Source organism: Saimiri boliviensis, chromosome 20 (assembly GCF_048565385.1).
Source record: "Saimiri boliviensis isolate mSaiBol1 chromosome 20, mSaiBol1.pri, whole genome shotgun sequence".
Taxonomy (NCBI): Eukaryota; Metazoa; Chordata; class Mammalia; order Primates; family Cebidae; genus Saimiri; species Saimiri boliviensis.
The window spans coordinates 32621098-33178912 of record NC_133468.1 but is presented as its reverse complement, the minus strand read 5'-3'; the positions used below and the strand labels follow the sequence as shown (position 1 = coordinate 33178912).

The 557815-nt window shown below is 50.1% G+C and overlaps 3 protein-coding genes, 1 non-coding gene and 1 pseudogene across 21 annotated transcripts; 1 reads left to right on the top strand and 4 right to left on the bottom strand.

Moving 5' to 3' along the window:
- Window positions 1–30300: 30300 nt before the first annotated feature.
- On the bottom strand, window positions 30301–68962 carry SH2B2 (SH2B adaptor protein 2). Of its 10 annotated transcripts, none has more exons than XM_074390319.1 (9): window positions 68461–68962; window positions 52248–53017; window positions 46297–46398; window positions 44284–44375; window positions 37559–37650; window positions 37308–37475; window positions 35048–35256; window positions 31687–31858; window positions 30301–30717 (listed from the first exon to the last, which is right to left on the bottom strand). In XM_074390319.1, the coding sequence occupies exons 1-9, from the start codon at window positions 68558–68560 to the stop codon at window positions 30383–30385; spliced, it is 2040 nt and encodes a 679-aa protein (XP_074246420.1). In that variant the 5' UTR covers window positions 68561–68962; the 3' UTR covers window positions 30301–30382. The 10 variants fall into 10 exon arrangements, with proteins under 10 accessions (XP_074246420.1, XP_074246419.1, XP_074246414.1 ...); XM_074390318.1 differs by having other exon boundaries at window positions 37308–37478; window positions 68461–68953; XM_074390313.1 differs by having other exon boundaries at window positions 37308–37478; window positions 52248–58445; window positions 68461–68537.
- Window positions 58839–64230, bottom strand: LOC141582496 (uncharacterized). Its single transcript, XM_074390703.1, has 2 exons — window positions 64164–64230; window positions 58839–62350 (listed from the first exon to the last, which is right to left on the bottom strand). The coding sequence occupies exons 1-2, from the start codon at window positions 64228–64230 to the stop codon at window positions 61431–61433; spliced, it is 987 nt and encodes a 328-aa protein (XP_074246804.1). The 3' UTR covers window positions 58839–61430.
- A 1723-nt stretch (window positions 68963–70685) lies between the features above and the next one.
- Window positions 70686–542148, bottom strand: CUX1 (cut like homeobox 1). 9 transcript variants are annotated; one of them, XM_039460705.2, is made up of 24 exons: window positions 541931–542147; window positions 442282–442392; window positions 330226–330273; window positions 287653–287731; window positions 261595–261732; window positions 252857–252980; window positions 245545–245621; window positions 243195–243261; window positions 197734–197782; window positions 186283–186387; window positions 178256–178444; window positions 166501–166559; window positions 162551–162599; window positions 160855–160951; window positions 159147–159818; window positions 157579–157644; window positions 156247–156348; window positions 153595–154448; window positions 151272–151437; window positions 150645–150701; window positions 127393–127695; window positions 122252–122440; window positions 116927–117191; window positions 96388–106182 (listed from the first exon to the last, which is right to left on the bottom strand). In XM_039460705.2, exons 1-24 carry the CDS (start codon window positions 541991–541993, stop codon window positions 105567–105569), a joined length of 4545 nt encoding a protein of 1514 aa, XP_039316639.1. In that variant the 5' UTR covers window positions 541994–542147; the 3' UTR covers window positions 96388–105566. The 9 variants fall into 9 exon arrangements, with proteins under 9 accessions (XP_039316645.1, XP_039316644.1, XP_074246412.1 ...); XM_074390309.1 differs by having other exon boundaries at window positions 159147–159512; window positions 541931–542146; XM_039460704.2 differs by lacking the exon at window positions 541931–542147 and adding an exon at window positions 540341–541485.
- On the top strand, window positions 162235–162371 carry LOC120360439 (small nucleolar RNA SNORA48). Its single transcript, XR_005576937.1, has one exon. It is a non-coding gene; the product is annotated as a small nucleolar RNA SNORA48 (small nucleolar RNA).
- LOC141582430 (small ribosomal subunit protein eS27-like) lies at window positions 320009–330219 on the bottom strand (annotated as a pseudogene).
- Window positions 542149–557815: the final 15667 nt, after the last annotated feature.

Genomic DNA, 557815 nt, shown 5'->3' with positions numbered 1-557815 from the left:
CTGGGATTATAGGCATGAGCCACTGTGCCTGGCCTGATATAACTTCTGAGCACATGCAGGGGACCACCAACTGTATATAAATGTTTTTATATAAACTGTATATAAATATAAATGTGTGCTGAAACTCTGTTTTGAAGCAGTTTAACAAACTGTGAAAGATTTTCCCTGGTTACAGTCCTCAGTAAGATTTTAAAAAACTAACTTTAATTTTTTAAAAGCCTGATTTTTTTTTTTTTTTGAGCCACCGCGCCCGGCGCAAAAGCCTGATTTTTTGTTTAGCTGATTTTGAGAAAGAGAAAATGCTGGCATGGTGGCTTATGCCTGGGGAGGCCGAGATGGGTGGATCACTCGAGGTCAGCAGTTCGAGACCAGTCTGGCCAACACGGTGAAACCCTGTCTCTACTAAAAATACAAAAATTAATTGGGGGCCGGGCGCGGTGGCTCAAGCCTGTAATCCCAGCACTTTGGGAGGCCGAGGCGGGTGGATCATGAGGTCAAGAGATCAAGACCGTCCTGGTCAACATGGTGAAACCCCGTCTCTACTAAAAATACAAAAAATTAGCTGGGCATGGTGGCACGTGCCTGTAATCCCCGCTACTCAGGAGGCTGAGGCAGGAGAATTGCCTGAACCCAGGAGGCGGAGGTTGCGGTGAGCTGAGATCGCGCCATTGCACTCCAGCCTGGGTAACAAGAGCGAAACTCTGTCTCAAAAAAAAAAAAAAAAAAAAAATTAGTTGGGCATAGTGGTACGCACCTATAATCCCAGCTGCTTGGGAGGCTGAGGCAGGGGAATCACTAGAAACTAGGAGATGGAGGTTGCAGTGAGCTGAGATTGTGCCACTGCACTCCAGCCTGGGCAACAGAGCAAGACTCCATCTCAAAAAAAAAAAAAAAAAAAAAAAAGAGAGAGAGAGAGAGCAAGAGAGACAGAAAGAAAACCTGTTGCTCACATCTGATGTTACAGACTATAGGCTGTTTGGCTCCCCTTGTAATGAAGCTTTTGTTTTTTGTTTTTTTTTTGAGACGGAATTTCGCTCTTGTTACCCAGGCTGGAGTGCAATGGCGCGATCTCGGCTCACCGCAACCTCCGCCTCCTGGGTTCAGGCGATTCTCCTGCCTCAGCCTCCTGAGTAGCTGGGATTACAGGCACGCGCCACCATGCCCAGCTAATGTTTTGTATTTTTAGTAGAGATGGGGTTTCACCATGTTGACCAGGATGGTCTCGATCTCTCGACCTCGTGATCCACCTGCCTCGGCCTCCCAAAGTGCTGGGATTACAGGCTTGAGCCACCGCGCCCGGCCTGGAATTCTTTAAATAAGAGGCCTGATTAAATGTTACGAGAGCATAGAAGAATGGCTGTTTGTATGACTAAAGCCTTGGGGTTAGCAGGTATGTCATTAGCGAGGTAATGCTGTGGGTTTTCTGATCAGTGAGACAAGAGAAGGAAAAAGAGAAAGTATGTAGAGGAGAAGCTCTGTCCTGTTCCTGTTCTGTTTCACTGAGAGCTGGCCAGACGTTCACAGCTGGGTCTTGGTGTTCTCTTGTCAAACATAAGTAATCTCCAGGACACCAACATCACATAAAACCATTCCGTGACCACAAAAGCCCGGTGTGGTGGCTCACACCTGTTATCACAGCACTTTGGGAGGCCAAGGCGGGCAGATCACCTGAGGTCAGGGGTTCGAGACCAGCCTGGCCAACATTGTGAAAACCCATGTCTACTAAAAATACAAAAATTAGCCGGGTACTGTGGTACACACCTGTATTCCCAACTATTCAGGAAGCTGAGGCTGGAGAATTGCTTGAACCCAGGAGGCAGAGGTTGCAGTGAGCTGAGATCACCCCATTGCAGTCCCCCCTGGGCGACAGAGCAAGACTCTGTCTCAAAATAAATAAATACCGGCCAGGCACGGTGGCTCAAGCCTGTAATCCCAGCACTTTGGGGAGGCGGGTGGATCACGAGGTCAAGAGATCGAGACCATCCTGGTCAACATAGTGAAACCCCATCTCTACTAAAAATACAAAAAATTAGCTGGGCGTGGTGGCGCGTGCCTGTAATCCCAGCTACTCAGGAGGCCGAGGCAGGAGAATTGCCTGAACCCAGGAGGCGGAGTGAGCCGAGATCGCGCCATTGCACTCCAGCCTGGGTAACGAGAGCGAAACTCCGTCTCAAAAATAAATAAATAAATAATAAATAAATAAATAAATAAATAAAAATAAAATAAAATAAACATTTGCTGGAGGGATGTGGGCTCCTGGGGACAAGACCACCTTCCTACTGAGTCCCCAGGCAGAAGAACAGGTAAACAAGTGGATGGTACCTGGAAGGTGCTGCATGTGTTCTCCAAAGGTCGTTCCTGGCTACCTGATGGTGGTTTTCTAGCAGCTCAGGGTGGAATTAAAGGAGGTCTTTTTTTTTTTTTTCTTAATTGAGATGGAGTCTCACTCTGTCGCCCAGGATGGAGTGCATTGGCGTGGTCTACGCTCATTGCAACCTCCGACTCTCAGGTTCAAGCAATTCTCCTGCCTCTGGCTTCTGAGTAGCTGGGATTACAGGCGTGTACCACCACGTGCGGCTAACATTTGCATGTTTAGTAGAGATGGGGTTTCACCATGTTGGTCAGGATAGTCTTGAACTGCTGACCTTGTGATTCACCCGCCTTAGCCTCCCCAAGTGCTGGGATTACACGTATGAGCCACCGTGCCCGGCCCAGATATATATTCTTCAATAGACAGGGCCTCACTCTGTGACTGGGCTGGAGTGCAATGGTGCCAATGTAGCTCACTGTAGCCTCGAACTCCCGGGCTCAAGGGATCCTCCTGCCTCAGTGTCCAGAGAAGCTAGAACTACAGGCATGTACCACCACACCCAGCTAATTTTTTACATTTTTTGTAGAGATATGCTATGTTGCCCAGGCTGGCCTCAAGCAATTCTTCAGCCTTGGCCTCCTGAGTAGCTAAGACTACAGGCTGGTCAGCCACCACACTTAGCTAATCTTTCTTTTTGAGGGGGTTGGTGGTGCTGGAGTTTCGCTCTTGTGACCCAGGCTGGAGTGCAATGGCACAATTTCAGCTCACTGCAACCTCTGCCTCCAGGGTTCCAGCAATTCTCTGGCGTCAGCCTTCCAAGTAGCTGGGATTACAGGCACCTGCCACTATGTCTGGCTAGTTTTTGTGTTGTTAGTAGAGACGGGGTTTCATTATGTTGGCCAGCTGCTCTCGAACTCCTGACTTCAGGTGTTCCACCCGCCTCAGCATCTCGAAGTGCTGGGATTGCAGGTGTGAGCCAGCGTGTCTGGCCTCGGTGAATCTATTTATTTATTTATTTGGTAGGGGTGGGGTCTTGCTATGTTGCCCAGGCTATCATTCTGATTTTACTGAGATGGAACTGAGGCCCAGAGGAGAGAGCAATTGGCTCAGGGCCACACAGACTCAAACTCAGCAGTCTGGCCCTGGGTCTGTGACAGCCTAAGTGATTACGTGACTCCCAGATGGAACAGGGCCACCACAGACCCTGGCGGGAGCCACTCATATGACAACTTCCTAGGGCTGAGGTCACGTTTTGAGGTCCTGCTCCCAGGGATGAAGATGCCCAGGAGTCTCACACCCAGGGTTCTGTCCCTTTTGCCACAAGAGGGCAGCAAATCCTCACCCAGTTCCTGCCACTGGGCCTCTCTTCCCCAGGACCCAGAACTGGGCACCCCAGGAGCAAGGACTACCAGCTGGATGACACCAGTACTTTGCAGACTGGCAGACCGTGTGCCACCTACCCTGGGCTTACACAAGCAACCTAACCTCTCTAAGGCTGTTTCCTTACGCACAAAATGGGCACAAGCGAACCTACCTTGACACTGGCCACAGGTAAAATGATGTAGGGACGTGCAGTGCCCAGCACCGTGCCTGACGCTCAATAACATGGCTCATGCCTGTAATCCCAGCACTTTGGGATGCTGAGACGGTGGATGATCTGAGGTCAGGAGTTCGAGATCAGCCTGGCCAACATGGTGAAACTCCGTCTCTACTAAAAATACAAAAAAAAATTAGCCAGACGTGGTAGGGGGGCACCTGTAATCCCAGCTACTTGGGAGGCTGAGGCAGGAGAATCCCTTGAGCCTGGGAAGGCAGAGGCTGCAGCTAGCTGAAATTGTGTCTCTACGTTCCAGCCTGGGGGACAGAGCGAGACTCCGTCCTAAAATAAAATAAAATAAAAATAACAGGGTGACCACACCTGTCTTAGTTTGATCCTGGGACTGAAGGGTTTCCCAGGAAGTGCGAACTTCAGTGCTAAAACCAGGAGAGTCTTGGGAAAGCCAGGACGGTTGGTCACCCTAGAGGAGTGGGCACTCCTATCTCAATCCTTTGAGTAGTGGTTGATACTTAAAATACTAAAAGAGCAAAGCTTGCTGGACACCGTGGTTCACGCCTGTAATCCCAGCACTTTGGGAGGCCGAGGCGGGCGGATCACCCGAGGTTGAGAGTTTGAGACTAGCCTGACCAGCATGGAGAAACCCCATTTCTACTAAAAATACAGAATTAAGGCCGGGCGCGGTGGCTCAAGCCTGTAATCCCAGCACTTTGGGAGGCCGAGGTGGGTGGATCACGAGGTCAAGAGATCGAGACCATCCTGGTCAACATGGTGAAACCCCGTCTCTACTAAAAATACAAAAAATTAGCTGGGCATGGTGGTGCATGCCTGTAATCCCAGCTACTCAGGAGGCCGAGGCAGGAGAATTGCCTGAACCCAGGAGGCGGAGGTTGCAGTGAGCCGAGATCGCGCCATTGCACTCCAGCCTGGGTAACAAGAGCGAAACTCCTTCTCCAAAAAAAAAAAAAAAAAAAAAAAAAAATACAGAATTAGCTGGGCATGGTGGCACATGCCTGTATTCCCAGCTACTTAGGAGGCTGAGGCAGGAGAATCACTTGAACTCAGAAGGCGGTGAGCTGAGCTCACACCATTGCACTTCAGCCTGGGCAACGAAAGCCAAACACTCCATCTCAAAAAAAAAAAAAGCAAAGTTTCTTTTTTTTTTTTTTTTTTGGAGACAGAGTCTTGCTCTGTCTCCAGGCGCCAGGCTGGAGTGCAGTGGCACGATCTCAGCTCACTGCAACCTCCGTCTCCCAGGTTCAAGCAACTCTCCTGCCTCAGCTTCCCAAGTAGCTGGGACTACAGGTGTGTGCCACCACGCCCAGCTAATTTTTGTATTTTTAGTAGAGACGGGGTTTCACTATGTTGACCGGGATGGTCTCGATCTCTTGACCTCGCGATCCACCCGCCTCGACCTCCCAAGTGCTGGGATTACAGGCGTGAGCCACCGCGCCCGGCTTGTCACTTTCTTATAAAGGTGTACACTTAGCATGCAGCCTAGCCACCTCCCTCCTAGGTGCTTTCCCTAGAGAAACGAAAATAGATGTCGGCTGACTGACCTGTATGTGAATACAGACAGCAGCTTGATTCATAATTGCCAAAAACTAGAAACAACCCATAGGTCCTTCAAACTGTGACCTAGCCCTTCAGGGAAATACTACTTAGCATTAACAAAAAAAGGAGCTTTTGCCAGGCTCGATGGTTCACGCCTGTAATCCCAGCACTTTGGGAGGCCAAGCGGGGGAAGGATCACTTGAGGTCAGGAGTTCGAGACCAACATGGCCAACACGGTGAAACACTGTCTCTACCAAAAATACAAAAATTAGCTAGGCGTGGTGGTGCCCACCTATAATTCCGGCTACCCGGAAGGCTGAGGCAGGAGGATTCCTTGAACCCGGGAGGCGGAGGTTGCAGTGAGCTGAGATCATACCACTGCACTCAGCCTGAGTGACAGAGTGAGACCCCATCTCAAAAAAAGAAAAAAAGAAAGAAAAGAGAAGGAAGAGCGTCTGAGGCTTGCAGCTACACAGAGAGATCTCAAATGCATTACGCTTAGTGAGTGAAGTCAGATCTATTAATAGAAGGCCACAACCTGAATGGTTCCATTTACTCCATGTTCTGGAAAAGCCACAATGATAACGATGGAAAACAGATCAGCAGTTGCCGCAGGCCAAGTAGGAGGAGGGGACTGACTTGGAAGGGCCTCAGGGAACTTTCTTGAGTAGTGGAAATCTTCCCCCCTCTCTCCCCTCACCCTTCCTCTCTCTCTCCCTCCTTCTCTCCTTCCTTCTTCACTTCTTTTGAGATAGTGTTTCACTCTGTTACCCAGGCTGGAGTGCAGTGGTACGATCATAGCCCACTGCAGCCTCGAAATCCTGGGCTCCGCTGATCCTCCTGCCTCAGCCTCCTGAATAGCTGGGACTATAGGTACACACCACCACACCTGGCTAATTTTTTAAAAACTTTATTATTATTTTGGGAGAGTCGATGTCTTGCTATATTGAAAGGCTGGTCTCAAACTCCTGGCCTCCAGCGATCCTCCTGCCTCAACAAAGCTCTGTGATTATAGGTGTGAGCTACTACACCTGGTCTCTATGCATATTATTTGGATGATGAAAATATTCTATATCTGAATTGTGGTGGCAGTTAAACAGTCATCCATATTTATCAAACTTTTTGAACAATATACATTTATTTATTTATTCCACCTCAGCTTCCTGTGTAGCTGGGACTACAGGCTCACACCACCACATCTGGCTAATTATTATTTTTTTATTTTTTATTTTTGAGGCGGAGTTTCGCTCTTGTTACCTAGGCTGGAGTGCAATGGCGCGATCTCAGCTCACTGCAACCTCCGCCTCCTGGGTTCAGGCAATCCCCCTGCCTCAGCCTCCTAAGTAGCTGGGATTACAGGCATGTGCCACCAAGCCCAGCTAATGTTTTGTATTTTTAGTAGAGATGGGGTTTCACCATGTTGACCAGGATGGTCTCGATCTCTCGACCTCGTGATCCACCCGCCTCGGCCTCCCAAAGTGCTGGGATTACAGGCTTGAGCCACCGTGCCCGGCCTTTTATTTTTATTTTTTAGAGATGGGGTCTCGCTACGTTGCCCAAGCTGGTCTCAAACTCCTGGACTCAAGCAATGCTCCCGCCTCAGCCTCCCAGAGTCCTGAGATTACAGGTGTGAGCCACCATGCCTGGCCTTGAACTATATATTTTTAAAGGATGGATTTAATCTTATGAACATTGTACCTCAATAAGCTTGACCGAATTCACAATGTGGACTTGCCAGGTTGCAGGGGCGATAGCCCCCCGTGTTGTCTGGGTTGGTCTGGGAAGGAGTTCAGCCTTCAGCTCCTTGTGCCCTCTGAGGGTGACAGGCTTTTGAAAGCCAGAGGCCAATGTGGTTGAAGCCCCTGCATTTCTTTTTATTTATTGGTTTACTTACTGTTATTTTTCTTTTTTTTCAAGACATAGAGTTTTGCTCTTATTGCCCAGGCTGGAGTGCAATGGCGCAATCTTGGCTCACTGCAACCTCTGCCTCCTGGGTTCAAGCTATTCTCCTGCCTCAGCCACCTGACTAGCTGGGATTACAGGTGCCAGCCACCATGACCAGCTTTTTTTTTTTTTTTTTTTTTTTTTTTGAGACGGAGTTTCGCTCTTGTTACCCAGGCTGGAGTGCAATGGCGCGATCTCGGCTCACCGCAACCTCCGCCTCCTGGGTTCAGGCAATTCTCCTGCCTCAGCCTCCTGAGTAGCTGGGATTACAGGCACGCACCACCATGCCCAGCTATTTTTTTTTTTTTTTGTATTTTTAGTAGAGACGGGGTTTCACCATGATGACCAAGATGGTCTCGATCTCTTGACCTTGTGATCCACCCGCCTCGGCCTCCCAAAGTGCTGGGATTACAGGCTTGAGCCACCGCGCCCGGCCTTTTTTTTTTTTTTTTTTTTTTGAGACAGAGTTTCACTCTTGTTACCCAGGCTGGAGTGCAATGGCACGATCTCAGCTCACCACAACCTCCGCCTCCTGGGTTCAGGCAATTCTCCTGCCTCAGCCTCCTGAGTAGCTGGGATTACAGGCACACACCACCATGCCCAGCTAATTTTTTGTATTTTTAGTAGAGACCGGGTTTCACCATGTTGACCAGGATGGTCTCGATCTCTTGACCTCGTGATCCACCCGCCTCGGCCTCCCAAAGTGCTGGGATTACAGGCTTGAGCCACCGCGCCCGGCCGCTATTTTTTTTTTTTTTTAATTTTTTTTTAGAGACGGGGTTTCTCCATGTTAGTCAGGCTGGTCTCGAACTCCCGACCTCAGGTGATCCGCCCACCTTGGCCTCCCAAAGTGCTGGGATTATAGGCGTGAGCCACCACGCCCTGCCTACCCAACTAATTTTTTTGTATTTTTAGTAAAGACAGGGTTTCAGTCTGGGCATGGTGGCTCACACATGTAATCCAAGCACTTTGGAGGCCAAGGTGGGTGGATCACCTGAGGTCTGGAGTTCAAGACCAGCCTGACCAACATGGTGAAACCCCGTCTTTAAAAAAAAAAAAAAAAAAAAAAAAAAAAAGTCAAGGTTTCATCATGTTAGCCAGGCTGGTCTTGAACTCCTGATCTCAGGTGATTCACCCACCTCGGCCTCCCAAAGTGCTGCGTTTACAGGCGTGAGCCACCACGCCTGGCTATTATTATTTTTGAGACAGGGTCTCGCTCTGTCACCTCGGCTGGAGGGTGGTGGTGCAATCATAGCTCACTGAAGCCTCAACCTCCAGAGCTCAAGTGAACCTCCTACCTCAGCCTCCTGAGTAGCTGGGACTACAGGAGCGTACCACCATGCCTGGCTAATTTTAAATTATTTGTAGAGTTGGGGTCTTGCTCTGTTATCCAGGCTGGTCTCAACCTCCTGAGCACAAGTGAGCCTCCAAAAGTGATTATCATGCCACTGCACTCCAGCTTGGGTGAGAGAGTGAGACCCTGTCTCAAAAAAAAAAAAAAAAAAAAAAGAGATAGCTTGTCTGTGAAGATCATGCAGTGTCTGTTCTACGCCACGCCAGTGATGGTGCAATTGGTCCATGCACAGAATGGCCATGGGCAGGATTGAAGGGTACGCATGGGCATGACGGCATGGGCTCCCTCTCGTTAAGGCTGATATATTTACTTCTGCTACTGAACACCTGGATTGAATGATCCATGATACAGCACGATCCTTTGAGCCCGGTCAGCCTCTTGGGGGTAAGTTGATTACATTGGCGGCCTTTCATCCCGGGGGCGGGGGCATTGATTTGTCTTACTCTAATTGATACTACACCAGAAATGGACTTGCCTTTTCTACCTGCAGTACCTCTGCCAGCACCATCGTTCAAGGGCTTGCAAAATGCATCTGACTTGTGGGCAAGGGATCTCCTACATCATCTCTTCAGACCCAGGGCAAAGAAGATGCCACATGGCTGGGTGTGGTGGCATGCACCTGTCATCCTAGCACTTTGGGAGGCCGAGGCAGGTGGATCACCTGAGGTCAGGAGTTCAAGACCAGCTTGGCCAACATGGCGAAACCCCGTCTCTACTAAAAATACAAACACCTGACCAAGCCGGGCGCGGTGGCTCACACCTGCAATCCCAGTACTTTGGGAGGCCAAGGCGGGTGGATCACGAGGTCAAAAGATCGAGACCATCCTGGTCAACACGGTGAAACCCCATCCCTACTAAAAATTAGCTGGGCATGGTGGCGCGTGCCTGTAGTCCCAGCTATTCAGGAGGCTGAGGCAGGAGAATTGCCTGAACCCAGGAGGCAGAGGTTTCGGTGAGCCGAGATCTGGCCATTGCACTCCAGCCTGGGTAACAAGAGCGAAACTCCGTCTCAAAAAAAAACCAGACCAAAACAAAAAAACTAGCCAGGCATAGTGGCGTGTGCCTGTAATCCCAGCTACTCCGGAGACTGAGGCAGGAGAATCGCTTGAACACGGGAGGCAGAGGTTGCAGTGAGCTGAGATCGTACCATTGCACTCCAGCCTGGGTGACAGAGCGAAACTCCATGTCAAAAAAAACAAAAAATTGAATCTCACCATGTTGCCCAGGCTGATCTCAAACTCCAGAGCTCAAGTGATCCTCCCGCCTCAGCTTCCCAAAGTGTTGGGATTACAGGTGTGAGCCACCTTACCTGGTTAGTGCAAGAAAATCTTTAACAACACGTGTGGCAACTCTTAAGCCGTGAGCGAAAAGCAATGATGGAAAAAGATTTCCCTCTCCTATTTCTGGGTGGAGAATTCTGAGGCACAATATGCACAGCCCCTCAGGGCTTGATCTCAGTGCGGATTGAGCCCAGTGACTCACAGTGATGAACGCTCTATAGTGCTTTCCCTACTTCCTTCTTTCAGTCTCTCAATCAGGCACTCCTGTTTCCTGGGACCACCCCCACAATAAATTACCTGCCTGCAAGCTCTTTCCTCTGCTCTGCTTCCTGTGGAACCTAGGCGTAGCCACCTAGGTAATTTAGAGGTATAGATATACACACATACATATATCTATATATATATACCTCTAAATTTGTTTTTGTGTTTGTTGAAAAGAACTTGTAATCTACAATTAGATAGTTTTCCATGTGCAAAGATATGCTTATTAATATTTAACAACTGGGCTGGGTATAGTGGCTCACATCTGTAATTCCAAGCACTTGAGGAGGCTAAGGCGGGCAGATCATTTGAGGTCAGGAGTTTGAGACCAGCCTGGCCAACATGGTGAAACCCCATCTCTACTAAAAATACAAGAATTAGCTGGATGTGGTGGTGCACACCTGTAAGCCCAGCTACTTGAGAGGCTGAGGCACAAGAATTGTTTGAACCTGGGAGGTGGAGGTTGTGGTGAGCTGAGATCTCACCACTGCACTTCAGCCTGGGCGATAGAGTGAGACTTAGTCTCAAAAAACAAACAAAATTTAACTGGTCAGACATGGTGTCCCAGCCACTAGGGAGGCTGAGGCAGGAGGATGGCTTGAGCCCAGGGATTTAAGATCAGCCTGGGCAATATAGCAAGATTTCCATCTCTTAAAAAAAAAAAAAAAAAAAAAAGACAAGACTTCTGTTTGCAGACTTTATGATGATCAGAAAAAAAAAAAAAAAAAAAGAAGAAGAAGGAAAAAACTAACTGGCTTCATAGAGGAAGGAGATAAAACTCTGATTGGTAGAATTTGGCTATCATACTATTATATAAATATTCCCACAGTGGTCAATATCAAGCTACTAGCATGATATCAGCTGGTTCCCAAAAATCTTGAAATTTTAAAAATTAGTTCCCATGAGAGGATACAAGCCAAGTCCATCATGTCACTGTGACCATATATGTCCATAGATTAAGTTGTTCAAATCTTCTACACCCTTACTAATTATTTGTCTAACTATTTTGTCAGTTTCTGTTGAAAAGTATGTTAAAATTTCCCACCAGTTTCGGATTTAGCTATTTAGTCTATAAATTACAGAGCTGTTGATTTTTGCTTTATGTATTTTTAAGACAATATTATTAGGTACATGCAAATTTAGAATTCTTATATCTTTCTGGTGAATTTAACTTTTTGTTACAGTGAAAATTTTTTTTTTTTTTTTTTTTAAATAATAAAGATGGGGTTTCACCATGTTGGTCAGGCTGGTCTTGAACTCCCACCCTCAGGTGATCCACCCGCCTTGGCTTCCAAAGTGCTTGGATTACAGGCGTGAGCCACCATGCCCGGCCAAGAGTTACTCTTTATCTTGAGGAATAGTTTCTTTTTACCCTTTAAACCTTGATATTTATTTTTTAATTTAGCATTATATTAACTACCTTCGGAGATAATTTAACTTGGCTTCTGCCAGGATACACATTGCCATGCTTGAGGGTGCCAGCAATCTATGAATCTATGATTATTTTCATTCAATTTCAGGAACTAAGATGATTAGAAGCTGGACTTCAATCCACATGAAGGCTGATCTATTTCTTTCTTTTCTTTTTTGAGGCAGAGTCTCGTTCTGTCACCTAAACTGGAGTGCAGTGGCATGATCTGAGCTCACTCTGTATCTCGGGTTCAAGCAATTCTCGTGTCTCAGCCTCCCAAGTAGTTGGGACTACAGTCACGCACCACCATGCCCCGCTAATTTTTGTATTTTTAGTAGAGACAGGGTTTCACCATGCTGGCCAGGCTTGTCTTGAACTCCTGACCTCAAGTGATCTGCCTGCCTTGGCCTCCCAAAGTGCTGGAATTACAAGTGTGAGCCACCGTGCCTGGCTTTCTGGTCTATTTCTGATTCCTAGGATGCAGCCTTTTTTGGGTTTCACTCCAAAGAGCAGAGACTTTAATAGGGTCCCTTGCCTTGGCAGGTCCTGTATTCAAATAATTGTTTCCTAGCCCAACAAGGCTGTCAAAAGGCTTCTCAGCCTTTTAGACATTCATCCACCTCTTCCAGATTGGCAGACAATGCCAGGAAAAAGTAGTTTGAAATGCTGGCTCATCTCTCTAGATTTTTTTTCTCCCTCCAGGCTGTAACCTCGAAATTCTCCACTACCTCCTTAGCATGACAATGCCTTAAGCAGATTTTTTAAAAATACATTTTAACCAGCTTTCCTATCTTACTCACTGAGTGGGTTGGTTGGAGATACTTAATGTGCCCTTACAGGAAGTGAAAGTCTTAGTAGATACTTTTTTTTTCTTTTTTTTGAGGCAGGGTCTCACTCTGTCACCCAGGCTGGAATGCAATGTCGCAAACGATCATAGCTCACTGCAGGCTCAAGCGATCTGCCCCTGCTTGGCTTCCCAAAGTGCTGGGATTACAGGCAAGAGCTGCCATGCCCAGCTGGTGCTATTTTTTTGTTTTTTTGTTTTTTTTTGAGACCCAGTTTCGCTCTTGTTGCCCTGGCTGGAGTACAATGGTGCGATCTCGGCTCGCTGCAACCTCTGCCTCCCGGGTTCAAGTGATTCTCCTGCCTCAGCCTCCCAAGTAGCTAGGATTAGAGGCATGCACCTAGACAGGCACCACACCCGGCTTATTTTTGTATTTTTAGTAGAGATGGGGTTTCACCATGTTGGTCAGGGCTGGTCTTGAACTCCTGACCTCGTGATCTGCCTGCCTTGGCCCAGAAAAGTGCTGGGATTACAGGCATGAGCCACCGAGCCCGGCCTAAGCCTGTGTTCTTAATTACCGTGCTATGATGCCACTAGGTAACCCAACTCCTTGGCTTAAAGCCCTTTATGCCTTGGGCCCTCCTTCCTCCCTGCAGTTACCCTTGCCTCTTCCTTCTCTGTCGCCCGGGGACCCTTCAGAGCTCATGGATGCCTCTTTGGTCTCTCCTTTGGCCCCATTCAACTTCATGCAAGTTTCTTCCCAGGGCAAAGCAGGACCATACAGAAAAACAGAAGTTCAAGTGTGATCACGGACCAGTGAGATGGGGGCGGGGCTGGGCATCGCTTCCCTTTCCTGGGGCTCTGGGTAGCGGCTGAGTTTGCACGCTTTTTGTTTGAAAACCCTCCACCCCTTGCTGACTCATCTGCAGCTTTGAGCAACTCACATTCTCTGGAATTGGACCTTTCCCTCCTGAAGCTGCTGCAGAAGGGGCAAGGGCCACAGGAGAGGCGTAACAGTTCTCCTTACTGAATATCCCTCAGTAGGGACACCTCTGTCTTCCTGGCTGGCCCAGATCGTCTCGAATTGAGATGTGACTGGCTCCTTCGCAGGTCTCTGGAAGGCTTAGTATGATTTTTTTTTTTTTTTTTTTTTTGAGACAGTCTCATTCATTCTGTCACCCAGGCCGGAATGCAGGGGTGCAATCTCAGCCCACTGCAACCTCCGTGTCCTGGGCTCAAGCAATTCTCCTGCCTCAGCCTGCCGAGTAGCTGAGATTACAGGCGAGCACCACCACACCCTGCTAATTTTTGTATTTTTAGTAGAGATGGGGTTTCGTTGGCCAGGCTGGTCTTGAACTTCTGACCTCCGGTGATGCACTTGCCTCGGCCTCCCAAAGTGCTGGGATTATAGGCATGAGCCATTCCCACACCAGGCCTGCATCCTTGTCCTTAGGAGCCTCCCAACTTCACTGGGAAAAGAGAGGATCAGTCATAAAGGTTCAAAGCCAGCCTGGCCAGCATGGAATACTATGCAGCCACGAAAAAGAATGAAATCATGTCCTTTGCAGCAACATGGATGTAGCTGGAAGCCATTACTCTAAGTGAATTAACATAGGAGCAGAAAACCAAATACCGAATGTTCTTACTTATAAGTAGGAGCTAAACATTGGGTACGCATGAGCATAAAGTTGGGAACAGTAGACACTGAGGACTTCTAGAGTGGGGAAAGAGAGAGGGGGAAAGAGGGGCGGGGAAGAGCTAAAAAAATGCTCACTACCTGAGGAACAGTTCCATACTCCAAACCTCAGCATCATGCAATATACCTTTGTAACAAACCCGCACATGTACCCCTGATTCTAAAATCAAAATCAGAATGAAAGAGAATATAGGCTTTGGAGTCAGACACTATGTTAGAATGCTGGTCCTGTCATTTACTACTGTGTGATCCAGGGCAGATTATTTAACCTCTCTGAGCCCCTTTTTTTTTTTTTTTTTTTTTTTTTTTTTTGAGACAGAGTCTTGGCTCTGTCATCCAGGCTGGAATACAGTGGTGTGATCTCGGCTCACTGCAACCTCTGCCTCCCGGGTCCAGGTGATTCTCATGCCTCAGCCTCCTGATTAACTGGGGTTACAGGTGCCCGCCACCACCCCTGACTAATTTTTTGTATTTTTAGTAGAGACGGGGTTTCGCCATGTTGGTCAGGCTGGTCTTGAACTTTTGACCTCAAGTGATCTGCCCACCTCAGCCTCCCAAAGTGCTGGGATTACAGGCGTGAGCCACAGCACCCAGCCTATGGTATGGATTTTGACCCTCCAAATCTCAGTTGAAATATAATCTCTAAGGTTGAAGGTGAGGCCCGGAATTTGAGCCAGCTTGGCCGACATGGTGAAACCCGGTCTCACCTAAAAAAATGCAAAAATTATTGGAAAGTAGAGGTGGGTGGATCACAAGATCAGGTGGATCATTTGAGGTCATAAATTCAAGACCAGACTGGCCAATATGGTGAAATCTTGTCTCTACTAAAAACACAAAAATTAGCCAGGTGTGGTGGCCCATGCCTATAATCCCAGCTACTAGGGAGGCTGAGGCAGGAGAATTGCTTGAACCTGGGAAGCAGAGGTTGCAGTGAGCCGAGATCATGCCACTGCACTCCAATCTGGGTGACAGAGCGAGACTCCATCTCAAAAAATAATAATAAAATAAATAAATAAGAACCCAGACATATTTAAATAACAGGATGAAAAGAGATACATTCTACAAACACCAACTATAAGAAAACTGGTGTGGGTAAATTATTAACAAAGCAGTTTATAAGGCCAAAAGTACTACCAGAGCAAAGGCCGGACATGTTTTTCATGATAAGAGTCAATGCAACAGAAAGACGCAGCAGCCCTAAATGTGTAGGGTCTAACAACGGTACTCAACATGTAAGGAGAACAACCTGGCAGAGCTAAAAGGAAAAATAGGCAAACCCACAATCACCTTTGGACACTTTAACACTGTTCCCTCAGCAACGGATTTTATCTGTTTTTAATAAGTTAATTTTTTAATTTTTTTTTTTTTTTCTGAGACAGGGTTTCGCTCTTGTTTACCCAAGCTGGAGTGCAATGGCGCGATCTCGGCTCACCGCAACCTCCGCCTCCTGGGTTCAGGCAATTCTGCTGCCTCAGCCTCCTGAGTAGCTGGGATTACAGGCACGTGCCACCATGCCCAGCTAATTTTTTGTATTTTTAGTAGAGACGGGGTTTCACCATGCTGACCAGGATGGTCTCGATCTCTTGACCTCATGATCCACCCGCCTCAGCCTCCCAAAGTGCTGGGATTACAGGCTTGAGCCACCGCGCCCGGCTAATTTTTTAATTTTTTATTTTTTTGAGGCAGAGTCTTGCTCTGCCACCCAGGCTGAAGAGCAATGGCGTGATCTCAGCTCACTGCAACCTCCACCTCCTAGGTTAAAGCGATTCTCCTGTCTCGGTCTCCTGAGTAGCTGGGATTACAGGCGTGAGCCACCATGCCGGCTAATTTTTTGTATTTTTAGTAGAGATGGGTTTTCGCCATGTTGGCCAGGCTGGTCTTGAACTCCTGACCTCAGGCAATCCACCCGCCTTGGCCTCCCAAAGTGCTGGGATTACAGGCGTGAGTCACCAAGCCTGGCCTTAGTTAATTTCTAAAATTTAGAAGCAGCGTATCGTTCTGTTGCCCAGGCTTTCAAAGTGCTGTGGTGCTGCTATCATGGCTCACTGCAGCTTCACATTCCTGAGCTCAAGAGATTCTCCCACCTCAGCCTTCTGAGTAGCTGGGACTACAGGTATGACCCACCATGCCTGGTTAATTTTTAAATTTTTATTAGGGACGGGGGTGGGGTCTCGCTATATTGTCCAGGCTGGTCTTAAACACCTAGCATCAAGCAATCCTCTGCCTTTGCCTCCCAAAGCTCTGGGATTATAGGCATGATCCACTGCTCCACCCTTCAGCAACTGATTTTTTAAAAAGAAGGCAGGAACGTTTATAAGAATATAGAAGATCTGAACAGTACTTTCAACTAACTTGACCTAATTTACTTTTTTTTTTTTTTAAGACAGAGTCTTCCTCTGTTGCCCAGGCTGGAGTGCAGTGGCGCCATTTCAGCTCACTACAACCTCCGCCTCCCGGGTTCAAGCGATTCTCTTGCCTCAGCCTCCTGAATAGATGGGACTATTGGCACCTGCCACCACGCCCAGCTAATTTTGTATTTTTAGTAGAGACGGGATTTCACCATGTTGGCCAGGGTGGTCTTGGATTCCTGACCTCAGGTGATCCGCCCGCCTCGGCCTCCCAAAGTGCTGGGACTACAGGGGTTAGCCTCTGCGCCCAACCCCTAATGGACATTTATAGAACATTTCACCCGACGACAGCAGAATACACATTTTCTTCAAATGCATTGGAACAGTCATCAAGATAGACCACAGGCTTGGGCTATAAAACAAATCTTAATACTTTTCAAAAGGCTGAAATCATACTGAGTATATTTTCTGACCGCAATGGGTAAGTCATCCTATTATCCCGTTGTCTGGTGCTCTCTCTGTAATGGATGCATTCTGATGGGAAAATTCTGTTCTTTTTTTTTTTAAGACGGAATTTCACTCTTGTTACCCAGGCTGGAGTGCAATGGCGCGATCTTGGCTCACCGCCACCTCCGCCTCCTGGGTTCAGGCAATTCTCCTGGCTCAGCCTCCTGAGTAGCTGGGATTACAGGCACGCGCCACCATGCCCAGCTAATGTTTTCTATTTTTAGTAGAGACGGGGTTTCACCATGTTGACCAGGATGGTCTCGATCTTTCAACCTCGTGATCCACCCGCCTCGGCCTCCCAAAGTGCTGGGATTATAGGCTTGAGCCACTGCGCCCAGCCAGGAAAATTCTGTTCTAATGTGAACATACCGGGATACCATATCACATTCATTGTCATGTCTTCTTATCTGCCTCTTGGCTGTGACAGTTTCTCAGATGTTCCTTGCTTCTGATGACCTTGACAGTGTTGAGAAGTACTGGTCAGGTATTTTGTGGAATGTCCCTCTATTGGAATTTGATTTTTTTTTCTTTTTTCTATTTTTTAAAAAAAGACGGGGTTTCACCATGTTGATCAGGCTGGTCTTGAACTCCCGACCTCAGGTGATCTGCCCACCTTGGCCTCCAAAGTGCTTGGATTACAGGCGCGAGCCACTACGCCCAGCCGATTTTTTTTTTTTTCTTTGAGACAGAGTCTTGCCCTGTTGCCCAGGCTGGAGTGTAATAGCATGATCTCAGCTCACTGCAACCTCCGCCTCTTGGGTTCAAGCAATTCTCCTGCCTCAACCTCCGGAGTAGCTGGGATTACAGGCGCCTGCCACCATGTCTGATTAATTTTTATAGTTTTAGTAGAGACGGGGTTTCACCGTATTGGTCAGGGTGGTCTCAAACTTCTGACCTTAAATGATTCACCTGCCTCAGCCTCCCACAATGCTGGGATTACAGGCATGAAGCCATCGTGCCCAGCTTGTCTGATATTTTTCTCTTGACTAGACTGAAATTATATTTGATGTGTGTATGCGTATGTGTGTGTGTGTGTGTGTAAGCGCGCGTGTGTGTGTGTTGTTTTTAGAGATGTGGTCTTGCTCTGTCACCCAGGCTGGAGCTCAGTGGTACAATCACAGCTCACTGCAGCCTCCAACTCCTGAACTCCAGCGATCCTCCTGTCTTAGCCTCCCAAGTAGCTGGGACTACAGACGTGCACCACCACTCCTGGCAAATTTTTACACTTTTTTTGTAGAGAAAGGGAACCAAGTTGAGGAAAAAGAGATACCAATATATAGATCGATATTTTTTTGTTTTTGTTTTTGTTTTTTTTGAGACGGAGTTTCGCTCTTGTTACCCAGGCTGGAGTGCAATGGCGTGATCTCGGCTCACCGCAACCTCCGCCTCCTGGGTTCAGGCAATTCTCCTGCCTCAGCCTCCTGAGTAGCTGGGATTACAGGCACGCGCCACCATGCCCAGCTAATTTTTTTTGTATTTTTTAGTAGAGACGGGGTTTCACCATGTTGACCAAGATGGTCTCGATCTCTCGACCTCGTGATCCACCTGCCTCGGCCTCCCAAAGTGCTGGGATTACAGGCTTGAGCCACCGCGCCCGGCCTTTTTTGTTTTTTTTTTTTTATGGACAGAGTCTAACTATGTTGCCCAGGCTGGTCTTGAACCCCTAAGCACAAGTGATCCACTCGCCTTGGTCTCCCAAAGTGTTGGGATTACTAGCATGAACCACCACATCCGACCATAACACAAATTTTTTTTGTTTTTATTTTTTATAGAGATGAGGTCTCACTATGTAGCCCAGGCTGGTATTGAATTCCTGGTCTCAAGTGAGCCTCCCACTTCAGGCTCCCAAAGTGCTGGGATTACAGGCATGAGCCACTGTGCCCGGTCTATTTGATGTGTTTTAATTTATTGCTGTCAATATTCTTTGTTGTTGTTTTTTTTTCCCCCCCAAGACAGAGTTTCACTCTTATTGCCCAGGCTGGAGTGCAATGGCATGATCTCAGCTCATTGCAACCTCTGCCTCCTGGGTTCAAGCAATTCTCCTGCCTTAACCTCCTGAGTAGCTGGGATTACAGGGGCCTGCCACATGCCCAGCTAATTTTTTTGAATTTTTAGTGGAGATGGGGTTTCATCATGTTGGCTAGTCTGGTCTCAAACTCCTGACCTCTGGTGATCCACCCACCTCGGCCTCCTGAGGTACTGGGATTACAGGCATGAGCCACCACGCCCTGCATCAATATTCTTTTCTAAGGCTCAGAGTGTTGCCTCTTGAGTCAATAGAGGCTCCTTTAAATCAACTCCTGTGTCCTTTTAGAAAGATCTTGGTGGTCTGCCTTTGATTTCTGGCATGACTAGATGTTCTGAGCTCATTTTCCCCATTTTTTGCCACTAACCTGAAATCAGCCACTTTTCCAGGGAGCTCTAATTCCTCAGTGAGAAATAGTATTGAAAGACCATAGTCAGGCACCAGGGGCGCAATTACTACAGGGTCATTGCTGTAGTTTCTGAACCTTTTCCGTAGACAGAGCTGGAAAGTAAATATGTTAGAGTGTATATACCAGTCTTTTCCACTTACAGTCATAGGAGTTTATTTATTTATTAATTTATTTCATTTATTTTTTGAGAAAGAGTCTTGCTCTATCACCCAGGCTGAAGTTAGCAGCACGATCTTGGCTCACTGCAACCTCCGCTGGGTTGAAGTGTAAAATCAGTCTTTTAACTTTGATTTATTATTATATCTTGCTGGGTACAATGGCTCTCACCTGTAATCCTAGCACTTTGGGAGGCCGAGGTGGGTGGATCACCTGAAATGAGGAGTTCAAGACCAGCCTGGCCAACATGGAGAAACCCTGTCTATACTAAAAATACAAAAATTTGCTGGGCGTGATGGCGCTCATCTCTAGTCTCAGCTATTCTGGAGGCTGAGGCAGGAGAATCACTTTGATCCTGGGAGGTGGAGTTTGTTGTGAGCTGAGATCACCCCACTGTACCCCAGCCTGGATGACAGAGTGGGACATTGTCTCAAAAAAAAAAATTGGGCCGGGCGCGGTGGCTCAAGCCTGTAATCCCAGCACTTTGGGAGGCCGAGGCGGGTGGATCATGAGGTCGAGAGATCGAGACCATCCTGGTCAACATGGTGAAACCCCGTCTCTACTAAAAATACAAAAAATTAGCTGGGCATGGTGGCGTGTGCCTGTAATCCCAGCTACTCAGGAGGCTGAGGCAGGAGAATTGCCTGAATCCAGGAGGCGGAGGTTGCGGTGAGCCGAGATGGTGCCACTGCACTCCAGCCTGGGTAACAAGAGTGAAACTCTATCTCAAAAAAAAAAAAAGAAAAAAATTGTATCTTGCTGGGCATGATGGCTCACGCCTGTAATCCCAGCACTTTGAGAGGCTGAGGCAGGAGGATCACATGAGCCCAGGGGTTCAAGACTGGCCTTGGCAACATAGTGAGACCTCGTCTCTATAAAAAATAAAAATTAAAAAAAAATTTGTGTCTTGGTCAGACATGGTGGCACATGCCTGTAATCTCAGCTGCTTGGGAGGCTGAGGCAGGAGAATCAATTGAACCCGGGAGGTGGAGGTTGCAGTGAGCTGAGATGACACCATTGCACTCCAGCCTGGGCAGCGAGAGCAAAACTCCAACTCAAAAAAAAAGTTCAAAATAGTCATACCAATACTACTGCTCACAGTCTGGTGACGGAATGCTGTTGAAAATTCTTTGTAGTCCTTTCATCCTTAGGGTACGTTCTGCTAGGAATATTAAACCACTGTGTCTAATTGTGCCACTGACTTCACATACTATTAGGCTATTTGTTTCATTTTGGCGTCCATTGTTAGGAAATTGCTTTGTGGTGTTTTCTTCCTCATGGCTTGCCAAGAGAAGGGAAAACACATGCAAACTGGTAGTCCTGGGTACTCGCCGAAGGAAGCTTTTTACTCTCAGTTCACAAGAAAAAACTCTCAAATCAGGGGCCGGGTGTGGTGGCTCATTCCTGTGATCGCAGAACTTTGAGAGGCTGAGGCGTGCAGGGCTGTTGGGCCCCATAGGGTTGTGGGGTGTCGCTTATGCTGTGCTAAGGTGCAGGATCCAAGAAGTAAAGAGACAGGACAGTGAAGAACTGGTTAAGAGTGTCTGAACTCTGGGGGTCCACGCCACCTGTGAGCAGAGATCAGCGAGAGCCCCAAATGCCCAGAAGCATCTGTATTTATTAGGTACAAGCAGGGGGCAGGGTCGTGAGTGAGGCTTAGTAATAGGGCATACATAGTCACGTGAGTCACAAGTGAGGGGGCCACCCCATTATGTCACTTGGGCAGAGAGGTGGGCCCTGTGCAGTAGGGGGCCGTGCCGTGTGCAGTAATAGAGGGTGGTGAACAGAAAAGGGGTCCACCCCCATTAGGTCACCAAGGCAAGGAGGTGGGCTGTGTGCAACAGGTGTCGTGCGAAACACTCCTTATCTGGGGGCCAGAGACTTCAAAGGATTCTTTTTTTTTTTGGAGACAGAGTTTCGCTCGTTTCCCAGGCTGGAGTGCAATGGCGCGATCTCAGCTCACCGCAACCTCCACCTCCTGGGTTCAGGCAATTCTCCTGCCTCAGCCTCCTGAGTAGCTGGGATTACAGGCATGTGCCACCATGCCCAGCTAATTTTTGTATTTTTAGTAGAGACGGGGTTTCACTATGTTGACCAGGATGGTCTCGATCTCTTGACCTCGTGATCCACCCGCCTCGGCCTCCCAAAATGCTGGGATTACAGGCTTGAGCCACCGCGCCCGGCTATTATTTTTGAAGACAGGGTTTCACCATATTGATTAGGCTGGTCTTGAACTCCTGACCTCAGGTGATCTGCTGGCCTCAGCCTCCCAAAGTGCTGGGATTACAGGTGTGAGCCACCGCGCCGGCTTTTTTTCTTTTTTTTTTTTTAGATGGGGTTTCACCATGTTGGTCAGGCTGGTCTTGAACTCCCGACCTCAGGTGATCCGCCCGCCTTGGCCTCCAAAGTGCTTGGATTTTTTTTTCTTTTCTTTTCTTTTTTTTTTTTTTTGAGATAGAGTCTTACTGTGTTGCCCAGGCTAGAGTGTATTGGCATCTCAGCTCACTGCAACCTCCACCCCCTGGGTTCAAGCCATTCTCCTGCCTCAGCCTCCCAAGTAGCTGGGACTACCGGTGTGCACCACCACACCTGGCTAATTTTTGTATTTTTAGTAGAGACGAGGTTTCACCATGTTGGCCATGCTGGTCTTAAAACTCCTAACCTTAGGTGATCTTCCTGCCTCAGCCTCCCAAAGTACTGGAATTACAGGTGTGAGTCACTGCACCTGGCCCTGGATGCCTTGCCTTTTGTCTGATTCTGTCCAAAATCTAGAGCGGATTTATCTCTTTAATATTTATTTGCTATTTATTCTTTGCTGAGACAGGGTCTCACTGTCGCCCAGGCTGGAGTGTAGTGGTGTGATCATGGCCCACGCCAGCCTCCACCTCCCAGGCTCAAGGGATCCTTCCACCTTGGCCTGGAGCTGACTTTTTTGTGGGCTGGTGATGTAACCCACAGGAAATATTTGTGTCTGCCTTTCCTAGATAAACTCTAGGAGTGTGGCCTCCCCTATCGTGAAGCCACAGGCCGCTTTAGCTTTTCCAGACACAAGGCGGAGAGCAGCCTACTTTTCCTCAGTGGGAGGTAGCCTGTCTGGCTCTGCAGAGGGGCTGAGAAGCTCCGCCCGCCACCCTGCCTTCTCGGGAGGAACGCAGCTAGCCACAGCTCCCAGTCCCTTTTGCTTTTCTTTTTTTAGACAGAGTCTTGCTCTCTTGCCCATGCCAGAGTACAGTGGCACAATCTTGGCTCACTGCAACCTCCGCCTCCCGGGTTCAAGTGATTCTCCTGCCTCAGCCTCCTGAGTAGCTGGGATTACACACATGCACCACCATGTCTGGCTAATTTTTTTGTATTTTTAGTAGGGATTGGGTTTCTTTCTTTTTTTCTTTTCTTTTCTTTTCTTTTTTTTTTGAGACGGAGTTTCGCTCTTGTTACCCAGGCTGGAGTGCAATGGCGCGATCTCGGCTCACCGCAACCTCCGCCTCCTGGGTTCAGGCAATTCTCCTGCCTCAGCCTCCTGAGTAGCTGGGATTACAGGCACGCGCCACCATGCCAAGCCAATTTTTTGTATTTTTAGTAGAGACGGGGTTTCACCATGTTGGCCAGGATGGTCTTGATCTCTTGACCTCGTGATCCATCCGCCTTGGCCTCCCAAAGTGCTGGGATTACAGGCGTGAGCCACCGCACCTGGCCTAAGTTACCATTTATTTAAAAGCAAAAAGCTCATGAATTTATGCAGATATTTTAAACTTTTTTTTTTTTTTTTTTGACAGAGTCTCACTCTTTCACCCAGGCTGGAGTGCAGTGGCATGATGTGCGCTCACTGCAACCTCTGCCTCTTGGGTTCAAGCAATTCTCCTCCCTCAGCCCCCCAATTAGCTGGGATTACAAGCATCCACCACCATGCCCAAGTAATATTTTCTATTTTTAATAGAGACGGGGTTTCGCCATGTTGTCCAGGCTGGTTCAAACTCCTGACCTTGGATGATCCACCCACCTCAGCCTCCCAAAGTGCTGAGATTACAGGCATGAGCCAATGCGACTTGCCAGATATTTTAAACTTAATTATAATTTACTAAGCTCTTTCTACTACTAACATTAAAGTCTTTTAATTTATTTTCTCCTATTTTCTGAGATACTATTCATTATTTTTTATTCTCTGCGCTATGTAATATCTTTTTATCAAATTTTACATACTTTGCTTTAAAGTATTAGGCCAGGTCATGTGTTTAAATAACAATGTTATTTAAAGCTTTGAAAGCTTTAGTTTTCTGAAACAAGATTGGGCCTTCTCCAAGAGCATTATAAAAGAATAGCCATAATTCATTGGTTGTTTCTTTCACTTTTTAACAGCTTTTTTTTTTTTTTGGACAGAGTTTTACTCTTATTGCCCAGGCTGGAGTGCAATGGCTCGATCTCAGCTCACCACAACCTCTGCCTTCTAGATTCAATCGATTCTCCTGCCTCAGCCTCCTGAGTAGCCGGGATTACAAGCATGTACCACCATGCCCAGCTGATTTTTTGTATTTTAAGTAGAGAAGCGGGTTTCTCCATGTTGGTCAGGCTTGTCTCAAACTCCCTACCTCAGGTGATCCACCCGCCTGTGCCTCCCAAAGTATTGTGATTACAGGCGTGAGTCACTGTCCCCAGCCTTTTATTTATTTATTTATTTTTTTTTTTGAGACGGAGTTTCGCTCTTGTTACCCAGGCTGGAGTGCAATGGCGCGATCTCGGCTCACCGCAACCTCCGCCTCCTGGGCTCAGGCAATTCTCCTGCCTCAGCCTCCTGAGTAGCTGGGATTACAGGCACGCGCCACCATGCCCAGCTAATTTTTTGTATTTTTAGTAGAGACAGGGTTTCACCATGTTGACCAGGTTGGTCTCGATCTCTCGACCTCGTGATCCACCCGCCTCGGCCTCCCAAAGTGCTGGGATTAACGGGCTTGAGCCACCGCGCCCGGCCGTCCCCAGCCTTTTAAAATTTTTTTTGTTTTGTTTTGTTTTTGAGATGGAGTCTCCCTCTGTCACCCAGGCTGGACCAGGTTCAAGCGATTCTCCTTCCTGTGCTTCCTGAGTAGCTGGCATTACAGCTGCACACCACAACACCTGGCTAATTTCTGTATTTTTAGTAGAGACAGAGTTTCACCATGTTGGTCAGGCTGGTCTCAAACACCTGAGCTTGTGATCCGCCCGCCTCTTTTTAACAAGCATTATTGAGGAAAAACTGACATACAATATGCAGCATGTTTAAAGTGTATAATTTGGGTCAGGCACAATTGTTCACACCTGTAATCCCAGCACTTTGGGAAGCCGGGACGGTAGGATCACTTGAGCCCAGGAGTTCAAGGCCAGCCTGGGCAACATAGCGAGACCTCCCCCCAAAAATTATTAAAAAATAGCTGAGCATGTGGCCAGGCATGGTGGCTCACACTTGTAATCCCAGCACTCTGGGAGGCCGAGGTGGGCAGATCCTGAGGTCAGGAGATTGAGACCATCCTGGCTAACATGGCGACGTCCCGTCTTCTACTAAAATACAAAAATTTAGCCAGGCGTGGTGGTGTGCACCTGTAGTCCCAGCTACTCGGAAGGCTGAGGCAGGGGAATCGCTTGAACCCGGGAGGCAGAGATTGCAGTGAGCTGAGTTGTGCCATTGCATTCGAACCTGGTGACAGAGCAAGACTCCTTCTCAAAAAAAAAAAAAAAAAGCTGAGCATGGCAGCATGCCGCTGTTGTCCCAGCTACTTGGAAATCTGAGGTGGAAGATTGCTTAAGCCCAGGAATTCAAGGATATAGTGAGCTAGGATGGTGCCACTGTCCTTCCGCCTGGACAACAGAACAAGACCTTATCTTGGTAAATACATAAATAAATAAATGTGTAAAACCGTGAAACCATTACTACAAAGAAGGAAATGAAGAAGGGCTTTATGCCCCCAAAGTGTGCTCTCACCTTGTCAAATCCCTCGCTCTTGTCCATTTCTTTTCTTTTCTTTAGACAAAGTTTCTCTCTGTCTCTCAGGCTGGAATGCAACGATCTTGGCTCACTGCAACCTCTGACTCCCAGGTTCAAGCAATTCTCGTGCCTCAGCCACCTGAGTATCCGGAATTAGAAGCACCTGCCACCACGCCCAGCTAGTTTTCATATTTTTAGTAGAGATGGGGGTTTCTCCATGTTGGCCTTGGCTGGTCTCGAACTCCTGGCCTCAAGTGATCCACCCGCCTCGGCCTCCCAAAGTGCTGGGATTACAGGTGTGAGCCACTGCAGCTGGCCTCTACTTACCTGTTGATATATGGGTTATTTCCAGTTTGGGGTTATTACAAATAAGGCCACGAGGAATATTATCTGCAAGTCACTGTGCAGATATATGATTTCATTTATCTTGGTTAAATATCGGAGTGGAATCACTGAAGTCTATGGTACATATATTTTTAACTTTTTAAGAAGCTACCAAATTGTCTTCCATATTGCTTTAAGCATTTTGCATTTCACCAGCTAAGGGTGAGAATTCTAGTCGTTTTGCGTCCTCATGAACACTTGGGGTGGCCAGTGTTTCTAACTGTAGATGTGGTAATAGGTGTGTCTTGGAATTTCATGGTTTAATTTGCATTTCCCTAATGGCTGAGGTTGACTATTTTTTTTTTTTTTTTTGAGACAGAATCTCGCCCTGTTGCCCAGGTTGGAATGCAATGGTGCAATCTCCGCTCACCACAGCCTCCACCTTCCAGGTTCAAGCAATTCTCTGCTTCAGCCTCCCAAGTAGATGGGATGACAGGTGCTCACCATCATACCTGGCTAATTTTTGTATTTTTAGTAGAGACAGGGTTTTACCATCTTGGCCAGGCTTGTCTTGAACTCCTGGCCTCAAGTGATCTGCCTGCCTCTGCCTCCCAAAGTGCTGGGATTACAAGTGTGAGCCACTGTGCCCAGCTCTTTTCTGTATTTTTTGCAGAGTCGGGTGGGTCTCGCTCTGTTGCCCAGGCTAGTCTTGAACTTCTAACTTCAAGCAATCATCCCACCTCAGCCTCCCAAAGTGCTGGGATTACCTGTGTGAGCTACTGCGATTGTCCAAATGAGGGATCTTTTCACAGCATGTCTAGCTTGTTACAGAACCCCAAAGTATCATTCATGCTCATCAGTGACTGAAATTACAGTAGCTGTGAGGGCTGCTATTAGAGCTTGGTATTTAAAGTGTTAATAAAGAAGCATGTATGTTACCACATCACCAGTTTAAAAAAATATTTTGATTACTTTTTTTTGATTACGTTTTAATTGTATTGAATATTTTGACTGAATTTCAGGATACTTGGTTTACTTTGCAACTCTGTATTTACTTTTGTGCACTGTAAACATTATGCTGTGCAGGGCAAAACAGTTCTCCCCAGACTGTCAGGGGCCTGAGGCACAAAAGAGATTAGAAACTCCTGGCTTGGAGCCTTTTAGGGGAAAGGTCAGCACTACAGAAAGCTTTCTACCTTGCCAAATTTTTTTCTTATTAAAGGATCTTGAGGCGGAGTGCTGTCGCTCACGCCTGTAACCCCAGCTCTTTGGGAGGCTGAGGTGGGCAGATCACCTGTGGTCAGGAGTTCGAGACCAGCCTGGCCAACATGGTGAAACCCTGTCTCTACTAAAAATAAAAAAGTTAGCTGGGCATGGTAGTGGGCACCTGTAGTCCCAGCTACTTGGGAGGCTGAGGCACGAGAATTGCTTGAACCTGGGAGGTGGAGGTTGCAGTGAGCCGAGATCACACCACTGCACTCCACCCTGAGTAACAGAGCAAGACTCTATCTCAAAAAAAAAAAAAAAAAAAAAAAAAAAACGGAAGGAAAAAGATTTTGGGCTGAGGCAGGAGGATCACTTGGGCAACATAGCGAGACCCCTCAACTCTCCAAAAAAAAAAAAAAAAAAAAAAATTAGCCTGGCGTGGTGGCATCCACCTGTATTCCCAGCCACTTGGGAGGCTGAGGTGGGAGGATTATTTGAATCCAGGAGATTGAGGCTGCAGTGAGCTGTGATTGCCCCACTGCACACCAGCCTCCGAAACAGGTCAAGCTGCTCTCTAAGATAAATAAGAAATAAATACAGAATTTGGGGACAATGATTGAGATTCATTACTCAACATTCACATTAGTGCATTAATTTTCCTTTTTTTTTTTTTTTTCCTTTTTGAGACAGAGTCTCGCTCTGTCACCCAGGCTGGAGCGCAGTGGCACAATCTTGGCTCACTGCAACCTCCACCTCCCGGGTTCAAGGGATTCTCCTGCCTCAGCCTCTCCAGTTGCGAGCTGGTATTATAGGTGTATGCGACCATGCCTGGCTAATTTTTGTATTTTTAGCAGAGACGGGGTTTCACCATGTTGGCCAGACTGGTCTCAAACTCCTCACCTCAAGTGATCCGCCTGCCTCAGCCTCTCAAAGTGCTGAGATTACAGGCATGAGCCACCATACCCAGCCACTTTGCTGCCCCTTAATACGAGGCACGTAAGAGCCCCTCAATGTCCCAGGAAATTTATTTATTCTACCCCAAAGCGCTGAACTTTTCTAAGTTAGAAGTCCCCAACAGGGGTTAAGGTGAGCTCAGGAAGACAGAAAAGCCTTCCTTAGAGTAGGAAGGCAAAAGCTTGATTGATGTTGATTTTCAGTAGAAAGACCATGGAAAGAGGGTGACACCATCTCCCCTAAAAAAAAAGAAAAAGAAAAATGTGACTGAAGCGCCTACCAGAAAGAACTGATTTTTATTTTATTTTGTATGCCAATTCCATTTATTTATTTATGAGACAAGTCTCGCTCTGTTGATGGAGTGCAGTGGCATGATCTCGGCTCACTGCAACCTCCACCTCCCGGGTTCAAGCAATTCTCCTGCCTCAGCCTCCCAAGCGGCTGGGATTACAGGCGCCTGCCACCACGCCTGGAAAATTTTAAAATTATTTTTAGCAGAAGAGGGGTTCCGTCATGCTGGCCAGGCTGGTCTTGAACTCCTGACCTCAGATGATTTGCCGGCCTCGGCCCCCCACAGTGCTGGGGTTACAGGCATGAGCCACTGAGCTTGTCCCATGGGTCCAAGTCTTGAGTCTGCCCCTGTTCCCCTGCCCAGCCCAAGCCTCAGCCCAGAGCCCCCTCTGTTGTTGTTAAAGTAGAATGGGGGCTTGCACTTGGCCTGGCATAGACCCCAAATCACCAGGGCACAGGGGCAGAAGGGCTCCAGTTACAACTGAATGGAGGTGCTGGAAGCAGAGGTGGCAGGGTGTTTTCCTGAGCACTGAATTGGTCTTCTTCCCTCACCATGGTGGCAGCAGGGGGCCCTGCTCTGTCACTTCCTGGTGATTTTGTGCATGGGGCCTCGGAGGCTGAAAGCCCTGGGAGCCGCCCAAGGGTGCTCATGCCCCTATTACAGGGAAGAGTCTGTGGGTGTCTTAGTTACAGCCCTGAGAGCTTTAGATGCCGAGGGATCTGAAATAATGCATCACTGGCTGGGTACAGTGGCTCATGCCTATAATCCCAGCCCTTTGGGAGGTTGAGGTGGGTGGATCACCTCCTATCCAGGATTGCTCAGGAGTTGGACAACGACCCGCCTGGCCAACATGGAGAAACCCTGTCTCTACAAAAAAAAAAACAAAACAAAAAAAATGAGCTGGGTGTGGTGGTGCACGCCTGTAGTCCCAGATACTCGGGAGGCTGAGAGGGAAGGATAGTTGGAGCTTGGTAAGTCGAGCTTTTGTGAGCACCTGTCTCACAAAAGAAAGAAAAAGAAGAGGAAAGAAAGAAGAGAGAAAGAAAAGAAAGAGAAAGAGAAAGAAGGAAAGAAAGAAAAAGGAAGGAAGGGAGGGAAGAAAGGAAGAAAAAGAAAAGAAAGAAGAAAAAAGAGAGAGAGAGATGTTTCACTGGCCCAAGCTCTGTAAGGCCAGTCCTGGGCAAGGGGACAGTGGGTCTGTGACCCCAGGTCTGGGGTGCTGGGGAGAAGGCAGAGGTTTGGCTCGGCAGGAACAAGATCTTTCTTGAACACTGCCTGGGGACTAGGGTGCTGGGTCTGCCAGCAGGCAGTGTCTCAGGGGCCTAGGGTCATGGGAGCCACAGCTGGAACTCTCCTTGTGGGTAGGTAAGGGGTATGAATGGGACAGGGTGGGGTGGGGTGTGAATGGAGTGGAGCGCGGTGGATGGGAGGGCTCTTTAAACTTCTTCTAAGTCTAGGACCAGGCTGGGAGATCCAGCCTCTTCCACTGTCCAATCCCCTAAGGGCTAAGATGGAGACATCCTGCCCCACCACCCTGTCCCCACCGCCAGACTTCACACAACTGTCCAAAGACGCTTTTCCCTCCTAGTTGGGGCCCTGACTCCTCCTCCTGGCATCCAAGGTCTCCGCATAACCTGGGCGTGCTCCCCATCCCCCACTGTTCCCTGAGTGCCCCTCTTCTCTCTCCAGCACCCCTCATTGTCGCCACCCGTCCCTCTCCCTCACAGCTCCACTAAAGGCCCCTCCCGATCCTAAGACTTAACCCCTGCTGTTGCACCCTCTTCCGGGTGCTGCCCGATGCCCCATGGGGAGTCCCTCAGCTGTCCCACCAGAGACAGAGCTGCAAGGGACCTGACAGGTGTCAGGCCACACTGGGCTGGACAGGGGTCCCTGATGGACGGCGGTCTCTGAGTGTCCGCTCCGCAGTCCCCGACTCGGCTGCCTTCCCCGTGGGAGAAAGGACAACAGGAGAGCCGGGTGCAGTCCCTAAAACAGGCTTTTTAATAACATCGTGTCTTCACTGAAGAGCTTGGCGTGTCCCACCCGGGCGGCGCCGCGGGCTAGTAGAAGGAGTATTGGTTCTCCACGGCGCGCGTGCGGCCAGGCGTGGCCTCTGGGGGCTCCTCGGCGGCGGCGGCGGCGGCCACGGCCTCCAGCAGGCGTTCCGCGCTGTCGCTGCGGCTCCGCGCGCTGAGCGGGCCCTCGACGGGGCGCGGAGGGGCGGGCCCTGATGCGGCCGAGGACGACGAGGTGGACGAGGAGGAGGCGCCGGCGGCGTCGGAGGGCGAAGCGGGCGGGCAGGCGGCCGCGGCGAGGCTGGAGAAGTAGTGCTGGCCGGCCGGCTCGCTCCAGCAGGCCGGGGGTGCGGGCGCCGCGGGGGGCGTGGGGCCCGGCTCTGAAACGAGGTGGCAGCAGGGCGTGAGTGGGGGCTCGGGCTGGCCACACCCAGGAGGGAAGCTGTGATGGCGCAGGGGGCCAGCGCCCACGTTCAGGTTTCCGGGTTGCAGGCCACGTCCTCGGACACACATGCACGCACACCCGCCCCGATGCGTACACAGGAGCGCGCACACACATACCTAACCATGCGTCTGCACGTGCATAAATGAACGCACACGCATGTGAACACACGTGTACACATAAGACACATGCTCGCACACATGTACACCCAAGCACATGCATGCCATGCACACATACACGCGTGCACGTATACGCAGGCGCACATACACATACCTAACCATGCGTGTGCAAGTGCAAATACGCATGTGCATACGCATGCACACTAAGGCACACACTCGCACACATGCACACACAAGGACCTGTGCACCCATGCACGCATACACACGTGTTTGTATACGCACATGCAAACACATCCAAAGCGTGTGCATACACACTGCACACACATGCGTGCACACGCACGCACATGTACACATAATGTACATGTTCGTACACAAGCACACACACGCCCATGCACACCCACAAGCGCGTGCACGCACACACATGCACATGCACCCATGCCCTTAGTTGGTCCCAGCAGCTTTGCACTAAGCCTTCCTGGTGCAGGGCTTGGGAATCCATACCCCCAGCTCCTTCCATCCCCAGACCCCACACCCGTCTCCTCCCCCATACGCCCACCTGCACTGCTCTCGGGCGCCCCCTTCCCCTTTCCAGGACTCATTAGGGACACGGCCGCCTCTGGGCTCCCACTTCTGCCTCCATTCCTGATGGCCCGACTGCTTGCAATGGCTGTGGCCGGGCTAGGGTGGGAGTGGCAAGGCCGAGGCTATGGGACTGGAGGCCTGTGGCTCAGCCCACCCCAGGGGCCAGCTTCTTGAGTAATCAAACAAACCAGGTGGTGGCATCTCACCTGGCAGGGGGCCCTGGGCCCGCACATAGCTGCGTAGGGTGATGTCGGCCGAGCCCCCTGACTCCAGTGGGATGGGGTGCGTGTGGAAGTGGCGGAGCATGTCAAGCACAGACTGGAACCACAGGTGCTGTACGTGACACTGGCCGTGGCCGTTCAGGGACAGGCGCAGGTGCTGTGGGTACAGGTGGGTGTGGTCAGAGGCGGGGCTGGGGCTGGGCAGCTGGGTAAGCACCTTTGGGGGTTGATGGAAGGACCCAGGCTCACAGGGGCTGTGTGGGGCTGTGTCAGAGCTGGGGCCCCTCTCACATCAGCCCCTCTGGGGGTGGGGAATGGGGGCAATGGAGCCAGGTGGGACAGAAGGCATCAGGCATTGTCCCCACGCTGGGAGCACCCCAACCCATGCCCCACACACCTCTAATCTCTAATCCCCTCCTCAACGCAGAAGATAGGGATTACTGCCCCCATGTTTGAGATGGGGAAACCAAGTCCCAGGGAGCAGAGGTGACTTGCCCATGGTCTCAGAGCACAGAGTGGGCAAGAGAACTCCTGTTTGAGTGGTTCCCCCAGCCCAGGAGGCTAGAGGTTGGCCCTCTGTCTCTGCAGAGCCAAAACCCGGGGACGTGGAGAACTCCCCACGGCCGGCAGGGAGGGCACGCTGCTGGAACACCTGCAACAGGCTGGCTTCTCTCTGGGTCTCCGGGGCTGGCATGAGGCACGTGCCTCAGGGTAGGAAGCCATTGGCCTGTGGTCTCTAGTGGTGAGCTGCGGGTCTCTGACTTACGCCCTAGTTCGCTCAACATGTATCCCACTGCAGAAAAAAGTCGCTGTCTCTGGGGTGGGTGTGCCAAGAGGGGAGCAAGAGGAGCAGTTTGAGGGTACACACAGGGCCCCAAGCCCAGGACAGGGAGCTGGTCTGGCCGCCTACATAAAAGACAATTGGCCCGGCGCGGTGACTCACGCCTGTAATCACAGCACTTTGGGAAGCCAAGGCAGGCGGATCACAAGGTCAAGAGATCAAGACCGTCCTGGCCAACACAGTGAAACCCGTCTCTACTAAAGATACAAAAATTGGCTGGGCGTGGTGGCTCGCGCCTGTAATCCCAGCAACTCAAGAGGCTGAGGCAGGAGAATGGCTTGAAGCTGGAAGGTAGAGGCTGCAGTGAGCCGAGATCGCGCCACTGCACTCTGGCTTGGTGACAGAGCAAGACTGTCTCAAAAAAAAAAAAAAAAGAAAAGAAAAAAAATGCAATTGGCCAGGCATGGTGGTTCATGCCTGTAATTCCAGCACTTTGGGAGGCTGAGGTGAGTAGATCAATGGAGGTCAGGAGTTCAAGACCAGCCTGGCCAACATGGTGAGACTCTCCCTGTTTCTTTAAAAAACAAACAAAAAATCCCACCCTTGGAGCAGGGTGGTGGTCCCGCAGTGAGCTCTGCCACTTAGTAGAATTAAGTTGCCAGGACAATGCAGGGACTCAGCCTGAGAGGAACAGCATGGAGGGGTCCCACCGCAGCCTCACAGCTGGGCAGAGTCTGAGCAGGACACCGCTGGGCCCCGGGGGTGAGGAGAAGCAAGGCGGGTGCACCCCGATCTTCTGCCAGACCTTCTAGACGTTTCCTCCGTGAAGGTGGAAAGAGTTGCCTCTCGGAAGGTAGTGATCTTCCCTCCCAGGAGGTATGTAAGTGGGAGGCTGGGGTTCCTGCTTTATCCCACCATCCAATTATCAGGCCAGGGGCTGTCATCTCCACTCTGGGAGAAGAGCAGCCAGGCAGACAGGTGAGAGGCAGGTTCAAGGCCGGGTCTTGTTCCAGGAAGGAGAGGAGCTCCCCGCCCACCCTCTGTTGTCCCATCCGAGCCTCTTGCTTGGGCATGAGTCAGCTCCAGGCTCTCTGGCGGCTGCCGGGAGCAGCACTGGCCGAGAAATAAACTGCACATCACCGGCAATGGCCTTAAGGGCCTGGTTGTCGGAGGAACTGGTAAGCGTGGCTGCTTCCCTGGGGGAGGTGCTACCTCCTACACGGTGGGGCCAGCCCGGGGAGGGGAGAGGACACTAGAGGGCCCGCACTGGGCCACCAGGGCTTAGGGCAGCTGGGGTCCCTGCAGGGAGACACTGTCCCCCAGCTGCAGGTTTGGAGCAGGAGTCCTGGAGTTCTCTTGCCTCTAGTAGGGGCCACCAGGAAATCCGTCCTGGCAGGAGCCCAGGCTGAGCGTTTCCTTAACGGAAACCTGGGATGCAGAGGGCGGGCACTGAGGTTCCTGCCTTCTCTGTCCACACTGTACCCTCCCATAATCGTTTGGCTTTGCTGTCAAATTTTCCTTGGAATTTTAGGTCAATAGGCCGGGTGCAGTGGCTCACACCTGTAATCCCAGCACTTTGGGAGGCTGAGGTGGGTGGATCACCCAAGCCAGGAGTTCAAGACCAGCCTGGCCAACACGGTGAAACCCCATCTCTACTAAAAATACAAAAATTAGGCCGGGCGCAGTGGCTCAAGCCTGTAATCCCAGCACTTTGGGAGGCCGAGGCGGGCAGATCACGAGGTCAAGAGATCGAGACCATCCTGGTCAACATGGCAAAAGCTCGTCTCTACTAAAAATACAAAAAACATTAGCTGGGCGTGGTGGCGTGTGCCTGTAGTCCCAGCTACTCAGGAGGCTGAGGCAGGAGAATTGCCTGAACCCAGGAGGCGGAGGTTGCGGTGAACTGAGATCGCGCCATTGCACTCCAGCCTGGGTAACAAGAGCGGAACTCCCACTCAAAAAAAAACAAAGAAAAACCAGAAAAATACAAAAATTAGCCAGGTGTGGTGGTGCATGGCTGTAATCCCAGCTACTTTGGAGGCTGAGGCAGGAGAATCATTTGAACCCAGGAGGCAGAGGCTGCAACATGTTGAAACTGAACCCTTGCACTCCAGCCTGGGGGAGAGAGTGAGACTCTGTCTCAAAAAAAAACAAAAACAGAGCATTTTAGGTCAATGTGGCCTGCAATCCTCTTCCCTGAAAGCCCGCCGCCTGGGTGGACCTTCATACCTCCGATCCAGCTGCGTGCTGTCGGGATCGCCCTCCCCGCCTGTCTTCCCCTCCACAATTCTCCCTCCCCTGCAGATCTGAGGTCAGGGTGTGCCCTCCAACGCTGACCCCCCGCCCCCAGGCCCTGCACAGCTCTCCCACCCAGCCCAGTCTCCTCCTCCCCTGCTGGGTCTGTAGGGTTTGGCCATGTGGGTGAATTAGGGCCGACTGCAGTTCCACAGTGATGGGTAGGTGGCTCACGGAGCATGGAAGTCACGCCACAGGACCGGGGTCACCACGGCCCCGCTCCCCCAGGGCTGGCTACTGCACCCCTGTGGCCCCCCCACGCACACTTGCCTTGGCCTTGCCCTGGAAGTTGAAGGTCAGCACGTACTCCCCAGGCCGAGTCTCACTTTGACGGATCACGAAGAGGCCGTGGTTCCGGGGCCCCCCGGCCAGAACCAGCTGAGCGGCCCTGACCCGGGACAGTGTTCCGTGGAACCAGGGGTAGTCGCACAGCTCCAGCTCGGGCTCGGCTTCGGCATCTGTCTCTGCACCCTCCTCCCCTGAGGTGGGATGACAGTGTGAGGAACATGGCGGGGGACAAAGAAATCAATGTGAGAAGAGAGGCGGCATCTTGTTGGTTTTTTACGTGCAAAATGGAACTGGAATAATTTTAAACACTTTTGTTGGTTTTTATTTTTTATTTTTAGTTTCTGAGATGGAGTCTCGCTCTGTCATCCAGGCCGGAGTGCAGGGGCATGATCTCGGCTCACTGCGGCCTCCATCTTGTGGCTTCAAGTGATTCTCCTGCCTCAGCCTCCCAAGTATCTGGGATTACAGTCATGTACCACTAGAGGAGGCTAATTTTTGTCTTTTTAGTAGACGTGGGGTTTCACCATGTTGCCCAGGCTGGTCTCGAACTCCTGAGCTCAAGCAATCTGCCTGTCTTGGCCTCCCAAAGTGCTGGGATTATAGGCGTGAGCCACTGCGCCCAGCCGAAAAATTTTATTTATTTATTTAACTTATTTTTTGAGGTAGGGTCTTGCTCTGTCACCCAGGCTGAAGTGCAGCGGCACACTCACGACTCACTACGGCCTTGACCTCCTGGGCTGAAGCAATCCTCCCACCTCAGCTTCCTGGGTAACCCTGATGCCCGGCCAATATTTGTTTAGTTTTTGTAGAGACGGGGCCTTGCTTTGTTGCCCAGACTAGTCTGGAAGTCCTGGGCTCAAGCAATCCTCCTGCCTTGCCTTCTTGAAGAGCTAAGATTACAGGTGTGAGCCATTGTGCCCAGTCAGAATAATTTTAGAATCAGGCAGGGAGCTGACCCAACCCAATGGTGAAGTATATGAGATAAACCGAGGCACAGAGCTGTGAAAGACTATCTTGGAGTTGTTCTGTACGTCATCAACAAACCTGGGAACAAATCCAGTCTCCTGTTCCCAACCCTCAATTCCAACCCTCTGTACCCTTTTCTGTGAGCATCTTTCCCTCCCTCCCTCCCTTCCTGTTTTTGAGACACGGTCTCTCTCTGTTGCCCAGGCTGGAGTGAATGGTGTGATCACAGCTCACTATTGCAGCCTCAACCTCCTGGGCTCAAGTGATCCTCCCACTTCGGCCTCCCAAGTAGCTGGGACTGTAGGTATATGCCAACGTGCCCAGATAATTAAAAAAATTTTTTGTGGCCAGGCGTGGTGGCTCATGCCTGTAATTCCAGCACTTTGGGAGGCCGAGGTGGGCGGATCACTTGAGGTCAGGAGTTCAAAACCAGCCTGGCCAACATGGCGAAACCCTGTCTCTACTAAAAATACAAAAATGAGCCGGGTATGGTGGTGGGTGCCTGTAATCTCAGCTACTTGGGAGACTGAGATGTGAAAATCGCTTGAATCGGAGGGTGAGAGTTGAAGAGCCATGATCCACCACTGCACTGCAGCGTAGGCAGCAAAATGAGACTGTCTCAAATGTTTTGTACAGAGAGGGTCTTGTTATGCTGCCCAGACTAGTCTCAAACTCCTGGCTTCAAGTGATCCTCAGTCTCCCAAAGCGCTGGGCAGGATTACAGGTGTGAGCCACTGTACCCAGCTCCTGTGAGCATTTTCTTTTCTTTCTTTTCTTTTCTTTTTTTTTTTTTGAGACAGAGTCTCACTCTGTCACCCAGGCTGGAGTGCAGTGGCACGATCTCAGCTCACTGCAACCTCTACCCCCCTGGGTTCAAGTGATTCTCCTGCCTCAACCTCCCGAGTAGCTAGGATTACAGGTGTGCACCACCACGCCCAGCTAATTTTTGTATTTCTAGTAGAGACGGGGGCCAGGCTGGTCTCAAACTCCTGACCTCAGGTGGTTCATCTGCCTTGTTGGGGTTACGGGCGTGAGCCACTGCACTCAGCTCCTGTGAACATTTCCTATCAAAACTTGGTCCAGTGGGAGGGGCCAGGTTTTTAGACTGGTCTACAAAAGCCAGAAGTACTTCAGAGCTGTGTGAAGGACCCAGGGGAATGAGATGTCACCGCTTCTGAGGCTCAGCAATGTTTTGGAGGGAGCCCACGGGTGGCCATGGCTGGGGGGGTGGTCCAGGAGAGGTGGGGTGGGAAGATCAGGCTGTCCCCACTGGCACCTGTGTTATTGCTGTCACTGCCGCTGCCGCCTGGGTATTCCAGGGTCTGCAAGAAGGTCTCTAGCGGGACATGGATCAGGGACTCTCTGATGGCATCTCGACCTCGGCTGTGGGGGGCTGTCACCACGGCGCCCACGGCTGTCGTCTCTGGGGGCCGGGGCGGGTCGGCTGCTGTAGAAGTGGCAGGTAAGCACGTATCTTTATCCGTCCACCCTGAATGTGCACCTCCTCCAACCTGTCTGCCTACCTACCGTCCGTCAGGAGCTCACAGCTGCAGGAGGCCACGCGGCTGGCCAGACAGCCTCCCCGGGAACAGGAGAGCTCGGTGTCTTCCTCACTGTCCCTGTGAAGACAAGAAATGGAAGCCACGTCCTGCTGTGGGACTCGGACCTGGACCATGGGCTGCTTCTGTGGCCAGGCAGTGGCTGACAGTACCACGGCCAGCATCCAGCTCTCCTGCCTCTGGTCACTTCCCTCTGCCTCCACGTCCCTCTGTCCCACTCTCTGCTGGCTCTGTGGCCACCATGTGATTGACCAGGCCACTCTTGGGGCTCAGAAAACAATACCCCAAAATAAAGTCCTCAGCAGTCGCCTCAGAAACAAAAAAGTTTGGCAGGGTGCGGTGGCTCACTCCTGTAATCTCAGCACTTTGGGGGGCTGAGTGGGTGGATCACGAGGTCACCAGTTTGAGACCAGCCTGACTAACATGGTGAAACCCCATCTCTACTAAAAATACAAAAATTAGCTGGGTGTGGTGGCATGTGCCTGTAATCCCAGCTACTCTGGAGGCTGAGGCAGGAGAATCATTTGAACCTAGGAGGTGGAGGTTGTGGTAAGCCAAGATCGTGCCATTGCACTCCAGCCTGGGCGACAGAGCCAGACTCTGTCTCAAAAAAAATAGTTTTTTGCCGGGCGCGGTGGCTCATGCTTGTAATCCCAGCACTTTGGGAGGCTGAGGGGGGCAGATCACCTGAGGTCAGGAGTTCAAAACCAGCCTGACCAATATGGTGAAACCCCATCTTTTATTTATTTATTTATTTTTTGAGACGGAGTTTCGCTCTTGTTACCCAGGCTGGAGTGCAATGGCGCGATCTCGGCTCACCGCAACCTCCGCCTCCTGGGTTCAGGCAATTCTCTTGCCTCAGCCTCCTGAGTAGCTGGGATTACCGGCACGCGCCACCATGCCCACCTAATTTTTTGTATTTTTAGTAGAGACGGGGTTTCACCATGTTGACCAGGATGGTCTTGATCTCTTGACCTCGTGATCCACCCGCCTCGGCCTCCCAAAGTGCTGGGATTACAGGCTTGAGCCACTGCGCCCGGTGAAACCCCATCTTTAAAAAAATAAAAATAAATAAATAAATAAAATAAAAAAAGTTTTTCTCCGACCCTCTCCTGCCTACTGTCTCTCAGTCCTGTCCTCCTCAGCTACACCAGAGAAATGAAAGCCCTTCTTTCCCAAGGCAGGTCACAGAAACCAGAACCCCCTTTTCCAAAATGTAGCCCTAAAACCTAAAAATCTATTTTTTTTTTTTTTTTTTGAGACGGAGTCTTACTCTGTCACCTGGGCTGGAGTGCAGTGGCATGATCTTGGCTCACTGCAACCTCCACGTCCTCGGTTCAAGCAATTCTCCTGCCTCAGCCTCCAGAGTAGCTGGGATTACAGACAGGTACCCACCACCACAGCCTGGCTAATTTTTTTTGTTTCTAGTAGAGATGGGGTTTCACTGTACTGGCCAGGCTGGTCTCAAACTCCTGACTTCATGATCTACCCGCCTTGTCCTCCAAAGTGCTGGGATTATAGGCGTGAGTCACTGCACCCGGCCAACCTAAAAATATTCTAGGTAAAAACTTGTCATAAAGAAATTATCCAGCCAGGCATGGTGGCTCATGTTTGAAATCCCAGCACCCTAGGAGCCGAGGTGGGAGGATCACTTGAGGCCAGGAGCTTGCGATCAGCTTGGGTAACATACTTAGACCCCTATCTTTTTTTTTAAATTTTTTTTTTTATTTTTATAGGATGGAGTATTGCTCTGTTGCCCAGGCCCCAGGGCAGTGACGTGATTTCAGCTCACTGCAACCTCCGACTCCTGGGTTCAAGTGATTTTCCTGCCTCAGCCTCCGGAGTAGCTGGGATCACAAGCATGCGTCAACACACTCAGCTAATTTTGTGTGTGTGTGTGTGTGTGTGTGTGTGTTTAGTAGAGTTGGGGTTTCACCATGTTGGCCAGGCTGGTCTCGAACTCCTGACCTCAGTTGATCTGCCTTCCTTGGCCTCCCAGAGTGCAGGGATCACAGGTGTGAGGCACTAGGCCTGGCTGAGAGATCCCTGTTTAATAATAAAAATTAGCTGGGCCTGGTGGTGAGGCAGGAGGATCAATGGAGCCCAGGAGTTGGAGGCTGCAGTGAGCTGTGATTATGCCACTGCCCTCCAGCTTGAGCAACAGAGCAGAAAATAAATAAATAAATAAATAAATAAAAAGAAGGAAAGGAAAGCAAGCAAGAAAGAATTACCCAACTTACGGGTCTGAATGTAGGTCATCAGAGCCCTGTTCAAGTAAGGGTTCTGTCCCCCACCCAGAGGGAAGAAATGCTTCTCAGAGAGGCCAAGAAGAATCTAGACAGACAGGGCTGGCTGGGTCCCCTGCTCAGCCTATTCCCGTTAGATCCTGACCTTTGTGTCCAATCCTCTTTCTACACAGCTGTCTATACTTTCTTTTTTTTTTTTTGAGACGGAGTTTCGCTCTTGTTACCCAGGCTGGAGTGCAATGGCGCGATCTCGGCTCACCGCAACCTCCGCCTCCTGGGTTCAGGCAATTCTCCTGCCTCAGCCTCCTGAGTAGCTGGGATGACAGGCACGCGCCACCATGCCCAGCTAATTTTTTTTGTATTTTTAGTAAGACGGGGTTTCACCATGTTGACCAGGATGGTCTCAATCTCTTGACCTCGTGATCCACCCGCCTCGGCCTCCCAAAGTGCTGGGATTACAGGCTTGAGCCACCGCGCCCGGCTATACTTTCTGAACCTAAGCATAACAATGGATGGTTTCCCCAGTATCTTTTTTTTTGAGCTGGAGTCTTGCTCTGTTGTCCAGTGGAGTGCAGTGGTGCGAACTTGGCTCACTGCAACCTCTGCCTCCCGGTTTCAAGTGATTCTCCTGTCTCAGCCTCCTGAGTAGCTGGGATCACAGGGGCCCACCACCACACCCCACTAATTTTTGTATGTTTAGTAGAGATGAGGTTTTACACCATGTTGGCCAGGCTGGCCTCGAACTCCTGACCTCATGTAATCTGCCTGTCTCAGCCTCCCAAAGTGCTGGGATTACAGGTGAGAACCACCCCACCTTGCCCTCCCTTGTATCTTTGAGTCTTCATTCTGAAGGCTCTCGTGTATACACGTTAAATACATTTATATGCTCTTTCTCCTATTAATCTGCTTTGTGTAGCTAAGCACACTGGCCCATGCCTGTAATCCCAGTGCTGTGAGAGGCTGAGGCAGGCGGGTCTCTTGAACCCAGGAATTCAAGACCAGCCTGGGCAACATAGCAAGATCCCATTTCTCTTTTGTTTTTTTAAGACAGGGTTTCACCATGTTGGTCAGGCTGGTCTTGAACTCCCAACTTCAGGTGATTCGTCTGCCTTGGCCTCCAAAGTGCTTGGATTACAGGTGTGAGCCACCACGCCCGGCCACAAGATCTCATCTCTAAAAAATAAAAATAAAAATAAAAATTAGGCGGGGGGGGGGGCCGGGCGCGGTGGCTCAAGCCTGTAATCCCAGCACTTTGGGAGGCCGAAGCGGGTGGATCACAAGGTCGAGAGATCGAGACCAACCTGGTCAACATGGTGAAACCCCGTCTCTACCAAAAATACAAAAAGTTAGCTGGGCATGGTGGCCCGTGCCTGTAATCCCAGCTACTCAGGAGGCTGAGGCAGGAGAATTGCCTGAACCCAGGAGGTGGAGGTTGCGGTGAGCCGAGATCGCGCCTTTGCACTCCAGCCTGGGTAACAAGAGCGAAACTCTGTTTCAAAAAAAAAAAAAAAAAAAATTAGGCGGGGGGCAGTGGCTCACACCTGTAATCCCAGCACTTTGGGAGACTGAGGTGAATGGATCACCTGAGGTCAGGAGTTTGAGACCTGCCTGGCCAACATAGTGAAACCCCATCTCTACTAAAAATACAAAAATTAGCTGGGCGTGGTGGCAGGCACCTGTAATCCCAGCTACTTGGGAGGCTGAGGCAGAAGAACTGCTTGAACCTTGGAGGCGGAGGTTGGAGTGAGCTGAGATTGTTGCCATTGCCCTCCAGCCTGGGAGACAAGAGTGAGACTCCATCTCAAAAAAAAAAAAAAAAAAAAAGAAAAAGAAAAAGCCAGCCATCGTGGCATGGGCCTACAGTCCCAGTTACCTGGGAGGCTGAGGTGGGAGGATCGTTCGAGCCCAGGAGGTTGAGGCTGCAGTGAACTGTGGTCACACCACTGTACTCCAGCCTGGCCGACAGAGCAAGACCTTACCTCTAAAAAATAAAATAACATGCTGGGCGCAGTGGCTCACACCTGTAATCCCAGCACTTTGGGAGGCCAAAGCAGGTGGATCAAAGGTCAGGAGATGGAGACTATCCTGGTTAACACAGTGAAACCCCATCTCTACTAAAAATACAAAAAATTAGTTGGGCGTGGTGGTAGTTGTCTGTAATCCCTCCCTCAGGAGGCTGAGATGGGAGAATCATTTGAACTTGGGAGGCACAGGTTGCAGTGAGCAGAGACCGTGCCACTGCACTCGGGCCTGGGCAACAGAGCAAGACTCCATCCCAAAATAAAATAAAATAAAATAAAATAAAATAAACAAACAAATAAATAAATTCGTCTGACTTTTTCTCTTATTTATCTGCCTTTTGCAAACTGATTTTCCACTGAAAATTCAGAAGCCCAAGGGGAAGGCTCTCTCTAGGCCCCTATACCACCAAGTGGGTACAGGCCCCACTGAGGCCCCATGACCCCTGCCCACTATCCCTGAGGGGCGAGGCTCCTCCTGGGATCCCGTGCGAGACCCTCAGAGAGGATGGGAAGGTTTCTCTCCTCGTCTGTGACACAAGGTATCTGGGACCCTGCCAGCTCTAAAATTCCACAAAGCGCGGTTCACCTTCGCAGGGGCTGGGGAAAGCGCCTAGAGGGCTGCGGGGGAGCAGCGATTACAACCACTTTGTGCTCGGGACCTTAACTGTGTTTCTTTAAATGAAGCTGTTAATTAGAAAGCAGCGGCCCCTCCCCCCGGGGCTTGGCTCACCCCATTAGCGGGCAGAGCTGCTGCCAACTGCTCAGCCTGTCAGGCCGCCTGTCCCTCCTACTCCTGGCCTGGCATCTCTCCTGGACAGCGGAGCCAACCTTTCTGCTGATTTTCCTGTACACAGCTGACCGTAACTGCCCTCTGCTTGTTACCCGCCATGGCTCCCATTGTCCCTGACCTAACCATTAACTGAGCTCTCATCAAAATCTCCTCCTCACTGGCTACCCCAAAGGCCTTGATGTTCCCTGTAATGGTCCCTGGTGCCTGTACACTTCCACACCTTTTAAAAGTAGTAGTATTTTTTGAGACGGAGTCTTGCTCTGTCGCCCAGGCTGGAGCGCAGTGGCGCCATCTTGGCTCACTGAAACCTCCCCCTCCCAGATTCAAGCGATTCTCCTGCCTTAGCCTCCTGAGCAGCTGGGATTACAGACACCCACCACCACACCTGGCTAATTTTTGTAGTTTTAGTAGAGACAGGGTTTCACTATGTTGGCCAGGCTGGTCTCGAACTCCTGACCTCAGGTGATCCACCCACTTCAATTAAAGTGCTGGGACTACAGGCGTGAGTCACCAGGTCTGGCCCTGGCCAAATTTTTTATTATTATTTTTTAAGAGTTAGGCTCTTGCTCTGTTGCTCAGGCTGGAGTACAGTGGCACAATCCTAAATCACTGCAGCCTCCGACTCCTGGGCTCAAGTGATCCTCCTGCCTCAGCCTCCTGAGTAGCTGGGATAACAGATACATGCCTCTGTGCCCAGTTCCATTTCCACTCTTTTTGCTGGGCTGTTCTCTCTGCCCTCTCCCATCCTTCTCTGCCTGGCATAGGTCTACTCTTTATTTAAGCCTCAGGTTAGGTGAGCATGCCTACCAGGAAGCCTTCCCTGAGCCCAGGGCTGGGTTAGGAGTCTCTCCCCAGCTCTTTTTATTTATTTTTTTTTAATTTTAAGAGACAGGGTCGGCTGGGTGCAGTGGCTCACGCCTGTAATCCCAGCACTTTGGGAGGTGGGCGGATCACTTGAGGTCTGGGGTTCAAGACCAGCCTGGCCAACATGATGAAACCCCGTCTCTACTAAAAATAAAAAAAATTAGCTGGGTGTGGTGGCACGTGTCTGTAATTCCAGCTACTTGGGAGGCTGAGGCAGGCGAATCGCTTGAACCCGGAAGGCGGAAGTTGCAGTGAGCTGAGTTTGTGCCACTGCACTCCAGCCTGGGCGACAGAGCAAAACCTTCTCAAAAAAAAAAAAAAAAGAGAGAGAGAAGGTCTGGCTATATGTTGCCCAGTCTCCTCTTGAACTTCTGGGCTCAAGCAATCCTCCCAGCTCAGCCTTCCAAAGTGTTGGGATCGCAGATGTGAGTCACTGCGCCCGGCACCCAGCCCTTTGGGGACTCCTTCCCATCTCTGCCCAACTCCCAGTGCTCTGAGGAGTTGGAAAGTCCTCTGGAAAGGGCTTGGTCCAACTCCTTTGCAGGTCCCCAGGCCCTAGGCCCACAGAGCAGGCCCCGCAGAGTCTGCTGGGGATTGGAGGTGAGGGGGATTTTAAAGCAGGGGTGATCCTGGCTGGCACCAAGCGGAATCGCACTGAATTGCTCATTTCTCAAGCTGAGCTCCTGCCCTGTTAGGAAGCTACTCCTGGTGAAGCCTGGACCAAGGACACACCCAGCCCATCCACCCATCCTCAGGCCTCTTGGACACTCACCCAGGGTTCACACAGCCCTGGATGTCAGCTACCCACGAGTGCTTCTGCAGAGAATCGATGGTCTCCAGGATGTACTCGGCTCCATTCTCTACCTGGGAAGGAAAGTGGCCAGGAGTCCAGAACACGGTCAGCAGACAGGCTCCGGATCCCAGGGCATAGGGCCAGAGTGGCTCAAACGGCTCATCGCGCCCCTCCCACAGCAGGGCTCAGGGGCGTGTGCAGCAGGAAGGACAGTGGGGTCACCATCGGGCAGCACCCGGAACCCAGGCCAGGGACCCAGGGGTACAGCCTGCAGCTCATACTCTGCCTACCGCCCTCCTGGGCCTCCCCACTGGGGATATGTTCTTTCCCACTGATCTCAGCTCCTTCGCCTTGGAGATGGAGCCTCTGAGGAGGCCATGCTGGCGGGGGAGGGATGGGTGATCCAGCATCCCCAACCCACGGCCTGGCACCCCAGGGATGGGGTTCAAGTTGCGCAGAGAGGCAGGCTGGCCAAGCACACTGAGTTGTAGGGCTGGGGTGCCTTAGTGCCTGGAGTTGTACCAGCATGTCCACGTGCTTGAGATAAGCAGAGTCTGCAGGGGAGGAGGGCAGGGCGACACTCCTGCTGGGGCCAGGCCCAGAGCATAACTCTGCACTCTGCTCAACTCCTCCTGATGGCCCTGTGAGGGAGGGGAGCCATTTCCCCCATTTTATAGACGAGAAGACCAAGGTTCAGAGAGGTCAAGAGCTTGCTCAAAATCACACAGCAGCCAGTGGCAGGGCTGGGGCCTGAACCCAGGTCTCTGGGACACCCAGGCCCCATGCTGTCGGCTTCTGGTTGTGTGCCTCTGTCAAAATGCAGTTGTGGGGCCGGGCAAGGTGGCTCATGCCTGTAATCCCAGCATTTTGAGAGGCTGAGGTGGGTAGATGTCCTGAGCCCAGGAGTTCGAGACTAGCCTGGGCAACATGGTGAAATCCTGTCTCTACCAAAAATACAGAAATTAGCCAAGCATGGTGGCATGTGTCTTTGGGCCCAGCTACTCAAAAGGCTGAGATGGGAGGATCGCCTGAGCCCGGGAGGCGGAGGTTGTAGTGAGCTCAGATCACTCCACTGCACTCCAGCCTGGGTGACAGAGTGAGACCCCATCTCCAAACAACCAACCAAAAAAGGTCATTGTTGGACTCCTAGGGTGACAGAGCTGGGAGGGTTCTCAGAGATTGCCTTTAATGCCTCTCTAAACAGATGGGGAAACTGAGGCAGGTGAGCCCCTCTGCCTCAGGATTGTCTGCATGATCAGCAGCTTAGAGGGTACCAGGTGGGCGGGGGCTGTGTCTCCAGGGTCCAGGGTTGGTAAATGCTCCATAAATGAGTAAGTGAGTCCGTGACTAAACAAATGGGAATGGGTCAAAACACAAACACAACCAGATGCCTGGAGAAGAGGGTGGGGGCTTCATGCAGGATGAGTGGGTGGGACCAGGCCTCCCCAGGGACACTGCTTCACCAATACCCTCTGATCTTTTTCGGAGGCCCAGGGACCACAGCCCTGGCAGCCTGGAGCTGTGTGTCCTCAGACAAGGATGGGCTGCCCCTAGACCCACCAGGGTGCCTCCCCGCCCACCCTCGGGGCCTGTGTGCCCTCCGTGGGAGACCAGGCCGGTTCCCACACTGCAGTACCCTGTGATGGGAACATTTGCATAACTGTTGCCGGCTGGCCACCAGTGGGGTGGGTGTGTGCTGGCTCCAGTTGGGGAAAGGAGGGCAGGAAGTGAAACTGATGAGCTTCTCCCAGCCCAGGGGTAAACGGGAGCAAGGGGCCCAGATGTTGGGCAACACCCAGGGAGCTGAGATTCAAGTCTTAGCTATGTGCTAGCCATCTGTCGTAGGGTCTGGGGACCCCAACACCGGGGCTCCCTCCCACTACCATCCTGCCTTAGGCTTCTTCTCCTCAATCCCCTACAGAGCTGTAGCACCTACAGGGGAGGTAGCCTGGGGCAGCCGGAGGATCTTCGGGGTTAGGGGTGAGACCTCACCTTGAGCACAAATGTGTTGTCCTTCTCTGGCATTTCCAGGGGCATGGTGGTGCGCACCTCAATGATGGCTGACAGTGGGATGCTGACCTTGGGCCTGGAGGCCTGGGGGCCAGAAGGACAGTGAGTGGTCCCAGCACTTCCTCACACCCTCCCCATCCCCTCCCTGCTGCCAGGCGTCAGGGCGGCCCTCAAATAGACGGCCACGGCCATGCTGGTACAGAGGGGGCCCAACCCCAGGTCACAGACAGGGAAGTTGAGGAAGACATTTCTTTGAAACAAAGGACCTTTTCCTGGCTAGGTGTGGTGACTCTTGCCTATAATCCTAGCACTTTGGGAGGCTAAGGCTGGAGGATGGCTTGAGTCTAGGAGTTCAAGACCAGCCTGGGCAACAAAGGGAGTCCTTATCTTTACTCAAGATGAAAAAACTTAGCCGGGTGTGGTGGCATGCGTGCCTGTAGTTCCAGCTACTTGAGAGGCTGAGGTGGAAGGATCACTTGATCTGGGGAGGCTGAGGCTGCAATGAGCTATAATGGCACCATTATATTCCTGCCTGGGTGACAGTGCGAGATCCAGTCTCAAACACAAACAAACAAACAAAATGAACACCTCCTCCTATAGTCACCCAGCAAGTCTGGGACAGGACCAGATCTGAGGAGCCCTGAGGAGTGAACCCCACCTGGGCTGCCCTCTGCCCAATGCACCCACGAGATCTGTGGTTTTCGTTTTCACCTTGACCTGTTGTGAGAAATACACTGGGACCCAGTACACACAGACATAGGTAAAAATATCTCCGAAACAAATGTCTCACCAGACGAGAATTACCCTTCCTGTGTGTGACAGGGTGTGATATTTTCTATTCTATTCTAGTTCACTTTTGAAAAAATGCTGGTCTTGGTTGGGTGTGGTGGCTCACACCTTTAATCCCAGCACCTTCAGAGGCCGAGACAGGCAGATCACTTGAGGTCAGGAGTTTGAGACCAGCCTGGGCAACATGGTAAAACCCCGTATCTACTAGAAATACAAAAATTAGCCAGGCGTGGTGGTGCTTGCCTGTAGTCCCAGCTACTTGGGAGGCTGAGGCAAGAGAATCACCTGAACCTAGGAGGTGGAGGATTCAATGAGCTGCGATTGCACCACTGCAATCCAGCCTGGGTGACAGAGTGACACTGTCTCAATAAAATAAAACAAAATAGCCTGCCACGGTGGCTCATGCCTGTAATCCCAGCACTTTGGGTGGTCGAGGCAGGCAGATTATGAGGTCAGGGGTTCGAGACCAGCCTGGCCAACATGGTGAAACCCCGTCTCTACTAAAAATACAAAAATTAGCTGGGCATGGTGGTGCGTGCCTGTAATCCCAGCTACTCGGGATGCTGAGGCAGGAGAATTGCTTAAACCCGGGAGGCGGAGGGTGCAGTGAGCCAAGATCACGCCACTGTACTCCAGCCTGGGTGACAGAGCAAGACTCTGTCTCGAAAAAAAAATTGTTTAAATTAAAAATAAAAAGAATTGGCTGGGTGTGGTGGCTCACGCCTGTAATCACCTGAGGTCGAGAGTTCAAGACCAGCCTGAACAACATAGTGAAACCCTGTCTTTATTAAAAAATAATAATAAAATAAAAAATAAAAAAATTAAAAATGACAGTCTTAAAACCTGGTGGCTTATTAAAAAAAAAAAAGGGAGCCGGGCTCAGTGGTTCAAGCCTGTAATCCCAGCACTTTGGGAGGCTGAGGCGGGTGGATCATGAGGTCAAGAGATCGAGACCATCCCAGTCAACATGATGAAACCTCATCTCTACTAAAAATACAAAAATTAGCCGGGCATGGTGGTGCACGCCCGTAGTCTCAGCTACTCGGGAGGCTGAGGCAGGAGAATTGCTTGAACCCAGGAGGCGGAGGTTGCGGTGAGCCGAGATCGCGCCATTGCACTCCAGCCTGGGTAACGAGCGAAACTCCATCTCAAAAAAAAAAAAAAAAAAAAAGAAAGAAAAAAGAGAAAAAATGCTGGTCTCCTAATACAGACCAGACCTTCCAGAGTGGGCCCTGGAGCCCCTAACTCAGAACGGGACTCGATGCTTCCTGGAGTGAGTAAAAGGGACCACTGTTCCCAACAGCGCTGCGGGCAGGGTTGATCCAAGGTGAGCTGGCAGGCTGTGTGGGATGGCCATTCTGTGTCTGGTCCCGCCGACTCTGCCTCAAAGCTCTCTGCAGTAAACCTGAGCCCCCCCTCCCCCATGCCTCCTCTCTGGGAGCTGGCCTGAGTCTGGGATTTCCAGCAGGGCTCTGTCTCCAGGACAGGACAGGGACTTTCTTAGGAGGAAAAGGAAGGGCCACACATTTGACGGGCAGGCAGATGGGAATTCCAGGAAGCACTGGCCCCTGTCCAACGGGTGCAGGGCTGGGCTTGGAGCATGAATGGGGCCTGGCTGATGCTGGTGTGTGGCCGTCATGCTGGCCAGCAGGGCCGGGGACAGAGCAGACAGAGGTCTGCCATGGAGGCCTGGACTGAAAGCTTCAGCAGGGATCCTGCTGGCCAGAGATGCTGTGGTCCCTAGCTTGGAATCTGAGGTCCATCCATCCTGGTCCAGCCTCCTCCTAGCTGTTCCAGCCACAACTCACTGTGCCTACATCCCTGAATGGTCAACTGGCATTACAACTCCAGGCCTTTGCCCACAGAGCTGACGCCTCCAGAAGTGCCTGTTCCAGGGTCCCGGCCACTTAGGCAGCCACAGCTTTTCCTCCTTGGGGCCCTATAACACCCAGGGTTCACCCCACTAGGGTTTCTTTTTTTTTCTTTTTTTTGAGATGGAGTCTCCCTCTGTCACCAGGCTGGAGAGTGCAGTGGTACAATTTCGGCTCACTGCAATCTCTGCCTCCCAGGGAGGCGGAGGGGATTCTCCTGCCTCAGCCTCCTGAGTAGCTGAGACTACAGGTGCCCACCACCACACCCAGCTAATTTTTGTATTTTTAGTACAGACAGGGTTTTGGCATGTTGGCCAAGATGGTCTTGAACTCTTGACTTCAAGTGATCCACCCGCCTTGGCCTCCCAGAGTGCTCGGATGACAGGTGTGAGCGGCCAAGCTTGGCCGACCCTACTAAGCTTTGCAAGCCTCCTGAAAATACCAGGTTTCCCAGTGGCTTCCCTGATGGCAGGGGGCTGGCGTCATCGCTCCTTGGGTCCCCAGGGCTGGCCTGGCATAGGGCAATGAGGGGACCTGGGTTCGGGGGCTCTTCCTGCAGGGGTGAGGAGGCAGGAAGCCAGAGGCCTGACTCATCACAGCTGACACCTCGAAGGCTGTGTGAGACGGAAGTCTAAGGTGCCAGGCCATGGCCCCTGAGCCCGCAGGCCCTGAGCTCCTGACTTCTCCAAGGGTGCAGCTAGGCCTCTCGGGGGTGAGAGATCCGGACTGTGAGTGGGTACAGAGGCAGTGGGGGTGTCATTAGGGCCATCCCAGCAGGCTCACTCACCCTGGCGGCCGGCTTCCTGGGACCAGACACATTTAGAAAACTCAACCGAACTCCTGCCGTGGAAGGAGTTACTCACCCATGGGACTGATTCCTGAATACCCACAAATGCCCCCACCTTTGCATGACGCAAAGAGGGGAAGGACCCGGTGACCCCGCAGGAACGCTGCCCTCTGCCAGCAGCAAAGTTAGCAGCTCTGCTGGGACTAAGGGGGGGGCCACCAGCTGCTGCCTCCCCTCCCCCGAGGGTGGCAGACGCTGCTATTTACAGAAGGGCAGCTGTGACTGCGACTCAGGCCTGAGGTGCTGGAGCCCCGGGCCTCTGTCCCTGCCCTCTGGGTGACCCTGGGTAAACCCCACCCCACCCGTTACTGGGTCTCGGTCTCCCTGTCGGACAAGGAGTAGAGTGAGGCTTAGGGGTCTAGGATTTCTTCCAGGGAATTAAAGGCAGGGGCCTGGGCAGGGAAAAAGCTCTTGGGAAGTCTAGGGGTGCTGGGACCTGGGGACAAAGCTCTTCAGAGAGTAGGTGTGCCCTTGGAAAGTCACTTTTTTAGGACTCATGTGGCTCATGGGCACTGAAGCTTGGGGAGCCCCCACCCCTTCACCTCCAGGCGCCCAGATTCCCCCAGCAGAGTGAGAGTTGGAGAGAGCGCTAAGAAACTGAGGGTGACTCAGAGAGCACCCAGGGCAGAGTGGGCCTTGAGGTGGGAGGTAGGTGGGGGGCCCTCAATGGTTCCTGGGGGTGCTGTCAGCTGCTACAGCAGCAAAACCTCCCCCTGCCCAAACCTCCCAGTGCCCAAGGACCTCTCCTTCCACATTCTTCAGTTTTGGGACCACCAGGGTGGCGGGTATCATTACCCCAGGTTTTTTGTTTTTGTTTTTGAGACCCTATCTCAAAAAACAAAAACAAAAACAAAAAACCTGGGGTAATGATACCCGCCACCCTGGTGGTGGGTCTCACTCTGTCACCCAGGGCAGTGGCACAATCCTGGCTCACTGACTCCTGGGTTAAAGCGATTCTCCTGCCTCAGCCTCCCAAGTAGCTCGACCTACAGGCACACATGACCATGCCCGGCTACACTAGCCTCGTTCTGGCACCTGCCAGCTGTGTGACGTTGGGCAGGCCACACTCCCTCTCTGAGCATCTGTGCTCTCTTCTGTAATCTGGGGACCATGTGCTCACCTTGCTGGGATGGGGTACCTGGAGGATGACAGCGTGTACGTGCAGATGCCCAGCAGGCTGAGGTCTGGACATACTGTGTGCTCTCAGAGGGTGGGTACCTTTGATACGTCTATTCCCACTTTCCAAAGCAGGGGGGGCCACCCTGGAGAAGACGTGACACTACCACCAGGGACCTGATGGCCGGTCCCTAAGAGGGGAAGGGTCAGTGCACGTCAATGAGCAATAATGTTGGTGACAGCCAGAAAGAAGCTGGCATCCAGAAAAGAGCCCCCTGTGCAGGGGCTGGGCTGGAGCCTGGCAGCTGAGCTGGGAGAGAGCAGAGCCCTGTGGAGTCAGACATGGGCCTCCCGGGGAGCCCTCTGTGAATGTGCTCGGCCACTCCTGCCTTCATCCCTGCAGGCCTCAGCTCTAAGAGGTGCCAGCTACCCTTGAGCTGCAGAAAAGGGAGGGCAGGTAGCCAGGCTCTTGAATAACACCAAGAACGGTGCCCTGAGCTGGGCACAGTGGCTCACACTTGCAATCAATTCCAGCACTTCGGGAGGTCAAGGTTGGGGAGGATCTCTTGAGCTCAGGAGTTCAAGACTAGCTGGGCAACACAGTTAGATCCCATCTTCATGGAAAAAAAAAAAAATTGCTGGGAGTGGTGGTGTGTGTGGTCCTAGCTACTCAAGATGCTGAGACAAGAGGGTTGCCTGAGTGTGGGAGGTGGAGGCTGCAGTGAGCCATGATTGCACCACTGCATTCCAGCCTGGGGGACAGCCCCTGTCTCAAAACAAAAAAGAAAGGCCAGACATGGTGGCTCAAGCCTGTAATCCCAGCACTGAGAGGCCAAGGCAGTCGGGTCACTTGAGGTCAGGAGTTTTGAGTCCAGCCTGGCGAACGTGGTGAAACCCTGTCTCTACTAAAAATACAAAAAGTAGCTGGGCGTGGTGGCACGCACCTGTAAATCCCAGCTACTGGGGAGGCTGAGGTTGCAGTGAGCTGAGATTGTGCCACTGCACTCCAGCCTGGGTCTCTCACACACACAGCAAAATCTCAGAATAAGAGAAAGAAATAAAAGGAAAAAACGGTGACCTAGAAGCCCTTGGTGCAGCCAGAGGGTCCTTCTTCACAAAGAACTGGGGTTGAAGGGGTGACTGCTCCAAGAGAGGTGACAGGCCCACCTCCCGGGATCCTGGCATCAAATACTCCACCCTGTCAACCAGATTAGACCGCGCAGACCCCAAAGGCAGTCGCTGGCACCCTCAGCTGCTACCCGGGCGCCTCCTCTGGTGCTCCCAGGACGTAGGAGTTATGGGGTGCTCACCTTGGGCGGCACGAAGAACTCCAGGCGGAAGCGTTCCTCGGCCACAGCCCTGCGCAGGAGCAGACGGCACTTCTGCCACTGCGCGGCGCCCCCGGGACCCGCCGCCGCGTCGTCGGCCACCATGAAGCGCAGCGCCCCCTCGCGCTGAATGTCCACCAGCTCCACCTTGGCCGCCAGCGTCCGAGACAGCCGCAGGCGCCGCGTCCACTTGTCGCGGGGCTCGGCGGCGGGCTCGGCGACACGCGGGGCAGCTCCGGCGTCGGGCTCGGGCGAGGCGCGCCGGTGCCACATGTCGCGCACGCCGTCCACCACGCACAGGCTCATGTTGCGCAGCGAGAAGCCCTTGCGGACGCGGGCCTTGATGGCCGCCTGCGTGGACACGTCCTCTGAGCTCCGCGAGTGGCCGTAGCTTGCCGCCTTGAGTGCGGAGGTCTCCGCGGGCTCCGGCTCCATGGCCTCCGCGCGCACGGCTGCGCCCCGAGACGTCGGCCCGGCCACTAGCACGCGGCGCACCTCCTCGCCGAAGACGTCCAGGAAGTTGGCGGCGAAGTGGCGGGAGAACGAGGCGCCGGCGTCGGGCGTGTCGTAGGCTGGGTTGTCCCGCAGGAAGCGGCAGAACTTGTGCGCAAAGTCCACGGCGGCCGCCTGCGCGTGCAGCTCGCAGAACTGCCGCCAGTCCGGGACCGGGACCGGGACCGGGACCGGGGCGGCTGCGGCGGGGCCGGGGGCGGCACCATTCATGGCTTCCGTCCCATCGCAGCCACCTGTGGCTGCGGGCGAGAAGAGCGCACATTGACTTTCAGGCCTGTGATCAGTACGTCCACCTGTCCCCTCCTTCCAGCTCCCCCAGGTGTGTGTGTGTGTGTGTGTGTGTGTGTGTGTGTGTGTACTACAGCATGTAGCATTTCCAAGCAGCATGGATGCGTGCAAAGAAAAAGAAAAAGTGGGGCCGGTACGTGGCTGACACCTGTAATCCCAGCACTTTGGGAAGCCGAGGTGGGTGGATCACCTGAGGCTGGGAGTTGGAGACCAGCCTGGCCAACATGGTGAAACCCCGTCTCTCCTAAAAATACAAAAATTAGCCGGGTGTGGTGGTGCACGCTGTAATTCCAGCCACTCCCAAGGGTGAGGCAGGAAAAATGCTTGAGCCCAAGAGGCAGATGTTGCAGTAAAAATACAAAAATTAGCGGGGTGTGGTGGTACACACCTGTAGTCCCTGCCACTTGGGAGGCTGAGGCAGGAGAATTACTTGAGCCCAGGAGGCAGAAGTTGCACTGAGCTGAGATTGCGCCACTGTACTCCAGCCTGGGCAACAGTGAGACTCTGTCCCAAAAAGAAAAAAAAAAAAGAGAGAGAGAGAGAGAAAGACAACTGGGAAGGCAGGAGGCGTGTCTGCAGAAGGGGTGGTCCTGCATCATTCTCTCCCCAAAACGGTAGTCTCATAGAACTTCAGGGTCATTCCTGGGGCTAGCAGAAGAGGCTGGGATGACAGATACTTTCAAGTGGGTTCCCCATGAGCCTCTGGTGACCTCACTTCCTCAGTGACCTCTTCTGAGGTTCCACAAAGCTGGGCAGAAAGGAAGAAGTCACATGGAATCCCGTTGGCCAGACCTTTGAAATAGACCGAGAACTCGACTCCTTCCTAGAGGTCCAGGCTGCTGTCCCCAGATTCACATAAATTTTTCCTGCATGTAGTACTCCAGCAGCTTCTTCATGATCCCCGGGATCCTGATCTCACTCCCTCTAAAGTCTGTCTTGCCTCGGCGCGGTGGCTCACACCTGTCTGTAATCCCAGCACTTTGGGAGGCTGAGGCGGGTGGATCATGAGGTCAGCAGTTCGAGACCAACCTGGTCAAGATGGTGAAATCCTGTCTCTACTAAAAATACATAAACTAGCTGGGCGTGGTGGCAGATGCCTGTAATTCCAGATGCTTGGAAGGCTGAGGCAGGAGAGTCGCTTGAACCGGGAAGTGGAGGCTGCAGTGAGCCGAGATCATGCCACTGCACTCTAGCTTGGGGACAGAGCAAGACTCTGTCTCAAAAAAAAAAAAAATAATAATAATAATAATAAAAATCTCTTCTCCTCGGAGCCCAGTCATTTCCAGAACTCAGGACTGCCATATGCAGTGGTGCATGCCTATAAACCCAGCACTTTGGGAACCTAAGGGTGGAGGATTACTTGAAGCCAGAAGTTCAAGACCAGCCTGTGCAACATAGCGAGACTCTATCTCTAGAAAAATTAATAATACAAAAATTATTGAGGCCAGGCACGGTAGCTCACAGCTGTAATCCTAGCACTTTGAGAGGCCAAGGCGGGTGGATCACGAGGTCAGGAGTTCAAAACCAGTCTGGCCAAGATGGTGAAACCCTGTCTCTACTAAAAATACAAAAATTAGCTAGGCATGGTGGCGGGTGCCTGTAATCCCAGCTACTTGGGAGGCTGAGGCAGGAGAATTGCTTGAAACTGGTAGGTGGAGGTTGCAGTGAGCCCAGATCACACCACTGCTCTCCTCCAGCCTGGGCAACAGTGCAAGACTCCGTCTCAAAAAAAAAAAATCATCTTGGCTGGGGACACTGGCTTACACCTGTAATCCCAGCACTTTGGGAGGCTGAGGTCGGCAGAGTGTTTGAGCTCAGGAATTCAAGACTAGCCTGGGCAACACGGCAAAACCCTGTCTTTACAAACAAACAAACAAACAAAAAATTAGCTGGGTGTGGTAGTGCACACCTGTAGTCCCAGCTACTCGGAAGGATCCCTGAGCCTGGGAGGGTGAGGCTACTGTGAGCCGTGACGTCACCACTGTACTCCAGCCTGGGCAACAGAGCAAGACTCTCTCTCTCAAAAAAAAAAACAAAAAAAAAAAAAAAAAAAAAAAAAACCCAAAACAATCTGGATGTGGTGGCATCCCTATAGTCCCAGCTACTCAGGAGACTGAGTAGCTTGAGCCCATGAGTTGGAGGCTGCAGTGAACTATGATCATGCCACCACACTCCAGCCTGGTGGTATAGATCCTGACTCAAAAAACAAAACAAAACAAAACAAAAAACCCCAAACCCAAACCACGAGACAGATCAAGTCCCTCTTCCACACACAATCCCCCAACGGTTCCTATTACAGTCAGAGTAGAAGCCAAAGCTCTAGCTGCAGCCCCTAGGGCCTGAGATGATCTGCCTCAGTTTACCCCTCTGGGCACATCTGCTGCCACTGTTCTCTGGCTGTACCTGCCTCCCTGCCCTCCCAGAAGCACAGCAGCCATATTCCTACCCCAGGGCCTTTGCACACGCCTGGAGTGCTCTTTCCTCCACAGTCCCTCACCTCCGTCAGGTTTCTACTCAATGATCAGCTTGGCCTGTAGCCTTCCCTAACCACTCTTGAGAGTGACAAATGCCTCTGACGACAATCTCCCTCCGATGTGCTCTATTCCACCATCCTCCTGACTGCCGGCTGACATATCGTGTATTCAGCTGCTTGGTTGTGTGTCCCCCTCTGTCCCCTTCCCCCGAGGATGCCAGTTTCACAAGGCAGGGATTTTGCCAGCCCTAAAAGCGGCCGTGTCCTCCGTGCTGGGCATATGGCAGGCACTTGGGAAACACTGACTGAATGAACACATGAATGTGTTTGCCACGCCAGGCGTGTCACAGCTGTCCCCGTCTAAGCCCTCACACTGGGCCTGAGGACAAACTGCTTGTTAGTCCCAAGACAGGTCTAGGGTTCTCACCCAGGTCTGCAGTGACTCCAGGGCTTGAGGAGCCTCTTCCTAGTGTGGATCAAATATAGTAGTTCCCTCTTGCCCAAGGGGGGTATGTCACAAGACCCCTAGCAGATGCTTGAAACTGTGGCTAGTACTGAACCTATGTCACTGTTCTTGCCTGGCTGGCTGGTTTGTGTGTTTGTGTGTGTGTGTGTGTGTGTGTGTACACATAGAGACGAGATCTCACTCTGTTGATGAGGCTGGTCTCGAACTCCTGGGCTCAAGCAATCCTCTGGCCTCGGCCTCCTAAAGTGCTGAAATTATAGGCACAAGCCACTTGCACCTGGCCCGCTACGTTTTTTGGATCTAATAACCGACACAGCTCCTAAGTGGTGAGCGGGTCACAGCCACAGCGCTGTTATGCCGGACAAAGGGATGATTTACATCCCAGGCGGAACAGCCTGACGGTGTGAGATTTCATCCTGCCACTCACCATGGCCTGCAATTTACATTTTTCTTCGTATGTCTACTTCTGGGACTTTCTATTTAATATCTTCAGATCTCTGTTGACCACTGGTATCTGAAACCTTGAAAGGCAAAGCTGTGGATAAGAACTAAGGTTTTTTTCTTTTTTTGAGACAGAGTCTCTTGGTGTCTCCCAGGCTGGAGTGCAGTGGTGAGATCATAGTTCACTGCAGCTTCTAACTCCTGGGCCCAAGCAATCCTCCTGCCTCAGTAGCTTCCGAGTAGCTAGAACTACAGGCGAGAGCTACCATGCCTGGCTAAACAAACCAAGATTTTACACGAACACTGAAGGACCTGCTTCTTTCCATCGCAACGGCCTGCACGCTTCTATTTACATTCCCGCGTTCTGGAATCTGGTTCCCCCCAGAATCCCCATTCAAATTCGATTTTGAAGATGCCCCAGTCCAGGAATCCCAGCTGTCTCCTCACCCCGGCTTCATCCTCTTATTCCCAGGCCCCTCCGTCCTTCACCGCTCTGGATGGCTGAACTGTGTGGCTTGGGGCCAGCCGATCACCTGGAGGCCTTGCCAAGCCATTGCCCCTGAGGGCACAGGTCCCATCTGCTGTGTGCACACAGCCCTTATTCAAGCCAGGGGGAAAACTACCAATACTGATGAAGTGGGGTGATGGAGTGAGTGCCCTGGGAAGTCCCTGTCTGAGGAACCAGCCCAGTGTTGGGGCACAAGGGACCATCCTTCTGAGGAACGCAGTTAGAGGGTCCTGCCCTCGCCTGTCCTCCCAGGATCCCCACAGTTCCTGGATGCCCCTCCCTCACAGCGCCTGGGATCACCATGTCATCTCTCCTTGGGGATCCAAACCCTGTAATTAAATGCCAGGTAAAAATAGCTGCCCCACTTCCGTGAGATCATCTGCGAGGCCTCTGGGCCACAGGGCACCGTGGGAATTCCCTTTCCTTGGGGCAAGCTCAGCCATCAACCTGCAGACAATAACCAGGGGACAGCCCCAGGGACGGAACAGGACTCCCTGCTGAGCCCACTTAGCTTCAAGGACAGGTTTCCAAACCAGCGGTCTCCTAGGAGATCCTGCCTTGGTACTGGGGGAGGGGAGTAGGGAAGAGGGAGTTTGGTTTCCTCCGAGAGGCGGTTATTGTGTTGGGCTTCATGAGTGCAAAGAAAATAAAGAGGGAGGTGGGGGCCTGAGCAACGACTTGGAGGCAGGACTTATCAGGACATTGGCGGCTGGGCAGTGGTGGTGTTTAGAATTCATGAAGGTAGGGGGAGGTTGGGGACTGAGGCCCCCACGAGCTTTGCTCATGCCTGACCTTTTCCCTGCCCCATGTTTCCTCCTTTCTTCTCCTAATTCCTACTCACCCTTCAGTAATTAATCCAGAAGCCACTTCTTCCAGGAAGCCTTCCCTGACACCCCTCCTTTCTCCTCCGCTCAGGCCAGCACAAGTGTCTCCTCTGAGCTCCCACAGCCTCCTCCTGCCTGTCTCTCTTGCATGGTGCCAGTTACAGGGTTCTCCAAGTGTCTGTTCTCATGGCTGAGAACACAGAGAGAGTCCGCAGGGACAAATGGAAGGCGTGAGTCGTAGTCCAGGCTCCTGCAACTTGCTTCTTCCCTGAGGGTGGAGGTGGGAACGTACCTGCCACCACCACCACCAGACAGTGGCCGGCCCAGGCCCAGGCCTTGACCTGCGGGGATGGCATTTCCTGGGGTAGAGGTGGGGCTGTGGCTGAGCCCACGAAACCCTGTCCCTGAGCTCCAAGCCCATCCATTTATCTGGTAGGCTAGTGCTCCTGACGGTGGCCATGTCTCTCCCTTAACCATTGGGACCCCCCAGGGGACTCAGAGCTGGTGACCGGGCAGCCTGGGAAGGGTAGGTGGGAGGTCCCTGAGTGAGGTGATTATACCTCCACGTGGGGCAGGCAGCAGCAGGCAGGAAGTCAGCCCAGTGCCGAGTTCTCAGACGTCAATCCAACCCTGTCATCCCCAGCTCTTCCTGCTGGCTGGAGGAACCCTTGATAGGGAGAAGGCACAGAGATGGGGATCAGGGCCCCCGGGGAGACTCCGGCAGGTGGGGCCCAGGTAGCCCTCACTGGAGTCGGAGTGGAACTTACAGAGGAATCTTCCAAGGGCATGGCAGGTGTGCCCAGCCAGGCCCTAAACAGAGACTGGTCTGGGGGGTTGGGGCTGCCTTGACCTCCCCTCCCCAACCCTGCAGGCCTGCCAGCAGCCTGTGGGCCTGATGCCCGGGCACGGCAGCCCTCCGTAGGACCAGCCCTGGATCCACAGGGGAGGCGGGTTGAGTAGCTAGAAAGAAAAGTCTCCAAGCCACAGTGCCAGGGAGGGCCCCACCTGGCTACAGATGGAGAGAGCAAGGCCCGGACCTGGTTCTCTGGAGAGGGAAGGCTGCAGGCCACAGGGAAGGGGGCCTGGCTGTGGCAGGGGCCGGAGTGCGCTGTCCCTGCCCACCCCTGGGACAGGAACTGGGGGGAGGAGACCATGTGTGGGGAGCTTGGGTTCAAAGCATGAGCCCTCGGCTCCCTAAGTGAGTGACGCTGACCACACTCCCAACCTCTGAGCCCACCCTCCTCACTTTCTGGCCACTCAGTGGAAAGACGGGGCAGGAGGTGGTGTCTGCAGTGGTAGAACACACGTGCAGTCATGGGCAGGGCGGGAGCTCCTCTAACTTCTGGGTACGGCCAAGGTCGGTATTTCCAGCCCTCTCTAGGACCTTTGCTCTGCCCACTTTTCACATCTCCCCCGCCTTTAGACCTCTTTTGGCTGGATGTCGGGGCTCACGCCTGTCATCCCAGCACTTTGGGAGGCTAAGGCGGGTAGATCACTTGAGTTCAGGAGTTTAGCAGCCGGGGCAACATGGTGAAACCCTGTCTCTACTAAAAGAACAAAAATTAGCCAGGCATGGTGGCACATGCGTGTAGCCCCAGTTACCTGGGGGACTGAGGCAGGAGGATTGGTTTAACCCAGGAAGCTGAGGCTGCAGTGAGCCGAGACTGCACCCCTGCACTGCAGCCTGGGCAACAGAGTGAGACCCCATCTCAAAAAACCAACCAAACAAGACCTCTTCTCCCAGGAAACCTTCGTCCTGTACCACTCTCGCTCTCCAGGACCCTGTGATCTTTAACTCTCTTGGTGGTCAGCTCTCCTCCGCGATTCCAGGGTGCCAGAAAACCCCAGCTGCGTTGGTGTGGGGCAGTGCTGGCCTGGGTTCTATCCTGGGCCAGGCCCTGTGTCTCTTGGGGCCTCAGCTTCCCTACCAGTAAAATGGGGTGCTGGACCTGTGTGTGGCCTCTAGGGGCCCCTGATTCAGACGCAGACGTGATGGCCTTGGACACTGAAGACTGGGCTGTCATTCCATTAAGACCAGGGACGGGGAAGGACTGCCTCTCCCGTTCACATCCTGCTTCTCTGAGGATTGGTGCTGGAGACAAAGCCCACCCAGTACCCGTACGGTGCTGGGCCTCCTCGGAGCACTGGGCGGTGAGACCACCCTCCCCCATCCATCACACGCCCCCACCTCCGGTTTTCCGACGCTCAGCTGGACTGCCTGGCTTCTCCTCCGGAGGAAATGTTTTTCGTTCCCATCTTGGATGGGATGGGGGCTTCACAGGGGTTTTCGGTGGGGGGGTACGGAGCAAGGAAGGCAGGGGAAGTCTAACGGGGTCCCTGTCCATCGCCTTTCTAGACCACCGCCTCCCCTAACCCCACGACCAGCAACCCAGACAAGAGACCCCAGCCCCCAACCCCGCTAGACAGTCGGTCCAGCAGGCATGGGGGAGGGGGCAGCGGCTTTCCGGTGGTAAAAATAGCGCTGACAATTGGAGGGCCAAAAAAAAAAAAATAATAATAACAACAACAACAAAAAATGTGACTTCAGACCCCGCCCGCGCAGCAGTTCCGGACCCCAAGGCCGGGTCATTCCTTAAAATATTGATGAGTCGGACTCGCCACCCCCCGCTAATGGGCCAGCGACCAATCGATGCGCGGCACAGTGGGCGGTGGCCGTGGGGGCGGGGAGAGCCAGCAGCCCCGCCCACGTCCAGCTGGTGACCCCATCCCCTCCCCAGCACCATCCCAGCCGCAGGAGTCCAGGAGCCCCCGGGAGAGGAGGGATGGTCAGTGGTCCCACAGCGCAAACTAGCTATGCAGCACCCCAAAAAGCGGCACCCCACTGCCAAGAGCCCCCCTTCCTCCTGCACCTCACTTAGCTCTGTCCTTGGAGCAGCGCTCAGAAAACCAAGTACATGAAACGGGAGCGGCTCCTCTCATGTCCTGGGGTGGGCAGTGCCACCTATCCCGCCATGAACCATTCAAGATGGGGAAACTGAGGCCTCTTTTTTAAGATAAAGTCTCACTCTGTGGCCCAGGCTGGGGTGCAGTGGTGCAGTCACAGTTCACTGCAGCCTTGAACTCCTGGGCCCAGGCAATTCTCCTACCTCAGCCTCCCAAGTAGCTGGGACTACAGGCACATGACCCCATGGCCAGGTTATTCTTTATTTATTTTGAGACGGAGTCTCGCTCTGTTGCTGAGGCTGGAGTGCAATGGTAGGATCTTGTCTCACGGTAACCTCTGCCTCCCAGGTTCAAGCAATTCTCCTGCCGTAGCATCCTGAGTAGCTGGGACCAAGCCTAGAGAATTTTTGTATTTTTCATAGAGATGGGGTTTCACCATGTTGGCCAGGCTGGTCTCAAACTACCGACCTCAGCTGATCCACCCACCTCAGTCTCCCAAAGTGCTCAGATTACAGGCATGGGCCTCTGCACCCAGCCCCAGGTAATTTTTTGATATTTGGGTAGAGATGGGGTCTCACTATGTTGGCCAGGCTGGTCTTGAACTCTTGGTGCAGCCTCTTCTTGGGGTACCTCCCTGCCTGACATAAGAGACAAGGCCTCACTCTGGTTCATGTACCCTTAGGGGTCCTCAGATCTTAACAGCACTGGCCCATCCCACTCAGCCTCGCTCTGGACAACAAAGGCTCCTTCAATCCTGCTGTTCCTCAGGCGCCCTCCTGGCCTCAGTGGGGCAGTCCCCTCCCCCCCTCCAGCCTGCTTTCTGCGCCCCTCCCTGGCCAGGACACAGACGATCTTTGGGCAGGCCATCCCTCTGGCCTGGAGTGACTCCCACCCGCTGACCAGGTATGCGTCTTTCTCTCCCCTGCAGATTCAAGAACAGAGCACACAGAGCAGTCTCTGCTTTGCCGCTGCTGAATACGTGGGCGTTGGTTTTGAAGTCCCTCTTACTCCTCACCTCCCCAGAGACCACATCCCCGCAAGGTAGGCCCTGAACCAAGGCCTCCTGCCAGGGCAAGGATGTGGCTGGAATTCCCCAACCCTCCCCTCCCAGAGTATCTGCACTCACCCCACCACCCTGGCAGAAGGCAAAGTAGGCACGGTTTCTGGTCTGAACACTCTTGAACTTGCTGTGACTTTGCTGCAGAGTGGGCGGGTGGGGGCCTTCTGACTGGCGATGGGGACAGGTGTGGATTAAGAGCTGTATACCTCCGTATGTGTTCGAAGGTACTAAGGAGTCTTGGCTGTTCTGAGCATTAGTTTCCCTAGCTGCTCTTCCCTGTAGATAACTTTCTAGTCCAAGGCCTGCCCTGAGCAATGTCGCCTGCAGGCAGCTGTTAGAGCAGTCCTGTGCCCAGGACAACCCCAGGCCTGTCACACAACACTCTGCCTTTGCCACGGCCGTGGAAGGGTGGGAGCCCTTCTGCTGAGCCCCCGGGCTTTTGCAGACACCCCAAGCTTGACAAGCCCTGCCGGCCTGCAGACCGTCAGTCCTAGGGATTCCCACAGTTGCATCTGACAGCTGTTCCCCAGCAAAGGGAGCCCCACTGCCTGGGTGCCTCCTTACAGCCACTTCTGGTGTTAAAAGTCTGAGATCTGGAGCTAGACTGTCTGGGTTTGAATCTCAGCTCTCCTGCTGCCTAGCTGCATGACCCCTTGGACTCTGGAGCCTTAGTTTCCCCATCTGTTAAGATGGAGGTGAGAGCAGTGCTAACCACATGGGGCTGTCATGAAGATTAAATAAACAGTTTGTTTAAAAATCGCAGCTCTGGCTGTGCATGGTGGCTCACGCCTGTAATCCCAGCACTTTGGGAGGCCAAGGTGGGTGGATCACTTGAGGTCAGGAGTTCGAGACCAGCCTGGACAACAAGGTGAAACCCCGTCTCTAATAAAAATACAAAAAAAATTAGCCTGGCAGGGTGGCAAACACCTATAATCCCAGCTACTCAGGAGGCTGAGGTAGAAGAATCACCAGGGGGCAGAGGTTGCAGTGAGCCGGGATCTCCAGCCCTGGTAACGGAGCAAGACGATGTCTCAAAAAAAAAAAAAAAAAAAAAAAAAAAAAAAAATCATAGCTCTATCCATTCCCTTTTGCTCCAGCTGCTTGCGGCAGACGGCTGCAGAGGTACCCATCACCCCAACACATACGCCCAGCCTCCAGCATGACCAGCGTCAGCATTCTGCAACCCATACCCCAGTGGGCCACACCCCTGTTAAAACCCTTCTCCCCTCACATCATCCCTGTAAGAAAGAGGGGGTTCTCATTGTAGAGATGAAGAAACGGGGTTCTCGGGGGGGAGGTGACTAGCCCGCCACACACTGGCCACCACATAGCGGTGGGCCTGCTGTGTGTCAGACGCCAGGCGGGAGGGTCCAGGGCCACAGAATGGGTAAGAGGGGAGGCTGGGTACAGTGGCTCATGCCTGTCATCCCAACACTTCGGGAGGCCAAGGATGGCGGATCACTTGAGGTCAGGAGTTTGAGACCAGCCTGGCCAACATGGTGAACCCACGTCTCTACTAAAAATACAAAAATTAGCCAGGCGTGGTGGTGCAAGCCTATAATCCCAGCTACTCAGGAGGCTGAGGCAGGAGAATTGCTTGAACCCGAGGTGGAGGTTGCAGTGAACTGAGATTGCACCATTGCACTTCAGCCTGGGTGACAGAACAAAGACTCTCTCAACCACAAACAAACAAACAAAAAAGAGGGGTATGGAGCCAAGTTCCAGGTTGGTCGCTTTCTGAGACCTGTTTCTAGTGATCTCCCCTTACAAGGGCACAGTGAGAGGACACACAGTCCCTGTTTCGGGAAAGGAGATGCCGGCCTTTAGAGGATGCGGCACACTGAGAGGCTGGGGGTGGGCAGGGGAATTCACAGAAGGGCTCCTCAGGAAGTGGGGGTCAGACGAGCAGGGAGTGGGGGCCAGGACAGCAAGCTAAGCCAGGCCGTGGGGGCTCAAGAGGCAGACTCAGTCTCCTTCAGGAGTGCCCAGTGCTGGACAGTTCCTGGATGGGCTCTGCAGGTGGAGAGCAGGCTGGGCTGGTTCCAGCTGCACTGGCCCTGCTCACTCCCACCACCCCACCCTGCCTCTCTGGGGTTGCAGAGCAGAGGTCCCTCACTTCTCCAGCCTTGGCCTGAGATGCTCAGCCCCTTCCACTCCCCCAGTGCCGTAAGTCTCACGTGGGTCCTGGCCCAGTCCCTTAAACCTACGGGATGCCCCTTTAGTCCCCAACAACTCATCCCACCCAGCTACCTTCTGGCTTTTCCGGGATACACATACCAGTGCCTCCTGAGACCTTGGGTGGCACCCCTAAAGTCTGAGCATCCCTCAACTCCGGACACTGCAGGTGTCAATAAAGCTTCCCCAGGCCTTTCTCTGGGCTCAGCTCCCAGCCTGGCTGATCACCAGGTTCCTCAAACTCACCACATCCGAGTTCTAATACATGCTCTTCCTCCAGCTCCTGCTTGTCCTCTGCACGGAGCCTAACCATGCAGCCGGGCACTACCCCACCTACTTCCCCTCTTCTGCCCCAATAGCAGGCAGGCATCTGAGCCCATGGAGGCCTTCAGCATGCTCCTTGACCCTGGCCCCACCTCCCCCCTTGTCACCTGCCCCTCCACCACGCCACATGGCTGTGGCCCATCTCTTCCACCAGACCATGAGTTCCTGACTGGATGTCCTCCCCCCACTCCCTGGGTGGGCGCTATCCTCAGATGGGCCGGAAGTATGGGGCCCAAACCCTGCTTCACCCAGAGGAACCAAAAGGTGCTTCACACCCACATAGTGATGCTCGGCCTTGCTCTGCCCAAACAGGTGTGGGCTGTGACCTCGTGTTGAAGGGGTCACACCTGCTATCCCCCTAGACAGAGCATAGCCATAAAACACCCAGCCTGGTGAGCGGGGAAGAGAAACCTCCCCAGGCCCCAGAGCTCTGACCAGCCCCCTGGCCTCATCTGGACTGTGAGAAAGAGTGGCAGGCCTCTACACGCGACCCTAGCCCCATGAAGACAACCGCCAGCAGGCCTGACGTCCCGAAACCCCAAATTCCCTGCAACCCAGGCTGAGTAGATAGGGCAAGAAGTGCCAGGCTGTTGTCAGAGAGGAGTTGCTGGGAGGCCTGGTTTGTTGGCTGCAGGACTTCGGGCCAGTCATTTCCCCTCCCTAACTGTGTGGGGATAATAATAGCACAAAACCCACAGTGTTGTTGTGAAGATGACATGAACAGCAACCCTGACACCCTTAGCTTGGCACAAGTAAGTTCGAAAGAGCTCAGTCCTGGGAAGCCCAGGATCACCTGGGGACCCACCTCCAAGACCCCCAAGGGAAGCCCACCCGTGGGCATCCTCCCTAGGAGACCCACACTAAGTAGGGAAGAGGGGTTTAGACGCTCGGAACAGATTTTTTTCACAAAAAGGGTAAAAAGAAAAGTGTGTGCATTCCAGCATCAGAAGCCAGCCCGCAATGGGGTAGGGCAGGGCTGTTCTTGGATGTTCGTGGAACAGACCTCTAAGGAAGTGGCTGGTGGGAAGGAAACTGCCTCTGAGACCCCCCCAAAAACCGTGATCTACACTAGCCTAAAAGTAGTGCCACCACCGCCACAGCCAGACCCCCCCAAAATCCCTGGAACTGAAAAGTTCTAGGCTACTCTCCCAACCTCTTCCTGCATGGAGTGGCCAGGAGAGAAGGGATTGGGAGAGTTCAAGGTGGGGCAGAGTAGGGGGGGGCTCGCCTCAAGAGGCAGTCAAAACCTCTTGGGGAAACCACACCCCCTGTCCCCTGTCCTCCCAGAGGAGCTCCAGGGACCTCTCTGAGATGCAACTCCTGTGGGTCCCTTAGCCAGGAGGCAGGCAGCACCATCATTTTACAGGGTAGGTAATGTTGGCTCGAGGGCATTGGTAGGGCTCCACCCAGGTCTGACAGCCTAGCCTGAGGCTCTCCCTTGCACCAGCTGAGCAGCGACCCTGATGCCCTTAGCTTGTGCACGTAGATCCTGGCTTATTCGTGTTCGGGGTCTCGGCTGGGGCTGCCCGGTCTGCCCTGCGTGGCTCCTGAGAGGCCCTAGTCACTGCAGACTTCCCTCCCTAAAGGCCTCCACTTCGGGAATGCGGGGTCCGGGATGCGTCCCTGCCTTTGCCTGGCCTCAGCCCGCTGGGCTGGCGCGGTTCCGGCCCGCGCTGCCCGCAGGTTCATCAATGGCCGAGGCCCAAGGGCCTGAATGGAGGGCACGAACCCGCCCCTTCTTAAAGGCGCCGGCCTCCTGGGCACCCTCCACGATCCTCCCGCGACCGGGGAGCTCCCCGGGTGGGCGGGGCAAGAATGGGGGGCCTGGGCCAGAGGGAGGGCGTGCCTGCCCGGAGGCTGTGGCCTGGAGGGGGTCCTTCCGATCCTACACCGTGGCTCTCTCCCTCATTCTAGGTTGACGCCCCCTCCCAGCGCTCCCAGCGTCGGGAAGAGACCTGGGCGCTCCCTCCCCTAGTCAGAGACCCCTCCTCTAAGGGCCCGGGTGCGCTCGCCTCACCACCCGACCCCGGCCCTAGCAGGGGGCGGGGGCGCAGCTGCTCCGGAGGCAGCTCGGCGCCCTCCAGCGGCTCCCCGCCCCGCCCGTGATGGGATCAGGAAGCCGATCCCAGCCGAGGGCGCGTCTCCTCCCTCGCGCGCCCTCGTCCCTCCCACCCGCGCACACAAAGACGACACGCGCGGACCGGGGTGCTTGCGGCCGCTCTCCCCGGTGCAGCGGTGCGCACACAGCGCACGCCCCCGGGGACAGGCGGGGGTCCCGGGGGACGGACCAGGGAACAGGAACCGGGGACCAGGAGGCCATACCTACAGGCGCGCAGCTGCGGCCGAGCGGGCCGGGGGGCCAGCGGAGCGCTGCCCGGACCGCGACCAGGCTCCCCGGGCCCGGTGGCTCATGGCCCGCGGCGGACTGGGCTCTCTCCGGGAGGGAGGCGGCAACGGCGGCGGCTGCTCCCTCTCTCGTCCACCGCCTCGAAGGCTTGTGCGCTCCTTGAGGTCCCGGCGCGTCCCCCTCGCGGCTCTCCGGCGGCCGAGCTCTGCGCGCTCCGAGCCCAGCCCCGCGCGGCGCGCCCCCTGCCCGCAAGGCGCGCGCCTCCCGGCCCCGCCCCCGCCGCGAGCCCCGCCCCGCCCACCTCCCTCGCACCTCCCCGCCCCGCCCCCTCGGCGAGCCCCCGCCCCTCGCGACTCCTGGCCCCGCCCACCGCGCCTCAATGCCCCGCCCCTCCGCGAGCCCCCGCCCCCGCCCGTTTCCCTCGCGCCGCTCAGGCCCCGCCCCCGCCGCGCCCCGCGCCCTCCGCAGAGCCCGAGTGGCGCCGGTGGCCAGCGCTCGTGAGCTCCCCGCGGCGGCGGCGCGGGAACTGCCCGGCCCTGGGGCGAGGGGCTAGGAGCCCGCCTTGAGTCGCCCCATCTGGGTGGGGGGGTCCCCGTGTTGCCGAGCCGGCCCCAGGCCTGGCGCGGGAATCCCCCTCCTCCGCGCGGAGGCGACCCCTCGAGCCCGCGGTGGTGGCCCCGGGAGCGCGGCGCGTGGGGTCGGGGGAATGTCCCGCGCGACGGCTGTGTGGGGACGGACGCCCTCGAAGCGCCTCTCGAAGTGACGGATGCTTCGCGGGAGCCGCCGCTGTGGCCCGACCCTCCGCAGCGGGGACAATGGGAGCCTCGAGGAGGCCTGGATGTCGCAACGGGGGAAGTCAACGTCTGGTTCCCATAAATCCCGAGGGCCCCCTCCCTCCAGCCCACCGGGTGCAGGAAATCGCCCCGGAGCCACAGGAAGGGGGCAGACCCCCACCACCCGACCTTCGCTGTGATGGGGGCCCGATGCCACCCGGAGAGGTGTCAGAGGTCATAGAGGGGGATGAGGAACGACAGCCCTGGCATCTAGCTCAACCCTGCCTGGCTCCAGAACTTGCCCGCATTAGGGCAGAGACAAGTCGGGCTGAGGAACAGTCCTGCTGGGCTTTGCAGGACCCTTGTGGCCTGACCCTTGATGCTGGGGGTGCGGTGGGGAGATTCTGAAAGAGGTACAGGGGCTCAGCAGGCCTGGAAAGGGTCGGAGAGGGGAGGGAGGGCTTCAGCGGGGGCAGAGGAAAGGGAAGGGGGCCGCTCAGAGATGACTCTCATCTCTGCAGATAGCAAGGGGGGACCCCTGGGTGTCTTCTCCCCTCATCTCCCTCCTTGTCCACTATCCCCACCTCTGGAGGCTCTGTCCTGGTCTCCTTGCCAGCTGGAGCTGCCTCCATCCGTCGACCTCCTGAGCCCATACTGACCTCTGACCTTTCCCAAAGCATTTCACAACTAATTTCCCAGGAGGCTGGACAGACAAGAGTTTTTATCCCCTTCTTAGGGACGGAAAGAGCGGGGCTTCCAAAGGTGAAGGTGGAGGGCACAGAGCCCTCACCTGCTGCCCAAAGCCCCGGTGCTGCCCTCCACGGGGGCACAGAAGCCAGGCAGGCCCCTTCCCTGCCCCACACCTCCCCTCTTCCCTCCGCAGGACCAGGCCAGCAGACACTTTAATGAAAGTTTCGGCAGTGGGCAAGCCCTTGGTGGGAGCTGCACATGGGCCTGGATGCCAGGACACCTATGACTGAGGCTGGGAAGAGGCAGGAGGGGGTGCCCAAGAGTGGGAAAGAGGGGGGCTCCATACATGTCCCGGTTGTGGTGTCCACCCTCCCGGGCGAGGGGAGAGCCTGACCTGCAGCACACTAACCTGGTTCAGAGTAGTGGGCCGGACTCCACTGCCGTGATGACCATGGCCAGGGAGGGTCCTGGGATGGGAAGCCATGGGCAGAACAATAGCTCGGATCCATCCCCAGAGAAGAGGAAGTGAGGAGGGCTGGCGGCAAAGAGCCTCGGACCCAGAAGGAGGAACTGATGGAGATGTGGAAGTGGCTGTGGGGGTGGAGGGGGCGTGGTTGGCCAAGAGTGGCCGTCACTTAGCTGGGGATAGGAACAAGGGTCGCGGAGGACAGGCCCATCCAGGGTCCCTGAGGGCAGGAGGCTCGGGGGAGGGGGTTTGGATGAAGTCCCAGTGGGGGAGATGATGAGGGGTGCTGGGAGGGGGACCCCAAAGAAAGGCCCCTGGATACACACGCGTTAGACTGTTAAGAACTAAAATGAAGACAGAGGGCCAGGCGCAGTGGCTCACGCCTGTAATCCCCGAACTTTGGGAGGCCAAGGCGGGCGATCACTAGGTCGAGATCGAGACCGTCCTGGCCAACATAGTGAAACCCCGTCTCTACTAAAAATACAAAAACTAGCTGGGTGTGGTGGGCACCTGTAGTCCCAGCTACTTGGGAGGCTGAGGCAGGAGAATCACTTGAACCTGGGAGCCGGAGGTTAGAGTGAGCCAAGATCATGCCACTGCACTCCAGCTTGGCAACAGAGTGAGGCTCCGTCTCAAAAATAAATAAATAAATAAATAATAAAAAGTAAAATAGAGACAGAGGTAGCACAGGGGGCTCTGGCGTGGTGGGCTGCAGTGCGGGACCTGGGTTTACAGCCAGCCTTGTTGGCCACCTGGATGATGAATGGGTTAATGCACCCGCTCCAGACCCAGCGAATGCGCTTCTCCATCTGGGGCTGGGCTGGAGGTAAGGTGGCCCAGAACCTGTGGCTCAGGGGGGCTCCCAAGCGAGGCTGGTGCTCAGGGCGACTGGTGGGCCTGGGCTCTGCAGCCCCTGGCAATTGGCGGCCCATGGGAAAGGGGAGCAGAGAAAGGGAAGCAAAGATTCCCCGGGAACTGACGTGGACCAAGACACGTCACACACCCACCCACAGACCAACAGGTGGTTTTTTTGTTTTTGTTTTTGAGAGTCGCCCAGGATGGAGTGCAGTGGTGAGATCTCGGCTCACTGCAACCTCCGCCTCCTGGGTTCAAACGTTTCTCCCGCCTCACCCTCCCGAGTAGCTGGGATTACAGGCATGCACCACCATGTCCAGCTAATGTTTGTATTTTTTTTTTTTTTTTTTTAGGTGGAGTTTCACTCTCCTTACCCAGGCTGGAGTGCAATGGCGCGATCTCGGCTCACCGCAACCTCCGCCTCCTGGGTTCAGGCAATTCTCCTGCCTCAGCCTCCTGAGTAGCTGGGATTACAGGCACGCGCCACCATGCCCAGCTAATTTTTTGCACTTTTAGTAGAGACGGGGTTTCACCATGTTGACCAGGATGGTCTCGATCTCTCGACCTCGTGATCCACCCGCCTCGGCCTCCCAAAGTGCTGGGATTACAGGCTTGAGCCACCGCGCCCGGCGCTTTTTTTTTTTTTTTTAGACAGAGTTTCGCTCTTGTTACCCAGGCTGGAGTGCAATGGCGCGATCTTGGCTCACCGCAACCTCCGCCTCCTGGGTTCAGGCAATTCTCCTGCCTCAGCTTCCTGAGTAGCTGGGATTATAGGCACGCACCACCATGCCCAGCTAATTTTTTGTATTTTTAGTAGAGACGGGGTTTCACCATGTTGACCAGGTTGGTCTCGATCTCTTGACCTCGTGATCCACCCGCCTCGGCCTCCCAAAGTGCTGGGATTACAGGCTTGAGCCACCGCGCCCGGCCAATGTTTGTATTTTTAAGGAGAGGGGGTTTCACCATGTTGGCCAGAATGGTCACGAACTCCTGATTTCCAGTGATCCACCTGCCTTGGCCTCCCAAAGTGCTGGGATTACAAGCGTGAGCCACCGCACCAGGCCCGGGTGGTTTTTGAATAAAGGAATGAGCTTCCCTTTTTGATGGTGTTGTCGGCTCAAAAGCACTCAGACACCGGATCTCTTCTTCAGCAGAGCTCTGAACGTACTCATGGAATTCCTGGAGATGCGAAGAGGGGGAGGGATGTCCTGTGTGTCCCACTGTGAGGCCAGCCCCAGCTCCCAGAGGTGGCACTGCAGGTGTCCCCACCAGCCTCCTGTCCCCCCAGCGTCCCAGAGCACAGGGCACCCGGGTGGCTGCAATCATGGTTTATTTCAAATGTGCAAAGCTAAATACGCAACTGCAAATCTAACTTAGGAAGGTCTACCAGTGGCCCTGAGAGGTGGCTGCGCTAGGGTGGCCCACAGCCAGTTCTGATTGGCCAGGACACACTCGGACCCCTCAGACCAGTCCATGGGTCTGAAGAGACTGGGGCTCGGGGGTCGCTAGAGACCCTTCCTTACCTAGAAACCAGAATATCTTGCTAAAGAAGAAAGCAGACATCCCATGGGTCTGGGGGGCAGGGAGTGGGTGACAGAAACTGTTCCGCTGGCTGGGGCTCTCTCTCTTGGGGTGCACTGGGGGAGGAGGCGGACGCTATCAAACCTCATAGGCTCTGCAGGGTGGGGCCGGTGGCAAAGGCAGGCTGGACGTGCTGGACTCCAAGCCTGCTTTCCTGGAAGGAAGCGCCTTCCACCTCTTACGGGTTTTGGGGGGATCTTAGGGGAGCACAAGAGGATCACAGTGCAGACGGGCCCAAGTTGGATTAACCACAGCTGGAATCGGCGGTCACCCAATCAGCCTCGCAGCTGAGGGACCTCTGCCACCAGGGCTAGAGGTCAGGCTGTGGGCAGAGCTCCAGCCTGAGGTGCGGGCTGAGAGGGTTTCCGTGGCTCTGCCCGGCCGGGCACTGGGGGCTGGCTCTCTGGACAGTCTTTCAAGGGGAGCCGAGGGGACCTGGAGCCTCTGGCAGCTGCTGGACAGCGGATAAGAGCAGTTTCCATGGGGGATTCTTCAGGGGAGTCTAAGCGATTGGAAGCACTGAGCAGTTGGGGTGGGGGTGCAGCCGTCACTGTCACCGGGGAGGCCCCGGGTGTCACTGCCACAAGTCACCAGCCGCCGCCCCGTTTTCATTCTCGTGGAACTTGTGCAGGTGGTCGGCGAACCTGGGGTGCACGAGAAGCTTTGCTGAGGCCGAGCGTGTGTGTTGGGGAAGGGGGTTCTGTACCGTGCGATGGGGTAGGGCTCGGGGGGTGTAGTGGACGCTGGGAGTGGGGGCGGGGGGAGGACCAGCATAGGGGGCTGTGATGGAGGGCTAAGGAGTGGGGGATATGAGGCAGGAACTTGGGGGTGTCGCAGGGGGTGCTAGGGGGCTCGCTTTGGGGCTGGGGGTGCCCAGGCAGGGGTCCTCACTTCTTGGCGCAGAAGGTGGCACAGTCCCTCTCCACACTCTCGCTCCATGCCAGCTTGTAGAGCACCTGGCCAGGTGGAGACACAGTGAGCTTTGAGTTCCCCTCAAGGTCACTCCCGCAGCCCACCCACGGCCCCTGGGCCTGGCCTGGGACATAAAGGTTCTCGAGCCCCAGGCTCCAGAATGGGTTGGCCTTAGAGACGCTCCTGTGCCCGCCTGTTCTGCAGATGGTCAGATGGGCCCAGACACAGAGGCACTGCCCCTAATATTGTGGGCCAACCCCTGGAAGGGCCAGGACCCACTGGGCCCTGGGGTCAGAGCTGGAGCCCAGGTTAGCCCTGCAGGGACCATTTTGACTATGCTGGGGACAGGAGTCCCCAAGGCTGGATCCTGCAGAGACACAGCTTCCACTCCGCCTCTCCCCTACCGTGGCAGGCACACTGGCCCCTGTCCACTAGCTAGAATGCTCCTCTGCAGCTGAGGAGGTCAGCTCAGGACGCCCCTTCTCTGTGCAGCCCTCACGACTGTCCCTTGGTGGAGTTTAAGGAAACTCCACCTGCCCCTCTCCCACCCCATCCCTTCTCCCCAGGAAGGCCCTCAGGGACCGGGCCCAGATGCCATCAGCCCGGCCTCTTCCACGGAGCCGAGCGGCCTGGCTAGTGCCTCAGCCAGAGGGTCCAATGGGGTGGGTCCTCCTCATCCTCTGGGTGGGCCAAGGCCCCCGAAGGGGAGAGGCGTGGCCTGGAGCTGGGGGTGCAGCTTGGGGTAGGCCCAGGGGCCAGGCCACCATAACAGACCCCTGCTGCCCTGGAGGTCGTGGGTGGGGAAGAATGTGCCCCTGCTCCGCCCCGTGCACACTCACCAGGAAAACCAGGCAGTGCAGGAACAGCGTGTAGAAGAAGCCGATGGTGCGAGCCATCTTGTTGGAGAGAACCAGACGCCCCTGGGAGCAAACAAGGGGTGAGTGGGGATGGGGCTGGCCTCACCCACCCCTGCAGGGCTGCCTGGGCTTCACAGAGAGAGCCCTAGGGTGGCAAGGGGAGGGAAGGGGCAGGAAGTGGGGCTCCCATTCCACCCTTATGGACAAGGGACACGGGTTGTTGGAATTCTTTTTTTTTTTTTTTTTTTTTTGAGATGGAATCTTGCTCTTGTCACCCAGGCAATGACGTGATAGCTCACTGCAACCTCCACCTCCCGGGTTCAAGCCATTCTCTTGCCTCGGCCTCCCGAGTAGCTGGGATAACAGGCATGCGCCACCATGCCCGGCTAATTTTTGTAGTTTTAGTAGAGACGGGGTTTCACCATGTTGGTCAGGCTGGTCTTGGAACTTCTGACCTCAGGTGATCCGCCTGCCTGAGCCTCCCAAAGTGCTGAGATCATAGGTGTGACCCACCGCGCCTGGCCACTGGAATTCTTTTTTTTTTTTTTTTTTAAATAATTACTTTTCAAAAAAAAAAAAAAAAGATGGGGGTTCACCATGATGGCCAGGCTGGTCTTGAACTCCTGATCTCATGTGATCCACCCACCTTGGACTCCCAAAGGGCTAGGATTACAGGCATGAGCCACCGCGCCCGGCTGGAATTCTTTAAAATAATTTTTTTTGAGACAAGGTTGCCCAGGCTGGAGTGTAGTGGTCACGGCTCACTGCAGCCTTCACTTCCTCTGCTCAAGTGATCCTCCTGCTTCAGCCTCCTGAAGGAGGAGTTGTCCGGGAAGGGGAGAGACTGTCCCAGATCACACAGCCACTCCTGGCAGGCAGGTGGCTCTTCCAGCCTGGGCTGCAGGGCGGGTGAAGTGGTGCCTGGAGACAGAGGCTCAGGCCAGTGCGTGGAGGGGTAGGGAGGGGCAGGGACTTACCATGCTGAGGGTGGCCTTGTCCCAGGGACTCAGGCTCAGGTACTTCCTCTGCCGCTCCTGCACAGGGAGGGACAGTGAGGGGAGGACCCCCAAAGACCTCACATGCCCTGGCTTGTGGCAGAGAGTGGGGCCTGGCCAGCCACAGGCCACCCTGCCTCGCTGTTCTTGCAGACCCCCAGGGTGCTGCCAGGGGCCTCCCTGGGTGCACAGTCTACTCAGTGTGACATTCTGGGCTCCCCTGACATCTGTGAGGAGCCCCCTCCCCGCCTCTGCAGCTGCCCGCTGTGCCCGTGGGACAGTTCTCCACGGGCGGAGCTTCTGCAGTCTGGGTGGGGGAGGGAAGTTGCGGGGGGGTGGTCCCACCATGGATCTCCCAACTCTGGGAGCTGTAACTGGCTCTTCGTGTCCACCTGCTCCCCAGATGCACTCCATGTTAACCTGGTCACTGCCACACGCCCTCAGGTAGCCATCGGCAGGCGTTCCTGAGTGGCCCTGGGGCCACACTGCACCGAAGCATCGTGGAGGCTGTCCTGGGGGGGGGGACTCCTGGCCTGGTGGGGCCAGGGTGTGCAGCGCTGGCCCGTGAGGCTGGCTGAGAGTGCCCAGACGAGGGCAGATGGAAGGGAGCCAGGGAAGGTCCGGTGCTCGTGGATGGGGGCCAGGTGATGGGGGGACCCCCGGGCCATCCCCTCCCCTCCCCTGCCCAGGCTGGGCTCACGAACCCTCTTGCTGAAGGAGGAGAAGGGGTCCAGGCGCTCCTCGTACTGGGACGAGTACCGCAGCTCCGTGTCATCACTGCCGCTGCCCTGCACAGACATGGGGAGGGCAGGAGACCCAGTCAGGGCCCTGGAGCCCAGTGGGAAGGGCAGGATCCCCAGGGGAGCCTCCGTTTCCTTATCCGCAAAAAGAGAGGTGGAGGGAGCCCCACATCCCAGAGGCGGGAGGAGAGGGTGCTGGGGTGACAACGTGAACGTGGCTGGTGCCTCGTGCCACAGGGGCATGGAGTTACCCACGGGGTCAGGACCACAGTGCCTCTGGGCACAGATGGGCAACTGAGGCCCAGGCAGAGCCAGGTACAGGTACAGGAAGGTGGGTTTGCTGAGAGTGTGGGGGCGGCTGTGGGGGCAGGCAGGCTGGTTTTTGGGGTGTGGGTGCCCTCTGGTGGCCAAGGAGGGGCTCTGATGTGTGGGGACGGGGCTGGTAACTGCTGGGTGCCAAAGGGAGAGAGAGAGGCAAACCCCTGCCCACTATGGCCCACGCTCTCCCCTCACTCATAGAAAGGGTGTCCTGGCACAAGACGGTCCTTGGAAGGCCTAGGGGCCAGGAGGAGCCATGCACAGGCCTCGCCAGCCCAGAAGTCGGCAGGTGAGTTTCGGATCCACTCTCTTGGTTGGTTTTTGGAGTGTGGGCTAAATTCTGTTCACGTTTTAAATTATTGCTTATTTATTTATTTGAGACAAATTTCACTCTGTCACCCAGGCTGGAGTGCAATGGTGTGATCTCAGCTCACTGCAACCTCCACCTCCCAGGTTCAAGTGATTCTCCTGCTCCAGCGTTCCGAATAGCTGAGATTACAGGCGTGCGCCACTACACCCAGCCAATTTTTGTATTTTTAGTAGGGACGGGGTTTCACCATGTTGGCCGGGCTGGTCTGGAACTCCCAACCTCAAGTGATCCACCCACCTCAGCTTCCCTAACTGCTAGGATAACAAGCGTGAGCCGCCGTGCCCAGCCTATTTATTTTTATTTTTTGGAGACAGGGTCTTGCTCTGTCACCTGGGCTGGAGTGCAGTGGCTTGATCTTGGCTCGCTGCAGCCTCAACCTCCTGGGCTCAAGCGATCCTCCTGCCTCAGTCTCCTGAGTAGCCGGGACTACAGGCATGTGCCATGATGCCTGGCTAATTTTTATATTTTTAGTAGAGATGAGGTTTCACCATGTTGGCCAGACTGGTCTCGAACTCCTCCTGCCTCGGCCTCCCACAGTGCTGGGATTACAGGTGTGAGCCACTGTGCCTGGCCCTTCTGAATAGTTTTTCTTTTTATTTGATTTTTTTTTTTATAGAGATGGGGTATTACCACGTTGGCCAGGCTGGTCTCAAACTCCTGAGCTCAGGCAATCCTCCTACCTCGGGCCGCCACAGTGCTGGGATTACAGATGTGAGCCACCATGCCTGGCCCTTCTGGCCAGTTTTTATGAATGAATCTCGACAGAGGCCTCACTCTGTGGGCTTCTCGCGGCTTAGGGAGGTGGGTGGATGCTGGGGAGATGTTGGAAGACCTCAGGGGGCCCCTGAGGCCCACTGCTGCCCAGCAGGAGTCAGCCCCTGACCTTCCCACCCCCAGAGCCCTGAGCGGCCTCTCTCCCTGCCTGGTCCACCTGGAGCTGAGGCCAGGGGAGGGCCCTCACCCGGCCAGGGTAGCTCTGCAGGAACTTGATCTTCTCAAAGAGCTTGATGTTGTCCGCACGCAGGCTGTCCAGCCCGCTCTGCAGGGCCTGGAGGGTGTGCTGGGCCAGACGGTTCTCCTGTGGGGGAGGGCCAAGGGGAGGGGCGGCGGACAGGTCGCCAACCTGGCACAGTTGCTGCTCCGTCTACCTGGGGTCCCTTCTGCGTCTATGGCCTTCTCTTTGACCTGCCCAATTGTGTTCAAAGCCGCCCCCTTCCCCCACCCCAGGCAGAAGTCAGGGATCTTGGTTCAGGTTTCTTAGTATGTATTAGTTTGGTGCAAAGGTAATCGCGGTTTTTGCCATTAAAAGTAATGGCAAAAACCGCGATTACTTTTGCTTCAACCTTAATATATGATATTTTATTTATTATTATTATTATTATTTATTTATTTTTTTTTTTGAGACGGAGTTTCGCTCTTGTTACCCAGGCTGGAGTGCAATGGCGCGATCTCGGCTCACCGCAACCTCCGCCTCCTGGGTTCAGGCAATTCTCCTGCCTCAGCCTCCCGAGCAGCTGGGATTACAGGCACGCGCCACCATGCCCAGCTGATTTTTTGTATTTTTAGTAGAGACGGGGTTTCACCATGTCGACCAGGATGGTCTCGAACTCTCGACCTCGTGATCCACCCGCCTCGGCCTCCCAAAGTGCTGGGATTACAGGCTTGAGCCACCGTGCCCGGCCCTATTATTATTATTATTATTTGAGACAGAGTTTCACTCTTGTTGCCCAGGCTGGAATGCAATGGCACAATCTTGGCTCACCTAAACCTCCGCCTCCCCATTCAAGTGATTCTCCTGCCTCAGCCTCCCAAGTAGCTGGGATTCCAGGCATGCGCCACTACGACTGGCTAATTTTTTGTATTTAGTGGAGACAGGGTTTTACCACGTTGGTCAGGCTGGTCTCAAACTCCTGACCTCAAGCGGTCCTCAAGAGGCCTCTGCCTCCCAAAGTGCTGGGATTACAGGAGTGAGCCACTGTGCCTGGTCCCTGTCTATATATTTTAGAGAGAGGGTCTTGCTCTATTGCCCAGGCTAGAATGAAGTGGCACAATCAGAGCTCACTGCAGCCTCAGCCTCCCGACTCAAATGATCCTCCCACCTCAGCCTCCCAGGTAGCTAGGACTATAGGCTTGCACCACCATGCCCAGCTAATGTATTTTATGTTGTAGTGATGGACTCTCACTGTGTTGCTCAGGCTGGCCTCAAACTCCTGGGCTCAAACAGTCCTCCTACTTCAGCCTCCCAAAGTCCTGGGATTACAGGCATGAGCCACCATGCCTGGTCATATTTCTTCATACTTTTTTTTTTTTTTAAATCATTGATATTAGCCTTTTAAAAACTACTACTGAGATATAATGGCCGGGCACGGTGGCTCATGCCTGTAATCCCAGCACTTTGGGAGGTCAAGGTGGGCAGATCACTTGAGGTCAGGAGTTCGAGACCAGCCTGGCCAACATGATGAAATCCCATCTTTTTTTTTAAAAAAAAAAAAGAAAGAAAAAGAGATATAACATCCATAACAGAAACATCAGCATTTTAATGTGTACAGTTCGGCCATTTAAACTGTATTCGCAGTGTTACACAACCATTCCCACTACCTAATTCCAGAACACTTAAAATCACCCCAGTAAGAAACCCCGAACCTGCCAGCAGTCACTCCTCATTCCCTCATCTGTTGCCTGGTGACCCGTAGTCTGCTTTCTGTCCCTATGGATTTGCCTATACTGGGCATTTCATGTACATGGAATCACACACTGTGTGGTTTTTTGTTTCTTTGTTTGATACAGAGCCTCGCTTTGTCGGCCAGGCTGGAGTGTAGTGGTGTAATCTTGGCTCACTGCAACCTCTGCCTCCTGGGTTCAAGCAATTCTTCTGCCTCATCCTCCCGAGTAACTGGGATTACAGGTGTGTGCCACCACGATCAGTTACTTTTTGTATTTTTAGTAGAGACGGGGTTTCACTATATTGGCCAGGCTGGTCTTGAACTTCTGACCTTATGATCCGCCTGCCTCAGTCTCCCAAAGTGCTGGGATTACAGGCGTGAGCCACCATGCCCGGCCTGTGTGTTTTTAATATTTGCTAATCCAAGGACAAGGTGAAATGGCATCTCATTTTTCAATTTATTCAAACGCTTGAATAAGTGTTTCTTTCACACTACTCAAAATTCAAACAGTGGCTGGGTGCGGTGGCTCACACCTGTAATCCCAGCACTCTAGGAGGATGAGGTGGGCAGATTGCCTGAGGTCAGGAATTTGAGACCAGCCTGGCCAAGAAGGCGAAACCCCATCTCTACTAAAAATACAAAAAATTAGCCGGCTGTGATGGTGGGCACCTGTAATCCCAGCTACTCAGGAGGCTGAGGCAGGAGAATTGCTTGAACCTGGGAGGTGGAGACTGCAGTGAGCTGAGATCGCACCACTGCACTCCAGCCTGGGCGACAGAGCCAGACTCCATCTCAAAAACAAAAACAAACAGCCAGAATGTGGGCAGCACGAAAAAGTATACGGCAGTATGGCGCCTCCTCTAAAAACATTCAACACTGAATTACCATAGTATCCATTAACTCCACTTCTGGGTAGACACCCAAAAGAACTGAAGGCAGGGACTTTAGGAGATATTTGTATGCCCACGTTCACAGCAGCGTTATTTGCTTCGCAGTAACCAGAAGGTGGAAGCGACTTAAATGAATAGGTGAACAGATCAACAAAATATAGTCAAAATGGACAATGAAATATTATTCAGCCTGAAAAAGGAAGGTAATTCTTTTTTTTTTGAGATGGAGTCTTGCTCTGTCACCCAGGCTGGAGTTCAGTGGCGTGATCTCGGCTCACTGCAACCTCTACCTCCTGGGTTCAAGTGAGTCTCCTGCCTCAGCTTCCCGAGTAGCTGGGATTATAGGCCTGGCTAATTTTTGTATTTTTAGTAGAGATGGGGTTTCACCATGTTGGCCAGGCTGGTCTCAAACTCCCGATCTCAAGGGATCTGCTTGCCTCAGCCTCCCAAAGTGCTGGGATTACAGTGAGCCACTGTGCCTGGCCTGAGTCTTCTTTCAAAACCCAGCGTTGCACGACCTCCTCCAGGAAGCCCTCCCTGACTGCATAGAACAAATCTCCCCCCCCCCGAGGTTCACAATCTGTGCCGAATCTCTCTCCTGGAAGCCTGTGTGTTCCCTCATTGTGTCCTTGGGCCCAAGGAACAGGAAGGAGAGAAGGATGTGACTCACGGCCTCAAGCTCCTGGTTCCGGGCACGGAAGCGCTCCCTCTGGCTGGAGATGATGGAAAGCAGTGAATCCACCTGGCCCTCTGGAAGGGCTCTGCTGGCTGGTGCTGCAGGTCCTAGCAGGCAGAGGGGTGGTTTGGGGTGGCAGAGGGTGGAACCCAGCAGGGGATCCTTGGGTTGGGTCCCCAGCCCTGGAGGATTTCTGGCCAAATGCCACACGGTAGAAGCCCCATGGTGTCTGACCCTCTGGTGCTGGGCAGGTGGTGGGTTGTGGGGTGGGGGGGGGAGGGCGGGGACAGCCAGGGGAATCTGGGAAAGTGAGAATGGATGGCAGGGGCTGATCTGATCATAGGGACCCTGGGGAAGGGCCCAGCTCCTCCGTCTGCACTGTCAGAGGGCCAGGCCCAGAGCTCCCCTGCCTGTCACTCTGTCCTTGAATCTGAGACCCCTGCAGCAATCAGAATAGGCCTACAGCCCCTGGGGAAGCAAAGGAGCAGGAGGGAGCTGGGGAGCCATGGGCACACCCCCAGTATCCTGGTCCAGCAGCCTCAGGTTCCGGCCTCGGTACCCAAGAAGGCCACCTTCCCCCACTGCATGGAGCCCTGACTGTACTTCGGCAGTGAGGCCTAGCTGGCCACCACTCACCAGCCTTTCACAGGCCACCGACAGGGCCAAAGGGTCAGGTCCCCAAGGCGGGGGTGTCAGGCTAAGATCCAGAAAGGCAGATGGGGAGGCTCATCTACCTTTTTGATTTTTAGAGATAGCGTCTCTGTCTGTGGGCCAGGCTGGAGTGCAGTGGCACCATCATAGCTCACTGCAGCCTCCAATTCCTGGGCTCAAGCGATCCTCCCACCTTGGCCTCCCAAGTAGCCAGGGCTGCAGGTGTGCACCACCACACCCGGCCTTACCCGACCTTTTGAAGGTTGCTGCTGCATTGCAGGGGTGGGGTCTGACCTTCTTAGAGGAAAAGATGGCGCTTTGGGGATCTGGGTTCTCAGGCGGAATCACCCGTCTCCTTTCCTCCTCCTCCCCCCGCCCCTCCCTCCTCCCACGGCCAGGCCTCTCCTTACCATAAAATAGGGCAGTGGCTTCTTTGATGGGCTCAGGGATCTTCTCCAGGCGGCGTTCGGCAGCACCCTGCAGGTGACAGGAAGAGATGAGGGGGTGCCTCCGTTCAGCGCGGCCAAGGCAAAAAGCGGGGTGGGCGTGGCAAGGAGTGGGCGTGGCAAGGAGTGGGCGGGGCTATCCGGGGTGCAGGCTGGTTGCAGGAGGGCCCAGACATGGACATGTAGCAGGCGCTACCAAAGAAAAGACGGCTGGGCCCTGAGTCACTCCTGAGCTCAGAGTTCAAGACCAATGGGGCTCTCCTCGAGGCCACTCAGCTTTGACATGCACCAGCACCCGGGCCTCCCTGGCCCTGCGACGAGCCTGCCACGTGACCTGGGGCGGCCCAGACTTCTCTCCCGGAATCCCACTGCTGCAGCTATAGAATGGGAGATGGGCGAGGAGATGCCTTCCCTGGGTTCTTTACGCCCCAGCCTGCTGTGATCTCCGGGCTCCAGGACCTTTAGCTGGGAGATGGGGCACATGGTCCCGGCCTTACCTTTGCCTCTGCTCTCAGGGCAATGCCTGGAAAGAGGGGCCTCCGTGCTACCTCTAGGAAGCCCTGTGGCCTCTGCCCCGTGGCCTGGCACCCCAAATTGGGGGCAGCATGGCATGCATGGAGTGAGCAGAGAGGACCCAGTGGTTTTACCTGACAGCCCCTTTGGGTTGTCACCAGCTGCCTGATACACGGGCTTATCTGAGAAGTCAGTGTTTGCAGAGGCTAAAAGAACCCTGGGCAGGCAGCGAGGTGGGCATGGGGCAGGGGGGTGGGCTCACCTCCGCGTCGGGTCGCTGGATGGACTGAATGACGCTTAGGTCTTGCTCCAGGCGGGCGATCAGCTCTCTCTGCTCAGTGGCTGTGGCCACAGCTTCAGTGACACGGACCTGCAGCTCTGCACAGCGACCTGTGGCCAACGGAAGACATGGCTGTCAGAGGGAGCCTGGTGGGACCCTTGGGGCCGTCTCCTGGTTCTGCCTCTCCAACCTACAGTCTGGAAGCAGGGCTGTCTGGATGCCATGAGAACGCTGGCTATTCCCTCCCCACTTGCCGCTGCCTAGAAGACCCCATTAGACCTAGGGCCGCCTCCTCCAGGAAGCCTTCCCCGACTGTCGGAGGTACTCCTGGACCCAAGCACTTCCTGGATGGGTGAAATCCTCTGGGTAGGGGAAGAAGCTCGAGTCAGGGATTTAGGAGAAACCGGTGCAATGTGGCTCTGCCCCTGGCTGTCTGGAGGGCCTGGCCAGCTCCTTTCCCTCTCTGGGCCTCACTTTACTTGTCATGCAGGACAAGGAGGCTCAAGTTGCTTCCAGGGCTGATGCTCTGAGATACTGTCCAGAGGGAAGCCTAAGGGTAGGAGAGGCAGAGAAAGTTGTGTGTGTGTGTGTGTGTGTGTGTGTGTGTGTGGGGTGGACCCCAGACCTGAGCAGCATCGCCAGGCAGACCTCAGTGGCCCCAGAGCAGGGCAGCCCCGAGTGTGAGGTCTGGCCCTGTTGCTGGTGGACTGTGCAACTCAGGGCTGCTGGATTCCCCTTTTCTGGTCCCCATTTGTAACATGGTGACAACCAACTGCTCAGAGGGCGACCGAGGCATGAGACCCAGGACGCTGTCCTTCGGGGTAGGCTGTGCGGCCACCAGGGGGCACTGTGGCCTCAGAAATGCACAAAGGCTGCAGGCAGTGGGCAGTGGCGGGGGATGGCGGCGAGGGGAGATGGTCCGTGCGCCCTCCTCTGGAGTCAGCCCTGACTGCACGGCGCGCTGGCCGGCTGGCCCAGCTCAGCATCCTGGGCCAGGATGGGGCAGCCCAGCCTTACCCACACATGCTCCTGGGTTCCCACTGCACACCAAGCCCTTATAGATGGGTCAGAAAAGACAGTCCACATTTTACAGTCAAAGAACAGAGGCTTCCTGACCCGGGACCAAACCCAAGGCATCCACCCCCCGCTCTGTCTAAGCCCTTCCTCACACCAGAGTCTCGCCTCGTTCAGCCCCCAAATGAATTTATTTTATTTTGTTTATTTTTTAAATTAAATAATAATTTTTTTTTTAAAAGATGGGGTTTCACCATGACAGCCAGGCTGGTCTTGAACTCCTGACCTCAGGTGATCCACCCACCTCGGCCTCCCAAAGTGCTAGCATTACAGGCGTGAGCCACCGTGCCCGGCCCTTATTTTATTTTTTTGAGACAGAGTCTTGTCTGTCACCCAGGCTGGAGTGCAGTGGCGCGATCTCTGTTCACTACAGCCTCGGCCGCCTGGGTTAAAGCGATTTTCCTGCCTCAGCCTCCCGAGTAGCTGGGATTACAGGTGCGCACCACCAAGCCCGGCTAATCTTCGTAGTGTTAGTAGAGACGGGGTTTCACCATGTCGTCCAGGTCGGTCTCGAACTCCCGACCTCAAGTGATCTCCCTGCCTCGGTCTCCCAAAGTGCTGGGGTTACAGGCGTGAGCCACCGTGTGGGACCCCCGAATGGATTTCTTCCTTCAGACATTCACTGAGCCCTTGGGTACCTGGCAGGCAGGTGATATCTGCAGAAGTGAGGAGGGGACAAGGGAAGAGGCAGGACCTGAGGGCAGGACCAGGCCTTGGAGGGAGGACTTGGTGTGGGGAAGGGTTGGGGGCTGGCCCTCGGCCACCTGCAGGGGCTTTAAGCAGACCCCAAAAGGGAGAGGTCCAGAGATACTACATATGGCCTCACCTCCCGGCCTGAGTGTAGCCTCCCTGGGCCCTGGCCGCTGGAATGGGATGCTGTCCTAGGCCACGCATGCCGAGGAGGGGAGGTGGGTAGCAGTTGTGAGATGTAGGGAGAGGAAACCACCAGAAAGCTAATGGAACCCTTGGGTCACATTAATAGAGGTGAAGGGCCTGGACCAAGGGAGGGGATGCTTCAGTTTGGGAGAAGCACCTCAGGAGCACATGCAAGAACTGTGCTGGGACTGATCCCGCGGGGACAGGCTCCTGGGGTAAAAAGAGGGCATTAAGCCGCAACAAGGCTCAGGTCAGCCACATTCCACCTCAGGGATGACGGCCTTGGGGACAGAGACAGGGCTGAGATGGGGAACCTTTGGAGAGGTGACTTCTGCCCAGCCAGCGTGAGCCTTTGTCACTGGAGGTGTGTGTCTGGCAAGAGGGGTGGATAAAGAGCTGCTGAGATGATTCCTCACGCTGCCTGTTTTATCTGCCCCCGTCTGTGGCCACCCCAGTGTGGTCTCGGTCAGGTCCCAGGGGTGGGAGTGACTTGCAGCTCCCAGGGAGATGATGGGGTGTGCGGGCCTGGTCCCTGGGCACCGCAGGGGTGGGCACACGGTCCCGCCACCCATATAGGTGACATTTCTGTGCAGGCGTGAGCGCCCTGGCTGCCAACCCCATATCCTAGGCTGCCTCAGTTCCCAGCGGGTGGCCCGCTATCCTGGCAAGGGCCCATGGGTTCATTCTGGCCATTGCTGCTGTTGCAGACGCTCTGGGCACTGGGTTAGCTCCTGAGGGGATCTCGGGGTGCAGGGCTGAGTGGTTGGGGGAGGCCATCCCTGAAGAGGTGGCTTGGGGTGATAGGAGCGCAGGCTGGTTGCACAGGTGGCAGAAATGGGCGGTGGCTGCTCATGAGGCAGAGAGAGCAGGCTGGGTAAGACGGGGCAGCGGAGGCTGGAAGGTAGTGAGGCTGGAGGGAAGGCTCTGGGTGGGTGGGAGGGTGGGTGTGGCAGGGAACACCTGTAATCTACAGGGGACAGGATCTGGACACTGTCCCAGAGTCCAGCTGGATCCCAGCGGCAGCCAGAGCTGTGCTTTGAAACTGTCACTCCAGGCTGGGAGGACAGTAGGGCCAGGAGACTGGCTGTGCGGGCTTCCCCGAGACAGGGACCTTCCTTAGAGGTACTGAGAGCACAGGGCCTCACCCGCGACGGGAGGGTCCCCTCCCCTCACCGCTGCTTCACCCTGCCTCCTCTGCTGGAGGCTGGAACATGCAGGTGGGAAAGTGGGGGGCTCACATCTCCGGGTTGCAGTGAGGCTGCAGTGAGCTGAGATGGCACCATTGCACTCCAACCTGGGTGACAGGTGACATCAAGTGGCCACTTGACATCCATTCCAGAACCAGGCTTGCATTCTGGCCCTGCCTTTTATGAATTTCACCACCTTGGGGAAGCTCTTCATTCTCTGGGGTATAGGGCTCTGGGGCAAGTCCCCAGAAGGAGCCGGAGAGAGAGCTGGGGACCCCACTGCTGTACAGAACCCAGGTGAGGAGGCCCGGGCCTGGCCCCCCATGGGAAGGGGCCGGCAGCTGCCTGGCTTGGCTCTGGTATGCACGAAGGTGCTTGTGAACAGTTAAGGGCATACATGTGCTGGGATTTGGACCCAGGGGCCTGGGCCTGGAGATGCAGGTTGAGGAGATCTAGGGACCCAACCATTAGAGCTTGGAAGAATTTGGGGGGCTTGGAGGAAGACAGGAAGATGAGGGAAAGTTTGGAACTTCTTAGAGATGAGTTTGATGGTTGTGACCAAAATGCTGGAATGAGTTGACTTTGGGGCCCGATGTGGTGACTCGCACCTGTCATCCCAGCACTTTGGGAGGCTGAGGAGGGCAGATCACCTGAGGTCAGGAGTTTGAGACCAGCTGGCCAACATGGTGAAACCTCATCTCTACTAAAAATACAAAAAAAAAAAAAAAAAAAAAAAAAAAAAAATTAGCCGGGCATAGAGGAAGGCTCCTGGAATCCCAGCTATTCAGGAGGCTGAGGCCGGAGAATCGCTTGAACCCTGGAGGAGGAGGTTGCCGTGAGCCAAGATGGCAGCATCGCATGCCAGCCTGAAGGACATGAGATTTGGGTGAGGGGGGCAGGGTGGAATGACACAGTTTGGATATTCATCCCTGTCCACATCTCATGTTGAAATGTAATCAAGCTGGTTGCAGTGGCTCTTGCCTATAATCCCGGCACTTTGGGAGGCTGAGGAGGGAGGATCACTTGAGCCCAGGAATTCAAGACCAGCCTGGGCAATGTGGAAAAATCTCGTCTCTACAAAAAATAAAAATAAAAAAATTAGCTGGGTGTGGTGGTGCGTGCCTGTAGTCCCCGCTATGCTGGAGGCTGAGATGGGAGGATCACTTGAGCCCAGGAGGCAGAGGTTGCAGTGAGCCGTGATTGTGCCACTGCCTGGGTGACACAGTGAGACACTGTCTAAAAAAAAAAAAAAAAAAAAAGGCAGGGCGGGGTGGCTCACACCTATAATCCCAGCACTTTGGGAGGCCAAGGTGGGCAGCTCATGAGGTCAGAAGATTGAGACCATCCTGACCAACACAGTGAAACCTGTCTTTATTAAAAATACAAAAAATTAGTTGGGCGTAGTGGTGCGCGCCTGTAGTCTCAGCTACTCGGGAGGCTCAGGCAGGAGAATTGCTTGAACCCAGGAGGTGGAGATTGCAGTGAGCCGGGATCACGCCACTGCACTCCAGCCTGGGTGATAGAGCAAGACTCTGTCTCAAAAAATAAAGATAAAAAAAGAAAGAAATGTAATTAATCCCTGGTGCTAGGAGTGGGTCCTGGTGGGTGGTGTTTATGGGACAGGTGGATGGATCCCTCACGGCTGGTGGTGTCTTTGAGATAGGGATCTGGTTGTTTAAGGCACCTCCCCACCCCCATTCTCTCTCTCTCCCTCCTGCTCTTGCCCCTGCTCCCACTTTGCCTTCAGCCATTCATAAAAGGTCCCCAGAACTGAAACTGACGCCAGTGCCATGCTTCTGGTACAGCAGAACCGTGAGCCAAACAAACCTCTTTCCTCTCGATACATTGCCCAGCCTCAGGTATTCCTCTATAGCGATACGAGAACGGCTAATACAGAAAATCAGGGGTGCTGGATGAGTCCAGAGAGAGTGCTGTTGTGTCAGTGCGGCCAGAAGCTCTCGGGGTGACCCACAAAGGGGGTCCTGCCAAGACCCTGAGAAGAGGCGGCGGGAGGCAGGGGAGAAACCGGGAAGACGCAAGGGAAGGCTCCAAGGTGAAGACTAAGGAGGCGTGGGGTCAGAAGCTACAGAGAGGCTGAGTGAGGCGAGGGCGGCATCGTCAAGGTGGTGGGGGCGTGCAGGGCTGTGTAAGGCACAGCCCAATGGGCACAACTGGTGGAAGGGGGCAACGTGTGCCAGAGGGGTGATCTTTTTTTTTTTTGAGATGGCGTTTCCCTCTTGTTGCCCAGACTAGAGTGTAATGGCGCGATCTCGGCTCACTGCAACCTCTGCCTCCTGGGTTCAAGCGATTCTTCTGCCTCAGCCTCCCAAGTAGCTGGGATTACAGGCATTCGCCACCATGCCCGGCTAATTTGGTATTTTTAGTTGAGACGGGGTTTCTCCATGTTGGTCAGGCTGGTCTCGAACTCCTGACCTCAGGTCATCCGCCCGCCTCAGCCTCCCAAAGTGCTGGGGTTACAGGCGTGAGCCACCGCGCCCGGCCGGAGAGGGGATGTTGAGATGCGTGGAGCGTGTGGAATGGAGCATCTGCAACCCGGAAACCCAGGAGAGAGGGACAGGCTTCATTTAGGGGAGAGCGGGGTGACAGGGGAAGGGTGGAGGAGTGAGCCTCAGATAGGGGGAGGGGCTCAGAAAAGGCGTCTGTGGGGCAAGGTCCCAAGACGGTCCCCTGGCCCTCAGGAAAGACTGTGGAACCTCATCATCTGGGAGAACCCGGAAAGACATCCTAGAGTGTGCACCTCACAGAGCGGGGGAGGGAATCGAAGCATCTTCAAGGTCAAGACTTCAGGAGGGCTGGGTGCGGCGGCTCACGGCTGGAATCCACCCCTTTGGGAGGCAGAGGTGGGAGCACTGCTGGAACTCAGGTGTTTGAGACCAGCCCGAGCAACATGGTGAAACCTCATCTTTACAAAAAAATGCAAAAATTAGCCAGGTGTCGTGGCATGCGCCTGTGGTCCCGGCTACTCAGGAGGCTAAGGTGGGAGGATCGCTTGAGCCCAGAAGTTCGAGGCTTCAGAGAGCTATGATTGCACCACTGCACTCCAGTCTGGGTGACAGAGCAAGACCTGTCCCCCTCCGCCCCACGCCCAAAAAAGGTCTAGGCATGATTTCTGACTGCAGAAGAATTGAATGCAGAGAGTTAGCATAATTAGAGTCGGATAGCAAGCCAGCGGTGTCATACCCATGGTTTTCCTGAAGATGCAGGGGGCCCCTGTCTTTTTTTTTCTGAGATTGAGTTTCGCTCTTGTCACTCAGCCTGGAGTGCAATGGTGTGATCTCGGCTCACTGCAACCTCCACCTCCTGGGTTCAAGTGATTCTCCTGCCTCAGCCTCCCGAGTAGCTGGGATTACAGGCACGTGACACCATGCCCAGCTAATTTTTGTATTTTTAGTAGAGACGGGGTTTCACCATGTTGACCAGGATGGTCTCGAACTCCTGACCTCAGGTGATCTACTTGCCTCAGCCTCCTGAAATGTTGGGATTACAGGCGTGAGCCACTGTGGCTGGCCACCCCGGTCTTACTAAATCACTCGCAGGCCAGGTAGGAGTGGTGGAGCCACTCGGTGCACACGCTGTCTCTGCTTGGAGGACATGGAGGGCGTCAAGCTGGTGCCGCATCCACCCTTCCCTGCCTCTGCACCTGTAGATCCTGCAGGCAGCCACAGGTGACCGCCGAGCCCCCCAGCCGGCTCCCCATGCTGGAGGTGCTGGCCTCTCACCCCTACGCAACGGTGTCTCCTGATGCACCAGGTCTTGCCTCTCCCTTCACGTGCATGCAGGCATGTTCGTTCTCCCAGCAGGCGTGTGCACATGCACACACACCCCTTCCCTTGACCCCCCTCTGGCAAAAATCCTTGAAGAAATCTCTTCTCAAGCTTCCAGTTCCGCTCCTCCAATTCCTCAAGCCCTTCCCATCAGACTTGGCCGCCCCCGACACGACTGCCCTTGCCAAGGTCCCCAGTGACCTCCGCACGTTGCTGTGTCCTTGTTTTTCGGCTCTCATCTGAGCTGCTGTGTTAGCAGCTGGTTTCCAGGTCACCGGCCCTCCTGGGCCTCCTCCCCAGGCTGGCGGCTCAGTCCCTGTCTCCTTGGCTGGTCCTTGCCCTCCCTGCTAAGCTCCTTGCTGCTGCTGCTCAGAGACCGGCCACAGAAGCCTCACTCTGTCCTCTCCTCTGCTCTGGCCACCCAGGATGTCACTGACAAGCCGATGGCTCCTCAGGGTGGCACTCCAGTCCACACCTCTCCCTGGATTTATCTTCTACTTGAACTTCCGCGGGTATTTCAACCTTAGCGGGTCTGAGTTTCAGCCTGATCCTTTGCTCCCCAAGTCTGCATTCCCCAAGCCCACGTGTGGACCCCCTGCAGCCCAGCCTCGGGAGGTGACATCTGCAGAGCTAGGCAGAGACCCTCTTCCCGGCCTGATCCAGCTCTCTGTGACCCTCGGTGGCTCAGACCAAACCCCAGGAAGTAGCCTCACTCCTCTCCATCACTCCTGATACAGAATCTGTCTTAAGTCTCTCTTTTTTTTTTTTTTTTTTTTTGAGACAGAGTCTCACTCTGTCGCCCAGGCTGGAGTGCGGTGGCGCAATCTCAGCTCACTGCAACCTCCACCTCTTGGGTTCAGTTCTCCTGCCTCAGCCTCAAAAGTAGCTGGGATTACAGGCATGAGCCACTACGCCTGGCTAATTTTTATATTTTTAGTAGAGACGGGTTTCACCATGTTGGTCAGGCTGGTCTCAAACTCCTAGCTTGAAGCGATCCACCCACCTTGGCCTCCCAAAGTGCTGGGATTACAGGCATGAGCCACCGTGCCCGCCTTAAGTCTCATTTTTGGCTCTACCTTCAAAGTGTATCCAGAATCCAGTCCCCTTTTACCACTGCTGCCACCTGGTCCAAGTCATGACCATCTCTCATTGCGATGCTGGCATCAGCTTCCTTATCAGTGTCTCTCTACCACCTATGACCTGGTCACAAAGCAGCAGCCAGAGAGAGCCTTTTAAAAAGTTGGCTGGGTGCACTGGCTTATGCCTGTAATCCCAGCACTTTGGGGGGCTGAAGCAGGAAGACTGCTCGAATCCAGTAGTTTGAGACCAGCCTGGGCAACATAGCCAGACCGTCTCTACAAAAAATAAAAATATTAGCCACATGTGGTGGGGCGCGTCTGTCCCTGCTGCTTGGGAGGCTGAAGCAGGTGAATTGCTTGAGCCCAGGAGCTCAAGGCTACAGTGAGCCATGATTGTGCCACTGCCCTCCCGCCTGGGCCACAGAATGAGACCCTGTCTGTTAAGAAAAAAAAATAGTGGCTGGGCGCGGTGGCTAACGCCTGTAATTCCAGCACTTTGGGAGCCCGAGGCGGGTAGATCACGAAGTCAAGAGATCGAGACCATCCTGGTCAACATGGTGAAACCCCGTCTCTACTAAAAATACAAAAAATTAGCTGGGCATGGTGACATGTGCCTGTAATCCCAGCTACTCAGGAGGCTGAGGCAGAATTGCCTGAACCCAGGAGGCAGAGGTTGCGGTGAGCCGAGATCGTGCCATTGCACTCCAGCCTGGGTAACAAGAGCGAAACTCCGTCTCAAAAAATAAAAAAATAAAAAAGTGACCTTGTAGGGTGCAGTGGTTGCAAACAGTAGCCTCCTCGGTAAAGCACACAGTCTTCTTTTTTTTTTTTTTTTTTTTTTTGTGGGTTGGGGATGGATTTTCACTCTTGTTGCCCAGGCTGGAGTACAGTGGCTTGATCTCTGCTCACTGCAAACTCTGCTTTCAGGGTTCAAGCGATTTTCTTGCTGCAGTCTCCCAGGTAGCTGAGATGACAGGCACCTGCCACCATGCCAGGCTAATTTTTTTTGTATTTTTAGTAGAGATGGGGTTTCACCATGTTGGCCAGCCTGGTCTTGAACTCCTGACCTCAGGCGATCCACCCACTTTGGCCTCCCAAAATGCTGGGATTACGGGCGTGAGCCACCACGCCTGGCCATACAGTATGTTTCTTATATGGGTTGCCCTGAGGAACCTTGGAGACAATTCTTTCCCATGGACGTTCGTGTGTCTGACCTCATGCTGTCTCTGGTCTAGGCACCAGGTGTGTATCGGGGTGCCTTTGGAGACCCCTGGGGTGTGACAGACAGAGTTCATGATGGCCGGGTCATCATGTCCATCTGCACCACGCGCAGAACTGGGAGCGTGTGATTGAGGCCGTACGCAGGGCCAAGTTCCCTGACCGCCAGGAGACCCACAGCACAAAGAAGCAGGCTTTGACCAAGTTCAATGCGGATGAAACTGATCAGACACGGTGGCCGAGAAGTGGCTCATCTGGGATTCCCTGGGGTCAAACGCAGCCTCAGTTGTAGCCTCCTGGGTGAGGGGCGGGCCCTGCGCTTCTGAGGGCTTCCCCTGTGCTGACCCCTCCTTACTCACTCTTGCCAATAAATCCTACTTCCTGTTCCCCCACCAGAACCTCGACCCCCTGTTCAAACCCTCCAATGGCCCCCAGGTGGCTCAGTAAAAAGCCAAAGCCTCTGCAACAGCCGACAAGGTCCCCATGCCCCTCCTCTCCCTGGTCTCTCTGATCTCATCACCTCCCACTTTTCCTCCTGGTCACAGTACTGTGGCCATGCTGGTTTCCAGACACATTTGCACCACGAGACGAAGTTTTGCTCCTGTTGCCCAGGCTGGAGCACAATGGTGTGATCTCGGCTCATTGTAACCTCCGCCTCCCGGGTTCAAGAGATTCTCCTGCCTCAGCCTCCCGAGTAGCTGGGACTACAGGCGCGTGCCACCACACTCAGCCAATTTTTGTATTTTTAGTAAAGACGGGGTTTCACCATATTGGCCAGGCTGGTCTCGAACGCCTGACTTTGTGATCTGCCGGCCTTGGACTCCCAAAGCGCTGGGATTAAAGGCATGAGCCACCACGCCCAGCTACACGAGACTTTTGAACTGGTGGCTCCACTGCCTGGCATGTCCTTCCCTCTGACATCTGGAGGGCTCGAGCCCTCACCTCTGCTAGGACTGCTCAGAAGTTAACTTCTGTCTGGGAACCTGGGAAGGGGAGGTTGCAGTGAGCCAAGATCGCACCACTGTACTCCAGCCTGGGCGACAATGCCTATACTCCAGGACTTGGGAGGCTGAGGTGGGAGGATCATTGAGGCCAGGAATTAGAGACCAGCCTGGGCAACATAGCAAGACTTGGTCTCTACAAAAAATACAAAATTAGCCACAAGTGGTGGGTGACGTGGGCCTGTAGTCCCAGTTACTGGGGAGGCTGGGAGGCCCGCTTGAGCCCAAGAGTTGGAAACTGCAGTGAGCTATGATCACGCCACCGCACTTCAGCCTGGGTGACAGAGTGAGACCCCGTCCAAAAAAAAAAAAAAAAAAAAAAAGAAAAAGATAATAAACAAAGAAGTGAACTGTTAGGGAAGCCTACCCTGACCACCCTGTTTAAAACATTAACCCTTTTTGGCTGGGCGCAGTGGTTCACACCTGTAATCCCAGCACTGTGGGAGGCTGAGGTGGGTGGATCACTTGAGGTCAGGAGTTTGATACCAGCATGGACACCATGATGAAACCCCTGTCTCTGCTAAAAATAACAAAAATTACCAGGGCGTGGTAGCATGTGCACCTGTAATCCCAGCTATTTGGGAGGCTGAGGCAGGAGAATCACTAGAACCGGGGAGGTGGAGGTTGCAGTGAGCCGAGATTGCGGCATGGTACTCCAGCCTGGCTGACAGAGCGGACTCTGTCTCCAAAAAAAACAAAAACAAAACAAAAAACTTGACCCCTTTTCACTTGCTCTTCCCATCCTTATTTTTCTCCCATTAATACTGATCACCTTCGAAGCAACTATCTAATTCACGTATCTATGACGTCTCCTGTCTGTCCCTCCCACGAGAAGAGAAAGCCTGGCAACATCACAGCAGCTCTGTGGAGCTCTCCCAGTACCCTGCGTGGGTCCGTGCATGAAGGCCCAGGCCTCTGCCACCTCACAGGAACCAGCTATGGGCTGGGTAGACACCAGTAAGCTGCGTGTCCCCAAAGCTGGCATGCTAGGACCGTGGAGAGGAACAGCACACCCCCAGGCAGCCACTCGGAGGGGCTTTTAAACAGAAGCGCACAGGACCACTGGGGACAATTCGAGTGCTCAGAAAAATCTCATCACCACATCGTGCCCCTGTCTCTGCGCGACTGTGTATCCTCAGAGCATCAACTAAGAAACGTGGCCGGGCACCGTGGCTCATGCCTGAAACCCAAGCACTTTGGGAGGCTGAGGCAGGTGGGTCACTTGAGGTCAGGAGGTCCAGACGCTGCTGGCCAACGTGGTAAAATCCTGTCTCTACTAAATAATAATAATAAAACCAATTAGCCAGGTGGGGTGGCGGGCACCTGTAATCCCAGCTACTTGGGAGGCCAAAGCAGGAGAATCGCCTCAACCCAGGAGGCAGAGGTTGCAGCGAGCTGAGATTGTGCCATTGCACTCCAGCCTGGACGACAGGGCCAGACTCCATCTCGAAAACAAAACAAAATGAAAGAAAAACAAATAAAGAGCCAGGCGCAGTGGCTCACACCTGTAATCCCAGCATTTTGGGAGGCCAAGGTGGGCAGATCACTTGAGGTCAGGAGTTCGAGACCAGGCTGGCCAACACAGTAAAACCCCATCTCTACGGAAAATTATTTGTAGGGACATGGACGAACCTGGAAACCATCATTCTCAACAAACTGACACAAGAACAGAAAATCAAACACTGCATGTTCTCACTCATAGGCGGGTGTTGAACAATGAGAACACATGGACACGGGGAGGGGAGCATCACACACTGGGGTCTGTCGGGGTGAAATAGGGGAGGGACAGTGGGGGGTGGGGAGTGGGGAGAGATAGCATGGGGGGAAGTGCCAGATATGGGTGACGGAGAGGAAGGCAGCAAATCACACTGCCATGTGTGTACCTATGCAACAGTCTTACACGTTCTTCACATGTACCCCAAACCTAAAATGCAATAATTAAAAAAAAAAATACAAAAAATTAGCCAGGCATCATGGCAAGTGCCTCTGATCCCAGTTACCCAGGAAGCTGAGGCAGAACTGCTTGAACTCAGGAGACGCAGGTTGCAGTGAGCTGAGATCGCGCCACTGCACTCCAGCCAAGGCAACAGAGAGACTCCGTCTCAAACAAAACAACAGCAAAGAACACAGTTCTGTTCAGACCCCTTTAACTGCAGGGAAGGGAGGACGACCAAGGCTGAGCCACTTGATTGGAATGGGGGCATCGCTCAACTGCAGTCAGAGCAGGAAATCTCCCTCTTTTTCTGCCTCCGCAGCTGGTCCTGAAAAACCAGGTGCTACTGCAGTTTTGTTTAACTCTCACTTCAGAAGCACCTGGGGAGGCTGGGCACAGTGGCTCCCTCCTATAATCCCAGTACTCTGGCAGGACCAGGTGGGTGGATCTCCTGAGCTCAGGAGTTCAAGACCAGCCTAGGCAACATGGCGAAACCCGGTCTCTACAAAAAATTAGCCAGGCATGGTGGTGCACACGTGTGGTCCCAGTTACTTGGGAGGCTGAGGTAGGAGGGTTGCTTAAGCCTGGGAGGAGGAGGTTATAGTGAGCCGAGATCGCGCCACTGCACTCCAGCCTGGGCGACAGCCTGAGGTCCCATCTCAAAAAAAAAAAAAAAAAAGGTCATTGGGGAGAGACTTTCTGAGGAAAAAGAGTTTGAGCTAATCGTTTTTTTTTTTTTTTTTTTTTTGAGACGGAGTTTCGCTCTTGTTACCCAGGCTGGAGTGCAATGGCGCGATCTCGGCTCACCGCAACCTCCGCCTCCCGGGTTCAGGCAATTCTCCTGCCTCAGCCTCCTGAGTAGCTGGGATTACAGGCACGCGCCACCATGCCCAGCTAATTTTTTGTATTTTTAGCAGAGACGGGGTTTCACCATGTTGACCGGGATGGTCTCGATCTCTCGACCTCGTGATCCACCCGCCTCGGCCTCCCAAAGTGCTGGGATTACAGGCTCGAGCCACCGCGCCCGGCTTGTTTTTTTTTTTTTTTAAATATTTATTTATTTATTTTTTAGATTCAGGGTTTTGCTCTGTTGCCCAGGCTGGAATGCAGTGGTACCATCAAAGCTCACTGTAGCCTTGAACTCCTGGGCACAAGCAATCCTCCTGCTTCATCCTCCAGAGTAGCTGGGACTACAGGTGCATGCCACCACACCCAGCTAACTTTTTATTTTTTTTAGAGATGGGGGTCTCACTAAGTTGCCCAGGCTGGTCTCAAACTCCTGGGCTCAAGCAATCCTCCTGCCTGGACCTCCCAAAGTGCTAGGCTTGGAATGACAGAAATGAGCCACTGTGCACAGCTGCCCCCCCCCCCTGTCTCTTACTCTTTCCCTCCCTTCCTTCCTTCCCCTCTTTCTTTTCTTTCTTTCCTTCTTTTTTTCTTCCTTTTTTAACATTTCTCATTTTAATTTAGTTAGCAGATCTTTAAATACGTGGGGGCATACCTAAACCAGCAAACAGAAAAACCAAGCATGTTATAGACTTAAGCCTGTCAAACACCAAACTGGCAGAGCTCTTCGGTTTTGTTTTTTTTCCTTGAGACTGAGTTTTGCTCTGTTGCCAGGCTGGAGTGCAATGGCACCATCTCGGCTCACTGCAACCTCCGCCTCCCGGGTTCAAGCGATTCTCCTCCCTCAGCGTCCTGACTAGCTGGGATTACAGGTGCATGCCACCATGCCTGGCTAATTTTTGTATTTTTAGTAGAGACTGGGTTTCACCATGTTGGTCAGCCTGGTCTTGAACTCCTGACCTCAAGTGATCGGCCCGTCTCAGCCTCCCACCTCGGCCTCCCAAAGTTCTGGGATTACGGGCGTGAGCCACTGTGACTGGCCAGCTCTTAGGGTTTTATGCAGTTCCCTCCTGTCTGAGGGGGCCGGCATTTGGGGCAACTCTCGAGACACCCCTGGCCCTGAGTGGCTGCATGCGACACGGGGCTGCCAAGGGCAGCTGGCCCTGGGAGGCGTCTCCATCCCATGCTCTGGGTTCTCCCACTGGAGGGAGGATTGAGTCCAGTTTAATTCAGAGAGAGGCTTTCACTTCTGTATCACACGTGGGCGTTTCACAATCTGAAATCTCCAAATTAATACGCGACCAAGTCAATCCCCACTTCCGCTAGACACACGTCTCGTGGAGGACGGCTCTTTCCCAACCCAGCGGGTCTCAAGACGAGCAACAGCCTCCGAGTCACAACTGCATGGAGAAGCCTACCAGCCACCGCTGCAGGGCTCTCACCTCAACGTCCAGCCTGAGCGCCTTCTAGAAAGAGACCCTTCTCAGCGGCCCCGGCGTTTTAGAGACCCGCAAGCCTCTGTCCCAATCGCCTCTTCCCGCCCACTCGCAAGCATTAGCTGGTGCCCTTCAGGAGTCAGGGGCACCGTGAGAGCACCACACGGAAGGCGGAGGGCAGGCCACAGACCCGCTGCAGGCCACCCGGCAGAGGTGCCTGGCTGCACTCCTGGTCACCCGAGTGCCATCGATTGGGGCTGCCACCACCAGCCCAGCGCCGCACCAGTGCTGGCCACCATTCCTCGTCCCCCACAGCAAGCTTGTGTGACAGGCCATGGTGCCTCCATTTCACAGACGGGGGAGCGGACGCCAGGGAGGGTGAGGGCTGGGGTCAAGGGTAGGCAGACAGAGCTGGTGACAACAGCAAGTAGGAACGCAGGCCCCAGCGGAGCCCTTCCCGTGAGCGAATGCAGACCCCAGGAAATCGGTGCCCGAGATCCCCACGCATCCCAGAGCCACGCGGCTTTGTGTGTGTGCCCGGAAGCCACACGCCAAAGGACGCACGGATAGGTGCGCAGGGAGGGTGACCTCGGGAACGGCGATTCTCGGGGTGCCCTTTGGACCCAGAATGACAGTGTTTGCTGCTTGTCCTCAGGCCAGAGCACTTTCAATAAAAACAACCCACGCATTCTTGTGTTTGTATAAAAGATATTTACTTCAATTATCACACCTAGGGTGCTAGTGAATAATAATACATGGTGTGAGTTTCATACAGTGATATTGCTTCTCCGTATTATATAGGGACCGTTGTACAGTGCTGAGAACAAACATTGTATGGCTAACCAAGGACAGAGGAACAACACCAAGGGGCCGACGGGTGCCTCCCCCACCCCCGCGCCAGCCGGTTCAACTTTGACTCTTAATGTAGAAAAACAAATATCGAAAAAGAAAATGTTATCAGAGAGAAGTCACACAGCAACACAACAGAGGCATCTCAAAGCGATTTGTACAAAAAAAAAAAAAAAAAGACGCCTTTTTTTTTTTTTCTCTTTTTTCTTTTTTTGGTCAATTGGGTCTCTGTGAGGATTCGAGGGGAAAAAAAAAAATCTGTGACTGCAAGGATGAACAAAGAAGCTTGAGAAAGATCTAAGACGTGGTGCGTCACAGAAAATATCAAATACTGCTAAAATGTAAGACGTGACGGAACACGGGGGCGGGGGGAGCTGAGCTTATAAAGAGTTTTCCGGAAGATTGCGCCACCCTGCGAGTGCGTCTTGCGCTGATAGTAGTCTGGACAGAAGCGTGGTGCTGCCCGCTCTCAAGGCGAGCAGCGAAGGGTTATTGCACAAACGCAAAGAACTAAGTCCTCTCATTCAGTGGAAAGAGATGTGGGGGAAACCACCTTCTTCTTCCCCCCGCTTTTACTTTTACAACAAGCTATCTCCCATGCTGTAAGAACTTGGGGTGAATTCTCACGTCTCCAAAACGCACGGCATTTTTCCCCCCAAGAGGTCTCAGAAGCGGGGGGACGTGAGACACCCCCTGTCTCAAGGGAAGAGGCAGAAGATGGCTTGAGAGAGAGAAATGCATAGAGTAATTAGAGAAAAATGAAAAAAAAAAAAAAAAAAAAAAAAGCTTTTGGGGGAGATGGAGACCTTTGTTTCGGTAGAGGGTTTCTGTCAAAGAGAGAACAAAATCAGGACCCCCCCCCCATCGATTTTGGAGAAGGGGAGGTGATGGCCTGGAAAGGGGTGTCCCGCCCGGCCTCCCGTGCAACTAAGCAGCACCCTTGCCTTGGCCTGGGGGAAGGTTCCTTCTGCTGGGCCCGTGGGCTCCAGGCAGGCCGTCTCACCTTCACACCCCACTGGCGAGCCACTGGGTGTCCTGCTCGGGGCCACTGCAAGCAATCTCCACACCCAACCTTCCTCCACACTGAACCACCTATAGGGGACAGGGGCCCTCTGCCCGGCACCTCCTAGGTGAGCCCTCAAGCCACAGCTGGTACCACGAAACACTGTTGCTTTGAGAGATGGTTTTGACCAACTTTGTATGCAAGAAAACCACCACCACAACAAAACCCAACCAGAACATACCAACCCGAGTGGGCCTTGCCAGAAATCACTCTCTCGCTTGGAAGTGATCGTCTTGACCGGGCCACTTCACCCTCTCTGAACTGGGTTGGCTGAAACTTCATGAACCCAGAAGTCTTACCAGAGGCTCTAGGAGGCTTTGGGGAACTGAACTTGGTTTTTCTAAGACTCCTCTGCAGCTCCTCAAGCGAGTATCCTTCAACTCAGCTCTCCCTTTACATGTTGGTAGATTTTTGTTCATATACTCTCGTTTAAAAAGTCAGAGACATAGAGACCGCCAGTTTTTGAGCGGCTACTCTGGAGACAGGTGTTTGACTTTGCTGGGGAAACCCCCCCTGTCCCCCAATCGGTCCCCCAGATGCCTTGATTCTCTGGGGGGGGCTGAGGGGGAGAGGAAGGCAGAGGACAGTAACCACTAGAGTGACAGCAAAAAGCATTTATGACAACAAAACACAAAATAACAATACACTCCTGGTAAGTACTTAAATGATTAACCTAATAATAAATAGAAGAGGATAGGAATAATTTTTTTTTTTTTTTTTCTCAAGGAAACATCCTTTTATAATCACCCTCACGCACGCCGGCAGGTCAGTAGCAGTCAGTCCATTTCAACAAGACAAGGTTAAGTGCTGGAAGGGACGGCTGTGGCCTCGCACACTGGGGAAGGCTCTCAGCTTCTGAATCACCGACACACACCATCCTGCCTCGCCAGGCCAGCGGCTCTGGCCAGAGCCTGTGGGCCCTGCACACCCAGCTCAGCGGTCACCAAGAGGCAGACTGGGAGACTGGAAGGGGTGGGGGAGGCCTGTTTTCCCTTCGGTATATGAACAAACGGAACTACAGTGAACAAACCCATTCATAACCTGAATCGTCCTGGTCTAAAGCTTACTTTGAGTTCATTTGGTGTGCAATACGTTATTTATTTTTTTTTTAAAAAAAAGAAAAATGATTTCAATTGCACAGAGCTTTTACACATAAGTCATCTATTTAAGTGCTTTCTGTTTAAAGCAAACTACAAAAAAAAAAAGAAGGGGGGGGAAGGAATTATAAAATGAAAGCAGCTCCGTGCCACTTCAACGTGTCTTGCTGAACGGTGTCTTGTTTCACCAGCAGAAGTCCCAATGCTTCCGTACACACTGTGCTTCTGTTTAATTTCCATAGGGATGTAGCCGTGACATTGGGATATAAGGCACCTTTCCTTTCTGATTACAGAAAGCTTGATACATAGCATATAGCATATTTTTGTGGTAGAAATTAAAGCCTAAACACTACAGAAATTACAGTAACGCAGACTAATGCTTTCTTAACATTACTGGGTAAACTAAAAGGATTCATGAAAAGCAACTCAAAGGCATCTTAAGAGTTTAAGAACGGGGCGGGGGTGGGGAAGTGCACATTTATACATGGCCAAATGTCTTTCTCTCTTTCAGCCTTATTTTTTTTTTTTTTTTTTTTTTTTTTTTATCAGGATTTTTCGCCTACAATGCCCAACTTTTAAAGTTAGCATTTTGGAGGAGTCTAGGCGCTTTGGAAATGTCTCGTTAAAGCTAAATGTCACTTCATCCAAAAATGAAAACTCGAGATGATGCCACGGATGGCGTGGACATGGTTATCTTTGGAGGGGAGGTGGTGGTGGGAGAGGCCTGGGAGGAGGGGGCCGTTTTTGGAGGTTGGGGAAGACAGGAGGAAACTGCATTTCCTTCTACTCCCTTGACCCGGGGCGGGTGGTGAGGTGCACAGGCTGCTGGGGCCTCTGGGACGGGCAAGACTGGGCTGGGGGGCTGGAAGCAGGGCCGGGGCTCAGTTTACGCTCTGCTACCCACGTCCACTCCTCTTCTGTCCGGATTAAGCCTGGCGGTTGTGGACTTAACTACAGCCCATCTCTAAGGATTTCCTGGACTGGATCTTTCTAGACTTTATTGGGTACTTGCTTTCTCTTTTCCCTTGTAGTTTTCATCTACAGAAAGTCAAAACCTGATGGAAATAGAAATAAAATCGTCAGACTGGACCATTCCCTTAGCGTTTGAGTGTGCCGGCCAGACTGGCATTCAGTACACGCTGAGATCCAACCACATCACACTGACTCCAGGTCACCACCTTGCCACTCAGGGCATAAACCCTATCCTTGTGGTCACAAAGACGTCCCTAATGTCATCGACGCCCAGGTGAAACCACAGAAGCCCTGGGGGTGGAGGGGGGTTTCTAAATGTGAGCTTTGGCTGGTCCCTGCCACGAACAGGATGCTGTCCCAATCCCTAGGGCTTCCTTGCAAATTCTCTCCAGCAGGGAAACACTTTGGCCCCCAGACTGGACAGACCCACATCCAACCAGAGGCCCAGGAGCTGGTTTTCTTCGGTGGTGGATGGGAACTGGCCTGTTCTTTTGAGATAAGCGGGCGATGCAAGGCTGGAGGAAGCCATCTACCCTTTTCCGCCTTTGAGATGTTTGCTGTTTGCAAAGGAGCGTTCGCAGTGAGGCTGAGACTTTGCCAGAGACAACAGACGCCCAAGAGCTACAGCGCTCCCCGAAGCCAGCTGGGAATCTTGGGATGCATCCTCATGTGGCCATGCTGGGGCAGCCCGGGGCAAGGAAAATGGCCATGATGGATCCGAACAGCTGAACAGGAGTGGGCAGAAAAGAACAGACAAGATCCTCGGAGGCCCGAGACCGTGCCCTGCCTGCAAAAGACACAGCTGCTGGAGCTTCGGGAACAGGTGGAAATCAAGAGAGAAATTCATGTGCCTTGCAGGGCACAGCTGTCTGTCTGTTGTGCTCACAAAGGGAGAGAGACACAAAGCCCGCCCGCCGGCAGAGGCATGCTCGCGTTGGCCCCACTGGTAGCTTTTCCACCCCCTGCAGCCCACGTGCCTCACAGATCTGTGGGGCGTGGTTCTGGTGATATCAGATGGAGAACACAGGTTAGTGAGGTAGAAGGGACAGTGAGGAGTGTGAAGACGGAGGACATCCGGGGAGGGACAGGGCCCCCCGGGCAGCACAGGAGCCCAACCTCCAGCCTAAAGTACCACAGCCAACAGCCCAGCCCAGCATGCTCACCGCGCCCCATGTTGCCATTTCTCCCGGGACAGGTTGGGATGAGTGAGATCTATGGACTTTTGTTTTTACTGGCCTGCCAAGAAGTGCCTGTCATAGTGCATTTAAGGCAAAGGCTGTCATCCCTCGGTTCAAAATCCTGTAAGTCACTATCTCTGCTTTTCTTTGTGCGACTCCCAGAAGGACGCGCGTCTGTTCCCCCGGCTCTATTTTTCAGTGAGATTTACTTTGCTAAAATCAGAGGAATGAAAAACATTGCATAGACTGTCAACGGAGTTCACTGATCACCCCTGTATCAAAGGACATGCGTGCAGGGGCAAAGCTGTCCGGTCCGACCTTAGTTGGGAAGGCACCTGCCCGTGACAGAGCTCACCTGGGGACTCCGGCTCCCCTCTTTTTTAGGGCCTGGCTGTGGCATGATCTTAAAGTAGTCAACCAAAGCCCACAGCACTCTCTCCGAATTAGAGTACAGCCTGCGAAAACTGGCCATGAGCTGCATGCCTGATGCTGGCCCTGGCCAAGGAGAGAGATGGGGTATGAGAGCTGGCCACCTGGGCTTGGGCAGTGGCCAGAAAGGTACATTTAACCTAGAGCTCTGCTGCACTCTGGGCCGGGACCACCAACCAGCAAACCTGAACATCCACATCAGACAGGATGGTTGTTCAATGGGAAGAACACAAAGATACTGACAGGAAGAAAACTGAGCAGGGAGGCATTTGTACTTTGGAGGTGCAAGGGATCTGCCCCAAGGAGGCCGTCAGCTGGTATCTTTCGCCTCAATTACTTGCATAGACAAAGTAGCATGGTTTGATGGTGGATGTCTACGAGCCACGATCCTGGCATTTCTGAGTTCTCGCAAGCACGCATCCCTGGGCTGTCTGCCCCGATCCTGCCCCAGGAGACACTTAGAAGGTGCCTCATGCCAAGATGCCTCCTAAGATCCTCTAGAAGAATCTAGCTGAGCTGAGCTCCACAGCTCTGATAATCCTTTCTAAAGAGATGTCTGGTGGCCAGAAACCACAGAGGTCTTCACAGATACAGAAGTTCAAGAGGAGGCTCCCTGGGAGCTGGGGGGGTGGGGGAGGAGGAGAGAAGACTGCTCTGGGGTGGAAGTGAGTTGGGCACAGGTCTAGGACAGAACCCACACACCTGCCGTCTTGGGTACCATAAGGGAGCTCGGGCGGTAACCCTGGGTCAAGAGGCTAAACGCAAACACTGATTTTATGCCGCACCTCCGCTTAGCCAGCTAAGTTAATGGCAAAAGCCTTAAGTTGTGAACACTGCCTCCAATTAACAAAAAGAATCCATTTAAAATGGCATAATGGAGCTTGTAATTAAGTGTTAGTGTTTTATATGGAACCGTTTCCCCCAGGGGAGAGGTACAAATCAGCTTTTTAAACTCATAGAGCGTGAAGAGGAAGGGGGTCGGCTGCCTTCGGGAGCCACTGCTTGGAACGCCAGCCTGCTGAAGGGGAGCCACAAGGAGGGGACACTGTTCAAGGCACTTGAATACTGCTTAGCAAGATGAGAGATTAACCCTTAGACTCCAACTGAGGGGTCCGACCAGGAGGGAGGCGCTGCCCCCCTGGCCACGGATTGCTGTATTATCTTAGTGGCAGCTCTTAGAAGTATTACAGACAGCACTAGCTTAACATCAAAGATCGTAAGGTTGGGATCTCCAGGTTTGTTTTTAAAAATAAATAATAGAGGAAAAAAATACACAAAACTGCAAGCAAAATGTAACCAACGGATTGTATCCGGCACCCAGATGTAAGTCCGGCAAAAAAAAAAAAAAAAAAAAAAAAGAGACAGAATGGGAATCAAGAGTAATCTAGTTAAGAATTAAAAAGAGAAAAATAAAAAAGAGAAGACAACAAATACGACTAAATTGCTTGGGAGGGCCAAAATGACTGCATTTTAGACTGTTACTGTTTGGCCACTAGAATGGACAGATCTATATATTTGTCAATTTCCTCGGATTTAACATCTCTGTAAATAACAGTCATGCCTTTAAAACTAAGCCCTAGCCTATGATTTCCTGTTAACTTCTTGCTTTCCATTCTTATGAAAATTAGATGATAGAGATTCATCATCCATGATGACAAAAGTCCCTTGAGGTTTCTGTGGAGACACACAGTGGCCAGGGCTCCGCTACTCACTGTCCCGAGGGTCACTGGTGTGAGCTCTCTCCTCTCAATGCACTTGAATTGAGCCAGATGTTGACCCGTGTCCCCTTAAGCTCCTCCAATTTTGAATTCTCTTCTTCCTGAACCAGATTTCAAGTTCAGAAATGATACCCCCATCGAAAGACAAACAAATGGCCTGCCTCCCAGCCCCCTAGAGCCTTCTGAAAACTTCTTATTCACGAAAAGGCATTGTCTTTAGTGTAGTGACTCTCAAAAACTTGTGAAAACGTGAACTAAGTGCTGCAGCTGCAGGTTAAAAAGACTCTAAATGAAATAATCTCTAAAACATCATGCAAGAAACGTGGTTTCACATCTTACAGTCAAAGTCCTACAAGATAATTAACAAGCACACGGAGGTGGAACAGCCAGAGCATACCTTTAAAATTATAACTCCCTCCCACCCCCCAAATCAAAAAAAAAAAAAAAAGTAATATTAATTAAACTTAAGAAATAATGAATGCACCATTAAAATGTCATCCAAAGATGTTGACCTAAGACAAAGGTTTCAATGATACACAATACGGTCAAAAAGTTTTCAATCAGTAATATACAGTATGACAACTACATCTTGTAAATTATACCCAATACTGCCGGCAGTCTATCCCTCTAAAGAATATTTGCCCCTTTCATCCCTTCCTAACAATCAGATAATAAAATACAGCACCTATAAATAAGCAAAAAAAAATATATATATATACCGAAATCATCTATTGTTAGTTTAAAGATATGGCAATAAAGGAGTCTAAATTAGCAAACTTGTAGAAGCCATAACTGATAAAACAGCTTATTGAAAAAGGTGGCAGTAATGCACTCTACGTGTGCACAGGTACTTAAGAAAATACACAGACGTATAAAATTGCACACACGCACACACACACACACTCTCACCCGCCTCTATTCTCACGCATATACACATAGACAAGGGAGGAGTCAGAGACAAGTTAGACTTTCGGTGTGTACTTAGACTGCCCTAAAACTGTGCATAAAAGAACTTTCTAAGAGGCGAAATGAATGCAGGGCAAATGGTTGGTCTGGAAGTTGAGCATCCACGTTTTGGTGTGAATTTGGGCCATTTCTACAGGGATGGGAATGGGGAGCCCAGACTGCCACGTTCTCTCTCCCGCAGAGAAAGGAAGTTTCCCACGAGTTCAACAGGGTCATCAGTGCTTGTGGTGGGAAGAAAAAGGGAAAGAGAGAGAGTGTGAGTGCAAGCCCTGCCCAGGCCTGGGGAGTGTCTTCCCCTGGGAGGGCTCAGTTCATCAGGTGCCCAGGAGAGTGGTGTGAGGTGAGGTGCCTTTTGTGCCAGAGAGAGATTCGCAGACTGCTATCTACGTGGCCACCGGCCTGCCTGTCTGGCCTTGGAACTGCCTGCTGCGCCGGCCTGACTACCCTCTCCTTCTTTCTTTCCATGTTTGCACACGTGCAGACGCACAGACAGACTGAGACACCATAAATTAAACAAAATTAACAGGTACATGCTACAGTTCTAACTTGTCTCCTAAACCTCCAAGATATGAGGTCTGATCAGCGTGCTCTGCGGTTAGAGGTTAAAAAGCAGATTATAAAATACCTAGATTCGGATCTTTTCTTCTTCTTTCTTCTTCTTTTTTTTTTTTCTTTTTTTTTTTTTTCTTTTTTTCCTGTCCTGATTTGGCCTAGAATGGAGTGTATTAAACAAACCCTGGTCTGCAAAACCCAGGGTCAGTTAAAGCTATACATTGATGTGCACTACATGTCAGGATTCTATTCACGTACAAGAAAACACTATGTCAGCTACCACAAAATCAGAGTTTCCTGATGTGACGTCTTCTTTTTTGTTAAAAAATATGTGGAGTAAATGTGTTTTATTTTAATTCAAAGTTTCAAACGAGAAGATTTCTTTTCTTGAAAATATTTAGGAATCCAAACTAGTGTGTTTAGAGTCGTTTTGACTGTGCAATCTCTTAGTGGCAACTGAACAGCTACAAAAACTTTCTTTTTTAATTTTTCTGAAAAATCCCTCCCCCCCCCCTTTTTTTTTTCCTGGTTTAAGAAGATAATAGTGTATTATCGCTCTGAAGCCATTAGATGGCAGATAAAAAGCCCCCTTTTAATATGTGGGTTTGATTTTTTTTTTTTTTTTTTTAAAGCCCACACGGAACAGGAGGACACAAGGCAAAGCTGTAAGAGTTATTCCAGAACCTGTGGAAATCACTTAGGGCAATAAAAAAAACACTTCAGGGTACAAAAAAGCTCGACCACACGTTTCTGTTTTCTTCCTCGAAAACACGACATAGATTGGGCTTAATGCTCCTTTGTTTTCTATATGCACCTTGGCCTATGGCGATTTTGCCCTGTGGCCCGCAGGGCGGGAAGTGCGCAGCGCGGTCCGGGCCGCGGGGTGGCGGTGGGGGGGGGGCCGCGGACCGCGCGGGGGTCTGGGCCGCGCGCACACGCGCGCGCGCGCTCAGGTCCGGCCCCGGGGTCGGCGCGGGCCGCGGTTCGAGCCCCGTCGTCGGGCCCGCCCAGGCCTCCGCGGCCCGGCCCGGCGGCGCGGCCCCTCAGAACTCCCACTCGATGGGCTCCTCCCGGCTGGCGGCCTTCTCCAGGCGGTGGATGATGCTGTTCAAGTTCGCGGCCTTCTTCTTGCGCAGGGGGTTGTCGCGCGAGTCCCGGGCGCCCGCGGCCTCGGGGAGGCCGAAGAGGCTCTGCAGCGAGCTGGGCCTGCGGGGGGCGCTGCTGCCGGGCGGCGGCGCGGAGCTCGGGGCCGCGGGGCCCTCGCCGGGCGGGGCGGCGGCTGAGGTAGCGGCGTCCTCGGGCGCGGCGGGCGCGGCGGGCGCGGGCGCGGGGCTGGGCGGCGGCCCCGGGCCGTCCGCGGGGGCGCCCTCGTGGTGCTCGTCGTCGCGGGCGTCGTCCGGGCCCGGGGTCCGCGAGGGCGGCGGCTCCGTCTGCTCCGCCGGCCGCGGCGCCTCGTCCCGCTCGGCCTCTCCCTGAGACTTGGGCTCGTCCGCGTCGGCGCCGCCCGGGCCCTCGGCGGCCTCCACGCCGTCGCAGCTGTCGCCCTCCGAGCCGGGCGCCGCGCGGCCGCTGCGGGCCGACGGGGAGTCGCTGGCGCCCGCCTGGCCCTGGCTCCCGGCCTGGATCTCCTCAATGAACAGTTCTCTGCGGATCCGAGACCTGCGGGACACAAGCGGCGCCCGTGAGGCGGGGGCGCCCCGGCCGGACCCCGGCCCCGGCCCCGACCCCGGCCCCGGCCCCGGCCCCGGCCCCGACCCCGACCCCGGACCCCGGCCCCGACCCGGACCCCGACCCGGACCCCGGCCCCGGCCCCGGCCCCGGCCCCGACCGCGCGCGCCGGCTGGAGGCCCCGCCTGCCCCTGCCGCGACCCTGGGGCCGCCGGGCAACCGCGCTCGGGGCTCCCTGCTGCCCCCGGGCCGTGCCGGGAGCCCGCGAGCTGAGCCTCCGAGTGAGCCGCCCCCGGGTGGGGACACCGCCCCGAAAGCGCCACGGGCGTTTATGTGAGACCGAATTGGGCTCCTGTCGCCCAGGCGGAGCGCGGTGGCGCCGTCTCGGCCCGCGGCAGCCTCCCTCTCCCGGGTTCAGGCGACCCTCCTGCCTCAGCCTCGTGGGGAGCTGGCATGACGGGCGCGGGCCACCACATGCCGCTCATTTTTGCATTTTGAGGAGAGATGGGGTTTCACCACGTTGCTCGGGCTGGCCTCAACCTCCTGACCTCAGGTGATCCTCCCTCCTCAGCCTCCTGACGTGCTGGGATGACAGCTATGAGCCACTGCACCTGGCCACTCATTTTTCGAAAACCTTCTTGAAACAAGGCCTGGCTCTGCGACCCAGGCTGGAGGGCGGTGGCGCCATCGCAGCTCACCGTAGCCTCCAACGCCCGGGCTCGTGATCCTCCCATCGCAGCCTCCCGAGCAGCCGCTAGGACCAAACGTGTGTCACTGTGCTTGCGAATGTTTACATTTTGTGTAGACGTTTTTGCCTAGGCTGGTCTGGAGCTCCCGGGCTCCAGCAGTCTTCCTGCCGGGGCCTCCCCCGGGGCTGGGATTACAGGCACGAGCCACCACTTCCGGCCAGGGCTCTTAGGGAGTGACTCTTCCTCCACCCCACCCCACCCGCTCCAACTAGACAGAGCAAGGCAAGGTCCCATTGAGTCTTTGCACACTCAGGCCTGGCACGGGTGCCCGGCATGCAGTAATGAAGGCTGGCTGCATTCGGCCATGAAACTGCTCGCTAACCGCTGTATCCTCATCAGGACGTCAGGAGAGAGAACCACTTATGGGACAAAGTGACAGTTTTGATTTCTGAGCCACAGAAGGCCAGGTTGGCTGGGGGCTTGTGGTCCGGGGCAGGGTGGAATGCCACCAAATTCTGTATTTTTTCCTTTTCTCTCTCCCTTCTTTTACACAAAGGCAGTGTCTCGCTCTGTCACTCAGGCTGAAATGCAGTGGTGGCATCATAGCTCCCTGCAGCCTCCACTTCCTGGGTTCAGGTGATCCTCCTGCCTCAGCCTCCTGAGTCGCTAGGACCACCATGCCTGGCTAATTTTTTAAATTTTGTAGAGAAAGGGTCTCATGATTTTTTTTTTTTTTTTTTGAGATGGAGTTTCAGTCTTGTTACCCAGGCTGGAGTGCAACGGCGCGATCTCGGCTCACCGCAACCTCCGCCTCCTGGGTTGGATGGTCTCGAGCTCTTGACCTCGTGATCCACCCGCCTCGGCCTCCCAAAGTGCTGGGATTACAGGAGTGAGCCACCGCGCCCGGCCGAGTTTGCTCAGGCTGGAGTTCAGGGGCACCATCATACTTTACTGTAACCTCGACCTCCTGGGCTGAAGTGATCCTCCTGCCTTGGCCTCCCGAAGTATTGCTATTACAGATGTAAGCCACCAAGCCCAGCCAATAAGGCTTTCTGAGGCTGGGTGTGGTGGCTCATACCTGTAATCCCAGCACTTTGGAAGCCTGAGGAGGGCAGACCGCTTGATGCCCAGCATTTGAGACCAGCCTGGCCAACATGGTGAAATCCTGTCTCTACTAACAATAACAAAAATTAGCCGGGCATGGTGGCGGGTACCTGGAATCCCAGCAACTCAGGAGGCTGAGGCAGGAGAATCGCTTGAACCCGGGAGGTGGAGGTTATAGTGAACTGAGACTGTGGCACTGTACTCCAGCCTGGGTGACAGAGCGAGACCCCGTCTCAAGGGGAAAAAAAACACAAACAAACCAAAAACGTTTTCTGGGTGCCTACTCTGTGCCGGCTGCGGGGTCTCCCCTGGGGAGGATTCCACTGTAGCTTAGCCCAGGGTATCGGACTCTGGCGGCGTGCAAGGGATTGTGAATCTGCTATGTAGTTATTTGGTTCCTGTGTGCAATGAGTGCGGAACCTTGTCCTGAAAGGTTTCTGAGCTCTGGTTCAGAAAGGAAAAGTTCCGAGAAGCCCCTCAGAGGTTCTAAGGTGTGTAAGTCTTTCCGCCTTCCCAGGGGCTGCTTTGGGAGCCGGGGAAATGGTGGCTCCTGCGAACAGGTTCCTGGGTGCTATGCGTTCAAGCTCCTTGGCAGAGAAACTGCTAGTTGGGGTGAAACCCTCCATCCCACCCACTTTGGTGGGGGAGGTGGGAAGCTAGCCGGGTAGCTGAGGTTTGCTTCCAGCCAGACCCCGGACAGGAGTACAGGCTTTTTAGAAGCAGGCACACCCGGGCTGGCTACCTGGCTTTGCTGCTTACTAACTGTGCCCCTTGGACAAGTGAGTTAACCCCGTAGTGATGGCATTCTGTGAGACACACGGAAACTGCGGTTTGCTTGCTTGCTTTCCCTTCCTTCCCTCCCTCCCTCCCTCTTTCTTTCTTTCCTTCTCTCTCTCTCTCTCCTCTCTCTCTCCTCTCTCTCTCTTTCTCTCTCTCTCTCCTCTCTCTCTCTTTCTCTCTCTCTCTCCTCTCTCTCTCTTTCTCTCTCTCTCTCCTCTCTCTCTTTCTCTCTCTCCTCTCTCTTTCTCTCTCTCTCTCTTTCTCTCTTTCTTTCTTTCTGACAGAGTCTCACTCTGTTGCCCAGGCTGGAGTGGAGTAGCGTGATCTCAGCTCACTGCAACCTCTGCCTCCTGGGTTCAAGCAATTTTCCTGCTTCAGCCTCCTGAGGGGCTGGGATCACATGTGCCCGTCACCATGTCCGGCTAATTTTTTGTACTTTTAGTAGAGACGGGGTTTCACTATGTTGGCCAGGCTGGTCTGAATGCCTGACCTCGTGATCCATCCGCCTCAGCCTCCCAAAGTGCTGGGATTCAGGTGTGAGCCACCGTGCCCAGCCTTTTTATTTTATTTATTTTATTTTTTATTTTTTTTTGAGACAAGAGTCTCATTCTGTCGCCAGGCTGGAGTGCAGTGGTATGATGTTGGCTCACTGCAACCTCTACCTCCTGGGTTCAAATGATTCTCCTGCTTCAGCCTCCTGAATAGCTGGGACTACAGGCATGTGCCACCACATCCGTCTAATTTTTTGTATTTTAGTAGAGATGGGGTTTCACCATGTTGGCCAGGCTGGTCTTGAACTCCTGACCTCAGGTGATCCACCCACCTTGGCCTTCCCAAGTGCTGGAATTACAGGCTGTGCCCAGTCTAGCCTGAGATACTCCTATTTCCCTTAAAGTTAAAGGATAAGAGGAAATAAAGCTTTGTGTTTTTTTTTTTGAGGGGGCAAAAATTGACACCAAGTGTTATTCCCTGAGGGTTCCACTGGGGCAAGAGGAAAGAAAATCAACTTTCCTGTTTAACTCCCGAGAAAAGAATGTAAAAAACTACGTTCTTGGTTAGGGATTTAACACATCCAGTGTGTGGGAAGCTGTGGCGGGGATGATGGCAGGCTGTTCTGTATGAAGCATTTAGTGAAATAACCCAAACCTTGGAGAAAACAGTCAGTTTGCATCTCTGCTCTGCCCCTGGCCTGCTGGGCGGGTGGTCTTATTTTTTGAGACGGAGTTTCGCTCTGTTGCCCAGCCTGGAGTGCAGTGGTGCGATCTCTGCTCACTGCAACTTCCACCTCCTGGGTTCAAGCGATTCTCCTGCCTCAGCATCTGGAGTAGCTGGGATTACAGGCCTGCGCCACCTCACCCGGCTAATTTTTGTATTTCTAGTAGAGATGGGGTTTCTCCATGATGGCCAGGTGGGTTTCGAAGTCTCGACCTCAGGTGATCCACCCACCTCGGCCTCCCAAAGTGCTGGGATTACAGGCGTGAGCCACCACGCCCGGCCCTGCTGGGTGATCTTAGACAAGCTACTTCATGCCAATTCTGAATGCTCACTTCTTCATTTATTTTTATTATTTTATTTTACTTTTTTGTAGAGATGGGGGGCTCACTATGTTGCCTAGGCTGGACTTGAACTCCTGGCCTTAAGCCAACCTCTTGCTTCCACCTCCCAATGTGTAGGGGTTCCAGGCACGAGCCACTGTGCCCGGCCCTTCATTCCTCCTTCTGCATGTTTTGTTGCTTATAAAATTCTTTACTGCAATCTGCCTTTCAAGACCCTGCTCACCTCAGACCTCTTCCGTGATCTTTTCCAGATCTCTGCAGCTCAAACTCCTCTCTTGGAGCCCATATTTGACTCAGCCCAGCCTGCTCTGCGGAGGAGTTATTTTTGAAAGGAATTCATTTGTTAATTGTCTACACTAGCTCCTCACTGTGTCACCCAGACTGGAGTGCAGCGGTGTGATCCTGGCTCACTGTAACCTCCGCCTCTCAAGTTCAAGCGATTCTTGTGCCTCAGCCTCCTGAGCAGCTGGGATTACAGGTAATGCGCCACTACACGTGGCTAATTTTTGTATTTTTAGTAGAGATGAGGTTTCGCCATGTTGGCCAGGCTGGTCTTGAACTCCTGGCCTCAAGTGATCCACCTGTCTTGGGCCTCCCAAAGTGCTGGGATTGTGGGCGTGAGCCACCGCACCCCACCCAGACCTGTAATGACTAAACTTCATGTACTAAGTTTTGAGGTCCTACTGCTATTCTTCTCTCCCCTTCTCTGTCTTTGCCACAGGTGTACCATTGAATCTGCTGGTGCTAAAATGCGCAAAAGAGGCATCTGCACAGTGATCCAGACCATGGCATGATGGGTGTGTGTGTGTGATCCAGACTACGGCGTGATGAGTGTGTATGTGTGATCCAGACTACGGTGTGACGGGTGTGTGTGTGATCCAGACTACGGCGTGATGGGTGTGTGTGATTCAGACTATGGCATGATGGGTGTGTGTGTGTGATCCAGACTACGGCGTGATGGGTGTGTGTGTGTGATCCAGACTATGGCGTGATGGGTGTGTGATCCGGACTACGGCGTGATGGCTGTGTGTGATATCCAGACTACGGCATGACGGGTGTGTGATGCAGACTACAGCGTGACAGGTGTGTGTGATCCAGACTACAGCGTGATGGGTGTGTGTGTGATCCAGACTACGGCGTGATGGGTGTGTGATCCAGACTATGGCGTGATGGGTGTGTGATCCAGACTACGGTGTGATAGGTGTGTGATCCAGACTATAGTGTGATGGGTTTGTGTGTGATCCAGACTATGGCGTGATAGGTGTGTGATCCAGACTATAGTGTGATGGGTTTGTGTGTGATCCAGACTACGGCGTGATGGGTGTGTGATCCAGACTATGGTGTGATGAGTTTGTGTGTGATCCAGACTACAGCATGATGGGTGTGTGATCCAGACTACGGCGTGATGGGTGTGTGATCCAGACTACGGCGTGATGGGTGTGTGATCTAGACTACGGCGTGATGGGTTTGTGTGTGATCCAGACTACGGCGTGATGGGTGTGTGTGTGATCCAGACTACGGCGTGATGGGTGTGTGATCCAGACTACGGCGTGATGGGTGTGTGATCCAGACTATAGTGTGATGGGTGTGTGTGTGATCCAGACTACGGCGTGATGGGTGTGTGATCCAGACTATGGTGTGATAGGTGTGTGATCCAGACTATAGTGTGATGGGTTTGTGTGTGATCCAGACTACGGCGTGATGGGTGTGTGATCCAGACTACAGTGTGATAGGTGTGTGATCCAGACTATAGTGTGATGGGTTTGTGTGTGATCCAGACTACGGCATGATGGGTGTGTGATCCAGACTACGGCGTGATGGGTGTGTGATCCAGACTATAGTGTGATGGGTTTGTGTGTGATCCAGACTACGGCGTGATGGGTGTGTGTGTGATCCAGACTACGGCGTGATGGGTGTGTGTGTGATCCAGACTACGGCGTGATGGGTGTGTGTGTGATCCAGACTACGGCGTGATGGGTGTGTGATCCAGACTACGGTGTGATGGGTGTGTGTGTGATCCAGACTACGGCGTGATGGGTGTGTGATCCAGACTACGGTGTGATGGTGTGTGATCCAGACTATAGTGTGATGGGTTTGTGTGTGATCCAGACTACGGCGTGATGGGTGTGTGATCCAGACTATGGTGTGATGAGTTTGTGTGTGATCCAGACTACGGCATGATGGGTGTGTGATCCAGACTACGGCGTGATGGGTGTGTGATCCAGACTACGGCGTGATGGGTGTGTGATCCAGACTATGGCGTGATGGGTGTGTGATCTAGACTACAGTGTGATGGGTGTGTGTGTGATCCAGACTACAGCGTGATGGGTGTGTGTGTGATCCAGACTACGGCGTGATGGGTGTGTGATCCAGACTACGGCGTGATGGGTGTGTGATCCAGACTATAGTGTGATGGGTGTGTGTGTGATCCAGACTACGGCGTGATGGGTGTGTGATCCAGACTACGGCGTGATGGGTGTGTGTGTGATCCAGACTACGGCGTGATGGGTGTGTGATCCAGACTACGGTGTGATAGGTGTGTGATCCAGACTATAGTGTGATGGGTTTGTGTATGATCCAGACTACGGCGTGATGGGTGTGTGATCCAGACTACGGTGTGATAGGTGTGTGATCCAGACTATAGTGTGATGGGTTTGTGTGTGATCCAGACTACGGCGTGATGGGTGTGTGTGTGATCCAGACTACGGCGTGATGGGTGTGTGATCCAGACTACGGCGTGATGGGTGTGTGATCTAGACTATAGTGTGATGGGTGTGTGTGTGATCCAGACTACGGCGTGATGGGTGTGTGATCCAGACTACGGCGTGATGGGTGTGTGTGTGATCCAGACTACGGCGTGATGGGTGTGTGATCCAGACTACGGCGTGATGGGTGTATGATCTAGACTATAGTGTGATGGGTTTGTGTGTGATCCAGACTACGGCGTGATGGGTGTGTGTGTGATCCAGACTACGGCGTGATGGGTGTGTATGTGATCCAGACTATGGTGTGATGGGTGTGTGATGCAGACTATGGCGTGATGGGTGTGTGATCCAGACTACAGTGTGATGCGTATGGACTGGTTGTCAGAAGACCAGCAAGATGAGCAGCAAATGGAGAAGCCCGAGGGGGTATGCCCTGGCTGGGAGGCAGTGGCTGCCCCGCACCTGAGGCCTGTTGGGGGACTTGGGATACAAACATGACCCCGGCAGGGCCAGGGAACATGGTTTTGGAGCTGTCTGTGTAATTGCTACCATCTATGCCCAGAGAGTAACCTAGTGCTTTGCATGCATCTGTATTAGAGAGTTATCACACATGCCTAAGATGGACGACTTGCAGGACACTTCAAAGTGCACACACCTTTGTGGCTAGAAAGTGGAAATGGTGGCTAGGCACAGTGGCCCACGCCTGTAATCCCAGCACTTTGGGAGGCCAAGGCGGGCGGATCACCTGAGGTCAGGAGTTCAAGACCAGCCTGGCCAACATGGTGAAATCCCATCTCTACTAAAAATACAAGTAATTAGCCAGGTGTGGTGGCGTGTGCCTGTAATCCCAGCTACCCAGGAGGCAGAGGCAGGAGAATTGCTTGAACCTGGGAGGCGGAGGTTGCAGTGAGCTGAGATGGCGCCACTGAACTCCAGCCTGGTGACAAAGGGAGACTCCAACTCAAAAAGAAAGAAAAAGAAAGTGGCAGTGGGACAACGTGGCACCTGGCGAGGAGAAGCTCCGGGAAACCCCTGTCCACGTCTCTTCATTTCCTTCATTCTGCTTTGTTACTGTTGAAGTTTCCTTCCAAGGAGAGGGAGCTCCAGTGTTCTAACTGCGGGCGCCTCCCTCTGCCTCTGTTTTGATCTGATTGCTAAATTTGGGATGAAGAAACTGGCTGTGCAGCTCCTAGACTTTCTTTTTTTTGAGACAGGGTCCAGCTCTGTCACTCAAGACTGAGGCCAGGCGCGGTGGCTCAAGCCTGTAATCCCAGCACTTTGGGAGGCCGAGGCGGGTGGATCACGAGGTCGAGAGATCGAGACCATCCTGGTCAACATGGTGAAACCCCGTCTCTACTAAAAATACAAAAAAATTAGGTGGGCATGGTGGCGCGTGCCTGTAATCCCAGCTACTCAGGAGGCTGAGGCAGGAGAACTGCCTGAACCCAGGAGGCGGAGGTTGCGGTGAGCCGAGATCGCGCCATTGCACTCCAGCCTGGGTAACAAGGGTGAAACTCCGTCTCAAAAAAAAAAAAAAAAAAAAAAAAGACTGGAGTGCACTGGTGTGATCTCAGTTCACTGCAACCTCCGGCTCCTGGGCTCAAGTGATATTCCCACCTCGGCCTCCTCAGTAGCTGGGGCTCGTGTTAGCATGCCTGACTAAGCCTGGACTTTGTCCTCGTGGGAGGCGGATCACACAGGGGGAGGCCTGTTCGGGGGCAGGGCTGCCACCCTGGGGAACTTTGCCTGGGTCTAGGGTCCATGGATCAGGTGCGCTCAGCTCTCATAATGAGCAGCATCTTGGGACTTTGCCTTTATGGGCAATAAAGGTGTGATTTGGGCTCCCACCTAATATTTAAAAATTTCCCAATTTGTTGAGAGCCTGGGTGGTTTACTGGGCCCCTTCAGGAATTCCAGCGGACCTTATGGGGGAGGGAGGGCCCGGTGAGAGACACAGCTTCCCCTCCAGCCTGACTGTAACCTTGTACTGCCAGTAACTGTGTCAGGTGCACAGCTGGGAGGGCCCCACTGCCATCAGCTACACCTACATATGGTCACCTTGGTTGAACCAGGCACGCCTATCCCAGTATTATCGTGCCCTAAGGAAAATGGGAAGTAGCAATTGAGACGGTAATTGGTGAGGCACTAGCTTAGGGATTTCCATCAGGGTCCCAGAATTCTTGCTTTCTAGCAGTAGAGAGTGTGGTTATAGCTATGATCAGCAACTCAGCATACTTCAGTGGGTTTCCTGGATCGACTCCAAATACCTCATCCCAGCCTACTTTGTTCTACCAAGACAGCACCGGGCCCTGACCTCCTTAGCCCCTCTGAGTTCTGTATTTTTCACCTGTAGAATGAAGAGAACTGGCCGGGCGCGGTGGCTCATGCCTGTAATCCCAGCACTTTGGGAGGCTGAGGCGGGCAGATCACCTGAGGTCAGGAGTTCAAGACCAGCCTGGCCAACATGGTGAAACCCCATCACCACTAAAAATACAAAAATTAGCCGGGTGTGGTGGTGGTGTGTGCTTGTAATCCCAGCTACTCGGTAGGCTGAGGCAGGTGAATCACTTGAACCTGGGAGGTGGAGACTGCAGTGAGCTGAGATCGCACCACTGCACTCCAGTCTGGGTGACAGAGTGAGACAGCCTCTCAAAAAAAACCCAAAAACAAACACACACACACAAAACAACAAAGAGAATATGGTTTCTTATATACAGTTCTGAGCTGTGAGAATTAAGTGATAAAACTCAGTGAAACACTTAGCTCAGAATCTGAGATCTAGAAGATACTCAATCTGTCTTCATTAACTCATAAACTTTCCCAAAAGCACAGGTCTTAAATGACTTAATTTATTTAACTACAAAACTAATCAAACTAATTTGGAAGATAACATGGCAGAAGACCCAGAGAAAGCATTATAAAATCACTAAGAAATAAAGGTTCAGGCCAGGTGCGGTGGCTCATGCCTATAAGCCCAAGGCTTTGGGAGGCTGAGGTAGGAGGATGGCTTGAGGCCAGGAGTTTGAGACCAGCTTGATCAACATAGTGAGACCCCGTCTCTATAAAAAGTCAGCAGGCATGGTGGTGCCTTGGTGTCTTAGCTATTCGGTAGGCTGAGGTAGGAGGACTGCCTGAGCCCAGGAGTTCGAGGCCGCAGTGAGCTATGATCGTACCACTGCAATGTAACCTGGGTGGCAGAGCAAGCCCTTGTCTAAAAAAAAAAAACAAACAAAAAACATGTATACACACACACACATACATACACACAAACTAAGAATATATGTATGTATATGCACTAAACCACAGAAGTTTCACTCTTGAATCATGAATATCTGTTTTCTCTCTTATTAAATGATGTAACTGAGAGGTGATATTCCTTCTGGGTCATGGCAGATACCACCTGTTTAACTATGTGACAGTGACTAGAAGGGACATGGCCTTACATCTCTAGAGTTAAAACCTCAATAAAACCTAAGGAACCGCCAGGTGCTGTGGCTCCCAGCACTTTGGGAGGCCGAGGTGGGTGGATCACCTGAGGTCAGGAGTTCGAGACCAGCTTGACCAACACAGCGAAACCCCATCTCTACTAAAAATATAGGAATTAGCCGGGCATGGTGGCACATGCCTGTAATTCCAGCTACCTAGGAGGCTGAGGCAGGAGAATTGCTTAAACCCAGGCGGAAGAGGTTGCAGTGACCTAAGACTGTGCCATTGCACTCCAGCCTGGGCAACGAGATGGAAACTCCATCTCAAAAGAAAAAAAAAATACCTACAGGACCAATGACCCAAACAATTACTGCGCTCTCAGCCCCTGGAGCATTACCCCTGTGCGCCACAGCGGCTCAGGACAGATTGGCCCCTTCCCCTGGGCAACCGTTTGCTCCCTGAGACCTGGGCGTACCTGTAGTTGTGAAACCAGTTGATGACGGTGCTGGTTTTCAGGTTGAGCTGGGTGGCGAGGTCTTCGATGGTTTTTGGTGACGGGTATGGCTTTTGTTGATACGCTCGTTTCAGGGCCTCCTTCTCCTCAGGAGCCAGCACCACCCGGGGTTTCTTCAGCTGGTGCTGCGGCTGGGGGCTGGCGCTCTGGCTGTACTCGGTGCCAACGGAGGGTGGCTCACAGGGCTGAGTGTCACTGACTGAGCTGTGCCGCCGCTTCATGTAGGCTGGGGAGGGAGAGATGGCAGACTGAGGTCAGGCCCAGCTGGGACAGCAGCCCAAATCCCCAGTCCCCGCTAGCGGGACAGCATAGTGCCAGCTTGCAGGAGTTTGCATAGAGCATCTCAAAACACTAAGATGAGGCCGGGCGTGGTGGCTCATGCCTGTAATCCAAGCACTTTGGGAGGCCGAAGATCTCAAGACCTCAGATCTCTTGAGGTCAGGAGTTCAAGACCAGCCTGGCCAACATTAGTGAAACCCCATCTCTACTAAAAATACAAACATTAGCTAGGCGTGGTGGTGGATGCCTGTAATCCCAGCTGCTCGGGAGGCTGAGGGAGGAGAATTGCATGAACCCAGGAGGTGGAGGTTGCAATGAGCTGAGATCGTGCCACTGCACTCCATCCTGGGTGACAGAGCAAGGCTCCGTCTCAAACAAAACGAAAAACACAACACAAAGATGAGAGCCATTCTGTCACCAGCACACGCCCACAAAGGACCTGCTGTGACGGACTGTGAGGGCCTTATCTGTCCCTGCACCACTTAGCAGTTTAGTGCGGGACGCAGAGAAGTATCCAGAGAGATGTTCACGGCAGAGTGAAAAGTGGGTGGAGTAAGTGCAAGGCAGCGTGAGGATGCTGAGAAGAATTCCTCCATCAGGACTGGGGAGGGGCAGGGGAAGTTGCTCAGAAAAGACTTTTTTTTTTTTTTTTTTTTTTTAAAGACAGGGTTTCGCTATGTTGGTCAGGCTGGTCTTGAACTCCCGATCTCAGATGATCTGCCCAACTTGGCCTCCAAAGTGCTTGGATTACAGGCGTGAGCCACCACGCCCAGCCAGAGATGACATTTAAACTGTACCTTGAAGGACACTGCCAGGCGTGGTGGCTCAAGCCTGTAATCTCTGCACTTTGGGAAGCTGAGGTGGGAGGATCGCTTGAGCCTAGGAGCTGGAGACCAGTCTGGAGAACATAGCAAGACCCTGCCTTGTCAAAGTATTTAAAAATTAGCCCGGTGTGGTGGCGTGCACCTGTAGTCCCAGCTCCTCAGGTGGCTGAGGCGGGAGGCTGGAATAAGCCCAGAATGTGGAGGCTGCAACAGTGCACTATGTCTGCACCGCTGCCCTCCAGCCGGGGCAACGGAGTGAGACCCTGTCTCTAAAAAATGATAAGGGCCAGGTGCAGTGGCTCACACCTGTAATCCCAGCACTTCAGGCGGCCGAGGTGGGCGGATTACAAGACCATCCTGGCCAACATGGTGAAACCCTGTCTCTACTAAAAATACAAAAAAATTAGCCGGGCGTGGTGGTACATGCCTGTAATCCCAGCTACTTGGGAGGCTGTGGCTGGAGAATCGCTTGAACCCGGGAGGTGGAGGTTGCAGTGAGCTGAGATCGCACCACTGCACTCCAGCCTGGGCAACAAGAGCGAAACTCCAGCTCAAAACAAAACAACAACAACAAAAACCAACTTAGGCAAGGGAGTTCTTTAGCTAGGAAGCAACTGAGAAAGTAAATCTTCCCCACAGAAAACCAAAACAGCGGAGTCAGAGCTGCTGGATCTAGAGAAAGGGGTTGGATCGTCCATCGGTGGGGACTCCCTCCAGCTCCCTCCCAGGGGACAGATGACTGACCAAGGTCTGGTGGGAGCAGAGGCACCGTGGGATGGAGGAAGGGCTACCGGGCTGTGCCTGACAGGCTGGGCACCTGGTCCCCTGAAGGGGCTGAAGAAGGCCTGTCTAGGGAATAGCCCTTGTGGTCAGCACCCCCAGGAGTGAAGAGAAGGCCCTGGGACCGCAGCGGCTTTGGAGACCAGGGCACCTTTGGAAGGGTCTGGGTGGTGCAGAAACAGTAACTCATTTGTAACACAAGAGGGCGCCCTGAGCCCGTGCAGAGGGAAAGGGGAGCTGGGAAGCTCTGGAGACGTGTCTGGGGGGACTAAGGGCCTTTCCTACCAGCCCAGGGTGAGAAACACAGCAGGCAGTGGGGCTGTCAGGGCCTCCTCCCTCCTGAGGGCCGAGGGCCGCCTCCTGGCGAGTGCAGGAAGCTTCACGCTGCTTGGGCGAGAGGGGATTAACAGGAGACTCGCACGGTTATGTTGGGTTCATGACAGCATTCTCTCTACTTTTGTTTATGTTGGAAATTTCCCATAATAAGATGTTGAAAGGGCCAGGTGCAGTGGCTCACGCCTGTAATCCCAGTGCTTTGGGAGGTCAAGATGGGAGGATTGCTTGAGGCCAGGAGTTCAAGATCAGCCTGGGCAATATAGCAAGACCTTGTCCCTTTTTTTTTTTTTTTTTTTTTTTTTTTGAGACGGAGTTTCGCTCTTGTTACCCAGGCTGGAGTGCAATGGCGCGATCTCGGCTCACCGCAACCTCCGCCTCCTGGGTTCAGGCAATTCTCCTGCCTCAGCCTCCTGAGTAGCTGGGATTACAGGCACACGCCACCATGCCCAGCTAATTTTTTGTATTTTTAGTAGAGACGGGGTTTCACCATGTTGACCAGGATGGTCTTGATCTCTTGACCTCGTGATCCACCCGCCTCGGCCTCCCAAAGTGCTGGGATTACAGGCTTGAGCCACCGCGCCCGGCCGACCTTGTCCCTTTAAAAAAAAAATGAAAAAAGAAAAATGGAAAGGAAGTTGGAAACTTTTGGGGGGCCAATGGGGCACCAGGCCTCTGCAGCTTACAGTGCTGCCTGCGCTACCTCAGAGCCTTAGACTACACGTCTGAGGGCAGGCCAGGGCCCGCCAAAGGGGCCCTGAATGGGGCAGAGGCCACCACCTGGGCAGGCTATCAGTGGGCAGCAGCAGTGCCCTGGGTTCCGGGAGGGCAGCTCACAGCAGAGAGGCTGCGGATGTATGTTTAAGATCACCTGCTTTGAAATCCACCAGCCCTGAGTTTGAATTCCTGCTCCCTACTCATAGCAGCTATTGAAATCTGCTAGGGCTGCACGAGGCCCCAAGTTTCATATTTATTTCCTGGATAAGGACATTTACATAGGACAAGAGTCGTGTGGATGGAGAGCAGTCTTAGTGCAGTGTCTGGCAAACAGGGCAGTTCTCAGAAAATAGAAGCCTCTTATTATGATAAAGGAATCCCCACAGGGTTCCTGAAAGAGGCACCAGACACTCTCCTTCTGCAGCCCTTTCCTGGGTTGGGTGAGAAAGGTGATGCTTGGCTGGAATTTCTGGGTAAATTAAGAACCGACAGCCCTGGGTTGCGTACCCACCCCTGGCTCAGACGTTGTGTGTGTGTGGGTTGGGGTGGGCAGAGCCCCTCAGGAGCCTGGGATGCCCAATCTTTATTTTTATTTTTTTGAGATGGAGTCTTGCTCTGCTGTCCAGGCTGGAGTACAGTGGCGTGATCTCGGCTGACTGCAACCTCCTCCTCCTGGGTTCAAGTGATTCTCCTGCCTCAGCCTCCCCAGTAGCTGGGATTACAGGAGTGCGCCATGATACCTGGCTGATTTTTGTTTTTTTCGGTAGAGGTGGGGTTTCACCATGTTGCCCAGGTCTCAAACTCTGGACCGCAAGTGATCCGCCCACCTCGGCCTCCCAAAGTGCTGAGACTACAGGCATGAGCCACTGCGCCCGGCTCCTGGGATGCCCACGCTTAGTTAAGATTCTCTGCGTTAGCTGATGAGGGAGGGTGGACACCACCTCTATTTTTTTGAGATGGAATTTCGCTCTTGTTGCCCAGGCTGGGGTGTAACGGCAGGATCTCAGCTCACTACAACCTCTGCCTCCCAGGTTCAAGTGATTTTCCTGCCTCAACCTCCCAAGTAGCTGAGATTACAGGCAGCTACTCAGCTAGTTTTGTATTTTTAGTAGAGACAGGGTTTTTCTATGCGGGTCAGCCTGGTCTTGAACTCCTGACCTCAGATGATCCACCTATCTTGGCCTCCTAAGGTGCTGAGATTACAAGGGTGAGCCATCGAGCCTAGCTTGTTATGGTCAGACCAGCAGCAGCTGGTTCCTGGTCTCTGCCTCTGAGGGATGCATTCAGCTGCCCAGTCAGCTCCCAGCACTACGGGTGACCTGAGGACTGAGGGTTCCCGAGGGGCGGACTCACTGGTGAGGACCAGTTTTTAGGAACTGCAAACCACGAGGCACAGCACACCTGGCTTCGGGCACTTTTCCTATGCTGAACCCTACAGGCTGCAAGGAGAATGCGAATCCACATTCGACATGACGTGTGGGTGCACGTGGGGTTACCCCTTTAGGGAGGCTGGATCCCCAGAGGCTGCAAAATAACAGCGAGAGAGAGATCTGTGTGGCAGGAGTTCGCTCTGTCACCTTCCACGCCGGGTGACCTTGGTGGAGGCACTGGATCTCTCTGAACCTCTGTTTCTTGATCTACAAAATGCAGGTTTTTTTTTTTTTTTTTTTTGAGATAGGGTCTTGCTCTGTCATCCAGGCTGGAATGCGGTGGCTCAATCTCTGCTCACCACCTCCGGGATTCAAATGATTCTCGTGCCTCAGCCTCCCAAGTAGCTGGGATTACAGAGGCACGTGCCACCACACCTGGGTAATTATTATTATTATTTTTTAGTAGAGACAGGGTTTTGCCACGTTGGCCAGGCTGGTTTTGAACTCCTGACCTCAAGAGATCTGCCTGCCTCAGCCCCCCAAAGTGCTGAGATTACAGGCATGAGCCACCATGCCCGGCCTACAAAATGCATTTCTTAATTCTCTCTCTGATAACAAAGGAAAGCCTCCAGCCACACGGTACATGCACAGTAAACGCTGTAATAGCCGGATCAGCCACCCACATAACACAAAAACCAAACACAGCACCCCCAGCGCTGTTCCGATCTCCTTGGTTAAAAGTGCTCCCGGTGCTAAAAAAAAGTCTTTAGATTCAGGCTGCTGGAGACAGAAAGTTACAAATATTTCTAGCCCTCTTAGATACTCATTAGCTGATGACCATCAAAACATATTTTTTATTGCCCTGTCCTCTGGTGCCCTGGTCATGGCTCAGTCCCTCCATCAGTTGTGTGTGAAGGATTTGAGAGAAACAGCCTGTTTGGGAATGAGGACGCAGCCGGCCAGGGCGGGGCTGGGCGACTTACCTTTCTTCTCCATCCGTTTCATGTCCATCAGCTTCTCCACATTGTTGGGGTCGTTCAGCCACAGCTGCATCCGGACGAAGGGCTCCCGTCCTTTCAGACTGAGCTTATGCCAGGGTTTTGGGCGGGCAAGGAGGTCAGAGACAGAGCCTTGGGTGAGCCCTAAGATGGTTTCCCCAAACAAGCGCTGGCCTACAGAGAAAACAGAAGCGAGACAGGTATCATCACCGAGAGCCAGGGATCCGAGGGGACAAGTATGTGTCACGGTTAAAATCGGACACAGGACCTGAAAGGCCCAGGGTTGGGCTGGCGATGTCCTAGCTTACAGCAAGTGCGTGGTAGAAATATATCTTCCACCAGACTTTTAGTACACTCCGTTGGCGAGGGAGCTGGCATTGCCCCTGCATTCTTTGTACACATAACTGATGATGTTTCTCTCTTTTTCGAGATGGAGTCTTGCTCTGTCACCCAGGCTGGAGTGCAGTGGCGCGATCTCGGCTCACTGTAACCTCCGCCTGCCAGGTTCAAGCGATTCTTCTGCTTCAGCCTCCTGAGCAGCTGGGACTACAGGCACGTGCCACCACGTCTGGCTAATTTTTGTATTTTTAGTAGAGACAGGGTTTTGCCATGTTGGCCAGTCTGGTCTCGAACTCTTGACCTCAGGTGATCCGCCTGCCTTGGTCTCCCAAAGTGCTGGGATTACAGGTGTGAGCCACCATGCCCAAACAATGATGTTTCTCTTAAGCCTTCAGCTGGGTGCTGGGGCCAGAAGGGCCTCTGGGAGGCTAGGGCAGGAAGATCACCTGAGTTCAGGGGTTTGAGACCAGCCTGGGCAACACAGCAAGACTCAGTCTCTACACACAAAAAAATTAGCCAGGCGTGGTGATACATACCTATAGTTCCAGCTACTTGGGAAGCTGAGATGGGAAGATTGCTCAAGCCCAGGAAGTTGAGGCCACAGTGAGCTATGATCACACTACTGTACTCCAGCCTGGGCAACAGAGAGAGACCGTGTCTCAAAAAAAGAAAGAAAGAAAGAAAGAAAGAAAAAGCCTTCAGGCTTTGTATGTACTGAGGTCACGCTACCACCTGTGGCATTTCTCAGAGGCAGTGAAATCCCTAAGCCAGAGCTCAGGACGTCACACAGCAAATAGGAGACCTCTCTCGGACAATCTCAAATCAGAGGGCAGCCTGCGTCTCCTTCCACAATTAGCAAGGTTATCAGGTCTCGCTGAGAAAACAGGGCACACAACCCACAATCACAGCAGGACAGAGGAGAGAGAGCTGCCCAGCTCTGCTTTGCTGAGAGGCAGGCCGATTCCAATTCCAAGGTCGGCTTTTGCAGCGTAGGCTGCCTTTGCTAAATAAAGTAGCTGGAAGAGGATCAAAACCCCTTCCCAAATACCGTTTCTTCTCCCAGGCAGGGGTAGGTAGCCCACTTCACAGGCTGCTCAGAGGGCATTTCGCTACGGAGAGCACAGCCGCATTGAATTGGCAATGCTTGTTGGGAGCTCAGAAAGAAAGGCTCACTCCTCTGAGGGCCATTCCGCTGCCGGTTTAAGAGGGCCACCGCTTGTAAAGGTACAAATTGGGATCAATGAGAACCGGGATGGCCTGATGGGAGTACTTGAATGAACAGGACTTATTAGGTGGAAGTGGAGATTGGGATCAGAGGGGCCAGCGTTTAACCCCATAAAGCGTACAGATCAGAGCACCTCTCTCGGTCCGGGGCAGGGAGACGGCAGAGGGCTGGCTAGTTCTCTCTGCGGCTCACATCCTGTGAAACAGAAACGCCTCACACCAGCTTCTAAGAAGGGGCCTCCAGGTAAAAGATTACTGCCTGGAAAACTCTGAAGTTGAGAAATTAATTTCTTATTAGTGTGTGTGTGTGTGTGTTTTTTTCTCTAAAGAAACAGGGTCTCGCTATATTGCCCAGGTTGGACTCGAACTCCTGGCCTCAAGCAATCGTTCCACCTCAGCATCCTGAGTAGCTGGGATTACAGGTACACACCACCATGCCTGGCTTGGTCATTTAAAACTCAAAGATAAATTTACAGATTTTGTAAATCTGTGGTTTCTCTGCGTTTCAAACTCTTTTGCCTATAAATGTCCCAAGTCTTTACGATTTTTTTTTTCCGTTGTTATAAGTAAATTTTGTTTAATGCTAACATGGCAAACGAATCTATTTTCATTCCAAGGAGCTTGCTGTCTTCAGGAAAGCAGTAAATAAGAATCGCCAGTTACTTTTTGCTTCGGCCTCCCAGTTGAATGGGGAAGAAAAAAACCCAGATGATTATTCCTGGAAGATTATCTGTATTACTCTTAGGACTATCACTCTTAGTCCTAGCCATGACTTTTAATTTTAATTGCTTTTGGGCTACAGACCCCTTTGGGAACCTGAAGAAAGCTACAGACCCTCACCCAGTAAAACCAACATCAATGATGGTGGCATGGATGATAAAGCCAGGCATCAGATCTCAACATTCGCAATCTTGTAACTGTGATCTTGCCACTTAGCAGTGTTTACAACGAGACTTTCCCCCGTCATCCCAGCACTTTTGGGAGGCTGAGGCGGGCAGATCACGAGGTCAGGAGATTGAGACCATCCTGGCTAACATGGTGAAACCCTGTCTCTACTAAAAATACAAAAAAATTAGCCAGATGTGGTGGCAGGTGCCTGTAGTCCCAGCTACTCGGGAGGCTGAGGCAGGAGAATCGCTTGAACCCTGGGAGGCGGAGGTTGCAGGGAGCCGAGATCACGCCACTGCACTCCAGCCTGGCAACAGAGCGAGACTGTCTCAAAAAATAAATAAATAAAAAATAAAATAAATAAATAAAAATAAAAATAAGACGGATAGAAAGGTGTGTTTCCAACCTCCATGTGCCTAATCCAGGGAACCCTGTCTGGTCAACGCCAAACTGCAGGAGCACGGTGGTTGAAAATGACGAGGCAGGCTTGGCTGGTGCGGTGGCTCACGCCTGTGATCCCAGCACTTTGGGAGGCCAAGGTGGGTGGATCACCTGAGGCCAGCTGGAGAATAGCCTTGGCAGCAGGGTGAAACTCCATCTCTACTAAAAATACAAAAATTAGCTGGGTGTGGTGGCACGCACCTGTAATCCCAGCTACTCGGGAGACTGAGGCAGGAGAATGGCCTGAACCCAGGAGGCGGAGACTGTAGTGAGCCAAGATCGTGACACTGCACTCCAGCCTAGCGACAGAGTGAGACACTGTCTTAAAGAAAGAAAGAAAAAAAAGGGCCAGGTGCCTGGCTCATGCCACACCTGTAATCCCAGCACTTTGGGAGGCTGAGGTGGGTGGATCACCTGAGGTCAGGAGTTCAAGACCAGCCTGGCCAACATGGTGAAACCCTGTCTTGACTAAAAATACAAAAGATAGCTGGGCGTGGTGGCAGGCGCCTGTAATTCCAGCTACTGGGGAGGCTGAGGCAGGAGAATCGCCTGAACCTGGGAGGCAGAGGTTGCAGTGAGCCAAGATCGTGCCACTGCGCTCCAGCCAATGATGAAACACCGTAATATTCTTACATAATAGCAGCTGGTGAGTGGTGACACAGACCACAGAGACTCACCCCGGCCAAGCTCCTGGAGGGCTGGAGCACATGCCTGGCTGAGGCCAGGTCTGACACATGGTGGGACAGCAGGGTGACAGACTGAGTTTCCCAGGGCTGCCTGCCTTGGTGGTGGGCTGTGAAATGAAGATGGCTTCCCTAGGCAGCAGGAACAGCCAAGATAAAATAAAAATGACTATGACGACTGGCCAGAGCTGGTGTTAGAATTGCTACTACTCACAGCCCCCAGGCAGGCGTGGGAATTCCAGTTCTGTGGAGGGGATCTGAGGATGGGGGCTGCCTGGCCAGCATCGTGGACTCAGGGAGCGGCGTGAGATCCAGACCCGGCCCGTCAGACCTTCCACTAAGCTGTCCTGGTGCTGCTGGGTGGATGCTGCCCGGCTCTAGAGCCCACTGAGGCTGCCGGGCTCCACTGGGTGCCCCCCTCTCTTTTTTTGAGACAGAGTCTCACTGTGTTGCCCAGGCTGAAGTATATAGTGGCATGATCACAGCTCACTGCAGCTTAAAACTACAGGGCTCAAGTGATTCTCCTGCCTCAGGCCTGTGGGCACACGCCATCACACCTGGCTAATTTTTGTAGAGACAGGGTTTCGCCATGCTGCCCAGGGTGGTTTCGCACTACTTGCTGGATTCAAGTGCTCCTCTTGCTGTGGCCTCCCAATGTGCTGAGATTACAGGCATGTGCCACCATGCCCGGCCTAGTTTTTAAATTTATTATAGAGAAGCGTGTCTTGCTATGTTGCCCAGGCTGGTCTTGAACTCTTGGGCTCAAGTGATCCTCCCACCTTAGGCTCCTGAGTAGCTGGGACTACAGGTGCACATCAACATGTCCAGCTCATTTTAAAAGTTTTTTTTGAGAGATAGGGTCTTGCTCTGTTGCCCAGGCTGGTCTCAGACTGTGGCCTCAAGAATCTGGCCTTACTCAGACTGTCTCTATTGAGATACATCCAAGCCGGGCACGACGGGCTCATGCCTGTGATTCCAACAATTTGGGAGGCCTAGGTGGGCAGATTGCTTGAGGCCAGGAGTTCGAAACCAGCCTGGCCAACATGGCAAACCCTGTCTCTACTAACAATACAAAAAAATTAGCCAGGCGTGGTGGCAGGCACCTGTAATGCCGGCTAGCTACTCAGGAGGCTGAGGCACGAGAATCGCTTGAGCCTGGGAGGCGGAGGTTGTAGTGAGCTGAGATTGTGCCGTTGCACTCCAGCCTGGGCAACAGAGCAAGATCTATTAAAAAAAAAAAAAAAAAAGAAAGAAAGAAAGAAAGAGAGTCTGAGTGGATCTTCCTGAGTCTACTCTGACCCTGTGTCTTCCTGAGTCCACTCTGACCCTGTGCTCATCTTCTAAGGTTCCCGTGGGGGTGCAGAGTGGGGAGGAGGTGGGGACCGACCTGCAGAACTCAACGCTACACACAACTACAGGGCGTTTCATGTTCTTAGCAGGCGCCTACACAAGTTGAGACTCTGTGGCTGGCTCAGCCTGGGGCCCGCCCCACCCTTCACCCGCTCTGCGAACTCCCTGCCGCCCCCCGACTCGGCAGCCGAGAGAACCTACCGAGGTTGTTGTCCGTCAGCACCTCCTTCACCCGCTTGGTTATGCCGTAGGTGTCCAGCTCTGGGGACATGGCTACCAGTTCTTGGATGCTGAGGGCCGAGTGTCCGGAGAGAGGCAGCGGGGTTGCGGGCTGGGAGTCGGATGCTGGCGGGTCACTGGGCTCCGGGGGCTTGCTATCCTTGTTGGCCTCTATGGGGGGACAGGGCTGCTGGACCAGCTCGGTCAGGCTCTTCACCGACTCGCTGGAACTCATCGGGGACTCGGGGGCGGGGCTGCAGCTGGCTGAGGTCTTTGGAGTGCTTTCTGTAATTAAAGCACAGGAGAAACCGCGCCTGAAAATAGCTGTCTTTCACCGCGAACATCCACGGCCCTTATCTAGGAAATACTAATTAAACGCTCTGTAGGCGAAGCCGACACGAGGGTTTTCTGTGGGTCTTCGTGAATGGTTTCCTATTTTTTTGACTGAGAGTCACCTCTAATCTTCTGTATGAAAAAATAAAAATAACAGCACTGGAAGGAAAACGAAGGCTTTAAAAGAGAGGCTTTGGAAGGCTTGGCATAAGGGGTATTCTGCTAAAAAACTATTCATCATGTTATCACTGTCACGGTTTCTTCTAATGAAACCCCAATCATTGGGCAATTCAGAAGCACTCTGGCTAGGTCCTAACTCGTGCAGTTATCCTGTGCATATTTTCCAGAACAAACAGCATAGACAGATCGTTTTAAATAATGTGTCGTCACCACAGTTATGAAGATCCTTAAGAGGAAACATGGCTGTGTGCGGTGGCTCACGCCTGTAATCTCTGGGAGGCTGAGGCAGGTGGACCACCTGAGGTCAGGAGTTTGAGACCAGCCTGGTCAACATGGTGAAACTATGTTATTTCTACTAAAAATACAAAAATTAGCCAGGCGTGGTGGCGGGTGCCTGTAATCCCAACTACTAAGGAGGCTGAGGCAGGAGAATCACTTGAACCCCGGAGATGGAAGAGGCAGTGGGCCGAGATTACGCCACTACACTCCAGCCTGGGTGACAAAGAGTGACACTCCATCTCGAAAGAGAAAAAAAAAAATGAGGAAACCTATGACCGTAGCTTTTGGTCCCCCAGCACTGTGGGGCTCAGGACCTAGGGTGGTTTATTTCTATTTTTTTACAGAGGGGGTCTTGCTCTGTGGGCCAGGCTGGAGTGCAGTGGTGCAACCACAGCTCACTGCAGCCTCGACCTCCTGGGCTCAAGCAATCTTCCCGCCTTGGCCTCCTGAGGAGCTGGGACCAAAGGTGCACGCCACCATGCCCAGCGGTTTTTTTGTTGTGAAGACTAGAGAACTCGACAGCACCCAACTCTAGAGGCGAGGAGAGGCGGAACGACCACCCTGAAGCCGCCGCTCTTACATTTACAGTTCTACATCAAACCTCAGGACTTGCTCTGAAAACCAAGTTCTGTGCTGGTATCAGGCACGCCGTAACTGATGCCCGAAGTGACTGCGCTGGTGTGGACGAGCCAGCGTCTACATTTTGCTCTGTCTTGCTGTCATTGCTGTAAGTGCCCAGGGGGAAATACCAGCTGGGCTGTGTTGATGAGTGGTCCCTCTGGCCTATCATCTTATAGCAGCCCATAAAACCTGATAAAAGAGGCTGAATTCCAGTTCTGGGATGTCTGGGATAAAGACTTTGGCCATTCCCTAATTTCTGCAGATAGAAACTGTCCAGGAGGAAAAGAGGCTTCGTGCTGACGTCCTTCCTGCACGCCAGAATCTGCCTCTGGTCCAGCTCAGTGTCTTGGTACGATCCCTCTCCCCATGCCCACTAAGGTAGACACAGGGTAAGACCCCACAGTGCCAGGTAAGAGGGCTCAGGCCATGCTCTCTGCTCCCAGGGTCTTTTAAAAAACTGTTTTGTAGAGATGGGGTCTTGCTATGTTGCCCTGGCTGATTCGAAATCCTGTGCTCAAGCGATCCTCCCACCGCAGCCTCCGAGGTAGCGGGGACTACAAGGCATGCACCACTACACCTGTCTAGTTTTTTATTTTGTAGAGATGAGATCTTGCTATGTTGCCCAGGCTGAACTCCCGGCCTCAAGTGATCCTCCCTTCTTGACCTCCCAAAGTGCTGGGATGACAGGCATGAGCCACTCTGCCTGGCCAAGAGGATCTTACGCTTGCTCCTTCTCCCTCGGGCCCTAGAAGGTCACTCAGTCACTATCAGCGCCAGAGTAGATACCCGAAAATACTTGTTACCCGGCTGAAAAGAAAATGTAGCACACAGTAGCTACTCAACGTTAATTTACCATTTAACTCGAGAGTCCTTTTCTGGACATACTATGTCCAGGATATACTAAAGCTGCCGTAAATACATTCCAAATACAAGGAGTATTTTGTATTCATATCTAGAAAGAGCAAAACCCCAAATAAAACAACTGCAACTGAAGCGATCAGCCTGTGTATCATCCTGAACCCGCATCAACTTCCACCATTGCATAAAGCTGTGTCCTTGACCTGGGAAATCGGGTTATAAACAGAAAAACACACGCCGAACTGGCTTTTGAAAGATGTAGAAGAGACAGGCGGAAGAGGCAGAAATGGTCCATATAAATCTTTAGGGCAACGTGAATCTTACAAATCAGGTTTCTTTTCCCTGCTCAACCCCCCTGGGTCACCAGAGAACTGGATATAAAACCCCGCAAATGTTATTTTTGTGTCTGAAGCCGGCGGAGGAATTGTACTGTAAGGGTGGCGTGATTCAGCCACGCGAAGGACCGGCCTGGCAGATCATCCGTCTTGCTCACCGGATACTGTCAAGGATGGCATGAATTCCCCAAATGATAAACAGATTTCTTTTCAGGTTTTGTGTCCTTTAACCCACAGCAAGGTCAGCACCACGGCTGCCTGGCTAATAAAGCGCGTGTGGCACCTCCCCGTTTTCTTCTGGGGGCTGGCGGAGGCAGAGCTCGCCGTGAAACTCACAGGCTGTGCTGTGCTTTCTTCCAGGGACTCCCTGTGAGCCGGTGGCATGGATTTCTGCCATCACGGACCCCCAGGGGAACTAAACAGGGGCGGCTCACTAGTGTTACAGGTATTTCTCTGTGCTCCAGGATGCAACTACAGACAAAGGCAGGACCCCTGAGATCAAAGCCCTTTCCGAGCTCTGAAAGGTCCAGGCGTGTGAAAGTGTCACGTGGCAGCTGGTTGCTGGAGGTGGCTTGTATCTGTTTCTCTATTCTGAGTCTGAATCTAAAATGCAGAAGACCTTTGGGAGGCCGAGGTGGTCAGATCATTTGGAGGCCAGGAGTTTGAGACCAGCCTGGCCAACATAGTGAAACCCCATCTCTACTAAAAATACAAAAACTAGCCAGGTGTGGTGGTAGGTGCCTGTAATTCTAGCTACTGGGAAGGCTCAGAACATCACGTTGGGAAGAAAATCATTCTTTTTTTTTTTTTGAGATGGAGTCTTGCTCTGTCACCCAGGGTGGAGTGCAGTGGCACGATCTTGGCTTACTGCAACCTCCGCATCCTGAGTTCAAGTAATTCTCCTGCCTCAGCCTTCCAAGTAGCTGGGATTACAGGCATCTGCCACCATGGCTGGCTAATTTTTGTACTTTTAGTAGAGAAGGAGTTTCACCATGTTGGCCAGGCTGGTCTTGAACTCCTGACCTCAGGTGACCCACCTTCCTTGGCTTCCCAAAGTGCTGGGATTACAGGCATGAGCCATCACACCAAATCCTTTCTTTTTTTAATTATTATTTTTAATTGCATGGAGTGGAACAAAGCTTGCTCTTTCAGAGAATACTGCTTTAATCACAGGGCTCCATGTGCTAATTTCTGGAAAAGAAGAAGTAATGTTTCTTTTCTATTGACCATATTTTGGACAGTGCACAGAGGGTCCCCTCACCCTGGCCACCCCAACAGCGTGAGCCACTGCACCTGGTCAAATGTGTTTGTTTCTATAAAGACCTATAGCCAACATAAATCTCATGACCAAATGCTATTTCTCCCACAATGCCTGGCACATGGCAGACACGTGGGTGACAGGCTCAGAAGGCCACATCCCGTACGATGCGTTTATCTTTTTAAAGACATTCAACATTTTTTTAAACTTTAAAAAAGAGACAGGGTCTTGCTATGTTGCCCAGGCTGGTCCTTGAACTCCTGGCCTCAAGTGATCTTCTCACCCTGGCCTCCCAAAGTGCTGGGATTACAGGTGTGAGCCACCGTGCCCAGCCACTTGCCACATTTTACAAAGGTAAGATACAGTGTTCCAGCTGGGCGCGGTGGCTCACGCCTGTAATCCCAGCACTTCGGGAGACTGAGGCGGGCAGATCAGCGGAGGCCAGGAGTTTGAGACCAGCCTGGTCAACATGGCGAAAACCCATCTCTACTAAAAATACAAAAATTAGCCAAGCGTGGTGGCGCGTGCCTGTAGTCCCAGCTACTCCAGAGGCTGAGGCAGAAGAATCGCTTGAACCTGGGAGGTGGAGGTTGCAGTGAGCTGAGATCGTGCCACTGTACTCCAGTGTGGGCAACAGAGTGAGACTGTCTCAAAAAAAAAAAAAAAAGAAAAATGGTTTCCCGAGACACACAGCCAGGAGCTGGGGGGATGGGCCATATTCTAAACAGCCCCTGTACACCTGGTGGGGCCGGCACCCTGCACCCAAGGGTGTGTTAGTGACGGAGTGACTGTGCTGCCTGCCTTCCCGGGCACAGCTTGTCTACAACCCACATATCGACATGCGTGCATCTCCAACACTTAACGACGAGTCACAAAAAGCTCATCTACTCATGCGATTGTGGAAGGGAACCAAAGCACATTTCATACCAGGCGTGAATGGAACATCCAGCCGAGGGCGTCTACATGTGGCTTCATTCAATGGTCCTAACGGCCTTGGGGTGGAAATTCACACCCTACATCCCAGGTGAGAAAACTGAGGCTCAGACAGGCAACCTGACTTCGTTAAAAGTCACACAGAGGGTCGGAACCAGATCAGGAGTTGAAAACCTCGATGTTTCTACCCATCCTGCTGTCTGCCAATCCCACGTGATTCTGAATTGCAGCCTACCATCATTCCTGCGTTATTTCCCTCTCACTTTATTTTTTTTTTGAGACAGGGTCTCGCTCTGTTGCCCCAGCTGGAGCGCAGTGGTATGATCATGGCTCACTGCAGCCTTGACCTTCTGGGCTTCAGAGATCCTCCCACCTTACCCTCCTTGTATGACGGCAAGTAGCTGGGACCACAGGCGTGTGCTACCATGCTGGCTAATTTTTGTATTTTATGTAGAGAGATGGGGTCTTGCTATGTTGCCCAGACTGGTCTTGATCTCCTGGGCTCCAGCAAACCACCCACCTCAGCCTCCCAAAGTGCTGGGATTACAGGCATGAGCCACCGCGTCTGGCCTACTCACGTATTTCTAAAGCACCTACTCTGTGTCTTGGGGATAAGAGAGAAATCAGACAAAAATCTCGCTTCCGAGGACTCTACAGCCTGCGGGACTGGGACAACTGAAAATGGGTAATCTGCAAATTTTAAAAGCCTCACTGCACGGTCCCATCCAATCAGTCTTTGACAGCAATAGTAAGGTATTACATTTACAAAATGATCTATGTGAATTAATTTTTTGCTTTTTTACAAGACACTGGATGTGGCATAAGAGGAGCTTGCTTAGCAAGCTACAGAAAGCAGAGAGAGTGAGTCAAGGCCCTCTGAGATACACAACACATTCAGGAGCTATAAAAGGATCATGAAAAATATTATAGTCCAAAAACCGCAGGGAAACAACAGCTGCCTTAACTCTGCAATGGGAGCAACTGAAAACGCGGACCCGCCGTAACTCTCAGAGACATACCTCTCCGCGGTTCATCCGACCCACTGCTGAAATGTCCATACCCGGGATTCTATCTGCAGTAATAATAACCCAAATTCCATTTAGTGTTCATTTGAGCAGTCAGGATAAAGTCGTTTCTTATTCTCTCCCCACTGTGTAAAAAACAGCTTGAAGGTGGGAAGTCAGCAAGCATTTTCACCAAAAAGTAATTATTGTAAGTGACATTTTTACTGCTGGCATGCCATAAGGCGAACTGTGCGTTCGGAAGGACAAGTTGCTGAAACAAAATGACAGGGTACTCTGTGACATTCTGACAAGAACCCAAACATTATTTAACTGGCGGCTGGTCTGATGCACTACTTTTCATTCTGTCCGTGGTGTCGGCTTTGAGCCCAAGCCAAGCCAGGAAATTCCAATGACTATACAGACAGACACGTACGGAAGGGCGGGAGGAAGGCGAGAGGAGAGGGTGGTCGTGGCCTGGCACTTGTAAGTGTGAATCAGCAAGGGAGCTGGGCAAGGCAGCTCACGTCTGTAATCCCGACACTTTGGGAGTCCGAGGTGGGCGGATCGCTTGAGGTCAGGAGTTCGAGACCAGCCTGGCTAATGTGGCGAAACCCCGTCTCTACTGAAAATACAAAAATTAGCCAGGCATGGTGGCACACGCCTGTAATGCCAGCTACTCGGGAGGCTGAGGCAGAAGAATTGCTTGAACCCAGAAGGTGGAGGTTACAGTGAACTGAGATCACGCCACTGCACTCCAGCCTGGGTGACAGTGTAAGACTCTGTCTCAAAAAACAAACAAAAACAAACAAACAATAATGACAAAAAAACTCACCACAAATAATAAACAGCAAAGGAGCCCGGGAGGAGAAGAAAGGAGAGCCTGAGGGAGGGGTTGGGCCTGGCAGTGGCAGGGAGTGGCGCCAGATACAAGGAGGCATGGTGGGCTCTGAGGTACCCAGTGTGGGCATCCTGGGGCTAGCAGGAGCCCTGGAGGCTCAGAAAGACGCTGCCCAGCCTGTGGGCCTTTCCAGCCAGTGGCACTGATGGCTTCGGAAGCCACAACAGGGTGAGAACCAGCCTGGATGCTTCCTAGCTGGCTTCAGAGGGACAGATTGTGGCGTGGGCACCTGACCTGCTCCTGGGCTGACCCTGTGCTCTGAAGAGACCACAACCCCTCGGGGTTTATGCCTGGAGTCCGTTTAGAAGAAATGAGTTTCTCAGCATCAAAAGGGAATAGCATGTTCATTTGGCCTCCTGTTTTTTTGTTTTGAGACGGAGTCTCACTCTGTTGCCCAGGCTAGAGTGCAGCGGCACGATCTCGGTTCACTGCAACCTCCGCCTCCTGGGTTCAAGCCCTTCTCCTGCCTCAGCCTCCTAAGCAGCTGGGATTACAGGTGTGCACCACCATGCCCAGCTAATTTTTGTATTTTTAGTAGAGATGGGGTTTCGCCATGTTGGCCGGGCTGTTCTCAAACTCCTGACCTCAAATGATCTGCCTGCCTCGGACTCCCAAAGTGCTGGGATTACAGTGTGAGCCACCACGCCCAAACCTGGCCTCCTGTATTCTGGTCATACAGGCTCAGATCACAAACATGAGACCCTCTTGTACGACCAGCTCTAAAATTTCTGAACACCAAGGCTCTCCTCGGCGGTGGCGGCGATGCTGGGCTCCTTGGTTCCCGAGCCTTGCTTCTGAATCCAGCAGCAGAAGCTGACAGCCCTGGATGGTCACCAGAACAGTCCTGCATCTCTGACAGACGCAGCTCATAAGAAAACCTAGAGTATTCTTCTTTGGAGTAAGACTCGCATCTTGACTGATTAGCAAGAGCTTGAAACAAAATGTGTGGCGACTTTAGCAGATGTCACAGAGACACTGGGGAGATTTCCATGCCTCCTTCGTGGGCCACTGGACACTTCCCTACCGCGAAACAAACAAAAGTAGCTCAACGGCCGGGCGCGGTGGCTCAAGCTTGTAATCCCAGCACTTTGGGAGGCCGAGGCGGGTGGATCACGAGGTTGAGAGATCGAGACCATCCTGGTCAACATGGTGAAACCCCGTCTCTACTAAAAATACAAAAAATTAGCTGGGCATGGTGGCACGTGCCTGTAATCCCAGCTACTCAGGAGGCTGAGGCAGGAGAATTGCCTGAACCCAGGAGGCGGAGGTTGCGGTGAGCCGAGATCGCGCCATTGCACTCCAGCCTGGGTAACAAGAGTGAAACTCCATCTCAAAAAAAAAAAAAAAAAAAAAAAAGTAGCTCAACGACATACTGATGGATATCAGAGACGCACCCAGCGTGGCCAGGCTGCAAAATGGCTTTCCTTCCAAGAAGGTGAGTGCCCATGCCTGACGCCAGCAGGGGAATGCCAAGGTCCAATTTCTGAGGGTCAAGGTGGGCTTTCTGCCCCTTGGGAAAGTCTGTGCCCATACAAATGGCAGCATCAAGCTCTGGGCACATCCCTCGCCAGCCCCAAATCTATCAAGTCACTGTTTTTCAACAGCAGAAAGAACTACCCTGTGGAAGATTATGTAGGGGAATGGGGGTGTGTGAAGGGTTGGAGTGGATAGCTCTGCCCCACCCCAGGAAAGATCAATGTCCACCCCACCAATGGGTGCCAGTTTCTTCTATAAAATGGAAGAGCAATTATTTCTCTCTCTCTCTCTCTCTCTCTCTCTCTCACACACACACACACACACACACACACACACGCACACGCACAGAAACACGCACACCCTCTACAGGGACTAAAGAATAGAAGAAGACAAACTAAAAGTCCCTGGTACCTAGTAGGTGCTGGGGTGTGTCTCTGTGTCAACTATGTAGCCAGTGTGGTGTGTGTGTGTGTGTGTGTGTGTGTGTGTGTGTTTCTGAGGGGAGGGTCTTGCTCCGTTGTCCAGGCTGGAGTGTAGTGGTACAATCTTGGCTCATTGCAACCTCTGCCTCCCAGGCTCAAGTGATCCTGTGACTTCTGCCTCCTGAGTAGCTGGGACAACAGGCATGCGCTACCAAGCCTGGTTAATTTTTAAATTTTTTGTCGAGACGAGGGTCTCACTATGTTGCCCAGGCTGGTCTTGAACTCCTGGACTCAAGTGATCTTCCTGCCTCAGCCTCCCAAAGTGCTAGAATTACAGGCATGAGCCACCGTGTCTGGCCAATAATATATATTTTTAGGTTTGCCCAAGAAACTCCTATAATGACATGGGAGCCAAAGTCATTTCTCTCCCTCACTTTTGAGACATGGTCTCATCCTGTTGTCCAGGCCGGAGTAAAGTGGTAATCATGGCTGCTGCAGCATCGACCTCACGGGCTCAAGCAATCCCCGAGACCCAGCCTCCCGAGCAGCCAGAACTACAACATGCACCACCATGTCTAGCTAATTTGTTATTATTTGTAGAGATAGGGTCTCACTATGTTGCCCAGGCTAGTCTTGAACTCCTGAGCTCAAGTGATCCTCCTGCCCTGACCTCCCAAAGTGCTGGGATTACAGGCATGAGCCACCGTACCCGACCCCAAATACTTTATTACCAAAGAAAACCTACTTCAATTAGAGCAAGGTTTGTATTTTACCTCCCCACAGCTAACTTCTAGGGTGCTCGAAGGTGGGACCTGTGGCTTCCCTCCACATGCCGGGTAGTGGGGGCACAGCTGTGAGCAAGGCAGACCCTGTGCCCCCACATCCTGCCACCAAAGCGGAAGCTGATGTTGCCAAGCAGGTCACCAAACACAGAGCCTGGGTCGAGGGTGTTTTTGGGGAGGGCAGCCGACGCCAGTGTCGGACAGGGTCTGGGGGTTGCAGGCAGTGTGGTCTTGGCTACTAAGTAAGAAGTCGCTCTGAGAAGTCAACCATCGGCTCTTCTAACGAGGAGACACCGCTGTGTGCTTCCCTCCCTCTGGGATGGTTTTCTACACCTCTCTCTCTCTCTCTCTCTCTCCTTTTTTTTTTTTGAGATGGAGTCTTGCCCTGTTGCCCCGGCTGTAGTGCAATGGCATGATCTCGGCTCACCGCAACCTCTGCCTCAAAGGTTCAAGCGATGCTCCTGCCTTAGCCTCCCAAGTAGCTGGGATTACAGGCACATACCACCATGCCGGGCTAATTTTGTATTTTTAGTAGAGACGAGGTTTCGCCATGTTGGCCAGGCTCGTGATCCGCCCACCTCAGCCTCCCAAAGTGGTGGAATGACAGGGATGAGCCACCGAGCCCGGCCTCTCCTCTCCTCTTTCATCTCCCCAACGTGGGAAAGGACGCTGGGGAGAAATGATCTTACAAAGTCTGTGTTGGCCTGAAATGTACGTGGAAGAAGCTGCAGAGGTGACATGCCCCTGTGGCTGGCGGGAACCAGAGCTCACCCGTGGGCAGGGAGGGGACCTGCCAGGGAGTCGGAGTGTCAACTCGCTCTCCCGCTGGGCTCATTTGGCTTGTGTATCTTTTATAAGCTCTTCAGGAAATAAGCATATCAAAAGCAGAGCGTGGAGATATTAAAAATTAAAAACCCTGCTTACATTACAATTCAGTTTTGGTAGTAAAGTCCCAGTCTGGCCAGACTGCTGAAGGGACACCGGGTGACACAGATGGCCCTGCTTCAGGGGCATAGGCTCGCCTTGTTCCAGCTTTTCTAGACATCCATACTGCTTCAGAAACGATGCTTTCAAATTACCTTCAATAACCTTATTACCAAGCCAGCTGTGTGTACGAACACTTATCAATGCGTCCCTGTGCGTTAAGACAAAATGTATGTCATACAAACAGTCTAAATATATATTACTGAGATGGGAAAAAACAAAGCCTCTAGTGAAACTGCTTTGCTGTAATCAAAGATCAATCACTGTGTGAATGTGTGTGTGTGTGTGTGTGTGTGAGAGAGAGAGAGAATGTGTGCGTGTGAGACAGTGTGTGTGTATATGTACGTGTACCCTCTTTTTCCCAAGGGTTCAATTTTGGCTTTGGGAAAACCTGCCTGTCCCTTACCAAGTCATGTTCTCTGGCTGGTATGCCCATTGCCATTCTGATAGTGAAATTCATTTTTCCGGATTTCTGAGACTTGGAAGAGCTAAAAAGAAGTCAAGGAGGTCTTTTTGTTTGTTTGTTTTTTTGAGATGGGGTCTTGCTCTGTTGCTCAGGGTGGAGTGCAGCGGCGTGATCTCAGCTCACTGCAACCTCCACCTCCTGGGGTCCAACGATCCTCCCATCTCAGCCTCCCAAGTAGCTGGAACTACAGTCTATAGATGCCCACCACCGTGCCTGGCTAACTTTTGTATTTTTTGTAGAGATGAGGTTTCCCCAAGTTGTCCAGGCTTGGTCTCAAACTCCTGGCCTCAAGCAAGCCTCCCACCTCAGCCTCCCAAAGTGCTTGGATTACAGGCAGGAGCCACTATCCCCAAGCAGGACGTCTTTTTTATTTTTTTGAGACAGAGTCTCATTCCATCACCAGGCGCCAGGCTGGAGTGCAATGGCGTGATCTCGGCTCACTGCAACCTCCGCCTCCCAGGTTCAAGCAATTCTCCTGCCTCAGCCTCCTGAGTAGCTGGGATTACAGGCGCGCGCCACCATGCCCAGTCAATTTTTGTATTTTTAGTAGAGACGGGGTTTCACCATGTTGGTCAGGATGGTCTCGATCTCTTGACCTCGTGATTCGCTCCCTCAGCCTCCCAAAGTGCTGGGATTACAGGCAGGAGCTACTAGGCCCAAGCAGGAGGTCTTAAATATTGTTTTCTTTCTGAGTCTTCTAGGCCTGCTGCTCAGAAATGTTCCTTTCCTGCAGCCACACGGTGGACAGCAGCTTGGGGGTGCCCATCTGTGTAGAGGATGCTTCGTCTGCCCTGAGAGCAGACTGTCCCCCTCCTCCTTCCATGATGCTGCCTGTTGGCCCAAGGCGCGGGTAATGTCTGGGCTGCAATGGAATGTTCCTCGGAGAATCCATGGCCGATCGCGACCCATGGAACACGCCAGTGTGGTGGGCTGCCTCGTGTCTTCCACTCAATGCCCAGGTTTGCCCTATGAGGCCCTGGGACAGTGCTGGGCACTGCCAGGTTGACATTCTCGTCTTCCGCGACTGTATTAGTAAAGCTATTAAGGTACATTATTTTACACGTCCTCCTAATCTCTCCATACTGCTTTACTTAATTTGTGATGAAATTGTTGAGAAAGGGTACTTAATGTAGGACAGTCAGTAAAAGTAATTTATCATCTTCCCGCTTCGGTGCTCACGTTATCAGCGAACTCATTTCTGCATTCATCATGCAATCAGCCTATTATTTGCATATTAATCAGGCAGTGGACTGTGAAGGAACTGCATCCCAGCCAAATGCTGCACTATCTCAGGAGAAACACTCAGTAATTATCATACATCAGTGTTATGATGTGATAATTGATTATAACATCTTTCTGCCGCCCCTGGGGAGTCCCTGCACTAACCCAGCTCCAGGCACTCTGGACAGATTTTTCTTTGCCTGCCAAAAAAAAAAAAAAAAAAAAAAAAAAAAAAAAAAAAGTCAGAGTAACCATTGCTGTGCTCTCGGAGTGCTATTTCTGGGGAGCACTGATTCTCTTCTCTATATTCACAAGGTGTTTTAAGCCACGTGAAACAAAACTGACCTTAACTCAGGAACGAGAAGATCTGATGGCGACGAAGGAGTGTCCCTCTGGGGCCCACGTGACCTCTCTCCTCAGCCTCCTGGGTTCAGAGGGGCTGCTACGGTTTCCATGAAAGTTTTCTTATCATATAGAACGTTCCAACTACCTCCTCGTTGCAAAGTTGGTATAAAGGCCGTTTGGCTGCTTTATTTAGTTGCGAAATGACAGACTAATTTTGGTCCTCGTGGAAAGGACAAACCCAACATCTGCCAATTCAGACTCGGGCTATATTTAGGAATCCAGCTCCAAAGGGAAGTAAATCCAGAATCCAGAGGAGACCCCAGTGGAAGCCTCCTGCCTGGCACCCATTCTATCCAGGGCAATGCCATTAAGGGACTCCCCTCCTTACACCTCGCCAGGAGCGGGGCAGGTCCCTCGGGCCAGTCCGCACGCGGCTGGGGTCAGAGTGTTGCCATAGCTACAGGCGGCTGTGACAGCTTAAGAGTGGGGCTGCCCTGCTGCATGCAGGGAGAGGACCTCAGTCCAGTGTCCACCGGTTCACTGAATTTAGACCAGAAGAGGTTTCAAAGCGGCATGGACACTCCGCGAATCCTAGGCCAGGCAGGTTACACATTCTGCAACGGGCAAACCTCGTAAACGTGGCTTCGGTACTGTCGCTGATTTGTTGATTCTACTCCTGGGCTCGGGCAATCCTCCTGCCTCAGCCTCCCAAGCAGCTGGGACTACAGGCGAGCACCACCATGCTCACCTAAATTTAAGATTTCCTGTAGAGACGGGGTCTTGCTATGTTGCTCAGGCTGGTCTCAAACTCCTGGGCTCAAGTGATCTTCCCGTCTCGGCCGCCCAAAGGGTTGGGATTACAGGTGTCAGCCACTGTGCCTGGCCACCACCTCCTTCTTGATTGGGGCAAATCACAAATTATCTCTGTTTCTGAGCCTTGGTTTACCTCATCCGTGAGAGGAGGGAACCATTTCCACTTACTGATATTATTATTTTTTTTTTTTTTTTGAGATGAAGTTTCAATCTTGTTGCCCACGCTGAATTGTAGTGGTGTGATCTCGGCTCACTGCAACCACCCTCCGGGTTCAAGTGATTCTCCTGCCTCGGCCTCCCGAGTAGCTGAGATTACAGGTGTCTGCCACCATGCTTGGCTAATTTTTATATTTTTAGTACAGATGGGGTTTCTCCATGTTGGCCAGGCTGGTCTCGAACTCCTGACCTCAGGTGATCCACCCACCTCGGCCTCCCAAAGTGCTGGGATTATAGGCATGAGCCACCAGGACCAGCCTCACTTATTGATTAAGGATTAAAGACATCAGCTCTGTGAGTGGCACAGAGACCACGCCAGCACGTGCATGCCCTTGTTTTATTACCACCCACTTTCTGCAATCACCTGAGGATTTCCAGTCATTTAAGCTCCTTCATTCCTTCCCTAGACCTCAACCACTGAACACTGAAGTCCTCATTTGCTCTTATGACCTACTTTTGCCTCTTGTACTGAATGCCCACTGTGCTGTAAATTCTGTTTTCTATGGCAAGCCTGAAGGGGAGAGAACCGGATGTGTCTACAAGCTGGGCTGGGCCTGCCTGGGCCTTTTCAGAAGGGGAAGCCGGGGAGCCGCAGGACAGAGGGTCCAGGGAAAGCGACGGAAAGAATGAGAGTTATGTGACCCCTCAGCCGCACTGGCTGTGTCCAGCCTAGCTGGCCTGATTCCATACTAGCGTGGCCCCAAATGGCTTGAGTGATGACCTCGGACCTGCAGTCTTACTCTGGAAGCTCAAGGTTTTGTGTCCATTTTACGGAATTCGTCAATGAACAGGCAACTTCCAAGGATGGAACGACCTTGTACAGAAGTTGAGACTTTGGACAGGCACACGCATATCACCTCTCAGGGACTGTGGTGCCAGGGGACCCCTGCTCCCTCCGTGAGGGACAGTCCCCACCAAAGGAGGTGGGAAGATTCGACCAGATTCTGTTTTAAAGGCGGACATGTGGATGGGTGCGGTGGTGTACACTTGTAATCCAGCACTTTGGGAGGCCTAGGTGAGCTGGATCACCTGAAGTCAGGAGTTCGAGACCAGACTGAGCAACATGGAAACCCCATCTCTGCTAAATAGCAAAGAATTAGCTGGGTGTCGTGGCAGGATGATGAGAGAGGGCCAGCAACTGATTTCTTTAAAAGATTGTAAAGTTTCAATGCTTGTATTTTGTAACTACGGTGCATTTTACTTCTTGGAAAAAATCCTGCAAATCCTAATAAAAACCAAAAAGTCCAATAAATCCGTGACTCTGGGCTACGGCTTCTCCCCTTTCTTTGGGTGAGGCACAGGGACAAATTCTGCTCTAGGAACAGAGACTTTGGGGGCCGAGTTCTGTCCAAGCAGCCGTCAGCAAGGACGCGTGACGACGGTGGTGCCAGGAGCTGGGAACGCAGGGTGCTGGGGTGGCGCTGGCAGCCTGTGGAGGCCGCCTTGCTCGCTGGATGGCAGCGACGTTGGCTGCTTTGAAACAAAACCTAAAGTGGGCTGCGGTGCTCAGCACTGGCTGCCCGGGGTGCGTGTGCAGGGGCTGCGCGTGCGGGGTCCTCTAGGCTGGGCTGTCCCAGGAGCAAAAGGCCGTCCGCACACCCGTGCTCTCCTGCGTAAATGTCACAGGGTGCTGGTTCTAGGAACATGTGGCCAGTCCCCATATCGTGAGTCCCACATCATCTGGAGGGGCTTGGGGAACTGAACATGCAGGTCACGGACAGTGACAGAGGGGCTTCCAGGCAAGGTCCCCAAGTGAGCCTGACACGTTGCACATCAAGGAGCTTTTGAGAATCGCATCTGCCCTTCCTCTTGTGGCTCTCAGGGCAGCCCCCGCAGCCTCATTCCTGTCAGCCTGGCCCTCCCACGCTGCCTTCACACAGCCTGCCTCACCCACTCTGGAAGGGTTTGCGGTGGCACAAGCCAGCCCCTTTGCATCTTAGCTCAGCAAGATTTTTTTTTTTTTTAGATGGAGTTTCACTCTTGTCGCCCAGGCTGGAGTGCAATGGTGTGATCTTGGCTCACTGCAACCCTCGCCTTCCGGGTTCAACCAATTCTCCTGCCTCAGCCTCCCAGGTAGCTGGGATTACAGGTGTGTGTCACCATGCCTGGCTAATTTTTATATTTTCAGTAGAGACGGAGTTTGCAGTGAGCCAAGATCACACCACGTTGCCCAGGCTGGTCTCGAACTCCTTGACCTCAGGTGATTCGCCTGCCTCAGCCTCCCAAAATGCAGGGATTACAGATGTGAGCCACCACACCCAGCCGAAAAGCTGATTCTTTAATGTCTCCGACTGAAGAGTCTTCTTTTTTTTTTTGGTGCTGCGGGGAGACATGGTCCTGCTTTGCTACCCGGGCTGCAGCGCAGTGGCACTATCAGAGCTGCGCTGTGACAGCGATGGTGTGATCTCGGCTCACTGCAGCCTCCATCTCCGAGGTTCAAGCGATTCTCTTACATCAGCTTCCTGAGTAGCAGGAATTACAGGTGCATGCCACCATGCCTGGCTTATTTTTATATTTTTAGTAGAGATGGGGTTTCACCACGTTGGCCAGGTTGGTCTCAAACTTCTGACCTCAAGTGATCCACCTGCCTTGGCCTCCCAAATTGCTGGGATTGCAGGCGTGAGCCACTGCACCCAGCCGCTGCCTGGTTTAGACAGTGCTGTGGAATTTCCAGGGGTGCAATCAGCCGCTCCCGTCCATATTAACATGCTATCCACATGCCCCTGGCGCTGACAGTTAGCCATGGACGTGGGGGAGCTGACTGCTTACCAAGGACACTGCTTTGGAATCTGCTTGTAGAGTTCAAAGCGGAAGAGCCCTGGACACGTGCTCCTGGGCTGTCTGGTGGGAACCAGCTAACAGCCATGAGCATGACACACACACACATTCGAAAGGAATGTAGACCTGACCTCAATAGGGGCTGTGGCCATGGGGACTTCCCAGCTGTACAAGGTCATGGACAGCCCACAGCCCCGTCGGCTTCATGTCAAAGAGGGGCACACATCAGACCACCCACGTTAGAGACAGCCTTTAGCAGCTGCCCTCCCAAAGAGGCAACTGATACTCTGTTGGCTGACTGGGAACAGAACAGGCAGCAGAGAAGGCTTCGAACCCATCATTCCTAACATGCTGGGAAAGAGCCGGGTATTTCACAATTCATCCAAGGACAGTGGGCCATCCTTCCACCCGGAGAGCCGTAACACACCTGAAGCCAGTGTGAACGCAGACACAACAGCTTGTTAGTTACAGCAGTGAAACGCTCCCAGATTACAAAATTACAAAGTGGCCAAGGGTGGTGGCTCACTTCTGTAATCTCAGCACTTTCAGAGGCCAGGAGTTTAAGACCAGCCCTGGCAACAGAGAAAACCCCTACTTCTCCAACTTACTTGGATATTTGGAAATAGAAGGATAAAAAAGGCCACGTGTGTGGTGGCTCACACCTGTAATCCTAGCACTTTGGGAGGTTGAGGCGGGTGGACTGCCTGAGGTCAGGAGTTTGAGATCAGTCTGGTCAACATGGTGAAACCCCATCTCTACTAAAAATACAAAAATTAGCCGGGCATGGAGGCAGGTGGGAGGCTGAGGCAGGAGAATTTCTGGAACCCAGGAAGCGGAAATGGCAGTGAGCTGAGATCACACCACTGCACTGTAGCCTGGGCGACAGAGCGAGACTCGATCTCAAAAAAAAAAAAAAAAAAAAAAAAAAAAAATAAGAATAAACCCACACTTCTACAAAAAATTAAAAAATTAGCCCAGTGTGGTGGCAAGTGCCTGTAAGTCTCAGCCACTCAGGAGGCTGAGGAGAGAGGATTGTTTGAGTCTCAGAAGTTGAGGCTGTACTGAGAGCTGTGCTTGTGTCACTGCACTCCAGCCTGGGTGACAGAGCGAGACCCCATCTCAAGAAACAAAAAACCAAAATCAGTTCCAGGCTGGGCATGGTGGCTCATGCCTATAGTCTCAGCTGCTTGGGAGGCTGAGGTGGGAGGATCACCTGAACCTGGGAGTCCAAGGCTGCAGTGAGCTGAGATTGTGCCACTGTATTCCAGCCTGGGTGACAGAGTGATAAAGTGATAAAGCAGAGTGCCCTGGGGAGAATGCTCTCGTTTCTTCCTGCCCATAATGTCATGAGTAATGTTGAATCCAGGATCATCTCTTTCCTTTCCCCTCTTCTCTTTCTCTTTCCCTTCTAGAGCTGTCTCTTGTCTCCTTCAAAAACATTAGTTATGCCAAGGAACTGTGAAGATGAAATGAGTTTTAAGGAATGACAAAGAGGCCAGGCGTGGTGGCTCATACCTGTCATCCCAGTACTTTGGGAGGCTGAAGTGGGAGGATTGCTCGAGCACGGGAGTTTGAGACCAGCCAGGGCAACATAGGGAGATCTGATCTCTACAAAAAATAAAAATTTGGCTGGGAGTGGTGGTGTGCATCTGTAGTCTCTGCTACTTGGGAGGCCAAGGCAGGAGGACTGCTTGAGCCTCGAAGATTGAGGCTGCAGTGAGCTATGATCATGCCACTGTACTCCAGCCTGGGCAACAGAGTGAGACCCCATCTATCTACGAAAAATAAAATACATAGGATAAGATAAAATAAATTGCTAAATGATAAGCAGGCCACAGTCTGAGAACACAAGCCTGAATGAGCCCCTACCTTCTCCACTGTGAACGCGTGCTGTGGCTAAGTAGTGTGACGTCCGAGAATGACGGGCAGACAAGAGGCGCTTGCAAAATCAGTCACCAAGGACTACCTGCAACTCCATCTCCAAATGTAGTTTTCCAAATCAGACCAAAGACGACCCTGGTTATAACTACACCGCGCTTCGTCCCCCGAGATGCTGAGCATTTTGCAAGAAGCCAACACAAAAGTACTTGTAGAAAGTTAAGATGCACCAGGAAATCTGTGAACAGGTAACTGGTCTCAAGATTTGTCCTTTAAGAACCCTTTTTCTATACCTGTCATCCCAGTACTTTGGAGGCCGAGGTGGGCGGATCACAAGGTCAGGAGATTGAGACGACCCTGTCTCTATTAAAATACAAAAAATTAGCTGGGCATGGTGGCCTGTGCCTGTAGTTCCAGCTACTTGGGAGGTTGAGGCAGGGGAATTGCTTGAACCTGGGAGGCAGAGGTTGTAGTGAGCCGAGACTGCACCACTGTACTCCATCCTGGGCAACAGAACAAGATTCCATCTCAAAAAAAAAAAAAAAAAAAAAAAAAGTTACTCATGACTGGCATGGAACCTACTGCTCACCTTAAGCTTTTTCATTTATTTATTTTTATTTTTTTAAGACAGAGTCTTGCACTGTTGCCCGGGCTGGAGTGCAGTGGCGTGATCTTGGCTCACTGCAACCTCCACCTCGCGGGTTTAAGTAATTCTCTGCCTCAGCCTCTTGAGTAGCTGGGATTACGGGCGTGTGCCACCATGCCTGGCTAATTTTTTGTATTTTTAATAGAGACGGGGTTTCACCATGTTGGCCAGGCTGGTCTTGAACTCCTGACCTCGTGAACCACCTGCCTCAGCCTCCCAAAGTGCTGGGATTACAGGGGTGAGCCACTGGGCCCGGCACCTTAAGCCTTTTCAAGCAATAGCATCGAAGAAAAAGTAGCGGATCGCTAGTGATGCTGCTGGTTACAAATGGCATCAAATTTCCTTAATGCCCAAGGCCGTCACCCCCATGCCTGGATTCTCAGAGGAACACCGAGAACCGCTTATATCTGCCAAGAGGAAAAAGCAATGATGTGAATGAAACGTCCGTTTCTCTCTCCTTTTTGGCCGATTTGGCATCTAAGTCATTAAGGAGAACGGAGGGACTGACGGGGCAACAGAGCCCAGCAGGAAGAGGCCGGCGGGAGTTCTTCAGTGAGGAAAACAGACTCCTGGGCCAGCAGCTCGCTGTTCAGATGGGCGAGGCCACTCTAGTGCAGGGCACCTGATCGCCATGGTAACCGAGCTCAGAGCCAGTGGCCCCCATGGTCTCTGCTGTCAGCCCGCTTCCCTTCCTGCAGGGCTGTGGCTGGCTGAGCAAGTTGTCCATAGTACCTGCCTACCTGGGAGGGTCATCCAACCGCCAGTCCACCTTCAAGGCCTGGAATCTCCAGCACTGATCGTTGCTCACCAAGATTCAGGAAGAAGCCAAGCTAGGCTTGCGATGACCTTCCTGCAGAAACCTGCTTCTACCACAGCGAGCTGCTTAAGGCAGGGAACGGAAGGAGCTACGACCAAGGACGGAGCATCTTCTGGGCTGGGGGCCCCTTGAAAGGATTCCGAGGTAGCCATGGGAGGAACAGGGTATCGGAATCTTGTAGCAATCTTAGGACAGAGGCTCGCTCCCCTGCTTCGGGGCAGCAATGCTGAAAGCTTCCACAGAGACACTGTCAAGGAAGATTCTAGAGAATCTCATTGTCCCTCGTCCCAAGGATTTACTAACAACCACTATTAGAAAGCAGCTGTATTTTTCTAAATTAAATTTCCTATACTGGGCCAGGCACAGTGGCCCATGCCTGTAATCCCAGCACTTTGGGAGGCTAAGGCGGGCGGATCGCCTGAGGTCGGGAGTTCGAGACCAGCCTGGCCAAGATGGTGAAACCCCATCTCTACGAAAAATACAAAAACTAGCTGGGTGTGGTAATGCATGCAGGTAATCCCAGTTACTTGGGAGGCTGAAGTGGGAGAATCACTTGAACCTAGGAGATGAAGGTTGCAGTGAGCTGAGATCGTGCCACTGCACTCCAGCCTGGCTGACAGAGCGAGACTCCATCACACACACACACGCACATCTATATACCGCAAATATAGATTTAAAAATTTTTTTGAGACAGGGTCTCCCTCTGTCACCCAGCCTGGAGTGTAGCGGTGTGATCTTGGCTTATGCCAGCCTCGACCTCCTGGGCTCAAGCAATCCTCCTGCCTCAGTCTCCCAGGAAGCTGGAACTACAGGTGTGTGCCACCATGCTCGGCTAATTTTTGCATTTTTTGTAGAGACAGGGTTTCACCATGTTGCCCAGGCTGGTCTCGAACGCCTAAGCTCAGGCGATCTGTCTGCTTTGGCTTCCCAAAGTGCTGGGATTACAGGCATGAGCCACTGTGTGAAACTCTCTTGAAAAGTAACCTCTGATAGTAAAGTTTCAGACAAGGAAAGCCATATGATAATCTCTTTTCTTTCTGGCAAGGCCTTCCTTCCAGAGAAACATTTTTGCTTAGCCATCATTACGCTACATAGTTTTTAAAAATTTTCCTGGCTAGCCATGGTGGCTCACACCTGTAATCCCAGCACTTTGGGAGGCTGAGGTGGGCAGATCACCTGAGGTCAGGAGTTCGAGACCAGCCTGGCCAACATGGTGAAAACCCGTCTCTACTAAAACTACAAAAATTAGCCAAGTGTGGTGGTGGGCACCTGGAGTCCCAGCTACTCAGGAGGCCGAGGCAGGAAAACTGCTTGAAAACCTGGGAGGCAGACGTTGCAGTGAGCTGAGATCACGCCACCACACTCCGGCCTGGGTGACAGAGCGAGACTCTGTTTCAAAAACACAAAAATTTTTCCTGCAATACAGGAAACATTTTTCCATTTTTCTCCCTAGTCACCATGATTTTTGCTTCTGCTGGTGACTTTCCTGACTTCAGGGTGTTGGGTAAGTGATCTGTGCTCAACCTCCCTCTTGCTGGAATGACACGGGGCGGAAGAGATAGACCCATGTGTCGCCTCTTCACAAAAACCACTGACAACTTCTACACCCTTTTCAGTTTTATCCAGGGGCTCATCACCTTTTTCTCTCTGCCGCTTCCAATCTGCAAGACTCCCTAGGAGTCTTAACTGACTTTATTCTATAACGAAAATTGATACTTTACAAATGCCATTTACATTCCTCTTAGGAGCCAAGCGTGTTTTTCATAGGTTTGAAATGTGACTGTTGTATGAACATTTCAGCACGGTGGTGACTATCTGTGACAATACAAAGGAAAACGTCATTCTTCAAGGATTTGCTACGTCACGGAGAAGTTTCTTCTGGCACTGATTGTCAGCAGGCCTGGCACTGAGGGAGACTTCCTGTTTTATATAGGAACAAGGGTTTTGTTTTTTTTTTTTTTTGAGATGGAGTCTTGCTCTATCACTCAGGCTGGAGTGCAGTGGTTCGATCTCAGTTCACTGCAACCTCCACCTCCCGGGTTCAAGTGATTCTCCTGCCTCAGTCTCCTGAGTAGCTGGGATTGTAGGTGCCTGCCAACGCACCGGCTACTTTTTTTGTATTTTTAGTAGAGATGGGGTTTCACCATGTTGGCCAGGCTGGTCTTGAACTTCCGACCTCAGGTGATCCGTTCACCTCAGCCTCCGAAAATGCTGGCATTACAGGTGTGAGCCACTGTACCTGGCTTAACGAGAGGTTTTGACCTGGGAAATGTTAGTTACTCTCTGCCAAGTTCAGTCCTGCCTCAATGGACTCAAATACTCTCATGAGTTTAAAGAAGGCCAGCTTCCTGTTGGAGCAGGGGGTCAAGGCTAACTTTCCACGCAGATGTCCGTAAAACTCCAGCACGAACAGTTACGCCCGTTATGCTCCCTGAAGTTTCTGAACTCGAGCCAGTGCTGGATGAGTTCTTGGTACTTCCTCATTAAATTGGCAAAGCCAGAATGAGTGATTCCTTCTCCCGATGGACCCCCACTCTACCTAGAGGTCCAGCCATGAAGACCCACGGAGCGGGCAAGACACAGCCTCCTGACCTCCACGTTGGTCAGAATCAAATCAGAATATGGACAACACACAGAACTCTCAACTGGGGACTGAGGTGCCACCGAGGCGCTCCGGCTGCATCTGTGTGTTGGCTTGGGGATCTTGCAGAAGCAGCAGCCGCTGCCACCCAGCTGTTCCCCGCGCTACACACGTTCCCCGAGTGAAGCTTGCGGCAAGCTGGCGGGCTTCGTGCTCCTGTTAGCTTTGTTTGTGTTTTCAATGAATCAATGGGATATGGAGACGAATCAACATGTTTAGGAAAATACGGAAAGGGAAAAAGAGGACCAGCTCATAGCGCAGGCTGTTTCTAAAAGCCAGGCTTTTAGAAAAGCCCGTGAAAAGCTCGGCGGCAAGTGTGGGCTCGGCGCACGAGGGGGAGGCGGGGGCACGCAGGAGGGAGCCTGGGAGCCGTGGCCTCGGGTCAGCCTCGGTGGGCTGTGTCCAGGTACCGTGTGGCAAAGAGAACAAGTCTGGCCAGAGACCTCGGGGCTGTGAAATGCAGACAGGAAGCAACCAAGCTTCTCAGCCTGCAGCCGCCACCCTCTGCTGCCACCACCTGCTCCCACGCTCTGACCTCAGTCCCCAGCGCTCCGTCCGTTCACACCTGAGCTGTCTTCACGGGCCTCCTGGCCATTTCCTTTCTGCTACCTTTCCCACTGCTCAAGCTCCAAGCTCCTGTTTGCCTCTTCGAGGGCTGCCTGGATGTCTTCCAGATAGACAAGAAGTCCCCCGACACGACCCCACCGGGAGTGACGTGTGCCTGCGCTTTGTCCCTTCCTATCAGACAGTAAGCCCCCCCCGAGTGGGGAATCTGTCTCTTACACCTCAGCCCTGAACACAAAGACACAAGGCTCTGGGCGGATGAAGGATGACACCGGGCCTGGGAACCTTAGCGGTGTCCCTCCACGCACCGTAGCCTCACTCTCCATTAGAAACTGACGCGGACGGGGACCCTGTTTGCAGATAGGAGGCCATAATTCAGCTCCCCAAATCCAGAACGCGGGAGCCTCCAGGGGACAGACCGGAGGACAGGAAACAGAAGAGGCAGCGAGACATTTCATGCAAAAGCAATAGCAATCGGCTGCTTACCTGAGCTGACACAGCCCTGCTGCAGGGGGTCCTGGAGCGACGTCACGGAGTGGAGTACTAGAGCAGGAAAAGGCTGTAATTAAAGGAAGGAACGAAGTCCAGGGCCTCAAGCTTCCTAACTGAAGGTGGCGAGGCCTGGGGGAAGCGTCCCGCTCCTCCTGGGGAGGGGCGGGCGCGGGGACCCGCAGGGCAGGGAGGCGCTGCTGCTGCAAGGCCAGGCCCCCGGGCTGGGAGCAGGTGAAAGCGTTCGCCTCTGACATTTTCCGCTTGAGTACCTTTGGCTGACTTTCCTGACGCCCTCCCTGATTTAGCTACTTGACTTTTACCTGTATTTATGTATAAACAGCAGTTTTTAAATTGGTAACTCATTTTCTGCTGCTTATAAAATTAGACAGGCACGATCTTCTCTCCTGAACACTGTAATAGTCAGGCCACTGGTGACAGGCTGTGGAGGAAGGGAGCGGTTCTGTCCCCCCAGCGCCAGTAAACCGCGGGGGGTGGAGTGGGCCGCCTCTCGGGGCAGAAGTTCCCTCCTCCCTCTCTGCATAGTCCAGGTGGGGCTGCTACAGTGACCAGGTCTTTGCTACAGTGGGGGCAGCCCCTCTCCCGCGGCAGGACCCCCGTTACCTGGCCCTTGCTGCTGGCCCTGGACGGGTAGAACACCCTGGCCCAGCTCGCCATTCAGCCAGAGCTGCATCCGGATGAAGGGTTCTCGGCCTTTCTGCGTCAGCTTGCTCCACGGCTTCGGTCGGGATAGCATGTCGCTGACACTGCCCTGGGACAGGCCCAACACCTGGAGTGGCAACAAACACACATGGCCATCAGTGGCTGGGTATCAGCACGATGCCACGGACGCTGCTGCAATGCACACGCAACACACAGAGGGCGTGTCTAGGGCTGACTTTTGAGCATGGAATCACGGCCCCGGTGACAGCTCGTGGGCAGGGAAGAAGCATTTAAACGTCAGCGGTGGGCTGAGGCCCCAGCACAGGGGGACTTCTTGGGGAGCTATGGTTATAGCCACAGCTCGTAGCTCTCAGGGAGAGAAGAGGTTCTCCTCCCAGGGTCTTGGTCCTGCCAAGACTGCAGACTGTCATCCTGACACTCTGTGGAGGAGGTGTGTACAAGCACCTTGCTCTTTGCCTGGTGGTACCAAGGAAGGCCAAGGTGCCAGGACAGGACCCTCCAGAGTTGGGGCAGTGGGTGCCAGTGAGATGGGGGGACCTGGTGTCCCCTGCAAACGCCGAGCCAGGCCACCATTTTGAAAGGTTTGCTTGCTCTGATCACATCCTGATCAAAGGTGGGGGCCCAGCGGGGAACAGGCGGGACCCAGGGAGCCGGCCTGGGAGTGACATCCCGCCACAGATGATGGCCGAGTTGCGTGTACGCACCCGTTTCCTGACGCTCCCAGATGGCCATACATATGTATAGCCACAAACACCCCCCACAGGACACAGATGCAGCCCTGGGATATTTAGGGGCTGCATCCGATCACTCTTTTGAAAAGTTCTCAAGTTCCAGAATAAAACTGCACTCAACGGGCCAACCAAGTTCAATGTTATTAAGTCTCTGCTAAATTTAAGGCATGAGCACGAATGTCTATTTCAATATTCTCAGATGGTATTTTTGTAACACTGAACTAGAAATCTCAAGGGGCTTGAAATACTGATCTTCATTTCTAGTCGCCCCCACCTTCACCTTTTGCAAAATCAGGGCAAAGCTGGCCCCTGGACATCACCCAGATTCACGGCACAGCATACGACAAACACTGAGTGGAAGGCGGGGTGGGGAGTGCAGGACGGTGCGTGCAGGGACCCTGGCTGTGGGGGTGGGGGTGGGATTGTCCCTACTGATTCAGCCACGTGCCCCCTCAGGAAGGTGCCTTTTAGAGGAGGGGTGCTCCTCATTCCATTCAGCAGCCCATTAGTTAATCTAAAACGACAGGAGGTTGGGAGGCCAAGGCAGGTGGGATCGCTTGAAGTCAGGAGTTCGACACCAGCCTGGCCAATATGGTGAAACCCCGTCTCTACTAAAAATACAAAAATTAGCTGGGCATGGTGGTGGGCCCTTGTAATTCCGGCTACTGGGGAGGCTGAGGCAGGAGAATCACTTAAACCCTCAGGGAGGCGGAGGGGAGGTTGCCTGAGCCGAGACCGCATCGCTATACTCTAGCCTGGACAACAGAGCGAGACTCTGTCTCAAAAATTAAATAAATAAAATGACACTGGGGCATGATGGTTGCTTTAGATTTGACAGGCACAGTTAACCCTCATCATCCTGAATCTCAATGACCAGGAAAGTGCCAAGAACAGAGAGGCCTGGAAGCTCGTCCGTGCATGATCACACCTTCCCGGGCCAGGGAAGGACGGTGGGGAAACACGGGCCACCCTGCGGGGGCCATCCCTGAGCTGTGTGTCCCTGAGCTGCTTGCTTGACCTCTCTGGCTGAACAATATCCAAGAGTCACACAAGAAAGGGACAATCATGCTCTCTGCGTGCCGGTCGTTCCTCTATGTGGTGATCGGATGAGATCTTTTTCGGCCAAAGCAGGCCACAGGGGTGTCTCTCTGCTCCCCTTGGCAGCAAAAGCTGGGTGTGGACTTGGCTGCCACCAGCTTGGGGCAAGTAGTCAACTTCCCCAAGCCTTGGTGCCCCTCCCTGTCAAATGGAGACATTAATCATCCACCTCCCAGTGTGACTGAGAGGTCGAAAGGGTAGTGCACGGGCGAGGGGCCGAGCCCAGAACCTGGCTGCAGTCGGGGATCGGCAAATGGGATCAGGGGCTGGAACGTTCACCAGCCCTACCCTGGGAAGTCTGAGAGCGGAGGATTCCTTCTGCTCCGCTCTTGGGTGAGTCGAAAAGGGTGATGGCCACGGGCTCTGGGATAGACACTTGGTCCTCAGCAAGGAGAGGAGGTGGGAGCACCAAAGCCCCCGGTCAGATCCCTTACCTTCTCCCCGAAGATTCTCTGGCAGATGCCGTTCTTGGCCAGTTTCTCCTTAACCTGCCGGGTGAGCTCGATGGTGTCCACCTCCTGGTACATGTAGACCTCGTACTGCTCGGGGGTCAGCGGGGGGACCGAGGGCTTGGTGGGCTTGGACATGGGCACGATCGGGGAGGATGGCAGGGGGCTGTTCTGTGGCGTCTCGCTGCGGCTGGCCCCAGTCAGACTCAGCTCTGAGCTCTGGGAGTACGGGGACTCCGCGCTGGGCCACTCCTTCCAGTATTCTGACGACGCGGGTCCCTGGAGCTGGCTGCGCTCCGCCCGAGGCTGGCTGCCGCCGCCGCTGCCACCACCGCCCTTCTCTTTCCCGCTGCCCGCTTCTTCGGCCTTGGCCTCCTCGGAGGAGCCAGTGGCGTTTCTCCTCTCCGGCTGCACCGGCACCGCGCTCCACCAGTGATCCTTCCACGCGCCGCTGCGGCCCACCTCGTTTTTCACCTGTCTCAGGACCCCTTGTGGACAATCAGCCACGCCCTGGGGGTCCAGCCCGGGGGTGTCCTGGGCCTCCTTTTTGAGGGCCGGGGGGTTCGGCAGAGCAGAGGCACCCGCCTCGGAAGCTGCGGGGGGCTTCTTCAGGGAGATGGCAAGAGGTGGGTAGGTGGACACGGTCGGCATGGGCGAGGTGGACAGAAGCTTGGGGGTGAGGATGGTGATGTCGCTCTGGGACAGCGGTGCCGGCTTTAAGGTGGGGTCGAGGGCGGCTTGCTGGGCCTCCATCTCCCGGCGGGCTTGCTGCAGGATGGAGCGGATGGCGTCATCGGAGTTCCCGCTGCCGGATGCGGAGGAAGGCTGGGCCGGCTCTGCTGCATGGAGAAAGGGGTGAGACTGTGGCGGGGTGGCCCCCTTCAGCTGGGGACACGCTTCTCACCCTAACTTGACCTACCGCAAATCTGAGTTATTTGGGAGAACCGCACTGTCTATTTCCCCAGCACGTCCCCTGTCAGTGATAACATTCAGGCATCTCGTCTAAACCAAGAACCAGGCCCTGAGGCTGCCGCTGGATGACCTGGTGGCCCGAGGTACACACTGGTATGGAGGGCAATCAAGAGGGAGTCAGTGAAAACGCCCTCCTGCTCCTCCTTTCCCTGATAATTTTTTTTTTGAGACGAAGTCTCACTCTGTCGCCAGGCTGGAGTGCAGTGGCACGATCTCAGCTCACTGCAACCTCCACCTCCCGGGTTCAAGAGATTCTCTTGCCTCAGCCTCCCGAGTAGCTGGGACTACAGATGTGTGCCACCACGTCCAGTGAATTTTTATATTTTTAGGAGAGACAGGGTTTCACCATGTTGGTCAGGACGGTCTTGATATCTTGACCTTATGATCGGCCCACCTTTGCTTCCTAAAGTGCTGGGATTACAGGCATGAACCACTGTGCCTGGACCGAGAATTTTTTTTTTTTTAAAAGAGACAGGATCTCGCTCTGTTGCTCAGGCTAGAGTGCAGTGGCATGGTCATGGCTCACTGTAGCCTCCACCTCCCTGGCTCAAGCAATCCTCCCAGCTAAGCCTCCCAAGTAGCTGGGACCACAGGTGCATGTCACTGTATCTGGCTAGTGTTTTAAGAGACAAGGTCTCACTATGCTGCACAAGCTGGTCTTTTTCTTTTTTTTTTTTGAGACGAAATTTCGCTCTTGTTACCCAGGCTGGAGTGCAATGGCGCGATCTCGGCTCACCGCAACCTCCGCCTCCTGGGTTCAAGCAATTCTCCTGCCTCAGCTTCCTGAGCAGCTGGGATTACAGGCACGCGCCACCATGCCCAGCTAATTTTTTGTATTTTTAGTAGAGACGGGGTTTCACCGTGTTGACCAGGATGGTCTCGATCTCTTGAGCTCGTGATCCACCCACCTCGGCCTCCCAAAGTGCTGGGATTACAGGCTTGAGCCACCGCGCCCGGCCACAAGCTGGTCTTAAACTCCTGAACTCAAGCCATCCTCCCCCACTGGCCTCCCAAAATGCTGGGATTACAGGTGTGAGCCACCACACTTGGCCCCTGATAATTTTTATACTTAGTATTCATTTTCCTGTGCTATATTCTCAAATGCGAGTGGTTCTGTCAAAGCTGAGGAGTGTAATTTCTGTGAATAATTGCAACAAGGGGCCAGGTACGGTAGCTCATGCCTGTTATCCCAGCACTTTGGGAAGCTGAGGTGGGCAGATCACTGGAGGACAGGAGTTTGAGACCACCCTGGCCAACATGATGAAACCCTGTCTCTACTAAAAACACAAAAACTAGCTGGGCATGGTGGCATATGCCCACAGTCCCAGCTACTCGGGAGGCTGAGGCAGGAGAACCGCTTGAACCCGGGAGGCAGAGGTTGCAGTGGGCTGAGATTGCGCCATTGCACTCCAGCCTGGGCAACAGAGTGAGACTGCATCTCAAAAAAAATAAAATAAAATAAAATAAATAAAAAGGTAACTGTCAGGCAAATGCAGATTACACAGACCTGCTTCTCTCTCTGTGCCTAAATGCTTGAGAACTGGCACTCATTATTGTTAAAAAATAAATAAATAAATAAATAGTTAATTACCGCTGACCAGAGCACTCATGACAATTCTCTTAATTAAGTTTGGAAGACAGTGGGTGAAGAAATGGAAGCTGTACCGGTTTTCTGCACTTGGAGCTCCCGCTTCGCCTGCTCTAGGATGGACTTGATGGCTTCATCGGAGCCAGTCTCGGAGGCTCGGATCCGGGTGGTGATGTTGCCTGCGGGGAGAAGTCGCACCAATGACATCAAACCCAAACCTCGGACGGAAGTCAGCGCTGCGCGATGACATCATTCCGATAAACAGCCCCACTGTGTGGAGGCCGGTGACACAAGGAGGCAGATGTGGCCTCCCAGTGGCCTGTGTTTGCTGTGAGTGTGACTTCACAGTGACACCAGGCAGGAGGGATTTCCTCCTGGAGCTGACCGTACGGTCAAGTTTACTCTGCCAGAGCCAGACACCACCCGTGGGTTAGTACCCGGGAGGACCGATCATTTGATCCATCCATATATACATATATATATATAAAAGGTGAGTGATTAAAAGGGAATGTTTTTCCTCAGTCACTTAGGAGCAACTGCTGTGGCTTGGGACTGACTATCCTCGGGGTGGGATGTTTACTGGAGGCTGGCGTCCCACACGGGATCAACGGGAGAGGAGGGCAGAAGGGTTTGAGGCTGATTCTCTATCAATCATTCAGATGCACAGGGTGAAAAAAGACAGGCTAAACTTAAAAAATTGTTTCCATCTATGATCACAATATAATGTCTTTGTAAAATTTACAAACGAGGGTAGGAACCCGTGGCAATTCCTAAGGGGCGAGGATAGATTCTTTCGGCCACGTGGTGACGTTTGGTGCAGGCACACATGCAGACGAGATAAAGTGACGGTGGCCCAGGGGCTGGCCCCAGCTCTTTTTGGAAGCCGCCCGGAGAGTTTAATTTCTCACTGCCTTCCTAAATAGGAACCACTGCATTCAAAACAAGCATACCACTGTTTAAAAACAAGTCTGCCACCGGGATGATGTGGGATGCGTCCATTCCGTGGGACCTCGGGTGTTTCCGAGTTAAAAAATACAAGGAAGCAGCAGTATTTAATGTGACGGGGTCACCTGCCTTTTCTCAGAGCAACTGCTGTCATTCTTTCACCTGCATCTGAGAAATAGCGGACCGGGTAATTAGTATCTGGAGTGGGCTGGGATTCAGATTCGGGGGGCTTAGCTTGGCGGGTGCCTCTTTTTGCCCCTGCCTGTGCTTGGGAGGAGGCAGGCAGCTCAGGAGGAAGGGGCTGGGTGTGGTTGAACCCGTGCCTTGTTTTATACTTACTAGCTGTTTTTCCATCAGGTTCCAGGCCAGAATCACACGGCATAGTTTTAACCCAAATACACAGCTAAGGACATGCTGCTTCCCTAGGTTACTGACTGCAAAGAAAACACCTGCCTGCGACATACCTTCAGACCCATTTCTTCGTTTCGGTACTTCCTGAAATAGTCTGTTCAGGCTCTGGCCTGGATTCTCTGTTGAAAAACAAGTGTGGTAAGAACAAAACAATCAGGGGAATGGTGGTGTTGACGTTATGGGCTGTGTGACATGAAATCTGAGCCTCCTGTCGCTAAAGAAAGGGCTCAGGGCTGCCTGTGCAACTCGGGAGTTTCTAGAATCTTCTGAGAGGCCCTTCCCTGGCTGACCGGCCCACAGAGGCCGTGGGTCTGCTGCAAAAGGAGATGGGGAAACCTCACGAGCGACCTGCGGCACCAGGGCCAGGGAGGTCCAAGGGATGGGGGGACTGCCTTGAAGTAGGATCACCCGCCAGCCCCCAGAACAAAGCTCACATTAATCATCCAGAGACATTCGATTTCGGTTAACATCCTCATAAAACACTGCATGTTCTCGGTGCAAACTGATGCTCTTCAAAGCCTCTCCCTGCTCCGCTTGAGTCTAAATTTCAGGGTGTTTCAAACACGTCTGATGGAACGCCCTCTCTATAGTTCTGTTGACATGGCACATTGATCCCCTGGTCTTCAATAAGAAAGGAACTTTTTTTTTTTTTTTTTTTTTTTTTTAAATTTGAGGCAGGCTCTCATTCTGTTGCCCAGGCTGAAGTGCAGTGGCTCAGTCATGACTCACTGCAGCCTCCACCACCTGAGCTTAAGCCATCCTCCCGCCTTAGCCGCTCAAGTAGCTGGGACCACAGGTATACGCTACCACGCCTGGCTAATCTTTTGATTTTTGTGTAGATCAAAAGAACACAAAATCTATGTTGCCCAGGCTGGTCTTGAACTCCTGGACCCAAGAGATCTGCCTACCTCAGCCTCCCAAACTGCTGGGATCACAGGTGTGAGCCACCGCACCCGGCTGAGATTTTAGAAATGATGAATGCGACTGACATTTTATCTTTTTACAGAGGGTGGGGTAGGAAGGGTATTTGAATAAAACTTTTGTGTATTTTACTCAAGCCAAGCCTGTCTTGCTCATAAGGCTACCCAAATCACCTAATGGACCGTGAATGATGCAGGGAAAGTGACCACGGGACACGCCCTCTTCTGTGTGGTGGGAAGAGGGGAGGTGTCTGTGATGTGCTCTCCCTACAGAACCAGCTCTGCACGAGGATCCCGCCCAGTCAACATTGCTGCTATGGGGCTAGAAGGGTCCCAAGGGATCCTCCCAAAAGTGAGACCAGCCCCCAAGGCCAATTGGACCCATGGCCACTAAGCATACCGAGACGCTATGCGCCACGTAGCGCAATTCCCTCTGATACGATCTACGGTATGGAAATACTGGGTTTCCTAAGTGCGGAGTGCTGAGTGCGTTTCAAAGGTCAGATCTCCCAAATCTAACAGCCTTAACTCATGCCGGGCCACCCTTGAGCTCTGGATGTGGCAGAAGTAGAGAGAGCTTTACCTGATGTGATGTGCAAATGTTTTGTCAGCCACACACAGACACACACACGCATGCACACACACGCGTGCAACTCCGTGACGCGCTCACCCGCTGGTGCCACCCAACGCCAGTCTCTCACCTCTTTGTCTGCCTTGGATGCTACGGAGGGCCAGGATGTTCTGCTCATCAGAGAGGAACTGTTTCATCTTGTGAAATGGCTCCTTGCCGCGAACAGTCAGTTTATTCCATGGCTTGGGCCGCGCCAGAATCTCGCTCACGGACCCTTGAGACAGTCCCAAGACGTAATGTCCGAAAATCCGTTGTCCGATATTGTGCTTAATCAGCTGCTCTTTGACCTGCCGGGCGATTTCTGCAGTGTCCATGTCCTCGCCCTCGGAGACGCTCCCAGCACTTTCTGACTGGCTGGGGGATGGGGCCATGCCATTGACATCTGGGCTTTGTTGTAATGGACTTTGGGAAGATATGGAGTTTGTGCTGTATGGACCTGTTGAAAAAATCATGCTTGTGCTTCCGGCTTCCTGCATAGCCTTGGAGTAGAAGGACTGCATTAGCTGTCGCTGGAGAAGAGAGTTTAGTGCAAATTTTCCTGTAGAAGCCAGGGGTAGGCTGGGGCTTGCCAGGGATGAGCTGAAAAAGTCTTGACTTAACCCCGCTGGTGAGAACTGGTGTGTACCATTAGTATTGGAAGCCTGCTCCCCCGGGTTGCGGGGCAACTGAGAAGGAGGGGGGGCCGGCAAAGATCCCGGGCGCCGACTTTCAGGCTGGTCTTTACCTTTTCTCCTGGCTGACCCTACAAGGAAGGGCAAACAGAATGCATTATGGGGGATTCCAAAGGGGGAAACAAACACCAAGACCAAAATGCAAAAGTTTGCCCCCGCAGAAGGGAAAACCAAAAAAAAAAGACTGCAGGTTTTTTTTACAAGGGCCAATGAGGTGGGTTGGTTTGTTTTCCGATTCAATTTGTAAGTCAGCCAAACGAGGCTTCCCAAAACAAGCAACATGCATTCATGTTTGCGCCTTTCTTGTACGTTGCAGCCTGGAGAGTCCCCTTGACAGAGATTCAAACTCCTAGCGTGACAAGGAGCCGGTGACACACACAGGGAAGAGTTGACGGGTCGCAGGCCTCTTACTGGGCCCGCTGGCCCCGGCCGGAGAAGCAGCAAACACTGACATTTTCGGACCAATGGATCCGCTCGCGCCTCTAGCTCTGAGGCGGATGTACCGTACCGAACCCCCTCGATTTGGAGGCGCGCACCCGTTTCGAGAATGCAATACCATCGGAGCCCGAGACACCTGTACGCGTTTCACCACCTGCCCAGACCAGAAGCACAGTCAGTGATGCCACCGTTTGTGGGATGAGCCAAGAAAGGCTAAGGATGGGGGGGACGCGTCCCCAGGGGAAACCTGACCAAGGAAGAAAAACCTCTACTGGACCCCGCAGGCCGCGGCTGTCCCTGGAAACACCACCAGAGCGAGGCTGGGTTCACAGTGCCCCTGGCCCCTGTGCAGCACAACTAGACACAGATCAGAAAAGCCGACGCCCTCCTAGCTGTTCCTCCTGGGGTCTCCAGCCCCACTGCTCCTAACTGACCTCCGCAGAGCCTCTGCGGCGGGCCCGACTCGGCATCCAGCTGTTAAGCAGGGCGGGGAAGGGAAGGGAGGAGCGGTGAGGGGGAGGGTACCCAACACGCGTTAGTCAAAGGTTCTCGACCACTGGCGCTTTTCCAGCCGTGCAGCTGCTCAGACTCACGATTCGCTTTTCTCTTCCTCGAACGACCCCTGGAAGTGAACCAAGCAGCGCACACCACGAGGCCCGGCCAACCTACCGCTCAGGTCGCTGTTGGAGATGCGCAGCGCGGCGTTCTCGGACTGCAGCGATCGGTTCTTCTCCAGCAACAGCACCTCCAGGGGCTTGGCTGCATCCTAGACGGGGCAGGGCGGCGGGGAGGGCTCACTGCAGGGCCGGCCACCAGGCCCCGGGCCCCACCTCCCTCCATCGGTCTGCGTTCCCACCCAGCTCTCGAGTTGACTCCCAAGTGGGCTACAGACAGCTGATTTCTTCGTAAGACGTTTAACACACGTTAAAAACAAGTTCCCTTTAGAAAGAATGGATTCTAGTGGAAGTCATTTTTCTTAGACTTGCAGAGGTTCTAAACAATTAATTATTCTCTCATCTGTTCCTAAACTCCAGTGACCTAAACCGCCTCATTCGGCCACAGGACTGGCTGCCAAGCCACAAACCAGTGTTCAAAAGTAACTGTAAAGAGAACTTTTCTTTCTTTTTTTTTTTTTATGCCAGCCACAAAGATGTGGGCTGTCTGCTGGTATCAGGAGTCAGATTCCACTTAGGATGTCAATTTTATTTTATTTTACTTTTTTGAGACGGAGTCTTGCTTTGTCACCCAGGCTGGAGTGCAGTGGCATGATCTTGGCTCACTGCAACCTCCCACCTCCTGGGTTCAAGTGATTCTCCTGCCTCAACCTCCCGAGTAGTTGGGGCTACAGGCATGTGCCAGCATGACCAGCTAATTTTTAATATTTTCGGTAGACATGGGGTTTCACCGTGTTGGCCAGGCCGGTCTTGAACTCCTGACCTCAAGTGATTCACCCACATCAGCCTCCCAAAGGGTGGAGATTACAGGTGTGAGCCACCGCACTTGGCCTGGGATGTCAATTTTAATCAGCCACCAGACGACTGTGGGCCCCTGTCATTCTGCTCCTGAGCCTTCTCTACGGAGGTAGTTTGTAACGAAAGTTCCTAAACCAACCCACTTTTGACTGCTCTTTAACGCAATTAAAAAAAAAAAAAAAAGATAGAGACTCACTCTGTTGCCCAGGTTGGAATAATGCAGCGGGGCAATCGTAGCTCACTATAGCCTTGAACTATGGGGCTCAAGTGACCTTCCTGCCTCAGCCTCCCAAGTAGCTGGGACCACAGGCGTATGCCGTGGTACTTGGCTAGTTTCTTCTTTTTTATAGAGACATGGTCTTGCTATATTGCCCACGCTGGTCTGGAACTCTTGGCCTCAAAGCCAATCCTCCTGCCTTGGCCTCCCAAATGGCTGGGATTACGGGCATGAGCTACTGAGTTCGTACTTCTTAAACACAATCTGAAATTGTTTTTTATTTACGTTCTTAGAACCTGCTCAAGTGAAATCACAATTTCACTTCGGTTACCAGTTTGGAAAACGCTAGCTTTTCTCTTTTCTCCTCTTTTTAGTTAAAGATAATTTGCTTTTTGGCAGGGCCCATCTCCTGTTAGCCAGGGACAAAGTGATCCCTGTTCACCCCCAGCTTGGCTTTTGATCTGTGCCCATGCCTGGTTCATGCCTTGGACGCATGGAAAAAAAAAGAGAGAAAAAAAGATAATTGGCTTTCACTTGGTTAAATGTTCCTGAAGTATGACTCACTGGCTGTAAGGGAGAGGCTTCGTACAAACAGTGAGATAGTGGGGCAGGCCGGGGGGACCGGCAGTGACCAGCAGCTGGGCCGCTGGTGCTGACCACTGAACAAGACGCATACCTGTGTCCCAGCGCCCTCGGGTGGTGCAAACTCCATGGACTTCAGAATGCTGCAAGAGCACGACAGAGCGGTTATTTTCTTTTTTTCTGACAGTCTCACTCTGTCACCCAGGCTGGAGTGCAGTGGCGCGATCTCGGCTCACCGCAACCTCCACCTCCCAGGTTCAAGCAATTCTCCTGCCTCAGCCTCCCAAGTAGCTGGGATTACAGGCATGTGCCATCACACCCAGCTAATTTTTGTACTTTTGATAGAGACAGAGTGTCATCATGTTGGCCAGGCTGGTCTCCAACTCCTGACCTCAAGTGATGCGCCCACCTTGGCCTCCCAAAGTACTGGGATTACAGGCGTGAGCCACCACACCCGGCCCAGAGAGGTTATTTTCCACTTACGCTTTTGACAACAGTCACATTAATAAGCATTAACATTACAATTTCCTGCTCTCCAGGAACTGAGGAACTGTCAACTTTAACAACTTCCCTGGCAGTAATAGAATCTGATAATGTCTCTAGAATAACTATTCAACTAGCAGTTGGCTGGCGAAAGTTTCTTGCCTAGCATGTAAATCATCCCATATGGAATCACACCAGGTCTGTTCAGAGTATAATTTTAAAGTTTAATACAGACATAACATTGTTGCAAGAGGAATCTATTTGTAAAACTTAAAGGGAAGGAAAAAGTTGTAAGGAGAAGCCAGAGAGAGAGGAACCCACCAGGGCGGCCACTGCCCACACCTCACTCCTAACTGGCACCCAGCTGGGGACCAGGGGACAGACGCAAAGAGCAACGTCCTAGACTCGGATGGCTCAGAAGCGAGGTGGGCAGACCCCCTCTGCAGCCCCAGGTTGGGGAAGGAGCTCAATGATAAAGGTGTGACAGGAGAGGGTGACTTCTCCCTGCCTTGTTCTTACCGGCACTGGAAAGGGCTGTGCCCCGATCACTAAAGTCTCTGGGCTGCCTGAATGAGTCCCGGTCCCCAGGATTATTACTGTGTCTTGAATTCCTTTTGCTGTGGATGTCCCTGTTTTGCTGAGCTTCCCAGGGAGAAGAGGGGAAGTGAGGCTACGTGGCTTCCAAGGAGTTGCAACTGTTTCTTTGAAATACCAAGCATGGAAGAGTGAGACCCAGACCAGGCTGGCTGCACCGTGAGATTTACGACTTGCAGGTACCGAGTCAACCGGACCTTCACAGCGTCCCTGCAGCCACAATTTTGGCCTCTGTCCCCCTGGTGTGTGCCACCACACCCGGCTAATTTTTGCTTTTTTCTTTTTGAGATGGAGTCTCACTCTATCACCAGGTTGGAGCGTAGTGGCGAGATCTCAGCTCACTGTAACCTCCAGTTCCCAGGTTCAAGCGATTCTCCTGCCCCAGCCTCCCAAGTAGCTAGGATTACAGGCATGCACCACCATGCCCAGCTAAATTTTATATTTTTAGTAGGGTTTCACCACGTTGGCCAGAATGGTCTCGATCTCTTGACCTTGTGATCCGCTCACCTTGGCCTCCCAAAGTGCTGGGATTATAGGCGTGAGCCACACACCTCATCCAATTTTTCCATTTTTAGTAGAGATGGGGTTTCACCATGTTAGCCAAGCTGGCCTCGAACTCCTGACCTTAGGTGATCCGCCAGCCTCGGCCTCCCTAAGTGCTGGGATTACGGGTGTGAGCCACTGCGCCCGGCCGAAAGGGGTTTCATAAGATGGAATCCTGTCCTTTGTTTCCTTTTTTTCTTTAGGATTATGTAATAAAAGACCAGGTGTCTTTTCTGCTACACATTTTACCAGCAACCTGTTATCTGCTTGTCACCGTGGAAAATCAGAACCACTCCTGGTCCGTACTCCAGGAAATTTACAGACCAATTACAGGTAATAGGCAACATTCCGAGTGGTCCATTAAGAGATAGAACTTGTGGGGACCCCAGCAGGAGGGATCTTGTTGGGTTGGAGACCACGTCTCAGCGTCATGATGAGCAAGCATTTGAGAATGAGCCCTGCAGGGACACGGTGTCTTATGCTGCAGCGCATGAGGATCTGAGGTCAGCACAGCCTGTCGCGTGGGGGTGGGAAAGTGGAAATGGGACGATGATGGGAAGGGGATGTCTGCAGGACGTCTGCAGCGCACTTGGTTCACCGGGAAGTGAGTGGGAAGCTAGGAGCACATTTGGGCAAAGAAGCCAGCTGAGTGGGGCTTCCAGGCATGCACATGGTGGCGGGGCCTGTCGTGTGCAGATGCCAGAAGAAAGGGTCAGCAGGAATGCCATGACAAGTCGGGCTGACGAGGCAGCCCTGTAGTGGGGCAGGGGCAGCCTGAGGCCCAGCGGGGGGTGGATAGGAGGGCGTAGACAGGTATGTGCTGCGGGCTGGAGCCACAAGCCTTAGCTCCCCGGAGGAGGAGGAAGAGGAGCAGGAGGAAGAGGAATAACTCTCAGGCTGGGAAAGGCCTTCACAGCAGGGTTTCTCTGACTCAAAATTAGAAGGCCCAATTTCCTTTTCTTTTTTTGGAAGAGGGAAAAAGAGGGAAAGGAAGGAAAGATCGGGATAAGATTGGCAGGTAGAGAAGGTTAACCAGGTAATGTTGAATAAGAAGTTAGAGAGGCTGGAATTGAGGGGTGTAGGGGTCCGTCTGAGGAGGTGCTGGCAGAGGTTTTGCAGCTGGAAAGGGGAGGAGACCGCTCGAGGTGAGAGCATGGTGGGGACAGGGACTACGAGAGCCGGCAGATGCCGGGGAGGCGAGGGTCCCAGGCGAGAGAAGGCGGCTGGCCACAGAAGTGAGATGGTTCAAGAGGATGCCCGAGGAGCTTTTCTCGGTGGGATGGAATTAACAGTACAAAGAAAACCTGGTGAGTGGGTCTGGGCTCATCTTAAAAGGAGAAATGGAAAATAGTGCGAAAGGGGCTGATGGGACAGCAGAGGGGGACAGGAAGGAAGGGATCCGAGGTCTAGGGCGGAGGGGGGCAGTCTGCAGAGACGGGAGGTGGTGCCCAAGACCAGAGGCGGGGTTCCAGGCAGGGATGAAGCGAAAGGAGTCCGTCCCTGGCAGAGAGGGCTAGGGTGTCTGCGGTTAGAGGTTGCGGTAACAGTGATGAGGGCAGGGATGAACCCCCGAGGAAGCCCCAAACTAGCAGAGCACCAGCAGGGAGAAGCACAGGGGGACCCGTGGGGCCGGTCACCACGCCCTAGGCAACCTTCGTGTGCAGTGTTTAATCATCTAGGAGTGAAGCAAGGATGCCGGCGGTGGGGGGGCTTGGAATGGCTGCCGGTCCAGGGGGAGCTGTGTGCACACAGAGGGACTGACCACAGGCTCCAGGCTGGCTAGGGAGGTCAGGAGCCTGGAGCATGACGGATGTCGGGGGACGGGTAAGGACCAGGGCCCGGGAGCTGCAGAGTGCCAACGCGGGCTCGGGGAGAGGAGGCAGCAGTGGGGGCTGGTGGCCACGCAGGGAACCTTGAAGGCTGAGAACTGAGCATGCCATCGGTAGCCCTGAAAAGATGACAAGTTTTCAGCCACAGCCTCAGAGATGGAGAACAGAGACTGGAAGATGGAGTTTCCGAGTCCAGGAGGCCAGGGCAGCGTGAGGCCCTGTGCCCGCCTTCAACCCGAAAACGGTTCCCTCCTGTGCTCTGCTTCTGTGTGGGGCATTTATAGTTGCAGAACAAGGTCTTATTTGATCGTTTCTGTAAAGGTGCTATGCCCCTGATTCCCCTACATTCTGGAATACTTGAACTACACAGCTTTTAGAAAAAGTCCAAAGAATGCAGGGACAGGCCTGAGTGCAAATGTCCACAGCACTGGGTAGCCCAGGACACCATGGAGTGGCGGAGCTCTGGCTGAATTTATGGGCATCTGCTGGGCCAAAGGGCAGGGGGCCAAGGCTGCCTGTCACCAGCCTGGCATTGTCGGCAGATGGCCCTAACGTGCCCCAGCTCGTGAGGGGCCACCGGGGTCTCCGTACTTACTTCAGCTCTTTCTTCACCTCTTCATAGTCAGCCTGGCCTTTGAGTTTTTCTTCCAGTTGCTGAAAACAGAGAAGAACTCGATCAGTGGCCATGTCTGACAACAGGATGACGGACCTCATGGTGGCATTCACCCAACAGCCAGCTGTGCCTGTGAGGGGAAGCCAGCCCTTGCCGATGGCAGTCGACAGTGCTGGGGACATCTTTTGTCCTTCACGCTCCTCACCTGCCCAGTGGCAGCGCGTGCCCAGGTACGGCAGTGCACGTAAGGCTGCTGTAAGGTTGTACTGTACAACTTAGCCAAACAGAACGAAGGCTGGGTGTGGTGACTCACGCCTGTCATTCCAGCACTTTGGGACTGCCTGAGCCCAGGAGTTTGAAATCAGCCTGGGCAACATGGTGAGGCCCCATCTCTATAAAAAGTAAAAAAAAATTAGCTGCATTGGTACATGCCTGTAGTCCCAGCTACTTGGAAGGCTGAGGTGGGAGGATCGCTTGAGCCCAGGAGTTGGAGGCTGCAGTGAGCTATGATTGTGTCACTGCACTCCAGCCTGGGTGACAGAGTGAGGAGTGGAGACCCTGCCTCTTAAAAAAAAAAAAAAAAAAAAAAGCACCCTCCACCCGGAAAGAAAAAAAACCCAAAAAACAGAAGAAAGAATCTTTGCAGAGGAGAAAACCAGAGGAGGAAAGGTCCCCTTCGCAGGAAGCACCATGAAACAGCAAACAGGAGAGGCTTTCTTGGTGTCTGAAGAGCAGCGTGTGGTTTTAAACAAAATCTGTGAGGCTGAGGGACTCATCCAGCTGGTTGTCAACACCTTTGGGGGGACCCCTGCTAACGAGAGACACAGCCCCTTTGTGTTGAGAGTAGGCATCAAATAGGCATCAGGGCAAAAGCCTTTGCACTCTTGAACTCCAGGATGCTGGGTTTTAGGACTAGGGGTCTGTTCAGCTGGGTGCTTGGTGGCTTCCCTGACAGCCAGCTGGTCTCAGTCCTGTGGGGAGGACCCTGCCCAAGAGATGCTGCTCCCTCTCAGGGGCCTGGGAGAGTGGCAGCACATTTGCAAAGTACGGTGATGCCCCAGTGGGCTCCAGAAACGTCTGTGAGCCTACTGGGGATTGACGTGGCCTTTTTTTTTTTTTTTTTTTTTAGTGGAGCTGGACACCCACTCTGTCGCCCAGGCAGGAGTGCATTACTAGTGTGATCTTAGCTTGGCTCACTGCCACCTCCGCCTCCCAAGTTCAAGCAATACTCCTGCCTCAGCCTCCCCAGTAGCAGGGATTACAGGCACACAGCACCACTCCTGGTTAATTTTGTTTTGCATTCTCAGTAGAGACGGGGTTTCACCATGTTGGCCAGGATGGTCTGGAACTCCTGGCCTCAGGTGATCCATCTGCCTCAGCCTCCCGAAGTGCTGGGATTACAGGTGTGAGCCACCGCACCCAGACTGATGTGACCGTTTCTGCCCACAGCTCCGTAGGGCTTTCCTGCTAGCAGAGCCATTGCTACGGGGTGGTCTGTAGGGGGTGCTTTCTTCTCTGAAGGTGTTTTTGGACTAGTTTGCTTTTGATCTTTCCTAAAGGTAGCTCCTAGGAGGAAATGAGGCAACTCTACATAAAACAAGAACATGGAAGGGCGGTGCTGGGAGGGTGCTCTGGCCGTTCCGCATGTTTCCAAGCTAGAGGTGAACATACATCATTCTTGTCATTCTTCTTCTTCTTTTTTTTTTTTTTAAAGAGAAAGGGTGTTGCTCTGTCACCCAGGCTGGAGTGCAGTGGTGCGATCATAGCTCACTGCAGCCTCCAACTCCTGGGCTCAAGCGATCCTCCTGTCCTAGCCTCTTGAGTAGCTGGGACTACAGAGGCACATCACCATGCCTGGCTACTCTATTTTTATTTTTTATTTTTTTAGAGATGGGGTCTTCCGACGTTGCCCAGGCTGGTCTCAGACTCCTGAGCTCAAGTGGTTTTCCCACTTCAGCTTCCCCAAGTGTTGGAATTACAGGCATGAGCCACCATGCCCAGCTGGAGGCGCCCTTTCAGGTTCTGCTTGACGGGCCATGGCTAAGACCACTGTTTACAGTCAACTGAGAACGTTCTAGACTTTGGGGAGGAGATGGCGCCATCCAGATCCCAACCTGTCTGCTGTTTACAAATTAATCCCTAATTAGTTAATAATTAGCGATTAACCTATTATTCAATAATAATGAGAGATGAGGTTTCACCATGTTGGCCAGGCTGGTCTCGAACTCCTGACTTTAGGTGATCTGCTTTCCTCAGCCTCCCGAAGTGCTGGGATTACAGGCTTGAGCCACTGTGCCTGGCCTAAGTCCCTAAGATTCTAATGGAACACACAGAGAAAGCAGAGGAAATGACTGAAGTTCAGTAATGGTACTGGGACATTTGGTTTTCCATATGAGAAATATGCAAAAATAAAAATATATATACTATCTAGGTTTGCGCAAGCACACATTATTAATAACTAATTAACTAAAACTCCCGGGCTCAAGCGATCCTCCCACTTTGGCCTCTCAAAGCGCTGGGATTCCAGTTGCCCGGCCTTCATTGGGCCCGTCTTTTTCCGTTGCCTTTGCTGACGATTTCTTGTGTGTGCCTTTCCCACTGCATGAAATTGCTCTGCCCTAAGTCCTTCTGAAAGCCTCCCGCCAAATTTGTATATTATAATGGTTTTCTCAGTCCTAATAAACAGGAGGTAGAAGGCACTCATTTTTCTACAAAAGATTCTCAGAAGGTGCTTGTCAGGAAGTTATTACTTCATCCTCTTCCCTATTATCACATAGCAGGAAGTACTCAGGTACCGGTCCTCCCTTGCAGGAGATTATTCCGTGTCTCTGGGATCCAAAATGTGCATCAGACAGTCACCATCACCGAGGCTGGACACAGAGCACGCATAAACATGGTCATATCCGGAGAACAAGAGACCGCAGGGAATAAGGCAGAGAGGAGGAGGAGCGCACGGAGCACCTCACAGCCTGGCATGGCACAGACCAAGAAGGCTGGCGGCCTGAGCCTGGAGCCTGAGTCTGTCACTTACAAGCTGGGTGCCTATGAACAAGTTAATCAACTTCTCATCTGTAAAATGGGAATAACAGCAATTACTAAAGGGTTTGCACGCAGCAAGGAACCAGAGCAGATGTTGGCAACTCTGGGAACTCGATAGTGGGACTCTTTTTTTTCTTTTTTTTTTTGAGAAGGAGTATTGATCTGTTACTTAAGCTGGAGTGCAGTGGTGCAATCCCAGCTCACTGCAACCTCTGCCTCTCAGATTTAAGCGATTCTCCTGCCCCAGCCTCCCAAGTAGCTGGGATTACAAGTGTCCACCACCATGCCTGGCTAATTTTTGTATTTTTAGTAGAGATGAGGTTTCACAATGCGGGCCAGGCTGGTCTTGAACTCCCGACGTAGGTGATCCGCTCATCTGGGACTCTCAAAATGCTGGAATTACAGGCTTCAGCCACCGTGCCTGGCCTAAGTCCCATAAGATTCTAATGGAACATATGGAGAAAGCTGATGTACGGTCCTTTATAAAGGCACTGCGGATGCAGCAGGGAAAATGACTGTTGAGTAACGGTGCCAGGACATTTGGTTTTCCACATGAAAAATATGCATAAATAAAAATACATCTACTATCTAGGTTTGTGCAAGTACACACTCTGATGTTTGCACAACAGCGCATTCACCTAATGACGCATTTCTCAGAACGCAGCCTCACTGTTAGGTGACGCGTGACTGTATTTTAGTTGGACGTGGGTTTTTACTGAGCGCTAAACAGCTTCCACGGAGAGTTCTGCCATCTACCTGTGGGGCTGTTTCATCAGGAAGTCCCCAAGATCTCTTCTGTCAACCTGAGGTGACATTTCCTGTCTTGGGCAGATGAGCTGGACGGAGCCTGGGGGAGGCTGCCTGACGACGCTTCTCCCAGCTGGCGGAGCGCCTGTAACTCGGTCCCACGGAAGTCTGTTCCAGTGGCCCTGCTGCGAGAGTCACATCTCAAAACCTGCAGGTGCAGGGTTCCCACTGGCCTCCGATGCAGGAAATGCCCAGTGTGGAAAAAAGGCCAACTGTCCTCAGCACGGTTCTTTGATCAGAAACTCCTTGTTGGGTTCCTAGAAAGCCTGGTTTCAGAGACTCTGACCCTGGGACGGGCGAGAGGCGCGTCAGTTTCTCAGTGTCTCTGAAGACGCACGCCTCCTGCTCAGGTTGCCGCTGGCCGCGTGGTGAGCCAAGCCTGTGCTTTGTCCTAGCATTTCATATGCTCCCTGGTTTCGTGATTGCAAAACTTCTGCGGATGTGTCTGACTACCCAAAGAAAGAAGAAAATCTCAGGGATCCTTCAGTGTGGATCTTGACAGAACTGAGGCCAGCCCCACCTGCTGGCAGAGAGGCCAGGATAAGCCAGGGACTCCCTGCAAAACCTGGGCTCCAGAGTCCCACGGATCCTGACTCTGCCACATACTTGCAGGGTGAACCTAGATAAGACTCGACAACTTGGGTCGGGTGTGGTAGCTCGCGTGAGTATAGGAGATCAAGACAAGCAGGACAATATAGCAAGACCCCATCTCTACCAAAAACAAAAAAAATCAGAACATTAGCTGGGCGTGTTAGCATGTGCCTGTAGTCCTGGCTACTCGGGAGGCTGAGGCAGGAGGATCACCTGAGTCTGGGAGGTGGAGGCTGCAGTGAGCCGTGACTGTGCCATTGCACCCCAGGCAACACGGTGAAAGGATTTGTATTTGAAAAACAAATACATAAATCCAGGCTTGACTTCTCTAAGCCTCAGTTTCTTTATCTATAAAATGGGGATCATGTTGATATGTTACAGCCCTTTGGTGAGGATTAAATAAAGCATTGGGTACTTGGAGCTTAGTACAGTGCTGGGCACATGGTGAAGTACTCTGTAAATGGTGGTTAGTACTGTTACTGCCCTTGTTACTACAGTTACTGCATCCCTGCTAGGTGGGGTTGAATCTGGCTAAAACTGGATTTGAAGAGAGTCTCTGGTTCTGTATCTCCAGGGGCTCTGTTCGCGAAGGTTTCCAGATCTCAGCCTGTCACCTCCCAGCGTCCCCGCTTTTCTGCAACAGGGCCAGAGACAAAGAGCACGTGTGCTCCGGGGTGGTTCCCGCTGTTGAAGGCGCGTCCAAGGCTGTGGACAGAGCACCTGGGAACTGGTCACCTTCCTGAGAAATGCACGTGTCTGGCCAGGTGCGGTGGCTCACGCCTGGAATCCCAGCACTTGGGAGGCCGAGGCAGGAGGCCTGCTTGAGCTTAGGAGTTCAAGACGAACAGGGGCAATGCAGAAAGACCCTGTGTCTACAAAATTTTAAAAATCAGCTGGGTGTGGTGGTGCACACCTGTAGTCCCAGCTAACTGGGAAGATAAAATGGGAGGATGACTTGAGCCCTAGAGGTCGAGGCTGCAGTAAGTTATTAACACGCCACTGCACTCCAACCCGGGGCAACAGAGCAAGATCCTGGCTCTTATAATAAAATAAAATGCACTCATCTAAGGAACACGCGTGGGCTTTACACAGAGCGGTGAGAAAAGGCCAAGTGTCAGAGACCTGGCTGCCAACCTGTTCCCGCCCCACGTTGACTATGACTTTGGATGACCTTAACCTGTTCGGGCACTGCATTCCTCATCTGAAGAAAGGGGAGATTCAGAACAAATACGGGTTTTCAAAGGACAGTGGTGAGATGTAGCATCATCAAATGCCAATCAAACACGTCTGCTGTAATAATACAATGGAAAAGCTACACGGAGCCCTCACGGCTCCAGGAACCTCACTGATGCTCCCCAGCTGGGTCCGGAAGTGCCAGAAGAATTATCTATTTGAAGTTCTTAAAAGCCTGGCTAAGATTTAAATGATAACGAACTTTAATCTACAATGCCAACAATTTTGGCATTAGCAAATTAAGTGTTCAATCTATAGACGATGTCTGTCTACTGCAGGGTACGGTGGTTCACGCCTGCAACCCCCGCAGTATGGGAGACTGAGGTGGGAGGATCACTTGAGCCCAGGAGTTCGACATCAGCCTGGGCAACATAGCGAGGCCCCATCTCTACAAAAGATATAAAAATTAGCCGGGTGTGGTGGCGGGGACCTGTAATCCCAGCTACTCGGGAGGCTGAGGCAGGAGAATCACTTGAACCCAGGAGGCGGAGCTTGTGGTGAGCCGAGATCCCTCCACTGCACTCCAACATGGGAGACAGAGCAAGACTATGTCTCAGAGAGGGGGGGAGAGAGAGAGAGAGAGAGAGAGAGAGAGAGAGAGAGAGATGGGATCTCATTACATTGGCCAGGTTGGTCTGGAACTCCTGGGCTCCAGTGATCTTCCCATCTGAGAATGCAAGATGAAAAGAGAGACCCCCAAGGCCAGAGGGTGTGGGGAGATAATGGGTTTTATATCACCTCTTTTATACCATGTCAGTGCCCAGAGGGACACAGCATCATCCCATAGTGTCTCCATGGGACCCATCAGAACCTCAGGAGGTGGGGTAAGGGGTAGAGAAACGTGAGCAGTTGGGAAAAAAGACCCCTAGGGGCCTCTAATGCATGCGCCCACCTACCCAGTGGGAAGTACTGATCTTTTTTTTTTTTTTTTTTGAGACAGAGTCTCACTCTGTCGCCCAGGTTGGAGTGCAGTGGCACAATCTCGGCTCACTGCAACCTCCGCCTCCCAGGTTCAAGCAATTCTCCTGTCTCAGCCTTCTGAGTAGCTGAGACTACAGGCGCACACCACCATGCTGGGCTAATTTTTATGTTTTTAGTAGAGACAGGTTTTCACCATCTTGGCTAGGCTGGTCTCAAACTCCCGACCTCGTGATCTGCCCGCCTCGGCCTCCCAAGGTGTTGGGATTATAGGCATGAGCCACTGCACGTAGCTGGGAAGCACTGATCTTTAAAGCATCTTTAGAAAAATCTAATTTCTCCTTCTGGGAGATTGGGGTTCTTTTAGTTAGCCTTTCTTACGAACACCCATTTCAAATCAAAGCTATTGGTAGCACTATTTTCTACGCTGTAGCAAGTATAGTGCCGTTGACTGGCTAATTATGCTGCCTCTGTATTAAAGCGTTCCAACAGAAGACCACAGAATAGAGAGTTAACAAAAAGCAGCCTTGTCACGGCGGTTGGGTTATTTTATTAATTGCAAAAACAGAGTTCTCTTTTACAAGTGGCCCTGTGTTTAAGCGCTTGTCAGATTAGGCAGGAGGAAACGTCTCCCACTTCTGAGGCTGTTTCCATGCCTAATTAAAGGTTCGAGGATGTCCCTGACACACGTGGATAGCTGGGTGCCATCAGCAGACGGACGTATCTATATAACTGACAATCTATGGATTGAACACCCAATTTGCTAATGTTAAAATAGTTGGCATTGTAGATTAAAGTTTGTTGTTGTTTAAATCTTAGCCAGACTTTTAAGAACTTCAGATAGATAATTCTTCCGGCAGTTCAGGACCCACCCGGGGAGCATCAGCTAGGCTTCTGGAGCCGTGTGGGCTCCGTGCGTCTTTTCCCTCGTATTATTATATCGTATTTGCTTGGAAAAGCAGAGCCCTAGAAAGGACAGGCTGGAAGACCTGCAGCTGCCTGGTGTCCTTGTGAAATGACAAATGAAATCCGCGGGAAGAGAAGACATCTCGGTGGCGGTAAGATGGAGGATTTCAATGGGTTAGAGAAAGAAAACCAATTCGTCAGTTCCCCAGTATATCCAAGTATGGAGCGCATCACTGGAAAGCGCGACTGGAAAGAATCAATGGGCTCAAGACAAAAAGATTCTGCCCAATAAGCCTTCTGCTTATGGGAAGTACCCTCTCCCCAAATGGACTGTCGCCAAACACCCTGGCACATGTCTCAAAGATCAAGGACCCACGTAAAACCACCCACGACTCCAAACAGCTCAGCCCAGAGCTGGGAGCTTGGCGCCTCCTCTCCCAAACAGCACCCTAATTCAGGGTCCCATCGTGCATCGCAGGGTCCCTTGTAAGAAAGGAAAGAGGGGAAGGGGACAAGAAGAAAGAAAGAGAGCATCCCCTTGGTAAGCGAAGGTGAATCCTTTGAGTAGCCAGGACTGCGGGGTCAGGGTTCCCCACGGTGAGAGCATCAGGTCACCAAGTCGCCAAATCTCATTCATAAAAATATTTTCCCAATAACTGTATTCCTTTAGGTGATACTCGAGACTATAGATTAGGAAAAAGAAAAAGCGCTCAGAAACGATCTCATTCAATTAACCTTATTCCTTTGGGGTAAGAGGAAACCCTGGTTTGAGGAAGTCAAATGCTTTCTGCATGTGGATTTGATATCAGCAAACTCTACACTCCTGGCAACCAGGAGTTAAGATAATTAAAATCAGAAGTCTTGTTACTAGAGGATATGTTTTGATTATTAGATCAGAGGAAGATAAGGTAGCAACGATTTTGGAAGAAGTATTGCCGAATTGTTTCATTAACTGCTCAGTATTAAACAATTCCCCCAAGATACGGATAACGAACACTAATTTGCAAAACCGCGCTTCCTTTTTTTGTGAAGGCAAACATTGAAATCTTAACTGATTTGGAAGAAATTGTTCTATAATAAAAAATGTCAGGTCTATAGCCTTGCTCTCTTGTAGCCAGCGTGTATCTGAGTCACGCCCTTTAACTCGACAATGGAGAGAAAGGGAAATTATCTCATAATGATGCTGTTGCTGGGGTCAGAAATTGCTGTAACATGAGAAAATGAGATTAAATCTAGAAATAAAAACTGAATCCTGGTACTCACTGGGCAAGCTGATGAGAGAGGAAGAAATGGTGGTGATGAAATAAATGACCCGACTTGCGGTGGCTCATGCCTGTAATCCCAGCACTTTGGGCTGAGGCGGGTGGATCACCTGAGGTCGGGAGTTTGAGACCAGCCTGACCAACATGGAGAAACCCCGTCTTTACTAAAAATACAAAATTAGCCGGGTGTGGTGGTGCATGCCTATAATCCCAGCTACTCGGGAGGCTGAGGCAGGAGAATCACTTGAACCCAGGAGGCGGAGGTTGCGGTGAGCGGAGATTGTACCACTGCACTCCAGTCTAAGAGATGGAGTGAGACTCCATCTCAAGAATAAATAAATACATGATGTGGATGAAGACAGATGGAACCAGATTCCAACCGTTTCCCCACAGTCAGCAGACTGTCTCCTCAGAGGGACCCAGCTCTGGGCAGTTTCTCACTGAGGGGGTGAAATTCATCCCAAAGAGGCAGAAAGGGAGGAGTGAGGGAGGGTCGTATGAGCCATCAGCATCAGCAACAGATCTGCTGGAAAGAGAGTGTCTCTTAGTTTAGAAGGTCGGATGTGACTTCCACGGACCTGGGGTTTTATTTGGCTTCAGTACTGCAACTGCCCGAGTTCTAGTGCACCAGGTCCCCTGCGGGGGGATCCTCAGAAAGCCGGGATGCCCAGCAAAACTCACAGTGGGGTGCAGCGGCTCACGCCTGTAATCCCAGCGCTTTGGAAGGCTGAGGCGGGCGGATCGCTTGAGATTAGAAGTTCAGATCAGCTTGGGCAACATGGTGAAATCGCGTCTCTATCAAAAATACAAAAATTAGCCTGGCGTGTTGGAATGGGCCTGTAGTCCCAGCTACGCAGGAGGCTGAATGAAAGGCTGGTTGCAACCTGGGAGGCAGAGGTTGTAGCAAGCTGAGACTACGCCACTGCACTCCGTTCTGAGCGACAAGAGCGAAAATCTGTCTCAAAAAGAAGGAAAGAAAAACTCGAAATGGACCTAACTACATTCTAGGACTCCTTCATACCAGAAAAAGTTCTCTTTAAATTTTCACAATGAACTCTGATGCACTTTATTCATAGAATGTATATACCTTACAGTCAGTCAGTCATTCACTCACTCACCCAACATGGAGGGACTGGGTCGGGGAAGGAACGGACCTGAACGCTTGAGAACCCCCAGCCTGGGGCTGAGGCCTGGCCCTAAAGGTCCTGCCTTCTACGGCGTCAAGACAGAACTTGGAGAGTCTCCCCTGCTGTGAAGCCTGTCAATGGAGGGTCCCAGGACCCTCTTCAAATTACAGTTGCTTCAACAGATTGTAAATACCTGAAGTAAAATCATTACTTTTTAATATGTGGCAAAGGTTCTGGGTTCTGAGTCTGGGATACAAATTTACGGAGAAGACCAAGCGTACGTGGTGGGAGGGAGCCTGAGTGTCTGGCTCCCTGGACTGAAGTGGCACTGGGTTTGGGGCCACTGAGGGAAAATGTGCTTGTTGCCTTAGAAGGTCAGATGTGACTTCCACGGACCTCTTGGGTTTCATTTGGCTTACGCACTGCTGGAGCTCCAGCGTACCAGGTCCTCCTGCGGGTATACTCAGAAAGCCGGGATGCCCTGCAAAGCCCACTTAGAGTCGGGCACAGCGACTCACGCCTGTCATCCCAGCACTTTGGGAGGCTGAGGCAGGTGGGTCACTTGAGGTCAGCAGTTCGAGACCAGCTTGGGCATCACGGTGAAATCCTGTCTCTACCAAAAAACCAAAAATGAGCCGGGTGCGATGGTATGTGCCTGTAGTCCCAGCTACTCAGAAGGCTGAGGTGAGAGGATTGCTTGAGCCTGGGAGGTGGAGGTTGCAGTGAGCAGAGATCGCACCACTGCACTCCAGTCTGGGTGACAGAGTGAGACCCTGTCTCAGAAAAAAATCCAAAACAAAAGCCGAAACAAAAATTGGGTAAAAGGACTATCTGTGTAGACGACCTTTGACGAACACTCTGAACCTCACCTAAGAAAGTCCACAGAATTTCCAGGCTGAGGACCAGATTCCCAGTCTTAGGAGATCTCAGGTGGTGATGCAGTACACTGGACAGACTCTACCAGATGGACCTTTCCACTGAGTGCCAGGAGACACGTGTGTTTCACACAGGCATGGCCCGTCAAGAGGGAAATGCTGGCTGGGTGCAGTGGCTCACGCCTGTAATCCAGCAATTTGGGAGACTAAGGTGAGTGGATCATTCGAGGCCAAGAGTTTGAGACTGGCCTGGGCAACATGGTGAAATCCCATCACCACTAAAAATACAAGGCCGGGGGCGGTGGCCCACACCTGCAATCCCAGCACTTTGGGAGGCTGAGGTGGGTGGATCACCAGAGGTCAGGAGTTCAAGACTAGTCTAACCAATGTGGTGAAACCCCGTCTCTACTAAAAATACAAATACTAGTTGGGCGTGGTGGCCCATGCCTGTAGTCTCAGCTACTTGGGAGGCTGAGGCAGGAGGATCACTTGAACCCGGGAGGTGGATGGAGGTTGCTGTGAGCCGAGATCGCACGATTGCACTCTGACTTGGGTGACAAGAGTAAAACTCTGTCTCAAAACAAACAAACAAACAAAAAATTAACCAGGTGTGGTGGTGCATGCCTGTGATTCCAGCTATGTGGCAGGCTGAGGCAGGAGAATTGCTTGAACCCGGGGGGCGGAGGCTGCAGTGACTGGAGATAGTACCACTACACTCCCGCCTGGGCGACAGAGTGGGACTCTATCTCAAAAAAAAAAAAGGGGGAAATTCGGTCTACACCAGGGCTGATGGCAGGGTTCAACATCCAGTCTCCCTGCCGTGGACTCCAGGACTCTGCTGGGAGCTACTTTACAGAGGTTCAAGGTCGCCACGCTTGCTATCAAGTCCAGGAAGGCAGCAGGTGTGTGTGCGTGTGTGCGCGTGTCCAGCCACCCGTCCCGCTCCCTCGGGCCACCCCCAGCCCCGAGGCACCCTTACTTTGAGCGTGCTATTCTTGGCGCTCAGTTGCTGCTCGAGCTGTGAGATCTGGCTGGCCGAGTTCTCCCGCAGCTTGGTGAGGCCGGCCTGGAGTCTCTGCACGTCCTCCACCAGCTGTGCGATCTCCCGCTCCTTGGCGGCCAACTCAACTTCTAGGCTGGAGCGGGTCAGCACCTCTATGGCCTGCTCCTGGGGAGGAGAAATGAGATGACAAAACTGCACTGGCCATAAGGCAGAAGCGGCACAGACCTCAGGGTGTGGGTGGTGACAGCAGGACACCGCTTCTTGCCTTTGCTTGGACTTCCCCTACGCCACCATCCTCCCCCCCGTGGTTAGCTGCCACCTGGATTCATTCACTGGACAAATAGGTACTGACTGCCCACCATGTACAAAGTACATAGCAGTGAGTCAAAGGACAAAAGTCCAGGATTACACACCTGTAATCCCAGCACTTTGGGAGGCCAAGGTGGGTGGATCACCTGACGTCAGGAGTTCGAGACCAGCCTGGACAACATGGCGAAACCCCATCTCTATTAAAATGCAAAAAATTAGCTGGGCTGATTACAGGCACGTGGCAATGCATGCCTGTAATCCCAGCTACTTGGGAGGCTGAGGCAGGAGAATCGCTGGAACCCAGGAGGTGGAGGTTGCAGGGAGCCGAGATCGCACCACTGCAGCCTGGGCAACAGAGTGAGATTCTGTCACCAAAAAAAAAAAAAAAAAGGGAGAAAAGTCCATCTTCCCAGGGCTTATAGTCCAGCAGGGATGGGGCAGGGTAAGCGAGACGCAGAAAATAGTAGTGCAAAGTGTGCAGGGTGACGACGGACAAAGCAGACATAAAACAGAGGCCACAGAGTCAAGAGTTGAGAGAGGCCGCGGTTTAATAAGATGGCCAGGAAGAGACTCGCTGAGATGGTGATGCGTAAGCTGAGACCTGGGGGAGGTGGTGGGGGGCGGGGGCTGCTGGGCACTAGGGAAGAGGGAAGAGTGTTCCAGGCAGGGGAATGGAGAGTCAGGGGCTTGGAGGAGGGAGCCTCCCTTGAAAGCTCCCAAACCACCGAAAGGTGGGATTCAAGGTCCTTGATATTCGCTGTTAAATTACACGGAAGCTGAGATATTGTTTGACAAATTATTACTCTGTATCAGCATTTTCTTTTCTTTTTTTTTTTTTTGAGATACAGTCGTGGTCCCTCTGTTGTCCAGGCTGGAGCGCAGTGGCGTGACCTCAGCTCACTGTATCCTCCATCTCCCGGGTTCAAGCAACTCTCCTGCCTTAGCCTTCTGACTAGCTGGAATTACAGGCAGGTGCCACCATGGACCTGGCTCATTTTTGTATTTTTAGGAGAGATGGGGTTTTACCATGTTGACCAGGCTGGCCTCAACTTACCTGCCTGCCTTGGCCTCCCAAAGTGCTGGGATTATAGGCATGAGCCACTGTGCCTGGCCAACATTCTTCTTAGTAACAAAGAGTAAAAGATGTGGAAGATGTGTACTTGGTGTTCTTTTGTTGAAGAAATCTTAGGATAATTGATTTTTAAAAAACTGGCTGCCCACCCTTAACCTTACCAAATGCTCATTGTGGAAAATATGCAAAATAGAAAAAAGGTAAGGTATTAAAAAAAAAAAAGGCGGCCGGGCGCGGTGGCTCACACCTGCAATCCCAGCACTTTGGGAGGCCGAGGCGGGTGGATCACGAGGTCAAGACATTGAGACCATCCTGGCCAACATGGTGAAACCCCATCTCTACTAAAAATACAAAATAATTAGCTGGGCGTGGTAGTGCACGCCTGTAGTCCCAGCTACTTGGGAGGCTGAGGCAGGAGAATTGTTTGAACCCGGGAGGTGGAGGTTACAGTGAACCGAGGTCACGCCACTGTACTCCAGCCTGGTGCCTGGTGATGGAGTGAAACTCTGTCTCAGAAAAAAAAAACAAAAGAAAAAGTCAGATCTGTAATTCTACCTCTCAATGACTCAAGTAGTACTTTTTTCAAGCTTTAAAAGTAATTATGGGGCCAGGTGCAATGGCTCACTTCTATAATCCAAGCACTTTGGGAGGCAGAGGTGGGTGGATCACCTGGGCTCAGGAATTCGAGACCAGCTTGGGCAAGATGGTGAAACTCCATCTCTAAAAAAAAAATACAAAAATTAGCCAGGCATGGTGGTGCGTGTCTGTAGTCCCAGCTACTCAGGAGGCTGAGGCCAGAGGATCACTTGAGCTTGGGGAGGTTGGGGCTGCAGTGAGCCATGATCACACCACTGGACTCCAGCCTACGTGACAGAGCAAGAGTCTGTGTCAAAGCAGAAAAAAAAAAAAGGGATGATTCCTGAAATATTCTGAAATATTTTCTGCAGGGCAGATGCAATTCTGGGCATGATGAATGGAGACAGGGGTGGAGAGGGCGGAGGTGCACGGTGCCTGTGACAGCAGAATCCCAGGAGCAGCTCACGCTGTAACACAGAAAGCCACTGTCCTTGCTGCTGTCCCCCTCTGAAGTGCTCAGTTGCACATCCTGATCTTGTCTGGATTGTGGGGAAATGGTGGCTCTGTGTGCTTGTCACGGGTTTTCAAATTTGGGGACAGCCAGTCACTCAGGGAAATAATGTTTCACATCTCCCTCGGGGAAAACGAAGGCCTTTGCTATTTAAGTCTGTAAAGTTTTGTGTGCAAAGACGGGACTCCTTCCTGCTTCTCTGATTTGTATGAGGTTGCGAAATAGGTGGCGCAGCTCTCCTGACCTGTGACAGCTGTACGTGTGGCCCTGGGGGGGCCGCCAGCGAGCATCTCCTGCGGCTGATTTCCCAAGCACAGGCAGTCCAGGCCCGTTCTGTGCAGCGTGAGCTGCATGGATCGTTGCCAATTTGCAAACTGTTGCCGGTGCACAGTGAGGCAATTACGGAAATCGAGAATAAGTGTTTAGAAACTTTTATAGCGATTCGGCATTTCGGTGACATTTTAAATGTCTTTTATATAAAACGATCGGTCTGCCACAGACTGGAAATTTAAAAAACAAAACACAACTGTCCATCACAGGGAGTTTGGAAAGCACCGCTCTAGATAACGCCAGACAGGGCCAACGTCAGGAACCCTGTGATGTGCCCTCCAGGGTAGGAGGACCAGGACAGTGGCACGTGGGGCTGAGCTATGAGGGGTGGGCCTCGGAAGGAAGGAAGGGGGCTCCATCTCACGGTGGGGGCTGGGGAAGGGCAGGGGACATACAGGCAGGTGCAGAGACACAGGAGTCGGGAGCAGGGCTGGAGGGGTGATAGCCGCCAGGGGTGGCCAGAGGCACCTGGACATGTGGTGGCAGCCCTGGGGAGTCCCTGCAAGCTTTGGCGTGAGGGGACACGCAGAAGTGACATGCAGGGAGGTCAGTCTGGGCACAGATCGAACCATGATTATCCTAATCTTCCACCCCTGAGGGGTGACGGCCGTAGATGTGGTTTAGAGGACCTTTAGGAGAAGGTCAATAAAACCAGCCAAGAGGATGGGGGCTTTATGAGGGGCAAGTGGAAGTGAGTGTATGTAGGACAGGTGCTTCTCATGGCACGGGTTAAAGGTGTGGATTTCAGTGCTGTCCTTGGACACAGAGTGGGAACTGGGGAGCGTGTGGTTGTCGGTTCAACTCCTGGGTCCAGTTGGGTGTGGCCACAAGAGCTTGGCCACACTGGCCAACTCCCAGGAAGTAAAGTCACAAATTCCTCCTTCATAAAATAGCAACAATCATCGCTGTCTTGCATGAACTAAATAAGGTGATAATGAACCCCAAAGCAGTAAGACCTTGGAAATGACACAGACATGATCGCCCTGCCTTTATCTGTTTTTTTGTTTTTGTTTTTGTTTTTTGAGATGGAGCCTCACTCTGTCACCGAGGCTGGAGTGCAGTGGCGTCACCTCGGCTTACTACAACCTCCGCATCCCAGGTTCAAGTGATTCTCCTGTGTCACCCTCCTGAGTAGCTGGAATTATAGGCACACACCACCACACCCAGCAAAAGCAAATTTTTATAGTTTTAGTAGAGATGGTGTTTCGCCATGTTGGCCAGGATGGTCTTGAACTCCTGACCTTGTGATCCGCCCGTCTTGGCCTCCCAAAGTGCTGGGATTACAGGCATGTGTCACCACCCTCAGCCTCATTTACTTTTTTGGAAACAGGGCTTCTCTCTGTTGCCCAGGTTGGAGCACAGTGGCGCAATCATAGCTCATTGCAGCTTCTGCCTCTTGGGTTCAAGCAATCAAGAAATAAAAAAGAACTAGGCAAAACACAGCGTGACCACAAACTTGGGGCGGCAGCTCACTCAGTGACCGCTCGTCTTCTAGAATCGGGGATTCTACTGGGATACCCAACGGGTGGGTTTTGGCCTTCGCTAGATCTACAGACTCCACTGTTTCTCTACTGCGTTCTGCCAGCCAAGCGCAACAGACCATTTTTCCGCTGGCCCAGTTACGTAGGTTTGCTTCCCAACTGGCTGCAGTGGGAACCCACTGGCTATGTGGGAACACGAGCCTGCGGGAAGCCCCGTGGGGCTCCTCTGGGGAGACTGAACCGGTGCCATGTAAACAAGGCACTTAACCGATGATGAAGTGTTGAAGCGCCCCTAGGATCTACAACCGACTCTACCTGCAAAAACATTCATTTCCTTCTGAAATGTTTTGGTTGCTGCAGTCCAGGATGGTGCCAGAATTCTTTTAAACCAAAACACTGAGCTTGGGGGCCCCATGTAGACACATCAGAATGGACGACTTCCTTTGCAGTACCAAGCGGGACCCCAGGGGCCAGGGGAAGCCACTGTCCCGGTGCCGAAGGCCGCCTCCCACCGCAGCCATTATGGGGCTGTGTCCAGCTTGTCTAAACTTCGAGGAAGGAATGGTAACAGAGCCAAGGGGACATTTCAGTTAAAATTAAGTCCCAGAGTTCATGAAGTATGAAGGACAGGATGGCCTGTTCAATGGAAATCTTTTCTCTACATCTGGAAACACTTCAATCATATATACCTTTTTTTTTTTTTTTTTTTTTTGAGATGGAGTCTCGCTCTGTCTCCCAGGCTGGAGCACAGTGATATGATCTGGGCTCACTGCAACCTCTGCCTCCCGGGTTCAAGTGATTCTCCTGCCTCAGCCTCCTGAGTAGCTGGGATTACAGGTGCATGCCACCACACCCAGCTAATTTTTCTAGTTTTAGTAGAGACAGGGTCTCACAATGTTGGCCAGATTGGTCGCGAACTCCTGACCTCAGGTGATCTGCCCACTTTGGCCTCCCAAAGTATTGGGATTACAGGCATGCGCCACTACACCCAGCCTTGCTTCTTGGGTTCAGGCAATTCTCCTGCCTCGGCCTCCTGAGTAGCTGGGACTACAGGCACATGCCACCATGCCTGGCTAATTTTCAATTTTTTGTAGAGATGGGGTCTTGATATTTTGCCCTGGCTGGTCTCAAACTCCTGGCCTCAAGTGATCCTCCTGCTTCAGCCTCCCAAAGGGCTGGGATTACAGGCGTGAGCCACTGTGCCTGCCCGGCAACAAATGTTTTATTTAATGTTAGTTTTAAGAAGAAAGCTAAAAAATCCATTCTTAGAAGGGAGTCTTAATACCCTGATCTAGAATCATTGCTGGGGAATAGTTTAAAAGCCCCGTCTGGAGTGTCAGAAGGCCCAACTCGGGTCTTAGCTCAACCACTAGATTGTGCTTTGGGAAGAGGTGTTTATATTCACCGAGCTTTTGTTTCTTCATTTATTCAAAGAAATGGGGCTGGGAATGATGGCTCATGCCTGTAATCCCAGCACTCTGGGAGGCTGAGACGGGAGGATCAATTGAGCCCAGGAGGTCAAGGCTGTAGTGAGCCATGATCACTCCACTGCACTCCAGTGTGGGTGACAGAGTGAGACCCTGTAGTGGCTCATGCTTGTAATCCCAGCACTTTGGGAGGCCGAGGTGGGTGGATCACCTGAGGACAGGGGTTCAAGACCAGCCTGGGCAACATGGTGAAACTCCGCCTCTGCAAATAATACAAAAATTAGCCAGGTGTGGTGATATGCACCTGTAACTCCAGCTACCCAGGAGGCTCAGGTACGAGAATTGCTTGAATCTGGGAGGTGGAGGTAGTAGTGAGCTGAGATTGTGCCACTGTACTCCAGCTTGAGTGACAGAGCAAGACCCCATCTTAAAGAAAAAAAAAAAAAAAAAGACAGACAGAAATAACAGTACCCTGGCCGGGCATGGTGGCTCACGCCTATAATCCCCCAGCACTTTGGGAGGCCGAGGCAGGCAGATCATGAGGTCAAGAGATCGAGACCATCCCAGCCAACATGGTGAAGCCCTGTCTCTACTAAAAACACAAAAATTAGCTGGGCATGGTGGCACGTGCCTGTCGTTCCAGCTACTCGGGAAGCTGAGGTGGAAGGATCACTTGAACCCGGGAGGCGGAGGCTACAGTGAGCTCACACTGCACCACTGTGCTCCAGCCTGGTGACAGAGCAAGACTCTGTCTCAGAAAAAAGAAATAACAGTACCCTGTTTCATGGAATGGGTGAAAATAATGACTGTCAAACTGACAGAAGAATTTATTAAAGAGCGAGTTCTTCTGACGAGACTGTACTCTCTGCAACCAGCTTCATCTCACTCCTTGTGGTTCTCTGTTATAAGCCCTGGCATACAGCAAGGGCTCAACAGAGTCATTGTTCCAAAAAAGGACTCCTGCAACTGATATTACTCATTGTGGCCTTAGGATGAGGGGCTCCCTTACAGGGGCCTTATGATCACTTCATCCTTATTTTACACAAGGAAAAACTGAGGTTTGTAAGTGAACTAGTGATCAAATTGAGTGCTAGGAATTGCGGGATCAGGCTAGGCGTGGTGGCTCACACCTGTAATCCCAGCACATTGGGAGGCCGAGGCAGGAGGATCACTTAAGTCCGGGAGTTTGAGACCAGCCTGGGCAACATGGCAAAACCTTGTCTCTACAAAAAATATCCAAATCAGCTGGGTGTGATGGTGTGTGCCTGCAGTCCCAGCTACTCGGGAGGTTGAGGTCGGAGGATTGCTTGAGCCTGGGAGGTGGAGGCTGCAGTGAGCCTAGATTGCATCACTGCATTCCAGTCTGGGCAACAGAGACCTTGTCTTAAAAAAAAAAAAGAAAAAAGAAAAAAAAAACATGCAACTTAAAACTGGGGGATCAGAGATAATGGTGTCAATTACAACTAGAATTACTGCTAAAGTTTACTTAATCTTATTACGTGTCCAGCCTTGCTCTAAATTATTTGCCCGTAATAACTTCCTGGTCAACCCCCTAGTTTACAGGCAGAGAAACTGAGACTCAGGGATGTTCTTGTCCTCAGCACCAGACGACAGAGCTGGGGTCCACACCAGCGGGTAAGGCTCCAACACCCAACGTCTTAGCTCTTACACTATTCCTTGTCCATACACAGCACTGAAGGAGAGTCTGGAAACGGCAGGTCAAAGCCACCTTGATGGAGCTGGGAATGTTTGGGCTAAGAGTCATTTGCGCTAATTTCAGAGAAATCAAGCTGCAAAAAAGTGGTGAGATACCCGCTCTTCCTGCTCTATCAACTTGGTGCAGAATAATAAACCTCTCTGCCGCTCCCCACCCCCTCCCCAGCTCATCCTGAACTGTTCCTCATCTTGGGATGGCACAGCCGGGAGGAGAAGAAACCATCAATTTCCCCGTGCCATTCTGGAGAGGCTCTGGGTGCAGATCTCCACCCGCGTGCCAGCAGTCACCCCCCCAGGGCCTGGCCGGGGCATCGTGACTGTGTCTGTGACTGTGTCTGCGCAGCCTCCACCTCGGGTCCGGGTGGACGCCACGCTGGCCTCGGCCCATCCACGCACAGTCAGCAAAGCTCTTCCTTCGACTTTCACAAGCTCCAGCCCCCAGTTGGTGAAGCAAACCCCAGCAAGAAAGCAGTACTGGTTAAAACGTGATTCCCGAAAAGAGATGCTAAGGAGCAAGGGCAGTAACTCGAAGGTGCAGAGACCAGGCGGGGACAGGCTCCCACGGGGCCGGGGCTACCCACCACGTCTGGTGCCTTCTGGATCTGTGAGGCCAGCTGGAGGGAGTGATTGGCGGATGAGAGCTGTTCCCTTAAGGTCTCCGCCTCTCTCTGAGCCACCTCTGCCCTCTGAAGGAAATGAAAAGGGGTAAAAGGGAAACCACATTCAGTTTAACAACTGACAATTATTACAAGAACATTCATCAATTCATGCCTGACTGACTATAATTGATTTTCCTAAACACTCAACCTAATAAATGCTAGGGAAAAAAAACACAGAATGTGATGGATTTTTATTTTAAACAGTACAAGGAAGAAATAATTGAGCGATTATGACAGTAATTTAACGCTAGGAGCAAAGGAATCCCCTGCTGATACTAATACTCCGGCCCACTGAATTTCCCAGACTGAATAAATACAAGTGGAAATCGAGTCTTTTGATTCAATTTCTTTCTATTCTCATAGACCAAGAAGATTTTATTGCAGGATTACTCCTGGGAGTAATTCTCACGGGTAAACAGTGAATTAAAGACGCTTTCGCCATTCTCTTCCTAAAAACACACACAAACAATGTTGTGGTTGTTTTCTTCAGCGAGGATTTCCATAAACGTACAGGATGTAAATGCCACTGCTTCTGTACGGGCCGGGCTTATTTCAACATACTTAACCCTTCACTAGGCAAAGCGTTTTGAATGCTGATCCTGGCATTTTCAGCCAACCAGGCCAGTCCGAGGCCGTAGGAAGGCACAGACCATTGCTGGGGGCTGTGGGACAAATGAGTGGACTTTCCCATCATTTGCCTACAATTCCGGAACAAGGAAACCACCGTCCCCAGAAAGCAAATGGGGATTTCCCACTGGATGATGAGACAGGTCACTCCAGTACCCGTCACCCGACAGGGCATCAGGGAAAAGACACACCATGGCAAGTTACCCAAGCTCGCCAAGCGGCTGCCTACCAATCGGTAAAATGGGAACCTCATCCCTAGCCATGGAAGTTCCTGGGATACACAGAACTCAGGCAGACGTTATTTGTGAATGGCCTTGTGCTGGTTTAATACTTAGGATTGAGACACAGTTCTCTATTAAGACTACAGAAAAACGGCCTCTTCAACAAAAAAGATTTTTCCCAATTTATTTCCAGATGAGCCACGCCAGGTGTTTCTGATAATCATGTCACATCACTGAAGGGCTTACTTTTCTCTTGCTGGTCAGTTCAACTCTTGGGTAGAAAATATCCAAGACTCTTCCTGAAATAAGATTTATTTGGAGATATTTTTCCTGGTCTCTTGGGCTAGAAAACCTATTTCTTAGCCTCGTGGAGAAACTGTTCTGGTGGCAGCCAAGGAGGTGGCCTGACCACTCTGACTTGTAACACTGGCTCTCAAGTGTTCTGGGATGGCCAGAGCTGGGGAAGGCTGGGGCATCTGGTTACAAGGTATCCCCAGGGGCCCACATCGGTCTCAGGTGGGCACTTAGCCATTCAGAGCAGATACTGTCTCATCACAATGCAACAGTTCACAGAAGGGATCTAGCTGATGATTTCAACCTCTGATTGCATAACTATTTTTTTCTTTTTTTGAGATGGAGTCTCACTCTGTCGCCCAGGCTGGAGTGCAGTGGTGTGATCTCAGCTCACTGCAATATTCACCTCTCGGGCTCAAGTGACTCTCCTACCTCAGCCTCCTGAGTAGCTGGGATTACAGGTGTGTGCCACCACGCCCAGCTAATTTTTGTACTTTTAGTAGAGATGGGGTTTTGCCATGTTGGTCAGGCTGGTCTCGAACTCTTGATCTCAAGTGATCTGCCCGCCTCAGCCTCCCAAAGTGCTGGGAGGACAGGCATGAACCACCGCACCTGGTCTGACTGCATAATTTCTGTGGAGCGTTTGAACTTGCACTCAGTTTCCAAGTTCGTGGACAGTCTCTCTGTGGCCTGTCTGTTGGCGGTCACGGTGGTCAGACTTTTATCACTTATGGCTTGACTTCCTTTCTTTCGCGCAACATTCTGATCACGTAGTTATTCAGGATTTCTGTCCTGAGGGCGTCCAACAAAATACAAAACCCACAAAATGAAGTGTTGAGGTGGTTTGTGCGGTGAGACATCCACGAAGCAGAATTCAAACTAAAAACAGACCTAACGGCAGTGAAAAGAAGGAGCGAGAGAACAGACGCCGACCTGCAGCTGGGGTCCGGTTTCGGGAGCTGAGAAGTAAATGTAGCCCGGTGTTGGCAGCTGAGGCAGGAAGAAGGGGGCCCTGTGCCGGGTCGCGTGTGGTGACAGTGGTTTTGAAGACACCTGTTTGACCAGCTGTAGCTGTGTCTCCAGATCCGGAACCCCAGACGCAAGAGCCGAGGCTGCCTGAGACCTCCACCTCCCTGTGTTCACTGTGGCTCCTGTCTCCTGTGTCCCTGCAGAGGTGAAGCCGCCAGGAGCCCTCGTTCTAATTTTGCGTGTGCCCTTTGCTGAGCCCGAGCGGCTGTTCCGGGAGATCTTTCTTGCTGTTTGTTGTCTCTTCTCTGTTCTTTGCTGAGAAATCAGAGTAGATGCTGGAAACACAGGGGCGCTATGCTCCCATACCGGTGATAACTCAGAAAACAGCCGCCCGGGAAGGGGATGGGCGGCTACTGGGCTCACACAGGCCGACGTCCGCCACCTGGCGACAGGGTCCAGTACGCTGTCATGAAGGTTCCTGGCAGGTGCGGCCGCAGGCACTCCTCACATCCTCCTCATCCCAAAATGGAAGATGCTTTTGGGGGCAGTGACTCTCGGCTGGCAGCAGGTTGAACCGCGCCTCCCCTCAGCGGTCACGTGGGAGGCAGCCAGCAGCTAGTGACACGGTGTCTCAGGAATTCTTCCCGTTAGAGTCAAACTAGCAAACACAGAGATGGTCTCCACCGTGAGACCCGGGGGAGCCTCCGCCTCTGGGGAAGGGGAGGGAGGCTGTTCTGCTCCCTGCACTGGAGTCACATTCGTCACTGGGTGATTTGAGGACAGGCAGCCAGAACCAGGGGTCCACAATGTCACCTTATCCTAGAGGAAGTTCTACGGGCCCCCCAACCCCTGTCCATGCCTCAAAGACCCGTGAAAGGCCCCAGGAAATACAGTGAATAAACGATGCTTTTGGTGGGTGCAGTGGCTCATGCCTGTAATCCCAGCACTTTGGGAGGCCAAGGTGGGCAGATCACTTGAAGTCAGGGGTTTGCGACCAGTCTGGTCAAGGTGGTGAAACCCCACCTCGACTAAAATTACAAAAATTAGCTGGGTGTGGGGGTGCGTGCCTGGAGTCCCAGCTACTCGGGAGACTGAGGCACAGGAATCCCTTGAACCCAGGAAGTGGATGGCGCAGTGGGTGACAAAGCAAGACTCCATCTCAAAACCAACCAACCAACCAAGAGCTTTCCCCTATCCTCAGCCCCCCGCCCCACCTGGGATGTGAATACAGGATGCAGATGGCCACTTCCAGGCCTTTAAAGTCTGAACAATTTGACTCATAAAATGTGGTGAAGTCTCATGGGAAGGACACAGAAGGGTGGGCTCGCAGGAGATAAGGCCAGGGCCTTGAGCCAGCTGCATCCTGGCGGGGGCGGAGGTGTCGCCCACTGTGAAACGCCGCCCACCCCTGTGCAGAGGTGGCTGTGCTTAGGAATTCTCTTGGGAGGCTCATTTTCTTCACCCTCTGGAACCGTCCCCGTCACTGTCTCTCCTTTAAGGGCACAGTCCCCCCTTCCCGGCAGTTTACATTTTCACAGGGTGGCCTTTGAAGTCCCTGGTTTTATAATGGCGGTGTCTCAGGTGCGGTCTCCCACCCTCTTCTTGGCCTCCGGTTTTGTCTCTTGTTCTGTGCTTGCACGGCCATTAAGACTCAGGCGTGAGGACATGAGAGGTGAGCAAGTCCCCTAAGGGACAAAGCAGACTGGGGAGCTGACGGGTGGGTGAGGCCCTGCTGCCCCACCCCCCACCCCCAGCATGCTGTCACAGCCAGCACATCTCCACGCCCAGAGGGAACCCCCCGAGCCTCTGCGGGAGGTCAGGCACATCTACCACGCTGGAGACAGGACGCTGACCACGTGTCCCACGCTCCAGTGGCCAGAGCCTCCATGGAGACCCACTCTCTGTGTTTCTGGGGGACGCCGTGGATACTGATTTGCATTGCTTTCATGGGATAGCTGGGCTGCAGCTGGAACTACAGCAAGGCACCCACGTCAACACTGCTTATCACTGACTGAGTCATGACTTCAGGAAAGCCAGCAGAGCAAACGTTCCTGCCTCTTCCTGCTGGAAAGGCCTTCCACGGGTGGCCTGGGGCTCTCGCTCATGAACACGCCTGGGCTGGGAGCCCAATTTACAACAAGGAAAGACCAAGGTTCCCAGGAAACCGACGGAATGACTAGTGTCGTGCATGTGGATGGCCCAGGAGAAATGACCCTGGACTCAGCTGTGCGAAGCCAGCCTTTCCTCCATCTTTTTCTTAAGACTGGGTCTCACTCTGTTGCCCAAGGCTGTCCTGCAGTGGCACCGTCTTGGCTCACTGCAGCCTTGACCTCCTGGGGCTGAAGCCCTCCTCCAACCTCAAGCAGCTGGGACTCTCAAGTGGCTGGGACTACAGGTGCACGTCACCATTCTAAAATCTTTTTTGTGGAGACGGGGTCTCGCTATGTTGCCCAGGCTGGTCTCAAACTCCTGCACTCCAGTGATTCTCCCGCCTTGGCCTCCCAAAATGCTGAGATTATAGGCGTCGGCCACCACGCCCAGCTTTGAGGCCTGCTCAGCACAGGTGCTGAAAAAGATGTGCTGAATGAATGCAGGCTTCAACAAACGGGGACTCTCATGGAGCCGGGAATCATTACCCCCCCCCCCGTTCAGGAGGCACTGGGAGATGGGGGATGTGCTGAGGCCACGTGGGTGGGAAACAGTGGATTGGGGTTTGTAACGTAGGGTTCTTGACTCCAGACACAAAATCCTTGGCCGAAGAACATGCCACACTTTGCTATGAGCTCCACGGGTTCTTTGGATTTCTTCTACACTTGGCTCCTCCTCCTTGGTGAGGTTCAACTATGGTTTCCTAACCTCAGCCCGGAGCGTCCTCCTTAGGGTAGTCCTGTGACGTAAAAAGCAGGCAGGGGAACAGGAGGCGGGAGCTCACTTCGATGACTCCCTCCGAGCCCCACAGCGGACGAGGAGACCGTGGCACTGCCCTGCAGTTAAAGCCCATATCCATTCAGGCATCTTTTTGAGCCCCGGCTCTGAGCAGACCTCGCAGTCAGTAAGAAATGCTGGTTCCAGGGCGGGCGCGGTGGCCCACGCCTGTAATCTCAGCACTTTGGGAAGCCGAGGCAGTCGAATCATCAGGTCTGGAGTTCAAGACCCTCCTGGCCAACATGGTGAAACCCCGTCTCTACTAAAATACAAACAATTATCTGGGCGTGGTGGCGCGTGCCCGTAATCCGAGCTACTCGGGAGGCTGAGGTAGGGGAATCGCTTGAACCCAGGAGGCGGAGGTTGCAGTGAGCCGAGATTGTGCCACCGCACTCCAGCCTGGCAACAGAGTGAGACTCCGTCTCAAAAAAGAAAAAAAAAACAATAAATAAATAAAAGAGAAAGCTGGTTTCAAAGCTGGGCACAGTGACTCATGCCTATAATCCCAGTACTTTGGTGGGTCACGGTGAGAGGATCGCTTGAGCCCAGGAGTTTGAGACTGAGGCTCACCAGCAACTTGGACCACCACTGCTCAGAAAGGAGGCCCCGGAGGGCCAGTGTGGGCAGACCACCCCAAAAAAAGCCACGAACTGCTGCAAGCCCCGGGACGGGGTTTCATACGCAGTTCCACGCGCAAAGCTGTGGCTTCTTATTTACTGTGACGTCGCTCGAGTTCTGAACCTTAACTGTTACCAGTTGGGAGACTGTGAGTATTTATGCCAGCGCCCTGATGTTCATTCCACAAACCGGAGAGAATGAGGCTTGGACGTAATTGACAGGTGGCGACCGCTGTGCCGTTTCTCCGTAACAGGAGCATGGTACTTTAGTGATAAAAGAGAGCTTCAGGTCTCAGTAGAACATTCTAACTACGAACCAGGGAAAACCAATGTTACATGGCGGCGAGCTGGTAAATTGCTCCTCCTGGGGGTTTCCCGATGGGAAAGGCATGGTCCAGACGCTTGCTGCCCGCACCGGTGTGGGAGCGTCTCAGCGCTGTCCTCTCCCTGCCCAGCCCGCCGGCAGCTCACCTCCGCAGGACGGCCTCAGCTCGGGCCCGTGTGATCTCTCCCTGTACTGTCACAATAGCCGCCCACTGCTCTCCTGGCTTCTGGTCTTTCCACTCCCATCTGTTCTCTAGTGTGTAGCCAGAGCGATCCTTCTAGAACTCAAACCTGATGTCTCAATCCCGCCCACGATTCTTCACCGCTCCCAGAATGAATCCTTCACACTCGGGGCCCTCCCGCGGGCCTGGCCGGGTCCCCTTCTACCAGCCCCCTCCCTGAACTGCAACTCGGGTCTTGGTTTTGGATTCCTGGGCCTAAAGAATTCTCCCGCCTCACACTCCTGGGCTAGCTGGGACCACAGGTACGTACCACCGTACCTGGCTATTTTTTTTTTTTTTTTTTTTTTGAGACGGAGTTTTCGCTCTTGTCGCCCAGGCTGGAGTGCAATGGCGCGATCTCGGCTCACCGCAACCTCCGCCTCCTGGGCTCAGGCAATTCTCCTGCCTCAGCCTCCTGAGTAGCTGGGATTACAGGCACGCGCCGCCATGCCCAGCTAATTTTTTTGTATTTTTAGTAGAGACGGGGTTTCACCATGTTGACCAGGATGGTCTCGATCTCTCGACCTCGTGATCCACCCGCCTCGGCCTCCCAAAGTGCTGGGATTACAGGCTTGAGCCACCGCGCCCGGCTCCGCACCTGGCTATTTTTAAACAAATTTCGTGTAGCGATGGGGGTCTCACTGTGTTGCCCAGGCTGGTCTCAAACTCGTGGGCTCAAGCGATGCCTCCTGGCTTGGCTTCTCCACGTGCTGCCCCGCTCCGGGCAGCCTTTCTCCCAGCTATGGCCCAGGCCAACGTCCCCTTCCCTGGCTTTCCTTTAACCTTTCACTTCTTTTCCTGCTGGAAATATTCTCTCGACGTTCCAGAGCTTGCGTCCTCCCTCCCTAGATGCTTCTCATGCCAATGGCTCCACCTGTAGCTTCATGAAATCCTTGACTTCAGGGTCAGAAGGGACCCTTTGAGCCTGCTCGTTCACTCCTTCCTTCCGGCCATGCAGTGTCTCATTCCCCATCTCACGCTCTCCGGGAGGGCTGCCCGGACCTGCTTGCATAGCTCTGGTGACAGGGAGTTCACTGTCTCCAGAGCAAGCATCCCTGGGAGCGGCACCTCCGGAGGCCAGACTAAGGAGGAGCTCCCAGCCAGTGGGAATAAGCTTCCTGGCTGGGCGCGGTGGCCCATGCCTGTAAATCGCAGAACTTTGGGAGGCCAAGGTGGGCAGATCAATTGGGCCCAGGAGTTCAAGACCAGCCCGGGCAACAGCAAAACCCCATCTCTACTAAAAACACAGTAATTAGCTGGGTGTGGTGGCATATGCCTGTAATCCCAGCACTTTGGGAGGCCAAGGTGGGTAGACGGCTTGAGCCCAGGAGTTCGAGACCAGCCTGAGCAACATGGTGAAACCCCATCTCCACGAAAAATAAGAAAATTAGCCATGTGTAGTGGTGTGTGCCTGGAGTCCCAGCTACTAGGGAGGCTGAGGCAGGAGAACTGCTTGAACTCAGTAGAGAGAGGCTGCAGTCGGCCAAGATCGTGCCACTGCACTCCAGCCTGTGTGACGGAGCGAGACTGTCCCAAAAACAAAAACAAAAAGTTTCCTCCTGCCAGCCTCTATGCTTGGCTGGGGTCCGCAGGGGTCTCTCAGAAAAAGGCTGGCTCCGTCCCCTGGCCTTTATTTCTGGTGGGCTCTTGGGAGCAACCAGGATAGAACCCACAATTCTCCCCGTCTTTCTCCTTCTCACCTTTTCACATCTAGATTCCTGAAATTATCACCCTTGTTCCTGCTGCCAGTGCTGCCGCCATCTTTCCCTGCCACCCCAAGCCTAGGAATGTCTTCAAACCCCCTGGTTCCTTCTGTGTTAGAGCCCTTCCGTGTCCGGGCCGTGGAGTCGTCTCTGAACGCGCTCCAGGGAGCGGCTTCCCTTATAGTGCGGCTTCTAGTCTGAAATGGAATTTCTGGCCGAGCGTGGTGGTTCATGCCTATAATCCCAATACTTTGGGAGGCCGAGGTGGGAGGATCACCTCAGGTCAGGAGTTAGAGACCAGCCTGACCAACATGGTGAAACCTGTCTCTATTAAAAGTATGAAAATTAGCTGGGTGTGGTGGCAGGCGCCTATAATTCCAGCTACTCGGGAGGCTGAAGCAGGAGAATTGCTTGAACCCCCAGGAGGCAGAGGTTGCAGCGAGCCGAGATCATGCCACTGCACTCCAGCCTAGATGACAAGAGTGAAATTCCATCTCAAAGAAGAAAACTAAATAAATAAAATGGAATTTCCTAGGCATGGACTCATTGCTGCCAATGAGCAGAATCACCACCTCCTTCATTCTAGAAACTCTATTTCTATTAATGCAGCCTTGAATTGTTGGTGAGAACTTGCTTACACCTCGTCACCCTTTCCTGAAAGCAGGACTTTACAGTTCCCTCCAAACCTGTGCTTCCTCAGCAGCTACAGAACTAACATTTATTTAAGCATTTACTTTTTTTTTTTTTTTTTTTTTTTTTAAGATAGGGTCTCACTCTGTCACTTAGGCTGGGGTGCAGTGGTGCAATCACAGCTCACTGCAACCTCTACCTCTTGGACTCAAGCGAACTTGGCTGGGACTACAGGCACACTACCACACACCCAACTTTTGTATTTTTTGTAGAGCTGGGGTCTTGTGACATTGCCCAGGCTGGTCTCAAACTCCTGACCTCAAGTGATCCTCCTGCCTCGGCCACCGATTACAGGTGTGAACCACCGCACCCAGCCACCATCTACTTTTAAACTCTGTCATTTTACCTCTAATCCTCAAAGCAAACTTGCAAAGGAAGCATTCACTAAATTCCCTTCCTTTCTTTCAAAAATTTTTAACATATTTCAAATCGTGGTAAAATACACAAAGGCTAAAATTTACCATCTTACCCATCAGTGTACCTTTCAGTAGCGTCAAGGACATATACATGGTTGTGCAATTAATCTCCAGAATGTTTTCATCTTGCAAAATCAAAACCCCGTATCTGCTTCACATCGGCTTCCTCTTTCCCTCCTCCCCTCGCCCCTGGCAACCACCGTGGCGCTTTCTGTCCCTCTGAAGTTGGCTCCGCTAGAGACTTCACACAGGTGGGACTTTGTCTTTTCTTGTGACTGGCGTATTTCCCCTGGCATAATGGCCTCAAGGTTCAGTTTTCTTTTGATTTTTTTATGACCAAGAAATTTAAGAGGTTAACAGACCCGTGAAGGCCACGCAGGAAATGCCGAGTTAGGAACTGAATCAAGCCTCATTCTGCGGTCAGCACCTTTCCCTACCGTCCTGTCTGCTGTGTCCTAAGACCGGGGTCCACCGAGTGGCTTCTGCACCTTGAGAAGTGTGTCCACTTTGCCAAACTTTTTTTTTTGAGGCACAGTCTTGCCCGTCTCCCAGACTGGAACGCAATGGTGCAATCTCAATCGCTGCAACCTCCGCTTCCCAGCTTCAAGCGATTCTCCTGCCTGAGCTTCTCCAGTAGCTGGGACTACAGGCGCACATCACCACGCCCAGCTCCTTTTTGTGATTTTTTTTTTTAGTAGAGACAAAGTTTCGCCATGTTGGCCAGGCTGGTCTCGATCTCTCGACCTTGTGATCCGCCCACCTCAGCCTCCCAAAGTGCTGGGACTACAGGCGTAGTCCTGAGTTCCAGTGCTTTGAGCCACTGTGCCCGGCCCGCTTTACCACTTCTTAGGTAGCTGGGGACTGCCTCTGAGACCACGGAGAGTCTGTTCCAGACAGTGCACTGATATTCACAGGGTAAGGCTCTCCTCTTTAACAAACCACAGCTTGCCCAAAAGTGCCATCTAAAGGCAAGGCATGCCCCAGACTTGCCTTGAGGGGAGTCGGGGAGTGGGTGGAAACTTGAGAAATAGGAATGGTGAATAGTGTGATGAAGGGTAACTCCTTCCAGTAACTGCTTCTTTTTTTTGAGATGGAATCTCACTCTGTCACCTAGGCTGGAGTGCAGTAGTGCCATCGGCTCACTGCAACCTCTGCCTCCCAGGTTCAAGCGATTCTCCCGTCTCAGCCTCCTGAACAGCTGGCTTATTTTTAACGTCACTGCACCTGCCTAATTTTTGTACTTTTAGCAGAGACAGGGTTTCACCATGTTGGCCAGGCTGCTCTCAAACTTCTGACCTCTAGAGATCCACCCACCTTGGCCTCCCAAAGTGCTGGAATTACAAGCGTGGGCTACTAAGCCCAGCCCAAAGCTCTTTTATTTTATTTTGTATTTTTTTGAGATAGAGTTTTTGCTCTGTTATCCAGGCTTAGATCTCGGCTCACTGCAACTTCCATCTACCCGGTTCTCCTGCCTAAGAGATTCCCCTGCCTCAGCCTCCTGAGTACCTGGGATTACAGGTGTCTGCCACCACACTCGGTTAATTTTTGTATGTTAATAGAGATGGGGTTTCACCATGTTGGCCAGGCTGGTCTCAAACTCCTGACCCCAAGTGATCCACCAGCCTCGGCCTCCCGGATTGCTGGGATTCCAGGTGTGAGCCAACACGCCTGGCTGGGGGACCACTTTCTTTCCAGAGTTAACAGTAGCACTGATGAAAGCGAAATGTTTTCCTGTTCTGTGGGGCCCCTGAAGAAGGAAGGGGTTTCTGGGGATGATTGAATTTTCCCGGCAGCAGAGTGTTTAGAACCACCCAACACCATGTGCCCATCTGTGCCAGACACTGTGCTGGGTACTTCCCACCAGGCCTCTCTGAGAGCCAAGTGTCAGCCAAGCGGGGGCCGTCAGCTGGGAGCCCTCTTTGGAGCAAGTGGCTGCGACCCATGAGAAGGTGGCGATAAGGAACTCTCCAAGGATAACACCGTGGCGAGATGTCTACACTAAGGAATTCTCCGAGGATCATACCGTGGCAAGATGTCTACACTGTCACGGATGCCACAGCTATCCAGACGGGTATTTAAGAGATGGAGTAAGGAAAAGGAGACAGTTGCCACTCTGAAGGGGATGTTCACCATGGGACGTCTGAGATGCTGGAACCACATCAAAGACTTTGCCAAGGAAACAGTGCCTGGGACTTTTTATGTCTTTTCCTACTTCTCACGACATCAGAAAGAGCATCGACGTGGAAAGCTGTCCGCAAAAAATGCAAGGATAACCGGCCTTGTAACTTTGGGTGACGCATCTTCCGAGACGCCAGGAATGGGCTCACTACTGTGGGGTTTGGGACTGAAAGCGTTCAGGGTCCTACCTGGTTTGCCCTTTCAAGGTCCGTCATGATCATTTCAATCTCGTCGGCCCTAGGAGGGTGAGAGGGAGAGAGCAGGTTAGTCACAAGGAGACCAGCTCAGGGGGTGACTGAGGGGACAGCTTCCTAGCTCAGGGCTCAGGAAGGGCTGTGCAGACCCAGCAGGGGGTGGGCTTGCACGGGGGGAAGAGACATGCTTTGCTGCCGCCATGTGTTCTCTTCATAATCGCATGTCTGGTGCATTTGACGGGGTCCCAATCTCATCAGGGAGACATAACCATAAAAAGATAAAATACAGCGTGTCCTGCCAAGGGTTCAAAAAGAGCTCTGAGCAGAGTGCTCTGGAAAAAAAAAAAAACTCAGAGGAGGGAGAAAAGAATTCTCTTTGTGGGAGGAAATCAAGGAAGGCTGCAGAGGAGGTGATGGGAAAGTGGGGTTTTTAAGGATGAGTAGAAGTTTTGCCAGGCTGGGGGTGAGAAGAGGAGCTGCAGAAAGGCTACTTTAGGAAAAGGCACTTGGCAGTGAAAGCCTCGCCAGGAATGAGGAAACCAGGGGAAGGTGGCCAGCCGGAGGTGAGGAGGGCGGGTGATGCTGGAGATGCAGGCTGGGGGGCTGCCCAGGCTGCCGGACTTCATTGCTATGGCCTAGCCCGCTCGTAAAAGCAATTGTCCAGGTTCTGTCTTTTCTGTTTTGTTTTGAAAGTACTTCTTGAGTAATCTGAACATACAGCATCACGAGAGAGCCATGTGGAGAGTGCATTTTTTGTTTGTTTTTTTGTTTTCAGACAGAGTCTCACTCTGTTGCCCAGGCTGGAGTGCAATGGCGCCATCTCGCCTCACTGTAATCTCCGCCTCCCGGGTTCAAGCAATTCTCCTGCCTCGGCCTCCTGAGTAGCTAGGATTACGCCCAGCTAATTTTTGTATTTTTAGTAGAGTCGGGGTTTCGCCGTGTTGGCCAGGCTGGTCTCGAACTCCTGACCTCAGGTGATCCGCCCACCTTGGCCTCCCAAAGTGCTGGGATGACAGGCATGAGTCACTGCGTCCAGCCTGGAGAGTCCCTTTGAGAAGGGCCTGGCCAACTCCAAAAGCTCGTGTGAGGTTAGAGCAGGACACCCGGGCAGACCCCCTCCCCAGCATCTGCAAGGAGGATCCGAGGATGGTCTCTGTTAGGAAGCCACAGGCTGGGACCCTCTGTGGCCCAAGGAAGGTTTTAGCACGCCCAAGGGCCGTGGGGCCACTCTTACAGCCACAGGGACCTGGTTGGGTTGCGGGCTCTCGTGCTGTGGCTCGGAGTCCACAACCACCCGCATTCTGATGCCTCCAGGATGCGATGCCCCCCTCACCAAGGCCCCTTCTTCATCTTGGCCTTGCCCGCCACTCATTCTTGGGGCCCTGTGCTCCCACAACTCCCACCACATGTGGGACCCTGAGGTGCCAGGCCTCCTGCGGCCCTGGGCCTGCACTGCCTGCCTGAATGCCTTCTCCTCTCAGGGAACCCCATCTCCTACTTCCACCCCGACCCTTCCGGCGGCTCCGTTTCAGGGAGTGGCACGGTCCCTATGCCTAGTGTGCAGGCTTGAGTTTTCATTTGGTGCCCACGCTGTGAGCTCTCTCCGAATGCTGGGACATAGGCCCCTTTTGCCCTATGTCCCTAGAATTTGCCCTGTATTCACGGGACTGTGTGTCCGATTGGATGCTAGAGTCCTGGATGTGGCCCATCCTACTCCTGGGGACAGCCCAGGGCACCGGACAGGCCTGACAATGAGAACTGTGTCCTTCCGAAACCCGCTTCATGGTCCCAAGAAGGCAGGAGCAAGTGACAGCACCCACGCACCCCGCTGTGGTTTGTCGCCAGCAAAACGGGTCCTGAAATTTCCTCCCCAATGTGGGGGCACTGGGAGGTGGGGCCCAGGGGAGACGTTTGGGTCATGGGGGCAGATCCCCTCATGAATGGCTTGATGCCGTTCTCCTGGCAGTGAACGCTCTCTTGTTCTGACTGGACTGGAGGAACTGGTTTAGTCCCCTTGAGAGTAGGCTATCATAAAGCCAGGAACCTCCCTGGGTTTTCCCTCTTGGCATGCGTCCGCCTCCCCTTTGACCCTCTCTGCCATGTTATGACGCAGCATGGAAGCCTTTGCCAAGAGCCAGGGCCATGCCCTTGAACTTCCCAGCCTGCAGAACCGTGAGCCAAATAAGCCTCTTTTCTTTTTTTTTTTTTTTGAGATGGAGTCTCACTCTGTCGCCAGGCTAGAGTGTAACGGCACAATCTTGGCTCACTGCAACCTCTGCCTCTTGGGTTCGAGCAATTCTCCTGCCTTAGCCTCCCAAGCAGCTGGGACTACAGGTATGTACCACCATGCCCAACTCATTTTTTGATTTTTAGTAGAGATGGGGTTTCACCATGTTGGCCAGGATGGTCTTGACCTCTTGGACTTGTGATCTGTCTACCTTGGCCTTCCAAAGTAACCTCTTTTCTGTATAAATCACCCAGCCTCAGGTATTCTGTTGTAGCAACAGAAAACAGGCTGAGGTACACCCTGAACGCTGAGAGGTGGAAAACCTGTCTCTAAGCCCCAGGACTGGGGAATTTTTGTGGCCTGAGGCTTTTGCAGCCTTTAACTGCATGCGGTGATTTGAGGCAGTCTTATCAACTCCCAGCAGCCTGAATGGGGAACAGATGCCTTGTGATCGGGTTCAATGTTCACTGTATCTGTTTGAAATAATATCCGGCTTTCAGACTGGTCTGAGAAAAAGTCTGAAAAAGCCTGTCAAGTGGCCTAGTTAAATGAAGCTATTTTTAGGTCGATTTCATGAAGAATGCAGTGTCTCTGTAAGATAAATACCCAAACTGGGCCTCTGCAATACAGCGCTGGGTGCAGGGAGTCGGGGAAGGACCAGGCTGCTTAAATGACGAGACATCCCACTGCATTCTCTCAAAGTGAAACCTCCAAGATCTGATGGAAAAATTGCTGTGCAAAGATAGTCTACTACTGCAAATGGTAATTTCAAAAAATCGAAAGTGTTAAGGGTCTTAAAACGCATCCGAAAAGGGTAATCACCAGTCACTGCAGAAAGCTGCTACCTTGATACCCTGTAGATGAAGAATTCAGAGGGGAAACTCCCTCAGATACTAAATAAAAAAGGTGGCGAACTTTTCATAAGGCAAATCGCAAAGCTTTTTTTTTTTTTCTTTTTGAGACAGGGTCTCACTCTGTCACCCAGGCTAGAGTGCAGTGGCGTGACCTTGGCTCACTGCGGCCCCTGCCTCCTGGGCTCATGAAGTCCTCTTGCTTCAGCCTGTGGAGTAGCCAGGACTAGGGCATACGCCACTACACCCAGCTAATTTTTGAATAAATATATATATATATGTATATATATAAAATAAGGTAGAGACAGGGTTTCACCATGTTGCCCAGGCTGGTCTTGAACTCCTGGGCTCAAGCCATCCACCCGCTTCGGCCTCCCAAAGTTCTGAGACTACAGGCATGAGCCACTGTGCCTGTCCCAAATCACAAGTTTTAAACACAGTTTTGTGCTTCCATCAGTTAGTCAATTACTTCTCGTGAATTTCTGATGTCCACATGCACAGGTCAAAACTGCCCTGGCTACCAGCATCATTCATTCACTCACTCATTCCATGAGCATTTCAGACACCTGAACGTTTCCTGGTGCTGGAACGGGACACAGAAAGGCAGATACGGGTCCTGCGTATCTCACCAATGTCATAGATTTAAAAGATGACGATGAAAACACATAGCTGCTGAGTACCCACAACAAGATACGCAGGGGTTTGACAACTGTCTAAATCCTCCTCTGAATGCACCAGCAGAGCCGGCAGCAGAACTTGGGAGGTGGCTGGGGACTGGTCAGGCTGGTGAGTGAAGAGACACTGAATGTGAGTCTAAGGTGAGGATTTTTCCTAATGGCTCTAGTATGGCCCTATATAAGCCCGCTCATCTTTCTTTAATTCTGGCTAATTTGTTTTCATTTGAATACTTCTGCTCTGTTCGAGGCTGCTATTATTTGCATACTGTTGGCAGAGCTACCTTGGTCCTCCATGTCACTCAACTTTTCTTTTAAGTTTTGCTATTTCTTTATCCTTTCCTGCTGCCTTCTAGATCAAGGTTAACTTGATCTAACTTGTCTTTAATAATTTACATTTTTTTTTTTTTTTTTTTGAGACAGGTTCTTGCTCTGCACCCAGGCTGGAGTACAGTGGTATGATCACGGCTCAGTGCAGCCTCCACCTCCTGGGCTCAAGTGATCTTCCCACTTCAGCCTCCCTAACAGCTAGAACTACAGGTGCATGTCACCATGCCTGGCTAATTTTTCTCTCTCTCTATTTTTTGTACAGATGAGGTTTTGCCATGTTGCCTAGGCTGGTCTTGAACTCCTGGGCTCAAGCGATCCTCCCCCCTCAGCTTCCCAAAGTGCTGGGATTCTAGGCGTGAGCCACTGCGCCTGGAGTCTCTATTTTCTACTGCTTCTTTCTAGAATTCCTATTAGGCGGATGTTGGATCTCCTGAATTGATCTCTAAATTTCTTTTCTTTCTAACTTCCATATCTATATCTCTTTAGTTACTTCCTGGGAAATATATTCATCTTTATTTTCCAGGCTTGTTTATATTCTTTTATTTATTTACTTAAAAATTTTTGCTTATAGAGACAGGGTCTTGCTATGTTGCCAGGCTGGTCTCAAACTCCTGAGCTCAAGCAATCCTCCCGCCTCGGCCTCCCAAAGTGCTGGGATTCCAGGCATGAGCCACTAGACCCGGCCAGCAATATGTCCTTTCTTCCTTGCTCCTAAGTTATTCCATTTTTCACAGCTGTTACTCGATCCATTTGAAAATCACCTGTTGGTTCCGTTTCACATGGCCAACATCTTCCTCTGTTTCCCTGAGTGCCTTTCGTGTGCTGACTTTGTCTTTGTGGCTCAGCTGTCCTGCCTCACATCACACCCACCGTTGGGGTCTGTCTTTCAGAAGGGGTGCTCTCCTCTGGGGCCCAGCTGTTTCTGCCTGTGTCCTTGGGACCACCCCCCGTGCCCGGGGTGCCAGCTGCTCTTTCTGGCAATTTGCATGGTAGGAGAACAGAGAAGCTGGCCCTGCTGTGTGTCTCTCAAGATGAACCGAAGAAGAAAAACACATGGTAGGCATTCAACACCTTTTTGCTGAAGACAGGAAGGAAGGGAAGGGCACGGCCCCGGTTCCCGAGATCCCTCACTGATGGACGCCTCTCCTCTGCTGCTTGTCAACCAGGAAAGCCCTCTGCCCAGGGAGCTGAGCCTTGAATCTTCCAGGAGCAGCAGCAACACAAGGACGCCATCTCCCTGGGTGCAACCCCCTGACTGCGAGTGTGGAGCTGAAAAGCTGGAGGCTTGGCTGTCTGGTGGTGCCGGCCCACCCCTGGCTGCCTTCATCCACTCCTCACTTGTGGCCTGGCTGTTGCAAGTGGCCAAAGGCCCAGGCATGGAGAAGAGTGAGGTTACAGGGGCCCAGCTTTACACAGAGGTCAGCTTGGCAGGGCTGGGGTCTGCACGGGTTGCGAAGTGGCATCTAGTTCCTGCCAGGTTTATGGGGCCTGGGTGGGGGGCTTGGGCACCTCCTGGAAAGTGCACACTCTCTGGATTTCTTCTCAGACAAGTGCATGGCTTTGGATATTCATCAGGACACCCAATACCCAGAAAGCCATGCCTCATCCCCAGAAGATTTCACGTCACTTATAAAAAATTAGTCACACTGACGCGGGAAGGTGTAAACTTGGCAGTCCGAGGCAATCCCTGGAAGTCAATTTCAAGTTTTCCATCTCCTGGTCAGTTACGCTTTGGTTACTAAGCAACTGCCAAACGGACCAAAATACTGAATGTGATAACAAGAACTACACTTACCTTGCATGACGAGAGCAACTCTCTGTTCCCCAAGCTTTCAAATGACAATGACCACACCACACTCTGCCATTGTAGGGCAGGCCTATTACATGCCAGGGATTGTGGTGACGGTCGGGCCTGGAGGGTCTGCTGTCCCCGTTCACAGAAGGGACCAGAAACCACAGGAGGAGACGATGGGAGGAACCAGGGATGCAGTTGGCGAGGAAAAGTTCTGATTATTATTTTAAAAGTCAGCTGGGCGTGGTGGCTCATGCCTGTAATCCCAGGACTTTGGGAGGTCAAGGTGGGTGGATCACTTGAACTCAGGAGTTGGAGACCAGCCTGGCCAACATGGTGAAACCCCGCCTCTACTAAAAATGCAAAAATTAGGAGGGTGTGGTGGCGCACGCCTGTAGTCCCAGCTCCTTGGTGGGGCTGAGGCAGGGGGATTGCTTGATCCTGGGAGATTGAGGCTACAGTGAGCCAAGATGGTGCCACTACATTCCAACCTAGGTGACAAAGTGAGACTCTGTCTCAAAAAAAAAAAAAAAAAAAAAAGTCCATGTGTTTCTATTCATTTTTCTGATAATCCTTTTTTTATTTTTGATACAGGGTCTGATTCTGTCGCCCAGGCTGGAGTGCAGTGGTGTGATCACAGCTCACTGCAGCCTTCAACTCCTGTCCCGAGCCCAGGTGATCCTCCTGCCCCAGTCTCTCAAGTAGCTGGGACTACAGGTGTGCACCACCAAGCCCAGCTAATCTAAAAGAAAAATTTGTTTTTTGGAGATAGGGGTCTTAGAGTGTTGCCCAAGCTGGTCTTAAATCCTGAACTCAGGCAATCCTCCTGCCCTGGCCTCCCAAGTAGCTAGGACCACAGGCATGCGCTACCACACCTAGCTAATTTTTTTCTCCTTTTTTCTTGTAGAGACAATGTTGATCTTGCTGTGTTGTTGCCCAGGCTGGTCTTGAACTCCTGGCCTGAAGTGATCCTCCTGCCTTGGCCTCCCAGAGTGCTGAGATTACAGGCATGAGACACTGTGCCTGGCCCGTTATTAATTTTTCTAAGGAGGTATTCATTTTTAAAAGCTGAAAGAAAAATACAACTCGCTAAGTAAATGCGATCAGGGCTTTGGAAGATACAAGTGTGGCCGTCGGTGTTTGCAGACCTAGGAGGTGGGTCTTGCTTTGGGGCACCTCCTATCCATTTTTTTCTTTTCTTTTTTTCTTTTGAGACAGAGTCTTGCTCTGTTGCCCAGGCTGGAGTACAGTGGCACAATCTTGGTTCACTGTAACCTCTGCCTTCCCGGTTCAAGCAATTCTCCTGCCTCAGTCTCCCAAGTAACTGTGATTACAGGCGCACATATCACAGCTGATTTTTGTATTTTTATTTTATTTTATTTTGAGACAGGGTTTTGCTCTTGTTCAGGCTGGAGTGGAATAGCGCAATCTCGGCTCCCCACAACCTCCACCTCCTGGGTGCAAGGGATTCTCCTGCCTCAGCCTCCCGAGTAGCCGGGATTACAGGCGCCTGCCACCACACCAGGCTAACTTTTGTATTTTTAGTAGAGACAGGGTTTCATCATGTTGACCAGGGTATTCTCAAACTCCTAACCTCAGGTGATCCGCCCACCTCGGCCTCTCAAAGTGCTAGGATTACAGAAGTGAGCCACCGTGCCTGGCCCCACCCCAGTCGTGATCATCCACTTTCTCTCTAAACTGCTGCCTCCCCCCACCGAATTAATCCTGCCTGACAAACTATCCTCAATAAGTAATATGAAAATGCCCAGGGGTTAACACCACAACTGCAAACGTAATCTTGCAAGTGCAGTAATGAATTAACTGGCATGTGCTTTCATGATGTGAGCGTCAACGGTACGACAAAGACTTTTTCATTCTCTTCATGCTGAAGGCTCCACTCACCACATCAGTATCTGCAGCCTGACACTGGTCTAAAATCACTTATTTTCCAAAGTCCGTAATAACTGCACATATTGTTTGCTCAGCAAAATGATTTATTCTAAAAATTTAGTTCTCTCACCTTTTTATGAGCTGACAAAACAGCTTCCATTGATCTATGAACCTGCCTCGCATTATGCTCAGCTCTGACCTCAAAAAGCGAATAATTTCAGTTTGTCCTAGAATATGCAGTTCATTCAATCAGTTCCCTACACATCATTTCAGGGTATTCTCTGCGCTAACACACAATTTTTATGAGGAACTGAAAAGGACATGGTCAAGGTCGATGGAAGGGAAATTATATCCACACCAGAAACTCTAGTATTTACTTTCACGCAAGCCTCCTGGGGGCTGACGCGTGGCACCAGGGCATATTTCAATACCCAAGTAAGCACGCTGACATCAGGAGCTGTTAGAACAAAGTATATCTACAAGGCAGTTGGAAAAACATACAGGACAGCCTTCAAAGACCAGTGTACCTTAGACTTGATTCAAAAGCCAATAGTTTCAGCCTGGTGTAGGGGCTCATGCCTATAATCCCAGCACTTTGGGAGGCTGAGGCAGGTGGGTCACTTGAAGCCAGTAGTTTGTAACCAGCCTGGCCAACAAGATGAAATCCCGTCTCTACTAAAAATTTAAGTGTGGTGGTGTGCACCTGTAATCCCAGCTACTAGGGAGGCTGAGTCAGGAGAATCACTTGATTCTGGGAGGCGGAGGTTGCAGTGAGCCGGATCATGCCGCTGTACTCCAGCCTGGGCACCAGAGTGAGAGACTCTGTCTCAAAAAAAGGGAAAAGAAACACCAATAGTCTCAGTACCAGACCATAAAATTCTTTGGCACTGAAAGGAGAAATATGTACAGATTAATTCTTCCTGCCTTCATAAAGAAGCTCCGGTTAGGTTTGATAAAGTGAATTCTCTGCCTCCACCCCAGGGCTGCATGTGATGATGGCCTGCTCTGTCCTTAAGGGGGGTGATTTTTCATGACAACCTACACCCCAGGTGAGGCTTCCTTAGCGCAAAGGGTAGAGGAAGTGGAGCCAGGCTCTGAGGAAAGTCCCTTGGCTCTGGGTCTGGAATCCCCTTAACTTTGGGGCTCAAGGAGTTGGGCAAGGGGTGGGGACAAGCCTATAGGAAAAGCTGATCAAAGCGCAAATGCCTGATCTTCCGGAGAGGAAGGGCTGGTCTGCAGTCTCATGCGAGCCAAGGCAGGATCACTCCAGCAAAGGCACATGGCCCTAATGGCGATGGGCCCAGCTCAGACTGAGAGAGGGCGCTCTCCCATCAATAACGCCCACAGGGCACCTACCCTGAATCACGTCCAAGGGAAACAAATGTCCCAGGGGCCGAGCGGGGAATGGCGCAGTGGTGCTGGCACTGGCTTCTCGCTAGCACGCAGGAGTACGCCCTGCACATTCTACGAGCTCAGCAGGGATACGCCGGGCATGGGTGGGTGGGCAGGGACCCCCTTCCTGTCTACCCAGTGGCATGTGGAAGGAGAGGGCAGCCACCAGTGATTCAGCACAGTGATGCTCCAAAAAGTGGCACAAGGGCCTCTGCAGACACCAGGAGGAACAGTCTCCCAGAGGGGGGGACATCCAGTCTGTACCCTGGAGGATGAGGACAGATGTACTGAGCAGGGGACTCTGGGGCAGAGGGAGGTATAGTTGTCTAGAGAGACAGGCCACAGGGGAACAGAAGCCTGTTTGATTTTGCAACAACTTTTCAGCGGCTCTCTTGGGGTTGCACGGCATCCCGTGACCACGTCTGCAGATAAAGGCGGCAGAGACTCTTCACGTTCCCTTCTAAGACTTCTTATTTCTCGATAGAATACTACTCAGCCCTAAAAGGAATGAATTAATGGCATTCACAGCAACCCGGATGGAAGTGGCGACTATTCTAAGTGAAGTCACTCAGGAATGGAAAACGTAGCATCGTATCTTCTCACTCATACGTGGGAGCTAGGCTATGAGGATGCAAAGGCATAAGAGTGACGGACGCCCATGGACTTGGGGACTCGGGGGAAAGGGTGGCAGGGGGTGAGGAAAACAAGACTACACACTGGGCGCAGCGTATACTGCTTGGGTGACGGGTGCACCTAAACCCCACACATCACCGCTGAAGAACTTACTCATGTAACCAACCATCACCTGTTCCCACCAAATCCAAAATCTTCGTATTTCTTTTTCTTGGACAACTGAACTGACCAGTGCTCCCAGAACTATATTAAATACATGAAGATCCTGGTTTGGAGTCTGACTGATAGGTGGTAGCAGATCCAATGGCTCACCATGAAGCCATGTAGCTGAATTTTGGCTTTTTAAATATTACATATTATATAATACATACATTAACATGAAGTTATATATGTAACACATACATAGTTTTAGATATATACATTTTTAAACGAAATATCTAACTATATTCCTATTTTACTAAGACTTTATAATAAAGGACGGGCATTTCTTTTTTTTTGATACGGAGTCCCGCTCTGCTGTCTAGGCTGGCGTGCACTGGTGCAATTGCAGCTCACTGGAACCTCTGCCTTCGGGGTTCTAGCAATTCCTGTGCTTCAGCCTCTTGAGTAGCTGGGACTACAGGTGTGCACCACCATGCCCGGCTAATTTTTATATTTTTAGTAGAGAAGAGGTTTCGCCATGTTGGCCAGGTTCATCTTGAACTCCTGACCTCAGGTGATCTGACGGCTTCGGCCTCTCAAAGTGCTGGGATTACAGGCGTGAGCCACCGTGGCTGCCAAAAGACACATACTGACTTCATTAGGTATCTTTTTCTTTTTTTGAGACGGAGTCTCACTCTGTCACCCAGGCTGAAGTGCAGTGGCACAATCTTGGCTTACTGCAACCTCTGCCTCCCAGGCTCAAGAGATTCTTCTGCCTCAGCCTCCCGAGTAGCTGGGATTACAGGCACATGCAACCACGCCTGGCTAATTTTTGTATTTTTGGTAGAGAAGAGATGTCACCATATTGGCCAGGTTGGTCTTGAACTCCTGACCTCGTGATCCACCCACCTCTGTCTCCCAAAGTGCTGGGATTACAGGCATGAACCACTGCCTCCGGCCCCGTTAGGTATCTTTTAAGCATTTACAGAGCTAATGAAGTGGGTTTTCTCGTCTGGCCTGCTAAAACGGTCAATCACCCTGACAGTTACTTGCTCCGTTTGGTTGTAGTGTATTCCTCATTTAATGTGCTCCACGATTCTATTTGCTAATATTTTATTTAGTATTTTTCTTTTTCTTTTTCTTTTTTTTTTTTTTTCCTGCAACTGCCTTTTGGTATTACTTGATGTTTAGTATTTTTTTCATACACTTTTATACATAAGATTGGCCTTTTATTTCTTCTGTCTTACTTTGGTTGAGTGAAGTCCTAAGAAATATTTTTTACTTATTAATTCATTTCTTTGAGACAGAGTCTCACCGTCTCGCCCAGGCTGGAATGCCGCGGCGCAATCACAGCTCACTGCATCCACTGGCTCCTGGACTCAAGTGATTCTCCTGCCTCAGCTTCTGGAGCCCCCGCACCCGGCTAATCTTCATACCTTTCGTAGAAATGGGGATCTCACTATGTTGCCTAGGCTGGTCTTGAAATGCCTGGGCTCCATTGATTCTCTGGCCTCAGCCTTCCAAAGAGCTGGGATTACAGGCGCAAGCCATGGACCTGGCCCACATGTTCTTTATCCAATCACCTGCCGATGGACACTTAGGCTGGTTCCTTACCTTTGCTCTTGCGAACGGTGCTGGGATAAACACGCAAGGGCGGAGATCCTTTTGGTATAATGCTTTCTTTTCTTTTGAGCAAACACCCAAGAGTGGGTCCATGCATTTCTTTCTGGCTTCTTCTCTCTCATTTAGACCCCCATGTCTAATGGGCCAGGATGCCCTCAGCCCTCTGGGGGCCCAGGCTCTGTGGGTAGCAGAACGTCAGTGGGTAATCAAAGAGCTGCTTTCTATCCACACCTTGGCTCCTTCTCCAGCTTTATTTCCACCTTCCAAACAATATCTAGTCTTCTGAACAAAGGGGCCTGGGTGCGGAACTGCTTCCTCATCAGAGCCACAATGCTGGGATTTAGGGATCCTTTACTTCTAGCAGGCTTGTGTTTTACAATCTGTCAGTAGCACCTATCCCATGTCAATTTCCTTCTGCAGCTCTTTACTCCTTTTTTTTTTTTTTTTTTTTTGTGAGGCTGGAGTACAGTGGCGCAATCTCAGCTCACTGCAACACCCGCCTCCCAGGTTCAAGCGATTTTCCTGCCTCAGTCTCCTGAATAGCTGGGATTACAGGTGTGTGCCACCACGCCCGGCTAATTTTTATATGTTTAGTAGAAACAGGGTTTCACCACGTTGACCAGGCTGGTCTCGAACTCCTGACCTCAGGCGATCCTCCCACTTCAGCCTCCCCAAGTGTTAGGATCAGAGCTGTGAACCACCATGCCCAGCCTCTTTAGCCTTGTTCTGCTCCTTGGAACCATCATGCTTGCCCCACCTTTAGGCCTAGGAAGCTATTCCAGGTCTCAGCCCTACTGGCCCACCTCTGAGAGGCCTCTCCACAGCCCCACTCTCCATTGCCCATTCGTTTTGTTTCTCTTGCATTTATGCTGTCTTAAAGTGTCTTGTTTATATATTGATTACTCGCTTATCCACTGCCGTATTTCCAGAGAACACAGCAGGTGCTCACAAAATACTGGCTGACCCAGTATTTATTTATTAAATACATGAAGTTGCATATTTGGGCAACCAGTATTTTGTGAGAGTCATCAACCAGTATTTGATGGAGTCTCACTCTGTTGCCCAGGCTGGAGTGCAGTGGCGCAATCTTGGCTCACTGCAACCTCCGCTTCCTGGGTTCAAGTGATTCTCCAGCTTCAGCCTCCTGAGTAGCTGGGAGTACAGGCATATGCCACCATGCTTGGCTAATTTTTGTATTTTTTCTTTTTTTTTTTTTTTAGTAGAGACAGGGTTTCACCACGCTAGCCAGGCTGGTCTTGAACTCCTGACCGCCAGTGATCCACCTGCCGCGGCCTCCCAAAGTGCTGGGATTACAGGCGTGAACCACTGAGCGGGACCCAATTATGCAAATTAATGACACCTGTGCTACCTGAGGTCCCCTCTGCCTTTGACAGACAGACATTCACTGGCTGGGATTCTAAAGGGCCGACAGAGTAGAATTCTTTTGCCAAATTGTAAATAGGACTTTTAAGGAAAGAGCCTACGAGACGTTATTGCAGAAGGAAAATGATTTGCTTTTCAGAGCATTTGAAAAACAAAGTAATAATAGCCTTGGGGGAAAAGTATATAAAGACCCAGAATTAGGCTTCCTTTTGTCCCCTGGACTGTGAGATTCTGGGGAGTAGAATCAGGTGGTCTGGCTCTTCACTCATCACTCATCCCTGTGCCCAACGCGGCCCTGTAAACCAGGTCAGGACTAAAGACACAAGGGAAGGAGGAGAGGAGACAGTGTTTCTCGGCAGCCCTCATCTGTACGACCAACGCTAGTTTTCATTTTTCACCCAACCACCTCTGCTTCGGCAGGAGTAGAGGGGAGGATGGAGCCATCTTGCATCTTCCAAGCCACCGATCAAATGCGTCACATTCCAGGGTGGCCCCACCCCTCCCCAATCAAGGGTCTGGATGGAGAGTCGGTCCAGTCCATGAAACTATAACCCCACAGATAACCTTCTGGAAACAGCGGTTTTCATTTCTGCTGGAAGTTAACACTGTGCCGAGAGACAGTTAAACGGCCAGGATGTCACCTCTGCCTGTTCAGAAATTAACCACAATTTGTTCTCTGCAGATTACCATTATATTAAATTTAAATGATACAACAGTATAACGATTAAAAACAAGTTTCTAGTTCTGACTCTGCAGGAAAAAAAAAAAAAAAAAGTTTAGGCCAGGCTTGGTGACTCACGCGTGTAATCTCAAGCACTCTGGGAGGCCAAGGTGGGCAGATCACTTGAGTTCAGGTGTTTGAGACCAACCTGGCCAACATGATAAAACCCCATCTCTACTAAAAATACACAAATTAGCTGGGCGTGGTGGTGCATGCTTGTATTCCCAGCTACTCTGGAGGCTGACGTGGGAGAATCACTTGAACCTGGGAGGCAGACGCTGCAGTGAGCCGAGATCCCACCCCTGAACTCCAGCCCCAGGTGACAGAGCGAGGCTCTGTTTAAAAAAAGCAAAAAAAAAAAAAAAAGTTTCGTTAAGCCACATCTTTCCAATCCCAAATGGGAAGAAAATTTCCCTTCCTGCACCACTATCTAGTTGACTTGTTCATGGGAAACGATTTCAATAAAATCTTCCTTGAGCTCAGTCTGAGTCTAGCTGATGAAGGAAGTAACCTCCTACCGCACACGCGGGGTCAATCTTCCACCTGTGCCAAACCAGCAGCACAGCTCCGGCCGGCTGGGTGCCCACCAGAGTGTGACCCTCAGCGTGATCGGGAACAGCCTGTGACTGTCACTCGGGCTTCAGTCATCTCCAGGCAGGGAACATGGGACAGCTGTGGCCCAGAGAATGAGGCTATGATGTTGCATAATTCATTCGGCTTCTAGTCCTGAGGCCACGCAGTGACTCCAGGAATGAGCATCTGGGTTCACTGCTGGCTGCTTCCTGCATTTCTCTAGAGTTCTAACAGCTCTGCTCTACCCAAAGAAGTGAAGAGCGGGCTGGGTGTGGTGGTCCTTTTCTTTCTTTTTTTTTTTCTTAAGAGACGAGGTGCACCACGTTGGCCAGGCTGGTCTCGAACTCCTGACCTCAGGTGATCCACCCATCTCGGCCTCCCAAAGTGCTGGGATTACAGGCATGAGCCACCGCACCTGGCCCGCTTTCTTGTTTAATATCAAGTGAAATCAGAAAAAATTGAGGTCTAGAGAAAAGAGTGTGGCTGGCGGAAAATGGGTTGGAATTCTTCTCCACTAAGAATAATTTATATTTTAATTTATTTATTTTTGAGATGGAGTCTCGCTTTGTCACGCAGGCTGGAGTGCAATGGTGTGATCTCAGCTCACTGCAACCTCCACCTCCCAGGTTCAAGCAAGTCTCCTGACTCAGTCTCCCCAGTAGCTGTGATTACAGGCACCCGCCACCATGCCCAGCTACTTTTTGTATTTTTAGTAGAGACGGGGTTTCACCACACTGGCCAGGCTGGTCTCGCACTCCTGACCTCAGGCGATCCGATTGCCTCCGCCTCCCGAAGTGCTGGGATTACAGGTGTGAGCCACCGTGCCCGGTTCTCCCATTGCCTTTTAGTTGTTTGACCCTGGACAGACTTCTGAGCTGGATAGTCACCTACCTATACAGGAGGAGCCATGAAATTTAAAGAAATTGGCATGAGGATAAAACAAGAACACAGAGAGAAAGGAAAAGGCTTTGCAAACCACCAAGCTCCACGCCTGGATTCGTGATGATTGTGCACGAAAGTCAGGACCTCCTCTTCTGGCGAGAGCTCTTTCCAGTACCTAAGACCATCAGGAGATCATCGCAACCACTCATGAAGTGGCTTTTGGCCAAAAACTTCTAGCCTGAGTCTGATCAAGCCTCTAGATTCAACTACAGATTTACAGGAACGCAAGAGGACAGAGGAGCATGATAAACTATTTCTGGGGAGGCAATCGGTAAAATCTCAACGGGGGGCGAGGAATCTTTTCGGGACAAACGACCCATTTCTGGCACAAATACACTGAAAGAAAAAGAAAAAGCAACGAAGAGGGAATCTATACAACGACCAGGACTTAAAGACATATCAGCTAACTGCATCGTTTGTTCTTACTTGAATCCAAATTCAAAAAAAAAAAAATTGTTTAAGGCAGAGTCTCGCTCCGTCACCCAGGCTGGAGTGCAATGGCATGATCATGGCTCACCGCAACCTCTGCCTCCCAGGCTCAAGCAATTCTCCTGCCTCAGCCTCCTGAGTAGCTGGGACTCCAGGCGAAAATTATTTTTGAATGTGCTAACTGCACTTTGGGAGGCTGAGGCGGGTGGATCGCCTGAGGTCAGGAGTTCGCAACAGCCTGGCCAACATGGTAAAACCCCATCTCCACCAAAAATACAAAATTGGCCATGTGTGGTGGTGCACACTTGTAATTCCAGCTACTTGGGAGGCGGAGACAGGAGGACTTCTTCAACCCAGGAGGTGGAGCCTGCATCGAGCTGAGATCTCGCCACTGCACTGCGGTCTCGGTGACACGGAGTAAGACTCCATCTCAAACAAAACAAAAAACACAAAAAAAGAAGTGGGGGTCCTGTGCAGTCCGCCTGATGCCAGACTCCGCTAACTTCAGTCAAGGTAGTTACCTTCCCAGAATCTCGCTTACCCACTTGTCAAGGGGAGAAAATGTACACAAAGAACACATTTCCGTAAAAAGAATGTGACTTTAAAATAACACACCCTATGTATGTTTTTCTTTGACATAAAAAAAGATTGGGCCAGGGGCAGTGGTTCACGCCTGTAATCCCAGCACTTTGGGAGGCCAAGGTGGGAGGATCGCTTGAGCTCAGGAGTTCGAGACCAGCCTGAGCGACATGGTGAAGCTCTGTCTCTACAAAAAATCACTACAGAAATTAGCTGGGTGTGGTGGTAGGCACTTGTGGTCCCAGCCACCTTGGACCATTTTGGAGGCTGATGTGGGTGGGTCGTTTGAGCCCTGGAGTTGGAGGCTGCAGTGAGCTATGACTGTGCCACTGCACTCCAGCCTGGGTGACAGAGCGAGACCCCATCTCACAAGAAAGGAAAAGATTGTTAGCCAAGAATAGAGAACAGAAAGCAAATGAATCCTGGAAGGGACCTGCCATGGCAAGAGTCCTACGCTTAGGCGATAGAGGAAACGGAGGGACAAGTTCCTGCTGTTCACATCATGGGCTGGTAACCTGCCATCCATGGAGTCCCCTGGACAGGGGACATTTACAAAGATGCAGGCAACATGGCAACGGCAATCCAGGGACTCGCCCCAACTGTGCCAGGAATCACAGGGGGACGGCAACCCGGTGGGAAATGGGGACCGGGTGCTGCTGCTTTACTTTCGGATTTGTTTTTATTATTACTTTTTTTTTTTAATAGGTCTTGCTCTGCTGCCCAGGCTGGAGTGCAGTGCTTTGATCATGGCTTGCTGCAGGCTTGAACGCATGGGCTCTAGAGATCCTCCTGCCTCAGCCTCCCAAGTAGTTGGAATTACAAGTGTATATCACCACACCTGCTAATTTTTAAATTTTTTTGTAGAAACGAGGTCTTGCTATGTTGGCCAGGCTGGTCTTGAACTCTTTCTTAAGTGATCCTCCCATTTCGGTCCCTGAATACCTGGGACTACAGGTGTGCACCACCACGCCTGGCTAATTACATTTTTCGTAGAGACCAGGTCTTGCTTTGTTGCGCAGGCTGGAGCGCGGCAGTGCAATCATGGCTCACAGCAGCCTTGAACTCCTAGGCTCAAGTGATCCTCCTGCCTCAGCCTCCCAAGTAGCTGGAATTGCAGGTGTGAGCTACCACACCTGGCCCGAGTTTCAGACTTTGAAAAGTTGTTCAGGAAGGGCTGCTGTTCCGTCATCTATACGTATCGTTTTTTAACAGAGTCTCCACGTTTTAGTGTGAAACTACCAGCAAACTTTCCTACTGGTGGGAGTACTGCTTGCCCAATTTCTGAATTTTCTCTTTCAGCACCACCCGTCAGGTTCTGTTTCTTTCCTGGGTTATTTCACCTGTGAGCATCCCGCCTGTAGCTGCCAATAGAGGCTGCCCAAGAATGCGCCAAATCGTATTTTGGGCAAGATGTGGGCTTCTCTCTCTCATCCGCCTCCTACGCTGCACAAAAGACACACACCACAGGGGAGCAATGCAGACTACAGGGGAAGACTGCTAGGATTTCACAGGTGGGGAAACTGAGGCCCAGGGCAGAGCAGTGCTGCCTGGGCTCAAGGGCATGATGGGCAACCTGTCTATACCAAAAGCCCTGCTTTGACTCCGAAGTACAAGAGTTTCTAATGACTTTCACCCTACGTACTGTGCGGTAGGAACTGTTAAGAAAAGGTTGGGGCTGGGTGCAATGGTTTATGCCTGTAATCCCAGCACTTTGGGAGGCTGAGGTGGGTGGATCATGTGAGGTCAGGAGTTTGAGACCAGCCTGGCCAACATAGTGAAACTCCATCTCTACTAAAAATACAAAATTAGCTGGGCATGGGAGCGCACACCTGTAATCCTAATTACTTGGGAGGTTGAGGTTGGAGAATCGCTTGAACCCAGGAGGCGGAGGTTGCGGTGAGTTGAGATTGTGCCATTGTACTCCAGCCTGGGCAACAAGAGAGAAACTGTTTCTCAAAAAAAAAAAAAAGAAAAGAAAAGAAAAAAGAAAGGTTGGGGCTGGGCATGGTGGCTCATGCCTGTAATCCCAGCACTCTGGAAGGCTGAGTAGGATGGATTACTTAAGGTCAGGAGTTTGAGACCAGCCTGGCCAACATGATGAAACCCCGTCTCTACTAAAAATAAAAATAAAAAATTAGCCAGGAGTGATGGTGTGCGCCTGTAATCCCCGCTACTCAGGAGGCTGAGGCAGGAGAACCCGGGAGGCAGAGGTTGTAGTGAGCTGAGATTGTGCCACTATACTCCAACCTGAACAACAGAGTGAGAGCGTGTCTCAAAAACAAAAAACAAAAAACAAAAACAAGAACAAAAAGGAAAGGTTTGGTGTCAGAGAAGCTAAACACAAGAATAAAAGGTTTCTGACTGCAAACCAGTTATTACTCTCAGCTTTCTCTCCTTCCGCATCTCTAAGCCCACACCTCCTTCCAGGGCCCACCTCCCTGGCTCAGGTGCCAAGTCCTGGTGCCTTCTGACCAACTGAAGCTCCTTGAACCTTCCTCCACCTGGTCTTTCCCCAGTAAAGTCAATGCTTGGATCACCTGTGGCTTCAGAGTCTCTCTGGATTTGTCCACAATTCCCTCCCGGCTTAACTGTCCTGCATTTAAGTTAGCTGGTGGTTTCCCGCACCCTGCAGGGCTGGGAAGTGAAACTGAGGAACCAGGCAGCGGAGGCATCAGAACATTCATAGGAAAGACAGCGTCCTTCCTCTTCCTCTCGCTGGCACCGAAAGTCTGCCTTTCGGCAGGCTAAGTGCCTTTTTTTAGGGCAACTTGAAAATGAATAATTCAGTGGTTCCTATTCTGCTTGTGAAGTGTTAGACAAACAATTCAGATGGGGCCAGACTTGCTGGCCCCACAAAGACCGTCCGTTCCCTTCACTCTGACATCATCGGATTTGGCCATGAATCTTTAAGAATACCCTCCATCCTGTCTAATCACTAAAATACCACAAAGGAAGTTCACAATACTTAGATGTAGTGAAAAAAATAGAAAGGTTAATTGCAACAAGAATTTTTCCCTCTTAGCTAAGCAAACAGTATACTAGGGTGGCATAGTAATACTGACTTTTTTTTTTTTTTAGATGGAGTCTTGCTCCGTCACCCTGGCTGGAGTATAGTGGCATAATCTTGGCTCACGGCAACCTCTGCCTCCTGGGTTCAAGCAAATCTCCTCCTGGGTTCAAGCAAATCTCAGCCTCCCAAGTAGCTGGGATTACAGGCACCTGCCACCACACCCGGCTAATTTTTGTATTTTTAGTAGAGATGGGGTTTCACCATGTTGGCCAGGCTGGTCTCAAACTCCTGACCTCAAGTGATCCTCCTGCCTTGGTCTTCCAAAGCGCTGGAATTATAGGTGTGAGCCATCACGCCTGGCCTCAATCTCTTAATGATAAAAAAAAAAAGTAGGTAGAGAATGTCTTAGTCACACCAGGTTATTGAAGAGTTGAATGTTTTATTCAAAGCCAAGCCTTAGAAGTTACCTTCCCCACTGAGCTATGCCCCTGTAACTCTCAGACTTCACTTAAGAGCTCTATTGATTCTGTGTCTTGTATTAAATCCACCTCAAATACTTTGTTGGAAGCAGGGTAGTAAAAGCATTAAGGTAAAAAAACTGAACAAAAAACAATTTATCTGGTTTGGTTACAGAATTTGTTTTTGGCGGAGTGGCTTGGACCTGTAATTCCAGGACTTTGCGAGGTCCAGGTGGGAGGATTGCTTGAGGCCAGGAGCTGGAGACCAGCCTGGGCAACATAACAAGACCCCATTTCTACAATTAAAAAATAGCTGGGTGTGCTGACATGCACCTGTAGAACCAGCTACTCGGGAGGGTGAGGCAGGAGGATGGCTTGATCCCAGGAGTTTGAGGCTGCAGTGAGCTATGATTGTGCTATTGCACTCTAGCTTGGGTGACAGATCAAGACCCTGTCTTAAAAACAAAAACCAGTTCATTTTGGAAAGGGTTTTTCATTTTTAGTAGAGATGAGTTCTCACTATGTTGCCTAGCCTGTCTCGAATTTCTGAGCTCAGGCAATCCTCCTGGCTTGGCCTCTCAAAGTGCTGGGATTATAGGTGTGGGCCACCATGCCTGGTTGGAAAGGAGTCTTTTTTTTTTTTTTTTTCTTTTTGAGACAGAGTCTTGCTTTGTCACCAGGCTGGAGTGCAGTGGCATGATCTCGGCTCACTGTAACCGAGATTCTCCTGGGTTCAAGCGATTCTCCTGCCTCAGCCTCCCAAGTAGCTAAGACTACAGGCATGCGCCACCACACCCAGCTAATTTTTGTATTTTTTTTTTAGTGGAGACGGGGTTTCACCATGTTGGCCAGGATGGTCTCGATCTCTTGACCTCATGATCCATCCGCCTCGGCCTCTCAAAGTGCTGGGATTACAGGAGTGAGCCACCGCGCCTGGCCGGAAAGGAGTCTTATCAGACAAGACAGGCTGTTTCCTGTGTTCATGGTTGGATAATTTCAGGTGATAATTAATATCTCCATTAGGAGAATGTATATCCAATAGCTTAGGTATGCTTTTGATCATCAATGTATTAATACAGTGTCATTGGAATTCTGGATAAGAAATTGGATTCAGTCACTTTTCAAATGCCAGGGTAGTCACTTCCCAGGTTTCAACTTACAGAAGGACGCTGGGTGTCTGGTTGATACACTTCTTTTTATTTTTTTAAGGTATAGTCTCTCTCTGTTGACCAGGCTGGAGTGCAGTGGCACAATCTCAGCTCACTACAACCTCTGCCTCCCAGGTTCAAGTGATCCTCCTGCCTCAGCCTCCGGAGGAGCTGGACTTACAGATGCGTACAACCACACCAAGCTAATTTTTGTATTTTTAGTAGAGATGGGGTTTCTCCATGTTGGCCAGGATGGTCTCGATCTCTTGACCTCAAGTGATTCGCCTGTCTTGACCTCCCCGAGTACTGAGATTACAGGCTGAGCCACTGAGTCCAGCCCAGGTGAAAAATTTCTGAGTTTAGTGAAACTTAAAATGGCAGCTGGATTGTTTAAAACAATGTGATGAGAAGAAAATCTCTGTCTATGTACGCAAACCCCAGGGGATCTAGGTGGCATACCTCAAGTTGGTGAAAAATACTGACCGTATGCCAGGGAATAAAGGTTTCTCACCACCGACTGACAATCCTGCTAAACAGCAGCTGCTTTGGGAGTAGAAGACAATCGCTGGAAATCCAGATGGCTTTAAAGAATTCACCAGCAGCAATTTGTAGGTCCAGAGTATTTTCTAAAAGATCGGGTCTCATCGTAGAGGGAGGTGGCAAGGTTAATATAATGAAGTATAATTTGCTGCTGTGCTAGACATGTAATCTAATAATAGTACAGTATGATAAGAAAATTTAAATATATGGCTTTGAAAAGGTTTCAGAAGGGCTCAGTGGTTCTGCATCAGAAAGTGAATTTCAGTAACAAGAGAAGACTCAAGGCAGGGCTGATTAGAAGGTTCAGGGGACATTCAGAGGGTCATTTAGGATGTTCACTCAATCTTCCTTAAACAGATCAGAAAGCCGGCCGGGCGTGGTGGCTCACGCCTGTAATCCAAGCACTTTGGAGGCCAAGGCGGGCGGATCGCCTGAGGTTGGGAGTTGAAGACCAGCCTGACCAATGTGGTGAAACCCCGTCTTGGGGCGGGGGGGAAGATTAGAAAGCTGAGGATGGAGGTACTATGAATTAGAAAGAAGAAAAGGATCAACAATTCAATAATAAAGAGAAATTTAAGAGTTACATCAGTAAATGTAATTAGGCCAAATTTACCCATAAAAATAAAAGACATATTTAAAAAAAAATCTGCCGGGCGTGGTGGCGTGTGCCTATAGTCCCAGCTACTCGGGAGGCTGAGGGGGGAGGCTCTCTTGAGTCCAGGAGCTCTGGGCTGTAGTGCGCTATGCCGATCGGGTATCCGAACTAAGTTCAGCATCAACATGGTAACCTTCTGGGAGCAGGGGACCACCAGGTTGCCTAAGGAGGGGTAAACCGGCCCAGGTCGGAAACGGAACAGTTCAAAACTCCCGTGCTGATCAGTAGTGGGATTGCACCTGTGAATAGCCACTGCACTCCAGCCTGGGCAACATAGTGAGACCTCGTCTCTTAAAAAAAAAAAATCCCAAAAGGGGCCGGGTGCAGTGGCTCACACCTATAATCCCAGCACTTTGGGAGGCCAAGGCAGATGGATCATGAGGTCAGGAGATCAAGACCATTCTGGCCAACATGGTGAAACCCTGTCTCCACCAAAAATAAAAAAATTAGCCTGGTGTGGTAGCATGCACATATAGTCCCCGCTACTCGGGAGGCTGAGGCAGGAGAACTGCTTGAACCCAGGAGGTGGAGGATGCAGTGAGCTGAGATCATGCCACTGCACTCCAGCCTGGGGACAGAGCAAGACCTCGTCTCAAAAAAGAAAGAAAGAAAGAAAGAAATCCAAAAAGGGTGGTAGAAACACTTTTTGAGTAAAAAGGCAATGATTAACTCGATTTTTTTCTTTTTTTGGAGACAGGATCTCATTCTGTCGCCCAGGCTTTGGGGTGCAGTGGCACGATCTTGGCTCAGTGCAGCCCTGACCTCCTGGGCCCCAGCAGTCCTCCCTCCTCAGTCTCCCAAGTGGCTAAGACTATGGTGAGCACACCACCATGCCCAGCTAATTTTTAGTTTTTTTTTTAGGGAGAAGATCTCACTACGTTGCCCAGGCTGGTCTCCAACCCCTGAGCTCAAGTGATCCTCCTGCCTCGGCCTCCCAAGTGTTGAGGTTACAGATGTGAACTAATGCGCCTGGTCAACTAGATTTTTTAAAAAGGGCTAATTAAGGTAAGGCTTGAAACCAGACTAACCAATATTAAACGTAGCATAAAAATGTTTAGGGAGAAATAAGACATGCTAAACGGTACAGTAAATAGACACATAAGCTTCAACTTGTCTTAAATAATCAAGCAAGAAAATCTATAAAACATGTAAAATAAAAATGGAATAACAAGTATCATATAAAAGTGTATCCTACTATTAGGTTGGTGCAAAAGTAATTGCGGTCTTGCCATCGCTTTTTTTTTTTTTTTAGTATGTCAGTTTTCTGTATTTAGGCCATTACTTTTTTTTTTTGAGATGGAGTTTCGCTCTTCTCGCCCAGGCTGGAGTGCAGTGGTGCCATCTCGGCTCACTGTAACCTCTGCTTTCCAGGTTCAAGCAATTCTTGTGCCTCGGCCTCCCCAACAGCTGGGATTACAGGCGCCCATCACCATGCCCAGTTAATTTTTGAGTTTTTAGTAGAGATGGGTTTCGCCATGTTGGCCAGGGTGGTCTTGAACTCCTGACCTCAGGTGATCCGCCTGACTCAGGCTCCGAAAGTGTTAGGATTACAGATCTGAGCCACCGAGCCTGACCTGCCATTACTTTTGTTTTTTTTTTGTTGTTTTTTTTGAGACAGAGTTTTGCTCTTGTTACCCAAGCTGGAGTGCAATGGCGCGATCTCGGCTCACCGCAACCTCCGCCTCCTGAGTTCAGGCAATTCTCCTGCCTCAGCCTCCTGAGTAGCTGGGATTACAGGCACGCGCCACCATGTCCAGCTACTTTTTTGTATTTTTAGTAGAGACGGGGTTTCACCATGTTGACCAGGATGGTCTGGATCTCTTGACCTCGTGATCCACCCGCCTCGGCCTCCCAAAATGCTGGGATTATAAGCGTGAGCCACTGTGCCCAGCTGAAACCATCAATATTATTGGACAAACTGGGTATTAATATAAAGAGTAACAAACAGACACAAATACTACTCTCTATGCTATAATAAACTTCAGACAAGTTAAAGACGCAAAAAATCATTGAAAAATAAGAAAATGGATTGAGGAGAAAAGACCATTTTCTCTTTTTTTGAGATGGAGTCTCACTCTGTCTCCCAGGCTGGAGTGCAGTGGCGTGATCTCCGTTCACTGTAACCTCTGCCTCCCAGGTTCAAGAATTCTCCTGACTCAGTCTCCCAGGTAGCTGGGACTATAGGCATGCACCACCATACCAGGCTAATTTTTGTGTTTAGAATAGAGATGGATTTTCGCTATGTTGGCCAAGCTGGTCTTGAACTCTTGACCTCAAGTGATCCGCCTGCCTTGGCCTCCCAAAGTGCTAGGATTACAGGCATGAGCCACTATGCCCAGCCTGAAAAGACTATTTTCTATCACCAAAACCATATTAGAAATGATTAAGATTGATGGGACCTATCTTATTTATATTTACGTTGTTACTTTTGTGTACACACACAAACTCACTCACTCTCTCTCTCTCTCTCTCTCTCTCTCTCTAGTTGAACCTTGAATATGGGTCTGAACAGCACGGTTCCACTGCAACTTAAATATTTTTCAGTAAAATTACACCCAATGTGCCTGGCTCCCCTTCCACCTCCTCCACATCCTCCTCTGCCGTCACCTGAGACAGCAAGGCCAACTCTCCTCTTCCTCTGCCTATTTGATCTGAAGATGATGGGGATGAAGACCTTTCTGACGATCCACTTCCACTTAATGAATAGAAAATGTATTTTTTCCTTAGGATTTCCTTAACGTTTTCTCTTCTCTACCTTATTTTATTGGAAGAATGTTGTATGTAACATATGTAACTTACAAAACATCTCAATCGGCAGTTTATGTAACTGGTAAGGCTTCCGGTCACTAGCAGTGAAGCTTTTGAGGCGTCAAAAGTTGTACTTGGATTTTTCAATGTGTGTGTGGGGTCAATGCCTCTGACCCGTGTTGTCAAAGAGTCAACTATATACGATTCTTTGGGACAGTGAAAAATCACTAAAACTTGAGTGTAAAGAAAAACAATTAATTGATAGGTAAAAGCAATCATAAACGTGAGTAGCTAAAATCCGGAATATGTGTAGATTACTATCTACACTCTGTACTCGGGTTCACAGGATACAAGGAACACACAGATAGTAAAATAAACAGGGGCTGGGTACTGTGGCTCACGTCTGTAATCCAGGCACTTTGGAAGACAGAGAGGCAGGAGGCTCACTTGAGCCCAGGAATTCGAGACCAGCCTGGGCAACGTAGTGAGACCCCATCTCTAAAAATTAAAAAATAATTAGCTGGGTGTGGTGGCCCTTGCCTGTAGCCCTAGCTACTCAGGAGGCTGAGGTGGGAGGATCCCTTGAGCCCAGGAGGTCAGGGCTGCAGTGAGTGGCGACTGCACCACTGCATTCCAGCCTGGGTGACAGAGCCAGATACTGTCTCAAAACAAACAAATAAAAAGTCATGTGGTACAAAGTGGCACTGTGCAAAGGGGTGGGGCAGAGAAGAAGGAGGATCCAGACGCAGCCCTCTCCAGACTCCGTCAACCTGAAGCGGCTGCTTAACCCTTCCTTTGCCACAGTCCCCTCTGGAAGTCTTGTAAAGGATACAGGCGTCTATTTGGAATGTTTTAAAGATGTAAGTCCCTAAGTCCATTAGAGGACATAAGTCTAATCATGTTTTAAAGACCAAGGGAAACAATTATTCTGAAGTTCAGGCTGGGCGCGGTGGCTCATGCCTGTAAACTTAGCACTTTGGGAGGCCAAGGCAGCTAGATCGCTTGAGGTCAGGAGTTCAAGACCAGCCTGACTGGCTGGGCGTAGTGGCTCATGCCTGTAATCCAAGTACTTTGGAGGCCAAGGCGGGTGGATCACCTGAGGTCGGGAGTTCAAGACCAACCTGACCAACATGGTGAAACCCCATCTTAAAAAAAAAAAAAAAAAAAAAAAAAAAGATAAAAGACCAGCCTGACCAACACAGTGAAACCATTTCTATGAAAAATACAAAAATTAGTCAGGTGTGGTGGTGGGCACCTCTAATCTCAGCTACTCAAGAGACTGAGGCAGGAGAATCTCTTGAACCTGGGAGGCGGAGGTTGCAGTGATTCGAGATCAGGCCACTATATTCCAATCTGGGTGACACAGTGAGACTCTGTCTCAGAAAAGAAAGAAAGAAAGAAAAAGAAGTGCAGTTATTACAGGATTTATTTTAAAAATTTTATTTTTGGTTTTTTTGAGAATGAGTCTAGCTCTGTTGCCCAGGCTGGAGTGCAGCGGCCTGATCTCGAATCACTGCAACCTCTACCTCCCAGGTTCAAGCAATTCTCCTGTCTCAGCCTCCCGAATAGCTGGGATAATAGACCCCCGCCACCATGGCCAGCTAATTTTTTATACTTTTAGTACGAATGAGGTTTCATCATGTTGGCCAAACTGGCCTCAAATGCCTGACCTCAAGTGATCCGCCCACCTCGGCCTCCCAAAGTGCTGGGATCACAGGCATGAGCCACTGCACCTGGACAATATTTTTTTAAAACCAGATTTGTGATATAGGAACAACTGTTCTTTACTGTTGCACTAAATAACAATCTAAGCACTGCTGACATTTTGAAGTAGTCATGAATCCAAACAGTGGTTGTGATCTCTGCAACGACGGGAATGAATTGTGAAAGCCTCTGTGATTTCCACTCGAAACAAGGTCACAGGTCTGCAATTACCCTGGTGTGGGGCTTCATTTGCAATGGAAGGAAATGTTTCATTGCAGTTAGAGACCCTGATGGAAATAAAGATGTATTTTTTTCTGGGTCCAATTCGTGAAGCCCCCGGGTTCTCCCTATAGACCCCACATGAAAAGTCCCTGGGAGACCACAGCCCTCTTTAGACAGAGCAGGGAAATGTGGGCACGGGAGCAGGGAGGGCAGGGCAGGATCTGCTTGTCAGGAAAGGTGGAACTGGCTGCAGGGTGAGCTGGGGAAAGGCCTGGGATTCTCCAGGATGGGAGAGTTTGAACTGGCATAAGATGAGGCTGGGAAGGCAAGCGCCTTGTGCATCACGCTGTGAGTTTGGACTTTCTTAGAGCCTGCGCCACCGAGAGATTTTAAGCAGGACAGGTTTTAGCAGGATCAGACATATTTCTGAAAGATACTTTTAGCAGATGCTTGGAGGGTGGTTTCATCCAGGGAGAAACTGGTGGTAGAAGGTCAAGTTCAGAAAATCTTGAAGAAGTGAGATCAAGAGATGAAAAATAAATTAAAGCTAGGTGCAGCGACTCACGCCTGTAATCCAGCACTTTGGGAGGCTGAGGCAGGTGGATCACTTGAGGTCAGGAGTTCGAGACCAGCTGGCCAACATGGTGAAACCCCGTTACTACTAAAAACACAAAAATTAGCCAGGTGTGGTGGTGGGTGCTGGTAATCCCTGCTACTTGGGAAGCTAAGGTAGGAGAATTGCTTGAACCTGGGAGGTGGAGGTTGTAGTGAGTGGAGATTGTGCCACTACACTCCAGCCTGGGTGACAGAGCGAGGCCCTGTCTCAAAAAAAAAAAAAAAAAAAAGAGAACACCAAATTAAAATGACGGTAGTGAGAATGGTGATGAAGCTGGGAATGTGCGTTGCATCGAGGCAAAACTAACACAAAATAGACAGAGGGCTCAACAAGGAATCAAGAAATACCCTCAGTTTCTGGAATGAAGGAGGAGCAGGTATGGCAGGGCAGAGGAAAAAAGCAGAAGGGGGCTGACTCTAGGGAAGGGGGAAGTTACGGAGAATAACAAGTTAATCTGAGTTTGAGATGCCCATAGTAGAAATGCCTAGTAAGGAACTGAAAATACAGAGGTTTTTCTACTGGGAAATCAAACTTTGCTTATTGCTTTGTAAGGAGATACACACACACGCACACACACACACACACGCACACACATGCACACGCACACATGCGCACACATGCACACACACTCTCAGTTATATGCATTGCAAATGTTTTTGCCAGTCTGTCTAAATCCATCTGTCCGTCCATCCCTCTCTCCATCCGTCCGTCCATCGTCTATCCGTCCGTCCATCCGTCCATCTGTCCGTCCATCGTCCATCTGTCCGTCCATCGTCCATCCATCCGTCCATCCGTCCATCTGTCTGTTCATCCATCTGTCCATCTATCCACCTGCCCATCCATCTCCACAAAGGTCTGAATTTCCCTTTGTGAGTTCTACTTTTGGCATTACGTTTAAAAAATTTTTTTTCCCACCCCCTTATTGTATAAATACCCACCTAAAATTGCTCCTAGTGTTGTTATGGGTTTTTTTGGTCTCATCTAAATGTTTTAAACATCTAGCCTGGATGTGGCCGCTCACACCTGTAATCCCAGCACTTTGGGAGGCTGAGGTGGGTGGATCACATGAGGTCAGGAGTATGAGACCAGCCTGGCCAACACAGTGAAACCCTGTCTTCCTACTAAAAATATAAAAACTGGGTGGCTGTGGTGGCGCATGCCTGTAATCCCAGCTACTTGGGAGGCTGAGGCAGGAGAATTGCCTGAACCCAAGAGGTGGAGGTTGCAGTGAACTAAGATCACACCAGTGCACTCCAACCTGGGGAACAGAGACCCTGTCTCAAAATAAATAAATAATCCATCAATCAGTGTTTTAAACATCTAGACTTGACTTTGCAGGGGGCTCTGCTCTGACTCTACTGGCTTCTACACAGTCGGCCCATTACTCCACCATTTACTAAAAACTCTGTCCTCTAATGTACTTAGATTTGAGCAATTTTTATTTTAAAACTTTTTTTTTTTTTTTTTTTTTATTAAATAGAGATGCCATCTCACTGTTTTGCCCAGGCTGGTCTTGAACTTCTGGCCTTAAACGACCCTCCTGCCTTGGCCTCCCAAAGTGTTGAGATTACAGGCGTAAGGCCCTGTGCCTGGCCAACTGAAGAATTTTTCAAAAAGCTACTGTAAGAAAATAACAATCACACATCTGCATACAAAAAGAATTAGCCACTTAACACAACCGGTCCTTTTTCCATTGGAAAAATCCATCGGCAATCGGATTTCTAATTACATTTGGGCTTTCCATGGAAACTGCAAAGCAGCCGGTCATCTATATATTCTGTAAATCCTACAAATTGCAGAGGTTTTTTCTTTTCTTTTTCTTTTTGATGGGGTCTCGCTCTGTTGCCCAGGTTGGAGTGCAGTGGCTCGATCTCGGCTCACCACAACCTCCACATCTCAGGTTCAAGCAATTCTCCGGCCTCAGCCTCCCAACTCCTGAGTAGCTGGGACTACAGGCGTGTGCCACCATGCCCAGCTCATTTTTGTATTTTTAGTAGAGATAGCGTTTCACTATGTTGGCCGGGCTGGTCTCGAAGTCCTGACTTTGTGATCTGCCCACCTCGGCGTCCCAAAGTGCTGGGATTACAGGTGTGAGCCACCGGGCCCAGCCTGCCAAGATATTTTTTTTGCGGGTAGGAAGATCACAGAAATTCATCAAAGTACACATTGTTCAACTCAGCAAAAGTGAAAAGGTAAAAATATAGGCCATCTCACAAAACTTCGAGAATAAGCTGTGCTTTTGCGCTTCAGGCTATTTTGATAGCAAGCATTCTCAACACAACATTTTTTTTTTTTTTATTTTTGAGACAGAGTCTCCCTCTGTCGCCCAGGCTGGGGTGCGGTGGCGTGATCTCGGCTTACTGCAACCTCCGCCTTCCGGATTCAAGCCATTCACCTGCCTCCGTCTCCCAAGTAACTGGGAAAACAGGTGTCCGCCACCACATCCGGCTAATTTTTGTGTTTTAATAGAGATGGGTTTCACCATATTGGCCATGTTGGTCTGGAACTCCTGACCTCAGGTGATCCACCCGCCTCAGCCTCCCAAAGTGATGGGACTGCAGGCGTGAGCCACCTGACCTGGACAGGATTATTTTTTTTTTCTCCTAACTCCTTATGTTTCCCTTTAGGAAAATCGGAGGGCACCACTGTGGTCATTTGGGGGTTAATTCTCACTGATGCTGAATGCCCCAGTCTTTTCTGTGTTCATCGGAGCATTAAATCTGAAGGCTCAGGAGAGCGATGCAGTCGGGCTGTGCTGGAGTGATGCCATAAAGTCTGGCATTAAAAATTCATATTGCAGGCCTGCCTTCGAACTCAGCTCTGGCTGAAAGGAGAGGTGGCGAGGAAATATGAGACACCCCACTGTCTTTCTGGCAATTGGAGACATTCCTCAACAAACAGCACCTCGGGAAGAGAATGAAAGGGCAAACAAGCCGTGAAGGAAATCAATGAGTTCAATTACCTCGCCCGCTCCTGCCTTCCTATAGGAAACTTTTCATTCTTTCAGGCGGGTTCCAAAAAGTTTTTTAACCGAATCCCAGAACAAGATCCCTGGGCATCCTTGCTGGGTGCCCGGCTGTTTGGCACCTCTTTTAATTTGTTTTACACTGGCCCAGGGTGCCCCAAATTCTCTAAGTCAGATGGAGCCAGATCTCCAATGTGGGCCGCCACCTTGGTGTCTGTCAGCTGGGAGGGGACCCGGCAGCTTGTTCTCGCTTTAAAACTTTGATCTTGCAAAAATGTGGCACACAGAAGACAGTTAGTTACTAGATGATTAACCTCTGGTGCTGATTTCTCCTCTGAGACGGAGTCTCACTCTGTCGCCCAGGCTAGAGTCCAGTGGCACAATCTCAGCTCACTGCAACCTCTACCCCCTGCCTCAGCCTCCCCAGTAGCTGGGATTACAGGAGCCCATTACTATACCCAGCCTTTTTTTTTTTTAGATAGTCTCGCTCTTGCCCAGGCTGGAGCGCAGTGGCGCAATCTCGGCTCATTGCAACCTCCACCTCCCAGGTTCAATCCATTCTCCTGCCTCGGTCTCCCGAGTAGCTAGGACTAAAGGCACCCACGACCACACCCAGCTAATTTTTGTATTTTTAGTGAAGATGGGGTTTCACTATGTTGGCCAGTCTAGTCTCAAACTCCTTATCTTGTGATCCACCTGACTCAGCCTCCCAAAGTGCTGGGATTACAGGTCTGAACTACCGTGGCTAATTTTTGTATTTTTAGTAGAGATGGGGTTTCACCATGTTGCCCAGACTGGTCTCAAACTCCTGACCTCAAGTGATCCACCTGCCTCGGCCTCCCAAACTGCTGGGATTACAGGCGTGAGCCATCACGCCTGGCCCCGGTGTTGATGTTTTTAGAGACACATCTATGAAGGCACTTGCAGTTGCGTAATGGTTTGACCTTGGAACTTCTGGCCACCGTATCAGCGGCACCTCAATGGTGACTAATATAGATGTTAAAATTTAGGGTCCCCCGAGGAAGATGATGGGAGAGAAAACCTTGCGCCTCACTCTCCCAGCTGTGGCACGCTAATATGCACGAGCAGGTCTTGCAGTGTGGACGAGGATTTTTACAAATTCATCACGGAAGGCGACAGAATTTTTGAGAGCGGGAAGAGGCCTTCCGCAGGGAGAGGTAAGCAGACCTTTTTAAGATGTGCCAGATCATGCCAGGTGTCTTGCAGGCAGCAGCAATGACAGCCACCCTTTATAGATGCAGCCCTGGCTGAAGGTCACTCCACAAACAGGCCCTGCTGGGGTACAGCAACAGAGACCCAGGCCTCTGGGGAGACCTTTGGAGAGGTCCTTGCGAGGCACCTGCACTGGGGTGCCATTCTTTTTTTTTTTTGAAATAAGAGTCTCTCTCTGTCGCCCAGACTGGAGTGCAGTGGGGTGATCTCAGCTCATTGCAACCTCTACCTCCCGGGTTCAAGTGATTCTCCTGCCTCGGTCTCCTGAGTAGCTGAAATTACAGGCATCTGCCACCACGGCTGGCAAATTTTTGTAGTTTTAGTAGATAGAGGGTTTCGCCATGTTGGCCAGACTGGAACTCCTGGCCTCAAATGATCTGCCTGCCTCGACTTCCCAAAGTATTGGGATTAGAGTTGAGAAGTGGCATTCTTTCATTTCATTTATGAAAATGCTAAGGTTTCTGGATATTAGACCTCAGTCAGATAGGTAAAAAAACCAAACAAGAACAAAACAGAAAATACTGAGGCCTGAGTAAGGAGGCCTGCCCATCTTGAGCAGGTTTACAATTCAGAGGAGTCGGGAATCAAACCCAGGTCCTGCTGTGACCCAGGTTCTTCCCACCGTGACTCATGCTGTGCCTGGTGCCCTGGATGTAGCCTTGCCTGGAGGTCACTCCACAAACAGGCCCTGCTGGGACAGAGCCACAGAGATCCAGGCCTCTGGGATCCAGAACTGGGCAAGAAAGTGCAAGAGGCTGACAAATGGGCCGGCTCCTCCGTCCTGCCTGGCATCCAGTCCAATCCTTCCGTTTTACCAGCGAGGTCGGCGCTGTGGCCGAGGGAGGGGATTTGTGGGGCCGCATGTGGGGACAGACAGGACCAGAGTCAGGGTCTCTGAGCCGAGTGCATTGTCCACTGTCCCCTGATTTTCACTAGAGACAAATGTCATGGAGCAGCAGTCTAGGGACAGTGGCCCCGTGCCAGTGCTGCTGTGAGCCCTTGGAGAACTTGGGGTTTCCAAACTCTCTTGTCTGATGATGGCTTTGGGAGGCTACCTCAAGATGCCACAGACGGCCAGATCCAGTGGCTCACGCCTGTAATCCCAGCACTGCTGAAGGCTGAGGTGGGCGGATCACCTGAGGTCAGGAGTCCAAGACCAGCCTGGCCACCATGGTGAAATGCGTCTCTCTTAAAAATACAAAAATTAGCTGGGTGTGGTGGCACACACCTGTAGTCCCAGCTACTTGGGAGGCGGAGGCAGGAGAATTGCGTAAATCCGGGAGGTGGATGTTGCAGTGAGCTGAGATCATGTCACTGCACTCCAGCTTGGCTGACAGAGCAAGCCTCCATCTCAAAAAAAACCAACCAACCATGAAAAACATGCCGAAACCATTGGTAGAACACAAAGGCATATGAAGAGCAAGGACAGAGCTCCCAGTTTAAAACCCGCAGGGCAATGAAAGCAGCGTCATAAATCAGGCTCCTTACAGCAGGGCAGTAAGTGCGTAAGTCTTAGGACTCACCTGAGTGATGACGGAACGTTATGCGGTGCGCACTGTGTTTCTGAAGAATATTTAATGATAAGCAAGAAATATTTATAACGTCAGGTTAAAAAAAAAACAAACCTCAAAATCAAAATAATGTTATCGGTCTATGCCACTGGTAAAAAAACAAAGGGTTTGGGCGCAGTAGCTCATGCCTATAATCACACCCAGCACTTTGGGAGTCCAAAGTGGCGGACTGCTTGAGCCCAGGAGTTCAAGATTGGCCTGGTCAACATGGCAAAACCCTGTCTCTACAAAAAAATACAAGAATCATCCTGGTATGGTAGCGCACACCTGTAGTCCTCACTACTTGGGAGGCTGAGGTGGGAGGATCGCTTGAGCCCGGGAGTTAGAGGCTGCAGTGAGCTATGATGGTGCCACTGTACAGCAGCATGGGTGACAGAGTAAGACCCTATCTCAAAAAGAAAAAAAAAACAAAGAAAAGAGAAAGCACTATGTAGATCGGGGTCCCCAATCCCTGGGCCACATCCGTTCCACATCTGTATCCTGTTAGGAACCAGGCTGCACATCAGGAGATGTGCTGCAGGAGTGAAGCTTTGTCTGTATTTACAGCTGCTCCCCGTTATTCTCATGACTGCTTGAGCTCCGCCTCCTGTCACATCAATGGTCACATCAGAGTCTCACAGGAGCGCAGACCCTACTGTGAACTGCGCATGCATGGGATCTAGGCTGCCAGCTCCTTACGAGAATCTAATGCCTGATGATCTGTCACTGGCTCCCATCACCCCCAGATGGGACCCTCTAGTTGTAGGAAAACAAGCTCAGGGCTCCTGCTGATTCTACATGATGCTGAGTAGCATAATTATTTCATTATGTGTTACAACATAATAATAATAAAGGGCACAATAAATGTAATGTGCTTGAATCATCCTGAACCCCGCCCCCCACCTCACTGGTCCGTGGAAAAACTGTCTTTCACACAACTGGTCCCTGTGGACACAAAGGTCGGGGCAGCTGTGTTAGATGATTTTGCCTAACTGTTGGCTAATTAATGTGGGTGTTCTGAGCACGCCTAAAATAGGCGAGGCTAAGCTATGATGTTTGGTGGGTTACATGTGTTAAACGCATTTAGACTTAAGGTATCTACAACTTACGATGGGTGCATGGGGGACAAAATGTCACTGTAAGGAACATTTGTATAGAAAAAAAGACGATGGAAATAGGCCAAAGTGTGAACAACGATTATCTTTGCTGTGGGATTATGAGTGATGATCTGCTTCCTTTAAAGAATCTTTGAGAATTTTCTAAATTTCATATAGTAAACATGTATGGTTTCTGTACTTGAAAATAATATTATGGGCTGGGCGAATTGGCTCAAGCCTGTAATTCCAACACTTTCGGAGGCTGAGGTGGCAGATCACTTCAGGGTAGGAGTTCAAGACCAGCCTGGCCAACATGATAAAACCCTGTCTCTACGAAAAATACACACACACACACACACACACACATACACACACAGCCGGATGTGGTGGTGCATCCTTGTAGTCCCAGGTACTTAGGAGGCTGAGGCAGCAGAATCGCTTGAACCTGGAGGCAGAGGTTGCAGTGAGCCCAGACTGCGCCACTGCACTCCAGCCTGGGCGACAGAATGAGACTCTGTCTCAAAAATAAAATAAAAATAAAAAAAGGAAAATGGTGTCATGTAAAAGGAATCAGCCTGTAATCCCAGCTACTTGGGTGGCTGAGGTGGGAAGACTGCTTGAACCCAGGAGGCAGAGGTTGCAGTGAGCCAAGACTGAATCACTGCACTCCAGCCTGGGTGAGACCTCATCTCAAAAAAATGAAATAGAATAAAATAAAAGCAGTAGGACTGGTTGAGACTGCATGATAAAATTTTTAAAAAGTATATTCATAAACATGTTTATATACATGGACACATGTATAGTGCCTGTTTTTTTTTTTTTTTGAATGGAGTTTCGCTCTTGCCACCCAGGCTGGAGTGCAGTGGCACGATCTCGGGAGTATTGCATGGGAAGGACTGGGCATGCATATCCCATGGGAAGGATGGTTCTCCTTTCTGCCAGCCTTTCCACCTCTCTTTACAAGGGCCCTGGGTGGGACGGGGCAGCGTGAGGCCAGTCACTTTCTCCTCTGCCACTTCTGAAGCAAATAAGACCTGCTGTGTCACTGCGATCTGCATGGCCAGGGCCCTCCCAGGAGCAGCCAGGGCTCCCCGTGGTGAGTCAGAACCTCACAGTTTTAAGGAATTTTATTGGGGGCAGAAGGTGGCGTGAATGTTCCAGGCTGGGCCTCTGTTCTAACTCCTCGCTGTTGAAGCACTTGAAGGCTGGGTGGCGGCTGCTTTCTGCTTAGGAGCCAGCAGCATCCTGAGTTTACCTTTCCAGAGTGCAAACGTTCTCATCGGGCAGGCTGCAGGCTGAACACTGCAGAGGCCATTCAGCTCTCCGGTAACCCTGACCCACTCATCATCACGGGGAAGGCTCGAGAGTTCTGCACAGCCACGATGTGCTAAGCCTGTGGTGTACAGATCATGGGATAAAGACTCTCTTTTGAGGTAGTTTTCAGTTGACACTTAAAAGCCGGGGCTGGGCACGGTGGCTCACGCCTGTAATTCCAGCACTTCAGGAGGCTGAGGCAGGCGGATCATCTGAGGTCAAGAGATCGAGACCATCCTGGCCAACATGGTGAAACCCCAACTCTACTAAAAATACAAAAATTAGCCAGGCGTGGTGGCACGTGCTTTAGTCCTAGCTACTCGGGAGGCTGAGACATGAGAATCGCTTGAACCCAGGAGACTGCAGCGAGCCAAGACTGTGTCACTGTACTCTAGCCTGGGCAACAGAGGGAGATTCTGTCTCAAAAAAACAAAACAAAACAAACCCCCAAAAACAAAAACAACAGTTTCTGCTAACCACATTTATTTACTTTACAATATACTGGCATTAACTATTGTCACCATGCTGTCTAATAGATCGCTTGAACTTATTCCTCCTGTCTACCTGTAAATATGCATCATTTAACCAACCTCTCCCAACCCTTCCTTCCTCCACTTCCCTAGCCTCTGGTAACCACCATTCTTCTTAACTTTTACGTGATCAGCGTTTAGAGTCAACATGAGTAAGATCATGTGGTATTCGTCTTCCTGTGCCTGGCTCATTTCACTCAACACAACGTCCCCCAGATGAACCCATGTTGCTGCAAATGGCAGGATTTCCTTTTGTAAGGCTGCATCGTATTCCACTGTGGATCTACATCACAGTTTTGTCACCCACTCATCTGCAGCTGGACGTGTAGGTCACTTCCGTCTCTAGGCTGCTGTGTGACTAGTGCTATGATAAATGTGTGAGCACAGGCATGATTGCAACACAACGACCTCCTTTAGATAAAAACTAGCAGTGAGGCTGCTGGATCGCAGGCTTCAGGAACACCCGTTAACACGCCTGACCCCCACAATTCTGGGATACAGGGAGGGGCGGGTCAGGACACCCCTGTTTCACAGATCACCATATGTACTACGATCTATACATTGTATTCACTTCACAGTCTGTTACCCGTTTGCTTCACGTATACACTGTGAGATCCCTAGACTTAACAATGAATCAGAAAAACTTTAAGGATCACTTAATTAGGTAAAATCTGTATGAATGTATGCCAGACCCACGGGACAGTCTATAAATAATGATTTTCTCTAAACTACCCTCTCAAAGGATGCTGGGTGAATATGATTGCTTTATTGGCTGGGTGCGGTGGCTCATACCTATAATCCCAGCACTTTGGGGGGCTGAGATGAGTGGATCACTTGAGCTCAGGTGTTCGAGACCGGCCTAGGCAACATGGTGAAACCCTGTCTCCACTAAAAACACAAAAATTAGCCAGATGTGGTGGTACACACTTGTAATACCAGCTACTTGGGTGGCTGAGGTAGGAAAATTGAACCCAGGAGGTGGAGGTTGTAGTGAGCTAAGATCACATCAATACACTCCAGCCTGGGTGACAGAGTGAGACCCTGTCTCAAAATAAATAAATAAAATAAAATAAAATAAAATAAAAGCAGTAGGACTGGTTGAGGCTGTATGATAAAAAATTTTAAAGAACTGATTGCTTTATGTATATTTGTAAACATGTTTATATACATGGACACACACACAGTGTCTCAGTGTTTTTCATTTTTGAGACGGAGTCTCAGTCTGTTGCCCAGGCTGGAGTGCAGTAGCACGATCTCGGCTCACTGCTACCTCCGTTTCCCGGGTTCAATCAGTTCACCTGCCCCAGCCTCCGAGTAGTTGAGATGGTGCGTGTCAGGTTAACAGGCACTCATCACCATGCCCGGCTAATTTTTGTATTTTTAGTAGAGACAAGGCTTCGCCATGTTGGTCAGGCTGGTTTCGAACTCCTGACCTCAGGTGATCTGCCCGCCTCGGCCTCTCAGAGTTCTGGGATTAGAGTTCTGGGATTACAGGCGTGAGCTACCGTGCCCGGCTGCCTCTCTGCTTCTGTGCACGTGTTTTTGGGTACAGAGTGTGCGAGCTTGTGTGTGTGCATGTGGCGTCTGTAAGCCCCCTCCCACCCTGTCTTTACAGTTCCAGCACACCTGACACCACACCTACCATGGTACATAGCAGGCCTTCTGTAAACACCAGTGCAGGAGAGGAGTCAAGTTTGCCAGTTCTCATTGATGCTTTGCAGTAGATATGTCCATTACACGTCAATCACATTTCCTAGCCATGTCTGGGGTCCACAGAACAAGCAAAGAATCTTTGGTGCTCAGAGGACTTGCTACCTGGAGTTGGAACTATGAAGCCACCCCATTGTTTCTGCCTAGCCCCGCAGACTGGGGAGATACCAGGTCGTGGCCATAGTATTTGGAGGAGGCCAGAACAGCTGCTGTCAGTACAAAAGACAAGGAAAATCCTTTAGGGCTCACCTAGGCATCAAATTTTAGGTGTGAAGCAAAATGCTTGTACAGAGATCAAAAAAAAAAAAAAGGTGCAGGCATTCTACAAAATCCACAAGCTCTTTTAGAGATAAGACAGAAAGAGAAAGAAAAAAAAGGCCATCGGTTTTTCCCTCCAAGTCTGATTTAGTGGTCTCTAAGGTTTAAGGGACAGTAGGTTCTTTATTCGAGTCCTTACTCTCAAAACCATAAAAGTGGCTGCTTCTCTATTTTTAGGGAAATTAATCCAAGCAGGATAATTACAGCAACTTGTACTGGAAACTGATGAGTCATCAAAAAGACAGGAAATAGAAAATTTTACATTCTTAAAGGTACAGCAGAGACTCCATTTTCAGGACGCTTAAGTTGTCCCTTTCAAAATCAGGGGGTGCAATATTCGTCTAAACATGATGGCCAAGACAGTTGTGTGATTCTCAGGTGTAGTCAGCTAGCCTCTATCCGGCCCCAGTTCTGTGGAGTTATTGTTCAAAAAGGGAGAAATCCATCTGCTAGGGTAAATACGACAGGGGCTTGTGGGGCTGGGGAAGGATGAAACTCCCAGGAACACATGCCTTCACCTGGCTAGCCCTCACCCTCGCTGCTTGATTATGAAGCTGGCGCCATTTGAGCCTAAAGGACCAGGTCCAGGGCCTGACTCTGTGAGTTCTTAGGACTGCTTCCTCATCCATGCAATGAGCACAAAAAAAGCTGCCTCAATGATCGCAGGAAAGGGCAAATGAGATAATACTTGGGAAACCACCGTGAAACAGTCTAGCGCAGTACGTAAAGAACGTGTCGATCTCAGCTGCTCACGTCTGTCATCCCAGAACTTTGGGAGGCCAAGGCAGGTGAATCACTTGAGGCCGGGAGTTCGAGACCAGTCTGGCCAACATGGTGAAACCTTGTCTCCACTAAAAACATAAAAATTAGCCAGGCATGGCGGTGGGTGCCTGCAATCCCAGCTACTCGGGCGGCTGAGGCAGGAGAATTGCTTGAACCTGGGAGGTGGCGGTTGCAGTGAGCCGAGATCATGCCACTGCACTCCGGCCTGGGTGACAGAGCGAGACTCGATCTAAAAAAAAAACAATCAAAAAACAAAAATTAGCAGGCATGGTGGCGCTCGCCTGGAATTCCAGCTACTCCCGTGGCCGAGGCAGGAGAATCACTTGGACCTGGGAGGCAGAGGTTGCAGTAAGCCACAAGACTGATTGTACCACTGCACTCTAGCCTGAAAAACTGAGTGAGACTCTGTCAGGAAGGAAGGGAGGGAGACACAGAGGGACAGAGGGAGGGAGGAAGAAAAGAAGGAGGGAGGGAAGGAAGAAAGGGAGGGGAGGGGAGCTGAGGGAAGGGGAGGGAAAGAAAGAAAATATCCCTCACGCCGGGCGCGGCGGCTCAAGCCTGTAATCCCAGCACTTTGGGAGGCCGAGGCGGGTGGATCACGAGGTCGAGAGATCGAGACCAACCTGGTCAACATGGTGAAACCCCGTCTCTACTAAAAATACAAAAAATTAGCTGGGCATGGTGGCGCGTGCCTGTAATCCCAGCTACTCAGGAGGCTGAGGCAGGAGAATTGCCTGAACCCGGGAGGCGGAGGTTGCGGTGAGCCGAGATCGCGCCATTGCACTCCAGCCTGGGTAACAAGAGCGAAACTCCGTCACAAAAAAAAAAAAAAAAAAAAAAAAAAAAGAAAATATCCCTCACATCCATGCATCCATGCTTGCCATGCAGAGTTACGTCTTGAACTGCTGGTTTCCTCCTTCCCTCCTTTTTATAATATTATTTTTAGAGATGGGGTCTGGTTCTGTCACCCAGGCTGGAGTGCAGTGGTGCAATCACAGCTCATTGCAGGCTGGATCTTCCAGGCTCAAGCGAACCTTTCAACTCAGCCTCCCAAGTAAATGGGAGGAAGCGGGGCCAGGTAGAACTACGGGCACAATACCACGCCCAGCTAACTTTTGTATTTTCTGGTAGAGATGGGGTCTCACTATGTTGCCAAGGCTGGTCTTGAACTCCTGGGCTCAAGTGATCTTCCCATCTCAGTCTCCCAGAGTGCTGGGATGACAGGCGTAAGCCACCGTGGCCAGCTTCTTCCCCTTTTCAAATTCTGTCTTATGTCCTCTTTCGGAACCTGGTGTTCTCCATTCCTGCAAGGAAGCCTAGAGGCTCCCCAAAGCTGCGTTAGCTATGGGAAAGTTTTCTGCTGTCTCAGAGGACAATGTATTTTGTGATAAAGTGCTGGTTATATACATGTTATAAAGAAAATACGCTAAAATGAACCCAAGTGAAGTTTCTCGTAAATGTCTCTTTTGTAACTGTACTATGTAACTGTGTGTACATACAATGCCGTTCTTTGAAAAAAGCATATAGGCTAGGAATACAACATGAGTAACCTTAAGAAATATGCGTTTTACTGGCAGGAAAGGTTTGGGAGGTGCAAATTCTCCTAAGACTAACGTTGGCTATGAGAAATGTAGTATCTCAGTGCAATTCAATATTTTCTTTCATCAAGGCCCAGCGCCTCGGCCCACGAGTGGGGAGGAATGCGAGAAGCTGATTGCGTGTGTTGCAGCTGAAACTCCTTTTCCCACCCAGATTCGGGGGGACAGAGCACAGGACCGTGGGCTTCAGCAAAAATGCGAATTCCTGCGCTTTTGCCCAGAACACTAGCTGCTTGGCTGGGACGGCGACATTCCTGCTGGAGGGTGCAGTAGTGACCCAAACCCAAGAGCAAGTAAGCGAACAGCTGCGAGAGACAGACGCAGGAACTTGGGGCAGTGGGGGCTGTCCAGGCCTCTCTCTCTGGGCCGGTGGCTGCTGCCGCATGATTACAGGGATCCGCCATCTCCATGGACCTCCATCCCAGGTAACCATTAGATGTTAAAATCTACACCGTGTTCCTCTGCTAGAGTCTCCAAGGTAAAGCTGATTCAGCTGTAAACCTCCATTTGCTAAGAGAGACGGGAAAATCTGTACACGGAGTGACCACCTGAGCAGGAGGTATGTTTTTAACTGAAGAAAAGAAAAAATGCCAGGCATGGTGGATCAGCTCATGGAGGCTGAGGCAAAAGGATCACCTGTGGCCAGGAGTTTGAGACCCACCCTGGGCAATGCCGTGAGACCCCGACTCTAAAGAAAATTTCAGCAAAGAAAAAAAGGGCAGGAATAATTCATTTATTTAACCCAGAAATGGTTATAATCGGAAACCTTGCAGTCCTCTTACACAACAACTGTTTTGGCAAAGTCCCCATGTTCCAACAAATATGAAACTGTGCTTGCCATTTGTCTAAGGAATCTTGCATTAATAAACATGAAGAAGAACACTTTTACCTCCCACTCTCAACGACAGGACAAAACAAAGACCAGCTGTATTCATCAATGGGCCCTTGTTCCGCACATAAAGGCTAATTACATTTTGCTTCAAGCCTACACATGGAAAACTTCACTGCTGTTGTCTCGTCACAGTCAGCCCGTGCTGTCCCAGCTGACGCATGGCGATGACTGCTCACGATAAACCAGGGTCTCAGAGCAGCCTCGGCGCTATCGACCTGCGGGCTTCTCTCCAAAACAGGGGAGAGGGATGGGTCCCCCGCGACATCTTCCCACGACGGACAGGCAACGTGGGCCCAGTCCATCATGGTGATGCGGTTAAGGTCAATTTCCTCCAAGGCCGTTAATTTCAGAAACGCATACCACGCCCTGCTTCGGGCTTGCCGGGAATAGCTTCTGTCTGTCCACAGCTTAGCCTCAGAGTCTCGCCATGCCAGGTGTTGTACACACACATCTCATTCCTCTTCAAAACCACCCAGTGACTTCACTCCTGATACAGGTCAGAAAGGGACGTGGACAGGTCACAGCGTAGTCAGGGTCACTCAGAGAGCTAGTACTGGAGCCTAGAGAATCACTCCCAAGTCAGTCTTTCTCCAAAGCCCGTCTTCCTTTATGCCTCTCCAATTCCGATCAACAAATATCTAAGAATCCCTCTATTTATTTATTTATTTTTGAGACAGGGTCTTGCTCTGTCACCCAGGCTGGAGTGCAGTGGTGCAACATAGGCTCACTGCAGCCTCGACCTCCTGAGCTCAAGCGATCCTCCCACTTCAGCCCCACAAGTAGCTGAGACTACAGTTACAAGCTACCACGCCGGGAAAATTTTTGTATTTTTTGTAGAGACAGGGTTTCGCCATGTTGCCCAGGCTGGTCTCGAACTCCTGGACTAAAGTGAGCTGCCCGCCTCAGCCTCTCAAACTGCTGGGATTACAGACACGAGCCACTGCTTCCGGCCCTAAGAATGCCTCCTTCTGAAGGGGAAAAAGAAATTGTTTTTGACATGCTGTTAAGACCATATGTGAAAAGATTTGCCCCCAAGGAGCTTATATTCATATGCATCACTGAAAACGTGCCTGGTCTAATAAAATATGTGTAAGTTGGACTTGAAGCAGATGGAATAGTGACAAATCTGTCCTGGAAGATGAAAAGGGAGGGAAAGGCAGCGGGGGAGGTCTCAGATGGAGCCCATGGCCTCCGAAGTTAAAAGAAAGTAGCCAAGATCCAATTCTCTCAGGCCATTCTTTGCATTTCTGGGGGACGACTTTCTCTGGGAACTGTCACAGTACGTGGTTGGCCCCAGGCTGCCGCTGTCAGTGCCAGACCGTTTCTGATGGGGAAATGCCAGGCTGCACCCATCCTGCCCCATGGCAAACCATTCGGATCCTCTGGTGGGTGCTCCCCAAGAATGAATTCACCAGGCTTGCATTTTCACAAATCTCTGCAAACCCTGACCTGACTCATCTTCCAATACCGAATCCCATCCCACCCTCTTTCGAAAGGCTTCCTGACAATTCTTTCTCTGCCGTCTCACGATGCTGAGGCTGTTCTAGTCCCTTCCCCAGCTCCCCTGGCTGGTGGGAGGAGAGAGGGAGTCAGATAAGGGGTCCCTGGCACTGCCTTGGGTCCTCTCCCAAGGCCACGGCTCCCCTTAAGGGGGCCCTTACCTTCAGGCTCCAGCTACCTTTCCCTCCTCTGGCTCATTCGAACCCAGGTGTGGAAACCCTACTGGTATTACGGGCCTAGGATCCACACCTCTGCAAATAGACCCACTGTTGAACTTTTTTTTTTTTTGAGATGAAGTCTCACTCTGTCGCCCAGGCTGGAGTACAGTGGCACCATCTCGGCTCACTGCAACCCCTGCTTGCCAAGTTCAAACGATTCTCCTGCCTCAACCTACTGAGTAGCTGGGATTACAGGCACTCGCCACCATGCTCAGTTAATTCTTGTATTTTTATTTAGAGACAGGGTTTTGCCATGTTGGCCAGGCTGCTCTTGAACTCCTGACCTCAGGTGATTCACCCACCTTAGCCTCCCAAAGTACCAGGATTACAGGCATGGGCCACTGCACCTTCTGACTGTCCCAATGGGAGTGGCCTGCCTGCCGCCTGCAGGCTCACTGTCTGACCAGCTGACGGCCAGTGCCCTATCCCTTGATGGCAGCATTGGGCATGCTGGATTGCAGTGAGCTGACTCCCCATAGAGCCATAAAAGGCTCAGAATTTGCACGGGGCGAGGCACAGAGGAGGCCTCTGTGAACATCTGTTGAATCAATGAACGAATCTATCATCTCTGAGCCATGCTCATCATCTAATCGAGTGTGTCTCTTTCCCTTCGTGCACACCACACCCCTCGGCTAGGCTCACCACTGGAGAGATAAGAATGTTTCTTATTTCAGAGGCCATGTGGGGCACATCCCAGGGGAACCACTGCCCTCTGAGCTACAGTCCTGAGACAAGACGAATTTTTTTTTTCTTTTGAGACAGAGTTTCCCTCTCGTTGCCCAGGCTGGAGTGCAGTGGTGTAATCTCAGCTCACTGTAACCTCCACCTCCTGGGTTCAAGCAATTCTCCTGCCTCAGCCTCCCGAGTGGCTGGGATTACAGGCATGTGCCACCATGCACGGCTAATTTTGTATTTTTAGCAGAGACGGGATTTCTTCATGTTGGTCGGGCTGATCTGGAACTCCTGACCTTAGGTGATCTGTCCGCCTTGGCCTCCCAAAGTGCTGGGATTCCAGGTGTGAAACCCTGCACCTGCCCAAGGCTAATTTTTACACAACAGGACAATTGGTCCCTCACATGTTTTTTTAAAAATTTAAAACAATATATTTTTAAAAATTTTTTTCTTATTTTTAGGGAAAGGGTCTTGCTCTGCTGCCTAGACTGGAGTACAGTGGCACTATCCCAGCTCTCACTGCAGCCTCAAGTCCTGGATTCAAGTGATCCTCCCACCTCAGCCTCCTGAGTAGGTGGGACTACAGGTGCATACCACCATGCCGGGTGAAATATAGTAATTTTTAAAAATCAGATTTACAGAGAAAAACAACTTAATCCAAGTAAGTAAGTTGCTTAATCAGGTCCAAGCAGAAGAAATTGAGAGGAGTGATTAGCTAATCTGGTGGTGATGTTTTAGTCTTCACGTGTAAGTTTCATACTCATGACCAGAATCCATTCTGACCACCAGGCTGGGGAGCTTGGCTCTCGAGGTCTCGACTCCGCGCAAAGCATCAAGAGCCCCATACAGCATCCTGAAAGCAACGGACCCAGCAGCACCCTCAACGCCCAACGTCAAGTGAGATGGGGCAGAGAGACACTGAGTACCACACAGAGCTGGAGCCTGGGGGGACAGCAGCGCCATTCAGAAGCATCCCTCCTCTCACTGATGCCCACGGAGGCACTGTGTGAGCAGAGTCGGGGGAACCTTTGTTACTGGGGTAGGGAAACCCAAGAGACATGGTAGTGGGCACATAAGTGTGTTTCCACAGAAGATGGGGAGAGCCTTCCAGAACAGGAAAAAGAGGTTCAAACGCTAGCCTGGCACTGCCCACCTGGAATTTGGTAGAGGAGGAAATGGCTAGGAGCAATTTCTGCCAATTCTTCATGTTTTCATGACACGTCAGTCATTATTTCTTCCTTGCTGGTGTTCCACATGAAAGATGGGCTGGTAAACAGTACACTTGCAGTGGATGCCTCTAGTGTCCCTTGGACAAGAGCTGGGTAGGAAGTTGGCCTTTTGTGACTCTGCCCGCCCGAATCTGTATCCATCTGTATACACCTAGCATTGTAAGGTGTGACATGGACCCGTACGCCTGCCTGGGAATGTATCATTCTGAGGCTGGCCTTCCTAAAGGGTCCTGGGAGAAACGAAGAGCGCTGGCCCAGGAAACAGGATTTGCCCAGATCCAACTCCACACAAAAAATGTCCCGTGTGTCGTATACATGAACCCCCAGATTCTCATGGTAAAAGGCCCAGCAGTGACCAGGCTTCATAATAAAGAAGGGAAGAAGTTTGTTGGAAGGATTGTCCAGCGAGTGCTGGACCACACACGGAACTGACGCGAGAACTCACGGGAAAGACACTGTGAGCCTGCAGCGGAGGTCTAGAACCTTCTCCAGCCCGCCCTGCTCGGCAGGGCAAAATCAGGTGAGAAAGGCGAACGGTTAAGGCGGGCCAAGCAGGGGGACTTACTTTGCAGTAGTTTCTTCATCATATTTGGTTTTCAGGTCAAATAATTCTGTTCGAGTTTTTTCTAGGGCTGAAAGGCGAAGAATACAAAATCATGATGTAAGACACTCTTGAAATAAAGGTTAAAAAGAACGCAAATACACCTAATCTAGTCCCATTTCAAAAGAGGCAGAGATTTCTGTGAAGAGTGAGGTGTGTGAAAAAATAAAGATTAAAAAAATACAAAAAAGGCCAAGATGATGAAAATACAAAAAATACAATAGGAATCCCCCTTTCATCTCTGCCTCATCTAATCCCAAGCACCTACAAAGACGGAACCCAATGTTAATAGTTTCCTTCCTTCCCTCCCTCCATCCGTCTGTCCATTCCTTCCGTTTTTTTTTTTTTTTAAATAATTTTTACTACTTTTTTTTTTTTTTTTTTTTTTTTTTTTTTTTTTTGTGGAGATGGGGTTTCTCCATGTTGGTCAGGCTGGTCTTGAACTCCCGACCTCAGGTGATCTGCCGGCCTTGGCCTCCCACAGTGCTGGGATTACAGGCATGAGCCCGTGCACCTGGCCCGTCCCTTTTGTTTTTAAGAGACAAGGTTTCTCACTCTGTCACCCAGGCTGGAGTACAATGGCACAATCACAGCTCACTGTATCCTTGAACCCCTAGGCTCAAGCTATCCTCTTGCCTCAGCCTTCCAAATAGCTGGGACTACAGGCGTAAGCCACTATTCTTGGTTGTTCTAGAGATAAGGTTTTACTATGTTGCCCAGGCTGGTCTGGAATTCCTGGCCTGAAGTGATCCTCCCACCTTGGCCTCCCGAAGTGCTAGGATTACAGGTGTGAGTCACTGAACCTGGATTATTTCATGTTTTAATGTGTATTTTGTTATTTCTGGCTGGGCAAGGTGGCTTATATCTGTAACCCCAGCACTTTGGGAGGCTGAGGCGGGCAAATCACCTGAGGTCAGGAGTTCAACATCAGCTTGGCGAACACGGTGAAACCCCGTCTCTACTAAAAATACAAGAATTAGCCAAGTGTGGTGGCACATGCCTGTAATCCCGGCTACCTGGGAGGCTGAGGCAGGAGAATCGCTTGAACCCTGGAGTTGGAGGTTGCAGTGAGCTGAGATCATGCCACTGCACTGCAGCCTGGGTGACAGAGCGAGACTCCATCTCCAAAAAAAAAAAAAAAAAAAAAGAAAAAAGAAAAGAAAAAGAAAAAAATAAAAATTTAAAAATTCTGACAGTCTGATAGGCAAAACAGTCTTTCACTAATTTAATCTGCATCTCCCTGACTGTAAAAAGAACTCTGCATTGCTTCACGCGGCTTCCATTTGCATTTCTTCTGTGAACTGACTGCTTGCTCATTGTCCTACTGCACTGTTCTCTAGCTTAACGGATTGATTGGCAGCCTTTACATTTTTTTGTTTATTATACGTTTGTCAAATTTGTTGTGATTATTTTCTCCCACTCTCGTCATTTGTGTTTTAACTTGAATAATGTCTTCTGATGCCTGTCTACATTTAAATAATCTGCTCAGTTCTGGGTCACTCAAAAATATAATAAAATTTAAAAACACATTTAAATGGAATAGATGGTGATGCTCCTATTTCAGAAATGAAAAAGAGGGGCTGGGCGTGGTGGCTCGCTGGAGCTCAGGTGATCGACGCCAGACTGGCCAACATGGTGAAAACTTATCCCTATTAAAAATACAAAAATTAGCTGGGCATGGTGGCGGGCACCTGTAATCCCAGCTACCAGGGAGGCTGAGATGGGAGAACTGCTGGAGCCCAGTGAGGTGAAGGTTGTAGTGACCTGAGATCACGCCACTGCACCCCAGCCTGGGCGATAGAGCTGTCCCCCCAAAATAAAAACAAAACAAAACAAAAAAAAGAAAAAAGAGAGAAAAAAAGAAGTTTAAAGAAACTGTAAAAACTTGAGCATAACCTTTTTTGGTGGCTTTTACATTTTAAAGGTCTGAAATTACTGTTCTCTTTAACTTCATTTAGGGTAGAAGTAAGTTTTTTTTTTTTTTTCTATTATTGTTGCAAATGAAATGTCAGTCTTTGACAGTTTGGTGATTTAGACGTGTTTGTTGGAAAAAAGAGCAGGAAGAAAGGATGGCGTGTGGAAGGGATGAAAATGGAACCGAGATCCTCCCACCTCTACATTAAGAACTCAAAGTCAGTGAGTAATGAAGCAGCTGGCGGGCGTGCTGCGGAATTCTTCAGCGTGGGCTCACAGCAGCTCCCACGGGTCCCAAGAGCAACAGGTATCTGCAGGGACCAGGGCGGTCAGGGGACCGACTCAACTCTCCCCCTGGGTCCTCCCCACATCCATGGTACTAGGAAGGAGAGTATCAAACCTGTTTGTAGGCTCTGAACCTTATGCTCAGCTTCCTCCAGCTTTGAGGTGGTGGACATCTGTGTCTCCTGCAGCTTTCTGCAAAGGAAGAGGATGTAGCCAAATCGGTCATCTCCTTTACCCACTGAAATGCACGTGTGTGTTTGGGCTGAGCTCAGCTCCCTCCCTGCGCTCAGCTGGCGGCAGGCGCGCCACGGGGTATCGCCCGCAATGACACGTGTGTCGTGGGCCCAGCTCCCGCAGCTTCCACATCCCAGCTTTGTAACCGCGTGTCACATCACGGGAAGCGTGCACCCTGCAAGGGCTTGACGGGTGGTAACTGACGTAGAAGGTTATCCGAAATGTAATTTGTTCTTGAAATGCCAGATTTTAAAAAGAAAAAAAAAAAAATCATCATCACGCACTCATTGTTTTCTGAAGTTAGCCCAAGAAGAATGATCCATTTACATTCTGCTGACACAATGAAGGAGTTTGTTGGAATAAAGGATGCACTAAATAGATGTGGCAGCTGTTCTGTCTCTGTTATAATGGAATGCAAAACACAACTGCAATACCTAATGGGGACACTGTGAACGCTCACAACTGCATTCCACAGATTCACATTTCCCAGGATCGCTAAGCGAATTCCCTGGTCAATAAATAGCATTCCTGCCTCTTAATCTGAGAAAAAAAAAAAAAAAAAAAAAAAAAACCAAAAAAACAAAAAACCAAAAAAGCCCTCTAAAAATAAGTTTACTATTTTTATATCATACGAATATAACATATGCTCTCATAATAATAAACTGGGAATACAGAAAAGTAGAAATGACACAGGTTACGAAGTCACTCCAATTCCCATCACCTCTAGAAAAGCATTGCTAATATTTTCATGTGTTTCAGTTATGAAACTAATGTACTCTCAAGGATGTAATCAAATATGATGAGAGCATGGAAAGTGTGAGACTCTTACTATTCCCTGGCTCATTTCCGTTCCTCAGACAGAGTTCGTTTCTTTCTAAAATGTTTCTGCATGCACAGAGATACGACATCATATGTTACAGGCTATAGTGTAATATGAAAAAATATGTAACATACTATAGCATAACACGAACTAATATGTAACATACGATATATAACAGGCTATAGTGTGATATAAACAAACACATAACACGCTGTAGCACAATATAAACGAATACATACAAATGAGAGCATACTATGAAGTAATACATAATGCTACCGTGCAATACGAACTAATGTGTAACACACTATAGCGTGAACTAATATGTAACAAGCTATGAACTAATATGCAACATACTATAGCGGAAAGTAAACTAATGTAATATACCTTAGTGCGGTATGAATATGTAACATGCTGTAGCGTAATGTAATATACTAGCGTGTACTATGAACATGTCACATGCTATAGCATGTGAATTAAAATCTAACATACTATAGTGCAATTCAAACTAATGTGTCACGTAGTAGAGCAAAATATGAACTAATATACCACAGCATAGTCAAAACTGAGACGTAGCACACTATAATGTAATAATGAAGTAATGTAATATACTATAGTGCAGTATGAATATGAAATATACTACTGAAATAGAAGTATTTAATATGCTACAGTGTAACAGAAACTCCCTGCCCTGTTATTTTAATACAGAGGTGATCATAACACACACCACATTCTGGGCTCCTTTATTCACTTATCTCTGTATTTGGGAAATGTTCTAGTCCAGCAAACATAGTTCCTCCTCATTCTTACTAAATAATTAACTTAATCAAGTCTCTCTGGACACTCAGATCATTTCTAGGGTTCTTTCTACTGAACATCTCCTCGATGATCATTGTGGAGATACTGTATAATTTTGAGCGTGAATCTGTTGGATGAAATGCTAACAGAGAAATTACAATGCTCAAAGGGTAATCTTTTCCTGTTTTTTGGAGACAGGGTCTTGTTCTGTCACCCAGGCTGGAGTGCAGTGGCGTAATCTCGGCTCACTGCAATGTCTGCTCCTGGGTTCAAGCAATTCTGCCTCAGCCTCCCGGGATGCTAGGATTACAGGCGTGCACCACTATGCCTGGCTGTTTTTTGTATTTTTAGTAGAAACGGGGTTTCACCACGTTGGCCAGGCTGGTCTCAAACTCCTTGCCTCAAGTGATCCGCCAGCCTTAGCCTCCCAAAGCGCCGAAATTAAAGGCATGAGCCAGTTCGCCTGGCCCCTTTTTTTTGTTTTGATAGATGGTGAAAAACTTCCCAACAAAAAACTTTCACCAGTTTAAACTCCCACCAACAATATGTAAGTGTGTTTTCGTATACTCTGCCAACATAAGATAATATCAGATTTAAATTTTTTTTACTGCTGAGTAAAGCTACATTATTTCTCTTTGTATGAGATGCCTACTTATCTCCTTTGCCTGTTTTTGTAGAGTGGATTTTGTTCTTATCAATTTAGAAGACCTCTTTGTATATAAAGCACATTAGCCCTCTGTCTTACATGGTACAAATATTTCTTCCCAGTTTGTTGATTTTTAAAAATGTTATTAGTTGTAAAGAATCTATTTTAAGTTTCAGTCATATTAATAATAAAAACAAATATGCACCCTAGTTTTCTTCCACTGTGTTTGTGACATTAAAAAATTATAATCTTTAAATCCTAGATCCATCCACAGTCTTTTGGTATAAAGAATAACATCTGTAATCCCGGAACTTTGGGAGGCCGAAGTAGGTGGATCGCTTGAGGTCAGGAGTTCAAGACCAGCCTGGCCAACATGGTGAAACCCTGTTTCTATTAAAAATATAAAAATTAGCTCAGTGTGATGTTGGGCACCTGTAACCCCAGCTATCCGGGAGGCTGAGGCAGGAGAAGCTTGAACCCAGGAGGCAGAGGTTGCAGTAAGCTGAGATTGTGCCACTGTACTGCCGCCTGTGTAACAGAGTGAGATACGGTCTCAAAACACACACACATCCACACCCACACAGAGAAAGAGAAAATGAAGTAAATTCTAGCTTCAGCTCTTCCCTCTAACAGTCAGTTATTATATCTTTCAATATATCTAATCCCTTTACCTAATTTGAAAAGTCAAGAGCTGGGCACAGTGGCTTACAATTGTAATGTTAGCACTTTGGGAGGCCGAGGTGGGCGGATCACCTGAGTTCAAAACCACCCTGAGCAACATGGTGAAACCCCATCTCTACTAAAAACAAAAAAATTAGCTGGGCTGTGGTGGCACACACCTGTAATTTTAGCTACTCGGGAGAATGAGGCAGGAGAATCACTTCGACCCACAGCAGAGGGCTGCAGTGAGCCGAGACTGTGCCATTGCACTGCAGCCTGGGCAACAGAGCGAGATTCCATCTCCAAAAAAAAAAAAGTCAACTTAATAATATTTAATTCCCGTATGTGTTTATTTCCACATTGTGGTAATGCATGAGTTTACTGCAGGAGGATGTACAATCACACTGTACTGTATATAATTTTGTATGGTACATTTTTTGACTTTATATTATGCAAGATCTATTTCTTACATGACTATGAATTTTACATAACTATTATTAATATTTAAAAGGTGACATAACATCCCAGTTAGGGATAGTCCTCTTTCTACTAGCCCATTTCTCCATGGCAGGGCAAACAGACCGACTGCACATTCTCACTCACTGGTGAGGAAACTCTTTGGTTGTAAAGTGCTATCCTAAGAGGCACTGACTTAGGACCAAGTCCGTATCAATGGCGTCAAGGGTCTGGCCATCTTTCCGAGCCTTGATCCTGTGTTTTGCATTCCTCTCCTGGAGCAGGGCACTTCCCTAATGCAGGATGGATGCAGCCTCCACCTGCAGAGTTGGGTGTGGCCCCAAGGTACTGGCCTTGGTCCTGCAGCGAGGACTCCAGGTGACCATGACAGAGCAGAGGTGGAGGCCAGGGCTGAAGTGGGCAGGCGCCAGTCCGGAGTTGCAAAGTCCCACCTCTGGCTCTGATTAACTGCAAAAGCTGTAGGAGGTACCTCACCCATGACCTGGTTTCTTCCTCTGTGAAATGAGATGGTTTACACTGCAATCCAACTTGGGAAATCAGTGAGAGAATGTACCGAGAGCCTCCAGCCTAGTTCTGATACAGGGAAGAACCTGGGTGGGTGGGAGCTGGCGGTTATCTTTTTTTTCTTTCTTTTTTTTTGAGATGGATTTTCACTCTCGTTGTTCAGGCTGGAGTGCAATGGTGTGATCTCAGCTCGTTGCAACCCTGCCTCCCGGGTTCAAGCGATTCTCCTGCCTCAGCCTCCCAAGTAGCTGGGATTACAGGTGTGAGCCACCATGCCCAGCTAATTTTGTATTTTTTTTTTTTTTTTTTTTTTTTTAGTAGAAATGGGGTTTCACCTTGTTGGTCAGGCTGGTCTTGAACTCCTTGACCTCAAATGATCCACCCACCTTGGACTCCCAAAGTGCTGGGGTTACAAGTGTGAGCCACCGCACCTGACTTCTTCTTGTCTTTTTCTTTCTTTCTTTCTTTCTTTTTTTTTTTTTTTTTTTTGAGACAAGGTCTTGCTCTGTTACCCAGGTTGGATTACAATGGCCTGATCATGGCTCACTGTAGCCTGGAACTCCTGACCTCAAGCAATCCTCCTGCCTCAGTCTCCTGAGTAGCTGGGACTACAGGCACGTGCTGATGGGCGTGGCTCATTCATTCATTCATTCATCCATTGCAGAGATGGCATATCTCCATGTTGTCCAGGCTGGTCTCAAACTCCTGAGTTCAAGGGATCCTCCTGCCTCAGCCTACAGATTATATGTGTAATCCTCAAAGTGCTGAGATTACAGATGTGAGCCACCATGCCCAACCAGTTTTCTTTTCAGATGAAGTCAGCTGAAAGACATCCCCCAGAAGCCTTCACGATGCTGTAGGGCAGGTGAGCCCAAAGGAGGGCTTAGCTGGCAAGGGCTCTGCGCTTCGGCCAGGAAGGAATTCAAGGGCGAGCCGGTGGTAGGGCAGAAGAAGGCAGCTTTATGGAGGCGGCAGTGTTACAGCTCTGTGACTGGTCTCATGGGGCATGACTGCCCCACAGGCCGTGTGCTGACAGTAGGTCAGGACAGTTTTGTACTCATATTTGTACTCATACTTTTAATTATCTGTAGATTAAGAGGCAGCTTATGTGGAGATTTCTAGGGAAGGGTAGTAACTTTTGAGCTGTCAGATCATTGCCGGGGAACGGGGTGGTAACTCCTGGGTGTTGTCATGGCAATGGTAATCTGACATGGCACGCTGGTGGGCATGTCTTATAGAAGGCTGCTTCTCTCGAGGCCGTTTTAGCTAGTCTTCAATTTGGTCCAGTGTCTGAGCCCCATCTCCTAACCCAGTGATGTTGTTACAGAGCCTGCCTTACAAAAGTTCACCAAGGGCTGGGCACCGTGGCTCATGCCTGTAATCACAGCGCTTTGGGAGGCCCAAGGCGAACGGATCTCAAGGTCAAGAGATCCAGACCATCCTGGCCAACAAAGTGAAATGCCATCTCTACTAAAAATACAAAAATTAGCTGGAGAATTGCTTGAACCCGGGAGGCGGAGGTTGCAGTGAGCTGAGATAGCACCACTGCACTCCAACCTGGGTGACAGAGTGCGACTCGGTCTCAAAAAACATAAATAAAATAAAATAAAATAAAATAAATAAAATAAAATAAAGAAAAGTTCACCAAGAGCATCAGCATACGAAGTCAACTGAAAATAAAATAACCAAACCCCATGCCAGCCACAATCCCACTGGACCCCTTACCTATAACCATGAACTTAGGGCTTCTTGTTGATGAATACATACATTGCTTGATGCTAGAGTTAAAATTCAGTATCTTTTTCCCCCGCCCTTTTTTGCTTTTCTTTTACTTGATGGGAGCAGGTGTAAAATTTAACATCTTAATTGAACCCCTCAGTTTAAAAAAATCTGATCTAGGCTGGGGATGGTGGCTCACACCTGTAATCCCAGAACTTTGGGAGGTTGACGCAGGCGGATCACCTGAGGTCAGGAGTTTGACACCAGCCTGGCCAACGTGGTGAAACCTCATCTCTACTAAAAATACAAAAATTAGCCAGGTGTGGTGGCATGTGCCTGTTATCCCAGCTACTCAGGAGGGTGAGGCAGGAGAATTGCTTGAACATGGGAGGTGGAGGTTGCAGTGAGCCCAGATTGCACCATTGCACTCTGGCCTGGGCAATGAGAGTGAAATTCCGTCTTTTAAAAAAAAAAAAAAAAAAAAAGCCAGGTGCAGTGGCTCATGCCTGTGATCCCAGAACTTTGGGAGGCTAGGCAAGATCACCTGAGGGGTTAGGAGTTCAAGACCAACCTGGCCAACATGGTGAAACCCAATCTCTACTAAAAATAAAAAATTAGGCCAGGCACGGTGGCTCAGCTGAGGTGGAGAGTTCAAGACCAGCCTGACCAACATGGAGAAACCCTGTGTCTAAAAAAAAAAGAAAATAATAAATAAATAAATATTAGCTGTGTGTGGTGGTATGCACCTGTAGTCCCAGCTATTTGGGAGGATGAGACAGAAGAATCGCTTGAACCCGGGAGGTAGAGGTTGCAATGAGCCAAGATCACACCACTGCACTCCAGCCTGATAGTGTGAGACTCCCTCTCAAAAAAAAAAAATCTGATCTATGTGGTTGGGATAGGCAACTTCAATAGTCCTCACCGTTGTTAAAACGAATCTAACTTTTATTAACTCATCAGGCTAGGGAAAAATCAGCTCATTATTTGTGGGAAACACTCTCAGTAATGTAAGCCATTAGAAATCTAAAACTCACATCAGTTACATGGTGCATTAACATACTTTACTAACTCCCTGATACGTGAGGCAATTAAAAAAACCCACCAAGATTGTGTGTGTGTGTGTGTGTGTGTGCGCGCGCGCGCGTGCGCGCACGTGCAGTATTAAATATCAATTCACCTGAGAAGGCAGAGACAGTTTAGCACCAAAACAGGGCTTGTCCCCCGAGGACACACACTGGGAAGTGGCCTTTCCTCTCTGGTCTCAGCCCAGGTCCAGCTGTCGGGTGTCACCTCGCTAACAACTCATGCCTTGGGCTTCACCTCTGCATCTGCACAGCCTGGATGCCCTTGCCTGACACCCCACACCGATCGGGAGAGGCAGATGTATTTCGCTCAAGGAAACCTCACAAATGTAGAATATCATTTTTGAAACATTTTACCTACAGCTATTATGGATATGGGGTTACAATGTGCGTTGATTTTGCAGGTCCATTTATCAACATGTCTTGTCACGTTGCCCTGAAGTTCAGGGCAAATGCTATGTCAGTCTGTGTGCCTGGAAGCCATGCTCACCTCTCCTTTTCTGCAAAGTCATTCTGTAACTTCTGTTCCTTCTCAAGAGCTATGGTTTCGGCTTGGTTCTTCAGTGTCTGTTCATATTCTCGGATTTTCTCTTTAAGTGCTTTTATCGTAACCTCTGCAGAAAAGGAAAAAAAAAAAACCTATAGTAAGAGAAGCACACAATTCCACACGGCTGTAGGTACAAGGCTCTCATAACCTGGTAGGACCGGTGTGTTTTAAACCTTAGCTCTTCAAGTCTGACACAAAATCAATGGTTACGAGTCCCTTCGGAGACCTTTTACTCCCTAAATGCTAAATTGAACTTTAAACGCTTAGGCTGAGGAGGATCAATGGATTTTGCTGAAAAGAAGAGCTAAGGGCTGGACGCGGTGGCTCACGCCTGTAATCCCAACACTTTGAGAGGCCAAAGCGGGCAGATTATGAGGTCAGGAGTTCGAGACCAGCCTGGCCAATATGGTGAAACCCCATCTCTACTAAAAAGGCAAAAATTAGCTGGGCAGGGCGGCGCGCACCTGTGATCCCAGCTACTCAGGAGGCCGAGGAAGGAGAATGGTTGGAACCCGGGGGAGCGAGGTTGCGGTGAGCCGAGATTGCACCGCTGCCTCCAGCTTGGGCGACAGAGCAAGACTCCGTCTCAAAAAAAAAAAAAAAAAGAAAAGAAGAAAAAAAGAAAAAAGAAAAGAAGAGCTATGGTTTCTCTCGTACAAGTCAAAGAAAAAAAGGAGGGTGGGAGGCTGGGGATGGAAATCAATGGTAAAATATCATATCATCTTACTGATGAGTCTTAAGTTAGTCCTGTCACTGAGGGATGATTAATAAAGTCTTAGTGTGGGTTTCAGCACTTTCTCACACACACACACAAACACAGTTCATAATGGTGGGTGCATTTTGGAAGAAGTGATGGAAGGGGAATCAGGAATGTCTAGGGTACCCCATTCTCTATGATGTGACGATTTCATCCAAACCTCTCATGTACCCTATAAATATAAACACCTACTATGTACCCACACGAATTAAAAATAAATAATAATAAAAAAAAAAGTCTACAGGCCAAGCACAGTGGCTCACATCTGTAATCCCCGAGCTTTGGGAGGCTGAGGTGAGAGGATCCCCCGAGCTTGGGAGTTTGAGACCATAACACAGCGAGCCACACCTGTACAAAAAGCACAGGAATTAGCTGGACGTGGTGGCGCATGCCTGCAGTCCCAGCTTAGGGACCTGGGAGGCTGAGGTGGGAGGATGTCTTGAGCCCAGGAGTTTGAAGCTGCAGTGAGCTATGATTATGCCACTGCACTTCAGCCTGGATGACAGATGAGACCTGTTGAGAGAGAGAGAGAGAGAGAGACAGGGGGAGAGAGAGAGAGAGAGAAAGAGAGAGAGAGAGAGAGAGAGAGAGAGAGAAACAGAGAAAGAGAGACAGAGAGAGAAAGAGAGAGACAGACAGAAAAACAAGCGAGCAAGCTGGCATGGCCATGCAGCTCTGCTGGTTCGTAAGTTACAAGAAATGTGTGGTGCTCGGTGGATAAAGCATGAGTCTTCTGGGCTGGAAGGGACCCGCCCTGGGGCACCCTCCACGCTGGTGGTTGTGGGCTTTGCACGCAGAGCAGAGGGTACATAGCAAGGGGGGAGATGCTCTGGTGACTAGTGCGTGGCCCAGAGGGTTCCTAGAGTGGGGTGTGAGTGTCAGGGGTGTGGGGCAGGGCTGTTTCGGGACAACCCAGGCCCACGCGGCTCTGGTGAGTGGCTCCTGTACCACCAACTGCAAGTTCACAGACATCACCTCAATTGCCCATTCGGGGAGCATCAAAGCGGACTTGATGAATAGAGCAGACTGGTGGGTGGCTCTGGGGCAGGACTGCTCCCCCTGCGTCCTTCTCTAGACACACCTATGCCACTCTGCATGCTGGAGCCCCAGCCCCCAGGAGAGGGGAGCTCTTAGGTAACGTTGCCTGCTGCTACCGATCCACCTCTTGGCAGGCGAGGCTTACTTTCTTTGTGTTCCCAGTGCCGGCACAGGCTCGTGCTCAGGAAAGCACTGTGGCATGAATGAATGAAGGGGCCGAGGCCGGGCAGAGCTGGGGGAGGCCCAGACTGGGCTTGTGGCAATAGGGCTCCCTCTGGGGTAACAAGGCCACCTGCCAGGTGTGTAACTCACATCCTTTCCTGCTCTCTGGGATGCACAGACCCTCACTGGCCAGGGCAGGAGCACATCACCTGGGCGATTAACACCCACATGGCTTAGCACATACAAGCTAAAGGCTTTTTTTTTTTTTTTTTTTTAGGGTAGAGTTTCACTCTGTTGCCTAGGCTGGAGGGCGGTGGCACAGTCTTGGCTCACTGTAACCTCCACTTCCCAGGTTCAAGCAATTCTGCCGCCTCAGCCTCCAGAGTAGCTGGGACTACAGGTGCACTCTACCAAGCCTGGCTAATTTTTGTATTAAAGGCTCTATTGTTAAGAGAAGAGATTGGCTTTTTTCATTAGGTGGAACCCAGAGTGCTTTCCTTAGAGAGGGGGAATTCCACTAATGATCCCATCAGGGCGCTGGAGAGGGACTGGGCGCCTTTCTGCCCTTTGGCCTGGCTGATCAGGGTCCGGAAGAAATGCTCTGTGTACACAATGGTTGGTAATATGTCCCTCTCAAGCCATACAGACAAGGCCAACGTGAGGTAAGAGCTGGGCACTTCCAGAATGGAGTCCAGACAGGTCAGCTCGGAAAATGCCCACACTGCTCTGCTACGTCAATGGTCTATACTCCTGCGTAAACATGTTTTGCCTTTTTTTTTTTTTTTTGAGACAGAGACTCGCTCTGTTGCCCAGGCTAAGGTGTAGTGGTGTGATCTCAGCTCCCTGCAACCTCTGCCTCCCAAGTTCACGCAATCCTCGTGCCTCAGCCTCCTGAGCAGCTGGGACTACAGGCGTGTGTCACCACACCTGGCTCATTTTTGTGTTGCTTTTTTTTTTTAAGTAGAGATGGAGTTTTACCATGTTGGCCAGGTTGGTTTCGAAATCCTGACCTCAAATGATCAGCCCACCTTGGCCTCCCAAAGTGCTGAGATTACAGGCATGAGCCACCATGTCCAGCCTCATTAAGTGGGTGGACAGTGCCTGGACCCTAATGCCTGTTCCAGTGGGGCTCCTCAGTGACACATCATAGCGTGTGACCTCGTCAGTGTGCTGGCTGTGCCCGATGAGGTCTCTTTGCCATCCTCTGGCCCCCGGTGGGCACTCATGGACCAGCTCAGCCTCAGCCACAGGCCACTTCACCCTAGAGCCTCTGACCTTCCTCTGGCCCAGATTGCATCCCGGACAGACTCTGAGTGTCTCAGCAGGGCTCCCAGGCGTGTGCAGGGGAGGAGGGAACCAGCATAGCAGAGAGGGCTCTGAGGGCTTGCCACGACCTGGGGCCTCCATTTACTCATCATTGCAGGGTGGGTGGGGCTGTGGCCCATGAGGCGGACGCTCCCTCTCTGCTCTTTTTTTTTTTTTTTTGAGACGGAGTTTCACTCCTGTCGCCCAGGCTGGAGTGCAGTGGTGCGATCTTGGCTCACTGCCACTTTCATTTCCCCGGCTCAAGCAATTCTCCTGCCTCAGCCTCCCGAGTAGCTGGGATTACAAGCATGTGCCACCACGCCCAGCTAATTTTTATATTTTTAGTAGAGGTGGGGTTTCTCCATGTTAGTCAGGCTGGTCTCGAACTCCTGACCTCAGGTGATCTACCTGCCTCGGCCACCCAAAGTGCTGAGATTACAGGCGTGAGCCACGGCGCCCGGCTTCTGCTCTAACTTTTATTATGTACCTGATACAGTTTGGATGTCTGCCTCCTCCAAATCACAGGTTGAAATCGGATCTCCAGTGTTGGAGATTGGGCCGAGTGGGAGGTGTCTGGGTCTTGGGGGCAAATCCCTCATAAATCGCTTGGTGACGAGTCACTGAGATTTGGTTGTTAGTAAGAAGTCTGAGGCCCCCCATCTCTCTTGCCTTGTGGCATGTTTGCTCCCCTTTCACCTCCTGCCATGAGTAAAAGCTTCCTGAGGACCCCCTGAAGCCGGGCAGATGCTGGCGCCGTGCTCATACAGCCTGCAGAACCGTGAGCCAAATAACCCTTTCTTCATGTATTTCTTTATAGCAACATACAACACACTCAAATCATATATATATTTTTTTCTTTAAGAGATAGTCTTATTGTGTTGTCCAGGCTGGTCTTGAACTCCCGGCCTCAAGCAATCCTCCTGCCTATCTCTCAAAGTGCTGGAATTATAGGCGTGAGCCATTGTGCCAGCCCCTGCTCTAATTTTTTAATCATTTATATTACTGCTGTGATCATTACAAGTAATGTGCACTGCCTACCTTCCGAAATTAAGATGATTTTTTTTTTTGAGATGGAGTTTTGCTCTGTTGGCCAGGCTGGAGTGCAATGGTGTGATCTCGGCTCACCGCAACCTCCGCCTCTCAGGTTCAAGCGATTCTCCTGCCCCAGCCTCCTGAGTAGCTGGGATTACAGGCATGCGCCACCACACCCAGCTAATTTTTTGTATTTTTAGTACAGATGGGGTTTCTCCATGTTGGTCAGGCTGGTCTGAAACTCCCAGCCTCAGGTGATCCGCCCACCTCAGCCTCCCAAAGTGCTGGGATTACAGGCGTGAGCCACTGTGCCTGGCAGATCATTTTTATTCTTGGAAGAGGAGGAGAGGAAATGACATTTTTCTGGAGCTTGGGAAAACTTGTTATCCAAATAAAAAGGAGTAAATTTCTGGCAAACGCCACACTGCTGAATAAGCAGCAGGTACTATTAAGTGCTAAATGCTGTGTGTGTCCATATTTAATCCCACACCAACCCCACCTGTATGAGAATTGCCTCCCCACAAAAAGAGGCTTTTAGCCAAGTGAGATAACTTGCTGAAGGTCACACAGCTAGGTGGTGGCAAAGAAAGGACTCAAACCAGGCCTGTCTGTCTGCCTCCAGAGCTGTTCTTATTTAGAGACAGAGTCTCACTCCGTCGCCCACACTGGAGTGCAGTGGTGTGATCTCAGCTCGCTGCAACCTCCACCTCCCAGGTTCAAGCCATTTTCCCACCTCAGCCTGACTAACACGGAGAAACCCCACCTCTACTAAAAATATAAAAATTAGCTGGGCGTGGTGGCACATGCTTGTAATCCCAGCTACTCGGGAGGCTGAGGCAGGAGAATTGCTTGAGCCGGGGAAATGAAGGTGGCAGGGAGCCGAGATCGCACCACTGCCCTCCAGCCTGGGCGACAGGAGTGAAACTCCGTCTCAAAAAAAAAAAAAAAAAAAGAGCAGAGAGGGAGCGTCCGCCTCATGGGCCACAGCCCCACCCACCCTGCAATGATGAGTAAATGGAGGCCCCAGGTCGTGGCAAGCCCTCAGAGCCCTCTCTGCTATGCTGGTCCCCTCCTCCCCTGCACACGCCTGGGAGCCCTGCTGAGACACTCAGAGTCTGTCCGGGATGCAACCTGGGCCAGAGGAAGGTCAGAGGCTCTAGGGTGAAGTGGCCTGTGGCTGAGGCTGAGCTGGTCCATGAGCGCCCACCGGGGGCCAGAGGATGGCAAAGAGACCTCATCGGGCACAGCCAGCACACTGACGAGGTCACACGCTATGATGTGTCACTGAGGAGCCCCACTGGAACAGGCATTAGGGTCTAGGTACTGTCCACCCACTTAATGAGGCTGGACATGGTGGCTCGTATCTGTAATCTCAGCACTTTGGGAGGCCAAGGTGGGCTGATCATTTGAGGTCAGGATTTCGAGACCAACCTGGCCAACATGGTAGCTGAGATTATAGGCATGCCCCACCACGCCAGACTAATTTATGTAATTTTAGTAGAGACGGGGCTTTGCCATGTTGGCCAGGCTGGTCTTGAACTCATGACCTCAAGTGATCTGCCCACCTAGACCTCCCTAAGTGCTGGGATTATAGGCGTGAGCCACCGCACCTGGCCTGGAGCCATTCTTTTTTTTTTTTTTTTTTTTTTTTTTTGAGACGGAGTTTCGCTCTTGTTAACCAGGCTGGAGTGCAATGGCGCGATCTCGGCTCAACGCAACCTCCACCTCCTGGGTTCAGGCAATTCTCCTGCCTCAGCCTCCTGAGTAGCTGGGATTACAGGCACGCGCCACCATGCCCAGCTAATTTTTTGTATTTTTAGTAGAGACGGGGTTTCACCATGTTGACCAGGATGGTCTCGATCTCTCAACCTCGTGATCCACCCGCCTCGGCCTCCCAAAGTGCTGGGATTACAGGCTTGAGCCACCGTGCCCGGCCTGGAGCCATTCTTAAATCTTGGACTCTATAACTCATGAGACCTTTGGGGAGAGAACATCCACACTGAGCTTAGCTCCTGGCCATTGGGAAGCTGGTAACTGAGGCACTGGTGAGGTGAGGAGAAGAGAAGGAACATCCTGCACAGCCCTTGAGGCCCCCACCGGCACCACCCTCCAACAAAAGCGAACTTGAGAAAAAAAAGGCCAGAAAGAGGCCGGGCATGGCGGGACACATGCCTGTAGTCCCAGCTACTCAGAAGGCTGAGGCGGGAGGATGGCTTGAGTCCAGGAGGTCAAGGTTGCAGTGAGCTATGATCATGCAACTGTTCCCCAGCCTGGGTGACAGGGTGAGACCCTGAATCTGAAAAAAAAAAAAAAAAATCTGAAACAACAACAACAACAACAACAAAAAAACCCAAAAAAACCAAACAAACAAAAAAAACAACAAACAAACCAGGCAGCAGATCTGTCAAAATTAGGTGCCAGATGAGAATAAAGGGAAAAAACCCAGGATACTCCCCTTTACGGTGGCGCGCCTATGAAAAAAGGTGCATATTTGCAGGTTACCTTTCTTTCTTTCTTTTCTTTTCTTTTTTTTTTTTTTTTTGAGATACAGTCTTGCTCTGTTGCCCAGGCTGCAGTGCAGTGGCATGATCTCGGCTCACTGCAACCTCTCCCTCCAGGGTTCAAGCAATCCTTCTGCCTCAACCTCCTCAGTGGCTGGGATTAAAAGCATGCGCCACTATGCCCAGCTAATTTTGTATTTTCAGTAGAGACGGGGTTTCACCATATTGGCCAGGCTGGTCTTGAACTCCTGACCTTGTGATCTGCCCACCTCGGCCTCCCAAAGTGCTGGGATTACAGGCGTGAGCCACCGTGCCCGGCACAGGTTACCTTTCACTGGAACGGTGTAGTGATTCTGGCAAGAAATGTTTCCTACAGGGGAAGGTAATACCTTCCTTAGAGCAGGTCCACCTTAGCAAGCTCAATGCCTCACTTTCTCGCAGGACAGAGCTATCCCTTCTGGTCCTAAAGGCTCACCGCTCTCAGCAGAGCCAAACAGAAGTGGCGTCTGGCTTCTCCAACTGCCTGTTACCTCCTGCTCCCAAATCTCAGCAAGGAAGCCCTGCTGGCCTGAGGGCTCGAGTATCCCAATGCCCACGCCACAGGGAGATGTGTTCAGAGGCCCTGAGTGCTACTGCCCCTCATAGCCCAGGCCTCTACCTCTGGTTCTTCCCACATCATCACAGATGCTTGCTGGATCGTTTCCACGGACAATTTCTCTTCCTGAGTCCACCTGCAGTGTTTTCAAAGCCAAAGGATGCTTTTAAAAGTCTTTGCCAATTAACTTTTTTTTGTTGTTATTGTTAAAGACTGGATCTTGCTCTGTCACCTAGACTGAATGAAGTGTCATGATCACGGCTCACTATAGCCTTGACCTCCTGGGCTCAAGCGATCCTCCCACCTCAGCCTCTTGAGTAGCTGGGACCACAGGTGTGTACCACCATGCCCGGCTACTTTTCGACGTTCTGTTGCGACAGGGTGTCACTAGGTTACCCAGGCTGGTCTTGAACTCCCGGCCTCAAGCGATCCTCCCACCTTGGCCTCCCAAAGTGCTGGGATTACCGGTGTGAAATCCACACATGGCGAATTAACTCTTTATCGAGGTCTCTACAAATAGTCAATGGACGTCCTCTCTTTTCTATCCAATTCCTCACCCACATTCCCAAACAAAACCAAACAGGCAGAATTATTCTTTGGAGCTGACTGAAAAACCTGCTGTCAGAGGTGGGCTGTGATTTTTCTTCAAGCGAAGGAAGCCAAGAGGCTTCAGGATCCTGAGTGCTCTGGATTTTAGGCACGGGAGAGACTGCTTCGTTCTTCCCTGATGGGAAAAGCCAGGCAACCTTTGCTCTCTCTGTCTTGTTGATGGCTGGGCCAACACACCAAGAGGTTGTTTTCTATCATTAAATTCCTAATGAATAGGCAATACCGACAAGGCAACAGCAGCGCTTAAGCATCAGCCTTTAAGATGTGTCCGAAGCCTTAATGTATCCGCAGCAATTATTAAATGACTTACTGTGTGTGACCCTTTGATCACGAGCTGGCTTTCTGACAGGTGTCGCCTGGAGGCAACGCGCATCGGCCTTTCAAGAGGCATACCCAATCGCGTAATGATACAGGAAGAGTTTTCAAAGAATCCTGATCCGTCTCATCCGAGGGCAATAAAATCTTACGTGGTAGTTGCGAAGAGGAAAAGTTTTACTTGGAAATAGCTCAGGACGATTATCGTCTCTCTTTAACGACTCAGATTCCTGCCCCGCCCTGACTTTATGATGTGTATATTACAAGGAGAACTGGACCCAAAAGTATGAGAAAAGGCAATTAAAAAAAAAAAAAAAAGAAACGAAGAGAGAAGAGAAGACAAAGAAGGAATGCATTTTCCACCAACCTTGATTCTTCACTTCGGCAAATTCCTTGTTGTATTCTTCCAGAGTTTCCCTAAGTCTCTGGTTCTCTGTTTCAATATCGTGCAGCCGCTGTACTTTGAGCTGGAGTTGCTGTCCAAGATCCAAAGCCGGTACCGGATCTGCACAACAGGAAAGCAGCCATCACCCCATTCTGCCCCCAAACATGCCCCCGTCACGGCAATACACAGGCTCAGAACGGGACTCCTGAGACGTCAGCTCCAGCAGGCTGCCCAGAGGCCACAGTCATGCCCCTGCGGCCTCACCTCCTCCTGCAGGGGCCAGCCCCCTTGCTGGGTAAGGGGGTTCTCCACTGCTTTATAAAGGATGGACCCAGCCCAAGGTCCTTGAGGTGTGAAAACGGGGTGGGAATAGTCATGAGATTCACTGGTGTTTGCCGATTACGTGATTTTCATTCTTTGATCAGATAAGCAGAGAAATATACCAGGCAGCAGCCCCAGGAGATCAACCACATCCCCAGAGATGCATGTGGAAGACAGGTAAGCCCATGGACAGCTGCCCGGATGTTTAAGATTTCCAACAATTAAGAAGTTGGAATAACAGATAACACCTGATGCCCTGAGAACGCCACACAGTTCACGGGACGCTTTATGGACATTTTGTCATTTGGGCCTTACAATGATCTCCAGAAACAGGCCTCAGAAGCTAAAGCCCAGGGATGCAGAGTGACTCTCCTGAGGTCACCGGCTAGTTGGTTGGCGCAGAGAATGTGCACGTAAGTCTGTCAACTCCAAGTGATCATGCTTTTTTGTGTTTGTTTGTTTGACACAGGGTCTTGCTCTGTTGCCCAGGCTGGAGTGCAGTGGCACAATCATGGCTCACTGCAGCCTCCGCCTCCTGGGCTCAAGCGATCCTCCCACCTCAGCCTCCTGAGTAGCTGGGACTACAGGCACGCACCACCACGCTGGGCTGGTTTTTGTATTTTTTGTACAAATGGGGTCTTGCTATGTTGCCTAGGCTGGTCTCAAACTCCTAGGCTCAAGGGATCTGCCCGCTTCAGATTCCTAAAGGATTACAGGCATGAGCCACCCTGCCCAGACCCGAGTGACCTTTCTTTACAACAAGGAAGGTCACTTGGTGAAGCAGAGGGAAGAAACACGTGGGCTTTATAAAGAAGCCACCCCATTTCGCGACATGATCACTCTCCATCACCAGGCTCTTTCACGAATGAAGGGTGTTCAGAAGAGTCAGGAGTTCGTGGCTTCGGGTCCCAAGGCTGGAGACCCCTGCAGAGGCACGGCTGGTGACCCGGCATGGCCCTGTGGTAGGCCAGCTGGCCAGGAGGCCACCAGACTCCTGATGGTGACAGAGTGCGGAGCAGCACGAGCTGAACAGCAGCCAGGCTGCTGATGAGATCTTGCGGCGAATTCAAGGTCACATCTGCCAACAGATTCACTCGCAGAAAACTGGATTTTAATCCAAAGCCAGAAGTCACAGACCCGGAATTTACAGTACAGACTCGGGGCTCTTGCCTTTACTGTGAATTCAACATAGGGCGGAGAGACCTTAAATGTTCTTCCGCACCAATGCGATCTTTTAGTTTTCCTTCTGCTGCCTAAGAGGCGATTATAGTCTGCCTGCTGGGTACTCGGGGCACACTTCCTTTGGAATTTTCAGGCTCCGTCAGAGTGGAAGAATACCCAAGTCCACGGAGCTTAGAAAGATTACTGAATATATTTCTGGTATGGGCGCCGGCGTCACTTGTGAGATGGCTGCAGAGATTTAGTCTCCAGTGGGGGAATGTCAAACACCATGCCCAGTGGATCAACAAGAGCATATATTCAAGAGCTCACTTAACTTTCAAATGCCAGAGTCATTCATTTTTCGGACCACCCTAGGTTCCTGGAATCGAGGACCAGGTCTACCATGCCTCGGTTAACACATCCAGAGGGAGCCAGAGACTCTCTGGGATGCCAGCGTCTTTGCAGAGTTTATGAAAGGCAGGCATTGGGCTATGTTGGGCTCAATGTCAGTGGACCCCGGGCGCTAGGCACTGATCCTGCACGTATACACAGTCTATAATTGCATCTCTTTCTTGTGCATGGCTTTTCATGATTATTTTAATCAGCATTAAAATATTTATGTTAAGTTTGGACTCCAAGAGCTATTTTGGAGGCTGGGTGCAATGGTTCACGCCTGTAATCCCGGCACTTTGGGAGGCTGAATCACTTGAGCTCGGGAGTTTGAGACCGGCCTGGGCAACACGGTGAAAGCCTGTCTCTACAAAACAAAAACACAAACCAAAAACTAGCCGGGCACGGTGGTGCACACCTGTAGTCCCACCTACTGCGGGGACTAAGGCAGGAGAATCACTTGAGCCCTAGAGTTCGAGGTTGCAGTGAGCCATGATCGAGCCACTGCACTCCAGCCTGGGCCACAGAGTGAAATCCCGTGTCGGTGGGGGGAAAAAAAAAGCTATCTTGGGGAGATGGTTCTTTTTAAGTAGGAGTAGTGATAACACAAAAAAACGGAATTCCTAAAAACATTTAGGTGCTGTTCGTAAAAAAAAAAAAAAAAAAAAAAAAAATCTCAGTAACTTCACCTTCTCAGCCTTCCCTCTTCTCCCACCTTCCTGGCCCTGTGCTGGGCAAATGGTCTCAAGAAAGTGAACAGCATGTTCATAGCTTCCTTTCTATAGAACCACAATTTAAACTTGACGCAGAGGTCAGGGAAGGGGAGGTAAAGAGAGGAACATTTGCTCACGTATAAAATTCTATTAAGAGTCCCTCACGTAGGCTTTCCGGCACAAGAACAAAGCTAGCACACGGCCTGCCCTCCCTAAAAGTTCTGTCAACAGCATTTCCAGTCCATTCCTTTCAAAAGGCCAGGATCCCCCTGTATCTGCTTCGAATGAAAAACGGCTTCTCCCATGCAGTTCAGCAAGGAATCCGGTGACATATGAAAATGACATGCACATCATCCAGTGAGCGGGAATGAGACCCTTACACTGTAAATGAAAAATCAGGCAATCTCATAATCGTTCATTATGGCATGTATATTTAGTCTGACGCTAGTAAAGGTTAATACCTAAGTAGCAAAATTGGTCACAGACTAAAGGATGAGCCGAGTGTTCAAACATCTCGATGCATCAGACTCCAAACTTGACTACGGTACAGCTGACTCCCTAAATGCCTGCAGCATCTGAATACTGTTTTGGGATATGTAAGAGGCATTGCTAAAGAAACTCTTAGGCTTAATTGTTATTACTTGTATTAAAGAAACAGCTAATTACCGCATGACAATATAATGACTCTAGCATGTTTGGGCTGGAGACCAAGACAATGAATTTTGGCGTGCCAAAACCCAACCTGTATGTTAATCTACGGAAATCATAGCTTTTTGTCTCCTTAATGATTTCCAAGGCCATTTAAACCCCACACAAGGATTGTCAGGTCTTATCCCAGCGTCAGATGCCTCTGATCTTAGCAGCTCAATTAGGGAACTGTCTGGAGGAGGTGAAGTGGACACACCCATATATAAAACAGAAACACACAAAAGCCGGTAACCCCTGTCTTCCCAGCCTCCTCCTCGGCGATTCAACTCGCCTTCCTGCCAGCTCCACCCACCCAACGCGACAATCTTGTAAAGTGTTTTACGATCATCTGATACTTGATTCCTAAAGCAGTCCTGGAGGTATTATATAGCTTGTTATGCAACAGGGCTCAACAACAACACCATCACCTGTACGGATTCAGCACCTTTGCCTACGTGCATGCAGCATTACCTTGCTAATTCCAGCCACGGGCAGTCAGAGCTGCCGGAGCCCACTCTGCAATGCATGGGGTAGATGCATCTCACCCTGGGAGGAAGGGAGGAAGGGAAGAGGCAAAGAAGCCGGCCAGGCGAACGAGTATGAGAAATTCTCAGTGCAATTTCTGCTTACTGGCTGGGCACAGTGGCTCATGCCTGTAATCCCAGCACTATGGGAGGTAGAGGATGGAAGATCGTTTGAGCCCAGGAGCTTGAGGCCAGCCTGGGCAACATAAGTGAGACCCTGTCTTTAGGAAACATACAAAAATTAGCTGGGCATGGTGGTGCACACCTATAGTCCCAGCTCCCTGGGAGGCTGAAGTAGGAAGATTGCTTGAGTGTGGGAGGTGGAGGTTGCAGAGAGCTATGACTTTTTTTTTTTTTTTAAGAGACATAAGCTTACTCTAGCCTTGGGGGACACAGTGAGACCCTGTCTTAAAAGAAAAGAAAAGAAAAAAAAAAGTGTCTGTTACCCGAACCAGCAGCCAACGAAAACCTCTTTGAGTACTAATTTACCAAGTATTTCCTACGGAGCTGAAGCAACTGTCTGTGCTGGGAAAGGCCCGGCCTCACAGCAGAGATAAACCATGCATGTACATGACAAACTCAAAGCAGGAGGAGCCACACTGGAGACCAGATGAGCGGTAGAGCACTCCTGGAGAAACTGAGAAAAGGAGGTTTTTTTTTTTTTTTTTTTTTTGAGATGGGGTCTCCTCCCTGTGTCCCCCAGGCTGGAGTGCAGTGGTGCTATCTCGGGGTTCCAGTGATTCTCCTGCCTCAGCCTTCCAAGTAGCTGGGATTATAGCTGTCCACAACCACACCCGGCTAGTTTTTGTATTTTTAGTAGACAGAGTTTCACCATGTTGGCCAGGTTGGTCTCGAACTCCTGACTTCAGACGATCTGCCTGCCTCGGTCTCCCAAAGTGCTGGGATTATAGGAATGAGCCACTGACCCCGGCCAGGAGGTCTTTTAAAAGAAGAGGTGACTCTTGAGCAGTCCCTCCCTAAAGGATACACAGAATTGAGACCTGTGGAGACTGCAGGGTGGTCTGTCCCTGTGGGCAGCTCAGCAGGTATGAGAACAAGTGGAGTGTGCAAGGCATGACCAAAATGATGGTTGTGGACAGGCTTGGGGACCACACCTGTAATCCCAGTGCTTTGGGAGGCTGAGGTGGGAGGATCACTTGAGGACAGGCATTTGAGACCATCCAGGGCAACATAGTGAAATCTCCATCTCCACCAAAAAAAAAAAAAAAAAAAAAAAGCCAGGTGTGGTGGCGCACGGCACACACACGTAGTCCCAGCTACTGAGGAGGAGAGATTGCTGGAGCCCAGAAGTCTGAGGCTGCAGTGAAATTACCCAGGCGTCATGGTGCAGCACACACGTGTGGTCCCAGCTACTCCAGAGGAGAGGATTGCTGGAGCCCAGGAGTCTGAGGCTGCAGTGAAATTAGCCAGGTGTGGTGGCACACAGTGCACACATGTAGTCCCAGATACTCGAGAGGAGAGGACTGCTTGAGCCCTGGAGTCTGAGTCAGCCTGGGTGACAGAGTGAGACCCCATCTCTTAAAATGATAGAAAATAAAATAAAAGGTAGAACAGATCAGCTTGATGCCAGCAGTTGAGGTACACAGGAGTGAACAGGAAAAAAAATCTTGGCTCTCAAAGGCTTGACGTTCTAGTGAAGTGAGGGAGACAGACAAGGAGAAAAACCACACACGACAGAAAACCTTCAAGTAGGATGGCGTGAAAGTGATGCGTGTTCGGTAGAGACCGAACTTTGAGGACCCATACAATTGTTGTTTCTCACTTTCAGTACAGTATTCAATCAATTACATCAGATATTTAACACTTTATTCGAATACAGGCTTGGTATTAGGTGATTTTGCCCCGCTGTGGACTAAAGGAAGCGTTCTGAGCATGTTTAAGGTCAGCTGGGCTAAGCTATGGTGCTCAGCAGATTAGCGGTGTTACATATATTTTTTTTTGTTTTGAGATGGAGTTTCGCTCTTCTTGCCCAGGCTGGAGTGTAATAGTGCCATCTCAGCTCACCACAACCTCTGCTCCCAGGTTCAACCTGCCTCAGCCAACTTAGTAGCTGGGATTATAGGCATGCTGCACTATGTCCGGCTAATTTTGTATTTTTAGTAGAGACGGGGATTCTCCATGTTAGTCAGGCTGGGTCTCGAACTCCCGACCTCAGGTGATCTGCCTGCCTCAGCCTCCCTAAGTCCCAAAGTGCTGGGATTACAGGTGTGAGCCATCATGCCTGGCCCTTTTTTTTTTTTTTTTTCCTTTTTTTGAGATGGAGTCTCACTGTGTTGCCCAGGATGGAGTAAAGTTATGCGATCTCAGCTAACTACAAGCTCCACCTCCTGGATTCCAGCGATTCTCCTACCCCAGCCTCCCAAGCAGCTGTGACTACAGGTGCTCACCACCACGCCCGGCTAATTTTTGTATTTTAGTTCACACGGGGTTTCACCCCATTGCCCAGGCTGGTCTTGAATGTCCGGCCTCAAGCAATCTGTCTGCCTCAGCCTCCCAAAGTGCTGAGATTACAGGCATGAGCCACCACGCCTAGCCTGAATGCATTTTTGGCTCATGATATTTTCAACTTATGATGTTTGGTAGGTTAGGGGTATTAAATATATTTTTGACTCATGATATTTTCAACTTGTGATAGGTTGATTGGGGCACAGCCCTACTGTGAGTGAGGAACATCTGCACTTCCAAGCATGGAGAGAAGAGGCATAGGGAGCGAAGGGAATGGGTCCTAGAGACAAGGGGACACGGAAGGCCTCTCTGAAGAAGTGAGCAGGGATGGAGATCTGGATGGTAATGCGAGGCACCGCAAGGATTCACCCCAGGCGGAGGCAGCGACCAGTGAAAGGTCCTGTGGTAGGTTTGCATAGGGCATAGTCAAGGCATAGTGAGAAGCCAGGGTGTCACAGGGAAGGAGAGGGAGACAGGAAGAGAAAAGAAATCAGGGAGAGGGAACCTGCACACAAGGATTTTAAGAAAAATAGAAGTACAACGAGGAGAGAAATAGAAGATATAAAGAAGAAGCAAACTGAATGGTAGAGCTGAAAGTACAATTTCTAAAATAAGCCAACAGTCAGAATTTGGATGCAATTCTGCTCTGATCAAGAAGTGGCCAGGAACAGACGCCATGGCTCACACCTGTAATCTCAGCATTTTGGGAGGTCAAAGCAAGCGGATCACCTGAGGTCAGGAGTTTGAGACCAGTCTGGCCAATATGGCTAAACTCTGTCTCCATAAAAAATACAAAAATTATCCTGATTGTGGTTTTGCTTAAAAAAAAAAAAATTAGCTGGTTGTGGTGGTGCACACCTATAGTCCCAGCTATTTGGGAGGCTGAGGCAGGAGAACTGCTTGAGCCTGGGAGGCAGAGGTTGCAGTGAACTGTTATCACACTACTGCACTTCAGCCTGGGTGGCAAAGCAAGACTTCATTTCGAAAAATGAAACAAAACAAAAAAACTACAGTACTTCGACCCACAAAATGGTTTGTTGGTTTTCTCTTGGCAAAAGTATGTAAGAGTTTTAAGTTTAAGGATAAGCTCTACAATTTTCTTTGAAAAGCTAAGTGATCCTGGCCAGGTGGAGTGGTGTGTGCCTATAATCCCAGTACTCCGGGAGGCTGAGGTGGGAGGATCACTCGAGGCCAGAAGTTCAAAACCAGCCAGGGCAGTATAGCAAGACCCCATCTCTAAAGATAAAAAATAAAAAATTAGCTGGGTATGGTGGAACATACCTGTAGTCCCAGCTACTAGGGAAACTGAGGTGGGAGGATCACTCAAGCCCAGGAGTTAGAGGCTGCAGTGAACTGTGATCATGCCACTGCATTCCAGCCTTGGCAACAGAGTAAGACCCTGTCCTCAAAACAGGAGGGAAAAAACAAGTTAAGTCATCCAAACTACCAGCCCTGTTTTGTGACGGTAAACAGCTATCGTTTCAGTAATTTGCTGCTTGACAGATATTTTTGAAAAAATAAACACAGACTCTAAGTTGTTGCAATAAACATGGTGCTTTAATACTTGTTGAGCAAAATAGCTACTTCATGCCACAGTGACAGCATTCTAAAAGTGAATATATGGAAGTACTCCCATTGTCTATATACCGATGGGCAAAGATGGCACCGTCTATAAAAATGGCTCAATGCCTTATATCATACAAGAGGGAGTGTAGGGTAATGGTTTGCAGTATGAGCCAGACTGTGTGTTCGACTCTCAGTCCTCTCATTTACTGGCTGTGCAACCTTGGAGAAGTTACTTAACCCCTCTGTGCCTTAGTTTCTTCACCTATAAATTGGGCATAGTAACTGTGCCCATGTCATGGTGCTGTTGTAAGGATTAATTTAAGAAAACTGTGACAGAGTTAACACTCAATAAATATTATCTACTTCTACTATTATTTACCAACTCAAATGGGAGTAAACATTTGCCAAAAGAAGTTTCAAATCATTTAATTAAATTAATAAGAAATGCAAAATCTTCTGAAACGTTAGCAAAAAAAAAAAAAAAAAAAGAATATCATGAAAATGAAAACAGACTAGCTGAGTTTCAACGAATACCTTCTCATAATTAGTACAAGCTGAGTATCCCTAATTCAAAACGCTCTGATCCCAAGCATTTTGGATCAAAGATACTAAACCTATACCTAGATTTCATAACTATGAATCCTATTTTTGTAAAGATAGCTGATAATGTGTTTTTTCGGTTTGACTCTATGTATCTTCGTGAGTTATTTTTTCCCAGCCATTTATAACAAGCCATGAAAACCAAGAATCAAAATTAACAGAACGTGGAGTCTTTGCTTCTGGCCACGACAGATCTACTGATACTCAGCTTGCCCTCTGGTCATAAACAACTAGAAAACCAGGTAAAGTCAATGGAACAACTATTCACAGACACTGGACAACTGGTGGAACAAGACTTCCTGAGGGAAGGAAAGCAAATGAGATGAGCCCTATGTTACCCCTCCTGGCAGGCAGAACTCTCTGGACTGCATCACAATCAAAAACAACCCCAAGCAGTGTGATAGTCTCCCTGTCCGTTGAAGGACAGCATTTGGAAGACTGGGTGGTGGTGGCAACCAGCATCTGCAAGCAGAGGGACTGAAAAGGAGGGACATATACCAAGAAAGAGCTACAGAAATCTGCAGAGAGGCAATCTGTTGCCTATGCACAGGGTGAAACTCGTAAGACCAGGCAGGAACTGAAAGGAAGGTCTGAGTTGAAAACCCCCTACAGGTTTGAGAGCTGGAGGACTTTCAAACCGCCTCCAGACAGAGAGGACACACTTGTTGAAGAGCAAGGACCTGCAGAAGGGTAAAGACACTGGAAGTGTCACACCCGAATGGAGGGCGAAACTCATCTTGGAGGCTTGTCCACATCTACTCCAAAAGCTACAAACAAGCCTCAGAACGATTGAGCTTCTGCAAGTAACTTAAATGCCTGCCCAAACTTCAGCACTTAAATAAGACAACAAAATCCAGTTAACACTCATGATGTCTAAAATTCAACAGCAAATTGTTAGACATGCAAAGTGGCAGGATCATGGGGAGGCAGGGGAAATCAGTTCATAAAAACAGAACAGGGCCAGGTGTGGTGGCTCATGCCTGTAATCCCAGCACTTGAGGATACAGGCAGATACCTGAGTTCAGGAGTTTGAGACCAGCCTGACCAACATGGAGACACCCACCTCTACTAAAAATACAAAATTAGCCAGGTGCGGCGGCACATGCCTATAATCCCAGCTACTCAGGTGGCTGAGGCAGGAGAATTGCTTGAACCCCGGAGGTGGAGGTTGTGGTGAGCCGAGATCACGTCATTGCACTCCAGCCTGGGTAACAAGAGTGAAACTCTATCTCAAAAAAAAAAAAAAAAAAAAAAAAAAAAGAAAGAAAGAAAAGAAAAAAAAAAATCTTCATAGCCTGTATCCTTAAAGAAGTTAATTTGTAATTTAAAAACTTGCCATAAAGAAAATTCCAGGCCTGGATGGCACTGCTGGTGAATTAAGTTTTAGGAAGAAATAACTGCGGTCTTATACAAACTCTTTCAGCAAACAGAGGAAAAAGGGAACACTTTCTTTTTTTAAAAAAATTTTTTTTTGAGACAGAGTTTCGCTCTTGTTACCCAGGCTGGAGTGCAATGGCGCGATCTCGGCTCACTGCAACCTCCGCCTCCTGGGTTCAGGCAATTCTCCTGCCTCAGCCTCCTGAGTAGCTGGGATTACAGGCACGCGCCACCATGTCCAGCTAATTTTTTGTATTTTTAGTAGAGACGGGGTTTCACCATGTTGACCGGGATGGTCTTGATCACTTGACCTTGTGATCCACCCACCTCAGCCTCCCAAAGTGCTGGGATTACAGGCTTGAGCCACCGCGCCAGGTGAAAGGGAACACTTTCCAAACTTGTTTTACAAGACCAGGGCTACATTAAAGTAAAAACCCAATACAGATATTCAAAGGAAAAAACCAGAAAACTACAGTTCTATATTTCTCTATTAGTCTGCTCTCATACCGCTAATAAAGACAAACCCTAGACTGGGTAATTTCTAAAAGAAAGGGGTTTAATTGGCTCACAGTTTAGCATGGCTGGGGGAGGCCTCAGGAAACTTACAATCATGGCAGAAAGGAAAGCAAATATGTCCCTCCACACATGGAGGCAGGAAGAAGGGCCGAGCAATGGGGGAAAGCTCCTTATAAAACTATCAACTCTTGTGAGAATTCGCACTCACTATCCCAAGAACAGCACGGGGTAACCACTCCCATAATTCCATTACCTCCCACTGGTCCCTCCCACAACATGTGGGTTTTATGGAAACTACAATTCGAGATAGGGATGGGGACACAGAGAAACGATATCGTTCCTCATAAATTTAAAGGTAAAAGTCCTTAGCAAAACAGTAGCAAATTGAATCCAGCAAATTTTAAAATGCACAAACTATATTACAAAGTGAATACTATGCATAAAATGCATAGCTAAGTAAGATTTATCCTAGGAATGCAAGATTGGTTTAACATTTGAGAATCAAATCACTTTACCATGTTAAGAGAATGAAGGAGAATAATCATATGACCATCTCAACAGATGCCAGAAACAATCTGAGAAAATTTAATGTCACTTATGAAAAATTTCTTCGCAAACTAGGAATAGGAGAGAATTTCCAACTCATAAATGGTATCTACAAAAAAATCTACAGATAATATTATACGGAATGTTTAAAGTCTGATTTTCCCTAATGTTGGGTTCAGTGCAAGGATGTCTGCTTTCTCTACCCCTATCCAACATTATATATAGGTAGCAAGTGTCCCCCCCCAAAACGAAGCAAGAAAAAATATATAGTATTATAGATTGGAAATCAATATCGATATAGGAAATACGGACAAAACTATCAACCCACTTGACCTAACTGATGTTTATAGACCATTGCATCCAACATCTACAAAGTACACATTGTCTTCAAGGGCATATGGACAAATCAACGGAACTTCAAAAAAAACTTCTAGAGGTGACAGGTGAGCATTAAGAGGTCACCTATATTATATTATTATTTTATAAAACATATTGATATATTTTATTATTTGTTAAAATATAAAAATTATATAAAATATTATATGAAATTAACTATATTTCTACATAAAAGCAACAAACAATCGGAAAATAAATTTACAAAGAAAATGCACTTTAATCTCACACCTGTAATCTCAACACTTTGGGAGGCTGAGGCAGGCAGATCACTTGAGGTCAGGAGTTCCAGACCAGCCTGGCCAACATGGTGAAACCCTGTCTCTACTAAAAATACAAACATTAGCCAGGTGTGGTGGCAGGCACTTGTAATCCCAGCTACTTGGGAGGCTGAGGCAGGAGAATCACTTGAACCTGAAAGGCAGAGGTTGCAGTGAGCTGAGATAGCACCACTATACTCCAGCGTCAGCAACAGAGACTAATAATAATAATAATAATAATAATAATAACAATAAAAAGATTACAGATTTTTTTAAAAAGAAAATACCCCTTAACATTCAAAAAAATGACTTAAACCTAGAAATAAACTAAACATAATCTGTGCCAAACTTATACATCGAAAGAGTAAAATAATGCTCAGAGAAATTAAAGATGAACTAAATAAATACATGTTGAGATCAGAAGATAAATAAACAGTGCTGTCAACTGTGCTCACATTGATCTACAGATACAGCAGAATCCTGATCAAAATCACAGAAAGCTCCTTTGTAAAAACCAAACCTGCATCCAAAAACATATATAGAAGCCAGGCACAGTGGCTCACGCCTATAATCCCAGCACTTCATGGGACCAAAGTGGGAGGACTGCTTGAGCCTAGGAGTTTGAGACCAGCCTGGGCAACACAGCTAGACCTCATCTCTAGGGAAAAAAAAAAAAGTCAGATTTGGTGGCATGTGCCCATAGTCCCAGTTACTCGAGAGGCTGAGGTGGGAGGATTGCTTGAGCCTGGGAGATTGAGGCTGCAGTGAGCTATGACTGCCTCACTACATTCCAGCTTGGGCAACAGAGGAAGCCCCTGTCACCAAAATCAAAATGTGCAAAAAATTGAAACACTTTGTAAATAAAAATCCATGAAAGCAAAAATGCACATGAAAAATATTCAGCATCCTGCCGGGCGCAATGGCTCAAGCCTGTAATCCCAGCACTTTGGGAGGCTGAGGCAGGTGGATCACGAGGTCAAGAGATCGAGACCATCCTGGTCAACATGGTGAAACCCCGTCTCTACTAAAAATACAAAAAATTAGCTGGGCATGGTGATGTGTGCCTGTAATCCCAGCTACTCAGGAGGCTGAGGCAGGAGAATTGCCTGAACCCAGGAGGCGGAGGTTGTGGTGAGCCGAGATCACGCCATTGCACTCCAGCCTGGGTAACAAGAGCGAAACTCTGTCTCAAAAAAAAAAAAAAAAAAAAAAAAAAAAAATTCAGCATCATTAGTCGTCGGGAAAATGTAAAATAAAATCATAATGAAATATATTACACATTGACTAGTAATGTCTAAAATGAGACCACACTCAATGAAAGAGAGGGCATGGAGTAACTGGAACTCTTGATTTCTTGGGGTGGGGGGGTGGAATATAATAATACAACTATAACTTTGCTCCCCTGAGGAAAAGAAAATAAAAAAAAATTAATTAAAAAATGATATGACTACTTTGCAAAGCAGCTTGGCATTTCTTATCTGGTAAAATGTACGGGTACCCTGACCCTCATCCTAGGAAGTTGCCTGAGAGAAATGAAAACATGCCTACGTAACAACTCTCCATGAATGTTTATAGATTGATTCATAAGAACCAAATGTCCATCAGTCAACATACCTATTGAATAAACAAATTGGTATATGTCTACACAGTGGAATATCATTCATCGATAAAAAGGAAAGCACAAATGATACCAGAAACTTAGATGATTTCCAAAACACTGTGCTAAATCAAAGAGGCCACATGTAGGAGCACAGACCACCAAATGATTCCACTTTTACACAACTCCAGAAACGACAAATCTACTAGACTGAGAGAGCACATCAGTAGTTGCTAGGTACTGGGGTCATAAGGGGACTTTTGAGGTGACAGAAATGTTCTACATCTTGATTGTGAAGGTGGCCATGCTATCACAATGCACACTGAAACGTGCATTTGAAATGAGTGCATTTCATTATTATGGATGCATTTATTTTTAGACAGAGTCTCACTCTGAAGTGCAATCTCAGCTCCCTGCAACCTCCACCTCCTGTGTTCAAGTGATTTCCTGCCTCAGCCTCCCAAGTAGCTGGGATTACAGGCACGCATCACCACGACTGGCTAATTTTTGTATTTTTAGTAGAGACAGGGTTTCGCCATGTTGGCCAGGCCGGTCTCAAACTCCTGACCTCAAGTGATCTGCCCGCCTTGGCCTCTCAAAGTGCTGGGATTGCAGGTGTGAGCCACCGTGCCTGGTAAACTGTATGTATTTACATACCTCAATAAAGTTGACTTTATTGAGGAGGGGACTGCAGCGAACCAAGCTCATGCCACTGCACTCCAGCTTGGACGACAGCGAGACTGTCTCAAAAAAAAAACAAAAAACAAAAAAGAAATACCTGAGACTGGGTCATGTATAAAGAAAAGAGGTTTAATAGACTCACAGTTCCGCTGGGGAGGCCTCAGGAAACTTACAGTCATGGTGGAAGGTGAAGGAGAAGCAAGCACCTTCTTCGCAAGGCGTCAGGACAGAGAAGAGCAAAGGTAGCACTTCCAAACACTGAAAAAACCAATGGATCGGCCGGGCGTGGTGGCTCACACCTGTAATCCCAGCACTTTGGGAGGCTGAGGTGGGTGGATCATGAGGTCAGGAGTTCAAGACCAGCCTGACCAAGATGGTGAAACCCCGACTCTACTAAAAATACAAAAATTGCCGGGCGCGGTGGCTCACGCCTGTAATCCCAGCACTTTGGGAGGCCGAGGCGAGTAGATCACGAGGTCAAGAGATCGAGACCATCCTGGTCATCCTGGTGAAACCCCGTCTCTACTAAAAATACAAAAAATTAGCTGGGCATGGTGGCACGTGCCTGTAATCCCAGATACTCAGGAGGCTGAGGCAGGAGAATTGCCTGAACCCAGGAGGCGAAGGTTGCGGTGAGCCGAGATCGCGCCATTGCACTCCAGCCTGGGTAACAAGAGCAAAACTCCGTCTCAAAAAAAAAAAAAAACAAAAACAAAAAAACCAAAAATTACCCGGGTGGGGTGGCAGGTGCCTGTCATCCCAGCTACTTCGGAAGCTGAGGCAGGAGAATCGCTTGAAGCCGGGAGGTGGAGGTTGCAGTGAGCCAAGATTGCACCACTACACTCCAGCCTGGGCAACAGAGCAAGTCTCCATCTCAAACAACAACAACAACAACAAACCATCAGATCTCAGATCTCCTGAGAAGTCACTATCATGAGAACAGCCTGGGGGCAACTGCCTCCATGATCTAATCACCTCCCTCCCTCCCTCGACGACACCCCGGGGATTATCATTCGAGGTGAGATTTGGGTGGGGACATAGAGCCAAGCCACATCGTGGCCACATTGCCTGTGTGAATGATGATGCCACTGACTGTCTTGGGAGCGCGGGGTCGGGGAAACTGATCATTCTCTTGTGGTCATGTGGAACATCAGAAGTCACCTAGGGAGAGAATGTAAATGAAAAGGAAAAGACTAGGAGTAACGTCCTGGCATACGCCAACACTTAGAGCCCTAGCAGAGGAAGAGGAGAAGGCCACAAAAGTCTCAGGAGGAAGAGTGTCAACAGGTAAAGAAGTGGATATAGCCGGCAGGCACCTCCCAGGGGACTTCTGCCATGATGGGGACTAGCCAAGTGGCCAGAAACCAAAGGTACCGGGCATGTATTTTCTTAGCAAATATGATGTGTGTTAGAGATCAGGGCAGAAAGAAGGAATAAGATAGTTCATCTGGGGTGCGTGGTGGGATGTAAGGTCAGGGGCGGTCTAGGGCTTGTTTCTATGTCATCGTAAACTAAGTTGCACTGGGACTTGAATGCAAACAGTTTCTTTGAGTTCTTTGGATCCCTGCAAAGGAAGTGCTGGCATGCCCTGACAGAGCCCAGCGGCCTTGGTGTAGAGAGGTCCCGTGAGAAGCAAGGACATATGGCTGGATCGCAGAAGAGCTGCAGAGCCCTGCAGGTGGGTTTTGGATTCGGAGGTGGGCCTGGAAAGGGCGCCGGGTGGTGAGGACGCGGCTGCTGAACTGCTTTCCCTGCAGGTTGTGAGGGTTGAAAAGGCCAATCTTAATAGACTCGAAGCCCGTGTCTGCACAGTGTGCTCTGCGGGTGACGGGGGCCGTACCCTGCCACCAGCCTGAGGGTGAATGTCCCCCTTGTGAGCACCATCCCCGTGATGACATCAGAGCACTGCAGACGCTACTTTTCGCCAGGGCACTCTAGGCTAATGTAATCATACGATTACATAATTAACCCAGCTGTCTCATTAAGAAAATCAACTGGAATTCAGGGCATAATTAGTCATACGGCAATTAGCATGCTGATGAGCGACTGATGAAAAGCTGTCTAGATACCCGGCGTGCCAGGACCACCCCGGTCACGGCCAAGCGGGGCACCAACGACACACCTCTCCACTCCCCACACAAGCACGCCCAGGAGGAGTCCCCAAGTCACATCCAAGGAGCTCTCATGCTTACTGCTGTGTCCAGGGACCGGGGGAGGATGGATGGAGAAGGAAAAGCCATGGGAAAATGATGGCAGCCGGCAAGAGCTGGCAGCGACGGGCCCGACGCCCATCTTGTGCCTGCCCGCCTTTAGAACACTGGTACCCCAGTCCTCAGCCCGCAGACATACAGCGTCCTACACGGAGGGGCGGCCTGGGCTCCAGGTTTGTTCACCTGCCCGGGGAAGGCAGGGACACAGCTGCCATGCCTGCTTTCCAGTTCCCCTAATGCTGGGCCTGAGCGTAACTGGGACACAGCAGACAGCCTCGTCCTCCGTCCTCTGAGGGTGCTTCAGGACCAGCCTGGGGCCGGGGCCTGAGGCTCGGGCAGGAGTCAGCGCGTTCGCGGCCACCCACTCGCGGCCACCCACGGGGCTCTCTGTTCTTCCAGACCCAGTTCCTCTTTCTGTCGTGTTTTGTTTGGGGCTTGTGATTGCTTCTTAAGCACATGAATGAAAATGTTTTAGGAAGGCAAACTGAGGATTTGTAAAGGGATCCTCCTGCGTGTCTCCCGCTACTGAAGTTACAGGGAGCTCTCTAGAGGGGCCCTGGAATACGTGGACTGGAGTCACCTTCCAGAATCAGGCTGCAACGGCCACATTTCTGTCGCCTTCGAGAAGGCTACCAAGTATTGCATCCATGAACACCTTGGCATGAAAACCAGGGGCTATTTCTAATGAAATCGTAAGCTTTTGTCGCCCCTCCGGTTTTTTTTTTGAGACAGCTTCTCGCCCAGACTGGAGTGCAGTGGCACAATCTCGGCTCACTGCAACCTCCGCCTCCCGGGTTCAAGAGATTCTTGCGCCTCAGCCTCCGGAGCAGCTGAGATTATAGGCGTGTGCCGCCATGCCCGGCTGATTTTTCTATTTTTAGTAGAGACGGGGTTTCACCATGTTGGTCAGGCTGATCTTGAACTCCTGACCTCAGGTGATCCGACCGCCTTGGCTTCCCAAAGGCTTGGCATTACAGGTGTGAGCCACCTCGTTCGGCCGATTCTGTCACTTTTTTTTTTTTTTTTCCAGGAGTCTTAATATGGGATCCTTGAGTGAGGGGCAGGCAGCGGAGAAAGTATAAAAGAACACTGTTTTCTAATTTTAACCTGTAATGTGTCCTCACTTGAAAGTAACAGGCACCAGGAACCAGATTGCTATTTTATTCTCCTGGAGGAGCATTAAAAAGCAGTTCTCAAAAATGATGACATTCCACTTTATTTCGAGATTCTCAGATGCTAGGCCGACGAGGATAGTCACCAGGAGAGACGGTTTTCCTACATCCAAAATGAAATCTCCCCCGGGCGGGGGGCACCTCGGATCATGGGCATTTGGGAGCAGCCTCTGAAAATGGAATGGCCTACAAATGCACTCTTTCCAGCCAGTTCTCTTTTAGGACTTCCGAAAAACCTACATCTACTTTTGACAAAGGCAGGCCAGTTAACCTATGGAAATAAAGGGCGGCAAGTCAGTCACGAAATAGCGACTTCTTGCAGTGTTTCATGAGTCAATGAATATTTTATATCACTGGTAATGTGCTTCCTAAGATTTAAATCTTAAAATAAACCCTTCCAGGCACTGCCTTTATGTTTGAAGGGTTTGTGTCTGTAGGAACTAAACCGCATCTTAGCAAGCAGTAAAATGCGGTTCTGATAGCGGGGTCACAGACAGAGGCAAGGACAACTGGGGAAGAGATGTTTCCAGGGAACTTCGCAGCCAAAGCAGGGAAGTTCTGTAGTGCCTAGTCTTTCTTCTACCTAGGAACTCTTTAACACACACCATTACTAGGCTGGGTGGGGTGGCTCACGCCTGTATAATCCCAGCACTTTGGGAGGCTGAGGCAGGAGAACTGCTTTGGCCTAGGAATTTGAGACCAGCCTGGGCCACATAGTGAGACCCCATCTCTATGAAAAAGTTTTTATTAAAATTAGCCGGGTATAGTGGCGTGTGCCTGTAGCCTCCATTACTCAGGAGGCTGAGGCAGGAGGATCGCTTGAGCCAGGAGGCTGTTAAGTGAGCTGTGTTTGTACCAGCGCACTCCAGGTTGGGCAACAGAGACCCCGTTGCTTAAACAAACAAACAAACAAAAAACCCCAAACCATTACTAAGATGTTTCTGGAACAGAAAAGTCACGGCTGTGCTGCATACTTACTTACAAGCATCTACTTGGCTAAGTTCTTATCCGTAGTACATTAATAAGGCCTATTCAGAAACTAAGATTGCAAGTTGAATATTTTACTAATTTATGCTCCCTGCCATTGCAGAAATAAATACATGCTCATTGTAAAAAAAAAAAAAAAAAAAAAAAAAAAGTATCAAGAAGCAAGAGCAAGTCACCCACGCAAGGTTAATTACTGATGGATTATGCAGACTGTCATAATTTTGCTCAGAACTCAGTAAAATTCCAGCTATGCAAGAGCCTGTAAGAAGCGGTCATTCCAGAATATTCCCAGCTATCTGAGAGAAAGACATTTATTTCTTGCTTAATTACAGTAAGGGATAGAGGCTGCCTATTTTACTTGTTTAGTTTTTTTGTTTTGTTTTTTTTTTAAGAGATTGGGGTTTTGCTATGTTGCCTAGGCTGGTCTCGAAGTAGACACAGAAGCTGCTTATTTTACTTATCTTTTTTTTTTTTTTAAAGAGATGGGGTCTTGGGCCGGGCGCAGTGGCTCAAGCCTGTAATCCCAGCACTTTGGGAGGCCGAGGCGGGTGGATCACAAGGTCAAGAGATCGAGACCATCCTGGTCAACATGGTGAAACCCGGTCTCTACTAAAAATACGAAACATTAGCTGGGCATGGTGGCGCGTGCCTGTAATCCCAGCTACTCAGGAGGCTGAGGCAGGAGAATTGCCTGAACCCAGGAGGCGGAGGTTGCGGTGAGCCGAGATCGCGCCATTGCAGTCCAGCCAGGGTAACAAGAGCGACACTCTGTCGCAAAAAAAAAAAAAAAAAAGAGATGGGGTCTTGCTATGTTGCCCAGGCTAGTCTTGAACTCCTGGCCTCAAATACTCCTCCGGCCTCCACTTCCCAAAGAACTGAGATTACAGGAGTGAGCCACTGCACCCGGCCTCCCAGAGTCATTATTCGCAGCCCCTCTGACTACTGCAGTGTCTCCATCTGGCTGCTACGGGACTTGGTTGCTCCCGGGTCCTCTTCTGCTCACCAAGCTCTGTTGACCCGACATTCTCCTCACCTGCTGGTCTCCTCCTCGTCCCAGCTCCTACTTGCTGCTGTCTTCTCTGGGCAGAAAACTGCCTCATGTGGCTTCTCCTGGCCTCAGTAGTGACACCTCAACTGCCTCTGCTCCTGCTCGATTCACCTTATTCTATACTCTCATTGCCTGGGGGGCTTTGCTTATTGCACCTAAAATTCAGTTGTTATTTATGCAATAATGTTTTCCTCTCTCTCTTTTTTTTTTTTTTTTGGAGACAGGATCCCACTCTGTCACCCCAGCTGAAGTGCAGTGGCATGATCTTGGCTCACTGCAGCCTTAACCTCCTGGGCTCAGGTGATCCACCCAGGCTTCCTGAGCAGCTGGGACCACAGGCGTACACTACCATGCATGGCTAATTTTTGTATGTTTTGTAGAGTTGGGGTTTTGCCGTGTTGCCCAGGCCGGTCCTGAACCCCTGGGCTCAAGTAATTCGGCCACCTCAGTCTCCCAAAGTGCTAGGATTACAGGCGTGAGCCACTGCACCTGGTCACATTTACTTTGTAATGCCCATATTATTCTCACCAGGCTCTATATTCCCAGGGCGGGAACTGATCTGGCTGTTGTATTCCTGGGGCTCAGCCTGTTCCTGACGCCCTGGGGGTATGGTGGGAGGATGAGGGGTGCTGGGGTCTCAGGCACTGACCCAAATAATACCCAGGGAGGTGGGAGTCTGATAACACAAAACTGACTAAGGAATGAGAAGCGACCTGGCGGCAAATGAACAGACCAGAAACCTCAAGGTCTGAACTATCAAACCTGCTCAGAGGGAGCGTCAGGACCACGAGGGTTCAATGCTACCATACTGCTAAATGCTTATTTGGTGTCTTTATTATTATTTTTTTTAATTGTATTTATTTCTTAGACAGAGTCTTGCTCTGTCACCTAGGCTGGACGTCTCGGCTCTCTGCAACCTCTACTTCCTGGGTTCAAGTGATTGTCCTGCCTCAGGCTCCCAAGCAGCTGGGATTACAGGTCCCCGCCACCATGCCTCGCTAATTTTTGTATTTTTTTTAAGTAGAGACGGGGCTTCCCCATGTTGGCCAGGCTAGTCTCAAACTCCTGACTTCAGGTGATTTGCCCGCCTTGGCCTCCCAAAGTGCCGGGGTTACAGGGGTGAGCCACCCGTGCCCGGCCTTGGCGTCTTTAATATGAAGGAGATTTCAGAAGGTGGAAGATGAAGAAGAGGGAGGAGCCAGAACACTGAAGGAGAAGTGGACGGGTGGGGTGGTGGGGGAAGAGCAGGGGTGGAGGGAGACCCTACCCTGGGTGCTGGGTGATGATGTGGGATGAGCTGAGGTGAAGGGAGATCCTACCCTGGGTGTTGGGCTTGGAATGCCAGTGTGACATCTGGTAAACCAAACAGAGATCGTAGCTACCAAGGGCTGGCCCCAAAGCCAAAGGTTTCAGAAACGTGTGTGCTGGTTTGGGCAACCCCAAATGCTAGGTGCTGTATAAATGTCTATGCAGGCATGTAAATCTTTATAGAGTGACACCAAAGTAAAACGAGCGTTTGGAGAGCTATTAAACTGCTGCAACTCAATAAAAATACATTCTGTTCTCTTGCAATTGACTAGTCCCAGTGCTCCGCAGTGCTCGCCCTCACTGGGAAGCTTCAACCTCGGGAGGGTGGTTCAGTGGGAACAGTTAGAGCCTGAGTCCAGAAAAAACACTCCGAGAGTGTTTTGAAGAAATAATTTGATTCATTCATTTCTGCATTTGTTTAGCAAATTATGGAGTTTCTGCCACATGGCAGGCACTGGGGTAGACACAAAGGAAGTAATTAGGGCAAAACTGCACTGAACCAGTCTCTGCCAAAGTTACCAAGGAATTATGATAGAGCGAAGGGTAGGGTCCCAGGGCAGGGTGTGTGCACGGGAAGGGTCCCCCAAACCGGCTGGGAAGGCCTTTCTGTCAGGAAGCGACATCTCAGCAGGTTAACCCAGAGGGGCCAGTGGAGATTAGCCAGGAAGAGTCTGGCCGCCCTGCAAGTGCTTAGACTCACATCAACGTGAACTGCAAAGTGTAGCGCAGGAGGTGGCGTGGAAGGAAGTGGCTGGAATAGAGACACATCCTAGAGGTCCGATGGCCAGAGTCGGTGACAAAATGCTCAGAACACAGGCCCGGTGTGGGGGTTCACACCTGTAATTCCAGCATTTCGGGAGGCTGAGGTGGGCAGACCATCTGAGGTCAGGAGTTCGAGACCAGCCTGGCCAACATGGTGAAAACCCATCTCTAACAAAAATACAAAAATTAGCCGGATGTGGTGGTGCGTGCCTGTAATCCCAGCTACTTAGGAGGCTAAGGCAGGAGAATCGCTTGAACCCAGGAGGTGGAGGCTGCAGTGTACTGAGATTGTACCACTGCACTCCAGCCTGGGCAACAAAGCGAGACCCCATCTCAAGAAAAACAAAAAGATCAGAACATGAGCAGCAAGGTGGGAGGTGATGCCGTCTGCCAAAAGAAGAAATGCAGCAAGAAGACAGCCTCTGCCGGAAACACGGGTGGGTGTTAGGCCCGCCACACCATCCTATCAGGAAAGTCCAGGCGCCACTTGGATATGCAGGCTGGCACTCAGGAGCGAGACCTGGACCAGGGACAAAGCTCTCGGAGTCACCAGTGCAAGCCCTGGAGAACCCTGGGGCTGAGGACTTGGGGAGTGCTGGGGATTTGGGTCAACTGACTCCTTCAGTCATTCACCACTTCCCACTTGTTGCGTGCCAGGTGCTGGGCAGAAAGCCACAATGCAAAGCCCTGTCCTCACGGAGCTGTCACTCTAATGAGACCCAGAGATAAGCAACAAGGAAATGCACAAATAAATAAAACTTCAGGAAGGGGCAGCGGTGGGAGCCGGTTCGGCCAAGGGTCTGTCACTCTCAGGCTGGGTGGGACTCTGGCTCCGCCGCTCCTGGGGTCAGCTTGCCAGCTCTCCCTGTGCTCCAGGCATGGGGCTTCGTGGCACATAGCTGAAATGCCTGTTGCATTATTGCCAAGGGCTGTCTCCCTTTTTCTGTGACAGTGTGAGTTGGAGTATCTTGCAACTAGCAGAATTTACCACATCCTACAAATGTTTCTGGATTCCACTGGACTACGGCCTGCAGTATGCAGACAGTTAAGGCACCCCGACTCCGCGCAACTGAGTGACTGTCAGTAAATGCATCGTCGCTATTGACCGGGCCGTTCCTGTAAGCCTCAGCCACAGAATGACTGCCTCTGAGCAACAATCAGACTTCAAAACACAGGGAGAGTGCTCCAATCTCCATTCCTGCTTTGCAACTAGCTTACATCTGGCAGATCACAGCGTTTGTAAGAAATACCTGGGAGGCGGTAGGTGAAAGTTATCTACGTGGAATGTAGATGTATTTTGACTGACTTTTAGTATTATAGTAAATATCAAACATTCTTTACTCCCACCATTCATCAATTTAAACTGCACACTTCAATTCCCTGGCCAGAAATAAAAACTGTGAAGAATACCACCAATATAGGAAAATTGTTAGGGTAATAAGAATCATAATATTAAGCAAGAAAGGCAGAATATGAATATATACACATGCTATGATCAAAATTCTATAAAATCTGTACATGTGCATGGACAAGGTCTACTCAGATAAAGAAGAATGCTGACGAGAATGGTCTCTTCTTTTTCTCTGGGAAATTAACACAGAACATAACTGCAGAGAAAGAAACCTAAGCAACATTTTAAAGTGGCTGCCCAGTTGAAAAATTTCACTAGGGAAAAACCGACGTGCAAATTCCACTTTCTGAAAAGAGATTACAGGTTATTTAGAAAACAGCAGTGAGGCCAGGCAAGGTGGCTCATGCCTGTAATCCCAGCACTTTGGAGTGCCAAGGCAGGTGGATCATTTGAGGTCAGGAGTTTGAGACCAATCTGGCCAACATGGTGAAATCCCATTTCTCTAAAATACAAAAATTAGCTGGGTGTGGTGGCAGGCACCTGTAATCCCTGCTATGTGGGAGGCTGAGGCAGGAGAATCTCCTGAACTTGGGAGGTGGATGCTGTAGTGAGGAGAGATTGTGCCACTACACTCCAGCCTGTGTGACAGCAAGAAAAAAAAAAAAAGAAAAAGATTACAGATTATTTTGAAAACAGCTGCTAAAGAGTCTTTGGGTCTCTGGCAAAAATGAAGTGGGTCAGTCTTCTATTGACTAAGTCACCAACTGGACAAAATTCTCAGCTGGAAAACGCTCACTTTTGGGACCCTGCTCCCAGAAGTGGTAGCAAGAACTTCTGGAAATAGGCTGGAGCAGAACCTTCCTGAGCCCGAGGAAGCAACGAAAAGTCAAAGAATGAACTCTTTCGCAACACAAAATAAGACTTCTTAAAGCCCAGGTCACGCCTTTTCTGTAAATTCTTTATGCCTGCGTCAGCATGGACATGACATAGTCCAGAGTGAAAATTCTCAGCCACTACCTTACGCACAAGAAAATGCCAGTGATACCCGCCAGGCTGCTGATGCCTGAGGGTCAGTGTGCTCTTGAGGCAGGAGAACAGGGTGTGCAGGCAGAAAACCGAAGGCCAATTCACCCTGACTTCCTTGAAATAAATCGAAAGAAAAGCCCCACTTTCCACGCCTAAGTAACAAAACGACCAGAGGCTACTTCCTTTGCAAACCCCCACCCTTTTCTGCCCTGCAGATGGGAAATCGAAAGTACCTCTGATTGGTTGCTTTCTACAACCAATCAGATGTTTGCATAGGAGGGTAACTTTGTAACTTCAGTCTCTGATTGGCTACAACCAATCAGACTGACTGCAGAGCCAAGCTTCATTTGCACAGAAGTACAACTTTGCAACTTAACTTTAGCCTCTGATTGGTTACTTTCCACAACCAATCAAGATGTTTGCTAGGAGTGTGACCTTTGTAACTTCCCTTCAGCCTCTGATTGGTTGCTTTCTACAACCAATCGGCCTGATTGGAGGCCATCACTTCATTTACATGGGGTAAACACCAATTGGCCAACGGGAAACCTCTAGGGGGTGACAAGATTCTGCATCTGTGCCCCTGAGCAGGTGCTCAGCCCACTCCCAACCTGTGGAGTTTTCAGTAATCTCAGCCTTGGTTGCTTCATTCTTTCCTTGCTTTGTGCGTTTTGTCCAATTCATTGTTCAAAACACCAAGAACCTGGACACCCTCCAGCGGTAACTCTCTGATCCGTTCATTTTACTGTGAAGGAGTTTCCTCATGAGGCTCGGTCAGATTCTTCAGAGAACTCCTAGTCGGATACAAACTCCCACAGAAAACCAAAGGCTAGAATTTGGAACTAATAATTAGATAAGCTCCCAAGAGAGTAAAAGTTGAGAACAAAGCAAACCATTCTCTACGGTTATGCTGTTCCCCAACCCTGTTCCATCGGTTCCATTTTACAGATGACAGCGCTGAAGTCCAGAGAGGAAAAGGAATGTCATCAAGAACTCTTAACAAGTCCAGGGAAGGAGAATCTGGATCTCCCTACTCCCTGTCCCAGCTGCTTTCTGTCGTCCTGGTGCGACTGCTTTTAATCCCAGTTCCAAGAGGGGACAGCAAAGCCCATGGTGGACCTGAATCAGAACCCAAGTACAGGTACAAAGGAGACCTGTGTCTGCCTCGCTCTGTTAACGTAGCTCTGATGACGTCAATGATATTCAGAGAACTGCTAACGAGGGCAAGTGCACAACTGTAATTGGCGGGGAGGGGCGGGTGGTGGTAATTCGAATTCTTTGCTTGGTGGAGAAACACATCAAATGACTTTCCTAATTTTCTGATCAGCATCTCCCTAGGGCTGAGCTGGGCACCACATGGTTATATCCGTCACTTTACTCGAGATTCTAAGGCAATTGAGGACCCACAGACAGGACCAGAGAGCTCAAGGCACTTGAAACATGCATTTTCACTTTTCCAGAATAGAGAATCAGAAGCCATCACCTCTCAGAACGCGTCACAAACATTATTTAAATTTTAATTCTTCTATCCCTTTAAATGATTAAAGGTGGTGCAGTGGCTCCTACCTATAATCCCACAGCACTTTAGGAGGCTGAAGAGGGAGGACTGCTTGAGCCCAGGAGTTGGAGACCAGCCTGGGCAACACAGTGAAACCTCATCTGTACAAAAAATACAAAAATTAGCTGAGTGTGGTGGCATGCGCCTCCCAGCTACCTGGAAGGTTGATGTGGGAGGATCGCTTGAGCCTGGGAGGTGCACGTTGCCATGAGCGGAGATTGCACCACTGCACTCCAGCCTGGGCGACGGAGTGAGACCCTGTCTCAAAAATGAATAAATAAGTAAACTTAGGGAAAAAAAAACACAAAAGAAACAACTGAAATACTTGGTTGTAGCTGCAGGGATTATAAGTTACCCTCTGCCCATAACCCTTAAGTGAAGGACTTGCCTGGGGCCACTAATCTTGGATGACCTGGCAGGGGGAGCGGGACACTCCAGGTGTCTTGGTAGGGCCATTCCTAAAGTCCTGAAGGTGGCAATGGACAGTGAAAGGGACTTCTGCACAGCACACACGTGTTGGATCTGTATTTCCTCTGTGGTATGTGCAGTGTTTTATGCTGTAGCCCCAGAGATTTGGGTCCCTGCTTTTATGAAATCATTCCCTAGAGATTACATGAGTCCTTCAACAAGTGCATCAAATTCCATATCCAAAGACTGGGTCTTGGAGGATTCAAGTGTGAGGCACTCCCTGGTTTCCTGGGGGAAGTTGTGACTAATGGTATTATTTATTTTCCTCAGGAAAGGCAATAAAAATGAGCCCCAAACCCACCAATTCACCAGACACAAAGTTCCCCACTGGTGGGCCATCAGTGCCAGGGCTTACCTGGGACGTCAATCAATCTTTTGTAGACATTCAAGAAAGCTGCTTCAGCTTCCTTGCTTCTTTTACTCAGTGCATCAATCTGAATGAGAAGGAAAGAAAGAAAAGAAAAACAAAGAGCTCAACATCTGTCAAGAGGTAATTTACAAAGCATTACACATCTAGTGAATTCCCGTATCAAGGAGAAGTCTGATTCGTCCAGGCACATGTTTGACAACTGGGCTTCAACCTCTTAGAGGAAATCCTTGCAAACACAAAAGGGCCCAGTTCGTGAAGGTAAACGAGGGAGAAGCAGAGATCTGGGAGTATAGAGCCATTCACTATACAGCAGGGAACACTGGGTGGGTCTTTCACAGAGAAGAATGGTCTGGCACGCCCTTCCTGGTCTGTTTTCTTCCGCAAGCACTGACTAGGGGCTAGCCATGTGCTAGACACTGCTGAGGGCCAGGGGTGGACAGGAAGAGACAGCTCCTACTCCCAGGAGCTCAGGGTCTAGGAGGGAAACAGGTATGTAATTAACAAGTAATTAAATCCTTGATGACAGGGGGAAGGGAACCTCAGGAAAGAAAGTTGTGACCTTGGAGCAGTCTTACAAAGCATTTCACTCAGGTGGACGGGTAAGACATTGCATATAAAGGGAAAAACACATTCAAATGCCCGGAGGAAAGAATTTCATAAAATTCTTTTTTTATTTTTTGGAGACGGGGTCTCCCTCTGTCGCCCAGGCTAGAGTGCACTAGCGTGATGTCGGCTCACTGCAACCTCTGCCTCCCAGGTTCAAGAGATAGCTGGAATGTCTGCCTCCTGAGTATATCTGGGATTGCAGGTGCCCACCACCTGTAATCACGCATGGCTAATTTTTGTATTTTTAGTAGAGATGAGGTTTCACCATGTTGGCCAGGCTGGTCTTGAACTCCTGACCTCAGGTAATCCACCCGCCTCAGCCTCCTAAAGTGCTGGGATTACCGGCGTGAGCCACTGTGCCCGGCCTACATGTTCTCCGTTTTAAGACACTTATTCACATGTCAGCGTGTGCTCCATTCCCGAAGTCCAGATTAAGAGCCCACCAACGGGAGGCTACAACACACCATGGGGCATGGGGACCCGTGAGAGTCTGCCGGGTGGGAATGCAGATACATATGCGGGAGCTGTGGGTGACACAGCTGGACAAGCAAGTGGGGTTAGATCATGAGGGGCACAAGGGCATGTGGTACTGGGTGACCCTTACCACCTGGACAGCAGTCAGGGTGGAAGGAACACAGGAGCGGGCAGGGAGGAAGCGATCACTCAGACCTCACTGCTCTCATCCAAGTGAGATGCGCTGGGCAGTGGCTGCGGGTGTTGAGGAGGAGATGGAGGTGCTGGAGAGATCGGCAGCACACACAGTTGACGTGAGGCTCAGAACAAGGCGAACCGAGCACGGTGTCCGGGATCCCAGATCAGGCAACTGGTAAGGTTTTGCGACAGTGGCCAGGGTTGGTTTGTTTTGTGAACTGACTAGCTGAGCCAGTTTCTTCCACGTGGACGTCTATTCATCGACTATGCCGGACGCACATGCAAAGAGCCTGACATGGTTGGACCGACCTCTTAGAATATTTAGCTTACCTACACATTTGCTGAGACAACAGATCACGCTTCACAGCTGAAGCACGCAAGACTGCACGCGCACCGATTTCATACTGGCTCAGGCAAAGGACGCGAAATTATATATTCCTTCTGTCCCCTCCTTGAACTATGCTGTCTCCAATGTTATTTTTCTTTTTTTTTTTTTTTTTTTGAGACGGAGTTTCGCTCTTTTCACCCAGGCTGGAGTGCAATGGCGCGATCTCGGCTCACTGCAACCTCCGCCTCCCGGGTTAAGGCAATTCTCCTGCCTCAGCCTCCTGAGTAGCTGGGATTACAGGCACGCGCCACCACGCCCAGTTAATTTTTTGTATTTTTAGTAGAGACGGGGTTTCACCATGTTGACCAGGATGGTCTCGATCTCTTGACCTCGTGATCCACCCGCCTCAGCCTCCCAAAGTGCTGGGATTACAGGCTTGAGCCACCGCGCCCGGCCCTCCAATGTTATTTTTAAGAAGCAAAGGATGTGGTTTAATTACAGGGCCTCTCACCTGAGCCACCTGGCAGTTTAAGGGCTGAGAGAGGTCCCCTGACTAAGGATGTGGGACGCTCAGGACTGCGGGATGAGGCCTAGTGGGAGCTGGGTCTAGAAAATCAAACGCATAGCAGACTAGGGCAGTGCAAGCATTTCCAACTTCTAACAAGTTGTGCACCAGGATTCCAATTTGAGGTTAGTTGTTTGGAACTCAGACACATTCCACCACCACCCCCTCTGCTGCCCCCACCTCCACCACAACCCAATAAGATGAAGTTGTGATTACTGGCCAGGTGTGGTGGTTCACGCATGTAATCCCGGCACTTTGGTAGGCCGAGGTGGATAGATCACGAGGTCAGGAGTTCGAGACCAGCCTGGCCAACATGGTGAAACTCCATGTCTACTAAAAATGCAAAAATTAGCTGGGTGTGTGGTGGCGTACGCCTGTGATCCCTGCTACTCAGGAGGCTGAGACAGGAGAACTGCTTGAACCCAGGAGGCGGAGGTTGCAGCGAGCCAACATCACGCCACTGCATTCCAGCCTGGGCAACAGAGTGAAACTCTGTCTCAAAAAAAAAAAAAAAAAAAAAAAAAGTTGCATGAAATGCTGATGTACCAGCAAACAAGAGAGAGAGATGCATCATACATTAGAGTGATCTCGGACTGGGGGTGGGCGGGGAGGAGGGGCTGGTGGATGCCAACTGAAGAGTGTGGGATTTCCTTTGGGGGTGATGAAAATGTTTTATAGCCAGGCACGGTGGCTCACGCCTGTTATCCCAGCATGTTGGGAGATGAGGTGGGTGGATCACCCGAGGTCGAGAATTCAAGACCAGCCTGACCAACATGGAGAAACCCTGTTTGTACTAAAAATACAAAATTATCCGGGCAATGGTGGCACATGCCTGTAATCCCAGCTACTGGGGAGGCTGAGGCAGGAGAATCGCTTGAACTTGGGAGGTGGAGGCTGCAGTAAGTGGAGATTGTGCCACTGCACTCCAGCCTGGGGCAACAAGAGCGAAACTCCATCTCAAAAAATAAAAACAAAAAACAAAAAAACAAAAAAAAAACGGTCTGGTGCGGTGGCACATGCCTGTAATCCTAGCACTTTGGGAGGCTGAGGCAGGTGGATCATGAGGTCAGGAGTTCAGGACTCGCCTGGCCAACATGGTGAAAGCCTATCTCTATTAAAAAATAATAATAATAAATTTTAAAAAATGTTTTACAAGGGTCTGTGGTGACAGCTGTACAACTTTGTGAATATCCTAAAAGTCAATGGACTGCAGACCTTAAACGGGTGAATTATATGGTATGTGAATTATGTATCTCAATCAAGTTGTTTAAAACACGTGTATGTACGTCTTCGAAATCAACCTGTATGTAAGATTGCGCGTTGTGATTTCTTTCACTGTCGTATCATGTACCTTTCTCAATTATCTATTACAAATTTTGGGAACTGTCGAAATGGCATTGTTTCAATTGTACCTAAGCCCACATATTGTATGTCTCTGGAGTAAGAAACGGATTTGGAGTTACTTCTCTAGATGAATTGGAACACTTCCTGGGGGCTCTTCTAAGAGAGGCAGGTGGGTAGCAGGGTCTGTCCAGAAAGCTGGGCAGACGCCCTGGCTGCTGTCCATACCACTTGATGGCCATACAGAGGTTTTTCTTCCTGGCTTAGGATCTGCTTACGGAGGGCCCCTCATTTCCCAGGGATTCCGATGGTGGGTGACGGTTGGCTGTGTCTCCCACAGGCAAGGGCTGGGATCTGGAAGGATCCTGATCTCTGTCCTCCTGCCTCGGTTATTCCCAGGGACGTGGAATTTGGTAATTCACATGGCACACTTTGGGGCTGTAATGGGTTGAACTGTGTCTCCCAAGAGATGATGAAGTCCTGACCCCCAATACCGGTGAAGGTGACCTTATTTGGAAGTAGGGTCTTTGCAAGGTGATCAAGATAAGGAAAGGTCATTAGCGTGGGCCCGCATCCAATAGGTTCTGATATGGAGAAGCCTGGACACAGAGACAGACACGAAGACAGGCGGGATGTCACAGGGAGATGAAGGAGAGACTGGGCTGACGATCTATAAGATGGAGATGATCAGGAAACCACCAGAATCTGGGACAGGGACACAGCAGATTCTCCCCTCCATCCCTCAGAAGGAACTAGCCCCGTGGACACCAGGATCTTGGACTTCTGCCCTCCCGAAACTCAGAGAGAATAAACTTCTGATGTTTAAGCCACTTGGTGAGTGGCCCTTGGCTCCAGCAGCGCTGGGAAAGTGATACAGGTGTGGCATGAGTTACTAAGAAATTCTTTTAGGCAGATAAGGAGGAAAAGTTTTTGTTTCCTTTAAAGCTGATCTGAAAGCCTTTCTTGTAAAGCCTGGCTCTTAAAGCCCAGTCAGCAACCTTAATATGCAAATACCAGCCATTAAAAACTGGGTCCACCCCACATGGCAATTCCCACCACTGTCCTCTTGCTGTTGTCCCTGCATGGCCCTGGCAACATGGCTGCCCCCACATAAATCAACATGTGTAGAACATTAGGCCGTGCTGCATTTGCATATTAAAAGGCGAGGGTGGGAGGCCCAGTTTTTTTGTGGGCTACGTAAATAACATACCTAGTCAAACCAATTCCCTAAGCCCTGTGCAATGTAGACGCCGCCTCCTCCAGCGTCTGTATATACCTGGCTGCCTTCCACTCCACTTGGGGACCTTCGCTTTCAGATTTGGAGCCCCCCTCCCTCTGTCTCTGTACGGGGGAGCCTCTTCCTTCTACCTTCTCTTTCCTTTCTTGCCAATTAAACTCTCAGCTCCTTATAAACCACTCCATCGAGCCAGGCACAGTGGCTCACAAGGTCAGAAGCTCAAGACCAGCCTGGCCAACACGGTGAAACCCCATTTCTAGAAAAATAGAAACATTAGCTGGGTTCGTGCCTGTAATCCCAGCTACTCGGGAGGCTGAGGCAGGGGAATCGCTTCAACCCAGGAGGCGAAGGTTGCAGTGAGCCGAGATCATGCCACCGCCCTCCAGCCTGGCAACAGAGAGAGACCCTGTCTCAAAAAGACAAAAAAACAAACAATAATAATAATAATAAAAAAACCACTCCACGTGTGTCCATGTCGTTTTATGTAAACTGGCATAAAAACCAAACCCTAGTGTTCCTCCACTCATAGGAGCTGCATCACAGGGACCACAGTTCCCAGCCCTCTCCCCATGCCCTCTTCCACTAACACAGGGAAGCTCCAGCCCAGTCCTGAGGAACACGGTCAGGCCAGTGAGTTTAATTAGTCACCATGCAAATGGACCATGAGGTTTCTGAAAAGAGACGATTTAAAAGATTGTCTTCTGGGCCGGGCGCGGTGGCTCAAGCCTGTAATCCCAGCACTTTGGGAGGCCGAGGCGGGTGGATCACGGGGTCGAGAGATCGAGACCATCCTGGTCAACAAGGTGAAACCCCGTCTCTACTAAAAATACAAAAAAAAGTTAGCTGGGCATGGTGGTGCGTGCCTGTAATCCCAGCTACTTAGGAGGCTGAGGCAGGAGAATTGCCTGAGCCCAGGAGGCGGAGGTTGCGGTGAGCCGAGATCGTGCCATTGCACTCCAGCCTGGGTAACAAGAGCGAAACTCCGTCTCAAAAAAAAAAAAAAAAAAAAAGTAAAAGATTGTCTTCTAAATGATTAAGTCCCCTCAGCCCCGTGTAAGATTTCCAAACCTGTCTGGAAGAATTTATAGATTCTGGGAATTCGGATACTTTGTATGCTCCTTCCCTGTTCTGACTTCTGCAGCCATTGGGCGAGACAAGAATGGGCCTCAAGGCTGAGTGAGGTGGCTCATGCCTGTAATCCCAACACGTCAGGAAACGCAGGCAGGAGTTAAAGGCCAGCCTGGGCAGCACAGCGAGACCCTATCCCTACAAACAAATCAATTAGCCAGGCATAGTGGTGCCTGCCTGTAGTCCCAGCTACTCAGAAGGTGACGTGGGAGGATTGCTTGAGCCCAGGGGTTCAAGGCTGGAGTGAGCTATCATTGAGCCACTGCACTCCAGCCTGGATGACAGAGCGAGACCCTGTCTTGACAAAAAATAATAAAAATTCGGCCAGGTGTGGTGGCTCATGCCTGTAATCCCAGCACTTTGGCGGGGGCCGAGGTGGATGGACCACGAGGTTAGGAGTTTGAGACCAGCCTGACCAACATGGTAAAACCTTGTCTCTACTAACTACAGAAAAATTAGCTGGTGGCTCAAGAATTCTGATTAAAAAAATAGAAAGAAAGAAAAAGGAAAATTAGCTGGGCATGGTAGTGCAGCCTGTAATCCCAGCTACTCCAGAAGCTGAGGCAGAGAATCACTTGGACCAGGAGGTGGAGGTTGCAGTGAGCTGAGATTGCACCACTGCTTCCAGCCTGCGCCACAGAGCGAGGTTCCATCTCAAAACAAAGCAAAACAGAAAAAAGCCCAACCACTCAAAAGTCACCTATGCTGAGCCCCAGTACACACGCCACTTCCTCCAGACCTCAAGTTGGGCCTGTCATCCTGGGGCTGGCCGTGTTCTAAGTCTGGAGGGAGGGACGGAGGGAACCAGGCCTTTGAATGTCAGCCTTACCTCATAGGCATGAGGAGACAGCAGCCACCTCCTGGGGCTGGGCGAGTCACTGACCTACCCCGGGGAGGGCCGCTGTACTGGACACATCAAAGCTATTCTGGCTCTGACACACAGAATAGCTTCCCCCAAGTGTCCACACGGCTACTGGCCAGGAGGAGCACCTGTGCCAGGGAGGCAGGAAGGGACAGTGTCCTGATCATGTTCATGCCCCAGATCCACCCACCTGCTTGCAGGGAGCCCAGCCCGCCCATGGCATGCCTTGGTGGTGCCACACCAGGCTTGGAAACACAGCTCCGTCTAAGAGGGGTGGGATCTGGGAATGAGCAAATGTCTATGGCGAGGTCTTAAGGCAAGGACTGCTGAAGAGAGGATCCTAGGCTAGGGTTCCAGCTCCCTAAGGCATACCTCCCTTAGCTTGAGGTAGGTGCCACGCCCTTAAAACCATTTAGGGCTGGGCACAGTGGCTCCTGCCTGTAATCCCAGCACTTTGGGAGGCCAAGGTGGGAGGATCGCTTGAGCCCAGGAGTTCAAGACCAACCTGGGCAACGTAGCAAAGCCCCATCTCACACACACTCTCACACAAACACAAAACCATTGAGAAGAAGCTAAATTGGGGCGGATCTAAAGAAGGTCAGACAATGGCCTGTGGACTTGGGTAAAACCTGTCCTGCTCTGAGGGACCAGCCTCTTTTTCAGGCTCACCTCTTGCCACACCCAGTCACTCCCTGTTCCCTGAACACATGAGCAATTTCCCCTCCGCCTGGAAGGCGCCTCCCAGGAATGCTACCCTGATCCCCGGGCTCAGGGTAGATCCATCTCCCAGCCACGGCCCCTCCCACACCACCTGAGGCTGTCCTGGAGTTCTAGGATGGCAGATAAGGCTGCATGACTCAGGAATCCTGAATTCCTGGAAAACTAAGCTGTAGTATCACCTGCCTTTCCACCTGACCATGGGTACACAGTGGGTCCTTAACATGCTTTTAATATCTTCCTCAATGGCCAACCACACGGGCTACAGATCTGACCCAAGGGTTCAAGAATCCAGGTTAAAATCTTTATGAAAATCCTTAATATGTAAAGAGTTCTTGACCAGGCACAGTGGCTCACACCTATAACCCCAGCACTTTGGGAGGCCAAGGTGGGTGGATCACCTGAGGTCAGGAATACACGACCAGCCTAGCCAACATCGTAAAACCTTGTCTCTCTAAAAATGCAAAAATTAGTCAGGTGTGGTGGTAGATGCCTGTAATCCCAGCTTCCTGGAAGGCTGAGGCATGAGAATCCTGAGCCCGGGAGGCGGAGGTTGCAGTGAGCCGAGATCACGCCACTGCACTCCAGCCTGGGCGACAGAGTGAGACTGTCTCCACAAAAAGGAAAATGCTTAATATGTAAAGAGTTCTCTGTGTAGTAAGCATTTGTTTTGTGTGCTGTGAGATGATGACAGCCACCTAGCTGGCAGCAGCTCCTGGGAGGTGCCTTTCTCCACTGTACACACCCCACAGCGCTCTCCAGCTGTCTGCCTGCAGTGACCTGCACACGTACCTGTGAATGGCTTCCACTGGATTCCATGGTTATCTTTTCAACACCACTTTCATAAGGTTGAGGTGTTTTTTATTTTCTCTCTCTCTTTTTTTTTTTTTTAGTATTTTTTTTCTAAAAATAGAGACAGGGTCTCGCTATGTTGCCCAGGCTGGAGTGCAGTGGCTATTCACAGGCATGATCCCACTACTGATCAGCAGGGGAGTTTTGACCTGCTCTGGTTCACCCCTCCTTAGGCAACCTGGTGGTCCCCTGCTCCCGGGAGGTCACCACATTGATGCTGAACTTAGTGCGGACACCCAATCGGTATAGCGCACAACAGCCCAGAACTCCTGGGCTCAAGCAATCCTCTAGCCTCAGCCTCCCAAGTAGCTGAGATTACAGGCACGTGCCACCATGCCCGGCAAGGCTGAGGTTTTTTTTAACGTAATGTGTTACATTTAAAGACAAATGTGTAGGTGCAGTGGCTCATGCCTATAATCCCAGCACTTTGGGAGGCCGAGGTGGGAGGATCGCTTGAGTGTAGGAATTTGAGATCAGCCTGGGCAACATAGCAAGACCCTGTTGCTACAAAAAACAAAAAGATTAGCTGGGTGGGTGTGCTGGTGCATGCCTGTGGTCTCAGCTCTTGCGAGGATGGCTTGAGCCCAGGAGGTCAAGGCTGCAACGAACGAGGATTGCACCACTGCACTCCTGCCTGGGTGACAGTGAGACCCTGTCTCAGAAAAAAAAAAAAAAAAAAAAAAAAAAAAAATTAAAGATAAATGTCTATAGGAAGGTATTTTAATCTAACTCTTCATCAGTATTTGCTTATGACAGCATAAAAACTCAGTCTAGTTTGGAAAACAAGTTCAGTGACATCCACCAGATCTCTGAGATATGGAAGGGGTGAGAAAGTGCCAGTCACGTGAGTTCCAGCAGCGCTGTGCTGTGGGTTCCTGGAGTCACACGGACTACGGTGTTGCTGCTCCGAGCCACCATCCGTGCTCCCTGGGAGGAGGCATCACACACTCCGTGTGTGTCTTTGCCAAGACTGGAGTGCAGTGGTCTTCACTGCCACGTGATGTGTGGCATAACAGCAACTTCCCTGTGGCTGCTTTCTCGGCCCAGTGAGGTCAGGCGTGGCCACATGAAATGCTTTGGCCAATGGCATCTAAGTAATGGTGTCTTATCTGAGTGTAAGATATAAGAGCCACTGTACTCGCTCCCTCTGCTTTGAGGACCTTATAGAACATGCTTCCTCCACTGAGCTTCCCAAATGAGGACCACCCACGGGGCTGGGGCACAGCCGTGGCCAACCCCCAGACAACACGACATCTGAACAAGAAATGATTTTTGGTTGCCACAGGCCACTGACATTTGGAGCAGTCTGCTGTTACTGTGGCATAATCTAGTGAAAGCTGATGGTTACAGATCTCAACAGTTGGTCATATCTCTAAGAGAGTAACATACAATGCCAGGCGTGGTGGCTCTCACCTGTAATCACAACACTTTGGGAGGCCGAGGCGGGCAGATGGCTTGAGGCCAGGAGTTCAAGCCCAGCCTCGCCAACATGGTGAAACCCCGTCTCTACTAAAAATACAACAATTAGCCAGGCAAAGTAGCACATGCCTGTAATCCCAGCTACTTGGGAGGCTGAGGCAGGAGAATCACTTGAACCCAGGAGGCAAAGGTTGCAGTGAGCTAAGATCATGCTACTGCACCCCAGCCCTAGAGAGAGTAAAATACAGTAAAAATAAAGTCTAAACAACCAATATCTTGAGAACTGAAGGATTTTTGTGTGTTTGCTTTGAAGCTTGACTGTTTATTTTTGACAGGAGTTGGAAGAGGGGAAGACTGTATGATAAAGTCGAAAGGGCACTAAGTTTGAGATCGGAAGACTGGATTAAGGCATGGCTCTAACACACCTGTAATCCCAGCGCTCTGGGAAACTGAGGCAGGAGGATTGCTTGAGGCCAGCAATTTGAGATCAGCCCGGGCAACATAGCGACAATGCTTCATTTTTTTGTGCATTAATATCTTTTTTTTTTTTTTTTTGAGACAGAGTCTACCTTTTTTGCCAAGACTGGAGCGCAGTGGTCTCGAACACCTGACCTCAAGTGATCTGCCCGCCTCGGCCTTCCAAAGTCCTGGGATTACAGGCATGAGCTACTGCACCCAGCCAAGAAGTGCTATGTATTTTGAAATAAAAAAGGCTCATCTTTCCAGGGTAACGTGGGGGGCCCGGCCATGCCCGTGAGGTAAGCAAGTCGATACCACACACAGCCAAGAGCCTGGGTATGTTGCTGGCACACTAGGGTTTGATTTCCAGCTCTAATACAAAACAGGTGCACTGCCTGAAGCATTGCATTAACCTCTCTGGGCCTCAGTTGCTTCATCTGCAAAGTGGGACGATACATCTTGGTTGCTGTCAAGATCAAAGCCACAGCGGCCCTTGGAAAACAGCAAAGGAACTGCCATCTCACCAGCTCCACTTCTCAGATGCAGAAACTCAGCAAGCCACTTAGAACCTGGCCCCTGGCCCCTCCTAGGGATATAATAACATCCAGCATTGCGCACTGGGCCTGGGGGCCACATGGCCGACAGAAAGAGTGTGTGCTTTGATGGAAAGACAGACATGGGTTTGAGCCCCAGTTCCAGCAGACACTGGCTGAGTGACGGGGAGGCAAGTTATTTACATACTGAAGCCTCTGGCTGGACACAATGGCTCACGCCTGTAAATCCCAGCACTTTGGGAGGCCAAGGCAGCTGGATCACCTGAGGTCAGGAGTTCGATACCAGCTTGGCCAGCACGGTGAAACCCTGTGTCTACAGAAAATACAAAAGTTAGCCAGGTGTGGTGCTGCGTGCCTGTAATCCTGGCTACTTTGGGGGCTGGGGCAGGAGACTTGCTTGAACCCTAGAGGCGGAGTGGCAGCAAGCCAAGATCACACCACTGCACTCCAGCCTTGGTGACAGAGTGAGACTCCGTCTCAAAACAACAACAATAACAACAACAACAACAAAAACAACGGAAGCCTTGGTCTCTTTGTCTGCTAAGTGAGGGTAGTAACTCCCTCCTTGAGCTGCTGTGAGTATAAATGTGAGAACCTCCTACATCAAGTAACCACCACTATCTGAATAGCAACCGAGTCAACACCACCAACCTTCGCTAATAAATTCAGTCGGCTCTTTATTTCCACCACACCATAGGTCACTCCCCGTTGTGATCAGACCGAGCAGAAAGCCAGCATGTAGAAAGGGCTGGAGGACCAGGACGCTGAAGTAACGTTTAAGACCACAGTGATGACAGCATATTCAAGAACAGTCCGGTAGCCTGTATACCCTGGGAATTTACAAGCTCATGATTTAGAAATAAACACAGGCCATTAAAAGAATTTTCAAATCGATACGCTCTGTCGGACTACAGGCCAATAGAAATCAACCAAAGCTGCAGGGATGTGGTAGGGCAGTTTTGTCTCACTTGAAGTCTGGCTCCAAAATGTTTTCAAGAGCAAAGCATGGTTTGGAGGGCCACATGAAACCATGGTTTCAGAAGTCAACTAAGACTGAGCTGGGTCCTGTCCAAAACAGACATGTACGCAGGCCGAAGCTGGAGGTTTATATATATATATATATATATATATATATATATATATATTTTTTTTTTTTTTTTTTTTAAGATGAAGTCTTGCTCTGTCACCAGGCTGGAGTGCAGTGGCGTGATCTTGGCTCACTGCAACCTCCGCCTCCCAGGTTCAAGCGATTCTCCTGCCTCAGCCTCCCCAGTAGCTGGGACTACAGGCATGTACCACCACGCCCAGTTTCTTCTTTTTTTTTTTTTTTAAGTAGGGATGGGGTTTCAACACGTTGGCCAGGATGGTCTTGATCTCTTGACCTTGTGATCCACCTGCCTTGGCCTCCCAAAGTGCTGGGATTACAGGCATAAGCCACTGTGCCCAGCCAATATTTTTTTTGTGTGTGAGATGACATCTTACTCTGTTGCCCAGGCTGGAGTGCAGGGGCATGATCTTGGCTCACTGCAAACTCCGCCTTCCCGGTTCAAGTGATTCTCCTGCCTTAGCCTTCTGAGTAGCTGGGATTACAGGCGTCTGCCACCACACCTGGCTGATTTTTCTATTTGTAGTAGAGACGGGCTTTCACCATGTTGGTCAAGCTGGTCTCGAACTCCTGACCAGCTTGTGGTCTGGAGTTAAGTGATCTGCCTGCCTCGGCCTCCCAAAGTGCTGGGATCAGAGGCGTGAACCACCATGCCCGGCCCCATTTAGCAAAGTTTCTAAGAGAGGAAAACTAGAGAAGCCGGGAAGAAGCTGCCGCCTTGGAGGAAGAGTGTGGGATCCAAAGAAGAGATCTGTGGCAGGGGATAGTGTGAGATTAAAAGCCAAGATGATAAAAACAGCAACCAGCATTTCTAGTCTTCTTAAGTTTATAAAGCCCCTGCAAGCACATCTGCCATTCTGGCTGTCAACATCTATCTGAAAGGCTGTCTTGGCAAAGAAAGATTAGCTGTCTTCTCTCTTCCCACAGTGCAAAACCAGAATGAACAGGTCAATACTCCAGGATGACAGATCATGGCTTAAACAGCAGCAGGAGGGTTCTTCAGGGGAAGAAGGCGCCAGTAGCCTTGCTCACCCCCTGCTTCACTTGTTCCTTCACTCTGTCAATCAAGTTGTTTAAGGGGGCTAATATGTGCTAGGCGGAGCTCTATCCTGTCCTATGGGAGACCAAGATCCCTACTGCTGCTCCCAAAAAGCTTAAGATGGGGCAATGCTGCCCTCCCCAACTTCCCTTGGGTAAATCCCAGCGGGGGTGTGGGGCAGGCTTCCTGGGGGTAAATGCCTACCTGAGATTATTATATCACCATTGTTGAGAGTAAATAACATATGTGTATACTTTAAAAAATTGTAAGTGTATAAAAGTTACATATTCAGCAAGATTGCACAATGCGAGATTGATATATAGGGGTACCTCTTTCTTTCTTTCTTTTTTTTTTACCCCAATACTACATAGGAATGGGCGTACCTTGAAGAGAATGCAGGTTTGGTTCCAGACCACTGTAAGAAAGTAAAAATGAACCAGGTGTGGCGGCTCACGCTTGCAATCCCACCACTTTAGGAGGCTGAGGAAGGCGGATCACCTGAGGTCAGGAGTTTGAGACCAGCCTGGCCACATCGTGAAACCCTGCCTCTACAAAAAATACAACAACAACAAAAAAAAGCCAGGTGTGGTGGCACATGCCTGTAACCTCAGCCACTGGGACGCTGAAGCATGAGGACTGCTTGAACCTGGGAGGTGGAGGTTGTAGTGAGCCGAGATGGCACCACTGTACTCCAGCCTGAGTGATGGAGTGAGACTGTCTCAAAAAAAAAAAAAGGAGGGCAAATACGACCAAAAAAGCAAAAGTTGCGATGAAGAAAGTCACAGATATTTTTTTTTATTTTTGGTTTTCCAGTGAATATAAAAGTTATGTTTGTTTATTTATTTATTTATTTTTTGAGACAGAGTCTCACTCCGTCGCCAGGCGCCAGGCTGGAGTGCAGTGGCGCGATCTCGGCTCACTGCAGCCTCCGCCTCCCAGGTTCAAGCAATTCTCCTGCCTCAGCCTCCTGAGTAGCTGGGACTACAGGCACGTACCACCACCCCCAGCTAATTTTTATATTTTTAGTAGAGATGGGGTTTCACCATGTTGGCCAGGATGGTCTCGATCTCTTGACCTCGTGATCCACCCACCTCGACCTCCCAAAGTGCTGGGATTACAGGCTTGAGCCACCACGTGGGGCCAAAAGTTATGTTTATACTGTAGTCCATTAAGTATGCAACAGCTCTATGTGTCAAAAAAATGTACATACCTTAATTAAAAAATTCTTTATTGCCAAAACATGCTAAAGATTATCTGAGCCTTCAGGGAGTTGTAATCTTTTTGCTGGTGGAGAGTCTGTCCTTGATGTCGATGGCTACTAGACTGATTAGGGTTGTGGTTACCAAAGGCTGGCGTGACAACAATGAAATCGGCTACATTGATTGACTCTTCCTTTAACAAGAGAGTTCTCTCTATTATACACTGCTATGTGATGGCTTTTTCTCCACAGTAGAACTTTTTAAAAAATGGGAGTCAATCCTCTCAAACCCTGCCACTGCTTTATCGACTCAGTTTATGGGATATTCTAAATCCTTTGTTGTCATTTCAACAATATACGCAGCATGTTCACCAAGAATAGTTTTCATCTTAAGAAACCACTTTCGCACTTTGGGAGGCTGAGGCGGGTGGATCGCAAGGTCAAGAGATCGAGACCATCCTGGTCAACATGGTGAAACCCCGTCTCTACTAAAAATACAAAAAATTAGCTGGGCATGGTGGTGCGTGCCTGTAATCCCAGCTACTCAGGAGGCTGAGGCAGGAGAACTGCCTGAACCCAGGAGGCGGAGGTTGCGGTGAGCTGAGATCGTGCCATTGCACTCCAGCCTGGGTAACAAGAGCGAAACTCTGTCTCAAAAAAAAAAAAAAAAAGAAACCACTTTCTTTGCTCATCACAAGAAGCAGTTCCTCAGGCTCCACTTCTAATTCTAGTTTTCTTGCTATTTCTACCACATCTGCCATTCCTTCTTCCACTTAAGTCTTGAACCCGTCAAATGCATCCATGAGGGTTGGAATCCATTTCTTCCAAACTCCTGTTCACGTTGCTACTTCAGCCTCCTCTGATGAATCACAAATGCTCTTCATGGAATCTAAAATGGTTAATCCTTTCCAGAAGGAAAGGATTTCTATTTACTTTGCCTAGATCTATCAGAGGAATCATCATCTATGCCAGCTATAGCCTTACAAAATGTATGTCTTTTCTTTTCTTTCTTTCTTTCTTTCTTTTTTTTTTTTACTGTTCTATGATCATTATACAAAGCAAACAAAATGTATTTCTTAAATAATAAGACTTGAATGTCAAAATTACTCCTTGATCCATGGGCTGTAGAATGCATGTTGTGTTAGCAGGCATGAAAACAACATTCATCTCCTTGTACATCTCCATCAGAGTTCTTATTGACCAGGTGCACTGTCAATGAGCAGCCATATTTTGAAAAGAACCTTTTTTCTTCTGGGCAGTAGGTCTCAACAATGGGCTTAAAATATTCAGTAAACTATGCTGTAAACAGATACTGTGATCCAGGATTTACTACTTCATTTCTAGACCACAGGCAGAGTAGGTGTAGCTTAATTCTGAAGGGCCCTAGGATTTTTCAGAATGGTAAATGAGCAATGGTTTCAACTTCATGTCACCAGCTGCATTATCCACTAACCAGGGTCGGCCTGCATTTGGAAGCTTTGAAGACAGACACTGACTTCTTTTTAGCTATGCAAGTCCTAGATTATATCTTCTTCCAAGAGACGTTTGTTTCACCTACATTGACAATCTACTGTGTAGCGCCATCAACTTCACTGATTATCTTACTTAGCTAGATCTTCTGGATAACTTGCTGTGGCTTCCACCAAAGCATTTCCTGCTTTATCTTGCACTTTTGTGTTATGGAGATGAATTCTTTCCTTAAACATCATGAACCAATCACCTCTAGCTTCCAACTTTTTTTCTGTAGCTTCCTCACACCTCTTTCAGCCTTCACAGAACTGAAGAGAGTCAGGGTCTTGGCTTAAGAGAATGTTGTGGCTGGTTTGATCATCCAGACTACCAAAACGTTCTCCCTATCAGAAATAAGGCTTTCTTATCATTCATGTGTTCACTGGAGCAGCACTTTTCATTTCCTTCATGAACTCCTTTCCATTCACAACTGAGCTAACTGATGCAAGAAGTCTAGCTTTTAACTCATCTCAGCTTTCAACATGCCTTCCTCACTGTGCTTAATCATTTCTAGCTTTTGACTTTGTGAAAAAGCACACTATCTGCAAAGCGTAATAAAGTGAAGCTCAATGCAACAAAGTCTGCCTGTATAAAAATCAATTGTCTTTCTCTATGTTTGCAATAAATAATCTGAAAGTGAAAGTTTAAAAATCCACTTATAATAGCTCAAAAAATAAAATACTTAGGAATAAATCTGGTAAAAGAAACACAAAATGAGCTGGGCACCATGGCTCATGCCTATAATCCCAGCACTTTGGAAGGTCGAGGCAGGCGGATCACAAGGTCAGGAGTGTGTAGACCAGCCTAGCTAGGATGGTGAAACCCCATCTCTAATACAAATACAAAAATTAGCTGGGCATGGTGGCAGGAACCTGTAGTCCCAGCTACTCAGGAGGTGGAGGCAGGAGAATTGCCTGAACCCAGGAGGAGGAGGGTGTGGTGAGCCGAAATCATGTCACTGCACTCCAGCTTGGGTGACAGAGCAAGACTCTATCTCAAAAAAAAAAAAAAAAAAAGAAGAAGAAGAAAAAGAAATACGAAACTTGTTATAAAAACCAGAAATCACTGTTGAAAGACACTAAAGTAAATGGAAAGATGGCCAATGTCCATGGGCTGGAAGACTTCGTATTTTAAAGATGGCAAGTCACAAAGTTGACTTACAGATACAAGGTAATGCCTATCAAAATTCTAGCTGGCTTTTTTCTTTTTTGAGACAGAGTCTCACTTTGTCACCCAGGCTATAGTGCAGTGTCACAACCTCAGCTCACTGCAACCTCCAACTTCCAGAATCAAGTGATCTTCCTGCCACGGCCTCCTGAGTAACAGACTATAGGAATGTTGCCACCATGCTTGGCTAACCTTTTCATTTTTTCTTGTAGAGATGAGGTCTCATTATATTGCCTAGGCTGGTCTTGAATTACCAGGCTTAAGTGATCTTCCTGCCTTGGCCTCCCAAAATGTTAAAATTACAAGCAAGAGCCACTGTGCCTAGTCCCAGCTGGCTTCTTAGCAGAAACTGACAAGTTGATTCTAAGATTCATATGAAAATGCAAGTGACCGCAAATAACCAAAATAATTTTGAAAAAGAGAAACAAGGTTGTAGGAGTCACACTTCCCAATTTCAATACTAAATACAAGCTACATTGACCAGTACTGGTGAAGGCATAAGGATAAACATGCAGATCAATACAACCCAGAAAGGAACCCTCATATCATGATCAACTGATTTTTGGCAAGAGTGACAAGACAATTCAATGGCAAAAGAACAGTGTTTCAACAAATGGTGCTGGGACAACCGGACATCCACATGCAAAAGAACAAAGTCTGATCCCTACCTCACACCATATGCAAAAATTAACTCAAAATAAATCAAAGACCAAAACGTAAGAGCTAAAACTATAAAACCTCTTAAAAGAAAACACAGATGTAAACCTTTATGACTTTGGATTAGGCAATGGTTTCTTAGGTATGATGGCAAAAGCACAAATAACAAAAGAAAAATTGATAAACTGGATTTCATTAAATTTAAAACTTCTGTGCTGCTTAAGATGCTACCAAGAAAGTGAAAAGACAGGCTGGGTGCGGTGGCTCATGCTTGTAATCCCAGCACTTTGGGAGGCCAAGGTGGGTGGATCACTTGAGGTCAAGAGTTTGAGACCAGCCTGGCCAACATGGTGAAACCCCAGCTCCACTAAAAGTACAAAAAATTTGCCAGGCATGGAGGCACATGCCTGTAGTCCCACCTACTCAGGAGGCTGAGGCAGGAGAACTGCTTGAATCTGGGAGGTGGAAGTTGCAGTGAGCTGAGATCACGCTACTGCACTCCAGCCTGTACAACAGAGCAAGACTCTGTCTCCAAAAAAGAAAAAAGAAAAAAAGACAGATAATACTAATGCTAAGTGCTAGAAAGAATGCTGAGCAACTGGGAACCTCCCACATTGCTGACAGGAATGTAAAACGCCACTTTGGAAAGCAGTTTGGCCGTTCCTCAAAATGTTAAAAATAGAGTTATCCTATTGCCCAGCAATTCTACTCCTAGGTGCACAGGCAGGAAAGATACAAATGTTTACCTGCATAAAGACTTGTATATGAATGTTCATAGAAGGATTATTCGTAATAGCCAAGAAGTGGGGGGAAAAATTCCAAATGGCCATCGGCTGATAAATGGCTAAGTAAAACATGGGGCATCCGTACAATGGAAGATGATTCGGCCATAAAAAGACTGGAATTAAGTACTGCTTTACGCTAGAGCACAGATGAGTATCAACACCATGGTTAAAAAAGCCAGAACAAAAACTAATATATGACTTGATTTCATTGATATCTATAGCAACAGAAAGGACATTCATGGTAGCCAAGGGTTAGGGTTGGGATAAATGAGGAGTGACTGCTAACCGGGTATGATGTTTCTTTCTTTCTTTTTTTTAAGTCGGAGTCTCACTCTGTCACCCAGGCTGGAGTGTGGTGGTATAATCTCAGCTCCCTGCAAACTCTTGCCTCCTGGGTTCAAGTGATTCTCCTGCCTCAGCAGCCGGAGTAGCTGGGATTACAGGCGCCCGCCACTACACCCAGCTATTTTTTTTGTATTTCTTTTTTATTAGAGACAGGGTTTTGCCATGTTGGTCAGGCTGTTCTTGAACTCCTGACTGCAAGTGATCTGCCCACTTTAGCCTCCCAAAGCGTTGAGATTACAGGCAGAAGCCACTGTTAGGTTGATGGCTGCACAGCTTGGTGAATACACCGAAAGTCATTTAATTGTAAAAAGAAAAGAAAAGTGAAAAGAGTCGATAGTGAAAAGGAGGTCTTCCTCCGTCCACATCGAGCTGCCTGGCCTGGAGGTATAGATGGTCCTGGTCATCCTCCCAGAGATAGTTACACGTTTACAAGCGTCTATAGACATGCACTGTCTTCCTTTTCTGAGATGGGGTCTCGCTCTGTTGCCCAAGCTGGAGTGCGGTGGCGCCACCTTGGCTCACTGCAACCTCTGCCTCTCAGGTTCAAATAATTCTCCTGCCCTGAATAGCTGAAACTAGAGGAGCCCGACACCATGCCCAGCTAATTTTCTGTATTTTAGTAAAGACAGGTTTTCACCATGTTGGGGCTGGTCTCAAACTTCTGAGCTCAGGTGATACGCTCATCTCAGCCCCTCAAAGTGCTGGGATTACAGGTGTGAGCAAGTGTGCCCGGCCCTTTTCCTTTTTTTCAAACACAAATGATAGGCTATTAGAGGCGATGCCCTGCATCCTGTGTCTTGCCAACTTCAGGCAAGTTTCAAAGAAGACAAAGATCATCTTTATTCATGGCGGGAGGAACAGGGCTCCAGCGGGGAGAAGAGGGCTGTTCAGACACCGAGACGTGTTCAAACAGAGTGGCCTGTTCAGAGAAGGGCAGGGACCTTCCGTGCCTTGAAGCAGAGGAGGTGACTGGCGAGACGTGAGGTGAGGAGGCAGGCAGGGGCCAGCCTGTGGAGGGAAGTGCAGGGAGCCACGCCCAGGGGGCGGTAGCTTTATGCTCAAGGGGAGTCCCTGAGGGTGTCAACTGAGGACGGACATGGAGTGATCACTCAGGACAATGTGGCAACTGATGTTAAACAGAGCAGTCCAGGAAAGAGAGGGAGGAAGCTAGGTGCTGGGGAGGGAGCCGATTCCAGTGAGGTTAGGGAAACAGAATTCACAGGGTCTTAGCAGGGTGTGGTGGCATGCGCCTGCTGTTGAGGTTGGTTGAGGATCACTTGAACCCAGGAGTTTGAGGCTGCAGTGAGCTCTGATTGCACCAATGCACTCCAGCCTGGGCAGCTGAACGAGAGCCCAACACAATAATAACAGCGAAGGATGATAATAATAAAAAGGATTCACAGGCTCTAATACTGAATGCGGCTTCTCCCGGAGCTCTGGTCAGGGTGACTAGGGGCTGGGTACCTCTCCTGAATGGGCATACGGAGGTGCCCATGTTTACATAGAAAGTGAAGATTATTCGTTAGTGAGGTGCCCAAAGGGGGAGCCCCAAGGAGGCCTGACACTGGATGACGGGCCCAGGCCAGAGGCAAAAATCTGGAACTGCCAGCCCCAAATGGTCCAGATGAGGTTACTCTGGAGTATGAATGGGACAGGGATATGGGGAGAGCCCCAGAAGGTTAAATCCTGGGGGAGCACGGCTACTGAAGGGGTTAAAGGACCTGGAGAATTGTATGATCAGTAACTAGCTACCGGCTCCTAACCAGCACAGCTGTCATGCCGTGATCTTCAAATAGGCGCATAGAATGTCTCTGCTGTGCGAGGGAGATTTGCTGTTATATGGATGAGACAGAAAAGTAGGCATGAGATATTCAGGATCATGCTGGCAAATGATGATGTCAGGATTCAAATCCGGATCGGACTCCAAGAGCAGTGATTTGTTGGTTTGGTTTTCTCTGCTCCTCTAAGCAGGAACCCAGGAGAAAATTCAGGAGACAGCGTGAAAAGGGAAGCAGTGTCTATACCCAGGGAGTCTGCTCCTACACCCACGGGGGTGTCCTGGTAAGCAGCGGCAGCTCCTCAGGAGAAATGCCAGGAAAGCTCCCAGCTAGACTTCTGAGCCCTCCTTGTGCCTGTGCTGGGACAAGCCTGTGTTCCTACCTGGGTGTGGTGGCCCATACCCGTAATCCCAGCACCGTGGGAGGCAGAGACGGACGATCAGCTGAGGTCAGGAATTTGAGAACAGCCTGGCCAGCATGGTGAAATCTCTTCTCTATTAAAAATATAAAAATCACCTGGGTGTGGGAGCGGGCACCTGTAATCCCAGCTACTCGGTAGGCTGAGGCTGGAGGATCACTTCAACCCGGGAGGCAGAGGTTGCAGTGAGTGGAGATGGCGCCACTGCACTCCAGTCTGGTTGACCAGAGCGAAACTCTGTCAAAAAAAAAAAAAAAAAAAAAGACTGTTCTCTTGTTCCTTTATCTGCTGATGTGTGCTCTTTGGGGATGCCTACCACACACTGCGGGGCCACACTTGCTCTCCTAAGTCCCCAGATACCAACGGGCTCCCTGAAAAGCAAAGTTGTTTCCAAGGGCAGGCCTGCGGTCATTCCTCCCACAGCCTTAGGGACCAGTTTCTCTCCCTTCCTATGTATCTATGGATAATTTCACGGGGTTCTCTCTTTTTTTTTTTTGGGTAGAGATGGGGTCTCACTTTATTGTCCCGCTGGACTCAAACTCCTGCGCTCAAGCAATCCTCCCACCTCCGCCTCTCCAAGTGCTGGGATTACAGGCGTGAGCCACCGCACCCACCTGGTCTCTCTTTTCTTATTATGCTGGAAGACGGCGTAATCCCACCCCTCTTCTACTTCTAAAGCAATTCCAAGACACTTTTCAGGCTTCACAGAATAAGCGTGGGCTCTGGAGTTCGACATCAGAGTCCAAGTTTCAACTCAAGGCTGACAAGCTCCAAGCAAGTGACTTGATCTCTCTGGGCCCATTTTCTCCTCTCCGTAGAAGTGATCATAAAACCCCTCCAGGCTGAGCTGCTGTGCAGATGAAATGAAATAATGTCAGCGACGTTTCTGGCACGCAGCTGGAGCCGAAGGGATGCTCTTCTAGCCGGCCTTCATCTGCTCAAAGGGCTGTGCTCAGAGTCTGCTGTGTTTTCGAGGAAATTTCTCCGAGTGGGTCTCTATTTCTTACCATCAGTGAACCACGACAGGCCTTTCCCAGCTCCTGTCCCCAGTACTGTGCCACTCTGGGTCCTCGTAGGTGGTGGAGGAAAGGGGGCAGGGGACAAGGCCAAAGAGCAGCAGCAAGGCAGGGAGAGGTCTATTCTGTCCCCCAGCTAGGCAGGATCTCAGTGCCCCCTGGCCCGCCTGGCTGGAACTTAGAAGGCTCAGGAAGTTGACACTTACAGGGGCACAGATGAAACAGACACAGAGCTCAGGTTGGCTGGTTGGTTTGAGATGGAGTTTCGCTCTGTCACCCAGGCTCTAACATTCAACACTAATGACTTTACGGCAAATTCCTTTTCTGTTTTTTTTTTTTTTTCCTGAGATGGAGTCTCGCTCTGTCGCCCAGGCTGGCGTGCAGTGGCACGATCTCAGCTCACTGCAACCTCTGCCTCCCAGGTTCAACTGATTTTCCTGCCTTAGCCTCCTGAGTAGCTGGGATCACACGGATGCACCATCATGTCTGGCTAATTTTTATATTTTTAGTAGAGACAGGGTTTCACCAAAGTTGGCCAGGCTGGTCTTGAACTCCTGACCTCATGATCTGCCCGCCTCAGCCTCCCAAAGTGCTGGGATTACAGGCGTGAGCTACTGTGCCTGGCCTCCAAATTCCCTTTACTTACTGATTTTTGAGGTGGAGTCTCACTCTGTCACCCAGGCTGGAGTGCAGTGGGGCAATCTCGGCTCACTGCAACCTCTGCCTCCGGGTTCAAGTGATTCCCCTGCCTCAGCCTCCTGAGGAGCTGGGGTGACAGGTACATGCCACCACACCCAGCTAATTTTTATATTTTTAGTAGAGATGGGGTTTCATCATGTTGGCCAGGCTGGTCTCCAACTCCTGATCTCAGGTAATCTGCCCATCTTGGCCTCCCAAATTACTGGGATAACAGGTATAAGCCATCTTGCCTGGCTGAATTTCTTTTTAATTGGATTTACAGAGGTCATGTGCCTGTGTGTGTGTGTGTGTGTGTGTGTGTGTGTGTGTGTGTGTGTGACAGGGAGAGAGAGAGAGAGAGAGAGAGAGAGAGAGAGAGAGAGAGGAATGAATATTAGACCAAGTTCAAATACCTGGGTTCCAACATAACACCCCTTCCAACCGATGGACCCTGTTTGATCTACTGATCTTGAGGGGCTGTCCGTGAGGGTTTTCTGTGCAGGTGGCTGGACAAATGTGTGACCCCATTAGGCTGGGGACACTTGTTAGAGGTGGTGGGAATGCAGTGGCACGAGGGTGGCATTGGCTTGCGCATAACAAAGTTCAAGGGAGCCAAAGATTTCAGGACAGGACCCAGAGGGGGTGGGGGGAGGAGAGGCTGGAGCCTGGAGCGGGAACCCTCCCTTGCCCCTTAGACTGTCTGTTATCCCTCCTGTTGGTAACTCGGGATGGTGATGATGCCCCCAGCACAGGGTCGTGAGGAAGGGTGAGCAAGAGCATGGAAATGGTGCTTTGTAGATGTGAAATGCTGTGCAAAATATTATTAGCAAAGCGAGCTGTGACACAGTTGGGAAAAGACTTGGGGAGGGACGAGATGTGGAATACTCCACGCCGAGCAACGCACTCCCGAGGGCTCTTAGCTGCTGTCAGCCTGCACCCTGTGCACCCTCCTCGGAGCCACACACGTGGATGTGGGCTTCCTTTGACCATCTGGTTCTTGGTGTCAGTTTCATTTAAGGTATGACTGCAACAAATTGATGGAACTTTAGTAAAACCTAATTAACATCCATATCGAGTATTTCCCAGGGAAGGGAGATCTGCAGAAAATAAAATGCCCTAGAAATTTAAATTCCGCAATAGTTAAATAAATACTGTGTGACAGAGTATTACAAGTTGAATGATTTTACTCCAGGAAAAGAAACTGATCTATTCTTATAGACACATACTGCTTTCTAATCCTCCCTCCCTCCCTCCCTCTATAGCTCTATCATCCATCCATCTATTCCTTTATCCAATCATCCAGCCAGCCATCCCTCTATCCAATCATCTATTCATAGAAGTGAGCCGGGTGTGGTGGCTCATACCTGTAATCCCAACACTTTGGGAGGCATTTGTGGGAGGGCTGCTTGAGGCCCGGAGTTCAAGACCATCTTGGGTAACACAGCAAGATCTCATCTCTTCAATAAATGCAAAAATAAGCTGGGCATGAGAGTGTGTACCTATAGACCCAGCCACTCAGGAGGCTGAGGCTGGATGGTTGCTTGAGCCCAGGAGGTCCGGGCTGCAGCGAGCTATGATCATGCCACTGTACTTCCGCTATAGAGTGGCCATAGAGTGAGACTGTCTCAGAAATAGAAACACAAACACAAACAAAACAAAACCGAAAATGGGGGCTGGGCACAGGGGCTTATGCCTAGAATCCCAGCACTTCGGGGGCTGAGGCCAGTGGATCACTTGAGGTGAGGAGTTTGAGACCAGCCTGGCCAACATGGTGAAACCCTGTCTCTACTTAACATAAAAATTAGCCGGGCATGGTGGCAGGTGCCTGTAATCCCAGCTACTCCATGGGCTGAGGTAAGAGAATCACTTGAACCCAGGAGGCGGAGGTGGCAGTGAGCTGAAATTTTGCCCCTGCACTACAGCCTGGGCAACAGATCAAGACTCCGTCTCCAAAAAAGGGAAGTGAAATGGATAAGCCCTGGGGCTTCCTGGGGTGCCAGCTCTGCCCAGACTGCCACAGGGGCTGACATCGGTCTATCACAAGGGATCTCAGTTTCCTTGCCTGCAACCCACTGGTCTCTTCAGCTTCAGATTCTAAGTCAACTTTGCCACAACATCGTCTTCCAAAGTTATTCCAGGGTTCTTAGAGCTTTCTCTCATCCATTTCAGTTCAGTTCAGCTCAATTCAGCAAACATTTCCCAAGCACCTACTATAATCCCAGGCACTGGGAGATCCAGAAACCCCATGCACCTTTCCTTGGCAGCCTGAACTCCAGACCCAGAGCCCGTGTTCAGGAGCCGTGTAGGCAGCGGGGTCTCTGGCGTGGGTCCCCACGCAGAGATGCCAAATGACAGCTGGGAGGGGTACAAGAGTGCGATCTGTAAACATTCAAGAAATCTACCAGCGGTTACTGAGAGGATGTTGAAAATAATTCTCCACTGAAAATATTAGATTTGCTCTGGATTGTTCATTACATACAATGGTTTAATAGGACTTTTATTGAATAGCTGCAGAACTCTGGGCCGAAATCAATTTGCCCTCCACGTGGAATTTTGATGTCTGCTGTTGACTTCTACAACATGGAGCAATTTGTAATCGCTCGGGCTCGCCGTTGTTTTCAAAGCTCCTGCTATATCACAAGCATTTATTTCTGACCACAAAATTACATTTATTCAACAGAAAGCAGCTCCGGGTCTTTAAGAGGTTAACTTCTGGAGTGCTTGGCCGCGCTCCAGCCCGCATCGGAGGGGGCGCGCGGGCGCGGTGGCACCCGGCAGTGGCGGCAGCGCCGGGCGGGCGGCCGTGATTAATAGACTGCTGAGAGCGCCCCTTTCCACAGGCGCACGGCTCCTGCCCCTGCTTCCATAGATCATGGACTTAGCCTCAACATATCTGACTGAAATTGAATTTGGCTTCTCTCTCAACTGTTCATTTCCTATGTTATGCAAGGTTAGATCCCTTTCTGCATGAGCAGAACCAAACCAGCTGCGGCTCTGGAGGAGAAAATGTGCTTTCAATTATGCAGCTGGCCTGAATGCCGAGCCGCAGTCGGACGGTTCCCTAATTGAGCCATCATGGCTCGAACATACAGGGAGACACTGTGTGTGTCAGGCCTGCGGGTTTCGCCATAAGATAATGACAGTACACCAGCCACATCACCACGGTGACCGCCACGGCTGCCACCACTGTCACCTCCACCGCCGCAGAAGGCCCAAGAGCCTGCGGACGGCCATGCTGGGTGAGAAGGAAGTTCCCCACCCAGCAAGGGACAGGAGCAGCGGCTGTGTTAGGGTCCCTGGGAAGCCTCGCTGCGTCCTCCAGCCAGAATGCGTCACCCTGTCCCCAGAGTGCCTGGCGTGCTCCACAGTTGCCTGTCTGGCCCCAAACCCACGGGAGACCCAGACAACCTCTGCCTACTCCCAGCAGGGCACTGACCTATTTCTCTTGAGGGTGTCTAGGAACTGGAGTGGAGGCGTGCACGCCGTGCTCAGTAAGCACTCATTCACAGGAAGGCAAGGGTCAGCGAAGAATGTTTTACGTAACCGGGTCCATGAAGCAAAGAATAAAGGATCTAGGACAAGACACAGGCCCTCAAAGGGTGTACAATCGCATAGAAAAGTGGACTGGAAAGAGGGGGAACGTTAACAAGGCAATAACAAGAAAACGAGGCCGGGCGCGGTGGCTCAAGCCTGTAATCCCAGCACTTTGGGAGGCCGAGGCGGGTGGATCACAAGGTCGAGAGATCGAGACCAACCTGGTCAACATGGTGAAACCCCGTCTCTACTAAAAATACAAAAAATTAGCTGGGCATGGTGGCGCGTGCCTGTAATCCCAGCTACTCAGGAGGCTGAGGCGGGAGAATTAACTGAACCCAGGAGGCGGAGGTTGCGGTGAGCCGAGATCGCGCCATTGCACTCCAGCCTGGGTGACAAGAGCGAAACTCCGTCTCAAAAAAAAAAAAAAAAAAAGAAAACGAGCACCCTGAAAATGGGCTAAGGTGGCCGGGTGTGGTGGCTCACACCTGTAATCCCAGCACTTTGGGAGGCTGAGGTGGGCAGATCACTTGAGGTCAGGAGTTTGAGAGCACCCTGGCCAACAGGGTGAAACCTCGTCTCTACTAAAAATATAAAAATTAGCCAGGTGTGGTGGCACATGCCTGTAATCCCAGCTCGGGAGGCTGAGGCGGGAAAACTGCTAGAACCCAGAAGGTGGAGGTTGCATTGAGCTGAGGTCACACCACTGCACTCCAGCGTTTCCAGCCTGGGGACAGAGTAAGACTCCGCCTCAAAACGGGATCCCAAAGGATCCCCAAAGAAGACGTGAGGCCTGGCGCAGTGGCTCACACCTGCAATCTCAAAACTTTGGGAGGCCGAGCTAGGAGGATCACCTGAGGCCAGGAGTTCAAGGCTACAGTGAGCCATGATCGCAGGCACTGCACTCCAGCCTGCACGACAGAGCGAGACCCTGTCTCTCTCTAAACAAAGACACGCAAATGGCCAATGGGTATATGACAAGCTGCTCTACCTCATTACATATCTGGGAAATTCGACTCAAAACCAAATGTGAGCTATCGCCTGATACCTGTCAGAAGGTCTATTACCAAAAAGACCCATGAGTGCTAGTGAGACGTCGAGGAAAGGGCAGCCTTGCATACTGTCGGTGGGAATGTAAATTGGTATAATCATTATGGGAAATGGTGGGGAGGTTGCCCCCCAAAATTAATACGATCCAGCAATACCACAAAGGGATTGAAATCAGTATCGTGAAGAATTGTATGCACGCCACGTGCACTGTGGCACTATTTACAATAGCCAAGATACGGAGACAGCCTAAGCGTCCAACAACAAACATATGGATAAAGAAAAAAAGAAAACGTGATTTTACATACACACAGTCACTTGGGGGAGTGGTGCTAGGACCCCGTGTATACCAAAATCTGCACATGCTCAAGGGCCCCAGTCAAAGGGTACAAAGTTTTAAGTAAGAAAAGTAGGTTTGGGAGACTTAAGGTACAGCATGGTGACTATAGCTAATAATATTGTAATCATCTATATGACATTTGCTAAGGCAGATCTCAAGTGTTCTCACGATGGACACACACATACACACACACACCTGTGAGCTAATGGGTATGTTGTAAGTGTGATTGTGGAAATCACTTTGTAATGTATGCACGTATGAAAACATCACACTGGGCTGGGTGTGGTGACTCACGCCTATAATCCCAGCATTTTGGGAGGCCGAGGTGGGAGGATTGCTTGAGGTCAGGAGTTCAAGACCAGCCTGGCCAAAGTGGTTAAACCCCGTCTTTACTAAAAATATAAAAATTAGCCAGGTATGGTGGCATGTGTCCACAGTGCCAGCTAATCGGGAGGCTGAGGCAGGAGAATTGCTTGAACCCAGGAGGTGGAGGTTGCAGTGAGCTGAGATCATGCTGCTGGAGTTCAAGACCAGCCTGGGCAACATAGCCAGACTTTGGCTTTACAAAAATTGAAAAAATATAAAATTAACTGGGCCAGGCACCTGTAGTCCCAACTCCTCAAGAGGCTGAAAGCAAGAAGATTACTTGAGCCCTGATTGTGCCACTGCACTCCAGCCTGGGTGACAGAGGGAGATCCTGTCTCAAAAAATTAAAACCCAGGCCAGGCATGGTGGCTCACACCTGCAACCCCAGCACTTTGCCAGGCTGAGGCGGCTGGATCACAAGGTAAGGAGTTCAAGATCAGCCTGACCAAGATGGTGAAACCTCGTCTCTACTAAAAACACAAAAATTAGCTAGGTGCGGTGGCAGGCACCTGTACTCCCAGCTACTCAAGAGGCTGAAGCAGGAGAATTACTTGAACCCGGGAGGCGGAGGTTGCAGTGAGCCCAGATCGGGCCACTGCACTCCAGCCTGGGCGATAGAGTAAGACTTCATCTCAAAAAAACCTCCCAAACCATCACGTTATACACCATAAATATTTACAACTTTTCTTTGTTAACGATACTTTCATAAAGCTGAGGATAAAAAAAGAGGGAAAAAGTTAGAAACAGGTTGAGGTGGTCAGGAAGATGATCAAAGGAGACAGACTTTTGGTTCAGCCCTAAAGGATGGAAGTGAGTTTTATAGGTAGGGAACAGCAAAAGCCTCTTAACAGTAACAGAGGCTTCAGGAAATCAAAAAGTATGTTCAGGCGACTTATAATACACAGTCCAGTTCAGCCTGAGTAGAAGTCCAGGACTTTGAAGCTGGAAAAATATTTCAAAGCCAAGTCATGGAGCTCCTAACACAGCAATCTAAGGAGCTTGAGTGGGCAGAGAGAGTCACAGAAGTTGTCACCAGGAGAAAGACCTCTTTCATGGAACTGAGCCCCGTGGTTCCTGCAACTAGCACTGTGTGAGAATCAGAGGTGGACTTGAAAAATGTACAGATTCTGCAGTTCCACCCATGCCTTCTACACCAGAATGTTGGGGTAGGAGCCTGGGGAGCTGGAGTTCTGGAAACACGAGCAGTTCTCATGGAGCCAGTGTAGCACTGGTCTGACCCAGCTGCTGCTCTGTGAACCACCGATCTGGTCCAAACTTCTCTAATTGTATTTCAAACCCACAACACTTAACACAGTACTAGGCAAGTACAGGCAATGTGGGGACAGAAATAGGTGCAAAGACACACACACACACACACACACACACAGCCTAACACACACTCATGTATACACTCAGACACACACACACAGAGCCTAACACACACACTCACATAAACATACACACGGCCTAACACACATACACTCACGCATACACACACACACATACACACACACAGCCTAACACACACATATACACAGACATACACACAGCCTAACACACACTCACATATACACTCAAACACATACACACACAGCCTAATACACACGTATACACTCAGACACAAATACACACACAGCCTAACACACACACATACACACACACACACAGCCTAACACACATATACACTCACACACACACACAGCCTAACACACACATATACACTCAGACACACACACTCACACAGCCTAACACACCCTCATATATACACACACACACCCATACTGACACACACACTCTCTACCTTCTACGTTTTAGAAGCATAAGGGCTTAGTAAGTAAACTCTAAGGGCAGAATGTCTTCAGGCCCAAAACCAAAAGGGAGAGAGACTGCCAAATTCTAACCACTAGGCAGATCACCTGAGCTCAGGAGTTCGAGACCAGCTTGGCCAACATGGCAAAACCCCGTCTCTACTAAAAATACAAAAAAGTAGCTGGGCAGGGTGGTGAGCGCCTGTAATCCCAGCTACTCGGGAGGCTGAAGTAAGAGAATTGCTTGAACCTGGGAGGCAGAGGTTGCAGTGAGCCGAGATTGTGCCGTTGTACTTCAGCCTGGTTGTCACAGAGAGATTCCATCTCAAAACAAACAAACAAGCAAACAAACAGAATGGATAAGAGATGATGATCTCCTAATCTCTCTGGCAGGTGGTCATCTGGCCCTTGCTTGAACACTCCCAGGAATGGGAAACTCACTATCTTAGACAGCAGTTCATCCTTTTTTTTTTTTTTTTTTTGAGACAGTGTCTCTCTGTGTTGTCCAGGCTGGAGTGCAGTGGTGCGACCTTGGCTCACTGCAACCTTCACCTCCTGGGTAAAAGTGATTGTCCTGCCTCAGCCTCCCAAGTAGCTGGGACTACAGGCACCCGCCACCGTGCCTGGCTAATTTCTTTTGTATTTTTAGTGGAGACAGGGTTTCACTATGTTGGCCAGGCTGGTCTTGAACTCCTGACCTCATGATCCCCCCACCTTGGCCTCCCAAAGTGCTGGGATTATAGGCGTGGGCCATCTCACTCAGCCAGCTCATCCTATTTTTGAACAGATCCACATTGCTGAAAAACATCCTCTTCCGTTCTGCTGGTGATAGTCAACCAAAGTACTGCTCCGGGGAGTCTGATGGGGCTTCGGAGCTATGGAGCTCCTTGGAGGAGGATCTGGTTCACCCGCTCGTTTTACAGATGAGCAAAGTTGGCCAGAAGGAGGCTCCGAGACTCACCCAAGGTCACAGAAGTGGTGGGCAGCAGCGCCTGGACCAGCTTCCTGTGAAATGTCCTTTGGAGCGAACCACATGGACGCCCTGGCTTTATTTAGCAACGGCCTTTAGATCTGAACGCTTAAATATGTTACAGCTCAACAGATACGGGCTGCAAGATGGGCAGCCGACTCAGAGTCGCTTTTAACTCATTCATAGCCTGTTCTAATTCACCCAGCTTTCTCTACTTCCCCTATTACGTAATTAGAATCTGTCAGATCGTACTGCTGGTGCCCAAGGGAAATTTACTTTCTACTGTACTCCTTTGAAAGGGTCTAGTGCAAAGCGGAGACCAAAGGGTCTCTGGCAAACAGGCCTAAGGCTTCTGCCTACAAGGCCCTGGCCAAGACCGGGGCCCTACTAACTTCCCTGGTATTGCTCCCTGCCAGGCAAGCCCATCCCTGCAGAGCTCTGGCACTTGCTCCCTGCATCTTCCTCATGTTCTTTCCCAGCTCCGAGTATGACTGGTTCTCCTTCCTTCTTCCCTCTGATGTCCCGTCGTCCTCCCAGGAGAGGCCTCCCTGGATGACTGACTGAAGAAGCCACCGCCACCTCCTCCTGCTCTACCCAGATGCCTAGCGTGTCTCCCGCACAGCGCCTGGCACCGTCTAACATTGTCTTTTGTGTTTATGATCAGTTTCCCTTCATTAGAATAGCAGGGTCCTAGTGGGCTGTATTCAAAGCGACATCTTTAGCTACTGTTTGGTCCATAGCTGGAAGCAGGAGGCTCCTGAAAAGGTTGTGTTGAACGAAGACCAGATAGTGAAACCTAGGATCCGAGAGCACGTCCCGCGCGCAGCTCTGAACGCGGCCAGCGTGCTGCATGCAAGGGAGACATTCTGCGCAAAGGGAAGTTTCAGATCATTCCTCGGTCCCTCCCTCAGGCCATGTCGGCGGGTGATACTGTGACGAAATTCACAGTTAACCTGGGCCCCACTCCTTCCAATGATGCAGATCGTAGTGGTAGCAAAGCGCGTGGACACAGTGATAGACGTACACAGAAGACAACGCACCAAGCTCCAGAATTTATCTAGGAGGGGCTAGTTAGAAGGGAAGGGGGCTTCAGGCAGGGTTTGCAGAGCACTTCTGCAAGATGAACATCAATCGTTTGTTTGCCTATTTGTTTTTAAAAGAGATGGGGTCTTGCTCTGTTGCCCAGGCTGGAGTGCCATAGTGCGATCATAGCTCACTGTAGCCTCAAACCTCCTGGGCTCAAATGAACCTCCCACTTCAGCATCCCAAGTAGCTGGGACTACAGGTGTGTGATACCACGCTTGGCTAAGTTTTGCATTTTTTTTTGAAGAGATGGGGTTTCACTATGTTGCCCAGGCTAGCCTGGAGCTCCTAGGCTCAAGTGATCCAACTGCCTCGGCCTCTCAAAGTGTCAGTCAAAGACTGGGGAGGGTGGCTGAGATCAGGGAGGGGCTGAAGGCATGGCTTCCTCCCCTCAAGCAGTATCAGAGCGCACCAACGTTAGAGAACACTTCTGGGAAGCCAGATGGCCCCAGGATCGAGGCCCAGTCCTGCCATTATGACCTGTGTGACCTGGGGTCCTCTCTCGGGCTCAGTGGTTTCATCTGTTAAGATGAGGTTGATGCTTCCATCTACTCATCCAATCAACACTTATTTAGTACTAGTGAAGGAGAGGCCCGGGGTATACAGAGCTCATAACTTTCAGGAAATAAATTCATATGCTTTTCTGTGATTCATCCTTTGTTGCAACAGGGTTATCATAATTCTTTCTCCTGTTGATGGCCGCTTGGGTGGTTTTCACATGTTAACTATTTTCAAAATGTCTAAGCTGGTTTTCTAGGGTCAACAAGTTCATTTGTTTCTTTTCTTTTTCTTTTTCTTTCTTTCTTTTTTTTTAATCCAAAATGTGTTTATTGAGATGGTTTCCCACTCATCTTGGTTCAGAGTGATTTTAGTGCTGCTTCCTCCTGAAAGAACACCCCTCTGTAAGCCTTGCGTTTCCTCCTGTAGGCTGGCACAGGGCAGTGGAGCAGCTAACACACAGAACCACCGTTTGTGCCTGGCTGAAGACCGTGGTGATTTTACAGCCTCCTGGGCATTTCACATCCATGAAGCAGGAACTGGGGTCTGCACCCGGCGCTTCTTCTTGGGTTTCCTCTTCTCCTCTTCCGGAGAGGGATGAAGGAGATCCTTTGCGAGAGGCATGTTCTCGTGGGTAGGTCGTCACCGCCGGAAAGGTGTTTATTTAATTTTCTTTTGAAATAGACTCTGGCTCTGACCCCCAGGCGAGGATGCAGGGGTGCCATCAAAGCTCACTGCAGGATCACCTGAGGTCAGGGGTTTGAGACCAGCCTTGCCAACATGGTAAAACCCTGTCTCTACTAAAAATACAAAAATTAGCTGGGTGTGGTGGTAGGAGCCTGTAATCTCAGCTACTCAGGAGGATGAGGCAGGAGAATCACTCAAACCTGGGAGGCAGAGGTTGCAGTGAGCGAGATGGTGCCACTGCACTCCAGCTGGGGTGACAGAGCGAGATTCTGTTTCAAAAAAAAAAAAATCTTGTTTGGATTTTTACTGGAACTACAGTGACCGACTCTGTGATCAATTTGGAGAAAACTGACTGCTTCAATAGCAGTGGAAATCTCTCTCCTCGTATACTTTGTTTCCATTTAAATCTCCTTTAATATCTTCCAATATAAATGTTACATTTTTTCTCCAGAAAGATTTCCATTGCATTGTTACATTTATTTCTAGATACTGTTTTTTAGTGTCACTATCTCCAGTAGCATCCTTTTTAAAAATTACATTTTAAGTTTGCTGCTGATAGAGAGCTACATAATTACTTTTGTGCACTGATTTTGTATCTAGTAACCTATTTAAATAATTGAGGCTCACTTGAAAAATGACCCTTTGATTTCTTTTTTTTTTGAGACAGAGTTTTGCTCTTGTTACCCAGGCTGGAGTGCAATGGCAGGATCTTGGCTCACCGCAACCTCCGCCTCCTGGGTTCAAGCCTCCCGAGTAGCAGGGACTACAGGTGTGCGCCACCATGCCCAACTAATTTTTTTTTGTATTTTTAGTAGAGACGGGGTTTCACCATGTTGACCAGGATGGTCTCGATCTCTTGACTTTGTGATCCACCCGCCTTGGCCTCCCAAAGTGCTGGGATTACAGGTGTGAGCCACCGTGCCCGGCTTTTTTATTTTAAAAATTTTTTAAATTAAAAAAAAATTTTTTTTGACAGTTTGATTTCTTCTGTTGCAATACTTATGCCGGATCTACAACAGGGTTACATCCCAATAAACTCATTGTAGGTTGAAAATGCTGTAGTCAAAAACCTAGCAAACGTCATAGCTGAGCCTAGCCTACTTTAAATATATTCAGAAGACTTATATTAGCCTATAGTTGGGGAAAATTATCCAAGACAAGCCTTTTTGTTGTTGTTGAGACAGTCTCGCTCTGTCACCAGGCTGGAGTGCAGTGGTGCGATCTGGGCTCACTACAACCTCCGCCTCCGGTGTTCAAGAGATTCTCCTGCCTCAGCATCCCGAGTACACCTGGGACTACAGGCGCGTGCCACCATGCCCAACTAATTTTTGTATTTTTAGTAGAGATGGGGTTTCACCATGTTGGCCAGGCTGGTCTTGATCTCTTTGCCTCGTGGTCCACCCACTGTGGCCTCCCAAAGTGCTGGGATTACAGGTGTGAGCCACCGTGCCCAATGACAAAGCCTATTTTATAATAAAGTATTCAACAGCTCATGGAATTTATTGAATACTGTACTGAAAATGAAAAACAGCATGGTTGTATGGGTACTCAAAGAAGAGTTTCTCTGCATCATCCTAAAGCTGAGCCATCGAAAGTCAAGAGCTATCTGTACTTTGATTTCTTTCTCTTATCTTCTCTGCTAAGAGTTCCAGCACAATGTGAATTAAAGTAGCAATAGTAGATATTCTTGTCTTGTTCTAGTTTTCTGGGAAATTTGTTTTTTAACACCATTGGATCTGATGATTGATGTATGTTTCTGATAAATACCTTTTACCAGGTTAAAGAAGTTTCCCTGTATTCCTAATTTGTCAGTAGCGTTTTTTTTTTTTTTTTTCTGGGTTATTGCTGTTTTTTGAGACAAACTCTGGCTCTGTTACCCAGGCTAAGGTGCAGTGGCGCGATCTTGGCTCATTGCAACCTCCGCCTCCCAGGTTCAAGTGACTCTCCTGCTTCAGCCTCCTGTGTAGCTAGGTTTACAGGCCTGCACCCACCACACCCAGTTAATTTAATTTTTTGTTTTTGTATTTTTAGCAGAGACAGGGTTTCACCACATTGGCCAGGCTGGTCTCAAACTCCTGATCATATCACAAGTGATCCACCATGCCTGGCCTATTGGTAGTTTTTTTTTTTGAGACGGAGTTTTGCTCTTGTTACCCAGGCTGGAGTGCAATGGCGCGATCTCGGCTCACCGCAACCTCCCCTTCTTGGGTTCAGGCAATTCTCCTGCCTCAGCCTCCTGAGTAGCTGGGATTACAGGCACGTGCCACCATGCCCAGCTAATTTTTTTTTTTTTTTTGTTTGTTTGTTTGTTTGTTTTTGAGACGGAGTTTCGCTCTTGTTGCCCAGGCTGGAGTGCAATGGTGCGATCTCAGCTCACCGCAACCTCCGCCTCCTGGGTTCAGGCAATTCGCCTGCCTCAGCCTCCCGAGTAGCTGGGATTACAGGCACGCACCACCATGCCCAGCTAATTTTTAGTATTTTTAGTAGAGACGGGGTTTCACCATGTTGACCAGGATGGTCTCGATCTCTTGACCTCATGATCCACCCGCCTCGGCCTCCCAAAGTGCTGGGATTACAGGCTTGAGCCACCGCGCCCGGCCAGTAGTTTTAAATTATGAATGGATTTGAATTTTATTAAAATATTTTGGTATAACTATTGAATTTTTTTCCCTCCTTTAATCTGCTAATGACATGGATTTACATTAATAAATTTTGAAAATTTTAAACCAAACAGCATTCTTGGGATATATCAAGCTTCCAAGCTTGACGGATTTAATTTACTAATACCTTTGAAAAGCCTTCTGCATATTTATTCAATAGTAAGACTTTTTTTTTTTTTTTTTTTTTTTTTTTGAGATGGAGTCTCGCTCTGTTGCCTAGGCTAGAGTGTAGTGGCAAGATCTCAGCTCACTGCCACCTCCACCTCCTGGGTTTAAGCGATTCTCCTGCCTTAGCCTCCCGAGTAGCTAGGATTACAGGCACCTGCTACCACACCCGGCTAATTTTTGTATTTTCAGTAGAGATGGTTTCAACATATTGGCCAGGCTGGTCTCCAACTCCTGACCTCAAGTGATCTGCCCGCCTCAGCCTCCCAGGGTGCTGAGATTAGAGGTGCGAGCCACTGCCCCTCGCCAATAAGACCGACTTTTAATTTTCCTTTCTTGTACTGTTCTTGTCTCGTTTTGTTATCACGGTTATATTCATCTATATTCCTTTCCAATCAAAGGAAATGCTTTCTCTTTTTCTACTTTCTGAAGGAGTTTGCTAAGTATGAGTGCGCTCTATTTCATGAATGATTGATAAAACTCTCTCACAGAACTGTCTAGACCTTACAGAAATATTTCAGTAATAGTTGCAAGGCTATTCAAGTTTTCTATTTCTTCTTTAATCAGCTTTGGTAGCTACAGAATTCTAAAACTTTTTCGATTTCAGGATTTACTGGCATAAAGTTGCTTATTAAGATTCCCTTATTATCTTTGTAATCGCTAGCAGCAGCTGCAATATCATCCCCAATTTTATTCCTAACATTTTTTGTCTTAATTAGTACAGTGGTTTGTCAATTGTAGTGGCATTTTCTTTTTTTGTTTTCTCAGACACAGTCTCACTCTATCGCCAGGCTGGAGCGCAATGGCACGATCTTGGCTCACTGAAACCTCCGCCCCCTAAGTTCAAGGGATTCTCCTGCCCCAGCACGAGTAGCTGGGATTACAGGTGCATGCCGCCATGCCCAGCTAATTTTTGTGTTTTTAGTAGAGATGGGGTTTCACCACATTGGCCAGGATGGTCTTGATCTCTTGACCTCATGATTTGCCTGCCTTGTCCTCCCAAAGTGCTGGGATTACAGGCGTGAGCCACCGTGCCCAGCCCTGCAGTGGTATTTTGAAATAAACAACTTTTGGAATGTTTCTCGCTTGGCTCTTCGTTTTGTTTTTCATTCATATCTGTTCTTAATAGATTTGCTATTATTATATCTATCATTTCCTTCATTCTATTTGAACTTATTCTGTTGTGTATTTATTTATTTATTTAATAGAGATGGAATCTTGCTATGTTGACTAGGCTGATCTTGAACTCCTGGCCTCAGATGACCCTCCTGCCTTGGCCTCCCACAGTGGTGGGACTACAGGCGTGAGCCAGCACATCAGCCTACCGTATTTTTTCTTTTCTTTCCTTCTTCTTTTTTTCAGATGGAGTTTTGCTCTTGTTGCCCAGGCTGGAGTGCAATGGTGCCATCTCAGCTCACTGCAACATCTGCCTCCCTAGTTCAAGTGATTCTCCTGCCTCAGCCTCCTGAGTAGCTGGGATTATAGGCATGCACCACCAGGCCCAGCTAACTTTTAATATTTTTAGTAGAGACGGGTTTTCACCATGTTGGTCACAGTGGTCTTGAACTCTTGACTTTGTGATCTGCCCGCCTCAGCCTCCCAAAGTGCTGGGATTACAGGCATGAACCATAGCACCTGGCCACCTACTGCACTTTTATAAAGCTAATGTTTAGTGCATACATTGTTAGTCTTTCATTTCTTCTCTAATAGGAGCATCCAAGTTCTTTCTTTCTTTCTTTCTTTTTCTTTTTTTTTGTTATGAGGGAGCCTCACTCTGGTGCCCCAGGCTGGGCTGCAGTGGCGCGATCTCGGCTCACTGCAACCTCCGCCTCCCGGGTTCAAGTGATTCTCCTGCCTCAGCCTCCTGAGTAGCTGGGATTACAGGTGTGTGACACCACGCTCAGCTAATTTTCTGTATTTTTAGCAGAGATGGGGTTTCACGGTGTTAGCTAGGATGGTCTCAATGTCCTGACCCCATGATCTGCCTGACTTGGCCTCCCAAAGTGCTGGGATTACGGGCATGAGCCACCGTGCCTGGACGAGCACTCAAGTTATTTTTTTAAGAGGATTTTCCTCCCTGAGGACTCTTGGTCACCTACTACCAAGAAGTTCTCTGAGCCAGCCCCTCAACCCCTCAGCCTTCCACACCATGACCCTCCTTAGGGAGAGAAGCAAGGATTGGCCAGACAGGTGGGAGAGCAGCATTTTTCTAGAGGGCATGTGTATTGCTTTACTGAAGGGATTGTCTAAATTATTGCTGAACTATAATAAGCTTTAAATTTGACTGAATATTAAGGGTACGCCTCCCCCACACCACCCATCAATTTGCTGGGCTTGTGAAACACCCAAAATAGGTATTGTAATCAATAAATTGATAATAACTAATTTCAGTGTTACATTTTATGATTTTGTTATAATAACTATAAGTAATCATTTCACTATAATATTTCAAACTTTTATTTACTTTTTTTTTTTTTTGAGATGGAGTCTCGCTCTGTCACCCAGGCTGGAGTACAGCGGTATGATCTTGGTTTACTGCAACCCCCACCTCCTGGGTTCAAGCAATTTTCCTTCCTTAAGCCTCCTGAGTAGCTGTGATTACAGGCACACGTCACCATGCCCAGCTAATTTTTGTATTCTTAGTAGAGACAGGGTTTCACCATGTTGGCCAGGCTGGTCTCAAACTCTTGACCTCAGGTGATCCACCTGCCTTGGCCTCCCAGAGTGCTGGGATTACAGGCATGAGCCTGAGACAGGGTTTCACTCTGTTGACCAGGCTGGTCTCGATTTCCTGGGCGCTAGCAATTTTCCTGCCTTGTCCTCCCAAAGTGCTGGGATTACAGGCATAATCACCTTTTTAATCGCAACACATCATAATGAAAGTAAAATATTTTAAAAACCACTTCCAGGCCAGGCGTAGTGGCCCATGCCTATAATCCCAGCTCTTTGGGAGGCCAAGGCATGTAGATCACTGGGGCTCAGGCCAGCCTGGCCAACATGGTGAAATTCCCTGCCTCTGACAAAAAATACAAAAATTTAGCCAGGCGTGGTGGAATACGCCTGTGGTTCTAGCCACTCGGGAGGTTGAGGTGGGAGAATTGCCTGAGCCTGGGGGGCAGCCTCACCTCCTTGCAGTGAGCTGCAATCATGCCACCCTGCTCTCCACGATGAGTGACAGAGCCAGATCCCATCTCAAAAAAAAAAAAACAAAACCAAAACAAACAAACAAACAAACAAAAAACCGGAAAAAAAAAACCCAGCACAAATTATTTAATATAAATATAGCATTTTGGAAGGGATGATGCTGGGAATGTCTAGAGATTTAACGTGTGACATGAGGACTAGAGTAAATGTAATTGCAATATGAGGGACTTCTGCTAAATGAGATCTTAGCTGCTCTTGCCACACACATGAGAAAGTAACTACGGGAGACGACGCATATGATCATCGGTTTCCCTCCAAACCATTTTACTGTCTGTTATGTAGCCCATAGCGTCACGTTGTATACCTTAAGTATATATCACATATTTTAAAATATGATAATTAGCAGAGGCTTGATAAATATTAATTAATGGTGCTAAAAAATTACCTTTTTGTGTGTGTTCAAAATCCCTGTTAATTTTATTTATTTATAGTTTTCAAATGGCCTTGAAAAGAAAAATAGGCAAATGGAAGCTTAGCCTAGATGTTTCTTGGGTATTTCAAATTGAAGATATCAGGAATCAAACCTGTTATCCTACTGAGAATATGGGCTAATCTATAAGAGAATTAGCTAAGACTCTTAAAAACGAAAATCAGGGCGGGCGTGGTGGCTCGTATCTGTAATCCCAGCCCTTCGGGAGGCTGAGTCAGGCAGATCACTTGAGGTCAGAAGTTTGAGACCATTCTGGCCAACATAGTGAAACCTAGTGTCTACTAAAAATACAAAAATTAGCTGGGCGTGGTGGCGGCCACCTGTCATCCCAGCTACTAGGAGGCTGAGGGATGAGAACCGCTTGAAACTGGGAGGCGGAGGTTGCAGTGAGCCAAGATGGCACCACTTCGCTCCAGCCTGGGGGACAGACTGAGACCCTGTCTAGAAAACAAAACAAAATAAAACCAAAATGAGGGCGATGGAGAGGATATACCACATCAAGGGAGATGACGGAGGGCTGGGTACAGGGGCTCATGTCTGTAATCAGGGCATTTTGGGAGGCCAAGGTGGGAGGATAGCTTAAGCCCGGGATGTCCAGATGAGCCTGGGTAACATATTGAAACAGCGTCTCTACTAAAAATAACAGGAAATGAGCCTGACGTGGTGGTGCACACCTATAGTCCCAGCTATTCAAGGTTAGGGGATTGCCAAGGCAAAAGGTGGAGGCCGCAGTGAGCCATGATAGCACCGCTGCACTGCAGCCTGAGTTACGGAGCAAGACTCTATCTCAAAAAAAAAAAAATGTTTTTTTTAAATGGAAAAATATAAAACAGATGATGAACTGATAGATCTATAGAGAGACAGATTTCTAAATGTAATGTGTGAACCCGACTGGACCCCAGTTGTGGGGAGGGCTGTTATCAACAACATCTTGGGGGTAACTGGAAAAATTTGATTTTGGATCAAATACGAGATGACCTAGAATGACTGTGAATTTTCCCAGGTGTGGTATCTGTGGTTATTGCGGTAATGTTGGAGAATGTTCATGTTTCCTTAGCTTTGGGAGCCTCAAACGTGTGTTTGAGGGACACAGTGCCTGCTGTCTGCAGCTTACCTCCAAACGCTCAGCAAAAGGCGGGGAGGGAAGTGGGGAGGGACGTGGGGTGAAATGTTAGCGACTGTGGATCTGGGTAAAGAGCGTCCAGGTGTTCGCTGTACTAATGCTCCCATTTTTATGCGGCTTTGAAATTGTTCAATAAGAAAGAAAAACAAGCAAACACCCAAAAAGCACACTGAACTCTGAGCTAGAGAACTAGGAGAGCAGTGGGTCTCTCAAAAGCTGCTGAACAGGTAATGGTGCCGGGGAGATCAAATGTGGTTAGGTGTCAGGTAACAGTCTCTCACTCATCAAGTGCGGGCTTGCGGATGCAGTTCTGAGGAAAAGGCTGTTCAAGTCTACCCAAGCCCTGGGATGCGGGTGTCCTGCTGGCTGGACCAGGCTGCGTGCATGGGGGGCTGAATGAGGCAGCAAGAACATCATAAGAAGAGACGAGCACTGCTCTACCCTCTAAAATTTCCAGCCATCACCAACTGCTGTGTCTTCTTTCTACGCTGGTCCCTTTTGATGTCCTGAAACCAGCTGTCTCTGTCTACAATCTCCCCAGCCTCCAGCCTCCTTCCATCACTCACTCCCTGCTCACGCTTCCAGCTGAAGAATTTCCCAAATGGAAGCCCGACCACTTACTGTGGAACTCTGGACTCAGGAACCCAGCCTTCCACATAAGGCCCATATCACCTGTGTCCCAGTGACATCATCTCACGGCTGTATCCCTCCTGCCCTTGCCCCATGTGCTCCCTGTGACTTAATAGTTGCAACAAAATAAAATCCCTGCCGGGCATGGTGGCTCCCGCCTGAAATTCCAGCACTTTGGGAGGCCGAGGTGGGTGGATTACCTGAGGTCAGGAGTTCCAGAACAGCCTGGCCAACACGGTGAAACCCCGTCTCTACTAAAAATATGGAAATTGGCTGGGCCTGACGGTGAGCACCTGTAATCCCACCTACTCGGGAGGCTGAGGCAGGAGACGCGCTTGAACCTGGGAGGTGGAGGCTGTAGTAAGCCGAGATCACGCCACTGCACTCCAGCCTGGGTGACAGGGCAAGACTGTCTCAAAAGAGAAAAAAAAGAAGGGCCGGGCGCGGTGGCTCAAGCCTGTAATCCCAGCACTTTGGAAGGCCGAGGCGGGTGGATCACGAGGTTGAGAGATCAAGACCATCCTGGTCAACATGGTGAAACCCCGTCTCTACTAAAAATACAAAAAATTAGCTGGGCGTGGTGGCACGTGCCTGTAATCCCAGCTACTCAGGAGGCTGAGGCAGGAGAATTGCCTGAACCCAGGAGGCGGAGGTTGCGTTGAGCCGAGCTTGCGCCACTGCACTCCAGCCTGGGTAACAAGAGTGAAACTCCATCTCAAAAAAAAAAAAAAAAAAAAAAAAAAAAAGAAAAAGAAAAAAGGAATTCCTAAGACTGTACCAATACGGGCTCTTTCAGGGGCTTTGGAAATGTCTGGTTTCATTTTCTCATCAGCCTGCTATGATTCTCCATTCTTTTCTCCCAATGGGAGAAGCTAAAGAGGTGAGATTCAATAAATCCGAAACAATAATATAATTTCTGGTTTCCTAAACACTGAATCTTTACACGAAGGGCCGGCAAGGCGTGTCACCTGCTCGGAGCCCCGGTCCCCTCCATGGCTGCTGTTTCCACTAATAAGTAGCCAGGGTGGATGTCCCAGATGACTTGCCACCCACACGCCGTCTGCCAGATGGCTCAGTCCTTCTCTGGAAGGATCCGTTAGAAACCACTTCCTTCTACCAGCCCAGACCTGCTCCTCGTGGCTTCTGCCTGATGCTCTGTTTCAAGCCTACAGTCATCCCTTTGCCCCTGCCAGCCTCTCACCAAAGCACTGCACTCACGGTACACACTCATGAAAGTGGCAGCCCCAGACCAGCTTAGCTCTGGGAATGAGGCGACTTCCCAGAGGGGACACACGGGCTCCTAAAGGCCATGGCACAACCCTGCCCGTTGCAACCACACGGGGCGCTTCTGCTCGGAATCCACCACACCTCTGTCTATTCTGAGAATAGGTTCCTTTTCCAGGAGGGCTTTCACCAAGGACCCATTGGAAAACCACATCACAGAGCGCAAAATCTGCACGACGCTGGGTCGAAGCAGCTGGGAAGGCACCATGTAACTGGGCAGCCCCCTCTGTCCGGAGTATTTCTTCAACGTGAGGACAGACAGACCGATTAGCCACGCAGGGTGGCTCAGGATAGAGAAGGAGCAGAAAAGCTTACCTCTCCTTGGAAGCTCTTCAGCAGCGGCGCTACCTGCTTGCGCAAATCCTGGAGCAGGAGGCAGAGGTCGGGAAGCAGCCATTTGAGGAGGAGAAAAAAGGGAAACATCGGTTAAGGCCTCCTAAAAAAACGGCGTGGCAGTCAGTGCCGATTATCTATCATTCTCTAAAGCAAGCCTGGGACCTCGCCCGTTCCTGCACTCCTAAAACACAAATAACGCCAACTGGCGCTCCAGGATTTAAACTTTTTTTTTTTTTTTTTTGAGACGGAGTTTCACTCTTGTTACCCAGGCTGGAGTGCAATGGCGCGATCTCGGCTCACCGCAACCTCCGCCTCCTGGGTTCAGGCAATTCTCCTGCCTCAGCCTCCTGAGTAGCTGGGACTACAGGCACGCGCCACCATGCCCAGCTAGTTTTTTGTATTTTTAGTAGAGACGGGGTTTCACCATGTTGACCAGGATGGTCTCGATCTCTTGACCTTATGATCCACCCGCCTCGGCCTCCCAAAGTGCTGGGATTACAGGCTTGAGCCACCGCGCCCGGCTGGATTTAAACTTATTTAAGAATACAACAAGGTGGTCCATTTTTATTGTCGTCGTCGTTTGAGACGGAGTCTCATTCTGTCAACCAGGCTGGTGGGCAGTGGCACAATCCTGGCACACTGTAACCTTCGCCTCCCGGACTAGGGTCATCCTTCCATCTCAGGCTCCTAAGTAGCTGAGACTACAGGGGTATGACACCATGCTTGGCTAATTTTTGTATTTTTTTTTTTTTTGTAGAGATGGGTTTTATCATGTTGCCCAGGCTGGGGTCAAACTCCTAGGCTTAAGAGATCCGCCCACCTTAGCATCCCAAAGTGCTGGGATTACAGGCATGAGCCACCCCACCCGGCCTACAACGATATTTTATTTCTACTAAGTCCTGGTCACATACACCTCATTTTCGACATGCTACAAACTAAAGCTTTTGCTGTTAGTCGAAATGAGATAATTTGCTTAGAATAAAATAGACTAGAATGGGGGTTTGACTGCCGTTCCTATCTGAAATTGACCTGGGCCACTGTGCTGCATTTTAGCTGCTTTTTTTTGAGACAGAGTCTCACTCTGTCACCCAGGCTGGAGTGCAGTGGTGTGATCTCAGCTCACTGCAACCTCTGCCTCCTGGGTTCGAGTGATTCTCTCACGTCAGCCTCCCGGGTTCGAGCGATTCTCTCACGTCAGCCTCCCAAGCAGCTGGGATTACAGGCACCTGCCACCATACCCGGCTAATTTTTGTATTTTTGTAGAGACGAGGTTTCGCTATGTTGACCAGGCTGGTTTCAAACTCCTGGTCTCAGGTGATCTGCCTGCCTTGGCCTCCCAAAGTGCTGGGATTACAGGCGTGAGCCACTGCGCCCCACCGTAGCTGCCATTTCGATGCACCGTTAGTGGAAGATGCAGCCTGTTTTGAATCCACGTCTGACAGAGTCACAATAAATTTTATCCCAAGCCACCAGAGCTCATTTTGAAATACCAGGACATCCAATAGGTGCGTGTGCATGATCTCGTTCAGAGCGTTTTATTTAAAATGAAGTAACTGAGAAAGTGCTTCAAATACTTTGAAAAGACTTATCTAGATTAATACGTTATTTACTGAAAGTTTAGGCATTGAAACTTTTTTTTGTTCTTTTTTTTTTAGATGGAGTCTCGCTCTGTCGCCCAGGCTGGAGTGCAATGGCGTGATCTTGGCTCACTGCTACCTCCGCCTCCTGGGTTCAAGTGATTCTCTTGCCTCAGCCTCCCGAGTAGCTGGGACTACAGGTCCCTACCACCATACCCAGCTAATTTTTGTATTTTTAGTAGAGACAGGGTTTTACCATGTTGGCAAGGCTGGTCTCAAACTCCTGACCTCAGATGATCCGCCCACCTCAGCCGCCTAAAGTGTGGGGATTACCGTTGTAAGCCATCGTGCCCAGCCCACATTTTGCTTCATGAAGCCTTCTGAGAATCTAAGGAAAGCTATTGACCTTGCCCTCAGAAATAAAACTGCAAATTATTTTATCAGAGCCTTCCTAAGTAAGACCTATCTCAAGACCCCAGGTAAGGAAGTATTATTCTCTATCAACACATATAGCCATATGTGGTTTATATTTAAATATACCTTAATTAAAATTAAGTAAATTTGGAAAATTCAGTTTCTTAGTCACCTTAGCCACATTTCAAGGATTTCGAAGCCACTTGGAGCTGATGGCTACTGCTTCAAACCATGCAGATACAGAACTTTTCCATCATCGCACAGGGACCTACAGGACAGACCTATACCATATGTTTTTGCTTTTTTGAGACAGGATCTTGCTCTGTCACCCAGGTTGGAGGGCAGTGGTGTGATTAGAGCTCACTGCAGCGTCAACCTCCTGGATCCAAGCGATCCTCCTGCCTCAGCCTCCCGAGTAGCTGGAACTACAGGCACACACCATCATGCCTTGCTAATTTTCTTACTTTTTTTGTGGAGACAAGGGTTTTGCTATGTTGCCCAGACTGATCTTGAACTCCTGGACTCAAGTGATCTACCTGTCTTGACCTCCCAAAGTGCTGGGATTACGAGTGTGACCTGCCGTGCCTGGCCACTGTACCACCAAGTTTTTTGACGAATATCATCAGCCCACATTATTTTGTATTGTGATCCTACAGAAACATTTGGTCAAGGAGCATTATAATTTCCTTTTTATCTATATACTGTTCTGAAGGATGCATTTCTAAACATGCTACTATTATTTCTTCAGAGAAATCAATCCTGTTTCTTCTTCCACTAGATGATTTTCTGTATTTTTACACCAAGTTCAATGACCAAAAAAAAAAAAAAAAAAAAAAAAAAATCAGATTCTTTGCTAATGTCTCTCTTTTTTTTCTTTTTCTTTCTTTCTTCTTTCTTTTCTTTCTTTCTTTCTTTTTTTTTTTTTTTTTTTTTTTTTTTTTCCTGAGACAGGGTCTCTCTCTGTCATCCAGACTGGATTGCAGTGGCACGATCTCAGCTCACTGTAACCTCCACCTCCCAGGTTCAAGGGATCCTTCACTTCAACCCCCAAGGTAGCTGGGACTAGAGGCATGCACCACCACACCCAGCTAGGTTTGTGTATTTTTTGTAGAAACTGGGTTTCACCATGTTGCCCAGGCTGGTCTCAAACTCCCAGGCTCAGGCGACATGACCACCTTGGCCTCCCAAAGTGTTTCGGATTACAGGCGTGAGCCACCATGCCCGGCCACCAATCTCTTTCATATAAATAAGGCTATCTGTGGTCCGCACCAGTAATAGTCCTCCAGAGGTAACCACATCCTAATAGCTGGCACCTGTGAATACGTTAGATTGCAATGGCAAAAGGGGCTTTTGCGGATGGGATTATGTTAGGGATCCTGAGTCAGGAGATGATCCGGGATTATCCAGGTGGGCCTGGGGTAATCCTAGTGGTCTTTGGGTAAGAGAGAGGCGGGAGGCTCAGAGGACTGACACAGAGGTGGGAATGCTATAGGAACGCAGGCAGCCCGAGAAGCTGGAAACTGCCAGGAAATTGATTCTCCCCCCCGAGCTTCTAATAGGAACACAACTCTGTCTGACACACTGATTCCAGCCTGGGAAATCCCATTTTGGACTCCTGAACTCCAGCACTGTCAGACAATACATTTCTGTTGTTTGAAGCCACTTGGCATGTGGCAGGTTGCGACAACAGCAACAGGAAGCTAACACACCACCGCATTTCACCCATTGCGCTTTTCAGAAATGTAGGGGCAAAACAGGACACAAAGGAAAACGAGGGCAAAGAGAGTGGATGGGGTAAAGACTGATGGAAAAAAGGTTACTGTGTGATCCCAGCAGGGCCCAGGGAAAACCACCACAGGGCCTGGCACACAGTGGGGACTTGAAAAGACATGGAATGGATGCCAAGGGAATGAATGAAAGGATAGATATGGACGGGCTTGGTGGCTCACGCCTGTAATCCCAGCACTTTGGGAGGCCGAGGCAAGTGGATCACCTGAGGTCAGGAGTTCGAGACCAGCCTGGCCAGCATGGCAGAGCTCCGTCTCTACTAAAAATGCAAAAGTTAGCTGGGTGTGGTGGTGCATGCCTGTAGTCCCAGCCTTACTCAGGAGGCTGAGGTGGGAGGATCACTTAAACCCAGAGGCTGAGGTTGCACCACTGCCCTCTAGCCTGGGTGACACAGTGAGACTCTGGCTAAAAAAAAAAAAAAAAAAAATGCTTAACAAGGGTCCAGATTCAGAGGGGAAAGAGCCAAGGCAGATGAGGTTACGGAACGAGAAAGCTGGTGGGGCTGAGATATGAGATCACAGCAGAGAAATGGAAGCGGGCAGAACTTGAGGGAGGAGGGCAGGGGGCTGGGGTGCAGGGGCCACACCAAGCCCTGAACGGCAGTGCACCTTACCAGGTCTGCCTCCCCGGCTTGCCCCCAACACTGCCAACCTGGCACAGGGCCAGCCTCACACAATCACCAGCTCTGAGAAGTATGGGAGATGATACAATTATTTCTATATTCTATTACAGCATTCCAGAAAGGCAGAAGCAGAAGGGCTATGCCTTTCATAATGTCCTTAAATAAAGCACACGCCTCTCACCCCATCCATGTAGTTTTTCCCCCTTTTGAGCATATTCACTCGCCTAACAGACCTACTAAAATAACCTTTTTGATATTAAAGCTGAATGTGTGTTTGTACACATACTCACGCACACACACATATTTAAAGACAGTTGAAGAGGGAAAAAACCACTATATATTCACACGTATCATACACAAACTGATATATATGTACTTCAAGCCGCCAGCCAAAAATCACTCATTCTAATTTCATCTTTGGCAGTTTGAGAAATTCCTGATCCAATTCTGCTGCCTGCAAATATTATTCAGTTTTGTGCTAAACTAAGAACACAGATACAAAGATGTTCCATTCTGGCCAGGCGCGGTGGCTCACTCCTATAATCCCAGCACATTGGGAGGCTAAGGTGGGAGGATTGCTTGAGCCGAGGAGTTCGAGACCAGCCTGGGTAATACAGCGCCTGTAGTCCCAGCTGCTCCGGAGGCTGAGGCAGGAGAATCCCTTGGACCCGGGATGGGGGTGGGGGATTGAGGCTGCAGTGAGCCAAGATCGAGCCATTGTACTCCAACTTGGGCGACAGAGACTCTGCCTCAAAAAAGATGCTCACTTCTGACCCACAGGATTCTCCGTTGTTAGTTAGCAAGGACATGATATGATTGACTATCTTTCTAGAACAGCTGCCATCTGGACAGCATCAGAAAATACAGACTCTGCCCCTTACTGGTCCTCAGGCACACCCGTGCAATCCTTCTTTGTGGTCGTAAACTGGAAAAAGTGGGGTTCAGGTCGGTCAAAACCACAGTGGAATGAATGATAATGAGGCAGTGAACACATGTTTAAAAACTTTTTTTTTTTTTTTTTGACATGGAGTGTCGCTCTGTCGCCTAGGCTGGAGTGCAGTGATGTGATCTCAGCTCACTCCAATGTCCACCTCCCAGTTTCAAGCAATTCTCCTGCCTCAGCCTCCCAAGTAGCTGGGATTACAGGTGCGAGCCACCCTGCCCTGCTGATTTTTGTATTTTTAGTAGAGACAGGGTTTCACCATGTTGGCCAGGCTGGTCTCGAACTCCTGACCTCAAGTAATCTGCCCCCCTCAGCCTCCCAAAGTGCAGGGATTACAGGCTTGGGCCACCGGACCTGACCATGTTTTACAACTTAATTACTTAGAGTTACACACTTAATTCAGCTACAGGTTTGTCAGTGATCCCATCCCATCTATTGAGCAAAAAGCAACACACATCTTCATACACAGAGAGTGATGTCCTTGAGGTAATTCCTATCAGATGTCTGTAGGCAAAAGCCAAAATAGCTCATATGTCAACCGTCTCTTCTCAGAGCACACTGCAAGTAAATAACATTTACACAGAGATGCTTCTATGTGGAAGGATTTCCATTAGTCTCTCTCTCTCTCTCTCTTTTTTTTGAGACAGTGTCTGGCTCTTCCATTCAGGCTGGAGTGCAGTGGCGCAATCATAGCTCACTACAGCCTTGTTCTCCCGGGCAGGAGCAATCTTCCCATCAGCCTCCAGAATAGCTGGGACTACAGGCATGCGTCACCATATCTGGCTAATTGTTGCATGTTTTGTAGAGCCGGGGTTTCGCCATGTTGCCCAGGCTGATCTAAAACTCTTAGGCTCAAGTGATCCACCCACCACGGCCTCCCAGAGTGCTGGGATTACAGGCGTGAGCTACTGTGGCTGGATTTCCATTATTCTCGAAACTGCTGATTCACAACTCAGTTTTTAGGTCAGAGAACCGAACACCAAAATGCTATTAAGGAATTTTCTAGGTAATGCCAATTGCTGAAGGAAACCATTCTGACGTCAAAGCAAAATCGAGACAAACAAAATGGTCATGCAGTGTTCAACTGCACCTGTAACGTATGAGTGCAAATCTTGACACGCACACTCCCGGGGCCCTCTCTGGAAGGCTCTGCTCCCTCTTAGGGCCCCGTGCTCCCAATCCCTGTGAGCTCTTTTCTGCTCCCCACATCCCAGAGTCTTGTGCCAGGGACCCAGAGCTGGTGGCACACTGAGCTGCCTTGTGGAGGTCCACCTCTGTGTGCAGGAGCGAGAGGCCCCGGGGACACTGTTCATATTTGCAACAAGCAGCTCGCTGGAATCAGCACAAACACATGCATACACAGAAGGAGGCTGTGAATTACAAACACATCTCCAAAGTTAGCAAGTCATCTCTATTTTAAAAATATTTGGGCCAGGCATGGTGGCTCACGCCTGTAATCCCAGCACTTTCGGAGGCCGAGGCAGGTGGAGCACCTGAGGTCAGGAGTTCGAGATCAGCCCAACCAACATGGAGAAACCCGGTCTCTACTAAAAAAAATACAAAATACATAATTTGCGTGGTGACACATGCCTGTAATCCCAGCTACTTGGGAGGCTGAGGCAGGAGAACTGCTTGAACCCGGGAGGTGGAGGCTGCGGTGCGCTGAGATTGCACTCCAGCCTGGGGAACAAAAGTGAAACTCCGAGAAAAGTCTGGTAACTCACGCCTGTAATCCCAGCACTGTGGGAGGCCAAAGCAGGAGGTTTGCTTGAGCCCATATGTTCGAGACCAGCCTGGGCACCATGGTGAAACCCCGTCTCTTAAAAAAAGAATCCAAAAATTAGTGAAGCATGATCTCAGCTGTAATCCCAGTACTCTGGGAGGCTGAGGTGGGTGGATCACTTAAGCCTAGGAGTCTGCGATCAGCCTGTACAAGCCTGTGCAGGTTTGTAGTCCGATTTACTTTGGCAGCTGAGGTGGGAGGGTGGCTTGAACTTAGGAGTCTGGGACTGCAGAGACCTATGAACGTGCCACTACGCTCCAGCCTGAGTGGCACAGCCACGAAAAAAACAGTCTGGTAATCCAGATTTTTTTTTGGATTTTTTTTTCACTCTACAGTAACTTGGATGCTTTTCTGGGAAATAACCCTGACTGTGTTGAAGAGGTGCCACATCTCTTGGTGGTATCCCATCCTCTACAGGGACAGCTCAGGGGTGGGAGCCTTTCCACTTGGGTGACAATGTAGTCTTTCCAAGGGTGGGCGTAGTGAGGGGCTGAACTGGGTCACTTTTGAAAGACCTGATTCTGACTCTTGCAAGATTGTTGCCAACGGTGCTAGAGGCAGGGACCCTTAGAGACCCGGCCCTGTGGCTCGGCCCGTTCAGTCGTCACCTTCTGTTCCAGACCTGCCCCACCCACCTGGGGTAATGCTCTGCTCTCTCTCTTCCCCGGTCTGAGCTCACATTTTCTTTTCTTTCCTTTTTTTTATTTCAGACGGAGTTTCACTTGTCGCCTGGGCTGGAGCGTAGTGGTACAATCTCAGCTTTCTACAACCTCCGCCTCCCAGGTTCAAGTGATTCTCCTGCCTCAGCTTCCCAAGTAGCTGGGAGCACAGGCACCTGCTACCACGCCTGGCTAATTTTTGTGTTTTTAGTAGAGACAGGGTTTCACCACGTTGGCCAAGCTGGTCTCCATCTCTACCTGCCTTGAGAGTTCCACCTGCCTCGGCCTCCCAAAGTGTGGGAATCACAGGCGTGAGCCACTGTGCCCGGCCTCGGTGTCTTTTTCTAAGGTCCTGGTAGCACCAATGAGAGAACAGTAATTACTGGCAAAAGAAAAAATGTTCTTCGTATTTATTTTCCTGGAAGTCATTTAAGATAGCTGGGAGTCTCCCTTAGCCATGTATATAACAGCTCAGATCACATATGGAGTCTTTAAAAACAAGACAATATATATTATGTGATATTCGGATTGTAGACCTCTACTAAAATCCAGTTCCGTGAAAAATGAAGTTTTAGTTTCAGGACACCGAAACGGTCACTTCCCATCTCATCTGAAGATGAACCACGTGGCCATCAATGCGGCATCGTTCCTCTGGTTACTTTTATAGATGAACACATACTCCTTCCAGTCCTTGTGATAGAAAAGGGCAATTTTAAATGGCATTTAAACTGAAATATTAAATAAAAAATATCTTTCTATACAACAGCAGACAGTAAGTACGTCCTGGCAATTTCTCAAAGATTTCAGTTCACAGGTTTGAGAAAAATTCCATTAGCTTTAATTATTTATCAGCAGTCAGTTTAGATTACTGTTCTTGACCTATTTTTACAGTGTATGGGCCACACAGCAATGAAATAAATGAATAGTCTTTTTCTAGAATGGCTGATTTTCTGAAATAATAGAAATCTGGTTTAAAGGAGGAATGAAACCCCAAACATATAATTACCACAATATATAGCCCGCCACGCTGCTTTTGTAGTTGGATAAAACGCACATCTTTGTGAGTTTTTTTGGTTATTAAATCAGATTATCTTGAAAGGGATAAACTCACTCCTGCTGTAATTTCTTCCCATTTAAATGTCTCTGCGCCATTTAAGACATGTTCCGGGTCCTGGCAGAAAGTCTCCAATGCTGATGCTGTGGTTTTTGCGTGGCGCATGGTTCAACTCCATGATGGGAAGCGCTGGCTTTGGGGGACTGGAGGGGTCAGGAGTTGAGATGAGGGTGCAGGGTTTGAACATAGGGTGCCTGCTGGTAAGCAGTGAGGGGTACCCTGAAGCCACAGAGTTCCCGAGCAACAGGGAATGCTCAAGACTTGTCTGATGATGAGGCCTGGCGTGGTGGCTCACACCTGTAATCCCAGCACTTTGGGAGGCTGAGGCAGGCGGATTGCACGAGGTCAGGAGTTCAAGACCAGCTTGGCCAACATGGTGAAACTCTGTCTCTATTAAAAATACAAAAAACAAACAAACAAACAAAAAAACCAGCCAGGAGTGTTAGCTGGCATCTGCAATACCAGCCACTCAGGAAGCTGAGGCAGGAGAATCTCTTGAACCCAGGAGGCGGAGATGCAGTAAGCCGAGATTGCGCCACTGCACTCCACTCCAGCCTCGGCAACAGAATGAGACTATGTCTCAAAAGAAAAAAAAAAAAAAGAGCCTTGTTTGAGGATGAGAAGCAGGCAGGGAAGGGATGTTTATCTCCGTGGAAATGCCTGAATGTGGACCGAGGAGGATAAAGGCTGAGGATGATGCAAAGGACTCGTAAGAAGGGCGGATTCGAACTCCACAGAGTCCGCAATCTGGCAGCACGCAGCCACGGCTCAGGATCATGGCGGAGCCTGGAGGCCAGTGCCACTAAGCCGGTGATCCGGCAAGTGGGGTCTGGGGACTCCTGGCTCCCCAGATCCTTTCAAGGGTCCGCAAGGTCAAAACTCTTCTTGTTACCTGCCTTTTCCCGCGAGCGTACACTGGAGTTTTCTAGATGGCTGTGATGTGTGATGACAGCTTTACTCTGACACCGGTGGTACCTGTGTCTGTGTGTTCCTGTACTTTGCAGACTCCTGAGCTTTCATGTCTAACACAATCAGTACTGACAGATACAACACACACATGCGCGCACACACACAAGCTCTCTGGAGCCCCCAGTGTTAAGAGACTGAAACTTTTGAGAAATGGTTGCACTAAGCCTTCTTCCGGCCTCAGAGCTGAGAACTGTTCACTGTCAAGGGCAAGGCCGATTGTCCACTCTGAGATCCCACGTGTGGCCTTGGGGCAGCTCAGACAGGACACCTGGAGACTCACTGGCATTTGGGGATCGGATACCCCACTGAGAGGGGTGTGCAACTGCCAGCTGCAGTAGCCTGGGCTGGCATCTGCCCTGCCCGGTCTCCAAAGCCACGTGTCCTGTGCTGGCACACCTGGCACAGGGATTTCTCCTCGTGACCAGGGGATCAGTGGTGGGAAAGGGGAGAAGCCAAACGGAGACTCCATTGGTTAATTCTCTTAAATAAGTCTGATTTGCCTCTAGGTCTGATTTTAAAACATTCTTCCAAGTCCCTTTCTGAATAACTGCTCATGTCTAAACCTCTGACTGGACACGGTGGCTCACACCTGTAATCCCAACATGTTGGGAGGCCCAGACAGGAGGACTGCTTGAAGCCAGGAGTTTGAGACCAGTCTGGGCAACATAGGGAGACTCCTGCTCTACATAAAATTTCTAAAAAATTACCCGGGCATGGTGGCAAGCACCTACAGTCCCAGCTACTTGGGAGTGGGCAGTGGGAGGATCGCCTGAGCCCAGGAGGTTGAGGCTGCAGTGAGCTATGATTATGCCACTGCACTCCAGCCTGGGTGACAGAGCAAGAGTGCATCTCAAAAATAAACAAATCTCTAGTTACATTTCAGAACTTTGAAAACACAGCTGTGATTTATTGATGTATCTATATAACAACAGATTTAGAATTTGTCAAAGAGAGGAACCATGATATACAAATTAAATTTTATTTATTTTTATTTTTTATTTGTTTGAGATGGAGTCTCGCTGTTACCCAGGCTGAAGTGCAGTGGCGTGATCTCGGCTCACTGCAACCTCTGCCTCCTAGGCTCAAGCGATTCTCCTGCCTCAGCCTCCTGAGTAGCTGGGATTACAGGTGCGTGTCACCATACCTGGCTAATTTTTAAATTTTTTAGTAGTGATGGGGTTTCTCTATTTGCGCCAGGTTGGTCTCAAACTTCTGACCTCAAATGATCCACCCATCTTGGCCTATCAAAGTGCTGGGATTACAGATGTGAGCCACCATGTCCGGCCCATGTATTGTAATTTATTCAAAAACCATTTCAGTGATTACTACAAGAAGTGATTGAGAGTCACAGTCTCTGCCCTCAGGGAGCTTATGTCCTAGGGAGAGTGGTGAGGTCTCAATTTCTAGGAGACACTTGAGGAGAGGTCATCCTGAGGAGACATTTGAGAACAGAATGGTCTTCCTCCATTCTATTCCTGGGGCCACGGATGGTGCTAGGTTCAGAGTAGACGCTCAGTGAATACTTGCAGATGAAATGAATGAACAAAGAGATGCCCTTCCCAGACTCCTCACTAAGCTAACTCTTATTTTTTTTTTTTTCCTTGAGCAGGAGTCTCACTTTGTCGCCCAGGTTGGAGTGCAGTGGTGTGATCACGGACCACTGCAACCTCCTCCTCCTGACTCCAAGCGATTCTCTTGCTTCAGCCTCCTGAATAGCTGGGATTACAGGTGTGTGCCACCATGCCCGGCTAATTTTTGTATTTTTAGTAGAGACGGGGTTTCACCATGTTGGCCAGGGTGGTCTCGAACTCTTGACCTCAGGTGATCTACCCACCTCGGCCTCCCAAAGTGCTGGGATTACAGGTGTGAGCTACCATACCCAGCCCAAACTAACTATTTACAGACACTGCTGGCAAGGGGACTCCTCTGCTAGACTGGGTTGGACCCCAAAGGTACCATTTCACCCCAGGACTCTCTAAAGCCAACCAGGACCTGTGACTCCAACTTTTGCCACCGTGCCATTTACTCCAGATCATAGGCCCTGCTAACTTTTAGACAAATGGGATATTTAAAATCAGAATGTAGATGAATCCTTCCTCTTAGTACTTTTAAGAGTCTATCCGTAAGAATAATCAGAGATGGAGGCAGAGATTTATGCACAAGAATGTTCCGCATGTGTTTAGAACCGAGACGAACTAGAAAAAAAACCATGTGGATTCCAACACCAGGGGAGTACTTATTAGAGAATTTTATAAAAGCAATACAATCGCATATTGGGTAGTAGGTATAAACATTTTAAGGAAATGAGGTCTCGCTCTGTCATCCAGGCTGGAATGTAGTGGCACGACCATAGCTCACTGTAGCCTGGAGTCAGTATGATTATTTTTCGAAGAACAGCAAAGACCTGGAATGATGCACGTGACTTCCATTTATTCAAAAACTGTTCGTTGAGGAGCTATTTTGGGCCTTTTGGCCCTGTTTCCAGGGCTCCTTCAATCATGAACAGAGCCTACAGGTTGCTGTGCTTCCTGAGTTTCTGTTGCGTGGTGGGTGAGATACGAGTCAAATCACCACTTACATGGAGGACACTTACTTGTGGCCAGTACTGCAGAAGGGGCACGTGGTACAAAGGGAGTTTAAGAGGCAGACCTGGCCGGGGACAGGGGCACGGGTCTGTCATCCCAGCACTGTGGGAGGCTGAGGCGGGAGGACTTCTTGAGCTCTGGAGCTCGACAGCAGCCTGAGCAACAGAGCAAGACCCTGTCTCTAATTTAAAAAAAAAAAAAAAAAAGGTAGCTGGGTATAGTGGCATGTGCCTGTAGTCCCAGCTACTTGGGAGGCTGAGATGGGAGGACTGCTTGAGCCTGGGGTGGGGGGGGCGTCAAGGCTACAGTGAGTCGTGATTGCGCCGCTGCACTCCAGCCTGGTGACAGAGTAAGATCCTGCTTCCAAAAAACAGAAACAAAAAGAAAAAAAGAGGCAGACCTGACCTCAGATAGCAGAGAAGGCTCCTTTGGGGAAGGGGCGCCTGAGCTCAGATCTGGAAAATGCTTAGGGGGTGGATGCGTGAAAGTAGCCGTGAACTTTTATAAAGCATGTTCACAGTCTGACGCCAACATTACAGCAATGAACCTCACACACATATATGCATTTGGACAAGAACACCAGGAAAGACATTGGTATGAAATGGGAGATAGAGCCTTCCTCCTTCCCTCTCTTCCTGTCTTCCTCCCTCCCTCCGTCCCTCCTTCCTTCCTTTTTTTTTGAGATGGAGTTTTGCTCTTGTTGCCCAGGCTGGAGTGCAATGGCATGATCTCTGCTCACCGCAACCTCTGCCTCCGGGTTCAAGCAATTCTCCTGCCTCAGCCTCCCGAGTAGCTAGGATTTTAGGCACGCGCCACCACGACCGGATTATTTTTTTTATTTTTAGTAGAGATGGGTTTTTTCCATGTTGGTCAGGTTGGTCTTGAACTCCTGACCAGGGGATCTGTCCGCCTTGGCCTCTCAAAGCATTGGGATTACAGGCGTAAGCCACCGCGCCTGGTTAAAAAGGGAGATGTTTCTAAGTGAACACAATTACAGCTTTTCTTTTTCCTTTGTCTTTACATAAATTGTATCCTTTTGGCTGCAGCTGGACGCAGAGGCTCATGCCTGTATTCCCAGCACCTTGGAAGGCCAAGGTGGACGGATCACTTGAGGTCAGGAGTTCAAGACCAGCCTGGCCAACATGGTGAAACCCTGTCTCTATTAAAAATAGAAAAATTAGCTAGGCATGGTAGCCTGTGCGTGTAGTCCCAGCTACCTGGGAAGCTGAGGCGGGAGAACTGCGCGAGCCTGGAAGGCAGAGGTTGCAGTGGGCCAAGATTGTGCCACTGCACTCCAGCCTGGGCAACAGAGTGAGACTCCATCTCAAAAATAAAATAAAATAAAATCAGATTTCAGGCACTCCTCTCGCAGCTCCAGTTTCATTTTCTTTGCTTCTCCACCTAGATGCCTGACTTCACGTTTATTCATCACTTGTGTGCAACTAGCTTACCTAAAATTAAGTGGCTTGAGAAGGACAGCCTTTTGTCTTAGCTACATAATCAGTGCGTACATAATCAGTGCGTATTGTTTATTAACGTTTACTAGCTTCACAGAGCTGCTCGGAGGAATAATTAATAATGAACAATGGGTAAATCTACTTGCAGACACAGAGCTCGGTGTACATGCTTTCCGGGACACTCATTCAGACACACAAATGGAAACTGAGGCAGGATCTTGGCAAGGCACCTGGCCACCCACGTGCAGCCCGAAAGATCTAAGTGGTGACTTCACAATTTTTAGATGGCTTTTTTTTTTTTTGGTGGTTGGGGGATGCTACAGAGGCAATGACATCGGAAATACAGCCCATGATTTCTTAATTTCTAAATGGAATTATTTATACCGTACAGATAGCAACCAAGCCTAACGTGCAACTTTCGGGGCAACTAGGGAATTGAAACCTTTGAAACTCGATTTTATGTTTAAAGACGCTCAGAGCCTTCCCAGTAGATTATCCCAACCTAGCAAGGATGGGGAAATAAAAACTTCCAAGCAAAGAAAGGCTTCCTGGCCCTCCCCGGCTTCAGCATCCCCAGTGGCAGAGCAGCACGCGGCTGGAAAGGGGGCCCAAGACCACTCCAGCCAAGAAAGTCCGTTCAAGGGCACCATAGAAGCAGCAGCTTGGTTTCATCCAGGAAATCCCACCCCTTGGAGACCCCTGAGGTCACTGCAGAGCGTAGAGTGTATCTAAAAACAAGTCTAATTGATATTGATCTATATGCCCAACTTTGCAGTTCTGAGGATGCGTGCTGCTTTAAAATGAGCACATTTCACAGGAAATTCTGGACGGGAAACGGTGGCTCTCCTGTGGGAGTGAGTGCTGGTCGTACCGAGCACGTCTTATGTCTGTCCTTTGAGATGCCATGAATGTGGCTTCTAAACGGTGCATCTAACAGTGACTTGCTGCGAAGGCCACAGAAGCTCGTCTCTTCTGAGCCTGCTACCCAGGAGTGTTCCAGGGACCTGATCAGAGATGGACACAGTTTAGAAGCTGCTCAGCCTAAAGGATACACACGGCTTAGTACCTGTTTTGCACCCTGTCCCTGGAAATGGAGCCACAAATTGCACCTCACTCAATCACAGATTAAAATGAAAACCAGGCTGGGCATGGTAACAGATGCCTGTAATCCCAGCACTTTGGGCACTCTGGGAGGCTGCGGTGGGAGGATTGCTTGAGCCCAGGAGTCCAAGACCAGCTTGGGCAACATGGCGAGGCCCTTTCTGTACAAAAAATACAAAAATTAGCCGGACATGGTGGCGTGTGCCTGTGGTCCCAGCTACCGGGGAGGCTGATGTGGGAGGATTGCTTGAGCCTAGGGAGGTCGAGGCTGCAATGAGCCGAGATCTCACCACTCCACGCCAGTCTGGGAGACAGAGCAAGACCATTTCTCAAAAAAATAATAAAACAGGCTGGGCCTGGTGGCTCATGCCTGTAATCCCAGCACTTTGGGAGGTCGAGGTGGGTGGATCACCTGAGGTCGGGAGTTCGAGACCAGCCTGACCAACATGGAGAAACCCCGTCTCTACTAAAAATACAAAATTAGCCAGGTGTGGTGGCGCATGCCCATAATCCCAGCTACTGGGGAGGCTGAGGCAGGAGAACTGCTTGAACCTGGGAGGCTGAGGTTGTGGGGAGCCAAGACTGCACCATTGCACTCCGGCTTGGACAACAAGAGTGAAACTCCATCTCAAAAAATAAATAAATAAAATGAAATGAGAAGAGTTTGCATATGAGTCAATGAGTCAACAAAGCAGAGAACCCTCTATTTCTGGAGTGACTAACCACAGAAAATGCACTGTATATGTGAGCTTTGATCTATGGAAAACTGTTGATGCTTAGAGAATTACTATGTGTTTGGCCAATAAATGCCTTTCAAATACTTTTGGAATTCCTCTAAGCAAGCTTTCTCAGGCCTGTTCCCAAATAGTGACTTTTCTAAGTGGTCCTGCAATTTTCTTCCGAATACACAACATGGCTTCTGTGCAGCGAAACAATTTAGGCAAGAAATACAGTTGAGGATGTTCTATATCTCTTGGCTGGAGCTGCTGGCCCTGGGAGATGAATCACAGAAGTCCATAAATGTCGAGCAAATTTGCACAGACTTCTCTTTTATTACCATATATGGCAACTATACATCTATTTCCCTCCAGCCATCGTGACATTCGCTTCGGCGATTTTTGTACTTTATTGTCTTTCTTAAAAATTTCTCTTGATCTGCATCTCGGCCACACAAGACAGCAAGCCCAACGACATGCTGGTGCCTCTGTTTGTTTGTTTATTTTTTGGTATAATGGCAGAATGTTTAAACTGGTAAGTATTTGAGGTAGATCAAAGTACCTAGCTATTTACATCCTTACTGTATCTTAGCGAACACCACAGGGCTGTAAGGATTTCTACAAGAATTTCACCTGAACAAGTTTTCTCCCCCAAGGAATTTGGTGTTTCTTATCAAACATTTGGGAATCAGCTGAAAAACCCTGGTTGGTGCTGATTGCTTTTGATATATTCCTTAAAGGGATGAATACTGAAAATATTTTTAGGACTCTAAAAGCTGACTTGCTGGGAAATTCCATGACTGCCTAAGATGATTTAAGAATTCTCTGGGGGAATCTTCATTCATTCATTCATTCATTCATTCATTCATTCAATAAATTTGTACTGAAAGAGAGATACAAAGGCAGATATTCCCCCTGCCCCCACCCTCCAGGACACAGAGTGGACATGGTGATGTATACCTTCTAGAAGCAGCCAGGGCCATCTTTTCATGACCCCAGGCAGTACCTTCAAGGAGTCCAGCCAGAGTGGATGCAGGGGAAAGTATAATGATCAGTCTGTCTTCTGCTTACATTGTCATATTCCCCCATGTGACAAGTACAAAATCTTCAGCTACAACCTTTAAAAGCTACTGCCAGGCGTGGTGGCTCACACCTGTAATCCCAGCACTTTGGGAGGCTGAGGCGGGCAGATCACTTGAGGTCAGGAGCTCAAGACCAGCCAGGCCAGCATGGTAAACCCCGTCTCTACTAAAAATACAAAAATTAGCCAGGCGTGGTGGCGCGTGCCTGTAGTCCCAGCTACTTGGGAGGCTAAGAAATAAGAATTGCTTGAACCTGGGAGGCAGAGGTTGAAGTGAGCTGAAATTGCACCACTGCACTCCAGCCTGGGTGACAGAGTGATACCCCATCTCTTAAACAGAAATTCTAAATAAACAAATAAAATACTTTTTTTAAAAAAAGGAAATCCTATGAAATCAACAATAGGGCAACCAATGTTTAAAACCTAATTGGGTGAAATTATTTTAGAATATCCTTTCTTTTAATTTTCTTTTTTTTTTTTGAGACAGAGTTTTGCTCTTGTTACCCAGGCTGGAGCGCAATGGTGCGATCTCGGCTCACCGCAACCTCCGCCTCCTGGATTCAGGCAATTCTCCTGCCTCAGCCTCCTGAGTCGCTGGGATTACAGGCACGTCCCACCATGCCCAGCTAATTTTTTGTATTTTTAATAGAGACGGGGTTTCACCATGTTGACCAGGATGGTCTCGACCTCTTGACCTCGTGATCCACCCGCCTCAGCCTCCCAAAGTGCTGGGATTACAGGCTTGAGCCCACCGTGCCCAGCCTTTAGAATATCCTTTCAAAGAGTCCTTTCTGTAGTCCAAAGTTATTTGAAAAAAATATATAGTTTAAATTCAACTGTGGACCAGCCTGGCCAACATGGTGAAACCCAGTCTCTATAGCCTGGGTGACAAGAGAGAAACTCTGTCTCAAAATAAATAAAATAAAATGTAAAAAATATATTCAAGTGTCTAGGTAAGGTAATAAAAATCCTCGCACCCCTGCCACCGAAAATGAGAGGGGTATACCTCCGAGCCCTGCCCTGGCTAGGTACCAACTCCACAGGGTAGTTCCCCCATTCACAGGGAGTTCACCGAAAAAGGCAGAACGCTGGCCATGGTGGCTCAGGTCTAATCCCAGTAGTACTTGGGGAGGTCAAGGTGGGCAGATTATCTGAGGTCAGGAGTTCAAGACCAGTCTGGACAACATGGTGAAACCCAATCCCTACTAAAAACACAAAATTAGCCATGCGTCGTGGTGCGTGCCTGTAATCCCAGCTACTCAAGGGGCTGGGACAGGGTAATCGCTTCAACCTGGGAGATGGAGGGTGCAGTGAGCCAAGACTGCCCCACTGCACTCCAGCCTGGGCGACAGAGGGCGACTCTGTCTCAAAAAAAAAAAAAAAAAAAAAAAAAAAAAAAAAAAAACCAAAAAAAACAAAACAAACCAAAAAACAAAACCAAAACAAACAAACAAAAAAGCAGAAGAGACCATATTAATCTCCAAAATTCCCATCACCAGCATAAGAGCATAGCAAAACTGAAAAGAAAGGCATTGGTTGTCTTGGGGAAGGGGCTGTGGGGGCTGAGTGGCTCCTGCCAGGCAGAGAGAAGATGACAAATCAGAACGTGTCATTCTCGGAATGCCTGCTGTGCTCCCAGAGCTGGGCTTGGCCACAGTTTGGTGTGAGTGCTTGGAGACTCACGCTGAATCCCTGGCATGGACACACTACAAAATGATGCGTCCAGAGAGGGCTTTCTCTCAACAAAGACACCTTCAATAACAATATAATTTTACTTTGATAAAACTGTATCCATGCTTTGGGCTTAGCAACAGAGCACATCTGGCATCTTTGAGCACAGTCCTCATGCTCGCCAGCGGAATTCCTTCAGTGAGTTTCCTGAATGTCTTCTGGACACCCTTCATCATATAAATGTGCCTTACATGCATGTGACATGTCCCTGTGCACACAGACACACATTAAGTTATATACACACGCACACATGCAAACAAATGAACAGATGATGTCATCTCTACTTCCTTCCTTCCCTTTCCGGGAAGCTACAGGTGGGTATGTTACCTGTATATTGCCCGATACAAAAGAGATGCCTAATCATGAATTCCATGATACAGATTTAAGAGACGCTATGCATGGTTCAGTCACCTGGCGAATCTCCCTTTCGTATGTAAGTACTTACAGAAGTCCTTTATAAAAAAATAAAAAAAAAAAAAAAAAAAAAGACAGAGCGTTCTTGCTCTGTGGCTCAGGCTGGAGTGCAGTGGCACAGTCTCTGCTCACTCCAACTTCCGTCTCCCGGTTCAAGCCTCAGCCTTCTGAGTAGCTGGGATTACAGGCGTGCACCACCATGCCTGGCTAATTTTTGTATTTTTAGCAGAGATGGGGTTTCACGAAGGTGGCCAGGCTGGCCTTGAACTCCTGACCTCAGGTATTCTGTTCACCCCAGCCTTCCAAAGTGCTGGGATTACAGGCGTGCGCCACCACGCCCGCTGCACCTTGCTCTTTCTTATCACAGAAAAGCACTGGCAGCAAGGGAAGCTGCCCGCCTCACTCTTTTTTAAGAAGTCCACTGTTCTGAGAGGTCGGAGCAACCTTTCGTTTGCAAGCTCCCCGTGTGTGCCAGAGAGGCTGTCTTTATATGTTTGAACATGTACCAACCAGAGATTAAGCTAAGTGAGGCACGCCAGTCACGAAGGCTCATTGAAATGATGCCTGCTAATCTTTTAAATGGCAAGACTGTGAGGTAGCACAAAAGGAATGTCAGTAATTCCAAAGCTTTTACCCAACTGAGGTGGTTTAAATTTACAGGAACATGTACTAGAGATAAAGAAGTCCAAGGCGGTTGGCTAACCTGTCTGCCAACCCGGTGAGCAGAAAGACAGAAGATCCCGTAATGAGAGAGGAAGAGTGGAGGCTGGAAGAGGGGTGGAGGGCCGGGGTTTGACACCTGGCATGGGCCTGAACTCACTTGAATCATCTTACTTGTAGAAAGAGGCTACAGGCTAGGTGCAGTGGCTCATGCCTGCAATCTCAGCTCTTGGGGAGGCCATGGCGGGAGGATCGTTCGAGGACAGGAGTTCGAGACCCGCCTCAGCAACACAGGAAGATCCCACATCTAAAAGAGAAGCTGGGCTCCCTGGTCTGGACCGAGCCGTTTCTTTGGCCTTCTTAGAAACCAGCCGCTCTGCAGTCCCACGCAGCCTTCCTTTAGTGTGCATATTAGGGTGCTGCGTGGCCCTGGTGAGGGGTGTCACTGGCCACCTCTGTGGAGGGATCCTAACACCATCATTCCTGCGGTAACCGTCATGACAGCCATTGCACTGCTTGCTTCTAGATGCTTCTCAACAGCCCTTCAGGTATGGAATCATCCCTGTCATGTAAGTAGGAAATCTGGAATTCCCAGAAGTTGTACATTGCACCTGAGGCCATCTGGCTGCAATCCAAACTCTGGGGGTGGCTGGCGCCAAAGCTACTACGCCACGCTGTCCTCTAAGCTGCATTTCATCTGGAACCGCCACGGCTGGCGGGCCGAGCCTCTGAACGCTGCAATTCAGGTTAATCACGCAGACCTGCTGGAGCGCGCGGAACCGAGGGTTCCCTGTACCTCCCTTCTCTCCCCCGCTGTCTGGATCTCTGACCTCACTCCCGGTGGGCCTGAACTGCCGTGAGTGACGAACTGCCTCTCAAGAACCTGAGAGGCCTCTGATCTGCTCCATGCACATCTGTGCCCACCAGGAAAAACAAAGATCCTGATAAAAGACCCGCGGTGTGAGTCAGGATTCACCACGACCATGCTGTGGTCTCGCCTCCTGAAAAGCTGTTTTGTTCATCCTAAGCAGGCAGTTTCACGACTGCTCAATGTTAAGGCCCTACCGCGTGTCTTGCCCTAGTCAGGGTCAGGGAAGGACAGGTGCCTCGTCCCCAGGCATGAGAGCCCACGGCAGGACAGGACAGGCTTGGGACTTGAGGTTTTGGGGCTCTTTTGGATGAGGCTGAACACTGGTCATATTCCGACCTCTGGAGAGGGCAGGGGCGGAGAGGTATGCATTCCGCACCTCAGGGCTTACACATGGAGAGTAAAGACACGCACGCGACCGAAATACCATTCAGGAAACGAAATGTGCCGAAAGACAGGCGCAGCCAGCCTACGATGGGTGCCCAAGAAATGAAAATCCCTCCTTGCTGGCCTGGGGACAACTGAACTGGGTGATGTTTGCACATGGAGGGGTGAGTAGAGGTGGGTGGGTGGGGGAGTTTCTAGAAAAAGACAACACACAAACAGAAGGAAGAAGAGGAGATCCAGAGATATCAACAAGGTGAAGCTGATGGAGTAAGCCACGTGGGAGAGGGGGCCAGCTGGGCCAGGCTCCCCGACCACTGAGGCCCCTGGAGGAACCGAGAAACAGCTGGAGAGGCGGGTGAATGGCCAACAATCTCACAAAAGGTAGGCAGAGACCAGAGTAGCGTCTGCTTTAGGAAGGTGACTCCTTTTAAAGGACGGGCCAGAGGGGAAAGGCTGGAGATGAAAGATACCAGCTTGGAAATGAAAGTCTGGACATAGGTAATAGAAGCAGAGGTGGCGCCTGTAATCCCAGCACCTTGGGAGGCTGAGGCGGGCAGATTATCTGAGGTGAGGAGTTCGAGACCAGCCTGACCAACATGTGAAACCCCGTCTCTACTAAAAATACAAAAATTAGCCAGGCGAGGTGGCGGGCGCACCTGTTGTCCCAGCTACTCGGGAGGCTGAGACAGGAGAATCGCTTGAACCCAGGAGGCGGAGGTTGCAGTGAGCTGAGATCACGCCACTGCACTCCAGCCTGGGCAACAGAGTGGGACACCATCTCAATAAAACAAAATAACCAGAGGTGGGTAGCAGCAAGGGATGGGGAAAGAGGAAGACGATAATCCCCAGAATTAAAATAAACTGGACTTGGCAACCGAACTGATGGGAACAGGGGAGAGTGGGGCTTTGTAGAAGGTTAGGGCCCAGGTAAGGGTGAGGGCGGCAGCCCCTGCCAGGAGCCAGACGGGAGGGGGGCAGGCCGGGAACTGATCCGGTGGTGAAGATGATAAGAAATCCATGCTGGGAAATAGCCAGAGCTGGCAGGACTTCCAGAGAGGACCCAGGCCTTGGCACCCAGGGGCTGAGGGTGGGAGGTGAGGAGGTTCTGTGGCCAGGGCCCTTGGAAATGTCGTCTTAGCAGGAAAGGGGAAGAGGACAGAAAGTCTGCAGAAATGCAGAACCACAAGGGGCTAAAGGCTGAGATCCGTGGAAACGCCGAGGGCCTCAGTGAGGGGTATGACCTGAGAATGTGCCCAGGGGTTCAAAGTCAGAGACGGCCATGGCTCAGGCATGGGAGGCCGAAGCTGCCGCGAGCCAGGATTGGGCCCCTGAACTCCAGCCTGTGTGACAGAGTGAGATCCTGCCTCAAAAATTCAATCAATAAAAAATGAAATACCAACAACATAAAAATTCAGAGGGCCATCAGTGAAGACCCTGGGGCGTTCTCAGCTCCTGGTGTGAAGCCAACAGCAAAGATGAAGAGAGATCCAACCCCGGGCAGCTCGTGGAGAACCACTGCCAAGCAAAGGAAGTGGCCTGCAGGGCGAAATTTGCAAGAAATACACCTTTGTGTGGGAAATGTAAGAAGCAGGGGCTTGCCACTGTATCCTGGCCTGCACTGTGGTGGGGAGGGGGGGCAGCTTCTCGCTCCTCTTGCACCCCCAGCGCGGAGCAGCCCCTTGTACCCTTGGTAGATGCTTGATGTGTCCAGTGGTTTGATTCCACATCTGCCCGTCACAACTAGATTAAATCAGTTTCTGAAGATGACAGCCCGAACCCATTCACCAATAACCTTATTTTCCCTAAAAGAAAAATCCATTCTAGGGCTGGGTGCAGTGGCTCACGCCTGTAATTCGGCACTTTGGGAGGCCGAGGTGAGCGGATCACCTGGGGTCAGGAGTTCGAGACCAGCCTGGCCACACAGTGAAGCCCCGTCTCTACTAAAAATGCAAAAATGAGCAGGACGTGCTGGTGGGTGCCTGTAATCCCAGCTACTCAGGAGGCTGAGGCAGGAGAATCACTTGAACCCGGGAGGCGGAGACTGCAGTGAGCTGAGATCACGCCACTGCACTCCAGCCTGGGCAAGATCGCGAGACTCTGTCTCAAAGAAACCAAAAAACAAAAAAATCCATTCTGCCGGGATTCCAATAGAAACTGGCATCCCAGAGCTGTCCTTCGCAAAAGCACGAGGCATGCTCAGCAGAGATCCTGACGAGGCTTCCCTGTTCAAAGAGTAACTAGACCATCGGCCTGGCCTTTAAAAACAGTTTTCCAACTGGAGGGCTCCAAACTGAAAGAGACCAACTTCCGAGCTAGTGACCCCCCCAGGGGTCTTTTTCTCTTTGCTCCCAGGTTAAAAGGAGGGAGGTTCTGAAGTGAAACCTCAGGCAGTTTTCTTTCTGAATGGCTGCAACCACACTGGGGTCCTCCTCCTTCTTCCCTAGGGTCTGCAACTGTCAGAAGAAGGACAGACTTCCAGCCCGGTGGCCTTAGCTTTCCAAGCAGCTCCCCAAACAAACCAGTTTCTCTGGCCAAGCTCCACGTGGCAACTCACTCGGCAACTCACTCCTCGTGACTCTTCTCTTTGGACCCTCTGGCTTTTTAGCCTGAGGTGCTCATCAGTTGTTCTTACTTCACTGAAAGGGCCTAAGAGGAGCGGCAACACTTGTGCCTCCAGAAGCATGTTTCTGGAAGGATGTAATCTTTCTAGGTCTTTCTTGAGGCTGAGCTGCTGGCTGAGTCCCTGAGAGCTCCAGCCTCAGCAGGTAGAGTAGAGAGGAGGGGAATACAGCATCAGTGGGGCGAAGCTGTGGGAATCACACAGGCAGGAAAACCAGCTTCAAGAAGAAAGAGGCCAGGCGTGATTGGCTCATGCCTATAATGCCAGTACTTCGGGAGGCTGAGGCAGGAGGATCCCCTGAAGACAAGAGTTCGAGACCAGCCTGGGAAAGATAGGGAGACCACTACCTCTGCAAAAATAAAAAACTTAGCCGGGTACAGTGGTGCACACCTGTGGTTCCAGCCACTTGGGAGGCTGAGGTGGGAACATCACTTGAGCCCAGGAGCTCAAGGCTTCGTGAGCTACGATTACGCCACTGCACTCCAGCCTAGATGACAGAGGATCTTGTCTCAAAAAAACAAAACCAAACCAGACCAGGCTGGTCTCAAACTCCTGACCTCAGGTACTCTGCCTGCCTCAGCCTCCCGAAGTGCTGGGATTACCGGCGTGAGTCACTGTGCCCGGCCTAATAGAGATTTTTAAAAAATGCATCTATGGGAGTTTTCCCAGAATTCCTACGGATCTATCAAAAGCCAAGTTCTCTGTGGCACAGCAAAACCCCCGACTCCCAGGTACTCCTGGGAGCTTCTACCCAGAGACTGAATAAGGGGCAGGAAGGGGTCCGAACAGGGAGACGACCTGTAGCCCCTGCCTGCAACAGCAGCAGATGCTCTCTCCCAGGGGTCAGCAAGCCGCAGTGAGCTGGCCAAAACCAGCCAGCTGCTGGGATTTTTATGGCCCCTGAGCTAAGAATGGGTTTTACACTTTTAAATGGTTGCATTTAAAGTGGTTATGTAAGTGCCTACATAATATCCTGATTTTGCCTCTTTCTCCGTCAAGACTAACATATGCAGCTCCAGGCCCTTTTAGAGAAAGCGTGTGGTCCCCTGATCAATTCCCTTGTTTCTTTGCCTCTCTACGTGCTGCACTGTGCACCTGCCCAGGTGTGTGGCCCTGTGCGGACGGCTGCTTCACATCCCAGGAATCAGGCCACGTGGAAGGAGCCAGGCTCTGTGGCCAGGACACCAGAGTCTTAGCCCCATCCCTCTCCAAGGCAGGCATAACTCCCGCACCTCAGTTTCTCCATCTGGGAATGACTCTAGCTCAACAGCGGCTGTGAATATCAACTGAGATGTGGGATAGAGATGTATTTCTTTTCTTTTCTTTTCTTTTTTTGAGATGGAGTTTCGCTCTTTTTGCCCAGGCTGGAGTGCAATGGCACGATCTCAGCTCACCGTAACCTCCACCTCCTGGGTTCAAGCGATTCTCCTGCCTCAGACTCTCGAGTAGCTGGGATTACAGGTGTGCACCACCATGCCCAGCTATTTTTGTATTTTTAGTAGAGATGGGGTTTCTCCATGTTGATCAGGCTGGTCTTGAACTCCCAACCTCAAGTGATGCACCTGCCTCAGCCTCCCAAACTGCTGGGATTACAGGTGTGAGCCACCGTGCCTGGCTAGGAATATATTTCTTAAAAGCCAGAACACTCTTGGAAAGAAAGTTTATTGTGATTTTTCAGTTGATTTATCAGCCAAATTGATTTTATGTTGAAACCCAACATTCTTTCTGAGTTCACATAAATGGAGTATGTGGGAGGAGAGGGACAGGTAAACTAAACCATCTGGCCCATGCTCCCAGGCTCCAATTCCATCACCAGGTCAGGGCAACCTCTTCATTCTAGGCCAGTTTCTTTTGTACCTGACTACACTCGGCTGGGCCATAGGAGAAAAGCTGCTCCCATCTCACCCTAAAAACCAGAGGTGTGTGGACCTGTAAGGAGGGCTGCTTGGCATCGCAAATCAGGATACCAAAGCCCCGTCTCATCTCAGCTCCATCAGGTGAGGACAGCTAACCTGGTCTACCTGTGCCACTGGGAAAATCCTTCCCACGGCATCCAGGTGCAAGTGAAGGAAGACGGGAAAAAAAAAACAAAAACAAAAAACAAAAAACAAAAAACAAAAAACAAAAAACTAAGCTGTATTTCTTAAGAAACCCAGAACAACTAAACATCTATATACAATGTATATGTGTATGTACACAGTTTGTAGAGACAGGGAGGGATCTTGCTAAGTTTCCCAGGCTGGTTCTGAACCCCCAGTCTCAAGAAGTCCTCCTCCCTTGGCCTCCCAAAGTGCCAGGATTACAGGTCCAGACTAGAACTAAACATCTTGTAATATGAAGGGAAGTGCGGACTGTGAGTATTCAAGGAGACGGCGATACTTGATATCCTACGTCATTTTAAAACTGGGGTTGCAATGTAAGTTTCATGTAAGTGACAACTTGGCTGCCTTACTGCCTCACGAACACATCTCATTCAATGCCCACAGCAGCCCATGAGGCTGCAAACATGCCATTCCCGGGATAAGAAATCTGAAGCTGAAACCGCCTGGGGTGACCTGATGAAGTAGTGGGGCTGCACCAGAGCCCAGCTCCTGACCCCAGGAGAGTCTGAGTTCTATCCACAGTGCGGGAGACCCTTCCTTCCTCCAGCTCAGACTCGAATTTGAGATCCCCTCCAATTCCAAGCAGCCTTGTAATAAAGCAAACAGTGAATTCAAGGCTGGCACTCAGCCCTGCTCTGGTCACCTTCTGAGCAGCTAAGAAGTAACCTCCCTTGATTGTCACACTGTTCATTTACAAGGAAACAACGAACACATTCTGACAACAAAATCGCAGGGGGCAGGGGTGCTCAGCACCAGATGCCGGACCTGGTGGGATGGGCTGTGCCTGGCCAGAGACCCTCGCCCCTTTGGAGGATCAAGGAGCCTCTCTAAAGAGTCCCTCTGGGCCAGGTACTGTGGCTCACACCTGTAATCCCAGCACTTTGGGAGGCTGAGGTGGGCAGATTGCCTGAGTTTGAGATCAGCCTGGACAATATGGTGAAACCCTGCCTCCACTAAAAATACAAAAATCAGCCGGGTGTGGTGGCGTGCACCTGTAATCCCAACTACTCGGGAGGCTGAGGCAGGAGGCTTGAACCTGGAAGGCGGAGGTTGCAGTGAACTGAGATCGCACTGCTGCACTCCAGCCTGGGTGACAGAGTAAGACTCCATCTCAGAAAAAAAAAAAAGAAAGAAAGAAAGGAAAGGAAGAAAGGAACAAAGAAAGTCCCTCTGCAGGCAGCAGCTAAGATTCCCCTTCCAAGGACTGGAAGACTTTCACCCAAGGGGCGGGTCACAGCTTTAATCACACAGACATGGTGCTGGGGTGGAGGTGGTGGGGCAGCCCAGCACCGCTCTCAGATCTACAGAGAGCACTCACTGCCAGGCTGGCCTAGAATTCCACTGTGATGCTCGGACATCGAAGTAGCCTGATCTATAACTCCCAAGTGGGACCTTGCTTCAGACTCGAGTGAACAGGGGAGCTGGACCCTTGGAGGGCTGTGGTCCAACAGCAAGGCAGCCTTGTCCCAGTGCCGGGGCAACACGGGGACTCGCCCCCCGCAACTCTCGCTAGTAAGTGCCATATGGGACCTGAGGGCCCCAATCTCTGCACAAAGCCCCAGTGCGGCAAAACCTATGAGAAAATAACTCATGCCCAGGTCAGACGCATGCACTCGGGGAAACACTGGGAAGCGGTTTTGTGGACAAGTTGCCTGTGAGAGACAGGGGGACAGAGCCCGATTCCTATTTTGGTGCCAGCATCCGGAAACAAGCTTACGACACATGTGTCTCCATGCAGGGCAGCTGCTTTCCGAAAGGGCTAAGCTAGGGTCTTTTGTTTGTTTGTTTGTTTGTTTGTTTGTTTGTTTTTGAGATGGCGCTTCACTCTTGTCACCTAGGCTGAAGTGCAATGGTGGTGGTCAGCTCATTGAAAACTCTGCCTCCCAGGTTCAAGCAATTCGCCTGCCTCGGCCTCCCGAGTACCTGGGATTACAGTTGCCTACTACCACGTCCGGGTAATTTTTCTATCTTCAGTACAGAGAGGATTTCGCCATGTTGGCCAGGCTGGTCTAGAATTCTGGATCTCAGTTGATCTGCTCACCTCAGCCTCCCAAAGTGTTGGGATTACAGGTGTTAGCCACGGTGTCCGGCCACTAGGGTCTCTTTAGAGAACACACACACGCACACACACATGCACACGCACACACACGCACATGAGACACACCCCCCCACACCACACACACCCCCACACACCTCCTACACCCCCACACATACCACACCCACACACCACACCCACCTCCTACACCCCCTCCACACATACCACACACTACACATACACCACACCCACACACCAAACACACCAGACACACACAGACCACACACCCCCAACACATTCCCCACACCCTCCCCCCCCACACACCTCCTACACCCACATACACATACCACACATACACCACACCCACACACCACACACCACACACACCATACACACACCACACACACACCAAACACACCACACACATAAACATACCACCCACACACCCACACACATACCACACATATGCACACCATACACACCATACACACACATGCATACCACACACACACCACACATAAGCACACCACACACACACATACCACACACACCATACACGCACACCATACACGCACACCACACACGCATACCACACACACACCACACAAACACATACCACATACACACCACACACACACCACACATACGCACACCACACACATACCACACACACACACATGCACGAACCACACTGACAAAACCAAGCCCTGGTTTGGGACAAAGGATTTCATTTTCTTTCTGAGCCCTCAAACTTCAAAATCTATATATTTTTAAATGAGACCCAATTCAGTACATTCAGCTGTCATCGTAAACCAAGTGGCCTGGCCACGTACCGGGCAGTGCAGACTGCCTTGGAAAGGTTTAATCTCGGAAGCAATCGGGCCGCAAGTGATCCTGTGGCAGACGAGCCCGCCATCCTCTGTCAGGGGGTCTTTTCAGGCAATCTGTCACCAGCCTCAGCAGAGCAGAAGCGGCACTCAGACACTCTAATCGTGGGGTGCTTCGAGGAGCGGTGGCAATCCTGCTTTCTAAATGTAGCCAGCATCAATCAAAGAAAAGTCAGCTTAACTGAGCTGGTATATTTGCCAGAGAACTAAGACTGCAAAGGAGTCTTTCAAAGCTCAGGGTCAACCAAGTTCAAAGGGCTATGCTTAGGCGCGGCCTGCAGGCTCGCGACAAGAAAGAGCCGGTAGGAGAGAGAAAAATCGGCCGGGTGCAGTGGCTCATGCCTCTAACCCTGTCACTTTGGGAGGCTGAGGCAGGAGGATCACCTGAGCCCAGGAATTTGAGACCAGCCTGGGCAACACAGCAAGACCTTGTCTTAAAAAAAAAAAAAAAAAAAAAAAAAAAGGTTAAAAAAAATAAGGTTTTTAAAGGAAAGATAAAAATCCCTAGAGAGAGGAGGCAAGAGCTGCTGCTTCTAGAAGAGCCCGGCCACAGTCACGTGGAAACCCCAGAGCCGGCCCCTCCTGCTCCAGTGATGAGATCGCCTTCCCTCCCCTCTTCCTGGCCTGGGGACAGGATCTGGTGGCATGGTGGAAGCAACGTTCTTCCTGCCTGTCTGTCCTCTGCAAGCCAGACTCCTTCCTGAGGAGGGAAGCGCTTCAGAGGCACCCTACAGAGGTGTGGCCCGAGGGCCAAGAGGAAACTCCTGCTTCAAAGCCCACGCGTGAACCTGGGCACTCAGGGCCTGCTTCTTGCCTGCCCTTGGCATAATAGCTCCCTCAACTTAAGGAAGGGAGGAAGAGAGAGCTGGACACCAGCGCCTGGAGGCAGGAAGCAGCGTCCCACCCAACACAACAGAGCCTCCTTGCCAGGATCCTCTGACCCGGCCAGAGCCTGCTCGGGCACTGGAGGCAAAGGCCACGTTCTTCGTTCCAAAAAACCCAACTGCTTTCACCAGTGATGAGCTCACCGCCAGAAAGACTGAAATCAGGGAAGCCAAAAGCTTTTCTCTTCTTCCTCAAATGCTGTTGGCCTGATCCCTGCAGGCAGTCCTGCTGAGAAGCTGTGGCTAAAGGCACGGCCCAGGCTGGGAAAGATGTCCAGGGTCTTAGACGGTTACTCCTGCCCAGCCCTCGGGCAGGACAGGTACTGGCTGTCTCATCGCTAAGTCTTGAAATTCACACTATGCACACTGGTAAATGCGCACCTGGAACCCGGGCACGGCCCTGCCATCCACACTGCGATGCCCACAGCAGTCTTTACCAAGGCTTATGATGGTACAGTACCCAGCTCTGTGGGCTGGGCAGGTCCCGGGCTGGGCAGGAAGGTAGGTACACAGCTCCACACTGGACTCCTGCTAAAGGTGCCCAGTTTAAGACACAGGCACTGGGCCGAGTGACTGACACTTGGGGAGCTCATTCTCTGGTGGCTCAGGAACCCCCAAGACTCAGGAACATGAGTGAGGCCAGCGAGGACTGCTCTGTGGGTGCCCACAGGGCCCAGCAGCACTGGGGTGGGTTCCAGAGTCAGCCTCCGATCCAACAGTGAAAGCTCTCTGAGATGGCAATGAGGAGAGAGGATCCCAAGGGCTGCTCAAAGACCCTGTCCCGGGCGCTGTGCTCTGCGCCTCATGGCTGGGTGGCTTCTCGCAGTTTCCTGAGCCTGAGCCTGCTCTGCCATCTGTACCATGGGCACGATATCAGCCTCACATGGCTGAGATGAGGCCACGGGATACAAGTAGGTATTAGTGTTTACAAACTGAAAGGTTAGCTGAGCGCAGTGGCTCATGCCTATAATCCCAGCACTTTGGGAGGCTGAGGCGGGAGGATCATCTGAGTACAGGAATTTGAGACCAGCCTGGCAAACCTGGAAACCACATCTGTAATAAAAATACAAAAATTAGCCAGCCGTGGTGGTGGGTGGCTGTAATCCCAGCTACTCGAGAGGCTGAGGCAGGAAAATCTCCTGAACCCAGGAGGCAGAGGTTGCAGTGAGCCGATGTTGCACCACTGCACTCCAGGCTGGGTGACAGGGCGACGCTCCATCTCAGAAAAGAAAAGAAAAGAAAAGAAAAGTTTGTTTGGGGTTACTCCCCTGCAGACACAGCCCCATGTACAGGCCCTGATGGGTACTCAGAGGACACAAGACAAGAACCAGGTAAGCCGCTCTTCGGGCTGGGCTGGAGTGCACACGAGCGCCGGGGTGCGACTGCCAGGAGGACTGCCCTGCGAGGACACCGCGCTGGGATTTCCTAACAGAGGCCACGGTGGGCAGGAATACCGGAAGGGACGTGAGATTTTTATGGGTGGGCACAGGGTGGAAGGGTTATGTGTGCAAAGGAGAAAGACGAGACAGCTTGGAGCTGTATTTGACAAAGTCACAAAATGAAAGAGGGTCAATGAAGGGTGGGAGGAAGACAGGAAGGGCGGGGGGAGGAGGGAGGGATAAAAAAGAGGGAGAGAAGGAAGAAAAAAAGAGGGAGGAAGGGAGAGAAAAGAGGGAGGGAGGGAAAGAAACCAGGGAGGGAGAGAAGGAAATGAGGGAGCGGGGAGGGAGGGAGTCAGGCATAATTCAGGTTTTGCATTTTAGATCATGAATTCATTTTCTCTCTTGGAAACCACTGTGCGCCTGCCTTTGCCTTGGTACCGCCACCCCCAGATCTGCTCCGGGCCCCCTCCATGATCACACCAGGCTGGACAGAGACAAGACAGAAAAACACAACTTGCTGTAACATGGCTGCAGAGCAGGGCCCGGCCACCCAGAGGTGCAGGCTGCTGTCCACTCCCAAAGGCCAGCAGACTGCAGGTTCCAGGAGGGTCAGCCGGGCTCAAGAGACAGGATCGGACTCTGGGGAGCCTTTTGTCCTGTGCCCGTGACCAGCACCCACCTGAAGCAGAGGAAGGTGACACAAGAAGTATCCACAGTCTCTCCTGCCACCTGCACGTGCGCGCCTCCCTGGGTCCATGGGGTGGGGATGGGGGGAGGAAGATGTTCTTTTCCCCCAGAAGGTCAGATATCATCACCAAAACGTAACATAGGCAGATGGTCCTTTTTTATTTCTTTTTGAGATGGAGTTTCGCTCTTTGTTGCCCAGGCTGGAGTGTGGGGGCATGATCTTGGCTCACTGCAATCTCCACCTCCTGAGTTCAAGTGATTCTCCTGCCTCATCCTCCTGAGTAGCTGGGACTACAGGTGCGCGCCACTATGACTGGCAAGTTTTTGTATTTTTAGTAGAGTTTCATCATGTTGCCCGAGCTGGTCTCGAACCCCTGACCTCAGGTGATCCACCCACCTTGGCCTCCCAGAGTGCTGGGATTACCGTCGTGAGCCACTGCAGCCGGTCCTGCATCTCTTTGGCAAATATTAGTAAGTGTTGGCAAGCTTCCTGCAAACTGCCAACCACTCTGGTAAGTCCCCATACACATAACTCTCTGGTCACCAGGGCGCTGTGCGGTCGTGCCCGTAAGACATGGGCCAGCCAGTGTTTGGACGCTTCCAAACAGCAGGTGAAGTTTTGCACGAGTAACTCTGATCTTTAACAACTACCACCTAAAAGACATTTTATAGTGGCCTGTGGGTTTATTTGTTGCATTTGTTTTTCTATTTTGTGACCTGAATTTATTTCCCAAGTAAATGCCTGAGTGAAGCTCCCACCATGTTTATTGGAAGTGTCCGTTACCTTGCAGACATTTAATTAAGGTCACTGAATCATAAGGTGCAAGACCAGAATTCAGGCCATGCAGGGTGAGGGGGTACTGTTTTATAAGAAGGAAGGTCAGAGACATTCTTTTTTTTTTTTTTTTCTTTTTTTTGATGGAGTCTTGCTTTGTCGCCCACTCTAGGGTACAATGGAGAGATCTCAGCTCACTGCAACCTCCTCCTCCTCCTGGATTCAAGTGATTCTGTTGCCTCAGCCTCCCTAGTACCTGGGAGTACAAGCACCCACCACCACGCCCAGCTAATTTTTTGTATTATTAGTAGAGACGGGTTTCACTATGTTGACCAGTTTGGTCTCGAACTCCTGACTTCGTGAACCGCCCACCTTGGCCTCCCAAAGTGCTGGGATTACATGTGTGAGCCACCATACCGCACTATTTTTTTTAATGACAAAGAACAGGATGCACCTGGTGTGCTTTGTAACCGGGAATGGTTTCTGTGGGTTTCAATGGAGAATGCTCTTTGGAGTGCATGAGGCAGGGTTAAGTGAGCCACTGCGGCCCGGAGGGGACTCTCAGGAGAGGATGAAGAGGGTTCCTAAGGCATCCAGGCAAAATGGCTAGAGTGCGGGGTGGGCCTGAGACTCTGCCAGCAGCCATCCTCCACAGTCACCCACAGCCAGGTTTCTGAGCCACCCATGTTTCTGATTTTCTTTTTTTGAGACGGGGTCTTGTTCTGTTGCCCAGGCTGGAGGGCACTGGCATGATCACGGTTCACTGCACCCTGACTTCCTGGGCTCAAATGATCCTCCCATCTTGGCCTTCTAAATCGCTGAGACTCTAGGCATGTGCCACCATGCCCGGCTCATTTTTTGGTTTGTTTTTGGAGAGATGAGATTTTGCTATGTTGCCTAGGCTGCTCTTGAATTCCTGGGCTCAAGTGATCCTCCTGCCCCGGCCTTCCAAAGTGCTGGGATTACAGGCGTGAGTCACCGTGCCTGGCCTTAATGTTTCTCTTCTAGACATGTGAAATGACCCCGAGTTCTTGAATGCCCTCCAGAAATTAAACCAGGACCTTCTGGAACATTCTTGGGAGGGAAGTAACAAGCAGGTTTCTGAAGGTAATGGCGGAGGGAGTAAGCGCCTTCAGCCCGGATCCAGAGGCATGGATCCGGAAAGGGAGCTCAAATCTTTTTTTTTTTTTCTTCTTTGAGACAGAGTCTTGCTCTGTTCCCCAGGCTGGAGTGCAGTGGCGTGATCTTGGCTCACTGCAGCCTCTGCCTCCTGGGTTCAAGTGATTCTACTGCGTCAGCCTGCCGAGTAGCTGAGATGACAGGGGTGTGCCACCACACCTGGCTAATTTTTGGATTTGTAGTAGAGACGGGGTTTTACCATGTTGCCCAGGTAGGTCTCAAACTCCTAACCTCGGGTGATCTGCCCTCCTCAGCCTCCGAAAGTGCTGGGATCAGAGGCACGATCCACCGCATCCAGTCTCAAATCCCCTTAGTCTAGTTAAAGGTGTACAAGGCTGACCGAGAGGTCCAGAGAAATGACTGTCCAAGTAACACCAGCTGAGGTCTAGGAGAGAAGTAACGGTGGCAACTGCAGTATGATGGGGAGAGAATGAGGGAAGCCGGGGCCCTCAGGAGATGAAATTGGCAAGACTTGGTAATGTGTGGATGAGGGAGGTGAGGTGGAGGAAGGGCTCCCATGCGGCCACTCTCGGGCTAGGCTGGGGTGGCCCAATGGGCACTGTGGCCACCACCGGGGGTAGGGGACGGGAGGCCTGAGGGGAGGGAGACAGACAGGCTCTGGGAGCGCTGCATCTGCAGCATGAATGGCAGCCAGGCAGGTGGATACAGAGCTGGATGGGTTTGGGGCTGGGAGGACAGAGTGAGTCACCGGAGTGCTGGGAACAGGCCAGAAGCACCATGATGGGGAAAGGGGAGCCCAGGATGCCAGGGAAAAGCACAGAGAATGATGAGGTCACTCAAACACGACCTGAGAATGTCCCAGTCTGCACTGGGAGGCACAGAGCAGGTATGACGGCTGATGCTCGATGGAAGACGCTGGGACAGAAGACAGAGTAGGGGAGAGAAGGCAGTCCTGTCCAACCTGCTCAGAGAGGCTAAAAAACATGTGGGGGCCACAGGGCTGGGCCGTGAAGGTGCTTCTGCGAATCGGTCATCCACGTGTGGAAGAAGGACGAATAAATGAATGAATGAACAAATGGCGTTGCGCGGAGTAGCAGGCACTCTGCTTTATTCCTGCATCTGCAGCTCCGACGGTATAAAATGAGCAGGTAAGTGCTCCCCTGGGAGGCCTGAGCCGCTCCCAGAGGATCCTGCACACCCCCACTTTCCCATCAGAGATATTTTTTTTTTGTACAGTTGAGGTCTTGCTATGTTGCCCAGGTTGGTCTTGAACTCCTGAACTCAAGTGATTCTCCAGCCTCTGAAGTGGCTGAGACTACAGGTGTGTGTCATGGTGCTTGGCTACTGACTGATTTTTTTTTTTTTTTTTTTTTTTTTTTTTTGGAGACAGAGTCTCACTCTGTCCCCCAGGCTAGAGAGCTGTGGCACGATTTATGCTCACTGCAGCCTCTGCCTCCTGGTTCAAGTGATTCTCCTGCCTCAGCCTCCTGAGTAGCTAGGATTACAGGCATGCACCACCACGCCTGGCTAATTTTTGTATTTTTAGTAGAGGCCAGGTTTGGCCATGTTGGCCAGGCTGGTCTCGAACTCCTGATCTCATGTCATCTACCCACCTCGGCCTCCTAAAGTGCTAGGATTATAGGCACGAGCCACCATGCCCGCCCCCAACTGGTATTTTTAAAAGAAGCAGACACCACAGAACTAAAAATCCAATACACAGGCGAGATGGCTATGAATTCTAGTGAAAGTTAGTCCACAAAACAGAGACATGCACTTGAATCCCATAAAGACACACACGTCTGCCATGCGCCCTGGCTTCTCTTGCACACATTTTAGCTGGTGTCCCAGAACTCATCTGCTATGCTGCCCACGACGGTGTTGGTGCAGGCGGGACCCGCAAAGCTTCGTTTCAAACACTGCTTGTGTTTTGACAGCCTTTTTCCTTTGTACGGTGTTTTTAATGAAGTGAAACTAGAAGGACTAGGACTCGTAAGCCGCCGGGGGGAAGCATTTCCTTTCTGAACCTGTGGGTGCGGGGCTAGGGACAGATGCTGCCTCAGTAGCAGCACCTGGCTGACCTGACAAGACACCTTGTATCTATGGAACTGGGTCGAAGCCCAGGGGCGGTTTAAAAGGTGTTGACAAGGCTCAGTAAAGATGTGGAAATACACTAGAGAGGAGAAGAGAATTTCAAAGCCCTCCCGTGGCTTTTACCCTATCAGATAGCAACCAGCCACTGTCTCCCTCTGCACTTTCCCCCCAGGGGCCTTAGAGGCGCTGTGAGGTGCAAAGGGCTCAGAGTCAGGGGAGAATCACAGAAGACACACAGGCCAGCAGTCCTCCCTGACCGCAGAAGGGGATGTACGAGAATCCTGGGCTAACGGCACTGAAAATTAGCCGCCACTGTATGTTCTGGTCTTGTCTCAAGAGCGTTTCCCCCATTTATCTCATGTACTTTTTTGTTTTAAAGAGATGGGATCTGGGCTGGGCATGGTGGCTCATACTTGTAATCCCAGCACTTTGGGAGGCCGAGATGGGCATGTCACTTGAAGTCAGGAGTTCGTGACCAGTCTGACCAACATGGTAAAACCCCATGGATTACAAGCTAGGATTACATCCAGCCTCTCCTGAGGCTGAGGCAGGAGAATTGCTTGAACCCAGAAGGTGGAGGCTGCAGTGAACCGAGATCTCACCACTGCACTCCAGCCTGGGTGATGAGCGAGACTCCATCTCAAAAAAAAAAAAAAAAAAAAAAAAAGGATGGAGTCTGGCTCTGTGGCCCAGGCTAAAATGCAGCGGCACAATCAGAGCTCACTACTGCCACGAACTCCTGGGCTCAAGTAATCCTCTCGCCTCAGCTTCCTGAGTAACTATGGGGACAATCACGACCAGCTCAGGCTTGTCTCAAACTCCTGGGCTCAGAAGACAGAGTAGGGGAGAGAAGGCAGATCCTCCCGCCTGTGCCTCTCAAGTACCTAGGATTACAGGTGTGAGCCACCACGCCCACCCACTGCCTCTTATTTGCCTGCAGATGCTATTTTTTTTCGAGACAGAGTCTCGTTCTATTGCCAGTTGCCAGGCTGGAGTGCACTGGCTTGAGCACGGCAAACTGCAACCTCCGCCTCCCGGGTTCAAGCAATGCTCCTTCCTCAGCCTCCCAAGTAGCTGGAACTACAGGTGTGCGCCACCATGCCAAGCTATTTTTTTTTTTTTTTTGGTAGAGATGGGTTTCACCATGTTGGCCAGGATGGTCTCGATCTCTTGACCTCCTGATCTGCCAGCCTCGGCCTCCCAAAGTGCTGGGATTATGGTCGTGAGCCACCGTGCCCGGCTGCAGATGCTTTCCTAACATGAAACCTTTCACTGAAATATTTATCTACAATGGAGTCTCACCACAGTCAACCCATGTCTCCACCGTGGTGAGGCTATCAATTCATTTAAAGTGGTTTCCCAGAGCAAAAGCTGCACCTGTGTGCAGGTGACACCCACACCGAGCACGAACGGAGAGACTTCAAGTGTCTTCTACAGGCGGATTTCTCCTCCAGGCCCACCCACCTTGTCCACGAGGCTAACCGAGGGCTGACCTTAGCACATGCCCACCCTTCTGTACACCCAGAATCCAAGGGGTAGGAAGGACAGGGGGTAGGAACAGAAAACAAGTGTGTGGCCGGGCTGGAGGAGAGAGTGTTGGGGTCAGAACAACTGTACCACCTTCAAAATTCCCAACTCCCTGCAAAAGCCTCGCTGAGAACCTCACCAGTCTCAGCTCCCATCCGATGACAGGGGCTGAGCTTCTCTACCCCCAGGGTGCCTTCGAGCCTTTAAATGCCAGGAACTTAGTTTAAAATCCACACCAGAGCACAGGGAAGCAGCGGAACGTACAACATGGGTTTGAATTGGGGCCCTGGGACCTTCCGCGGGGGCTTGGAGACTTTCCTAACATTTCCCATCTGTGAAATCCAGGGGTTATTAACCTACCCCAGCGGGATGCTAGCGGCAGAGGTGAAATCACGGTTGGCCAGTGCCACGCACCCAGCCTCAGCACGTGGTCAGCCACACCTGCTGTTTCAATCGCTATCACTGGTTGGCGCAAACAACATCCCAGGTGAGGTGCCCGTGGGATATGTGGACCCAGATACCATCTGAGGTCTCTGGTTGGGGAGGATGAGGCGACATCAGTGCTGCAGGAACAGGAAGGAAGGGGGCTGAGGGCTGGGAAGGTTCTCGGAGGGGCACGCCCCTGAGCTGAGCCTTGGAGGATGAACAGAATCTGATGGAATGAGGAAGCCTTGGTTCCAGTAGGGGATCTGAGTGTCCTTCCCCCACAATTTTTTTATTATTATTATTATTATTTTTTTTTTTTTTTTTTGAGATGGAGTTTCGCTCTTGTTACCCAGGCTGGAGTGCAATGGCACGATCTCGGCTCACCGCAACCTCCGCCTCCTGGGTTCAGGCAATTCTCCTGCCTCAGCCTCCTGAGTAGCTGGGATTACAGGCACGCGCCACCACGCCCAGCTAATTTTTTGTATTTTTAGTAGAGACGGGGTTTCACCATGTGGACCAGGATGGTCTCGATCTCTCGACCTCGTGATCCACCCGCCTCGGCCTCCCAAAGTGCTGGGATTACAAACTTGAGCCACCGCGCCCGGCCTTATTATTATTATTATTTTGAGACAGGATCTCACTCTGTCTCCCAGGTGGGAGTGGTATGATTATAGCTCACTGCAGCCTCAACCTCCAGGACTCAAGCAATCCTCCTGCCTTGGCCTCCCAAGTAGCTGGGCCCACAGGTGCTATGCCACCACACTTGGCTTTTTTATCTTTATTTTTTTTTTGTAGCCATGGAATCTCATTATGCTGCCGAGGATGGCTTCAACTCTTGGCCTCAAGCAATCCTCCTGCCTTGGCCTTCTCGAGTGCTGAGGTGACAGGTATGAACCACTGTGCCCAGCCCCAGGTATCCTGACGCAGGACCCTGTCACAAGAAACCTGGGGGACCATAAGGTACTGAGGCCGCGTTCCAAATGCCTGGAAAGCTGGAAGATCCCTGAGGGCGATGGTGACAGGAGAGGCCAGGACACACCCCAGAGAAGGCGGAGAGGCAGCCCAGGGCTGTGGAATGGGGCCTGGAGGGAAAGCGGGAGCTGGGAGACACACAGGAGAGCCCAGGGGCACAGATCTGCGCCAGGAGGTGAAGAGGAGGAGCTGGCGCAGAGGCATGTGGGAGGCCCGCAGCCCTTGAAAGAGTTTCAGGACAGTTAAGAGGGCACCACAATCAAGTCTGGAGGTTTTGCAGCCAGGAGAAGAGATACCTTCTTCACGGTTTCAGAGGTCCTGTCTGGGTTTCTTGCCTTCTACCCCAGCCCCCAAAGTGGGATGACATGAGCAGCTGCAGACACTTATCAGACACCAGGGCTGACTCACGGAAAACATCTTTTTTTTTTTTTTTTTTTTTTTTAAAGAAAGTCTCGCTCTGTCGCCCAGGCTGGAGTGCAGTGGCGCGTGATCTCGATCCACTGTAACCGCCGCCTCCCAGGTTCAAGCGATTCTCCTGCCTCAGCCCACTGAGTAGCAGGGATTACAGGCATTTGCCACCATGCCTGGCTAATTTTTCTATTTTTAGTAGAGACAAGGTTTGGCCATGTCGGCCAGGCTGATCTCGAACTCCTGACCTCAAGTGATCCACCCGCCTCGGCCTCCCAAAGAGCTGAGATGACAGGAGTGAGCCACAGTGGCCGGCTTGAAAACAGCTTCTTAGACCAACACCGTCAGCTTCTCTGAACCTGGCTGTTTTTGACAAGCGTTCATTTAGACTTCTTTCTAGGGTGAAAAATCAGGTGTATTTGTTTTTCATCTGCGTAAGGAGTAATATGGAGTCAGACCAACTCCATTCATTTGCCGTTTCCTGTAAGACCAGGACGCCTATGTCCCTGGTGCAGCCCTCCCTCCCATCACCAAGGGCCCTCGGGCACGGGCCCTGTGTCAGGACACAGCAATGGCCGGGAAAGGCAACGTCCCACCCTGGCTTCTAATGCGGAAGACAGAAGATGGAGAACAGGCAGCGAATCAGCAGGCTTATAAGGGAGCCCGTGGTCTCCCCTGTCCTGTGGAGTCACTGGGATCAAGGTCCCATGATAGTCAACTCATCAAATGGCTTTTGAATAAAAAAGAAATTGAAAAACTTTGAAACAGGACCCTAATCTGAAACAGACTTCAAAACAAGCCGTGCTCTGGGACTCGCTGCTTCTTCCCCTTGAACCTATGAGAAGCTATTAGTCACTGCCGTCAATAAATTACCGTGGACGTAACTGAGCCGCGAGCAGCGGTCCCTATGCACCCCATCCCCGCAACCTAGAGATTTCCATGTGAGGACGAGAGGGGGGGCCTCTGTTTCCCGTCGTGGCTCACACAAGCACTTCTGCATGAGCATCTGTCCCACATTCATTCATCCATGCCTACTGTGTGCTGGGCGCTGTGTCGGGACGAGGTGGGGTGAACGGAGGCACACAGATGATCGCAACTCCACCCGCGGGCTACCCGTGCGGGCGTCTCATTCCAAGACGGAGGAGGTCAGAGCTCCCGGGTGGCCAGGCCTGAGCTGAGGCACAGGAGAGAAGGAAGCACAGGGGGACGGGGTGGCAGGGGAAGACAGGGGCCCAGGAAGAACCCAGAGAGGTGGCCCTGGCGTTCCAGGGAGGTCCGTGAGGCGGGAGCACGGGCTAGGACCACGTTCCCCATGGCTCCCAGGGCTGCAGCTGTCTTGTCCTTCAGGCCACAGGAAGCCGCTGAAGGATCCCGCAGGGCCCTTGATAGTGTCAGCTCGGAGTTGGGGAAGGAACATTCTAGAGCTCTACAGTCTCATGTTACAGAAGCGAAAGACTCTGCTCTGGTAGGGTCCGGAGTCGGGCCCTGGTCTTAGGTCAGCTCAGTGGTCCTTATAATCTGTTTCCTCTCACCTCCAGACCACCGCTAGTTACTGCGTGGTTCTGTGGGAGAGCTGGATCCCGAGTGGCGGGAGGACACGCTTCCCGGCAGTGGCACGCGACGGGGAGCAGCTCAGAGCTCACGCAGGTTCCTCCACGGAGGGTGACCAACACGGCGATGGGCCGGGGGAGCCCACAGCCCTCGCCCTCCTCGGAAGGTGAAGTGCAAGGATGCGATACCGCCTGCAATCGACATTCAGGAAGTGCTGCCAGCTCTCTCTCGAGTGAGTCATGAGATGAACAGGTTTCTTATTCAATTAACCAAGAGTTCGCTTCTGTTAACATTTTCTTTCCTTATGGAAAGAGCCCTGCATTCTAAATAAATACGTGTCTTGAAAACAAGCTCTTGGGAAACAACCCAAAGAAGGAAAAAACACTACGTTCCACACTCCTCTTGGAGAAGACAGAACTACTGATCTCACTGGTGAGACCTGACAAAAAATATGAAGATCTGACCCGAGTGCCTCGTTACCAGTTCCGTCTCTTGCTGTTAACACTTGTGCAGAATTACACCTTACAACCAGGCCCGTGTTTGCTGTCTGTTAAGTGTTCCCGAATTGTCTGTGAGGGGCTCTTCACAGTGGTGTTAAATTTCACCAGTTGAACAACTCCTGGCTTCTGACAGGCAGATCTGGGGCAGCCCAGGCCCCCGCAGTCAGGAGCGGCAGGTCTCAAAGGCCAGCACAACAGAGGCACTCTGGAAGGGCTCCTGTTTCAGGTACCTTGCCGTCATTGAAGCTGTGTTCCTTTAAAACGTTGCGGAAAGTAAATTTCTGCAACCTTAATGCACTGCCTGTCTAAAGAACCCCTGTGGGAACTCCCTCTGAAAAACAAGGAAGCTTTTGTAACTTCAGAAATCACACCACATCAATCTGCTTTGTAAGTTTCATTACACCATTACCTGTCAGGCACCCGGCTCAGTGTTGTGTTAAAGAAATGGTCTCATTTAATCCTCAGAATGGGGCGGTGGCTTTTGCTCTTATACACATTCTACAGATGAGGAAACTGCAATGTGGGAATTCGGGAAACTTCCCCCAAAGTGGCCCAGCCGCTGGTCTGCAGAATCCAAGCTCTGGACGTCTCCACTGTCAGGCACCTGGAAAATCTGGCACCAAGTCTCCAGGGCATTTTCCGGGCTGTTGCAGGAGGATGTGCGGTTTGCAGCACGGCATGGTATCAGACGGCCACATGTACAGCAGTCCTGCGGCACCACCTCACAGCTGCCACGGTGACCTTGGGCAGAGCGCTCCCCTTGGCACCAGGTACTGACACCAAAGCTCAGTGCAGGTATTGGCGTTTTCCCAGGCCAGCTGCACTCCCCAGATTCCCTGAGCCCCCAGGGCCTGTCTCTGTCTCCCCAAGGGCAGGAAACCCCTTCCTCTAGAGGCTGATCTGTCCCCTCCTGTGCCCCTGTCTGCAGACCAGCTCAAAACCGAAGGTGAAAGTATCTGAGAGCCAAGACTACAGAGTGTATACACACAGCAATTTGTTACTGTGAGGAACCATCTGTTTCTCGGTATTACAATCCTCAGAGGGCAAATTATAGCTAGCGTTCAACATAAAACATCAATTTAAACCATCAACTATTCATAATTTCAATTCTTTATTGGAAACCAAGGACATAAATGTCAGGGAATAAAGCAATATTTCTTTTATTAACTATTCCATTCATCTGGCTATTAAATAAAACCAGGGCCCCAATAAATGGCAGGAGTCCTTGCCTGACAGCCACACCACATACCTCTATAACTCTCAGACGTTTTAAAACAACGAAAACGGCATTATTTGAAAAGTTAAAACTTTAATATATAATAAAATTAAGATTAATGCGATCTTAATACCTTGCAAAACTGTTTGCCGTGCCCTCGGATTCAAATATATTTCTTCTGGCGCGGTTTATTTTTAACTGTGCTCATTCTGTACTGAGAACGCGCTGTTTTTACGACTGGGGTTTTGGGCACACCGGCCACCTCCAGCACTTTTCAGTGACATCTAGTTTTCTCAGGCTGATGTCGCCTCCCGACTGCCTGTCTGAACCCGTGCCAGGAGGGATGCCATCACCCAGGTGCAACCCAGGGAGCGCGTACCCTTCACAGCTCAGCCCTGCAGGATGTGCACACGACAGCTCGCCTGAGACAGGGCAAGGCAGATTCTTGTTGCAAGCAATTTATTCTTAATATTATTTTTTGCTGGGGAACAATCTAAGGGTTCAAAAATAAAATCTACATGGCCGGGCGTGGTGGCTCACGCCTGTAATCCCAGCACTCTTGGAGGCCAAGCCAGGCAGATCACAAGGTCAGGAGACAGAGACCATCCTGGCCAACATGGTGAAACCATGTCTCTACTAAAAATACAAAAATTAGCTGGGTGTGGTGGCGTGTGCCTGTAATCCCAGCTACTCAGGAGGCTGAGGAAGGAGAACCGCTTGAACCAGGGAGGCAGAGGTTACAGTGAGCCAAGATCATGCCCCTGCACTCCAGCCTGGCAACAGAGCAAGACTCTGTCTCAAAAAAACAAAACAAAAATGAAATCTACAAAGCACGGAAGAGATTTATACCATCCTTTGTGTACTGGCTGCATATCGAGGTTTTCATACACATTGTCCCACGGCAATCGTATAGGGTGGGTACCCTGTACAGATCATCAGGACACAGGTTTGGAAAGGTGAATCGGCCACTCGTCCCATCCATATGACGCACACCCATGTGTTCAACAACGAGGAAATAAACAGAAATCAAATACCGGTCCACTTTCAACGCCTGACAGTCTAAGAGCCATGATGGAAAATGACATAGTTTGGACATCTGTCTTTTCCCATTTTTATTTTTTTGAGAGAGAATCTTGCTCTGTCACCCAGGCTGGAGTGCAGTGGTGCAATCTTAGCTCACGGCCACCTCTGCCTCCTGGGTTCAAGTGATTCTTCTGTCTCCACCTCTGGAGTAATTGAGATTACAGGCACACGCCACATGCCCGATGAGTGTCCTTCTAAATTTCATGTTGAAATGTGATCCCCAGTGTTGGGAGGTGGGAGCTGGTGGGAGGAGTTTGGGCCACAAGGGCAGGTGGCTCGTGAATGGCTTAATACCCTCCTCCTGGTACTGAGAGAGTTCTTGCTCTGAGTTCTGATGAGATCTGGCTGCTTAAAGAGTCTGGGACCTCGCACCTCCTGTTGTCTGTCTGTCTGTCTGTCTGTCTCTCTCTCTCTCTCTCTCACCATGTCCTCCTTTGCCTTCCATCGTGATTGGAAGCTTCCTGAGGCCTCAACAGCAGCAGGTGCTGGGGTTATGCTTCTCGTACAACCTGCAGAACCATGAGCCAAGTAAACCTCTTTTCTTTGTAAATGACTCAGCCTCAGGTATTTCTTTACAGCAATGCAAATGAACACAGACTCATATATAATTTTTTACTGCAGTCAGTGGCCATGGGCCCAGGGCACCCCAGGGTGGGGACAGAGGAAAAGGACCGAGCCACCTCATGACAACGAGGGAGTAGCAACTGGTCGGAAGATGGAAGGGGTGTTAGGGAGGGTTCCGCACCTGGGCTAAGTTTTATGCAAATAATTGCTTTTCTCTTTCTTTTTCGAGATGGATTCTTGCTCTGTCGCTAGGCTGGAGTGCAGTGGCGTGATCTTGGCTCACTGCAACCTCCGCCTGCTGGGTTCAAGCAATTCTCCTGCCTCAGCCTCCCAAGTAGCTGGGACTACAGGCACATGCCACCATGCCCAGCTAATTTTTGTATTTTTAGTAGAGATGGGGTTTCACCATGTTGGCCAGGATGGTCTCGATCTCTTGACCTCGTGATCCACCTACCTCAGCCTCCCGAAGTTCTGGGATTACAGGCACGAGCCACCGCACCCAGCCTTCTCTTTATTTTTCTAAGAGGTTGTCACCCAAAGAATAATTATTTTAAGGAAACCAAATATAACAGCATTAAAGAAAGATCTTATATTCAAAACACTTATAATTCCATCCTACGTCCTCAGCAGACGTGGTCACACAGCCAATGACATAAACATCTCCATCCTTCTGAAGAGCCTTGGTGATTTCACCTTTTAGTGGCTGTACGGAACATTCCTTCCTGTTGAGGTGGGCCATCAGTAACTGTTGGGTGAATGAATGAATGAATGAATGGCTGGTGCTTCCCTTGAGCATAGGACATGGCCACTCACGAGGCGCTTGGACCCACACCTCTGTGGGTGTCCTGACACCACCCAGAAAGGGGATTGAAACTATAGCTGTTGGTCAAGTGCGGTGGTGGTTCACACCTGGAATCCCAGCATTTTGGGAGGCCGAGGCGGGTAGATAAGTTTCAGGCCAGGAGTTCGAGACCAGCCTGGCCAACATGGTGAAACCTCATTTCCACTCCAAATACAAAAATTAGCCAGGCATGGTAGCCCGTGCCTGTAATCCCAGCTACTCAGGAGGCTGAGACAACAAGAATCACCTGAGCCTGGGAGGCAGCGGTTGCGGTGAGCCGAGATCAAGCCACTGCACTCCAGCCTGGGCAACAGAGCAAGATTGCATCTCTAAATAAATAAATATAAAAAAAATTAGGCTGGGTATGGTGGCTCATGCCTGTAATCCAAGCACTTTGGAGGCCAAGGCGGGCAGATCACCTGAGGTCGTGAGTTCAAGACCAGCCTGACCAACATGGTGAAACCCGTCTTAGTGGAAAAAAAAAAAAAATTAAAAACCTGTCCCTGTTGTGCAAATGAGGAAATTCACGAGGCCCGGGGACTTGTCCTCCTGTCTCTCACACTAATTCTAAAGCAGCGGCCCCAGCTCCTGGCCTTCCCACCAGCTCATAATACCTTGGTGAGAAAAACGAGGCAGCTGGGGACACTCAGCTTTTCTCACTTACAGTGGAAGCTGTCGGCACTCACAGCCACGGAGAAAGAGAAAGCTCTCCGGGGAAACTACTTTTTACTGGTATGTGCTTGGCCGGGGCTGAGTCATACATTTCGGTCTGAAATGCAGGTAGAGGGAAAGCCTGGCAATCCACAGGCAAGAAGACACCTGCCAAGATGGACTTGGACAACCTCATGGGTTCTTGTCAAAAGGGTCTTCCCTTTTCTGCTTTCTTATTTTAGGCCATCTTGGTGAATACAGAAAGCAACAGCTGATTTTCCCTTCTACTAACTTGGCTAAGCAAAATCTCCCTGGCTTTATTAGAGTCAAGACTTGAAACCTGGCCGGGCGCAGTGGCTCACGCCTGTAAGCCCAGCACTTTGGGAGGCTGAGATGCGAGGATCATGTGGGGTCAGGAGTTCAAGACCAGCCTCATCAACATGGTGAAACCCCCGTCTCTACCAAAAATTCAAAAAAGTAACCGAGCATGGTGGCAGGCGCCTATAATCCCAGCTACCCCGAGGAGGGTGAGGTAGGAGAATCGCTTGAACCTGGAAGGTGGAGGTTGCACAAGCTGAGATGGCGCCGCTGCAGTCCAGTCTGGGCAACAGAGCAAGACTCCGTTTCAAAAAGAAAAAGAAAAAAAAAAAAAAAGAAAAAAAAGACTTGAAACTTCAGAGCCTCTGACGTTTGCATTCATGATTTAAACAGCACTTGGGAACCCCTGGACATCATTTTAATAAGCACATATTTGTAAAAGAGAGTGACCGAGAGTCACATTCCCACCTTGGGAATGGTTAGCCACTCTCCGTGGCCACCAGTTGGCTGTTCCACGCAGCCCAGGCCACACTGAGCGCCCTGAACTGAGATTTATCATTCCCTCCACAAATATTTCATATCTGCTACATGTCAGCCACTCTTTCATTCACAAAAAACAAGACATGTTTTTGAATTCATGCAACTTACATCCTCACGCAGCAAGAATGGTAAGAAACAAACATATACTGAGTCAGGAGAGGGGAAGTGTGGTGGAGACGGTCCTGCAAGGAAAGGGAGGTGTGTATATGGGTAGTTGGGAGGCGGGGCAGGGACACAGTACTGCGTTGGGATTCATAAAAAAAAGCGAGACATTGGCTGGGTGTGGTGGCTCACGCCTGTAATCCTAGCACTTTGGGAGGCCAAGGTGGGTGTATCACGAGGTCCGGAGATCGAGACCATCCTGGCCAACATGGTAAAACCCCATCTCTACTAACAATACAAAAATTAGCTGGGCATGGTGGCAGATACCTGTAATCCCAGCTACTGGGGAGGCTGAGGCGGGAGAATTGCTTGAACCCGGGAGGCAGAAGTTGCAGTGAGCCGAGATCACGCCACTGTACTCCAGCCTGGGCGACAGAATGAGACTCTGTCTCCAAAAACAAAACAAACAAACAAAAACAACAAAAAAGAAGCGGGGCACTCACATCAGGACCTCCCCCTGCTCAGGAGTGACACCAAGGGAGGCCTGTGGTCACCTCCCTACGCAAGCCGAGTGTCTACACATTCATTTTTCATTTTGCAATTAATTGCAAAAACCACAATGGCTTTTGCACTAACCTAAATATTTCCTGAAATTCCCGAAGACCAAGCACGTGACTTGGTAGCTACAGGGAGAAAGAGCATCCCTTGCGTTAAGTTCCTAGGACCTTGAACTCAAGGGCCAGATTCAGAGAGAACGCGGGTAGGAAGCGCATGTGCCGTCTGCAGGAGAAAGTCCCATGGGGTGTGGGGCACAGCGGCTTCCAGGCACATCCGCGAGGACAGCGGGCTGGTTCCCCGGGCCGTGAGGAGCCCTATTCCTGGGCTGGGGGTCACAGAGTTAGGAGAGGGCTGGCTGGCGTGGGGGAGTACAGTTACAAACTGGCCCAGAGCAGAGTGCTGTTCATGTCACCACACTCTTCCCCGAGTCAGATGTGGGAGACCGGGGTCTCCGGGGACTGCCCAAGAACCAGTCTGCCACCTACTTGGCATTGTGTCATTTTTCACTCAAGGGCCAGCTAGAGAACTGGTCAGATTCTTCAAAATAAAGGTTTTCATTGCTGGTTTCTTATTGGAGACGGGGTGTCCCTCTGTCACCCCGGGCGGACTGCAGTGACACAATCACAGCTGACTGTAGCCTTGACCCCTTTGGCTGGAATAATCCTCCCACCTCAGCCTCCTGAGTAGCTGGGACCACAGGTGCATGCCACCATGCTCAGCTACTTTTTAAATTTTTTTGTAGAAACAGGGTCTTGCTATGTTGCCCTGGCTGGTCTCGAACTCCTGGGCTCAAGCAATCCTCCCACTTTGGCCTCCCAAAGTGCTGGGATTCCAGGTGTGAGCCCTCACACCCAGCCTGAAGGTTCTTATTATATAAGATCCTCAGAAGTGGCATCAGTCCCCTGGGGACCCTCTGCTGAGAACAATATTCATCACAACCTCCCTGGCCCGGAATGACACTGGAGGGCCCTGCTCCCTAGGCCCGGTGCTGGCCAGGAGCCCTTCCGGGAACAGTTCAAGGGTAGGACCCCGCTCTCTGCACTCTGACACCGGGCCTTCACTCACAGTGCTGGAAACAACGGACAGAGAAAGAAAACACCCAGCCGGACACGGTGTCTCACACCGGAAATCCCAGCACTTTGGGAGGCCAAGGTGGGCGGGTGAACTCCTGAGGTCAGGAGTTCGAGACCAGCCTGGCCAACATGGTGAAACCCCATCTCTACTAAAAATACAAACATTCGCTGGGCGTGGTGGCGGGCACCTGTAGTCCATGCTGCTCAGGAGGCTGAACCACGAGAATCGATTGAACTCAGGAGGCGGAGGTTGCAGGGAGCCGGGATCGTGCCAGTCCACTCCAGCCTGGTGACAGAGCGAGACTCCGTCTCCAAAAAACAAAAATAAAAGAAAGAAAGAAAGAAAACGCCTGAGCCCAGCCAAGGGGGGCTGTCTTCCCCAAACCAACAAACTTCCTAAAGCTCGCTGGGAGCTCATCCCACCAGCTCTGATTTGGGCATGGTTTGTGAGTTACTGGGCAGGGTAAGTCCCTAGAAGTGATCAAAGGTAAATCAACTCAACGCCTGATTTATAGGTTATATTAGACTGGTAACGCATGACAATGTTAATCTAATCACGACTGAAAAATCTAATCACATCCATTTTCTATGCTATTTCCTTACCTTGGGGTTTTGTCAACAATTCAACATTTTAAGTGTGACTGAATTCTCACTTCGTTCCTTTGAGGTGGGTGATGGCCTGCTCCAGGGTGAGGGTCTCAGAGCCCCCCGGCAGCCCCCCTTCCACCTGGAGGCCCATACACGGACCCCAGGGAGCCTCTTTTTTCCAGCCCACAACCCCTTTCCCAGCATTACAGGCTAGAGCACGTCCGTCTCCCTGTCCTCACCTCCTAGGTTTTCTAAACATTCCCTTGAGAGACTACATCTGGCACCGCTTGCCCAGGATTTCTGTTTCTGACTCGTTAAATGAACACCCTTGGCTTTAAAGGTGTGGTGGGCACCAGGCGACAACAGCAGGCAGCGCCCCCATGGCCCCGGTAATTTGTGGCCACTGGTCATTATACTTCCTGCATAGAATCCAGCCTGGCCACCAACGGATGCTTACTGAGCACCTATGATATCCTGAGCTCTGTGCCTGGGGCTGGAGGCATGTCGTGAAGTGACCTGAAAGAGCCCCCACGGGAATGACACTCTATTAGGAAAAGGTAGACAAGAGATGACAAGCCAGGCAGCATGCGACAGGAACAGCACAAGTAGCTGGAATTCCTGGGTGAGCCAGGTGGAAGAAAGTAGAAGAAATCACGGGGCGCAGACCCAGGAGGATAGAGGCTAGGCAGGTTCAAGGGTGAAGGCTGGGCTGCAGGGGCCGTGGCCCAGCCAGTGAGGGCGACGTGGGGCCACAGACCACAGAAAGTTGGACGGAAAGGCATCAGAAAGTCTAGCAGGGAGACTGAAAGATCTGAATTAGGTTCATTAAAATAAAACTGGTGCCGTTGTGTAAAGAGAGTGGACAGAAGGCAGCTAAGAATGGAGGTGGTGGCGGGTTGGCCATGACAGTGGCTTGGCCAAGGTGACAGTGGTACAGCTGGGAGCCCAGGTGTATCCAGGAGAAAGGACGGGAAGGAGGGGCTTGCTGGTGGACTGGGCACGTCGGGGGAGAGGCGAGGGAGCCGCGGGGCACACCTAGGTTTTAGCCTGAGCAGCCCCTGGGTGCTGACACCATTTCCCGAGGTGACGGGGGACGGGGATTGGTGGTGGAGGCGGTGTGTGTGGGAGGGGTCAACAGTTCTCTTTTCAAGCTCGGTGAAGCTGGAGATGTCTTTTCAAGTAGAGATGTTGAATATTCAGTTGAATATTTGGGGTAATGTAAATATAGACGCCATCCTTCTGTGGATGGTATTTTAAGCCACGAGAGTGGACGGGATCCCCTGAGGACAGGGTCTTGGAGATATCAAAGGGCAGGGCCCCCAGACCTGTGTGCATGCCAGCCTCGGGGGCAGGGCACGGGCAGGCACCCAGCAGAGAGTGACGGATGAGCAGGGTGGGCTGAACCAGGAGAGCCTCTATCTCAGGCAGGGGTCAGGGAAAACGGCACTTGAAGAAGGAGAGAGCGGTTCCCTCCCAAGAGCTCAGACACATCTTAATACTTTTCACATTTCATATTATGGGGGGTTGCTGGTCCCCCATACATAATCATGCTGAAAAAGCAAGATTTCAGCTTGAATCTCCTAGTTCTTAGCTCCTGAAAGGATAAATCTATTTTTTTTTTTAATTTATTTATTTTGAGACGGAGTCTCGCTCTGTCACCCAGGCTGGAGTGCAGTGGTGTGATCTCGACTCACTGCAGCCTCTGCCTCCCAGGTTCCAGCAATTCTCTGAAAGGAGGAAATCTTTTTATCTTATTTATTTTGCGTCACAGTTTCACTGTTGTCCAGGCTGGAGTGCAGTGGCGCGATCACAGCCAACTGCAGCCTCGATCTCTCGGACTTGAGCCATTCTCTTGCTCAGCCTCCCGAGTAGCTGGGATTACAAGTGTGCACCATCATGTCTGGCTAAATTTGTGGTTTTTTAGTAGAGATGGGGTTTTGCTACACTGTCCAGGCTGGGGAATCCTTTTATTTTAAAATAATGGTATTTCTTCAAAGAACAGTTTCAGTTTGGACCAAACCAATTTTCTAAGACTGCACAGAGACAAGGAGGAGCAGCAGATGATGTAGGAAATGTCCGGAAAAAGAGCGAAGTTTTAAGTCAGGGCTAGAAGGAAGTTCCTTGTGGGTTGCTATGTCTTTGGGAGTGTAGAGATAAAAGTGAAAATGCAAATCAGAAAGGGGGCCGGGCGCGGTGGCTCACGCCTGTAATCCCAGCACTTTGGGAAGCCGAGGCGGGAGGATTATCTGAGGCAGGAGTTCGAGACCAGCTAGGCCAACATGGTGAAACCCCATCTCTACCAAAAATACAAAACTTAGGTGTGCTGCATGTGCCCTTAATCCCAGCCACTCAGGAGGCCGAGGCAGGAGAACTGCCAGAACCCAGGAGGTAGAGATTGCAGTGAGCTAAGATCACGCCACTGCACTCCAGCCTGGGTGACAAGAATGAAACTCCGTCTCAAAAAAGAAAAAAAAAAAAATCAGAAAGGGAAAACGTTCAAATTCTAGTTACAGTAGCAACTCAATGGAATCAAGTCAAATGTAGATTAACTCTTGGGAAGCTGGAGCTCCTTTGTTTCCCCTGAACTGTGACAGAGCAGGACGATTGTTCAGAGAGGCACATGGAGTTTTCACACCTCCGGTATAATGAGACGCACTGGATCCACTGATGTAAATTTAGAGATTTTCAATATGTGCAATTATGTTACCATCCAAAATGCCAAAATGCTGCCACGTTCACGCTCGTCATCAGATCTTTAATGGGTGCCCAAAAAAGTGGTAAGAAAGAGGGCCTGGCTGATGGTAAAACAGTCAATTACAGCTCTCTGGAAAGCCCGCAGGCTACCACCTCCACAAGTTTTGGCTTTTAGAGGAAGTTCATTTCAAACTCCAGCCCCCCGTCTGGGTTTTTCAATCAAAAATTCCTTATGCATATTTTTGGTTCGCATTTCCCATCGCTCAAAAACAGATTTTTACAATTCTCTTTTATTCAGGATATTTAAAGGAATATTGCATTGGGAAAATGAGCCATCCGCTTGGGGGGAAAAAGAGATCCCTTATACCTTAACGCCCTACACACAAAACTGTTGTCAGATTAAAAAACCAAGTGGAAAGCTAAAAATCTACAATTACTTTAAAAGAATATAGAAATATGTTTACAAAAGGAAGGACAGATTTGGGGGAAATTTCTATAATACGCAAGAGAGAAAGAATTAATTCATACTTTTTTTTTTTTTTTGAGTCGCGTCTCGGGTCTCTCTCTGCCCAGGCTGGAGTGCAGTGGCATGATCTTGGCTCACTGCAACATTCCCCTCCTGGGATCAAGTAATTCTCTCGCCTCAGACTCGTGAGTAGCTGGGATTACAGGTGTCCCTCACGACGCCTGGCTAATTTTAGTAGAGACAGGGTTTCACCAGGTTGGCCAGACTGGTCCTCAGGTGATCCACCTACCTTGGCATCCCAAAGTGCTGGGATTACAGGCGTGAACCATCATACCCAGCCTTAATTCATACTCTTTAAAAATGAGTAAGAACAGGTAAGACAAGGCAAAAGACCAACCAGAAAAATAAACCAAAGATGCCAAAAGGTAATTTACACAGGCAATACCCTGGCTAACAAACATGGAAAGACAGCCTCACTGATTTTTTTTTTTTAGAGAATTCCTTCTTTTTACTTTCTGACTTAGCCTCACTGTTATCTGACGAGTTTTGAATTTAGGGTAATATATAATTTTTGACCAAGGGAACAGGTATCACAGTGCCATCATCCAGGGTTACTAAGGCTGTGAGGAAGAGAACAGTCCCACGCCAACTCCTCACTGGTGAGGTGTGACAAGTGAGACAGGCGTTTTCTTTTCTTTTCTTTTTTTTTTGAGACAAGGTCTCATTCTGTCACCCAGGTTGGAGTTCAGTGACGTGATCATAGCTCACGGCAGCCTGGAACTCCCGGGCTCAAGTGATCCTCCCACCTCAGCCTTCCGAGTAGCTGGGACTATAAGCACATGCCACCATGCCTGGCTGATTTAAAAAAAAAATTCGTTTTTGTAGAGATGGGGGTCTCACTGTGGTGCCCAGGCTGGTCTCAAACTCCTCCTTCCTCAGCCTCCCAAAGTGCTGGGATTACCACGAGATACTTCTTTTTTTTTTTTTTTTTTTTTCCTTTTGAGATGAAGTCTTGCTCCATCAGCCAGGATGGAGTGCAGTGGCATAATCTCTGCTCACTGCAACCTCTATCTCTCAGGTTCAAGTGATTCTCCTGCCTCAGCCTCCCAAGTAGCTAAGAATACAGGTGCCTGCCACCATGTCCAGCTAAGTTTTGTATTTTTAGGAGAGGCGAGGTTTTGCCATGTTGGCCAGGCTGGTCTCGAACTCCTGACCTCAGGTGATCCACCTGCCTCCCAAAGTACTAGGATTATAGGCATGAGCCACTGCGCCTGGCCGGTGTGAGCCATTTCTGACGCCAAATTGGCAAAGAGCATGGACATCCTTCTGACCCAGCAAACTCCATTCCCGGGCCTCCCTCTGCCCACATGCCACGACAGCCTTCTTCCCAAAAACCCTCCTCTGAGATGCCTTCCTCCCTCTTTTCTTTACACAAATAACGCAAAAATAATTCCTGCTCTAAAATTTGTAAGAAAATAGAGATGACTAAGGAATGAATGAAAGCCCCTCACGCCAAGCTCCCCGCCCCCTTCCTCAGCTGATATCACCCCTGGCTGAGCTCTTCTCTGTGACACAAAAGGCACTTTTGGAGTGAATGATACTCTCTCCAGCTGAAAAGGCCAACCTGTAATATATCTACATCTATATTTAGATTATAGAATTAGATCCCAATTTAGCTGACTTTCATCTCATAGCCTGTGATGTTTCCCAGGGCTGCCTGAATTAGATTTCCGACTAGTTAGAATTTCCTGTAAGCTAGGATTAAAAGCTCTCGTTTCCTAGTTTTTCCTTTCTATCTTAATCATTACACAGCCCTTCACATTTCGTCAGAAGTTTTCAAAGTATGAACAGGTTATTTTGCTTCCTGATCATCTATGAAAGATGTGGAGAGGATAGAACTCCAAAGTGTGGTTTAGACGAGAGGGTACCACAGTTTAGGCTCTGTGGCCTCAGTCATGGTCAAGCCACACGGCCTTTTTGGGTCTGATTCTTAATTTTTTTCTCCTTTGAGATGGAGTCTCGCTCTGTCACCCAGGCTGGAGTGCAGTGGCGCAATCTCAGCTCACTGCAACCTCCGCCTCCCGTGTTCAAGCGATTCTCCTGCCTCAGCCTCCCGAGTAGCTGGGACTACAGGCGTGCACCACCATGCCCGGCTGATTTTTGCATTTTTAGTAGAGACGGGGTTTCACTGTGTTGGCCAGGCTGGTCTCGAACTCCCGCCCTTGTGATCCACCCACCTCAGCCTCCCCAAGTGCTGGGATTATAGGCGTGAGCCACCGTGCCTGGCCCATTCTTGATTTTTAAAATGAGCATTTGATACACGGGAGGCTGAGGTGAGAGGATTACCTGGGCCTGGGAGGCGGATGTTGCAGGGAGATCACACCACTACATTCCAGCCTGGGTAACGGAGCCAGATCCTGCCTCAATAAATAAATAAATAAAAAGAAGAAGAATCTGGGGCAAGGCGGACAGTATACAAAGTGCCTGTCCCGTAAGTTCTAATCGGGAAATGCCACTTTCCTTCCTTCCTCCTTTGAAATTCACTCCAATTCAGGTGGCCACGTTGGGGCTGCTAAGGGTGCTAGTGGCATTTGCCATCTGGGTGTTGGGGACATGGATGCATTCATTTTGTACAGATCAATTGAATGCACACAGTAGGGAGCGTACAACATTTTTCTTTCTTTTTTTTTTTCTTTTCAGATGAAGCCTTGCTCTGTTGCCAGACCGGAGCGCAATGGCGCGATCTCGGCTCACTGCAACCTCCACCTCCCGGGTACTCCTGCCTCAGCCTCCCAAGTAGCTGGGACTCCAGGCATGTGCCACCATGCCTGGCTAAGTATTGTATTTTTAGTAGAGATAGGGTTTCACCATGTTGGCCAGGCTGGTCTCTCTCTTGACCTCGTGCATCTGCCTGCCTTGGCCTCCCAAAGTGCTGGGATTACAGGTGTGAGCCACTGTGCCCGGCCAAGTGTACATTTTTCTATATGCATAACTTTTCCTATATGCATGACTTCGATTTAAATGGTCATTGCAAAAAAGGTAAAACTTGCTCCCTCCAGCATTCCATTCCCCTATCAGCTGACTCCGTCCTGGAGTTGCACTGGCTTGCTGCAGGGGGCTGGGGGAAGGTGGTGGAAACGAGCCTCTCATTAAAAACACGTGCCTTCTAGGGGCCATGATTCTATGTGAGTGTGAGATGAGTCCAGCTGCGGCCAGAGCCGTGGGATGTGGGTCACTGTGACCCAGTGGGTCACGGGTGCTGGGTGAGGAAGGGCTGGGAGGCGTGTTCAGGCTTACAGGGCCCAGCCTCTGCCAGGAAAAGCAGGCCTGGCTTTGCTGAAGCACCACATGCACTCTGATGGATTCCGGGACCTGGGCAAGAATACCGGGGATCGTCTGGATTCTTCTCTCCTGAAATATACCAGAAGGCGCGTGTGGGGATTTCGGCTACCTGAAAATCAACGCTCTAAAACCCAAGTGTCCTTTTTAGAATCAAAAAGGAAGGCAGTGCCTGACTGCACTGGTCAGTGATGAGGTCCAGAACTTTTCGCCTTAATGTCACTCTTTAAAACCCTGCCCTGGGTCAGTGGTAAGAGAAAGTCATCCAGGCGCCAGGATGCAACCTGGAATGCCGAGAAGGGCCAGGTCTGCTGGTTCCCATGTGGCGAGCTCCTAGGACCCCTCCTGACACGTACTGACAGTGTCTCTTTCTCTGGGAGTGGCCTCTTCTCTCACCCACCACGGTGGGCTGCCCTGGAGGAAGACGTATCGGGGCCAGAGTCCTTCCCCGACAGGGAGTCTCTCTCCCCCTTGGCGGCTGAACCCCAGCACATGAAGATGCAGGAGGTGGGCAGGGCACATGCCACTGCGTGAATACAGCAGAAAGGGCCACCGACAGGAGCAAGGGGCAGAGGCAGCCAGTGGTCACGGCCCTCCCCAGAGTCATCCATGCTCCTGGCCCTCTTCAAGGCTGTTTTTGACACGGGCTCCGTGACACACCCTTCTCTCTCCAACAGATCCTGAAACCCAGCCAGGTCCGATGCCATCCTTGGGGCCAAGACAATTCTTAGAGCTCTCTTTGTCCCCAGATAGTAAGTGTCTAAAAAGACGGAATGAACCGGATTTAAAAGACAGGGACGGAGTTCATTCTCCGGTTTGAATGACCGGTACTTTACAAGCCACATTTGCTCTGTATCCGAACTCAAAACATCAGTATCTGAAATCACCCGCACCTCACAAATCCAGACAGAAGTTCCTCTACCTTTAGAAAGACGTGTATCCACTCCCCAAAATGGGCCTGCACATCCTCTTGTCTTCTTTCAGATAAATGTGATACTGCCACCACTGAGCTGTAAGCCACATGCCAGTGGCACTTGGTTGCCAGCAACTTGTAAGCAGCAACAAAACCAAGTGACTTCTTTTACGAGGATCTTGGGGAGAGCTTTTTTTTTTTTAAACCAACACCAGAGGAGCTGTGCTTTCCCTCAACGCATGCTTTGTTTTAAGCTTGTGGACAGTGTGAGTCACATGACTTCTCTGGCTGCCCTTTTTGCATTGGTTGCTAGGAAGCTCATAATCAAGTCTGTGTCTCATCTTTATGAAGTAAGTACACAGGGTCTGGGGAACTTTGGATAGTTGTCTATTTCTTTGAAAAGTTGCCTTGTCCTCTCACTTTATCTACAGTTTATTTTCACAATAGAGATAGGGTCTCCCTAAGTTGCCCAGGCTGACCTTGAACTCCTGGGCTCCACGGATCCTCCTGCCTCTGTCTCCCAAAGTGCTGGGATTACAGGTGTGAACCACCATGCCCAGCCTCCTCTCACTCTCTTTCCTCTTCATTCCCACTAACTCCCAGCTTCACGCCTTGCTTGTCATACCGTGCCAACTGCACCTTTGCAAGCCACTGGAAGTCATTCTTAGAAGTGGGCAGACCACCACCAGCCAGGCGGGCAGGAACGACACGGTGGCAAGGGCATGGCTGCAGGGTCCCACAGACCCGGACTCAATACGAGCTCGCCCCTCGCTGGCAGTGCCACCCCCGGCAGGCCAGTGACCTCTCTGAGCCTTACTCTTCCATATCTTTTCAGGACCACTGTCAGGATTAAATTAGCAGATGCATGTGAACATCCTCAGCTCAGTGCCTTGTTCAAAGCAGGTGCCCAAGATAAGTCACGTCCCTTTCCTTCCGCTGCAGGCAAACCCAGCAGAGATCCCACCCAAAGTCCCCACACAACCAGGATGCCTCTACACTTCAAGGAGGTCAGTTCATCCCAGGGTCAGTCCTGATCAGAAATGGGAAGGTCTGGCCGGGTGTGGTGGCTCACACCTGTAATCCCAGCACTTTAGGAGGCCGAGGCAGGTGGATCACAAGATCAGGAGTTTAAGACCAGCCTGGCCGACATGGTGAAACCCCATCTCTACTAAAAATCCAAAAATCAGCTGGGTGTGGTCATAAGCACCTGTAATCCCAGCTACTCGAGGCTGAGGCAGGAGCATCACCTGAATCCGGGAGGCGGAGGTTGCAGTGAGCCCAGATTGCACCACTGCACTCCAGCCTGGGCGACAGAGTGGGACTCCGCCTCAAAAAACGACAAACAAAACAAAACAAAAAGACATGGGAAGGTCCAGGATACTCAGCAGAGGCGTGGGGAGATCACGTCCCAATCCTGGAGCTCAGGCTTCGCAATCCTGGGATGTGTGCAAAGCTGGGTGGGGCCTGGCCAGCCCACAGGAAGCCTGCATCAGGCAGCTTGTTCTTCAGCAACTGCAGGTGGGAACAGACCCCTCCGGCGCTCCCGGGGCGAAGCTAATGCAGGGTCAGGCAGCTCCGTCTCGAAAGCCCCCGGGACGGAAGGACTCAAAGTCAAGGCCAGCCACGCCTCTGTGAAGGGCCTGTCGCGCATTTCCTACCGCAGGCGTCCCCGGCCACCCATCACTCAGCGCCATTCTGGGCCACTCTCTGCAACTGTCAGTCAACGTTTGTGAAGAGAATAAAGCCTAATTTGAATTTTAACAAGCACGGCAATTAGAAAGGCCGATCTGCCACAGAGAGCATCTAATCACACATTTGAAACCCAAATACAAATATTTCAGATTATGCCCTGGGTAGGAATATCCATTTTCATTTATGACATGTAAACTACAAGAGTAACTTTTTTTTGGGTACTCACTCCAGCAAGAGGACAAGGATGTATTCAGAACTGAAAAAGGAAGGAGGAGGAGGCCTGTGGAATCCTGATAGGGCTTGGGGCAGGAGTCAAAGGCAAAGAAAGTCACTCGATTATTACTGCAGGCCCGGAGCCTCCTTTTTCAAGGTACGTCTTCATTTCAAGGGACACATTTAAGTAGGTTCCAGAAGTATATACTGCACACATTTTCCACTCAAGATAGAAACTATGCTTAAAAAGCTAATTTGGTATTTTTAGAAGTTTGGGTTTCTTTGATCTGGCCAAAAGAGGCTTAAAATTCAGCTTCAAACTATTTTAGTCTCCGCTTCACAACTCTGAAATAACTGATACATCTTCAGTTGCTTTCGACCGCTAAAAAGTGTGGGATTCTATCAACCCGCACGCTGGAAACGCTGGAAGGGCAGGGCTGAGATCGCCTCAGAATCTTCCCTGGCTTGAGGGTCCTGGCTTCGTCGAAAGGCGGTGAATTTCAAAATGTATGATTCGGTCACTTTTGTGATAGGGTTGGACGTTCCTCATCTAAACTCAAGGTGTTTCTCTTTACAGTACAGGAAAAGCTGGGTGCCTATTTTTGGTTTTTGCTGTTTTGGTTTGTTTTCTGAGACAGGGTCTTACACTGTCATCCAGGACGGAGTGCAGTGGTGTGATCTCAGCTCACTGCAGCCTGGAACTAGCAGGCTCAAGCAATCCTCCCACCTCAGCCTCCTGGGAAGCTGGGAGTCCAGTTGTGCGCCACCATGCATTTTCTGCATTCCTTTTGTAGAGATGAGGTTTCACCATGTTGCCCAGGATGGTCTCAAACTCCTGGCTTCAAGGGGTCCTCTTGCTTTGGCCTCCCAAAGTGCTGGAGTTACACGTGTGAGCACCTGTACCCAGCGTAGACGCCTGTTTAACTCCCACTGCAGGGCAGTTGATGACAGCCGTCAGCTCATGGGTGTTCCCGGTACAGACCAGAATCTCTGTTACCTGTCATCACTGGCCCACAGCTGGCCTGACCAGACCCTTTACTGATGTGGAGAGTGGAGTGCAGAGAGCCCAGTGTCCCGCCCAAGGCCACACAGCTGGTCGGTCACCTGCAGAGCCAGGATCACCCTGCAGAGTCACACCCTTACAGCACAGTCCTCTCCCCACCCACTCTCCCCCGCCTCCCACCCAGGCAGCAAGGACATCCTGGACAGGGCTGAAGAATGCTAAACTCTTCAGGCCAGGGGCGGTGGCTCATGCCTGTAATCCCAGCACTTTGGGAGGCAGAGGTATGTGGATCACTTGAGGTCAGGAGTTCAAGACCAGCCTGGCCAACATGGCAGAACCTCATCTCTACTAAAAATACAGAAATTAGCCAGGCATGGTGGTGAGTGCCTTTAACTCCAGCTACTCGGGAGGCTGAGGCAGGAGAATCACTGGAACCTGGGAGGCAGAGGTTGCAGTGAGCCAAGATCTTGCCATTGCACTCCAGCTGGAGTGATAGACCCCCAGCTCACTGCAAGAGACCCCCGTCTCAAATAAATAAATAATAACTCTAGATTTTTCTGATGCCCCTACCCCATGTGGCTTGGGACTCCTAGACACTTTAACAACAGCAGCAGCAAGTCTGCAGAGGGTTGACCAGGTGACCCACCTGGACCCCGGACTCAGTCTCTTGACTCTCGTATTTCAACATCCATTTATATAGGAACACCCTCCCAACCCCCCAATTAACTCTTATGTGAAGATTTGTTGAAAAGACAAAGGATAAAATCCTAGTGCCAGGTGGAGTGGCTCATGCCTGTAATCCCAGCATTTTGGGAGGCCAAAGTGGGAGGATCAGCCCAAGTGTGCTGGTATGCACCTATGGTCCTAGCTACTCGGGAGGCCGAGGAAGGGAGATTGCTTGAACCCAGGAGGCTGCAGGGAGCTACAATCGCCCCGCTGCACTCCATCCTGGGCGACAGAGGGAGACCCTGTCTCAAAAAAAGAAAGAAAAAACCCCAAACCAAAAACCTTAGAGCAGGCATCCCCAAACTTTTTACACAGGGGGCCAGTTCACTGTCCCTCAGACCGCTGGAGGGCCGCCACATACTGTGCTCCTCTCACTGACCACCAATGAAAGAGGTGCCCCTTCCTGAAGTGCAGCGGGGGGCCGGATAAATGGCCTCAGGGGGCTGCATGTGGCCCGTGGGCCGTAGTTTGGGGACGCCTGCCTTAGAGCATGATGGTTACTCCAAGAAACAGCACCTGTGAACGGCACCACGCTACGGACCCAGTGGATGTCCCAGCCCCGCTACCTCATGTTACAGACGAGGAAACAGACATGGGGGAGGAAATGTCTTGTCTAGGACAAATTCCGATCATATGTTTCTGGGGACCCTTTACGTAACTTTTCAGAAAGTGTGGTGCACACAACAGCCCTTCCTATAGTGCAGACCGTTTCAAGAACGTGGTTTAATTAAACGATTCGGCTAATAGAACGTGTGTTTGTAGTTTTTCACCACTGACACGAGCCCAGGCTCAGCAAGATGAGTTGATTTCTTTAAAGCAGTTTCAGGCCATTATTTGCAAAAGAATTTGCGTTCAATGAACATTACACAAACAAGAAGCTTTTAAAGGCTTCCAAAACCCGCAGTTTCGAATCTTTCCCACTGGAGACGGAATCCAAATTGTCGGCAGCTACTAGATCTTGTGCGGTGTTTCGGAAGCTGCGAAGGCTTTATTAGGCTTTGAAAAAGACGCTTGGCCGAGTCACAAGTGTGGTAAATGGAAAAAGATTCCTGGCTGGGCACTGTGGGAGGCCGAGGCAGGTGGATCACCTGAGCTCAGGAGTTCAAGACCAGCCTGGCCAACATGGTGAAACGCTGTCTCTACTAAAAATACAAAAATTAGCTGGGCGTAAGGGCGGGTGCTTGTAATCCCAGCTATTCAAGAGGCTGAGGTGGGAGAATCGCTTAAACCTGGGAGGCCGAGGTGGCAGTGAGTCGAGGTTACGCCACTGCATTTCAGCCTGGGTGACAGAGCGAGACTCTGCCTCAAAAACAAACAAGAACAACAAAAAGCACTTTGCAGACCTGCTCCTTGCCTAGAACTGCGGGCACCCAAAGAGCAGGGACCGATTCTCCACCCAGAGCTCCTGGTGTCCGGTACGGGTCAAACCTCGCTGCTCCTAAGAGCGAGCTTGCATAGCTTCTGAAAACACTGCAATGCTGTCTAGGTTCCTGGCTTGTTCGTGCGTCTCCCACGTGTATCCCTACAGCTTCCTCTTGGTGACCAGAGTTACTACGTACGCCTTGCCTGCATCACGTGAGTGCCCAATGCTCCCACGTGCTCGCTTTGTTCCTGGGGGGAGTCTGAGTGCTCGGTCAGGTACCAGTCACCCCATTTCTCAGATGAAAACACTGTGGCTCAAGGACTTGTCCAAAGTCACAGTGTGAGTAAAAGTCCCAGGGCAGGCAGGCAAACCGAGGCCGCTGGCTCCTCACGCTACAACAGAGTGGTTTCCAGGTGCACACTGACATCAGGTGTGTGTCCCTCCGAAGCACCGGAATGTCCCAAAACCGCCACGGCCTCAGAAAGATGCTTTTGAAAAGAATGAGCCCAGTGTTGTGTGCATGTGGAAAACAAGAATTATCTTCTATCTTGGCTGCTTAAGGAATCTAGAAGACATTCACTTTCCAAAAAAACTTCAAAACACAAAGAAAGCCTACAATAGGACTATGTGTGTTTTTTGTTTTGTTTTTTTTTTTCTTTCAGATGGAGTCTCACTCTGTCACCCAGGCTGGAGTGCAGTGGCACGATCTTGGCTCACTGCAACCTCTGCCTCCTGGGTTCAAGTGATTCTCCTGCCTCAGCCTCCCAGGTAGCTGGGACTACAGGCATGCACCATCATGCCCCACTATTTTTTTTTTTTTTTTTTTTTTAAGTAGAGATGGGGTTTCACCATGTTTGTCAAGCTGGTCTCAAACTCCTGACCTCAAATGATCCACCCACCTCGGCCTCCTGAAGTGCTGGGATTCCAGGTGTGAGCCCAGCCTACCTGTATAATCTCTGACGTTTCAACGGATTCCCTTTAGATAGGTCGCATTTAAGACGCATGAGGGTCGTATTCATGACGGACTCTGTGTTTAACAGGCGGCTCCTCAGGGTCCCTACGGCCGCTGGGGACACAGCCCTGATGCCCACTTTCATCCACTTGGAACACAGGCTGATTACTTCTAGCTGCTGCCGAGATTTGGTGCCCTCTCTGGCTCTGCTCCACGGGGTATATTTTGGCAAAAACACGAAGCGTAGTTAGGAAAGAGGCAAGACTCGTATGTTGCTGTTTGAGTAAAAAGTCCTCGTGTGCGGATCTGCCATTTCCGAGGAGGCTCAGGGGCAAGGCACGGGAATGATTTTTCTGTCTGGCAAGAAGTAGGTTCACGGCTGTCAGGCTCGTTATGGAACAAAAGGTGTCAGAATGAAGACCATGCCTTTAAATCACCATTAAACCACCGTGAAACCCTCCTCACTCACTCACTCTCACCACTCACACACGCTGCTGCTGGAAAGAGAACAGTCTCATCTGCTCCCTGGAAAAAAAAGTCCGGCTCCTGAGATGAGGTAGAGATGAGATGAGAAGCCTGTTGAACAGCCTGTTTCATCGGAGGAATGAGGTATCCGCCTCTTCTCTGGTGCAAATGCAGCCATCCTTCGGCACCAGGCAGGGTGGACAGACGGGCTGCCAGCTGTGGTCCCTTGCAACTCTGAAACCACAACATTCCGGTTGCCTGGGGAGTGTCTGAAGGTGTTGATGTTGCTTGCTGGATGCGAAATCCATGCAAACCCACCCAGATTACTGGAGCTCAGTACTCCCAAAGCGTATCCAGTTGGAGGTGTGGTTTCTCGTGCACAGGTGGGCATTTCATGATCCAAAAAGAATGAGGGCAAAAAAAGACTGAGAAAGTTGAAAGAAAGCAAAGCTGGCTTGCTTTCCTCTTGACTTCTTAGAACCAGGATGCATTCTGCACATCACCATATCCTGGGGGCCGATCACATCAGTAACAAGGACAGCAATAATGACAGCAAAAACAGACAAAGCGCTTGTCATTTTATTCCGCTGAACTCAGCCAATGCTCATTAGCAACCTGATGAGGTAGGAGGTCCTTTACAGCTGAGAAGGCGGAGACGCAGAGAGGGTAAGTGGCTTGCTCAAGGTCACACAGCAAGTGGTGGAGTCAGAATCCCCACCGGGGTGGCCTGGCTCCCCAGGCGGCACCCCGCAACCCTGGCTACGCAGTGCCTCCCGGGCAGTGAGGAAACACGTGTTGGATGGACGAACGTGTCCGGGAAACTTGGAGCACAATGCTTTCTGAAGTTAAATGGTCCCTAAACCTTCTTCCGGAGGAACACATTTGGGGACCTTCCCGAGGTCCCCAAACCTTCTTCTCACTCAGCAACAACACTGTGTGTTCTTGGAATATACTTTGTGAACGGACCATTGGAGCCAATGTGGTGTTTGGAGTAATTTTTCAGAAGTGTAAGTTTGGTGACGGAACCTGGGCCCGAATTCCCGCTGGGTCATTTTTTTTTTTTTTTTTGAGACACAGTCTCACTCTGTTGCCCGTAGTGGTGCGATCTTGGCTCACTGCAACCTCAGCCTCCCAGGTTCAAGAGATTCTCCTGCCTCGGCTTCCTGAGTAGCTGGGACTATAGGCGCTCACCACCATGCCCAGCTAAATTTTTGTAATTTTAGAAGAGATGGGGGTTTCACCATGTTGGCCAGGCTGATCTCGGACTCCTGACCTCAGGTGATCTGCCTGCCTCAGCCTCCCAAAGTGCTGGGATTATAGGTGTGTAATCCCAGCACCGCTGTCATTTCTTGATGTGTCTTTGTCAAGAACACCCCACCTCCTGACCTCACAGGGTTGCTGAGAAGTTGAAGTGAAATGGCCGGGCACGGTGGCTGATGCGTGTAATCCCAGCACTTTGGGAGGCCGAGGTGGGCGGATCATGAGGTCAAGAGATCGAGACCATCCTTGTCAACATGGTGAAAGAAACCCCGTCTCTACTAAAAATACAAAAAAATTAGCCGGTGTGGTGGCATGTGCCTGTGATCCCAGCTACTCGGGAGGCTGAGGCAGAAGAATTGCTTGAACCCAGGAGGTGGAGGTTGCAGTGAGCCGAGATTGCGCCACTGCACTCCAGCCTGGTGACAGAGCAAGACTCCGTCTCAAAAAAAAAAAAAAAAAGAAGTTGAAGTGAAATTACGTAGGTAAAGGGCCGGTTAAAATATTGGCTTGGCCAGGCACGGTGACTCATGCCTGTAATCCCAACACTTTGGGAGGGTGAGGTGGGATCATCACTTGAGGTGAGGAGTCCACAACCAGCCTGGGCAACACAGTGAGATCCCATCTCCACAAAAAATTAAAAATTTAGCTGGACGTGGTGGTGCCTACCTGTAGTACCTGACAATCAGGAGGCTGAGGTGGGAGTACGCTGGAGCCCAAGAGTTTGAGGCTGCAGTGAGCCGTGATTACACCACTGTACTCCAACCTGGACAACAGAGCAAGACCCTGTCTCTTAAAACATATATAGGCTTGTGCTGACAGATACTAAGTAACTGATTACGATTCCATTTTTAGATGAGAAAATGGGCTGCTGAGTGACCGGGTCAGGCCAGGACTCAGCTCTGCCCTCTGTCCGCCATAGGAAATGCCCTCTGGCCTCCACTTCCTGTCCTGCCAACCAGCAGTAGTCACCTCTCAGTAGAGGAGAAGACTTGGGAGTGGACACGGGCAGAGCCCCGGATCTAGGATGAACTTCTGGGTACAGTCCAGGGACAGGAGCCACGTCCGCCTCACTCAGCATCACACGCTGGAATCCAATGCTGGGTCGCCATGGCCGCGCGTGAATACAGGAGCGGACCCATGAGCAGCTAACTCACGTGATTCCTCCCACACCCAATGAGCAGAAAATATCAGTGAGGGGGAGGACAGGCGAGCCAAATGCAGGGAGGACAGCACGTTTTCTGGCACTAAAATAGATGCTGGGGATGAAGGCTGGGCAGGGAATTTTCCTGCCAGGTGAAAGAAGGGGGTGGTTTTGGAGAAAGGTGACAAGTGGCACCAGAGGTGGCATCGGCGGGGGAAACCAGGAGACCACAAAAGCAGAAATGCACAAACTATATCTACAATTTGAAAGTAAATCCCTCGGGCCAAACCAGAAAGCTGAGATTGGGCTGGGCACGGTGGCTCATGCCTGGGATCCCAGCATTTTGGGAGGCCAAGACAGGAGGATCGCTTGAGGCCAGTTTGATTCCAGCCTGGGCAACATGGCGAGACCCTGTCTCTACAAAAACTACAAAAATTGGCCTGGTGCAGTGGTACACACCTGCAGTCCTAGCTACTCGGGAGGCTGTGGTGGGAGGATTGCTTGAGCCCAGGAGTTGGAGGCTGCAGCGAGCTATGATTGCACCACTGTGCTCCGGCCTGGAACTGAGACAGCAAGACCCTGTCTCAAAAAAACACAGAAAAGAGAAATCTGGTGTTGATGAAATATGGTATGATGGCTACTGCTCAGATGAATAGGAGGACTGGAGAATTCTAAAACCACAGGAGAAATCCATTTCTTCCAGAAAGGGGTCTTCGGTTCGCGTCTATCATCCTCTCAGACACGACAGGCGCGCACGTACGTATCTGCGTTTACATCTGCCAACAAACCGGAACCCATGGCAGACACGTGCAAGAGACAAGACAAATAACAGTTCGTTATCTCCGGCCTCTATGGACCGCTAAAAACCTTCGCTAAATAGAAACGTTAGATTGATACACAACAGCTTTAGCTGAAATCAAGATCAAATTTTCATTACCCAAAAACTTAAACGGCAGATCCCAGAAGGGCACAGCAATTTGAGATTCCACGAAGGGACAACCTAGCTTCCTTCACACCGATTCTGTGCAGTTAGCTCTGTGATTCCACGGCCAGAGAGAAAACGGTGATTAAGGCAAGATGAATCGCAGGGAAATAGTAAAAAGACGAAATCGATACATTTGTCTTTCCAGTTCTTTAGACATCTAATTCCCACCTGTATTTGGGGGGAAGGAGTGTTCTGCTGTTACTGTTAGTTTACATTTTTCTGATCACAGGAGGAATTTGTCATGGCAGAGTATGTTTAAAGCACAGAAGAATTTAAAGAAAAAGAAAAACGACTCCAAGTCCTGTTCCCTAAAGGGGACTTAATATTTTGGCATGGTTCCTTCCGGGTTTTTTTTCTGCCTGTTTCTTTTGTAGTTGTAATAATACTGTATACATATTTCCTAAGCTGCTTTCTTTTTGCTTAAACCTGACCCTGAGTTTGTAGTTTGCACTACAAACTCTCTGCAAATATATATATATATATTTTTTGAAACAGAGTCTTACTCTGTTGCCCAGACTGGCACGATCTCGGCTCACTGCAATCTCTGTCTCCTGGGTTCAGGCAATTCTCCTGTCTCAGCCTCTGGAACAGCTGGTACTATAGGTGCCTGCCACCACACCCAGCTGCTTTTTCTATTTTTAGTAAAGACAAGGCTTCACTGTGTTGGCCAGGCTGGTCTCGAACTCCTGACCTCAAATGATCCGCTCGCCTTGGCTTCCTGAAGTGCTGGGATTACAGGCGTGAGCCACCGCATCTGGCCAAACATAATTTTTTTTTTTTTTTTTTTTTTTTTGAGACGGAGTTTCGCTCTTGTTACCCAGGCTGGAGTGCAATGGCGCGATCTCGGCTCACCGCAACCTCCGCCTCCTGGGTTCAAGCAATTCTCCTGCCTCAGCCTCCTGAGTAGCTGGGATTACAGGCACGCACCACCATGCCCAGCTACTTTTTTGTTTTTTTTTTAGTAGAGACGGGGTTTCACCATGGCCAAACATAATTTTTAATGGTTGTGTAACACTTCAAAGAACGGCTGCTCCTGGCTGATTTTTAAAATATACTGCTTTAGTTGTTCTATACTGATCAATATTGTGACTAAATGAACAAACAGATAATCACATGCAGTGCAGATCTCCATGGGGAACTGAAGTATGCAATGCTTCCCAAATGATTTTGGGAAATTAGATATGAACGTCGGTATCCTAACAATAACCAATATTTATAGCTAGTGTAGATGGACGAGGCACTTTTCATTTGCACTGAGCTCCTTCAACTCTCACAGCAAATGGTGTGGCAATCTTATTACCTGTACTTTACGGAGAAAGCCAAGGATCTGAGGATGAGCAGTATTACCACGATCACGCTGCCCAGGGACTCTGGGGTCACAAAGAGGGACTCTGTCTCCCAATGAGTGGCTCCCAAATCTACACCCAGGCCAATGCCACTCTCCTCCTGGCCAGCCTGTCTCCTGGGCAGCTCTGCTTGGAGGCCCGACTAGTAAACTCACATTCTCCAAATGCCAGTTTCATTCCTCTCCAAACTAGTCCTTTTGGGAGTCTCACTGACGGCACCGCCCACCGTAGCCCAAGGCAGAAGGCTGACTTCTCCCTCTCCTGCCTCTCAGCCTTCACCCTCTGCATCCAGACATTCCCCGGGCTCCAGCCACGCCCAGGCTCACCAGGAGGCCTCAGTCAAGCTCACCTTCTAATCACAGGGCGCTGCCACTGGCAAAAGTAGAGACATTTAATAGACATTTGCTGAGAGGGAGGAAGGTCTTGAGACTCCACACACACAGCTCTGCTAGGACTGCCTTTCAAAGTTGTCACCAATGCACGAAGGGAAAAAAAAACGATCTTCCATCTCACTGAAATTCTCTTTGTAGGACCAGGCTCTTAAAACTTACGATTAAAAAAGGTATATTAAGACCTCATTGAGAATTTTTTTTTTTTTTTTTTTTTTGAGACTACATCTGTTGCCCAGGCTGGAGTGCTGTGGTACCATCACTGCAGCCTCAACCTCCCCACGTTCTCCCACTTCGGCCTCTCAAGTCGCTGGGATCGCAAGTGTGTTCCACCATACCTGGCTAATTAAAAAAAAAATTTTTTTTTTGCAGAGATGGGGTTTTGTTATGTTGCCCAGGCTGGTCTCAGACTTCTGAGCTCAAGTGATCCTCCCACCCCGGCCTCCCAAAGTGCCGGGCTTGCAGGCGTGAGCCACTGCCCCTGGCCCTCACTGAGAATTTTATCCGAAGCCACAACTTCTATAGCCGTCCTTGGTAAGAATAAGAATCTCACAATTAATCAGTCATCCGATTAATCGCCCATTCCCCTTTACACGTGAATCTCGTTAATGAAACCCGAAGTGGGGCGAGACAAACACAACAAACTCCGCTGCAAAAGCTGAAATGGAAGATTGTGGAGACATTGCCGAATGACGGAACGGAAAGAAACGTCAGGACAAACACAGTTGCTCACTGGGTCGAACATGAGAAAAGCACCGAACGCAGGCCGTCCCGAACAACCGGGCGGCCAGAAAATGCTCTCTCAATTTCATTTCGTGAGACCTTGTGATTATTACGCAACTGTGCCAGGCGTCTCGACGGCATCAAGGTCTTGTTAAAACAGCAAACCTGTTCTTTTCAAGAGAACAATGGTACTCTAAAACGCCTTGCAAAATGAATCGAGTTATTACCCTATAAAGAGTCAAGCATGTAACTGTTTAAAAGGGTCCGAAGGCTGTACCGAGTCCAAACAGAGAGCACATACGCAGTGAAATCCTCCGCAGAACACCTTCCCATTAATTAGGCAGTGGAAACAGCAGCCTCCCCAAATCGAGCAGGAACAAACAGGAAAGGAAAGAATATACTTCTTGTGAGAGAGACAGGGGGGGAAAGATACACACACACAAAGAAACGAAAGGCGATGCACTCCACCCTTGATAGAATCAGTTTCGACAGAAATAATGAGAGATCTTACGTGGGCTGCCATGACTTCTTCATGTTGCTCTAAAAGCGGAAGGCGGCTTTCCTGGTTGGCATCCGAAGGCAGAACGCTGAGGACTTGGAGCCCAAAGCAAAACCACCGCCTGCCTTAGGAGGGGAGTGTAGTCTGGTTTGCCATATAATGACAAGAAAAGCAAGTCAGCTGGGAGGAAAGAAGGCAATTCTTCTGATCTGGGATCCGGGGAAGAGAAATAGGAAAACTTCCTCGGTGGTGAGTTAAGGTAAACGGGGAAGAGAGTATTGGCCACTCGCGAATGAGGGTGCCAGGTGAAGACCTTTGTTTAGCGACACTGTCTTGCACACGTGCACACACCCGCAAACAAGCACACATACACGGTGCACGCACACAGAGCTAGGTAAGGAAAACATTCTGGAGGAAAAGTCTGTTTTTCCTTCATCTACAGGCGTCATCCGATTATCTAAGGCTAAGCGCGGCGCCTCACACCTGTAATCCTTCGAGAAGCTGAAGTGGGCGGATCACTTAAGCCGAGGAGTTCGAGATCAGCTTGGGCAACACTGCCAGACCGTGTCTCTGTAAAAAATGTAAAAACTAGCCAGATATGGTGACTGGCATGAGCCTGCAGTCCCAGCTACTTCGGAGGGCTGAGGTGGGAGGACTGCTTAAGCCAGGGAGGTTGAGGCGGCAGTGAGCCACGACTGTACCACTGGACTCCAGTCTGGGCGACAGGGCAATACTGTCTCTAAAAAGAAAGGTATCGTCTCCTTGTGACAGAAAAGGGACTCTGTGTTTCATGCCTCTGTGAAAATTTCAGGACCAGCTGGATATGGTGGCTTATGCCTGTAATCCCAGCACTTTGGGAGGCCGAAGTGGGCAGATCACTTAAGCCCAGGAGTTCAAGACCAGCTTAGCCAACATGGTGAAACCCCATCTCTACTGAAAATACAAAAATTAGCCAGGTGAGGTGGTGCATGCCTGTAACCTCAGCTACTTGGTAAGGGGGCAGAGGCGGGAGAATCCACTTGAACCCGGGAGGCAGAGGGTGCAGTGAGCCGAGATTGTCACCGCACTCAAGCCTGGGTAACAGAGTGAGACTCCATCTCAAAAAACCTCTCAGGACCACCCTAGAGTCCTTTTGGATTACTCCTCCCACTGACTAAGTTCCATTTCCTACATACGCTCACATCTTGCTGCTGCTGCTGCAGCTTCAGAACGGGCCCACATCCTGGCTCCCGGGTAGGGTCTAGTTCCTAAGGCAGCCCCACCCCATCTTTCCTAAGCCCCCGGGGTTCAGCACAGGTGACTTTACTCACACAGCACCCACCAGACTTCAACGCTGTCATTTCTGTTACCTGTGTGCTCCCCTTCCCACCTCTGGGCTGGAGGCTCTGGGAGGAGGGGGCTATTTTTGCCCACTCAGCACTAGGCACTGCACACGGAGTCTGGCACACGGCAGGGCAACAGTATTTCCACGAATAATAGCAAGTGTTCCAGAAACATGTTCCCGCAAAGGGCTCGCGTACTCTGTCTCACTGAATCACTTCAGCAGCTCCACAAGACGGGTACCAGAAATCCCCCATTTCACAGGCAGGGATGTGGAGACTTAGATGATCGAATGATTCACCCAGGGATGGCAGGGAGTAAACAGCAGGCTTCGGATCTGATCTGTGGGACTTCCAAGCTCTCACGCTTAACTACTGTTTCCACTTAAAGATGCCTGGCGAATACATTAGTAAGTACGAAGAGTCTTCCCAAAAGACTCTATATTGCAAATTTGAATATTTTCTTAGGTTACTGTTTTCAAATTAAAAGGTAACAGTCTCCCTCTCTTTTTTTTTTTTTTTTTTTTTTGAGACAGAATCTCACTTTGTCACCCAGGCTAGAGTGCAGTGGCTCACTTCAACCTCCACCTCCTGGGTTCAAGCAATTCTCGTGCCTCAGCCTCCCAAGTAGCTGGGACTACAGGTGCCTGCCATCACACGTGGCTAATTTTTTTGCATTTTTAGTAAAGATGGGGTTTCACCAAGTTGTCCACACTGGTCTTGAACTCCTGACCTCCGGTGATCCAACTGCCTCGGCCTCCCAAAGTGCTGGGATTAAAAGTGTGAGCCACTGCGCCCGGTCTAAAAAAAAGTAACATTCTGTATAGAGAAAACCCACAAAACACAGAAAAGCGTAACAAAGAAAAAAGCCAGTCTTATGCCAACCAAAATTAATCCCTCTAAGGCTTAATCCAACATCCTCACGTTCACCAGCCCTTGTGTGATGTACAGGTATTTGCATCCATTATGCTAGATGTCCAGATATTCATCTTGTCTTTATATTTTTGAATATTTTTCTTTCATAAAACTAGGGTGATACAACATTTGTAATTCTTACAGCATTTGCAATTCTTACTTTAGGTGATATCATCATCCTTTCCATGTTAGTAAATACTCTTGGGAAACAGTATCAGTTACATGACAATTTGAATGAATGATTTTAACATCATTTAGCCGTTCCCCTATATTGGACACTAAACCTTGTTCCCTCCCACCTGTTTTTAGTATATCAATAACACTATAATACATATTGTTGTTCATAAAGTGTTGACCATATTTCTTTTTGTCTTTTTGTTTGAGACAGGGTCTCGCTCTGTCACCCAGGCTGGAGTGCAGTGGTCCGATCACAGCTCACCACAACCCCGACCTCCCTGGCTCAAGTGATCCTCCCACCTTAGCCTCCCAGGTAGCTGGGACTACTGGTGTGCACCCACATGTCCAGCAAACAATGTGTATTTTGTGTAGAGACGGGGTCTCACTATGTTACTCTGGCTGGTTTCAAACCCCTGCACTCAAGCGATCTGCCCGCCTCGGCCTCCCAAAGTGCTGGGATTATACGCATGAGCCACTGCACCCAGCCAGCTTTCACTGTATTTCGAACGTTTTTCCTTGGGATAGATTCTCAAAAGTGGAATTGCTGGGTCAAGGGAATATAAAATTCTTAAGGCAACTGTTTTCAGAACAGTCTGAATTGACATTCCTGTTATACCAGTTTACCCCTGAAGAAGTTTTCTGAAGGAAATGTTGATTTAATCCATAATCCATCTGATTTTTTTTTTTTTTTTTTTGAAACTGACCTGCTTCACCATCGAGTCATGAACTACGTATCCTTTTATGAGTCAGATTACAATTTGGTGTATCTGGTGTCACATGCTAATAAGTTAGCTGGTGATAAATATAACCCGTCTATCTCTGCAAAAGGCCGATCCCGGCACAAAAATGGAAATGATCTCAGCCTGGCATCCGGAGAGGCTGCCGTTTGACTGAGGCACCGCGATTCTTATTTCAAATGAGGGCGCCTGCATTTCAGCCCTACCGCTGTAAGATGCTGAGAGCCGGCCACACTGAATTTTTTGTTCCCCAAAGCTGTCTTTTCTTTTAACCTTAGAAACACGGCTTTGCAAGTATTCGACTACTCGAGGGTAGAAGACAAAAGTCAAGACTCTCAGCCCCGTCCTCCATCTCCCTTAGAGAGGTGGCTGCAAATCCCTAGGTCTGACCCTTGGCACCAATGCTCTCTGCAAATTCCCTTTTTCTGATTTCCCATTAGTGGAGAAGGTCAGTGTGGAAGGCCGTTAACATCCTTGGGCCCAGTGACGTGGCCAGCCAGAAAGACACAGTCTGGAACTTCTTTTTAAGATGGAGGAGTCTTGCTCTGTCTCCAGGCTGGAGAACCGTGGCGAGATCTTAGCTCACTGCAACCTCCTCCTCCCAGGTTCAAGTGATTCTCTTGACTCAGCCTCCCGAGTGGCTGGGACTAAAGGCACGCGCCACCATACCCAGCTGATTTTTGTATTTTTGGTAGAGATGGGGTTTCTCCAGGTTGGCCAGGATGGTCTGGATCTCTTGACCTCATGATCCGCCTGCCTCACCCTTCCAAAGTGCTGGGATTACAGGCGTGAGCCCCACAGTCTGGGGCTTCTGAACTGGCTCAGGTAGGGTGCAAATGAAGAGAGGGGCCCCAGCCGTGCATTCCCTGGGACACCTGAGACTGCAGAAGCGGGGAAATGGGTGGGTGCAGAGATCAGGGTGCTGCTGTCACTGCAGTCAGACCTGGTGACACCCCAGCTCTGTCACTCTCTGGCTGAGTGGCTTGGGCTCAGTTCCCTCAAGTTTGTAAAATGGGCATGATATTATTACGCCTCCTCATCAGGGAGATGTAAAGACTGAATGAGAGAATGAATGAATGGGTGGAGCTCAGCCCGGTGAGCACAAGGAGCACATGCAGCAGGCGCCTGCTAATATCGTCACTGAGAAGCAAGAAGGGCCTTTTCCCTGATGCTCAGATCACCTGTGTCACAGCAATGGTCCAACCAGGAGAAGGGAACGGACCAGGGAGGAGGTGTGGAGTGGACCACAAATCATCCTCTCACTTCCTTGAGCCTGCATTTCTTTTTCTTTTCTTTCTGAGATGGAGTCTCACTCTGTCACTCACGCCGGAGTGCAATGGCACGATCTCAGCTCCCTGCAACCTCCGCTACCCAGGTTCAAGCACTTCTCCTGCCTCAGCCTCTTGCGTACCTGGGATCACAGGCGTGTACCACCACATCCAGCTGATTTTTGCATTTTTGGTAGAGACAGGGTCTCACCATGTTGGCCAGGCTGGTCTCAAACTCCTGGCCTCCAGTGATCCGCCCGCCTCGGCTTCCCAAAGTGCTGGGATTACAGGCGTGAGGCACCGCGCCTGGCCTGAACTGGCATTTCAAGAGCTTCCAAGTTCAAATATTTCTTTTTTTCTTTTTTTTTTTTTTGAGACAGAGTTTCGCTCTTGTTACCCAGGCTGGAGTGCAATGGCACGATCTCGGCTCACCGCAACCTCCGCCTCCTGAGTTCAGGCAATTCTGCCTCAGCCTCCTGAGTAGCTGGGATTACAGGCACGCACCACCACGCCCAGCTAATTTTTTGTATTTTTAGTAGAGACGGGGTTTCACCTTGTTTACCAGGATGGTCTCGATCTCTTGACCTCGTGATCCACCCGCCTCAGCCTCCCAAAGTGCTGGGATTACAGGCTTGAGCCACCGCGCCCGGCCTAAGTTCAAATATTTCTACGTAATGCATCCGATCCTGAGCCAGGCGCAGTGGAAGGGCATGGAGTCTGTCACGGTTAAGCAGCAGCAGGCCATGTGTGTTCACGCTGCCAGCTGTGAGCTGCTGTGTGACCAGAGCAGTGACTCTGAAAGCTGGTCTAAGCCACAGCTGCTTCAGCGCTGCCATGGGCGATGGTGCCTGCGCTGCAAATGCCAGCATGCTGTAGAGACAGGGTCTTGCTATGTTGCCCTGGCTGGTCTCAAACTCCTGCACTCAAGTGATCTGTCTGCCTCGGCCTCCCAGGGTGCTGGACTTATAGGTGTGAGCCACCGTCCCCAGCCAGCTTTAACCATATTTCTTATTTTTTCCTTGGGATTTTCCTTGGTGATACGTACAGGTACGAAAGATGCTAGAATAATCACACCCCACAAATACTAGAATAATAGAACAATTACAGTGGTAATATTTACTGAGCCCTTATTTTGGGCTACCATTTCCTTTATTTTGTTGAGACAGGGTCTCACTCTGTCACCCAGGCTGGAGTGCAGTGACACCATCATAGCTCACTGCAGCCTTGAACTCCTGGGCTCAAGTGATCCCCCAACCTCAGCCTCCCAAGTAGCTGGGAAAACAGGTGTGCGCCACTGTACCTGGCTAATGTTTACATTTTGTCATAGAGATGGGGCCTTGTTATGTTGCCCAGGCTGGACATGAACTCCTACTTCAGGCAATCCTCCTGCCTCAGCCTCCCGAGTAGCTGGGACTGCAGGTACGCCTCACCGGGCCTGGCTGACTTAAAAACCATTTTTTGTAGAGATGTGGGTCTCGCTATGTGGCCATGACCAGAAGGTTACAATCTGGAAAGATACTGAACTGACCTGGCTTTCCAGAACCACGAGCCTAAGGTCTACAGACACGCTGCCCAGAAAGAGAATGAAAAGGCAAACGTAAAACTGTGAGCCGTAATTTCAACATCACCACGTGAGAAGTGAATAAATGCCTTTATTTGTTTTTTATTTTTTTGGATTTCCGAGAAGAAAACCCTTAAAAGCAAAGGCTGTCCTTGCCCTTCAACCCTCCACGTCGTGAGACAAAGCAGACAGCGCCAGGCCCAACCGCGTCCTGGCACGGGCCTGCGGCCCCGCTGATCCGAGTCCTTATCTATATTTGGTACGTGAGGTAAAGCTAGAACATCTTATTCCTTCGCCTTTAATAAGCCAGCTTAAGACGCCATTACTCACCACCCTAGCGAACTCATTCTGAAACTCTGAAGGTGGAGAGGCCACTCTTCGCATTTCTTACTAAAAGAGAAGTGATTCCTCTCCCCCGATGCCTACAGCACGAGCTGCCACGAATACCTTTAAAAAGGGGGAAGGCAAATTCGCTCACCAACTCACCGTGTAATTTCATCACGAGAAGGCTGAGCACCAACACAGAGGGAAGTGTTTTTCTTCTAATAAGTACCTTTCTGCGAGAAGCCACCAATTACGAGAGCCGGGAATGTCTTTAAATGCTTCTTACCGCACCAAGTGGAACAGCAGCCTCTTTTTATTTATTACTTATTTGAAAGGGAGGGGGAATGAAGAGAATAAAATTGCCTTTTCTTTCTCTAACAAGATGAGTCAAAATTTCCAAACATTAATCAATCAGTGAGTCAGAGTTGGGGGAGAAGGCGGCACGGCTGGGACGCCTGCCACCGAGAGCTCTTCCCAGCACTGCAGAAAACCAGGAACCCCTGAAGGGCTGACTCGACTTCCCCAGTCCTCCTCACACGTGAGGAGCAGGCAGGGCGGCCAGAAGCCAGGCTTCATGGCCTCTGAGATGCTCCGAGGGGGTCCATCTGCTCCTTCGTTTACGGAACACACACATATGTCGGAGCTTGTCTATTTCATGCTGCAAATAGACGAGACGGATAAAATGCCCCGACGGAGCCCACGTCCTGCTGGAAAGGCAGCCAATCAAGTCAGTGGCGGCAGAGGGACACACAGACGTGCCCTGCTCACATATGCACACCCAGTGCAGGGGTGGAGAACGCAACGGGCAGGGAGAAGGGGTGGGCAGCTCCCAACCCACCACTGGGACCAGGTCAGCCCCGAGCTGAGATCCGCACTGCGCAGGGAGGAAGGTGGCGGCGGAAAAGGGAGTGATTCGGTGCAGGACCGCATTTGTGCAAATGCGTGGGAGGGGGAAACGATGGCTTGTTCGGAACCCGCAGGTGGTTTGGGATCAGTACTGCCTCCACCAGATGAGGGAGGGACACTGGCCAGAGACCAGATGGCAAAGAGCCACTAATCCCTGTGAATGCTGGCACTCATTCTTGAGGTCGACATGTTCTGAAAAGTACTCGAGGTTCTGTAGCAGGGTTCTCATGCCTTAGCCAGGAGGGCTGGTTAAGGCACAGGCAGCTGGGCCTGCCCTGAGATTTTCTGATTCAGCAGGTCTGGAGTAGACCTGAGAATCTGCACTTTTATTTATTGCCGAAACAGGGTCTCACTGTGTCACCCAGGCTGGAGTGCAGTGGCACGATCACGGCTCACTGTAACTCTGACCTTCCAGGTCTCAAGCAATCCTCCTGCCTCAGCCTCCCGAGTAGCTGGGACTACAGGCTATTTTTAAGAGATGGGGTCTTGCTACGTTGCCCAGGCTGGTCTCAAACTCCTCAAGCAATCTTTCCACCTTGGCCTCCCAAATATTGGGATTATAGGCATGAGCCACGGTGCCCAGCCAGAATCTGCAATTCTAACAAGTTCCCAGGTATTATGATGCTCCTGGTCCGGGCCGCAGCTTGACAGCCACTGATCTACAGGACAGTCGTTCGAATGGACCTGATTGTCTTTTAAATAAAGTTTTATTGGCACACAGCCACGCTCACCATTTTTGTATTATCTATGGCTACTTTACAGCAGAGTTGAGTCTTTGTAAGAGACCATATGGCCCGGCCAAAACCTACAGTATTTTACCATCTGGCTCTTTACAGTAAACAGTTTGCCAATCTCTGATGTAGGCTATGAGAATGGGTGATAAGAAAGGAAAAACCAAGAAGACTTGCACAGTCAATGAGTTTTGAAAGGTACTAGGTTGATCAATGCTCAGCAGGTGTCTTTTCTGTAAGAATTTACAGAGTCTTTAATAATTGGTGCACTTATCCTGGGACCGGTATTCCCAGACACGGCATTAGTCTATTTCCCTTTTAGTATTTTTGTTTTTTTTTTCAAGACAGGGTCTCACCCTATCACCCAGGCTGGTGTGCGATGGCACGATCTTGGCTCACCGTAACCCCTGCCACCCAGACTCAAGCAATCCTCCCACTTCAGCCTCCCAAGTAGTTGGGATCACGGGCATGGGCCACCATACTCGGCTGGTTTTTTGTATTTTTAGTAGAGATGGGGTTTTGCCATGTTGCCCAGGCTGGTCTAGAACTCCGGGCCTCAAGTGATCTGCCCACTTTGGCCTCCCAAAGTTTTGAGATCACAAGTGTGAGCCACCACACGCAGCCTGCTAAAGGATTTTAACTTGGGGATTAATCAATCAGAATCCTATCTTAGAAAACCTACTCTGGGGGCAGACAGACAGAAAGGGAATGAAACCAAAGGCAGTGAGACCAGTTAGGCAGTTGCTATGGTAACCAAGAAGTAAGGAGAGTATGCACCGGGACGGGGGCTGGCCGAGTTTTACCGGAAAGCATCAAGATAGTAAATATTCTAGGTGGCTCACGCCTCTCATCCCAGCACTTTGGGAGGAGGACTGCTTGGGTCCAGGATTTTGAGACCAGCCTGGCCAACACAGTGAGACCTTGTCTCCACAAAAAAAAAAAAAAAAAAAAAAAGACAAGAAAAAAGAAAAAAATATATTTTAAGCTTCGCAGGCCATATGGTCTCTGTTGCAACTACTCAACTCTGCCGCTGTAGCCCAGAAAAGCAGCCACAGACAACAGATAAACAAATGAGTATGGCTGAGTGCCAAGAGAACTTTATTTATGGAGGTGAAGTATGGGATGGTGAAAAAGTTCTGGAGATGGATGGCGGTGATGGCTTGTGCAACACTAAATGTATCTAATGCCACTGAGCTGTAGATTTCAAAATCACTCAAATGGTAAATTTTATGTTACGTGTATTTTACTACAATTGAAAAAAAAAAACAAACTATGGGCAATGAAATTTGAATTTCATATAATTTTCTGGGTTTTTTTGGGGAATTTCATACAATCTTCTTATATCATAAAATAGAAGTCTTCTGGGCTGGGCGTGGTGGCTCATGCCTGTAATCCCAGCATTTTGGGAGGCTGAGGCGGGTGGATCACCTGAGGTCAGGAGTTTGAGACCAGCCTGGGCAACGTGGTGAAACCCAGTTTCTACTAAAAAATACAAAAATTAGTCAGGCATGGTACTGCATGCCTATAATCCCAGCTACTTGGGAGGCTGAGGCAGGAGAATCAACTGAACCCAGGAAGCAGAGGTTGCACCACTGCACTCCAGCCTGGGCAACAAGAACAAAACTCCATCTCAAAAAAAAAAAAAAAAAAAAAAAAGAAGTCTTCTGTTTTTTTTTCATCCATTTAAAAATGTAAATGCCATTTTTTGCTGGGAGTTGAGAGTTGCAAGGTGTTGGGGGGCAGAGAAATACATGGCTTTGGTCTGTAGTTTGCAGACCACTGTACTCCAGCCTGGGTGATAAGGTGAGACCCTCCTTGTCTCAAAAAAAAAAAAAAAAAAAAAAAAAAAAATCCTTTAGCAACATCCCGTAGACTAATGCTACGTCCTCTCCTGCGTTTCTGGGAACAATCAGTCTTGGGACACCAGTTATTAATTGCACTAGTTATTAAAGGCTCTGAGAAGTCTTGCAGCTCTAAGGCAATGGTAATAAACGGGAGGAAGTAAACACCAGTGCTGATCAGGAATGGAGTCGTGGAAGAAAGCAAAGGACAGCAGGTAGCAGGGCAGGGTCCAGGGGTCCAGCCAACATATAAAAGAAAAGGTCTAGGGCTCCAAAAAAAAAAAAAAAAAAAAAAAAGGCTGTAAGACCGGGTGTGGTGGCTCATACCACTAATCCCAGCACTTTGGGAGGCTGAGGCAGGCAGATCACCTGAGATCAGGAGTTCGGGACCAGCCTGGCCAACATGGCAAAACCCATCTCTACTAAAAATACAAAAATTAGCTGGTGTAGTGATGCACGCCTTTGTAATCCCAGCTACTCGGGAGGCTGAGGCACAAAAATCAGTTGAACCCAGGAGGCAGAGGTTTCAATGAGCTGAGATTGTGCCATGTACTTGAGCCTGGGCGACAGAGCGAGACTCTGTCTCAAAAAAGCAGCTTGTTCTGGAACTGTAGGATCCTGAGGGTAATGAGAAATGACCAGTCTACCCATGGGTGACGCCCAGGAGACACCAGCCCCTAAGTCAGTCCAGGGCAAGAACTCCTGCCTCCTTGACCTCTCAGAAGCCCCTCTCTCAGGACCCAGGCCTGCAGACCACTGTCTAACAGAAAGAGCAAGCACTCGGCAGGTACAGTCGCTCATGTCTGTAATCCCAGCAATTTGGGAGGCTGAGGAGGGTGGATGAGCTGAGGTCAGGAGTTCAAGACCAGCCTAGGCAACATGGCGAAACCCCATCTCTACTAAAAATACAAAAATCAGCCAGGCATGGTGGCACATGCCTGATATCCCAACTCCTTGGGAAGCTGAGGCACAAGAATCGCTTGAACCGCAGAGGCAGTGGTTGCAGTGTGAGTCAAGACTGCACCACTGCACTCTAACCTGGGCAACTGAGCAAGACTCTGTCTCAAAGAAAAAGAAAAAGCAAGCGTTTTTCTTATCTACAGTAAATAATCACAGTGAAATTCAATCAGAGATTAGCAGATTAATAATGACCAGTGCTGGTCAAACAATCTGTGGGGGAAGAACGCACAACAGATTTTCAAATTTCCAGTCCATGGTGGACTGAGATCTTCACAAAATAAAATTAAAATGCCATTTGGATGTCACTACCACGTTAAATGGCTATGAACGTTTCTAAACGCCTACTCTGAACTTCTGTGCTTATCTTGCTGCAGAGGAGTGATGACCAGGCGGGCTGGTCCCTGGGCCGTACTCGGACACACTTTCAGGGGCACAGTGGCCTGATGCTGCCTCCTGAGCTTTCTTTGCAGGAAAGAGAATGAAATGTACAACCCAATCAAGCCAGCCAGTCCCAAGCTGAGGGACTCAGGCAGGTGATTCCTCAGGGACAGAACTCTGGAAAACAGAGGACCTCAGTGGGGTGCTACTGTGGCAGGGTGGGCTGAGGTTCAACAAATGTCAGGGAAGAGAGACTGATGCCCAGCGAAGCCACCGACCAGTGGCCTCTGGCTAATTTGGCTCTTACTACAAGATACGGCTTGAGGGGATCCAGATAGAGGCCTAGCCCCAAGGGAACTCAGAGAGACAGAGGGATGGAAACACTTCCCCATCTTTATAAAGAAATCAGACAACTTGAACACTGGAAATCTACAAAGCAGGCAACGTTCCAAGGCTATCCCTTATTTTAAAGGCTCGACTTTATTATAAAATCCCAAGGCACCACGTTCCCCTATGAAAAGCCATTTCCTAAAGTGGATCTAGGGCACAGAGGGAACGGATTCTCACTCCATCAGAGCAGACAGTTTTCCATTTAAGAGATGTAATTGCAAATCATTTTAGAAAACCCTCAACAACTAATTGTTGCGATAATGCCAAGTTTACGGAGCCCAAATAATGGACAAATATCACCATGTAATAGAATAGGACAAAAATGGTAATTTTACTATGGAAAGTTGGAACTTGCCATTTCAAATTAGCAGAAGCTGTGAAGTGGGCATTACTGACAATGTGAATATAGTAATTGGGGCTGATTTCTTGGCGCCTCGCCGAATCTGGCTGCCTGGCGTCCTGTGAGTTAATTATAGCTCTGTTAACAGAGTGGGGGCAGGGAACTCAGCGGTGACGCAGAGATAAAACTCAGCCCAGGTCTCTGCAGATGAGGCAAAATGTGAGTGTTTTGGCTGGAGACCGGGTGCAACAGAAATTAGTCCCAATGAATCCCGTCAGCAATGGTCCTGAGGAAAGACGGACATGGATCGTTAGGGTCAACCATTCCTGGAAGCCGAACTTTCTGAAGGTGTCCTTGCTAACTCAAAATCGGTCTTCATGCTTTCCACGTTGCCAGTGGAATGGCTAAGTAAGTCATTTTCGTCTACATCCAAAAATATTTCATTTACTGCTTTAAAAGTTTCCTTTTAAAAAAATCCCAGGAATCAAAATATGTGATTCTGTCCAAATTAGCTCTCTCCACAGACTGAGACAATTATTTCACTGTGGGCTTTTTTGGAAATAAATCTTTCTTTTCTTTAATTTTAGAGACTGTATTGTGCACTTTGAGATTGAAGATGGAGTTCATTTCACCCGCATGCCTAAGTCGCTGCCTGTCTAATACGGTTGGCATGCCCTGTGCTGGGGCACCAGTTTCTTTAAGAAACTGACGAAGTTGTGCACAGGATTAACTTATGGTTGGACAGGGGTCAATATTTAAGCTTGGGCTCGTGCCTAGGACAGTGAGGTGGTTTTTTTGTTTGTTTTTTTTGTGTTTGTTTTTTGAGATAGGGTACACTCTTGCTCAGGATGGAGTGCAGTGACATGATCACAGCTCACTGCAGCCTCTAGCTCCTGGGCTCAAGCAGTTCTCATGCCTCGGCTTTCCACGTGGCTGAGACGACAGATACATGCCACCACACTTGGCTAATTCTTTTTTTTTGTTTTGTTGAAACAGAGTCTCTCTGTTGCCCAGGCTGGTGTGCAGTGGCACGATCTCGGCTCACGGCAACCTCCGCCTCCCGGGTTCAAGTAATTCTTCTGTTTCGGCCTCCCGAGTAGCTGGCCCAATAGACGTGCACCACCACACCTGGCCAATTTTTGTACTTTTAGTAGAGATGGGGTTTCACCATGCTGGTCAGGCTGGTCTTGAACTGACCTCAGGCGATCCGCCCACTTCGATCTCCCAAAGTGCTGGGATTACAGATTACAGGCATGGACCAAGGCACCCAGCCCCACACTTGGCTAATTCTTTAATTTTCTGTTAAGACACGGTCTCACTATGTTGCCAAGGCTGGTCTCCCAACTCCTGGGCTCAAGGGATCCTCCCCACTCAGCCTCCCAGAGTGCTGGGATTACAGGCATGAGCCACTGCACCCGGCCATTTTACAGTGAAGTTACTCAAGTTTTAAATCTGTCATCAAAACATTTAAAATAAAGGTTGGTCACCGATTCCTCATTCTTGGGACCTGCTTCCACTTTCCCTCCCAAATCAGCTTTGTCCCCTCCCAGCTGACACCTTGGCTGATACATCCCGGGTTTCTATGTCACTGTGTACCATCTCTAAGCCCCAAGCTCAGAGGGCAACTGGCTCAGAGGTGGCACCTCCCTGGTCTCACTTAACACTGGCCCCGAGCCCTCCCAGTGGCGGCGTGGGCTGAGCACCGATGCTGAACTGAGAACAAATCCTCCGAGCAAGTCTACGCCTCCCGTGGCTTTCATCTTTTGTAAAATTAAGACAGCGAGGCCTACCTCTGATGACCATGGGGAACTCATTTGAAAGGCTTGGCAGCGAGTGATCTTTCTTGCCCCTGCCCTGCTCCACCACCTCCTGGCCTCACTCCACACCCCATATCCAACCCAGCATTCGCCAGCTACAAGCTTGACGGCCACTGACCTCCTCTCCTGCTGGAAACTCTCTTCTTCATCTTCTTTTTTTTTTTTCCAAGATGAAATCTCGCTCTTGTCACCCAGGCTAGAGTGCAGGGGCACAGTCTCCGCTCACCGCAACCTCCGCCTTCCGGGTTCAAGTGATTCTCCTGCCTCAGCCTCCCGAGTAGCTGGGATTACGGGCACGCACCGCCACGCCTGGCTAATTTTGTATTTTTAGTCAAGACGGGGTTTCTCCACGTTGGCCAGGCTGGTCTCAAAACGAACTCCTGACCTCACTTGATCCGCCCACCTCGGCCTCCCAAAGTGCTGGGATCACAGGAGTGAGCTACCGTGCCCGGCAAAGCCCTTCTCTTCCTAAGCGCAATCTTCCCTCCTGCTGGAAACCCTTCTCTTTCTGACACGAGTCGCCGGACCCACCTGTCACTTCAAGACTGGTTTTGGTTCTTCCACTCCGTCTGTCCACGCATCGCACTAGAGAATGCCGTCACCTCCACGGTCCCCGATCGCTGCCTTCCTCTGGGGCCTCCCATGCCCCTGCCTTCCAAATCCCCAATTCTTCCTTGACCTCCCTCCAAGCGCTGCCCTCCGGACCACAGACCCACCCACTGGAAGTGCAGAATTCACTCTTTCTATAAGCAGATGCCTCGTCTTGACTCCTAAACCAAGCCCTGTGCCTCTGGTGTCCCCGGGCCTTGGCTGAAAGTGATACAGGGTCATGAGAACCACGCTTCTGTCCACAGGAACGAAAGAACCGCAGGCACGTCTGGCTCCCTGAACCTGGCGGACCAGAACCCCCGACTCCTCCCTCTCGGCCTACAGCCTGGCGTGCAGAATCCTGCAGATCCTGTCCCTCCTCCTCCCACCATCCAGGCCTTCCCGTCTATCCCCATGGCCCTGGCCAGGACCTGCACTGGGCTCTCAGGATGTCCCCCTGGGGACTCGACTCTCGTTCAGAACATCAGCTCGACGAGGCCAGGACTCCTCCCCAGCACCTGGGACCGTGCCTGGCACGAACAGAACGCTCGGTACACAGGCATCTCCCTGAGCCCTTGTGCAACTGTAAATAACAATAAATGAACTCCTAGGTATAAATTACAAAGTGCAACAGAGGGGAAATGTACTCGCAATTTAAATAAAAGTATTAGTGACTTTTAATTTATTTTATTTTCCTGGCAAGAAACTCTACATTCCGTGGTTTCGGTGGTGGTGTGCTTTGTGTCTGAATGACAGTAGACACAGTCTACTGACAGTGTCTCCTGTGGCTGAAGGTGCAGAGCCTCAGCCTGCCTGGGTGGGAGCCACTGTGGCACAGACCCTCTTGGCTCTGCCCTGAGGTCACTCTGCCCTGTGTATACAAAAGACCCCGTTCACCCCCAAGTCCCAACACTCACCTAGCCCCTGACCTGCAGGCTTGGTAATCTGTGGACGCCTGTGTGTTGAAGGAGTCCCAGAGCGGGCTTGGGAAGTGGGGTGGCACCCTGTGGTGACACTTTTTGGGAAAGTGCAATGCTGTCTTATTTTCTCCCTCTTGTGGCATTTGGTCTTAACTCGGTACTAGAAGAAGCAGCTAAATTGCAATACCTTGCTTCAAAAGAGAGGCCCTCTCACTTCGTACCAAGCAGGCTCAGCCTGGCAGCGGTGACATGTGACACGGCCTGCACCAGTGTGGCCACAGAAGCAACATGGGCATGCCCACCTGCTCCCTGGGTGCCCTGAGGTGGCTGCTACAGGTCCGTGGGACCCTCCAGAAGGAAAAGCACCAAGCAAGAGGCACAGGGTTTAAAAACAGCAGCAGAATCACCCACGAACAGACACGCCACAGCCGATGACATAGACCGCCCAGAGGAAAGGACCCAGGGCCACTTAGCAGGAGCTCAGTGGGAAGATTCCGGCTCCTGGGTTTGATCTGAGAAACTCACCAAAGCGTGACCTGAGGCAGGTCCCCGCTTGCCTCATCTGTGAAGTGAGAGGCGCGGGAGACTGGATCGCTGGTGTCAACTGATGGCTCACTGGCCACAAACAGTCACGGAGGAGCATGGGTCTCCCGTGCCAGCCAGGACGGTAACACCAAGTGCGTCCCCCAGACCTTGGTGGGTTCATGTCTTACTGCTGAGACTGCCAAAACACATCGCTGATGTTGAATGCTGGCCTATGAATGTATCAACACCTTCCTGGGGAAAAGCAGTCCTGTTTCCATGGCACTGGGGCGGATGAACAGCCGGTGGCACAGAGCAGCAGCCCTCCCGCCCCTCCCCACTCCATCCTGCAGGACTCTTGGACTTGACCACCCCCCTGCAACCCTGCCCACTGCGCCCCTTTTGGGCAAGAGCCATCCGGAGGGGCTGGGACAGTCTCCCTGGGTAGGGACAAGGCTCCCTACGGATCAGTTACCTGCTCTCAAGGCCCAGGTCACTCACACCTGGGATGGCTGAGCCTAGTCAACTGAAGAAAGAACAAGTTTGCTTTCCGGAGTCGCAGCACTAATGGAGGGTTTGGCAAGAAACAGGGCGCAGCTCAAGTTGTCTTTTTTTTTTTTTTAAATAGAGATGCGGTCTCACTATGTTGCCCAGGCTGGTCTCAAACTCCTGGGCTCAAGCGATCCCCCTACCTCAGTCTCTGTAAGTGCCGGGATAACAAATGTGAATTCACTTATTTAATGATATTTACAGAATGCCTTAGCGGCAGGTCTTGTGCTGGGTATACGGCATAGACCAATGTTAGATCACGCGCCTCCAAAAGCCAAAAGGTGCCAGTGAGACTCCTCAATGCCCTGCCTTCTGTTTTTAAAGCCCAAATCTCATCATATTAGGGGACACTGTTCCCAACCTACTTGTGGCTGCACGAGTCCTCTGACTCTCGTTATCTAAGCTGGGCCCCTCGCTCTGCATCCTGTGTGTGATACGTGATACGGAAAAGAGCCCCCCGAGAGCAAAGTCAAGACGGCACCGAAGACGCCAAAAGCAGCACTGACGTCAGCCGCCGCAGCCCGGGGAGCAGCTACCTGCCAGCTCAGAGTTTTAGATGAACTGGTTATTTTTCTTGAACTCAACAGAAGCGCTGACCGGGGGCCGGGCACAGTCCTTTGGGAGGGCAAGGCAAGTGGATCACTTGAGCTCAGGAGTTCGAGACCACCCTGGCCAATAAAGTGTAACCCCATCTCTACTAAGTATACAAAAATTAGTCAGGTATGGTGGCGGGTGCCTGTAATCCCAGCTACTCGGGAGGCTGAGGCAGGAGAATCACTTGCACCCGGGAGGTGGAGGTTGTAGTGAGCCGAGATCACGACACTGTACTCCACCCTGGGCAACAGAGTGAGACTCTAGCTCAAAAGAAAAAGCAGCACTAACCAGGAGAGGAAAGTTAACATCCACCAGGTACCTGTGTGCACGGTGATAAGCCACACAAACGTGGGTGTGGTGTCAGTTACTAATCACAGCCGTTCTAGGAAGGACAGATTCCCATCCAAGCTGAACGGAGGTGCAGAGAAGGGAACTGATCTTCTAGCTGTCGATGGAACCAAGATCTGGACCCAGGTTTGTCTGCACCGAAGCCCATGTTGCTCCCACCATCCCAGGCACCGAGAGCACGGCGGAGGGGCTCAAGGTGTCTTTGCAACGTGAAAAGCAGCACAGAGTCTGTGGTGGCTCATGCCTGTAATCCCAGTATTTTGGGAGGTCGAGGCAGAAGGATCACTTGAGCCCAGGAGTGGTTCGAGACCAGCCTGGGGCAACATGGGGAAACCCCGTCTCTACAAATAATTTAAAGATTCACCGGGCGTGGTGGTGGGCATCTGTGGTCTCAGCTGCTAGGGAGGCTGAGGTGGGAGGATCACTGAAGCCCAGGAGGCCCAGGCCACACTGGGTTGAGACTGCACTACTGCACTCCAGCCTGGGTGACAGAGAAAGACCCTGTCTCAAAAAACAAAGGCAAAATTTCTTTCTTAGCGAGGTTTTTTTTGGTCTGGAGTAGACGCTGCCTAAAACGCAGATTGCTTGAAATAACACCGAATACAAGGTGAGATAGAAAAGACACACCTGCAGAAGCAGGGCCTCTTGGAATGAGAATTCAAAAAAGACCTGTGTTCCGTTTCACTTATTCTGTGAAAGCAAACCTATGACCCAATGTGTCTGCGTTATAGACGAGCCGTTTCCCTGCTGGGAATTTTCCTGTCCTGGCTCTGATACTCCACCCTGTTAGCTTTGGGAGTAGTCTTTTTCTCTCTTACTCATGCTTTGCTGGATGCCCTCCAAACCTCGAGCTAAACCTGCAGTACCCTAAAAAGGTAGGTGAACAGTGCTTCTAGGATTTAAACGTCTTTCTCCACCTACTGGAACAGAAGCTGGGTACATTTCTACCCGAACTCATGCAAAAACAGACCTGGGAAACAGTGTGTACTGGCATGTTTGATAATATTACAGTTTCACCTCCAACTGAAAAGACTTAAAAACAAGGGTAGGGGGTGGGTGGAGAAAACCTTTCCCTTGTGTCTGTGGTTTTAACAACTTGTTCTAAGCAGTTTCTGCTCTTTTAAGGTTTGAATCAAGGCTGGAATTTAGCAGTGCAAAATGCCCCTCATAACCCTGCCGTCCAAAGGCTTACATGGGGTAATTAAAAACGCGGAAATTCTTCAAACAAGGTATCTGTTGACTAGTTAATAACATAAAGCTTTCGCTACTGAGCTGGGATCCCAGCCTGAGGTGAGGCAGGCGGAGTTCAGGAATGCCCCGACGTGAAAACTACCCGACAAGGGAAGAGAGAGACCTCTGAGAACTGGGCTAGCAAACTGGAACTGCCAAACCCCAATCTCAGCAAGAAGAGGCGATCCAGGAGCTTGATGAACTTAATCACAGGACATAGACCCCATTGGCATCATCTGTTTTTCCAAGACTTGGCTTGCAGCACAAAACAAAGATGTGAGACCTTTCTTCCATTTTCATCCTTAAGATTCTCCAGGAATAGTGAGGAAAGCCAGGCATTCTTCAGGGACACCCCAGCTACCACGAAGCAGACAGACCCCCAAACGAGGTCTTCCCCATGCCATGATGAAGGCCACTCCTGGGCAAGTTTTGTGGGAACTGCACTAACTTTCCCTTCAAACTATGGCAAAAAGCAGGCCAGAGAGAGACTCCGGCATGGCTCCTGGGTCTCCCCGCACCGGCCCTCCTCCCAGTGAGTTCCCCATGCCAGTAGATAAGGATGAAGTGTAACCAGAAACAGCCTCCAAACATGGTGGACAGCAGCCAGGCGCAGTGGCTCATGCCTGTAACTGCAGCACTTTGGGAGGCCGAGAGAGGAAGATCATTTGAGCCCCAGAGTTTGAGACCAGCCTGGGCAACACAGTGAGACCCTGTCTCTGCAAAAATTTAGCTAGGTGTGGTGGCACACGCCTGTGGTCCCAGCTACCCGGGAGGCTGAGGTGGGAGGACTGCTTGAGCCTGGGAGGTTGAGGCCGCAGTGAGCTATGATCACGCCACTGCATTCCAGCATGAGTGACAGAACAAGGCTGTGTCTCAAACACCACCATAAAAACATAGATATCAAACTTTTGTACTGCCTGATATCATTAAGGCCTTATAAGTAGCTAGATCCGAATACTCACTGCCATCTGTAATTCAATTACTCATCCTTCCCCTGGCTTTTCTGTGAGGTGGGGGAAGGGCAAGAGCGTGGGTAGAACAGATGAGTTAACAGAATCTTCTCGACGTTAAAGACTGTATCCTATGATTTATACAAATCTTTGGTGTCTGCCGAACTCACATTTGCTACAAAGTGCTGGTGGTGATGAAGTGAGCAAGCAAAAAATCTACTAATATTCGTATCATTAGGCCAGGTGCGGTGGCTCTCGCCTGTAATCCCAGCACTTTGGGAGGCTGAGGTGGATCACTTGAGGTCAGGAGTTTGAGACCAGCCTGACCAACATGGTGAAACCCCATCTCTACTAAAAATACAAAAAAATTAGCAGGGCCTAGTGGCGTGTGCCTGTAGTCCCAGCTACTTGGGAGGCTGAGGCAGGAGAATCGCTTGGGAGGCGGAAGTTGCTGTGAGCCAAGATCATGCCACTGCACTCCAGCCTGAGAGACAGAGCGACACTGTCTCAATTAAAAAAAAAAAAAAAAAAAAAAAAAAAAAGACTTGATTTCTATCTTTCCCTTCATTGCGAAGGGCCCTCACGACCTCCTCACACCCCACTTCCGGGGGCTCGGACATGCGAATAACTCTGGCCTATGCCAAAGCTTGGCAATCTCTGCTGAAAAATAATCCCATAACCACCACGTCCTGACTCTATCTCTGTCGCGTGCTATGATAACCCGGAGACTGCTTTTAGTTCTAAACATTGATGGTAAGATTCATTTCCACCACCTGAGCCTCTCCAGGAACTAACATCTTTCACAAGGGGAGGAGCTGGGGGCTGGGGCGCTGGCACCCCAGAACAAGGTCCTCAGGGGGCCACACAGCACACGCTCCCCAGGCAGCTACTTCGTGACAGAGACAGAGACACGCAAACCATAGCCCTGGCAGGGGACACATCCTCAATCAGCAACTGGAGGAAGGGATGCAGAAGGGGACCCCAGAGGGAAGAGGCCCAAACTGGCCTCCGAGGAAGCATTCCAGGAGCTGCTTCTAAATGCAAGGCCCCAGGCCCTTCCCAGGTGACTGTGTCTCACTAAGTCTAGGGTGGGGCCCAGGGACAGTATTTTTAACAAGTACACACACACCCAGGAGGTTCTGATGATCAGCCACGTTAGGAAAACGCTGACACGGGGTAGCTCCTGCATACCTGCAAACGAAGCTGCTTGCTTAACCATTACGCTTCTGAGGGCCAGGAACCCTGACGGCGTGACATCCAAGTAGCCGGTCCCACGTGGCCAGGGTAGAAGGCAGAACTCCAAAGCGAGGAGGCTGGTGGGACGGCAGGGCTGGCGCCCGGGCAGCTTCCTCAGCTGGCCCCCTGCCACCCTCTGCACAAACACAGCCTGGCTGCCGCCTCCAATCCAGACCACCCACAGCAGCCGGGCATGAAGGTCACGGGGCTTTCCTCTCTTCTGTCCTCTGCACCTAGCCCCTGCTCATCCTTGAAGGACAACCTTTTTCCTACTTATTCGGGATCCTGCCTTAGCCTCCTACCCGGGGTTCCTATCTCTCTGAGTTCCCTTCTGTTTGCCCGCCAGCCAGGGTGCCCAATCCCATCTCCTCCCAAACTCTGTGACCTTCATCTTGCTCTGGAATGACGTTGGCGCCTCTCTTGGAATGATCCCTTTCTTCCCACCCCACCTGGAAACAAGCCTGGGGCTCCCCCTTGTCCAGATGGGAAAGTCCACACTCTTAACCTGGTCGTTCTACAGATGCTCCCTCCCTCCTCCCTCCTCCCTCCTCCCTCCTCCCCATCCTTCTCAGCAAAGTACTTTCCAAACTCAGTCTCTATGCCCCCAGTTCCACGGTCAGAATCCCCCACCTGCATCTCCTGAATAAGCACCACGGGGGCAGGGACCTTGGCCTTCTGCTCACAGCGACAGCCTCGGGGCCTGCAACTGGCAGACACGTCACTGGTCCACAATAGATTGTTTTCGAATGTGTAAGACATAACCACCGCTTCCTTGTTTTAAGAGCGTGTTTCTCGCCGAGTCCTGTAAAACAGTATCCCAGCTGTTCCGGCCCCACCTCTGTCCCTAGACATCCAGCTGCTGCCACACTGTAGACTGTAACGTCGGCTGGAAATGTGAGCCTGGCCACATTACTCCCAAGTGTGTACCCTCTGACACTTGGCAAGGCCTTAGACGGAGTGAAGTCCAAGCTACACTTGGCCTGAGCCCCACCATCGTGCGCCGTCCCCAACACCACCCCAGACTCCTCACACCTTGTGACAGCCCCATGCCGCTGCCACACCAGGTCCAGGTTCCTACACAACCCCAGAGCCCTGTCTGTCTCTCCCTCCAAACATCCACTGGATGTTGCCCTCTCAAGAGTTTCATTTACTACTTAAGATCAGAGTGGTGGATACCACAACAACCTCCCCAGCTGGGCCGGGAGAAGCGCAGGGCACCCGCAGCAGATGTGCCAGCAGGTCCGACAGCAAGACATGGAGCCGTGAAAATGCGTACAGAGCCGGGCCTTGTCCGTCCACGCATGACAGTCTCCAAGTCAGATCTATCTCGGCAGCTCCCCTCCATCCACTCCTATACAGGGACCCTTCCTCCTCCTCCTCCTCTTCATCCTCCTGCTTCTTACCCAGGGCAATGCTGTTTTCACCTCTACTCCTAGAGAACACGGCAAACCCAACTGTACTTTGGCCAGAACTGACTTGAAACAAACCCGAAAGTTTACTTTGGAAGGGAGTTAATAATAAAGGCTGGAAGGCATCTTCGGGGCCGATAAACACCTCCTTTTCCTTTCTCCCAGCCTTAGCATGGCACCGTCCCCAGGGGGAGGGCTTTCTGGGACACAAAACTGCAAGCCGCACGACCAGAGCCAGGGAGCCCAGAAACCGGGAAGGAGGAAGGAAGGACGGAGGAAGAGGATGAGGAGGTGGACGGAGCATCGAAGGCACTTCACGAACAGCCGTAAAATGTGCTTCCTGTCTACTGAAAGCTGCAAAACCCTTTCTCGAACTCAGGAGAGGCTCGGGACTGAGGGCTGAGCTTTTGAAAGTCAGACGGATTCATGAAACCCTGCACATTGCCAGGAAGAAGGAATAACAATCCCCCCACCCCAAAGTTTCCAGAAACAAATACAGAAATAGAAGAGTACTTCTTTGAAACCAAACTAAATTATTCTGTTACGTATTGAAGGTTTGGGGAGAGATCCAACTAGAATAAACATCTCTGATAACGAAAGGGCATCACAGTGAAAAGAAGGCAACTTTTTAAAACATCAAGTATGCTAGCTCTGCGATAAACAAAAATGAGACAAAACTGTCATGACTTGTAGGCTCTAACTGAGGTGGAAAGGAAGTCAGACAGAGATTTTCAAACTTGTACTGTGCAGTTTGACCTTTAGATCACTGTTACGGCGTGGTGAATTCTGATTTTCTGTTTAACATACTATTATCCTTTGAACAATAATAAGCATTCTATTTCACAAAGAGACTAAAGATACCACAAACCTCCTGACAGATAGAATAAGGTTCCATAGGATAGAAACAACTTCTCTTCTGAATAACCACAGGGATTTCAACACACTGTGATACAGATTTTACATGGAAAACATCATCAGCCAGCTGATGGGGGGGTGCGGGGAAGAGAAGAAGGATCAAACGAAGCACACTTCCTCAGCATGCCATACATAGTCCTTCCGGCTTTTAAAATACCCTAACATCACTTTTTCAACTTTGATGATAGAAAACTGAAAGAACTTTTTTTTCATCGTTTCAAAGGAAAGCGCTACGAGTTTTTCTAAATTAGGGCTAAAAGACAGAATGGCTATTTTTAAATGTCTGGTTAAAAATTAGAAAGTCTCAAAGGTAAGCCACAAGCATGCGAACAAACCCAGAACATTTCTATTTCTGTTCAAGTACCACCGAGTGCAGTAAATGAATGAATATATTCATCTTCGCTTTATGATCAAAACAGCCAGCGGGAGGTAAGAAATCTAAAAATTACTAGAACAGAAAAATGTTTATTTCCTATACAACATGATACCTCCTGAAAATTCTGTAGAAATTCATCCGGCCTTAATATCAGAAGCATTTTCTTCGGCCAGTTTTAATTTTGAAAAAAAGAAAAAACCAAGCCGTAAAGTCCATTAAGAACTCTGAATCTCCATTAAGACAATGACTAACGTGGGATGTGGATTTTATAGTGTTTGCGTAGGAAAAAGGCAAACAGCTAGCTCCAAATTCTTTTTAAAAAATCTAACATTTTTGTTAAAAAAGGAAGGTGTCCACTTAGCATAAATACTAACAAAGGTTCTGTATTTTTTTTTTAACTGCTCCAAATCCCTGGAATAATGCCTGCTAACTAAAACACCTACTATGAATTTAGTAATGGGTTATACAAACATAAATTATAAGGCCAGACATTTTAAAAGGAAAAAAAAAAGGTGATTTATCGAGGCACTGGAGACGTGGTAGGAGAGAAGCAATATTTCAATTTTCCATGTATTCCTCAACACTACAGATGTGTTCATGCAAAAAGAATTTTCAAATAAAAGTGACTCTCAGTTCTTCTGGTTCTAATCTATCAGTTCGTTTACTTGAAAAGAGTTATCAACGAATTCATTTCCCACACTTATAACTGAAAAAATTAATATAAAGCCAAACATTTTATCAAGTTTCAAGTATGAATGAAAAGCGTGTCTCAAGATCTGGTTTCAGTGAAAAGAAAAATACAAATATCACATCCCCTTAGAGTGGCAAAAAGAGTTAAACCACATGTTCTCTTCTTAAATTATTAGCCCTAGAACCTACCCTGATCCTATTTTTCACTTTAAGGTCTTTATTTCTAGTCATATATCATTTGTCCTTGTTTTAATTCACTGTTAAGTGAACCAGCATTGTTTTCTTGATTGTGGCAAAGCAACCATTTACATACATATGACACACCTTTCATGGGTTGTTTATAGATAAACAAAATAAATGAAAATATATTTGTCTGCAACTTTTAATTCAAGGAGACAGAAGCTATCACCCTCCTCTGAACAGATCATGGGAACCACACCGGCCCAGTGAGATTCCCTGAGCGCACATCAACCAGGCAGAAATCTTCATTTTTCTTCACTTTGCCAGTGGCTGACAGCTTCACAAATGGTCATCTTCAAAAGCACATGTGACTGAACGAGCCCATCTCATGAAAAGGCTTGAAAACTCTGCGCTCGTAAGCGATGCACGTTTTAAAATGCAAAAATGCAAAAGAACATCTCCGTGCGTATTCCTGGTGCGGTGAATTCCTCCCCAGAGAAAGCTAATTTGAACACACAAGCTTGCATGCGATACGGGGTTCCTGGCACTTTGATTATGTGAACACACCTGACCCCAGGGAAATAGGCAGAAGCCAGCCCCATATTTCAGACAAACCAAACAGCCAATAGACAGTAATGGCTTTAAGCTACTGATGGCCCAGGCCAAAAATGAAACCACACTTCATCTTCGGAGGGAAACTGTCAATGTTGGGAGGCCCAGGGCCGACCTTTCCCTGGATCTTAATCACAGCCACCTATGATAACAGAGTGAGGTTTATTTTTATGCCTGGCTCCAGACACAGTGATCAATCCTTCAATTTTGACGATTTTGTGTCCCACACAATGAACCAGAGTCAGTGAAGTCCATGTAGGTGCGTAGTTCCTGTGGATCCCTCGAGTCAAATATATAGACTGAAATTCACCCATGAATGAAATCTAAAACAATCAATCAAAACTTGAAAATGCCTCCTAAAGCCTCTCCGAGTCTACAAATTTGATGAGCTGCCAGTAAAAAGCCAATTGTAAATTTCCATCTCAAAAACAAGAACTCCGGGGGGGCACGCTGGCTCACACCTATAATCCCAGCACTTTGTGGGGTGGTAGTCGGAGCCCAGGAGTTTGCGACCAGTGTAACATAATGAGACCCCTCTTCTCCACAACAAATACAAAAATCAGCCAGGCACAGTGGTGCATGCCTGTAGTCCCAGCTACTCGGGAGGCTGAAGTAGGAGGAGCCCTTGACCCTGAAAGGCAGAGGATACAGTGAGCCAAGATCGTGCCACTGCACTCCGGCGTGGGCAACACAGTGAGACTCTGTCTCAAAAAAAAAAAACCTTCAGGCAGCTTTGCCACTTGCGGGCAGTGATGCACGAGGCAGGTTACTCACTCCTCCTCTCTGGGCCTCAGTTTCCCTCTCTTTGAAACAGAAATAAACACTGTACCTGTTTCATAGGGAACCTGTGAGTGTTAAGTCAGTTGAATGCCTTTTAAGTGTTTACAATAGTACTGGATATGCAGTAAGTACTCACTAAACGTCCGCTGCTGTGGTAAGCTATGACGGCTGTGTCCCTTTAGTTACTGAGCCCTTAGCACAGTCTCCCAGGTTTGCTCCATTCCACACACAGCGGGACCAGCAGGAATATTTGCCGCACACATGAATGAATTCTGGGTAGGAAAACCCCAAAAGGTAGAGGAGGTGATGCCTTTTAAGAAAAATGAGGCTGTGCCTGTGTCTTAGGCCCACAGGCAAGACCAACAGGAATAAGGGCACCTTCGGGAAAAGCAGGAGGCTCTCGTTCCAAAATGTGTGGCTCTCAGTCACAGAGAACCTGAGTCTTGCTCGGTCACCCAGGCTGGAGTGCAGTGGTGTGATCTCACTGCAATCTGCCACTGCAATCTCTGCCTCCCAGGTTCAAGTGATTCTCCTGCCTCAGCCTCCCAAGTACCTGGGATTACAGGCGCATGCACCACCACGCCCAGGCAACTTCTGTATTTTTAATAGAGACGGGGTTTCGCCACGTTGGCCAGGGTGGTCTCAAACTCCCGGCCTCAAGTGATCTGCCCACTTCAGCCTCCCTAAGTGCTGGGATGACAGGTGTGAGCCACCGTGCTCGGCACCAACACCTTTCTTGGACTGAACAACGGGGGGACATGGCTTGCTCAGATCTTGCATCCATTAAGCAGCTGAGTCAGAATCAGGATCTAAGTGTCCTGATCCAATTATATCTCCTTTAAGGACAGCAACTACATAACACAACACCTTCGTGTTAAAATACTGGGCCACAAACAAAATTACAAGACTCTGCATAACAGGCCAGTCATGCTCCTCATAAACTCACTTTGTATGCCACTCATATTTGCAAGTTAAAACAAAAAGCCAATGTTAGTCAATAACATGCTCAGTGACTAGTCCCACCCACCCCACACCCACCCCAGCCCCCTGGGCAAAGAAAGAAAGAACAAAGAGAGCAAGCATCAGAGTTAGCATGACTTGGCACCCAACTGTCACTTTCTTGACTGACATAATCTCTAAGTGGAAGGGGAGATTTCCCCACGCTTTGGCTTATAATCAATTCTGTAAGTTAAGAAGGCTTTCTCAGCCCAGTGCCAAACTTTAGGATATAACGATATGTCTCCTTCCTAAGTCCACGCCTACAAAACGTTCCCCCTGACATATACAATCCTTTAAATGAGTATGCCACTTCAAAGAAACACTCAAAAGCAATTTTTAAAAATATATAATAGAAGAAGGATTGCTAATGGTTAGGTGATTAAAAATTTGGCTTCTGGGCCAGGCACAGTGACGCATGCCTGTAATCCCAGCACTTTGGGAGGCCAAGGTGGGTGGATCACCTGAGGTCAGGAGTTTGAGACCAGGCTGGCCAACATGGTGGAACCCTGCCTCTACTAAAAATACAAAAATTAGCCAGCTGTGGCGGGCACTTGTAATCCCAGCTACTTGGGAGGCTGAGGCAGAAGAATCGCTTGAACCTGGGAGGCAGAGGTTGCAGTGAGCTGAGATCAGGCTACTGCACTCCAGCCTGGGCGGCAAGAGCGAGACTGTCTCATAAACAAAAAAATGTGGCTTCTGGAACCTGGAGGAGGCAGGGTGTTGGGGGTTTCATGGCCTCATTTCTAGCAGTCTGTCCGCCCAGAAAAATCCCAGTAGGTGGGAGGCTGGCTTACGCTCCGTTAAGTGGTATTGGTGATACTTAGCTCCCAGGGTGACTTCCAGGGGCAGAGAAATGATTGTCACACACTTAGCATAATGCCTGGCTCCTAGCAAGTAAACAATAAATATTAATCACAGCTCACCACGATTTTAACCAAATCATATGGCTTTTGCATTTAGCTGTTACACCTTAAAAATCGTGCTCAACAAAGATATCTGTTGAGAAGAAGCAGAGGGTGCTTTTCCGTACTGAAGTTATTATTAAATCCTACACAGAACGGCGTTGTCCATTCAGAATGCATTTCAGTTGAGGTTACTGACCAGAAACACAAGTTATAGGCTACTCTCAAAGAACAGCTTCCAAAACCAAAGTCCAGCAGCAAGCATTTCCACTCTATGAACAGTAAAACTAACCAAAAGGGAGGGAAAAATAACTTGTCTAGACACACATGGAAGAAAACAGGTTTTTATTTTACTGCACCTATTCAAGTCCACAGTAGAAACTAGGGTCTATCCTAGGTTCTAAGAATTGTTTTAAGTGTTCATTTATAGCTTTATTTTATTTTTATTCTTATTTTGAAACAAAGTCTCGCTCTGTAGCCCAGGCTGGAGTGCAGTAGTGCAATCTTGGCTCACTGCAATCCCCCGTCTTCCGGGTTCAAGAGATTCTCCTGCTTCAGCCTCCCGAATAGCTGGAATTACAGGCACCCACCTAAAACACCCGGCTAATTTTTGTATTTTTAATGGAGAAGGGGTTTCATCACGTAGGGTTAGGGTTAGGTTAGGCTGGTCTCAGACTCCTGAGCGCAAATGATCCGCCAGCCTCACCCTTCCAAAGTGCTGCGATTCCAGGCGTGAGACACTGGCGCCCCACCACATTTAGAGCTTTAAAATCCACGCATGAACACAATTTCTCAAAAGAGTAGACTCTGGTAACACGCACACCATACACGATTTATTGATCTTCTACTCGTGCCGGGGTTGTTCTGAATTCCTATAAGAGTTCATCTAGCCCGGAATGACTCTGAGATCGCTATCATCAATCCTGTTTTTTGGGTTAAGAAAATAGAGGCTCAGGCTAGGGCAGCAGCTCAAGCCTGTAATCCCAGCACTTTGAGAGGCTGAGGCGGTCGGATCACGAGGTCAAGAGATCGAGAGCATCCTGGCTAACACGGTGAAACCCTGTCTCTACTAAAAATACAATTAGCTGGACCTGGTGCCGTGCACCTGTAGTCCCAGCTAGCTGGGAGGCTGAGGAAGGAGAATTGCTTGAACCCGGGAGGTGGAGGTTGCAGTGAGCCAAGACAGTGCCACTGCACTCCAGAGTGGTGCCTGGCGACAGAGTGAAGCTCTGTCTCGAAAAAAAAAAAAAAAAAAAAAAAGAGGCTCAGGCATGATAGAATTCAGCAAGTTTTCTACTAAAATTTCAGGGCACATGAATCTAATAACAGTGCTTCCCTTTTGACAGTTATTAAACTCTCAGATAATGCATCTGCTATACTTAAAATAGCCCTGTAAAAACGGCTGGACACGCGAAGGAAGCGACGCATGGCTCTCAGGAAGGAAAGGGGATGCCGGCCTTGTTGACGTTTCAGCAAGGGGTGGGGACAGACACAGTGGGCATCCCGAGATGCTCCAGGAAGGAAAGCGTGGCCTGCAGGGTCTTCAGATGCCACCCGCTGCCCCTCAGCCAAGCCCTGCCACGGCTCTGACCACTTCCAGTGACAAGCAACAGAGCAACTGGGAGATTAGCTCCTTGTTAATTACCTAAGAATTACCTAAGAATTGCTGGGCCAAAGGCCCAGAAAAGAAACAAACAAAATAAAAGTCTGTTTGAAACTGCAGAATTCATTGACTTAATTTTTTTTTTTTTTTTTTGGATGACAGGGTCTTGCTCAGCCGCCCAGGCTGGGGTACAGTGGTGCAATCATAGCTCACTGCAGCCTCGACCTCCCGGGATCAAGGAATCCTCCTACCTCAGCCTCCTGAGTAGCTGGGATTACAGGTATGTGCCACCATGCCTGGCTATTTTCTTCATTTATTGTAGGATGGGGGTCTTGCTTTGTTGCCCAGGCTGGTCTCAAATTCTTGATCTCAAGCAATCCTCCTGCCTCAGCCTCCAAAGTGCTAGGATTACAGAAATGAGTGAGCACGCCTGGCCAACTGAATTTTCTAATGGGCAAATTCAACAGTATCCCTGGTCTTAGAAAGCAGACAGGCTGAATCTGATGCTTCAAAGTAACTGTGAGGTTAGAGGCAACATGATCAGGGCTTTACATGGAAGAAATGTGGGGGACTCCACTGCTAACAACTTGCTCATATTCATCGATGGTTATTTCAAATGTCTGTGTGCATGCGTCCGGTGCTGTGTTGACGGGGATACAAAAAGTCATTTTGTACTCTTAAGATCAAAAAACGTCCTGACTCCCCGTAAGCACCTTCACCCATCCTTGGTCACTCCCTGCCATCTTGTCCTGTTTGAGCTCTTACAGCCACCTGAAATTATCTTGTGCATCATTTGTTCACCTGGCTGCTGCCAGATCTCCATGAGATCTGGAACCTTCCCCCTCCATCCCTGCTGTATCTGACTGCCCCTAGCCCTTGAAAAGGGCTCAGCGCTACTCGTAAAAGAAAGGAAGCAAAGAAGAGAGGAAGGGAAGTATTTATTGAGCACCTGCTACATGCTCTGCGCATCTAAATTCATTTCACTCTCCTGGGTGAAATGGGAAAGCGCCAGTTCTTTCTGCTTATAGGTAAGGGGTCCGAGTCTTAGAACAGTTTGTGACCTTGCTCAGGATCACTGCCTGTTACCACTAACTAGTTATGCGCTCCACCCAGCTCGAGACTGGACATTCAGCCTCCAGAACGGAGGTAGGCAGGCTATGTTTCTGTAGCTCAAGAAACTGGGGTTAAGCTTTTGTCCAGGCGCCAGGGAGATCACAACACGATCAATGCTGTTGGAACAAATGAAGCCGGGGTTGGCTCACACTCAGTGTCCCTGGGCCCAAGGGACCTCCTCTTCCCTGCAGGCCCCCACTGGTGTCCTCCAGACCATGTGGCAAGGTCTTGCTGGGATGTGGAAGGCCCAAATTAGGTTCAAATTGCATTCAATACTGGGTCTCATTCAAGGTATCTCTTCTCCCCGAGGGACCCAAAAGGAAGGAGTTGGGTTGAGAAACTGGCTTAGAGAGTTTAATTGGTAACAGTTAAAAGTTCACTTTTAATTTTTAAACTTTTTCTAGTTAAAGGCTTGTTATAACTTAACAGTGGGTGACTCTACAATGATTAAACACTCAGGTTGATTATTGGGGTTTTCTCATTTTGCCAAATCCTGGAGTGGTCTTTTTTTTTTTTTTTTTTTTTTTGAGATAGAGTCTTGCTCTGTCACCCAGGCTGGAGTGCAATGGCGCGATCTCAGCTCACTACAACCTCCGCCTCCTGGGTTCAAGTGATTCTCCTGCCTCCACTTCCTGAGTAGCTGGGATTATAAGTGCCACCACCACTCCCGGCTGATTTTTTTTTTTTTCCCCTAAGTAGAGACGGGGTTTCACCATGTTGGCCAGGCAGGTCTCGAATTCCTGACCTTGTGATCCACCCGCCTCAGCCTCCCAAAGTGCTGGGATTACAGGCATGAGCCACCATGCCCGGCCCAAGTGGCCTTTTTAAAACCAAATTGCCCCTGCAAAAATGAAAATTTGCAAGATATTTTTATGTGGGGAATTTCTTCAGAGAATGAGAGGACAACTGAATAAGAAACCACTTCGGGGTTTCTCACACCCCCATGAAGACAGGAATTCTTTTAAAACTTATTTTGGTCTTTTTTTTTTTTTTCTTTTTGAGACGGAGTTTCACTCTTGTTACCCAGGCTGGAGTGCAATGGCGCGATCTCGGCTCACCGCAACCTCCACCTCTGGGTTCAGGCAATTCTCCTGCCTCAGCCTCCTGAGTAGCTGAGATTACAAGCACGCGCCACCATGCCCAGCTAATTTTTTGTGTTTTTAGTAGAGACGGGGTTTCACCATGTTGACCAGGATGGTCTCAATCTCTTGACCTCGTGATCCACCCACCTCGGCCTCCCAAAGTGCTGGGATTACAGGTTTGAGCCACCGTGCCCGGCCTTTTTTTTTTCTTTTAAGATGGGGGTCTCGACTCTGTCACCCAGGTTGGAGTGCAGTGGTGCCATCATGGCTCACTGCAGCCTCAACATCCTGCGGGACTCAAGCAACACTCCCACCTCAGCCTTCTGAGTAGCTAGGACCACAGGTAAGCACCACCACTCCCAGCTAATTTTTGTGTGTGGTGTAGAGGTAAGGTCTCCCTATATTGCCCAGGCTGGTCTCGAACTCCTGAGCAAAGGCAATTCATCTGCCTCAGCTTCCCAAAGTGCTGGGATTACAGGTGTGAGCCACCACACCTGGCTGAATTTTTTTTTTTTTTTTAATAACAGCTTTATTGATAATTTTTTTTTTTTTTTTTTTTTTTTTTTTTTTTTTTTTTGAGATGGAGTCTTGCTCTGTTGCCCAGGCTGGAGTGCAGTGGTACGATCTTGGCTCACTGCAACCTCTACATCCCGGGTTCAAGCGATTCTGCTGCCTCAGCCTCCCCAGTAGCTGGGATTACAGGCTCCCGGCACCATGCCCAGCTAATTTTTTTGTATTTTTAGTAAAGACGGGGTTTCACCATGTTAGCCAGGATGGTCTTGATCTCCTGACCTCGTGATCCACCCATGTCGGCCTTCTGAAGTGCTGAGATTACAAGCGTGAGCCACCGCGCCCCACTGACATATAATTTACATACCATGCAACTCACCGTTTTAAAGTGCACAGTTCAGTGGCATTTGGCATATTCAAAGTTGTGCAGCTGTTACCACTGTCTTATTCCAGAACATTTTTGTATTACAAAAAGAAAGCCCATAGCAGCTATCAGTCCTTTCTCACTCCTTTCTCCCTCCACCTCTGGGAGTTTCTATCTCTATAGAAATCTGCTTTTAGCTGGGCACAGTGGCTCACGCCTGTAATCCCAGAACCTTAGGAGGCCACGGTGGGTGGCTCACCTGAGGTCAGGAGTTTGAGATCAGCCTGGCCAACATAGTGAAACTCCATCTCTACTAAAAATGCAAAAATTATCCAGGTGTGGTGGCGGGTACCTGTAATCTCAGCTACTCAGGAGGGTGAGGCAGGATAATTGCTTGAAGCGACTGCAGTGAGCCAAGATCGTACCATTGCACTCCAGCCTGGGTGACACCGTGAGATGTCATCTCAGAAAAAAAAAGAAAAAGAAAAAGAAATCTATTTTCTGTTAATATCTCTAATCTGTCTACTTTCTATCTCTGTAGATTTGCATATTCTGGACATTTTACACAAATGGACTCATGTGACACTAGTGTCTTGTTTCTTTCACTTAGCATAATGCTTCCAGGGTTCAACCATGATCTATCAAGTACTGTATTCCTTTTCATGACTAAATAGTATTCCATTGTAAAGGTATAGCATTTTAATCAATTCACTACTTTTTGGCAATATTCAATCACGTCACTATAAACATTCGTGTACAACTTTTTGTGGGTACATGTTTTTTTTCTTTGGAATATAAACCTAGGAGTAGAATCACTGGTCCACAGGGTAACACAAGGTTTCATCTTTTGAGGAACTGTCAAATAAAGGCAGTTCTTGAATTCTTTTTTAACTTTGCACAAAATAAATGTATCGACCTATTTGAAAAATGAGGGGCTGGGTGTGGTGGCTCACGCCTGTAATTTCAGCACTTTGGAAGACCAAGGTGGGCGAATCACTCAAGAGGATTTCCAGACCAGCATGGCCAACATGGTAAAATCCGATTTCAACTAAAAATAAAAAAAATTAGCCAGGCGTGGTGACAGATGCCTGGAGTCCCAACTACTCAGGAGGCTGAGGCATGAGAATCGCTTGAACTTAGGAGGCGGAGGTTGCAGTGAGCCGAGATGGCGCCACTGCACTCCAGCCTGGGCGACACAGAGAGACTCCATCTCAAAAAAAAAAAAAAAAAGTTAAATAAATCTTACAGAGTGATGAAATGAACATTAAAAAAAAATTCTTTTGTTTCGGAAAGAAAAGATTCCTACATGAATGCTATAAATGTAATGGGACTTTCTACGCGACAGTCACTAATTGCCGAGGAATACTATTCAAGGTACAGGGCTGAATAAAAACGGGATGGAGACACAGCTCCTGCCTTGCGGATCTTTATGCTTTAGAAACGGGACAAACGAACTGTGTTTGAGCCGTGGATTCAGAGAGGTATCGCAGCGAGATTCCCAAGTCCCCAGGACGCTTGCTGTGTGCGGGGGGGTGTACTATGTCCTGAGCATGTGACCAACCTGAGCCCCAGATTCTTCCCAGCTTGGAGCCTTCCGCCCCTGTTCCTTTCCTTCCTGAGGGGCCCATGACTGTCGGGATGTATCTGGTGTGTCCTTCTCTGTAAGGCCCTGTTTTGGCTGGGTGCGGTGGCTCACGTAATCCCAGCACTTTCAGAGGCCGAGGCCGGTGTAACATTTGAGGCCAGGATTTTGAGACCAGCCTGGCCAACATGGTGAAACCTCACCTCTATGAAAAACCCAAAAAAGTTACCTGGGTTGGGTGGCGCATGCCTGTCATCCCAGCTACCCGGGAGGCTGAGGCAGAATTGCTTGAGCCTGGGAGGTGGAGGTTTCAGTGAGCCGAGATTGAGCCACTGCACTCCAGCCCGGGTGATGGAGTAGAATTCTATCTCAAAAAAAAAAAAAGCCCCATTTTGTCACATCAGTGCTGTGGGTCTTCAATGAAGCCAACTCAACGTGTTCAACGTGATATAAGCAGATGGCGCTGGGGTTGTCGCTCTTCTGGGTGCAGTGGTTTTCTATTCTAGTGAGGAGTAAAACAACATTTGTTGATAACAGAGAAGAGTCGAGACCAGGCGTCCCCAAACTACGGCCCGCGGACCGCATGCGGCCCCCTGAGGCCATTTATCCGGCCCCCCGCCGCACTTCAGGAAGGGGCACCTCTTTCATTGGTGGTCAGTGAGAGGAGCACAGTATGTGGCGGCCCTCCAACGGTCTGAGGGACAGTGAACTGGCCCCCTGTGTAAAAAGTTTGGGGACACCTGGTCTAGACTCCAGTGGGTAAGGCTAACACAGGAAGGAGCAGCGGATCATGCCTGGATGCTGCTGCGTGTTTGAAGGCACCAAGGGCTGGGTGCCGTGGTTCCGCCTGTAAGGAGCTTGAGATCAGCCTGGGCAACAAAGTAAGACCTCCATCTCTACAAAAAAAAAAAAAAAAAAAAAAAAAAAAAATTAAACAGGTGTGGTGGTGCACGCCTGTAGTCCCAGCTAATCAGGAGGCTGAGGCGGGAGGATCGTTTGAGGCTGGGGGGTTGAGGCTGCAGTGAGCTGAGCTGCCACTGCTTTCCAGCCTGGGCCACAGAGCAAGACTCTGTCTTTAAAAAGAAAAAGAAAAAAAGTCATGAGGGATGATATGTGACTTTGCTAAATCCTCACGACAACTCCAGAATGGGATCACAATGATCGCCCACACTTCATCACCTGACTCGCCCAGGGCCCTGCAGGGCATGTAGAGCCTGGCCCCGTGGCGACTACCTCGGGGCAGCCTGTGCACCACGTGTCCACTGGAGTCGCAACTTTATTTTTAAGTGACTCTCTTTTTCCAGGCTGAGTCACTCTGGTGGTGTCTATATAAAGGCTGTCGAGGCAGTGACTAAATGCATTTGGGCCCAGGCCACAACTATATATTACTACCCCTCCACTCCCTCACCCATCCTGCTAGCTCCTTTTCTCACCGAGAGTGAAAAACGAATCATAAAAGTTCGCAGCGTCTTCCCATCCTCTGTCTTCCTCACCTTGGCAGAGATGGCATGAGGCGCGTGGCTTCCTGGCTTACCCCACGCACGGTGCATCCCGATGAATAAAAAGGAGGGACCCCCTTCCCTCGGTGTGCCGCGCCTGCCAGGGCCGGGAAGGAATCCACAGATCTAGCCCATTTTGACGATGGCGCTTGGAAAGATTCCTATCTCAAGACAACTCCCAACTCTGAATTTTTACAACTGCTACCCGGCAACTGAGAAATCGGAGAAATGCGCCAGGCCAGCGTAGAAGGGGCAGAGGAAGACGTTAGTACCAGGACAGGAAAAGCGAGTGAATCAGAAGTTCTGTGAGCAGCGAGAGGGTGCTCCCTGTCACAAGCTAGGCGAGCTGAGCCAGGCATCCCGGACTGTCAGGGCTGCCCCGCAGCCAACAAGAGTCAGGATGGAGACATGCGCACGACATCACGTGCGTCTGAGCGGGACAGATGTAGAAAGCACAGAAACAGATGGGTAGCACTGAGGACCAGGCATCGCTGGGATTAACGTTCCAGAGATCAAGAAATGTGGACGCAAAAATACATTAGGGCAAAAATGACCAGGAGAGCCGAGCCATAGCAACGGGGTCTGTTTTAGAGGAGACAAAAATGAACCAGGCAAAGTTCTGCAAACAGACACCCAAGAAGCGTTCTGGGGTAGGACTGGGGCAACTGACGTCACAAGGATGAGGCCCAGGGATGGTTTCAAGATAAAATCACAGCATCTCAGGAATGTGGTTCTCCTCCTCTCTTTCCTCCCATCAGGGAAGGTTCCTCCCATACTGAAAAGGAGCAGAACAAAACCCCGAACCATCCCTGTGCTCTTTCTGGAAGCAAGCCTAACACAGATGACCATTTATTGGAGTTGAACATCACAGGCAAATCGCAGAGCCCTGAAGCAAGGCCCATGTCGCAGGAGCGCTGCGGGTTTCTCCAGGGAGGATGCCATGCTGGGTTACCTGGACTCCAACCTGCCCAGCCATTCTCTGTCCACTAACTCCCTACAGCCGACCCACTGCAAGACCTCCTGTGACCTCGCCTCCAGGGCCTCCGTTGCACAAAGCTGTTCGTGTTTGCTCTGGAGGTTTGGCCTGTCACAGAGGCCAGACTGCCTGGGTTCACATCCTGGCTTGGCCGAGAAGCAGCCGCAGGATCCCCAAGACAAACTTTGGAAAAGCAATTCCTAGGCTGAGAAATAAAACCCTAGAGCGATCTTCCTCACAATCCCTGATGGGAAATAACTTGGTTTCCGGGAGCGTCCAAGCTCGCCCATCCACAGGCACCGGGGACCAGGGAAGCACTCTGGAAGCACACGAGGGAAATCGGAGTCCGGCCATGATCAAAGCCACAGAAAAAGCAAATGGCAAATGGAAAGGCTAAGAGATACTTCCTGGGGTTTCCAAGAGCTGGGCTTTCAGCCTCCGCTGCACACATGATTCTACCACCACCAGACTTCCAGGAAGCTGCTGCCACTCCCTCCTGACACACTGTGGCCAGCCCAGTTCAGAGGTGCCTGCCCCTGCCGCCAGCCCGTGGAGCCCCTTGTCACACCCGTGGCCTTGCTCCTCCATCCATCGCCTACTCCCCAGCACGCGCAGTCCAGGGCCAGGCACACCCTGTTCCTGTCCAGCAGTCAGGCCTTGGTACTCATCATCACCCACACCGAAGCTCTAGAGTTCCGTCTCCTCCCTCCTCTATCCTCTTCCACCCCAGGGCATAAGGAGGAGGAGGAGGGGGGAGGTGACCACGTGGTTCTCCTGGAATGGCGAGCCGCAAGGAGGGCTATGGACCCAGACAGCAGTGTTCTCAACAAGGGCTGCATGGATGAGGCGGGGAGCTCCCCAGAAACTGCGAACACGTGCGTTTCTCAGGGGCATAGGTCCTTAACTCTCAGTGATATTTTAAAGGTTAAGAACGAAAGCTCAAAAAGCAGAACTGTTTATCTATGGAAAGGGTTACTGAGCCATATGTGGCTTATCCAAAGAACGCTATCACCACTGATAGAAGAGTGTTTCTGTGGGGAAAATCTGCAGTCAGAAGATTCCAGGCATTCTATCCCAGCACTTAACAGGCTCTACCATCGGGTTCTGTTTGCTTGCTAAGAAAGATAAGAAACTTTTTTAAGAATGGAGATAGGGTTTTATTCCCAGGGCCAAACTGTCTGGCAAATGGAAGGTGCTGAATAAATATTTATAGGATGATTAACTGTGATTACAAACCAACTTTCTTTTCTTTTTTTTTTTTTTTTTTTTTTTTGAGACAGGATCTCACTTTGTTGCCCAGGCTGGAGTACGATCATAACTCACTGCAGCCTCAACCTCCTGGGATCAAGCCATCCTCCCGCCTCAGCCTCCCAAGTAGCTGGGACTACAGGCGTACACCACCATCCTGGCTAATCCTTTGATTTTTTTGGTAGAGATGGAATCTCACTATGTTGCCCAGGATGGCGTCAAACTCCTGGTCTGAAGCGATCCTCCTGCCTTAGCCTCCCAAAGCACTGAACTTACAGGCATGAGTCACCATGCCTGGGCACAAATGAACTTTTGAAAAGCTGAAACTACCTATATTTGTTGTTTTTTTTCAAGTTGCCCGAGGTAAAGTCGGGCATGGTGGTTCAAACCTGTAATCCCAGCACTTTGGGAAGCTGAGGCAGGGGGATCACCTGAGGTCAGGAGTTCAAGACCAGCCTGGCCAACATGGTCTCTATTAAACGTGGTCTCTTTAGTAGAGATGGGGTCTCTACTAACCCCATCTCTACTAAAAATACAAAGACTTAGCCAGGCATGGTGGCGGGTACCTGTAATTCCAGCTACTCAGAAGGCTGAGGTAAGAGAATCACTTGAACCCAGGAGGCGGAGGTTGCAGTGAGCCGAGATTGCGTCACTGCACTCCGACCTGTGCAACAAGGTGGGGTGGCTCACGCCTGTAATCCCAGCACTTTGGGAGGCCGAGGCGGGTGGATCACGCGGTCAAGAGATTGAGACCATCCTGGTCAACATGGTGAAACCCCGTCTCTACTAAAAATACAAAAAATTAGCTGGGCATGGTGGCGCGTGCCTGTAATCCCAGCTACTCGGGAGGCTGAGGCAGGAGAATTGCCTGAACCCAGGAGGCGGAGGTTGCGGTGAGCCGAGATCGCGCCATTGCACTCCAGCCTGGGTAACAAGAGCGAAACTCTGTCTCAAAAAAAAAGAGCAAAACTCTGTCTCAAAAATACATACATACGACAAAAGAATTCCCCGAGCTAGCTTTGAGGAACAGAAATCCACAGTATCTCGTGAGTTACAAGGTGAGTATTCCCAGGTTAATACAGATAATGAACATGAGCTAAACTCTATGGACAGGCCTGTGGGTAGCCCCTTCACATAGAGGCACACGGGTTAAATACACACAAATGTGCACATGGCAACCCTGTGAGAGGGACTCTATTGTTCCATTATTTATAGATGACAGAACACGGCTTTTTGGAGGTATCTGCCCCAAGACACACAGCTAGTAAGTCACCTGAAGTAAGAAATACGAAAAGCAGAGCTGGGTGCAGTGGCTCACACCTGTAATCCCAGCGCTCTGAAAAGCCAACGTGGGAGATATTAGCTTGAGCCCAGGAGTCTGAGGCCAGCCTGGGCAACAAAGTGAGACCCCATCTCTACAAAACGTAAGATTAGCAGGGTGTGGCGGCACGCACCTGTAGTTCCAGCTACTCTGGAGGCTAGAAGGAGAGGCTCGCCGGAGCTCAGGACATGGAGGCCACAGTAAGCTCTGATTGTGCTACTGTATTCCCAAAAAAAGAAACACAGAAAGCAATATACCCTAGAAACACTCCACTGCTATAGTGTTCCATGATCGATTCTTTATTCAATAGGGAACGAATGTTCAGTTAGAACATTTAAAAACATTTTTCTTTCAAAAGGACTCTTTTTTTAGATTAAAAAAAAAATTCGCACAATTTTATCTGCAGAATAATTGCAACCTTCTTCAAACTAACTACAATTTCTAGATTAAAAAGACCCTATCAAATCGTGACAAATACATTAATCTAATGATATAAAACTGAAACTTTAAATATTCATTCTAAACAGAAAACCTTCAGCCAGGCACAGTGCCTGTAATCCTAGCATTTTGGGAGGCTGAAGTGAGAGGACCCTGCTTGAGGCCAGGAGTTTGAGATCGGCCCGTGCAACAGCAAAAGGCTCTGTTTCTACAAATGTAGAAACTATGGCCAGGTGCGGTGGCTCATGCCTGTAATCCCAGCACTTTGGGAGGCTAAGGAGGACAAATCACAAGGTCAAGAGTTCGAGACCGGCCTGGGCAACATGACGAAACCCCGTCTCTACTAAAAATACAAACAATTAGCTGGGTGTAGTGGTGGGTGCCTGTGATCCCAGCTACTTGGGAGGCTGAGGCAGGAGAATCACTTGAACCTGGGAGGCGGAGGTTGCAGTAAGCCAAGATCGCGTCACTGTACTCTGGCCTGGGTGACAGAGCAAGACTCTGTCTTGAAGAAAAATTTAAAGAAACATAAAAAATAAAACTAGCCAGGCGTTGCGGTGGCATGTGCCTGTAATCCCAGCTACTTGGCATGCTGAGGTGGAAGGAGCACTTGAGCCCAGGAGTTCGAGGCTGTAGTGAGCTGTGATTGTGCCATCGCACTCCAGCCCAGGTGACACAGCACGACCCTGTCCCCAGAAAAACCCTTCAAGGCTTCAGCCATCTTGACGCTCAGCTCCTAACGTCCCTGTGGCTTCTCCCACCTGTCAGAGTCCCAGCCACCACATAGCACCCCTCCCCGGCCACCTCCCCATCAGAGCCCACCTTTCCTCCTGGACTAGAGCTTTTCCCAGTCACATCTGGGAAGGGCCAGTCTAGAAGGTGAAATCTCTGACTGGAAACGAAACTTTACTCCCCACCAAACCCACCTCATCCTACACGTGGAACATGTTAGACATTCATCAGACAGCAGGGAACCTCTCCTCCTTTCCCAGAACAAAGGGAGACGTGGGCATTTCCACCCAACTGTGCCCTGGAAGGCATGAGGCCATGATGATTGCGGCTGCATCTGTAGGGAAGAGGACACCGGCCTCCTGGTATGCCAGGCTGTCCTACCCTATGGGAGAAAATTCTAAGCAAGCCTCGTCTCTACACGGGCAACATTTCGACGTCATCTCCATGGCAGGTGTCAAACTGTCCCTTGGTTAGTTATCAATCCTGCAGTGCGGCCAGAGGAAGCAACCAGTGTCGAGGCCATGGTGGCTCCGCAAGCAAATGGTGGCCCAATGTTCCTTTGGGGCGTGGGCCAGGTGCTCAGCTGAGGCTCCACACACATGCTGTCACAGCCCCCACACACCTGCCCCTTGTTGGGAACCCACCTCCTACACACGCAACACACTCCAGCCACAGCCCCCAGCTCCCACCATCGCTCTGGCCTTATGTGACTTCAAAATTTCCAGCAGGAAGGCTGGGTGCGGTGGCTCACACCTGTAATCCTAGCACTTTGGGAGGCCGAGGCAGGTGGATCACCTGAGGTCAGGAGTTCGAGATCAGCCTGGCCAACACGGCAAAACTCTATCTCTACTAAAAATATAGAAATTAGCTGGGCGTGGTGGCATGCGCCTGTAATCCCAGCTACTTGGGAGGCTGAGGCAGGAGAATCACTTGAACCCGGGAGGCGGAGATCGCAGTGAGCCAAGATCGCGCCACTGCACTCCACAGCTTGGACAACAGAGCTCGACTCTGCCTCAAAAAAATAAAAAATAAAAAATAAAAAAAATTAAAAAAAATTCCAGCAGGAGGCTCTGGCTGCTGGCACAAGTGAAGCGGGTCTTGCCTCGGACTTCCCATGCAGGTTGGCTCTTGGATAAGAAAGTGCACAGGCTGGCAGGGCAGGAGCCTACAGCCAGCTCCTGCCGCCTCGCCTCACTAGGACCGCATGCCGCCGTTAGACTCTCCTTACTCCAGTGAAAGATGAGGAAGTGGGCGCCACCCTAACGCCCGCTGGCAGTGGCAGGCTCGGGACCAAGCAGGCCGTGACCTTCCATCCTCTGCCTCCCCTTCCTGGTGAGTTCGGACCCCCTTCTCCATGAAGACAGAGTCTAAAAACATGTCCCAAAAAGAAATGTCCCAAGCGGCAGGTAACAACCAGGCTGCCGCCTCCCCAAGCCTCTTCCACTTATTGGGACCAGAAGGAGATAAAAACGCCAAGTTTAAGGCCAGGTGCCTTTGAGTAATCGATGTGCCATTCGACCCAAAGCCAAGATAGAGGGACAGGGCTCAGCGCAGTACAAGCGGCATTTATCCGCCGAGCATAAGGGACGGATGGGGAGGCCGGAGGGGGACACACTCCTCCTCTGCTGTCACCAGGAGTTGGGGACTTTTGAGGAACACCTGGGAATCCAGGCCTCTTAGGAATCTCATTCTCTGGCTGATTACACTTACGTATTCGTTGTCTGTGGCCTCAGAAGGATGGCCTTGCCCCTCTAAGATTTTTTTTTTATTCATAAAATGTTTCCTTTTTAATTTTTACTTTTTATAACAGAGATGAGCCTTGTCATGTTGCCCAGGCTAGTCTCGAACTCCTGACCTCAAGTGATCATCCGCCTCGACCTTCCAAAGTGCTGAAATTACAGGCGTGAGCCACCACGCCCGGCCAAACCTCTAAGATTTTCTGTGGAAACCTCCGGATATGTGGTCACCGAGGAAAGGGGAGTGACCGTACAGGACGGCAGCCAGCCACTAGCTACAGGACGGCCCTAAGAGGAGCCCGTGAGATGGATGTGGCGGGGCTTGGCCTGGGGAAACTGAGTCAAGGACAAGTGCTCAGGAAACCCCACATTTAGCGCTTCCAGGAAAGTCTGCTCTGAAGCTTCTGGGGGCGACAGAAGAAGGACATTGTGTCACCAGCTCTCTTTTTCCTCCTGTTTTTACTCATGGCAAGGCTGACGTGGAGAACAGAATCCCTCACTCCCCGGCACGGGCAGAGAAGGCAGCAACCCCCAAGCCAGTGACTCCAACTTGCATTTCTGGTCTCCTGAAACACGAAACACCCACATTTAGGGGCAGGCCGAGGCAAGCAGCAAGTGTGAGATTTGAACCCTCAGCTGCCTCTGTGGCCAAGGCCTGCCTTCTTTCGACTCTGCTACCAAACTTTCTTCCAAAGTATTTATTCTGAAGACAGAAAGTTATTAATTTGTTTTCCATAATGATTCACGCCAGCACTCCCTTGACTAGCAGGCCTCCTTTGAAACACTTTAAATGAGTCTGCTTTTTAAAATGCAATTCACATGTAATTTCCCAGCCAGGCTGTATAAGAGAGGGGTATCTCTCCCAGAAAGGAGCTTTGCCTTCAGGCCGGTTCCTATGTCCTATATGGAGGAGCCAAGGGCTGCAGAGAAGATTCTCCAAGCCTGGAAGCTGTGGGCTGACTCGACCCCTTCCATACAAGGGGAAGGTGCAGGAGGGGCTGGGGTCTGAGGCCATGCCATCGGGACCCATCTGGCAGATGTCACCCCGAAAGCCATTCCCACAACTGCTCCTGTGCCTGCAACACTCTTGGGGTTTTTTGTTTGTTTGTTTGTTTTTCTGACTGAGCCCTTAATAGGGGTCGCAGGGAAGGAACAAGGGACCCAGTAAACGCGCAGAAAGATACCACCCTGGCAACTCAACACTGTCCCCCGCAATGCATACTCATGAGAGAAAATATAGGCGCATGTAAAAAGCACATTTCGACTGCCCTTTATGGAGTATTTCAAGAAACAGAGAGGCATTTAACAGGCCTAGCAGGCGAAATGTCTGCTTTACGGGAAGTGTTAGGCGCGTTGCTATGCCCAGATGCACGCAGCCTTCAGACACTCCGCCTGGCCCAGCACCGGGGAAGCAGGCCCCAAGGACCTTCCATCCCACAGGATCCCTTATGGACTTTGGTGGCATGCCAAGCCACACAGGACAGGGCTGGGATGGAGTCAAGGGGCTGAGACACCCACACACCTGCCCACGTGTTCTTACAGACCCAACTCGTCCAGTATCTGCACCTGGAATTAGCTCTTGCTTTCCACATTTCCAGACAACCTATCAAGTGCCATGTCCCTACGGCCTGCAGGGTGGCATGCGCGTTCTGCTGGAAATGGGACTGAAGACATCAGGGGAAAGAAACGGGTTGCCCGCCAGCTGCGCGTTCGGTCTGATGAAAATGAAACGCTCCCGGCGCATCGCCTGAATATGCACCAGCACCCTAAGATCCCTTCCAAGCGATCGCGACGGTCACCCGCCTCACCTCTGGAGTGTTCTTCTTGAACTCTCGGCTCTGTTCGATAAGCCGCTTTCTGGACTGCTCGCTTTCATCCTGCCGGTTCGCCAATACCGTTGCGGTGGCATCGAGTTCCCTCTGTCGGGGGAAACAGAAAAGGAAAAGCGAGATTGGCATCGCGCTGTGCACCAGAGGACGGTCCTATTTGCATCTGACCAGAACACTGCGGGAGAGACCCCGCTGGCTCTAGGGACTGTGGACTCGTCGGCAGAAGAGGTGCTGGAGGGCGGCGGGAAAGCAGCAAAATGAACATAACCCACCCGTCCCACGTCCATCCCGCGTGCCGTGGTTGAGAAAACCAAGCTCGTTCAACGTCACGCGTCGTGCATCAATGTGCACGCCATAAATGACTCTGTTCCTGAAATAGAACACACAGAAACACCTTTCTTGCTCCAGCCAAACTACCAGGCCAATGGCCAAAGGACCCGCCGCCCTGAGCTGCTCCACACCTATTCTTGCCAAGGGTCCCTTCCAGCCGCACTCCTGAGCTCCTGGCCCTCTGCTGAGCCGGCCCCTCCTCGGGGGATTCCGTGTGGCCGTCCTTCCATACTGTGGGCCTGGATCTCTGGGAGTAATACTTGGTTTGCGTTCATTCAACAGATATTTACGGTGAGCTCACTCTAGGCCGAGCTTCATGTTCAAGGCCATTAACCTATGATTAGTTTTCAAGAGGGACCTTTAAGAGGTAAATTTCAAGAAGAATTATTTCCGGTATCAGGTGCACGTTTTGGAAATGAGGCGCCGGGTGTTGGTGGTTATTCTCAAATCGCAGTGCTCGCGGGGAACGCTGAGGACCACCAGGAGTGGGTGCCCCATGAGGGACCTGCCGGGGGGCTGAGGGCTCTGGGCTCTGCTCCCCGCAACAAACCGATCATCAACACGCCAGAGAACCTGTGCCCTGGCCTCGCAAATTCTGGGAAGAGCTGCCAAGAGGATCTGTTTCAAACAAGCCTGCAGCAGATGGCCCCAGAATGGTGTTCCAGGCTGACAGCAGGAGCCCAAGGACACATTGCTGTCGCCACCAAAAGGCCTGTTTTCCTGCCGAGTCGCTTCGGCGACTGAAGACACACAGCGGCCCATTCTGCTGGGATCCAAGGTGGCTGCTCCAGCTGGCTTTTCAACAGTGGGGACCGTCACCCTGCGTCCAAGCAGAGCAAGGACCTGACATTTCAAAGGCTGAACGGCGAGAAAAATCAAACCTCAAGATTGATCCCCAGGCCTCCAAGAAGCATACGACAGCCTCTCCTTCTCCACCCCCGCCACTCATCTCAGGAGTCTCACCGGCTTTCCCCCTTGGCGGAAATAAACCAGCAAACCTATAAGCTCCTGCTGGGAAATGCTTCCTTGGTACCACTACGGGGTGGGGGCCACGCCGGATGAGATGATAGCGTCTATTGCTGACAACTTAGAAGTCACAGACAGGCTGAGAGCAGTGGCTCACGTCTGTAATCCCAACACTTTGGGAGGCCGAGAAGGGTGGATTACCTGAGGTCAGGAGTTCGAGACCAGCCTGGCCAACATGGCGAAACCCCATATGTACTAAAAACACAAAAATTAGCCAAGCGTGGTGGCACACGCCTGTCATCCCAACTATTTGGGAGGCTGAGGCAGGAGAATCGCTTGAACCTGGGAGGTAGAGGTTGCAGTGAGCCCAGATCGTGCCGCTGCACTCCAGCCTGGCAACAGAGCGAGATGTTCCAAAAAAAGAAAGAAAAGAATGAGAAAGTGAAGAGAAGAGAAGAGAAGTCGTCGACACTTTAAAAAGGAGGGGAGGAAAGAAAACACACACATACACACTCCAATAAAACAACAAATCAGGCGACGAGGAGAAGATGCCACCACGCCACACTCTTCTCCCCTTAGTATTTCTGGCACTCAGGCACATCTTGGGCAAACAAGTCCTAAGGAATAACGTGGGCTAGAATTCAAGAACAGATGTCAAAGCTATTGCAGAAAAAAGGGAAACAGTGAACATTTTGATAGACCACATTTGAAACACATCCCAGTTAAGGGAAGGCAGGGGGAAAAAAAAAAAAAAAAAAAAAGAGCAACCAAAACCAATGTGGTGGAACGGGGGATACAGATAAGAGAGGAGCAGTCACAGCGAAGCAGAAGGCTCTTCAAAAATATAAACAATCTGGAGGGAGGAGGGCTTCGACATCTATATTTAAGCAGCAGCAGCCGAAGTTATAAAAGGAGCCTTCAAAAGAAGGCGGGGAAGAAAGCCAATATTGAAATATGACAAAAAAGAAAAAAAAAAAAGAGTTGATGTTTCATTCCAATCGCACACAGACACAGAAAACTTAAGAGAAAAACAAAAAGAACATGGATTGCTTTCAGCCGGGGGTGGGGGGGGGGGCCCTACTTCCCCCACTGCATGGAAGCCTGGTGGGGTGGGGGCGCTGGGGGCGGTTACCCAATCAGTGGGCATCTACTGATGTCTTGGAGCCAGCAGGCGCTGGAGGTATGAAGGGGACTGCAGGGTCCCAGCCCCAATCCCCAGCTTCTCACGTACTGGGTCAAGTGGGGGGAATGTTGTGGAGGACGCCAGATGAGCAGGGGGTCTGTGGGACCCTCTGTCCCCCTGGGTCCCCACCTGTCCCTCCCTGGGTTGATCTGTTAGGGAGCCTACCTGGGGGAGGAGGGAGCTAACACAGGTGGCCCCGGTACAAGGTGAACCCACCTTGATCCCGGGGCTGCAGAGCCAGTGTGCCTGCGGTAACTTGCTGCTGGCGGTCGGGGACTCGACGGGGGTCTGCCGCACTCCCTTCCCCGAGCCTGCAGACATATGCAGGTTGGCATGGGAAACCCACGGGGGTCTCCAAATTTAACACCGAACCGCCACCCGCCACCACGGAAACAGATTGGCACAGCGAGGAGGAGAGACTGAGCCACAGACGAGGCTGATCAGATGTAAGGCTTGAAATCTTTGACCGGGTCCCTTGCAGAGAAATTTTTAAACAACAACAACAACAACAACACACACACACACACACACACACACACACACACACCAGCACCACCAAATCCTTTCTGAAGGACCCTAAGGCGATCTCGGGCTGTGGGAGGAGACAGCAATTAAACATAAGCCAAATACTGTTTTATTATCTACCAAGCCTGCCTATCCTCAAAGTGTCAACTACAGTGACACATTAACAAGGGAATGAAATGCATGTTGGGGAGGTAGAGGTGGGGGTCCCAAATGCGGCGCCCTCGGCCCATGAGTCACGGGTCACATGTGAGAAGGCGTAGAGAGAGTCGTCACATCTGAAAGGCATTAAAAAGTCACGAAGAGCAAAAAACCTGGACCCAACCTCCTCCACGCCCAGCAATACCCTGTCGGCATAACCCCTCACGGATTTTTCAGTGTATTGTACGGGACACGATGATCATCAGATACATCCAAGCCACAAGACAAACCGCAATACATTGTTGAAAAGAATATCCATCCATATGCTCGCATAGGCTGTGATTATCTCCAGAGAGATACAGAAGAAACTTGTGACCGTGCTTGGCTCTCCGGAGGGGCGGGGCAGGTCAGCGACTTAATCCACAGTGTGTATCTTTGGGCTGTCTTGCCATATGCGTGCAGCATCTAGCTGGAAAAACTGCAGCATCTATTAATTTATATAATCCTGCTAAATGGGAACGAGTGCGTACGCAAATGGGGACGGGAATAATACTTTATGTAATGCATAGCATGGGACACGTGAGCCTCTGCGCTAGGGTCTGCCTGTCCACCTGCAGGGGCAGAGGCCTGGAATCGACGGCCTCGTGGGTCTGGTGATGCAAGAAGTGAGGCAAGTATGTCCTTTGTCAAAACAACAGCTGTTTCTTGCACAATACGCTGCCCACTGGCTGGTCTGAGTGCATGGAGGAGGGAGGGGAGGGGTGGTGGTGACGGTGGCCACTGCTGGTCACAGAAAACACCACCCAGCTAAGCCAGAACTCTCCCGAGGAAGGCAGAGGAACGCATCTGTGCAGAACTATCTAGAACTCCTCTGCAGCTAGAAACACCTGTGGGCCCCCAGTCCCAAGTCTCAGGCCATAAGAAACTGGCACTTCCAACCAGGCTGAAAGAGACAGAAACTTTACTGAGAAAGTGTCTGGCAAGGAGAGGCACCTGGACGCAGAAAATGTGTCTATCTTTCCAAGAGATCACGGGATGACTGACGTCAGGAAGCAATGGGGACCCGCAGGGGTCAGGTTTCAGTCTCTCCCAGCTGGCCGCCTCACACCCCAGCCCTCACTGGACGGCAACTATCCCTCACTCAAGTCAACGCGCTGAGCTGACCAAGAGTTTCCCAAGTGCAGACTCAACAAGTGGGTTGGGAGCTCCGCCCTTGCTCAGAGGAACTTCAGAGCCCAAGGCCAAGGCTCAGGTCGTCCACTGCAGGACCGAGGTTAAGGACAAGGCCCAGGCCATGCACTGCGGGACCGAGGTTAAGGCCAAGGCTCAGGTCATCCACTGGAGGACCGAGGTCAAGACCAAGGCCAAGGTTCAGGCCATCCACTGCAGGACCAAGGCCAAGGCCAAGGCCAAGGCTCCGGTCGTCCAATGGAGGGTCAAGGCCAAGGCTCAGGTCATCCACCACAGGACTGATCCAAGGCCAAGACCCAGGCCCAGGTGGTCCACCAAAGGGACAGGCTGGGCCTATCACCAAGTTGGCCTGGCTGCTGCTGTTTCAGCTCAGAACCCAAGGGCTCTGTGCACCCAGGCAGCCCCCATCCCATGACGCTGGTGTACAGCCAGGGCACTGTGGATAGCTGGAATCCTGTTTTCCTCACCAATTACAATTTCTGGGATGCTTTTTCTCCATTTCTGACAGCTCCTCAAAGGGCAAAGCTCCTAAATTGGACATCTCTCTCCGCCCCCAACTCCAGCCTTTCAGCCAGGCATTTCTGATGTATTAAAAACAAAATTAAAATACTATCACATAAACAGCCACCTGCTTAATAGAAATTGTAGGAAATTTTTTTTCCCCAAATAAGTATTTTAATAACACCAGAGAGCCATTTGGATTTTCTCTCTCTCTCTCTCTCTCTTTTTTTTTTTTTTTTTTTTTTAAACACAGTCTTGCTCTGTAGCCTAGGCTGGAGTGTACTGGCGCAATCCTGACTCACTTAAACTTCCAGGGTTTAAGCGCTTCTGGTGCCTCAGCCTTCTGAGTAGTTGGGGTTACAGGTGTGCGCCACCATACCCATCAAATTTTAATTTTTTTAGTAGAGACAGTGTTTCGCCATGTTGGCCAGGCTGGTCTTGAACTCCTGGCCTCAAACAATTCACCTGCCTCGGTCTCCCAAAGGGCGAAATTACAGGCATTAGCCACCACGCCTGGCCTGGATTTGCTCACCTTTCAAATGAATGTGGGCCAGGCGCAGTGGTTGAGGCCTGTAATCCCAGCACTTTGGGAGGCCAAGGCAGGCGAATCGCTTGAGTCCTGGAGTTTGAGACCAGGTTGGCCAACATGGCGAAACCATCTCTACAAAAAATACAAAAATTAGCCAGGTGTGATAGTGCATGACTGTGGTTCCAGTGACCGGGGTGGTGGGGGGGGGGGTGGGCGGTGGTTAAGGCAGGAGGCTTATTTGTGAGTCCTTATCAGGCCACTGCACTCCAGCCTGGGGAACAGAGGGAGACGCTGTCTCAAAAAGTATAATCGTAAGTTGTTTGTTTTAAAGTGGAGGGTATGTGAGGCATCCCTGCCATTTCCCACTGAGCTTCCCTGCAAGGGCTCTCTGCAGGTGCACCAGGCCAGGCTCCCACGCCGGGGGGCTCCGTCCAGGTCTGCAAAGGACGCCTCCTGCCCCCAGCACCCCGGCCTGGTGGGGAAAACATACTTGGGCTGACCCAAGCAACGCAAGCATTCTCATTTTATCTCGAACTTTAATCCAAAGAGTGAGTTCATCTGATGTCTCTTGGGGGATTACCTGTCAAACTAATCAAACAGCACATTCTATGCAGAAATCTAAAACGGTTTTGTTAGTGAAAAAACAGATCACTTGTACAAAAACGGAAAGGTCGGCCATGGTTCCTGCATAGGGAGGTCCTAAGAGCATTTTATCTTTTGTTTCATTTCCAGCAACAGACTCATTTGGATGAATGGAGGGTTCTCCGGCTAGAAAGAGGTGGTGGACCTACTTCCGCCTGCCAACCTCTTGCCACCACTTCTACCAGTCCCCTACTGAAAATATCTTAAGACTCTTCAAACGGTGGTGTCAGAAAACTTGAACTGGACTCCTGGGCTGAAGCAATCCTCCTGCCTCAGCCTCCTAAACCTGAACTGGACTCCTGGCCTCAAGCGATCCTCCCGCTTCAGCCTCCCAAAGTGCTGGGCTTATAGGCACGAGGTAAAGCGCTGAGCCTGGATTTGCTCATCTTTAAAGAATATGTGGGCTGGGTGCGGTGCCCCACAACTGGACTCCAGACCCACCCCCACCGTAACCTGTGTGGCTGTGGTCAAACAACTTCCTCTCTCTAGACATAATTAAGATGATGCATTTCAAGTCTGTGGCACCATAAATGCTACATCACGGTTCATCTTCTGTACTCTCAGAGCCACGTGCTTGACCTAGACCCGAATTCATTCTGCCACCGGCATCCCCCACCAGGCCAGGGACTCCAGGGACGTACAGGTGAATCACAAGTCAACCCTGACTGCCAGGTGCAACAAGACGGACAGGCCTGGACCGTGGGACAAAAACAGAGGGCGGCAGGTAGACAAGGGAGAAAACGAGGCCAGGCGTGTGGCTCACACCTCTAATCCCAGCACTTTGGGAGGCTGAGGCAGGCAGATCATCTGAGGTCAGGATTTCAAAACCAGCCTGGCCAACATAGTGAAACCTCATCGCTATTAAAAAAACACATAGGCCACGGGCAGTGCACTTTGGGAGGCCAAGATGGGCAGATCACCTGAGGTCAGGAGTTCCAGACCAGCCTGGCCAACATGGCGAAACCCCATCTCTAAAAAAAAAAAAAAAAAAAAAAATTAGCGAGGCATGGTGGCGTGTGCCTGTAATCCCAGCTACTCGGGAGGTGGAGGCAGGAGATCCCTTGAACCCAGGAGGCAGGAGATCCCTTGAACCCAGGAGGCAGTGGTTGCAGTGAGCTGAGATCGAGTGTTTGCCCTCCAGCCTGGGAGACGGAGAAAGACCCCGTTTCAAAAAAAGAAGAAGAAGAAAAAAAAAAATTTCAAACACAAAAATTAGCTGGGCATGGTGGCACGTGCCTGTAGTCCCAGCTACTAGGGAAGCTGAGGCAGGAGAATCATTTGAACCTGGGAAGTGGAGTTTGCAGTGGGCCAAGATCATGCCACCAGCCCGGGCCACAGAGCCAGACTCCATCTCAAAAAAAGAAAAAAAAAAAGGGAGAAAACCTTCCGGCAAGAAAGGTCCCCAGTTTTTTTGTGCAAGTCACCCCGTCTTAGCGGGAGCCTGTGGGCAGATGGACTGGAGCTCTGTGACCCTCTTCCTCATCCAGGTTCGCCAAAAAGATCAGGACTTCAGAGCAACCAGGAGACTTGTCACCATCACCCGGGCAGGGCAGGGGGGACAGGAAAGTGCTACCTTGTGAGCTTGTGCTCGGTAATGGAAATGTAAAACCACCTCCCCAAAATACGTCCATCAACAGCGATCAATCTAGTCACTTCAAATACACAGATATACAAAGATGCATATACTCTGCTTCTACCTACAGGAGCTTCTGTAGAAGGTTATGCAAACACAAGATACTGGTAACATCCTTACCACGGGGAAGGAAATGAAGGGGCGGGGCGCTCACTCGGGGGTGGGAAAGTCTTCCACATCTACACTTGGGTACCTTTGGTATTTTAAGCGTGTAAATGTAATGCCTACTCTTAAAAGTAAACAATAATTTTTTTTTTAAAGAGATTGTGGGGAGGGGGGGTCTCACTATGTTGCCTTGGCTGATCTTGAACTCCTGGGCTCAGGTGATCCTCCCACCTCAGCCTCCTCGAAGTGCTGGGGTTACAGGCATAAGCCACAGAGTCCAGCTAAACATCGATCTTTTAAAATCTCACTCCCCACTCCCCAGGAATGAGACCAAGGGTTCGAATGGCTGAAAAGGTCCTAGGATACCTCGTTTCCAGAAAAGTACACGGCATTGCAGAAAGTTCATTTTGTATTCTTTGTGGGCTCCATTTAAAGGAGAACCTTGTAGATTCCTAAAGTCAAAGTTCATGTTTTTGCTGATTTCATGAGATTGTGGCTGGGTGGGTGGCTCCCACCTGTAATCTCAGCACTTTGGGAGGCTGAGGCAGGTGGATCACCTGAGGTCAGGAGTTTAAAACCAGCCTGGCCAACATGGTGAAACCCCATCTCTACTAAAAATACAAAAATTAGCCGGGTGTGGTGGCGCACGCCTGTAATCCCAGCTACTCCGGAGGCTGAGAGACATGAGAATTGCTTGAACCCGGGGTCGGGTGGAGGTTGCAGTGAGCTGAGATTGCACCACTACACTGCACCCTGGGCAACAAGAGCGAAACTGTGTCTCAATAAATAAATAAATAACAAATATCATTTCTTCCCCTGCAGGAATGAGAGCTAGGCCTTGGAGGGTTGACAAGGCCCTGGGATACCTGATTCCCAGAAAAGTGCTCCCGTACAGTGCTGGGGAAAATCCATTTTGTTCTCTTCATGGGCTCCATTTAAAGGAGAATCTTGCAGAATTGCCAAAGTGAACGTTCATGTTTTCGCTTATTTCGTAAGTTTGAGAACCAGGTCTAACCTCGTTTCCCAAATGTTCTCAGACACTTAATCCTTCCCCATCACTTTCCCACCGACAGGCTTTGACTCACTGCTATGTCATAAAAAAATTCTGAATGATGGTCACAGGGTGCTGGTATGTGATATTGGACACGTGGGCCACAGGGGGCATCTGGAACCAGAAAGCCAGGGTCTCCACAGAGAGAGACTGATCTCCAAAGGGGATCCTGGGGGTGGGTGTGAGGCGGGGGGAGCAGATGAGTGGCAAAGACGGAACATTTGGAAGGAGAGACCCACGGAACCACCTGCACAAACACCGCCCGCCCACCCACCCTGAGCAGTGAGCTCCCACCCACCCTACCGCAGGCCTGGGCTGGCAGTGAGGAAAAGGAGGCCAACGGCATGACTGAAAGCAGGAAAGCGGGAGATACAGGAGCTGCCAGGAGTCAGCCTGGTACAGAGAGGAAGGCATCCTTCCTGGTCCTCATGGGCATGCAGTGGGGGCCTGGAAAGATGACCAGGACGCAGTCCTCCAGGACAGGGGACATGCCCTGCCGAAGTCCGGCGTGAGCTTGGGATTCCCTGCTCAAAAAGGCCCTGCCAGAACCCTGCCCTGGCACGCTGGCCTCCCCCTAGTGTCCCCAGAGAGCAAGGTCCCCTCCTTTCCCCTCGGACCTTAGCACCGGCTGTTCCTTCTGCCTGGAAACCATTTCTTTCTCTCTTACAAGAAATGTTCAGATGCCACTTCCCAGACTCCCTCCCTGGTCCCACCTCACCGTATAAGAGATGGGGACCTGTGTGCCCAGCTCAACGAGTGGCTGCGTGGCAGCTCCCCTCATCTGGGCACAGGGTTGGTGCCATCTCCCCTAGGGCTATGAACTCCAGCAGGGCCTGCATTTTGCTCACTGTGAAATTCCCAGAACTTTGCAGGGTGCTGGGGGCATCACAGGCAGGTAGCCAGCATTAGTAAGTTAAAGAATAGCTGGGCACAATGGCTCACACCTGTAATCCCAGTGCTTTGAGAGGCCGAAGTGGGAGGATCACTTGAGGCCAGAAGTTCGAGCCCAGCCTGGGCAACATAGCAAGACTCTATCGAAAGAAAGAAAGAAAGAAAGAAAGAGAGAGAAGAAAAGAAAGAAAGAAACATAGAAAGAAAAAGTAAAATATTGGGCATGTGAAGAAGCAAGTGCTTACCCAAAGATCGATTTTCTGGTTATCTGGGGGGCAAAGAAGAAACACTGTGTGTTCCAGAATCTCTATACAGGGCAGCTGGCTGTGTTCTCCTGCCTTGGAGATTAGGGCCAAGTGAATAGAAGGAAACCTTTTGGCCAGATCTCACGGCACACGGTGGCTGTTTAGCTATGGCATGGTTTTCTCACCACAAGGGTGGATTTTGATCCCCAGTATCCTGGAGAAGGAAGAGAGAATGTCCTGGGTCCAGGAGAGTGCAGAGGTATCTACAGCGTGGTGTGGAAGGAAGGGCACTGAATTTCTGATCCAAGGGACCAGCATGAATACGAATTCCCACTGCCTGTCAGGTGAACGGCCTTTGGCAAGCCACTGGATCTGTAACATGGAGCGTGCAACGCCACCTCCCCTGCTGTTTCCCATAAGGCATACAGGCATTCAGAGGGGTCAGCTGTGGCTCTGACTCCAGTTCCGAGGGCTGAGGGGCAGCAGTGCATCCCAAATTGGGAGCAGAATGCCCACGCTTGGAAAACAGCGTTGTGCGCCCGAACTCCTAAAATCATCGTGCTTTTCCTGGATAGGTCAGATCTTCCTCTAAGATCAGAGGGCAGGAAAAGACCTGGTTCATTTCCAGTTGCAAGTCTATACTAGACAATATCTGGCTACCACAAAAAGAGGGAGCGGTTCTGAACCCCTCACCCAGAGACACAGCCTTGGGTAGGTCACCCGGCTCTCACCCTTCCCAGCTGAGTGATCCAGGCAAGTGATTTAATGTAAAATGGGGACACCCTGATACATACTTCATAGAGCTGCTATGAGGATTAAGTCACATAAAACGCCCAGTGCAATGAGTACACAGGTCAGTTTCTCTTCCTCTTCCTAGTCAACCTGACTCCCCCTCATTTAAAGACTATGTGCCTGTGTTCCTTTAACTCTCAAGATGGAACCAGGTGTGGTGGCTCACGCCTGTAATCCCAGCAGTTTGGGAGGTCGAGGCGGGTGGATCGCCTGAGGTCAGGAGTTTAAGACCAGCCTGGTTAACATGGTGAAACCCCATCTCTACTAAAAATACAAAAATTAGCTGGGCATGGTGGCAGGCACCTGTAAGTCCAGATCCTCCAGAGGCTGAGGCAGGAGAATCGCTTGCATCTGGGAGGCAGAGGTTGCAGTGAGCCGAGATCGCTCCACTACACTCCAGCCTGGGTGACAGAGTGGACTCTGTCTCAAAAAAAAAAAAAACCACTCTCAAAACATTATTATACATCTGATATGTATCAGTATTAAGATCTTGATTGTGAAAGATGATTTGATATTAACTCACAATCAAGGAAATTCAAGTGAAACTTACAAGCTGTGGCCTTTCCATGGAAATGCTGTTCAGCACACCCCAGAAAAAGAACAGAAGTACAGTACTGACTTGGGGTGAACAGTAGGGTGAGAAGGGACAGAGACAGAGACCAGATTTCTCAGTACGTACACATGCACATTTTATTTTTTTTGGAAACAGGGTCTCACTCGGTCACCCATACTGGAGTGCAGGGATGCAATCACAGCTCACTGCAGCCTTGAACGCCTGGGCTCAAGCAATCCTCCCACCTCAGCCACCTGAGTAGCTGGGATTACAGGCGTGTGCCACCACGCCCAGCTACGTGTGTGTGTGTGTGTGTGTGTGTGTGTGTGTGTGTGTGTGTGTTTTGTAAAGATGGGGTTTGACCGTGTTGTCCAGGCAGGTCTCGAACTCCTCAGCTCAAGTGACCCACCCACCTCAGGTTCCCGAAGTACTGCCGTTACAGGCGTTAGTCACCGCACCAGGCTAAAATTTTGATTTTGGACCAAGTGAGCATGTTAGCCATTCAGAAAATAAGATTGAATAAAAATTCATAATTTGGTCTGAGTACAAAAGCGATGCATACCAAGTTTTCCTACAAGCCTTTTTCATGAATCCCTTAGGACTGAGAGATTTCTATCAAGAACCAAGATTTTGTTTTGTTGTTTTTCACCCCGTCACAAACCCACTCTGCAAAGACGAAAATGCCAGATGTATCCAACAAGCATTGCGCTCCATAGATTACTCGCTAGACGCTCATTTAAACGGTGAGATGTGAGAGACGCTGTCTCGGAGATGCATAATGACAAGTAAGGCGGAGCAGGTGCCGGGGGCAGGCCACGTGGCCTGTGCCGTGGCAGGGAGAGGGGTGGATAATCCTCAACCCTAAAGAGAAGGGCTCTGCTTTATAGATGATTCAAGCCACATGAAATTACCGGTATTTGACCATTTTTTGAGCTACCAAAAAAAAAGTCCGTTTTATAAGCAGTATTCTTTGTTGCTCTGTTGTGGCTGTTATCTCAAAACAACACACAATTCTCCCTGCCAGCCTCGGCCTTGTAGACACACACAGTGCTCCCCACTCCAATCTTGGGCTCTGCAAAGAGCGTAAAGGACCCTAATCCCTCCCCACACCCACCCCTTTGGAGTACGGTTCTTGGGGTCTGCTCATCTCCGTTTGGCTGGGTTCTTCGTAGCATTCTCCCAGTCATCTTGCCTCCTGTTAGAGTGGGACCCCCCGCCACCTGGGTAGGTCACTTGTTTTCTGCCTCCTGTGTTCCCCCAGACCAGGATGGGGAGGGGCTGCTGACCCTGCCCCTCCTTTTGGCCTCAGGGTCAACCAGAGAGAGAGGTGGCCACAGGAGCTTTGTTGATCAGCTTTTACAGATAAGGAAACCGGGGCTTCGCATGAATGCCACTGTAACAAATACCTGGGGAGCAGGCGTCTTAACTTCATGCCTTCTGTTATTCTTTTTATGCTTAGTATACATTATGAGACAAACGGGAACTTGCTAACGTTAAGAAATGTCAGAGGGGCGCGGTGGTGCAGAACTGTAGTCCCAGCTACTCGGGAGGCCGAGGTGGACGGAGCCCACAAGTGCAGCCTGGACAACACAGCAAGACCCCATCTCTTAGAAAATTAAGAGATGCCCATGAAGGTTGATTTGGGGAGTTCATGGCTAAGCTCGATGGCACTGCCCCACTGGTCTGGCTGCAGGACAGAGGACAGATGTCAGAGAGAACAGATAGGCCCAAACTCTTTGCAGCTGCACCCAGCATGGGGAAAGACTTGAGAGGTTTGTAGTGGGCTGGCCTTCCAATCAATCAATTAGCACCAGGGACCAACTAATGAAATGAGAGGGACGAACGGGAACTGCGCTATTCAAAATGGGAGCCGCTGGGCACATATGGATCAGATTTCACCTCAGGTAAATTTCAAATTGGGTCTCTCCATTGCAGTTGCCATACTTCAAGGGCGCATCAATTACACACATATAACGATGACAATTACCATTTCATCAATACAGAGAGTTCTAGGGACAGAACTCTTGTGTCTAGGGACAGTGCTAAGCTCAAATGAGCTTAGGTCTTGGGACAGTGTTGTGTCTAGGGACAGTGCTAAGCTCAAACGAGCTTAGGTCATCCCAGGTCCTGAGGATGACCCTATTAACTGTTGCAAGGTAGGCACCGCCCCATTTTGCAGACTGAGGAAACTGCTTGAGATGACCGACCAGCTTTGTCTAAATCACAGCAGGGGAAGTAGGGCCTGGATCTGAACCCAGATTCCACCGACGGTCCAACTGAGGCTCTCTGCAGGCCACCATGCCACCGCCTCTTCCCCTTGCCTCTAGCTGAATGCAGTTCTGTTTCTCCAGCAAACAGGGGGCGAGGTCATCAGTGAAAAATGAGACAGGGGCAGGGAAATGGTTGTGGCTGAGTCTCAAAATAATTCTGCCACTGCCAAAAGGAATCGCTCTGATCTCATCTGCGCTGGTAAAAATGTTTTCCTCCTAAAGTATTTGTTTCAGAAATAAGCCTTTAATTTGAATGCTTTTGGAGCCAACATTTCTGTCTGCTGAAAATATTTATTTCTATTGTTTGGCAGGAATCAATTTGTTAGGGCACCAGCCATTCTGGCAAAGGCTCCGTTCCCCTTCGCGAGGAGAACGCTGGCGGGGAAGCCATCTGCGGGCTGTGGCGCACTCCCTGTCGGGGCTTCCCAGCCACTAACATCTGTCTGGGCAGACACAGGCTGCTAGGACCAAAACAAACCACCCAGTGTGTGTGTGCCCGGCACAAACATGCTTTGGGGGTCCCTGGGAACACACAGCTGGGCCTGGTGGGCCACTGGCTGCTTACGCACGACTTGCAAAATTAAAACAGATTTTGTGGTCAGGCACGGTGGCTCACGCCTGTAATCCCAACACTTTGGGAGGCCGAGGCGGGTGGATTACCTGAGGACAGGAGTTCAAGACCAGCCTGGCCGACATGGCGAAACCCCATCTCTACTAAAAATACAAAAAAAAAAAAAAAAAAAAAAAATGAGCCGGGCGTGGTGGTGGAAGTCTGTAATACCAGCCACTCGGGGGGCTGAGGCAGAATTGCTAGAACTCTGGGGGACAGAGGCTGCAGTGAACCAAGGTCACACCACTGTCTGTGCCACCGAGTGAGACTCCGTCTCAAGAACAAACAAACGAAACCAGATTTTGCTTAATTATTTTGCAAGCAGAGGAAGGCTGCTGACCCAATATTGGGTGATTTTTTTGTATAGCCCTGTTTCTTGTGGAGCTGGGCTCCCTGCCCCCCCACCCCTTCCCCCACCTCTTCCCTCGCCCCACCCAGCGGCATTACTGGGGCCTAAGAAACAATAGGGGCATTTGGGGCAGACAAGTTCCATCCTGGATTCAGCAGCTTCTCATGGGAAGTTGAGCAAGTCACCAAGACTCCCTGAGCCTCGATTTTCCCATCAGTAAAATAGATACCACCTACCTTACCTCTCAGGGTCGCTGGAAAACTATATAAACAGAAGAAGAAACACTCTTCTACGTTAAAAAACGTTCCAGAGAGATGGTCGTTATCATTGCTATATTCTTCAGCTATTAAGTACCCTGCAACTTCCACACCTTTCCTTGCATGCTCTGGGGCTGGGGTGGGAGGTGGTGCCTGACAGACAGATCATGCAAGTTAAAAGCTATCACAGTTCCAGGTGAAGTGCTAATAACTTCATTTTGAAACTGTCAGGTTTTTTGTTTGTTTGGCTGGGTTTTTTTTTTTGTTTGTTTCTTAATCACAGCTGTGGCTTGCACTAGACCTCTACCTGTGGCTGCATTCCCTTCTCACATTTTAATTAGCAAATAAAAATTCCAGAAAGCTCTCAAAATGTTTCTGCCTGGATTTTACAAGGAAAAGTTAAGAGATGCCAGTTGGCTCCTGGGAAAAAACCAAATGAGTAAGAGGCATCTATCAACAAGGCAGAGCGAGTTCATCCGCAGAGCTTATGCCAGGCCAAGAAACACCATCTCGGAGCCAGCTTTGATTTTATTTTTGCAGTTAATTTTCAAGATTTTCGGTGCCGCGTTCAGCGAGTGAGGTTTACAACGTCCCGCCATTGGCTGAGAGCTGCTGCCAGCCAGATGGCCCCGCAGAACGATGCTCGTATGGCAGAGAGCGGGCGTCACAAGCGATTCCTTCGCTGCCTCCTGGCACCGGTACCGCTGGCTGCCACCAGGAAACCTGGGTTCTGGGCACCAACAGGTTACACTACATGACGGCTCCTGGTGCCAAGAGCAGAGATGTGATTTTAAAGGGGCCGTTGTCAATCCTCAGTGAGTTTCACTTCTAGCTTTGCTGGACCTGAGGGGCACCAGGGGAGGGAGGGGCTGCTCTGCGGACTGCCCGGAGGTGCTGCTGCCCATCTCCCCATTTTGGAAACTGGAACAGCGACTCCGGCTCTCAGCATCACCCCATTCTGTCCAGGGGCCTTTCTACAAGATAGCTGGGGGGCCCTTTAGATTCTGTAAAGCTACCTAAAGAGCTATTGCTAACTATCTACACTCACACTGAAGGATGAGGATACACAATTAACAAGCACGAGCACAGCTCCTGCGGCTACGTGATGGGGTCCCGGCATGAATCTCCATCCAGTGTCCTCAGCTGGGGCAGCTCCCCACACTCTCCAATTTCTGACCCTGTTCGAGGACCCCGTCTTCATCCTAGGTCTCTGAGCGGGGCCCCTGGAGGCAGGAAATTCATGCCAATTACAAAGCATTCCCCATCTCCCTGTGACTCCTCCAAGTTCAAGTTCTCATCACTAGGTTTTCTCAAACTCTAGATGTCAGTTCTTAAGTACACAGACATCAAGATTTTTTCTCTATCAAACTCAGCAAAATGACATCACCTGTTATGGTCCAGGAAGGACATCTCTCTATACCTCATGTCCTCTGTAGGCTGGGCCTCCTGTGACTTATTTTTTAATTTTTTTGAGACAGAATTGCCCAGGCTGGAGTGCAGAATCTTGGCTCACCACAACCTCTGCCTCCGGGTTCAAGCGATTCTCCTGCCTCAGCCTCCCGAGTAGCTGAGATTACAGGAGCACATCAGGACATCTGAGTAATTGTGGGGCTGGCATCACCACATCTGAGTAATTTCGTTGTATTTTTAGTAGAGATGGTTTTCACCATGTTGACCGGGCGGATCTCAAACTCCTGATCTCAAGTGATCCACCACACCAAGCCTCCTGTAATTTCTTGAGGGTCAGCTGGCGGTGAGAGGCTTGTGATCTGGTTTGAAGGGCAAAAGCCTGCCCAGTAATGTGGGATTTACAAGGACCTACTCCATCCCATCACCATCTTATCGCTACCAGCCAGGACCTGGACCCCGGGACACCACCCATGCAGCAACAGGAAGCAACTTCAACCAGGCAGCCTTGCTGACGTTCTCTAGCTACTGCCCTGCCCACAGGGTTCCATCACAGACAAGGAGCCACAGGAGCCAGGCACAAGCAGCCGCCAGTGGACGGGGCTCTGGGATGCTGCAGCCCCGTGCACCCAGGTCTTCCACGCCACTCATGATGTTATTCTTCCCAGCCAGTGCAAATACAAAGGAAATTAGCCAGGTGTGGTGGCTCACGCCTGTTATTCCAGCACTTTGGGAGGCCAAGCCAGGGAGATCACCTGAGGTCAGGAGTTTGAGACCAGCCTGACCGACATGGTGAAACCCTGTCTCTACCAAAAATACAAAAATTAGCAGGGTGTGGTGGTGCGTGCCTGTAATACCAGCTACTCGGGAGGCTGCGGCAGGAGAATCACTTGAACTCAGGCGGCGGAAGGTGCTGTAAGCTGAGATCACACCACTGCACTCCAGCACGGGCGACGGAGCAAGACTCTGTCTCCAAAACACAGACACAGAAAGAAACAAGAATGGTCTCTAAAGGAATCCTGAAGCAGCTTCTGCGAATAATAAATACAGGAAGCCGCCCCAAGAAGAGAAAATAAGATACACCAAGTTGCAATTACGAGCCAGGCACTCAACGGCATTGGAGACTTCCCCGTTCCGGCGGCTGCCAGTTCTTCTCCCCGTCCCCCCGGCTTTAAACACGGGGATCCCGGAGCTAGGAAGCTGCTGACCTGTCAGATCTGACTTCTGGAATAAAAATGGAAAGGCCGAGTGGCAGCCGTAACATGGAATTTCCTTGTTTTTATTAGTTTAAGGCTCTTAAAGAATGACTTTTACATTGGGGAAAACTTCTCAAATATGTACTACTTGAGACTTAGATCCAGCTACCTCTCACATGTTTTCAATCATTCTGCTTGCCAATTGTACTAGATATCAAAAGACACTTGCGGTTTAAAGCAGGGGAGTGGGTCTCCCCCAGTCCCCGCTCCAAGTGCATCTGTGCTCGCCACAGTGACCTCATCCCCCTAAATTCCTGAACCCTCCGGGCTGCCAAAAAGGCCCACTGGGGTACCAGGGTGGCTACCGGATCCACGCGGGCAAGCTGGTGGAGGTGGGAGGGTGGTTTATTTCAAGCGCTGGTACTGCGGGGGAAGAATTTTTTTGATTTTGGCTCTTAGACAAAAACTATTGATAAAATCCAGCTTTTGGCACGACTACTGCCACTTACATTAAGTCCAAGGAACATGGGTTCTTCTTGAAACACACACACACCAATAAGCGAAACCCCAAGACCACTACACTGGAAAAAAAATTCGTTATTCAGTTATCTATCCCAATAGCTAAACCTATAAAGATTTGGGGATAACAACAGACTGATGATGCTATACTCTGGGGGTCATTTAACACTGAAGCTGGGTGTGAAAACAGTAAACGGTTTCCCATGACCTACGCTATGATACTTATAGGAGCAGAAATAGAAAAGCCTAACGATTGTGTTGTTAGAAATCTTCTAATTAACCTAACCACAGAATCTCTACTTTTTTCTTTCTTTTTTTTTGAGGCGAAGTCTCACTCTGTCGCCCAGGCTGGAGTGAAGTGGCACGATCCTGACTCACCGCAACCTCTGCCTCCCAGGTTCAGGCAATTCTCCTGCCTCGGCCTCCTCAGTAGCTGGGATTACAGGCGTGCGCCACCACACCCAGCTAATTTTTGTATTTTTAGCAGAGACGAGGTTTCACCATGTTGGTCAGGCTGGTCTCAAACTCCTGACCTCATGATCCACCCGCCTCGACCTCCCAAAGTGTTGGGATTACAGGTGTGAGCCTCTGCGCCTGGTCTTTTTTTTTTTTTTTAAGAGACAACATCTCACCCTGTCACTCAGGCTAGAGTACAGTGGCACGATCATAGCTCACTGCAGGCTTGAACTCCTGGACTCAAGCAATCTTCCCACCTCAGCCTTTCAAGTAGCTGACACGGCAGGTGCATGCCACCATGCCCAGCTAATTTTTAAAATTTTTTATAGAAACGAGGCCTCAATATGTTGCCCAGGCTGGTCTCAAACTCCCAGACTCAAGCAACGCCCCCTTCAACCCGCCTCCCGCCCAGAGTGCTGGGATTACAGGCGTGAACCACCACACACCTGGCCAGAATCTCCAAATTTTTAACAGAACACCCCTTCTTCGCTTGCTTTATTAACCTGACACACCCAGGGGTGGCTGAGCCATCAAGGATGTCAAGCCAGAAGACGTCTAATGGCAAATGACGTAAAACTCCGCGCTGCCATCCAGAGACAGAGATGGGAAGAGAGGGTTTGAAACCTCATTAAAAACAAAACGAAACACACTTCCTGCTTCACAGATGTGTCCTACATCGTTTGCTTGATATAAATTCAGAGGAAGGCGTCATAAGAGGAAGTAAATGGGTGCTAACTGAAAGGAGGCTGCCCCTTAGAGAGTTCTGTGTAGGTGACTTTTCTGCACATCAGATAGGCTCGGGGGTCACTGCTGAGCCAGGTTTGTATCTTACTCTTCACAGAGACTGACTGCTGGCCTTACACAAAACGGATAATAGTGATGGCTCTTAAGAGCTTCCTGGGAGTACGTCTATAAATTTCCAGCACCAACATGCACTTTCCCTATGAATGCATGAGGGCAAACAAATCCTCCAAGACGCAAAACTTCGTATTTAGTTTGTTAGGGACAGACAGGCGCCGAATTTCCAGCACAAACATTTATTTTTAATCAAGCTAATTGTTTGTTTTTTTTTTCCATTTGAGACCTGTTAATTCCATGACTGAGAATTCATCAAGTTTCAGACTGGAATTAATTTTAGCAACTGCTTTACACCAAAAATATTAGTGACTATGGCTGGGTAACTGGCTTCGCTTCACAGACTGTCGTGGGGAAGTCTGAGCGTTTGCGTTCCTTCCAGAGTCTAGTTGGAGCTGACAAAGGCTAGTTCTAAAGTGAGTTCACCGTGTTCCCCGAGGACCAGAGCTGTCAGAAGCAATAGCAGCAATCTGTTCACTGGTCTACTTTGCACAAAGCTGACTGTGGCGTTCCAGTGTACACCTTCACACACCCCTTCTGCAAACGCACACCGATTGCACGCCTCCTGTGCGTGTCCCCACAGCGCCGAGTGTTGCTCTGTTCCTACGTCTGCTTTCTGGCTTACCTGCCGGATCAAGGGCAAGTCTGCCCATCACCTGCAAGAGCTGGAGCTCAGAAGGCTGCTGGCCATGGTCTGCTCTTCTCATTTTAATTTTATGGGTGTGCCAGGCACCATGGCTCATGCCTGTAATCCCAGCACTTTGGGAGGTTGAGGCGAGTGGATGGCTTGAGCCCAGAAGTTTGAGACCAGCCTGGGTAACATAAGGAGACCCTGTATGTTTATTTAAATAAAAATAAAAAATAAAAAAAAAAAGCTAGCTAGGTACAGTGGTGCATGCCTATAGTCCCAGCTACTTGGGAGGCTGAGGTGGGAGGATCACCTGAGCCTGGGGAGGTTGAGGCTGCAATTAGCCGTGATCACATCATTGCACTCCAGCCCCTGTGACAGAGCAAGACCACATCTCCCAAAACAAAACTTTGCTGGGCACGGTGGCTTACAGTTGTAATCTTAGCACTTTGGGAGGCCTAGGCGGGCAGACTGTGAGGTCAGGAGTTCGAGACCAGCCTGGCCAACATGGTGAAACCCCATCTCTACTAAAAATACAAAAATTAGCTGTGCGAGGTGGTGCACGCCTGTAATACCAGCTACTAGGGAGGCTGAGGCAGAAGAATGGCTGAAACCCACGAGTCGGAGGTTACAGTGAGCAGAGATCATGCCACTGCACTCCAGCCTGGGTGACAGATCAAGACTCCGTCTCAAAAACTTTTTACAGGTGAGAAGGAAATGTGGCCCCCAAATCACCAACAATCCACCCTTTTCCAGTTTACTCCCACTCTCGCCTCTACAACAATTAGGCAAACGTGACAATTTTCCACTGCCTCGCTGAAAACTCAATCTCTGTGACCTCCTCTGGAGGGCAGGGCTGGACTGGCAGCTGACTCTAGGCAGCCACGAATTACATCTGGAGGGGTTCGGTTCGGGACCTCAGGGGCTCTCTTAAATCTTTCTTTCCCTAAAATTCTTTTAAGAATGCAGGTTCCTCTTGCGGCCAGAGTGCAGAGCTGAGTCCAACTACGGGACAGACACCAGCAAAACTTACTGACATCCCGCCCCCAAGGACAGGGGAGAGCACCCCATACAGCAACTTCAAAGTCACAAGTTCCTTTATTCCCAATACTGTCCAGACCAGGTTGCCCATCCAAAGACTCCATGTCCAATCTCTTTCCAATGCCAGGGTCCCAGGCCAGACTCCCCCAGACTGGACGGTTTCCCAAGGGCCCTTACCGTTGGGATCCAGCTGTGGCTACCATGGGGAAGCCTGGTTGACTAGTTCTACCTTTTTGAGGAGTTACAAAGCTCTAGGAAAAGCAGGTCCCACGTGATTTCTAAAATATCCAGTGTTTGAAGTCAAGAGTTCGAGAACGGCCTGACCAGCATGGTGAAACCCAGTATCTACTAAAAATAAAAAAAAAAAAATTAGCCAGGCATGGTGGTGCACACCTGTAATCCCAGCTACTTGGGAGGCTGAGACAGGAGAATTGCTTGAACCCAGGAGATGGAGGTTGCAGTGAGCCAAGACTGTGCCACTGCACTCCAGCCTCGGTGACGGAGCAAGATTCCATCTCAAAAATAAATTAATTAAATAAAATGCCCAGTGTTTTAAGGAGACTGGGAACCCGACCAGGACTCAGACTTGGGGGACAGGCTGGGGAAGCCACCATCCCAGCACTCAGGGAGCCAATCACAGCCAGTGAAGAACTCCCTAGGGTGACAGAAACCATGCTTTAGTTCAACAATCAAACCAAGTACTCCTCTCCAGTGCTCACTCTGAGAAACACCTTTCAGGAACCCCCAAAATGCTTAAATAGTACCCTCCTCCCCAGCAGTGCTGCCCCCACTGTATGACTTATTTACTCCATGAGACTTTTATTTAAGACCAGAATTGAACCGTGCCGTTATGAATCTGAGCGGCTGCAAAGTCCTAAAACCTGCTTTGCGCCGGGCAATGCATCGCCAAAGCACTTCCACTCTTTAAAACCTGTGCCGGCCGGGTGCTGTGGCTCACGCCTGTAATCCTAGCACTTTGGGAGGCCGAGGTGGGTGGATCACCTGAAGTCAGGAGTTCAAGACCAGCCTGGCCATCATGGTGAAACCCCACCTTTAAAAAAATAAATAAAATAAAATAAAATAAAACCTGTGCCATAATTCAGTCTCTCTGCAGACTGGAATAACATTCTGGTCGAACTTTGCATAACTTTTTTTTTTTTTAAGGCAAATTCTCACTCTGTCACTAGGCTGGAGTGCAGTGGCGCGATCTCGGCTAACTACAACCTCCGCCTCCTGGGTTCAAACGATTCTCCTGCCTCAGCCTCTGAAGTAGCTGGGACTATAGGTGCGCGCCACCATGCTGCCTGGCTAAGTTTTGTCTTTTTAGTAGAGAGGGGATTTCACCATGTCCGTCAGGCTGGTAATCTTGCGTAACTTTCTGAGGAATTATAATAGTTCCATCCTTGTTAGCTAATCTAAGTTTTTTGAAAAACCAGCACAATCCCTACATAAGTTATTCTCCAACCTGGCGACCCCACTATGGCGACAATCAGACACCGGTACTCCAGGCAGCAATCCAGGCGTGCGGAGCCACAACACGGGCCCAGACAGCACGGTGGACTTTGGAGCAAGAGATCTGCCCTTTATTTACAACATCTCCAAAGCATTTCTAACTTGAATATATATTTCACACAGTACCAAAACTTTTAAATATCCACAAGAAGATTTCATTTTTATAGGCAATAAACATTAAATCTAAAGGACTGGGACATAAAAAGTGTTTTAATGCCACATAAATCACCTTTCCCTAGACAGACTAAATCTCCGAAGGTTTTAAGGACTGCAATATAAATTTTTATGGCAAATTATCTACATAGGAATTATCTGCATGAGATGCACTTTTCCTTCTCGTTCTCATTTACATAGTGCTGACAATCTTTTCAATCACAACACCCAATCCAATTTGGGAAGTCAAATAAATGTGGGGAAGAAGCACCAGGGCTTATGCTAGGCAGGGATCTCTCCTTCTTTCTTTCTGCCCCTAATATCGGTACACAACTGGGTCTGTCCATTTCTCTACGTAAGAGTCTCTGGTAAACCCTTGGCCCAGAAGGGATGCTTGGCTGCTCAAATGATGAAAGAATGCGCACAGAGGGCAAGGTGACCGGCTGTGCCCCAAACGCTCTTCTTACCAGGCAAATCAACCAGACAGCTTCACACCACAGCCTGGAGCTGGTGTTTTCAGAACTTGCCGTTTACAAGGCAAATATTTCACATGCAGTTTTGTTTTCTAGATTAAAATTTTAAAAGGAATCCTGTCGAAAATAGAAATCAGAAAAAAAAAAAGTAATAAAAAATTAAAAGTTAAAAAAAAAAAAAAAAAAACTTGCTGGGTGCAGTGGCTCATGCCTATAATCCCAGCACTTTGGGAGGCTGAGGTGGGATGGTTGCTTGAGTCCAGGAGTTCGAGACCAGCCTGGGCAAGACAGCAAGACCTCATCTCTATTTTTAAAAAAAGTAATAAAAATAAGAAGTAAAAAGAAAATAGAAATTAGGACTTTTCTATCAGAAAGCAAAATATGATGTTATCAACAAGCATTTTATTATATTAGTGAGTTCTAAAATTTACAACCTGCCCTCCCAAATACAAGGAGATGGTATTTCTCTCCTCTCTTCAAGTTATTTTCTACTAATAGAACAAGAAAAACTAGTGAACATGCCCGGTTTCAGGTCTGGAATTAATCTTAGCCAGCTGTCTGAAGAAGGCAGAGAAAGGGTTTCTGGAAACGTTTTCCCTATTGGTTTTATTCACATAATAAATATTAAAGCTAATTTTGGGGCCTTTCATCTAGGATAGTTTTAGGCCCTTTAATGGTCTAAAAATTTAAATACAGCTCTCCCTCATTTTCTTGCAGGGCCTAATTAAACAAAAAATAGATCTAGCATCACAAAATTCTACACAAAAATGAGAAGAAGTGTTTTGGCAAAGGGCACCAATTTTCACTGACTCCAGCGCAGCTATACAAGCATTAACGACATACTGATAGGAACGCAAAGCACATTTTAACAACATTTTTTCAATTAAACAGTCACATTCTTGTGAAATAAAAATCCACGCAGACTTTCAGTCTGCGTGTAACGTGGTAATGATGAGACCATTTCCTCCGGCTCATTACAAAATTTTCTTGTTGAAGTGGCAATTTCTGTCCTGGACATCTAAATGAGGGTAATTAGAAGCCCACAGTAACTTCTGAAAAACGGAACAACCAGAAGACGCTTTGGGATTCGGTGCCAGAAACACTCTGTTTTGCAAATGAAGGAGGTAACATTTTCTTTCCAGATTAAAAGATTCTTGATGCCAACTAACAGCCGCTTGTGTAATCTTATTTAAAATGTGCTAAAGCATTACACCACTTCACCAAATGGGAGAAAAAGGAGCGATACTAAACCTAGCGTTGAAAGAATCTGACCGGCATCCTGCTTCTAGATGAAGTTTTCTTGAGTCCAACTGTGTTCTGCCTGCAGCTGGTCAGTGTTCAGAACCCAGACAGACTCTCCGCTCCAATGCAAAAGAGATGCTCGCAGATCTGATTTATGTACTAAGCCTTCTAGGGAGTGGAATTTCTGGGGACAAAAAGCTGAAATCAGCACCATCCACAACCACACAGGGCTTGTAGTTTACAGGTCTATGTCAAAGAAAAGGAAATTAACAACAGAGCCTTACAGATCATTCAATGTAACATTTATTGACACTGTCCAATCAAAAAAAAGATGAACCGGTAGACGTTCTCCACACAGAAATCCAAGACCCATTCCAATTGGTTTTTTAAAAATCACAATTTCTTTAAATGTAGAAAGGAAAATAAAAATAAAGGATGATGGTCCCCAAATGAATATTGGAAACCTACAACCCCAAATTCAGAATTCAATCAGATGCTGCCGTCTCCATGAACCGTTCCCTTTTCTCCCTGGCCATGAGTTACATTCTGGCTGGTTTCTGATTATGAGCGTGTCTTCTGTGACTGCTAAATACAGCTCCAAGAAGGCTGGGGCTGTCTTATTGATCTCGGGGTTCCCCACAGCATCCCATGCGTGTCAGAAGTAAACCCTGATCGCTGAGTCAGGGAATCCAGTCCCAGCTGGGTGTGGTTGCTTATGTCTGTAATCTCGGCACTCTGGGGAGGCTGAGGCAGGAGGATTGCTTGAGGCCAGGAGTTTGAGACCAATCTGGGCAAAAACTACTTGTGAGGCTTTGTCTCTAGAAAAAAATACAAAAATTAGCTGGGCGTGGTGGTGAGCACCTGTAGTCCCAGCTACTCAGGAGTCTGAAGCAGGAAGATTCCTTGAGCACGTAAGTTAGTGGCTGCAATGACTCATGATCAAACCACTGCATGCCAGCCTGGGCAAAACAGCAAGACCCCCATCTCAAAAAAAAAAAAAAAAAAATAGATAGATAGATAGATAGATAGATAGATCCAGTCCCAGAATGTAAACAGGAAGCTTCCCTGAATTAAGAGTCCCTATGAGACAATTAAATAAAGCATTTTTGGTGTCTACCTCTAGTGGTTAAATGTCTTTGAGAGCAGAATTACAGGGCCCATAATAATTCCAAAAGACACTACCATAGAGAAGTATTCAAAATGTGATACAAAATCATATTCCAAAAAAAAACACCATCCTAAGTGATCTAACACTAAATAAGAATTAAGACATTCTACTTAAGTGACAAAAGAAAAGTTAAAAATACGCAGCTAACAACAGCCTCAACAATGCCAAGCCACACTTCAGAAATAAAAAAGGTCTCATGTGAGCGTGTGAAGTGAGAGGCAGGAGATGGTAACAGCAACAGCCACATCCAGGAAGAGTTCAAGGTTAACCTGTCCGATTCGTTAACTAAATAGCGGTTAAATGAGAGTTTGAATGAATATGATTCAGAAAACAGGAGGGTAGATTCGTGTCCCAGCAGTGAGTAGAAATACACAAGCAGAAACAAGCTGCTATTTTTTGTACCAACCTTTATATATATATATATATATATATATATATATATATATATATATATATTAAAAGGGACTCATTCTTTTCTCCCATACTGACCCACAAAACCAGCAGCTTAAAAATCTAAGGCGCATGTGCCACTCTGATCCCGAGAACAAACCTGGTGCCAGGCCGTGCCAAGCGCTTTGCACCCCTTGCGCTGATTCCCACGAAGGACAGGCTGCAGGGTGGGCTCGCCCAGCAAGCTCTGAGCCAAGGCGGGGTGGAGGGGGAGACAGCCGTCCTTCCGGTGAGCCCTGAAGCCCCAGTGTCTGCCTCATGTCCCGGTTTTGACCACCATCGGAGATTTCAGTACCTCTGGACCCAACACCCTGTCCTTCCCTGGCCAGCCCCCTCTTATCCCTCTGTGCCAGCTTGGGGGACAACAGACTCCTCACAGCTCTCCCTTATTCTTTGGATCTCAAAACACTGCTGGCTTTAGTGTTCCCCGTCAAACCCATCTGCCAAGACACCGATGATCCCACGCTAGGCTTCCCTGCTACTGAAGCGCGTTTGTTCGAATGTCGGCTGGTGTTTTTCCTTGTACCCTCTTCCTCCAACCAGTCCCTGCCACTGGCTTTCTCTCTCCCCAAATCCCCGGGGGCACCCCACCACACACCGGCGGGAGTGGCTCCACCATCAGGGTAGCCTCGTCTTGGCTACAAAGACCCTGGTACCCCATCAAAGCTAAAGTGAATGTGGAAAAACTTACATTTCCAGAAAACAGAGCATCTCCACTCCCTGGGATGGCAAGAGAGTTTCAACACCCTACAAGTGACTCGTAAGAAAGCTACATTTGCAAAATTGCAGAGTTCCCTCTTCTAGGAAATCATTTCCTGAACACTTCACCTGCTCTGGATGCTTTTATTTTTATTTATTTATTGTTTGAGACATAGTCTCACTCCGTCGCCCAGGCTGGAGTGCAGTGGTGCAGTCTCAGCTCCCTGCAACCTCCACTTCCTAGTTTCAAGCAATTCTCATGCCTCAGCCTTGCAAGTAGCTGGGATTACAGGTGCACACCACCATGCCCAGCTAATTTTTGTATGTTTAGTAGAAACAGGGTTTCACCATGTTGGCCAGGCTGCTCTCAAACTCCTGACCTCAAGTGATCTGCCAGCCTCGGCCTCCCAAAGCAGTGGGATTCTAGGTGTGAGCCAGCGCGCCCAGCCTAGTGGATGCTTTCAGAAAGAGAAAGATTGGTTTACTCTTCTCAAGGCCATTTTATGAATCCCATAAAGCTGGAAGTAAGCAAAAGTCTTTTCCAGCCTCAAAGGGCAATGTGATCGTGGAACACGGAAAAAGGCACTGGGCTTTAGCAGAAGAGAATGGTTTTTCTACACGCTATCCGAACACCCTCAAGGGAAACAATCTCTCTCTCAGCACATTTTCATTTTCTTTTTGGAGACAGGGTCTTGCTCTGTTGCCCAGGCTGGAATTTAGTGGCGCAATCATAGCTCACTGCAGTCTTGAACTCCAGGACTCAAACAATCCTCCCACCTCAGCCTCACGATTATTTGGGACTACAGGCACACATCCAACTTATTTTTTAATTTTCTTGTAGAGACAGGGTCTGGTTATATTGCCCAGGCTGATCTTGAACCATCAGCCTCAAGCAATCCTCCTGCCTCAACCTCCCAAAGTGCTGAGATTACAGGCATGAGTCACTGCGCCTGGCCAGCATCAATTTTCTGATCTGCAAAACAGAGGTGATACGAACTTTGTAGGGTTTCTATGAGGAGTGACTAAATTCAACTTTAATGACCATATCTTGACTGGGTGTGGTGGCCCACGCCTGTAATCCCGGCACTTTGGGAGGCCCAGGCGAGTGGATCACTTGAGACCAAGAGTTCAAGACCAGCCTGGCTATCATGGTGAAATGCTGACTCTACCAAAAACAGAAAAATTAGCCGGGCATGGTGGTGGGTGCCTGTAATCCCAGTTACTTGGGAGCTTGAGGCAGGAGAATCGCTTGAACCCAGGAGGCAGAGGTTGCAGTGAGCGGACACTGGACCACCGCTCTCCAGCTTGGGTGACAGAGTGAGACTCTGTCTCAAATTTTACAAATGACCGTATCTTGTATACCAGACCCTGGGGAGAAAGAACAGAATAAGCTGGATTCACTCATTCATTCATTTGTGCAACTGAGACATCTGGCTGGTGGCATGAACATGGAGAAACATCACAAACCAGGAAGTGTTAAGTAAAGATGGAAATGTAGATATATATAAGTCTAGGAACAAATCTGAATTCAACATAGTATCCAGTGGAATTAAATGGGATAAAGCACAGTGTCAGGTACAAGGAAGACATTCAATTATTTATTTATTTGTTTATTTATTGGTTTTTGAGGTGGAGTCTTGCTCTAGTCCCCTAGCTGGAGTGCAGTGGCTCAATCTCAGCTCACTGCAACCTCTGTCTCCAGGGTTCAAGCAATTCTCCCGCCTCAGCCTCCCGAGTAGCTGGGATTACAGGAGAGTGCCACCACACCCAACAGATTTTTGTATTTTTAGTAGAGACGAGGTTTCGCCGCGTTGGCCGGGTTGGTCTCGAACTCCTGACCTCAGTGATGTCATGGAACTCACTGACCCTCAGGGAGCATCATCCGGGAAATCCCTAAATCCAACTTTGCACACTGCAAGGTTCCTTGACATTGAATGCGTTCTCCTGGAGTGGGCGCTCAGAGGGACTCGCAATGCCTGGGCTGCACATAAATCAAGACAGCCCTGATGAATTGTAAGCTTCTAAAGAAAAAAAGGCACTGTCATCACCAGATACGGTGGCAGGATTGGGTTTTTCAGTCCAATGATCCTAAAGGCAGGAAATGGCATGTGACAGCCAGTCCTAGAGGACGGTGCTTTACTGACTTAGCTGTGGATCCTGCCCTGCCCGCAGGGCGGGTCAGCAGCCCTGGGCTCATGGAGATGCTCCCAGTGCTCAGGCCAGTGTCGTGGGAGTCCTCATCCTCCTGAGTCAGAAAAAAAGGACACGGCCGGGTGCAGTGGCTCATGTCTGTAATCCCAGCACTTTGGAAAGCTGAGGCAGGAAGATCACTTGAGGCCAGGAGTTCAAGACCCTGGGCAACATAGCAAGACTCCATCTCTACAAAGAAAATAAAAATTATCCAGGAGTGGTGGCTCACACCTATAGTCCTAGCTACTCAGGACACTGAGACAGGAGGATGGCGTGAGCCCAGGGGGTCAAGGCTTCAGTGAACCATCATCACCCCACTGTACTGTAGCCTGGGCAATAGCGTAAGATCCTCTTTCTAAAAAAAAAAAAAAGAAAGAAAAAAAGTTTTAAAAGAAAACCAGAGGACAGTGAATGGTTTAAAAAAAGGAGTGAGTTTTGTCTACATCAGGAAGAAAGGAAGATGCAGACAGCAACTCGGCTGCTCTGTTCAGGCGTTGCCCCTCCTAGAAACCCCCTCCCCAGGAAAGCCCCTTCCAAAGCATCCCTGTAGAACTCTCCCTGCCAGCCCAGGGCTCAGCAATGCCCAGCTGCGTCCAGCAAGGACTTCCTTCACAAGAACATCTGCTCTTGGGTCCCGATTTGTGCCTGGTCCATCCTTTGGGCAATGGTGGCGTTGCTTTGCTGAGTGGGGAGCAAAGGGTGAGGGCTGAGTGGGGTGGGGGCTGCCCTGTGGCTGAGGCCTGGAGGGCTTCCCTGGTTGCTGGTAAAACACCATCTACCTTTCAGCAAGCCTCCCATTTAGGTCCCATTGGCCAAAATCCACTCGTAAGATTTCAAGTGCCTCCAATGGCAACAAAGCCAACCTGCCCACGGGAGGGAGGAGGAGCAGGCGACCATGCTCAGCCTCCTCCAAAGGCCAGGCGCACCTGGCCACCCAGTGCCTGTGGTCCCTGCAGCTCTGCTCTGGGCACTTCTCTATAACGTACTCAGGAACTAAATCCGGCTTCAGCAAGGCTGACGTGGACTCTCCAGGCATGCACTGCACACGCGGGCCCTCGGATGGGATCCTAAGCCTTTCCTCTGGCAGGCACAGAGGCCACGGGGCTTCTCCCCATGGGTACCATGTCAGTGGCAAAAGCCTGCACCTTGCTGGTTGCCAGATCAACAAAGAAAAGTCCACAAAACAGTGGGTGCCGGCCGAGTGCTGTGGCTCACGCCTGTAATCCCAATACTTTGGGAAGCCGTGGTGGACAGATCACTTGAGCCCAGAAGCTTAAGATGAGCCTGAGCAACACAGTGAAACCCCATCTCTACCAAAAAAAAAAAAAAAAAAAATTAGGCATGGTGATGCATGCCGATAGCCCCAGCTATTCGGGAGGCTGAGGTGGGAGGATTACTTGAGCCCAGAAGACAGAGGTTGCATGAGCTGAGATTGTGCCACTGCACTCCAGCCTGGGTAGGAGAGTGAGATCCTGTCTCAAACCAAAAAAAAAAAAAAAAAAAAAGAAAAAGAAAAGAAAAAAGCTGGGTTTCTATGGAGAGCAGCCCCTGTAGGGTCTCTAAGGCATCCAAGAGACACCGGCAGCACCCTGAAAGGTTAAGTACCCACATTTGGGGCCACCAGGAGATCCAGAGAGGCCGGAGAAGCACCTCACCTGTCACTCCCAGAGTGCCCCCCAGGGAGGCACAGGGATTCTGGGGCCAGGCTGCACAGGCCCCTGGAATTCCAGAGCTGCCGCCTGCTCATGGGGGCCAGTCTCGGAAGGACCCTGTGCCTCAGTTTCCTCTCCTGCAAACAGTGGTGACAATAGCATCCGCCCCGTGAGCTTGTTGGGGGTGGGGGCAAGTCGGCCCAAGTGATAAGCTTAGAACAGGCCCTGGCACAGACTTAATATTCCGTGAGTGCAGCGAGTGTCGCTATTCCCTCAAGCCAACAGCCTCGTCAGGGAGAGCCGGGCAGGATATCTTTGGAAAACATTAATATTTATTGAGCTGTCCACGAGACACAGAGGGAGTCGTCTGAGGCCATGCCTACTCCGTGCTTGGGGAACGGGGGCAAGGTGACCAGCAGCCTCACCGGCCTTTAAGGACAAGGGGACCCTGCGGTCTGGGGCTTCCTGGGGAGAATCCTCCCATCTGTTTTATTATTTTTTATTTTCTGAGACGGGGTCTCACTCTGTCGCCCAGGCTGGAGAGCAGTGGTGCAATCATAGCTCACTGCAGCCTCGACCTCCTGGGCTCGAGGGATCCTCCTGCATCAGCCTTCTGAGTACCTAAACCTTCCCATCTTTGGTTTTCTCTCTCTCCCCTCTTCCCCTCTCTGACCCTAGGGAGAGACCTGTCTCTCCCGCAGCTTCAATCCAAAGGCATTCTGGACTTCCCTGGTGGACTGTCACCCTTGGTAGGTGATAGTCACCTTTGCACAAACTGTAGAGGGGGATCTGGGCGTTCGCTTCATTCCCCTCCTGGCCGGAGACCCTCTGGGTAGAGACGGGGCTGGATGAAGCTATCAAACACACCTTAGTGAACTGGAAGATTCCTCCCAGACTCCCGCCAAAGGAGACAGGCCTCAAAGTGTTGGCCACATGGAAAGGCTTGTGTTTAAAAATAATCCAGTTCAACCAATATTTCCGCTACATGCAAATCACAGAAATAGGCACGGCAGGGGACGCGCAGGGAGGGGAGGAGCCAAGTGCTTCAAAGAGCCTGGAACCCAGCGAGGAAAGGAGAGGAGGAGGCTGAGAGAGCGGGCTCATGGTCGGTCGAGGCCCGCAGTCAGCCCTCCACTGCGACGGCATCACCAAAACCAGGCAGAACGGGAGCCCGCGATTCCGGAAGGCGAGGGGAAAACGGCTTCAAATCACCGAAGATCTCATTAAAACAAATCCTCTGTTTATCCAGTGTTTATGGTGCCACTGTGTAAATATCCATTGAAGTGCCAAATCAAGAATTAGCGCTTTCTACGCTAAAGTCAACGTTCTATAATGCATAGACATTTGCAAAAAGGAAAAACAGGGGACATTAAATGGAATTATCCGTCATCCATGAAACTGACAACCATTATGTATCTCTGTCAGGGTGCACTATCTATTCGATATTCCACTTTCTTACAGAAGCCTGCTTTCCCAGGCACTCTGGGAAGGTGTGGAGCACGTGAGTTTAACACTCACCCACCTTGCACTGGGCTTTAAATAATTACCTGTCCCAAACAGCACGTGGTCTTCGGGATGAGTCCACCACATGGCACACGGCCTTCCCTGCCTCATCTCAAAATGAGTATTGCAGCAACTACCAGACAGAAAAACACGTACCTAATTACAGGAGAGGAGTGAGGAGTTCTGGAATCAGAAATTTCTGAGAAGATATCAGTAAGACTGTAAGCTGGCTACCAGTATATCCCAGTTACCTTGATTTGATCATTACACATTGTATGCTTGTATCAAAACATGATAATTACTTCATGAATATGTACAACTCTTATGTATACATAAAACTAAAAATAGGCCAAAAGCATGGCTCATGTCTGTAATCCCAGCACTTTGGGATGTCAAGGCAAGAGGATCACTTGTGGCCAGAAGTTCAAGCCCAGCCTGGGCAAAATAGTGAAACCCTCTACCAGAATAAAATTTTATAACTTAGCCTGGTATGGTGGCTTGTACCTGTAGTACTAGCTACTGCGGAGGCTGAGGGAGGAGGATCACCTGAGTCCAGGATTTGGAGGCTGTAGTGAGCTATGATTGTACCACTGCAGTCCAGCCTGTGTGATAAGCTCCTGTCTTGAAAAAATAATAATAATTTGGACCCGGCGCAATGGCTATCCCAGCACTTTGTGAGGCCAAGGCCGGTGGATCATCTGAGGTCAGGAGTTTAAGACCAGCCTGGCCAACACGATGAAAGCCCATCTCTGCTAAAAATACAAAAATTAGCCAGGCGTGGTGGCATGCGCCTGTAGTCCCAGCTACTTGGGGGACTGAGGCAGGAGAATCGCTTGAACCCAGGAGGGGGAGGTGTTGCAGTGAGTGGAGATCACACCACTGCACTCCAGCCTGGGCGACAAGTGTGAAACTCTGTCTCAAATAATAATAATTTAAAAATTTTTTTAAAAAGATAAAAAAAAACTATAGATAAATTGTAACATCCATGACCAGGGACTCCGTCCCCACCCTCCCCCCCTACCCCTGTATTTAATAGCCTCTGGCATGCTATGGAGATCTGTAACATTGGCTAATAAATGTACAATAAATAGCAACAGCTTTAGAAACAAAAGCCAAGTTTTGTCTATGCATACATAAGACGAAAATCTCAGGCAAGCCAACAATTTCTGTCTCATGCTAGTTTCATCCCCATACAATGTCAATCGTTCTACCGTAAACAGAAATCACTGGCAGGACAGATAAAAAGGATGGCAACATTCCACATTCGGGCTGTGGGACGAACTCACCCCGTAACAGAAATAACCTGATTTTTTAGAAGAAGAATAATCATCAGAATCATCAGGGTACATCAGCCCCACTCCTACATATGACGAAAATTGGTGTGATAGGAAGATGATGAAATGAGCAAACATCCCCTTCAGAGGCTGAGGCTTGAAACCGGAGCCAAGAGTGTGAGCGTTTGAAATCAGTCACTGGCCTGGACTCTCGATCCGCTCCCCAGTGACTCAGGGCTACACATAAATCAAATGCCAAAGAGGCCAGCTCACCGCCCAGAGGTGCAGCTCCTTAGAACACGCAGAACTGGCAGGGCCTTAGAAGCCCGAAAAAGGCTTTATCCCAGATTTTCAAATCCCAGGACAGCCAAGGCTGGGCAAGACAGGGAACAAGGAAACAAGGTCACTGGGCCAGTGGGGAAATCCAGACCTCCAGTGACCCCAGAGGGCACTGGTCACCAGGAAAGGAAGACTCCATCTCACGCCCATAGAAAGGGGCTGGACTGAAAGCAGGGACCCACGTATAGATTCCTGTGTTGGCCCCTCTGGAAACATGCACATCAACAGCTGCTATATTCTGAGTACCTACTGTGTGCAGAGCACCTACTGTATGCAGAGCACCTGCTGTGTGCAGAATACTGAGTGCAGAGCACCTACTGTGTGCAGAGCACCTACTGTGTGAGTCGCTCACTTGCTGAGCGAGCCAGGCCTTGAGCTCCAAAGTGAAAAGGTGAGGAGAGGTGCTATCTACCCTGAGTAAAGACCAAGAACAGCACCCCAACTTTATTTCTCTGGGTATCTTCACACACAAATGCCTTTAGGGTGGTCTTCCTTTCCTTTTTAATTTCTATACCTAAGTCACACTGACAATAGTGGATCATCATCACAAATTTTCATTTTCTTTCAATCCCAGGAGGGCCAGTCTCTGAAAAGCGACACTTGTTACAACCAGGCTAAGCCGAGATGTGTACGGGTGACTCCGAGATGCTGCTGCTGGTTGGCCGTCCCCCTTGCAACAGGGCACACTCAGTGACCGGTCATGAAATTCCCGAAGTCAGCGGATTAATTACTTATGTGGTATGCTTATTCTCCAGCCTCATCTGCCTCTTGCTAGGAAACAAGTTCCTCTTTTGTTTTGTTTTTATCTGAGACAGAAAAAAAAAAAAAAAATCACATCACTGCTGGAGTACAGTGGCATGACCATGGCTCAGTGCAGCCTTCCCCTCCCAGGCTCAGGTGATCCTCCCACCTCAGCCTCCCGAGGAGCTGGGTCTTCAGGCGTGGACCACCATGCCCGGCTGATTTTTTAAATTTTTGGGTAGAGACGAGGTCTCACTATGTTGCCCACGTTGGTCTCAAACTCCTGGGCTCAAGCGATCCTCCCACCTCAGCCTCCCAAAATACTGGGATGACAGGTACGAGCCATAGCACCTGGCTCTATGATTCTGTTTCATTACCACAAAATGGTTCAGCTGTTCTATAAAAGCATTGGAACAAATCAGTTTCATTTTTCCACCCCCACCTCCTCCCTCAAAAACCTCCACCTTCAAGGAGGTTTCTGGATGCCCAAGTGACAAAAAGTCACTCGTGCCCTTTTTCTCTGCAGGTGAACCACCCAGCCACACGGCGCTGCTGCCTAACTTGTACTGTCACATCGCTGAAAAGGCAGGAGAAGCTCTTGACAAATCGGTGGCGTCAGAAAATCAATTCCCAAATACCATGTAATTCACTGACAAGCCCACCAGGGCATTCGTATTGGACGGGAAAGGATTTCTTCTGAAAAAGGACAAAGATAAGAGCAAGAAACATATTTACATTTTGTCTGCAGACCCAAGCTCCGGAGCCGATGAGGAGGAATCAAGGGAGCCAGTCAGTGTAGTCGCAAACAACTCGGGCCTGCCAGCGATGGAAATTAATGGGAAGGTAAGAAGCTGCTTTTGATGCTGGAAGAACTCCAGTAAAAACTGGTCTGTACATGGGAACACGGTGTCAGACTCACAGAGAATCAGCTTGTCTGACTTGTGGTTTTCTTGACAACATTCATCTTCTCTTGGCCTGATACAGGGCAATTAGTGCTTGTCAGCTGAATCATGTGTTATTAAGATCATTCAGGCATTTTTTAATTACGGTGAGTGAGACAGACAGTAATGAGATCTCCAGCAACTTTAACTTTCCACTTCCTTTTTAGATAAATCTTAAGCTGCCTTTTTTTTCTTTCTTCCCTACTGATGTTTCAAAAGAATTGTTTATTCCTGCAGGTAGATACTTGTAACTCAGCCCCTGTTTCCCCAACCTCCAAGCAAAATATCAAACAGTGGGGGGCTCACCCCAAACCAATCAAAGACCTGTTTCTTAAACATCTGCTCACTCTAGCCGGACACAGGATGGGCAGCTGCTCTTTTAAAAATTGCTCTTCGTGGAGAATTTGGTTCTGGGGGGCTCACTGGGCCCACAGAGCCATAAGGGATGGGGGGCTGGCCTGGCTGGCTTCCCTCCAGTTCCTAAAGGGGTCATGGCCTGTGTTTTGTCACACGTGAGCCCCGCTGTCCTTCCAAAACCTGGTCTTCTTCCTGTCACGTGACACCAAAAAAAGGATGGTTGCATAAAAATGATTTAATCTGCTTTTATAGTCTATATTTCATTATTTGCTTTTAAATTAACAGTTCTCAGAAAGGTTAAAGTACACTACCAGTTTCAACCTGAATCAGGGTTCATCATTTCTGCCTTTTAAAATGCTCCTTTTACATCGATATTTCATTGAGGGAATCATTGTCCTTTCCTGGGAGAATTCAAATTTTTACGATCCCAGTCCCCACTCTCTCTATACAGCCAGGAGCCAACGTGACTTCTGAGCTATTCCTGATGTACCATCTGTTTCTTTATGAGGCCAGCGAAGAGGGGTCTGGCGAAAGGGTGATAAGGAGGAAAGCCCCCACCACGCGTTCTTGCCGGGAACGCACCCCCTCCTCTTTGTGAGCTGTCCTTCCAAAGGCACCGCATCTCAATGCCGACGAGCTTCCAGCCACAGTGAATGAGCAGGAAAGAGAACTTTCTGAAGGCAACTTCTCCAAACCAAACGACCCGTTCCTCGGGAGTTTTCTTTTTTTTAAGTTCCTTTCAACAGTGCACATTATATAACACATTCTGGATATTCTCACGCTTGGAGTTTTTGTGACTTTTTTTTTTTTTTTAAATCAGCCTTTTTCTGTAGGTTTTTATACAATTCTAGACATGGTATACGCTATGATCCAAAACTGCTTTCTCTCCTCGAGCCCCCAGCAAAGTTACCTTTCTCTGCCAGACCCAGTGGACTCCAGTTTGTCGAAGTCCACAAAGGAAGTTGGAGAAGGGTCTGAACGTGACTCTGCGGTCCCCTGCACGCCCTCATGCAGAAGCAGGCGGTCCTGTGCCTAGTGACCCTGGGAGATCCCCACTCAGCCAGCCAGACACTACCCTGGGGCAGGAGCTGAACCAGCAGGAATCAACGCTGGAGCTCCCCACCAAGGATCCTGAATGCAGCCCACATAGCACCCAGGGGGCCACTTTTATCTCCCAGGAAGGCGAGGCCACAAAAGGAACCTGCCCACCCTTGACAGGACCAGCCAGGAGAGCCCACTGTGGGGGGGGCGGTGTCACACCACACAGGCTGGCTGACCCCAGGCCTCCAGGGCAGGAGAAGCAAGCCCCAGAAGGCTGAAGACCACTGGAGCAGTGGTAAGACCGGAGGGGCTCCCAGCCCCAGGGCAGCAACTATTGAAGCCAAAGGCAAGAACACACTGATTTAGAAAAAATAAAGCAAAAAGTTGCATTCCTTTAAAAAGCTAGATACTAGAACTAAAATAGAAGAAATCAAAGCTATTTTTAAGAGTAGCCCACTCGTTGTACAGGGGAGATCTGATGGACAGAAAGACACTTAGGTTAGAGCTATGTGAAGGGGACGCAGAGCGGGGAGCAAAGGGTTAAGGTCCCCAAAGCTGGGTGCAAGCATTCCCACTTCCTTGCCCCCACAAGACAACCCCAGGGACATCTCCTGGGCTCAGATCAAGACTTCAGTTCAGCTGCAGGGAACAGTGTCCTCAAGAGATGCTTGAAACGGCTTTGAAGAGCAGCAGTTTCAGCTACTTAGGCATATTGGTCTGAGATCCTACAAAGAACGGACAGGGTGGGATAGCTCAACCCCTAACAGAATTCTAAAAAAAAAAAAAAAAAAAAAGAGCCCAGCGCGGTGGCTCAAGCCTGTAATCCCAGCACTTTGGGAGGCCGAGGCGGGTGGATCACGAGGTCAAGAGATCGAGACCATCCTGGTCAACATGGTGAAACCCCGTCTCTACTAAAGGTGCAAAAAATTAGCTGGGCATGGTGGCGCGTGCCTGTAATCCCAGCTACTCCGGAGGCTGAGGCAGGAGAACTGCCTGAACCCAGGAGGCGGAGGTTGCAGTGAGCCGAGATCGCGCCATTGCACTCCAGCCTGGGTAACAAGAGCGAAACTCCGTCTCAAAACAAACAAACAAACAAACAAACAAACAAACAAACAAACCAAAGTTTCTTCTACTTAAAGATCTTGTGGCTACGTGTGCGTGGATCACCTGAGGTCAGCCGGGCCAACATGGCAAAACTCCGTCTCCACTGAAACTACAAAATTGGCTGGGCATAGTGGTGGGTGCCTGTAATCCCAGCTACTCAGAAGGCTCAGGTAAGGAGAACTGTGTGAGCCTGGGAGGCAGAGGTTGCAGTGAGCTGAATCATACCACTGCACTCCAGCCTGGGCGACGGAGCGAGACTCTGTCTCAAATTAAAAAAAAAAAAAAAAAAAAAAAGATCTTGTAAGCCGCTGGTGCATGGTTTTTACTCTTTATTAACAGAATTTTTAGCATCACATTGTATTGAAAAGGATCTGTTTTGTGGCTTGGAAATCGCACTGCTTTGAACGAAACTGCATTAAGGTGGGCTTTGCCAGACCCCGGCAGTGACGCAGTAATTGTGGCTCAGGCGCCCAGAGCTGGCCGCTAAGACATCTCCCCCACCCCCACCCCCAACTTGGCCCTGACCACACCTTGCCAGTCTTAGCGGCAATAATTTCAGTTCCTCAAACTGACTTTTTGTCTGGCTAAGCTGCAGCCTGTTGCTGCCTGACTGTGAGGTCTGGCTCTAAAAGGACCTACCGCTCTCCTGGGCACGTGTGCTGACGGTCACTGCCTACTTCCTACCAGGAAGTGCTGTTATTTCAAGTTAGTAAAATACCGACGGCAGGGTCGTGTCCCACAGTAACCGATTTCATTGGCTCCTTACTGCAGTGTAAGGAGGAGGCCCCTTCCACACCTACAAAATCAGGTGGTTTTGTTCTGGTACATTCCTTTTGTGCATATGATTAGTGCAATCATGAAAGAATTAGCACTGGGGCCCCAGAGGACAAGGCTCTCTGCAGACGGTGCTGGAGAGAAGGAGTCTAATCTGGTAAGTGTGGGTAAGCTGGCAGTTCCTACAAATTCACAGATATGTCCCTGGGCCCAGCCCCTCGCCCTATAGGAAGGAGTCCTACCGACAGGCTTGCTCCCCGCAGATGAGCTTGCACCTGTGTCGAACAGTGTATGCACGAGGTTCTTCATGGGGTGAAGCAACCCGAGTATCTATCAATCAAAACGGAACCGAGTATATAAAAGATACCTGTTCATATCATTGAAGGATGGTGTCGATTTTACACACAAACACAAACACACACACACACACACACACACACACACACGGGATTTTAACGTACTGATTTGCAAAGTTTCAGAAGCATTGTTAATTTTATTTTTTTGTTATTTATTTTTGAAACAGAGTCTCGTTCTGTCGCCCGGGCTGGAGTGCAGTGGTAAGATCTCGGCTCACTGCAACCGCCGCCTCCCGGGTTCAAACAGGTCTCCTGCCTCAGCTTCCTGAGTAGCTGGGATTACAGGCAGCCTCCACCATGCGTGGCTAATTTTTTGTATTTTTAGTAGAGACAGGGTTTCGTCATGTTGGCCAGGCTGGTCTGGAACTCCTGACCTCAAGTGATCCACCTCAGCCTCTCAAAATGCTGGGATTACAGGTGTGAGCCATTGCACCCGGCCTGTTAATTTTAAAAAAATAGAAAAGCCACTTGCACAAGAGTATGCATAGCACGCTAGACTATGTGTACACAAGGGGGAATGACACTGGTGTTTGTTTCTGTGTATATAACAAAACTCTGGAAGGATACACACCAAAAAATCAGCAAGTGGGTGGGGCGGTAGGCAGATAGGAGACTTTTCTTTATGCTTTGTTTTTGGAACCATGAGATTATAATACTTGCTTAAAAATAGGTAAGTAATACAAGAAATTCAGTGCAGTCACTGCTATGAGTTGTTCCAACTTTTCTGGAAAGTAATGTAATGAAATGTACCCAAAGTCATAAAAATGTGCACACGCTGTTCACTTCTGCTTTTAGAAATTTAACCTAAGAAAATAATCATACATTTAAAAATCACAGAAAAGACGCGTGGATGTACAGGGATACCAATCCCAATGTGGTGCAGGGTGGTGGTAAGGTCAGAAACTAGAGCAGGGAAAAGATGAAAAAAAGGTCAGGCCAGGCGCGGTGGCTCAGAGTTCGAGAAGATCCATTTGATGAAATATGAGAAATCATATACGTAGTGGAAAACCACGTAACATGTCACTTCAACATACTCGTGTGTGTGTGTGTGTGTGTGTGTGTGTGTGTGTGTGTATTTTAGTTAGGGTTGAAAGATATTTCCAACAGCACAGTAAACTCTAGGCTAGGACACAAAATTGTCACAAATCGGTATTTGGTTTTTTTTCTGAGAGGGAGTCTCATTCTGTCGCCCAGCCTGGAGGGTAGTGGCACCATGTCGGCTCACTGCAACCTCCACCTCCCAGGTTCAAGCGATTCTCCTACCTCAGCCTCTCAAGTAGCTGGGATTACAGACGTGTGTCACCATGCCTGGCTAATTTTTGTACTTTTATTAGAGATGGGGTTTTGCCATGTTGGCCAGGCTGGTCTCAAACTCCTGATCTCAGGTGATCCACTGCGCCCAGCCACCAATCAGTATTTGAAGTATTACTTCCACTCTAGTTTTCTGTTTACATAAGCTCACAAGGAGAAAATATCCAAGAATGCATCCTATGACCAAACGACCAGCAGTCACAAGACTCATGGCGTCTTTTACTCCTTTCACCATACTGTCTTGTCATGTCTTTATTTTTACTTATTTTTTAAGACAGAGTCTAGCTCTGTCTCCATGCTAGAGTGCAGTGATGCCAACTCGGCTCACTGCAACCTCCGCTTCCCAGGTTCAAGTGATTCTCCTGCCTCAGCCTCCCAAGTAGCTGGGACTAGAGGCATGCACCACCACGCCCAGCTAATTTTTGTATTCTTAGTAGAGATGGGGTTTCGCCGTGTTGGCCACCTGATCTCTTGACCTCATGATCCACCTACCTTGGCCTCCCAAAGTGCTGGGATTACAGGCGTGAGCCACTGTGCCCAGCTGTCATTTCTTAATTTTTACTCTCATTTTCTGCTTTGTAAAAATCAGAGAGGAAGTCATTTCCATTTTTTGGGTGGGGGATGCTAAATAGATGACTGTTTTTCCTCTATTAGGCAAAAAGTCAGGCCTACGTAACAGAGGATGAAAGAAGTCTCTAAGGGTAGAAAAAGCAGAGCTAAGGAGCAGAGAGCGGTGCACGTGCCGTGGGCATTGTGGGGGGAGGTCTCATCTCACCTCAGGTCCTGACCGGTATACAGACAAGGTGTTTTTCTGTGATTACGAGTCGTGTGCACATGCCGGAGCCAAATCAGCAACGAAAGCACCACGACCCCGAGAGAAGGGGTGTGGAGGGGCAGGCATGGTTTGCATCCTCCCTTAGCTTCCCTTCGAAGTTTGGCACAAACGGTTCTTTGGCTTATTATCGGGCAGTGTGACAAAAATACATTCTAACAGCAATTAAACACCATGTCTAACAGCCAAGTGTTTTTGGTTAATAGAGAGCTCTGCTTATAATAAGAGAAATCATTGTCTCACGCAAAGCAGCTGAAATCCAAGTCCCTCGTCCCCATTTCCCATGGTGATTAGCAATATTTTCTTTTCTTTTTTTTCTTTTTTTTTTTTTTTTGTTTGTTTGTTTGTTTTTTTTTGAGACGGAGTTTCGCTCTTGTTACCCAGGCTGGAGTGCAATGGCGCGATCTCGGCTCACCGCAACCTCCGCCTCCTGGGCTCAGGCAATTCTCCTGCCTCAGCCTCCTGAATAGCTGGGATTACAGGCATGTGCCACCATGCCCAGCTAATTTTTTTTTTTTGTATTTTTAGTAGAGACGGGGTTTCACTATGTTGACCAGGATGGTCTCGATCTCTTGATCTCGTGATCCACCCGCCTCGGCCTCCCAAAGTGCTGGGATTACAGGCTTGAGCCACCGCGCCCGGCTAGCAATATTTTCTAAAAACAACAAAAGACATCACCCCGCCGAAGGCCTGGCCATGCGGCTGACGGCACCTGAAAAGAGCTTGCAAGCTGTCGTCCAGAGGTCTGGGCTTGGATCCTATCTGTGCATTGAAGGAAAAGTGAACCGGGACAAGGGTCATCTTCCTAAAGCTCATTTTACTTCCCTGAAAGAGAAGGAGTGTACAAGGCCCCAGGCAAGACACTGAGTCACGTCCCACCCGGTGGGCAAGGAGCCCCAATTGGCCTCATTTGTCTTTTGACTTCTTCAGTGGTAAGCAGAACTGCTGCAAATTAAAACAGTCCCGCTGCAGGCGTGCGGTGGGTCCCCATTAAAGTGGTAGGATTCGGTGTAACAGCGCGTCGGCCACACTCTTGGACAGGTGCCCCGCCCCCGCCTCCCCCCGCCCCCCACAGCCTCCCCCCACCACCGTCTCCCCCAACCCCCCACCGCCCAGTGTCAGACGGTGTGATGCAAGCGCTCCGAAACTCGACTCCGTGCCATCAAATTATTTCATTGAGGTGCAACTGTTTTCAATGGTATCGACCACGTGATGCCCTCGACGACCGGGTTGGTTCATTTTGCTTCAAATCCTTTGAATCTTTGCTACGGCAACAGATTCTCCATCTGTTTCCCCCGAGTTCACGATGCCAGGCTGGAGGGGCAGAAACCCGGGTGAGACCTCGGGGTCAGACTCGGCCACACTGAACAGCCTGGGGACCTGGGCCAGTGACTTGACTTCTCCCTGAAAACCCAGCACGATACCGGCCCCCACCTCGCAGATACGTCCTGAGAATTAAAAGACGCCGCGATTCTAAACGTTCCCCACGGTGCCTGGCACCAAGGTGACGTGCGGTAAATACATCCATCCTCTGTGTGTGCGTCCTGCTCCTCGGTTACCGGTGGTGTTTAGAAAAAAGTTCAAGGGCTCTCAGGGAGCTCCAAATCACCACGCTTCCGCTGCTTTTTAAGTAAAATGGAGTTAATACTCTCTGCCTTCCAGTCACCTTTAAGGATGCTGTGAGGATTAACCGAATGGGACGTATTAAGCCCTTATTTCCTCCGAGGGAGACACCAAGGAAGTACAGGATATTATTCTATCAACGGCCCACACCAAGATCCTCTCCACGACTGGCACGAAAGGAATGTCCCCTTTCACTCCCATCCCGCCTGCAATACTCCTAATTCAATTAAGCCAGAAATCTCCTTCTGAGAAGCATCTCTTGTTTCAGGGGCAATATGAAACCATTCCAGGCTCCTGGCCCAGATAATATGAAATGTGATTTACAGTTTACTCTTTCCGAGGCATCCTGAAAAGTCTAAGACTATGTGAGGCGAGGAAATGCCGGCATCATGAGCCTCTTCACTTTAGCAGTCCTCGTATGTTCGTTTTTCTGTAGATAATTCACTGATACTGAACAGAAACAGAGGGAAGGACCTATTTTTTTCTATCAAAAGAAAGAACCCGGCCAGGCAAGGTGGCTTATGCCTGTAATCCCAGCACTTTGGGAGGCTAAGGTGGGCAGATCATGGGTCAGGAGATGGAGACCATCCTGGCCAACATGGTGAAACCTGGTCTCTACTAAAAATATAAAAATTAGCTGGGGGTGCGGGTGTGTGCCTATAATCCCAGCTACTCGGGAGGCTGAGGCAGGAGAATCACTTGAACCCGAGAGGTAGAGGTTGCAGTGAGCCGAGATCGAGCCCATGCGCTCCAGATACCCAAATGCTTAAAATGGTACGTTGTAAAAACTAAATAAACACATAAAATAAAAAATAAAACCAATATAACTTTAGTATTCTGCTAACAGATAGAAAAAAAATACCTTCATCTTGAAAACTTTAACCTAGAAGTTCAAAGCCGGGCTAAATCCTATTGATACATACACACACACAAACAGGCGGTGTATGGGGCTTTATTTTTTCCTAATATTTCAAGCATACAGAAGAGTATAAATTCCTATGTACCTAACACCCAGCTTTATCAAATTTTATCATTTTGTCATAGCTGCTATTTTTTAAAAAATAAAACTTTATCATAGAAGTCCCCACTCTCTCTTCCTCAGTCTCATTTTCCCCTCTTCTCCTCTAAAATCATCACTTTTCAGATTCTGGCATTTTCCTTCCCCACAAAATCCTTCTGTGGGCCAGGTGCGGAGGCTCACGCCTGTGATCCCAGCACTTTGGGAGGCTGAGACGGGGTGATCACCTAAGGTCAGGAGTTGGGAGTCCAGTCTGGCCAACGTGGCAAAACCCCATCTCTACTAAAAATACAAAAATTAGCTGGGCATGATGGCAGGCACCTGTAATCCCAGCTACTTAGGAGGCTGCACCATAAGAATCGCTTGAACCCAGGAGGCGGAGGTTGCAGTGAGCTGAGATTGTGCCACTGCACTCCAGCCGAGGCATCAGAGAGAGACTGTATAAAAAAAAAAAAAAAAAAAAAATTCCATGTCTGCTAGACCTTTAATAATGTAAAGTCATTGCTTTGCATACTGAACTCACAGAATCATGCTGAACACATTATTTCTCTTTTTTGTTTTGTTTTGAGATGGCACCTCACTCTGTCACCCAGGCTGGAGTACAGTGTCGTGATCTCAGCTCACTGCAACCTCTGTCTCCAGGGTTCAAGCGATTCTCCTGCCTCAGCCTCCAGAGTAGCTCGGAATACAGGCACAAACCACCACGCCCAGCTAATTTTTGTATTTTTAGTAGAAACGGGGTTTCTCCATGTTGGCCAGACTGGTCTTTAACTCCTGACCTCAGGTGATCCGCCCACTTCAGCCTCCCAAAATGCTGGGATTATAGCCGTGAGCCACCATACCCGGCCCACATAACTTTCAACAGCTCTTTCCTGTGCCAGGCCACACTTCCGAGGTGACCACACATGCCACCACCACCCTTACTTCTACTAGATGCCACCTGAAGGGGGGGCCAGCGCCACCCACAGGTGTCTGCGTCCTTCCTGGTCTTGGACTCCCATGGAATATAGGACAACAGACATTCTTGCACCTGTCTCCGTGTGCACGTGCCCAAGATTGCCTCTAAGATGCATGTTTTATCTGGGAGGGGGCTGCTCTACTGAGCTGCAGGCACCTCCACCAAGCGGCTCTCCGGTGGCCATTCTGCTCACTCTTCCCCCAACAGGACATAGGGCCCCCTGCTTCTACTGCCCTGCCAACCCTTCCTACACGCAGACTTAAGATTCTGTCACTCTGATGAGTGTTTATAAAAAAAAAAAAAAAAAAAAAAAGGGCTTTTTTTTTTTTTTTTTTTTTTTTTTTAGAATTATCATGTAACTGAGTACATCACCTCTTAGTCCTCACTATGGGACCAAATTCAGTTAAGCAGAGGCCTGTGTTCTGCTGACCAGCTGGGTATTCCCGGGCAGAGCCAAGGCAATCAGGAAAACGTAGTAGGATCTCTCGAACCACGGATGCTGGGACCACACAGTAAAATGCATCGGAAAGAGGGGTGCAGAGAGCAACAGGAATGCTCTCCACTGGCCTGCGGCAGGTTTTGGAGAAGAAAATATGAGAGGGAACGGGGTGTCCTCCCTGCTCTGGGCAATACCCACTCTCCTACTCACCTGCAGCCCCAGGCAGCTGGGTCCCTCCAAGGCACCGGCAGGTGAGCTCAGCTTCGGGAAATAGTTATGAAACTGACATGTGTGTGGAACCAGGCAAGGCGCCTTACTATTTATTTACAGACTTCATAAGCATCTATTCTAAAATTACTCACTACCAATTTTACAAGGCAAAACTCTACACTGTCCTCGCAGCTTTAGCTGAAAACAACTTTAAAAGGGGGAAAATGAAAACTAGATCACAAAAGGTTGGAAAAAATCTTGCAGAACCAGCTCTGCCACTTAAGGTTATTTGCCGCTCTGCAGTCCACATCCAGCTAATTGTTAAGATTTCCCTGTAAATTCAGACTCTTGAGGTTTTCACAAGAAATAATCTGACGAGAGGTCCTAGCTTCCGTCATCCATTAATTTTTAGACAAGAGTTGTACAAAAGGCAGAAAAGAAACAGCCCCGAGTGGAGTGTCACCGATCCTAAGGAGAGAATGCCCTGCTTTGAGCTGGGAGATAAACAGACAGCACCACCCCCTCTTTAAAACTAAGCATCAGGGCAATGTCTCACGCCTGTAATCCCAGAACTTTGAATAAGAGGCCAGGCGGGTGAATTGCTTGAGGCCAGGAGTTCGAAACCACCCTGAGCAACTACAAAAATTAGCCCGATGTGGTAGGTGCGAGCCTGTAGTCCCAGCTACTCAGAAGGCTGAGGTGGAAGGATTGCTTGTGCCCAGCAGATTGAGGCTGCAGTGAGCTAGGATCGTGCTACCACACAATGGCCTGAGTGACAAAGAGAGACGCTGTCTTAAAAATAATTACATAAACCACTAAACATCAGGGCCTGCGTGGCCTCACGAGCTGCAGTGGGGGTGAGACAGCTACAAGGAGCAAAGGGCTGAGGACACAGGATGCAACAATGCAAATGCTTACATGGCCCACAGGGAGGCGGCTTCCGGAGAGGGTCAGAAAAGGTACGGGGAGGGAAGGCACGAGGAACGCCCTCCCAGGGGATGGTGGTTCTGGGGGGCACCTGGAAGGGGGTGGCAGACAAGTTGCCCACCACAGTGGGAAATAAGGATGCAGGGGCGGAGTGCAGGGGCGGAGCACGTCTTAGCAAGAGGATTTAGATTTGGTGGAGCGGAGCCGCAGGAAAGCTGAAGCCAGGTTTACACTCTGGGGAAACGCCAAAGCCTGGCCTCCCCTGCACTCCCTCTGCAGCCTGTGAGCTCCCGCCCACCTGCTGTGGCTCGCACGTGTGTGTCACTGTCTTCCACGGTGGTGGCTCCCTGCGCGCACACCAATGCCTTCTTCCGCCCTGCTGGCCGCCTGACCTTGGCCGACCTTCTAGCCCGCTGGTTTCCCTCTCCCCCAAAGCTACTCCCTCCCTGCGCCCCCCAAATGCTGTGCTCACCCTGGGGCTCTGGCTCTTGCCTTTAAGTTCCATCCCTCAGGGATGCAATGATGCACATGCCAGGCATGAGGAAACCTGTGACCAATTCCGACCTTTACCCACAACCTCCTGGGTTCAACCCACATGTTTATTAAGCACCTACTGTGTGCCAGGTACTGTGCTAGTCAATGAGAACTCAGCCCAGACAGGAGAGACCCACTGTGTCTCTTACTCGAAGGGTCTGAAAGGCACCTGGTCCTCCCACCACCCGGTGTTCTGACACAGCCCCTCTGCTGTCTCCAGGTCACATGCACAGGGAGCTCATCCTGGTCTCCCCCTGCCTGCCCCTAGCAGCTCTTCCCACTACCCAGGTGGGACGACTCTCACTCCTTCTGACCTTTGCTACCTGCCTGAGTCCACGCCCCAGGCCCTCGGCCCCCTGGTCCGCCACCCGAAGCTCCTGCAGAAGCTCTCCCGCAGCATGTCCTAGGTGACGCCTGCAGCTCTCCAGCCACTCAAGGCTTCTTCTCTCCCGTTCCCGTCCAGGTTCCCAACCCTCTCTCCACTCTCCCTTTCCTCAGATCCAGTCCTCAAAGGCGTCGGGTATGCAAGGCCCTCCTGCTACCGTTCTGCCTCTTCCCAAGCCACTGCTCCCAGCCCCCCATGATAAATGGCCCCGCTCCTTTAACTCCCACATCAGGGGTTCTCCTCCTGGGAGCCTCTCTCCATCTCTCCCCACAGCAAGCTCTCCCCTGTCAACCCCTAAAGCACTTCGTCATCCACTCTGAGCTCCATGGCTGATGGTATTTAACTTAAACCAAGCTCTGCTTCAGTGACTCCACCCATGAAGGTCCCATCGCCAAGTGAGGGGCTCCTAAAAACAGGACCATGTTTGCAGTGGACACAGGGCACAGGGCTGGGTGCCCAGTGGCTGTTCCATTCCAGGGCACCAGGAGATAAGGTGACTGTCCTCAGTGTCAGGGTGTGGGATGAGCAGAGGGTCCCCAGCACAGACATGCCAGGTCCCTGGAGGGAAAGACTGAGACAGGAGAAAGGAGCAGGTGGAAGACTCTCCGCACGAAATGTCAACACATCACGGCAGCCCACGGGAGGAGGCATCGGCCCAAGACAAGGCCAAGGCTCAGCCGGGGTCAGCAAAGGACAAAAGCCAGCTGCAGGGTCTACACGGGTGCCGTAAAGGGACTGCGAATGGGTATGATGGATTTTAACTCCGCGGAAGGAAACCCGGGCCCCCAGATGAGTCTAGGGGGGCTGGAGTCTAGATTCCTCAACACAGAGACAACAGGTAAAGCCGCGAGTGAATGATTCTACACACACCTTGGCTTAGAAAGAGAAAAGCTGCCTGTAATCAAAGCACTTTGGGAGGTCAAGGCAAGGAGTTTGAGACCAGCCTGGGCAGCACAGAGAGACCTCATCTCTATTTTTTTAGAAAAAGAGGATGGGTGCAGTGCTCACGCCTGTAATTCCCTCACTTTGGGAGGCCGAGGCAGGAGGGTCACTTGAGGTCAGGAGTTCAAGACCAGCTTGGCCAACATGGTGAAACCCCATCTCTACTAAGAATATAAAAATTAGCCAGGCATGGTGGCTACTCAGGAGGCTGAGGCATGAGAATCGCTTGAACCTGGGAGGCAGAGGCTGCAGTGAGCCAAGATCGTGCCACTGCACTCCAGCCTGGGTGAGAGCAAGATTCCGTCTCAAAAAAATAAAAATAAAAGCAAATTTTTTTTTAAAGACAGAGAAAAGCAAATTATCTGAAATCCAGAAAGACCGGGGAAGGGAAGGAATGGCTGCAGTGTTGATCAGCAGACACACTCACGGGGCTCGTGATGTGCTCTCCCTGCCCCAGGCATCAAAGGAGGCGCACACCCTGTGCTGCTCAGAACCCCGCCAGGGGCCCACCTGCCACCCTGTTCTCACCTGAGACCACTCACCGCAGCCACAAGTGGCACAGGTGTTGGGTCTGCCCCAGCCAGGGCAGCTCAGCACGTGGCGTGTGGCTTCAGCCAGGTCACCACGGGCGCACACCGAGAGGGGAGGGCTTCTGTGCGGCCACGCTTCATAAACAGTCTGCCTCAGAAACCGAGCAACGAAAGCGTCCTCTGAAACAGGCGGATGCTGCTCCCTGTGCTGGCTCCGTCACACGCATTCTGGAAGGTACCTCCAGGTAAGCAACCTGATGTCTCATCTATCACTGTTGACGCATCTCCATGTTAGAGAATCAAGCATACGGAAGAACACAGAAGCAAAACGCCATAGCAATACAGAACGCGTTAATGATCACCATGGAAAATCAAATCGACTCAAAGTCCAAATACAACCCTTTTTTTTTTTTTTTGAGACGGAGTCTTGCTCTGTCGCCCAGGCTAGAGTACAGTAGTGCGATCTTGGCTCGCTGCAACCTCTGCCTCCCGGGTTCATGAGATTCTCTTGCCTCAGCCTCACAAATAGCTGGGGTTATAGACACCACCACATCTGGCTAATTTTTATATTTTTAGTAGAGATGGGGTTTCAATATGTTGGCTAGGCTGGTCTCGAACTCCTGACCTCAGGTAATCCGCCCACCTTGGCCTCCCAAAGTGCTGGGATTACAGCCAGGGCCAGCCCCAAATACAACTTTTATGAAACGTTTTGAATTTTCTTATTCCCGTGTATCCGTTTCCCCCAAAGGCTACCATGGTGCCTTCTTTGTAGGTTTTGACGTCAATAAAATGCTTAGAGGGCAATGCAGAACCGCCTTTAACTCAACATGTGTGCCTTGCATCGTGTTCAGACTCAGGATTGAAATTCTCCTGGTTTCATTGTTACCAACAATTTATTTAATGAGTTGCTCATTGTCTCAACCAAGAATGATCAGCTAACAACTATGCCTGCTCGTTTATCTACTCTAATTTTTTTTTAAGAGACAGGGTCTCGCTCTGTCACCCAGGCTGGAATGCACTGGTACCATCATGACTCACTGCAGACTCCAACTCCTGGGCTTAAGTTGATCCTCCCACCTCAGCCTCCCGAGTAGCTGGGACTACAGGCAAGTGCTACCACATCTGGTTTTTTTTTGTTGTTGTTGAGACAGAGTCTCAGTCACCCAGCTGTTGAGACGGAGTCTCACTCGGTCACCCAGCTGGAGTGCAGTGGTGCAATCCCAGCTCACAGCAACCTCCAACTCCTGGGTTCAAGAGATTCTTGTGCCTCAGCCTCCCAAGTAGCTGGAAATACAGGCGCTCACTACCATGATCAGCTAATTTTTTTTTTAGTAGAGACAGGATGTCACCATGTTGGCCAGGCTGGTCTCAAACTCCTGGCCTCAAGTGATTCACCCACCTCGGCCTCCCAAAGTCCTGGGATTACAGGCGTGAGCCACTGCGCCCGACCTAATTTTTACTTTTATTTTTTTAGTAGAGATGGGAGTCTCACTAAGTTGCGCAGACAGGTCTCAAACTCCTGGGCTCAAGCAATGCTCCCACCTCAGCCGCCTAACGTGCTGGGATTATGGGTGTGAGCCAACATGCCCATTCTTCTCCAGTCTGAGACCTTGAAATAAATGTTCAAGTCCGCAGTAAAGGGTCCCATGTGATTTTTTTGTCTGGAGGCTGTAAAACAAGCATTCCAAATATCTCTTCCTTTGGTCGACATCAAGTTCGCCTGCCTTGCCAAGGTCTCTCAAAAACACGTGCTGCTTTCCACTGAATCCATGAAAATTTAAGTCCCATGAGGGCAGGCACTGTCTTTTGTTTCAGCACTAATTCCCAGTACCTACCACTGTGCCTGCCCTCACTAAACAAAACCATAACGTGTTAGCTTAATGAATGAGTGTGTGAGCGTCCTATGGGGGCCATCATTAAAGAGCATGCCCCTCATTTCTGCTTGCCAGGGCGCACGCACACCCTTCGGCATTCACACACATCCCAAGCCTACCAACCACATAGCAATGAACGAGGAAACGCTCAGACGCCGGCTGCCCCCAGAAGTACAGGCTGCGCCACTGCTCTCTGCCGGGGACTCCCCTGTCATTTGACAATCACACACTAGACAGGATTACCAGTAAACATTTAGCAGCATGAGAAACATGATTAACTCCACACAGTGCACTTCTTTTTTTTTTTTTTTTTTTTGAGATGGATTCTTGCTGTGTCACCCACGCTGGAGTGCAATGGTGCGCTCTGGGCTTGAACCCTCTGCCTCCCAGGTTCAAGAGATTCTCCTGCCTCAGCCTCCAGAGTAGGTGGGATTACAGGCACGCGGCACCACATTCGGCTGATTTTTGTAGTTTTAGTAGTGATGGGGTTACACCATGTTGGTCAGGCTGGTCTCAAACTCCTGACTTCATAATCCACACACCTTGGCCTCACAAAGTGCTGGGATTACAGGCGTGAGCCACTGCACCCAGCTTTGTTTGTTTGTTTGTTTGAGATGGAGTCGCCAGGCTGGAATGCAATGGCACAATCTCGGCTCACTGCAACCTCCGCCAGCGGGGTTTAGGCAATTCTTCTGCCTCGGCCTCCCGAGTAGCTGGGACTACAGGCACGTGCCACCACGTCCCCCTGATTTTTGTATTCTTAGTAGAGACAGGGTTTCACCATGTTGGCCAGGATGCTCTCGATCCCTTGACCTTGTCATCTGCCCACCTCAGCCTCCCAAAGTGCTGAGACCACAGGCGTGAGCCACCGCGCCCGGCCTCCCGGTGCAGTTAGTAAAGGGGCAGCTGGGCAATTTCAGCTGAAAGAAATGCAGACGTAACTTACTGCTCGAACATCAGTGCCTCCACCGCATCCGGAAATATGTTCTCCAAAGGTCATGTGCACAAACATCCATCGTAAAGAAGAAAAACTGTTGTGCTGGGTTTCTTGACAAATCAGAACCACCAGTTTATAATAACAGCAACTGCTGGCAGGCATGTGCACCTCAACAAACGGGGCTTTATGCACCTGGCGTCCCCACGGAAGTTCTACAAGGAGGGCTTGAAATGGTGTCGGGGTAAGAACCAGGCAGCTGGGGCAGGGGGAACCCAGGCCCCAGGCTCCTCTTCTGTCTCCCAGGGCTGAGGTTATGGTAAAGCCTCAGTCTCTCTGGGTTTTGGTATCTTTGTGATAAACTGAGAGGATTGGTCCGATCTTGGTGATTCTACAAAACATTTCAAAAAATGACATGCATCATAAATACCGCGTGGGAGATAGTATTTCCCTTTTTTACTTTTTTAGAAATAATTCATGTGGCTCATTAAATATTACTATATTCCCCATCATGAAGCACCCCTAGTTGAAACGAGCTTTAAAAAGTATTTAAAATAACTATTAGGCTGGGTGCGGTGGCTCACATAATCCCAGCTCTTTGAGAAGCCAAGGCAGGTGGATCACCTGAGGTCAGGAGTTCAAGACCAGTCTGACCAATACTGTGAAATTCCGTCTCCACTAAAAATACAAAAATCAGCCGGGCATGGCTGTGGGCACCTGTAGTCCCGGCTACTCCAGAGGCTGAGACAGGAGAATTGCTTAAACCCAGGAGGCAGAGGTTGCAGTGAGCAGAGATAGCCCCACTGCAATCCAGCCTGGGTGACAGAGCAAGACTCCCTCTAAAAAAAGTAAAAATAAAAATAACTATTAAGGAAATGCAAATCAAAACCACAATGAGATACCACCTTATACCCATTAGGATGTCTGCCATTAAAAAAGAAAAAGGGTCGGGCGCGGTGGCTCAAGCCTGTAATCCCAGCACTTTGGGAGGCCGAGGCGGGTGGATCACGAGGTCAAGAGATCGAGACCATCCTGGTCAACATGGTGAAACCCCGTCTCTACTAAAAATACAAAAAAATTAGCTGGGCATGGTGGTGCACGCCTGTAGTCCCAGCTACTAGGGAGGCTGAGGCAGGAGAATTGCTTGAACCCAGGAGGCGGAGGTTGCGGTGAGCCGAGATCGTGCCATTGCACTCCAGCCTGGGTAACAAGAGCGAAACCCCGTCTAAAAAAAAAAAAAAAAAAAAAAAAAAAAGAAAAAGGTACAGGCCAGGCATGGTGGCTTACTCCTGTAACCCCAGCACTTTGGGAGACCAAGCCAGGAGGATTGCTTCAGCTGAGGAGTTCAAGACCAAACAGGGCAACATAGCAAGACCCTGTCTCTACAAAATATAAATATATAATTTATACATTTATGTATTTTATATATACAAAATTTATGTATAAAAAATTAGTGGGATGTGGTGGTGTGCACCTACAGTCCCAGCTACTCGGGAGGCTAAGGTGGATGGACTAATTGAGCCCAGGGGGTCAAGGATCCAGTAAGCCGTGACTGTGCCACTGCCCTCCAGCCTGGACAACACCGTGAGATCCCATCTCAAAAAAAATCCAGAAAATAACAAATGTTGGTGAGGATGTGGAGAAACTGAACCCTTGTGCACTGCTGGTGGGAATCTAAAATGATGCAACCCAAACAGAATTACCGTAAGACCTGGTAGTTCCACTTCTAGGTACGTACTCAAAAAAACAGAAAACTGGGTCCTGAAGAGATTTACACACCAGCGTTCACACAGCATTATTCGTCATAGCCAACGGCAGAAGCAACCCAACCTTCCACTGATCGATGAATGAATAAACAAAATGAAATATACACATGGCATGGAATATGGTTCAGCCTTAGAAAGAAAGGAAAGTCTGGCACAAGCTATGACACGGAGGAACCTTGAAGACACGGTGCTGAGTGAAATAAGCCAGTCACAGAAAAACAGTGCCGTATGATTCCAGTCAGACAGGGACCTAGAGTGGTCAAAAGCATTCAAAGTAGAATTATGGCTGCCAGGGCAGGTCATGGGGGGAAGGAGGAAAAAAGTGTTATTGTTTAATGGGTGCAGAGTTTCAGTTTTGCAAGATAAAGAGAGCCCTGGCAGGGCGCAGTGGCTTATATCTATAACCCCAGCACTTAAGGAGGCCGAGGCGAGTGGATCACTTAAGGTTAGGAGTTTGAGACCAGCCTGGCCAACATGGCAAAACCCTATCTCTACTGAAAATACAGGCTGGGCACGGTGGCTCACACTTGAAATCCTCGCACTGTGTGAGGTAGAGGAGGGTGGATGACCTGAGGTCAGGAGTTTGAGAGAAGCCTGGCCAACATGGCGAAACGCCGACTCTACTAAAATACCAAAATTATCTGGGCACGGTGGCAGGTGCTTGTAATCCCAGCTATTCAAGAGAGGCAGAAGAATTGCTTGAACCCGAGAGGCGGAGGTTTCGGTGAGCTGAGATCACCCCACTGCACTGCAGCCTGGGCAACGGGAATGAAACTCTTGTCTCAATAACAAAACAAAACAAAACAAAAATTAGCCCGGCGTGGTGGCATGCGCTTGTAATCCTAGCTACCTGGGAGGCTGAGGCAGGAGAATCGCTTTAACTCAGGAGGCAGAGGTTGCACCGAGCCAAGATTGCACCCCTGCACTCTAGCCTGGACGACACATTGAGACTCCATCTCAAAAAAAAAAAAAAAAAAGAACTCTGAAAAGAATGAGACACATGAACCACTCCCAGCAGGACTCTTGGATCACACTTGGATTTTCTTGTTCTGATTCAAACAAATTTTTTTAAAATTATGACATTTGTGGGAAAGTGGCAGTTTGATACCGGATAGCTGATATTGATGAATTGCTGTCATTTTTTCAGGGTGTGCTAATGGTATTGTGGCTGCACTTTTTGCAAAGTCCTTCTCTTTTAGAGATACACACGGATGTATCTGTGGAGGGCATAGATATGACGGCTGGGATTTGTTTCAAAATTAAATCGGGTGAGGGATGACAAAGTCACAGATAAGACAAGGCCAGTGACAAGTCAACAATTATTACTGAAGCTGAGTCACAGGCACAAAAGCATTCATGATCTTCTTCTGTTTGGGTATACATTTGAAATTTTCTGTAATAAGTAAAAAAAAAAAAAAACATGAAGTGCAATTACTGCTGTGAAAAAAAATAATCTAAAGCCACATTTTCCAGATAAACTTAGTAATATGAGTCTTTATCCTCTCTGAGCTTTAAACTTCGGGTGTGATATTTACACACACACACACACACACACACACACACACACACCCCGGGGACTTGCGATGCGAAGGAAAGGGACACAGTGGTCTCTACACCGAGCGTGATGATGAAATGTGTTGGGGCACACTTGCAAATTGCACCAGGCTTAATATGTCCCTTGATGTAAATCACGTCAGTGTGAAATCCCACCTTTTTATGGGCAGGAGGAAAAACCCACCTTTTTGTAGGCAAGTCAGGAGAGCGGGGAGGTTCCGGGCCAGCCCCGCAGCAGGGCCTTCTCGGAAGCTGCCTTCCCAGCCTCGGTGCTGGGACTTAGGGAGGGGATCACATTTCACAGGCAGCAGCTGAAGGACAGCCCCGGGCTGGAAGGGCAGGGGGAGCAGTCCACCGGTGGCCTGGTGTCAACTGTAACGCCGACGGCACAGCGTGCAGGGCCCGCCTGCGACAGCTCACGGTGTAGTACATTCTAGGAACCCACCAGACTGGAGCTCTTTGGCAACAGGAAGGACCCTGACCTTCCCGCCACACACCTCCGGGACCATGAGGAGTGTCTGCTCCATGGCCAGAAGCTCCATCAACGTTTCCTGAGTTTCTGACTACATCAGTAGAGATCGTCAACCCATTTATTCAGAGGAAAAAAAAAAAAAATCCAAAGGAAATGAATCAAAACATGAGCGGCGGCCGGGTGTGGTGGTTCATGCCTGTGATCCCAGCACTTTGGGAGGCCAAGGTGGGTGGATCACAAGAGGTCAGGAGTTTGAGATCAGCCTGGCCAACACGATGAAAACCCATCTCTATTAAAAATACAAAATTTGCTGGGCATGGTGGCAGGCGCCTGTCATCCCAGCTACCCAGGAGGCTGAGGCAGGAGAATTGCTTGGACCCAGGAGGTGGAGGTTGCAGTGAGCTGAGATCGCGCCATAGCACTCCAGCCTGCGCCACAGAGTGAGACTGTCTCAAAAAGAAGAAAAAGTCAGGGGTGATGATAACTGTGGCACTGGGATTACGGCTGACTGACACATGGCCACCAGCCGGCCTGGGCATGTAGAAATCTACTAGGCCCAGAAGCACCAGCACCACCAAATCAGAACAAGCCAGGACTTATTCTGTTCTCCACCACACCCCGCCCTGTGCCACGCGTGCCCCTGCAGCACTGAGCCCCGAGTCCTCCAAACGTCCACCTCCCCGCCCGGCAGACAGCAGCACCCAGGGGGCCGACCAGCACCAACACCAGCTTTGCAGCCCAGCATCTGCAGCAAGGGCAGGGCAGGCAGTTGGTTAAATTCAAATGACTGAACCATTTCCATTCCAAAAGATTGGGGGGAAATGGGTTGCAAATTTGCACCTGTTACTGGCTCTTAACAGCTAACTGCTAAATGTGGAAACACATCTTCCACTTAGTAGACTCTGTTCTTTAGAGAATCAACTATTACGCAGAGACGCCATTGCACTTGAAACCATCTGCCAGACTTTAAAAAGGTGACCAGGAGTCCGAGTGCAGGGACTGGTGGGCTCAGCTAAAGGAAAATGTAGCAACTCCTGTGGCCAGCGGGCGCCGGGCAGACACGCGGGTTTGAAGGAGCAGGGTGGCTGAGATCCACTCTAAAGCAGGTGAGGACCTCACACATTCGGGGGTGCAGATTTCTAGAGACAGAACAACTGGTACAGGCCAGGTGCAGTGGCTTTGCCTGTAACCCCGGCGCTTTGCGGTCCTGAGGCAAGAGGACTGCTTGAGGCCAGTTCGAGACTAGCATGTCTCTACAAAACACTTCAAAATCAGCCAGGCATGGTATTGTCCAGCTGCGGTCCCGGCTACTCCGAGGCTGAGGCGGGAGGATCACTTGAGACTATGAGGTCAAGGCTGCAGTGAGCTGGGATTGCACCGCTGCGCTCCAGCCTGAGTGACAGAGCAAGACCTGTCTCTTTAAAAAAGGAAAAGAAAAAGTGAAAGAAAAAGACGGAAGGGGAGGGAAGGAGGGAGAGGAGGAGGGGGAGGGGGAGGGGAAGGAAAAGGTGAAGAGGAAAGGAAAAAGAAAGAGAGAGACAGGGAAAGAGAGAAAGACAGACAGACTAGTGCAACCCTCTAGTTCTACAGATGAAGAAACTGAGGCTCATAAAACAGCAGTGGCTAGCCCCAGGCCCTGGGACAGGTGATGGCAGGTGACAGCAGGTGACACACTGAACTTAGCTCACCTGTCCCCTGGGACACCACAGAGCAGCTCTCTGCCGTGCCACACAGCAGAAACTCCCCCTGCGTCTTGTTCGTTTACCTTTCAGGTGTGATCGTGGTATTAGGTATTTTCTTCAAAGCGACATTATCTTTTAAAGATAGATTCTGAAATATTTATGGAGAAAATAATATGTCCTTTTCAAAATCCCGGGGGGAGGCGGGCGTGGAGGTGAAACCGGACTGGCCCTGAGCCCGTAACTGACAACGCTGGGGGCAGCACGCACGGTTTGTTCTTCTCACCTCGTGCATGTTTGCAATTTCCCACCAGGAAAACGTCTTCTTAAGAATCTTTCAAGGCCGGGCGCGGTGGCTCAAGCCTGTAATCCCAGCACTTTGGGAGGCCGAGGCAGGTGGATCACGAGGTCGAGAGATCGAGACCATCCCGGTCAACATGGTGAAACCCCGTCTCCACTAAAAATACAAAAAACTAGCTGGGCGTGGTGGCGCGTGCCTGTAATCCCAGCTACTCAGGAAGCTGAGGCAGGAGAATTGCCTGAGCCCAGGAGGCGGAGGTTGCGGTGAGCCGAGATCGCGCCGTTGCACTCCAGCCTGGGTAACAAGAGCGAAACTCCGTCTCAAGAAAAAAAAAAAAAAAAAAAAAAAAAGGATCTTTCAAAATACCAAACAGTGACAATCCCCTTCCAGGAGAGTCTCTGCTACTGACTTGTGCCTTCCAAAAAAAAGGAAGAAGAGGATAGGAGAAAGGGAGAGAGAGAAAGGAAAAAGTGGGGCAGAGAGAAAGGGAGAAACAGAGAGAGAGAGGAAGGAAGGAAGGAAGGAAAAAAGGAAAGAGAAAGGAAGGGGGGGGAAGACAACGAAGAAGGGCACAGAAAGAAAAAGGAAAGGAACAGAAAGGAAAGAAAAGAAGCAAAGAAAATTAGAGAAAGAAAAAGAAAAGGAGAGAAAGAAACGAAAGAAAAGGGAAGGGGGAGGGGAGGGAGGGAGGAAAAAAGGAAGGAAGGGAAGAAGGGAGGGAAAGAGAAAGAAAAGAAAGAGCGTGAGGGAGGGAGGGAAGAAAAGAAAGAGGGGAGGGAAAGAAAGAAAGAAAAAGAGAGAGAAAGAGAGAGGAAGGAAGGAAGGGAAAGAAAAAAAAGAAGGAAGGAGAAAGAGAAAGAAAGAGAAAAGCAACCTTCTGCTAGCATCTTTTTTTTTTTGAGACGGAGTTTCGCTCTCGTTACCCAGGCTGGAGTGCAATGGCGCGATCTCGGCTCACCGCAACCTCCGCCTCCTGGGTTCAGGCAATTCTCCTGCCTCAGCCTCCTGAGTAGCTGGGATTACAGGCATGTGCCACCATGCCCAGCTAATTTTTAGTATTTTTAGTAGAGACGGGGTTTCACCATGTTGACCGGGATAGTCTCGATCTCTCGACCTCGTGATCCACCCGCCTCAGCCTCCCAAAGTGCCGGGATTACAGGCTTGAGCCACCGCGCCCGGCCTCTGCTAGCATCTTAAAGACACACTGCCCATGAGGCCCGTGGCTGGGAAAAGTTGTCAGCGAGCTCCATTGCTCAGTAAGAAGGAACATACTCAACAAGTTATCAAGTCTGCAGAAGAGAACAAGCCATGTCAGTATGAGATCATTAAATCAGCATTCTGGCAAAAAAACGCTCTTTCCAAACGTTCTGATGACAGCTGGATCAAACCCGCCCATACCTGACAGTAATAAATACAGTTATTTGGGAAGAAAACTAGGAAGAGAACGGCTCCACTGGAATAGGCCAAATAAGGGAAGCTGCAAGCGGTAGAAAATGGAAAAGATCAGCTAATATTTGGCAAGCTTCCTTGATGATCAACAAATTAAAATGTGAAGGAAGCAATTTGTTGAGGAAAGATATTTTTAAAAGAAGCTGAATCATGCAGGTTCAGCCCCGGATACGGTCAACTGGTCATTTTTAAATCATCTTTTAAAAGTTAATGTTTTCAGCCTCTAGAAATGGCATGTGAGACATCTCTGAGTTAATCAGAAGCCGCCTCTCCCCCAGCTCAGGTGCAGGGAGGGACGCCTTCTTCGCTGCTGAGTTGCCCTAGAGCTCCGCTCTCAACCCCTGGCTCAGCAGGGACGGCAAACCCAGCTCTCATGGAATGGGCAGTCCCTTTAGGGACAAGGACATGAACAAAGCTACAGCCTCGAGTCCAGCTGGAGTTTCCAGAGGCCCTCGGGTTGCCGGTCCACTTTCAATCATTAGCCACCTGACCTACTTCCAGATCTAGAAAGCTGAACAATACGGGATTTCTTCAATTAAAATACTGCTGGTTTTCACGATGCATGAAGGGGAAGACTTTCTTGTGATTAAACAGCCATTCCATGAGGCGGCTGGATCGCTTGAGGTCAGGGTTCAAGAACAGCCTGGCCAAGTCTCTACTAAAAATGCAAAAATTAGCCAGGCATGGTGGTGGGCACCTGTAATCCCAGCTACTTGGGAGACTGAGGCAGGAGAATCTCTTGACCTGGGAGGCAGAGGTTGCAGTGAGCTGAGATCACGCCACTGCACTCCAGTCTGGGCAACAGAACAAGCCTCTGTCTCAAAAAAAAAGAAAAAAAAGCAATTCCCCTTCTAAGGACCAAAGCATTCCCTCACTAAAACACCAGAGCTCACAACTAATTCACTCAGCAAAGGGCTCACTCAGCACCTGCTACTGTGGGTGCTAAGAACAAAGTCATTGTTTTCGGAGTTCAAATGTTCTTTCCGGCGTGAGGCGGGGAAGACACAGGTTTTATAAATAGGGGGTTATGAGCAGCTAAGTCACTGAAGAAGAAAAGTCAGAGAATCAGGGAGGGACCAGGAAGAGAAGGGTGGGGATGGCTCCTCTGAGAAGGGGACACGTGAACTGAGACCCAAAGACGTAAAACCCAACCGTCACAAACCAAAGGCAGCCTCTACACTGGGATCCCCACCACCGCCCCAAAAACCAGACACTACAATGCTCTCTGCTGGGTTTTAGCTATGTGCTTGGTTAGCTGTTGCTTAACTTTGTTCTTGAGGAATCTACGTACTGTATTTTTTTTTTTTAAGCAGCTTCCCTGGTAAGGAACCCTACTCCTCAGAAACAACAAAAACAGTGTGCTCTGTTTTCTCTTTTTCTGAGCTAGAGTCTCACTCTGTTGCCCAGGCTGGAGTACAGTGGCACGATCTTTGCTCACTGCAACCTCCGCCTTCTGGGCTCAATCGATTCTCCTGCCTCAGCCTCCCGAGGAGCTGGGACTACAGGTGAATGCTACCATATCCAGCTAATTTTTGTATTTTTAGTAGAGACGGGGTTTCACCACGTTGGTCAGGCTGGTCTTGAACTTGTGATCTGAAGAGATCTGCCCACTTCGGCCTCCGAAAGTGCTGGGATGACAGGCATGAGCCACACACGCCAGCCCTTACTGTTCGATGACCATGATGAAGCTGATCTCTACAAATACACCAGGGAGAAGAGCTAAGGAGGGTGAAATTCCCTGCAAATAAGCGAAACAAAGCTCCTTGCCATTATGCAAAGCTCTGGCACAGCTAAGTCATCCCGAGCTACGTCAACCTTAGCTGACTAACATTGGGGTGATGGCCTTGCAAAGGGGTCACACATCCAAACCAGCCAGACAAGCTCCGTCTTTCCCTTCCCGCGTCTCTCATTTCTGGAAAGAACAGTCCCCATTTAAAGGAGCCCTGCAAATTCATCTTCGACAGGCGAAACCCCATCCTCGCTTCACCTGACTCAAAGCTTGCACTGCTTTATTTAACTCAAAACAGCGGATTTCGGAGGCCTCCCATCCTCCTTTCTCATCAGTCCCCAGCATACCAAAAGCAGACTATTTAAGTAAGAGCGGTGAAAGGCCTTTCCACGCTGAAAACATATTTTATGTATTGAAAAGTGGAAGGTGGCCATGCATTTTAACTCCTGAAGAGGTAAATAGCTATTTCTTTTTATTTCAGCGGATATTTCCAAAATATGACAGGTATTGAATGCTAGGCCTGTGACTGGCAAATGCCCTGGGGGAGAGGCCGGGGTTAGTCAAGCACAGCACCCCCTCCCCCTTCCCCCTCCCCCTTCCCCCTCCCCACCCCCCTCCCCCTCCCCCCTTCCCCCTCCCTACCCCCCCCCACCGCTCAGATAAGCCGAGGCCTGGGAGAGGGAGGACATCAGGACCCGTGTGACGCTAACACGGGCCGGGTAAGGGCAGGAACATGGCCCAGGCCCAAAGTGGCCCACGGTGGGGGGCCGGGGCAGGACAGAGTCCACCTGCTGGAGGGGATCTGAAGGGCCTCTCGTCCTAACAGAAACAGGAACTGTAGCTGGCCAGGACTTCAGAGGCTGAAGGATGGGAGAGGGAGGGTGCACCCGGGAGGAGGCACAGCTTGAGCAGAGGCGTGGCTGCCTGACCTCGCAGAGGGCGGGTTCACACCCGGGGCCTGTGGCATGGCATGGCTGGCAGGCGTGGGAGAGCCACGGTGGGGACACAGAGAGGTCAAGGAGGCTGAGGCCCAGAAGGGACCACAGAATTTGGCTACAAGAAGGCAGTTTCAGTTTAACGATGACGAGGGAACCCGAGTGAAGAGGAAAGCCCGTACGTTCCTCGTGGGAGTTGGTAGGGTTTCTGCGCAGAAAAAAAACAGCGTTCAGCAGCTCAGTCGGCTGCCATGAGGTCATCAGAACTGGAGGAATAGCTGCACTTGCTCTAGTGGGGACAGCTTTTGAAGTCACTAACCGCAAGGAGGAAGCCTTCGCCTCTGGGCCTGCAGGAAACAGATTGCGTGGCTTTGTCCTGGCTGGGAAACCCACGGCAAGCTGAAGGGTTTTCCAGCTCTAGCGAAGAAAATTCATCGTTCTGTCAAATTCACGCCATCTCCTTATCTACCAGACTTCTTGACAGGACCATTTTTAGAGCCTTCAGTGAAAGAATGGAAGACACTAACTTGGATAAACAATTAAGGGTAGGGAGGCAAATAGGTGAAGACGCAACTCTAATGAAATAAACAAAGGGCAACTGTGGAATAACATTCTGGTCCTTATGGGTCGTGATTATCGGCTGAAAACTTGTGCTTTACCGCACACTTCCAGCTAAATTTAGCTGCTTTTTTCTTTCTTGTTTCCTTTAAAAAAAAAATTTTTTTTTTGAGACAGTCTCACTCTGCCACCCAGGCTGGGTGCAGTGGCTCAATTATAGCTCACTGCAGCCTTGACGTCCTGCTGGACTCAAGCGATCCTTCAGCCTTAGCCCCTGAGGAGTTGGGACTACAGATGCATGCCACCAGGCCTGGCCAATTTTTCTTATTTTTTTGTAGAGACGGAGTCTTGCTTTGTGGCCCAGGGTCATCTCAAACTCCTGGGCTCAAGAGATCCTCCCGCCTTAGCCTCCCAAAGTGCTGGGATTACAGGCGAGCCACCACCTAAGCTGCTTTAACACGTGGGGAGAAGACGGAGAAAGCATAAAAATGAATGTTATGACTCAATTCTAAAACACCTGAAAAATGCGCTGAAGGCTCTCCCACTGTGGCATCTTGTAAATTCAGGCGATTTACAAGATGCCTGTCCCTACTTAGGCCTCATCTTCCTTATCAACTTATGAAGACATGACCAGGCATTTCGTGGGTCTCCAGCAACCTGGGGAAAGAGACCACTCAGAGGACACAGCCTCTCACCTCATGGTCCCCCTGGTAGGCAAGGCCACCAGGCCAATTAATGGAAGTTAGTGACCGCCGACTGGAAGGGCTGCAGGGTTTGGGAGGAGATGGAGCCTCTGAGGTTGGAAAGGTGGCCAGGGTTTCACTGGGAGGGAGAGGCTGGGCCACACTCCAAGGGATGGGGTCCAACCCCCGGCAAGGCATCAGCTCCCACTTCAGCAGGAAGTGAGATGCCACCGTGCTGGGGAAGTCTTTAAGCAAGAGGGAAACGGATGCATTTCCAGAGGGGGAGGTAGGTCACCACTGCAGGGCACTGCAATCCAAACTGAGTCCAGGCCGGACGCGGTGGCTCACGCCTATAATCCCAGTGCTCTAGGAGGCCAAAGCAGGAGGATCACTTGAGGTCAGGAGTTCGAGACCAGCCTGGCCAACATGGCGAAACCCTGCCTCTACTAAAAATACAAAAATTAGCCAGGCATGATGGTACATGCCTGTAGTCCCCGGCTACTCGGGAGACTGAGGCATGAGACTCGCTTGAACACGGGAGGCAGAGGTTGCAGTGAGCTGAGATCAGGTCACGGCACTCCAGCCAGGGAGACAGAGAGAGACTTGGTCTCAAAAAACAAACAAAAAAACCCTGAGTCCATTTTTAGTCCTTTCGAGTGAGCAGGTGTGTGTGAATAAAAACAGGAGGAATCATCATTGTTGAGAATGGGGTGCCACAGAAATGGGAGACAGGGTGTTATTTCTTAGTCCAGAATTGGAGGGGGCAACTGTTACTAACAGCCCCTACTGGCTGGGCAGTGGCCAAGAGGCACTTCACTTCATGGAGGGGGTCCCCTCCAAACACTAAGGACTTCAGGAGTTCTTACCACCTAGAGATAAGGGAATGGAGATGTCCAACCCCTACATGACAGAGGCAGGATTTGAACCCAGGCCTCCAGCGCCAAAGCCCCCACTGCTTCCTCATCCTATCCCCACCAAACAGGCTCCTTCGCTCATGAGACTGGCTTTCTGAGCATTTCATAAAGTTGCCCTGAAGACAGTCTCCAAACGTGTGTTAATCATGTTACTCGCTGGCAGCCCGGCTGGAAAACGCTCATGAAAGATGACTTTGAAAGACAGAACTGAAGTGCGTCCACTGTGACGTCCAGTTCAACACGGCAGAGGACCTCTGCCCGCTTTGGAACAGGAAGGTATGAAGTCGCCTGACAAAGGGAACAGCAAAGCAAGAGCAAATGAAAAGCCCGCAAATCTCGGAAGCTGGGAAGCCGAAGTCACCTTTCCAGACAAGCCTCAGGACGGAGCGGGCCGCCTGCAGCAGGCTCATTCGAGCTGCAGGACTTGAAAGGGCAGCGGGTGTGCAAAATGCCGCCGGGGTCAGCTCCCTCCTGCACCGTGGGTGGAAGCGGGGGTTTCTCATGACCATGGGCAGGGAGCTGAGTGAATATCCTAGCACGTCCCCCAGCCTGGCGCCTAGAAGTCAGGTGGTCACACTGACAGCTCCCAACTGCACCACCCAGCAGGAACACTAAGGGCTCCTTGCAGGAGAAACTGACACCCATGCCTGGGGGGGGCTCCCCGCAACTAGACACCTGGGTTGATCATTTATGTGGGGGCCCGGAAAACTGCTCCTCTCCCCAACACAGACACACACACACACACACACACACACACACACACACACACACACGCACATATACCCTCTATTGCCATACTCTGCTATATGAACAAAAGACATGTCACCAGGCATTTGAGGAAACCTCCAACTGGAACCAAAACAGAGCGAAATGAGGAACAGAGACAGAGCAACAGGCCAAGGAATAAGAAATTTGGGTCTAGCCACACAACGGGGTTTAAGCATCAGAGAAAATAAATGGACCACAGTTCTAATAAGACCACCTCACAGGCAAGGTTGCGGTAACTCAAGTCTAAAAAGCGACCTCTGCAAGTCTATGCGCAGAATACTACCATTGTTATAGAGCTCAAACTCAGGGGAGAGTGATCATATACTACCCAAGCATCTATCCATAGGTGCAGAAACTACACTACTTTAAGGCTATAGCATAATAAATACACTACTTAGGACAGGGGTCACCTGTCCCAGAGAGGGGGCAGGGAATAGGGGGTGGTGGGAATAGCCAGGTGCATGCAACTGCCTGGCAGAGCTCCGGGTCTCGGGGTTGTGGGGAGGGTTCCTGGGTGTTCACTGTATTCCACTATGCAACCAAACCGCATAGCATGCAACTGTTTGTGTATTTTTAAAAAACATTTTACGAAATAAAGACAGAAGTCAATGCAGAGGCCAGGTGCAGTGCGCTCACGCCTGTAATCCCAACACTTTGGGAGGCTGGGGTGGGTGGATCACCTGAGGTCAGAAATGAAACTCCATTTCTACTGTTAAAACACAAAAAAATTAGCTGGGCATGATGGCACGCGCCTGTAATGCCAGCTGCTTGGGAGGCTGAGGCCGAAGAATCGCTTGAACCTAGGAGGTGGAGGTTGCAGTGAACCGAGATCACACCATTGCACTCCAGCCTGGGCGACAAGAGCGAAACTCCATCTCGGGGGAAAAAAAAAAAAAAAAAAAAAAAAAATTAATGCAGAGAACAGAAGAAAACTTAAAAAATTTTTTTTTAAATTTTCTACCACAGGTTCTTACTCTGTTGCCCAGGCTGGAACGCAGTGATCTCTGCTCGGTGTAACCTCTGCCTTCAGTCCTCAAGCCATCTTCCACCTCAGTCACCCACGTAGCTGGGACTACAGGTATGTGCCACGATGCCCAGCTAACTCTTGTCTTTTCGGTAAAGACAGGGTTTTGCCATGTTGCCTAGGTTGGTCTCGAACTCCCAGGCTCAAGCAATCAGCCCACCTTGGCCTCCCAAAGTGCTGGGATTACAGGCCTCAGTCACCTTGCCTGGCCAAAAACTTCTTTTTAAACTGTGAGGAATGAATATAGCCAGGGATATAAAAGATGAGGCTTCCATGAAAGAACAGACCATAAAAATGTTCAAAGAATAAGAAAACTTGGAAATCAAAAGATGTATAAAAGTTCAGAAAGACTGGAAGGCTGAGAAATTCTTGCAGAGAACACATCAAAAAAGACAGAGGCACGAAAAGTGAAAGGTGGGCCGGCTGCAGCGGCTCACGCCTATAATCCCAGCACTTTGGGAGGCTGAGGCGGGCAGATCACCTAAGGTCAGGAGTTCGAGACCAGCCTGGCCAACATGGTGAAACCCCGTCTCTACTAACAATACAATAATTAGCCAAGCATGGTGGCACATGCCTGTAATTCCAGCAGCTAGGGAGGCTGAGGCAGGAAAATCTCTTAAACCCAGGAGGCAGAGGTTGCAGTGAGCCAAGATTGCACCACTGCACTCCAGCCTGGGCAACAGAGTAAGACACTGTCAAAAAAAAAATTACATGACACAATGAGATACTGTCTCATACCAGTCAGAATGGCTACTATTAAAATGTCGAAAAGGAACAGATGCTGGCAAGGTTGTGGAGAAAAGGGAACACTTATATACACTGTTGGGGGGACTGTAAATTAGTTCAGTCATTGTAGGAGACGGTGTGGCGACTCTTCAAAGACCTGAAGACGGAAATACCATTCGATCCAGCAGTCTCATTACTGGGTATATGCCTGGAGGAATATAAATCATTCTATCCTAAAGATACATGTATATGTATGTTCACTGCAGCACTATTCACAGTAGCAAAGACATAGAATCAACCTAAGTACCTATCGGTGATAGCCTGGGTAAAGAAAACATGGTACCTACACACCATGGAATACTATATAGCCATTAAAAAGAACGTGATCACGTGCTTTGCAGGGACGTGAATGGAGCTGGAGGCCATTATCCTCAGCAAACTAACCCAGGAACAGGAAACCAAATACTGTATGTTCTCAGTTGTAAGTGAGAGCTAAATGATGAGAACACATGGACTCAAAGAGGGGGAAAAACACACACCGGGGCCTTGTGGAGAGTGAAGGGTGGAGGAGGGAGAGGATCGGGAGAAATAACTACAAAATAATAATAGTAACTAGGCCAGGCACGGGGGTTCACACCTGTGATCCCAGCACTTTGGGAGGCTAAGGCAGGTGGATCATGAGGTCAGGAGATCAAGACCATCCTGGCTAACACGGTGAAACTAAAAATACAAAAATCGCTACTAAAAATACAAAAAATTAACCAGGCATGGTGGCACGCACCTGTAGTCCCAGCTACTTGGGAGGCTGAGGCAGGAGAATCGCTTGAAGCCAGGAGGCGGAGGCTGCAGTGAGCTGAGATCGCACCACTGCACTCCAGCCTGGCCAACAGAGCAAGAAGCCATCTCAAAAACGAAGAGACAAAAACTAATCGGTACTGGGCTTAATACCTGGATGATGAAATAATCTGTACAACAAACCCCCCTGACACAAGCTTACCTATGTCACAAACCAGCACTTGTACCCCTGAACAATTAGGTAAATAGGAAGAAAAGCTAATAGGACCCAGTGTCGCCCCTCTCATACCCCCGGGTGGGTAGTTATGAAGTTACGAAGGGCTGACCACGTAACTGGCCGAACCTGCTGCCAAGGAAGAAACACGTACTTGGAGACCATCTTCAAGATCCCAGCCAAGAAAACAAAACCAGGAGCCCAACATGTAAGTCACACGGAACAAGAGCTGTGTTCTGTTCATGGAACCCAAGCTCTCTAGGCGGTCCCAAAAAAAAAAAAAAAAAAAAAAAGCCTTGCAAGTGTTCACTTAGTCTACACACTTTTTTCAAATTCTATTTTTCCCCTTTTCCTGGAGAAGGGGGTCTCACTCTTGCCCAGGCTGGGTCTTGAACTCCTGGGCTCAACGACCCTCCCGTCTCTGCCTCCCTAAGTGCCTGGATTACAGACATGAACCACCATGCCCGGCCACACTTATTCTTGTCTTATGTTTGCTGTGCACTTATGAAGCTACTAGAAATTTTTCTGATCCTTATGGTTAAGCACATTCCATAGGTGGAGCCTCACTCTGCACAAAAGTGGTCAATTTGCAACTAAATTTGGCCTCTTGCCGGGCGCTGTGGCTCACGCCTGTAATCCCAACACTTTGGGAAGCTCAGGCAGGCGGATCATGAGGTCTAGAGATCGAGACCATCCAGGCCAACATAGTAAAACCCCATCTCTACTAAAAATACAAAAATTAGCTGGGCGTGGTGGCGCGCGCCTGCAATCCGGCTACTCAGGCAGCTGAGACAGGAAAATCGCTTGAACCTGGGAGGCGGAGGTTGCAGTGAGCTGAGATCACACCACTGCACTCCAGCCTGGCGACAGAGCAAGACTCCATCTCAAAAAAATAAAATAAAATAAAAAGTGTGGCCCCCAAGGAGGCCTAGCAGGCTGGGAAAATACAAGGTGGGAAATTCTAGCATTCCTAGTCCCCTCAACGTTCAGATTCAAGTTCCTCCGCCCAACAAATTCTTTCGCCATCTGGATCTGAAACGACTTCCACTTTGAAAATGTTCTCCTCGTGGTAGGAAGTTTGCCACCAAATATTAAAAGCCACAGAGGTGCCAAGTGTGGTATGACTCACATGTTTCATTTGCTCACTGAACATTTGATGTGGAAGCTGCTCACACCCAGGAAGCTGGCTTGTGTCTTAAAAAGACGTTATGCCAACTGAGCTGGGTTTAACGTGTAAGCAGATATTTTTAATCACATAAGGGAGAGAAAAAAAAAAAATCAATCTCGGGGAAAAAGGCATAAAAGAAAGAAAACGTGTAAACAACACAACATCGATACATGCCCAGTGACGCGGGCAATCTAGGCCCCAGGATTGATGCTATCGCACCTAAGGCCAGATTATGACCATTATTTTTCTTTTAACACAAAGCAGTTTCTTTTTTTCCCTCTTTTTTTTTTTTTTTTTTTTTTTTGAGATGGAGTCCTGCTTTGTCTCCCAGGCTGGAGTGCAATGGCGCAATCTCGGCTCACCACAACCTCCCTCTCCCGAGCTCAGGCAATTTTCCCACCTCAGCTTCCCGAGTAGCTGGGATTACAGGTACCTGCCATTATGCCCGGCTAATTTTTGTGTTTTTATAGAAATGGCTTTTCACCACGTTGGCCAGGCTGGTCTGATCACCTGATTTCAGGTGATCGGCCTGCCTCGGCCTCCCAAGTGATGGGATTACAAGTGACAGCCACCGGGCCTGGCCTGTAAAGCAGTTTCTACGGGTAAGCTGCCAACGCCGCAACACTTCACTTTCTCCTTTTGAGGCTAAAATGAAAAAGTACTTTGGGAGGCTGAGGCCGGAGGATTACCTGAGGCCAGGAGTTCAGGACCAGCCTGGGCAACATAGCAAGACCCCATCTCTAAAATAAAAACAAATTTAGAATAGTGCCATACATTGAGTCGCACAGAATCCTCTATACAGTAAATAGTTTTACTGCCGTTTCGCAGAGGAAGCAGGTTCAGTGCCCAAAGTCACAGAGCTGAAGAGCACTGGAACAAAAATTCCAAATCAGATGCATTGCCTGCCGCCCAAGACAGAGCGCCCTTGGCCACTGCCTAGACAGGGGGGCGCATGGCTGCTGATGGGAATCAGGCACCTCCGAACACCAGCCAGGTTCTCATCCACCGTGAGCCGCCATTTCCAGGTAACAGTATGTCATGAATCCAGCACAACTAGAGGAGAGGGGGTCCCCCAAAAGGAAATTTTCCAACAAGTGTTTGCCTTCAGGCTTGGCCTTGATACTTGCTACAGCGTTGGTGAAGACACTACCTTCTCCACCAGGTGGTTCATCATTTGTCATTTCTTTAGGGATAGGACCTTGCTGTGTCACCCAGCCTAGACTGCAGGGATAGAATGACAGCTTGCTGCAGCCTCGAACTCCTGGGATCCAGCAATCCTCCCATCTCAGCCTCCCAAGCAGCTGAGACTATAGGTACATGCCACCACACCAGCTAATTTTTTAAAACTTGTTAAATTTTTTGTAGAGACAGGGTCTCACTATATTGCCCAGGCTGCTCTCAAATTCCTGGCCTCAAATGATCGTCCCACTCTGGACTCCCAAAGTGCTGGGATTCCGGCATGAGCCACTACACCCAGTGCCATGGCGGGGAGTCAGGGCCCATACCAGACCAACGCAGCCTGCGATTATTTCTACTTTTTCTGGGCGCCTGCTATCAAGCTGGTGACTGGTCCTAATTGTGGGCACCTCCTTGGCCTACGTCCAATTTGCCGTTTTAATGTATTAGCACGTTTGACTGATACCGTTAGAACTCTGTGTAAGAAAGCAGTTGGTGGTTCACAATGGCTGATGCCTGCAATCCCAGCACTTTGGGAAGCAGAGGTGGGAGGATCGCGGAAGCCAGAGAGCTCAAGACCAGCCTGAGCAACATACTGAGATCTCACCTTCACAAAAAATACAAAAAATAAAATCAGCTGGGCATGGTGGCACACACCTGCAGTCCCTGCTACTTGGGAGGCTTAGGTGGGAGGCTGCAGTGGGAGGATCACTTGATCCCAGGAGGTCAAGGCCGCAGTGAGCTAGGATTGCACCATTGCTCTCCAGCCTGGGCAATGTAACAAGACCCTGTCTCAAAATAAAACGAGCTGCATTTAAAAGAGGCTTGGGAAAGGGCTCAGGAACTCCCCTGTTTATGCAGACTGTGTGCATCAACCCTGGCAGCTGGGCCATCCATGCTGGGAGAGCTCAACTTAGAAGATAAGGGAGGAGGCACTCTATTAAAATATGAATTAAATAAAACCAACCATCCCTTTTTAAAAGATTCAGACCAGTGATCATTTAATGTGCAAACATTAATGTGTGCATGAATCACCTGGTGACCTCATAAAAATGCAGATTCTGACTCAGGAGGCCTGGGGTGGGGCCTGAGAGCCTGCATTTTTTCTTTTTTCTTTTTTTGAGATGGAGTCTCACTCTGTCACCCAGGCTGCAGTGCAGTGGCGAGATCTGGACTCACTGCAACCTCCGACTCCTGGGGTCAAGCGATTCTCCTACCTCAGCCTTCTGAATAGCTGAGATTATAGGCATATGCTACTGCGCCTGGCTAATTTTTGTATTTTTAGCAGAGACGGGGTTTTACCACATTGGCCAGGCTGGCCTCGAACTCTTGACGTCTAGTGATCCTCCAGCCTCAGCCTCCCAAAGTGCTGGGATTACAGGCATGAGCCTCTGTGCCCGGCGAGATCCTGTATTTCCAATGAGCTCCCGGGTGGCACCACTGTTGCTGGTTCATGAATCACTTTGCCTAGCAAGGGGCTACATCGGAACAGCGCTGTCCCATAGAAAGGTAATGCATGCCACGTCAGCCACGTTAACTGTCCTGGCAGCCAGCCCCAGGCCCGCCTCCTCCTCTACTCCCTCCCACCTTCATGGCCACATCACAGGCTAAGGCCAGTGGTTCACAGCAGGAGGTTAAGTCAGCTGTAGCTACATACAGAGAGATTTCAAATATATATAAACAGTATAATGGACCCCTCACTACCCACTGCCCATCTCAACAACTGCCAGTTCGTGGTCAGTCTACACCAGGGCTACTCTCTTCATATTCGAGAATGAGGCTGACGTTAAGAGATACAGAGAACAGCTGGGTGTGGTGGCTGTAATCCCAGCATTTCGGAAGGCTGAGACAGGAGGCCCGCTTGAGCCCAGGACTTTGAGACCAGAGTGGGCAACAAAGTGAGACCCCATCTGCATTTCAAAAACAGAAACAGAGATGGAGAATAGAAGGGTTGACATCTGTACGGTGGGTATCCTAGGAAGAAGAGAAAATAGAGAGGAGAGAAAATATTTGGAGACATAAATGTATGAGAACTCCCTAGAAAAAAGAAAAAAAAAATCAGAATAAAAGCGTCGGTAAAGTGCCAAATAAATAGGTGGCAGGAGGGGAATCCATATTTAGGTACATTTTGGTGACATTAAAGAATGAAAACAGGCCAGGCATGGTGGCTCACGCCTGTAATACTGAACCCGGGAGGCGAAGGCTGCAGCGAACGGAGATCACACCATTGCACTCCAATCTGGGCAACAGAGTGAGACTCTGAACAACAACAAAAAAAGGTGACAAGGATAAAAAGAAAAAAGAATAAAGACATGGATGAAAAGAAAAATCAGACTTTCTCCAAAGCAGGAAGAATCACACTGTCCTCCTATTTCTCAACCGGGACCCTCTGTGCAAAAAGAAAACAGGGGAATAATCTCGGTGTTGAAAGAAAAAGAATTCTGATCTAGAATTTTACAGCTAAAGTATCATTTTAATCTGAGGGTGGAGTAGGCATAGACTCAGACTTTAAAGTCTCAGACTTTTTAAATGCACTATTGTTGAAAATACTTGCTAACACAAGTGCTCAGAAAAGGAGTCTGGAAGAAAGAGACTTTATTCCCATGAACAATTTGCAAACGAGGGAGATGTACTTATTTTTTCTGCGTAAAAAGAAGGTACTGGGGGGCCGGGATGCTTGTTAACAGCAGAAGTACCCACCCAGGTTCCCAATCGGATTTCCTTATGCAAAGGAATTATTCAAACTTGCTTAGGGTTTGATTGGTTGACACAGCTGAACACTGATTGGCCGCGACAGGTGAATTCCCACTGGTTGGGTCAAGTGAGCTCTGCAAGTCTCAAACTTAAGAAACGTGAGGTTTTCAGGGAACTCAGACTAAGTGTGTGACCTCTAGTCTGCAAAAGGCCATCTGGCACTTTGGGAGGCCGAGGCGGGTGGATCACGAGGTCGAGAGATCGAGACCATCCGGGTCAACATGGTGAAACCCCGTCTCTACTAAAAGTGCAAAAAATTAGCTGGGCATGGTGGCGTGTGCCTGTAATCCCAGCTACTCAGGAGGCTGAGGCAGGAGAATTGCCTGAACCCAGGAGGCGGAGGTTGCGGTGAGCCGAGATCGCGCCATTGCACTCCAGCCTGGGTAACAAGGGCGAAACTCCGTCTCAAAAAAAAAAAAAAAAAAAAAGGCCATCTGGCTGTATTTTAAATTTAGGCCTGGTTCACCACTCTGGATCCATCCTGAAGGACTGGCTCTTTCAGGTTCACATTTGTTCACATATTGTAGCAAGGAGAGAAAATTCATACCGAAAGTCTAATAGCTGGTGATGCTGATTCTGTATGCCCAAGGCCCACAGTCCTAGACGGCAGCATTACCCTACAGGCGTCCCCAAACTACGGCCCGCATGCGGCCCCCTGAGGCCATTTATCCGGCCCCCCCGCCGCACTTCAGGAAGGGGCACCTCTTTCATTGGTGGTCAGTGAGAGGAGCACAGTATGTGGCGGCCCTCCAACGGTCTGAGGGACAGTGAACTGGCCTCCTGTGTAAAAAGTTTGGGGACGCCTGTAGTGCATTGAATCTAGATGATCTCAACAGGCTGAAGGGAGGGAAAGAGGTACCTATCACCTAACTCGTTTGACAGAAAGACAAAGATGCTGGCAGGCTTTAGATACTGACAGGAATCCCTACTCCAGGCAGTTGAAACAAATGAAGTGAATTTTGAAATCAATTATATTCTAAAAGAAAAAAAAAAAAAAACAGGAAAAGCTAACAACCACATAAATGGGTCTTAATAATTTTAAGAATAATCACAATTCTGAACTCTAGAAGAATTAAACAGATTGCACAACTTTAAAATACAGCAGAAGAAAATTCAACCCTACAAAGCACTGTAGGAAAAGCTTTTTTTAAAAATAATGGTAAATAAAAAACACAAAAGAAGTTGGCAGAAATCCTAATATAACTACAACTACCAGAAATGCATATGAGCTAAATTCACTTATCAAAAGATTCTCAAACTGGGTTTTAAAAACATGATCTTACATCATATATCTGCAACAGATATAATGAAAGCCAAGTGAAATGGATTGGAAATAATTAAAGAGAAAAAGCTACATCAAACAAATGGAAACCAAAAGCAAACGAAAAAAATAGGAGAATAATTTTAACACCAAAACAAATAAAATTTAAGGTGAAAAACATCGTATAAGAGTCTATACTGCCATCAAAAAAACAACAGATGGGGAAAATCTAAAGATCATAATCATACATGCATGTAACAGTACGGCCTTAACCTAATATATGGTAACAACTGTCAGGAACTATAGGAACGCCCGGCATGGTGGCTCACGCCTGTAATCCCAACACTTTGGGAAGCGGAGGCAGGAGGATCACTTGAGGCCAGGAGTTAAAGACCAGCCCAGGCAACATAGTGAAATTCGGTCTACTAAAAATACAAAAATTAGCTGGGTATGCTGGTGTGCACCTGTAATCCCAGCTTCTCAAGAGGCAGAAGCATGAGAATTGCTTGATCCTGGAAGGCAGAGGTTGCAGAGAGCAGAGATCAAGCCACTGTATACCAGCCTGCATGACGGAGCGAGACTGTCTCAAAGAAAAGAAAAAAAAGAAAAAACTACAGGAAGAACATTATCAAAGAAACATTGCCATGAATATATTCTATATACCAAACAAACTGTATGAATATATTGTATATATCACTTGTATATTGCATATATAATGTTTTTTCTACTCAAACAAGAAACACATTCTTTTTGAGCAGATATGGAAAATTCACAAAATTCTACCACGTGCAAGGCACCAAAAGGAAGGCCTCGTAGATTCCAAAGAAGCAGGATTATGTGAACTATTTTCTCTGACCATATGTGATAAAAATGACAGCAACAACATTTTTAAAAGCCATTAAAGGAAAATGTCAAAAATCTAAAAAAATACAGTATTAAATAACCCTTGGGTTAAAGAGAAAATTATAAGGGAAATTACAAAATGAATAGCAAATTACAAAATGAATAAAAATGAATTTTGCGCTACATGTCAAAATTTGTGGAACACAGCTAAAATAATACTTTGCAGAAATGTTATGGCTTTGAATAGATTTATCCCAAAACAAGAAAGAATCCCAATTTAAAAAGCTGAGTATTCAAGGCTGGGTGCGATGGCTCATGCCTGTAATCCCAGCACTTTGGGAGGCTGAGACGAGTGGACCATGTGAGGTCTCGAACTTTTCCAGTTCGAGACCAGCCAGTCCAACATAGTGAAACCCTGTTTCTACTAAAAATACAAAAATGAGCCAGGCGTGATGGTGGGCGCCTGTAATCCCAGCTACTAAGGAGACTGAGGTGGGAGAATCACTTGAACCCAGGAGGCAGAGGCTGCAGTGAGCTGAGATCATCACACCACTGCACTCCAGCCTGGGGACACAGCAAGACTCTGTCTCAAAACAAAACAAAACAAAATAATAAATGAATGAAATAAAATTAAAAGCTGAGTATTCAAAAAAAGAAATTAGGAAAAAAATGCAGTAGAGAGTAAAATAATGGTGAAAAATAAGCCACGTAAACAAAAAGACAAGAATAACAAGCCCAAAAGCTGTTTTTTCAGTATCAATAAGATAAACAAAACTCTATGCACAACTGAAAATAAAAAGAGAAGAGTTGTAAATAAATTCAAAATTACAGAATGTAGAAATGGGAGACAGCTAGAGTTAGAAACAGATTTGCAGGCCGGGCGCAGTGGCTCACGCCTGTAATCCCAGCACTTTGGGAGGCTGAGGCAGGCGGATCACGAGGTCAGGAGTTTGAGACCAGCCTGACCAACATGGTGAAACCCCGTCGCTACTAAAAATACAAAAAAAATTAACCAGGTGTGGTGGCACATGCGCCTGTAGTCCCAGCTACTCAGGAGGCTGAGACAGAGAATCGCTTGAACCCGGGAGGCAGAAATTGCAGTGAGCCAAGATCGTGCCACTGCACTCCAGCCTGGGCGACAGAATCAGAGTCTGTCTCAAAAACAACAACAACAAAAAAAAAAAAAAAAAAAAAAGATTCAAAAATGAAAACATTTTTAGAAAATTACAAAATGCCAACGCTGGCATAAGAATAGAAAACCTAAGGCCGGGCGCGGTGGCTCAAGCTTGTAATCCCAGCACTTTGGGAGGCCGAGGCGGGTGGATCACGAGGTCAAGAGATCGAGACCATCCTGGTCAACATGGTGAAACCCCGTCTCTACTAAAAACACAAAAAATTAGCTGGGCATGGTGGCGCGTGCCTGTAATCCCAGCTACTCAGGAGGCTGAGGCAGGAGAATTGCCTGAACCCAGGAGGCGGAGGTTGCGGTGAGCCGAGATCGCGCCATTGCACTCCAGCCTGGGTAACAAGAGCGAAACTCCGTCTCAAAAAAAAAAAAAAAAAAAAAAAGAATAGAAAACCTGCATAGACCAATAACAAAGAAAGTGAAATGTTAAATGCCTCCCAGCCACCATTCTACAGTCTCAGTCAGGCCCTGATGGTTTCAAAGATGAGCTATCAAATTTTAAGGTACAGATAATCCTCATGTTATATAAACCATTCCAACACAATTTTCACCCATTTCACAAGGCGAGTAAACCTCCATTCCAACTGAATAAGGATAAGAAAATGATAGGCCAATTTCACTTAACAACACAGATTTGAAATCTGTAAATAAAATCCAACAATATTTTTAAAATACAAGAGGAAGCAGAGTATCCCAGAATGCAATAAATGATTCAACATCATATAGTCAATCAACGTAACTTACCACATTCATAACCTAAGGGATAAAAATTGCATGGACATGAATAGATCTTAAGGAAAAGAATTTGCAAGAGAATAACAACTATTTATACCAAAAACAATTCTCCAAAACCTAGGGAAGGGGGAGTTAAGGTAGTTCCTTCACTGGGTTAAAGCTTCTACCAAAACTCTCTTTTGGTAGAGGGAGAAAGGAACGGTCAGCCTCTATCACCACTACCATGTAACTGAGTCCTTGAGATTCTAGCTAGCAAGTCACTCCACTCTAAGAAGCAGAAGGAAAGGAACTAATAAAAATTTGCATTTTTTACATATAACACTATCTCCAGAGAAAACGCAACAGAATCAAAGTTAACTAGTCGAAATTTAACAGAAAGCTTCCCAGCTTCAGAATCAACAAAAACCAATTGTTTTCTCTATACCACAATAATCTATTAGAGGTTTTTGTTTGTTTGTTTGTTTGTTTAACTGTAACGGACAGTATAGTGGCTCATACCTATAATCCCAATACTTTGAGAGGCCGAGGCAGGCAGATCACCTGAGGTCGGGAGTTTGGGATCAGCCTGGCCAACATGGTGAAACCCCGTCTGTACTAAAAAGACAAAATTTAGCCTGGTGTGGTGGTGGGCACCTGTAATCCCAGCTACTGGGGGTGCTGAGCCAGGATAATCGCTTGAACCCAGGAGGTGGAGGCTGCAGTGAGCTGAGACTGCACCATTCTAATCCAGCCTGGGCAACAAGAGCAAAACCGTGTCTCAAAAAAGCAAGAAAATCGACAAAGCATTCGCATCTGAAGCGCACAAGGAGCTCTTGCAAATCAACTAAAAGATGGTAAACAGTTAAAAAGAAGGAGGAGGAGGAGGAGGAGGAGGAGGAGGAGGAGGAGGAGGAGGAGGAGGAGGAGAAGGAGGAGCACAAACTATATGACTATGCAATTTACAAAAGGCGAAATCTGAAAAGCGAACAAGTGTAAAACGAGGCTTATCACAAAGATCAACTTCGCTGGTCATCTGAGAAAATGACGCGACACTGAAGTACCACTTTAAAACCATGACACTGGCAAAAAATATCTCCACAAAGCACGGATGAGGTTGTGGGGAAAAGAAACTCTCACGACTGTGGGTGGGAGAGAAAGTGGAACAGCCACACCGGGAAGCCATCCGGACGTGCTTCGTCAAAGGAGGAACACTTTCTGGCCGGACCCCGCAAGCCTGCTCCTGGATACCGGTCAGGGACGTGTGTTAAGAATGTTCCCAGCAGTGCTGGGCGTGGAGCTGGTGGGGGTCAGATGCCACCGAGGGGGACCAGCCCCGGGGAAATGGACATACAAGCTGGGGTGCTGCTCCGGCCTGAACTGTGTCTACCCGCCTCAGATTCATACACTGAAGCCCCAGCCTCCACGTGATGGTACTTGGAGGTGTGGCCTTTGGGAGGGCGTGAGAATGACATGAGGCCACTAGGGTAAAGCCCTCATGATGGGATTAGCATACTTAGAAACAGGAGATACCAGAGAGCTGGCTTGCCGGCCTGCACACACTCTCTGCTATGTGACAACACAGCAAAAACGAAGCTGTCTGCAAGCCAGGAAAAGGCCCCGCACCACGGACCGCACTGGCCCGTACCCGGATCTCCAACTTTCCAGCCTCCAGAACTATGAGAGATAAACATGTGTTGTGTAAATATGTGTAAGCCAACCCGTCTATCGTATTCTGTTATGGCAGTCTGGGCAGATTAACAGGTGAATTCTGAAGATGGATTATTTTCTTTTAGATGGCGTTTCACTTTTGTTGCCCAGGCTGGAGTGCAATGGCATGGTCTCGGCTCACTGCAACCTCCATCTCTTGGGTTCAAGTGATTCTCCTGCCTCAGCCTCTCCAGTAGCTGGGACTACAGGCACCTGCCCCCAAGCCTGGCTAATTTTTTGTATTTTAGTAGACACGCGGTTTCATTATGCTGGTCAGGCTCGTCTCGAACTCCTGATCTCAGGTGATCCACCTGCCTCGCCCTCCCAAAGTGCTGGGATTACAGGCATGAGCCACTGCATCTGGCTCTGAAGATGGATTTCAATGCAGCTGTCATAACAAACAACATTCACAGGGAATGACACGGACAACAAGATCTCAAAAACTGTGATGACCGAGCTTGGGCGAGGTGGCTCGCGCCTGTAATCCCAGCACTTTGGGGGACTGAAGCAGGTGAATCACCTGAGATGATAAGTTCAAGACCAGCCTGGCCAACATGGTGAAACATTTTATTCTCTACTAAAATACAAAAAATTAGCTGGGTGTGGGCAAGTGCCTGCAATCCCAGCTACTGGAGAAGCTGAGGCAGGAGAATCGCTTGAACCCAGGAAGCATAGGTTGCAGTGAGCCAAGACTGTACGGCTGCACTCTACCCTGGGCGACAGAGTGAGACTCTGTCTCTCCAAAAAAAAAAGTGTGATGAGTGAAACGGAGGAAGAAAGAGATTTAGGGCACAATGCCACACTTATGAATTAAAACCACATATACACACAGAACAGGCCACATATTTTAGAAGTTTGTATCCATATAAAGGCATTATTAATAGAGTAGAATGAGGAAAGGGGCTGAAATGAGAATGGACCCTAAAGGAGGGAAAAACTCAATAAATTAAATTATGAGGTGCTAGGAAGGCAGGTAGTGTAAAAAACCTTATAATTGTCATGAGAATTTTGGTATCCTTTTTTTTTTTGACAGGGTCTCACTCTGTTGTCCAGGCTGGAGTGCAGTGGCACAATCATGGCTCCCTGCACCTTCAACTTTCCGGGTTCAAGCAATCCTCCCACCTCAGCCTCCTAAGTTAGGTAGGCCACAGTGTGCATCATGATGCCCAGCTACTTTGGGATTTTTCTGTAGAGAGGGGGTTTCGCTATGTTGCCCAGGCTGGTCTTGAACTCCTGGGCTCAAGCAATCCACCCACCTCAGCCTCCCAAAGTGCTGGGACTGCAGGCGTGAGCCACCACACCCAGCCAGATTTCAGTATCTTTAACGTGATAGAACTGGCAAGATGTCCTTAAACATTTAAAATTTATAGTGAACTGAGCTGAAATTGAGCTCGTTTCTATCCACAGAGGAGGTAAGATTTACCCATCCGAGTTGACAGACTCATTGAGATACACATACACAACTAAAAAAAGATTTGGTATTTCGCTGCAACGTATGGAACCTGCCAATTTCATTCACAATTTATGCCAGCTTCTAATTATACTTTACTGAATATTAACCATTCTAATTGCTTAATGTTTTATTGGCGGGATCTAACGTATTGAGGGACATCTGGCTTGGCAAATGGAAGTCTGCTGCCTTTAGAAAACAGAGCTTAGAGGACATATGTCCTCCTCACACTCTCAAATGTACCTGTACCCCAGACCAGTGCATTTCAGAGGCATCACTCCAAGTCCCCGCCAAGTCAAAGCCGTGCACAGCAAGCTTCTAGGACCTGGATTTTCACTGTAGTAGGTTGTTTCAGAATGCTCTTTCAGCTCCAAATAACAGAATGGCCAACCACAAATGAGGAGGAAATCTGACTTTCTCAGGCCACAGAAAAATGGGGATGGGGCACCACAGGACTGGCTCAAACTGCAGCTCAGCTTCCTTCATCTTCCTGCCCCTGTCCTCTGCGATTTTTACTCTGTCTCCCCTGCCCCCCACCGCACCCATGCTGGGATGGTGGTAGCAGGTGGGGGCAGCCTCTTCCCCCACAGGCATGTCCATTTCTCCAGCCAAAAACGAAGTGAAATGCCCCCTGGCCAGGGAGATGGCACGGCCAGGATTCTTTTTTTTTTTTTTTTTTTTTTTTTTGAGACAGAGTCTCACTCCGTCACCCAAGATGGAGTAAGGTGGCCTGATCTCAACTCCCTGCAACCTCCACCTCCCGGGTTGAAGTGATTCTCCTGCCTCAGCCTTCTGAGTAGCTGGGACTACAGGTGTGTACCACCACGCCCAACTAATTTTTTGTATTTTTAGTAGAGACAGGGTTCTATCATGCTGGCCAGGCTGGTCTTGAACTCCTGATCTCAGGTGATCCACCCACCTCAGCCTCCCAAAGTGTCGGGATTACAGGCATAAGCCACCGCGCCCGGCCGAGGATTCAGTTAGAGAAGCCTCAGGCTTCATCACCCGGGAACGGGGGTCCCTTGTTGCTGAGCAAGGAGGGCCAGTGGGGTGAGGACGAGGAGGGAGGACTGAGTAGGCAACCAACTCTCATCCCAAACTGCACAACAGCCATTTTTTTGTAGAGATGGGGGTCTCACTATGTTGCCCAAGGTGGTCTCAAACTCCTGGGCTCAAGCGATCCACCTGCTTGAGCACAAAATCACTTTGTACACAGCAGTGGTTCGCAGGGGAGCACCTACATCCCAGGAGGGATCCGAGGAAGAGACAGCGTGACAGCCAGGGCAGAAGAGGGCGGGATGAAAAGGCCAGGTGTTAAAGGAGTGTTCTGGAGAACAAATGGGATTGACACGTCAGAGCTCAAAGCGCAGCAATGCGGGGAGGTGGGGATGGCTAACGGCTACAAAAAAAATGCAACCAATGAATAACGTCTAGTATGTGATAGCGCAACAGGGAGACTACAGTCAATCAGAATTCAATAGTACATTCTAAAATAACTAACTCCTCGCCTCCCGGGTTCAAGCAATCCTCCTGCCTCAGCCTTCTGAGTAGTGGGATTACAGGCATGCACTACCATGCCCAGCTAATGTTTTAAAAATGTTTAGTAGATGGGGTTTCACCATATTGGTCAGGCTGGTCTTGAACTCCCAACCTTGTGATCCGCCCCCCTCAGCCTCCCAAAGTGCTGGGATTACAGGCGTGAGCCACCTTTCCTGGCCCTTATTTATTTATTTTTGACACAGAGTTTCACTTTGGTGGCCAGTGGCACGATCTCCGCTCGCTGCAACCTCTGCCTCCTAGGTTCAAGATATTCTCCTGCCTCAGCCACCTGAATAGCTGGGATTACAGGCACCCGCCACCACGCCCAGCTAATTTTTATATTTTTAGTAGAGATGGGATTTCGCCACATTGGTCAGGCTGGTCTCGAACTTCTGGCCTCAAGTGATCCGCCCGCCTTGGCCTTCCAAAGTGCTGGGATTACAGGCATGAGACACCGTGCCTGGTCAGAATTTTAAACTTTGGAAAGATGAACGCTACATTATATGAATTTTATTTTTAAAACAAAATTCACAGGATGAAGGTACTGTATCGAAAGAACTGCTCTCTGCACCAGGGCAATGAGTGGCATGTTTAGAGCAGAAAAAATGTTCAAGAGTACTCTGCCCCTTCCTGGCTCTCCCTTAAAAAAGGAACTTTTAAAAACTCACTGGAAACGCATATGTTTTCAGTCCTGTTCTTTCTTTAAAGATAGAAAATCAGGCTGGGTGTGGTGGCTCATGCCTGTAATCCCAGCACTTTGGGAAGCCGAGGCAGGTAGATCACCTAAGGTCAGGAGTTTGAGACCTGCCTGGCTAACATGGCAAAACCCCATTGCTATTAAAAATACTAAAATTAGCTGGGCATGGTGGTGCGTGCCTGTAGTCCCTCTACTAGGGAGGCTGAGGCAGGAGAATCGCTTAAACTGGGGAAATAGAGGTGGCAGTGAGCCAAGGTTATGCCACTGCACTCCGGCTAGGTGACGGAGTGCGACACCATCTCCAAAAAATAAAAGCAAATCTGTAAGACATTTAGGTATCTGAATGGACCTAATACAAATATCCCCCTAGCTACGCTTTGAAGATGCCCTGATGCCAGGACAGCACACCCAGCCCATGAAACAGGGAAGGGAGAGTGGAACACCCAGTCCACAGCACTTCGAGTACCTCTCCAGGCCAAGCACAATGGCTCACGCCTGTAATCCAGCACTTCAGGAGGTTGAGGCAGGGAGATCACTTGAGGTCAGGAGTTTGAGACCAGCCTGGCCAACATGGTGAAACCCCATCTCTACTAAAAGTACAAAAATTAGCTGGGCATGGTGGCAAGAGCCTGTAATCCCAGCTATGCAGGAGGCTGAGGCAGAAGAATTGCTTGAATCTGGGAGGTGGAGGCTGTAGTTAGCCAAGATAGCGTGACTGCACTCCTGCCTCGGTGACAGAGGGAGACTCCATCTCAAAAAAAAAAAGAAAAAAAAAAAGGAAAGAAAGGAAGAATCGGCTTTTCAGATAGAGACATCTCTCTGAAACAGAACACTAGGCACTGAATGCCACCCCTGGGCACCGCCCTGTGGATTCCACTTGCAGATTCTTCCCTGGAAGAATCGTGACAGCAGAATGTCTGGGGATAAGGAAAGGCACGTGGCTGTGCAGGGACAGGGCAGGATCGGAGGGGCTGGCCCAGCACCCCACCCACTCCAAACTCGTATGAACGCTGTACGTCCCATTATAGGACAGACTTCGCACTCCCTGTCAGAAGGAGACGCCAAGTGCCCTGATTTAGGCGGGGACATCGCCTCTTCCCAACACAAAATAAAACTGATCTGCAAACAGGATGCAGTCTTTCAGGGAAGGCTAACACCTCTGTTTTAGGGTCTGATGCTGCAGCTGACAGGTCCCAGAGCCCTGGACTTAGCCTCCAGCAAATCCTACAGCACAGTAACACTTTTAACTTGGTATCCATCTCCTGCTCTCCCGCGCCCTGAGGGGACTGTCGCACTTTCTCCCTGCTCCACAAGCTTGCTTTGAGATTCTTTTGTTTTGAGACAGAGTCTTCCTCTTGTTCTGTCACCCAGGCTGGGGTGCAATGGCGCTGTTACAGGTCACCGTGGCTTCCCACTCCTGGGCTCAAGCGATCCTCCTGCCTCAGCCTCCTGAGTAGCCAGGATTACAGGTGTGAGCCACCATGCTGGGCTAATTTCTTTTTTTTTTTTTTTCCCTTTCCTGTAGAGATGGGGGTCTCACTGTGTTGCCCAGGCTGGTCTTGAACTCCTGAGCTCAAGCAGTCCTCCTGCCTCAGCCTCCTAAAGTACTGGTATTAGAGGTGTGAGCCACCATACTCGGCTAATTTCTTTTTCTTTTTTTCTGCAGAAACGAGGTCGCACTGTGTTGCCCAGACTCACCTTGAACTCCTGGGCTCAAGAGATCCTCCTGCCTCAGCCTCCCAAAGTATTGGTATTACAGGTGTGAGCCACTGTCCCTGGCTTGCCTTTCTGATCCTTGAACCCTTCGCGTTCACCAGAACACACCCTCCCTCCTTCTTCTCAGGAAAATAGGTGAATCAGAGAAGAATGCCCTCACCCTCCTGTAGCCAGCCCTGAAGTTACTTGCCCAGCAAGACTTCTCTTTAACCTGCAGACGAGTCCAAGGCCTCCCACCCCGAAGCAGCTCCTCCCTGCACACCGCCACCCTCCCTGGCCCCTCCTGGTGTGACCGTGGAACTGTTCCTGGTAAGGCAGGAACCAGGGGGCACCGGGGCAGTCTGCAGGGCAGCCAGCTGACCCCCAGTGCAGCCGCTCCGACGCACAGGGAAGTGGCAGTCCTAGTACCAAGCAGACAGGAGCCCCCAGGAGTAGGTACCTGCCTTGCCACCAGGTATCACTATAATTAGTCATTGCCATTGAAGCTGAATGCAATTAATTACATAATTTTGAAAGGTTCTGGTTTATTTCCATTAGAATTACATCATGAAACAAGGGAATTACAAAGGATTACAGACAGAAAGCAAACAGGGATGCATCAAGGAACTCCAAGCCAACTCCCCGCGTGTGTGAGTCACATCCAACGCCAAGTGTGGGTCCTGTAGCCCCACTTGTGTTTGATAAACCTGTGGGGCCCGGCTGGGTGGATGTCTGCACGGCGCCCGCCTCTAGAGGTGCCAGCGCCCTGAGCCGCAGGTGCTGGGGACACTGGGCTCACTGGATGTGCCGGGGGACACTGATGACCGCACCCTCCACAGGCTGTTCCCTGCCCCTGCTATTCCTCAACCTCAGTTTTCCGGACCCCTCTGGAGGCCTGCGGAAATGCCGCTCACCCAGCCCCATCTCACCCATCACCCCTGAGCGGTCCTCGTCTGGGATGCCAGGGCCTGGGCATACTGAGTCTGGCATGGCCACAGCCTGGCATCCTCTTGCCAGCCATGAGCACCACACTCTCCTGGTTCTATTGCCACCCCGCCCTCCTCACTCTAGCCTGCCTTTCATATGCGGCTTCTGGAAGGATGGTCCGAAACATACCCTGATAACTGAACCATCCCTCTTCAGTTTAAAAATCAGGGCCAGGGGCAGCGGCTCAGGCCTGGAATCACAGAGCTTTGGAAGGCCAAGGCAGAAGGATCACCTGAGGCCAGGAGTTCAAGGCCAGCCTAGGCAACCCAGAGAGATCCCCGTCTCCACAAAAAATGCAAAAAAAAAATTGGCCCGGTATGGTGGTGCATGGCTGAAGTCCCGGTTACTCGGGATACTGAGGTGGAAGGATCGCTTGAGCCTGGGAAGTTGAAGACACAGTGAGCTATGATCACACCATGATACTGGAGCCTGGGTGACAGAGTGAGACTCCGTATCTAAAAATAATAGTAATAATAATAATCAATTATTTCTCGGGGCCTTCAGAAGACAGAAGTGACTCTGTGGAGCTTTGCATACCAGTCCTGCTGTTCCCTGGGCACTCAAGCTATACAGGGCATTTATTCCCTGCCTTCGTTTCCCATCTCCCCTGTAAGAATGTCAGTTCCAGCTGGGCACAGGGCTCATACCTGTAATCCCAGCACTTTGGGAGGCTGAGATGCGCGGATCACCAGAGTTCAGGAGTTCGAGACCAGCCTGGCCAACATGGCAAAACCCCGTCTCTACTAAAAATGCAAAAAATTAGCCGGGTAGGGTGGCATGCACCTGTAATCCCCGCTATTTAGGAGACTGAGATAGAAGAATCACTTGAACCCAGGAGGCGGGGCTTGCAGTGAGGTGAGATTGCCCCACTGCTGTACTCCAGCCTGGACGACAGAGCAAGACTCTGTCTCAAAAAAAAAAAAAAAAAAAAAAAAAGAATGTCAGTTCCTTGAGGGCAAGGATTCCCTACTCTCTGATCACCCAATCCCTGTGCTGGAATGCTGCCTGTACACAGCAGACACTCAATAAATGCTCAACAACGGCCTAAATAAGTCTCTGGAGCGAGATAGCCAGAGTCCATCTTTCCAAACCCCTGCTCTGCCAACACAGCAGACATATCAAACCGGCTGCCATCTGACACCTTGGGATACCCCATGTGTCCTGCATTCTCTGACCAACCAGCAGGCCAGGAATGTGTCTCTGGTTAACCCAGGCCGGGGATGTGTTTCTCTGGGTAACCCAGGCCGGGAATGTGTTTCTCTGGGTGACCCAGGTCGGGAGTGTATTTCTCTGGGTAACCCAGGCTGGGAATGTGTTTCTCTGGGTAACCCAGGCCGGGAGTGTGTTTCTCTGGGTGACCCAGGGACTTGAACAGGATCCATTCAAGTCATCAGGCCCCATGGGGATGTGCTCAGAACACAAAGCGACGCAAGGCCCCAACAGCCTATGAAAAAGATGAGTCACCCTGAAACACACAGAACTGCCAACAACTTCACTCCAATGTGCTGCATTATTTTTGAGACCAGTGCACATTTTTGCACATTTTCTCTTTAAATTTATAATTTTTTAACAAAACAAAGTGCATCATTACAAAAAAAAAAAAAAAAAAAAAAAAATCAGGCATGCAAGAGTCATCTGGGCCAGGTGCGGCGATCTCACGCCTGTAATCCTGGCACTTTGGGAGGCCGAGGCACGAGGATCACTTGAGCCCAGGAGTTTGAGACCAGCCCGGCCAACATAATAAGACTCTGTCTATACAAAAATATGTGAACAAAATAGCTAGGTATGGCGGGACACGCCTGAGGTCCCGGCTATGAGGGAGGCTGAGACAGGAGGATCACTTGAGCCTGGGAGTTTGATGCTGCAGAGAGCTATGACCGCACCACTGCAGTCCACAACAGCGCAAGACCCGGTCTCAAAACACCAAAAACAAAAACAAAAGCCTCTGCAGCCAGAGTGGCCCAGAGCCTCAATTTTCCAGTACAGTGATAATTCCCCGAGGAAAAGAAGCTAAGAGCTCAGGGATGCGGCTGTTTCTCTCAGGCCAGACGGCCGCTGGACGCGTGTCTTACGAAATCTGTCTCTTAGAAAACACTCGCCCAGCATCCCGTGTAGTTCAGAGCAGAACCCTGCCTGATGGGTGCCGCCCCAACCATGGCAGGGGGTCTGCAGGGATTTGAATGCGACATGCAGGGGCTACATCGACCTGTCTCCAGGGGCTTGGAGAGTGGGGATCTCGTCTTGACCATCACGGGGTTAAATCTAAGCATCAGTTATCTACGGGCAATTCGCTCCCCAGCACCCAGGGGCATCAGGCCCGGCATCTCAGAGGAAAGTCCTATAGAGACTCCCCATCCAGTGCTCACTGAACCACCCACAAACAGGGCAGGCCTCTCCTCCAGGGCCCTTGGGCCCCGTGACCAGGCCTCTCTCCTGCCTAACAGTTCCCCAAAACTCTTCCACCAAACTTGCTTCATGCATGGATAAGGCATCTGAGGATAGTGAGTAATGCAAGAGCGAGGCTCCTTGCAGCCCAAGCCACAACCGTATCCCAACTGTCAGGTGAAGTTTGCTAACCGGAATGGCGGGGGAGCCATGATTCTGTCATCAGATGACCCTTCTCTGCAGGGCTGAGTTTGAAGTCTCTGGCCAGGGCAAGGCGCCAGCCAGACCTCCCTGAGGCCTCAAGCCCACCCACCCAGGCGCCATTTCCATCCCCAGCTGCTCACTGCTAAGTGACCTAGACCAGCCAAGCTCATCTCGGGCAGCCCCTGAGAAGAGGTCCTTTCTAAGTCCCCAGATGACCCCACTGCTTTGGCTGAGGGTTGTCTAGGGAGTGGCAGCGTCCGGAGGAAGAGCTCACCTGGAGCTCAGCAACGGCAGGGATAAACCCCCGACTCCAGGCTTCTCACCTATGGCGGGGACGCAGCTCTATAGAGCTGTCGTGCAAATAACATGAAATAAACCAAGAGCCTAAGCCCGGGCCCACCCACCGCCCGTTCCCATGAAATGATGACTATTAGTGCAATGACTACTATTAGTAAATGATTACTGTTAGTTTTACGTCCACTTGTCACCAGTGGATGGAAAACTGGACACGGGATGTAGGACGCAATCCTACAAGCAACATTCTCTCTCTCCGCTACTCCTTTTACCGAAACATCAAGCCGACCTCACTCCGGAACGGGGAAAGTCAAGACAAAGGGGTACGGTGCCAGTTCAAATTAATTCTTTACCCCACCCTGCCCCAAATGATGCAAAACTCTCAAGCACCAGCCAAAATTCCAACAAAATCCTCCCCAGGCTTCAAACTCCAGGCTTCGACTCATCTTCCAGACTTCAGCACTCACCTCTCCGCTGAACTTAAAGCCTCCTTTTCCCCAGGAGCTCATCCCCTGGAATTCCCTCCCACCAGTCCCCCAAATCCCCTATATCCCAAAGAGGGCACACCCCCCTCCCCCTTCCTGGGGTGGCTCCTCTCCCTCCACCCTGTCCCTGCAGACGCCAAGCCCACCCCACATCAGCCACCCGCACTGGACCTGGGCATCCCGCCTCTCTAGGCGCTCCTCTCCCAGCCCTGACTTCCCAAATCCAAGCAAATGCTTCAGCAGCCAGACAGTGACGTCACCTCTACAAAAATATCCTAGGTACTTTCTTTGACTGAACGAGGCGGCCGCAAAGCCCGCGGGCCTACGAAGGCCACTGATCTGAAATGGGGCCGACACGACCCGGAGTGGGGCGTGTCTTTGCTCAGACACAGGCCAGGCCCGTGGGACGGGGTTTGGGGGACATTCCTCCAACACGGACACCCAAACCTCCGTGTTTCTTGCTGCTGGGTTTCTCTTGCATTTGTCGGGTCTTGAGAGCTACAACACGCACTTTCCCCGTCCGTTCATCTGGGGAAGTTTCCTCCCATTCAGGCCGTCAGCAGAGTCGAAGAACAAATCTCTGTCAAAGAACTGGTCTGCCCAGTGCTGTTTCCAAAATGTGGATCTTTTTGTGTTCTGTGTGCCACGAGTACCGTTATACAGACGGCGGACTCTCGAACAACACAGCTTTGAACTCTGTAGGACCACATGGGCACAGATTTTTTTTTCCAGAACAGAAGTGGGCCTGGGCACAGTGGCTCACGCCTGTCATCCCAGCACTTTAGGAGGCCAAGGTGGGTGGATCATCTGAGGTCAGGAATTCTGAGACCAACCTGGCCAATGTGATGAAACCCCGTCTCTACTAAAATTACAAAAAGTAGCCGGGCATGGTGGCGGGCACCTATAGTACCAGCTACTCAGGAGGCTGAGGCAGGAGAACCACTCGAACCAGGGAGGTAGAGGTTTCAGTGAGCCGAGATCGCACCACTGCACTCCTGCCTGGGTGATTCCATCCCAAAAACTAAAGTTACACCGAGCAGGCCTGCTTCTCCTGACTCCCCGTCCACCTGTTCCACCCCTTCTGCCTCCACCAGGCTGAAACGGTGAGACCAACCCCTCCTCTTCCTCCTCAGTCTCCTCAGTGTGGAGGCTAAGAGAAGACCTTTCTGATGACCCACTTCTACCTTCTGATTAGTAAACATATTCTCTCTTCTTTATGATTTTCTTAATAACATTTTCTTTTCTCTAGCTTACTTCATTCTAAGAATACAGTCTGTCATACATACAACATACAAAATACACGTTCATCAAGCAACTGTTTATGTTATTGGTAAGGCTTTTCGTCATCGGTAGGCTATCAGTCATTAAGTTTTTGGGGAATCAAAAGTTCTGTGTGGGCGTCGTGACTCATGCCTATAAATCTCAGCACTTTAGGAGGCTGGGACAGGAGGATTACTTGAGCCCAGGATCTCAAGACTAGCCTGGGCAATAAGGCAAGACCCTGTCTCTACAAAAAAACATTTAAAAATTAGCCAGTCGTGCTGGTGAGTGTCAGTAGCACCAGCCACTGGTAGGCTGAGGTGGGAGAACTGCTTGCGCCCAGGAGGTCCGGGCTGCTCTGCTATGGTCGTGTCACTGCGCTCTAGCCAGGGGGACAGAGTGAGACCCTGTCTGAAAAGAAAAAAGAAAATAATAGAAAGAAAAGAAAAGAAAAAGGAAGGAAGGAAGGAGAGAAAGAGAAAAAGAAGAGAGAAAAAAGAGAAAGAGAAGAGAGAAAAAGAGAAAGAACAAGAAAAAGAGAAAGGAAAGGGAGAAAGAAGAGGAAGGGAAAAAGTTATATGTGGTTTTTTTACTGTGCAGGCAGCAGGGGCAGGGGCGGGGGCAGGTGGTGGGGGAGGGGGGAGCGGGGGCTGGGAAGGAATCAGCCCCAACCCCCATGTTGTTCAAGGGTCAAGGGTCAAGCATATTTTAGCCAACACGTTACTTTGTAAAGAAAGATAATTAATAGGACTGAAAATAACACTTATGTTACTTTGCAAGGAAGGATAATTAATGGACTGAAAAAGAAACATCTATTCCATAGGTGTACTATCCGTAGCTTTAGAAACACAGCCGTTTTAAAATAATCCCCTTGTTAAAAGAAAAAAATTAAGTTTGCATTCTTAATCAGCTGAACAAGCCCTAAATCGGACACACATGGTGGAGAGTAAGGGCCTTTGTGGTGGACGGAGTGGTGGGTACCCAAGGGATGATCAGGGCAGTCGGGGGAACCCAAGCTCAGAGGGGAGCCCTAGAAATCCCTGCCCACCCCACCACTGTTCTGCTGGAAAGCCTCCCTCCCACACCTCCCCAGGGGCACTCAACTCAGTGGGCACCCCTGCCCACTCCCCCACCTACCTCCCAATCCCTTCCTGCAGCCTTCCCAAAGGCTCAGACACACAGCATCATCCCAGCCTCAACCTTCCGGTCCTGCCCACCCCTCTAGGCACTGCTATTCTAAGTCTCCATCAATGCTGCTGGGCACACAGGGGCAAAGGAAAAAGGAATGCATGAAATAGGCTTGAAGGCTGGGCGCCGTGGTGGTTCACAAATGTAATCCCGGCACTTTTGGAAGCCAAGGAAGGAGGATCACTGGAGTCCAGGAGTTCGAAACTAGCCTGGGAACATGGTGAAACCCTGTCTCTACAAAAAAAAAAAAAACAGAAAAATCAGCCAGATGTGACGGTGTATGTCTGTAGTCCCAGCTACTCGAGAGGCTAAGGTGACGCAGTGGGGGGAGGTGTGTAGCAGTCACTTGAACCCGGCAGGTCAAAGCTTCAGTGAGTTATGATCTTACCACTGCACTCCAGCTGGGGCAACAGGGCAAGACCGTTCCTCAAAAAATAAAAAAAAAAAAAAGATTCTGAAATAGGCTTGAAGTTCAGATGCACAGAGGGAGGAGGAGGGAGCTTCCCCAAATGAGCAGGATTCTGGAGTCCTTCTAGCTGGGACGGAAATGGTTTAGGTGGGGCAGAAGGGACCATCAGGAACTCTGTCTGCTACCCCAAGGAAGGTGGTCTCCACTCTGCGCCTAAGTGGGCCACCGTGGATGTTTAAGGAGAGGGATGGCATGATGAAATCAATGGTTCGGGAAGATTAATCTGGCAGCCGCATTTATAATGGATTGTGACCTGCTTCAAACGGGCAGTTTTAAAACAAGTCAATGACGATGTGTGTTAGAAAGCTCTGTGTGTTAGAAAGACTTGGCTCTCACACACAATAAACAGCCCCCAAAACTAATTGCAAACACACACACACACACACACACACACACACACACACACAGATTTCATTAAGGTATCAGGCTGTTTTAAGATGACAGCATTAATTATATACCAACACAGAGACACGTAAAATAATCGCAAACTACTTCTTACTCCCCTGACAATGACGTTCAACTACAACTGGCAATGTCCTTCCTCTCCCAGTCCCAGGTCAATGCTGACAAACTGTGGGTCCAGGGCTGAGGACCAGGTGGAAGGGAAGAGGTGACCGAGCCTTCCCTCTGGGATGGGCAGCTCTGGGTGGTGGCTTTATGATTCCGTAGCACAGCTCTTTTCCAAGGGCCCTGGCCACCTCGTGGTCCTCCAGGCTCCTGGATCCCCCAAGGAGCAGAAACCTGACTCCAAATCTGAACTTGTCTCCCACTTGGCTGAGTGACGAGACAGCACAAATTACTGTGTAAGAAACGAGCTGAGATATGGCCCAAATAAAGCCATTCTGGTAAATGAACGTTTCCACACTGGTTTAAACACGCGCTCCTCTGCTCTCAATTTTCTGTCTCAAACCTGTACGACTTACAACATCTCTGCTGTGTGAACAGGAAGGGAAGACGGGATTTGATTTACAGCCCTGATCATAATTTTAGCTGTAATCTCTGTATGTTGGGGACTCCAGCCCTTTTCCTTGTGAAAGGTTGGTGTTCTCCAGACGGTTGCTATGCATGCTCTCGGTGAGGTCAGAGCAGAACTGTGTGCCACAGAAATAGTTCACTGGATCCAGGACTGCATGGGTTCAAGTTCTGGGTCAAGCACTGTGGTAAAAAGAAAATAATGTGTTTGACCATTATCTGCCACACCTTTCAGTGTGACAGAGATGGTGACAGAAGCCACAGAATGTTCCCAGTTCCAGAGAGAGAACAAAAGTCTTTTCCAAACCTCATCCAAAAATTACATGTATACAATTCCCTCCAGGGAGAATTTTATTTTTAATTTTCATTTACATAGTATCTTTCTTCCAAGAATCTCAAAATAATGGAGCTGTACAAATTACTTTTTTATTAAAAAAAAACAAAAAACAAAAACAGTTGTCACAACACAGGAGGGGACAGGCTTGGCAGGGCAGGAGAAGGGCGAGAAGTAACAGGCAGTCCTGACGCCAAGGGCCCCAGCTGGCACCCGGAGGCTGAGAGCGGCTCCGAGCCGGGCCTTCCCTCACTCACCGCAGCCCACGGCTTTACCAGTGTTCACACAGCTTCAGGCTCTTGAAGACAAACATTTACCTTGGGTATCACCTGCTCCCTTTTATCAAACTGTTTTTATCTAAATAACCATTTCTTCCCTAGAAACAAGAGGGGAAAGCGGCAATAAACCAGAGAAACTTACAGGACCAAAAGGATGATAGAACAAAAATGTCTAAAAAGAGTGGAGGCCGGGCGCAGTGGCTCACATCTGTAATCCCAGCACTTAGAGAGGCCGAGGTGGGTGGACTGCTGGAGGTCATGAGTTTGAAACCAGCCGGGCCAACATGGTGAAACCCTGTCTCTATTACAATCACAAAAATGAGCTGGGCATGGTGGCGTGCACCTGTAATCCCAGCTACTGGGGGGGCTGAGGCACAAGAATCACTTGAACCCAGTAGATGGAGGTTCCAGTGAGCAGAGTTTTCACCCTGCATGCCAGGATGGGTGACAGAGTGAGACTATGTCTCAAAAAAATAAAATAAAAAGTTGATATTCATTCTTTCTTACAGACATAAAACTATGTTAGAGAAAACAAAATCATAGCAATTCATTAGGAAAAAAGCCCTAGTTTAAGAAAACCGGTCTTGCTTTTGGGGGGAAATGTTAGGAAGCTTTTGTGTTAAATTTTGTTTTTTTGGTTTGGTTTTTTGGATCTGAATGTCTTATATTTAACAAAAACTGTCAACACCCAGATAAATTTTTAATGATGGTAAGACAGGCATTCTATTTCTCATTGTTTTGCAATATTCGCTTAAGAGAGAGCTAATTTGTCAATTTGTTTTTCCCTTAACCAAACTCGGAACCCCTCACAACCCATGGTTCACTTTTTTAAAAAATGTTCACTTCATTTTCTTATTGAATAAACACAGCCCAATAGAAAGGGATCTGTAAGAAAACAGGCAGTTGTGCCGGTATCCACTCAAAGTCACTCGAAGAAAGAACAAGCCACTTCCCTGGTGTTTCAGAGTAAGCGCTGTTAAATTTCCTCCTTGGTTAACTGCATCAATCACACACGATCAAGACCATCCAAGATTTCAAGCGTGGTTGATCAAGTCAGCCAGGGTCCAGCCCACTCTGGCGGGTCTTGTGCTTACAAGGTTTGGGCCCCTTATTGGGCTCATTTTCACAAAGGCTTTCATGAAAGGCAGCAGGACCTAGTCAGTTTCACTGACTGTGAAACTCCTGGCTAGCTACTTCTTGAGTTGCTGGCAGTGTTAGTAAATTCCTGGGAGGAACACTGCCATCCTTGACTCCGTTCCAGTCACCTGTGTGATTATGTTTCCCTGTGTAGGAAGACCCCTGTGGGTGAGATCTGTACCAATCCTGCTTGTGCAGGAAGCCAGGGATTGGGCGATGAATCCTGTGGCCACCCTACCTGGGCTTCCCATGGCCCGGGGCTCTAATCAACACAAAACTTCTGCCAACAGTCCTGGGTCTCCTGCAGTAAGGAAATGCCTTTGGATTAAAAAAAAAGAAACTGACAGTCTTTATTTTGTGCACTAACACCATCCTCTCTGAATTTAATTCCAACAGAAGTAAAATTATTTTTATTAGAGAGGTGTTAGCTTTTTAAAGGGAAGGTTCTTGATGGTTTTGCAACAAATTAGATGTCTTTATTTTTTTTTCCTGAGACAGAGTCTCGCTCTGTCACCCAGGCTGCAGTGCAGTCATTCGATCTCAGCTCACTGCAACCTCCACCCCCAGGCTCAATTCTGTGCCTCGACCTCCTGAGTAGCTGGGATTATGAACACGCACCACCACGATCTGCAAATTTTTGTATTTTTAGTAGAGATGAGGTTTCGTCATATTGGCCAGGCTAGTCTCAAACTCCTGACCTCAAGTGATCTGCCCACCTCAGCCTCCCAAAGTACTGGTATTACGGATGTGAGTCGCCGCACATGGCCTTAGACATCTTTCAAAAAGAGTGGTTCACCCCTCATTGTGTCATACCTGAACAGGGCAGCACAAACACTTTTTAAAAATCTTTTAAGTCGCAAGCCAGGTGCTTCAAAAGCTGTTTCGGGTGCAGCATAAATTAGGGGAACAGCACAGGCTCCCCTCAGTCCCGGGTCATTTCTTGTACGGACACCTCCATCCCCACCAAAGACAACTCTCCTCAGAAGACAACTAAGAAGCAGGGCTGATTACAGCTCAGCAGATCCAAAACTGCTCACTCAAAACCTTAGCTGTCCTCTGCAAGAAAACAGCACCCACACACAACCAAAACTTGGTTTTGAAACACATCCCAAAACCAGGGCGATCGACTGCTTTTCAAGACCACACCTTGAAAACTAGGATGGATCAAGTGATGTAGTCAATTCCGAGGGCCCTGCCATTAATATTTTATGAAAATATCCCCCTCACCAAGTTAATACTCTTTTGGTTGCTGGTGGTTTCTCTCTCTTAAGCATATACTTTTTTTTTGGCGGGGGGGGGGGGGTGGGGGTGGGGAGTATCTTCTCTCTGAATTCTAAATCATTATCAGGGTATAATAAAATGGACCTACATGCTCAGGTCAGTCAAGGGTTCATCAGGTCAGAAGTCACAAATGAATTCACAAATTCTTTGCTATAAAAGTCATAATAAGACTGTTTTTCAATCGCTTGTCTAACTATGCCATTAGATTCCTTTTTCACTCCATTATCTGCACACACACACACTTCTCTCGGCATCTAGACATTCACAAGTATCCAGTTCCTAAAACGCCCAGCATGACTGCTTCGTCCAGGTAAATAACAGTGGGACATAAGGAGAGGCCGTGGGGCCCCTCTTCAAATAGCTTCGGCAAAACGAATGGCTATAAGTGAAAAGTGTCCCTGGGCTTTGCTATAAAAAGACTCAAACATGGGATTCCAAGAATTCCACCTGTTTCCAATTAGATACCAGAATTGCTTGAGTGTTTAAGCTACATTCGCTTGCTACTTACACAAAACAATTCTTCCGGGTTTTTTGAACATTTTAAATACGTTAAAATAAGATTAAGGGTCTGGTTTAAACACTCGGAGGCAGGGAAATTTGAGTGGAAACCAAAACTCTCTCTCTGCAGCGATAACTCGGGGCTTCAGACAAAACAGGACGAGACAGACAAATTTCTGTCTTTGACAATTACTAAGAGAAATCACTTTGCATGGGGAGAGCAATTACATTTTTTAAAGTTATATATGTATTCAGTAATTTTAAATAGTTCTTAAGTAATTTCTACAATAACTCACTATCCTATATATCCAAATAACAGAGTTGCCTTTTGTAGCATTTGTGTTACAATTGGTCAGATAGAGCCGGCTGTGAAATTTACATGTGACAAATGTGTAAACTATTTGAAATGGAAAAAGCACCAGGAGGAATTTAACCTACCTCTGTAGTAGTATTCTTCATAGGGTGAAATTCTGTGTTTACGAAATTTACAAGTTTTCCCCTAACAAATGTGTCCTTCCTTCATTTCACTACAAACATAGACTTCCTGGGGCATTACAGAGGAGCTGAAACGAAAGTAGATTTTCTACTTCCAGCCTTGCTTTCTCCCCTAAGACACAGAGAGTGAGTTCAGCCTCAGGACCCGTTTTGATTGTTCGCTGCTACAGGTAGACCCCGAAGGGAATCAGAGAGCACAAACTATTGTTTCTGCAGATACCATATAAACCCTGATGGGGTTTGTCTTAATTGTACGGCGACAGGAGACTTTTAAAATAGCCATTAAAGCTCTTAGGCTCAGCACACTTCACCAGACTGCATTTTAAACATTACCTCAGTGGATTTAGGAGAGAATCATTCCTAAAGGTATTGGACTATTTGGCCCTTTCAACTTTCTCAGGTTGGCTAACTACCCACAGAAGACACATGAAACCGACAGTGTGGTCAAAGGGGTCTCCGTGGACTCAACCGCACCAGTTGTTGCAATAACGCTATCCCTTCACCATCTTGCACCTTTAAGGAAAAAGAGTTTCACATAGAAAAAAACTTAAATCAACTGCCAATGACCCCTTCCCTCATCCAACCTCAAAGACACCCATATTGAAAGAACCAAGAAAACAAAAACAGGAGCAGCAGCAATGTAATTTCTTGAATTGTTATTTTATAAAGGGTACTAGGTGGGACATTTGAGTTAAAACAATATACTTATTATGGCAAGCAGTACTGGGCAGCCAGTAACATACACATTTCCACAATGCGGGGAAAAAGAGCCATCAGAAAACGGACTTTCAGCAAAAAACTGAAATTGATTTTTGATTCTGAAAAAGAAGGCAACTTTGCAAGCTGACTTGTTCAGAGGCTAGGGGAAAGCAGGCCACCACGTGGGAAGGCAGTCACTGGCAGGCCCCATCCCAAAGAGCTCAAAACTCCACCGACATACAGAGTGCCACGAGCTTGTCTTAGAAAGCATCCTCTTTTCAAATATGTATTTAGAAGACAAATTTATGCAACTGTGCTTTTCTTATTTAAAAAGAAAACCCTGGTTTTTACAAGTCTGAGATAGGATAAAAAAAACTTGTCCAACTAGTCTTAGCCATGCCACAGCACTGAAACTTCCACACCACGAACCTTTGGGAGTCAAAAGGCAACAGAATAAAACAGAGTCTTCAGAAACTCTCTTCCCCGAGCACTCACTCCGGTGCCAAGGCGGCAGCTTCAAGACCCAGGAAGCCGAGGGATAAGAACCTGGCCGCCCTGGCTCACTGGGTGGCTGCAGAGCTCCCGAGCTGCCCAAGCTCACCTGGACCAGCTGACATCTACAACCATCTCCAAGCTGGATTTGTCTCTGCTGAGACCACTCAGCCTCTTTACCCCCAGGTGGCAACCCAATCTCAGTATAAAGAGGTCTGGAAAGATGAGAAGAATCTGAAACTAATGAATTCTCTCTCAAACTGTCGTCCTATTGGCTCACCGACTGTCGGTGGGAATTAACCAGACACCGACTCCAAAGGCCTCCTCAGGGCCCAGAGAAAGAACCAGATTGGACTTAGACTTGAACTTTGACATTCCATATTCAATGGAAGTTTGCAAACCCATAGGAAATCATCTAAGGCCAAACCGTTAGCAAACACCAAAAGCAAAGGGGTGCTCAGTAAAAGAGGAACGACGTTCAGATAAGGGATTTTGTTTTCGGGTTTGGCTTTGTTTCCTTCTTATATATATTAAGAAGTGCAAGTAAACGGACGTGGAAACTTTCCATGGAATCCCGGAGCTCTGAAGCCCTGAAGAAGTAGCTAATAGAGGGGACAGAACGGTTTACAGAGTTCTTCAAATCTAGTAACTCTAGAAACCAAATCCATTTTTCAGGCAGTTTTGCCGGGGTGCTCAAAAAAAGAAACTTCATTGATACTAAGCTAACGATGTCATATTTAGGAAGACGAGGGAAAAAAATAATATGGTTTGTCTCTTTAAAACTCTACAACGGGTTTTACAGTAAGCACAGGAATTAAATTATGGTAAAAGGGAGCTATTTTTACTAAAACAGGGTAGACCAATTTATCAAAAATGCCATTGGGCTGTGTTCATTACATCCAGGAATCTAATTTACACAATAGACACTTTGGAGTAATCTATTTTAGTCAATAAATACTCAAGACTCCTTTAAGTTTTAATCTTATCGGAAATACATATTTCGCATAGTCTTCTTCCTAGTTAAGCGAGAAATTTCAGGAAATTTCATAACGACTATGACTCGGCTTTATCGTTCTTACGTAGGCAAGAGCCGAAAACAAGCATATACAATTAAAGTTGTCAGATTCCATTTAAATATGTTTTAATCCAACTCGCTTCGTTTCATACAAGCCTGCATCTCGAGTTCAGCTGCTTTGCTCCCAAAGGTAATGCTGTAGGTTACTGTCATCAGTCACTCCTCCAGGTTAAGAAAGTTCAGCCAAGTTTACCTTCGAGCACACCTTAGCAAGCCGGAGCAGTAGCCCTTCCCCAGGGGCCTTGCGGAACCCTCCTATCCCTCCGAGAGTGCCAGGCCGCCCTGGGCCATTCTAAGCCGCCGGACCCAGGCACCACCCCGCCAACACACACACACACACATATCCCGGGTTCCCCTCGCGCCTGCAGTCTCGGGGCTTCTGGCCCACACGCAGCTCACCTTCAACTTGGCTCCGGCTACGCACAACATCCACCTGGCAGAGTCCCGCGGCTGTCCGGGCGCCGCGGGCGCCGAGCTGGCACGTGCGGGGCGGACCCTAAGGGCGCGCCGCTCCTCCGGGCGGGGGGTGGCAGGCGGGCACTCGCCCCCTGGGCACGGCGGCGGTGGCTCGGGCGCGGGCCGGGGAGCCCCGGCACTGTCCCCGCGTGGCGCCGGGGACTCCCCTCGCGGACCACCGCCCGGTACGCTAAGATCCCAACGGGCCCCCGGGGCTCTGCTTTCGAGAACCCGGCCCGAGAAGGCATCTTCGAGCGCACCCGCCGCGCGCTCCATGGTGGGCCCTGCAGAGAGGGCAGAAGCCCCGCGGGGAGGCCAGGAAGGGAGGTGGAGCCGCAGGTTACCGGGGGCCGCCGGAGCCCCCTGGCACGCAGCTTTCGCCGCTCGCACCGGCGGCGAGGAGGCAGCGTCCCAGGCCTGGGCACCCGGGGGAACAGCGCGGGGCCTGCGCTCGGGAAAAGTTGCAACCTCCTCCACCCGCGCCCGCACCCGGCGGTCCGGGACACCGCGACCCAGCGGCACCGCGCGCCGGGCACCCCCGCCGCCCCTCGCCAAGTTTCCCCAAAGCACCCCCGCGGGGGTCCCCCGCCACCGAGGAGCAGGTCCCCGCCACCAACACAGGCACACAAAAGAGCGGGGCGGACGCGAGGTGCGCTGGGGGCCCCGGGGCGCTCCCCGGGACGTAAACAAACCCGGGGGTCCGTGCCGCGAGCCACGCGCCGGGTGCCGGAGCGGGCGGCGCGGCCCGGGCCGGTGACAGGCGGGGACAACGGCCGGGCCCGGCCCGGGGTAGGGAGTGCGGGCGCCCGCCCGGCCACCAGCCCGCCTGGCCGGAGCCGGGCCGCGCCGCCGCCGCCGCCGGTGGCTGCTCCGACCCTCCCCCGAGCCGGCGGCACCACAGCGCCACCAGCCCCAGCTCCGCCGCGCCGGCGGCAGTGGCGGCGGCTCCTCCTGGAGAGGCAGGCGCTTCACCCCCCGCAGCAACTCCCCACAAACTTTCCCCGGGAATACGGCGGGCCGGGGGCGCGGGGCGAGCAGGCGGGCGGGCGCCACCGCCGGGCCGCGGCCCCCTCCCGGCGCCCGCCGCCGCCGCCGCCCGCCCCCCGCCGCCCGCTCCCCGCTCCCCGCTTGCGCGCGCGCCCCGCGGGCCGCCGGGGCCGCCCCCTCCCCGGTCCCGCGGCAGCGCTGCCGGCGGCGGCGCTGGCGGCGGCGGCGGCGGCGCGGGGCCCGGGGGGGCGCCCGGGGTGGGGGCAGACACCGGGGGCAGCGGTGGCGGCGGCGGCTCCCGGCGCCATCTTGGGCTGATCGATGAATTGAACAAAGAGGATCAATTTCCGATCAAGCGGGTGATCAATGGGGGCCGGGGAGCGGGAGGGACTCGGCCCCGACTCGGCCCCGCGGCGCCCGGCACCCCCCTCCTCCCCGCCGCCGCGGGCCCCCCGGCGGCCGGGCCAGCCCGGGGCCCCCGGCGGAGGCCGCGACCGCCCGCAGCCCCCACCCCCGGGCGCGAGGCCGAGCGCGGAGGAGCCTGACCTGCAGCTGCTGTAAATCAAAGCGCTTCCAATATTGAAACATCGATCCCACATTGGCCGCCATCTTGAGACATATTGAGACGGAGTGAGCGGCTGATAGAGAGGGGGCTGGAGTTCAGGAGCCGCCAGGAGGCAGCAGGCGGGCGGCGCCAAAACCCGGCCTGGAGCCGGCCGCCGCCGCCGCCACCGAGGACGCGGACTCCTCCTCACGGCGCCGCCGCAGCCATGGCGAGCCCGAGCCGGAGCCGGAGTCGCAGCCCCAGGGCGCGGCGGCCGCGGCCCGGCCTCGCGCGCGCCGCCCCGGCCCCTGCTCCCTCAGCCCCTCACCGCCGCCCTCCCCCTCCCCTCCGCGGGCCGGCCGGCGACCCCCGCCCCTCGGGACACCCCCCCCCAGTCCGGGGTCGCGCCGGCCACAGACCCGGCCCCGAGGGGGCGCTGGAGGGCAGCGCCCGGGCTCCCCCGGCACCGCGCACCTGGGGAGGGCCGGGGGTCCCCTGCAGGGGTCGCGGTCGCCCGCGGTGGCCGAGCGCAGCGCCTTCGGGGCTCCGGTGGGGGGGGGGGTACGTCGGTCGTTCTGATCCAGAGCGCGGAGACGCCGCGACCACCTGCCCGGGGCCCCCCCACACCAGACCCCTGCGTGGCCCAGGCCCCCAGCGGCCGCGCGCGTGGGAGGCGCCCGGGCGGTGGACGGCGACACTCCGATCTCTCCGCGCCCAGCGAGGACGGGGACACCGAGACGACCAGGAACGGCGTCGCATGTTTGGAGGAGTGGAGTTAGGGGGGGAAACAGCCCTAACCCACTCAGGGCGCCGCGCGCGTGGATGCCCCACGCCCGGGCCGCGGCGATGCCGGCTTCTCGCCCGAAAGCACCGCAACGGCGGTGGCGCCGGGGGTCCCGGCAGCCCCCATTCGCCCAAGCCGCTGCAGTTTAGGCCACCACAGGAAAAGTCTGGGAGCCCAGTTCTGTGTCCCCCCGCGCCGCTTCAGCGGAACAGCCCAAGAAACTTCCTGTGGTTCAGACACCTTGGTTTGTTGCAACTTTGGGCGCAGAAAGTTTTGGAAAGTGTGGGTGCACTCACTGAAAACGGAAAGCGTGGTCCTAAGTTTACAGAAATGCTAAAATGCAAACCAAAAACTAAATTCTCTTTCCTCTCCTGGCGGAAAGCTGGCGAAAGCACACGCTTTATGATCGTCATCTTTCATAAACACGTGTGACTTGGAGTTTCCAGTAGGAATACTGTACTTTGTGACTCTCCTGCAGGTATTTAACGAGTAATTAGTCAAAACAAGTCCCCCAATTCCTTAATCTTAAAATGCATATGTAAATAAAATCTGTAGAGGATACAAAATAAAACGCGCAAGTGGAAAATAATGGCTTTTCAACTGAGGTCGAGGGTTGGCGCAGTGAATTCGGCATTTTTGGAGGAAGAGTTTGGAAATGAAAATCCCAAGATTTAGAGAACACTCGTGTCCCCAGGTCTTGCGCGGCTGGCCAGGGCCTCCGTTTCTCGAAAGGGAGGCCCCTGACGTCGGGAGCGGGGTTCACTGCGTCCCCAGCACAACCTTGACTCGCAGGTGGGTGGGAGCGCGCGGGCGCCGGGGGCAGGTCGCGAGCCTCCACCCCAGATGCGGTGACGCCGCGCAGAGCGGGCACTGCGGATCTCGGGTGTCCTAGGGCTGCCTCTGTGTGGGGCGTCCCAGCCCGCGCGCGCAGTCAGCCGGCGACCGCGCTGTAGCTCCGACCGCGCCGCCCGGTAGAGGGCAGCGGCGCCCCGGCACTCGGGTCCTCGGGTCCCAGTGCACGTGCCCACCGGCGCGCCCGGGCCCCCGCGCCTAGCCACGCCCTGTCCCGGAGTCTGGGTCCTGGCGGGAAGTGGCATTGCCTCCGCGGGACACTCCTGTCCCAGGAAAATGTCACTTCTTAACGATGCCTCCACACTTGGGGAGGCGGCGGGGGTGGGGGGGACGTCCTGCCTTCCCCTCGCATGTCTATTTCTGCGGTGGCAGGCAAGCGAGCCCTAGGAATTGCCCTAAAGGTGGCTAGACAAATAAAATATGCAGGGGCTTAAAAGAAAAAAAAAAAAAAAGAAAAAGAAATCCCTCCCATGGGGAAGGCTCAAGGAAGGATCAGGGAAATGGTTTGAATTTGATGCAGATGTTCTCAATCTAATTATCGTGTAGATCCCCTGGGTTTGAACCAAAAAAGTGAAATATATATGACCTGTGTAATACTCCCGAAATACATCTGGTTGGAATTCAAGATTCTGAATCCATGGCAATATTTTAGAAATAAATTTGATGAGTATTAAATACCCCTGTTACATTTCTGGTTATATTTATATTATTTACATACTAACCTGACTTAGTACAGACACAGCATATTAGATGGCCCAGAGGTTAAGCTCTATTTAAATAAAATTTAGATTTCTCCCACCAAAGCTTTAGGTTACATAAACCTTGTTACTCTCTGCAGGGGTGGTGGTTTTGGGGAGGGGGGAGTTTAGAACAATTTTCACCAGCACCACAAAACGTTTCCTTTTAAAAAGAAAATCGTTCAAAATAAATCACTGATCAAAAGTTATCTTAGTTGAGTGAAACAGCAGAGACCTAAAAAAAAAAAGCTTTTTAAAGTGCGCTTTATTTTTCTTGAGCGAGTACAGACACAGAATAAAAGCAAATTGTATCTATTTCCAAAGACTATTTTGTTTCTTTTTTATTTTTTCAGATTGACTTTCACCCTCACCATTGTAGAAACCCGAACGTACCCACTGGCAGGGTGAATCTACAAAGCTGTGCACTGTATACAATATTTAGAAAATATTTTCTAGGTTTTAGGACTTAGATTTCCAGGGGCACCTGCAAAGCTAGTACGGTAACGTCTGTGACCTCTCAACGCAGTGTGTGAGGCAGGTTAGTTCTCAAGATAAATGGCCCAGTACCAAGAAATACCTCGGCTCCTGGACGTGTAATTAATATTACTTAGAATGAAAAAAGCAAGAAAAAAAAAATCCACAGGCATTTGGTCACTTGTTGACACTCGGGCTCACCCTTTAGGAGACGAAATCTCCCAGTTCCCAAGTATATGACCTATTTGCCACCCCAAGCTTTCCCATCAATCCCCCAGTCATCCAATGGAGGGACTGACCCAAACGATGTTTGTTCCTGATGCCTTTAAATGAAATACAGCTTAGCCCCAAATAAGGTAACTAAATAACTAATATTTGAGCCCAGAATTCTTTTTTTTTTTTTTGAGCCAAGAATTTATTAAATTTCTTTTCTAGCCCATTTTATTTTGCCTAAAAAGCATTAAGTAGCCACATGGGGGATGTACTAATACTAACTAGTTTAACTTACAGAAAATTGTAGGTGCCTTTAAGAGTTCTTGCTTTCTTGTCCTCCGAACACCAGTGGATTCTCCTTTCCCTGACATCCACATATACTTTATTAAATCCATTAAGGTAAAAAAAAAATTGTCAAATTCTCCAAAATGTGGGTAGATCACTACTAAACTGGCCCTCTTTTGGTAGCCCCAAGAAATGAAAATGTGTCTCGTTGTTTTCTAAAGATTCAAATGTAGAAGGTGTTCTGTTATACTTCACCCAATTCTTTAAAGGGATTAACTATCAAGAATTTCTTCCAAATTGAAAAATATCTTACACTGGAAGGCATTATTTTAAAAATCCATCTTCTTTATCCCACATAAGAGTCTTTAATTATGGACTCATACAATTTTCACCTAAAGTTAAGAAACTTTATCCCCAAGAAAAGTTGGGGAATAATCTACAGTTTTTACCAAACTACAAGGAAAATGAAAAACCTCAGAAATCAAATATAATTCAAAGGAAAAATCAAGAGGTTCATTCTAAAACCTTAATCTATTTTCTGAATTGTTTTCACCCAAATTAGAACGCGTTTCAAGTAGTTTTCAACCAGAAATGTTTCAGGTAATCAGAAACAATTCATAATGCTAAATGCTTACATCATAATTTATTCATAAATAAACATAAAAATATGACTTTTGATGCATGGTATAAAAGAATCATACTCTTAATAAAAAGTCATGTGGAGAATCTCAATTTCACAAACACAGAGGTTTAAAATATTATATCAAGGTAGTCATTCAAGCTGCCTGAATGTGTTTTAAATTTAGGACTCTCTAAGCCAGACAGAAGTGTGTGAGACACTTTACATTTAAAAAGCCCTATTCCTTAAATCAAAAGAATATGAAGAAGAGGGGAATGACTCTTTCTTTTCTCTTTGGCGACTGCCCTTTAGAATGGATTGGCATAGACTACTGGAATAAATGAAAGGAAGATTCCAGATTCTTTTTTTTTTTTTTTTTTTTGAGCTCAAGAAAACCAAACTACTTTAATTGTTTTGTTTTTAAAATAATACTTTATGTTAATTATAAGTACACTATTCACTGTGCTATATGTAAATACCCACCAAATAAAAGTATACATTTTGCTACATGTAATTACATGCATAGTACATCATTCATGTCGATATCCTGAATGTATGTGTAGTTAGATAATTGTACCAAGAACCTGCCCAACTTGTAAGAACAAACTATAATGATTTCTAAACAGTAGACTCCCGTTCACCACCCTCCCATCCTGTCTCTGGTGACAGCACTTCTCAGCCTCCCATCCCCTTTTGGAAATCTTCAAAGACCTTGTGCCTGGCCCACCATTTCCCGCTTCTTTCCACTTCTGGATAGCATGTGTTGATGACATTCACCCTAGGTATCTTTCCACACCGCTGATGATTATGTTCTGTTCTCTCACGCTTGTCTTAAACAAAAGAGTGTACAGCTTGGCCTCTCAGATGGAGGTGGCTTACGCTTTGAAAACACATCTATGGCAGAGACGTGGCTCACGCCTGCAATCCCAGCACTTTGGGAGACCAAGGCAGGCAGATCGCTTGAGATCCGGAGTTCAAGACCAACCTAGCCAACATGGTAAAACCCCATCTCTACTAAAAATACAAAAACTAGCCCGGCGTGGTGGCACATGCCTATAATCCCAGCTACCCAGGAGGCTGAGGCAGGAGAATCACTTGAAACCTGGAGGCAGAAGTTGCAGTGAGCCAAGACCATACCACTGCACTCCAGCCTAGGTGACAGACTGAGACTCCATCAAAAAAAAAAAAAAGAGAGAAAGAAAGAAAGAAAGAGAGAGAGAGAGCAAGGAAGGAAGGGAGGGAGGGAAGGAAGGAAGGGAAAATACATCTAGCTTAATGGAATCGACTGCTTCTTGCTTTGGGACATCCGAGTTCCTAACGAGAGGACTTTGTTATCACATGAGCTTCCAAAGCCCATCTCACCAGCCGCTAACCCCTGGCTGCAATCTCTTTTTTTTTTTTTTTTTTTTTTTTTTTTTTTTTTTGAGACGGAGTTTCGCTCTTGTTACCCAGGCTGGAGTGCAATGGCGCGATCTCGGCTCACCGCAACCTCCGCATCCTGGGTTCAAGCAATTCTCCTGCCTCAGCCTCCTGAGTAGCTGGGATTACAGGCACGCGCCACCATGCCCAGCTAATTTTTTGTATTTTTAGTAGAGACGGGGTTTCACCATGTTGACCAGGATGGTCTCCATCTCTTGACCTTGTGATCCACCCGCCTCGGCCTCCCAAAGTGCTGGGATTACAGGCTTGAGCCACCGTGCCCGGCTGCAATCTCTTTATTACTAAGTTTATATTCTAATGTAAATTTTCTTTTCTCTTATTTTAATTTATTTTATTTTTCAAATTTACTTTTTGAGATGGAGTCTCGCTCTGTTGCCCAGGCTGGAGTGCAGTGGCATGATCTCCGCTCATTGCAACCTCCACCTCCTGGGTTCGAGAGCTTCTCCCACCTCAGCCTCTACACTAGCTGGGATTACAGGTGTGCACCACCAGGTCCGGCTAATTTTTGGATTTTTAGTAGAGATTGGGTTTCACCAAGTTGGCCAGGCTGGTCTGGAACTCCTGACCTCAAGTGATCCATCCGCCTCGGCCTCCCAAAGCGCTGGGATTACAGGTGTGATCCCAGGCATGAGCCACCGTGCTTGGCCTCTTTTCTTTATTTTTTGAGACAGAGTTGCACTCTGAAGACCAGGCTGGAGTGCAGTGGCACCTTCATGGCTCACTGTGGCCTCAATCTGCTGGGCTGGGACCACGGGCATGTGCCAGCACGCCTGGCTATTTTCTTCTTTTTTCGTACAGATGGAGTTTTTCCCAGGCTGGTCTCCATCTTTCAGATTCCAGGGATCCTCCGGCCTCAACCTCCCAGAGTGCTGGAATTCCCAAGCTTGAGCTACCACATCTGGGCCTAGATTTTTCTTTTTGATATTTCAAGTTTATTTGAATATCAGATCCGCCTTTCCCTTTTTTATTTCCCCCACATCATGAGACTCCCACAGAGAGGTCATATTACCCATTTCCTGTACAGGATTGAAATAAATGCCATCCTCTGTGACTCTCACTGATGTCATTGCTGAATCACTAGAAATTAATAGGGTAACAGTCAGTAGCTTGAAAGGGCTCGAGATATGTAAAACACTATATAAATATTATGATGATCTTGCTTAATGTAAAGTTCAAGTTCTGTGCTAAGACTTACATTAATTCCTTTGCTTTCCTCCTGGGAGATAGGAACCGTGTGCATTTTATTTATATTGAGCTCTCATTATCAATATTGCTTTTGTAACATCAGTTTGCCACTCGGTGTTTCAAACAGCAAAGATGGCCCTGCTGCTGGGTCGTGTAGGGTAGAGGCATGGGTCGGATATTTTCCTCCATTTGTATTCATAATACAAAGTGAAGTATTTTGTTTTTCTATACCCTCTTTTGTGACACGTCTCCACAGTTATACAGTTGGTGTTGAATGAAGATTTGTTTTCATGAAATGTAATTAGATTTCCTTTTGTCATAACCACTGTCAGATTGTATATTATTTTTTCCTGAGTAAGTGTGGTTTGCAAGATTTTGAAAACTTGTTCCGGCCGGGCGCGGTGGCTCATGCCTGTAATCCCGGCACTTTGGGAGGCCAAGGCGGATGGATCACTTAAGGTCGGGAGTTCCAGTCCAGCCTGGGCAACATGGTGAAACCCTGTCTCTACTAAAAATACGAAAATTAGCTGGGTGTGGTGGCAGGCGCCAGCCTGTAGTCCCAGCTACTCGGGAGGCTGAGGCAGGAGAATCGCTTGAACCCGGGAAGGTGGGTGAGAAGCGAGCTGAAGTTGAGCCATTGCACTCCAGCTTGGGCAACAAGAGCAAAACTCCGTCTTAAAAAGAGTGCCTATAATCCCAGCACTTTGGGAGGCCGAGTGGGGCAGATCACTTCAGGAGTTTGAGACCAGTCTGGCCAATATGGTGAAACCCTGTCTCTACTAAAAATACAAAAATTAGCCTGGCATGGTGGTGGGCACCTGTGATCTCAGATACTTGGGAGGCTGAGGCAGGAGAATTGCTTGAACCCAGAAGGCAGAGGTTGCAGTGAGCCAAGATCACACCACTGCATTGCAGCCTTGGTGACAACGAGAGACTGTCTCAAAAAACAAACAAACAAACAAACAAAAAACAATGCTAGAAGAAAAAACAGGCTAACCCCAAGAGTGGGTGTCTCAGTATCTGTAGATGATGAATTTGTAAGTGACTTCTTTTCCTTAATATTTCTGTATTTTCTTTCTTTCTTGTTTTTGAAACATGGTCTCACAATTGGCCATCCTGGAGAGCAGCAGTACAATCACAGCTCACTGAAGCCTCGCACTTCTGGGCTCAAGTCATCAGGCATACACCACCAAAACAATTTTTTTTTGTAGAGACAGAGTCTCTCTATATTGCCCAGGCTGATCTTGAACTCCTGGCCTCAAGCCATCCTCCCTCCTCAGCCTCCCTGAGTGCTGGGATTACAGGCATGAGCCACAGTGCCCGGCCTTACTTATATATTTTATATATTTTCTACATGGTACATACCACCTGTATAGTGCAGGGAAATAGCAAATGTTATTTAAAATAAGGATACACTAGAATGGCACGATCTCAGCTCACTGCAACCTCCGCCTCCCAGGTTCAAGCAATTCTCCTGCCTCAACCTCTCTAGCAGTGGTGGGAGGCATGCACCACCACGCCCAGTTAAGTTTTTGCATTTTTAGTAGGGACAGAGTTTCACCACCATGTTGGCCAGGCTGCTCTTGAACTCCTGGCCTCAGGTGATCCACCCGCCTCGGCCTCCAAAAGTGCTGAGATTACAGACGTGAGCCACCTCACTGGCCTGTCGTCTCTTTAAACAGTAACTTAGGCCGGATGCAGTGATTCACAACTGTAATCCCAACACTTTGGGAGGCCAAGGTGGGCAGATCGCCTAAGATTGGGAGTTCAAGACCAACCTGACCAACATGGAGAAACCCCATCTCTACTAAAATACAAAATTAGCCAGGCGTAGTGGTGCATGCCTGTAATTCCAGCTACTCGGGAGGCGGAGGTTGCGGTGAGCTGAGATCACGCCATTGCACTCAGCTTGGGCAAGAAGAATGAAACTTCATTAAAAAGAAAAAAACAAAAACCCCCAAAACAAACAGTGACTTAACTCTAAACCAGAAGGGGTCCTGTGATCCGGTGATGACCGTAGGAAATTGAAAACAGAGAGGGAAGATTATGTCCTAATTTTGCCACTGAGTCACTGTTTCACTTTGCCTCAGGTTTCCAGCCTGTAAAATGGGAATAATTAATCGTTTCTTGTAAAATGCTCTTGAGCTTTCCAAGGAAAGGGCTTATGAAGGTGCAAAGTGTTGTTCTATTAGTGCTAATTGAAGCGAATATAAAATACAAAGGCGTTTGGGAGAAATTGAAGTCATTATGGTGGCGTTGAGGAGGGCAGCAGACACAAAGCCCGCTGCCGAACGGGCCGTGTGACATCTCCGTCTTCTTTTTCTTTTCATTGTTTTTACTTTTTTGGAGACAGGGTCTCACTCTGTCACCCAGCTGGAATGCAGTAGTCTGACCATAGCTCACTGCAGGCTCGACCTCCCAGGCCCAAGTGGCCCTCCCATCTCAGCCTTCCAAGTAGCTGGGACCACAGGCATATACCATCACGCCTGACTAATTGTTAATTTTTTTTTTTTTTTTTTGAGACAGTGTCTTGGTCTGTCACCCAAGCTGGAGTGCAGCGGCACGATCTCAGCTCACCGCAACCTCCACCTCCCGGGTTCAAGTGATTCTCCTGCCTCAGCCTCCCAAGTACCTGGGACTACAGGCGCACGCCACCACGCCTGGCTAATTTTTTTGCATTTTTTATTAGAGATGGGGTTTCACCATCTTAGCCAGGATGGTCTCAATCTCCTGACCACGTGATCTGCCCACCTTGGCCTCCCAAAGTGCTGAGATTGCAGGCGTGAGCCACCGTGCCTGGCCAATTGTTAAATTCTTTGTAGAGACACAGTATCACTATCTTACTCAGGCTGGTCTCCAACTCCTGGGCTCAAGCGATTCTCCTGCCTTAGCCACCCAAGTAGCTGAGATTACACATGCCTGCTACCACGCCGGGCTGATTTTTGTATTTTTAGTAGAGACAGGGTTTCACCCTATTGGCCAGATTGCCTCAGCCTCCCAAAGTGCTGGGATTACGGGTATCAGTCACTGCTCCTGGCCTGTATTCTTTAAAAAGGTTTTCTTTGGGAGGGGGGCAGTTAAGGGTGTCATCAATAACGGTGGAAAGCTCATTGTCCAAACACCAAACACTATGTGTTGAGCAAAGTGCTGTGTCAGACACTAAGAAACCAACCACACAGCCGTGGTGGACGAAGGTCCCTGCCTTCAGAAACTAGCAGTTGAGTGGGGGGTGGGCACAGTACTGGGCTGGGCACAGTGGCTCATGCCTGTAAACCCAGCTAAGGCTGGTCTGGTATTCAGCTTCCAGGCCTGTTTATTTCAGGATCTTTTATTTCAGAAACCAGGGCTGAGACCCCTCACTCCATAGACAGAAGTCAAGTGTCCTGTTTTCTCAAATGTCATGACAACTAAAGTCAACAAGTATTCCTGGAGCCTGTGTCAGTCTGGTGGTGGTGGTGGCAGGGTGTGTGTGTGCGTGTGTGTGTGTGTGTGTATTTGTTGGAGCAGGCAAGAAGGCAAGGTGGCAGGGTGTATGTAAAGTCACTTGAAATACAATCGTCCCTTCCCAGGAGAGAGCTGAAAATCGAACTGGGAAGACCTAGAAATTGTGTAATTGGTTTGATCCTATTAAACCAATTATTTGATGGACACAAGAAAAATCGTACTTGGTACTATTTGGTTGTATCTGTGAGTCAAGATTTAGCTAGAAGATAATGTTCTTAAGACTTCAGGGTTCCGCGTTCTGACTCAGCCATATCCCTCTCTTAGACCTCTTTCCCTTTGGGAAACTTCTGAGTTCATGCCTCCCCAGAATAAAATGTTTATGAGAAATCTTGGCAAGGGATTGGGAATAGAGCCACGAAGGACATCACTGTTACCTACTGACCTCTGAGGTTGGAAAGGCCAGATGGGAAGTCACCAGTCTGCAAGAGTCATCTTTTGCCTATAAAACCACCTAATCACAACAGTTATTACCCACTGGGCTCTACACAGCGTCTCTCTAATCCTAGCAGCAGTTTTGCAAGGTACAAGGCATGATCTCCCTCTTACACAGGGGGAAACTGAGGCTCAGCAAGATAAAGGAACTTCTCCACAAATGCCTTACTCTCTAGTAAGCCAAAGTGTGGACTTTCGGTACCACCCCAGGCTTACATGCTGCGTTTTGCCACACCTGGGCCCCCGAACCGGTCAGAATCTACCTGAGCTGTCAGCCTCAATTTCCCCCCTTGAGGAAGTCCTGGGTATTACCTGCCCAGGAAGGATTCCTGCGTCTTACCTGGCAGCAACCTGCTTGCCAGCAATCCTTCAATGTAGAGATTTTGTCTCCAGACATCTCTCTGCGGCGGTGGAGGCTCCAGACACCCCAGTCCAGGCATCTATAATCAAGATTGATAACTTGACCTTGGTCTCGGATGAGACATCGATTGCAAATGAGAGACGTCAGGAAGAGTCAAAACTCCCCCTTAAGTACAGGAAGACGGGTGGTTGGCAGTCTAAGCAGCTAGAAAAGGGTGTGTTTTCCAAGTCATCATTGGGAATCTACTTGCTAATTGCCGTGGGCTCTATCTCACTTTAGGGGAGTCTGGTTTAATGGACTGTCTGGGGAAGTATCTGATTAACAATCCCGTTCTGGCTTCAGCTGTGGCTGGGAGGGTGGAGTCGTGGATGTGCTATTACTCTCAGGCGTGCAGTTTAGTGAAACAATTGTAAGTAATTCCAAGTCGGTATCTTAGACTCTCTCATTCCTAAATTTAATACTGACTTGTGAGTGGGAGGTGGGATTCGTTTACACAAGCTCCGTTTATCCGATAGCGTTTTATTACCAACCAAGTCAGACCAGCTGGTGGGGTTCGGTTTTGTTTTCTTTTGAAACTGTTCACCTGGTGGCTTCTTATTCCCCCACCTGCAATTGCTATGTTTTCCTTTAAAAAACGGGCTCCCTGAGGAAGAGGGGAAATAGAAAGAAATGACCCTCGGGTCTCCCCACCCCTTGCTGTCTTCTGTAGCCTGATCTATTTAAGACGCTGTTCTCTTCAAACAAATCCTGCCCCAGTTTCTCCCGGGGCTGCCTCTTCCCCTCTGACCCGTGCCTTGCGCATTTGACACCAGCTCGAGAATCTTGTAGCTTCCTGCCTTTCCACTCCCGGCAGAATTTGTTATTCGCACTTCAAAGCGGGCACTTGCTTGCCCCTCTTGTTTCAAACAATAGACCAAATTTCCTGTCGCTGCTTCTCTTAAAAATTGCCTCCCTCGTGCTCTCAGGAACAACTGTAGCGGGGACTCTGCAGACGAAGAAAAGAGCTCAATCCTCACCCTTGTGCATCTCAGAGGAGCCAGCGCCACGGGCGGGTGGGCGGGGGGGGCAGAGAGAAGGCCACAGGTGTGGACATCAGACAGGCAGTCCTGTGTGCAAACCCTAGGTGCTGCATGCTGCTTTTTTGCTGGGCGACTTTGGGCTGATTACTTAACCTCTCTGAGTCACTCACCCTGTCCTCAGCTGTAATAGCTCAACTGTACCTAACCCATCCCTATGGCTGTGTTCAAAATGAGAGCCAATGCTGGAGGTTAAGATAATCATCTAACATGCCTCATAGTGTCTCTGATAGGATTAAATGAGTTAATACACATTAGACCTGGGCGCAGTCATCCCTCAGTGATGGTTTTATTTTTCTTTCTCCTTATTCCTCATTCCAGAAGGGATCTCTGGCCACGCTCTCCTTCGTAACTCTGTTTCGTTAACTCTCAGAACATGGCGTTCACCAGTCCAGATCCACATCCCATAATGGTCTCAGCCCACAGGGGATGTACTGTTTCTTCTTACCCTCTTGTTCCTGGAATATCATTTTTTGCTTAACTCCAGGATGACGAAAATACCCGAGGGATGGAGCCATAGCACTGCAGTTTCAGGACAGGGAAACTATTATGTGTGATGGCGCATCGGTAAGCACGTGACGTCATGCATTTTTCACAATCCCTGGAACTGTACAGCTAGAAAGGTGAACCCTGACGTAAATTACGGACTTCAGTTAATAGTGATATAATAAAAAATGTGTCAATATGGTTCTTTTATGTTGTTGTTGTTTTGTTTTTTTCAGAGACAAAATCTCCCTCTGTCACCCAGGCTGGAGTGCAGTGGCGAAGCCTCCAACTCCTGGGCTCTAGCGATCCTCGTGTTTCAGCCTCTTAAGTAGCTGGGACTAGGACTGTGTGCCACCAAATCAAGCTAGTATTTAAAAAAAAATTTTTTTTTTTTTTTTGGCCGGGTGAAGTGGCTCACGCCCATAATTCTAGCACTTTGGGAGGCTGAGGATGGTGGATCACTTGAGGTCAGGAGTTTGAGGCCAGCCTGGCCAACATGGCAAAACCCAATTTCCACTAAAACTACAAAAATTAGCCGGGCATGGTGGTGGGTGCCTGTAATCCTAGCTACTCAGGAGGCTGAGTCAAGAGAATCACTTGAACCCGGGAGGTAGAGGTCACAGTAAGCCGAGACTGCGCCACTGCACTCCAGCCTGGGCAACAGAGTGAGACTCCATCTCAGAAAAAAATATATGTTTTTTTTTTATTTTGTAGAGACACGCTGGTCTCAAACTCCTGGCTCTAGTGATCTTCCTGACTCGGTCTCGCAAAGCACTAGGATAACAGGTGTGAATCACTGCACTTGGCCAATATGGTTTAATTTTTGTTTGTTTTTAACTTTTTGAGACAGGGTCATTCTCTGTGACCCAGTGAGGTATGTCATCATACCTCACTGCAGCCTCCAACTCCTGGGCTCAAGTGATCCTCCTGCCTCAGCCTTCCAAATATCTGGAACTATAGCTGGCACACCTCACCACACCCAGCTAATTTTTTCATTTTTTGGCTCGGTGTGGTGGCTCACACCTGTAATCCCAGCACTTTGCAAGGCCAAGGCAGGCAGATCACTTGAGGTCAGAAGTCTGAGACCAGCCTGGCCAGCATGGTGAAACTCCATTTCTACTAAAAATAACAAAAATTAGCCTGGCGTGATGGTGCACACCTGTAAATCCAGCTGTTCGGGTGGCTGACGCATGAGACTCACTTGAACCTGGAAGACAGAAGCTGCAGTGAGCCGAGGTCACATCATTACACTCCAACCTAGGTGACGGAGTGATACCGTCTCAAAAAAAAAAAAAAAAAAAGTATATGTGTATATGTAAAGACAAGCGTCTCCCCATGTTGCCTAGGCTGGTCTTGAACTCCTGACCTCAAGCGATCTACCCACCTCAGCTTTCCAAAGTGCTGGGGTTACCAGTATGAGCCACTGTGCGTGGCCATGGTCTTGCCTTTCCTAGGCTGTGGACTCAACCCCTGAGTCACACTGGCCTCATCTTCCTGATTTGCTAGAAATAGTGGTCAAGTGAAATCACCAAAGTCTCTAAAGGCTCCAGAGCCCAAACTAAAAGGATCTGGTTGCACAGAATAAAAACCTTCCTGCCCATGTCAGATCCCACTGAGCAACTGAAGTCTTACTGTTTGGTATCCTGAGGCCAAGATTGCAATAACCATTGAGTAAAAAGCAACCACGACAGGCCAGCAGCAACTTCAAAAACATGTTTTCAACACAGACAGAAACTCCCAGCACGGCCTGTCTGGTTGTCTAGACCCCAAATTCTGTGAGATTGAATTTCTGTGGCGTGTCACCAGTTAATCAAGCCATCAATTTAAGATCTACTCCCAAAGTGTATCATGGGTGAGACCAGCCCTATTGCCGTTATCTGCCATTAATGTGGTTCATGATTCATTAGCCGGGTGTGGTGGCACATGCCTGTAATACCAGATACGAGGGAGGCTGAGGCAGGAGAGTCGCTTGAACCTGGGAGGTAGAGGTTGCAGTGAGCTGAGATTGTATTACAGAACTCCAGCCTGAGTGACAGAGCGAGGCTCTAGCTGGAAAAAGAAAAAAAAATAATAAAAGGTTGTTTATGATCCAACAAAAGCCAAATCATAAAGCCACAGAATTCATTAGGAATTATAGTGGGTAATAATTACAAGTTGTGTTTGCAGTGTGATGAACAGAAAAGCCAGAAATTGTGAAGTTTCAGAAAAGGCCCCGTTGCTTGTACTGGTGGTATGACTTCCTTATGCCTCACTTTTCCCATCTGTAAAACGGGGGCAACAAAACTTGCTTCACAGTCTTGTAAGGAATAATTAAGATAACACATGTCAGCTGGGTGTGGTGGCTTGAGGCCAGGAGTTCAAGACCAGCCTGGGCAACATAGCAAGACTCCGTCTCTAAAAACAAAAAAATCAAAATGTTAGCTGGGGCATGATGACATGTGCATTTGTGGTCCCAGCTATTCACAAGGCTGAGGCAGGAGGATCACTTCAGCCCAGGAGTTGGAGGCTGCAATGAGCTGAGATGGTACTACTGTGTTCCAGCCTGGGTAACAGAGTGAGACTCTGTCAAAAAATTGTTTTTTTTTTTTTTAATTGCCTGAGCCTAAGAAGATATAGTAGGTGAAAAAGAGACATAAAACCATGCATTGGCAACATCTTCTCTAGTTTGCTTTGTGTTTAAATAATTTACAGGGTTAAAAATGAGTTAATAGCAGGTCTTTGAGGGGCAGAAGAAAATTCATTCTAAACGCGGGCGAGTCTTCATAATGAGAGACTGCCGGGTGGAGGAAAATTTAGAATTTAGACAAGCATCTTTTATACAGTTATTAATCTGGTTGGATAGAATTTTTAATAATTAAATGGTATTACTGCAATATAAGTGATATTTTATTAAGCTTAAATGAAATGTGCATTTAGGAACCTCATTTGAAAAACTGCCTACTTTGTTATTCTATTTTTCATGATTGCATATGTTTGGAAATTATGTTTTGCTTTCTGCATTGTATTATCTGCCTGCTAACCCTTTGCCTTAATTATGGGAATGTTATTTCTTACGTTTTAAGGAAATTGATAGGAAAGCTCTAGATGACAAACTCCGAAGCTAGCTTCAAAAGTTTCTGACTAATCGCTAATGAAATATCTATAATAGATGAGGAAGAAAGCATAAATCCCAATGAAACGTAACTTCAGTTCGTGTCTCGTGTTTGTTTGACAGCTTTTGAAATTTTCTTTGTCATTTTGAAAATCAATACAAAATACAGCCAAACACCAGACTTCGCCGCTCAGCCTGAGACAAAATAAAAGGTTGAAAGCCCCCGTATCACCAGCTGTCGATTGCTGAATATCATATTGCTTAATGCAATAATTTTTTTCTCTGCCCAAACGTTACTCAGCCTCCATGATCTCTCGTTAAGACCCAGATGCACACACATTATGTCTG

What these genes read in the sequence shown, in the direction of transcription:
- SH2B2 (XM_074390313.1), bottom strand. Translation starts at nt 53,165, where the DNA reads ATGCTGCTTGGAAATGCTACATGCTGTAGTACACACACACACACACAC. An exon ending in ACAACACATTTGTGCTCAAG is followed by an intron (nt 44,376 to 46,296) that starts GTGAGGTCTCAC and finishes TTTCCTTCCCAG; the next exon opens with GTAGAGAATGGAGCCGAGTA. An exon ending in CAGTGACAGCAATAACACAG is followed by an intron (nt 35,257 to 37,307) that starts GTGCCAGTGGGG and finishes ATCCCACCTCAG; the next exon opens with GGGAGGAGGGTGCAGAGACA.
- LOC141582496 (XM_074390703.1), bottom strand. Translation starts at nt 64,230, where the DNA reads ATGGTTAGGCTCCGTGCAGAGGACAAGCAGGAGCTGGAGGAAGAGCAT. An exon ending in TGTATTAGAACTCGGATGTG is followed by an intron (nt 62,351 to 64,163) that starts GTGAGTTTGAGG and finishes ATTCAAACCCAG; the next exon opens with ACAGTCTAGCTCCAGATCTC.
- CUX1 (XM_039460704.2), bottom strand. Translation starts at nt 540,673, where the DNA reads ATGGAGCGCGCGGCGGGTGCGCTCGAAGATGCCTTCTCGGGCCGGGTT. An exon ending in TCCAGAAGGCACCAGACGTG is followed by an intron (nt 178,445 to 186,282) that starts GTGGGTAGCCCC and finishes TCTCCTCCCCAG; the next exon opens with GAGCAGGCCATAGAGGTGCT. An exon ending in CCGAGGGCGCTGGGACACAG is followed by an intron (nt 160,952 to 162,550) that starts GTATGCGTCTTG and finishes TGCCCCGTCTAG; the next exon opens with GATGCAGCCAAGCCCCTGGA.